A 576,716-nucleotide genomic window follows, 5' to 3' on the forward strand; every position below is an offset into this window, starting at 1 on the left:
ACCGCTAAAATCCAGAACACATGCCCGCAGCATAATCTCTAATGTCTAGATGGTCCGCTCACTCTGACGATCCGTATGCAGGTGAAAATCCATGCTGAAGTGCAGTCGAGTACCCAACTCCTCTTGGAACTTCTTCCAAAACCTAGAAGTAAACCAGACATCTCTGTCTGAAATCGCCAAAACCAGCACTCCATGCCGTGCCACAACCTCCCTGATATAAATGTCAGCAAACTTCTCCGAAGAGAGACTCTCTTGAATCAGAATAAAGTGCGTGCTCTTGGTAAATCGATCCACGGTGACCCAAATCGAATCCACTCCGCGCGCTGTCTGAGGCAACTTCGTAACGAAATCCATGGTAATCTCTTCCCATTTCCAAACGGGGATGTCTAACGGCTGCATCTTTCCGTGAGGCGGCTGATGTTCGGCCTTGACTTTCCTGCAAGTCAAGCACCTCTCCACATACCAACCTACATACAGCTTCATACAGGGCCACCAATAATAAGGACGAAGATCTCTATACATCTTCGTCGCCCCGGGATGAATGGAGAATCTCAATTTGTATGCTTCCTGCATCAGAACCTGATGTGCACCACCCCGATAAGGAACCCACGCCCTCCGATGGAGATTCAATAAATCCTGGTTGTCATAATCGAAGGAAATCACCTGACCCACTATGCGTTCATTCTTTCAGTGCTCTTCCTTCATAGCCTCGACCTGAGCCTCCCGAATCTGCTCCAAAAGCGGAGTAATCATTGTCATCCTCATACATATATCCCTGATCGGAGCCGCGACCACCTTGCAGCTGAGAGCGTCGGCCACCACATTTGGCCTTCCCCGGATGGCAAAGGATCTCACAATCATAATCCTTCACCACATCCAACCACTGACGCTGCGGCATATTCAGATTCGGCTGATCCATCAAGTACCTTATGCTCTTGTGATCCGTGTAAATAGTATAGTGGAGCCCATATAGTTAATGCCGCCAAATATTGAGGGCGAAAACCACAGTCCCCAGCTCCAAATCATGTGGCGGATAATTCGCCTCATGAGGCTTCAACTGCCTCGAAGCGTAAGCAATAACGCAACCCCTCTACATGAGAACCGCACCCAAATCCGTGATCGACGAATCACAATAAACCACAAAATCCTCAACACCCTCCTGCAGGGTCAGAATCGGCGCATCACACAATCTCTGTCTCAGGGTCTCAAAAGCTGGCTGTTGCTTAGGTCCCCAACAAAAAGTGACAATCTTCTTCGTCAATCGAGTTAGAGGAACCGCTATCTTAGAGAAATCTTGAATGAACCTCCGATAGTAACCTGCCAACCCAAGGAAACTCTAAATCTAAGATGGAGACTTCGGAAACTCCCATCTCATGACAGCCTCGACCTTTGCCGGATCGACCAGAATACCGTTCTGGTTGACAAGATGCCCCAGAAATTGCACCTCGTGCAACCAGAACTTGTACTTGGAGAACTTCATAAAAATCCTTCCCTCCTCAGAGCCTCCAATACCTCCCTCAAATGCTCCTCATGTAGCTCCTGGGTCTTGGAATAAACCAAGATATCATCAATAAATACAATCACAAACCGATCCAACATCGGTCTGCATACGCGGTTCATAAGGTCCATGAATGCGGCTGGAGCATTGGTGAGCCCAAAGGGCATCACCACGAACTCGTAATGACCATAACGAGACTCAAAGGCCGTCTTCTGCATATCCTCATCTCTGACCCTCATCTGATGATAACCTGAACGTAGACCGATCTTGGAAAACCAAGATGCACCCTGAAGCTGGTCAAATAAGTGATCAATCTGCAGGAGTGGATAACGGTTCTTCACCGTTAGCTTATTCATCTCCCGATAATCATTACACATCCGATGTGACCCGTCCTTCTTCCTCAAAAACAGGATCGACGCTCCCCAAGGTGAACTACTCGGTCGAATGAAGCCCTTGTCTAACAGCTTCTGCAGCTGTGTAGAGAGCTCCTGCATCTCTGGAGGAGCTAACCAATATTGTGCTTTAGCTATCGGAGCAACATCAGGAACCAATTCAATCCAGAACTCCACTTGCCTCTCCGGAGGCTCTCCAGGAAAATCTTCCGGAAACATATCCGGGAACTCCCGTACAATCGACACATCATCTACGGTCGCTTTATCCTTCTCCTGGGTTTCCATAACATAGGCGACGTAACCTGAACAACCCTGATGAAGGTAGCGCCTGGCCTTAGCTGCTGAACATAGAATCGGCCTGCGCTGAGCTCCCTCTCCCTGGACCACCAACTCTCCCCCACTTAGGGTCCGAACACGCACCATTTGGCGCTCACAATCGATCATAGCCCCATTGGGGCTCTGCTAATCCATCCCCACTATAACCTTGTTCCCGCACAAAGGGATAGGAACCAAATCAATAGGATACTGCTCACTAAACATCTCTAGAACACAATCCCAATGAACTCTCGATGCCCGGACAAATCGATCATCCGCAATCTTAACCTCTAATGGATAGTCCAGCTCCCTCGGAGCTCCAACAAACCTCTTTGTTGAGATAAAATCTCTAATGATCGAAAGATTCAAACAGGTAGTAGAAAACAAGAACACAAGAATGGATCAAAATATGCTGAATGATTCAAAGTCATGCCTCAGAAGAACTCGATGAAGAATTGCTACTGTAGAGGCGTGTAGGGTTACAAGGCTATTCTAAGATCACAAAACATGGTGCATGCATGCACCTTACATAGATAAACCCTAATAATTAATGAACGGGTGGACAGGCCTAAACCCAATTACATAATGGACTAATAAATATATACAACGACACAATACTAATACCCAACAATCTCCCCCTTTGCATCTATTGAGGCAGGAGGCTCTTCAATGTCGTGTCTTCTTTGTAGTCTTGAAGAACTTGGGAATGACTGCGAGAAGATGCATGCGAAACACAATGTACCAACGAATCATATCAGAGTAATTCTTCTTCGCAGCTTCGTCATTCAGTTTACATTGTCCTGTGATGTCCAAAATGAATTCCAAACAAACTGTTGAGAACAAATGCTTATCAGGAAATGCGAAGAGGCACTTTTTAAAGTTACCTCCTGAACCACGATGAAACATTACGGTCCAGTTATCTTTTTCAATCTTCCCCATCTGCATCTTATTTATGTCTTTTGTCTTGCCAGTAAGGAGAGCAGTGGGTTTCCTTTTCAGAAGTGAGGCGATCTCAATGTCAAACTTTGCCACTTCATAAATGTATGAAATTAGCATTCACTTTATGTGCCCCAGAACAGGTTCGAACTTCTTTTCTTCTCTCAGAAGGAAATGCATTAAAACGATCAAATCATAGGGATTCAGGCATGGAAAATCAGCCAAGGAAAATTCATGAACAACACTTTTAGATCCTCTTGTTGTTTTGTATTTGATATTCACGAAGCTCCCTGTTTCAATTGACCCTATGATCTTCACAACAGTAATCTTTTGTGCACTCCAAGTGAGGTATTGAGGCTTGGCATGAGACAAGTAAAACTCCATCAAAGATTTATCAACATTTTCATCTGATGCAGGAGCATTCACAATCGCTTCGAAACTGCAAAAGAGAAATGCTCTTGGAGTGATAGGCATGTCAAATTGAGAATCTTGCGAATTCTCCAGATCAAAAGAAGTTACAGGTTCCAACCAATGCATGCTTGGATTGTCAACAGCCTCATTAACGATTTGGTCCAAGGTCCATGGTGGAAACAAAGTCTTTCGACTATCCAAAGTGACCTGAGCTTCGCGTTTTGCCCACTCCTTTTCTTCGGCTTCTCTCGTAATGTGAGCATTTTCATCTAGAAGCTGATCACGAGCCTTTCTCTTTAGCTTATCAACTTCACTTTCTTCTTCATCATCACTGTTTACCAGTTTTTCTTTGCCTTTGGAACCCGAAGCTACATTATCCTTCGGTTCATTGGAGACTTTCGGCTTTTGCTCATCATGACTAGATCCATCAGTGTTAGCCTTCAGAGGTTGCTGAGATGGTTCTTTTGATGATTCTCCCCCTTGTTTTGAAAGGACAGGAGACTCCGAAACACCCTCAATGCGATAAACATAGCAAGAGCAGGACGAAACTTTTCAGCCAAATGCCTTCGAATAGAGACTGGGAGTATAGGGTTATGAGAATCAAGAATATTGGATAGCAAAGCATTAACATCACCAACATAGCTTTTAAGCGCAACTCGTTCAGACTGAAGCTCTTTGATTTCTTTGTTTGCTTGGGCGAGCTTGGCAACGTGTACTTTGACTGTCATTGTTTGGGCAAAAAGTTTATCCATAATCTTGCTTTCAACTACCAGATCTTCAACAAGCTTATTGATTTTAGTAGAGATGGAGGTTCGTAACTTAGTGTGATCCGACTGCAGATCAGTGCGAACCTGCACAAGAGCTTCTTTTTCTTTTCGTAGGGAGGAGTGAAGACCCACGATCGCCTCATTCGCCTTTGAGGTATTTGACTCAACAGATGTCTGTAAGGTTGTCATAAAGGCCTGAGCGTCAGAGATGAGTTTTTCAACTTTTTCAGTCACCTCTTTGCACAAAGCAGTGGAATCAAAAACCGCTTGATTCGCCTTGTCCAGATTCGCCTAATGTTCTTTTGTCATGGACTGGAAAATGGCTTCAACTGCTGCCTTATAATAGACATCACCTGAGGAAGCTTGAGAAGAACTGATCAACGAATCTAGCTTCTCATTGATAGCCTTGATCTGTCATTGAGTTACAGGGGCATCATCATCACTATCCTCCTGAACTCTGAAGGGACTGTACTGAAAGGATTCAAAACCAAACCCATCTCCTTCGAAAAATGTATCTGAATCGTCTTGTCTTAGAGGAGAAATAGGAGGTGTTGAATGACCAGTAGTGAAACCTGAAGCTCCTACCCCCCGCATCAGATGCGTTGATAGTAACATGAGGTTCATTGGTCATGTTCGTGGTAGTGGTGGTGGCAGTAGAGTCCGTGAACAAAGGAATGGAATGAGCAAGAGTGTTTTGAACTTGCGAACTTACAGGAGGTGGACACGGTGTGATAGTGATTGGTACCGTAGAAGCATTGGGAGATGGAGGAGGTGTTTGGAAGAAAGCAGTTGTAGAATGTACCTTAGGGTTCGTAGTGACAGGACTTGTGACTGGTGGTTGCGAACTCTGAGCAGTGTCATCATATTGGTTGCGAGCACCCTCAGACATGTGAATATCAGTCAAAGTTTTAGACTGCGATTCTCCTTCCTCTGCACTGGGAGTAGGAGTTCTTGGTTTGTGAGCTGACTTCTTAACTCGTTTCTTTTTCGGTGGTTGGGCTGGTTCGGAGGGACCAGCCTTCGCAACTCGTTTGTTGCCTCCCTTCTTTGGTTTGTCTGCTGCATCAACGATGCTTTGCATCTCAGGTGTTAAGGGACGAGTACCTGAGGATGGAAGTTTCCGGTACTCTTCAAGGATTTTGCTTGCAGCTGGCACACTGCGAAACATATCATCAGGTATGGAGCCCACAAACGAAAATTTGGAGTTGTCAACAACTATGATGTTCGTCATGTGAAAGGTTGCAATAGTAGCCATCAGGGAGTCTGCCATAACAGGAATCTTGAGCTTTTCGATAGCCCTCTGAACAACGATTGTCTAGAATCGAGCACAGGAGATTTCACTGTGTTGAGTTGTGTAATGGGTGCTTTGTACCAATTGTGCCCAAAGAACAACACCAAAATCGATGTCGATTCCAGTGTAGATACCGTATAGGAGGGTCATGAAAAGTTTACTAGCGCAATCGAAACCGGTTACCCTTTCAGAAAAAGCTTTAAACAACAGGGTAAAGAGACCATTCCGTTGAGGAGGAAGATTAGGTTTTCTGAACTTTGAAATAGTGGTTAGGTTTTCTTTGTACCCCATTTGAAAGAACATCTCTATAATGGCAGAGTTAGATATTGATTCAGGATCCACCATATCGTCACTTTGAGCAAGCCCTAACAAAGAACAAAACCTGGTTTTGGAGATGGAGGTCTTCTTGTCATGAATCTCGAAGGTGATTCTTTGTTCTTCCTTGATGTAGCATGCAGATGAATAAGCCTTTGAGAGAAGTGACATGGTTACATTCTCCGTTTTATTCAAAGCTTGGACCAGAGTGGAGTATTTCAAACACTCGATGATGGGAAGAAGAAAGCTATCATACTTGAAAGGATTGAGATCGAGAATCAAGTTCTGATTAGGCTTGATGTTGAGAAACGACGATTGTGCTGATTGTTCTTGAACAGAAGATGAGGCCGCCATTGATGCTGGTTGGAGAAGGAGATGAGCAGTAGAGAGAATAATCACCTGAGGGTTTTGAAGTTGCTTGACAGTGGTAAGGAAGAATGAATCGTTGAAAAACCCTTTATACCCTTAACCAGGAGAGAGAAAGATTTAAATAACGGTTGAAATTTGATTTCTGAAACGTCGCCTGAAAAAGCGCGATTTGACAACTGTTACTTCTGAAAAAGGTGTCAGGCGGCGTAAAAGTAGGTGACGTTTGAATTTGCACGTGCCCTTTCGAAATCTTATCCATAGAAGAGATTGCCGCGTCAGCATCACCCTTTTGCTGCCCATGAACATTCACAGTGAAATATTATCAAGAAATATGCGAAACTCAAAGTAATCATGAGTACCACGAACTTAGACTTTGGAAAATCACAAGGATCTTCGTGCAAGAGTGTGCCAAAGATAAAGAAATAAATCAACAAAATCTAAGGAATTCTAGTGATGTCAGGTAAGACACGAAACAGTTGGATCTCGGGCATATATCTCTTCCTTCGAAGTCAAGAGAGACCAAGAAGTGTCTGTGTGGTTTCCCGTTAAATTACCATTAGCTATTTGATAAGAAACAGTGAAAGGCATCTTTTCTTAAGGTTTAATAGGGTGGCTTATGCTCCAACCAAACTCCGAAACTTGATATAACTCCGAACATTTGAATAAAGTACTTGTTTGACCAGTGTAGTCAATTGAACAAGTAAGTTTTGGAATTATTTTGAGTGACATGGATTCGCATGGAAATCTAAAAAAAAAATAAAAACTAGATCTATTGGGTAGAAACGTCTTAGGTCTAGAACATTTCATTATGATCTCACAAAAGAAAAAGAGATTTCTTGGTACAAACCACGAAAGTGGAGTTTCATTAATTCCTTGGTGAATAGCCTAGAACATGTATATTCTTCACCGTCAATTCGTATAAGTGTGTTGGATTTTGGGTTTCACTCAATTCATGGTGATAATGAATTGAAGATCATAAACACAGAAGTCGTGTAACCATAAACCTCAGTGGTAATATCTAAGAGTCTCGAGGGTTACATTGGTGAATGTGAAAGTAGTGGAGAAAGGTGTGAGGTGGTTCCAAAGAAAATAGTGTACCTCTACTATGCGAAAGTGACCAAGCAGCTAAATCTTTATTCAATGTGAGAAGAGTAAGGTAGGTCATGACTTATGTGAATTCGCAGCCTAATTGGGAAGAAACGATTGGTATTATCGGTTCATTAAGGCTTCAACATAGAGTCTAGGAGGCTTCAGACAACATGCAACAGCATGCTTCTAGGGACACTTAGCTAGAACATAGATAAATAAATTTATACTTGCCCCATCATCCGTGATTGAAAAGTAAAGATTTCACCTAAAAATCTGCACAATTATCTAATGAAAGAAGTATGAACATGCAAAAAAGGAAATATTTTTGAATTTTGAGTTTTTCTGAAAAAGAAATAAAAGCAGAAAGAAATAAAATATTTATGGGTTTTTGATTTTTTTTGAAAAAGGAATAAAGACAGAAATAAGTAAAATGTTTTTTCATTTTGATATTCTGAAAAGAAAAATAAAAACAAAAAATATATAATAAACATAAGGATACATGAAGCTCCAAACCATAAATGAATAGTGAACTGCGAACCATTGCGAGCGTTCGCACCCATTCACAGGACAAAAGATGACTGCGAACTACTGCGAGTGTTCGCACCAATTCGCAAGTCACTAAAATTTCTACATATGCGAAGGTGGTTTCGGAACTGAATCAACTTCTATCATTCCTAATCCTTGAAGAATACGACTGAATGTAGGTTTAGGTAAGGATTTCGTGAAGATGTCAGCCAACTGATCAACGGATCTAACAAAATGAATTTCAACATTACCATCTTCCACGTGATCTTTGATGAAATGATATCTCAGTGCTATGTGTTTCGTCTTTGAGTGTTGCACTGGGTTATGACAAATGTGAATGGGGCTTTCAGAGTCGCAATATAAGGGGATTCGCTTCATGTTAATCCCATAGTCACGAAGTTGGTTCTGAATCCAAATGATCTGTGAAGTGCAGGAGGTAGCAACTATGTACTCTGCTTCAACAGTTGAGAGGGACACATAAGTTTGCTTTTTCGATTGCCAACTCACGAGTTTCCATCCAGAAATTGGCATCCCCCTGTTGTACTCTTTCTATCCAGGCTGACCCTTCCAGATCAGCATCCGAAAATGCTTGTACAAAGAAACTTGAGCTTGATGGATACCATATACCAAGTGAGGAGGTTCATTTTAAGTACCTGAAAATGTTCTTGACAACAACCATGTGAGGTTCGCGAGGATTTGGTTGGAACCTAGCATAATAAAAAAACGGAAAACATAATGTCTGGTCGAGTAACTGTTAAATACATCAATGATCCTATCATCGGACGATAAAGGGTCATATCAGTAGCTGGTTTTTCCAGAGATGGTGTTAGTTTCGTTCCAAATGCCATTGGAACATTCTCTTTTGAGTCTCCCACCATTCCAAACTTAGGAAGCAAGGTCTTTGTGTAGTCCTCCTGGTTGATAAAGATACCTTCTTGACCCTGTCTTGTATTTAAACCAAGGAAAAAGTTTATCGGACCCATGGAGCTCATCTCAAATTTCGTTTCCATTAACTTTCGGAATTCAGCTGTTAAGTTGGGATTAGTTGATCCGAAGATAATGTCATCAACATAAATTTGGACAATCATTAAGTGGTCACCCTCTTTCTTGCAAAAGAAGGTTGGGTCAACCGAACCTTGTTTAAATTTAGACATTTTCAAGAAACGAGTTAGAGTTTCGTACCAGGCTCTCGGAGTTTGCTTCAGTCCATAGACCACTTTGTCCAGAATATAGCAGTGGTTGGGATACTTCTCGTTTATAAAGCCTGGGGGTTGCTCCACATAGACTGTCTCCTCTAGCTCCCCATTCAAAAAGGCACACTTGACGTCCATTTAAAAAACTTCAAAGTTTTTATGTGCTGCATAAGCCAGAAAGATGCGAACGGATTCTAGCCTAGCAATAGGTGCAAAGGTCTCTTCGTAGTCAATACCTTCTTCTTGACAATACCCCTTTACAACTAGTCACACTTTGTTTCGTATAAAGTTTCCCTCTTTATCAAGATTGTTGCGAAACACCCACTTTAACCCTACAACAGATGCATCCTTTGGAGTAGGAATCAGTCTCCAGACTTTGTTTCGTTCGAATTCATTGAGCTCCTCCTGCATTGATTGTATCCAATCCGAATGGTCCAGAGCAATCTGAACATTTTTTGATTCGACTTTGGAGATGAACGAATTAAACATGTAATATTCCACTTTTGAGAATAAAGCAGTTTGCTTCGCTTTTTGTTGTGCTCTCGTAAGAACTCCTGAAGACGATTTGCCTATAACTTGCTTTTTTGGATGATCTCTAGTACATTTAGTTAGAGGAGGATAATTAGGATCATAAGATGGATCCAATTCAACATTTATGTCCTCAAATTCTGACTGTATATGCGAATCATCATTCTGTACATCCGAATCATCAATCGTATTATCTTTCTCCCCTCGAATGATGTGAATATCTCCTCTTCAGGTGTCTGATTCTCCCCCTGGAGTGGACTTTCATGGGTCTCTCGTCGACTAGAGTGCCCCCCCCCCCCTAAAAACTTGCATTGGGAGTTGATTCAGAATTCTCCCCCTAGAATGTAGTGTTTGTGTCATAAGGATCATTCGCACTTGGTGCCTCTTTGTGCATATCTTTCGCATCGTCGTCAATTATTTTCTTCAATTCATCGACCTTGTTGTCAGTTGCTTTTGGTTCAGATGAGTGAGCTTTCGTTATTAGGCAAATTGCAGGCTTTGCACGTATCGGATTTAGGTTCAATGGATCCATCTCGCCTTTGAGATTTGATTTTAGAAGGATTGCTTTGGTCTTCTTTTCTATGATATCAGACCCTTCGTCGTCAAAGGACACCTTTAATCCCGTCCCAACAACCAACTGCGAAACACTTATGAGATTGTGTTGCAGGCCTTCTACGTCTTCCACTTTACGAATTGAAAACTCTCCGTTCGTTATCATCTCATAACCTTTAATCTTTCCAAGAGAGTTATTTCTATATTTCCACCATCTTTAAGTTCTCTAAATTCTCGCAGTTCTTCCTTCCTACATGTCATGTGACGCGAGCAGCCACTGTCAATGTATCATTCAGTGTCAAACTGATCGTCACGAATTACCTGCAGAAATTAAGCAGATTTAGGAACCCAAAATTGTTTGGGTCCTTGTGAGCCTTTTATAGAAAGAGGAAAAGTAAATGCAAGATCAACCGGATAAGTACGTTTAATTAATGTGGTGCTATCTTTCTTTGTTATTGTAAAAACTGTTATCCTATTATCTTTCAAGTTCGTATCTTTTGAAGATGATTGTTTTTGTTTGCTCTTGATTTGATTCTTTACAAACTCTTTTTCAACTTTCTTTGAATTAGTTTCAGACTTTTTGATTGGAACTTTATGATCTGAAACTAGCTTTCCTTTTCCTTTAACATCTTTCGATGTTTTGGTATGATGTGAAGCATTCATGGTTTGAGGGTTATGAGGTTTTGATTTCTCCACAGGCTTCTTTGGAGTTGAAAAAGTAGGTTTTAGAAAAACTTTTCTTTCAGAATCCTGTGAATTGCGAGAGTGATTTTGCAATGAGTTCCTAAGGTTCGCATGCGAGCCAACTTTCGCATTTCGATCTGACGGGTTTTCATTGCGAACAAAGTTGGGATTCTTGGATTGCCAAAACTGCTTCCTTTCTTTGTGATTTTTGTTGTATCTTACATTCCTTTGCCGTTTCTGAGCTGCGAACTGCTCGGATGATTTGTGAACATTAGCCTTAAGTTTCGGCTTTCTTACTGAAGTGTGGTTTTGTACTGACGAATTTTCACTTGGAACATCCTTGGTTCCACTTGGACTCCCCTTTTAGTAGCTTGAGCGATTATTGAGTGGTTTTGCTACGTATCTTCCTTTCACTCTCCATGAAGTCTTTTCCAATAGACCCTTAGTTTCATCTGCATTGTCTATTGGGGCAGACCAGATGTGCTCGTCACATCCATCTTCGTTATCGTCATCAACAGGGACGTTCATTCAACAGTTTGATTTTTGTTCAGACCCGTGGTTGCGAAAACTTGATTTGGCACAATTTGAACCTTTGGGAATATAGTTGTTTTTAATTTTAAAATATTTTATTTATTTTTAGAAAAGCGTGTGAATTCAGCAAAATTTTCAGAAATAAGATCCTTCGCATGTTCAGATTCGCTTTTAACAAACTCCGAACAGTCAACCTCATCATCTATAGAGATTTCGCTCATATCACTGTCCTCATCAAATTCAGATGTATTTTCAACATTAATTTTGTTATCTGAACTTAACTTAGTACTCAATGAGTCGAACTTCTACATAGTATCAGATTTAATCTGCCTTTTGTCATTCTCATCCAAAAATTGCTTTAGCATGTTTTTATGGTCTTTGAACTTAATGTAAGACTCAATTTTGTCCAGACTTATCCTGTAAGCATCTGAAGTTTCATCAGACGAGATGATGGATTCGCATTTGTAACAATCAACGTCAATTTCTTCTTCCTTTAATTCAAGGAATGGTAAAATCATCTTGTGAATTTTTTTACCAATCTCACAATCAATGTGCAATTGAGTAATATTAAAGTAAAGCCTTTTTGCAATCAAACAAAAAGTATTACGTTGTTTCAAAAGCATTAAATTATCCCATTGCAAGTAAATTAACTGATCCCTAGACTTAGATAAACCAACCTCTATCTTCTTTATCCACATGCGTCTCTCCTCACTCTTTGACGAAACCCTGCTGATTTGATCGGTTAGGTTAGAGTTTGTTAAACGAGTTCTTTTTAAACGGTCACTAATTCTGGAAAAGGTGTATCTTAAGTCATTTAGTTCAGTTTCATATCTGGACAGAGGTATATTAGGAGATTCAGGAATAGAATTTACCTTGTTGATCATCTGTTCGCATTCGCTAATTTGCTCAAGAACTGGCTTTGCAGCGAAGCAGCTATCCTCCCCACATCCATCATTAGCTCCACATCCACTATCAATGGCATAACCTCGCATATGTACATCACTTGTCACCATCAAGCATCTACCTCCAAGCAGCGAACTCTCTTCTTTCGCAACGAAACTCTTACCATGAGTAGGCCTGTGAACCTCTTCATCTTTGAAATCGGTTGACCAAATCTCTACTCCTCCAAATTCATTCTCAGCATAATTTTCTGCAAAATCAAAGCATGCATGGTGTTAGCAACACTCTTTTTCTTCTTAATCTCCTTCAGTTTTCGGAGATGGTATGCTTCGTCATCTTCTCCTTCCTTCTTCTCATTTAGCCTTCGCAACATGCAATCCTTGGCTAAGTGGTTTTTGCCATGACAGTAAGTATAGTCATAGCCGGATTCACCCACAACCTTCTTCTCCTTCTTGTCCTCATCCTTTTGAGAACTGTTCGCATTCTCCTCTTTTACTTTCTCAGAGCTATATCTTCCCTGCCAGTTTCGGTTCTTGTTCCGGTTGAAGTTCCTTTTAGCGAACCTTTTTGGGTTGGACACCATCATTGCGAACTCTTCTTTAGTCAGTTCACAATCAGAAAGCTCAAACTCAGAATCATCATCTTCTTCAACCTTCTTACCTTTTGCAATGAGAGCTAGTGAACCCATTCCAGAAACAATCTTTCCTTCTTTCGTCACTTTAGCTTCATGTGATTTGAGAATTCCAACTAATATTGCCAACGAGTAATTCTTGAACTGCTCATGTGCTTTTATGGTTGAAACTATGGCCTTCCACTCAGGTCTAAGTCCGTTCATGAACGTGACCTTTTGCTCGATGAGTTCTCGTCCAATCTTAAGCTTCATCATCCTACTGAGAACATGATTATAGCGATTAACAGATTGTTCCAGACTTTCTTCAGGCTTTTGTATAAATGCACCAAACTCTGAAAGCAGTTGAGTCTGAGTAGAATGCTCTAGATCAGCGTCAGTAGAGTAAAGTTCCTTAAGCCTATCCCATATACCTTTTGCTGTATCATATGAGCTAACCAAACGAAAGGTGTCTGGTGGTAGGGCAAACCTAATAATTCTCATTACCTTGACGTTGCTAATTAACTTTTCTTTCTCATCTTGTGGAACATCCTTCACTTCAAGAAGAAGTTCGTTATAGTCTCTCTGAGTTTTAATAAATCTCCTAGTTCCAGTATGAACAAATGCCCCAACAGTGATGGCTTCCCATATCAGATAGCCATTGTCTTCTAAACCAAGGACGTAGTCTACAAAGTGCAACGCCCACACTTCATATTCACTTGGGAATAAGATAGGAATCCTGGTTGTGGATCCAATGCCACTTGAGAGATTTATCGAATTAACTTGAGAGTCTTCGGAATGCATGATTATATATCGAACAAAACCTGTATGAACCAAATGTGTAAACAAGATTAGGGTAATATCAAGATTAAGATCAGCGTCAACAGTTGAACTTACAATGACGGCTGAAACAAGATCCACTAATAGCGGAAACCCTAAAAGCTTCTTTTAACAGAAGAGATGCGTATAGATTACACAGTGTCCTGCTCTGATACCAAATGTTGAGATAAAATCTTTAATGATCGAAAGATTCAAACAGGTAGTAGAAAACAAGAACACAAGAATGGATCAAAATATGTTGAATGATTCAAAGTCACGCCTCAATAGAACTCGATGAAGAATTGCTACTGTAGAGGCGTGTAGGGTTACAAGGCTATTCCAAGATCACAAAACACGGTGCATGCATGCACCTTAAATAGCTAAACCCTAATAATTAATGAACGGGTGGACAGGCCCAAACTCGATTACATAATGGACTAATAAATATATACAATGACGCAACACTAATACCCAACACTCTTGTTGAGCGCAAGAGATATGAAAGATCGGGTAGCCCCCAAATCAAACAATATCAGGGCAGAGATACCATTCACAAGGAACAATCCTAAAACAAAACACACAATATAAGTAGAGAAATCAACATAAAGAGAGAGTTAACGAGAAGTATCATACCCGTCACCACATCCGGTGTCGCATGAGCCTCCTTGGATGTCAACTGAAAATCGATGCTCCTCACAAAAGGCGCATCCGCCTTGCCCTGTTGGCCATCGGTAATCTGTAGGGTCGTTGTAGCAGGTGCTGCTACTGGTCCTCCTGATGCTAAGTTCGTACAATTGTCCTTCTTGTGTCCCCTCTGATTGCAATGGAATCAACTCATATAAGATGTATGGGTGATGATGATAGCAACAGTACAATCCTAGCTAAAGTCCTCTGTCTTCTCGCGCTTGTAGCAGCCCGAACCACCCGCTCTGCAAACCCCATCGTGTGACTTGTCATATTTTCCACAACGGCTCCGGCCCTGCTGGCCCTTCGACCTAGAGTTGAAACCCTTGCGTTTCTTCGCTGAAAGACCAACCATCTGCCCATGCTTAGCCTTCCTCTTCCCTATTTGCTCCAAATCAGTCTTCCATCCCCGCGCCCTGGATATCATGTCATCCAGAGTCGGGCTGGCATAAAACCTAACGAACTCCCTGATGTCAGATCTCAACATATCATGATATCGGGTCTTCCTCATCTCCTCATCTTCCATATATTGGGGTACCAACAAAGCTCTCTCTTTGACCTTGGCGGTGATCTCCCCCACAGTCTCAGTCATCTGCCTCATGTCTAGAAACTTCCTAGCTAACTGTTGCACCTCAACAGCTGGTGCAAACTCTGATCGAAACTGGGTCACAAAATCTGGCCAGATCATGGCCTCAATGGCTGGGGCTCCCACCAATCTTGGTCTCGCTCCCTCAGACATCCTGCAGTAAACCTCACCTTCGACCCCTTGGGGCAAAAAATCGTCATCTGGGCACACTCAATGTCAGCTATCCAATGCTTGGCTACGATGGGGTCCTTCACCCCAAAGAAATCTGGTGCCCCACATCCCCTGAAATCCTTGAAGGATAGAGTGCAGGCCCCAGACTGGCTAGCGGCCAGATCAGCCTTGAAGATACGAAGGCGGAGATACCATCAACTCGATGATACCCTCCTTGATCGACCCGAACATCACCAGGGTTGCATCAAGGATGCCTCTAGTAACCTCTGATGCAATGGACTCGCATAGCCTCTCATCAATCCGTTCGGTACCCATGCCCAAACCAGATCTAGATCCTGAACCCCCTACTCCATGACGTGTCATCACCATACTGAAACATAACTATGTAAACAATTAGTAAACACACTAGAAGGTTCACACTCTCGAGCTCCCTGGATTCATCGTGGTCTTCCTGGTCTTGGGTATAAATCATGTGTTTCCAGTTAGCACGGGCCCAATACTACCTTCCATACCTATTTATACCCTGATCAAGGACTACCCCGACTCCTCCAAGTTGCTCCTTCCCAACTAGCACATTCCTCATACTACAAAGCGTCCTAAGCGCCAATATATAATACAGGAACTTCCTAGGGTTCCTTTCCTCACCACTCTCTGCTATTAGTTGCAGAAGGAGCCCTCACTAATACCATCCAACTACCATATGGATATAATTACATATTATTGGTACTAGATAATTCCTTGAATGAAAGGTCCCACACTACAACGGTTGGACTCAGACAAGAGTTGCGCCATAGAGTTAAACCTATCCTTGTAAAATTATTTGATGTCCATAATATGTAACCAAACACATTCGTTCACTAGTAAGTTGATACTAATAAAATTTCTTAAAAGCACAAAGCATGCAACATTCGAGCATCAAGCAATTCAAATCAGAACATAATCTATACATGCCATCCTATCGAATAACTGATCTGATACTAGCATGCAGATCTATAAGCTCATAAAAATAGGCACATAAAGGAATATCTCCTAGCATTCTATCATGCAATCCTGGGCAGATCCTTAGCTCCTATTCTAGCATGAAATTCTCATATCATAATATAAACATATAACATATATGGGTATTTTGGGAAGACTTACTTGATTTTGGATGATTGCACGCATCACACCCCTTTTTCTTTAATTAAAATTCTTTAATTAAAATGTTTATTTTTATGGAAAATCGACCAAACCCTCGATTTGACTCCAAGCATACCCGAGAGTATGCTCAAATCCCTCAAACCTAGGCTTTGATACCAACTTGTAACATCCCAAAAATACAGATAAAAAAAATTTTGTTTTTAAATTCATTCAACATATAAGATACTCATATCAAAACAGTCAGAAGTGTATCATAGCAACATATTATCAGAGTACAAGTTCCTAAAATCTCAAAATGCAGAAATCAGAGGGTGATACGGTGCGATCAGGCTGGGCCTTTCCCCTTCGAACTGGAAGTTCCTGAAACATAAACTAAAAACCCTAAGCACCAAGCTTAATGAGTTCCCCCAAAATACCGCATACCATACAATCATACAGTTAAGCATATATGGGCGCTTGCAGTCCCCTTCGGTCTATTTCAACTAAAACAGTAAAGCATATCCGGGTGCTTGCAATCCCCTTCAGTCTATTTCAACCGGGTACAATCAAGTATATCTGAGTGCTTGCAATCCCCATCAGTCTATTTCAACCGGATACTGGATCTATTTTACCCCTACCACTACCACATAATCTCATAACAAAAGAATCACAGAGACATCAAACATTTACAGGAATAACAAACAATTATCATAAAGACAATCATCATAATACAAGCATAACATAGTGGACCGATATTGGTGCCTTCGACCCACAGATACAGTGAAGGAAAATCACCTCTCGATCGATAAAAACTACTGCTGCCCACATGATCGGCTACACCTGTAACGCCCGTGTTTCTAGGCTAGGCATTAATATTGACGTAATAGTCTAGGTTAACCTTTGTAACTCATTTTGAAGAAATGGAAAGGAATTATGTGAATATTATGTGAAAATTATGTGTTTTATGCTTAATTATTAGGGTTTAATTAATTAAAAATAAAAATGAGCGTCGAAAATAAATATTAGATAAATCCGATATCTATTAAGAAACTTGTAGTGGGCGTTACAATGATTACGGATATATAAAGAATACCGAAATCTGAGTTATAACGAAGAAGTTATGACCTGTCGAAGTTTCGCGACAAAACCGGCACGGTGCCGAATGTCGTAAAAAGTGACTTTTTGATAAACTACTTTTTAGCCTTAGTGATCTAAATGAAAGTCGTAGTGTTCGTTAAACCGAGAGTATGTATAAAAAGAACGCCCAAATCTGACTTTGTATGAGGAAGTTATGATTTTCTAAGTTTCAGCTTAGCAGTAGACAACTAAAAACTCGAATTTTAGATCGAGTGATTTTTAGCCGATACAACCTAAACGAGAATCGAAGGTCTCGTCAATAGTAGTACAACGGTAAAAAGACAGACGAAAACGGACGTCGGATGAAGAAGTTATGAATTTTTAACGGATTTCCTGTCCCGGTCTGTTAAAAATAATAATATAAAAATTAAAGTCAAAATTAGCCGACGAAGTCTAAACGAAAGTTGTAGAGCGTAATTTTACCTACGCATTCATATAAAGAACGTAAAAAACGGAGCCCGTATGTGAAAGTTATGGATTTTAGAAGTTTTTACACAAAAATCGAGAAAAAATGCCAAATCCGAGAAATTTTGCATGGGGGGACTTCGGCCACGTCACCATCGCTGCATGCACGCCACGTGTCCGAAACTGCTGAGTCACCGAAGCCAGCTGGCGAGGTGTTTCGTCTGCCCTCGTATCCGAAGTGCGGTCCAATGGGTGTCCGACGCGTGCCATTGCTTGACGTGTCCGAGCTTCGCATATAGCGCCACGACCGAATCCTCAGACCTAGACCTCGGTCCAATCAGAGGCCAACAGCTCACCCGTCGCACGTGCGAGCCACATGCCCTCGCTTCGTATCTGCTGACGCGTGGAGTCTTCTCAGCCCTTAGATCAGAAGCCTCGCCCCTATAAATAGAAGGGTACGAGACCTCCCGGGTATATTTTGGAAACTTGTCATTTTTAACCCCTTTTTAAATATTTCTTTCATTCCAACTGCCCCCAAAGCCCCGGTATTATACCAAACACCCGAAATACGCCCCGAAGTGCCCGAGAAGCCCGATAAATTTATCTTTTCGGTTTTGAAGACCAATCTTCGCAGAGCCCGGTTTCTCAATAAAACTCCCGGTTTTATTAGAAACGATCGTTTTAGGAAACAAAGTGCTGCCCGATTATCATTAAATCAAGTGAGTGTATAGTCACCTTCATCTTACACCTAGATATGAAGTATTTTCTATAAAATACGTGCTATGTGTAATTATATTAATTGTTTAATTGAGGTGACTGTTGAATAGATGTTTTATACAAGTTTTAAACTGTATATGTATTTTTATCTACAAATATGTTGGGTAAAACATGGGTAGATAGTTGATGTGTGATGAAATAAAATGATGAGAGGCCTCGATGTGATTGTGATCCAGTCATCTAGCGGAGTATGGATGACGACCACAGACGTTTCTAGACAGTCCAGTGGAACGCTGGCAGGCTCGCAACCTGTAGGTGTTAATGAGCTTGGGTGTTCATTTGTTGTACTCCATCCTCCTCATGGTTGCCTTTAGGACATGTATGGCTGAGGAGTCCCCTTAGCAGTAGTGTCCATCCCGATGATATTCTTTAGGCTAGGTCCCTTGTGATAAGTGTTTAGGGACGTAAAGTGAGGATAACGGGAATGGGTAATCAGGGTTATTGTTGATTAGTGAACTTAATAAGTTTATTATTATTGTGGGTTGAAAACCCTATATGCTCACCAGGATCCCAAGCCTGACCCACTCAGCTTTTTATGTTACAGGTAGTGGACCCCGAGCATAGTCGGATGATGATGAGAGATTTTTGGATTATAGGCCAGTAGTTGTAAATAACTGTTGAAAGGCTTATAATGTCTTGCTTATGCTTTTGATCTGTATCGGAACATGACATCCCGAGGTTTTGATATAAAAGGAAAATGTATACTTTCTTAAAGAAAGGTTTTGATAAATTTTTATCATGTTTTGTTTTGGGGACCAATTCCGCAACATCTTTTATAAGGATTTCTCTGACTTTATTTTAAAAAGCATAAATTAAATCGGTCTTTTCTGGCCGAGAAATTAGGGGATGTCACAGTTGGTATCAGAGCATTAGTTTAAGCGAACTAGGAATTTGTAGGACTTCTAAACTTAAACTTAGAATGCTAAGTGATGATTGTGAGATGAGTGTCTACCATATTTTAGACACGAGCACTAGTTTATTTTAGGAAAGATGCCTAAAATGCTTTTATGTGCTAAATGTTATATGTTTTCCATATATGCCATTATTTGTTCGGATCTATGGTCTGTTGCCGATCGGATCTGGAAACCTTATGTGTGTAGGATTCTAAGCGTACGATTACGATATTAGAACTAACATGTAAACGTTTCAGAGTGATAAGGGAATTTAAATACCTATCGAGGATAAAGACCTAAATTCGCCTTATTCGGTATATAGATTATAATGGCAAGAACTCGCAGTGGAGTTAGAAATGCAAACGGAAACAGGAATCAACAACCTCAACCCCAAGTAGTTGAGCAAGTACCTGTTGTAGAAGCTGCACCTGAGTCAATGACGATGGCTGGGGTACAAGCAATGATGCAGATGATGTTGGAACGCCAAATGGAGGAGACAAGGCGATTACTACAACAAAATAGGGAAGAAACTACGATACCTGTTGAACAGCCCGAATTGAATGAAGGGCAATTAGTAGGAGGGAACTACAGTGGGACACTTGGTCAAGCCAACCCACCGATAGTTAGATAAAACAACCAGGATGGAGGAGTTGATGGGCGTGGATGCAAATACAAAGATTTCATGGCATCCAAACCACCTTGTCTATCTGGAAGTCCGACACCGATGGAAGTCATGAATTGGATCTCCGAAATGGAGACAATGTTTGAAAGTTGTGAGTGCAGCAACAAACAGAAGACCGCACTTGCAATTCCTCTGTTAAAATCTGGTGTATTGAGCTGGTGGAAGTTACTAGCTGATTCGATGCCCAAGGGAGAAGCTAGCAAGATGTCTTGGGAAGACTTTGTGGTATAACTGAAATTGCAATACTGCTCTGAGCAGGATCTTCTGGAAATCAACAATGAGTTCCAGAATTTGAAGAAGGGAAAGATGAGCGTTACTGAATACGCTGCTAGTTTTACGGAAAAGATGAAGCTTGTTCCTTATCTAGTTCCAACCGAACTCTCCAAGGTCAAAAAGTTTGCCCTCGGATTACCAGCGGACTTTGGTCCGATGGTCAAGCAAGCAACCACTTTGAAAGCCGCCATCTGGGCTGCTAAGAATGTTGAGACTCAGATCAGAGAGAAGGGTCTGGAGAGGGCAGAAGTTGGCGAAAAGAGAAAGTTTTAAGGAAGTTTAGGTTCCAACAAGAAAAGCAAATTTTCAAAGTCTAAGAAGTTTGGAGGAGGAAGAGGCGAAGTGAAATGGTGTGAGAAGTGAAAGAAAAAGCACTCTGGTAAATGTAGTGAGGGGGTGACTTGCTACAAATGTGGAAAGACTGGGCATTATGCCAACGAGTGTCCATCCAACAAGAGGGTATGCTTTGGATGTAACGAAGTAGGGCACGTTTTGAAAGACTGTCCGAAGAAGAAGGATGCAGCAAAGCCCAATCTTCCACCAAAGCCGAAGGCGAGAGCCTTTCAGATGACACTTGAAGCTGCGAAAGAAGAAGCCGATGTCGCTTCAGATACCTTTCTCGTAAACGAATTGCCTGCCCAAATTTTGTTCGATTCTGGAGCCATTTACTCCTTTATTTCGCATGAATTTGGTAGAAAACTAGCTTTGCCTGTAGATAGACTAGTTAATGCTTTATTAGTCGAGATTGCTAGTGGCAAGTGTGTACCTGTTAGCCATCGTATGAAAAACATCCTCATTGACTTGAATGGGAATAAGTTCCACGAGGAATTATTACCTATCGAGTTAAATGGTTTCGAAATAGTTTTAGGAATGGATTGGCTTAGCGCTAATGATGCCGAAATATTGTGTAGGAAGAAGATAGTAAAAGTAAACCCGCCAGGTAAAGAGTCGTTTATGGTGTATGGAGACAAACACAGAGTAAACTCTGGAATCATTTCCCTAATGAAAGCCAGAAAGTGTTTGGCCAAGGGATGTACATCATATCTAGCGTTCGTGATCGATGCTAAGAAGGAAAAGAAGGAGGTGCAGAATATTCCGGTGGTGTGTGATTATCCGGAAGTCTTTCCCGAAGATCTTCCCGGATTGCCCCCTGATCGACAAGTAGAATTTCGTATCGACTTGTTACCAGGAACGACGCCGATAGCAAAAGCACCGTATCGATTAGCACCAACAGAGATGAAAGAACTTATGACACAACTTCAGGAGTTATTGGACAAAGGTTTTATTCGACGTAGTTCATCACCCTGGGGAGCCCCGGTGTTATATGTAAAGAAAAAGGACAGGAGCATGAGAATGTGCATCGATTACAGAGAGCTGAATAAAGCAACAATAAAGAACAAGTACTCGTTGCCGAGGATTGATGACCTGTTCGATCAGTTGCAAGGTTCTAGCTATTTCTCGAAGATCGATCTTAGGTCAGGATATCATCAGCTAAAGGTAAGAGAGCAGGATATTGAGAAGACTGCATTCAGAACAAGATATGGACACTATGAATTTTTGGTTATGTCGTTCGGACTAACCAATGCTCCAGCAGCTTTCATGGATTTGATGAACAAGGTTTGTAAACCATACCTTGATAAATCCGTGATAGTATTCATAGATGATATCTTGATTTATTCAAAAAGCAAGAAGGAGCATGACAAGCATCTGCGTGAAGTGCTAGAAGTTCCGAAAAAGGAGAAGCTGTATGCAAAGTTCTCCAAATGTGAATTTTGGATTCAAGAAGTCCAATTTTTAGGTCACGTGGTTAACCAAGAAGGAATAATGGTTGACCTAGCAAAGATTGAAGCTGTGATGAAGTGGGAACAACCAAAAAGTCCTACGGAGATTCGAAGCTTTTTAGGATTATCAGGATATTATCGAAGATTTATCCAAGGCTTTTCTTCGATCGCTACTCCATTAACAGCTTTGACCCACAAAGGAGCTACTTATACTTGGAATGAGAATTATAAGGAAGCCTTTGAGAAGTTAAAGAAGAGATTGTGTGAAGCACCGATTCTTTCGTTACCTGAAGGAGTTGATGACTTCGCAGTTTATAGTGATGCCTCTGGAGTTGGGTTAGGTTGTGGGTCAAAGGGATAAAGTGATAGCGTATGCATCGAGGCAATTGAAAGAGCATGAAAAGAACTACCCCACTCATGATTTGGAGTTGGCAGCGGCAGTATTCGCCTTAAAGATATGGAGGCACTATCTTTATGGTACTAAATGCAAACTTTTCACTGATCATAAGAGTCTTGAATATCTCTTTAATCAGAAGGAATTGAACATGAGGCAACGGCGCTGGCTAGAGTTACTCAAGCACTTCGACTGTGAGATACTTTACCACCCTGGTAAAGCAAATGTTGTTGTTGATGCTCTCAGTCGGAAGGTAAATCTTGAAAAGAAAAGGCCAAGAGCGTTGAGAATTGAAGTTGTCTCGACAATTGTGGAAAGTATAAAGAAAGCTCAAGAGGAAGCTTTAGAGAAAAATGACCGAAAGGAGGAACGTTTGGGTAAGACGTTGGTGTTTGATACAAACGGTCAAGGACTGAAGGTATTCAAAGATAGGATTTGGGTACCTAAGACGGGAGGAGTAAGAGATCTTCTGATGGAAGAAGCTCACAAGACCATGTACTCGATTTATCTCGGCAGTACAAAAATGTATAGGGATCTAAAACCCTATTCCTGGTGGCCGACGATGAAGCTCGATGTTGCTAAGTATGAGGCCGAGTGTGTAACTTGTGCTAGGGTTAAGGCACAACATCAGAAACCGTATGGGAGTTTAGAACCTTTACCTGTACCCATGGGTAAATGGGAAGACATTACCATGGATTTTGTGACTAAACTGCCCAGAACAAAGAACGGTCATGAAATGATTTGGGTGGTCGTTGATCGCTTCACTAAGAGTGCGCATTTCATAGCAGCCAACGAGAAATGGTCTATGGATAAACTTGCGAATTCTTACGTGAAGGAAATTGTGAGGCTTCACGGTGTTCCATTAACGATTGTATCCGATCGTGACAGCCGTTTTACCTCAAGGTTTTGGAGGAGTCTACAAGAGGAATTGGGTACTAAGTTGTGTTTGAGTACAACTTACCATCCGCAAACTGATGGTCAAAGCAAACGAACAATTCAAACATTGGAGGATATGCTGAGAGCATGTACCCTAGAATTCCAAGGTAACTGGGATGAACACTTACCTCTAGTAGAATTTTCCTATAATAATAGTTTCCACTCGAACATCAAGATGGCACCTTATCACGCTTTGTATGGAGAAAAGTGTCGAACGTCGTCATGTTGGCTGGAGGCTGGGGAAAAGCAGTTTGTGGGACCTGAAATAGTCTATCAGACTGCTGAAAAGTTAAAAGTGATTAAAGAAAGGATGTTAGAAGCTCAAGATCGATAAAAGAGCTATGCTGACAAGAAAAGACAACCGATATCATTCGAAGTTGGAGATTCGGTTTTACTTAAAGTCTCGCCGTGGAAGGGACTTATAAGATTTGGTAAAAGGGGAAAATTGAGTCCAAGGTTTATTGGACCATTTAAAGTTCTTCAGAGGATCGGGAATCAAGCTTACAAGCAAGAATTACCGGAAGAACTGGAGGGTATTCATAATACCTTTCATGTGTGTTATTTGAGAAAGTTCACGGGAGATGTGCCCGACATAATTCCCATTTCTGAATTAAGGTTGGATGAAAACAAGAGGTTAATTGAAGAACCTGAGGCAATCGTTGACCGTAAGACTAAGAAGTTGCGACGCAAGATGGTCGATTTAGTGCTTGTGCGTTGGAAAAATACGAATTGGCCAAATCTCACCTGGGAAACGGAGAGTGACATGATGAGTCGCTACCCGCATTTGTTTGCTGATGTGTGATTCCGGGGACGGAATCATCCTAAGGGGGAGAGAATTGTAACGCCTGTGTTTCTAGGCTAGGCATTAATATTGACGTAATAGTCTAGTTTAACCTTTGTAACTCATTTTGAAGAAATGGAAAGGAATTATGTGAATATTATGTGAAAATTATGTGTTTTATGCTTAATTATTAGGGTTTAATTAATTAAGAATAAAAATGAGCGTCGAAAATAAATATTAGATAAATCCGATATCTATTAAGAAACTTGTAGTGGGCGTGACAATGATTACGGATATATAAAGAATAACGAAATCCGAGTTATAACGAAGAAGTTATGACCTGTCGAAGTTTCGCGACAAAACCGGCACGGTGCCGAATGTCGTAAAAAGTGAGTTTTTGATAAACTACTTTTTAGCCTTAGTGATCTAAACAAAAGTCGTAGTGTTCGTTAAACCGAGAGTATGTATAAAAAGAACGCCCAAATCTGACTTCGTATGAGGAAGTTATGATTTTTCTAAGTTTCAGCTTAACAGTAGACAGCTAAAAACTCGAATTTTAGATCGAGTGATTTTTAGCCGATACAACCTAAACGAGAATCGAAGGTCTCGTCAATAGTAGTACAATAGTAAAAAGACAGACGAAAACGGACGTCGGATGAAGAAGTTATGAATTTTTAACGGATTTCCTGTCCCGGTCTGTTAAAAATAATAATATAACAATTAAAGTCAAAATTAGCCGACGAAGTCTAAACAAAAGTTGTAGAGCGTAATTTTACCTACGCGTGCATATAAAGAACGTAAAAAACAGAGCCCGTATGCGAAAGTTATGGGTTTTAGAAGTTTTTGCACAAAAATCGAGAAAAAATGCCAAATCCGAGAAATTTTGCATGGGGGGACTTCGGCCACGTCACCATCGCTGCATGCACGCCACGTGTCCGAAAGTGCTGAGTCACCGAAGCCAGCCGGCGAGGCGTGTCGCCTGCCCTAGCATCCGAAGTGCGGTCTAATGGGTGTCCGACGCGTGCCCTTGGTTGACGTGTCCGAGCTTCGCACATAGTGCCACGACCGAACCCTCGGACCTAGTCCTCGGTCCAATCAGAGGCCAACAGCTCACCCCTCGCACGTGCGAGCCACCTGCCCTCGCTTCGGATCTGCTGACGCATGGAGTCTTCTCAGCCTATGGATCAGAAGCCTTGCCCCTATAAATAGAAGGGTGCGAGACCTCCCGGGTATATTTTGGAAACTTGTCATTTTTAACCCCTTTTTCAATATTTCTTTCATTTCAACTTCCTCCAAAGCCCCGGTATTATACCAAACACCCGAAATACGCCCCGAAGTGAACGAGAAGCCCGAGAAATTTATCTTTTCGGTTTTGAAGCCCAACCTTCGCAGAGCCCGGTTTCTCAATAAAACTCTCGGTTTTATTAGAAACGATCGTTTTAGGAAACAAAGTGCTGCCCGATTATCATTAAATCAAGTGAGTGTATAGTCACCTTCATCTTACACCTAGATATGAAGTATTTTCTATAAAATACGTGCTATGTGTAATTATATTAATTGTTTAATTGAGGTGACTGTTGAATAGATGTTTTATACAAGTTTTAAACTGTATATGTATTTTTATCTACATATATGTTGGGTAAAACGTGGGTAGATAGTTGATGTGTGATGAAATAAAATGATGAGAGGCCTCGATGTGATTGTGATCCAATCATCTAGCGGAGTATGGATGACGACCACAGACTTTTCTAGACAGTCCAGTGGAACGCTGGCAGGCTCGCAACCTGTAGGTGTTAATGAGCTTGGGTGTTCATTTGTTGTACTCCATCCTCCTCATGGTTGCCTTTAGGACATGTATGGCTGAGGAGTCCCCTTAGCAGTAGTGTCCATCCCGATGATATTCTTTAGGCTAGGTCCCTTGTGATAAGTGTTTAGGGACGTAAAGTGAGGATAACGGGAATGGGTAATCAGGGTTATTGTTGATTGGTGAACTTAATAAGTTTATTATTATTGTGGGTTGAAAACCCTATATGCTCACCAGGCTCCCAAGCCTGACCCACTTAGCTTTTTATGTTATAGGTAGTGGACCCCGAACATAATCGGATGATGATGAGAGATTTTTGGATTATAGGCCAGTAGTTGTAAATAACTGTTGAAAGGCTTATAATATCTTGTTTATGCTTTTGATCTGTATCGGAACACGACATCCCGAGGTTTTGATATAAAAGGAAAATATATACTTTCTTAAAGAAAGGTTTTGATAAAATTTTATCATGTTTTGTTTTGTGGACCAATTCCGCAACATCTTTTAAAAGGATTTCTCTGACTTTATTTTAAAAAGCATAAATTAAATCGGTCTTTTCTGGCCGAGAAATTAGGGGATGTCACAACACCGGTGCTACTTCACCTAGATAATCATCCATTGTGAACCTTAAGTCTATCCTACAGAACCAAGTGGTGACCGAAAGTCAACTCTTATCAAAAGACAACGTCTAGGGTCAAAGGTCAACTTTCCCTTCATTCCACTCCCAGGTTGTGACCACTAAGGCTCACTTCGTGAGGATGGTTTTGACCAACTTTGATAATTAAGCTCTTAATCCTTTAAGACATACATTGGGACTTTCCAAAACAACTTCCTCGACCATAAGGACCATAAAAATCATAGCTTTTCAGTCATGCATGTCCAATGCATGACTTAGACACTAACTAGGCGAAAAGAAAGGTATTAAGATGAAGACTTAATCTTGGAGTCCAAAACCCACACCAAAACTCAGATCGAAGGACTCACCTATAGAAGATGTCTCAATGATCCATAAAGTTGCCAACTTTATGGATCTCATGCGTGTTGAACAACCCAACCATGCAAAGAAAGGTTCCAAAGCTTAGATCTAGCATGCTTGAGGCAAAAAGATAAGATCTTTATGACTTACAAATGCTCAAAAGCTCAGCAAATCCAAGAGGTAGAAGCTAGATTGCCAAAATGAAGCACCACAAGAGCCTTCTTCCACTTCAAAGAACCAAAAGCCTCCAAGTAAGCTCTTCAAGATCCCCAACAATGGCTAAAGGTATCAAGGAGGACAAATTTTGTAACACCGTAAATTTTCAAACAAAATTTTCATTTTAAAAATCACATAATTCTCAAAAACATAGTTCACAAATCTCTAAAATGACAATTTATCAAAACACATGTTCATGAAATTGTTTAAACACAATCCAGGATCCTCAAAATATAACTCCGCCTCGCGTGTACAATCTAGCCGGCGCCTTCCCGTGATCCTGAGAAGTACCTAAAACACATAACACATAGCACGGTAAGCACGAAGCTTAGTGAGTTCCCCAAAATACCATACATAACTCATTAGCCTCTCATGGATATATCTTAAATAAGACCCTCTGGTTGATGTATCTCAGTGTAACCCTCCAGTCCCACAACTCGGGTGGACCCTCCGGTCCTAACTCAGTGAAGCACAACAAAAATCACAGAGATATAATGCAGGATATCACAATACACAATATAAGAATACAAGACCCTCCGGTCACACATAGTTACCACTCAAGGTAAGTATAGTGAGAAGACTCACCTCATAAGCGACCAAGTAAACCTCGTACACGAATCACCGATCTAGCCTCCGCCTTACACATATGATAATTATCTCTAATTAACACTCCAATCACAACTCTAAATAAACCAAAGGCTATTCTCTCTCTCTAGCTCTTGGAATGGGTAAAAGACCATTCTACCCCTCCATGGTCTCAATAATCCCTGTCTTGACCAAACCCTAAAGTCAACTGAAGTCAACACTCGAGTCAACAGTCCATGTTGACCCGAATTGTCGAGTGCCTATATGTGACTCATCGAGTCCCTTGTTCCTTTAGAAAAGTCGCGGAAACCCAACTTAACTCGTCGATTTGTCTCATCAACTCGCCGAGTTACTCATGTCCAGACTTGTCGGGGAAAACCCTAGCCGACTCGTCGAGTCAGTACATCGACTCGTCGAGTCCCTTTAGACCCTTTTCTCATTCAGATGTTTTAAGGCAGATCTACAACCCCAAACTCTAGATCTAGCCTCCCAAGGCTGAGATACCACGTAAAGCTGCAAGCTTTACGTCCATGTATGGCACTTAAGGCTTGAAATGCCAAAACAAATTCGATTTAGGGTCTTAAACATAAAAGCTTTTCTATAAGCTGGATAAAGCTGGGACCTTTGGACTCTAGGGACCTCACATGGTCCAGATCTGAAGTCTCAATCTCTTGGTAAGCTCAACACACTCAAAACCTTAAGGAAAGATGGAATAAGCCCTAAAACTCCATAAAATGAGATCTAATCAAACTAATGAGCAAGGTGGAGACTTTTTACCTTCCATAGAAGCTATACATGAAATAACACCAGATCCAACAGCCTCTTCTTATTCCTTGCCTTGATACTCTTCTCTTCTCTTCAAAAGGTGCGCAAAAATGCCCAAAGATTAGTTCTCTTTCTCTCTTAGCTCAATATAGACGATTAGGGTTTCACACAGGGGAGTAAGGTGGCTGGTGAGGCGGAAATGAGGGCTTAAGGTCCTTTAAATAGGACCCAACCCTAGAGAATTAGGGTTTCCTCTCACAGCGCCAACTCGCCGAGTTGGTCTCTCCGAATCGTCGAGTTGGTCATAAAACCCACGTGGTCAATCCGCCTTTACTCGACGAGTTAGTCATCCCACTCGCCGAGTTGCCCACACAAATCATAAATAAATAAATAAATATTATACCTGGGAGTGAGGATGTTACAAATTTAAGGGTTTCAGTGGGTTAGAGAGTGAGAGGGGTTGAGGATGGGCAGCCCAATCCCTCTCATTCCTTTAAATACTCGAAAATTAGGGTTTTGGGTCATCAGTCCTGGCTCACGTCGTGAGACCTTATGGCTTACGTCGTGAGGTTCAAAAATATGGGTCAAATAGTTAATGGTCACTCTCACGTCGTGACCACTATGGCTCACATCGTGAGCCTTTTCAAAAGTGCAATGATTCAAGAATTTAAGTACCTCAAGGTTTTAGATGCTACGTGTTATAAACTACTATATATATATATATATGTATATATATATATATATATGTATATATATATATATATATATATATATATATATATATATATATATATATATATATATATATATATCATTCAACATAAGAGTTCTTCACGCTGCCAGATCTTTAAGTATAATGTGAGCTTATTAGCGGCAACACATGCTGAAACTTTTAGTAGCAACGACAACTTTTTCGAATAGATTATAAGGAATATGTTGATATAACAAGAAGGATGGTGGGGGAGAATTTGAAAAATGGAGGCAACACAGAGTTACAACTCTTGTAGTATGAAGAAGGTGGTGGTTTTTTGAATAGGAAATAAGGAAGAGAGAGAAATAGAGAGAGACAGAGAAAAACCAAGGAGAGAAAGAGAGAGAAACACACACACACACACACACACACAAACACACAGAGAGAGAGAGAGAGAGAGAGAGAGAGAGAGAGAGTGTATAACACCTGGAAAACCAGAAGGCTAATTAAGGAAAGTTGATAAGCAAATTGAAGGTCTACTCGTCGAGTCCATAGGGGATAACTCGATGAGTAGGAAGTTAGTTTTGGAAGCGAGTAGAGAGAGCTACTCGACGAGTTGGGGAGAACCAACTCGACGAGTTGGTCTGGGTTTGGGAAAACCTAGATTCGGGGTTTTGTACCCTATTTAAGCATCTTAATCCCCATCCCTCAACCTCATTTGCAGCCTCCAAGTCCCAAAACCCTAATCCACGAAACCCTAGTGCTTTGTTTTAGGTTGTGAGCCATTTTGAGTGATCCTTGTGTACTTTTCGGGTAAGCAAGTCCCAACCTTGCTCAATTATTTTAAGATCTCTTCTTTTCATGTTTATGAGGGTTTTTGGTCCAAGTATGTTAGCATGTGGAGAATGGACGACGCAAGTGGGTATTCTTCTAGATCTGGGACTTAGAAGGTCTATTGTGGCATAAAGGTGAAAACTTTATGCCATAAGAGCCCCCATACAAGCTCTAAGATATTATCTTGCCCTTTTGAGCCCAATAGGCCATGCATGGAGGAAAAAGGCAGAAGATTTACGAGTGATACAGTGCTTAGGATCCAGATCTTAGCTTATATGCCTTGGTTTAGAGTATTGATGATGTTTGGATCAAGAGCTATGACCTAAAGAACTCGGGTTTTAGCTAAACCCATTAAGAAGGACTAGTAGCGGGTAAATTTTGAAACTTTACCCTTGAGAAGGTATTTCTGTATGTAGAAGAAGTATGGAGTCTTGATCTGAAGAGCAGGGGCTTAATCTATTAAGAAGGCCCAAACAGACTAGGAACTCGGCGAGTCCATGGAGGGACTCGACGAGTTGAATTGGTTTGTCACGATTCTGTACAGGAGGAACTCGACGAGTCTGTGAAGGGACTTGATGAGTTGGTTCGTGTTTTTGCGACTATGAGAAGCAAGGGGACTCGGCGAGTGTGGGGGATGACTCGACGAGTTGAGTCAACTCGAAGCGTTGACTTTGACCATTGACTTTGACTTTGACCAAGGCTGACCTAGTTTGACTTTTGAAGGTATTTTGGACTACGTGTTATTTTGGGTATTGATAGCTCGGGGAGCTAAAGGATCAGCAGTTCGGGGATCTGTCAGTTAGCAGTGAGAGGTGTATTCGCAGGATTCGACAGTCAGCTTGTAAGGTAAGTCTCCTCACTGTTTGCATGGGTCTACGGCCACAATGCCGACCCATTTAGTTGACGTATGGTAGGAAGACCTGGGGGTTAGCCCTAGGCATGGTATGATAGTATGTTATTCTGGACCCAGGGTCCGATGCCGGGCGGTGCCTGAGGAATGTTTGCATGTTAGATTATACTTGTTGTCTGTGTGATACATGTATGTGCCTAATAGGGAGGTGAGTGTGGGTGAGGTCTCGTATCTCATCACTAGCTGAGTCTGGACGGAGTTCCATATCTCATCCATAGCAGAGTAGGGGTAGGGCCCGTGATAGGAGATAAGTGAGTGTGGGTGGGAGCCCGTTTCTCACTATCAGCAGGAGTGTGGATGGGGTTCCATGACTCATCAATAGTAGGACAGGGGCGGGGCCCAAGATAGGCGAGGCCTTAGGACAGTAATACATCTAGAGTATGTTTCTTTATGTGCTAGTACGATTATGTGATATTGTTGTATGCGTATAGTGGGCGGGGCCCAGAGACAGGTGGGGCCTAATAGAAACAAATCTGTATACCGAGCGGGGCGCGATGCCAGGCGGGGCCTGATGCCGGACAGAGTCCGATGTCGAGCGAGGCCCGATGTAGGGGTGGGTGCCCATTATATGCGGTTATGTGTATGGTATGTGGTAGTATGGGGAACTCACTAAGCTTCGTGCTTACGGTTTTCAGTTTTGGTTTCAGGTATTTCCAGTTGGGGAGAGAAGAGCTCGGGATGACTGCATTGCACACACCAAGATGTATTAGCCTGGGATGTTTACTCTGATGTTTTGATACTCTGATAATAATGTTTTGAGATATTTTGACTATGCTTTGATGAAATGATTTGATAACTATGGTTTTATTTAATGAACTAAAATGAAATTTTCGGTCATGATTTTTGGGATGTTTCAAGTTGGTATCAGAGCCTTGGTTTGAGGAATTCGGGCACACTCTCAGGTGTGTCTGAACTCAAACTGAGGACTAGGTATGGAAATTTTTAAAAGAAAATCATTTGTTAAAAGAACTTTGAATAGAGAAAAAGAATTTTGAAAAGAGAAAAGGGTGTGGTGCATGCAATCAGCCGAGCTCAAGTAAGTACCCCCAAATTACCCATACAAGTTTATGTTATGATATGTTGTGAGAACTTCATGCTAGAGTAGGAATAAGGATCTAAGAGGAATGCCTTATGTGCCTGTTATATGTGTATCTGCTTTATAATAACTGCATGCTAGTACAGATTAGTCAGCGATGGCCTGATTAGGATATGCTTGATTATGTGTACTCAATTCTCGAATGCTGCTTGCTTTGTTCTTTTAGGAGATTCTAGTTATCTTTTACTAACTAGTAAACGAATATGCTAAGTTACTTATTGCGAGGACTAAATAATTTCAGAAGGTTAGGTTTAGCTCTATTTCGCAGCTCTTGTCTGAGTCCAACCGTTGTAGGGTAGGACCTCTCATTCGAAGAATTATCTAGTCTTAGTGATATGTAATGGTATTCGCGAGATAGTTAGGGGAGATGGCAGGGAGTTCTTATGCAGCTGATGGTAGAGAATGGGTTGGTGATTACCCTAGGGCAAGCCTAGGATGAGGTTAGCATGAGATTAGTGTTGGGAGCAATAGTAGTAGTGAAAGGGACTTGGTGGAGTCGAGGCAGTTCTTGAGGAAAGTACAGATAGATGTGGAAGGTAGTATGGGCCCTTACTACTAAAAGTAGAGGATCCGTACTCGAGTCAAGGAGGGCTGAGATAAAACCGGGGAACTTGTAGTGTGTGTGACCCATCTAGTTATGATGAATATTTTGATGGTTATTATGATATGTTGCAACATGGTGACGCTACGTACCAGACCAGTTGGCAGTTCTGGCGCCGGTGAGGGATCAGGCTCGGGTTCAGGAGTCGGGCAGCTCGAGGAGAGGATGAGAGAGTTTATATCAGCTGAGATTACGTGCATTATATTGGACCAGACTCCTTTGATCTTCGGTACGGTCAAGGAGGGCATATTGGAGATTTTGGATGAGAGGCTGGGGGCCTTCCGTACTAAGATGGCGGCCATGATGGGGGCATGCACATTGACATTCTGAGAGTTCAGAGCTTGTGGAGCTCTAGATTACCACAGGGCTAAGGACCCCATTGCTAGCAGTTGGTGGTTGGCAGATGTCTGCAACGCCTTTCGTTCTATCCGGTTTCCTGAGGGGGAAAAGGTCCAACTCGCCTCCTGTCTTCTGAAGGACAGAGCATGTGATTGGTGGGAGGATGCTGGACATGCCATTGGTGATGATGCCGCATTGGACGCGATGACGTGGAGTGACTTCTCGGTCGGGTTCAGGGCCGAGTTTGCACCAGTTATTGAAGTGCAGCAGTTAGCACGGGAGTTCCAGGACCTCCAGCAGTATACAAAGACAGTGGCGGAGATCACCGCCAAGTTTAGAGAGAGAGCCCTTCTTGTTTCGCAGTATGTGGCAGACGAGGAGATGAAGAAGGCTTGGTACCACGAGATGCTGAGGAGCGACATCCGATAGTTTGTGAGCCGGTCCAGCTGCAAGACGCTGGAGGATATGATCACTTGAGCCAGAGAGAGGTAGATTAAATTAGAGGCAGAAAGGAAGAGGAAACCAGACGATATTCAGACACCAGCAGGGTCGGGCAAGAGGCCCAAGGGGTCAAATGCGAGATCGAGGGGTTATCAGGACCGTAGCCGCTGTGGCAAGTGCAGCAGGACACACGAGGGTGCGTGTAGGAGCGGTAGTGGTGGTGATTTTGGCTGTTTCAAGTGCGATCGGATCAGCCATTATAGAAGGGATTGTACTGCTACCACTACCCAGGGATCAAACTTGATCTACTTCCATTGCAGTCAGGGGGGACACAAGAAGGCCCAATGTCCAAGTCTGGTTACAGCAGGACAGGTGATAACACCTGCCCCTGTGACATTTAGGATCACCGACGGCCGTCAGGGCCGGGCTGAGGCGCCTATGGCGAGGAGCAGGTCTTTCCAGATGACCACAGAAGAGGCACGAGCAGCTTCCTATGTTGCAGGTGTGTACCTTTTTCTTTCTTATCAATACTTATTTATGATTTTATTGCTATTTTCTCGCATCCATATGGGTAGTTGTATCTTAGAATTATACTTCCTGCTTATGTTCAGATTATATGCCATCTGCATACCATGGGTCTTAGGGTAGTAGTGAGGGGACGTATCCATGTAAAGTGGATTCTCAGGATGCGGTAGCTGTAGCAAGTATGATTGGAACCTGGGAAGTGTTCCGATAGTCTTCAGGGGTCTTACTGTTTTAGCGTCTATTAGTTTTGGGAACACTAATAGTGGTAAGCATGGTTGCCAACAAGATTGATCACTGGACGATACGAAGAATTGGGGATCTTCTCAGCATGATGTGCCGTAAGAAGTTAGTTGAACCAAAGTGGGGGAGAGTCCTCCAAGGGTTCAGGAATAGAAGGAAGTGTGGATTTAGGATGAGTTCACATTCTCGTCAGGAAGGAAGGCGGCCCAAGGGACTGATTGGATTGAGGAGTACGTGAGTTGGGAGTTGGAAACTTCCCAACGTGGGGTTCGCGTCATTTTTGGTGTCCGATAGTTGGTTTTCGGGACCAAGTTGAGGAAATTCTCGTCAGGACATGAATTCAGCCAAGATGTTAGGTCGTATGCAGGATCGAAGTGGGAAGTGTTGTAAGACTGCGGGATAGCCGTAGCTTGCACTAGCAGCCAGATAGCATGGAAAGTATCGTAAGACTGTGGGTTAGTCGCAACATTCATTAGCAGCCAGTTAGCGGAGTGTGGGCGGGGGCCCGTATCTCCTAGTCAACGGAGTGTGGGCGAGGCCCGTATCTCCTAGTAGCATGATCGGAATCAGGAAAGGTTAGGTAAAGAGGAGTCGAGGTGGAGTTGGGCCTGTGTAACCCAAGATAAGTGAGACCTGAGAGTAAGACCACCTCATAGTATGGTTCGGGTGAGACCCGTGGGCGAGGCCCGTGTGATCATAGCAAGGTAGGTGGGACCTGGAAGAGACCGTAAGGTCAAGGTAAGGGATCGGGGATCCCAAGATTAGAGAGCCATGAGTGGAAATGTAGATAGAGTAGTTCGATAGCCGAAGTTTTCTTCGGAGGTCACTGGGAACGCTGAGAAGGTGTTCTTTAGTTTAACAACTGGGTAGGATTCCGGTGTTCCAGATAATTGTGTTAGGGTGCAAAGTTATTCATGTTTGACTTTGTAATGTGTTGACTTTTGTAAAACCCACTTGCATGTGGTGCATTAGCCTTTTGACACATGAGAGATAGAGAGTGAGAGAGAGACATGTAAACACCTCTATATAAGGTGGGTTCATACCACTTGTAGAGGTGTGCTTGAGAGGTGTAAAAGTGAGTGTGTAAGTGTGTGTTATTTATGTAGACTAGATCTAGATCCCTTTTTGTGTAACACCATACATATTCAATACATCTCTTGAACACCCAAATCACCATGTTCATTGTGCAATCTTTAATTCCGCATGCCAAACCATGTTCTATAATCACTACAATTGATATCAGAGCGGGTCTTCAAGATCAATGTGATTTTTGAAGAACGATTATCGGTTTGGCAACTTTTGTCACAATTGAAGCAATTTTAGTGAGTCTCTCTCTATGATCTCTCTTAATTTCATTGAATCGTGTGTTCCGTTTTTGATTTGTGATCATTTGACTCGTTGGATCAATTTTTTTTCTTGAAAAACCCATTTGTTGTGATCCAATAATTTTTTCATTGATCGAGCCCAATTCAATCTTATTTTCATTTTTTTGCTTCGATTATCAATTTCCTATTGATCGATCTAATCTAAATCAAGCGCAAAAGTGAATTGAATTTGTATCTTGAGCCCAAAATTCGTATTGTCTAAGATTGGATATCTAGTTTTCTTGTTACTGTTCATCATCATGATTGAGCCTAATTGTTGAATTCGTCACTGTTCATTAATCGGAAATTTGAGCCCATAAATCAAGAGTTGAGCCTAACAATCCGATTAAATCGGTTCAAGTTGTATTGTTCGTTAATCACCGGTTCTTGTGATACGCTTAAACGAGTTGTACATTTGATCTAACGTCTATTTCCGTTCTTCGTTGGTGCTCTTTCACAGATTGTTCATTTGTCGATTATTCTTGAGTTCCGATTTCATTCTTTCATCTCTAATAATTAGTTGTTATTGATTGTTAATCTAAGTTTAGATATCGATTTCAAATGATGTATATGTGATGAAATCAGATTTGTTCGTATCTAAACATTGAAATCGGAAATTAACTTTAAGCTTTTATAAATCTTGATCAAGAACATTATGAACAACAATGAAGAACTGTTCAAATAGCGAGTTTGATCTGAATTTGCTTTGAAAAGTTTTCGATTTGTTGTTTGTTGACTGAAGAACTGAAAGTCAACTGCAAAAGTCAAATTCGAATTGAAAGGATTGATTTCGAATCTTAGGAATCAAGGGTCGATTTAAGATCGTTTGGGAAGGTGTATGTTGATTACTGTGTTTCGAAGGTTGTGAAATCGGAGGTGTGAATGATTGAAGATTGATTTGGAGTCGCAAAGTCAACTTTGTTTTGGTTTTGATATCGATAATTTGGGAACGAGCTGAGAATCACGAACTCAAAGATATTCGCTTTGATGGTTTGTTTTGGTGTCAATGGCTTCGCTATCTGATCGATTTGAGCTCTTGATTTGGTTCACATGAGAATCGTGTTTACAGTCGAATGGTTACGTGTCGATGTCAAATGGGAAGCTGTGTGAGTTTATTTTCGTTAGAATTGGGAACGATGATTTTGGAGTAGATGATTTTCGTTTATTGGTTTGTATCGACTGGGTATTGATATCGACTTGTTTGATTGATAACGAATGGAAGGGTATGTCGACATCCAAGAGTTGGGTGTTTGGTCGACATTTAGAATCGATGGTTGGGACGAACAGTAAAATCGATGAATTCGTTTTTGAAGTTTCGAAAGGTTGATTTTCGTTTGTTCGTTGGTATAGACTGGGAATGAAGGATCGAATGGTTTGGATGGATGTTGGTACCGACTGGGTTTTCCTTAAAGAATGAAGGTTTTTGGAATTTTGTGTAACTGAATTCACGGAAAATTGAAGTGGATGGTCGAAAATTTGGTATTTGATAACTAACGAAAGATGATTTTGGGAAGAACTGGAACGAAATGTTGAATCAGTGGATAATTGTGAATGATTCAGATGAGATTCTGAGGCTTCGAATGCCTTCGATTCGTTAATCAGTGGGAAATTTTTTCCTTAATTTGGTGCTATGGTTGAATCCAACGAAGGGGAGAGAGAAAATGGACAAATGATTTCGTACGAAGGGGAGAGAGAAAAAAATTTCGTATGTTTTGATGAAGAATAGAAGATTCGTTCATGTGGTGCTGGATTCGTACGAATTGGGGAATTGGGGAAGAAACTCAAAGTTTCGTAAATGGCCCTTGAAATTTCGACAATTTGACATCTTTTCCAAAATTTCGTATGAATAGGCAAAATTTCGTATGTTTTGAACAAGTGGGCAGAATTTTCGTATTTGACCCCTGAAATTTCGACATTTTGGCAGCTCATACCCAAATTCGAATTTTGGGATATACTTTCAAAAATTTGAAGATGTGGGCAGAATTGTCGAAATTAGTCCCTGCAACTTTCGTAAGTTTGGCAGTTTTCGACCAATTTCGAAAAAGGACTGATTTTGCTGAGAAATTGAAGAAAATGCATTTCAAGCCCCTGCAGTTTATGCAAATTGACGCTTTCTACCCAGCTTTGGAAAAGGGGCAGAGTTTTGCATTTTGGTTGTTTTGGGCGCACCGGGTCACTGCAGAATTTTGAAATTGACAATTTCTACCCATTTTTGAGAAATTTCGTCAAAGGCGGTCCGTGAACGAAGCTAAAAATTGAAGATTTTTTGGATTTTCCGGATTGAAGCACAAAGTTTATGCCACATGTTAAGGGGGAGTTTTGACACGAAACATTCCGAATAGAGCACGTTCTCTTTCCTTGAAGGTTTTATAATCAAATTTCGATTATAAAAATGGGGAGAAATTTATATGGAAATTCGAACTTGAATTTTTCATATTACGCGGATTTGACGACCGAAGTGACCTTGAATTTTTGAAGTATACGAAATAAAGCAATTGGAGATTCGGAAGTGATTTCATTTTGAAATGGGTTTGGTGTTACTGAAGATTTTTGGGGTGTGCTTTTATGCTCAACTTTTGGTGATCAATTTGGAGTTTGAGAAGCTCGTGATCATTCGTTGATGCTCGGTTTGTATGGTCTCACATCCTAGAGCCCAAATTGAAGAATCATGGAAGAATTGAAGATTGAAGTTCGTTTCAACATGTGTCACCCTTGAGGCTCGGATCGCATAGTTGCTCGATTTTGGAAGATTTGAAGTGGGTCATCCATTCCTAACTTTGAGGGGGAGAATGTTAGGGTGCAAAGTTATTCATGTTTGACTTTGTAATGTGTTGACTTTTGTAAAACCCACTTGCATGTGGTGCATTAGCCTTTTGACACATGAGAGATAGAGAGTGAGAGAGAGGCATGTAAACACCTCTATATAAGGTGGGTTCATACCACTTGTAGAGGTGTGCTTGAGAGGTGTAAAACTGAGTGTGTAAGTGTGTGTTATTTATGTAGACTAGATCTAGATCCCTTTTTGTGTAACACCATACATATTCAATACATCTCTTGAACACCCAAATCACCATGTTCATTGTGCAATCTTTAATTCCACATGCCAAACCATGTTCTATAATCACTACAAATGGCAGTTAAGTTGGCACCTGGGAGGTCTCGGATCGGTTGGAAAGTGGGTAAGAGGCAGCAGGATCTTCGGACAGGTAATGATAATTTTTTTTGTGATGAGCAGCTAGTTGACTGAGAGATGCTGAGTCACTCACAACGAGATTAATTAATCTTAGAGTAAATGACTTGACTCTGTTGTGCAGCTCTCGTTTGAGTCTAACCATTGCAGGAATGAATCTTTTACTCGAAGGATTACCTGATTCACATGCTGAGCTGGGCGTTTGGCATCGAGACATAGTAAGTGGAATCATTCAGTGGGTAAGGACGAAATGAATGACACTGGGAGTGACTGGGATTTCAGCAATAGCAGAGGATTTATCCTTCATAAAGATAGGGAAAAGGTTTTGTTGTGCAGTTGCCTTGGGAAGGCCATTAACTGTGCATGGTATTGGTTGCCCCCTTAGGATGCCAGGTATAAGTACTCGGGGAGTATAGGAAGGACTGTCAGCAGTGGTGAGAGCAGTGTACTAAGGAATCAGGACTGAGGGCCAAGTGTAGGGGTCCCTTCGAGGATTGGACTGAGCAGACAAGGTGTTACATTGTACATGAATTTTCATGAGATTTCAGGCTAGTCTAGAGTGACAATTGTATCCCATGAGAGACATCAGTTAGTTCGGGATAGATTATGGGAGCCGAGGACGTGACGCATGAGGAATATCCGAGGTAGGTAATGGCTGGTGACTTCGAGGATGAATTCTAGTTTAAGTTGGGGAGATTTGTAACACCCGAAAAACCAGAAGGCTAATTAAGGAAAGTTGATAAGCAAATTGAAGGTCTACTCGTTGAGTCCATAGGGGTAGAGAGACCTACTCGACGAGTTGGAGAGAACCAAATCGACGAGTTGGTCTGGATTTGGGAAACCCTAGATTCGGGGTTTTGTACCCTATTTAAGCATCTTAATCCCCACCCCTCAGCCTCATTTGCAGCCTCCAAGTCCCAAAACCCTAATCCACAAAACCCTAGTGCTTTGTTTGAGGTTATGAGCCATTTTGAGTGATCCTTGTGTACTTTTGAAGCTTGTGGAAGAAGAGGAAGCTAGAGGGCTCAAGAGGAAGAGAGTAGATCCATAAACTACACATCATTTGCTACATTTTTGGGTAAGAAAGTCCCAACATTGCTCAATGGTTTTTTTAGATCTCTTCTTTTCATGTTTATGAGGGCTTTTGGTCCAAGTATGTTAGCATGTGGAGAATGGACGACCCAAGTGGGTATTCTTCCAGATCTTGGACTTAGAAGGGCTATTATGGCATAAAGGTGCAAACTTTATGCCATAAGAGCCCCCATACAAGCTCTAAGATGTTATCTTGGCCTTTTGAGCCCAATAGGCCATGCATGGCGGAAAAAGGCATAAGATTTACGAGTAATACAATGCTTAGGCTCCAGATCTCAGCTTATATGCCTTGGTTTAGAGTATTGATGATGTTTGGATCAAGATCTATGACCTAAAGAAGTAGGGTTTTAGCTAAACCCATTAAGAAGGACTAGTAGCAGGTAAAGTTGGAAACTTTACCCTTGAGAAGGCATTTTCTGTATGTAGAAGAAGTATGGAGTCTTGATCTGAAGAATAGGGGCTTAATCCATTAAGAAGGCCCAAACAGACTAGGAACTCGACAAGTACATGAAGGGACTCGACGAGTTGAATTGGTTTGTACCGATTCTATATAGGAGGAACTCGACGAGTCTGTGAAGGGAATCGACGAGTTGGTTCGTGTTTTCGTGACTATGAGTAGCATGGGGACTCAGCGAGTCTGGGGGATGACTCGACGAGTTGAGTCAACTCGAAGTGTTGACTTTGACAGTTGACTTTGACTTTGACCAAGGTTGACCTAGTTTGAATTTTGAAGGTATTTTGGACTAAGTGTTATTTTGGGTATTGATAGCTCGGGGAGCTAAAGGATCAGCAGTTCGGGGATCTACCAGCTAGCAGCTGGATGTGTATTTGTGGGATTCGGCAGTCAGCTTGTAAGGTGAGTCTCCTCACTGTTTGCATGGGTCTATGGCCACAATTTTGACCCATTTAGTTTACGTATGGTAGGAAGACCCGGGGGTTAGCCCTAGGCATGGTATGATAGTATGTTATTCCGGACCCAGGGTCCGATGCCGGGCGGTGCCTGAGGAATGTTTGCATGTTAGATTATACTTGTTGTGTGTATGATACATGTATGTGCCTGATAGGGAGGTGAGTGTGGGCGAGGTCACGTATCTCATCACTAGCTGAGTATGGACGGGGTTCCATATCTCATCCATATCAGAGTAAGGGCGGTACCCGTGATAGGGGAGAAGTGTGTGTGGGTGGGGGCTCGTATCTCACTATCAGCAGGAGTGTGGACGGGGTTCCATGACTCATCAGTAGCAGGACAGGGGCGGGGCCCAAGATAGGCTAGGCCTTAGGACAGGAATACATCTAGAGTATGTTTCTTTATGTGCGAGTACGATTATGTGATATTGTTGTATGCGTATAGCTGGCGGGGCCCACATACAGGTGGGGCCTAAGAGAAACAAATCTGTATACCGAGAGGGGCTCGATGCCAGGCGGGGCCTGATATCGGACAGAGTCTGATGCCGGGCGGGTCCCGATGTAGGGACGGGTGCCGAATATATGCGGTTATGTGTATGGTATGTGGTAGTATGGGGAACTCACTAAGCTTCGTGCTTACGGTTTTCAGTTTTGGTTTCAGGTATTTCCAGTTGCAGAGAGAAGAGCTCGGGATGACTGCATTGCACTCACCAAGATGTTTTAGCCTGGGATGTTTACTCTGATGTTTTGATATTCTTATAATAATGTTTTGAGATATTTTGACTATGCTTTGATGAAATGATTTGATAACTATGGTTTTATTTAATGAATTAAAATTAATTTTTCGGTCATTATTTTTGGGATGTTTCTAAGAGAGATGTGAGTTACATGGTGCCAAAAAAATAGGGTAGTGGTGTTGTCTTGCCAGAGAAGAAGGGGTAGGGTTAGTTTTAAATGATCAATATTTAGGATCTATGGATTATGTTCTATTTAGTTTCAATTATATATTGTAAAAATAGTTTAGAAAATAAACAAATAATAAAAAATAAAAAATGAGGGGTATAGGGGTCATTTTACTCAGACCTAAAATTTGTGTTTAAGAACCCAAAATTTAGAGAGATTTTATTATGGGTGAATACATGACCAAAAGAGCAAATCATTTAGAGGGATTTCATGAATTGAGAAAATGTAATTTCATGAAATGAGTTGAGATAAGTCTAAGTCACATTTATAAAATGGGATAAATGAGTTCAAGAGAAGAAGTGTAAGAGAGGGTGCATTTATGCCATAAAGGGTAAAATGGGAATTTTATGATTTTTGGGCCAACTTTGTGACTTAATAGATTAAGAACTATAAGTAGTCAGTCTGAAGTGACTTAATGGAGTTGTAGAACTCATCCCCACCTTCACATGGATATAAAGATCATTAAAAATGGGTTTAAAATGAATAAGATATGAGTGTTAGAAGTTGGAGGAAAAACCGTCCTAAAGTTGAAATGGAATAAGTTAAGGAGTTGTTGATGTGCAAGCATAGTGGCGTGGCAAGGTCTTTGCTGCAACGTGGTCTTCAGAAACGGTATAATGGTCATAAGTTCATCGTATGTAGAGGGCAACGTACTTTGCACTGCGACGTGGTATATGGATACCGCGATGTAGTGGCGAAAGTAGGGTGCTATTCGAGAAAGGCACTGCGACTCAGTTAGAGGGAGACTGCAGCCTAACAGAGCGCACCATGGCATGGTAGGGACATTACCGTGACACAGTTTTGTAGTTCAGTAAACAGGTTTAAACCTGTTAAGGGTTCATTCTTGATCATTTTTCTTACCAATTCGAGAGAGAAAAGATTGAAGGGGATTTTAAACCCAAAAAGGTGCCAAGATGAGCTAGAGATGGTGAATTGCAAGGATTAATATCCTCTTCCCCTTGAGGTAATGATTTCTCCTTTTATGAAGCTTTGAGCTTCAATGGTGAAATTGTTAGTTTGGTCAGATTACTTGAGTTAATCAGTTTATAACTCAATTAGCGTGTTATTGAGTGTGTTTAGATTTGAAAAAGCTTTTTATGTGATTTCCATGGTGAAATCCATATATGGAAAGTTAGGGTTTGAAACCCTAACTAATGAGAGGGATAAATGGATGCAATAGATGTTAGAGTGTAATGGATTAGGTAGTATGGATGCTTAATTCATTGGATAAATTAGATTTAGAGGTAGAATATGAGATGTTAGAATTATGATCAATTTAGTGATCATTTTAATATGGAGAGTGATTAAGCTCTTAATAGGCTAAGAAAAGTTCTAAGGAGCTTGATATGTTGTATGAATAGGACTTGAACGAAGAAGATAGATCAAGATGCATCAACTAAAGATTGGAAGCCAAGTCGAGTCACGCTACCATGGCGTAGTTTCGGTCTGAAAGGTTTTTCTTCATTAAGGGATTAATCCATAAATACTAAGGCTCATAACATCGTATTAGGTACATAATAGCTTCATAATGGACAATGTTTCCAACTTTATCCATTATGATGGTCCAAACAACCAAGATCTAGACGTTAAGTCTCAAAGGGACCAAGAATGCATCATTCTCAACTTAATCCATTAAGTCCAAGCCTCAAATCTTCAAATCGGAATCAACATGATGCCTATATGGATAAAGTTTCCAACTTTATCCATAATAATGCGACAAACTTTCAAAATATAAACTTTAATATGCCAAAATGACCAAAAAGACCAAGATAACTTGAATGGCTTAACGGGAAGGCAAAATATCATAACTTTCCTAGTCCATGGGGTCAAAGAAGCATTCCAAACTGATCAAAAGATGTTGGAGTCCACTCAAATCCAAGATCACCCATAAAATGAAGCAAAAATGCCAATAAAAACACAAATTGTAATATCTAAAGAAATAAAGAGCAATATATGAACTTTATACTCACAGTAGTCCAGAAATGGAGTGACTTTGATGGAAGCAAACTTGCAACAACATCCCATGCAACCAAAATAACTTTCTTGATATTCAAGCTTCATCAAAACATCACTAAGAGAATCCAAAAGAGCAGAGAGAAGAAAGGAGAAGCTCGAATCATGAAGAGGGAGGCCAGGGTTGCTCCCAAGGATTTCTAGATTAGATGGAGGCTGATATAATACCCAAAAACATGAATCCTTACCTTTAAATATGTTGAAAACCCTAAAAATCGTGGGATTGGGCTTGCCCAGTTTCTGTTGTGTGGAGGACAATTCTCCACTCCGTGGCGACAAATTTCCACCCAAATCCATTCCAACTTCAAACAGTCATAACTTCTTCGTTTCAACTCTGTTTTTGGCGATCTTTAAATGCATGCGATGGTATTGACGAGCCCCATAATTCTATTTAATTACTTTTGACTAAAAACATACCGAACTAAAATTCATTAATTCGAGAAAGAAGTCTAAAATATCACATTCCCATTTTACCATTTGGTTCAAAGCACCAATCAAGGGCTTAGATTACTTAATCAACATTTATCAACATCCAATAATGTCTAAAATTTTATTCCCTTGTAGCCCAAGAACTTTGCATGATCAAATTACAACCCAAAATCATGAAATAAGAAACATCCTGAAACTGGGTGTTATAACTCTCTCCCACTTAAACAAGATTTCGTCCTCGAAATCCGTCTCGTTTAGAATCTATGAAAACAGCACCAACACAATCCATATGCTCCTTCTAACCACTTTATAAAATTAAAGCAGCCATAAAGAAGACTCTTGGGACTATTCAGAACCCTACTGCTACTAAGAAAGAACCCAACACTTGAAAACACTCAACTGCAACAACTATCTCTTTCTCCCCAACTATAAGACCCATCTCATAGAGAAAACCATTCAATCCGGGAAACTCTTAAAACTGGTACTACAACCAACTCCAATAATATACTTCTAAAAATTGGAAACCCATCCGTCTAAAGTGCAACAACTACCTCTTTCTCTCCAAATGCAAGATCCATCTCATAGAGAAAACCATTCAATCCGGCAAACTCTTAAAACTGGTACTACAACCAACTCTAACAATAAACTTCCAAAAATCAGGAACCCGTCAGTCTAAACTATAGAAACATACCCTAATACTGATGATCATCCTTTTGTCATACCTAGCCCTAGTCCCTCACTAGGATCACCGCCAAACCATGCATAATGAATTCCGAGAACATCATGATTGTGGATTTCAACAAATATCAAATAAAGTATTCCTGCCCAAAAGACCTAAAATACGCACTTGACTTCTTGCAAAATCATCACTAACTCACCGCTCTCATGAGCGTAATAATGGTCAATCCAAGAATCTTGCATTGCATCCAAACTCCCACGTCAGCTCAGGTGTACAACGACCAGGCAAATCCTTCAAGACATTTACAACAAACTTCAAGACCAAAAGTTCAAAACCAATACCCAACATTGGTAACCAAAATCCTTCAAGACATTTACAACAAACTTCAAGACCAAAAGTTCAAAACCAATACCCAACATTGGTAACCAAAATCCTGTTAGATTGGGTGTCTAAGCCTATAACTATAATTGATATAAACTTAAATTGATAATAACACAGTCATTTTGGGTTGCCCTCAAACCTAATAATTGAATATGATAACTTTTAGAGAGACAGAGACTGATTTATTAATTTATTATATGATTAATAAATTAATTAGAAATCAAAATATATGATTTTTTAATATATTATGAGAATAATATATTAATTGGAAATAGTATTGTTTAATTATAAATTAATCAAAAATTAAATGGAATTAATTTTGGGGTTAATTGGATTAATTAAAAGTACAATGACCTAAGCTGTAATTGTTTAATAATTGAACAAAATGGTTATAGAACCTTCCCTATGAGAGGTGGACAAATTTTGGAGTGATTCAAGGGTTTCTAGAATATCCCTTGGAGATAATTAAGAAACCAGATAATTACCTGATTTAAAATATTATTATTTTAATCAACAAAGGGTTATCTAGGGTTTCTTGGTCAACTATAAATAGGGTCTCATAGCCTCTAAATTTCGGCCACTTGACTCCTCAAGAGTATAGCCGAAATTTTGTCTCTTCTATCCTCTCTCTTTAAGTTTTCTTGGTCGTTAGGGTTTGGGTGTGAACCATTAGAGGCATGACACTTATGATGCTTGCTTCCAAGAGCTCTTCAATAAGGTTTTGATTAGTTATTTACTAGAATAACTAAAAGGTATGTAAACCCTACTTTTGTTTTGTTATATTCAAAATTACCTAGGGTTTATAGATTTTTTTGTTCAATAGAATATTACTTCAATAGTTTTATGACATAGATCTTTAGGTTGCATGTACCCTTAAGTGTTAAGGATTTATCCGCGTTAAATACATGTAAAACCCATCAGTGGTATCAGAGCGTAGGTTGTCTAACAGTTGAATGTTTATTGCTTGAACATGAACAAAATCGATTTTTCTGAAAAATCAGTTCTCACGACGTGAGCTTAGAGGCTCATGAAGTGAGCACAGTTAAAATCCAAAATTTGTTTCTGCCAGACTGTACTCACGACTTGAGCACAATATATTCCGAATTTTTTGGATTTTCTTGCCTAATTTGATTTATTTGGTAATTATCTTTTATATAATCTGCCATAATCCGAATTTTGGTCACATTAGATAATTAAATAAAACCCTAAATATTAGGAGATGATTATAGATAAAATAATGATAAAACTATCCTTATTGATCTTATTATTAATTTAATTAAATCATTAATTAAAATATAATTAATAAATCCATAAAATTGTTTAAATTTAATTAAATTAAAAGTTTAATTTATTAAAAGATTAAACCCTTGCATTTTTAAAATGTTTTTAAATACACCTTACTACTATGTATATATAATTAATAGTTTAATATATATTATACGTATAAGAAAAGTCAGTCAAATCGCTAGTACGCCTCATTTACGAAACCATGCTATAAAGAGGGTATAAGGAAACGACCTATAAAATTACCGTTGAATGGGTGTCAACTCTCACCCACCGCTCTCCTGTATGGTGGAGGGTCATTATCCGAACAAATTTGATAGGACGTAACATCATTAATAAGTATAATGACATGAAGTAACTAAACTATTTTATACAATCCCACTCTTAGTTACTTTAGGAAAATGTGAATTTGTATGCTAATACAAGATATTGCACATTACACTTTATAAGTCGTTAGTGGAGTGTGTGTGGTTAACCGACACAGTAATGGGGGACTAATAAAGAGTGGTAGTGGGTGTCTCAGAAATTATCATTGATTAATGGAGCATGTGTGGCTAACCGATACATTAAAACGAGATGATAAATGACATCGAGAGTGCCAAGCTAATTTGCATGGTTATTCACATCTCGTTTGTGATTCTCGACATTCCAGTAACAAACGTGAGAGCATAATCTGAGATTAAACATGCCATTGATTAGATTCAATGAATCTCAAAAGATCTAGGAGTTTCATAAGATTGAAATTGGTAAAAGCCTTACCTACCTAAAATAGATTTGAATTTGATTACGACATCCCTCTTCAGAGTTCGAAACGAAAAATATGGATACTAGCCTTAATTTAAAAATTATGGGTCAATAACTAAGGATTAAAATCAACTAACTTGAATTCTCTTTTCTCCCATTATAGATGTCGAGTCAAGACAACAATGGTCTTACTTATTCTTGTGGAAATGGTTTTCCTCTTTCTTTTGAAGATGATCTTCCACTTTCTAATCAAGGTGAAAATGTTTTCTCTTCTTCGGGAAATGGTGGAACTGGACGTCATGCTTCTTCAACTCTTCCTCTTCCTCCTCCTCCTCCAGCGACTCTCCCCACATCACATTTTCATCGAATTGAAAGATACGAAACTACTCAAGCCCTATTGGCATGTAAAAATCAAGATGGAAATTCTGTGTGTACGCATGTTATGAAAATTAAATTGTATATTGACAAATTAGATAGGTTGGGTGTTATTTTCCCAAGGGAGCAAGCCATTGATTTAGCTCTACTTTCGCTTCCTAAGTCATATAGTCAGTTCATTGCGAACTTTTATATAAGGAACCTCGACGTGACCCTAATTGATCTGACCCAAATGTTGATTGTTGCTGAAGCAGAAATGCCTAAGAGCACAAGTGAAACAAAGGTGCTTGAAGGGTCTGATTCCAAAGTTTCCATGGACATTGACGATGGTAACAATGGTGGTCTAAAAAAGATTTCTCTTCCCAGTGGAAAGGGATCGGCCAAGGTCAAACAGTCTGATCGTATGGTAAAGAGAAAGGAGAGTTCTGAGATAATTCCATGTGTTAACCCTAAAGAGTCCATATGTTTCTATTGCCAATTGAAGGGTCATTGGTTGCGAAGCTGACCTGACTACCTGAAAGATCTCAAAGATGGTAAAGTCAAGTCGTGTGACTCTACTTCAGGTACATCCATTATCTAACTCCATTATCTTAACAAGTTCCTATTCATAGACTCTTAATACATGATGTGATGTCACAATTTGATGTTATTGTAGGATCTAAGAGAAAAAAGAAGCTTAAGAAGAGTGAGCTAAATATGATCGTGAGATATAGACTTCGGTCGCATGGTTTGATGATCATAATTCAGAGCTACTGCTTGGGAGTTAGGATAATTTAATAGATTGCTTAGGAGATGTGTAGAAACATATTTTTCAATTTTTACGCATTGTAAGGACAAGTTCCAATTTTTCGTTTATTATCAATAAAAGTAAAATTTTGGTTTATCTAGTTGGCTTACTTTATATATCCTTACAATGGCATTTATGAAAGTGTTGGTTACATTTCTATTATTAGCAATGTTAGTTGGGATGTGATTCTTATTATATCGCTTGTGGGAATGTCATAATTAACTAAGTGATAAAGAATTCTCATCACCCAAGTTTCAATTGGATAGAAACTTGGAGTCATGCAATTGCGTGATGTATGAGAATCTTGATCGTTGGAAGATTATGACTAATTCATTGATCACATGATTATGTGAGTCAATGTGAAAGACTAATGGATCTGGTACATGTTGATATGGACTATTCGGATCCACTACAAAGGATGATAATTCTATTCATCATGATTTACGAATGTTTTAGTAAATATTGATGTGTTTGTAAGATTAATCATAATTCTGATACTTTGAGAAGTTTCAAAGAGTAGCAGAATGAATATGAAGAATCTATTAGACATGTAAGTCCCCAATCTGCTTGTGTATCAATCAGATCCGTTTGATGGTGCGGAATCCCAATCAAACGGATGATGCCAGATCAATAGAAGAGAAGGAGAAGAAGAATAACTTGAACCTTGAATGTATTGAAGATATGAATGATGCTCCTTACACAAGATTCACTTTCTCTCACACACACTATTCTTCTCTCTCGTTTCTCTCTCTAGAACATGCTCCTCTTCTCTAGCCTTACACTCCTTCTCTTGCCTTACACATGCACTCCTCACCTTATATATATGAGATATGGGCCGTACACACAAACCGCAAACACATACACCATTACATAAAAATATATTTTCCTAGAAAAGCAAAGTATAAACCAAATTTAGACCCAACAATCTCCCCCTTGGTTTATAGCTTTATTTTCTAATTGACCCAACAAGCTCCCCCTAAAAAGTAGCTGGCTTTTCTTGTCAATCTTCATCGGGAGCTTGGCTTCAGCATTAATTTTCAAATTCTTCACAGCTTCAAGATGAACATGATGAATCTTCAATAAATGAATTCATTTTGAGCACTTGGGCTTTTCTTCAGAATTTGGCATTGAACGCACGTTGGGTGAGGAGGCTTCTTGAAAATATTCTTGAAAGATGGCGCTTTCAGCTTGAGAATCTTCAGAGAGAACAATAGAGAGAACTAATCTTCTGGATCACTTCAGCAGGTACAAGATAGCAACAAATTGATTGAGGAGGCTTCAATGCAATCTGTCACATAATCTTCAAGAACATCTTGACCTTGCTCTCTAGGGTTGAAGGATTGAATGTTGAAAGAATAATCTTCATTTCTTGCTCCTTCGAATGAAAATTCTTCGATGCTCACGGATGAAGCCTTGGCTCAGAAATTTTCGATTCAGTCTCCATGAGTCTCATCTACATTTGAATTCACTTTTCAAGACAAAACAAAACTAAAAGAAAACTTAGCACACAGTATTTTTGGATTTCTCATATTTTCTAAAACAGAAACAAAAATATTTTTGGATTTTTGATTTTTTCTGAACAAGAAATAAAACAGAAATAACACTATTTTTGGATTTTTAATTTTCTGATTTTTGTTTGATTTTTGAATTTTCTGATTTTTGTTTGATTTTTGATTTTTTTTAATTCTCCCCCTAAATTTGTGCATAGAGGAAGACTATGAAAAAAAATCCAAAAAGAAGTGAATTGGGAGCAAAGTTGTCAAGCAATCCAATATCGTTTATCAGCACACGCCTGCATGTCTAGATCTGGTCAATCACCGGTATTGTGGTCCACTTAAACACAAAGGATGTTGACAATTTGGACAGATTATAAGTGACAAGTCATTGTGATATATATTCCTAAATGGACATTTAGCTGACGACGACCAAGGATATTGTTGTCCACTTAAATTAAGCAGCAAGATCTACAGACAACCTATTAAATGGTTCAATTTTAGATGTACTAGAACATGTTTCCCACTTCCCGATATACCCCGGTAATCAAGAACTTCCAAAGAACTCCTTACTTTAGGTGAGTATTCAATCATTAAGAAAGAAGTCAGATATAGAAGTGCATATGTTGTATCCCAGGTCGGATGTCTTCCAATCACACAGAGTGAACAACGTATGACTAATATAGATAGGGGTTTAGAGAGATAGTAGAGTGCATATGCTGTGTCCCAGGTCAGATCTTCCGATCACGCAGAGGGAACAACATATGGCTAACAGATAGAAAGAATTTCATAGATAAGGAGGTGCGTAGAATTAGAGTTTCATATGTTGCAATCCAGGTCGGATATGTTCCAATCACGCAAAGGAAGAAACATATGACTGACAGATAGAAAGCAAGAAAATAATTTCCTACAGACCTACTTTATCAGAACCCCCCAGTTGCCCTATCAATACCGGAATTTAGGACAGGTGTCCATACATCAAGGAAATGTTGAGCCACAGTTCTAGATAATTAACTTTTAGTGTATCTCGCAGGTTCCCATGTTTATCTCACTGCTCAATCTACCTGAGCGTCGTATGGCCAGTCCAAATGAAACTATCTAAGTCTATATTGTCTAGTCCTTTCACGGTCAATCAATTTCTAGTCCTTTTGAATCCTTTGTGCCTACCAGCACATTGAATACAAAGTCTAGACAATTCGGCTTTAGTGCATTACACGAATTGCATATTGCCCTTTAGCACTAGACTTCATATTACTTCCCAAACAATACCTACTAACGAAAAACTATAAGAAAATAAAAGATTGTCTTCAAAATGAACCAGTGTAAGATAAAATCAGGAGAATCGAGAAGAAAACGCAAACCGCAAGTCACTGATTGAATTTGCATCCAGAAGGTCTGAGAACAGCATGCATAATCTCAGAACAGATCCGAAAATTCTTCATGTCATTAAGCACTGACCCCATGAGTGATCCCTTCCTTTCTTCCTTTCCCGCAAAGGACACATACTCTCAAACAATGTTCTGAGTGTTGTACATTTGAGAGATGCCTCCTATCATGTGCCTGGAACAGCCACTATCAACAAACCGAAGTCTGATGATATGCCTCCATTGCTGCTCCGACACAGAGCGGGATCAGTTGGTCTTTGGAACCCAGTCCATTTTGAAACTGGGTTGACCTTTGTCATTCTTGCACGGTACTCTCTCCCATGACATGTCCTGTTTATTTCAAACAGAAGATTTAGAAATATTAGACGCATTAGATGATTTGGGAGATTGAACCTTTGGTACGCATCTGTAGTTGGGTTTAACCCATTTCTTTTTCGAGCGGATGGGTGCCTCGACACTTGATTTTGAACTGGAAGCCGATCGTTGAGATAACTTTGACCTAACCGGTCTTGATTTCGCTGGAGCATCTCTTGGATTGGACTTCTTGGCCGGCATACCCTTCTTGTTGTTGGGAGTTGGATTCTTGGCCTTGGGAGTTGAACTTTTGCCCTTCGTGGCATTCCAGTCGCCATTGTCTGAACGTGACCTCAAAGGATTTCTTTTGGAAAATCTCCTTGTTGGCGCGTTCTGCCACCCGTGTGCATAGTAGGGAACGTATGCACGATTTGGACAGTTTCGGGCAATGTGACCAGGTGTTCCACAGTGAAAACAAGTCTTTTTCTTCACTGGGAAATTGTTTCTTCCTGCCCCTGGTGGCGTGTCCTTGCCTTGTCTCTTGCTTTTCCCACACGCACAGTTGCAGCAGGCACTCTATTTAACTTGTGTTGGTGGCATGTATTTCTCAATAGTAGGATTGTTAGGAGTAACAGAATTAGAAGCAACAGAGTTCGAAGCAACAGATTCAGAGTTCAAGGAGACATTGGTTTGTTCAATAGTTTTCTCCTTGTTCTCATCTTCCGTTACTTTACCTGCACAAGAAGTAGAGACATTAGAATCGTTCAGCTCAACACTTTCTGGCACATCCACGTCAGAATTATCAAAGATATCATCAAATATATCGAAAAAATTTAAGTCATCAGACTTTGACACAGTTTCATTATCAGACACACTCTCTTCAACTGCTTGCTTGCAATGACTTAAAGATTGATCTGCATGGGAAGTAGAAACATTAGTATTTTCAACATTAATATTACCTCCTGACACAAATCCGTATTTAAGAAATGGTTCTCTGTCCATCTCTTCTTTAGTCAATGGCTTAAACTGATAATTATGATTATAAGGAGGAGGCACTTTCTCATATCCTAAAACCTTTTGCTGATTCTCTTTGAATTGCAAATTATGTTCTATCATGGATGCAAATACTTCACTTGACATATCAAATTTTCTAAAAGTAAAATCTGCATTTTTAAATTTGTTTTTCAACGTGTCAAGCTCAGCAGTTACCTCAACAAGTTGTTCAGTCAAATATCTATAATTCGCACTCATATTGCTATACTCTTCCTAAAGTTTTCTAAAATCTTTGGTTTTTGCTTCTAATTCAACCTTCAGGGGTTTCTGTCCTTTCCTAAGTTGATACCTTTCATATTTTAAGTCCTCGTTCTCTCTACATAATAATTCTATATGCTCAAGAAGATTTTTAACATTATCAATGCATGTTTGACAACAAGGAATTTCATTGACTTTGGTGTTTGAAGAACTCATTGTTTTAAAAATATGCCCTTTGACTAAAAACTCAAAAGTCAACCTTAAAAGTCAAATTTAAAAAGTCAAACTTTAAAAGTCAAACTTAAAAGTCAAACTGAAAAGTTAAATTTGAAAAATTTAAAGTTAAACGAGAAAGTCAAAGTTTTAAGTCAAAGGTCAAACTTTAAAGTCAAAGGTCAAAAATAAAAATCAAAAATTAAAAATCAAATCAGTGAATGTTAAGGGTCAACCCAGAGTTGTAATGACCTGGGTCCCCAAATCTAAATGATCCCGCTCATTTTGCAGGGACAGTTGCGGATGAATGTCGTCAGACCATGGTATGTCGACAGCGGCTGCTCCCGGCATATGACAGGAGACATCTCCTAATTGAACGAAATTCAAAATTTTAACGGGGGATTCGTTTCCTTTGCGGGCGGTGATGGCGGAAAAATCACTCAGAGAGGAACTGTATCAAACGGAGTGCTGAGTTTCGAGAACTTTAACTATGCTCCCGAGTTAAAGCATAGCTTGTTAAGCGTCTCTCAGATTTGCGACAAGGGTTATTCAACGCATTTTACTGATAAAGAGTGTCTGATCCTAAAGCCATGCATTGTCATCCCGAATGAGTGGATTCTTGTTAAATCAAAGCGGGATGGAAATGCTTACATTATAGACATGAATAGCAACATACATGAGCAAGTCGCCTGCCTCTTTTCAAAAGTCTCAGAACAAAATGCTATGCTGTGGCACCGACGACTAAGTCATGCTAAAGCTAAGAATCTGAATCGTTTTGCTAAAAACGAAATGGTGTGTGGCCTGCCTGTCAGAGACTTCATAACATTTGAAAAATATGTGTCGTGTGCCCAAGGAAAGCATCACAGGAAACCACACCTACCAAAGCAAGTCAACTCAATCAGCCAGGTGCTCCAATTGTTGCACATGGATTTATTTGGTCCGGTCAATGTCATAAGCATCAATAGAAACTCATATTGTCTACTTGTGATTGATGACTTCTTGCATTTTACGTGGGTTTTCTTCTTAAACAACAAAGCTGGGGTATCTGATCTGATCAAGAAATTCATTGTAATGATAGAGAACCAAACAAATAATCGGGTGAAGGCGCTTAGAACTGATAATGGAACAGAATTCAAGAATGCAGTTCTTGATCATTTTTACACAGAAAAGGGAGTTTTGCGTCAATACAGTTCTGTTTGCACACCTCAACAAAATGGTGTTGCTGAATAGAGGAATCGAACGCTACAAGACGCTGCAAGGACGATGCTGTGTGACTCAAAGTTACCAGTTTTCTTTTGGGCCGAGGTGATTAACACTGCTTGCTATGTTCATAATTGTGTTTTGATCAACAAAGCTTAGATGAAGACTCCGTACGAAATTCTATATGGTCATAAGCCATCGGTCAACCATTTCCGTGTATTTGGCTGCCCTTGTACCCTTCTTCACCTGGAGTCCAACCCCAAGTTCAACGCCAAAGCTGATGACTGCTATTTTGTGGGGTATGCTGCTCGCACTGCGTACAGGGTCTACAACAAAAGAACAAAGCAAATTGTAGAATCCTTTGATGTGCGCTAGCTGGAAGAGAATGAAACAGATGCTAGAGTGGGTCCTGATTGGCTGTTTGATTACACATCGTTGTTCAAATCGTTCAATATGTGTTCAGATGGTTTATCTGGTTCTACTTCTGGTTCGAAGATTGTACCTGAAGATGAAGACGAAGACGTTGTTTACAGACCACCGATAGTTTCTTCTACGATTCCTTCGGTGGAGTCATCTGTTCCAATTCCTAGTCCAGAATCTCCAAGTCAACAACAAACTCTAGATGCTGATGCCACTCCTCTTACTCTTGATGAAAGAGAGTTCATGTCACGAGATGCTTCCGCTGTTACTCAAACTTTTATAGAACTTCTCTTTCCTGAGCAAATTGCAAATGAGTTTGTGGTAGATCCTACTAATGAGACTGGTTCTACTGACATGGATCCTTCGGCAGATGATGGAGTTAGCGACATTCATAATCTTCTTGTTTCACTCAATGACATCAGCGAGGAGATACCTTCACACATTCAACGCGATCATCCGATTGAGCATGTCATTGGCCAGCTGGGTGACGGTGTTAAAACGAGAAGCCAGAGTGGAGATGTCAATACATGTCTCTATTCTTGCTTTATCTCTCAAATACATTCAAAGAACGTTGAAATGGCTTTGAATGAGCCCAGATAGCTAGATGCTATGCATGAAGAGCTAAATCAATTTGAAAAACTTGGGGTTTGGTAGCTGGTTGAACTTCCTAAAGGCAAAAAGTCTCTTGACACTCGCTGGGTATACCGCAATAAGCAAGACGATTCCGGAGTCATAGTGCGTAATAAAGCAAGATTGGTGGTTCATGGGTTTAGACAGATCGAGGTTCTTGACTACACTGAGGTTTATGCTCTGGTGGCTTGCTTGGAGGCTATCCGTATCTTCCTTGCATACGCTTCTTACATGAACTTCACTGTTTATCAGATGGATGTCAAGACAGCCTTCTTGTATGGCAAAGTGAAGGAAGAAATCTACGTTGATCAACCCCCTGGGTTTGTTAAGTCGAAGCTTCCCAATCATGTCTACAAGTTGGACAAGGCGTTGTATGGGTTACATCAAGCTCCTCGAGCGTGGTATGCAACTCTCACAAAGCACTTGCTTGAACATGGATATTCTCACGGCACTATCGATCAAACTTTGTTCATCAAGCATGTGGGTAAAGATCAGATTCTAGTCCAGATCTACGTTGACGACATTATGTTCGGGTCTACAAGTCCACAACTTTGCAAAAAGTTCGAAGGAGTGATGAAAAAGAGGTTCGAGATGAGCTCGTTAGGCGAAATGACCATGTTTTTGGGGCTTCAGGTCCAAGAAAGTTCAACCGGAATCCTGATCCATCAAGAAAAGTATGTGGTCGATATACTTGAGAAGTTCGGGTTTCAAGACGCAAAACCTGCCTTGACGGCAATGGCCGAAAGACCCCTGCTGACTCCAGATACTGATGGGGAATCCGTAGATCAAACTCATTACAGATCAATGATCGGTTCGTTGATGTATCTAACTGCAAGCCGACCAGACATCATGTTTGCAGTTTGTCAATGCGCACGTTATCAGGGTAATCCTAAACTTTCACATCTTATTGTTGTCAAAATAATTTTTCGGTACCTCAAAGCCACCCCAAAATTGGGACTTTGGTATCCGAAGAATTCTGAATTTGATTTATATGCATTTGCTGACAGTAATTATGGAGGCTGTGAGCTTGACATGAAATCTACGTCTGGGGGGTGTCAATTCCTTGGTGACCTGCTAGTGTCTTGGCAGTGCAAGAAACAGCACACCGTCTCAACCTCAACAGCAGAAACGAAATATGTTGCTGCCTATGCCTGTTGCTCTCAAGTTATATGGATGCAACATCAGCTGTTGGATTACGGTTTGAATTACTTAGAAACCCCTATATTCTGTGATAATGAGGCTGCAATTCAGATTGCTAAAAATCCAGTCCAACATTCGAAAACCAAGCACATTGACATCAAAATTCATTTCATCAGATATTGTTATGAGCGCTCGCTCATTCGGTTGGAACAGGTTTCCACTGCTAATAATGTGGCGGATCTGTTCACAAAGCCATTTAACAAAGCTCGATTCGATGTGCTTGTGAGCTTTTTGAAAATGATACGTTTTGAGGACTAATTTTTGTTTTAGGTTAGCTTTAATTTGCGCATTTTAAATTTCATTCTCACCCATGCACAAATTTAGGGGGAGAAATAAAAAAAACAAACAAAAATTTGAAAATTTAAAAATCCAAAAACATTAGAAAATCAGAAAATCAAAAATATGTTGCTAATAATTCCCGTTTGTAGGTGATGTGTTGGGAAGTGAAATAATCATGTGATAATAGGCAATCTGAATCTGTGTAAGGTACCCAAGTTGAATTGTCTAAGCTCTGTGTTCGATGCGCTGGTAGGCACGAAAGTTTTAAAATGGACTTGACTAGGATCAGATGAACTTAAGGAATTTAGTGACCTGACAAATCTTGACCTAGATAGTTCCATTTAGCTTGACAATACGACGCTTGGGTAGGTTGAGCAGAGAGATATACATGGGAATCTGCGGATACATTAAATGATCTAAATCTAGAATTGTGGATTAACCTTTCCTCGATGTGCGGATTTTATCCTTAATTCCGATATTGAGGGGGCAACTGGGGAATTCCGATAAATTAGGTCTGTAGAAAGTTATTTTCTTTCTTTCTTACTATCAGTCATATGTTACCTCCTCTGTGTGATCGAAAGATCCGACCTGGACTGCAACATATGCAACTCTGTCTCTCTGCATCTTCTTTTATGCTATTCTTCCTACCTGTTAGTCATATATTGTCTCCTTTGCGTGATTAACAATCCGACCTGGTACACAGTATATGCAACCTTCTACTTTTTAAATCCCTCTAAACTCTATTTAGTCATATGTTTCACTCTCTGCGTGATTGGAAGAGATCCGACCTGAGTGTACAACATATGCATTCTAAATCTGAATTCTTCCTTAATAATTGTCTGCACATATGAAGTAAGGAGTATTCTGTAAGTCCTTGATTGTTGGGGTATGTCAGGAAGCGGGAAACACGTTCTAGTACAACTAAAATTGAACATTTATAGGTTGTCTGTAGATCTCGCTGCTCAATTTAGGTGGACAACAATATCCTTGGTCGTGGTCAGCTGAATGGTCCTTAGGAAATTTATCTAGGATCACAGGATCAAAATGTCTTGTCACTTATAGCATGTCCAAAAATCTGTCACAATCTTTCGTGCTTAAGTGGACCACAATATCGGCGATCGACCAGACATGGACATGAAGGTAGAAATACCGATAAGCGGATTAAGACTGTCCAACAACTTTGATCCCTATATCACAAATATATTATTAGCATTGGTAAATGAGAAATAAGTGTTGATTCATTTAAATTTAAATTTAAATTTCAACTTTTAATTCTCTTATTTTATTTTGCTAAGAAAACCAGAAAATTAAAAATTTTAATTTAGCTTAGTTTAAAAGTCTTAGATTTTATTTTATTTTTTTAAGTTCTTGAAATGCATCATTTTTAAGAAGTCTATTGGGGTGTCGGGTTAGAGTTCTTTTGGGTTGCAGCCCATTTTCAAGGGGGAGTATATAAAGGGGGTTGGCCGGACTCACTTCCACCCTTCTGCTTTCGAGTACGGCCGCATACCCAAAAACGCTCCCTCTCTCTCTATTGAACCATCAAAACTCGTTTTCTCTTGAAGTTAACCACTCTTCTCTGTAAGTACAATCAAATCGACCCTCGTGATGGTATTTTTGAGCTTAATCGACCATGAATCCACGGTTTATTGAAAGAAAATCATTTTTTGGCAGCTTTGGAGCGTGTGCGGTCGCACAGGCGTGTACGACCAACCGTGTGCGGTCGTGTATCCGTGTGCGGTCGCGCACCCGTGTGCGGTCGTGCAACCGTGTGCAGTCATGTACCATGTACGGTCGTGTATCACATGTGCGGTCACACACCACGTGTACGGCTGGACCTTTGTATACGGTTGTGCACCCCAATTTGCCCTAAAATTTGAAACTTAACCTATGAAAATTTAATCTAATTAATTTTTGGGGAAATACTTGATGATTATTGATGAATCTTTCTATGTTTTTCTCAGCTCAGTATGGCAAGACCCGAATTCGCTAAAGTTCACAACTTAGCCATCTTCCTTGTTGATCCTCCAGAGGCTCACTCCGAGTTTCAATTCATAGTGAATGGATTACGAAGATGCTGCCTGTTCCATGCTCTCACCTCAAGTCCGATCATCTTTCAACATCTGGTTAAATAATTCAGGAGCAACGCAATTGTGAAGAAGGACAATGAGGGTGCAAAATTTCTTGAGGCCTCTGTGCGCGGAAAGAAGGTCTTGGTCACCGAACGGATCATTCGAGAATCTTTGCAGATCAGTGACAAGTCTGAATTCTCAATGGAGATTGATCTAGACAGAGCTCAAGAGATTCTGAACCAAATGGGCTATGAAGGAACCTTCCCCCCCACTCTCAAGAAGCTATTACCTCCGTGTTGGAAGTACTTAGCTCATGTGTTTGTGAGTTGTATTTCAGGACGGAGATCAGGAGCAAATGAAATATCTATTGTCAACACCGGAGCGATTGCTGCTTTAGCCTCTGGAACAAACTTTAATTTCTCAAAATTTATCTTGTATGAGATGATTTTGAACATCGAAGGAAACAAGAGGGACAAGTTCTTCATGTGCCCAAGATTCCTGCAGCTCATCTTCAATATCAAACACCCTGAAATCGAAAGAGGAGGAGAGACTCTGGATCTCAAGTCTATCGGTTCAAGTGCCTTTGGTCTTATGAAGCAAAATAGACCTGGAAAGGTTAATTTTGAAGGAAAATTCCCTCTGATCAAGTTTGGAATATTTGCTGAAGAAAGTGAAAAGTCCGAATCCGATTCTCTTTCCAGCCCCGCCGAAACCGAGGAGATTGTTATCTCAGCATCTGAACATGAAAACGAGGAAGTTCGTGTTTCCCCTGTCGTAATCGTGGAAGAGGAGCATGACCAACTGCAAGATGTGGAGGTTGAGAGTAATTTTGATGTGGAGAGTGGTGATGGAGAAAATGATGGTGATGATGATTTTCTCAAAGACATGGACCTCTCTGGCTTTAACAATGAAGCAATCGCACTTAATCTTGATTTTGATAACGACGACCTAGGTCCAAGCTCAGAGTTTCTTCACAGGTTCTTTTTCAATGACAATGAAGTTGTTCAAACAGCACCCGAGTCTAGGGTTGCTGATGACGTTCTTAAAACAATGCCTCCCACATCAAGAGTGATGGTAGAATCTTCAAGTCACAAGGAAGTAGTTTCAGAGATTCCTCCCTCTGATACAGCTATTCCTACATCTGTACCATCTTCTAGTAATCCGACACAGACACAGACCTCTCTGCCTCCTGTGAAAAGAAGGCGACTTGATCCGAGGCAGAGAGTGATCATTCAACATCAAGCACCCCCAGCTCCATCCACAGTCGTCACCACAACAGCTACTGCACCACCCATTCTTACCTAACAAGGCCCAAGATCTTTGTATGAATCAGGAGGCTCTTCAGTTGTTCCAGAATACTCTCCCACAAGGCCTTCGCTGGATGAAGCGTCAATTACGCTAGCAAGGCACTTGGCTCAGCATAGTCCAGGACCCTCCTCACGTGGAAAAGGAATATCTATCGAGGAAGGTCATCCAGGGAATGATGATTCTGATGTGTCCTCTCTCAAAGAAGAAATTGGCATTCTAAAACAACAAAATATTGAGAAGGACATTTTACTTGGAAAGCATGACGTCAGGATCACTGAACTTGAAGCAGACAACGCAATGAAGTCAAAACAGATTTCCGAGTTGCAAACTAATCTTGGATCTGTGACTGCTTTCTACTTCAGCCTGAATAACAAGTTTTTTGAAGCCTTTGGTGACAAGTACAAATCCTTGTTTCAACAGCCTCATGGTATTGATGATCCTCCCACTGCTCCCAGTCAGCCTTCCGAAAACTCAATTCCTGCTGACCAACCCCCTCCAAGAACTACAAGAATTGTTAATCGATTTGAAAAGGAGCCTGTAAATGCCATTCCACGGATCAAAATCAAACATGGCCAAAGAACAGTCACTGCTGAGCAGAGGGAAGGCTTGCTTTTATTGAAAAGTTTAAATGAGAATCGTAAAGCAGATGAACCTCAACTCACAGTGACCGATCTTAAAAAGAGAAAATTTGGTGATGAATATGGTGATCGTACATGGATCAGGATGTGGGGCTATGATCACGAGCTTAAGTTGTGGGTGGTTAAGAGGAATTCTGGAAATCCAGAATACTATAAAAACATTCATGATTTTAACTCCTGGACGAAGGTCGATCTCTCTGAGCTCTCAAGGGCTCCATTCCACAATCCTTCTCAAGATCCTAGTGCTTCCAACTTCAAGCAGTTTTTGGACAGACAGGTCAGGGATAACTTTCCAATGATGAAGACTGCAAAAGCGGTGGTTAGAAAGGACAAAGATATCCTTGACCCTGAAACTAACCAACCAATGAAGATAATGTTATGGCCAGCTACTAGTCAAGTGAAGGAGATTCCAATTCCACAACATTTTAGTGATGGATATCTTGATGATATGGAATTTTGGGCCTATGATGATGAAACAGCAACTGCTGTCATAAAGTTCAAAAACAGGGAAGCAGTTCTGAGGCTCATCAGTGCTAAGGATCTTTTGAGATTCAGAAAGAGAGACATTCATACCTTGGCCCGTCATCAAATCATATGTAGAAGGGAGGTCATGGAAGTTGCTGCAAAAGAATTCACCGAAATGGTTGCCACAATCATCAATGAAAAACTTTGGATGGGATCTATGGGAAAATCTGATCTAAGGCTGATCGAGAAACCAAGTGATTGAAGACGATGTCTATGCTAGCCACAAACCAAGGGGGAGATTGATAGGTCATAATATAGTGGTTTGGGCTAGGGATCTATCTTGTAAAGGTCTTGTTTGGGTCTTGGGGTTGTTATGGTAAATTGTATCTTTTGTATGGCGGTGTGCGGTCAAACATGTATGTGCGGCCGTACAAGTTGTGTGCGGCCGCACACGCGTGTGTGGCTGTACACTCATGTGCTGCTGGGTGTGGTATAAATAGCAGGTGTCTGTGTCTGTAATAGGGTGACGTATGTACGTGTTTTCCAAGGTGTATTTGACGTTTATCTGATATAAATGTATACATGCTTGGATTGATTCTATCTTCTACTCATTCTATACTCTGATTTATTGAATACAATTTGATCACTGATTTGGATCTAAAGAATTAGGGACTTACAAGACAGAAAGATAAAAGTTTCTCCAATCTGAAAGAAAAGGAGAGTACTTTAGTATCATGTTTTATGATCATCTTAATGATTTTGGAACTATATCACAATTGATCCTAGAAGAACATCTTAGTTTGACTAAGAAGAGGAATCAAATATTGTTGAAATGGTTAAATCGAGAGATGAGTCGTACTTCGTTTCCAATCAAGTTTTAGAGCCATGCTCTAGTTACTACACATCGTATCTTGAAATTTATTTCATACTAAGTAGGTTTATAACACCTCATGAAATTTGGAGTAATAATGTTTTCTTACTCTAGCACATTTGGAATTGGAAGTTGTGATGTTTTGGTTAAAACATAGGATAAACTTAGACCAATTCTACTAAGTGTTTTCTTATCGGGAATCCACACTAACTTTTGAATATTTTTTTTGCTCGTCAAGAAATGTTCCTTAAGAGGGAAACTTATATGTCAAGAAGTCAGTGCGAGTCTTATTGATCTTGAGAGTTTCAGGGGTCAGTCGATAATAAACCTTTTAGTCACCACTAGCACACGACCTGAGGTTGATAACCTATCGTGTTAAGTTGACACATTCTTGTTTCTGTGCACCTTCCAGTTGAGTTGGAAATGCTTATGAGTTATATGGTTTTCATTTAACCGCAAAAGCAAAACACGTTGATCAGTGAAAGTACATTGATCAATATGGGTGAGCTGCTTAACAACACAGAAGTACTTGTAGGCCCTTGTGCTACCAGAGGGAAAGAAATTAAGAATAAGCAAAGTTTAGCCCATGAAAGGAAAACTGAATTTGAATTTGGTTTGGTCCTAAAACTCATCTTATGATTGTAGTTTGGTAATGATAGGTTCACATGGATGGGAATGTATACACCATAAAAATCTAGGTGGCAAAAGGTTTCACTGTAATTTATGAGAATAGTTATGAGGGAACACTTTCACTAGTAGATTTTAAAAGATCTGATAAATATCATTCTGGTTAGTAGTTGTGTTAATTGCATTCTCAAATTCACGATCTGATTACAACATCCCTCTTTATATTTCTAATTGTGATGAATGGCAAGGAATTGTCTGAACCTTCATAACATATATATGTAAGTTTTGAAAGAGTTTAAACACACACACACATATGTTATCCGATGAAGGTGTATAAGCTTACGAAGTCTAGTTGAAAACTTATATATAAAATCACGATGATAAGGTACTTCTAATTTTGACCCTATATATGTATTATATTGCATTTTATTCCCTAAGTGCAAGAAAGTGTGCAATTAAGGCCCTAGTGGCATTTTCGTAATATTGAGGGTTGAGGCAGTATCCTCTAATTTTTAGGGTTTGGGTCATATTTAAACCCCCTTATAGCCTCATTTCCCCTCATTTCATCAGCTTCTATCCTCTTGATATGTTTTTGCAAGCCTAATCCTCATTGTGAAGCATTTCTAAGCTTCAGAGTGTGTGTTTTGTACTCTTAAAGAAGGAAGGAATGAGAGACCACCTTGGAGGAGTGAAGCTCTTTGGATCCAGGATTACACCACCTTTTGGCACCATTTTGATATATCAAGTTTTGAACTAGGTGATTTTTCATTTAGATCTTGTGTTGGAATGGTTTTTGGTCTTTTTTGTCCCAAATGTGGAGATTCATGAACATAACATGTTCTTGACCCATTAGGCTGTCCTTTCAGACCTTTGGAAGGGTCTTGAGTCATAAAAATGGGTTCCAAATGGTTGGTATTCCTCCATGCGTCATTTAGAAGGTCTTAATGGACTAAGAAGTTGAGTTAAGTACTTAATGGACATGCAACGTAATAAAGTTGGAAACTTTATGACTCTTGAGGGTATTTTAGCCATGTATTTGAAAGATGGACGTTAGAGCTTAAGCCATTAAGCTCTTATTGAGATTTTGGGCTTCTAGGAGTACGCCCCACGTACGAGGTCAACCACCCCGATGGTGGTCAAAACTCGAGTACGCCCAACGTACGCTTAGAGTACGCCCCGCGTACTCATTATGGGTTGACTCGGTTGAGTTGACTCGGCTGGGTTGACTCAGTTGACTCTGTTGATTTGACCCGTTTGACTTGGACTTTGACCAAGTTGGACATAAGGGTATTTTGGGATTTTGATTGAGTTTGGTCATTTGGTTGGATAGGTGATGGTTAGAGCTGAGATTCAGAGTCGAGACCTCATCAGCTTTTGTCCAGTTTGTGAGGTGAGTTTCCTCACTGTACTTACGGGCCGAGGGCACCAACGCCGACCCATTGGTTTGATATTCTGATATTTAATGATATGTTGAGTATGGAATAGATATGCATGATTATGCTAGTTTCCGATATGCCAGTTTGGTAGAACTATAGGACTACCTGTGATTTTGTCTGCATGGTTATTTGTATATGTTTGTTATCTATTATATGTCAACATATTGTGTTGGATTGAGGCCGTACTGCTTCGTACTGTAGCCAACAAGCCCTGGAGAATTCCAGATATGAGCTGAGGGCCGAGTAGGGCATTCCAGACTCATACCGAGGGCTTAGGAGCATTCCAGATACGAGCTGAGGACCGGGTGGTATGCCTGACTCGTACTGATGGATTGAGGGTATTTCAGTCCGATGACTGATTTGGTCGGGAAGCAAGCCAGACATAAGTTGTGGGCCCGAGGACAAGCTGGACTTATGTTGTGGGCTCAGGGGTAATTCAGTATTTTAGCTGTGGACCCAGTGCATGCTGTTATGGTATATGTTATCTGATTATGTGTTGGTATTTTGGAGGAAATCACTAAGTTTTGGCTTACGATTTTTAGTTGTGGTTTCAGGTACTTCGGACGATCGTAGAAAGGAGAAGGTGTGACCATACACATCCTCTGTTTTATGTACTTTTGATCTATGGGATACTCTGATATGGAACAATACTTTGAAAACAATGATTTTATAAACATTCTATGATTTGGAGTTGTTTTAAAAAGTTTAAATTTATTGTGATTTTTATGGATGTTACAAGTTGACATCAGAGCCTTGGTTTGAGTGAATTTGAGGAACACTCGTGTGAATCCAGTCTTAAACTAAGGAAAAAGGTTTTAAAAATGATTTTCAAATTGTTTTCAAAATAATCAAAGAAGATGCGATGTGTACGATCAGCCGAAGCTAGTAACTAGACCCCAAATTACCACCTACTACTTGATATTAAGATATGTTAGAACAACATTCTAGTGATAGGCTAGGGATTTTCATGAATTGCATGATAGAATTGCCTGATTATATGATGCCTGGTAGCCTAGGGTTTCCTTCTTATATGGAATTGACATCATAACTGTAGTTGCTTAGTTTATGCATCATAGTTATACATAACTAAGATTCTATAGCCTGCGAATGTTTGGTTTAGCCTTATTTCCTGTTCTTGTTTGATGAAGGGCTTAGGGTAGAATCAAGTATTCGACTGTCTATAGGATCCAGTGTTATGTATGATTAGTATACACGAGTGTTGCGGGGTTGGTGGAAGTTTCATGGATGAGTTGTGTGGGCTCAACTGACTAGTCGCGTAATGTTAGTCTTCCTCTAGGAAGTGAGGATATAGTGTATGCGTATGATAGTGTGTATTGTTAGGGTTGTTGTGGTGATCCTCTAATACAAATATGGGTAGGTGTGGAAGGGAGTATGGGACCGTACTACTGGAAGCACAAGACCTATACGTGTAGCATGGATGTCACAACCCGTAGGGTTTTGTTGGGAATTGGTCCCCATGGTGTTATATGCGTTTTATCTGATATCTCCCTGGTTTATTTTCAGTATGGCGATTACGCTACGATTTGAGGTAGGATCAGGATCATGATCAGGGACAGGTGGCCAAAATGGGTTAACTATGACTGAGGATCAGATTAGGGAGATTATTTGATAAGAGGTTGTTTCCATTGTTCGGGATTAGATACCGAAGCTATTTGGGTCTATCAAGACCACTATGATGGAGTTCTTTGACGACCGATATGTTCTACATTCTGAGGCTATTGCTATTGCAGGCACCGTAGCCGTTGCTGCTGCCAGGATTGGCGCTGGGAAGGCCTTCCAGTATCAGGGCTTCGACAAAACGAAGCCCCCGACATTTGATGGAGTTCAGGATCTGATCATAGCCATGAGGTGGCTGTCTAACATCGAGGGATGTTTCTTCAATTTCTATTGCCCAGCTGACCAGAAGGTTAAGTGTGCTCTGAACCTTCAGCGGTCCGGAGCGAAGGATTGGTGGAGACTTGTTACTAGCTCGTATTCTCCTAAGTAGAGGACTGCAGTGAATTGGGAGTAGTTCTCTGAGATGTTCCGTTCTAAATACGTTCCGCAGGTGGAGCAGGAAAGGTTAGCCCAGGAGTACTTGGATTTGAGATAGGGGACTGACTCGGTGAAATAGATCACCAAGTTGTTTACGGAGAGAGCCATGTTTTCCCTTGAGTTTGCTGCTTCTGAGTAAGCTCAGATGACCTAGTACTCGAGCATGCTCAATACAGACATCCGACAGTTTGTATCCACACAAATCTATGGTTCATTGATTGAGTTGCAGGAGGCCGCTAGGCGGCGGGAGATCGAGATGGAGCTCCAGACGAGGGAGCAGCAACATGCCCCGACACAGTCTCAGCCTACGCTGAAGCGGTTGAAGGCTACTAATGTTAGATCTGGGGGTCAGAGGGGCCGCACTTGTGGAAAGTGCGGCAAGGTTCATGATGGTACTTTCCGATCTTCTTCTGGATGCCACAATTGTGGCAGGCATGGCCACGTGGTGAAGGATTGCCGTCAGCAGGCCCCAGTACCCAGCACAAGGATTTGATACCTCTAAGAGCAGGTTCGCCATGTGAAGGCCAACCGTCCCTTGCATCCTTCTAGGCCGATGTAGGCTCCAACGCCGTCTACTCTGAGGATCAGGGATGGGAGTTAGGGAAGGGAGGAGCCCCCGAGGTCTCAAGGTTGCGCTTTCTAGCTCATGTAAGAGGAGGGCAGGGGGGCACTAGACGTCATGTCCAGTATGTTTCTATTTATTATTCTATTGATTATGTTCTATGTTTTTCTCATGTATATTCCCCTACATAGGTATGTTCTTAGTGAACTCTTTGCCTACTCTTGTGTTATTTGACTCGGGCGCGAGTCGGTCCTTTGTATCTCAATCATTAAGTAGGGAGTTTGATATGCCTATTGGGGAGTTAGAGTGTCCATTGTGGGTTTCTATCGCCAAAGAACACAAGATTTCTTCATCCGCAGTGTATCAGGGTTGTGTATTGGAGATCTTCGGGGTGCCCTATCCGATTGATTTGATCCCTATCCGCATGGGGGATGTCTGGATGATAGTGGGTTTGGACTGGCTAAGCAGGTTTGGTGCCATGCTCGATTGTGAGGGCCAGCGAGTGGTAGTTCGAACCCCAAGTAAGGGACAACTGGTTATCTATGGAGAGGGCACCATGGTTGGTTCAGGGTTTTGTTTGGCAGCCAGGGTTCGACAGTATATTCAGCACGAGTCTATGGGTTATCTGGCTTATGTGGTTGATACCCGGGTTAGGGAGCAGACTTCAGTTTCAGAGGTTCCAGTTGTCAGGGAGTTTTCTGATGTTATCCCGGAGGAGTTACCCAGTGTGCCTCCCGAGTGGCAGGTTAAGTTTAGGATTGATCTAGTGCCATGTGTGGCTCCGATTGCCAAGGCGCCGTACCGCTTGGCACCGCCTGAGATGCAGGAGTTGTCCTCTCAGCTTCAGGAACTGTTAGGCAAGTTGTTCATCATACCGAGCAGTTCTCTGTGGGAAGCGCTGATACTATTTGTCAAGAAGAAGGATGGTTCACACCGGATGTGCATTGATTACCGGGAGTTGAACAAGTTAACAGTGAAAAATCGTTATCCCCTTCAGCGGATTGATGACCTCTTTGATCAGTTGCAGGGTGCATCTTGGTTCTCCAAGATAGATTTACGGTCTGGGTATCATCAGGTGAGAGTGAGAGAGGCGGACGCGGAGAAGACCGCATTCCAGACTCGTTATGGCCATTACGAGTTCGTGGTGATGCCATTTGGTCTCACTAATGTTGCTGATGTGGTTATGGATTTGATGAATCGGGTATGCAGGCTGATGCTCGACCGATCTGTCATTGTGTTTATTGATGCTATCTTGGTGTATTCCAAGACCAGAGAGCAACATCAGGAGCACCTTCGAGAGCTTCTGGGAGTTTTGAGGCGGGAACGACTTTATGCCAAGTTATAGAAGTGTGAGTTTTAGTTACGAGAGGTCCAGTTGCCGGGGCACCTCGTTAACTAGGAGGGTATTTTTGTCGATCTTGCCAAGATCGAGGCTATGATGCTGTGGAAGGTTCCGAAATCTCCCTTAGAGATCAGGAGTTTCTTGGGTTTGGCAGGGTACTATTGGAGATTTATTCAGGATTTCTCCAAGATTGCGGTGCCCCTCACTCATCTGACAAGGAGGGGGGTGGATTTCCGATGGGGACCTGAGCAGCAGTCGACACTTGAGACCCTTCAGCAGAGGTTGTGTGTGTCCCCAGTATTGACCCTTCCGGAGGAAGTCGAGGATTTTGTGGTATTCTGTGATGCGTCCATCAGAGGTTTGGGGGCAGTCCTTATGAAGAGAGGATGAGTGATTGCTTATGCATTGCGGCAGAAGAAGCCGCATGAGGCACGATATCCCACATATGATCTGGAGTTGGGGGAAGTGGTGTTTTCCCTCAATATTTGGAGGCATTATCTTTATGGGGTCTGTTGTACTGTCTACACGTATGACAAGAGTTTGAGATATCTTATAGATCAGCCAAACCTAAACATGAGGCAGCGTAGGTGGCTGGACGTAGTCAAGGGTTATAACTGTGAGATCCTTTACCATCCAAGTAAAGAGAATGTGGTAGAGGATGCTTTGAGCCGCAAGTCGGTTGGGTCTTCGGTCGGGGAGGTGTGTATGAGGATATCTGTGGATTCTACGCTTTTGGGATTGATCAGATAGGCACAAGCAGAAGGATTCCAGAAGGATAACTGGAAACATGAAAGGATTAGGGGTGAGATCGACAGGTTTGTCACAGATAGTCAAGGGTTATTGACCCGGTGTGGTCGGGTTTGGGTTCTAGTTTCTGGTGGGATCAGGTATATTGGGCTAGAGGAGGCTCATAGGTCTCGTTTTTCTATACATCTGGGGGAAACCAAGATGTATCGGGATTTGGTATTGAGTTACTGGTGTCCATGCATGAAGAGGGAGATAGTCTGGTATGTCGAGAGGTGCTTGACCTGCAGGATGGTCAAGGTCCAACATCAGAGGCCGCATGGAAAACTGCAGTCTCTGGAGGTTCCCATGTGGAAGTGGGAACAAATCACCATGGATTTTATCACCAAGTTGCCGAAGACGGCCAAGGGTTTTAATGCTATATGGGTCATCGTGGATCGATTGACCAAGAGTGCCCACTTTGTGGCCATCCGAGAGAGCTCTGTGGCCGAAAAGTTAGCCGACCTGTATTTCCGGGAGATCGTTGCTCGTCGTGGGGTTCCGGTGTCTATTGTTTCAGACCGAGATGTTCGGTTTACTTCCCGTTTCTGGCAGAACTTCCACGAGGAACTGGGCACGAGGTTATATTTCAGCACTGCATATCATCCGCAGATAGACGGCCAGAGTGAGAGGACTATACAGACCCTTGAGGATATGTTGCGGGCCCGTGTTATTGATTTTGGTGGGAGTTGGGATTCCTACCTACCTCTTGCAGAGTTCTCCTACAACAATAGTTATCACTCCGACATTGGTGCTCCACCATTTGAGCTCTTGTATGGTCGGAGATGTCGTACCCCGGTTTATTGGGGAGAGGTTGATCATAGGGTTATAGGAAGGACCGAAGTAGGCCTTCAGACCACAGAGCTTATTCAGCAGATCAGGCAGAGACTGCAAATCGCTCAGAGTCAGCAGAAGAGCTATGCCGACCGGCACCCATCAGAGTTGGAGTTTCAGGTCGGCGATATGGTGCTCCTTAAGGTCTCACCTTAAGGAGTATGCTGAACAATGACATTCTTTTGATCAACAACCTTTCCTTCTCTTTTGTTGAAGAGGACTTCATAGCCAGTGTCACACAGTTAGCTGATTGAGATAAGAGTATGCTGAATACCCTTCACATAAGAGACCTTCTTGAACACCAATGAATTGAACTTGATAGATCCATATCCTTTTGAATCTCCCTTGCCATTATCTCCATATGTAACAGTAGGACCATCATTCTTTATGAAATCTTCCAGAAGAGACTTGAATCCGGTTATATGTCTTGAGCAGCCGCTGTCTAAATACCAAATATGTTCTTTACCCTGAAACTAAAATATAGAATAAGCCCTAAAAAAATAAACAAAAATACACACAATATATACTAACTCATTTTACAATGAGTTACTCAAGAAAAAATATTATAACAATCATCAGGGAGATTGTTCAACGAGTTTCCCTTTTTGATCCACGTATCATTACGACTCATGATGTTGTCAGCGCGAACAAAGTTCATTTTTAAAAGTGGACTTGCTAACTTTGTGAGAGGCATTACCACATCGATAACAAACTTTGATTCCATGATTCTTTCCTTTAACAATATATTTTGATTTCTTTTCAACTGTTGAACCCAAGGAACTTTAACAATTTGAATTAAGAGTTCTTGTTTTAGTTCTGGAACAAGGAATGTCATTGATGGTATGCTCAATTGATACCTTTTCATGACTCATGAGTCTCATGAATTGTTAAGTCATCAGAAGTAGAGGACTTTAATTGATCTTCGAGTATAGAATTGCTAACGGAGCACTGAGGAAAAATGCTAAGAATTTCGTTTACTGAGTGAACTTCACCATTTCTTATAGGAAAATTTAGCAAAGTCTTAGTAGAGGGAAGAACATACTCACAGTGAGAAGGTTGATGATAAGGATCAAGAGCAGATAATTGAGTAACACATTTGGTGATACCATTAGAATCAGTGGAGTAGTGAGTATCAATTAGAGTTTGATTTATAAAAAAAGAGCTCACAAATCTATCCTTAAAAATTTCTTTTAAATAGTCAACTTTATAGGAGGTTTGTTTAGTCTCAACAACTTTGGTTAAGGCAATAACACCTTCTATATCACTTCTAAGAATTTTATCACACTGATCTACAATCTGAGCATTAATAATTCTTGTGACATTTAAGTGAGAAGAGGCCTAGTTTTTCAAAATGATTTGAATGCATTTAGCATGATCAACAACTTTTTCTTTTTTAGTGTGATGAAAATTATTAGTCAGTGAAATACATGTTTTTTCCTTTTTTAATGCAGAAAGAGATTTTTCAAAAAAAAACAAGTTTTTCTTTTAGTTTCTTTAACTCAAAGCTAAGAGAATATCTTTCTTTATTGGATACCAATAAATCGAAATGAAGGTGATCGATCATGTCATTTTTTCGATGTTTTCAACAGAAGAGTAATTAATGAGATTTTTGACCTGATACATTGATGTAGTGTCCCATTCTGTCTTAAGGTCTGCAACACTTTGAGGAGGGTCAACGTCAAGAGTCCCAGAGCTGAAATTGAAGTGTCAGCATGAGATTCAACGATTTGGGCCATAAGACACTTACCTTCATCATCTGAGGAGTTTTCTTTTTCAAAATCAGATGATAGAGTAATCATCATCTCTTGAGCGGTCGAACAGTTTTGAACCAAGCGATAGATAGAAAAGGGGAACAAGTTTCCATTAGCACTTCTCGCCTTTACATCGAGATTTAGCATCCGTTTCTCTTCCTTGTTATATCCAGGAACATGTTTCCCTTTCATCTTACTATATGATTCACCATTTTTAGATGATGGATGCATAGCGGTGATAGGACCTTTGTTGACGATATCAAGCATATCAAAGTCCATGAACTCGAGAGCTTTCATGGCCTTTGATTTCCATGAAGAGAAGTCGTGTTTATCAAACCGAGGGATCTTGTTGCAGACAGTTAATTTTGGAATAAAGGAGGTCGACATAATTTACTTGAGTGTATCAAAAACCCGCTCTAATACCAATTGAAGGTTTGTATCGATTGGATACACTTCAAGTATAAGGAAGAAAAGTAAACATAATCTAAGAAAAACAAAGAAAATAAAGTAAATAACAGAAGAAGTTCTCCAAATTGTTCTTTCACCAAGAAATTGTTTTGTCTTCACAAAGAAGACGGTTTGTCACCAAGACGATTACGACACCAAGCCATGTTTACATTAGGGTTTCAACCTAATATTCAATATATATTAATCTATACAAGTATATCCCTTGATTGAAGGTTGTATCTTATCTATACTAAGATCCTATACTTATCACATTGATATCAGATCTGCTATCTATTTTATACTTATCTATATCATTTCCTAATATACAAAATATTACATAGAATAACTATACTAAGTGCTGATGCTGATACGCTTGATACGTTGGCGTTGTCGGTATAGTAGACACTGACGCTGTCAAATAGTGTATGAAGTGTTTGACTCATCAGATCATAAGGTGTGACCTTACAACAAACCATAAAATTGTCCCTAAAACAAGTGAATCAAACCAAATTAAGTGAAGTAGAATAAAGAAAAGATACTTGTAGGAAGGATTAAACATAAAATTAAGAAGAAAGCAGGAAAATTGAAGTGAAAAATCATTGTGGCCGAGAGAAGCACGTCGTGGTGTTTGGTGTGAAGTTAAAAAGCGAATAAAATATAATGTAAATTGGTTATCTGGCCCCTAGTCACCACGTCGTGGTGTAAGTGCAACCATGTCGTGGTGGCACTAGATGCATATTTTTGAAATGGGGAAAATCAGTTCCCACGACGTGGCAATAGTTCCACCACTTCATGGTTTTCTAAACTTCATTAAAACTAATAATTTTTCATCAAAAATTTACTTTAATTACCACAAACATGTTTCTAATGACCCCACGTTGGAACAATGTCAGACAATAAGATGAGAGAGTGACTGATCCAAAAAAATGAAAATGAAAATTGGAAAGTAAAACAAAAAATAAAGGAAAGAAAATGCAAACCATAGCGTGGGTTGCCTCCCGGAAGCGCTTCTTTTGTAGGAGTCATGAGTCGGACTTCTTCCCGCTCTACATTGTTGCAGTTAGGAGCGGGATCTCCCTTTTCATCTTTAGCTCCAGTCGTTTTCTTTTATATGCAACTACTCATCTTTTATATGCTTTTTTCGAATTCTCCTTCTTCTTTTTCGGGTTGTTGTATTCCTCGTGTTTGCGCTTGACTCCTTGACTCGCTACGAATGTATTTTCTCTATTTTCATTGTTGGGCTCCTTTACTTCCTCATTCCTCTTGTTTAGTGTAGACTCTTTGCTATCGTCCACCATCTTTTCATCACCGGATTCGTCATCTTCAGTCACCTCTTCTAATTCATAACTAGGCTTGGTGTATGTATATACTTGGCATTTAAAGATCATAGGAATTGAAGGATGAGGCTTCGTACGTCCCACCTCTTCTTGAGCCTTAGTCTCATCCCAAGTTACTAACTCATCTTCCATCATTCTTTCTAACTCTAGACTCTCATTATAACCATCATCTCCATCTTCTACTTTCTCCACTTCATTTACTTCATACATATCCTCATCCACTCCATCCATGAAGAATATTTCCTCTTCGCATGCTTGAGAAGGTTTGGCTTTCAGATCAACTCTAAAGGTGATTTCTTCTTCTCCCACTCTAAGCCTTAACTTGGATTCACGAATGTCAACGAGTGCCCATGCGGTGTTTAGAAGTGGCATTCCTAGGATGATTGGAGTGTCCAAATTCTTTTTCATTTCTAGTACAAGAATATCAATTGGAAAAATGAAATTCCCAGTTTCAACCAAAAAAATTTCTACAATTCCTCGAGGATAATTGAAAAATTGATTCGCCATATGGATGGTCATTCTTGTCGTCTTCAACTCCGGTAGATTGAGCTTTTTGTAATAATAGTAAGGCTTGAGATTTATGCTAGCTCCTGAGTCAGATAGTGCATTTGTTCTTGTCGAATTTCCAAACTCAAATGCTAGTGTCAATCAACCCGAATCTCCGATTTTATAGGAACCTCATGCATGATTGCTGCCAAACATTGCTCGTTTAGGACCACTTTCAAAATTTTCTCTAATTCCTTGCGACTGCTTATAAGATCTTTGAGGAACTTGACATACTTTGGCATCTGAGTTATAGCTTCAATGAATGGTATGTAGATGGATAAAGACTTTACTTGCTTCATAAACCTTTTATGCTACTTCTCCAGTTTACTCTGAATTGCTCGAGCTAGGTATGGCAATGGTGGCTGGTACAACTTGACAAAATCTAATTTGGATTTGTTCTGGGTTGGCTAGGACATGACACTATGCCCACCACGTTGTGGTTGATGGAAAGCCTCAATTTCCTGCTCTACCTCCACTCTTTTTAGTTGTTGATCGTGTTACTTTACGTTGGTTTTTAGGAGCACCAGAAGCTAGGATTTCTCTCATTCTTTAGTTTTCACATCCAAGACATGGGCTCTCAGGTTTGTCTCGGTATTACTTGGAAGTGTGCCTAGTAATCGCTTGTGTAGGAGCTTCAATAACTACCCGACTTGAGTTTCGATATTCAATGTAGAAGCTTGCTGGTTTTTGAGAGTAGCATCAGTAGCGTTGTTTCTTTTCTCGATTGCTTCCATGAATCAAGCCAACACCAACTTGAGATCAGGCTTCTTTTCGGGTTGTGCTTGTTCTTTTTGGTAAAAGCCATGACCTTGTTATCGATGTTTTTCTTCTTTTTCTTTTTTATACCCATTTAAGGCTTCCACTCTTTCATTAGCCTTTTCTAATCGTCATAATTAATCTCCACTTGAGTAGCACACTTGAGCCTTCTTGTTCCCATTTTCGTCTAGATTTACAATTCTTCATCAAGTGAGGTCCATTGAATTTGTCGCACCCGACTTGGATTGCATGAATTGATTTGCCCATTTTAGTAATTCTTCAATCCACGGTGTCTATTTTTGCGATTATAGATGCCATCCCATCATAAGTTCCATCACCATTAGACTTCCCTCTTGTGACATTGTCTACTGGATTATGGTATTCTTGCGAGTGCTTTGTAAATTCCTCAATCAATGCCTTGTTAGTAGCCGGATCTTTCTTTGTCAGAGGCCATTGGGAATCTAATAATAGCCTTGTGCACACACTAATTCCATTATAAAAAGTCTAGATCTCTTGTCGCACATTTAGATCATGTTGAGGGAAATTCTATAACATTCCTTTGTAGCGCCCCCAAACCTCATATAGTGACTCCCCATCGACTTCTTGTCCTTCTTTCATTTATGAAACTTGAATTCCAAATCGTTAAAACCAGCAACTATCTTCGAGGAGGATCCCTTGGTCACGAACTAATGAAACAAAACAAGAAAACACATGTAAAATGAACAAAAACGAATTAAAAAAACTTTAAAACTTCAGTTCGCATGTCGTGGTGAAGTAATCGCCATGTCATGGTACATGTAAACATAGAAAAACAGAAATAACTTTTTGCGTATTTTACCACACAAAAATGATTGTTCAACTAATGGCAATTAATTTTTAGTAAAATTAAACCATTCCCCGACAACGGTGCCAAAAACTTGATGAGTCTTTTTACGTGCACTAACTTTAATATTTGTAAAACCTATCCAATCTAAACTAGCTAAAACACAATAGAAAATGTACCTAGTCGTATAATAGAATAGTTAAGGTAAGTAGCGTGTCGAACTCAGGGAACATAAATTTTAATGAAAATATGTTACTAATTAAACTAGAAAAATAACTGTAAATTGGGGGTTTGATATGATTTTGCAAGTTCAGAAAAACTTAAATATCAACTAACTTTTAATTAAAATTACATTGTAAACAATTTTAAATCATGATTAAAGAGTACTTTCGTTTATCTTCGAATTACCTTTACCCTGTGGTTGATTTCTAATACGATGGATTATTTAGTTGGTTACCAAGTTATGAAGTTACTAGTTATCTTGTTCCGATTTCCTAGTGTTTGATCAATTCATGAACTATTATTACAATGGTCATGCAACAAGTGAATACTAAATTGATTTTAATGTTATTTGGACTATGAATGATAAGATCTAGTGATTTTCTTATCTATGGTCAAGACAATAAATCAAGCACATAATTTTATTATTAATGCTCTCTAACACAATCAAAATTACTAACTATTAACACCTAACCTATGATTTGTTCTATCTCTAGATCTTGGAATTCAATGACCATAAAGAACTAGATATCAATTTCATGCAACTATAATGGTCATTTAACTACACAAAACTTCCAGATAAGTGATAAAAATTAGAACTTTAACATGCTAGGATATTGATCTATCAAGCACAAGTAAAAACCAACATAAATTATTACATAAAAGTCGAAATCAACACATAGTTATGAGGCTCATCTATGCTAAATGATAATTAGAGTATTACGCCCATAACTAAATAAAAAACACAATAAAAAACAAAGCAAACTACATTAAACATGTTTAAACTAGGCAAACCAAATGATTTATTGTGTTCTTCATGTAGATCTCCTCGAATCTTGTTCTTGAATCAATCTTTGTCCTTCTTAGGGTTTCTAGGAAGGTTTTGGTCGCTCTTGGTTGAAGAAAATCGCAACACACCCTCAAACTTTGACCTAGAAGTCGTTTAAATATGTTGCGAAAAATTAGCCACCACGACGTGGCACAATGCTCGCCACGTCGTGGGAGACATTTTCTTTATGTATGTTCCAAGTCTACATGCATATCATCGGGGAAGGTTTCATGCTGGACATGTCACCACGTCGTGACAAGGGTATGCCCATGACGTGGAAGGTAGTTTTCTGCATGTTTTTCTTCTCTTGATGATATCTTCAAGTCCTTTGCTTCCAATTTGCTTTTTAGCTCCTTTTCCACGAGAATGTATTTTTAGCTACAAAATAGATTTTTAACGTAATAAGTACAAAATATCTTAATAAATGGCTAAAATGTTGCTAAATGTACTTAATTATTTCATAGAATATATGAATAAATTTAGCAATATCACCACATTATCTAATGGAAGCTAATGTTGATGATGTTGATCCACTTATTAATGAGGTACATGCGTCGAAACCTTCTTCCACTCAACATGTTTCACCATAAAGGATTACCACTTTTGAATATAATGTATAGGAGACACACAATATGGATATTCCTGGGAACACATCTAATGTGGACTTACATATCATGAACATTAAAACCTTCATTTCGACACTTCCACAATCACAATCTCTGCCAACATCGAAACCACTTTCTCCACCAAAGGCGACTAACATTGAATCCAATACGGAGGAGATTAGTCATCCATACATCTCTGAGCACACATTTGATGTGGTCTCACATGTCAATACTCGTGTTGTAACTCCACATGAAAGTTCTTTTCCTCTCCCACCTCCATTTGTTTCATTAATTCCTTCTGCTACTGTTCCTTATAATTCACCAACTTTTGTGGGTGATCTTCAACAACCCTTCATGAATTTATTTTCATCACAGTATACAGATCCTCAAATTGATCTTGGTAAAAACCAATCTCATGATCAAACTGATGCTGAACCTGATATTGGATTTGATTTTGGTCCAATTGCTTTCCACACTGAAGATGAACAAGTCAAAGATGAAGCAATTGTGTTTATCAAGCAATTTAAAATTTATAACTCTAAGATAAACATGATTCTTCAGTTTGTATGTGATTCTTCTGCCGCTTATAATACTCCTTCTGTCAGCAAGAATGAAATTGAGACAATGTTGACCAGTCATGAAACTAAAGTGAAACAATTGTTTAAATCTGTTGTTGTTGATATCAATGGAAGATTAGATAATGCATTAAAATCATTCAAGTTTGAGGTCGCTGAACAACAAAATGTGGCAAGATAAAGACATAAAATTCTTAAATATTTGAAAGATTTAAAGGAGTCAATATCTTTGAAAATTCAAGGGATTGGTGACAAGCTAGCTGAGGATATTAAATATGTTGGGGAACTATCTTCTGGTGTTCAAAAGAATGTTGATGCTTTGATTTCTAATGTCAAGATTTTACTAGAAGATATTTGTGCATTCAATGTCGAATATAAGGCAAATTCGGGAAAGAAAGAAGAATTGTTTTTTTGTTATAAAGGAATTCAAGACTCACTTTAATGATCTTAACAAACAAGTTATTTCTTTGATAAAAACTTCGTCATCTGCTTCGTCTATCGAACATGTTTTTAAGGCTTTATCCTCTGTTGAAGAAACTTTTAAATCTCAACTGACTCCCGTTATGAACTTAGTTTTCAGACCTCCAAAAAATTCTCCACGTGTTACTTCGCATCAACTGTCACAAGGGGGATATAAAGTAAATTCGTCTGGGTTGGGATCTGGTGTAGAGAAGGTGTAAGTTGTTGGAAAGATTTTTCCAAAGAATATTCCAATTCCAAATGCTCCAGTTTAAATGATGGAACAACTATAACTACAAGTTCAATTACAACTAATCTAATTCAAGTGGACATGAGTAAATTGCAATCAAATAAAGGTGTAATCATCAAACCTATTGTCACTTCTTCATCAAAATCAACAACAAATTTTGCATATAAAGGGAAGAACAAGTCTATAGAGTTGTCAACATAAGAGACGAAGGGATTACAAGAAAAGGATAACGAAAAGCTTAGGCAAATGAGTAGCTTTTTGATAAGAGGAATGAATGATCCTCCTAGTTTGGACAAATGTGATATAAACAAAATATGGAATTATGAAACTATCGAAGATACTGCTTAAGGGGATGCTGACGCTTTTATGAAAGAACCTTGAGAAAGTTTTTTTGTTGAGAATTCTACGATGTCACAACCGAATTTTTCATTTAACCCATGAGTGTTCACTTTTCCTTAGTTTAAGTTGCCATATGATTTTTTAAGATCAAGAAGCTTACAAGAGTATCAAGATTCGATTTCATTCAGTTCTTGGAAAGAAAGTTGAAGAAGTTTGGTCCTTGAAGAAAATTGTCAAGATGATATCAATATCGAAAGATGTGCTTTTCAATAATCTTTTTCAAAATTAACGATATAAAGTTTCAGAGCTGATAATCAAACCTATGATTTTACTATAGAAAACTCCCCTTTGATGAATCTCAATGATCTCATTACTCTGGCAAAAATCATCAATGAACTTGATAACTCACTAGTTGTAGACAAGCATGCCTATGTGATTGGATATACTCACATCAAGAACTTTACAGATTGTTATTTTTCTCAACTGGGTTTAACAAACTTTGAGTTTGCCAAAGCATATATCAATTCTACCAACACTACAAGAAAAACGCGATTTTGCTAGGGAAGATCGCTATGGAACGTATTTTCGTTGTTAATCTGTAATGGATCGTGCTATGGAATGCCGTTCCATAGCAATGTTGCTACCACATTGTCTACGAATTTTATTTCTGGTAGCGAGAGTGGGAGTTGCTAGGGAAAATGCTACCGACTCCATATCCGTTGGAATTATGCTACCGATAGTTCTATGGAACAAAAATTCGTAGCAATTTTCCAACGACATTTGTTACCAAATCACTTTCCGTTGTACTGCTGCTATGGAATTCATCATCGTGGTTACTATGCAACAGAGTTTGTGACGGAAACCAATTCCATAGTTGAATTGCTATGGAAGTACCATTCGTAGGTATTTTCTAGGGAATTCTGCTATGGAATATGATTTCGTTTGCTTGTTTTGCTATGGAACAAAACGCGTAGCTAATTTGTGACGACATTTATTGGGATGTTATATGCTTAATTAAATTTGTTGTACTATGGATGAATTATTATTATGATTAATGGAATTTGTAAGATATGGTTTGAATGAAATGTTTTTGAATTGGTAATATGTGGCATAAATTAATGACTAATAATGTAAAAATGAATTATAAAGTAGATATTGCTGGCAAGCGGACTCGAACTTAAGCTTATGCAAGAAAAGGGCGCGGTTAAGCCAGTTGTGCTAATCAAGTTGTGTATAATTTCTTGAAAACATAGTATAATTAACAACGAATTCATTACAAAGTTATTTTTAATTACATTAACCGGGCATGTTAAAGTATATAATATATGTAGATTATTTTCCTTAATAACAAATTCATTACAAACTTATTTTTAATTACATTAAGTATACTTCATCACAAAAATAACATGGGTTTTACGTATACTTCATCCTACTCAAACAACATATCATGAAAAAATGACTAAAATGCCCTTTTAACAGAATGATGTAAACAAAAAACCAAAATAAAATTATAGTAGTACTATACAACTTCATATACAGTACAATAAGAACAATAATATTCAATGTCCAATCTATTATCAACCATTAATGTTTTTAAGAAATATACAAAACCTACCATACTCTACATACCAACGACAAATCGTGCAATATCTTTGTCAATCCTCATCCTCTTCATGACCTATTGCAAATGCACCTTTAACAGAATGTCGTGGGCCTTCACATTGGAATGTGATGTTATTCGTTGTAAGTCTATGAACAGCATCAACAGCCCGCAACAACTCTTTGGCACTATCAACAACACCCGTGTACTCCCCATCATCCGGAACTACCCAGCCAAAATAGGTATCAAGTAATTGTAAACTTACACATTAAACTATCCATCAATTAATCCAATGTATCCTTTTTAATACAACAGTAAATATTATACAACACAACACGACTAAATACTAACCCCAAACTACAAACATGCCTTTAATTAACTACATATATAATTTAATTTTCATATATACCATATATACATACCTTCATCACATTGATGAGGCCCTCTTGAAATGTAGATCATTCCAAGCAAATAAATTGCCTCAAGATGATCTTCATTTGCTGGTTGTCTCAACAAAGACAATCCTAAATCTAAATGGCCATAATAGAAGCACTCTTCCTGTTGACAGAATAACAATATCAATATATAACATCAATGACACAAAATATTAATAAATGGTATATATTACATATAATTAATGAAATTACACATACAATTCCTTGTCTGAACATGACTTCAATGTTATTATACAATGCACATGTGCGTATAAATGAATCAACATTCAGATTTTTGGGACCCATTCCTTCAATCATGTCAATGCATGTTGTTCTGAACACTTGAGGATCACCCCCCGCTTCATACATCTTCTTTGAACTTCAAACATTTAAATACACAGTAAATAACAAATAAAGAAAGTTGTATTTCATAAAATATACATTCATTAGTTGATGTTTATTGAGAATTACCAAAGTCTTGCAGAGACGATGTCTTTCGCAGATTCTGACCCTAATACTACAAATATCTGACTCAAAATCTCTAATGGGAGATCATCTAACGAACGACGACTTCTAGTAATCGACATTCTACTAACAAAATAGACATTGGAGTAGTTGATTTCAATTTCTTTTTAAAAAATAAGCGTAACTATGAAAAATAGTGTAACAGGGTATGGAAAAAAATACTTACTTTATGATGATCTGGTCGCGAGGTGTACAGGAGTGTCTATTATCGGAGAAAATCGATTTTAAGAACGATTACCCTTCGACGATTTGGGGGTTTTAGTGTTTCTATGGAGATTTATCGTCCGGAATAGTTGAGACGTTCTGAATGGTTGAAGAACTGATAACACCGGTGTGACGTCAAAGGTATGATGGCGCCTCAACGCTTCAGAGTGCAAAAAGACCAAAGTGCCCTTGAAATCATTTCAAATATGTGAATACTAAGGATATTTGTGTCAAAACACATTATTCAAATATTATAACATTTTATAGGTAACAGTGGAATTTTGATTGTTGAAATGGAATCGGAATTTTGATTGTTGAAATGGAAAAGACAAAAATAACATATATATTATAATCTATAATGTAATACATTAGTGTGTATATATATATATATATATATATATATATATATATATATATATATATATATATATATATATATATATATATAAGCACAAAAGAGTTAGCAATAGGAACTTTTTGGGCATTAAGATTTTTGCCTCATTTTTTTGGTACCTTTTACACTTTTGGCCATTGGAAACAAAACTTTTACATTTTAGTAAAAAAAAAAAAAAAAACCTTAGATTTTTGCCACAATTTTTTAGCCAGTTTGATAATTTTAGTCCTTATTATAAAAAATTATACATTTGGCACAATATACACGAAAAACATTTAAGTTTTTTCCACAATTCTTTAGCCACTTTGACACTCTTGGGCTTTACAGTCAATAGTTTTACATTTTGACATAAAAAACACAAAAAAACACCCCGGGGCGAAGCACGGGCTTTCTTCCTAGTTTACATTTATGTATTGATATTAAACCTGTTGAAAAATGTTTTTGTATGTGACCTTGTATGTGACCATCACTGAAATAAGACGAACTATTTTTGTATTATCTAACAAATATTATCAGTTACTTCAGGTTGCATAAATGTGTGATCAAAACGGAAAATACGAAAACACGCGAACGACAGAAAACGCATAGACGAGAAAATTTAGCTGTGCGACTAAACAGTTTCAACAATATACATATATATATATATATATATATATATATATATATATATATATATATATATACATATATATATGTACTATGTATATATATATATATATATATATATATATATATATATATATATATATGTATATATGTATGTTGTGTGTTGAATAGTCAAACAAAAGAAAAGTCAACAATGCATGGAAATGAGAAGCAAATGAAGACCCACGTTTTGATCCTAGCCCCTACTACAACTTGCAGCCATTACTCTTTCATAACAACTCAAGTAGAAGAAGATATTTGTTTCATGTATGTATATGTACGTATGTATGTAATGTGAGGAGTGTGTGTTCTTTTTCTTTGTAATACCTCCAACTACATCTCCATACACAAAAAACTCTCCCAACCAAGAACACCACCTCCCTCTTCAAGAACAACTCTTGCAACTTCAACCTTCAAGAACAACTAAAACAACCTCCAAATACCTTGCAAACACCCTCAAAATACTCTCCAAACACCCTCAAAATACCCTCCTTAAACCTCCTCCAAAAACCCTTTCAAAACGCCACAACCATCACCACCTTGCTGTTTTTCACGACATTAGAATCTTCAAGTCAGAAACGAAGCAAACTAGGCTCAGTACAAGCACAAAAAGACTAGGGAGATTTTCACCACAAATTCTTCAGAACCTTACCTACGTCTAGGAATTTTCGTGGATGATTTTGACCACGGGAAACCCCAGAGAGACGCGAGAGAGAATTGGCTATCCAGAGAGATTTCTGTTTTCGAGTTCAGAATCTTCATGTCAGAAAACAAAAAACTGGGCACAACACAACCAAAATTCTACTAGGGAGATTTTCACCATCAATACTTCAGAACCTTACCTAGATCTAGAAATTTTCATGGACGATTTTGACCACGGGAAACCCCAAAGAGACACGAGAGAGAATTGGCTATCCAGAGAGATTTACTCCGAAAATCTACATCCATCACCACCCAAAGCTCCTTCAACTTCACCATCTTTGCTGCCTTACACCACCAAAATTACAACCTTATTCCACCTCCTAACACCCTCCAAATACCCACTCCAACCTCATCAAATCTCCTCAAAACACCCTATACCCGTATACAAATACATGACTCGTGTACTTTGCACTGTTTTGTAAACAACCCATTTTACATGAAAATGAACCTTTTATTACTTATCAAATACCGGATTGATCTTTGAACAAATATCGACCAGTCGTTCCAAGAGTCCCAATATCGACCAGTCATTCCAAGAACAAATATCGACCAGTCGTTCCAAGAGTCCCAATATCGACCAGTCATTTCAAGAACAAATATCGACCAGTTGTTCCAAGAGTCCCAATAGCGACCAGTCATTCCAAGAGAACAAATACCGACAAGTCCTTCCATCAGTCCAGTTCAGTCAATTTATTGACGAACCTACTTGATATATATTTATATACTTATATACTTTATTATAGCTTTATGTCATTTAAATATAGTCATTTATATTATTTATAGCTTTACGTCATTTAAATACAGTCATTTATATTATTTATAGCTTTACGTCATTTAAAAACAGTCATTTATATTATTATAGCTTTCAGTCATTTATAGCTTTCATATTTATACTTATTCCGCAATTATTATTCTTTATATATATGTATATCTTATACCTTTAACTCATATATCTGTCACACAGTAACTGGTAACCGAGCCTTTTGTTGTGGTGATCAGATTTTTATGTTTCCAACAATTGGTATCTGAGCTGATATAAAAGAATATTTTACAACAATTGGTATCAGAGCTTGTGTGATTTACCTTGAAATTTTTGTCGAAAAACTTTTGGTTATAGCGTTTATAAACCTTCCATAAGCTTTTCTTTAAATATTTCATTTTAATATCACTTGTTCAAAATTCTTCAAAAAAAATTTCAAAAAAATGTCTTTGGCAAATTACTCCAACATGAACTCTGTCTCCATTGCAAATAGCTTAGGATCTGGTTCACGGGCAACCCATACTTATTCCTGAAGAGTATAATTCGTGGGTTGGCCGTATGAATCTTCATCTTAACGCTATAAATGAAGATGTCTGGAAGTGTGTAGAAGGAACATATATTACTCCAGAAAATATGGCTACTCTTGCTACAAATCAAGCGACTCAAGTTGAAATCATAAGAAAGTTGGAACTCCAAGCCAAAAAGGAACTTGTGTCTGGAATACCTCACAGTATTCTAAGTCAAATGGATGACATTATACTGTTAACCGCAAATCAAATTTGGGAAAATTTGAAAAATCGTTTTTGTGGAAATAAAAGAATTATCGGAAACAAAAGAACATCTGTTTTGAATGAATTCGATAATTTCAAAATGCTTTCATCAGAAACCATCCATGATGCTCACGATAGGTTCAATCTTATTATGGTCAAAATGAACAATTTGGGTATCAAAAAGACACAACACGAGATAAATCTCAAGTTTTTAAACAATCTTTTCGAAAGCTGGAAAATGGTTAAACTCATTATTCAGGGAAATCCAGCCATTCATACAGAAACTCTGTACAATTTATATGGAGAACTTCAATCGTATGAATCCTCGATTGACCCACCAACCACTACAGCTTTTGGAGGACCACTTGCTCTTGTGTCCACAACTTCACAAAACCAAACACCTTTCAATGATCAAAACTTTAATCATTTTAATCAGGCTACATCTTTTCAAAACCAAACCTTCCAGTCTGATTCGAATGATGAAGCAGATTATTAACAATTGTGTGCGTTGGTTGCAAACACAAATCTTCAGAGATTTATCCCAAATCAAGGTCAATCAAATTTTAGACCAAACTTTCATAACATACCATCTTTTGGACAAAATAACTCAGGTTTTCAACCAAGACCATCCTTTGGACAAAACAACTCAGGTTTTCAACCAAGACCCTACTTTGGACAAAATTCTCAAAGACCTTCTTTCCATAATAACTCAAACCAAAGTTTTCAAAACCAGGGATTTCAAAACGATCCCAACTCAGGTCATAATCACAATCCAAACAACAGTTTTCAAAATCAAAACAGAGGTTTCCAAAATCAAGGTTACAACAATCAAAACAATGGTTTTCAAAACAAGCAAAATTTTGGATTCCAACAAAACCATTCTTAACCTTCCCAACAAACCCAAACTCAAGCACCTGAAAGACTTCCGGTTAAGAGTCAAAAGGATGAAAGTGATGAAGAAGTGATCATTTGTCACAACTGCAAAGGAACAAATCACTATGCCAGAGAATGCCGAGCCAAAAACAAAACCAAAATCAAAGACTCAACATACTATGCTCAAAGAGCCGATGAACTGAAGAAACTCGAAAACAAAGAAAAACAAAGAGCATTGATGGCAATCCATGAACCAAGCGTGGAATACTGGCCAACTTCTGATGACGAAGCTGACAATGAACAAGCACAATCAAACTTCTGCTTCGTAGCTGGTGTTGATATACCTTCAAGAGCTCCCAACGTCATAGAACAGGTATGGTCTATGATCTCTGAACTTGGTTTTTCCAAAATAATTTTTGAGTCCCACATAACCAAAATTGAGACTAGTCTGGAAGCTGATCTCAAAACATATCATGACACAATGGTCAATTATGATATCTGCAAATCTGAGTTACAAACCTTGCAACTCAAATTTGGAGAATCAATAAGAACAAAAAGCAAATTGGAAAGAGACGTTGAAAGAAAAGCAGAAGATTATAATCACGTCTTGGAACAATTAAATCAGACCCTAATTCAGAAAAGGGATTTGGAACAAAAAAATCAGTCAGTCATTTCTTCTGAAATAAAAGATGTTTTAGAAATGGAAATCCTTCAGTTGAAACAAGACTTTCAAGAATCAACTGACAAATACAATATTTTAAATGAAAAACTGACTGATTCTTTAAAACAAATCAATTCTCTTGAAACTGAGAATAAAAGACTGATATGGAATATGGATTCTATCAAAGTGGCTAGAAAACTAATTGATGATATTTTCACCAAGGCAAACACCTTAGGAACTGGCAAAATTGATACTAATTACAGACCAGGAATTGGAAGAGAATCCTTTGAAATTGAACAAGCAAAACAGGAAAACATGACGAATTGTGAAAACTCTGAATCCACTCTACCAGATCTTTTCACATCTGTTAATGAGGAAGATTCAGATGACGAAACAGTTATCAACTGTAGCCCAGATGATACTGCTTTCACTGTTTCCAAAAAGTCTTTCAAAAGAGTTGTAAATTCTGAAACAGACTCTGCTAGTTCTTTAACTCACCAAATCAAACATACCGATGAAACCACCAAACTCAAAAACTTTTTGAATGGAGAAAATTCCTCTTATGAGGATGGTAGTACTTCTGTACCAACTGCTTTTCCTACAATGAGTTCCTCAATTGTTGGAAAAACTAGTCCGGGACAAAAATACTCCAAGAAACAAAAAACAAGCAAAAAATCCATTCAAGTCAACAAACCCCCACTTTTCAAACCAAAAGCTTTTGAAAACAAACCAAAGAAACTAGTTCAACCCTACGTCATACCTCAAAAACAGGTTTCCAAACGAAAACCAAAACCTTTTGAAAACCGCTTTCAAGATATCACTTTTAATCATTCAAGGAACTTTCAAAAACAATCACATCAGAAAGTTCCAAACCATCATCATCAAAAAGCTTTTCAAAACCGCCCTTCACATCCCAAATATGAAGAAAACTTTTCAAACAAACCTTCACATCTAGGATATCTTTCACCAAATCATAGATCTTATCAACCCACAGATTTTCAAAAACAAATCACATTTTGGGTAAACTTGATAAATCAAATCAAACCTCAACCATTCCATCCTCGTAAACCAAACTCTTACAACAATGCGAAGTTAAATGCTAGAAATTCATTAAGCAAAGAACCCAAAATAACAACTGACAAACCAGGACCCATTCAGATTTGGGAACCTAAACTTTCTGTCTGATTGCAGGTACTTAATGCTGGAGAACCCAATGATGATACATGGTATATTGATAGTGGCTGCTCCAAGCATATGACAGGAAACCGGAACTACTTACGTGACTTCAAACCTATACAAACCAATCAAGATGTTACCTTCGGCAACAACATGACAGCAAAAATCAAGGGTTATGGAAACATAACAAATGGTAATTTCACCATAAAGAAAGTTGCCTTCGTCGATGACCTGAAACACAACCTCATCAGTGTTTCTCAACAGTGTGATAACAATCTTGAAGTTCTATTCACCAAACAACGAAGCTTGATCATGGACGCCAAAACCAAAGATGTTATAGTTGATTCTGACCGTGCCGGAAATATGTATCCACTTGACATGGATCTTATCTATGGTAAACCCGACATATGTCTGCTATCTAAAGCCCCAACAGATATTAGTTGGTTATGGCACCGCCGCCTTTCCCATCTAAACTTTGGGTACATCAACAAATTGATCGGCGATGATCTTGTTCGAGGGCTACCACTTCTGAAGCTCGATAACGAAACTCTTTGTGCCGCATGTGAAAAAGGAAAACTTTCCAAATCAACTCACAAAAGCATCTCAGAATCTAGTGTATCCGAACCACTAGAATTGTTGCACATAGACCTTTGTGGCCCTGCCAAAACACAAACTATACAAAGGAAGAAGTACATTCTTGTTGTCGTTGATGGTTTCTCGCGCTTTACTTGGGTCTTTTTCTTAAGACTAAAATTAGAAGCACCTGAAGAGATGATCAAATTCATCAAACAAATCAAACTGAAGCTCAAAAGACCTGTTCGAAGAATCCGAAGTGATAATGGTTTAGAGTTCAAAAACAGGACTCTAGATTCATTTCTCAAAGACAAAGGAATTGAACATAACTTCTCAGCCCCATACACTCCACAGCAGAACGGTGTTGTCGAAAGAAGGAACCGAACTTTATGTGAAGCTGCAAGATCAATGCTTATCTTCGCTGATCTGCCACAATACTTCTGGGCAGAAGCAATAGCCACAACTTGCTACACTCAAAATCGTTCCTTAATCCATAAACATCTTCATAAAACACCATATGAAGTCATTAACAACCGAAAACCAAACATTAAATTTTTTCATATTTTTGGTTGTCGATGCTTCGTAAAGAACAATAAAGATCACCTTTCAAAATTTGAATCAAGGTCGGACGAAGGAATTTTCCTTGGTTACTCGTTTTCTTCAGCTGCTTATCGAGTACTGAACAAACGTACTAGAGTAATTGAAGAAAGTACCGATGTTCATTTCGATGAATTTTATGTCAGGAAATTGGATCGTGAACATTTTGGTTCTAAAATGATTGATAATATTTTTCAAAATCCAATTCAACAAACACCTTCTCCTGACATAGACATTGAAATCGATCTTGATTTACTTTTTGAACAACCAAAAACCGCTCACAATTCTGAACTTCTAACTACTTCAATTGACCCTACAGGAACACCTAGTGAAGTTATTACACAAACAAACCAAAATGATGCAGATCAATTTGAGGGGGAACCACCAACACATACTTCCTCTTTGGAACAAACACCAAATCCTCCTTTGATCACCCAATCCCAAAATAGCCAAAACAATCCCGATGCATCATTTATGGGGGAACCTTCAAACCTATTCCAAGATGAAACACCCGGAGAAGAACAATGGGATACTGAAACTCCAATTATCATAGCGGAAGAGAATCGCTTAATAAAGTGGACCATAAATCATCCTACAGACCAAATCATCGGAGATCCCAACTCAGGCATTCAGACTAGAGTCGCATCCACAAATGAATGTTTATTTGGAGCCTTCTTATCCATGACTGAACCCAAAACCATACATTCTGCTATAAAAGATCCAGACTGGGTAAAAGCTATGCAAGAAGAGCTAGCAGAATTTGAAAGAAACGACGTATGGAATCTTGTTCCTACTCCACCCGATGTTATTGTTATAGGTTCAAGATGGGTATACAGAAACAAGACTGACGATCAAGGAATCATTTGTCGAAACAAGGCACGTCTTGTAGTCAAAGGATATTCACAACAAGAGGGAATCGACTACGATGAAACGTATGCTCCAGTTGCCGAATTGAAGCAATTCGCATCTTTCTTGCATATGCTGCACATAAGAATTTCAAAGTATTCCAAATGGACGTTAAATGTGCATTCTTACACGGAGAGATAGATCGCGAAGTATACATCCAACAACCACCAGGTTTCGAAGATCCCAAATTTCCAGATCACAGCTTTAAATTGCAAAAAGCTGTCTATGGCTTGAAACAAGCACCCCGAGCTTGGTATGCCACGTTGTCAACCTTTCTCGAAGAATCAGGTTTTAAAAGAGGTTCAATCGATCAAACCCTCTTTCGTAAAATATTTAATAAACATCTGTTAATCGTACAAATATATGTTGATGACATTATTTTCGGTTCTACTGATAAATCTTTAAGTGTTAACTTTGCAGATCTAATGAAGAGCAAATTTGAAATGAGCATGATTGGGGAGATGACTACTTTTCTTGGACTTCAAATCAAACAGTCAACTGATGGCATTTTCATCAACCAAGAGAATTATGTCAAAAACCTACTCACTCGCTTTTCAATGGACAAATCCAATACCGCAAAAACCCCAATGGCTTTTGGATACAAAATCGATGCAGACTTAAATGGCAAACCCGTTGACCAGAAAAGATATCGTGGAATGATCGGATCACTCTTATACCTCATTGCCAGCAGACCTGACATCATGTTTTCTACATGTGTGTGTGCCAGATACCAAGCAAATCCTATGGAATCCCATGTAGTTGCTGTGAAACGCATCTTCAAATACCTTAAAGGCACTCCCAAACTTGGCCTTTGGTATCCAGCTAAATCCGATTTTCAGCTGAACGCTTTCACCGACTCAGACTACGGAGGATGCAAGCTAGATAGGAAGAGTACATTTGGTAGCTGTCAATTCCTAGGAGGTAGACTAGTGAGTTGGACTTCAAAGAAACAGACTTCTGTATCCACATAAACAACAGAAGCTGAATACGTCGCCGCCGCCAGCTGTTGCTCACAAGTCATATGGATGCAAACTTAACTGCGTGACTATGGCTTCAAAATCTCACAAATTCCCATATTTTGTGACTCAACCAGTGCAATTGCCATTTCTCACAATCCCGTTCACCATTCCATGACAAAGCACATCGACATTCGATATCACTTTATCAAAGACAACATTCAAAAGGGTCATATCGAACTACACTTCATCAACTCCGAAGATCAAATTGCCGATGTCTTCACTAAGGCTCTCGATGAAACAAAGTTTCAATACTTCCTAGGCCGTCTAGGAATGTTAAATCCAGATAACATCCATCCTTAATTTTTAAAAAGCTTTTATAGAACCTTGTGATTAATCGTCTCTTGACTTAATTTTCAGATGCTTATGCTCGATGAAGATTTTAAGTCATATTGATTCTCAATTGGAGTGAAGGTTCAAATCTCATACTTTTCATAATGTATATAACTTTATTTCCTTCGATTTTATTTCATTATTGACGATTTTAAACAATCAAGGGACATAAGGTTAGGAGGTTCAGATGAAAAAAAAACCCATGTGAGAATTTGTGCCTCGTCAATCTATATCACCGTGGAATTCATTTCTTGTGAGCTTAGGTGTGTCACTATTGCTTATAAGGTATATCCGAATATACCTTGTCACGGTCTCATTTTTGCTTAGATATCAAAATGACCACGGACGATACATTCATTTCTTACATACTAGACAAACTGTCTTTTATGCCACCAATCCCCACCTAGATATAAGCCAACCAAAAATGAACTCTTGAGATCCCGTGATCCATCAACAAGAAAAGACGAAACAAAAAGGATTTCAACAATCACTTATCAAAGAAAAAAAAATCTATCCACATCCAATCTTCAAAAACGAATCAAGATAAAGACAAATCAACAAAAAGGCCAAATCATTCACCGAAGAAATACCAAAGAAAACAAAAATATTCTACATTTGGTATTTTCAAACAAACTTTTCAACTAAATGGTTATTTCAAAAGAAACATCATAAGATCCCGTGATCTGTTTTTAACCATTTTTCACAAAAGAAGATATCTTAATCCTGCAAGACAAATACTCTCAAAAACCCAATTTTCTCAAATATAGCAAATTCTCGATGCTAAAACAAAATATCTTTTTACAAAAATTGATATTGATCAACAAACAGAATGCCGTCGAAGAAGAAGCTACAACAACATAGAATTTCCCGGGATATTGTAGCCTTCATCACTGAAGATTCTTAGTTGCAAACTGCACTATGAAAATTGCTAAACCCCTCTACATGTATTTCCCGACGGAGAGAGAGTGAAAGTTAATGGCATAAATGGAGAAACCCGCTGAGTAATGCCGAAACCAGTCTTATGTGATTGATTATCTAATAATGAGACTAAGGACCTTTCAGGAAAAGCATAGCTGAACACCTCCAATATGAGTGTGAGTCGTCAGAGAGAGATATCACTCATTTTTAGTGATCATTAACTTGTTCTGCTGCCAGAACAACCAAACACCCAAGTAAAGTGTGAGCTATACCTATGAGCGTTCATCTGAATCGACCTGTTAGACCACTTGTCGTCATTAATAATGCTATAGAATCTTAGGAAATTTCTTTAGATACATATATGGCTACCCTTTGATAACCGAACCCGAGACTTTGATTCGAAAACAAATTTCTGAAAATCTTTTACATAAGATATGTTAAACAAAGTCACAAACTTTCAAAACAATCACTATGTTTTATATATCTTATCTATTGACAAATCTTTTATCTCGAATCTTCAAAAGTTCAAAACTGTCAATATGATTATATCATACCTGTCCTTATTTCAATAATGATCACATAGGGGGAAATTGTTGAAAAATGTTTTTGTATGTGACCTTGTATGTGACCATCACTGAAATAAGACGAACTATTTTTGTATTATCTAACAAATATTATCAGTTATTTCAGGTTGCATAAATGCGTGATCAAAACGGAAAATACGAAAACACGCGAATGACAGAAAATGCATAGACAAGAAAATTTAGCTGTGCGACTAAACAGTTTCAACAATATACACACACACACATATATATATATATATATATATATATATATACACACACACACACATATATGTACTATGTATATATATATGTATATATGTATGTTGTGTGTTGAATAGTCAAACAAAAGAAAAGTCAACAATGCATGGAAATGAGAAGCAAATGAAGACCCACGTTTTTATCCTAGCCCCTACTACAACTTGCAGCCATTACTCTTTCACAACAACTCAAGTAAAAGAAGATATTTGTTTCATGCATGTATATGTACGTATGTATGTAATGTGAGGAGTGTGTGTTCTTTTTCTTTGTAATACCTCCAGCTAAAACAACCTCCAAATACCTTCCAAACACCCTCAAAATACTCTCCAAACACCCTCCAAATACCCTCCTTAAACCTCCTCCAAAAACCCTTTCAAATCACCACAACCATCACCACCTTGCTGTTTTTCACGACATCAGAATCTTCAAGTCAGAAACGAAGCAAACTAGGCTCAGTACAAGCACAAAAAGACTAGGGAGATTTTCATCACAAATTCTTCAGAACCTTACCTACGTCTAGGAATTTTCGTGGACGATTTTGACCATGGGAAACCCCAGAGAGACGCGAGAGAGAATTGGCTATCCAGAGAGATTTCTGTTTTCGAGTTCAGAATCTTCATGTCAGAAAATAAAAAATTGGGCATAACACAGCCAAAATTCTACTAGGGAGATTTTTACCATCAATACTTCAGAACCTTACCTACATCTAGGGATTTTCGTGGACGATTTTGACCACGGGAAACCCTAGAGAGACGCGAGAGAGAATTGGCTATCCAGAGAGATTTCTGTTTTCGAGTTCAGAATCTTCATGTCAGAAAACAAAAAACTGGGCACAACACAGCCAAAATTCTACTAGGGAGATTTTCACCATCAATACTTTAGAACCTTACATACATCTAGAAATTTTCGTGGACGATTTTGACCACGGGAAACCCCAAAGAGACGCGAGAGAGAATTGGCTATCCAGAGAGATTTACTCCGAAAATCTACATCCATCACCACCCAAAGCTCCTTCAACTTCACCATATTTGCTGCCTTACACCACCAAAATTACAACCTTATTCCACCTCCTAACACCCTCCAAATACCCACTCCAACCTCATCAAATCTCCTCAAAACACCCTATACCCGTATACAAATACATGACTCGTGTACTTTGCACTGTTTTGTAAACAACACATTTTACATGAAAATGAACCTTTTATTACTTATCAAATACCGGATTGATCTTTGAACAAATATCGACCAGTCGTTCCAAGAGTCCCAATATCGACTAGTCATTCCAAGAACAAATATCGACCAGTCGTTTCAAGAGTCCCAATATCGACCAGTCATTTCAAGAACAAATACCGACCAGTCGTTCCAAGAGTCCCAATATCGACCAGTCATTTCAAGAGAACAAATACCGACCAGTCGTTCCATCAGTCCAGTTCAGTCAATTTATTGACGAACCTACTTGATATATATTTATATACTTATATACTTTATTATAGCTTTATGTCATTTAAATATAGTCATTTATATTATTTATAGCTTTACGTCATTTAAATACAGTCATTTATATTATTTATAGCTTTACGTCATTTAAATACAGTCATTTATATTATTATAGCTTTCAGTCATTTATAGCTTTCATATTTATACTTATTCCGCAATTATTATTCTTTATATATATCTATATCTTATACCTTTAACTCATATATCTGTCACACAGTAACTGGTAACCGAGCCTTTTGTTGTGGTGATCAGATTTTTATATTTCCAACAATCGGTATCTGAGCTGATATAAAAGAATAGTTTACAACAAAACCAAATTACAAATTAACTTCATCTCAAAAAACATTAAACACAAAAACCACTAGTCATTATCTTCTTCCTCCTCTTCTTCTTCATCCTCTTCTTCTTCATTGCTCGATGTACTATACTCATAACTACCCTCGCTGTCAGGAATACCATCATTGTCGTCCTCAGGAATTTCACCTTCTTCACCAATACTATTTTCATTATCTGAACCGTTGCTTGACATTTCGTGATCATCAACATAATTGTCTGTATAGGCTAGACTTGGTATAATGATTTCATTTGATTCAACTTCATCTTCTTGGAAAGCAACGTCTTTCTGAGGATGATTTTCATCGGTCCAACCACGAGGTTTAACTTTAAATACAGCCCACCAGTCCGAGTTGTTTGTTTTCGAACTTGGGTAAGGAATGTAACACACTTGAGTGGCTTGCATGGCTAAAACAAATGGCTTGAACTTGTTGTATTTTCTTTTGACGTTTATCTCAACCAAGTTATATTGTTTGTGAACTTTAACTCCTATGTTAGGTGTTGGATCTTACCAATGACATTTAAACAAAACCGTGGTTTTAATTGGGTAACCAGGGTACTCGACTTATAAAATTTCCTCTACCTTACCATAATAATCACCTCCTTGGGTACTAACACACAATCCGCTATTGGTTGTTGATTTGTTCAGACTATGAGCTTCTGTGTGAAACTTGTAACCATTGACAAAGTATAAACTATATAATTCACTTTTTTGAATGACATTTTGGATAGGTCAGATATAGACTTGTTGTTTATCGGGATCTTACTTGCCTATATGAATAATGGTAAAACACTTAATTAGAGTTAATTATAACCATAAGAAAAAATAATAAATTTTAAAAAAATACAAAAAGAACACCCACATTGTTTTGGAACCATAATGCAAAGTTCTTCTCAACTTCAGCTGCAAGGACCTGTTCATCCATATCCCCCATAAGTTCATTCAAATGTTCTTCAAATATTCTGTATCACCATTTCAATAACATTTTAAAGTTACTATGAATGTAATAAACAAAATCATGCATGTAAATGTTATTCGATCATAGCAATTATACAACAAATGATTATTATAATTAAAAGTGATGCATATGTTACGTATGAACCTGATGTAATGCTTGATCTTATCTTCGTTAAGGAGTATGTAAGTTTGGGCAGCATGCACTTCCTCATCAGACATCATTCTATTCGTGAATCTTCCATAATGACGCCCATGATATGAAAATATATCTAACATGTCGTTGTTAGCATCCGCTTGCTCATCTCCTCCTCCATCATCATTTCGAGGCAACTTTGTATTACGTGTGGGGACACCAGTCTTGAAATAATGAGAGAAAAATATTGATGCTTCACGTAGCAAGTACGCGTTAACAACAGACCCTTCCACTCGAGCTTTATTTTTCACATCTTTTTTCAACTGATTTGGATACCTATAGTGAATATTATATGAATTAGCTTACAAAAATAGCAACATACATTATGATGTACCATACAAACCTTTCAAATGGATACATCCACCGTATTGGACAGGACCAGCTATCTTCGCTTCGTATGGCAAATGTACTGGTAAATGTTCCATGGAGTTAAAAATACCAGGGACAAAGATGGTCTCTAATTTACATAATATTATTGGGATCTCGGTTTCAATCCTTTCCATGTCTTTTGTTGTGATTGATGTTGCTGTTAATGTTTTGAAGAAAATACTCAACTCTATTAATGATTTCCACACTTGTTTTGGCAACATCTCACGAAATGCATTTGGCATCAATCTTTGCATAAAAACATGACAATCGTGGCTTTTCATTCCGAATAGTCTACACCCTGTTAAATCAACACACCTCCCCAAATTAGAAACATAACCATCGGGGAAACGTAATTTATCCACCCATTGGCATATGGCTTTCTTTTGATTCTTTTCCTGAGTGTAGTATGCTCTTTCATTATCTTCGAATCCTTTTCTCTTACAACAATAGAGCTTCAGATCTCTTCTGGCTGCTACATTGTCCTTCGTCTTCCGTTTGACATCCATTACAGTGTAAAAAAAGTTTTCAAATATATTTTTAACAATATGCATAACATCAAAATTATGTCTAATGAGGTTTGTTTTCCAATATGGTAAATCCTAAAATATGCTTTTCTTTTTCCAACCATGATCGCCACATCTTTTGTTTACATCATCAACATTTAGTTTAGTCACTTTTACCAAACCTAATTGTTCAATCTCCCTTAAAGTTTGTTCACCATTCTTACTTGGAGGAGGATCTTCTATCACTTCACGATTCTTCTTGAACTTATTTTTATCCTTTCTATATGGGTGATTTACATGTAGAAATCTTCTATGGCAGTCAAACCATGACATCTTATTACCATTCTTTAGTCTGAATGCTTGTGTATGTTTCCCACAATGTGGACATGCTAGCTTACCTGCTGTAGACCATCCGGACAACATTACATATGCTGGAAAATCGCTTATTGTCCACATCAAAGCTGCTCTTAGATGGAAATTTTGTTTTAAAGATATATCATATGTCACTACGCCTTCTTCTCATAATTGCTCCAACTCTGCAACAACTGGTTGCAAAAATACATCTATTTTATGCTTAGGGTTTGACGGACCTGGCACAAGTGCGGTAAAAAACATGTAAGGCTCTTTCATGCACATAGAAGGTGGAAAATTATAAGGTGTTATAATAATAGGCCAAGATGAATATTGTTTTTCAAATGCTCCATGTGGTGCAAACCCATCTGTACTTAGGCCTAATCTTACGTTACGTACTTCTGCTGCAAATGAAGGATGACTTTTGTCAAAATGCTTCCAAGCTTCTGAATCGGATGGATGACACATTACTCCAGTATCATGTCCATGATTCTCGGAGTGCCATCGCATGGAAGCGGCTGTGGCTTGTGAAGCATACAGTCTCTTCAACCTTGGAGTCAAAGGAAAGTAATGCATTTTCTTGAAGGATACGCGAGAACATCTACCTAAATTTTTTGACCGTTTGTACCTATTTGCATTGCAAAATTTGCACCGATAAAGATCTTTGTCTTGCCTCCAATCATCTCCACAGGCAAACCTAGTGCTTGTATTAACTTTTTGCTCTCGTATAAACTACCTACCATATTATTCTCCTCCGGTAATACATCATTTATCAACTGGCAGATAGCATCATAACTTTGCTCAGGTATGTGATACTCTGATTTTATATTCAATAATCTAGGTACAACAGATAGTTGTGTCACTTTTTTACATCCAGGCCATAATTCTTTATCGGTTGCATCTAGCATATCAAAGAATTTTTTATCTAGTGCATTTGGCTCCTCTTCAGGATCACTATTATTTAAATCAGGAGCCATTGCATCTATGACCATATCTCTATAAGAACATGCACCTTCACTAAAATTTGTGTTTGAATCATCCACCCCTAAAAACGTATTGTCATCATCAATTGATTTTTCCCCATGTTTATCCCAACACCAATATTCCTCAACAAAATCAAACTTGTACAAATGATGCTTAACAGTATCAACTTCTGTATATGGTATGTTACGACATTTTATGCATGCGCATTTGATTTTATCTTCGTCCATGAACCTATGTTGACTGGTAGCAAAATCTATAAATTTTTTCACTCCTTGTACGAAAACAAGCGATATACAACTAGTAAAATCTTTTCGTTCATACATCCACTTTCTACTTGGATTTTTCATTGTCTTAAATCTGTAAAATATAAACTTAAATAACACAATATTAATTGTATGTTCATTAATGTTGATTTGAATTCATATATGACATTTGAATTAAATATATAGTTACCATACAAACATCACAAAACGACTCGTTTCACAAAGCTAATGGCCGAATGCTGAACAAATTTTCAAAGTTTTCTAATTTGAATGGTTGAATAACTTTTATAATTGGATAATGGCTTAGAATATTAGTAGAATGGTTTAATTGAGATCGACACTTGCAGAACACATATTCAAACAGAGTGTGTATCGATTAGGGAACCTTCGACAACCCTTGATTTCACTGTGATGGATGGATACTAGGTCATATTATTGGGTCGATATTATTCAATAACAGGTTAAAAACCATGTAGTACACGGGTAATTATTATAAATTTAAATAACATTCATAATAAATATAGATATAGATCTACTTAAAATATAAATACTATATATATAGCATTTTTCTTAATAACGACTCGATTAAATTTTTTTTTTTATTTCCATAACAAAAATGGCGCCTTCACTTTAGAGATTGCAAATACACCAAAGTGCCCTTGAAATCTAACCAAATAGGTGACAATGAACTTTTGGTTAGTAAAATGTAAAAGACAAAAATAACATATGTTGGGTATTATTGTGTTGCGTCATGGGCTTGTTTTTTGTATCCGGATTGGGCCTGTCCATCCGTGATTATCTAGTAGGATTATACTATAAATAGTGCATGCATGTATGCATTAGAGTTGTTCGTGATTATCGTTGATTATTGTTTTGTAACCCTAGGCACCTCTACAGTCGAAGTTCTTAATCGAGCTCTTCTGAGGTGTTGAAGTTTTAATCATACGACATATTCAAAGCCATTCTTGTGTTCATAATTACGTTCTTAATTGTTTTGCCTGCATAGAATCTATCGATCCTAATAGAACTTTGTTCTAACAATTGGTATCAGAGCAGGAGACTGTGTGATCAATACACATTCCTTCTGTGTTAAGAATTAGGGTTTCCGCTTTTATCGAATATAAAAGAAGCTGTCTTCTTCCTGTCGACGGTAACTCTGTTTCTGATAAAACCTAATCTCAAGTTTACAGGTCTGATTCTAGCGGCTCACCATGTCTCACGAAGATTCGCAGACAAATCCCATCAACATCTCTAACAACATTGGATCCACTACTAGGATTCCCATTCTTTACACTCAAGACTATGAAGTATGGGCGCATCACTTTGAAGATTATGTGGTCGGATCTGAAGATAATGGCTATCTCATCTGGGAAGCCATCACGCTTGGGCCGTTTGTTCATTCTGGAACGAACACGACTGTTAAGACCCAAAAAGATTATAACAAGCTCGTGGCGGACGTAGACAAGATGTCACAAGATGAGAAGGACAAGTTCCTTTGTAATGTGAAGGCCATGAGAATGATCAGATTCGCCTTGCGATCTGACACTTTTCGGTTAGTTGGTTCATGAACGACGGCCAAAGAAATCTGGGATAGGTTGAAAGAACTTTACTCAACCGATAAAGATCTAGAACACTCTATTCAAACCTTGCTGCTCTCAGAATTTGGAGTTTTCGAACAGAAACCAGAAGAAAAACTGATACAAACTTTCAATTGGTTTAATCATCTCCTAAGTAAGATGATCAAACATGGAATAGAAAGAAAGTTGATCGAGCAGAAGGTAACCTTCATGAACGGTCTGAGACCAGAATGGATGGCTGTGGTTTCAACAGTGAAAGCACATGAACAGTTTAAATCTTACTCACTAGCGAAACTTGTGGGAATACTTAAGTCCCATGAGAATGTGGTAACGAAGGAGGCGAATGTAGTTTCGGGTGTAGGATCGTTGGCCCTTGTCTCAAAAGGAAAAAGTACTGCAGCAGAAGAAAAGGGGTCGGATGTGTCTGAGTGTGACCTTACAAACGAAGAATATGCTATGATGGTCACCAATCCAAAGAAGTTTGCATGAAGAAAATTTCCTGTCAATAAGAACCGAAACTGGCAGGGAAGTTACAGTTCTGAGAAGGTGAAGGATGAAGCGAAAAATTCTTCTCAAAAGGATGAAGACAAAAAGGAGAGCAAGCTTGCAGGAGACTCAGGGTTCGACTGCAATTATTGTCACGGCAAGAACCACTTTGCCAAAGATTGCATGCTGAGGAAGATGGCTGAGAAAAGAGATGGTGAAGACGATGAGGCGTACTACATGCGCAAGTTGGAAGAGATCAAGAAAAAGAAGGCAACTAACATTTCTATGAATGCCTTGATTGTGCAGGAGAATGCAGATGAAGATGAGTTCGGTGGAGTTGAAGTTTGGTCAACCGATTCTGAGGATGAAGAGGTGAGAAAGCCAACTCATGGAAGAGCGTATGTGGCAAAGGAAGCAGGTTCAGCTGGAAGATGTTTGATGGTCACAGCAGGTGGATCAACCGAAAGTGCCAGTAAGGAACCGAACCTAATTGAGGATAAATGCTTTACAGCCAAACCCGTGAGCGAGAAGATCAACGACTGTGATCGGCTGATCAAAAAGGTACAATCCATCCTTGAATCACTTAAAGTTCCAGTAACAGATTATGAAGAAGAATTGAATGACTTAAAATTTAAATTTTCTAACTTAAGTGGTAGTCTCATGCAAACTCGCTTAGCGAATTCTAACCTAACTGACCAACTCAGCAGGGTGTCTTCAAAAAGTGAGGAGATAAGGATGTGGATTGAGCTGAAGGATGCGGAGTTAAATAGGGCTAGGGATGAAAGTATTTACCTACAACGTGACAATTTAAAAATTTTGAAACAAAGGAATGTCTTTTGTTTAATTGCTAAGCGCTTATATACTAATATTGCTCAATTGCATTTAAGCTGTGAAATAGGGAAAAAGATTCATAAGATGATTTTACCCTTCCTTGAATTTAAGGAGGATGAAGTCATCGCTGAATGTGAATCAATTATATCCTCAGAAGAAACATCCATTGCTTACAAAATCGGACTAGACAAGATAGAGACCTTCATTGACTCTAAGGAACATAAATGTATGCTCAAAAATCTTTTAGACGAAAATGATAGGTTAAAAATTAAGTCCGAAACCATTCAATCATTCGACTCATCGAACGTCAAATTAATTTCAGGAAATAAAATGAACTTAGAAAATACGTCTGAATTTGATGAGGAAAGTGAGATGAGCGAAATCTCAGTAGAAGACGTAGTTGATTGCTCTGAGTTTATGAAGAGCGAATCCCAGAATGAGAAACCCCTCATATCTGAAAATTTGGTTGAATTTGCTCGCCTGTCAAAAGACAAGCCACAGAAACTCAAAGAGAAAGCTATGGTTTATCAAAAGGTTCAAACCGTGCCGAATCAGGTCTATGCTGTTACAGGAGTCACTGCAATACAAACAGCAGAATTGAAAATCCTGGTCGACGAAGACAATGCTGAAGGATGTGATGATTACTTCTGGTCAGCTCCAATTGACAATGCAGACGAAACCATAGGCTTATCTGAGCAAACTTCATAGAGGGTTAAAGGAAGATACGTTTGCTGAACCCATCAACAAACCCTCGAGTTTCGACAAACCAAGCACAAGTGGAACAAAAGAAATCCATGAAGAACCAATGAAAGAACCGATTGTTCCAACTAAGACAACCGAAACTCAAAAGGAGAAGCCAAAGTCTAGCTTCAATATCCACAAATCTCAGAAGGAGTTAGCTGAACAGAAACGCCAAAGAAATCAAAGATACATGAAATATCTGAATGAGCGAAAACGTCATTGGCAGTCTCAAAATCCCAACTACGTACCTCATAAGAAAGAATCAATTGACAAAGGAAAGGAAAAGCTAAAAGGAAAAGAAAATTTCAGTCCAAATTCCTACTATTCCAAAACTAGCGCGTAGAACCGAACATCTACTTTCGGTCCAAACGTCAAGGCTAACAACCGAACGTCTACTTTCGGTTCCAACACCGGCATTCAGAACCGAAAGTCAAGTTTCGGTCCTTCCCACTCACAAAGCAAATCAAATTCAGTAAAGGACATCAAAGAAAAGGGAAAGCTTGATTCTGATTGTAATTTCAATAATAAGAAAAAGTCAGCTAACCCTAGGATTCATAAGAAAACACCAAAACCATCTAACAACACACCATCGAACACACCAAAAATTAAACAAGATAAAACTAAAATCAAGGTGTACACCATCAAAAGAAAAGATCAATCAACTCTAATAAAAAGAACTTATTTGGTTGATATTTCTACTACAATTCCTTTTTCTGTGAAAGACTCACCAGGACCCAAGAAACTTTGGGTTCCTAAATCTGCTTGAATTTGCAGGTGATACGTGACGAGCAGTTCGATGATGAATGGTATATAGACAGTGGCTGCTCGCGTCACATGACAGGAAGGAAGGAAGAGCTGAGGAAGTTTCGTTCCCTAAAGGATGGTGGATGTGTGAAGTATGGCAATAACTCATATGGCACAATCAAAGGATATGGAATGATAACCAATGGAGACTTCTCGATTCGAAAAGTAGCATATGTGGAGGGATTGCAGCATAACCTCATCAAAGTGTCACAATTAGTTGTGGGAACAGGTTTGAAGGTTTCATTTGATGATGAGGGCTCTGAAATAATTTAGAAGCAATCTAAAAAGGTTCTGTTGAAGTCTGAATGCAAGGGAGAGATGTATCCTTTAAATCTCAACCTAATTCGAGGAAAACCAGCAATATGTCTGCTATCAAAGGCGAACACTGATGAAAGCTGGTTGTGGCATCGACGTCTATCGCAACTGAACTTTAAAGACATTAATAAGTTGGTGCTTGGTGATCATGTTCGAGGCCTTCCACTTTTCAAATTTGATAAGGAACATCTATGTGCAGCGTGTGAGATGGGCAAACAAAGCAGAAAGAGCCATCCTACACGAATCAATACAAAGATTGTTGAAGCTCTTGAACTTTTGCACATTGACTTATGTGGACCTTCGGCTATCGAAAGCTTCGGTGGTAGTAAGTTCATTCTTGTCATAGTAGATGATTTTTCACGCTTCACCTGGGTTTTCTTTCTTAAACAGAAATCAGATGCAACTCCCAAGCTGAAGACGTTCATCAAGCAAGTGGAAGTGCAGCTGCGAAAGCTGGTGAGGAATATCAGAAGCGATAATGGGCTGGAATTCAAGAATAAAGATTTTGAGGATTTTCTGGCTGACAAGGGGATATCTCACAACTTTTCGGCCCCTTATACTCCACAACAGAATGAGATTGTTGAAAGACGAAACCGTTCTTTATGTGAAGCAGCCAGAACCATGCTAAGCTTCGCTTCTCTTCCGCTGTACTTCTGGGCTGATGCAGTTGCAACCGCTTGTTACACTCATAACCGATCCTTGCTCAACAAAAGATTCTCAATCACTCCATATGAGATCTTGAACAATTGAAAGCCTAACGTCAAATTTTTCCACGTGTTCAGTTCTAGATGTTTCATCTTTAATTCAAAAGAGAACCGAAACAAGTTTGACGTCAAAGTAGATGAGGGAATTTTTCTTGGTTATTCACTCACTTCAAAAGCATACAGAGTTTTGAACAAACGCTCCAAACGAATTGAAGAAACATATTAAGTAACCTTTGACGATAATTATATGAAGAAAGTTCAAAGGAGCGAAAGTGCCTTAGGAGAGATATTTCCTGAATCAGGACAAGTCTCGGTTCCAATATCCAACTTGTTTGAAGAGTACATTCGGCTATTTGATGAACCAGAGAAAGCAGCACACTCAGAAGCGAAAGCAGCAGACAACAAAATCGACAATCTCAAAAAGATCATAGATGAAGCTGCCAAAGAAATGGAAAGTGAACCTCCTAAACTGACAGGTGGTCAATCCTTCACTGACTCTCCAAACAACGGCTCAATGCTCAAGGGGGAGAGTTCATCAGCACCAAAGACAACTGAAATGTCTTTCGAGGGGGAGAATCAAATTCCATCCCCATCTCATAAAGGTCCAGGCGAGGGGGAGCATACAACTCCAAACCCACCCAATAATAGTCCAATCGAGGGGGAGAATCCGACTCCCACAGAGGATGAAAACTCTGATCCTGACACAGGTTACACTTCGCCAGTCGAGGGGGAGAAAGAGAATACAACTGACGAAGGTGATCAATCAGAACTTGAAGAGGAAGTAAATGCAGAGTTGGATCCAGCCTATGACCCAAATTATCCTCCTTTAGTGAAATGGACCAAGGATCATCCCAAAGCACAAATCATTGGTGAATCATCTAAGAAAGTTCTCACTCGTTCTCAATTGAAAGCGAAACAAACTGCATTATTCTCTAAAGTTGAATTCTGTATGTTTAATTCGTTTGTCTCCAAAGTCGAACCGAAAACAGTTAATGCTGCACTTGATCATTCTGATTGGGTACAAGCAATGCAAGATGAGCTCCATGAGTTCGAACGCAATCGAGTTTGGAGGTTGATTCCCACACCAAAGGATGCTTCAGTGGTTGGCTTGAAATGGGTCTTCAGGAATAAATTGGACAAATAGGGGAACGTTATTAGAAACAAGGCTCGGTTGGTAGTAAAAGGATATTGCCAAGAGGAAGGGATAGATTATGAGGAAACCTTCGCTCCAGTAGCAAGGTTGGAATCAGTTAGAATTTTTATGGCATATGCTGCTCATAAAAACTTCAAAGTTTTCCAAATGGATGTAAAATGCGCTTTCTTGAACGGAGAACTAGAAGAAATAGTGTATGTTGAGCAACCTCCCGGGTTTGTGAACGAGAAGTTCCGTGATCATTGCTATGTGCTGGATAAAGCTGTATATGGTTTGAAGCAAGCACCAAGGGCCTGGTATGAAACTTTAACTCGCTTTCTGAAAATGTCGAAATTTAAGCAAGGTTCGGTTGACCCAATCTTCTTCCGAAAGAAAGAAGGCGAACATCTAATGATAGTTTAGATTTATGTCGATGACATCATCTTCGGCTCTACGAATCCTAGCTTGACGGCTGAATTCAGGAAGTTGATGGAGATTAAATTTGAAATGAGCGCAATGGGTCCGATTAATTTTTTTCTTGGTTTGAATATTAGACAGGGACCAGAAGGTATATTTATCAACCAGGAGGCCTACACAAAGAACTTGCTGGAAAAATTTGGTATGACGGGAGATTCAAAAGTGAAGGTTCCTATGGCATTTGGCACTAAGTTAACACCTTCTCTAGAAAAACCTGCTGTTGACATAACACTATATCGACAAATGATAGGGTCCCTTATGTATCTAACAGCTAGTAGACCGGTCATTATGTTTTCTGTTTGTTATTGTGCCAGGTTTCGAGCTAATCCAAGAGAACCTCACATGGTGGCAGTGAAAAATATTTTCCGTTACCTAAAGCGAACCTCATCTCTCGGTCTCTGGTACCCTGCTAGATCTGGATTCTTTATTCAAGCTTTTTCTGATGCTGATCTTGGAGGATGTGGTCTGGACCGAAAGAGCACTACAGGTGGATGCCAATTCCTTGACGGTAAACTTGTTAGCTGGCAATCCAAGAAGCAAACCTGTGTGTCACTTTCAACAGCCGAAGCTGAGTATATAGCTGCAGCATCTTGTACTTCTCAAGTAATATGGATTCAGAGTCAACTAAGAGATTATGGGCTGAGTATGAAGAAGATTCCTCTCTATTGTGACTCGGAAAGTGCAATAAGAATATGTCACAATCCAGTGCAACACTCAAAGACTAAGCATATTGCACTTAGATATCATTTCATCAAGGACCATGTAGAAGATGGGAACGTGGAAGTACATTTCGTTCGGTCCTCTGATCAACTGGCTGACATATTCACTAAAGCCTTACCTGAAGCGAGTTTCAATAAAATTTTACAAGGCTTGGGAATGATGGAAGTAGAGTCGGTACCAACTCCTCAAATCTCTCACTAAAAATTAGACAAGCGAAATAGAGCGAACGCTCGGTCTATTTCGGTTCCGGATTTTTCGGGAACCAAAATGAACCGATCGCTCGGTCTATTTCGGCTCCATAATTTTCGGGAACCGAAATGAACCGAACGCTCGGCTTATTTCGCTTCATTCTTTTAAGATAAAGTTTCGGTTGTACATTTTGTTTATTCTTTTAAACTCTATTTTTTTAAAAGTGTTTTGTGATACTTTATTTTTTGTTTTTTTATTTTTCAGATCCAAAAATATTTTATCTTTCTGTTTTTATTATTTTTCAGAAAATTTCAAAACTCCAAAAAATATTTTTCTAATTGTTTTTATTTTTATTTTTATTTTGTTTGGTTTGTTTGTTTTGTTTGTGTGGTGTGTTTGTTTGCTTGTTCTTCTAATTAGGTCCCAAGTATACTAGTACAACAGATTTTGGAGCTTAGGCAGGTATGATTCTTTCAATATGAACTAGTTAAGGGTCCCTAGAAGCATGATGCTGCATGTTGACCGAAGTCTCTACGACTAAGAGCAAAGCCTTAATGATTCAATCTATACCTATCGTTTCCTCCCAATCAGCCTGTTAAAATCAACTCAAGTCAAGAGCTACCTTACTCTTCTCAAATGAGTTAAGACTTTTTCTGCTTTGTCATGTTTTTATAGCAGAAGGTACTTTCGGTTCTTTAACCACCCTCCTTACATTCTCCCTCAACTTTCGGTTCACCACTGTAACCCTTGAGACTCTCGGTCTTTACCACTGAGGTTTATGGTTGCATAAAATCTGTGTTTGTGATCTTAGATACGTACACCACGTGCTGAGTGAAACCCAAAAACCAACACCTACAATGAATTGACCGTGAATCATTATATTCAAGATCTTACTTGTTACCTAATGAAATCTCATTTTATTTTTTGAGTGGTCTTTTATGAAATTGTCTAACACCAAGGCTTTTCTTCCCTAAAAGATCGAGTTTGTTTTTGTTTTTGAGATTTCTATCATATCTTAAGTCACTATAAATTATATCCAACCTACTTGTTCAACAGATCACAATGGTCTCACAAGTACTTCTTCCAACGTTCGGTCTTATGTTAAGAATCGACGTTCGATTGAAGATAAGCTACCCTTAGCCTATAATTTAAAAGAAGCCTTTCAATGTTTCTCTACAAACACTTGATCGTATCTTCCCGGGAATCCACACAAGCACTTCAAGTCTCTCTTGACTTTGAAGGAAGCGATTCTTGCCCGGAATCATCTGCTTTATGTCTTTTAATAAACATCACTCACATCCAATATACAATTTGCTTTATTTCTTTATCTTTTGTCACCCTATTGCACGAAAATTTTTATTTTCCAACATTCTGGTTGCTGTTGGTTCGATTTTTGTTTACCTTTTGGAGCAACAGGGGTTATCCTAAATTTTGGAGCGAAGCTGAATTTCAAACGACGAATTGAGAATAAGCTTTTGGGCGCGTGAATTTGAACGGTCCCTAAACCCACGCGTGCTGACGTCTACCTGGGAGAAACCACCCTGTCACATCGCGCTTTTTCAGGCGACGTTTCAGTGATCTCATCATTATCATGACGATTCATTCTCTCTCCTGGCAACGGTATATAAAGGGTTTATAATTACATTTGTCTCTTTTATCTACAACAAACTCTCTCTATACACACGACGAATTACAACTGTTCATCTTCTTCCTTAACTTAACAATGGCGACATCTTCATCGGCTCACGATCAAACTGCATCGTCCACATTTCTCTCAATCAAGCTAAACCAGAACATGATCATTGAAATCAACCCTTTTCTGTACGATTCATATATGCTACACGTGGTTGAGTGTTTGAAGTATTCACCTCTGGTTTTAGCCCTAACACAGGTAGAATCCGTCCCAATGTCCCTCCTATCGCAAGTCTATACCACCGCTTCGTATAATAAGAACAAGGAGAGGATGTACTTCCAAATCTTCTCTCACAAGGCTTCGATTTCAAAAGGGAGATTTTGTTCATCTTTGCAACTTGCTGTGGATTCGTCTGTGATCTCACCGGACTTCATCACCACTACTCAACTGTTCTCGATGCTCTACGAGATGGGCTACACTGATGTGCTTACCACGGTTACGAAGGTTAAGAAGTCATGCTTACCGCCCCAATGGAATGGATTGCTTACTCTTCTCATCAAGAGTTTGGCGGAGAGGAGCGGTGGGTCTGATGGTACCAGTAAGGGTTTCCTGACCCTTCTATACGGTCTTTACAATGGTATAAATCTCGACTATGGGTCGATTATCTGGTCACAAGTGGTGCAAAGCCTCAACACTTCAATGAGGCACTCTGAAATTTCGTGTGGTCGATTCTGGACTCTCATTACACGAAGGGCGATTAATTCTTTGCAGATTCCGGTAATGAAGGATGCCCTAGTCGAGTGTGTGGCTACGTTTCACAATGGCTCTATACCTGAGACAATCTATAGGTGTGTCTCAGCCGAGAGTAAGGTCATGGCTGAATATCGCAAGATTCCTCCTAAGGAACCGAGAGTCTTATCTCCTGAACAGCAGGCTGCCTTGGATGCTGTGGAGAAGCCTGGAAACCGAGGAAAAAGGGCTACTACCAAGAAAGGGACAACCGAGGATGATAAGTCTAAGTCTGCTAAGTCAAGGAAGCGAAAGTCTGAGAAAGGGGATTCTTGTAAGCCAAAGAAGATTAAAAAAATGGAGAAGAAATCCAAGAGTCCCTCTCCTTCCAGTTCAGAAAACGATGAGGAAGATGAAGAAGGGGAAATTCATCATGAATCACCGAGAGGTAACACCCCTCCCCGATCCCCCACTCCAACAGAATCTCTTCATGACAAACTTCCAACACCACCTCCATCACCGAAACAGACAGTTCCTATTTCGGTTGCTCCTGTTCCACCACCTACCACCTCTCAAACAACGACTTCTACACCACCACCACCACCAGTTACTACCATTCCTATTTCTACAACTGCAATCCCTCCTCCTATTATTTCCCAATCAAATTCCACCACTATCCCAGAACCGACAGTACGAGTCAACGTATCTGATATGGGGGCGACTACTAAAACCGAACCTCCAGTTACTTCCAAACCACTTTCACCCTCACCTTCAACCGATTCCGGTGCTACTCTCGGTGGTGCTAATGATGAGTTTGATTCAACATACTACAGTCCCTATCGGCTTCCTACGGATGATGATGATGAAGCTCCAGTCACACGCCAACAATTGCTGAGCATTGATGAGAAACTTGATAAATTGCTTGATGCCAACAAGTCCTACAATGATGTTGTGCTCAAAGCTTTCATGGATACTGCTCTTGAGCAATATACTGAGTCAATTGACAAATCGACAAAGGCTGTTAGTGAGTCTACTTCTTCTTGCAAGAAGGCCACTACTGATGTTGTTGAAATTGTTCATAGTACTCATATTTTTCTCGAGTCACTCAAAGGGCATGCTGATTCCAATGCAGCCAAGGTGACTGCTTCTGTGGATTCCTTATCCAAGTCACTTCAAGAGGAGCAAACAAAGTTTGAGGCTGTTCGTTCTTCCATACAAGCAGAGAACACTTCACTTATCAGTTTTGTGAATTCTCGGCTTGAATCTCTTCATGCTGATTTAGCAAAAGAGAGCGCTCTGAAGGAAGATCTTGCCCGCCATGCCTCGACTATTGAAGTTCAGAAGGTGCAGCTTGCTCAAGCTGAAAAGGAAATTTCTTTGTTGAAGACTGAAAGAGCTGTTTTTCGAAGCTATGTTGGGGATGTCAAGGATATGCTTACCAATCTTCTTGGTGCTCATGATCCTATCCTTACTCTTACTATCAGAAATCATCTGACATCAAAACTTCTTCCTGCCCTTGCACTGTTACATGAGATGAAGGGTGTTTCAGAGAGATTCATACCTCTAAAACAAGGGGGCGAAGGTGCTCAACCGAAGGTTACTGGGAAAACTGAAACCGAATCTGCCCAACCGAAAGTCAAAATTACAACCGAACCGAAGGGTAATGAAGCTTCGGGTTCTGGGTCTCAAGCTAAGAAGAAGGGGATTGATGATGATAGTGATGACGAAGAAGAAGAGACTATTGCTGAGGCCCTTAAACAAAAGAAGAGGGACAGAGAGTTGGATGAAAACTTGAGGGTTGCGAGGGAAGCTGAGGAAAGGGAAAGGAGGAACAAGGAAGAAGAAGAAGCCTTAAACGGCAAGAAGGCCTTGTTTCCCCTCTGGACAAAAGAGACACTTATCAATGAGGCAATAGAGTTTCTAAGCGTCTACTGGCTGGAACCTGTCGCTTCTTTTGATTGTGATAATTCAAAGGATTCACAGTTCGATATGCCGATAACACGGAAGGAATTCACGTTTCATTGTTTTGATTCGACTGTTGAAGTTCCTTTCCCTCATCCAAAAGTTGATCGTGAGCTTATCGACTTTTATCTGAAGTATGGTCAACCACAGTACTTGACATGAAGCGCACAGAAGATAATTATTGTCAAGGTACTAAAACCTTCGCCTGCTGGGAAGTTCATAAATGTTAATTTTAAAATCACACGAGGATCAGCAAACTCGGTGTCGATTATTTCCCTAGCAGACCTTCCGAATTTAAATCCTCATGACTGGATCCTATTGTTTAACATTCTGCTCACCAATCCGAAAGAATATGAGCCGATACTGGATCATTTGAAGAGGATGTTGGCTTCTTACATCCATGAGGTTGCTGTTATGGATCAGGAGATAGCGAAAGTGATGAACAAGAAACCGACTGTCAAGCCAACACCGAAACCAGGAGATGTGAACAAAATGAAGATGGGCCAAATCGATTCTACATATCTTCTTGTAATGTTTACAAGAGGCGAAGCCAATCGTTTTCTGTTCGCTCTTGTTGATAAACATTTATTCTCAACTGACTGCTTGGAGCACATTATCAATATCATCCATCGGTGCAAGCAGAACTCAGAAGCAGATAAGAAGAACTTCACGGACATGCTTCGGTGGTACATTACGTTTCGTCATCATCTATTGGCCATCATACCGAAGGTGTTCAAGACAATCAAGAAGTCTTCTGCAGCTCAACCGAAGTGAGCTTTCGGCTCCATTGACGCAAAGGGGGAGATTGTTGGGTATTATTGTGTTGCGTCATGGGCTTGTTTTTTGTATCTGGATTGGGCCTGTCCATCCGTGATTATCTAGTAGGATTATACTATAAATAGTGCATGCATGTATGCATTAGAGTTGTTCGTGATTATCGTTGATTATTGTTTTGTAACCCTAGGCACCTCTACAGTCGAAGTTCTTAATCGAGCTCTTCTGAGGTGTTGAAGTTTTAATCATACGACATATTCAAAGCCATTTTTGTGTTCATAATTACGTTCTTAATTGTTTTCCTGCATAGAATCTATCGATCCTAATAGAACTTTGTTCTAAATATATATATATATATATATATATATATATATATATATTAACACTTAATAAAGTTAAAAGTATGTATTCCCATTACACCAAAATACACATACAATATGCATCACTAATTGTGTGAATCAAACAACTATCATATATATAACTACTCAAAAATAATGTCAAACATCCTAGCAAACTTCACAAAACATGCATCCCACAAACAAATTTCACAATTCAACAACCAACTGTATTGATTCATAAAAGCTGTTCCATAACTGCTCACAGAAGGATGCTTTGCACAACTTCTATGCAAGCCATGGAATTTTATCTGCTTTGATCTCCTTACCAAGTGGTTTTGAACCTTGTAACAGGTATGCCTTAGATTCCAACTTCTTCTAGTATTAACGTAGGCATTATTTAACATGATCAGAGCTTCTTGCTTCCTTTGAATGCCTTCGGCCATCAACATCATTCCCAAAACGAAGATCGCATCCAACTGCCCCTGATCGGCTGCATCTTGATGCAACTGTTTCCCTGCTATTTCTTCCCCTATCGTAAAATACTTTGCCTGATATACAATAAGTAATCATACAATTTTAAAAATACAAATATAGAAAACTAACTGAATTCGCAATTATCCGATTGCTTAAAAAAAAGAGTACCATTCCATCGTTGAAAAGTACGTGTGGGTTGTTCAACTTTCTGCATCTTCTTATGACTTCATACTGTTGAATACTTAATGGACGAAACCTTAGTCTATTTATGCCTATGATTTATATATTGCATCTGATGTTACAGAATCCCTAAATAGTTTGCAACTATAATTCACACAAATCAACAAAGTTAATCTATTAACCACTAAATTAAATATGTATATAAGTATAATATAATTAATGCACATCATACTTACACTAACTGGCACTTAAAAGCATCGATTGGTGAATTTCCTCCAACCGTAGTTACTATTTTTTGATCAAGTGCGATGTGAAAGCAGTAATTCTAGTTCCTTGTTCTCTTGTTTGCATTCTTTCTGATGAACAACTAGCTGCCATTATGTTGAACTGCGTCGAGTGTAATTCAAATTATATAACAACAACGATTCTAGGGTTTATTGATCAACGTGCTAGAATTTTGACTGTTAGGAATGGAATTTAGATGATCAATCGCCGATAAATTGAATCGACGGCATGAATCTGACTACAAATTATGGCACCTAAATGTGTAGACTGTGAATTGACATAATTGCCCTTTAACTAACAAAGATTACTACGTAAATGGTTAGGGTATTTTTGTAAATACCTACGGGTATTTTTGTAAATAAATTAACAGTTTAAATTTAAAAATATGAAGTTAAATAAAATTATTGATTAAATTTATAGAGACGAATTTAAATAAAATTATTGACATAAGTAGGATTCGAACCTGTGACTTCGGGTGGGAAGTGAGACACGTTTGCGAGCTAAACTAAATTGACTTCCGTTTCTTCTAATTGAAAAACCATAATATTATGTTCATTATTATTACATCCCATATGTCATCCATGGACACCATAATCAACTACCATGTTGACCAATGACCTATATGTCATCAATGGACACCATAAGCAACTACCATGTTGACCAATGACCCATACGTCATCCATGGACACCATAAGCAACTACCATGTTGACCAATGACCCATATGTCATCCATGGACACCATAAGGAACTACCATGTTGACCAATGACCCATATGTCATCCATATATCATCCATGGACACCATAAGCAACTACTATGTTGACCAATGACCCATATGTCATCCATGGACACCATAAGCAACTACCATGTTGACCAATGACCCATATGTCATCCATATGTCATCCATGGACACCATAAGCAACTACCATGTTGACCAATGACCCATATGTCATCCACATGTCATCCATGGACACCATAAGCAACTACCATGTTGACCAATGACCTATATGTCATCCATATGTCATCCATGGACACCATATGCAACTACCATGTTGACCAATGACCCATATGTCATCCATATGTCATCCATGGATACCATAAGCCACTACCATGTTGACCAATGACCAATATATCATCCATGGAAACCATAAGGAACTACCATGTTGACCAATGACCCATATGTCATCCATATCTCATCCATGGACACCATAAGCAACTACCATGTTGACCAATGACCCATATGTTATCGATGGACACCATAAGCAACTACCATGTTGACCAATGACCCATATGTCATCCATATGTAATCCATGGACACCATAAGCCACTACCATGTTGACCAATGACCCATATGTCATCTATGTACACCATAAGGAACTACCATGTTGACCAATGACCCATATGTCGTCCATATCTCATCCATGGACACCATAAGCCACTACCATGTTGATCAATGACCCATATGTCATCCATGGACACCATAAGCAACAACCATGTTGACCAATGACCCATATGTCATCCATATGTTATCCATGGACACCATAAGCAACTACCATGTTGACCAATGACCCATATGTCATCCATGGATACAATAAACAACTACCATATTGACCAATGACCCATATATCATCCATTTGTCATCCATGGACACCATAAGCCACTACCATATTGACCAATGACCAATATATCATCCATGGACACCATAAGGAACTACCATGTTGACCTATGACCCATATGTTATCCATATCTCATCCATGGACACCATAAGCCACTACCATGTTAACCAATGACCCATATGTCATTCATGGACACTATAAGGAACTACCATGTTGACCAATGACCCATATGTCATCCATGGACACCATAAGGAACTACCATGTTGACCAATGACCCATATGTCATTCGTATCTCATCCATGGACACCATAAGCAACTACGATGTTGACCAATGACCCATATGTCATCCATGGACACCATAAGCAACTACCATGTTGACCAATGACCCATATGCCATCCATGGACACCATAAGGAACTACCATGTTGACCAATGACCCATATGTCATCCATGGATACCATAAGGAACTACCATGTTGACCAATGACCCATATGTCATCCATGTCTCATCCATAGACACCATAAGCAACTACCATGTTGACCAATGACCCATATGTCATCCATATCTCATCCATGGACACCATAAGCAACTACCATGTTGACCAATGGCCCATATGTCATCCATGGACACCATAAGAAACTACCATGTTCACCAATGACCCATATGTCATCCATGGGTGATACCATGACACTATAAGCAACTAGCATATATATTGACATGACCCGTACGTCGTTTGTATATAAATTTTGGTTTAATCATAAAAGCATAAAGATGAATAGTTTATTAATGTTTAATCTTCGTTTATAATTTTAAATTAAAATTATACTATGAAAAACTCGGTAGTGTATGTTCTTTCTTGACGTTAGCTAGATGTATATACCCTATCTATCAATTTAGAACTAATTTAATAAGTTTGAATTACTATGTCACACCCCCGAACCAGACGGCGGAAACGTCCGGGGGCTCGTGTGACTAACAATTGACTAATCATCACAATGAATATACATGAATCTTAACACGATCATCACCAACATTACATAATACAACTGGCATTGTTTACATCAAGTACATTGTTAAAATACATAAGTTCACATTGTTAAAAGTACGATAAGTGCTATTACATAAACGAAACCATACACACTTGCATATCTTCCAGCTTAACGATTACCTGAGAATACAAGTTATTTTGAAAACTGTCAACATATATAATGTTGGTGAGTTCATAAGTAGGTTTGAGTAAAAGTCTTTGTATCTTTCATGAAAACCCAGAAAATCCGATATTTTCTGTAAAATGTCTGAAAATGTTGTGAAAATCAAGTATAAATGCATGTGTGAATTTCATAGTTATAGTTTATAAAAGAGTAGTTTAGTTTCATTGTATTGTGAATAAATGATAAATGTATATGAATAATTTCCCCCAGAAAATCCCATATTTTCTGTTTTATAACAATGTCTAAATTCTTATATCGTTAAATAAGTTGTTTTGTATTGACACAATCGAAGAGTTTATCTTCAAAAGTTTACTTTGGTATTGAATCCCTATATGAGCCGTTATAACCATGCATGATAATGACTAGGTCGCCCGTCTTGGTATTTTTCCAAATGTCGGTCTTGCTAAGGATGTTGTTGCCCTAGACTGGCCTAGTCTCGCTGTAGCGAACAGCTAAGGCGTGGGGGGTCACCCCATATAGATCTATACACAAACTCCCGCTTTCCTACCAGGAAACTCTGATTATAACTACAGGATACGATTGTACACTTAGTGGTGCCAACCGACAAGTCTCACTAGATTCACAGCCTCTTTTTGTACTATGTTTAATGTTTACGTATATGTGAGATGTTTTTGTATTCGAAAGGTACATGATTAAGTTTACGAAGTTTAATGATTACATAAGGGTATCGTTATGGCTTACTAACACATGAAATTTCCATTCCAAGCCCTATTAGTATGTAACTAGGCCACAAAGGCCCAATCACATGTAAAAGGGTAATTTAGGCCCAATAGGCATGTAAATGGGCCACAAAAGCCCAATAAACATGTAATCCATAACTTAGGCCCAAATTAACATGTAAGTGGGCCACAAGACCCGATAAACATGTCATGGAAAACATTGGGCTCATTTCACAATTAATTGGGTCTAATAAATAGTTTTTGACGTATTTCGTTCGTTCGTTTTTATTCCGTTGTTTGTATAGCTTGAGGTTTGCTAGATTGATGAAAAGAAATCTTTCATTTTATAAAAATGACATTTTTGGCCAATAATCCTCCAATTTTTAATTAAGGCCCAAAGTTTTATAAAAATGACACTTTAGTCCAAAATTTATAAAAATTTGTAATTTTGTCCCAAATGTCTAGAAACTTACGGTTTTCACCCAAAATGTTATATTTTCACATTTAGAACCCTGTTTTGCAGAAAAATAGATTTTCAGCCCCTTGTTTGTAAAAATTTACACTTTCGACCCAATTTTTGGAAAACTTTACATTTTTGGTCCAATTTGTAAATAAATGATATTTTCACCTCTAAATTTGGTTTGTTTACATTTATGACTCAAACTTTGGCCAAATAACATTTTTAAACCTCAAATCTCCATTTGTTTCGCAAAATTAGGTCCAAAGGCCGTGAGGCCCAAACGTTTGGTTCAATAAGCTTAAATTTGCATTTTTGACCCTTTTAAAAGTATGTTTAGCATAAAAATACCTTTTTATACATGTAGGACCTGTTTGGCCCTTTTAAAAATAGAATTTTCACTTTTACCCTTATCTTTTGTTTTCTTGACAATTTTAACCTTTAACAAGGTTTTTGTTGAATTCTTTTGCATCTTAAACATATGTTCACTTTTGGCTTGATAATATGATGTATATAGTGTTGTAGTTCTTATATCTTTGTTACATAATACTTAAAATTTCGAGATTCACTAAGATCTAACACATTTTGACCAAATAAACTAAGGATTCACACAAAACATGCATATAACACATAGATCTACACATTTTACTTGCATTCTCCCCCAAAAATCATATGAAAACCGAAAATAAAGGGGGTATGAACTCACCTTTGCTTGATGTTTCGGTTTTTGGAAGAAGAAGTGGAAAGATGAAGTGATTTTCTGCCCTAGCAACTCCCTTGAGTAGATCTCGAACTTAAGAAGATTTCTAGGAGTATGATCACCAAAAACTTTGTTTAAAAGAGTGATCTATCATGAAGATGGAGTTATAAAACTTGAGTGTGTAAAGGCTTACCAAGAATGATGATTATCTTGTGAAAATCCTCTTGAAACCTAAGCTAAATCTTGATAATTTTGGAGGAAGAAGATGGATGATCCTTGAGAGAATGGAGAGAATTTGGTGTAGTGTGTGTGTGTGTTGCATTCGGCCGAGAAGAAGAAGAGAGGGGAGACAGAGGGATGAAGTGACTAGTATGGATACATGTTGGTCCTTGCATGGATATATGATGTATAAAATGGAGGTGACACCTCCCAAAGTCAACCCCCCATTTCACTTATTTTCCTTTTTTTTGTTTTATACATGGGCCGAGATTTTGGGCCAAGAAGAAAGGGTGGAGTAGTTTGGGCCCATTAACTTTAGCTAGGATATTTGGATCCTAAACATAAAATGTTTCGGCCCATTGGGCTCTTGGAAGCATTCACGGCCCAATTAGAATAAAAGAATGGGCTTATGGCTCACTAATGGTTAATTGGATTAGTTACGGCCCAATAAGGCCCATTAGGGTTAGAATGAATCATTCTAGACCCAAATGGTCCAAAATGTTTTAGATTTATGAATTGGGTCCAATTAGGATCCAATTAGGGCTTTTAAGTCCAATAAAGTTGAATTGGGTACTTATTGGTCCATTAGGCCCAATAAGGAACTCCTAGTCCAAAATGGACTTAAACCATTGATCTTAGGGCTTCAGACTCTTTGATGAACATGAATGGTGAATCTAAATGTGCATTGAGTGAGATTTACTTAGAATATAAGTTTTACAATAGTTGAATGGTTACACAGGAATAGAATTTCCTAGATAAAATGCCAGTTGTGACATCATCCCCCCGTTAGAGGGAATTTCATCCCGAATTTTTTTTGAAAACTAGGATTGTGAAGGAATGAATAGGTGAGGGTATTTCTGCTTCATCTGATCTTCATGTTCCCACGTGAATTCCGGTCTGCGTTTCCCGCTCCATCGAACCTTCACGATCGGGATGCGACTTTGCTTTGTACGCTTCACCTCCCTATCCATAATCTTAACTCGTTCTTCGACGAACAGGAGATTCTCGTTTATGTCTATCTCTTCCAAAGGAACGACAAGGGTTTCATCTGATAGACACTTTTTCAGATTCGAGACGTGGAACACTGGGTGTACGTTGCTGAGCTCAACGGGTTGCTGCAGCTTGTAAGCCACTGGACCAATCCGGGCAAGAATCTCGAACGGTCCAATGTACCACGTGTTCAATTTTACTCTTTTCCCAAATCGAATCATTCCCTTCCATGGAGAGACCTTTAATAGCACGCGATCCCCGACTTGAAATTCTAGTGGCCTTCGCCGCTTGTTAGCATAGCTTTTCTGTCGGTCTCGTGATGCCTGAAGTCGAGCTTTGATTTGGACTATCTTCTCGGTTGTTTCACGAATGATTTCGGGTCATGTAAGAGCACTGGCTGGCGATTTCCCTTTTGCTAGTTGAGTGTCACCCACCTCAGCCCAGCATAGGGGCGATCTACATTTACGACCATAGAGAGCCTCGAAGGGAGCAACCTTGATGCTCGTATGGTAACTGTTGTTATAAGAGAATTCGAACAAGGGCAAGTGGGCATCCCATGATTTTCCGAAGTCAATCAAGCAAGCTCGGAGCATATCCTCGAGTGTCTGGATGGTACGCTCACTCTGACCATCCGTCTGAGGGTGGTAGGCGGTGCTCATATCTAGCTGTGTTCCCATTGCCTTCTAAAGAGATTGACAGAATCTTGAAGTAAATCTGCTATCTCGATCCGAGATAATAGATACTGGTACTCCATGAAGTCTTACAACCTCCTTGAGATAGATTCGGGTCAACTTTTCCATCTTGTAGGATTCTTTTATTGGCAGGAAATGAGTGGATTTTGTCAATCTATCGACAATTACCCAGATAGCATCCAATCCGTTTGCTGTCTTTGGAAATTTGTTCACAAAGTCCATAGTTATCCTTTCCCATTTCCAATTGGGTATCACTGGTTGTTGCAATAGTCCCGAGGGCTTTTGGTATTCCACTTTCACCTTGGCGCAAGTAAGACAATTGCCCACGAAAGTAGCTATCTCTGCCTTCATATTAGGCCACCAATATTGCTGCTTGATATCCAAATACATTTTATCTGACCCCGGATGAATAGAATATCGCGTCTTGTGAGCTTCATGCATTACTTTCTCTCTGAATCCCCCAATTTTGGGAACCCAGATTCTATTCATGAAGTAGTGGGTTCCATCGTCTTTAACTTCGAGCTCCTTCTCCATTCCTCGTAGCGATTCACTAGCGACAGTCTCCGACTTCAATGCGTCCAATTGAACTTTCTTGATCTGTGAGGATAGATGAGATTGTGATGAATCATAGAATCGAGTATTAAATTAATCAGAGTATGAATTCTGGTAAGAATGCGAGATTGAACACCAGATGTAAATATGATCTTGTTTCAGCTCTATTACGCTTTCGAATGTTTACAGAGTACAATAGACAGGTCTGTAAAAACTCTTCTCTAACTCTAGTAAATAACCCTATTTATAGGGAATCGAAAGCGTACAAAAAATATACTAAGGCCTAGACACTTAAGCTTCGAATGAAAGCGCCCTAGTAAAATACATTACAAAACATTCGAAGAGTTCAAAATACATTTCGACTAATTACAACAATTCGACCCTTACAATCTCCCCCTTTGTAATCATAGTCGAAGTACTCAATTAGTAATAAGCTGGATGGAATACAGCATCACTCTTCGAATCTCCGTGTACCAGGAGATTATCTTCTTCAGCTCTTTCTTATCTCCTTCATTGTTCTTCTTGCAATGATTCATACGAACAATTAAGTTCGTATATTGAGATGTTGAATATCTCTCCACTTCGCATGCCTGGAATAAGAATCGTTTTGGTTTACCAGCCTTGTCTTTTCCTGCGAAGACCATTCCAAAAGGCTTCAGGCAAATTTCTCCATCAGCATACTTCTTCAATTCTGCCCGAGTCTTCGTAGGAGCCATTGCAACTTTAATTTCCATACCCTTAGCCGTAGCTAACTCCACATCTGTAAGAGCCAAGCACTCATAGTAATTTTCGATGAAAAACTTGATGTGACCAACCCCAAGCTTGAATTCATCAGGTTCCGTGTTTTAAAGTTATGAAAATGATTTGTCTTTTAAAAGCAATGCAACTTGTATAAGATCATACAAGTTCATTAATGGAAAATATGCAACAGTAAACTCACAAATATTTCCATTTGCCCTGGCAACCACATACTTGAAATTTTGGACTGTGTTTTCGAATACCACATCCTTTTTCATACTGACCACTTTCTTGATTTTAATCAATGACCAAACTTCCTCAGGGGCTTTTGCAAGAACAGCATGAAAAGGAATTTTCATGTGTGTACCTTCATCCTTTCCTTTAAAATTTCCTTCAGCTTTGAACTGATGCATGATGAACATCATTTCGTTTATTGGAAAATCCAGCTGGCTTGCATCAGTATTCGTGACCAAATAACTTTGTTTTGGTTTCTTCTCAAACGAATACATGTGATTATATGCTACCTTGGCCTCGATTGTTTCATAATTATAGTGTTTGGATGGATCACCTTTATCCATTCCCTTCGGATCACTAGCACGCTGAGCCATAATACTTTGAATCAACCTCAGGTTTTCGATTTCAGCTTCTGCTGCAGCCTTCTTTTCTTCTTTTGACAATTCCACTACAATGGATTTCCCTTTATCTTTCAAAGCTGGATTGTCAATTGCCTCTTTTGATTTCGAACCACTTTCACCAGTCTCCGTAGATTTACCAATTACAATTCCTTTTGAAATAGGTCTTGTAATAGGTAGCGTTGTAACGACTGTTGAAGTAACCATCCGAGCAGAAACTATAACTAGCTTTGTTGTTGGGATCTTCGAAGAAAAAACGTTTCCTACAACTTTCGCATCTTCACCACTAGTCTTCGACTCTCCAGTTTTTCTTTCTCCCCCTTGCACCCCTGTGAAAACAGGTGGGGCATTTGTTGTTGGAAGAAGGCTTGATATGCGAAAGAGAGGAGCAAGTTGCTTGTTGAGAATGGCTTCGAATTGGATAAACTTTTGTGATAAAAATTCAGGAGTAATCAGGGAAGAAGAAACCGGCCTTTCAGAAATTTCTTTTAACTCCTTGAGCAAAGTAATCACCTCCTCAAAGTTTGCACTTTCGGATGTTGAAAGTTGAGTAAGTTGAGGACTCAACCTTTCATACAATTTGACAAATTTGGTGACAGCGTCACAAATTATATCAACCTTTTGATTCAAGGATGCATAATCTTGTTGAACATAAGCAACTTCTTTTTGCATGTCTTCACGAAGTTCTCGAATTTGTAAATTAACATCCTCCCTTACTTTCTTCACTTCCTGAACAAAAAGAACATGCCTTTCCTTTGTGACATTCTTCAACTCTTTCACATCACTTGTAAACTTTGAATTTTGAGAATTGATCCGAAGTTCATTATTTTGATCATTATAATCAACTTTCTCCAAAATTCTTGATTCAGAGTCAGTAAGCATTCCAGATACTTTGCTCACAACTCTGGCTTCGAACATCTTCAACATAGTATCAACCTCCAAACTTGAAATAGATGAGCCACCCCCCAAATCAGCTTGAGATTGAATTATCGAATTCAACTTCTGATTCAGAATTTTAAATTGCTTCATGGTCATTAGCATATGATCTGGAAACTGCTCTTCTTCATCATGAAATTCCAATTCCTCAAACGTGCCTCCAAACCCCTCTGTATCAGTTTCTGTCTCCATAAAAATGGTTTCTTGAACATTCGAAGTCGGTTTGGGTGTGTCAGTGGATTGAGAAGAAAAAATAGAAGTGAATGGTTGATTGATAATGTGTTTGAATGTAGGAGAATCAGTGGTTGAAGTAGTGGGAATAATGAATGGTGGTAAAGAAACAAGAGTTTCGAAGGAAACATAAGTAGATTGACCTGGATCTCCATTCTTCGCATCTCCATCACCCATATTGACATTTGCATCCGTATCAGATACGTTTGCAGGGATGCCTGAATTTTGTACCTCCTCAGAAACTGATTTGACAACTGAATCTTCGGGTGGTATGACAACTGTCTGCTCAGGAGTTGAACTTTCTTCGTGAGGAGTAAACTCTGGGGTTTCTGGAATTCTTTCCTCATCATCTTCTGTTGACTCAGTAGAAATCACGAGTTTTCGAGTCTTCTTCTTCTTCTTCTTGGACAAATGTTTTTCCATATCCTCAGCCCTTCATTTCTTGGACACCGGAGAAACAGGTACTGGTACTTCTCTAATTAAAACACCTTGATGAGTGATTTGAGGTTTTCAAACCACTTTATGTATAGGAGACTTGCTTTTATGGGTGGTCTTCATTTTTATTCTTCGAAACATACCAGTCTTCGAAGGAATAACTACATTCTCTTGTGTTTCTTCAATAATAGGCTAAATCACTTGAGTTTCAGCAACAGACACTTCAACTGTTTCAGACTTCTTCTTTGGAGATTTCGAAGATTTGATCTCTGTTTCTGTCTTCTTCGTCTTCTTTGATTTCTTATCATCTCTTCCCAATAGAATGCCAGTTTCGACTGTAGAATCAATGGTCATCAAATATGCCACCAAGACAGAATTCGTAGGATCAACTCGTTTAAGCATTGCATCAGGAATACGAGCAACTGATGGAAAAACTTCAGCACTATCTGTGACATCCTTCGGATAATGATACGATTGAAAAACTGCTCTTTCTTCATCATTGGGTACCAAAATCCCTTCCTTGCTGTAAAAGTATTGCAAAATTAAGCTCCAGTATCTGGCACACGAAATAAAATGAATAGCATTCGTATGTTCTACACCCTTTTGGAATTCCTTCCATAATTGTGTAGAATAATCCACTTGAAGATCATAATAGATTCCAGCAACCATTGCATAAACCTCCATTCTTACTTTATCAAGACCAACTGTTCTCCCAGTTAAACATCTTAGAAAGATTCCAAATAAGAAATTCCATAGGCGTGGAAGACCAGATTTTCTTGAAATCACTGATCTTTGACAATGGAGGCTGATATCCCATCTCATTAAACATATTGACAATTTGAGGGAATGTCAAAGCAACATATGGAGGTGAATTCGGGATTTCAAGAATTTGACAAAATACTTTCTTGGATAGCCTGACCTTTTTTTCGTTCACCAGATGAAAAGTAATCGTATCAGAAGCTTTGTTGTAAGTAGCAGTTGATCCTGCTTAAGAAAGCCAGGACATTGGAACAGAGAATGAACTGAACATCGCCTTAGACAAAACAGAGTTCTTCAAAGCAACTATTAGCATCTTCAGTTCTTCCGGGTATTAAGAAACATCACCCTGCAAGTGATAGTTTGATGCTTGAATCTTTATTATTGGTAATGAAGAGGCATCTTCGGTGGGATGAGAATCAACATGAGCAGAAGTCGCCATTGTTAGGGTTTGAAGATTTTGAAGATCAGAGAATTTGGGAATTGTTCTTTTTGATCGTGTAAACTAATAATGAACCCTTGAATGCCCTTTTATATGTAACCGTGAAGTTTGAATTTGAAGCGGGATAGGTATTTAATGATATCCGACGTGTCACCTTGAAAATCGGACCATTACTGCGTAAAAGTACCCATACGTCAAAAAGTAGCTGTCACATCGCCTTGAAAAACGGACAGAATACCATACGTCATTTATAAACAGCATGTCTTGTTATCCCCATGATGATTGTAACCATCAGAACCCTTCGTATGGAAGCAAGGCTCTTTCACTTTTGGGATGAAAAGCGAAGTCATATGCCAGATGTTTGAAATCATCAGCCTGAGTTGGTATTACTCAGAACCTCAAGGATTTCGTGAGTGTAGTGTTCCAAAGAATGTAGACGAGAAACAAAGATAAGAAAAATTTGGGATATTGTGATGTCAAACAATTGACACGAAAACAGATAAAATCCTGGGCAAAGATTACTTCATTAATCATTAAGAGAAATGATCAATAGCTTGTGTAGGTTCCCGTAAATTACAATCGAGTACTTGTTGATAAGTATCGAAGGGTTTCTTTTATAATTCTTCGTGGGTAGGAAAAAATTTCGTTACATATCATCCTAAACATAAGGTGAGAAATTGTAACAGAAATTACTTGTTTAACCAGTGTAGTCAGTGACAAGTGTGTTTTGAAAAATTTTAAGTGACATGGACTTTCGAATGAAACTCACACGGAAATCATATTCAAGAAAAAAATTTGTGTTGGATCTTGTTGGGTAACAAACATCATGGTTTTCGAATGTTTGATCAAGACTACTCATTTGAAATGAATATGATTTGGAGTTTCGAATTTTGGTACTGAAACAAATGTTTCGTGAAAATCTGGAACATTGTTCCCCGTCAATTCCTTAAAAGTATTTTGAAAATTGGGTTTCACTTTCATCACAGTCTCATGATGTCAGATCATAGATTTTTGATATGTCTAAGTCTCGATGGGTTTGATCAGAGACCTCTCGGACATATGTCTTTGTGTGTGATCGTGTAAGAACTTTATAGGTGAAAAAGATTGATGTAAGACACGAAAAGTACCTCTGTTATTTTTGGACCAAACAGTAAACTCTTAACTCATTTTGAGAAGAGTCAGGTAGCTCATAGACTAATGTGAATATAAGCCTGATTGGGAAGAAATTTTCGTATGAATAATTTCATTAAGGCTTTCGTACACACACATTGAGTCATTGGAGGCTTTTGGACAACATGCAGCAGCATGCTTCTAGGGACAACTTAACTAGTTCAAATGATGAAAAATTTATCGATTCATACGAAAAATGTACCTGACCCTAGAACTGCAAGCATAATCCACTCTGTATCTTCATGATTATCTGCAACAAAATACTAAAAAGAAATAAGAATCAAAATATTTTTGTTGTTTTGAGTTTTCGAAAGTAAAGAAAGAACAAATGAAAATCCTTTTGGATTTTTGAATTTTCGAAAATTAAATGATAAAACAAACGAAAATCTTTTTGGATTTTTGAATTTTCGAAAATTAAATGACAAAACAAACGAAAATCTTTTTGGATTTTTGAATTTTCGAAAATTAAATGATAAAACAAACGAAAATCTTTTTGGATTTTTGAATTTTCGAAAATGAAATGACAAAACAAAAGAAAATCTTTTTGGATTTTTGAATTCTCGAAAATGAATGACAAAACAAAAGAAAATCTTTTTGGATTTTTGAATTTTCGAAAATGAAATTATACTGTACTTGTTGCAAAAACACGAAATTTTATCATTCTCTGATAAGTGACAAATGTACGAATTCGAAGGGGTCGAAGCATTGACTATGAACAGTAACCTCTGAATCAAACCTTAAATTTAGTGATAAATTTACGAATTCGAAGGGGTCGAAGCGTTGACTATGAACAGTAACCTCTGAATGCTAACAGATATTGCTTTGTATTTCATTCAGCGCCTCTGAATCATTCCTGATCATTCATCATTCTCCTTTTTCGCATGGAACAGAATTTCCATCGATCATTCCAAGTCCTTCTATTATTCTCACAAGGGATTTTTCATCTAAAGGATTCATGAAAATATCAGCTAACTGATCAGTTGTTTTCACGAAATGTACTTCAATATTCCCATCCTCCACGTGATCCTTGATGAAATGATAACGAAGTGCTATATGTTTAGTCTTCGAATGCTGCACATGATTATGACAAATTCTTATTGCACTTTGAGAATCACAATATAATGGAATCTTTTTCATATTGATTGCATAATCACGCAATTGGCTTTGAATCCATATAATTTGTGAAGTGCAAGCAACAGCTGCCACATATTCTGCTTCAGCTGTTGAAATGGATACACATGTTTGCTTTTTCGATTGCCAGCTCACCAATTTGCCATCTAGAAATTGACATCCACCACTTGTGCTTTTTCGATCAAGATTACACCCACCCAAGTCTGCATCCGAGTATGCTTGTACAAAGAACCCAGTTTTCGAAGGATACCACAATCCTAACGAAATTGTTCCTTTAAGATAACGAAATATATTCTTCACAGCAGTGAGATGTGGTTCTCGTCGATTAGACTGATACCTTGCACAATTACACACAGAAAACATGATATCAGGTCTACTTGCTGTAAGATAAAGTAATGAACCAATCATGCTCCTATAAAGAGTTATGTCAACTGCAGGTTTATCTAACGAATGTGTCAACTTTATGCCAGTTACCATTGGAACTCGTAACTTTGTGCTATTCGTCAATCCAAACTTTTCTAGCAGATTCTTCGTATATTTTTCTTGATTAATAAAAATTCCTTCTCTGCTTTGATGAATATTGAAACCAAGAAAATTATTGATTTTTCCCATCATGCTCATTTCGAACTTACTTTTCATCAAATCTTCGAATTCTCTAGATAAAGCAGGGTCACTTGAGCCAAAAATAATATCATCAACATAAATTTGAACAAGCATTAGATGATTCCCAACTTTCTTTCGAAATAATGTGGGATCAACAGATCCTTGTTTAAATTTAGATTGTTTCAAAAATGAAGTAAGAGTTGCATACCATGCTCGTGGTGCTTGTTTCAAACCATAAACTGCCTTATCTAAAATATAAACATGATTTGGAAATTCTTCGTTAATAAAACCTGAAGGTTGTTCCACATAAACAGTTTCTTCAAGCTCTCCATTTAAAAATGCACACTTCACGTCCATTTGATAAACATCAAAATCTTTGTGAGCTGCATAAGCCAGAAATATACGAACCGCCTCGAGTCTTGCGACAGGGGCAAAAGTTTCTTCATAGTCGATTCCTTCTTGTTGTAAATATCCTTTAACAACAAGTCTGGCTTTGTTTCGAACAATATTTCCATCTTTGTCGGTTTTATTTTTATAAATCCATTTTAACCCGACAATCGAAACATTTTCAGGTTTAGGAATTAATCTCCAAACCTTGTTTCGTTCAAATTCAGACAATTCAGATTGCATTGCAACAACCCAATCTGAGTGTTCAATTACAACCTTAACTGTTTTTGGTTCAATTTTAGAGATGAAAACATTGAACATGCAAAATTCTTGATGAGTATTCAATACCTCATTCTTTGCACGAATTTGAGCTCTTGTTAAAACACCCTCTTGTGGATTCGCAATCACTTGATTCTTCGGATGATCTCTTGTCCATTTTTCCATTGGCGGATATGCTGGATCAAATTCCAAAGGTGCATCTTCGTATATATCATCATTCTCTGAACCTGCAATCGAACAAACATCATCAAAATCATTATTATTCTCAATGTTCTGTAAATGATCCCCCTCAACATTATGCTCCCTCTCAACATCATGCTCCCCCTCAAGATTAGCATTCACTTTTCCATTCTCCCCCTCGAAAAAATGCTCTTCCTCAACTAGAGTATTCGAATCCAATTGCTCCCCCTCCATTGGATTGTTTTGCATGCTTTCGCCTTTCTCTGGAGAAGTTGATGTTGAATCGTCAGTAAGCTTTGTTAGTTCTGAGAGATGATTATCATTTGCATTTATTTCAGCATCAACAGCATGATCTGAAATTCCAAAAATTAAATCATAATCAATATCTAATGTTTGTGAGGATTCAGATTCATCTTGTATATTTTTCAGAATAGGATGATTTTCAAACTGCAATGTAGTTTGTTTAATGTAATAATCATCAAATGTAAGATTAAAAGTTTCTTTAACTTTTCGTGTTCTTTTGTTTAACACACGATATGCGACTGAATTATGCGAATATCCCAAGAAATCCCTTCATCTGCTTTAGCTTGAAATTTGGTAAGATTATCCTTGAGATTCATAATGAAGCACCTGCATCCGAAAATATGAAAAAATTTGACGTTAGGTTTTCGATTGTTGAGAATTTCATATGGAGTAATGTTAAAACGACGATGAATGAAAGATCTGTTTTGAGTGAAACATGCGGTGGATACTGCTTCAGCCCAAAGGTATTGTGGAAGATTCGCATATGCCAACATAGTCCTTGCCGCTTCGCATAGTACCTATTTCTTCGTTCAACAACACCATTTTGTTGTGGTGTGTATGGAGATGAAAAGTTATGTGAAATTCCTTTGTCCACCAAAAATGAATCAAGAACCTTGTTCTTAAATTCTGTTCCATGATCACTCTTAATTTTTCGAACAATCTTCTTCAATGTTATTTCCATCTTTTTGATAAAGTCAATCATGATTTGTGCAACTTCGAATTCAAGCCTGAGAAAATAAACCCACGTAAATATGGAAATGTCATCAACAATAACTAAAATGTACCTTTTCTTGTTGAGAGCTGAAACGGTTGAAGGACCACACAAATCAATATGTAAGAGCTCCAAAGGTGCAACAATTTTCGAATCAATCGTAATTGGATGACCTTGTTTATGTTGCTTTCCAACTTCACAAGCTACACATAAAGAATCATTGTCAATTTAAGTACTGGTAAACCTCTTACCAAATCTTGTACCACTAGCTTATTGATGTTTCGAAAATTGAGATGAGAGAGTCTTCGATGCCATAGCCAACTTAAGTCTGATGTTGCTTTCGAAAGAAGACATATAGCAGGTTTCCCTACTATCCGATTGATGTCCAAAATGAACATGTCACCTTTCCTTTTGGATTTCAGTAATACTTCTTTTGTGTTGACATTCGAAATAACACTTCCTTCTTCGTTAAAAAGAACTTGATTGCCAGTGCCCACAACAAGTTGGGAAACACTTATCAAGTTATGTTCAAGACCTTCAACATACGCCACACGATTCACTATGAATTGTCCGTTCGTGATCTTCCCATATCCTTTGACTTGACATTTTTGATTGTTCCCAAACTTCACTCCTCCAACATTTTTTAGACTTCGAAAATCACGTAAATTCTCCTTCTTCCCAGTCATGTGACGAGAGCAACCACTATCGATATACCATTTATTATCATATTGCTCATCACATAGTACCTACAATCAATGGAAAAATTTAGGTACCCAAGGCTTTTTGGGTCCTTGGAAATTAGATTTCAATTTCGAATGAAATGAAGAACTTTTAAGCCAATCACAAACTTTGGTTTTGAGACTATCAATTAAGTTTACATCTTCATTTAAAGGAACTGAAACATAAGTTTTTGATGGTTTCGATTGTTCACTGACAATACCCTTCGAAATCTAAGTTTGTGAATGAACATTCTTTGCTTTTATTACTGGTTTCCAAGATTTGACTGAAATGTTCGAATCCTTAGAAGATGAACTGCCATTTGATGAAGTATTCACATACTTCTCATAAGCTTCGTGAATTTGCTCCTTTGAAAATGTATTCGACTGATACATCTTTCCTTTGCCTTCAAGCCAATGATCAATGTTTTTCCTTGAAGTCATTCCTTTTTCTCATGAAATTTTCATAGTTTCTTTCTTCGTGTGATTTTGAAAATTTGGCTTTTGAGGAACAAAATCAACTTTTGGTTTTGTTATGAAAGTTTGAGCATATGATTTATCAACTGTTGAATTAAAATGTTGACTTTGAAGAAATTTTTGATTTGGATTTGAGTTATTTGAAAATTTTCTTGAAATATTAGTTTATGAAACTTTCGAAAACCTTGTTTGTTTATTCACTTCAGACTTTGAATGATTTGATTGAGATAAATGTTGAGGTTTTGTTGAAAAAGATGAATTTTTAGCTTTGAAAACATTTTTGGGTGTTTGTGATTCAGACACCTTTTGAGACTCAACATTTTGCCAAAATATTTTCTTTCTTGCTTGTCTTTTTGAAATGTTATTTTCTTTCGAAAATCTGTCAATTTGATCTTTGAATTCCTTGGAGTTTAGTTTGACAACTTTTTCATTTTCCTTTACAACTTGTTTTGAATTCTCTTTTTCAATTTTTGATTTTTCAACCCATTTTCTTTGTGGTTTTTGACGTTGGAACACATACGAATTCTTTGTTAAGTTGTTTTCAACTGTGCTTTGATTTGCGAAAAAACCTTCATCAGTTGTTTTTGAATTATCCTCTTCAACTAACTTCTTTAATTCTGGTTTGATTTTCTCAACATTTACAGTAGTTACGAAAACTTGATTTGGAAAAATGACATTATCTGTACACTTGAAATTTGGATAAACCACTGTATTCGTTTCAAGATAGTGTTCACCTTTTTCATTCATTACTTTTTCGAACTATTGTGTATCACCATACACTTGATCAACCACTATTCGAGGAGTTTCTTCTTCCTTTGAAGATTTCGTTTCCTTCGAAATTTTCTCTTCATCACTATCATCAGTTTGACTGTCTTTGAGATCCACGAAGTTCATATCATAAACTTTCGAAGTTGAGGGTATATCAGTTTTATTCTCAACCATCAAATCCTTAACTTTTTCTTTTCCTTTAGATGTTGATGCAACATTAACAACAGACAATTGAAAACAATCAACATCTTCAAGTTCACTAATATTGTCAGAATTATCTTCAATATCAGCAAAATTAGATTGAGAATCAGATGTTGAATTCTCAGTCTTTTTCAAAATTTGAATTTGTTCAGATTTAGTCAAAGTATCATTCACGATGTTAACTAATTCATTCGCATCAAGACATTCATCAATTTTGACAATTCCATATTTATATCTATCATCAGGAACTTTGTCAAAATCAGCTATTATTTGCTCACAATCATACGAAATATTATCTACCTTAGCTCTTTCGAATGCTAGAAAAGGTAGTAATTTTCTATGTTGCTCTTTACTTATGTCACATGAATGATGTAAATCAGTTAATTTGCCATAAAGTCTTTTTGCAGAATTACAATAAATGTTTCTTTGTGCTAGCAAAAGTTTGACTTCATTCGATAAAGTATCCCTATCACACATAATATTTGTTATTTGTAATTCCAAACATTCAATTTTGCTTATTTTCAAGTCTAATCTCTTTTTGGTCTCGAATAACTCCATGGACAATTTGTTGGCCTCATTGCTAGCAGACACAACAATTGAATCAAAATAAGTAACCGTCTCATCAAAATATATTAGTTCAAAATCATAAGCATGTGTAGGAATATTAAAAGATTCGAGAATTTTACGTACCTTTGTTGTCATTGGAGATTTGTCTGCCGTTTTGGATACGAAGCATCGTCCTTTCACTTCGAATTCCTCATCATCTGAATCCTCCTCCATTTTCGCATACATCGCTCCATGTGTTGGGTTTCGCATTTCTTCATCGTCTGATCCGGATGACCAGATTTGATAAGTTCCATCTTCATCCTCATTTTCACCCATTGCAACCAGTGACAAATTCTTGGCTTTCGCACGAACCTCCTCAAGCCTCTCTGCATAATACGCCTCATCCTTGACTTTATTCTTCCTCTCATCCTTCTTTCGAAGCATACAGTCATTTGCAAAATGATTCGCACCGTTGCAATAATGACAATCTATTCCAACATCACCTTTCAGCTTTTTCTCAATCTTTCCTTCAGACATTTTCGAATCTTTCTTCTCAACTTTCTTTTTCTCCTCATCAGCAGTTTTACTCACAGCACTTCCTTTTACCTCAGCAAGTTTAGTTTTTGGATTGAACGGCTTCTTGAAAAACTTCTTAACCCTATTATTCGAGTAAAAAGCTATTGCCTCATCATCCGAATTCATGATGAATCCTTCTTCTTCCTCAGAATCACCATTTTCTGCTTCTTTCTCAGATATCTTTGATATAAGTGCCATTGGACCTCCCAAATTCAGCTTCATCTCTTCATCAATTTCATTAACCTCAGTTTCGTGTGTTTTCAACTGATTGTACAAATCATTGAGAGTTGATGTATCAAAACTTTGCTGATTCTTCACCATCATACTTACACTTCTCCATTCTTTTCGAAGACCCATCACAAAGATGAGATTGAATTCTATTGAAGTCCTGGTAATTCCATAGCGATTACAACGATAGATTAACTCGTTCAGTCGATCATAGTAGACTTCGATTGTTTCACCTTCTTTTTGTCTGAAATCTTTCAGCTCAACCAAACACTGTTTGACTTAATTGATTTTCGTCTTCTCACTTCCTTGAAACTTATCTTTCAGATTGTTCCAGATCTCCTTTACAGTTGTACAACTCCTAACGTAATTGTACACAACAGGAGGTAAAGCACCTCGCAGTTCCCTCATACACCTTTTCTCCAGTTTCTTCAGACGATCAGATTGATTATCTACACCAGAACTTGTGGAAGAAGATCCGATTGGTTGAACATTCACTGGAACATTGACATTTCCAGTGATACATGACCATAATTCTTCATCAATACCATTCAGATAATCCTGCATACGATCAGCGCCCTGATCATAGTATTCAGGGATTAGCATTGAAATTTTGGTTGATGATCCTAACAGATGAGAAAACGAGGTCATCGAATTAAGATTGAAACTCGCCATTGTTGTACGGAAGTTGATTTTGAAAATTCTTAAGAAGATTTGGAAATTTGAAATCAAACTAGTTGAATCAAATCGAAATTGCTAGAAGAACACTCGATTCAACAATTCAAATGCAGAATCAAATCACAGACTAGGATCTAGACAAGTTTTTCACTATCAAAAAGTGCGGAAACTTTTGAACCAAAAATTTGATTCAAAAACTTTTTGAATGAATGAAAATCAGATCACAGATGTGATTCCTGCTCTGATACCAATTGATGAATCATAGAATCGAGTATTGAATTAATCAGAGTATGAATTCTGGTAAGAATACGAGATTGAACACCAGATGGAAATATGATCTTGTTTCAGCTCTATTACGCTTTCGAATGTTTACAGAGTACAATAGACAGGTCTGTAAAAACTCTTCTCTAACTCTAGTAAATAACCCTATTTATAGGGAACCGAAAGCGTACAAAAAATATACTAAGGCCTAGACACTTAAACTTCGAATAAAAGCGCCCTAGTAAAATACATTACAAAACATTCGAAGAGTTCAAAGTACATTTCGACTAATTACAACAATTTGACCCTTACAGATTGGATGGTGATTGACAGAGTCTTCACACGCCGATTTGAATACTGATTTCTGCTCAGGGCATCGGCTACCACGTTAGCCTTGCCTGGATGATATTTGATCTCACATTCATAATCGTTTAACAGCTCAATCCATCTTCGCTGCCTCATGTTTAGCTCCTTTTGATTTAGAATGTGCTGGAGGCTCTTGTGGTCTATAAAGATGGTGCACTTGGTACCATAGAGGTAGTGCCTCCAAAATTTTAAGGCGAAGACCACCGCCCCCAGTTCAAGATCATGCGTGGTGTAATTTACTTCATGCATTTTCAGTTGTCTGGATGCATAAGCAATTACTTTCTCTTGTTGCATGAGGATACAACCTAAACCCTAATTCAAAGCATCACAGTAAACTATGAAGTCTTCGGTTCCCTCCGGTAAGGATAGCACTGGAGCACTACAAAGGGCTTCCTTCAAGGTTTGGAAGGCAAACTCTTGCTTTTCGGTCCATTTGAAGGGTACGCCTTTTTGGGTTAACATGGTGAGGGGTTTGGCTATCTTGGAAAATTTCTGAATGAATCTTCGGTAGTAGCTGGCAAGACCCAAGAATTGACGAATTTCTGTTGGCGTTGACGGAATTGCCCAATTTTTGATTGCTTTGATCTTGGAGGGGTCCACATGTATTCCTTCCTGACTGACTACAAGGCCTAGGAAGTTCACACTGCGGAGCTAGAACTCGCACTTGGAGAGTTTCGCATACAACTTTTCAGCCCGTAGGGTTTCTAAAATCTGTCGAAGGTGTCGACTATGATCTTCTTCACTTTGAGAGTACACGAGAATATTGTCGATGAGAACGATGATGAATTTATCAAGGAATGGGCGACAGATTCGATTCATGAGGTCCATAAATGCAGCGGGGGAATTTGTTAGACCGAAGGGCATTACGACGAATTCGTAATGACCGTATCGAGTTCGGAAAGCGGTCTGAGGAATGTCCTCATTTCGGACTTTAGGTTGATGATAACCGGATCTCATATCTATTTTTGAAAAGTAACTAGCTCCTTGAAGCTGGTGAAATAGATCATCAACTCGTGGAAGTGGATACCAGTTTTTGGTGGTGAGTTTGTTTAATTCCCTATAATCGATGCAAATCCTGAAGGATCCGTCTTTCTTTTTAACGAAAAGAACCGGAGCTCCCCATGGCGAGAAGTTGGGTCTGATGAATCCTTTATCCAGGAGTTCGCTTAGTTGACATCATAATTCTTGCATTTCTGCAGGAGCCAACCTATAGGGTGATTTGGGTATTAAAGTGGCTCCAGGCACTAGGTCGATTCGGAATTCGATTTGTCGCTCTGGGGGTATTCCCGGAAGATCTTCTGGAAACACGTCCGGGAAGTCACATGCCACTGGGATGTTGCGAATGTTCGCTTCCTCTTTGGTTTTGTCCACCACGTGAGCAAGGAATGCGTAGTTCTTCTTTTGTAGACTCTTTTGCGCCTTGATACATGAGATAAGGCGAAGGTTGGCGCTGGGTTTATCTCTGTAGATTATTAGGGTTTCGTGATTAGGAAGATGAAGGCGAACGACCTTCTCATGACACAAAATATCGGCATGATGGGGGCTTAACCAATCCATGCCGATGATCACATCAAAACTCCTAATATTTATAGGCATTAAGTTTATTTGGAAGGTGTAATTGTTTAGTGCTAACGTACATCCTATATAGATATCTTCTGTTGTTTCTGATTTCCCATTAGCCATTTCCACCGTAAAGGCTTCATTGAGCTTCTGGGGTTGTTGATTTAGCGAGTGTTTGAATGTATTACTAACAAAACTTCGTTCCGCCCCACTATCAAATAGGATGCATGCATACGAGTTGTTAAGTAGGAACGTACCGGTGACAACGACTGGGTCCTGCACTGCTTCACCCTGACCCATTGTCAGCACTCTCCCTGCTGCTCCTGCCCCTTGATTGTTCGCGTTGGGGCAATTTCGCTTGAAATGCCCGGTCTTCCCACATCCGTAACAGGTATAGCTGGCTCCATCATTGGTGTTGTTGTTATTGTTGTTGTTGTAGTTGTTGTTTGTCATCTGGTTCTGTGGGAGTTGAGTCCTACAATACTTTGCTGTATGGCCCTTCCGGTTGCACCTTGTGCAAATCATCTCTCTGCACTCTCCATGATGGTGGAAGTTGCATTTGTTACACTTGGGAAGAATTCTTGAATACTGCTTTGAAGCATTTGGCGTGGATGAGGCTGGAACATGTGGTGTGGTGGTAGCTTGTGTTACAGCATGGACAGATACTGTTTGTTGCTTCTTAGATGATTCCGAGTTTTGCTTTCCCTTCCTCGTGTTGTTTCTCCCCTTCTTGTTCTCTTCTTCCTTCTTAACCTCCGTTTCCACTGTCTTGGCACCCTTCTTATTGCCATGATCGTACAGTTTCTTGGTCAGTCTCTTGGCGCTATCAAACGTCTCAGGGTTAGCCGCAATGACATTCCCTTGGATAGGTGCAGTCAATCCGCAAATAAACCTCTCAATCTTTTTCCCTTCTGAGGTGATCATTCCGGGACACAGAAGAGATAGCTCACTAAACCGGGATATGTATGCATCGATGTTGGAGTTTTGAATTGTGAGGTTCCATAACTCTTGTTCCATCTTCTGAATCTCACCTCTAGGACAGTATTCTGCTAACAACATCTCCTTCAGCTCCTCCCAGGGCATCGCGTTTGCTGTCGGGAGTGTCATGGCCTCCACATGGCCATTCCACCAGGAAAGGGCTTGGTCAAATGAACGTGCAGGCTGCGAACTTGACCTTACACTCATTGGACATCCGCAGATTTCAAAAACGGATTCTACCTTCTCGATCCATCTCTTCAGGGCTATTACGCCTCCTGTCCCATTAAAGGTCCGAGGTTTGGCGTTGGCGAAATCTTTGTAGGTGCATGCCCGTGCGGCTCCATGGTTTGTCCCTTGATTGGTGCTTCCGGCTCCCTGTCCATTTCCTTCTCCATTGTTTCCATTGCGAATCTGCACAAGTGCTGCAGTGACTGCAACAGACACTGCTGCCTGGAATGCAACCGAGTTTATCACAGGTGGGGTTGGTGTTGCGTTGTTTCTGTTTTGTTTTTGAGCATTCTAACACTCCTAAGTGTACATGCAACCCTAAATACCTTGGATCTATTTTTCCTCTATTATACATGCAAATATGAATATTCCAAGGTATTACCCTATGTAGCATACAATCTTTGATACTTGGGTAATAAAAACAAGTTAGAAGACATACCCTTTTATGTAGCTTGATTCCTTGATGCTCAAGAGTCGAGTGCCCCAAGTGTGACACCTCAAATGGTTCACACAACATCAAATGCACTTGGAATAATTTAGAGAGAAATGAACACTTCATGAAATCGGCTAGCCCTCACCATTTCTTCATAGTCTCACATGGTTGCCAATTTTAGGAAGAATAAGATGCTTATATAGTGTGTCACAATTAGGGTTACACCATGTAAACCCTAATTGTCATGGCCTTTCATTTCCATGATCCATGGGTACAAAAACACCATGGAGCATCCATGGAGCATCCAATGGGTTTTAGCCCAACTTGATAATCCATGGATCATTAGCCCACTATATAAGTATAGATGATTTACACAATCAACCCATATATTTAATTAGTCTCCTTTTGATCACTTAATTAATTCCAAATTAATTCTTGATCAATACTAATTAAATAATCTTATTAATATATTAGAGCTTATAATATATTACCAAACCTTAAGTGTTATTTCTCTCATTTTAGTCTATCTAAATGCATGATGCCATGCAACCCAAATGGACCATGCTGATTCGGGTCAACTACATACCAAATATAGTTATGGACTTAGACACTAATCCAACAGTCTCCCACTTGGATAAGTCTAAAACTAGTATTGAGTATGATTTCAAGAACCGACTGGCAATCGTATCTCTTTAAGCCGCTGTCGAACTTTGTCGTTGTAACTGAACTCTGATCTCATGAATGACTTGTCCATTAGATAAGGGATCATATATTCCTCCATTCTAGATATCATATGGACTGAGACATGGATTATAAATCATTCTCTCTGTGCATTTGTTGTTTCCCGATTTCTGGTTTATGACGACTGACTAATTTGAACAAATCAAATCAGTCCAGGCCCGGCCGAGCACTTACATTTGTCATCACTAAATCATCGAGGGGCCCACAGATATCGCTTTTATTCCGAAGGTAAAAGGAATGGATAAACTTCGACTCATATGGATTGTTCTACTACTTGTTGAATCATACACAAAGGCACGTTTTATAACATCGAGTTACCAATGCGTTTTCGCGCAATCAATGTACAACCAACTCATAGTAACAACACATATCTCTAGGTTTGAAGAATATAAGATATTATCGTCTCATGATCACTTGTGATAAAATCCATGAAGTGATTCAAATGAGCGCGGGTTGAATCCAATACTCAGAACTTATGAGCACTCATGAGTGTTGTAGCACCTCTTTGCTATGTCCAACATCTTAGACATCTACAAGCCAACTCATGACAAACTTGATTCATATATACTTCCAACATATGACCGACTATGGATGTTTTGAATAACTTAGTCATTCGGGAGGAATGACCTAGTTTATTATGGAATTCAAAACATGCAAAATGAAACACAAGAATAATTGAATCTAGTATGGTATCAAAACCTATGAATATAAATAGAACACTTTTTGTTTATCACCATACTGATTACTCATTATTCATTGTTTCGGTTTTTATCAACTTTATACTTGAATTAAAAACCCTAGTTGTCCCAGGCTCCAAGCATGTATACTATGTTCTTCTAAACAATAGCTTTGCCATACACCAAGTATGCACTCTATGTTTGTCTATGATTTTTACTTTGTGAACTAGATCGATTTGAACATAATTTCAATGATTCTCTTTTCACACTCCCAAATCCTTATCGAAAATGTAAGAATTCCAAATTCCTATCATTTACCGAAATTTGTTAGATTTTAAACTTATATGCATTGATCCTCTTGTAATGATTATGCACAAAGTCAGAAAGACATGTCAACAGACATTACAGAGTATTCCAATGGAGATCAACTCCATGGAAATATCCTTCTTGCATTAATTTTTCCTAATCTTACACAAAATGAATAACTTCCACCTATGGAAACATTTCCATATTCCCATTTTGACTATCACTTTTGAACAAGAGTTGCCTCTTTTCAGAATATATCAATATAGTCCTTCCAAAATTAACACTATGCTTCCAACTGTCCCTGAGCAACCAATCTTTGGTAAACCTTAGATTGTCCTCGACAATTGCTTAATCAAATTAGTCACATCCAATTCTAGATTTTTCCCCTCTTAATGCCCTGAGCATTTGGAAAATTTAGAAAGGATGAATATTATAGCACATGCAATCGATCCTATATCCGAAGCATATGGGACACGATTCATGATGTCTCACATAAAGACATGATACTAGACCAGTCCTTTTGCTACAATATTTCTATTTGCCAAGTTCTCATAATTCAGATTATGAAAAGGGATGCCGTAATCATAATCGAATTTTAGAACGCAAATAATGGACCCATATATAGAATTTCCTTATGTTGAGCCATTCCAACACAAAATTCATATATATCCTTGACTAAAGATGATTACAACGTCAATCTAAGCTTTTAGAATTGAAATAAAGTATAATTTCCTCTCCCTTAATTATAGCAAAACAACTTTTCCCAATTGAAACCTTTTGTTTTCTATAATTAACATTGCTAACTTGCAATACTCATTATAATTATCATGCTCCCACTAACATTATGATTATTAGCATAACACTTATGCTCCCACTAGCTTTGACATGTACTCAGAAAACATGCGGACTTCTAGAAAAACAATACTTTATGGACTTTCTTACCAAAGTTCAGATTTCTGATACTAGATTGCTTTGATAAGACTTTATCAATATCATACACCTTATATTAGATAGCTCACAGGTGTGTCTAAACAATTTAAGAACTATGAAAAGGGATGCCGTAATCATAGTCTCAATTGTTTAGATCTTTTCATTTCTCATAACTCCATGTTAGTGTGCCAGTTAACCACGCACGCTCCACTAACGACTTTGAGAATGCAAAGATCACAATTGCTATCTTACTTAAAATCTACTTGGTGGAAGTGTTTCCTCACCATCATTTTCATGAATCGGAGAGAAACCTTATGACCCTTAGATTTATGGTGTATGTGTTCTTATCCACGTGAATTTGTCAAAACCATAATCACAACACTAGGTTAGTGACAAATCCAAACTCATATGGATTGAACTTGTGCAATCTTAACTTCTCGCCACCTGGCAGCACAAGGGCCTGTCATTGCTTCCAAGTTGTTATGCAACCAATTGAGAACATGTAGAACTCAAATGTATAGCCAACTTTACTGGAATGGGCACAAAAATGTCAACACAATAGGTTATAAACATCTAGTCGTGTGCTAGTGATGAAATACATGTTTTTACTCTCGATTAGTTCTTGAAATACCTTCAGAATCTTTTAGACTCCCACTGTCCTCTTGACATATAAAACTATCTTGCTAAATATTCAATAGATAGTGCAGATTCTTTATCAAGACACACACTTCACACAATTGGCCTTAGTTGGTCTTTGTTTTATCCAAAACATCACAACATACCAATTTCAAATGTACAAGAGTAGGACACTTTTACTCTTACATTTGACAAGTGTTATAAACCTTTCTTTAAGATATGTCACCCAACTTACAGTCTTGGAGTATGACTCTAAGACTTGTTTTGGAACGAAGTATGACTCATCTTCTTGATTTAACCATTTCAACAATACATGACTCCTCTTCTTAGCCATAAGAATGCACTAAGATTTCCTTAGAGGACTAATTGTGATATGATTTCTAAATCATTAAGATGATCACAAAAAATGATACTAAAGTACTCTCCCATCTTTTCAGATTTGAGAAACTTTTATCTTTCTGCCTAATTTGATTCTTCTCATCTGTTCTGTCATACATCGAAACTTTTCCAATGCTTCAGAATTATACTCAAACTTGTAAGAATAACCATATTTACTAAACTTTTAGTAAATCATGACGAATAGTCTTATCGATCTTTTGTGGTGGACTTGATCAGTGCACCAGAATGTGTACTCGATCCCTTAGTCCTTCACTTGACTCACATATACATGTGAACAAGGAATTAGTCTTAATTTTCCAAAGATGAAAATTCTCATTCATCATACTATACAACTTGCATGATTTCCAAGTTTCTATCCAACTGAAACCTTGGGTGATGAGAATCTTTCCTTATTTGGTAAATTTAGACACTACCACAAACAAAAAAATCGAGTCCATTTTTCCAATATTGCTATCAATAGAATCATATAAACAACCATTTTTCACAAATGTCACTGTAAGGATATTTAAAATAAATATAAAATTAAAACCTTTTTATTTTATTTCAAAACTTTGCGGAAAAAAACTTATCCTTACAGTGCAAATGCATATGAAAAACTTGTTGTTATCTATTCCTAAGCAATATATATCATAACTCCTAAGCAACAGCTCAAAAATTCTGATCACCGAACCATGCGATCGAAATCCATCTTTGCGATCAGAATTAGCATATGCTTCCTTTAAGTTTCTTCACTTTTCTTTGATTCTTAAACCATCAACATGTGACCCAGTCACATCATGTAATAAGAATCTCATAATATAAACTTAACAGAGTTACTTGATCAACCTTATGATCTTTCAGGTAAATAGACAGCTTCGTAATCAATGCCCCTTCCTTTGGCAATAGACACATATGGACCCTTTGGTAGGATTCTCTCAGACTTAGCCATTCTCTTTACCATTTGGTCAACTGAGTTGACTATGGCCGATCCCTTTCCATTGGGAAGAGAAAGCTTTTACTGGGTATCCAATGTTACCATTGTCAATGTCCATTGAAGGTTTGGGAAGTTGATCTACTAATCAGATTTGCTCTGCCAGTGCTCCAAATCATTGCTGATTAAGCAGCACAAAGCAAATAGATAAGATCATTAAGGGTCATGTCATAGTCCTTTACATAGTAGTCCATAAAGAACATACTATGTGACTTTGAAAGTGATTGAACATCCAACTTTCTTAAGACTTTGACACCCAACTCTCCCGGCTTGTCAATATGTGACTTCATCTCCAAGATGTGAGCACACATAGACTTTGCCTGCCAATAGGGCTTGAGTTACCTTGAACTTGTGGGTTAGGGAGAATAATTGGAGGAGGTGGAGGAAGTAAAGTTCCAAGAGATTTGGGAAGATCACAGATGTCTGAACTAGACATCTTTTGGGAGATATTCAAGATAGTTGATTCAAAGTCCTTAATATAACACCCAATATGAAATATTAAGGCTAGGACCCAACACAATATTTTATAACTTGGAAGAGGGATGCCGTAATCCAAGCTATAGAATATTTGAAGGTAGGTGAATGACGATTCACCAATTTCCACCATGAAAACGAAATAATTTATTAGGTTTTAATTGGCTTTGAAACTCCTAGATTCTTTTGAGATTCATTGAACTTTTCAATGGCATGTTTCAATCTCGAGTGTGCCCTTCAGGTTTTGTGACTGGGATGCCGAGGATCACAAAACAAGGTGTGAAGTAACCATGCAAATTACTTGGTACTCTTAAATGTTTATCACTCAACGGATGTGCCGGTTAACCACACATGCTCCACCGGCCTATGATAAACTTTAAGAAACCCTTTGCCTACCTTGTTAAATCAAGCTATTGTGCCGGTTAACCACACGCGCTCCACTAACCGACTTAAGCAAAGTGCATAGTGTAATTTCATGGGTTAGCACCTTATTCACATTTTCCTAAGTAACTAAGATTGCGTACTAATAAGAGTTTAGTTACTTAGTATTTATCATTAATACTTTTAATGAAGGGAGAATTATAGTCCTTGTCCTACCTGTTCGGCTAACGACCCTCCACCAGTCAAGGAAGCGGTGGGTGAGAGTGGACACCCATTAAACTGCCATTTTATAGGTAGTAACGTTATACCCCCCTTATAGACCGACTTCGTGAATGAGGCCTACTAATGGTAAGACGACTTGCTCTTATACATATATATAAATATTATTAACTTATAATATTATAAAGTATAAGGGTTGAATTTTTTTTAACTTTTAAAAATTCTAAGGGCTTAACTTGGAATTAAAGTATTCATAAGGGAAAACTTTTCAAATTCCAAAACTTGAGGGCAAGTTTTGAAACTATTCAAAACTATTCAATTCCATAACTTATGTATTTAAAGTAGTTTTAATTCAAAAAACTCTTCAAGTTCCATAACTTGAGGACAAGTTATGGAAGACTTTAAACCATTAAAGAATGTGACTCTTCCTTATTCATAACTTATGGAAATCTTTATGAGTTTTATGAATCTTAAATGTGAATTTTCATATAACTTGAGGATAAGTTACAAAAACACATTTTAGAATCAACTCTTAGATTAATTTGGATTGACAACACATTTTCACATGACTTTTTCTATTAATCTAAGCAACTCATAAGAACAAGATAATACAAATCAAATTTTTTCATGTAATTAGCCTAATCCTTAAACTAATACAAAACATGAATCTATTGACAATTATCTTTGAAATTGGGTTAGAATGAACATTACCACATCAAAAACAGGTTTATAGGTTCAAAAACAGCTTAGGGTAATGATTCTAGTCCAATTCCAGCCTTAAAAGTCGAAAATATATTGTCAGGGGGTCCTACTCTTCGAGTGTATGAACCTACTCGACGAGTAGGATGAGTTTCCTCATGGACTCGGCGAGTCCAGTGCCCAGACAGCCCGAAAATCGATTTTTTCAGCATTTTTCAGCACTTTGCATCAAGTATAATTGAAAACAAGCCTAGGCTCTGATACCACTGTTGGGTTTTGAGCATTCTAACACTCCTAAGTGTACATGCAACCCTAAATACCTTGGATCTATGTTTTCTCTATTATACATGCAAATATGAATATTCCAAGGTATTACCCTATGTAGCATACAATCTTTGATACTTGGGTAATAAAAACAAGTTAGAAGACATACCTTTTTATGTAGCTTGATTCCTTGATGCTCAAGAGCCGAGTGCCCCAAGTATGACACCTCAAATGGTTCATACAACATCAAATGCACTTGGAATAACTTAGAGAGAAATGAACACTTCATGAAATCGGCTAGCCCTCACCGTTTCTTCATAGTCCCACATGATTGCCAATTTTGGGAAGAATAAGATGCTTATATAGTGTGTCACAATTAGGGTTACACCATGTAAACCCTAATTGTCATGGCCTTTCATTTCCATGATCCATGTGTTCAAAAACACCATGGAGCATCCATGGAGCATCCAATGGGTTTTAGCCCAACTTGATAATCCATGGAGCATTAGCCCACTATATAAGTATGTATGATTTACACAATCAACCCATATATTTAATTAGTCTCCTTTTGATCACTTAATTAATTCCAAATTAATTCTTGATCAATACTAATTAAGTAATCTTATTAATATATTAGAGCTTATAATATATTACCAAACCTTAAGTGTTATTTCTCTCATTTTAGTCTATCCAAATGCATGATGCCATGCAACCCAAATGGACCATGTCGAGTCGGGTCAAGTACATACCAAATATAGTTATGGACTTAGACACTAATCCAACAGTTTCCACGGGTGGGTCTTTGAGGAATCTTTCTGTCATGGAATAGAAAGATGTTGAGTGCCTATTGTTTTGCGTGTTTGTGATCCTATAGACTAGGGGCATAGTGTGTGTATTTAAGTACTTTCATGCATTAACATTAAAACAAGGAAAATAAAACACATAGCAGATGACAACATCATGATAAAACATAAAGCATTTTCATTAATACTAATAGTTTTGGATACATGAAAATTTGCCAAAAGGCATGCAGTACATGAGAAAATATAAAATCCGGCAGCATAACGACCCTATGAGTAGTGTAATCACTTAAACATAGAGTTGGTAGTACATGGCATAGTACGCCTAAGAGAAACCAAATACTAACGAGGTACACTACCGATCCTGATCCTACTAAGAAATGTCTAAAGGTAGTAGAGAAGACATATCCCAAAATGTTGTGCCAACAACTGGGCCATCTCGGTCATTTCTCCGATGACCTCATCCCTCTCCTGCTCGGCTTGCACGACTCGCGCCTCCATAGCAAACAGCTGCTGCCGAAGAGTGGCGACCTCTGCTTCCGGAGAACGATCCTCACTAATGGGGTCCGCTGGCGGAGTAGGGTGGTCCTGGTGTGTCCCATTGGTAGGTGGTTCGACAGGGGCTTCATTCGTGTCCCTATCTTCCTCCATGTCCTCATCAGTCCCCTCGAACTCATAGTCGGTATCGGTGTACTCGTCGGGTCCGATGTCATGGGCTCCTCCCTGTTCCTCTTCGGGATCCTCCTCAAGCATCCCTTGAGCGACTAGTGATTGGTGGAAATGTACTCCTTGCTGATCATCATCCATGATGACTGCATGGGACGCGGGAACAAGTCATGTTTTAATTATTCCTATAGTATATTTTAATTATTTAAGTTTTGGGTTCCCTAGAGTTTTGGAGAGTAAGGTAGGCTTTTGGATTCATTTCCCGCTATGATTACTCCCGAACACATGTTGGTCATATTCTGAATAAATATAGTTGATCAGGCTATATTTATCCCTAATATGATTACATAACTGCCCAGGTTTAATCATAGTGTTCAATTTCCTCCAGAAGCTTTTATTAGATGTTGTTAGATTATTATCCTAGTATACGCACATAAGTGTGAGATTTTTGTTTTGTTAAGAGTTATTTAGTCCCATTGTGTATATAGTTGCATATCATGTATGGTTAGATATGCTAGTTCACTATAAACATTGCTCTGATACCAACCTGTCACACCCCCGAACTAGACGGCGGAAACGTCCGGGGGCTCGCGTGACTAACAATTGAATAATCATCACAATGAATATACATGAATCTTAACACGATCATCACCAACATTACATAATACAACTGACATTGTTTACATCAAGTACATTGTTAAAATACATAAGTTCACATTGTTAAAAGTACGATAAGTGCTATTACATAAACGAAACCATACACATTTGCATATCTTCCAGCTTAACGATTACCTGAGAATACAAGTTATTTTGAAAACGGTCAACATATATAATGTTGGAGAGTTCATAAGTAGGTTTGAGTAAAAGTCTTTGTATCTTTCATGAAAACCCAGAAAATCCGATATTTTTTGTAAAATGTCTGAAAATGTTGTGAAAATCAAGTATAAATGCATGTGTGAATTTCATAGTTATAGTTTATAAAAGAGTAGTTTAGTTTCATTGTATTGTGAATAAATGATAAATGCATATGAATAATTTCCCCCAGAAAATCCAATATTTTCTGTTTTATAACAATGTCTAAATTCTTATATCGTTAAATAAGTTGTTTTGTATTGACACAATCGAAGAGTTTATCTTCAAAAGTTTACTTTTGGTATTGAATCCCTATATGAGCCGTTATAACCATGCATGATAATGACTAGGTCGCCCGTCTTGGTATTTTTCCAAATGTCGGTCTTGCTAAGGATGTTGTTGCCCTAGACTGGCCTAGTCTAGCTGTAGCGAACAGCTAAGGCGTGGGGCGTCACCCCGTATAGATCTATACACAAACTCCCGCTTTCCTACCAGGAAACTCTGATTATAACTACAGGATACGATTGTACACTTAGTGGTGCCAACCGACAAGTCTCACTAGATTCACAGCCTCTTTTTGTACTATGTTTAATGTTTACGTATATGTGAGATGTTTTTGTATTCGAAAGGTACATGATTAAGTTTATGAAGTTTAATGATTACATAAGGGTATCGTTATGGCTTACTAACACATGAAATTTCCATTCCAAGCCCTATTAGTATGTAACTAGGCCACAAAGGCCCAATCACATGTAAAAGGGTAATTTAGGCCCAATAGGCATGTAAATGGGCCACAAAAGCCCAATAAACATGTAATCCATAACTTAGGCCCAAATTAACATGTAAGTGGGCCACAAGACCCGATAAACATGTCATGGAAAACATTGGGGTCATTTCACACTTAATTGGGCCCTTAGGGCCCAATGGCCAAGAAATGTGAATATTGGCCCAATAAATAGTTTTTGACGTATTTCGTTCGTTCATTTTTATTCCGTTGTTTGTTTAGCTTGAGGTTTGCTAGATTGATGAAAAGAAATCTTTCATTTTATAAAAATGACATTTTTGGCCAATAATCCTCCAATTTTTAATTAAGGCCCAAAGTTTTATAAAAATGACACTTTAGTCCAAAATTTATAAAAATTTGTAATTTTGTCCCAAATGTCTAGAAACTTACGGTTTTAACTCAAAATGTTATATTTTCACATTTAGAACCCTGTTTTGCAGAAAAATAGATTTTCAGCCCCTTGTTTGTAAAAATTCACACTTTCGGCCCAATATTTGGAAAACTTTACAATTTTAGTCCAATTTGAAAATAAATGATATTTTCACCTCTAAATTTGGTTTGTTTACATTTCTGACTCAAAATTTGGCCAAATAACATTTTTAAACCTCAAATTTCCATTTGTTTGGCAACTTAGGCCAAAAGGCCGTGAGGCCCAAACGTTTGGTCCAATAAGCTTAAATTTGCATTTTTGACCCTTTTAAAAGTATGTTTAGCATAAAAATACATTTTTATACATGTAGGACCTGTTTGGCCCTTTTAAAAACAGAATTTTCACTTTTACCCTTATCTTTTGTTTTCTTGACAATTTTAACCTTTAACAAGGTTTTTGTTGAATTCTTTTGCATCTTAAATATGTGTTCACTTTTGGCTTGATAATATGATGTATATAGTGTTGTAGTTCTTAGATCTTTGCTGCATAATACTTAAAATTTCGAGATTCACTAAGATCTAACACATTTTTACCAAATAAACTAAGGATTCACACAAAACATGCATATAACACATAGATCTACACATTTTACTTGCATTCTCCCCCAAAAATCATATGAAAACCGAAAATAAAGGGGGTATGAACTCACCTTTGCTTGATGTTTCGGTTTTTGGAAGAAGAAGTGGAAAGATGAAGTGATTTTCTGCCCTAGCAACTCCCTTGAGTAGATCTCAAACTTAAGAAGATTTCTAGGAGTATGATCACCAAAAACTTTGTTTAAAAGAGTGATCTATCATGAAGATGGAGTTATAAAACTTCAGTGCGTAAAGGCTTACCAAGAATGATGATTATCTTGTGAAAATCCTCTTGAAACCTAAGCTAAATCTTGATAATTTTGGAGGAAGAAGATGGATGATCCTTGAGAGAATGGGGAGAATTTGGTGTAGTGTGTGTGTGTGTGTGTTGCATTCGGCCGAGAAGAAGAAGAGAGGGGAGACAGAGGGATGAAGTGACTAGTATGGATACATGTTGGTCCTTACATGGATATATGATGTATAAAATGGAGGTGGCACCTCCCAAAGTCAACCCCCCATTTCACTTCTTTTCCTTTTTTTTTGTTTTATACATGGGCCGAGATTTTGGGCCAAGAAGAAAGGGTGGAGTATTTTGGGCCCATTAACTTTAGCTAGGATATTTGGATCCTAAACATAAAATTTTTCGGCCCATTGGGCTCTTGGAAGCATTCACGACCCAATTAGAATAAAAGAATGGGCTTATGGCTCACTAATGGTTAATTGGATTAGTTATGGCCCAATAAGGCCCATTAGGGTTAGAATGAATCATTCTAGACCCAAATGGTCCAAAATATTTTAGATTTATGAATTGGGTCCAATTAGGATCCAATTAGGGCTTTTAAGTCCAATAAAGTTGAATTGGGTACTTATTGGTCCATTAGGCCCAATAAGGAACTCCTAGTCCAAAATGGACTTAAACCATTGATCTTAGGGCTTCAGACTCTTTGATGAACATGAATGGTGAATCTAAATGTGCATTGAGTGAGATTTACTTAGAATATAAGTTTTACATGTAGTACTTGTATATCTAGTATATATCTATCTTTCTAAATACTTTGTTTAAACAAACAACACCACCGTTTTTATGCAATATAAATCACACAAAAATAGTATTTATTACGCTACTATTTACGGTACGGGGAATCTGGTTTGAAGGGCCGCACGGGTTGTTGGATTTTAGAACAGCTTAATTGCCAAAATGATCATGCCCTCGGTGTTTCATGTCTGGCCCTCGTCTGTATATGGTAGTACGTGTACTAAGTAATATTTATCATACTGAATACACAAAAAATATCATTGTTTTGTGTAAATACTTTACCAGTTTTAGAAATAATTGTTTAAACGCTTACATGTTAAGTAAACAAAATCGTTTTAAACCTCAATAGCTTTATATGTTATGTTGTTAAGATAATACAACTAATAAAAATAACATATACGTTCCAACAAAAAATGTGCTATGACTGTATAGCCGGTTATCAACTTGGTAGTCTAATTATACCTCATACATACACAGGAATATATAAGATTAAATATTTATACGAGTTATAGAGCTCGTATCTTAGGCTCGTTTATGTGCTTGTACTCAAAGTTTTACCAATTGTTTAAACAAGTATCGTACTCTTCAGTGTGTACGTTTATCAAATATACTTGTCAACTATCTGTTTATTTGTATCTGCGGTTGTTAAGTACAACCTTGGCAGATAACTTTATCCGTATATCCATATGTCTATTTATCCGTATCTGTGGTTGTTAAATACAACCTTGACAGATAACCTTATCCGTATGTTTGTTCATATGTTATCCGTACCATTCCGTTACTATAAACTTAACTAGATGTTTATTACCTAGAAACCATAGTTTATATGTATATCTATACAAATTCCTTACTATAAACTGGACTAGACTTTTATTACCTAGCAACCATGGTTTATATTTCTATCTTTATCAAACATTCTTCCAAACACAGTTTTCTTACAAAGGCAATACTTTTTAGACTTTTTAAAAGTATTATACTGCAGTTAAGCAGAAAACCTGTGACACTCACCAACCTTTGTGTTGACCCTCGAACTTACATGTATTCTCAGGGGATCCTTAGACAGGCTTTCAGACGGAAGATTTGTCGTGAATTTCAGACGACTTAGCTATCTAGTTTTTGGTTATCTGCCTACTTATTTAAGGCAACTACTATCTATTATCACTTGTAAGAACCTTTTATTCAAACCTTAATGATGGAATATAAATGTTGTTTTGTTTATCGTTGTACTTGTGCTATATATTCAGTTTATCTGTGATCCATGAACTTAGTCCCGCTCCCGACGTGTTCCGCCTTGGCCGAGGGTGTGACAATATTCTTGCTGCGCAATAGACCTACAAGCTTCCCCATGGTTCAAAGCACCCTCTTGTGCATGTTTTACCATGAGTGTACGACCGTACACCTATGTCCGTACACTCCATGGTTTGGCCTTAAACTTCCTTTAGTGAATCACATGTGATTCTAACACTTAGTCCAAGTCTTTCCTAGTCCCTAAGGGTGTTTCCTTGCATGTTAGTTGCTTTTAAACATGTAAGGTCCTAGAAACAGGATATTAACTAGTGATCAAGTAATCTAACAATCAAACAAGAAGAGAATTGAGTAGAAGAATGATGAATCAAAGCTTACACATGTTTGTATAAGGAAACATCTGGTACAACTCTGACTGGCCGCAAACTGCTATCAATCAACTACTACTAACTGACTCAGACTGGTCCTATATATAGGAAAGAAGACCTGACTGTAAACTAGTCATGGCTGTAAACATGGTCATAGCCGTAAACATGTTTACGGCCGTAAACATGTTTACGGCCGTAAACATACTCTTGGCCGTAAACATACCAAAATACTTCTATTACAATACTAAATGACCTATACATCCAAAGCCTAGCCCAAACCATAACATGGACCCTTCAATCTCCCCTTGTTTGGGGCTAGCTGTAACTCAGTCTTTCTCAATTACAAGAACATCAGACCCTCCCATTGCCCCTTGCCACATCTCCTTCGCAATAATCTCGACAACCATTGATGTGTACTCTTTCGCAGCAGGCTCGAAAATGTCTTCAGCAACCTTGATCTGATGTAGGGCCAGATGATGAACATCCCACCTCCCAAATTAAAGTAGGTCTTGTTTGTCGTATAAGCAAAAGCAGCCATCTTGGAACTTGATGACAGCAGACTCAGTAGTTTCATCATAGACCCAGTAATGCATGTCTTTGAGAGATCCATCATTGAAGGTCTGCAGCACTGGAACTTGTCTGATTTGATTTGTTGGCGGCCACATGACAGTCTAAAATGGCTTGTTGGTCTTGGGATCCAGCACTTTAGGGAAGCTTTTGATGAAAGACTCAGCAGTCTTCATGCCAGGGAATCCCTTCTTTACTTGATCCTCCAAGAATAGCTTGAAATGCGAAGCCTTTGGATCACCTGATGGATTTGAAAAAGGAGCACTGGATAATTCTGAGAGATCCACTCTTGTCCATGAATGGAAATCATGGAAATCTTTCTAGTACTCCACATTTTTGCTTTTGCGCTTTACGATCCACATGTTGAGCCTGTCATGGAAGCCCCATGACATAATTCCCGTTCTGTCAACATACTTGTGACCAAATTTCTTCTGTTCAAGATCGGTGACGGTGATAGTGGGTTTATTTCCAGGAGTATTTTGATCAGAAGATTTCTTGAAGAGAAGTTGCTTTTTCTTGCCAGAAGCTGCTAACTTGGCATGTTTGAGTGCAACAACGCTTGGTGCTTGAGCTGGTTCCTTGTCGAATCGATCAATAATCGTAGTTCTTCTTTGAGCAGGCGGGTCAACAGGGGGGTCTTCAACTTGTTGAGAAGAAGGCTGGCCAGCATTGAGATGTCGAACGGATGAATTGAACTTGTCGGCAAGTTCCTCTGTCAGCTTCTCCTTCAAATCAAAGTAACATGCAGTCAACTTTCCCATGTGAGTTTGCAGATCAGAAATTTGCTTTGTTTTCAGAACTCTATCCGCTTCAAGATCTTCAACTTGGATTTTAAGTTGAGCTTTCTCAGCTTCTAGCTCAGCCACACGGATATCAAGCTCTACATTCTTCTGATTAAGCACCCCGATTTCTTTTTGAAGTCCATGTATGGTGGGATCATCCTCTTTTGAGTGGCCTTCCTCAATAAATATTCCCTTAGCTCGGGAGGAAGGCACTGAGCTTTGTTCATGGGCCAAATGTAGAGCGAGTCTCTCAGAGACAATGTTGTGATGAGGCCTAAGAGGAGAGGATCCTGAAGGAACAGACGAACCACCAGCTTCATAAAATGTGCTTGGACCTTCATTGGATGGAATAAGTGAAGTAGCAACGGAAGTAGTAATTGGTGGAGTTGACAGGCCATGAGATAGTTCAGGCACGAATACACCTGGTCTAGGATCAAGTCTTCTCCTCTTCAAAGAAGGCGAGGAGTTCTGAGTTGTCAGAGGTTCACTTACTACTAGCTCAATGGTAGGAATGACATTCTCAGAGGGAGGAATCTCCGAAGATGTCTCCATAGGAGTTGAGGTTTCAGCCAGTTGAGTTGGAGAGGGAGGCATAGCTTCAAGAACGTCTTTTGACTCCCTTATCTCCGTTGTTGTATGAGCAACATCATGGATAGTGTCAAAGAAAGAGTCAAGATCCTCATTTGACAAAAGGTTTGCATGTACTTCGAGATTCAAAGGAATATCATCTTTGTCATAGCCCGAAAGATCCAAGTCTTCAAAGGAATCATTTTCATCATTCTCTGTCGCATCCTCAGAAGTTCCCTTGTTAAAGTCACTCTCGACATTCACAAAGTGTAGATCGTGTTCTTCAGCTACAATAACAGCAGGAGTAGCATCATCATCTTCGTGATCAGAAACTGGAATGACGTCGTCTTCAGAAAAAATGTCATCCTCAGAGGTCACTCGATCAGAGGAAACATGAGACTCAGATGCCTCATTTGAGTCAGCAAATAAGCCAAACTTCATCAAGGGGAAATTTCCTTGAAAAGTTATTTTTCCCTTTCGGTTTTGCTTTATCAATCCGACGGTGTGTGGCCCTAAAGACTTCATGTCAAGAATTTATCCATCTTTAGCCATTTCTGGAAATTGTTCATCAATGAATAATTGAATGAACCTAGGGTACAACAAGAACTTATCCCTAGTTTTTCCTTTGATGTTTGTAATCAGTTCTTCGAGAATGAACATCGAGAAGTTGAAATTCAGTCCTGCAGCCAGAACAATGATGGCACTAGTGTTTCTTAGAGATATCTCATCTGCGCCAGATTTTCTTCCGGAAATGCAGCTCACGAAGACATGAGCTAAAAATCTCCAGAATGGTGGTAGTAACTTCTTTATGGTTGGAGGGAAGACACCTCCATATCCCATTTTGGCAAGAAACTCTTCAACATGGGAAATCTCGATCTCAGAGGAGGAGGTTGATTGATCGTCAATTTTGAGCGTACTTCTGATGAACTGCTCATTGATGATGATTTTGCAGTTGTTGACAGAAGCCTCAACACAAACAGCTCCATCACTTCCTTTCTTCACCAATGCAGACTTCCATAAATCCTTAATCAATCCTTGATAAATGTTTGGATTAACAGTCAACGCCTTAGACAAGCAACACTCTCGTAATCCATGTATCATAGACTTGAATTCTCCGTGAGCAGCCGGAGGATCAGCCAGTATGATAGCCAGATTATGAATGTCAGCAAACTTGAGCTCTGCCATTTGAATCTGCAATCAAACAAGCCAAATGAGAAAACAACATATTCAAACATTTAAAATTTGGCCGTTAACAGCCTTGGCCGTGAACAGCCTTGGCCGTGAACTGCCATTGGCCGTAAACTGCCATTGGCCGTAAACTGCCCTTGGTCGTAAACGCCAACAGTTAGTTTTTCTTCGATTAAAGCTTGAAATCATGTCGGTTTGATGCGAGATTTGCATATCTGTGGTCAGAAATGGCATACCTTTGAAGTTATCGGATCAATTTCACCAAAACTCACAAAAAAATTTAGAGAGAGAGAGAGAAACAGGAGAGTTTGCGGACGAGAATAGAAAAATGAGGAGTAAAATGGTTTTCAGCTGTACACTTTTCTTTATATACTCGGACCAAAAATTTCATGGGCCGCAATCCACAATGATAAAGGTCCAATACCCGAAAGCCTTTATAAAAGTAAAACATTTTGAGGACAAAAATAACAATCAAAATTAAATAAAAAATAAAACTAATTTCTAAAACTAAACTAAAATTTTATGTAAAAGTAAAAATAAAAATAAAAAATAAAAAATAGAAATTAATAAAATGAAAAATAAAATGCAGAAATTTAAAAATAACAGAAATTTTAAACTACTTTCACTTTAACAAACGCTGATAAGATTTTGTGATATTGGGATCAATGTTTTTAGACAGTCTTACTCTGCTTGTTGGTACTTCTACCTTCATGTCTATGTCTGGTCGATCACCGGTATTGTTGTCCACTTAAACATGAAAAGTGGTGACAAATTTAAGGATAAACTACAAGTGACAAGACATTAGATCATATGAACTTAGATAAATTTCCTAAAAGACCATTCAGCTGACGACGACCAAGAGTATTGTTGTCCACCTAAATTTAGCAGCGAGATCTACAGACAACCTATAAGTGTTCAATTTTAGTTGTACTAGAACGTGTTTCCCGCTTCCTGATATGCCCCAATAATCAAGGACTTCCAGAATACTCCTTACTTCAGATGAGCAGACAATTATTAAGGAAGAAGTCAGATTTAGAATGCATATGTTGTACACTCAGGTCGGATCTCTTCCAATCACGCAGAGAGTGAAACATATGACTAACTAGAGTTTGGATGGATTGAGAAGTAGAATGTTGCATATGCTGTGTACCAGGTCGAATTGTTAATCACGCAAAGGAGACAGCATGTGGCTAACAGGTAGAAAGAATAGCATAGAAGAAGATGCAGAGAGACAAAATTGCATATGTTACAGTCCAGGTCGGATCTTTCAATCACACAGAGGAGGTAACATATGACTGACAGTAAGAAAGAAAGAAAATAACTTTCTACAAACCTAATTTATCGGAATTCTCCAGTCACCCCGTCAATACTGGAATTAAGGACAAAGTCCGCACATCGAGGAAAAGTTAATCCACAGTTCTAGATACAGATCATTTAATGTATCCGTAGATTCCCATGTATATCTCTCTGCTCAACCTACCCAAGCGTCGTATTGTCAAGCTAAATAGAACTATCTAGGTTAAGATTTGTCAAGTCTTAAAACTCCTAAAGTTCATCTGATCCTAGTCAAGTCCATTTAAAAACCCTTCGTGCCTACCCACGCATCGAACACAGAGCACAGACAATTCGACTTTGACACCTTACACAGATCCAGGTTGTCCGTTATCACTTGATTATATCACTTCCCAACACATCACCTACAAGCACATTCCATTAACAATATATTTTTGGATTTTCTGATTTTTAATGTTTTTGGAATTTTGGAAAATTTTTCTGAAAAAAATAAAACAGAAATAACAATATATTTGGATTTTTTTAAGGTTTTAATTTTTTTGTTTGGTTTTTGATTATTTCTCCCCCTAAATTTGTGCATGGGTGAGAATGAAATAAAAATGCGCAAATTTAAACTAACCTAAAAAAATTAGTCCTCAAAACGAAGCATTTTCAAAAAGCTCACAAGCACATCGAATCGAGCTTTGTTGAACGGCGTTGTGAACAGATCCGCCACATTATTAGCAGTGGGAACCTGTTCCAGCCGAATGAGCGAACGCTCATAACAATCTCTGATGAAATGAATTTTGATGTCAATGTGCTTGGTTTTCGTGTGCTGGACAGGATTTTTAGCAATCTGAATTGTAGCCTCATTATCACAGAATATAGGAGTTTCTAGATAGTTCAAACCGTAAACCAACAGCTGATGTTGGATCCATATAACTTGAGAGCAACAAGCAGAGGCAGCAACATATTCCGCTTCTGCTGTTGAGGTTGAGACGGTATGCTGTTTCTTGCACTGCCAAGACACCAGCCTGTCTCCAAGGAACTGACACCCTCCTGATGTAGATTTCCTGTCAAGCTCACAGCCTCCATAATTACTGTCAGCAAATGCATATAAATGAAATTCAGAATTTTTCGGATACCAAAGACCCAATTTTGGGGTGGCTTTGCAGTACCGAAAAATTCTTTTGACAGCAATAAGATGTGAAAGTTTAGGATTAGCCTGATAACGTGCGCATTGACAAACTGCAAACATGATGTCTGGTCGGCTTGCAGTTAGATACATCAACGAACCGATCATTGATCTGTAATGAGTTTGATCTACGGATTCGCCATCATTATCTGGAGTCAGCAGGGGTCTCTCGGCCATTTGCGTCAAGGGAGGTTTTGCGTCTTGAAACCCAAACTTCTCAAGTATATCGACCACCTATTTTGCTTGATGAATCAGGATTCCGGTTGATCTTTGTTGGACCTGAAGCCCCAAAAACATGGTCATTTCGCCTAACGAGCTCATCTCGAACCTTTTTTTCATCACGCCTTCGAACTCTTTGCAAAGCTGTGGACTTGTAGACCCGAAGATAATTTCGTCAACGTAGATCTGGACTAGAATCTGATCATTACTCACATGCTTGATGAACAAAGTTTGATCGATAGTGCTGCGAGAATATCCATGTTCAAGCAAGTGCTTTGTGAGAGTTGCATACCACGCTCGAGGAGCTTGATGTAACCCATACAACGCCTTGTCCAACTTGTAGACATGATTGGGAAGCATTGAGTTAACAAACCAAGGGGCTTGATCAACGTAGATTTCTTCCTTCACTTTGCCATACAAGAAAGCTGTCTTGACATCCATCTGATAAACAGTGAAGTTCATGTAAGAAGTGTATGCAAGGAAGATACGGATAGCCTCCAAGCGAGCAACCGGAGCATAAACCTCAGTGTAGTCAAGACCCTCGATTTGTCTAAACCCACGAACCACCAATCTTGCTTTATTACGCACTATGACTCCGGAATCATCTTGCTTATTGCGGTATACCCAGCGAGTGTCAAGAGACTTTTTGCCTTTAGGAAGTTCAACCAGCTTCCAAACCCCAAGTTTTTCAAATTGGTTTAGCTCTTCATGCATAGCATCTACCCAGCTGGGCTCATTCAAAGTCATTTCAATGTTCTTGGGCTCTATTTGAGAGATAAAGCAAGAATAGAGACATGTATTGACATCTCCACTCTGGCTTCTCGTTTTAACACCGTCACCCAGCTGGCCAATGACATTCTCGATCGGATGATCGCGTTGAATACATGAAGGTATCTCCTGGCTGATGTCATTGAGTGAAACAGGAAGATTGTGAACATTAATAACTCCATCATCTGCCGAAGGATCCACATCAGAAGGATCAGCCTCATTCGTCGGATCTGCCACAAACTCATTTGCAATTTTCTCAGGAAAGAGAAGTTCCATAAAAGTTTGAGTAACAGCGGAAGCATCTCGTGACATGAACTCTCTTTCATTAGGGGTAAGAGGAGTGGCATCAACATCTGGAGTTTGTTGTTGACTAGGAGATTCTGGACTAGGAATTGGAACATATGACTCCACTAAGGGAATTGCAAAAGAAATAATCGGCGGTCTGTAAACAACTTCTTCGTCTTCATCTTCAGGTACAATCTTCGAACCAGAAGTAGTACCAGATGAACTATTTGAGCACATATTGAATGATTTAAACAAAGATGTGTAATCAAACAGCCAATCAGGACCCACTCTAGCATCTGTTTCATTCTCCTCCAGCCAGCGCACATCAAAGGATTCTAAAATTTGCTTTGTTCTTTTGTTGTAAACCCTGTATGTGGTGAAAGCAACATACCCCACGAAATAGGAGTCATCAGCTTTGGCATTAAACTTTGGGTTGGACTCCAGGTGAAGAAGGGTACAAGGGCAGCCAAATACACGAAAATGGCTGACAGATTGCTTGTGACCTTATAGAATTTCGTATGGAGTCTTCATTTGGGCTTTGTTGATTAAAACACGATTCTGAACATAGAAAGCAGTGTTGATCGCCTCGGCCCAAAAGAAGACTGGTAACTTTGAGTCACACAGCATCTTCCTTGCAGCGTCTTGTAGCGTTCGATTCCTTCGTTAAGCAACACCATTTTGCTGAGGTGTGCGAACTGAACTGTATTGATGCACAGTTTCCTTTTCTGCGCAAAAGTGATCAAGAACTGCATTCTTGAATTCTGTTCCATTATCAGTTCTAAGCGCCTTCACCCGGTTATTTGTTTGGTTCTCAATCATTACAATGAATTTCTTGATCAGATCAGATACCCCAGCTTTGTTGTTTAAGAAGAAAACCCACGTGAAACGAGAGAAGTCATCAATCACAACTAGACAGTATGAGTTTCTATTGATGCTTAGGACATTGACCGGACCAAATAAATCCATGTGCAACAATTGGAGCACCTGACTGATTGAATTGATTTGCTTTGGCAGATGTGGTTTCCTGTGATACTTTCCTTGTGCACATGACACACACTTTTCAAATGTTATAAAGTCTTTGACAGGCAGGCCACACACCATTTCGTTTTTAGCAAGACGATTCAGATTCTTAGCGTTAGCATGGCCGAGTCGTCGGTGCCACAACATAGCGTTTTGTTCTGAGACTTTTGAGAATAGGCAGGTGACTTGCTCAGGTATGTTGCTATTCATGTCTATAATGTAAGCATTTCCATCCCACTTCGATTTGACAAGAATCCACTCATCCGGGATGACAATGCCTGGCTTTAAGATTAGACACTCTTTATCAGTAAAATGCGTTGAATAACCCTTGTCGCAGATCTGAGAGACGCTTAACAAGTTGTGCTTTAACTCGGGAGCATAGTTGACGTTCTCGAAACTCAGCACTTCATTTGTTACAGTTCCTCTCCGCGTGATTTTTCCGCCTTCACCACCCTCAAAGGAAACAAATCCCCAGTTAAACGTCTGAATGTCGTTCAATTGAGAAATGTCTCCTGTCATATGTCGGGAGCAGCCGCTGTCGACATACCATGGTCTGACGACATTCCTCCGCAACTGTCCCTACAAAATGAGCGGGATCATTTAGATTTGGGGACCCAAGTCATTTCTTTCCTGGGTGGACCCTTTACGATCACAGATTTATCTTTTAATCCTTTTGATTTTGTGTCATCATGTAAAAAATTTTCAGAGGATGATGATGATTGGTTGGAAGATAGTTTGGGCACTGGCATTTAGGTTTCATAACATTCACGGGTGATTTTGAAACACATTTCTTTTTAGTTTGCTTTGAGCATTTGGATTTTCTACCAGAAGTGGTTGAAAATCCAGATTCACTCTTTGATGAAACCGACCTTGGCTTAGCCGAGTTCGATTTTGGCAAACTGTTTGTGACTTTGTTATTTAAAACCTGTTTGTTCTTTTGAAAAACTGCATTTTTCTGGTTTTGATTAGCCTTCCAATCATCATTTCGAGGACGAGATCTCGAGGACTTTCTAGTTAAAGACCTTCCTCGAGACTCATTCTTTCCTCGTTTAGACGAAAAAAGCACAAATGCCCTATTAGGACAATTCCTAGCGATGTGACCGACAGTACCACAGTTAAAACAAATCTGCTTATTATTATTGTAACTGGTACTGCCTCTGTCTGATTTGCTCTCTTTATTGACACTCTTTCTTTTCCCACAAGAACATAAGCAAGAATCAGATTGTGTGATAGATGAGGGTGAACCAGGTTATGTGATTAGTGAAGCAGATGTGTTAGCACCAGATACAGTAGATTTTACAAAAACAACATCAGACACATCAGAAGCATTTAAGTTTGACATAATTTCTCACAATTAGAAACATCAGGTTTAACATCAGACACAAACTCATCACAAACAGGTACACCAAACTTAGACAGTAAATTATTAGACTCAAACTTCCCATCCTCTTGCTTTCCTTGGTTTACTGACACATCTGCATTTGAAGTAGAAATGTTAGTATCCAAAACCCTAACACTAGGTCCTGTAGCCTGTTCAGCAGCAGGTTTTCCATAAACCATATAAGGTTCTCTGTCGATCTCTTCTTTTGTTAAAGGAGTAACATAATATGAATGATTAAATGGAGGGGGACACTCTCATATCCTATTCCTGCTTGTTTATTATCCTTCCATTTCATTTGTTTTTCAATAATAGTTGCAACCTTCTCACTTGACACATCGAATTTTTTGAAATTAAAATCAGCATTTTGAAAACGCGTTTTCAATGTGTCAAGTTCTACAGTTACAGCAGTAAGTTTGTCTTTAATGTGATCATAATTTACACACTTGTTGCTGTAATCTTCTTGCAATTTCCTGAAATCCTTTGTTTTGGCCTCTAATTTTTCTTTTAATGGCTTTTGTTCTTTCTTAATATTATATCTCTCATATTTTAAATCTTCATTTTCTCTTTTAATCAATTCAATTTGATCACGTAAGAATTTGACAGTCTTAATACAATATTGAGAACAGACAGTTTCACTAACCTCCGATTTTGCAGACTCCGGCGTGGTTTGAACCATAAATGCGCAAATTGGAGTGCCATCATTTCTAATTCTGGATCTGTTTCAGCTTCTTCTTCAGCAACATCATGAATTTAGACGAGATGAGCATTTTTAGGTCCTAAAATATTCAGTGCCTGAATCTGATCCTCCCAACCAAAAGACTGAGCAACTACTGCCAGATTAGCAGTTTCACTATTGATAGTAGCACTTCCACGATTATTGCCCACTGGAACCATTGTTCGATCACTATTTACTCTTCTAACTGGTTTGGGACACTCACGAGCAAAATGACCCGGCTCGTGGCAGTTGTAGCAGCGCAACTTTCCCTTGTTAAACCCTACTTTCTTATCCGCATTCATTCCCCAGTTATTCTTTCCTGTTTTCTTAGCAAATTGCTTAGCCCTGAACACAGCCATATCAATTTGCCAAGTGATGTCCATTTCCTCCACATCCTCTGGATGAATTTGAGCCAAGTCAGCAAATGAGAGTTGAGGTGGGAGCTCTCCAGCTACAAAGGCATTGTAACAATTTACGAGTCCAGTAGCAAGAGCTAAGTTCTCATCAGTTTCTTTGGAATGGGGAGCTGGAGCCATAGCTGATGCACTTGAGAAAGAAACAACTTGAGGAACAACAGAAGATTGACTTTGTTGATGAGAAACAGATACTGGAGCAACATGTGGATGGGAGACAGATGCTGAAGCAACATATGATGTGGTTGATGGAGTGATAAATGTTTGATTCTGAGGCTATTGAATGGCAAAAGTTTGACTTGGAGAGGTAAAAGATGAAAAGGAATTATTTGAAGAAATCCCAAGATTTGCAGTCAAATAGGAATTCACGTGATTGATTTCTCTTTGCTTATCATCAAGATCACAGGCTTTGATGATTGCCATAGTTTCAGCAAGACTGATACGATTAAGATCTTTCGTCTTTTTAATGACCGCCACGTTCATATCCCATGTATTCGGAAGTGAATTCAAACTTCTTGTTTATCTCAGACTTAGTCACATAAACCCCGGCTGAACTCATTTCAGTGGTAAGTGTGGTAAAGCGCTGCAACTTGGCTTCTAGAGTTTCTCCAAGAACATAATTAAACATATTGAATTTTTGCCTCAACATGTCTTGGCGACTCTGTTTCATATCTTCATTACCCTCATAAACTTCAATCAAAGCTTCCCACAAAGCCTTTGCTGAAGTGTATTCTCTAAATCCTTGTGCAATCTCCGGAGATAGTGCCATTGTGAGAGTAGTCAGTGCTCTTTCTTGCTCTTCAATCTTTTCGAAATCTTCATCGGTGTAGTGTTCAATCTTTTTCTCAACAACTCTTTCATCTTCGAGTGTTGTAGTGATACGAACTGGTCCCCTTAAAATGCTTCTCCAAACCTTGAAATCTTTCATTTTGATGTATTTCTCGATTCTGTACTTCCATTCTGGAAACCCTTCTGCGGACAACAATCGGGGAATGCGAGTGGTTGTTCCCATGATGGAATCCAATTCATGATGATGTGCTTGACCTTGAGAATCCATTTTATTTATTTATTTATTAATTGATAATGACTAAAATACCAAAAAGATAGTTTGAGGTCAATGGATTACGGTCGTAAACACGAGTTTACGGTCAACTTTCATAACTTCGAGTTTACGGTTGGAGGTTCACGGTTGAGTTTACAGTTGAAGGTTCACGGTTGAGTGTACGGTTGAAGGAGATTGACTGTTTACGGTCAATGAAGATTGACTGTTTACGGTCAATGAATATTGACTGATTACGGTCGTAAATTGTTAACCGTAAACACCCAGAATTTGTTGAAAACTTGAATTGAAAGCAGATCTAATCCCCTTATGTCACGAAAACACCAAATACAGTCTTGAAAAACGATGAAACTGAACTCCTCTGACCGAAAACGTGATTGAAAGATGTTTTGACACTAGACTTGCTCTGATACCAATTGTAAGGTCCTAGAAACGGGATCTTAACTAGTGATCAAGTAATCTAACAATCAAACAAGAAGAGAATTGAGTAGAAGAAAGATGAATCAAAGCTTGCACACGTTTGTATTAAGGAAACGTCTGGTACAACTCTGACTGGCCGCAAACTGCTATCAATTAACAACTACTAACTGACTCAGACTGGTCCTATATATAGGAAAGAAGACCTGACCGTAAACTAGTCATGGCCGTAAATATGGTCATAGCCGTAAACATGTTTACGGCCGTAAACATACTCTTGGCCGTAAACATACCAAAATACTTCTATTATAACACTAAATGACCTATACATCCAAAGCCTAGCCCAAACCATAACATGGACCCTTCAAAACACTAAATTCATGCCAATATATGCCATTATATGTCATTTAGGACTCGTTGTGTCTCGAGACTTCATTCGTGGAACTTCTCATCCTTACACGAATCTGCAATTGAATCACCCACATAAGGTGAGTTCATACCCCTATAATCAATCTTTTAACTGTTTTAAATGCTTTTAAGGGGGGGGGGGAATACAAGTTGAACACAATGATAATTGTGTAAATGTTTTCCTATAAACATCATTTTAACAGATTGCTTATGTATATATAAGTGATCAAAACATTTCAAAAACTCTTTTTAAGTTATGTTACTTTATAGTTTATAAAACTCCATTTTTAAAGTACAATCATAACTTAGTAGATAAATGAGTCTTTTCTTCAAGTCAGTATCAGTTCATGTAAACATACTAGTAAACTATAATAGGTATAGTTTAGGGGTTCAGTTTACACTAGAACAGAGAGAACATACTATAATGAGAAACAGGGAGGTAGATACAATACACGATAACATAGAGAACATATTATAAAGAGAAAGAGGGAGGTAGATACAATACACGATAACATAGAGAACATACTATAAAGAGAAAGAGGGAGGTAGATACAATACATGATAACATAGAGAACATACTATAAAGAGAAACAGGGTGGAAGATACATTACACTATAACAGAAAGAACATACTATATACTATAACAGAAGAACAAATCATGATTAACAAAATTATACCAATGATCACTAACTCATTGTTCTAAACAAAATGTGATAATACATGTGGTATACAAGATCAAGATAACTTTAATGTGAGACTACTTCACGGCTTAGCAATTTGTTTGCTGAAGTCGCGTTTTGTAACCAGAGTCTCTTGCAGGGAGAGCGTATAGTATGGTTACAACCACATCACATTATGACCTTAATAAAACAAACTAGTTTTAAGGTAGTCAGTACTTCAGTATGTCAATTTAAAAGACAACTGTGTACTTACATTTTTTCCCATTACTTTCATATTGTGACATTTCCACTTGAAAGTTAATGCAAACTATTTTCGAGCTAAGATAGTATAAACTAGGGAAAACTTACATCATTACAAGCGAAAAACAGAACAGTCGAGTCTAGTACATTCAATAGGAAGGGGCCTATAATGCTAACTTTATGACTCCTTAGCTTATAAATCAGGGATATATATTAATCGGATCCGACAGGTAGTAGGATGTGTGCTTTCCGCTTCATTTCATGTTCCTTGTTTGGTTGTGGGCTTAGAGCAGATTCACCCAGCCTACTATCTATCCGATCTTAGATATATATATATATATATATATATATATATATATATATATATATATATATATATATATATATATATATATATATATATATTCCGTATACACCAAGTAATCATGACGAATACCAGGTATGGGCCAGGTCATAGTATACTAATTCAATACACCGTTTTCTAGTACAAAACATACTTTTCAAAATAGAATATTTGGTAGGCAAAACTAGAAACTTACCAGTAAAGGTTTAATCCATTTTATTAAACCAGTATAACTTAAAGGACCTTAGGTGGTTAATTCTATAATACCTTAGTTTATACATCAGGGTTATATATAATTAATATCCGATAGGTAGTTGGATGTGTGCTTTCCGCCTTACTTCATGTTCCTTGTTTGGTTGTGGGCTTAGGGCAGATTCACACAACTAACTATCTGTTCGATATTAGATTATATATAGCTAGTATAAACTAAGTGATTATAGAAGGAACTATTGTGGTTACCATTTTTACTAAAAGAAATAAGGGTTTTCTTAAAGAATCTTTTCATCAAATATAAAGGAACTATCACAGTTAACTCCGTGAGTACCAAGTGAATACGTCAGGGTTATATACAACAATGATCTAACAAACAATGGGATGTGTGCCTTCCGCCTCATTCCCTGTTCCTTGTTTGGTTTTGGGCTTAGGGCAGATACACACAATCGATTTTTTGTTTACTCTGAGTTTTATATAACTTGTATCCATTTAGTACTCATAGAAAGGATTGTAGAGTCATTTTTACTTATCTTTCATCAAAGCAGGAAATATAGGATTTTGTGGAGGAACAGGGGAACTTTTCTAAAAGAACTTACAACTTACTTACATCACTATAATCTTATGAACTCATCAGCTTAAATGCTGAACCACATACTTTGTAAACACTTTCTTTCTAATGAAATGGTTGTTTGTTACTTTGATTACTATGATGCATGACTTGTGATACTAAACATGGCGTCCTCCGCCCCCGAACATTTCCGCCGTTCCGGTTTTGAGGTGTGACAGATTGGTATCAGAGCATTGTTTATAGTGAACTAAGTATATCAACCGATAAAAGATATACAACTATATATACAATGGGGCCGAAGTGCTCTGGATAATAATATATTTTAAATATATAACGATACCTTATAAAAGTATTCATACGTGCTTATACATATATACATACTAGAACAAGTATCACAAGAAGAACAGAATAGAAGTATTTAAAGGTTAAACACTGCGGTCAAACCTGGATAGTTATGTAATCATAGCTAGGATCAATATAGACTGATCAACTATATTCATTCGAGATGTGACCGACATGTGTTTGGGAGTGATGTGGTGTTGCAACAGTCTTAAAACTTACCTAAGGGATTTCTATATCAGTACATAAAAGTTAGAATACTATAAGAGTATTTTATGAGACTATAACAAACAACAAGTTTAAAACATACCAAGTACATTACATTAAAATACTATAGGAGTATTTTAGGCACTATAAATAACTTATGTGATAATTTAAAAGACCCTTACGGATAGGTCTATAATTTTGGAGTGTATACTTCCAAGGTTTTATATATTTGAGATTTTATAGACTTAGAATTTGTGACCTATGCTTCACTACCTGTTCCTTGTTTGGTTATGGTTTTGGAGTAAGATCACTTATTCGAAGGTCTATATAATCTTAAATTATATACAACTTGTATACATTGTGCAATTATAGGAGGACTCTGTAAGGATCACCCCATAATGTTTCACTTAATCTCATAGATTCTTTAGACACTTCCACTCTCGCACGACGAACCCAGATAGATGTAACCACTTCCTCATAGCAGTCAACAGAAGAGTCAAATAGGAACAAGAACAGGTTCATGAGAAGTTTTCAAAGAAGGATCAGTCGAAGTAACCAAAACGTCTTATGCGTCACACTAATAAATAATAATCTTGTTTGACTTAATGAGCCAGTGGAGACACTGCTCACATTATGTGTTAGGATTATTTTATTTAGTGCAACTGGTAACAGTTATTAAATTCATAGATATTCATTCGAGGATAGCCACTTCTGATTCATAAAGTTTATTTTTTATAGACTCCTTTATGAATTGTTTTCAGAACCCTATGAAAGTCAGAACTAGATACACTCAGAACTAGGATAACCTTGTCTTTCAGCTTTTGGCTTATAAACCACTGCTATAGACTTATTCCATCTCATCTTTGTATTCTTTTAGCAAAGATGCCTCCTCGTAGATCAAACAGGCGCACTACTCCAATAACTCCAACTCAAACACCACTACCTCCTCCACAGTTCGATCCTGCTCCTCTTCAAGCAGCAATATCAGCTGCAGTGGCAACTGCTCTAGCTCACATCGGCGAAAGTGGTACCTTCGGATCTGGTAGCGGTACCCACTTAACCAACCTCAGAGTTACTCACGGACACCCAAGGGAGTGTTTGTATAAGGACTTCATGAAATGCAAACCCAAATCCTTTAATGGAAATGGTGGAGTCATCACTCTGATGCGATGGTTCGAGAAAACAGATTCGGTCTTCGCAATCTGTTCGTGCCTAGAAGGGGGCAAAGTGAAGTTTGCTGCCTGCACCTTCTCCGACAGAGCCCTGACATGGTGGAATAGCCATGTTAAGTCACTGACCCTAACTGTGGCTAACTCAATATGTTGGGAGAACCTAAAAGAGATGATGTTGGAAGAATACTGCCCGATGGGCGAAGTTCAAAAGCTGGAACAAGAGCTATGGGAGCACACTATGGTCGTCTCAGACATAGTGACCTACACTGACAGGTTTAGCGACCTGCCAACACTATGCCCCGTGATGGTTATCCCGGAGAGCAAGAAGATAGAAAGATACATTTGGGGTTTACCTGCCCCGATTCAAGGAGATGTACTGTCTTCTAACCCAACTATATTCGATAGCGCGAAACACGTGGCCCAGCAACTCATTGACCATGGAGTCCGCCATGGCGTGGTAGTCCCCGTTCCCGAGCCATCAAGGAGAGAGGACTATAAACGGAAGTCGGGGAGCAAGAGGAAGAAGAAGCAAACAACACAGGAAACCCCGCAGGAGCAACAAACGGGTACTATATACGCCGCCACAACACCTGCTACTCCAGCACCTGTCAGTCAATATGATGGAACTCTCCCGAAGTGTGATGGTTGTAACTACCACCACACCGAAGTATGTTGGGAAATGCAGTGCCTGAACTGCCACAAAAAGGGACACACAGTCCGTTTCTGCAGGGCACCGGCTCGACCGATCTCCCAATTCCCCGGAGTTGAAGAAAACCAAGCCTGCTATGGCTGTGGTGAGAATGCACACTATAGGAGGGACTGCCCGATAACCAAGAACTCAGGAGCGGATGGACAGATTCTGATGATCACCGCAGGAGAATCAACCCTGGAGTCGCCAGTGAGCAGCGGTACGTCTTCGAAATAATATTTACTTTAAAAACTAATTTATATTTAAATATAAGATTAAAACTTGGGGAAAACACTTAAAAGTAATTATAATAACTCACTTATCGGAACAAGTCACTGTATTCAAGAGAACTAAAAGATCCGTTCAGAGAAGCTATGATGGCTTAGTGTGTGCATCAGGGTTGTGCACAACTAAGATTTTGCAGACTTAGAGTGAGTGATTCCGCCTTAATTCATGTTCCTTGTTTGGTTGTGGATTTGGGCAGAGTTACTTAGTCGAATGTCTAATTCATCTTAATTATTCATAACTTGTATATTCCAGGCGATCATAGTTGTACCGAGGAGGATCGTAGTATAAAGTATCGACACTAGTTATAAAGCACTTTCACAGTATGTACTCGCTCATCGCGGTACGATACGTAGAAGTGTTAACAACAAAGAGAAAACATAAAGCACTAGAAAGAATACATATAGTACATTGTCGAGCACACTAGGGATACATCATCATATAACAGACGTTTCTTCCAAATCGGCCAAACTTTTGTTCAGTAAAGAGTCCATTGCTATCATTTGTCATGAATTGGAGTGGTCCTCACCATACTAACTTCATATGTTTCTATCGCCTTGACCGTCAAATTCACGAAACCTTCGTCCTTTGTAATGACAGTTCGAACCAGACTTCGGAATCGTCTGCCTTGTATTCAAAACCCCGAAGTACTCATGCGAAGAGTACTTTGCCGTCCGAAGCCTTGCCGACGTATGTTCAGCAGACCTTCCCAAAATACCACTCGTTCAGCAGACCAAGTTCAAGCACAGAGGCTAGGGACGAATACAGCCCACCTATCACTATTCAGTGTATACTTGAGGGTGGTACATGATTATGATTACGCAGATTTAGTATGTGTGCTTCCGCACTATCTCCTATTCCTTGTTTGGTTGTGGACCTGGGGCAGAGTCGCACATCGGACCGTCTTACTAATCTTAATTATATACGACTCGTATACACGAGGTAATGATAAATGGACCAGGTATGAATCCTATCATTGACATTAGGGTAAAGTTGCCCAGGTCTACGAGTGGGTATTCTGCTAATCAGAGGAGCCCAACCCCAGTAGTACTGCTAAGAAAGCTAATTTCAGGACGAAATTCCATCTAACGGGGGGATGATGTGACAACCTGAAAATTTTTGCCTCGTAAAGTCCAGCCATTCAGTTCAATCGAGAGTCGGACTTGTTTCTGCTATCTTTTAGCATTGTTTACAGTCTTTTTAAGGGTTCTAAGCCCAGTCCAATAAAGCTATGGGTTTAGGGATGTGTCAGCTAAAGTTCTTCGCGTTGCAATCGAGCCGAACACTCCATCCAAGGGAGTGTACGGCCGTACACATGGGTGTACGGCCGTACACCCATGATGGATGTGAAATCTCCCCCATATGAAGGGTATCCCTTCATTTCTAGTCATTCCTCACACTTGCAAGTCTAGAAAATCGATTTCTCTCTCAACTATCATCGAGTTCTTCACTTTGATCTTCAAAAACGTAAGTGTTTCTTCCCTCTAGTTGTTGTTATCCTTCTTAATCATGTATCACCCTTTGATTTCATCCATGCAAATCATCTTTTTGGGTAGATCTTCAAGATCTTCATCTTTCACCAAGAACACCAAGAACACACACTTGTTCTTGGTGGCCGTGAACCCCCTTCAAGCCTCAAAATCGTAAGTATCATTTCCTTATGCTTAGTATATGTTAGGAACTCTTGTTAAACACCTTAGCATCGACCATTTAGCTCGAACAAAAGGAGTGTACGGCCGTACACCCTTGCATGGCCGTACACACCTCAAAACACCCCAAAATGCCCTCCAAAATGAGAACCTAGTTCATATTCTTGATGCGCAATAGACCTACAAGCTTCCTCATGGTTCAAAGCACCCTATTGTGCATGTTTTACCATGAGTGTACGGCCGTACACTCCATGGACGTACACCCATGGCCGTACACTCCATGGTTTGGCCTTAAACCCCCTTTAGTGAATCACATGTGATTCTAACACTTAGTCGAAGTGTTTCCTAGTCCCTAAGGGTGTTTCCTTGCATGTTAGTTGCTTTTAAACACTAAATTCATGCCAATATATGCCATTATATGTCATTTAGGACTCGTTGTGTCCCGAGACTTCATTCGTGGAACTTCTCATCCTTACACGAATCTGCAATTGAATCACCCACATAAGGTGAGTTCATACCCCTATAATCAATCTTTTAACTATTTTAAATGCATTTAAGGGGGGGTGGGGGGGGGGGGTAATACAAGTTGAACACAATGATAATTGTGTAAATGTTTTGCTATAAACATCATTTTAACAGATTGCTTATGTATTTATAAGTGAACAAAACATTTCAAAAACTCTTTTTAAGTTATGTTACTTCATAGTTTATAAAACTCTGTTTTTAAAGTACAATCATAACTTAGTAAATAAATGAGTCTTTTCTTCAAGGCAGTATCAGTTCAAGTAAACATACTAGTAAACTATAATAGGTATAGTTTAGGGGTTTAGTTTACACTAGAACAGAGAGAACATACTATAATGAGAAACAGGGAAGTAGATACAATACACGATAACATAAAGAACATACTATAAAGAGAAACAGGGAGGTAGATACAATACACGATAACATAGAGAACATACTATAAAGAGAAACAGGGAGGTAGATACAATACACGATAACATAGAGAACATACTATAAAGAGAAACAGGGAGGAAGATACAATACACGATAACAGAAAGAGCATACTATATACTATAATAGAAGAACAAATCATGATTAACAAAATTATACCAATGATCACTAACTCATTGTTCTAAACAAAAGGTGATAATAAATGTGGTATACAAGATCAAGATAACTTTAATGTGAGACTACTTCACGACTTAGCAATTTGTTTGCTGAAGTCGCGTTTTGTAACCAGAGTCTCTTGTAGGGAGAGCATATAGTATGGTTACAACCACATCACATTATGACCTTAATAAAACAAACTAGTTTTAAGGTAGTCAGTACTTCAGTATGTCAATTTAAAAGACAACTGTGCACTTACATTTTTCCCATTACTTTCATATTGTGACATTTCCACTTGATAGTTAATGCAAACTATATTCGAGCTAAGATAGTTATAAAATGGGGAAAACTTACATCATTACAAGCGACAAACAACACAGTCGAGTCTAGTATATTCAGTAGGAAGGGGCCTATAATGCTAACTTTATGATTCCTTAGTTTATACATCAGGGATATATATTAATCGGATCCGACAGGTAGTAGGATGTGTGCTTTCCGCTTCATTTCCTGTTCCTTGTTTGGTTGTGGACTTAGACCCGATTCACCCAGCCTACTATCTATCCGATCTTATCTATATATATATATATATATATATATATATATATATATATATATATATATATATATATATATATATATTCCGTATACACCAAGTAATCATAAGGAATACCAGGTATGGGCCAGGTCATAGTATACTAATTCAATATACCGTTTTCTAGTACAAAACATACTTTTCAAAATAGAACATTTGGTAGACAAAACTAGAAACTTACCAGTAAAGGTTTAATCCATTTTATTAAACCAGTATAACTTAAAGGACCTTAGGTGGTTAATTCTATAATACCTTAGTTTATACATCAGGGTTATATATAATTAATATCTGATAGGTAGTTGGATGTGTGCTTTCCGCCTTACTTCATGTTCCTTGTTTGGTTGTGGGCTTAGGGCAGATTCACACAACTAACTATCTGCTCGATATTAGATTATATATAGCTAGTATAAACTAAGTGATTATAGAAGGAACTATTGTGGTTACCATTTTTACTAAAAGAAATAAGGGTTTTCTTAAAGAATCTTTTCATCAAATATAAAGGAACTATTACAGTTAACTCCGTGAGTACCAAGTGAATACGCCAGGGTTATAATCTTGTTTGACTTAATGAGCCAGTGGAGACACTGCTCACATTATGTGTTAGGATTATTTTATTTAGTGCAACTGGTAACAGTTATTAAATTCATAGATATTCATTCGAGGATAGCCACTTCTGATTCATAAAGTTTATTTTTTATAGACTCCTTTATGAATTGTTTTCAGAACCCTATGAAAGTCAGAACTAGATACACTCAGAACTAGGATAACCTTGTCTTTCAGCTTTTGGCTTATAAACCACTGCTATAGACTTATTCCATCTCATCTTTGTATTCTTTTAGCAAAGATGCCTCCTCGTAGATCAAACAGGCGCACTACTCCAATAACTCCAACTCAAACACCACTACCTCCTCCACAGTTCGATCCTGCTCCTCTTCAAGCAGCAATATCAGCTGCAGTGGCAACTGCTCTAGCTCACATCGGCGAAAGTGGTACCTTCGGATCTGGTAGCGGTACCCACTTAACCAACCTCAGAGTTACTTACGGACACCCAAGGGAGTGTTTGTATAAGGACTTCATGAAATGCAAACCCAAATCCTTTAATGGAAATGGTGGAGTCATCACTCTGATGCGATGGTTCGAGAAAACAGATTCGGTCTTCGCAATCTGTTCGTGCCTAGAAGGGGGCAAAGTGAAGTTTGCTGCCTGCACCTTCTCCGACAGAGCCCTGACATGGTGGAATAGCCATGTTAAGTCACTGACCCTAACTGTGGCTAACTCAATATGTTGGGAGAACCTAAAAGAGATGATGTTGGAAGAATACTGCCCGATGGGCGAAGTTCAAAAGCTGGAACAAGAGCTATGGGAGCACACTATGGTCGTCTCAGACATAGTGACCTACACTGACAGGTTTAGCGACCTGCCAACACTATGCCCCGTGATGGTTATCCCGGAGAGCAAGAAGATAGAAAGATACATCTGGGGTTTACCTGCCCCGATTCAAGGAGATGTACTGTCTTCTAACCCAACTATATTCGATAGCGCGAAACACGTGGCCCAGCAACTCATTGACCATGGAGTCCGCCATGGCGTGGTAGTCCCCGTTCCCGAGCCATCAAGGAGAGAGGACTATAAACGGAAGTCGGGGAGCAAGAGGAAGAAGAAGCAAACAACACAGGAAACCCCGCAGGAGCAACAAACGGGTACTATATACGCCGCCACAACACCTGCTACTCCAGCACCTGTCAGTCAATATGATGGAACTCTCCCGAAGTGTGATGGTTGTAACTACCACCACACCGAAGTATGTTGGGAAATGCAGTGCCTGAACTGCCACAAAAAGGGACACACAGTCCGTTTCTGCAGGGCACCGGCTCGACCGATCTCCCAATTCCCCGGAGTTGAAGAAAACCAAGCCTGCTATGGCTGTGGTGAGAATGCACACTATAGGAGGGACTGCCCGATAACCAAGAACTCAGGAGCGGATGGACAGATTCTGATGATCACCGCAGGAGAATCAACCCCGGAGTCGCCAGTGAGCAGCGGTACGTCTTCGAAATAATATTTACTTTAAAAACTAATTTATATTTAAATATAAGATTAAAACTTGGGGAAAACACTTAAAAGTAATTATAATAACTCACTTATCGGAACAAGTCACTGTATTCAAGAGAACTAAAAGATCCGTTCAGAGAAGCTATGATGGCTTAGTGTGTGCATCAGGGTTGTGCACAACTAAGATTTTGCAGACTTAGAGTGAGTGATTCCGCCTTAATTCCTGTTCCTTGTTTGGTTGTGGATTTGGGCAGAGTTACTTAGTCGAATGTCTAATTCATCTTAATTATTCATAACTTGTATATTCCAGGCGATCATAGTTGTACCGAGGAGGATCGTAGTATAAAGTATCGACACTAGTTATAAAGCACTTTCACAGTATGTACTCGCTCATCGCGGTACGATACGTAGAAGTGTTAACAACAAAGAGAAAACATAAAGCACTAGAAAGAATACATATAGTACATTGTCGAGCACACTAGGGATACATCATCATATAACAGACGTTTCTTCCAAATCGGCCAAACTTTTGTTCAGTAAAGAGTCCATTGCTATCATTTGTCATGAATTGGAGTGGTCCTCACCATACTAACTTCATATGTTTCTATCGCCTTGACCGTCAAATTCACGAAACCTTCGTCCTTTGTAATGACAGTTCGAACCAGACTTCGGAATCGTCTGCCTTGTATTCAAAACCCCGAAGTACTCATGCGAAGAGTACTTTGCCGTCCGAAGCCTTGCCGACGTATGTTCAGCAGACCTTCCCAAAATACCACTCGTTCAGCAGACCAAGTTCAAGCACAGAGGCTAGGGACGAATACAGCCCACCTATCACTATTCAGTGTATACTTGAGGGTGGTACATGATTATGATTACGCAGATTTAGTATGTGTGCTTCCGCACTATCTCCTATTCCTTGTTTGGTTGTGGACCTGGGGCAGAGTCGCACATCGGACCGTCTTACTAATCTTAATTATATACGACTCGTATACACGAGGTAATGATAAATGGACCAGGTATGAATCCTATCATTGACATTAGGGTAAAGTTGCCCAGGTCTACGAGTGGGTATTCTGCTAATCAGAGGAGCCCAACCCCAGTAGTACTGCTAAGAAAGCTAATTTCAGGACGAAATTCCATCTAACGGGGGGATGATGTGACAACCTGAAAATTTTTGCCTCGTAAAGTCCAGCCATTCAGTTCAATCGAGAGTCGGACTTGTTTCTGCTATCTTTTAGCATTGTTTACAGTCTTTTTAAGGGTTCTAAGCCCAGTCCAATAAAGCTATGGGTTTAGGGATGTGTCAGCTAAAGTTCTTCGCGTTGCAATCGAGCCGAACACTCCATCCAAGGGAGTGTACGGCCGTACACATGGGTGTACGGCCGTACACCCATGATGGATGTGAAATCTCCCCCATATGAAGGGTATCCCTTCATTTCTAGTCATTCCTCACACTTGCAAGTCTAGAAAATCGATTTCTCTCTCAACTATCATCGAGTTCTTCACTTTGATCTTCAAAAACGTAAGTGTTTCTTCCCTCTAGTTGTTGTTATCCTTCTTAATCATGTATCACCCTTTGATTTCATCCATGCAAATCATCTTTTTGGGTAGATCTTCAAGATCTTCATCTTTCACCAAGAACACCAAGAACACACACTTGTTCTTGGTGGCCGTGAACCCCCTTCAAGCCTCAAAATCGTAAGTATCATTTCCTTATGCTTAGTATATGTTAGGAACTCTTGTTAAACACCTTAGCATCGACCATTTAGCTCGAACAAAAGGAGTGTACGGCCGTACACCCTTGCATGGCCGTACACACCTCAAAACACCCCAAAATGCCCTCCAAAATGAGAACCTAGTTCATATTCTTGATGCGCAATAGACCTACAAGCTTCCTCATGGTTCAAAGCACCCTATTGTGCATGTTTTACCATGAGTGTACGGCCGTACACTCCATGGACGTACACCCATGGCCGTACACTCCATGGTTTGGCCTTAAACCCCCTTTAGTGAATCACATGTGATTCTAACACTTAGTCGAAGTGTTTCCTAGTCCCTAAGGGTGTTTCCTTGCATGTTAGTTGCTTTTAAACACTAAATTCATGCCAATATATGCCATTATATGTCATTTAGGACTCGTTGTGTCCCGAGACTTCATTCGTGGAACTTCTCATCCTTACACGAATCTGCAATTGAATCACCCACATAAGGTGAGTTCATACCCCTATAATCAATCTTTTAACTGTTTTAAATGCATTTAAGGGGGGTGGGGGGGGGGGGTAATACAAGTTGAACACAATGATAATTGTGTAAATGTTTTGCTATAAACATCATTTTAACAGATTGCTTATGTATTTATAAGTGAACAAAACATTTCAAAAACTCTTTTTAAGTTATGTTACTTCATAGTTTATAAAACTCTGTTTTTAAAGTACAATCATAACTTAGTAGATAAATGAGTCTTTTCTTCAAGGCAGTATCAGTTCAAGTAAACATACTAGTAAACTATAATAGGTATAGTTTAGGGGTTTAGTTTACACTAGAACAGAGAGAACATACTATAATGAGAAACAGGGAAGTAGATACAATACACGATAACATAAAGAACATACTATAAAGAGAAACAGGGAGGTAGATACAATACACGATAACATAGAGAACATACTATAAAGAGAAACAGGGAGGTAGATACAATACACGATAACATAGAGAACATACTATAAAGAGAAACAGGGAGGAAGATACAATACACGATAACAGAAAGAGCATACTATATACTATAATAGAAGAACAAATCATGATTAACAAAATTATACCAATGATCACTAACTCATTGTTCTAAACAAAAGGTGATAATAAATGTGGTATACAAGATCAAGATAACTTTAATGTGAGACTACTTCACGACTTAGCAATTTGTTTGCTGAAGTCGCGTTTTGTAACCAGAGTCTCTTGTAGGGAGAGCATATAGTATGGTTACAACCACATCACATTATGACCTTAATAAAACAAACTAGTTTTAAGGTAGTCAGTACTTCAGTATGTCAATTTAAAAGACAACTGTGCACTTACATTTTTCCCATTACTTTCATATTGTGACATTTCCACTTGATAGTTAATGCAAACTATATTCGAGCTAAGATAGTTATAAAATGGGGAAAACTTACATCATTACAAGCGACAAACAACACAGTCGAGTCTAGTATATTCAGTAGGAAGGGGCCTATAATGCTAACTTTATGATTCCTTAGTTTATACATCAGGGATATATATTAATCGGATCCGACAGGTAGTAGGATGTGTGCTTTCCGCTTCATTTCCTGTTCCTTGTTTGGTTGTGGACTTAGACCCGATTCACCCAGCCTACTATCTATCCGATCTTATCTATATATATATATATATATATATATATATATATATATATATATATATATATATATATATATATATATATATATTCCGTATACACCAAGTAATCATAAGGAATACCAGGTATGGGCCAGGTCATAGTATACTAATTCAATATACCGTTTTCTAGTACAAAACATACTTTTCAAAATAGAACATTTGGTAGACAAAACTAGAAACTTACCAGTAAAGGTTTAATCCATTTTATTAAACCAGTATAACTTAAAGGACCTTAGGTGGTTAATTCTATAATACCTTAGTTTATACATCAGGGTTATATATAATTAATATCTGATAGGTAGTTGGATGTGTGCTTTCCGCCTTACTTCATGTTCCTTGTTTGGTTGTGGGCTTAGGGCAGATTCACACAACTAACTATCTGCTCGATATTAGATTATATATAGCTAGTATAAACTAAGTGATTATAGAAGGAACTATTGTGGTTACCATTTTTACTAAAAGAAATAAGGGTTTTCTTAAAGAATCTTTTCATCAAATATAAAGGAACTATTACAGTTAACTCCGTGAGTACCAAGTGAATACGCCAGGGTTATATACAACGATGGTCTAACAAACAATGGGATGTGTGCCTTCCACCTCATTCCTTGTTCCTTGTTTGGTTGTGGGCTTAGGGCAGATACACACAATCGATTGTTTGTTTACTCTGAGTTTTATATAACTTGTATCCATTTAGTACTCATAGAAAGGATTATAGAGTCATTTTTACTTATCTTTCATCAAAGCAGGAAATATAGGATTTTCTGGAGGAACAGGCAAACTTTTCTAAAAGAACTTACAACTTACTTACATCACTAAAATCTTATGAACTCACCAGCTTAAATGCTGATCTACTCTTTCAAAATAACTTGTATTTTCAGGAGACCAGTAGACATGTACACGCACTGGGATTCAGAAGATGGAGCATAATAGCTTCATGTCTTGTTTTGTTATTTACTTTGTAGTCTATGTTATGTGAACCACATACTTTGTAAACACTTTCTTTCTAATGAAATGGTTGTTTGTTACTTTGATTACTATGATGCATGACTTGTGATGCTAAACATGATGTCCTCCGCCCCTGAACGTTTACGTCGTTCCGGTTTTGGGGTGTGACATAATGTGTAGAAAAAATTTTGTTGGGATGAAACAATAGACTCGGTGGTGAGGCAAGCTTGGGCAAAGAAAGCGGCAGAAAGTTATGGTCAATATCTCTTCAACATGAGGAGCCCAAAAAGAAACAAACATGGCTTTAAACCAGCTCATATTCCACATGAAGTCTGGAACTCCTGGCAATTAAATTGGAATATAGAATAATACAAGCTAAAATCTGAGCAGAACAAGAAAAATAGACGTAACGGTGTGGCTGATGGAGTAGCAAAACCTACACATAACGCTGGATCCACAAGTCATTTGAAGATAGCTTCTGATTTGGTAATTTTTTAAATGGTACATCATATCAATGTTTGTATATGTTTATCTGTATATTTGACATTTTATATGGTATTTATGCAGAAGAGGAAATTAGGACATGAGCCACCCCGTAGTGAATTGTTCCTATATACACACACACGAAGAATCACAATGGAGTCACTTTCACAAATGAAAAAGATAGACAAATTCATGTAATATTCATTTCAGTTTAAACTTTTATATTGTAGCTACTCCATAATATCATTCCTAAATTTGATATCTTTTAAGTTATAATATTTTTATTTTGTAGGCGGCCTATACAGAAAAACGGGAAGAGTTGGAAGTTGAAGGTGTTGAATTTGAGGAGGACAAACTATTTTATGCTGTTGTTGTTGGTCATGATAAAAAAGAAGACTTTATGGATTAGACTCTTTTGCAAAGGCGGTTCCCAATAGGAATGGTAAAACGGATGTATCTTACATTCCTGAAAAAAATGATGAAATAGAAGAAATGAGGGAGCTTGTTGCTAAACAAAAACAGCAAAACGAAGAGCTTAAAGAAATGATGAACGCCCAACAAGAGGAAAACAAAGCAAAGGTCAGGCATCTTGAAAAACAACTTCAAACGGCATTGGATCTTATTAATTAGTTTACAAAACAACAAGAGTAGTAGGTTAATATATGTTTATTGCAGATTATGTATTTTAGAGTAGCAACTTTCTTTTTTCCATGTAATAAATAATTATTTTATTATTTTATGATATAATGGATATGATTTTTTTGTTTGTTTTTGTTTTTCATATATTACTACAAAATTATTTGGATATAATTTATAAATCAATTATCCATCGGTCCATATAAACTCTGGTATATAATATACACCACTAAAATTGCTAGGGATTCATGACCACGGAATTTGCTAGGAAGTCATCAAACAGAATTTGCTAGGGATTCATGACCACAAAATTTGCTAGGAAATCATCAAACGGAATTTGCTAGGGATTCAGCACGTCAGAATTTGCTACAAAATCACCACCACGGAATTTACTAGGGAATGACCACCACATAATTTACTAGGGAATCACCACCACAGAATTTGCTATGGATTCATCACCACAGAATTTGCTAGGGAATCACCCCCATGGAATTTGCTAGGGAATCACCACCACAGAATTTGCTAGGGAATCACCACCATGGAATTTGCTAGGGAATCACCACCACGTAATTTGTGATGGAATAACTACCACGGATTGTGCGATGAAATCCTACTACGGAATACACGATGGAATACCACCTACCACGGATTTCATTCTGTTGTCACATTTGTGATGGAATTAACTTTTCCGTTGCAAACCCTCGCTACGACGTTTTTAGGGACGGAAATAGGTCGTTGCAAATTTCGTCACTATTCGTCTTTTGCAACGGAATTTCAGCTTTTCGCAATGGATTCCTTCCGTAGCAAAAACGTTTTTTTCTTGTAGTGCAAGAATCCAAGTACTGATTTGGAGAATCTTGAACAATATGAAGATGGAGAGATTTTGATGAAACCAAGAGGAGTTTTGTTTAAAGGTAAGAAGATCAAAGGTGTTGAAAAGAAGTATTCTTTTTATATTGATATTAAGGAGATGTATTCTAATATAAATTTGAAGAATATTTTAGTCAGAATTGTTAATTGCAAGAAGAATTCTAAGGATGACAAAAGGAAAATTCAAAAGACTCTTATTTGGTACATGGAGATTGGAAAGTCACTTTTAAGAGGCTGTGAAGAATTTACCTTCATTTTAAAGATCCCGATGTTCTTCACAAAGGAGGAGAATGTAGAGTATGATTCATTGCGAAAAACCTAAAATGCCATAAGTATATTTTAAGTGTTGTTGATATCGAAGTCTCATATCTCGAAGATGAAGTTTGTTGTCTATATTGAAACTGTCACATTTCGATATATCTTTTTATTTCAAGTAGAACTTCTTACATGCACTTAAATGTCGAAGTATACTTGTACTTTTTGTGGTTTGTCGAGGGCACTAGGCATGTTGCCTATATATAGTGTTATAGGTTAGAGGTTCATAAGCAAACGTACACACATTTTTGCATTTCCTCTCACTCATACTTTTGTACTCTTTAACCTCATTCCTGATCAATATGAGTTGAAACATGTCATTTACTTGCTTTATTTTATTACATCTTATCTTGATTCGTATATTGATTTCACAACTCATCATGGACGTAGTTAAAATAGTATTTAGATCACAAGACAAAAGAACAACATTATCATTTGTATCCACAGACTCAACTTTAATTGGACCAGACAATTCACCAGTCATGATGAAGCAATAAGTAGATAATGTTCAACTAATCCAATTTCACTAACTATAAATGAAATCATCCACAAAGAAGTCCACAACCTCACTAAGTTTTAAAGTCCTTTTGGACCAGATAGGGCAACATTGTAGATATGAAAGACTAAAAGATAGAGTAACTCTGGTCTGGTGATAACACAAACAATACAACACAAGGAGAGAAATATTCAAACAAGATATCCGCCTATATGCCAAGAACCATGAAACAATCGTGTGTTCAATAGCTTTTTTCTACAGACTGAACTATGATAAGAAAAACTTACAAAGCTCCCTTATTCACCTTCCAAATGTTAGTAAAAGAATAGAGAAGAAATGAACTCATATATTGCATTACCATATAACTTTATAGTACACGAACAACCTCAACCTCTTGATTATCCAGACAATTGCCTCAGAAGCTCTTAGATGCAGTTGAAGAACAGATTCGCGGAAGCGTCAAAAAACGCAAAAAAGATCACCCGATCAAACACAAAATAACAACTAGCGACCAAGAGACATACATAGACAAGTTGACCTAAGTTAGAACATATCTTAAGAGACAAAGGTTTTGTGTGCTCCGATCTAACAGGAAACCATACAAAGTAATAGATCCACAAATATAGAGTTATAGACTGAAACTGCAATAGATCTAACGAGATATAGAAGAAAAATGATCTAACCCCTAGACCACAAATGAGATCGACAAGACCTCAGAGAACGACAACTGATCTAAATCATATATGAGAGAGAGAAAAAAACCACCTCAAAATACACACAACAACGATCATAAGAAAAATAAAACAACAAAAAGGAGTCAATCCAGTAAAGATAAGGGTTTTTGAGATATTATGGTTTTCAAAAATGTTTTAGACAAGAAAAGCTCCAAATAAACCTTAGACACAAACTAAGTTTCCAGAATCAAAACCATCAACTGTGATACCAATTACAAGATTATAACTAACTCAAAATTAGGAACAGAAATAAGACTCAAATATAAGATGTTTCACAAAGTTTACAGATGTTCAAACTTGACTGATACAACACAACAATAATCACAAACATCTATTCTAATCTAAGATTAAAAGATTACTATGTGTAAAACTGTCTAACAGCTAGAATACGATGAATAAAAACCCTAATTAAGCTTTGCGTGTGTGGGAGAAATTAGAGAGAGAGTTGAGAGATGAATAAAGAATCAATCTCTCATCTGATTCAATATTGTAGAGTGGGTAAACCCTACAAAGTTCAGCAAATCCAGTTTTAGTTCCTCATTTCATTCTATATATATTGCAAACCAGCTCACTTCTCAACAGTCCAACTCCAAGATTCATTCTTAATTTGTTAGCCCATAACTATCCTCACAGGCCCATATAATGACTATTACACATCAAATAGTTTGCTTATCTTTTTAGCACACATTTAAATTAGTTAATATTGTAAAAAACCAATCATAAACGAGAAAAATACAATTATGAGAAAGGATGAGATTGCTTATCTTTTTAGCACGTCATCAACCTAACAATAAAAAAATTATAAGATAAAGCAACACCTCCTAGGTCACTGATAAATTAATGGGTGCTCTCTCCTTGTTTGACTTTCGATCTCCATTTGGTCCAACAACAGGCTGATGTTTAGTTACTGAATAATGTAGTACAAAACCTAATTACACTAAATAACAATGGCAAGTACTTTGCAGTATTCATCATCACGAAACCTAATTACGCTAAGTAAAAATGGCTACAGATTCATGAATAGTGATTTTCCAATACCATTAACTTCGCATCATACATCATTTTATCAATTTTATGTCAAAAAATGTATGTTTCAGTACGCAATTGTATTTAACAAATGTCTTCATTGCGATATGAACATTTTCTATATCACTTATAAAGTGGATCATTTTATGTAATATTAATCAACACAATGTCTTCATTTTGTGACGATTCATAACGACTTTAATACAAATAGCTATACCACTTTGAAAATTAAGATCGTTCATTTTTTGAAGCATAATATGCTCAAGATATTCATGTTAAGATGTGATCTGACGCAACTCAAATAAAAAGTTGGATTAGTAGACCCTTGTGAACATCCATTACGTTAAAAAACCATTACAGAACAAAGAAAATAAAAATTGTTATTATCAGAAAGTCTAGACTTTTTGCATATCCTTCGATCTTTCTGAACATGTTAATTAGTCATTCCACATTGTAAAAACACTTGGGTTTGATTCTTGAACGGACGAATCACCAGACCAGCCAGCATAGTTCTCAGTTGGCAGATTGTCATAGTCAACCTTAACCATGGCGAGCTCCTCCGCCGTACTTCCAGATTGTCCAAGGAAATTACCTAAATACCCTCCCCCGCTGTAACTTCCACTAGAGCTACCACCATTGTTGTTAGTATCCATCACAGAAGATGAAGATCCACCAACCCCCATGTTCATCAACCCATGAAGCAAAACCGGGTTGTTTTGAAGATAGCTATTGTAATACTGAGGGGTTTGACTGGATGAATGGTGAGGGCTATGCATGTTATAAGGATGATGGTGATGGGATTGGAGGTAATTTTGGTGAAAATGAGGATCCTGTGTTGTATAATGTGAAATTTCAGAGTTTTGTAACGTTAACAGAGGTTGTGGAGATTGTGTCTCAAATGGTTGCTGTAAAAGAGGATAAGCTTGCAAAACGCCACCAGCTGTAGCGGTTGTTCCAAACGGAAAACCAGAACCAAGAGCAAGCATTTCTTCACGTTTTCTTGACGACTCAATTGCCTGAGCTTCCTTCAAACGCTTAGCTGCACCTCCTCCAATGGGGAGTGTGTTACTCTCTAGAATACTCTTCACGTCATAACGACTCATGTCAAAATTTGTAACAGCACTTAGACCTCGAAACTTAATAGCTGCTATGTCGTATGCTTCAGCAGCTTCTTCTTCAGTGCCTGCATGATAAGTATATTGTAAAACATCATGGAGAACTTGATATATTAATGGCAGCATAAATACAAGATTTGAAAAAGACATGCTTTTTGTTTTGAAAACAGATGAATTAATTGCAAGAAAACAATGAACGTGTAATGGGGGACAAAACCCGAAGTTTGAAAATTGTTTTTATATGAAGGTAATAAAAGCTAGTGTTGTTGGTAATCCACATGGTAAGCTAGTGTCTGTGTAGGTGCATGAACATACATAGATCTTTTAAAAAAAAAGATTTCAGAAGATGAATGCAAAAAAGATTGGATTTTAAAACATATGACATACTGAATGTTCCCAAGTATAGATCTTTGTTGCCTGCCACTCTTCCTATTCTTGCTTGCCATCTTCCATGCTGGTGATGCCTGATCATGTATTTAAGAACTTTTTAGAGAGAGAAAGATAGAGAGAGAAATAAAAAGATCTTTTTTAGGGTTTGTAGCATACCTGGTAACACCTCGATACATTGATGCACCACGAGAAAATCCACTACTCTTCCTGCAATCGGATATCGTGATTAAATATCAATACTAAGAAATCTCATCGTCATGAAGACTTAAATAATCAGTTGCTAATTAACCTTCGTATGGATGCTACAAATTCTTGTCTGGTCATGTTTTTCATATCCTCAACTTCTTTTTCGTAGTTAGTAATCTGCAAAACATAATGAGATACAACTTTCATTATTCGCTTGTGACATGAGGTCGCATTATTGCATGTATTCAAAGATAGAAAAGGTGGCAAAATAGATACCGGAAAATTGGTGGTGGTAGAAGTTCCCCAATACTTTAGTGCAGCCATATCATAAGCCCTAGCTGCTTTCTCTTCTTTGTCGTATCCACCTAGTCACAAGAAATTGAAGTTTATAAATCCATCACAAGTTATCAATAAAACGTTTTAAAATTTTGAGATCCAAGAACATCTAATTGATGGAAAGTAGTAAACGATATCATAAATAATCAAACTCACCGAGATAAACTGCATCATATGAGAATCGAAACAGCAACATCGCCGGAAAGACAAAATGAAAAAAAGTTAAGTCATTTTGAAAGATTAATTATAAGAATAAGTACGAAGAATATATATATAGCACCTAGCACTTTACAAGTTGCTTCTTGAAAAGGAATACCTTATAAAGATGAATTAAATTTGTTTACCTTGACGTCCTTTTCTTGATTGCCCTTCTCTTCTACAACTATTATCCCATAAATGAGCTTCATATCTTCCTGTCCATCTATGCCTGTATTTAAAGATTTCATATAGCAAAAACGTTGATCAGATTCTTGAAGTTCATAGAAAAGAAACTTGAAGTTCATGCAGAAGAAAGTGGATGAGAAAACACCCACCTAGTTACACCACGATAGATCGAAGTTCTCTGACCAAATGTATCCAAAGTCCTTCTAGGGTTAGCTTCAACGACGCTATTAGTAGTACTATTGGTAGTGTTATCATTGCTAGTGTTATCACCAGTGCTCGTTTCACAAGTCGAACGTTTTCCACTGCCCATAGACAATGTCAGGGACTGCAAAGTACTTGCATTTTCTGGCAGTTCGTAACTTGTAGGGGTGGCAGATAAAGTATTTTCAACTTGTGGCAATAAACTGCTGTTTGTGAACATATAATCGGTGTCATTACCCTGAATATCATTATACGCCACAAGATCTGAAGAGTTCTCTGACTTGCTTACACCTAAAAAATCAGCAACTTTAGGGACTTGATCATTTCCGCCTTGTGCCCCAATCAAGTTCCATTCTGCACATAAATGTTTGAAGCAATATTACAATCATAAATAAAGAAGCGAAAGTAATTAGCAAAAATGGTTCTGTAAACCGATGAGATTAGTCTACCTTGGTTAGGAAAGGGGGTGTCCATGTTATCATGCACTAGACCAAGAGAAAAATTGTGGGATTGAGTAGTAAGATGAGGTGGTAAAGACGAGTGAGTTGGAGAAAGAGGAAATGAAAGCCAGTTGTTTGAATTCATGCTTTCGTCTGTGTAGTCTGCAGTTTTTATACACCAAAAAGTTATAGAGAAAACTTAGTGCAAGTGACTATTAAGGAATGAAAGATGTCAATGGAAGCTTAAGAATGAATGAAGATGTCAGGCAGTGATAGGAGAGGGTTTATATATCAATATTACCCTTCAGAAAACTTGGAGAGAATTTAAGTATGAAGATCAGTGGGAACGGAGTGAAGAAAGACAGGAATTTTAAGAAAGAAGAGGAGATGAAAAGAAAGAAGTAATTAGAAAGATAGAAGTATTTAATAAATACATCTTTATCTTTCTATTCTCTCTTTCTCTCTCTCTCTGTCTCTTGATTCTTAGAAGCCCTTTTGCAAAGTTTTTTATATGTAGTCTGACTCTCGCATATTGCACATAAATGTTTTTCTATACAATATTTACAATAAATAATATATATGTATAGTTTGAGATTTAATTATATAATTAGTTCTAATATGGAAGGCCACGAGTGTGTTTATTATAAAAAATATCTAGTACACCCATTTCAGTTCTTAAAAATAACAATTATATCTACTTATATGCACAAATGTAAATTTTTTATAAACATAGATGATAACAACAAAATAAGATTGGATGCATTTAACATGAATTTTATGATGGATTCTTTAGACATCTTTACTCACAAGTCTCACACTCTATTGTGATCCAAGTTGGGATGTATTGGAACTCACTAAAGTCCTCGTACTTGCAAAAAATTGACACCCCAAAGTCCAGCATCCCCACACTATCCAAATCACCTTATTGGACTATACTCATCTCATCTACATGAAGTTACTCCACCCCCCCCCCCCCCCTCTCTCTCTTCACTTTCTCTGCATATGTATATGATCATGAATATGAGTATGATGTATGTGAAAGATTTTGAAATTCGTTGTTTAAAATATGGGATGATTTTCATAATTTATTAAATCTATGTATAATTTAAAGAATTGGGTGAAAATATATTAATAGATGGAGGATGTTGATCCCCGTGCAGTGCTGCAGGTGTTCTAAATTTAAGAATATTTATGATCAAGTAACAGAAGTAATTGAGTAAAATTTACGAAATTTAGCTCTAACAAAATATAAAGTACAAATAAAAAAAACTAAGAAAAGATATTTTCATGAATTAAATTAAAAATAATCAAGAGAGAGGGAGATTGAGAAAACCAAGTAGAAATCTGTTGACCAAGTAATTGGGAAACGCACTCGTCAAAAAAGTAAATTAAGATTCAACAAAAAAAATATTAACTTTGTTGGGTTACAGTAATTAGTTGCTACTTAGCCTCTCTATTTTAATTTTAATTTTAATTTTAATTTTAATTTTTTTTTTTTAATTTCTGCCTTCTGTCTTCCACTTACTGGTTTGATCAGTCAAAGTAAATTTTTTTTGACAGTTTTCTTTTTTCATATTTTCTATTACTTTTAAATAATCATATGGAAGAATTAATGTTGGTCAAAATTGTGTAATGTTTGATTTGATATTTTATACTTAGTTTAAAAGAAAATTATTTCAATTAATGTTTCAATCTAACTTGAGAGGTTATATGATATAAGAAAATTGTTTCACTATAACAAATCTTCAAATCGTCTTTTAACAAATAGAAAATAAGGAAAATCTTATCAATGCTTTGTTAATATTAACTATTTTGCAAAATGGTTATAACACCAATCTATATATACATATATCTGAAAAATAAATCGGATAAAGATAATCAAGATCAACAAACCAATAGTACATTAGAATCAAACCGATGCATGATCAGTTTGGGACAAAGATATTAATTAATGGGGAAAAATATATTTCATATTCTGTTGACTATTTATGTGCGGTACTCTGATTAAAAAAAACGGTAACTAATATATATATATATATATATATATATATATATAGAGAGAGAGAGAGAGAGAGCGAGAGAGAGCATTCAGAGGATCTGGTAAATGTGATTCATAAATTGGAGAGCACTCGGAGGAGGTTTCTTTGCGGAGGTGTAGACAACATTATAAAGATTCATTGAGTCATTTGGAGTACCTTAGTTTGCCCTATATGTAATGGCGGATTTGGCATTGGTTGTTTTGAAATGATAAATGTTGCTTTTCTTACTAAATGGTTATGGTGTCTAAAATATGAATCTAATAGTCTTTGTGTAACATTTTGATTTTCAGATATTTTCATTTATGCCCTTGGTATGTAAATTGATTTCAAATTGGTCCCTCGTAGTATTTTAGAGGAAACGTGTTTCATCATGTACGCTGGGTGTATGTGGCCTGGACCAAAACCCTAATATTTAGGGTTTGTACACTATTTAAACACCCTTATAGCCTTAATACCCTTTCTTTCATCTGCCTTCATCCCTCATATCGATCCGTGCAAACCCTGATCCATTTTGAGAGCATTTTTGAGCCATTAATTAGTGTTGTTTTGGTATTCTTATAGGAAGAAGAAGGAATGGAAAACATCTTAAAAGAGTGAAACACTTTGGATCCAGAAACACATCATCATTTTGCACCATTTGGAGGTCAAAAGTTATGATATTGATGAAGTTTTGCTTAGATCTTGATTAGCCATGAATTGTATTCATTTCGGTCCCATAAGCTTGATGTATTTGCGTATGGGTTTCTCTAATCTATTTGGGTTGTCCTTTCAGACGTTTTGAAGTGTTTAGAATCATAGAAAAGTAATCTTGGTCCTTAGTTTTCCTCCATGCATGGACTAGGATGTCTTAATGAGTTAAGAAGTTAGGGTTTTTGGTTTTGAGCACTTAATAGCCATGTAAGATCATAAAGTTGGAAACTTTATGATTAAGGACATCATTTGAGGATTAGATCTGGATTTTGGGCGAAAGAGCTTAAGGGATTAAGCTCTTAATAGAAGGTGAGTATGCTGGAGTACGTTGCGTATATGTGGTCAACAACCCGATTTTTGGTCAAGCCTTGAGTACGCTAAGCGTACAAGCTGAGTATGATGGGCGTACTCAGTTGAGTCAACTCGGCTGGCATTTTGACATTCGATTTGACTGGATTTTGACCTAGGTGTATTTTCGGTATTTTGAGTTATAGTTGAGTTTGGTCATTTATCATTGAATAGGTGACCGGTAGAGTTGATATTTAGAGTAGTGTCCTATTCAACTATCTTTCCAGACTAAGAGGTGAGTTTCCTCATAGTAGCCATGGGTCGAAGGCACCAATGCCGATCCAATATTCTGTTATGTAAAATGCTAGCTGTTATGTGATTGTTACATATATGTTTGTATGATCGGGTTGAAATAAATTCCATGGTGGGGCCCATTATGGTATAATCGGGTTGAATAGACCCCAGGGCGGGGCCCACTATCATATGATTGGGTAGAAATAAACCTTAGGACAAGGCCCCAGGGCTGGGCCCATATTTGTTTATTAGATTAGAATATATCACAGGGCTAGGACCAATTTATATGTTTGGTATGTGGTGTTTTTGGGAAACTCAGTAAGCTTTGTGCTTACAGTTTATGTTTATGATTTCAGGCACTTCCAGTACAAACGGGAAGAGCCCGACGTTATGGCACAACATCATCCCCTCCTGATTTCCGCACTTTTTGGATACTATTACTCTAATTTTTTTTATATTGTACACTATTATTGACTTGGACCTTTTTGGTTATTGTAACTATTGATTTTTAAATGAAAAATTTTATTGCAATTTTTGGGTTATTACACATTGGACTTCATGTATTACCTCTATGCATCGCTTATCTGGAATTGATGACAGACCATTAGCAAAACATTGGCTTCGGTGTATTTGGTTATCAATTGTTAAAATCAGTTTAGAGTTGGATGATTAAAGCATTTCCACTTATAACATTTTTGAAAGAAAACTAGGGGCAAGAGATAAAGCACACTTTTGAAAGGATGTGTGGTTCGATAATGTGGTGCTCAAAGATGTCTTCCCAAAGATATATATAATTGAGTCTCAAAAAAATTGCAAAATTACTGATAGAATTAATGCATCCTTCTATAGTAGAACTTGGTGCTGGAAGAGGGGTCAACAAAATGGTGAGGAATTAAGATAGTTAATTGCCCTAAATAGTTAGGTGGTTAGTGTATAGCTTCCGGAAGTTTCTGAATCATGCATATGGAAGGTAGACAAAATGGTGATTTCAGTGTGAGATAGTTATGAGCCTTAATGGATAGCAAGATAAAAAGTGAAGATCGGTTGAGTTTTCATTGGATTTCATGGGACCCAGTTAAGACCAATTGCTTTATGTGACACATGTTACTAAGCATAATTCTATTTGCCATTAACCTCGCATTGAGATACATATCATATTTTTTTCAACTGCTATTTCTCCCGGGAAGTCTAGTGTTGTTCTACGATTGGTCGAGTTTCTTACCCTCTCCACCTATGAATTATGGTGACGAGATAGATGGTGAGATAGAAGGACCTGGTGGTGCTGCATAATCATTTATGAATATATCTCTCCTGCCATGTCGGTATGTTGGTGCTAAAGCGCTAGATGAGAGATCCAGGCTCATCAAAATATGCATGTTTGTACATTTAAAGAAGCATGTATGTGGATACCTCCACATTTTTTTGTTTGTTTGACATTTTCAACTTTCAAACTTTTTAAACGTTGACTTTATAGTCTCAATATTATGTTGGTTTTGAAATTTTTTGAACATAATCATAAATGATTATATGTCAGAAATTTATAATCATATATAATTATTATTGTTTATACATATGTGCCTAATAATAAATGATTACACACACGCGTGTGTATATATATATATATATATATATATATATATATATATATATATATATATATATATATATATATTCACAAAGTGATTAATCATATATAATTATAGTGGTTCGTGGCAGAGGAGAGGAGAGGGTGGTGGTAGAGGTGGCTGTGGTACAGGTTACGTAGGTGGCAGTGGTGGGGTCGGTTGATGGAAGAGGTGATGGTGGTGGATGTGATGTTGGAAAAAGGAATGGGCAATGATGTATAATCATTTAATACTAGAATACTCTCGTCATGCCGGTACGTTGAAACACTAGAGTGACAAATGAAAAATATATGGTTGACGTTATATATATATATATATATATATATATATATATATATATATATATATATATATATATATATATATATACAGAGAGAGAGAGAGACACTAGTCGCTTACCACGTCAAGTGACCGGTGCAATTTTTTTTCATAAATTAGTTTGTAGAGGCAATTCGTTTTTTTTACATAAATAGATGGGTGTTATACGTTGTTGACAGTGTAGAGATCTTTAAAGCATGTATGACCACTAATATGCGATAAAAGTAGATGAAATAAAGTACATTATATGGAAACCACGATTGAGAAAAAAATATTACTCATAATTCCAAATCGTAATAACTAAAAAAAGATTTGTAAAAAATATATTAATTTATAAAGATAGACGTTTTGTCTATATATTTGTAATGATTAGTTAAAATTAATGTATACACTTTTATAAATATTCCATCTATATTATGTTTGTGTAGATATTTGATTCCAACATGAATTTGTACATTGATATACATATTTGAATAGAATGTTACAAAAATGAAGAATACTAAAATGAAGAATACGTATGAGGTTTTAAGTAATAAAACAATATTATTTAAAAATAACAAAAAAGATAATTACATATTATAAAATTTTCAAAAAGTTATATATATACAACAACAGATGTAATAGTCTCTTGAAGTGAAATTTTTTTTTTTGACAAAATAAAATAACATAGAGACTATAAAAATCGTCATTATTAATCATAAATTTGCAAGCAGTTCTTTTTATTCAAAAAGATACTTATACAATTTCAACTTTTTAAATACTTATTTTTTTAAGATATATGAATCTTTTAAATAATTTACGATTCCCGATTAACACCGCTAGACTGATTAATCTCTTAACCTCAACTGAATTCCGAACGTTTTTTACAATTTTGATTAAACCGAATAATGAAATAAAAATAAAAAATTGATCAAACAAAGGTTTTTGCTATATGCAACATAAAGTACATATTATTAAGTATATGCAATTTTTTTTAAAAGGGAAAATGAAATATTTATAATAAAAAACCAAACAAAGCAAGTTGCTAAGTTTGGAATAAAGAGTACATGAAATGCAATGAAGTTACATAAGGAAAAAAAGAAAAAGATTTTTTAAAAAAAAGGAGTGATGTTCAAATCCACTCGGCTTTTACAGTCCTTCCCCCGATATTTGCACCAGTCGAAACTTTGAGACGTGATAATATCCACCAGTCTTGTAGGGGAGATCACCTTATGTTTGAAGATTTTGTCATTTCTTGCGAGGCATATATTCCATAGTGTGGCATAGATTATCATACTGAATATTTTCCTTTTCTCTGGACAATTTCCCCATGTAGCTGCATCATCTAGAAGATCGCACACTGAGTAAATACTTGAACGTTGTGCACCACACCATTTGAATATCCAGCCTAATACTAATTTTGAGAATTCGCATTCCACCAGTAAATGTTTTACATATTCTTCGTGATTGCCACATAACACACAGGTTGTGGGTTGGACCATAATGCCCCTGCCTGAAAGAGCCACAAAAACCGGGATTCGCTCCAAAACTGCTCGCCAAACGAAACACTTAACCTTGAGGGGAATTAGTTTTGACCAACTAATCTGGTACCCACTAAATGGCTGATTTAGTTTAGAATCCACAAGTTTTCTCATTGTGCTCACCAAATATGTGCCCTCTTTGACTGGGTTAAAACAGAAACCATATTTCCCAGGAGGGTTAAATTCTAAAGAGCCAAATAAAAGGTAGAACTGATGGAGTTTCACTGTTGTTTCCTGATTCAAATTACTTTTCCATCGCCACCTAAAACCATTGTTGCTGATTCTTTCCATGAGCGTGCATCTTTTAGCCGATTCCATGTAATATAGGAGGTGGAATTGGACTTGTAAGGATGTGTTTCCACACCAGACGTCCTTCTAGAACAGAATTTTACACCTCGAACTTGGATTTAGAGAGAAAAAGTTGTACGCATCAATGTTGATTTTTTGGAGACTTCTCACGGCCTTAGAAATATTGCTCCATACTCCTGTTGCATCTTTCCTTGTAAAGTAACTGATTGGTTGTCTATCAAGGTTGTGAATGCTTGATATAACCACCGACCAAAGACTCCCCTGTTCATTATTATAACGCCACCACCACTTTATGAGTAAAGCTAGGTTTTGGGCCTTTAATGTCCCCACTCCAAGACCGCCATCTTTTTTCTCTGCCACGACTTTATGCCAGTCAACCCAGTGTATTTTATTTGTTTCACTTGTGCCACCCCATAAGAATCTACGTCTAAGTTTTTCAAGATAGTCCAATATGCCTTGAGGTGCTTTGAATAGGGACAAGTAGTAAGTAGGGAGGCTTCCGAGTAAAAATTTGATGAGCGTTAAACGACCACCAAATGAGAGTGTATTTGCCTTCCATGAAGAAAGCTTTGACTGAAATTTCTTTAGTACGGGTTCCCAATTCTTTTTTAACAGCATGTTGGCACCAATTGGTACACCAAGATAGGTAAAAGGGAATTGGCTCCTAAGACATCAAATAACTTGGGCCATACTCTGGAGTTCCATATCTGAAATACCAATCCCAAATAGGCAGGATTTGTGGAAATTTACCTTGAGACCCGAGGAGATTTGGAAACACTTGAGGATATGTGAAAGGTTCTGGATGCCACTTATGTCCCAACTGCCCACAAAGATGGCATCATCTGCGTATAGCAAGTGTGAGATGGTTGGGCCCTCATGGGGAAGCTTGATGCCTTGGATTAAAGACTTGTTGCATGCTTCCCTAACAGCCACGTGTAGACCCTTCATAGCAAGGATGAAAAGGAATGGGGATAGTGGGTTGCCTTGCCTCACTCCACGTGAAATAGGGAATTCTTCTGTTGGGGTACCGTTTACCAAAACTGATGCAGTAGAACTGGATAGACAACCATGAATCCAGTGCCTCCACTTTCTCCCAAAGGACATTTCTCCATCACAGAATCTAGGAACCCCTAGTTTACCGTATCGAAAGCGTTTTCGAAATCTATATGCAATTTGTTTTACGATTATCATTTGTGCGATTCAGTTTAGCCGGTATTTTTTAATTTCAATAATATCAACCAAACTTGAGTTAAATACAATTTGAATTACGATTTAACTGGTACGTTTACCATTAAGTAGAAATAAGTAGAAACCAAACATTAACCTTACAAAATAGATAATTACTAATAACTACAAATAGAATTTTATTTTATAAATAAATTTTTAATGCAACCTAAATGTATAGTCATATGTCTTTTTTATTGGATTTAACAAATATAACATTTTTTTAATTATCTAAAAAAACTTATAACCTTTTGTCACACCCCCGAACCAGACGGCGGAAACGTCCGAAGGCTCGTGTGACTTAAATTGAAATATCATCACAATGAATATATATGAAACATAACATAAACAACACCATGCATTAATACATTACAACCGTCATTGTTCACATCAAGTACATTGTTTTCATTACATAACCCAAAACATAAATTGTTTATCGGTTAACATCACACAAAAGACGTTCAGAAACACGCTTGGTAATTCTTCAATCTAACGATTACATGAGAACACAAGTTATTTTGAAAACGGTCAACATATATAATGTTGGTGAGTTCATAAGCAGTTTTGATGTAAAGATGTGTTGTATCGTTTGTAAAACCCAGAAAATCCGATATTTTCTAAATCAAACACTGTTTACGAAAAAGATGTGATGATCCCTTAAGTGTATATGTATGTGATTTCAAAACATGTAAAAGTGAATGTTCATCATAATTGTTCTTTGTATTGTAGTTGTCGTATGTAAAAAAGTGAATAATGTCGTTCCCCGGAAAACCCAATGTTTTCCAATTCAAATAGTATGATAGTATTGTATTATTGTATGTATCACTTAGCATCGTCACAGTGTATGAATATGATTACTCGTGAATGATGATATTGTAATGGATCTCTATGTGAGTCGTTATAACCATGCATAATAATGACTAGTTCGCCTGTCTTCGCATTTTTCCAAACGTCGGTTTTGATCAAGATTTTGTCACCCTAGACTGGCCGAGTCTAACTGTAGCGAACCGCTCAGGTGTGGGGGAGTTACCCCCATATAGATCTATACACAAACTCTCGCTCTCCCTCCAGGAGACTCTGATTATAACTACAGGCTACGACCGACACTCGTTGGTGCCAACCGATAATTCTCACTAAATCCCAATTATTACCCCATGAATTTGAATAACATTGATTACTTCCCATTTGATGTTTACATGAATATGAATAAAGCCTAACAAACACGAAAAAGGACACCTGTGGCCCACTAATCATGCATGTTATTTCTAGGCTGTCGAGTATGCTTACAGACACGTTAGCCTATCAAGCATATGATGGATTCGGATCTTACTAGCAATGCAATTGGGCCACTAAGGTCCAATAGGCATGTAATTGGGTCACCGGATGCCCAATAAACATGTATTGATTAGATTGGGTCCAATAATCGTGTGATTGGGCCACGAGGGCCCAATAAGCACGAATAGGAAATATTGGGGCCCAACCATTGTATTGTTTCTCCGTTCTTCGATATGTTTGTAGTTTAGAATTTGTTTACGCTTAGTATTTACTTTCAATGGAAAAACCTCGACGTTGGATTTATAACGACACTTTGATTATAAACATATACCTTCATATATATATATATATATATATATATATATATATATATATATATATATATATATATATATATATATATATATATACTTAATATCTTTGGCCCAATTATTTTAATATAAACATATTTGACCCCAAAATATTTATTTGACCATTTCAGCCCATTTTCATATAAAGTTACAATTCCAGCCCTTTCTTAGTAAAAATGGCATTTTTAGTACTTTTTGATGACAATTGACATTTTTCGGTCCTTAAATCATTTTTCTTGGCATTTTCGGCCCAAAACATTATTTAAGTTGTAAGTTCAGCCCAAAAACATAATATTGAACATTTTCAGCCTTTAGTTGTAAAAAGTTTACATTTTTGGCCCAATTGCCGTAAGTTTTACATTTTTGGCCCAATTTCCAAAAAGTTTGCATTTTTAGTCCAAATTTGCACAAAAATCGTTTTCAGCCCCTGAAATAGTTTATTTATGTTTTTGACCCAATATTTAGTTGAATTTACAACTTTAGTCCTCGAAAATCTCTATTTTTCACAATTTTGGGCCTAAAAACCGTGAGGCCCAATTCTTAGGCCCATAAATCCTAAATTTAGGTTTTTAGCCCCTTGAGAAGTATTATTATCATGAAAACCCAATTATAAGCTAGTATTTACCATTTTCATCCTTGGAAAACCGAAAATATCATATTTTACCCAAATCTTTGTTATTTTTGCAAAAATGACACTTTTAAAGATTTTTGTCTTTGTTTTTACTTCTTAAGCATAAAAACTCTTGGATCCTTGAAGTATGTTGGTTATTAGGTTATTTGTTTATGTATCTTTCACACTTTAGCCATAATTTCGAGATATAGCAAATAATACCATATTTTCACAACACAAAACCAAAGAAATAACATATAACAAGCATACACACATAGATCAACACATAGAACTTGTATTCTCCCCCCAAAAACAAGTAAAAAACCCGAAAACAAGGAGGTATGAACTAACTTTGCTTAGTTGTTAACGGTTTTAGAGAAGAAATGGAAGAAGTTGATGAGATTCTCGGCCCTAGCAAACTTCTTGAAGAGACCTTCGAATTTGAAGAGTTCTAGGGAGTATGATCAAGAATTTAAGGTGGTAAGAAGAGTGATTAAGTGTAGAAAGAAAGTATGTTTGCAAGATCTTACCACTAGTATGTGACTTGAAGTGATTTTTAGATGAAAACCTTCTTGAAATGCCCTAGATCTCGAAAATTTGGAAGGAAAGAAGAAGATGTTCTTGTGAGAGTTTGAAGAGAAATTTTTCAAGTGAGATGTGTGTGTGTTTGTGTACTCGGCCGAGGATAAGAAGAAAGAGAGTGAAGAGAAGGCTTGAAGTGATAGTTGCTTAGAGATATGAGAATGGTGCATTGATATCCCACATACAATTTGGAGGTGTCACCCCCCTAATCACCCATTAATCTCATTTCTCCCTCTCTTTTTTTTATCTTGGGCCGAAATCTTGGGCTAGGAGGAAGGAATTAAATTAATTTGGCCCACATCTTATCTTGGTTCGAAATTATGAGGTCCATAAAGAAGTTTCCGGCCCATTGGGTCCTTAGGGTGGTTCACCGCCCAATTACCATAAAAGAATGGATTCATGGCCCATTAGAGCTAATTAGATTTGTTATGGCCCAACAAGGCCAATTAAAGATAAACTAATTCACTTTAGATGCATTATGGCCCAAAATGTTAAGTTTCATGAAAGTGGGTCCAATTAGAGCCCATTTAAGAGTTCTAAGCCCAAAATAGTCAAATTGGACGCTTATTGGTCCATTAGGCCCAATAAGGAAATCCTAGTCCATATTGGACTTAAACCGAGATTTTTAGGGTTTCCAATCTTTTGTTGACCATTTAAAGTGTTTGTATAGAGTGTTTGATGGAATTTTGTTGTCATGGAATAAACATCTTGCATGCTTTCGAGTTTTAGTTACAAATGTTATCATTGTTAATGTTTACAAAAGCCTTAGAATTCCTAGTTGTGACATCATCCCCCCGTTAGAGGGAATTTCGTCCCGAAATTCTTTTTAAAGCTAGATTTGAGAATGCGAGAATAAGTGAGGGTACTTTTGCTTCATCTGGTCTTCGCATTCCCATGTGAATTCCAGTCCACGCTTTGCGTTCCACCGAACTTTCACAATCGGAATGCGACTTTTCTTAGTACGCTTCACTTCCCTGTCCATGATTTCAACTGGTTCCTCGATGAACAGGAGATTCTCGTTGATTTCGATTTCTTCCAATGGAATGACAAGAGTTTCGTCGGATAAGCACTTCTTCAAATTGGAAACATGGAACACGGGGTGTACACTGCTGATCTCACCAGGTAACTGCAGCCTATAGGCCACTGGGCCGATTCGGGCTAGAATCTCGAATGGTCCAATGTATCGTGGGTTTAGTTTTTTTCGTTTCCCGAAACGAATCACCCCCTTCCAGGGAGAGACTTTTAATAACACCCGATCCCCGTATCGAAATTCCAAGGGCTTTCGCCTTTTATCAGCGTAGCTCTTCTGTCGGTCTCGTGATGCTTGAAGTCGAGCTCTGATTTGAACTATCTTCTCTGTCGTTTCGCGTATGATTTCTGGCCCTGTTAATGCATTGTTTGGTGTCTATCCTCTTTCTAGCTGAGTGTCACCTACCTCAGCCCAACACAACAATGATCTACATTTACGCCCATATAATGCTTCAAAAGGAGCAACTTTGATGCTTGTGTGATAACTGTTTTTGTACGAAAACTCAATTAAAGGCAAGTGGGTATCCCACGACCTTCCAAAGTCTATCACACATGCTCGAAGCATATCTTCAAGCGTTTGAATGGTTCACTCACTTTGACCATCCGTTTGTGGGTGGTAGGCAGTGCTCATGTCGAATTGTGTTCCCATAGCTTTCTGAAGAGATTGCCAAAAGCGTGAGGTGAATCTACTATCTCGATCTGAGATGATAGATATTGGTACTCCATGGAGTCTCATAATTTCCTTGATGTAGATTCTCGTCAATCGTTCCATCTTGTATGATTCCTTTATTGGCAGGAAATGAGCGGATTTTGTCAACCTATCCACTATTACCTATATGGCATCCAATCCATCAGTTGTCTTGGGTAATTTGGTCACAAAGTCCATGGAAATCCTTTCCCATTTCCACTCAGGTATTACCGGTTGTTGTAATAGTCCCGAGGGCTTCTGATATTCTACCTTCACTTTAGCGCAAGTGAGGCACTTGCTCACGTAAGTGGCAATTTCTGCCTTCATGTTAGGCCACCAATAATGTTATTTGATATCCAGGTACATTTTATCTAAACCCGGATGGATGGAGTATCGCGTCTTATGGGCCTCATTCATGACTACCTCTCTGAATCCACCAAGTTTAGGAACCCAAATTCGGTTCATGAAATAATATGTTCCATTCTCCTTGACTTCGAAATTCTTGTCCATTCCGCGTAACGCTTCGCTTGTCATGTTTTCTGTTTTCATGGCATCAAACTGGGCTTCTTTGATTTGCAAGGACAGATGGGATTTAATGGTTATTGAAAAAGTTTTCACACGACGATTTGAGTATTCTTTCCGACTCAAGGCATCAGCTACCATGTTAGCCTTGCCTGGGTGGTACTTGATTTCACACTCATAATCGTTTAGCAGCTCAACCCATCTTCGCTGCCTCATGTTTAACTCCTTTTGACTTAGAATGTGTTGGAGACTCTTGTGGTCAGTGAAAATGGTGCACCTTGTACCGTAGAGGTAATGCCTCCAAATTTTCAAAGCAAAGACCACAGCTCCTAATTTGAGATCATGGGTGGTATAATTCACCTCATGTGTCTTTAGTTGTCGGGATGCATAAGCTATCACCTTCCCACGCTGCATGAGTACGCAGGCTAAACCCTGATTCGAAGCATCGCAGTAAACTATGAAGTCCTCAGTTCCCTCTGGTAATGATAGTACTGGAGCACTACAGAGAGCTCGTTTTAGAGTTCGGAAGGCAACCTCCTACTTTTCTGTCCATTCGAATGGTATGCCCTTCTGTGTAAGCATGGTAAGTGGCTTGGCTGTTCTGGAGAAGTTCTGAATGAATCTTCTATAATAGCCTGCGAGACCCAAAAATTGACGAATTTCTATGGGTGTCGTTGGGACTGCCCATCCTTCAATGGCTTTGATCTTAGAAGGGTCCACATGTATCCCTTCTTTGCTGACAACATGACCTAAAAAGTTTACGCTACGGAGCCAGAACTCACACTTCGAGAGTTTTGCGTATAACATTTCGGCTCGCAGGGTTTCCAAGATTTTTCGGAGATGTCGACTATGTTCCTCTTCGCTTCGAGAATAGACCAGGATATCGTCGATGAAAACGATTACAAAGTTGTCAAGGAATGGTCGGCAAACTCGATTCATCAGGTCCATAAATGCAGCAGGGGCATTCGTTAGACTGAAGGGCATTACAACAAATTCATAATGTCCATAGCGAGTTCGGAAAGCGGTCTTGGGGATATCCTCCTCCCAGACCTTGAGTTGATGATAGCCGTATCGCAGATCTATCTTAGAGAAGTAATTTGCTCCTTGAAGCTGGCCGAATAGATCGTCGATTCGTGGAAGTGGGTAGCGATTCTTAATAGTGAGCTTATTCAGCTCTCTATAATCGATGCACATTCTAAAGGATCCATCCTTCTTTTTAACAAAAAGGACCGGAGCTCCCCCTGGTGAGAAGCTAGGTCGGATGAATCCTTTGCTCAAGAGTTCGCTGAGTTGGCTTAACAGTTCTTGCATCTTCGCAGGAGCCAACCTATAGGGCGATTTGGCGATGGGTGTAGCTCCTGGCACAAGGTCAATTCGGAACTCGACTTGTCTTTCTGGGGGTATCCCCGGAAGATCTTCAGGAAAGACGTCAGGGAAATCGCAAGCCACTGGGATGTCTCGAATATTGATCTCTTCCTTGGATTTATCCACTATGTGTGCCAGAAACGCCAAGTCCTTCTTTTGTACACACTTCTGTGCCGTAATACACGAGATAAGACGAAGGTTCGTACTGGGTTTGTCTCCGTATATCATTAGGGTTTCGTGGTTAGGGAGATGAAGGAGAACGGCCTTCTCGCGACATATAATTTCGGCATGATGGGGGCTTAACCAATCCATGTCGATAATCACATCAAAACTCCTAATAGTTACAGGCATCAAGTTTATTTGAAAGGCATGGTGATTTAAGGTTAGGGTACATCCTACGTAGATTTCCCTAGTTGATTATGTTTTCCCATTAGCCATTTCCACCGTAAAGGTTTCATTAAGCTTTTGGGGTTGTTGTTTTAGCAAATGTTTGAATTTATTACTCAAAAAACTCCGCTCCGCCCCGATATCAAACAGGATGCATGCATATGTGTTGTTAAGGAGAAACGTACCAGTGACAACAGCGGGATCCTGAACCGCTTCTCCTTGAGAATAGTATAAGTTATGATTTATTAATATATTATAAGTCCTAATATATTAATATAAAATCATATTATTTAATTAGTATTGATCTATAATTAATTTAGAATTAATTTAGAGATCAAAAGTATGACTAATTAAATATGGGCTCTTGTATTTATATAGTGTGGGCTAATGCTTATTTGGAATGGGCTAGGCTTGCATGGAAAGTCCATGGATACTCCATGGAGCTTTAACCCATGGATCTCATGGAAATGAAAAGACATGGGTATTAGGGTTTACATGGATGTAACCCTAATCCACCACACTATATAAAGGAGGCTTTGGTTCTTGAAATTGCACTAGTTGATGTATGTAAACTAAGAGGGCCGAGTTCAAGAAGTTTGTGACTATTCTCTCAAGTTTCCAAGTTTGTGGTGATTTGTGACTTCCATTTGAGGCATCCACATTATTGGTGCTAGGCTCTCAAACTCCAAGCAATCAACTACTACTACAAGGTAAGTAATTCTACTAGTTTTATTTGATTCAAGTCCCTCATGCCATGCTAGTTAGGATAAGAACCTTGGAAAAATAATTATTTGCATGTATCTTAGTCAAACATAGATCCAAGGTTTCTAGGGTTGCATGTACACCATAGGAGTGTTAGAATGCTCAAAAACCCATCAGTGGTATCAGAGTCAGGTTAGTTTATTTGATACTTGATGCAAAAAAAAAAAAAAAAAACTTGAAAATCGAAGTTTTGTTCAAAAAGCTCGTATCAAAATTTCAAGTTTTGTATATGTACTTACGATTCTTGAAATTTTTGATATGAACATTCATAAACATATGAGTTTAGAAGATCATAGAAATTATGTGCTAATAAATGATTAGATTAATTCTTGATCTTTATGTGTTTTAATGGAGTCCATAACTAGTTCTTAAGTTATGGATAACCAAAAGTCACATTTATAAATAACCATTAAAAGAACACATAGGTTACAAAAAATGAAGAGTCTTCATTTTTAATAACCATTAACTCATAAGTTATGAGAAATGAAAAGTTTTGAAAGTTTACAAAACTTGCCCTCAAGTTTTGGAACATGTAAAGTCATATTAAAAACATTAATTCCAACCCCTAGAATTTTAAAAGTTAAAATTCAACCCTTATACTTTATAATATTATAAGTTAATAATATATATATATATATATATATATATATATATATATATATATATATATATATATATATATATATATATATATATATATATATATATATATGTATAAGATCAAGTCGTCTTACCGCTAGTACGCCTCATGCACGAAGCCGGTCTATAAGGGGGGTATAAGGTTGTTGCCTATAAAATGACAACTTAATGAGTGTCCACTCTCACCCACCGCTTCCTTGATCGGTGGAGGGTCGTTAGCCGAACGGGTAGGACAAGGACTTATAAATTCTCATTAAAAGTATAATGATAATACTAAAGTAACTAAACTTTATTGAATTCCCAATCTTAGTTATTTTAGGAAAATGTGAATAAGGTGCTAATCCATGAAATTACACTTTACACTTTGTTTAAGTCGTTAGTGGAGCGTGTGTGGTTAACCGGCACACTAACTTGAACTTAACAAGGTAGGTAAAGGGTGACTTAATGTTTATCATAGTATCGATGGAGCGTGTGTGGTTAACCGGCATATCGATTGAGGGGTAATACATTAAGGGTACCACGTAATTTGCTTGGTTACTTCACACCTTGTTTTGTGATCCTCGGCATCCCAGTCACAAAACTTGAAGAGCACACTCGAGATTGAAACATGTCATTGAAGAAAGTTCAATGAATCTCAAAGAATCTAGGAGTTTCTAACCCAATTAAAACCTAATTAAATATTTCGTTTTTCATGGTGGAAATTGGTGAATCGTCATTCACCTACCTTCAAATATCTTATAGCTTAGATTACGGCATCCCTCTTCTAAGTTATAAAATGTTGTGTTGGGTCCTAGCCTTAATATTACATTTGGGTGTTTTATTAAGGACTATCTCAAAATCTAATCTAATCTATTCCCTCATCTTTTCAGATGTCTTCCAATAACAATGCTTCTGGTTCAAACCCTACTAGCTCCTTCTTTCTCATGAATCTTTGTGGGAGAGTCATCTTTGATGGGTCCAACTTTACTGATTGGATCAGAAACATCAGGATGGTCACTCGGTATGAGAACAAAGAATATGTTCTCGACAAGGAGCTGAAGGTACCCGAGCCAACTGCTACTCCTGAAGAGCTTGCTGATTATGAGGTACATGAAAGAGATGCTACAAAAGTGGCATGCATCATGATGGCCACCATGACAGCCGAGCTCCAAAAGTCCTATGAGGACTATTATCCTTTTGAGATGCACCAGGACTTGATGGACCGCTACCATCAAAGTGCTCATCAAGAGCGATATGAAATAATCTCCTCCTTGATAACAACCCGAATAAAGGATGGTGAACCCATCACGGGCCACATGCAGAAAATGCAAAGGTATGTGGACCGTTTATTGAAGCTGAATGTGAACTTCCCCGAGGAGTTAGCAATAGACATCATTTTGCACTCCTTGCCATCGTGTTATGATCAATTCCGCATGACATATCACATGAACAAGGAAGAAGTCACCCTCAGCAAACTTCAAGGACTCTTGAAGACCGCCGAAAGTGGTCTAAAGGGTAAGTCGGTTGTTACTACTCCTACTCCTACTCCAACTGCGGCCAATGTCTTGGCAATCGGGCATGGCAAAGGGAAGAAGAGAAAGAACCCTTCTAAGGGTACCAAGGGTAAGACCCTTGAAGGCTCCTCTTCAAGCAAAACCAAGAAAGGTTTTGTCACTCCTTCTGCTAACCCTAATGAGGCTGAATGCTTCTATTGCCATGAAAAGTCGCACTGGAAGCGAAACTGCCCAAAGTACCAGCAATATTTGAAGGATGGGAAAGTAAAACCCAACTATGCAGGTATATACACTATATTGTCTAATAACTCACCTCATTCTAAGTCTTGGGTCCTTGATACAGGTTGTGGTATTCACATATGTTGTGATTTGCAGGGACTAAAAAGAAGTGAGAATGTGGAGCAGGGAAAGATAAACTTGATCATGGGAAACAAGAAAGCTTCACCTGTCACCAAGATAGGAGTTTATTCCTTAGTGCTAAATAGTGGGTTTACATTAGATTTGAATAAATGTTATTATTCGCCAGAAATGGCAAGAAATGTTATTTCCTTTCATGCATTGTATAAACAAGGTTTTACCTTTTATTTTGATAATAATAATGGTAGTATTGATGCTTTCTTTAATAATGTTCTTTATTTTAAAGGATTACCTTGTGATGGCGTGTATGAAACTGTATCTGTTGTAGATAATCTAGGAAATAATGTATTGTGTATTAACTCTTCCACTAGCTTAGATAAAGCATCCTTATGACATTGTCGTCTTGGACATGTAAGCAAGAAACGCATAGGCCAACTCCAAAAGGATGGAGTCTTGGAGTCATTTGACCTAAAGTCAGATGATAGTTGTGAATCTTGTTTGCTTGGTAAAATGACAAAGTCACCTTTTACTGGCACTTGTGCTAGGGGTGAAGGTTTGTTGGACCTCATACACACGGATGTGTGTGGACCCTTCAGAGATTCGCCACAAGAGATGCTAATCGGTTCTATGTGACTTTTACTGATGATTTTAGTAGATATGGATATGTCTACCTAATCAAGCATAAGTTAGAAACCTTTGAGAAATTCAAAGAGTTTAAGCAAGAAGTGGAGAATCAGTTGGGCAGGAACATTAAGATGCTTCGATCCGATCGTGGTGGTGAGTATCTTAGTACTGAGTTCCTTGACTATCTTAAGGAATGTGGGATTGTCTCACAATTGACACCTCCTAGGACACCACAGTTGAATGGTGTAGCTGAGAGGCGCAATCGGACCTTGTTGGACATGGTTCGTTCCATTATGAGTCGAGCTTCGCTACCAATCTCATTTTGGGGGTATGACTTAGAGACTGCCACCCATATCCTTAATCTAGTCCCTACAAAGAAGGTTGCCAAAACACCTCACGAGGTGTGGACTGCAAAAAGTTCCCAATCTAGACCACATCAAGATTTGGGGTTGTGAGGCTTTCGTGAGACGCGAGACTCACGATAAGCTCGAACCCCGAAGCGAAAGGTGTATTTTCATCGGCTACCCACATAAATCCTTTGGTTACATCTTCTACAGACCCAGTGATAATGTGGTCTTTGTAGCAAGAAGAGGATTCTTTCGAGAGAGAGAATTCATGAGCCAAGGAGGCAGTGGGAGGCAAATTGACCTTGAGGAAATTCAAGAGTCAAGTGGTGAAGGAACCTCAAACCCTAGCCCTCAACCTGAGGAGGAAACTCCTGTTGAGCCGACTGAAGAATCTATACCTCTGAGGCGTTCCACCAGAGTTAGGAATGCACCTGAGCATTATTATGGTTTTCATATTACTGCAGAAGGTGAGACACTTATCAGTGATAACACACTGGTAAATCTAGATGAGCCTAACAGCTATACGGAAGCCATGGCAGGCCCTGAGGCTGCTAAATGGAAAGAGGCTATGGATAGCGAGATACAGTCCATGTATGACAATCAAGTTTGGAACTTGGTTGACAATGTACCTGATCGTAAGATAGTTGGGTGCAAATGGATCTTCAAGAAGAAGACCGACATGGATGGTAATGTACACACTTATAAGGCACGACTGGTTGCAAAGGGTTATTCTCAAACTCCGGGAGTTGATTATGATGAGACCTTTTCACCAGTGGCCAAGATTAAGTCTATTAGGGTTCTGTTAGCCATTGCTGCATTTCATGATTATGAAATATGGCAAATGGATGTCAAAACCGCTTTCCTTAATGGAAAGTTGCCTGAAGATGTTTACATGGTTCAGCCAGAGGGTTTTGTCAGTACAGAGTACCCCAGTAGAGTGTGTAAGCTCGAGAAATCCATTTATGGATTAAAACAGGCACCTCGCAGATGGAATCTTTGCTTTGATGAGAAAATCAAAGAATTTGGCTTTTCAAGGAGTGAAGATGAATCTTGTGTCTATATCAAGGCTAGTGGGAGTATAGTCAGCTTTTTGGTACTGTATGTGGATGACATACTACTCATAGGAAATGACATCCCAACCCTGCAGGAAGTAAAGTCCTGGCTTGGGAAGTGTTTCGCTATGAAGGACCTTGGAGAAGCTGCCTATATCCTAGGGATAAGGATTTTGAGAAACAGGAGTAAAAGACTAATTGGACTTAGTCAAAGCACCTATGTGGACAAAGTGTTGAAAAGGTTCAACATGCATAACTCCAAGAAAGGAGAGTTACCCATCCAGAGTAACGCCAGATTGAGTAAGACACAAAGCCCTAGTAGTGAGGCTGAGATAGCAGAACTGAGTCGAATACCTTATGCTTCAGCTGTAGGATCGATCATGTATGCTATGACGTGTACTCGACCTGATGTAGCCTTTGCTTTGAGCATGGTTAGCAGGTATCAGGGGAACCCTGGCAAGGCACACTGGACTGCGGTAAAGAATATCCTCAAGTACCTACGGAGGACTAAGGACTGGGTCCTTACCCTCGGTGGCAGTGAGGACTTGAGAGTTGTAGGGTACAGTAATGCTAGCTTTCAGACTGACAGGGATAATTTCCGCTCTCAGTTGGGCTGGGTCTTTACTCTAAACGGAGGAGCAATTACTTGGAAAAGTTCCAAGCAGGAGACAGTGGCTGATTCCACTTGTGAATCAGAGTATATAGCAGCAAGCGAGGCAGCAAAGGAGGCTATATGGCTAAAGAACTTCATCGGAGACCTTGCAGTTGTACCAGCTATAAAGGAGCCAATGGAGATTTTCTGTGACAGCAATAGTGCGGTTGCCTTAGCCAAGGAACCAAGAGATCATGGGAGATCCAGACACATTGACAGAAAATATCACTTCATTAGACATCGAATAGAAGAAGGAATCCTCGTGGCAAAGAGGGTATCATCGGATGAGAACCCAACAGATCCCCTCACGAAGGGACTGACTCGGGCTAAGCATCTCCAGCATGTTCGAAGCATAGGGCTGAAGGATGATATTAGTTTTAGTAGTTAGATAATCTTGAAATTTGTAAAATGTAATTGACATTTGATGATAAATAAAAGCTGTTATTTACGAGTAAAGTGTTGCTATCTCTTGTCAATCGTTTACTATTATTTCTTTTTGCATGTTTTGACTTCCAGAATAATTATGTTATGGTTTATATCATATTATTCAAACTCTCCACAGTCGGTCATATGTTGGAAGTAGATATGAATCAAGACTGTCATGGGTTGGCTTGTAGAGGTCTAAGATGTTAGACAAAGCGGGGCTACAACACTCATGAGTGCTCATAAGTTCTGAGTATTGGATTCAACCCACGCTCACTTGTATCACTTCATGGAATTTATCTCGAGTGATCGTGAGACGGTAATATCATATAAGTCTTCAAACCTAGAGATATGATTTGTTGCCTATGAGTTGGTTATGCATTGATTGCAAGAAAACGCATTGGTAACTCGATGTTATAAACCGTGCTTTTGTGTGTAATTCAACAAGTAGTAGAGCAAACATATGAGTCGAAGTTTATCTGTTCCTTCTAGGATTAGAAGCGATATCTGGGCCCCTCGATGATTTTGTTTTGACCTATGTACCGGGCCCGGTCAGAACTAAATTGATGTGTTCAGTTAAGTTCTATGTCAAACAAATCGGAAATCGGGAAACAAATGCTGGACAATAAGCAAGACCATGTTCCATGTATTTGTCCGGCTGATATCTAGAACAGAGGATTATATGATCACTTATCTAAAATGGCGCTTCATAGTTCAACAGAGTTTAAAGAGCTACGATTGCTGATCGGTTCCTGAAGTCATACTTGCAACTATAGTTATTAGACTTATCCAAGTGGGAGACTGTTGGATATAGTGTCTAAGTCCATAACTATATTTGGTATGTACTTGACCCGACCCGGCATGGTCCATTTGGGTTGCACTTCACTCGAACAATTTATGGATAATCGTTTGAGAATAGTATAAGTTATGATTTATTAATATATTATAAGTCCTAATATATTAATATAAAATCATATTATTTAATTAGTATTGATCTATAATTAATTTAGAATTAATTTAGAGATCAAAAGTATGACTAATTAAATATGGGCTCTTGTATTTATATAGTGTGGGCTAATGCTTATTTGGAATGGGCTAGGCTTGCATGGAAAGTCCATGGATACTCCATGGAGCTTTAACCCATGGATATCATGGAAATGAAAAGACATGGGTATTAGGGTTTACATGGATGTAACCCTAATCCACCACACTATACAAAGGAGGCTTTGGTTCTTGAAATTGCACTAGTTGATGTGTGTAAACTAAGAGGGCCGATTTCAAGAAGTTTGTGACTATTCTCTCAAGTTTCCAAGTTTGTGGTGATTTGTGACTTCCATTTGAGGCATCCACATTATTGGTGCTAGGCTCTCAAACTCCAAGCAATCAACTACTACTACAAGGTAAGTAATTCTACTAGTTTTATTTGATTCAAGTCCCCCATGCCATGCTAGTTTGGATAAGAACATTGGAAAAATAATTATTTGCATGTATCTTAGTCAAACATAGATCCAAGGTTTCTAGGGTTGCATGTACACCATAGGAGTCTTAGAATGCTCAAAAACCCATCATTTCTTCTCTTCCGAAGTAATCATGCCAGGGCACAACAGAGACAGTTCACTAAACCTTGATATGTGGGCATCGATGTCGGAGTTTCGGACAGTGAGATTCCATAACTCTTGCTCCATTTTCTGAATCTCGCCACGTGGGCAGTATTCAGCCATCAGCATTTCTTTCAATTCTGCCCATGGCATGGCATTAGCCACTGGAAGAGTCATAGCCTCCACATGTCCATTCCACCAGGTGAGAGCTTGATCAACGATGTACATGCTGCAAACTTTACCTTGACTTCTTCAGGGCATCCGCATATCTCGAACACCGATTCCACCTTTTCAATCCACCTCTTCAGGGTTATCACTCCCCCTGTGCCATTAAAGGTTCGTGGTTTGGCGTTGGTGAAATCTTTGTAAGAGCATGCCTTGGTGGGTCCTTGGTTCATCCCGTTGTTTGAACTTCCGGCCCCCTGTCCGTTGCCTCCACCATTGTTCCCATGGTGGATCTGCGCCAGTGCTGCTGTGACTGCAGCAGATACAGCTGCCTGAAATGCAACTGAGTTGATTTCTGGTGGCGGTGGTGGTTGATTGTTTCCACGAGTGGGTCTTTGAGGCATCTTACTGTCATGGAACAGAAAGATGTTGAGTACACATCGTGTTAAAGTTGGGAATTTCATGAATCGATTGTGCATCTAAGTGGTTCCTCGTCGGATTCCTCTAGCCATCCGTTATTCCCCTGATTGGGGAAATACGGATCTCCAGGAAGATGGAAACCATCCATACTGTCTGCAAGGGGTAAATGATTAAACCATTATTATTCCTAAGACGTTTTAGTTGTTATTGTAATTGGTTTGATGCTCTCCTCTTGGTTAACAAAAGGGGCATGCCTTAGGTTTACTGACCATCGCGATCGCTCCAGGGCATGTGATAGTTGTATTCTGAAGGAAATGTAGTTGATCAGGCTACATTCATCCCTAATACAACTATGAACAGTCCTGGCTTAACCGAGATGTCAGGATTTTTCCCAATGTCTTATTTGAATTGTTATTATGTTTATTTTTCTAAGTCGCACAAGTAAGAGTGTTTATTATTATATTTTATTTGTTTTGTTCAGAGTTATTTAGTCCCTCTTTGGGTTTATAGTTGCATATCAATGTGTGGTTAGATATGTCAGTTCACTATAAACAGAGCTCTGATACCAACCTGTCACACGCCCGAACCAAACGGCGGAAACGTCTGAGGGCTCGTGTGACTTAAATTGAAATATTATCACAATGAATATATATGAAACATAGCATAAACATCACCATGCATTAATACATTACAACCATCATTGTTCACATCAAGTACATTGTTTTCATTACATAACCCAAAATATAAATTGTTTATCGGTTAACATCACACAAAAGACGTTCAGAAACACGCTTGGTAATTCTTCATTCTAACGATTACCTGAGAAAAAAAGTTATTTTGAAAATGGTCAACATATATAATGTTGGTGAGTTCATAAGCAGGTTTGATGTAAAGATGTATTGTATCGTTTGTAAAACCCATAAAATCCGATATTTTCTGAAACAAAAACTGTTTACGAAAAAGATGTGATGATCCCTTAAGTGTATATGTATGTGATTTCAAAACATGTAAAAGTGAATGTTCATCATAATTGTTCTTTGTATTGTAGTTGTCGTATGTAAAAAAGTGAATAATGTCGTTCCCCGGAAAACCCGATGTTTTCCAATTCAAATAGTATGATAGTATTGTATTATTGTATGTATCACTTAGCATCGTCACAGTGTATGAATATGATTACTCGTGAATGATGATATGGTAATGGATCTCTATGTGAGTCGTTATAACCATGCATAATAATGACTAGTTCGTCTGTCTTGGCATTTTTCCAAACGCCGGTTTTGATCAAGATTTTGTCACCTTAGACTGGCCGAGTCTAATTGTAGCGAACATCTCAGGTGTGGGGGAGTCACCCCCGTATAGATATATACACAAACTCTCGCTCTCCCTCCAGGAGACTATGATTATAACTACAGGCTACGACCGACACTCGTTGGTGCCAACCGATAATTCTCACTAAATCCCAATTATTACCCCATGAATTTGAATAACATTGATTACTTCCCGTTTGATGTTTACATGAATATGAATAAAGCCTAACAAACACGAAAAGGACAACTGTGGCCCACTAATCATGCATGTTATTTCTAGGCTGTCGATTATGCTTATGGACACGTTAGCCTATCAAGCATATGATGGATTCGGACCTTACTAGCAATGCAATTGGGCCACTAAGGCCCAATAGCATGTAAAAGCCATTGAGGGTCCAATAGGCATGTAATTGGGTCACCGGATGCCCAATAAACATGTATTGATTAGATTGGGTCCAATAATCGTGTGATTGGGCCACTAGGGCCCAATAAGCACGAATAGGAAATATTGGGGCCCAACCATTGTATTGTTTCTCCGTTCTTCGATATGTTTGTTGTTTAGAATTTGTTTACGCTTAGTATTTACTTTCAATGGAAAAACCTCAAAGTTGGATTTATAACGACACTTTGATTATAAACATATACCTTCACACACACACACACACACACACATATATATATATATATATATATATATATATATATATATATATATATATATATATATACTTAATATCTTTGGCCCAATTATTTTAATATTAACATATTTGACTCCAAAATATTTATTTGACCGTTTCAACCCATTTTCATATAAAGTTACAATTTCAGCCCTTTCTTAGTAAAAATGGCATTTTTAGTACTTTTTGATGACAATTGACATTTTTGGTCCTTAAATCATTTTTCTTGGCATTTTCGGCCCAAAACATTATTTAACTTGAAAGTTCACCCCAAAAATATAATATTGAACATTTTCAGTCTTTAGTTGTAAAAAGTTTACATTTTTGGCCTAATTGCCGTAAGTTTTACATTTTTGGCCCAATTTCCAAAAAGTTTGTATTTTTAGTGCAAATTTGCACAAAAATCGTTTTCAGCCCCTGAAATAGTTTATTTATGTTTTTGACCCATATTTAGTTGAATTTACAACTTTAGTCCTTGAAAATCTCTATTTTTCACAATTTTGGGCCCAAAAACCGTGAGCCCCAATTCTTAGGCCCATAAATCCTAAATTTAGGTTTTTAGCCCCTTGAGAAGTATTATTATCATGAAAACCCAGTTATAAGCTAGTATAAACCATTTTCATCCTTGAAAAATCGAAAATATCATATTTTACCCAAATCTTTGTTATTTTTGCAAAAATGACACTTTTAAAGATTTTTGTCTTTGTTTTTACTTCTTAAGCATAAAAACTCTTGGATCTTTGAAGTATGTTGGTTATTAGGTTATTTGTTTATGTATCTTTCACACTTTAGCCATAATTTCGAGATATAGCAAATAATACCATATTTTCACAACACAAAACCAAAGAAATAACATATAACAAGCATACACACATAGATCAGCACATAGAACTTGTATTCTCCCCCCAAAAACAAGTAAAAACCGAAAACAAGGGGGTATGAACTCACCTTGCTTAGTTGTTAACGGTTTTAGAGAAGAAATGGAAGAAGTTGATGAGATTCTCGGCCCTAGCAAACTTCTTGAAGAGACCTTCGAATTTGAAGAGTTCTAGGGAGTATGATCAAGAATTTAAGGTGGTAAGAAGAGTGATTAAGTGTAGAAAGAAAGTATGTTTGCAAGATCTTACCACTAGTATGTGACTTGAAGTCCTTCTTGAAATGCCCTAGATCTCGAAAATTTGGAAGGAAAGAAGAAGATGTTCTTGAGAGAGTTTGAAGAGAAAATTTTCAAGTGAGATGTGTGTGTGTTTGTGTACTCCGCCGAGGATAAGAAAAAAGAGAGGGAAGAGAAGGCTTGAAGTGACAGTTGCTTGGAGATATGAGAATGGTGCATTGATATACCACATACAATTTTGAGGTGTCACCCCCCCTTAATCACCCAATAATCTCATTTCTCCCTTTCTTTTTTTTTATCTTGGGCCGAAATCTTGCGCTAGGAGGAAGGAAATAAATTAATTTGGCCCACTTCTTATCTTGGTTCGAAATTATGAGGTCCATAAAGAAGTTTCCGGCCCATTGGGTCCTTAGGGTGGTTCACGGCCCAATTAGCATAAAAGAATGGATTCATGGCCCATTAGAGCTAATTATATTTGTTATGGCCCAACAAGGCCAATTAAAGATAAACTAATTCATTTTAGATCCATTATGGCCCAAAATGTTAAGTTTCATGAAAGTGGGTCCAATTAGAGCCCATTTAAGAGTTTTAAGCCCAAAATAGTCAAATTGGAAGCTTATTGGTCCATTAGGCCCAATAAGGAAATCCTAGTCCATATTGGACTTAAACCGGGATTTTTAGGGTTTCCAATCTTTTGTTGACCATTTGAAGTGTTTGTATAGAGTGTTTGATCGAATTTTGTTGTCATGGAATAAACATCTTGCATGCTTTCAAGTTTTAGTTACAAATGTTATCATTGTTAATGTTTACAAAAGCCTTAGAATTCCTAGTTGTGACACCTTTTTCATAACACAATTTCTATATAAATAAAATTCTAAAAATCTTCACCTTATATATTAGGCCATCTCCAATGAGAGTTTAATGGGGAGTTTAATTTCATTAAACTCAACATCTCCATTGTGGGAAAATGACTAGGATTTAACAGAATGGAGAGTTCAATCCCCATTGAACTCTATACTCTCTCTCCTCACATACACAAACACACACACACACACACACACACACATATATATATATATATATATATATATATATATATATATATATATATATATATTAAAATTATTTTTTATTTCAAATTTTTAATTTTTAATTTTTAATTTTTAAGTAATGTTAATTTTAATTTTAATTTTAGTTTTTAATTTTTAATTTCATGCTAATTAATTTTTTTTTAAATAATAACAAATAAAAAGAAAATGATAAATGATATGGCAATCCATTAAATTGTATAGAGTTTAATGGGTAAAGTTGTATAATGAGTGAAATGTATATGCGTTAATCCATTAAACTCATATGAGTTCAATACATTGGAGATGACCTTAATATTTATTAATTCAGATAAATACTTGGTTGTTTGTCCTCATTCGTTGTAAATTTTAACCATTCAACCAATCATTAAGTAATTAAAATATTAAAAAAAAGCAATAGTTAGGCAAGACATTGAAATGAGAATAAATTCATAACCTCTAGCATAACTACAACTCAGAAAATTTCATATTATAGGTTTTATATCCATTTATAATTACTTTATGCCTATAAAAAATATATTTACCATCTCTTTTCCATTTATGAACGTCAACTTTGATAAATAATTGGGCTCTTAAATTGTTCGGATTATCCAAAACTTGAATTAAGATCCTGTATTTTGGCCAATTTAAACTACAAAAAACTCCAACTAATTGTCAATACATGTGAATATGTTCATCAATTCGCAAAAGACAAGTTATCAAGATCTAATGAAAGAGACAAACAATCTAGTGAAATAAGATGGAATAATAAAGAAATTAACAAAAAAGTTAACTCATTTCTTTCATAATTCCAGAAGATCCTTATTCATTGGAAACTGGGAAATGGTAATCTGATCTTACAAGAATTCTTACAAACAACTACATGACTTAGAGCATACCCCTAAAAAAAGAACCAACATTTGATCTTAGAAACAACTACATGACTTGCTTTATGAAGAAAGACAATGGCCTAAAAAAAGATGAAGACATCAGGATTTGGATATCATTCTCCTACATATCTAAATAAAAAGGCAACACATATTAATAAAAAAAACTTAAATAAAATACTTTGATTATATGTCTAAATCATTACTCCTAATCATAAATGCATTTGGGGCCACTCTTTGCCTCAAATATGAAGGAAACCTAAACAAAAACATTTTATTTTTGAAGCAAACCTTAATCTATCAAACACCCACTATAACACCAGTTTTGTAGATCGGATCAGTGTAGGATAACAAGGAGTCAAAAGGCATGATTTTTGGGAAAAATCATGTGTCATAATGTGACAATGGGGTGGTCACGACGTGACGATCGAAATCAATAACACGTGCATTTGATGAGTGCCACAATGTGGCGGTAGTATGGCCATGACATGGCATCTGTTCTGGCCCAAGCCCATGATCTTTTAGGATTTCCTTCGTATTTAAACCCCATTAACTTGAATCTAGGGTTCCCTATGAGCCTCCATCACTCTCAAACCCAAGAAAAGACTAACCCTAAATCCTCTTGGTGGTTCTTGTCTCATTTTGGTGTTTTTGGTAGCTTTAAGAAGAAGAAGAAGAAGAAGAAGTAATGTCTGGTGTGCTGATCCGACAAGGAAGCCTCATCATCAACCTCTTATGCATTATCTAGAATCTTGTAAGTGTTCAAGATCCAAGGTTTTTGTTCCAAGCTTCTAGATCTAGGATTCTCGTTCCATTTCTTCAAGATTGTGGAGGGGATCATGAAGTTGGTGGATGAGCGGCTTGGCACGTTTCATGAAGAGATTATGGTTGGTCAGATTGGGGCGCAAACTCTCTCTTTTCGGGAGTTCAATGCTTGCAGAGCCATAGAGTTCTTTGAGAAGAAGGACCCTATTGCTAGTAGGTGGTGAATTAATGACATGTAGAATGCTCAACAAGCTAGTTTTTGCCATGAGAAGTCGAAGGTGGGATTTACATATTTCCTTATGAGGAATAGAGCCCACGACTGGTGGAAGGAGGTTGGTTACTCCTTGCAAGAAGAGGATGTGGTGGCTATGCTGAGGACATATTTCGTTTCGAGATTCAAGGAAAAATTTGCACCATCCACTGAAGTGCAACAGTTGGCATAGGAGTTTTAGGTGCTTCATCGGATAACGAAGACCGTGGCGAAGATCACCATGAAGTTCAGGGAGAGGAATTTATTGGTTCCATAGTACACTACAGATGAGGATATAAAGAAGGCGAAGTAGCATTATATGTTGCAGGATGATATTCGGGAGTTTGTGAGCCTGTCGAGCTATATGACCTTGGATGATATGATTGCTAGAGTCCGAGAGTGGGAAATTAAGATGAAGCTTCGGACGAGGCATGAGTTAGAGCAGGTTTAGAATGGAGTGAGGCAGGCGAAGAGGCCCAAGTCACAAGATTCGTGATAGGGAGGCCATCAGGGTTGGGGCCATTGTGCCAAGTGTGGGAGGACTCTCAAGGGGAGTTGTCGTGAGAAAGGAAGGGGTTGCTTTAGTTGCGGTCAAGCCAGTCATGTTAGTTGGGATTTTCCTTAGGGTTCGAGTCAGATTTGTTTTCACTAAAATTAGGTGGGCCACAAGAAGGCTAATTGTCCAAGATTGATGAGTGGAGTGGTGAGTGCACCTACTCCAGCTACTCTAAGGGTTACTAATGGCCGCAAGGGTAGGGCGAAGGCTCTAATGGTGAGGAGCCAATCATTTTAGTTGCAGGTCGGGGATACCTGAGTTCCATTAGATGTTGTTACAGGTATGTATTGTATTTGCTTCTTTCATGATCTTATTATTTATGCTTATGATCATGTGATTGTGTGTGTAAGATGTTATGTTTGGTATGGTTAAGTCTCCACCGAAGGATCGTAGTTCTTTATGATTGTCTAGTTCTTATATTTCAAAGAGTTGTCATATGCCATTTTGCATACTAAGAGTCATGCCTAGAGGGTATTTGGATGAGACAGTTTTAGGCTTCGACGTGGCAGACGTCGTCCAACGACAGAGTAAGCCTTAGGCGGAGGAAGACTCAGTGTTCTTCTTAAAGGATCATCAGCCATATTGATTTTGATGGTTTCAGCACAATGGGTATGAGGAAGTTACAATAAAAGTTTACTAATTTTTGAAGATCAAGATAGTTGAGATCTTTCATGGTTGAGAGGATTTAGGGATTGGTCAGAACGCGGGTGTAGGGTGAGTTGCTGTCAGATTGATGCTTTCAGGGTTGTGTGTGTGGTCCTCGCGTCAGAAGCTTCTAGGAAAGGATATCGTTTTATCCGTTTGTTCCTTTTTTGGTACAATAAAATAGAGTTAAGAGGTGTATGTGTGTTTCTCCGGTTGGAGGACGGTTGACGGGATTGATTAGGTCTTTGAAGTGGTTGCTATCGTTAGTAGGGTAAGAGCTATTGTTGATCTATCAACTTTAGGGTGTGGTTGATGCATGTTCGCTTGGGTGTTGCCCAGTAGGAAGTGAGTTATTGGATTGGTTATCTATTTGTTCCGATAGTAGGTTTATTCATTTTTTGTCATCAGTTGAGGTTGTTTAAGGATTTCGAATTGTATCAGGGGAAGGTGCTTTGGATGTGACAATCTTTCATCAAGATCAGCAAAGTGTTTGACCTGGTTTTGGGGTGGGTATACCCTGGATTGTTTGGTCTTGGAATCTTAGTTCTTGTAAGATTAGGATGATAGTGGTAGAGTAGTGAGGTTGGGAGATGGTTCGGAAATCCAATGGTTATGAGGGAGAGGAATATGTCCTCGAAAAGCCTCTTGTCGAATTTGATCATTCCACCGCTACTCCTGAGGAAATTACCTGATACAACAAACACTTTGATGACGGCACAAAGGTTGCTTGCATCATGATGGCCACTATGGCACTTGAACTGGTCAAGTTCTATGATGAATATTGGCCATATGAGATGGCTCTCGACCTTGATGGAAAGTTCCACAAGAAGACGAGACAAGAGCGTTTCGAAGTGGTCAAAGCTTTCACAGCATGCAAGCTCAACGAAGGAGAATCTGTTTTACATACGCTCAATGTGTCGTTTGATGATGAGTTGGCCATTGACATGGTCCTTAACTCTTTACCTCCTTGTTATGATCACTTGATTCTTATTTATCATTTGAACAATACCGAGACGACATTGACTGAGCTCCATAATTTGTTACAAACTACTGAATCGGGGATAAAGAAAAATCATGCCTCTACTGCAACAAATACTCCTATCCTGGCCATTAGATCTGGCCAAGGGAAAAAGAGAAAGGCTCCTTCCCAATCCGACAGGAGAGGGAAGGCCCATGCTGGAGGGTCTAGCAGTGGGTCAAATTCGAAGCCCAACATTGATGTGCCTGCGGTCAGTGATTCAAAGGAGGCCACTTGCTTCCGTTGTGGAGAAAAGGGTCATTAAAGAAGAAGCTTCCGTAAGTACCTGCATGACTTGAAGGATGGCAAGATCAATGAGTCCTCTTCGGGTATTTACAATATTCAAAATTAATAACACACAACTTTCTAATTCTTGGGTCTTTAACATAGGATGTGGTTTCCACATTTGTTCAGATTTGCAGGGACTAAGTGAAAATGAGGAGGTGGAGCATGGGAAGCTCAATATACTCATGGGGAATATGCGATCTTCATCTGTTACCAAGATTGAAACATATGGGCTTTTTCTTAGTAGTAGTGTTAGGGTTAATTTGATTAATTGATGTTATTCGTCAAATATGATTCAAAAAATTATTTAATTTCATGCACTGTTTAGACAAGGTTTTAGATATTCATTTAATAATGAAGTTTGTTCTATTTCTGCTTATCATAATGGTGTTTTTATGTTTGAAGCTTTACTTTGTAATTGTTTGTATGAAACTATGACTTGTTTTGATAACCTAGGCAATAGTGTGTTTCATATTGATTCATCTAATGGTGTAGACAAAGCATGTTTTTGCATTATCCTCTTGGGCACATAAACAAAAAACGCATCGCTCAATTCTAAAAGGATAGAGTGTTGGAATCATTTGATCTTAGGACAGATGATGAATGCCAATCTTGTCTCTTGGGCAAGACGACAAAATCACCTTTCACTGGAACACATGAAAGATGTGAATGATTGTTGGACATAATCCATACTGAAGTGCGTGACCCATTTACATCCACCACAAAAGATACTAATCGATACTAGATGACATTTACAGATTATTATAGTAGATATGGTTATATCTACTTAATCAAACATAAATAAGAAACCTTTTAAAAGTTCAAAGCGTTTAAGCACGAGGTCGAGACCCAATTAGGCAGGAAGATAAAGATGCTCAGATCTGACAGAGGTGGTGAGTATATTAGTATCGAGTTCGATGACTATCTTAACGAATGTGAAATTGTTTCACAATTGACTCCTTCCAGAACACCACAACTTAATGGCGTGGCTAAGAGGCGTAATCGAACCTTACTAGACATGGTTCGTTCCATGATGATTCGAGCTTCTTTTCCTATTCATTTATGGGGATATGCCTTAGAGACAACCACCCATATCGTGAATCTTGTTCCAACAAAGAAGGTTTCCAAAACATCTCATGAGTTGTAGATAGGTAAAACTCCCTCGCTTACATATATCAAGGTATAGGGTTGTGAAGCACTCGCAAGACAAGAGACACATGAAAAACTTGAACCCAGAGCTAAAAAGTGTCATTTCATTGGCTACCTACAGAAGTCCATTAGATACTTGTTCTACAAACCTATTAAGAACGTGGCCTTCGTAGCTCGAAGAGGAGTCTTTAGAGAGAGAGAGAGAGAGAGAGAGAGAGAGAGAGAGAGAGAGAGAGAGAGAGAGAGAGAGAGAGAGAGAGAGAGAGAGAGAGAGAGAGAGAGAGAGAGAGAGAGAGAGAGAGAGAGAGAGAGAGAGAGAGAGAGAGAGAGAGAGAGAGAGAGAGAGAGAGAGAGAGATAGAGAGAGAGATTGAGAGAGAGAGAGAGAGAGAAAGAGAAAGAGAAAGAGAAAGAGAAAGAGAAAGAGAGAGGGAGAGAGAGAGAGAGAGAGATAACTCATATTCAAAGAGGACGGTGGAAGTGCTATTGATCTTGAAGAAATTCAAGAATCATCCAATGAAGGAACCTCAAACAGCCCTAACAATCAACATGAGGAATAGGCTCTAGTTGAGCCAGTTTTCATTACCTATTCGTCGTTCCAGTAGGGTTAGCATACCAACTGAGTTTTATGGTTTCCATATTACTTCAGATGGTGACATGTTTTTCAGTGATCATACACTGGTAAATGTGGATGAACCTGTTAACTACAAGGAAACTATGGAAGACCCTAAGGCTGCTAAATAAAAGGAGGCAATAGACAGTGAGATTTAGTCCATGTATAATAACCAAGTATGGAACTTGGTTGATCATGTACCTGGTTGAAAGACAGTCGGGTGCAAATGGATCGTCAAAAAGAAGACCGACATGGATGGGAATGTAAACACCAATAAAGCTAGGCTGGTTACAAATGGATTTACTCAAATCCAATGGATTTACTGCGATGAGACCTTTTCACCAATAGCTAAGATAAAGTCTATCAGGCTTATGCTTGCTATAGTTGCATTTCATGATTATGAAATTTGGCAGATGGATGATAGAACCACTTTCCTTAATGGGAAACTATCTGAGGACGTCTACATGAGTCTTCTAGAGAGTTTTGTACATGCCAAGTTTCTTAATAGGGTGTGGAAGTTTGAGAAATCCATTTATGGATTAAAATAAGCATCTCGCAGTTAGAATCTTTGCTTCCATGAGAAATTCAAAGAGTTTTGGTTCTCTAGAAGTGAAGATGAGTCCTGTGTATACGTCAAAGCCAATAGGAGTATAGTGACTTTCCTACTCTTGTATGTTGATGACATACTCCTTATAGGAAACAACATTCCAACCTTGCAAGATGTTAAGTCTTGGCTTGGGAAGTGTTTTCTTATGAAGGATCTAGGGGAAAAGTCCTATATTCTAGGAGTAAGGATTCATAAGGATAGAAATAATCATCTTATTGGTCTTAGACATAGTACTTATTTAGATAAAACACTAAAGCGTTTCAGTATGGAGAATTCAAAGAAAGGGGAATTGGCTATTCATAGTACTATCAAGTTGAGTAAGACTCAAAGTCCAAGTACTGATAAAGAGATATCTGACATGAGTCGAATCCTATATGCTTTAGCTGTAGGATCGATCATGTATGCAATGATCTATACTCGCCCTGATGAGCATGGTTTGTCGATTTTAGGGAAATCCTAGCAGAGCCCATTAGATTCAGGTGAAGAATATTCTTAAGTGTCCGCGAAGAACGAAATACATGTTCCTAGTTCTTGGCGAAAGTGACTCATTAAGAGTAAGTGATTACTTGGAAAACTTCCAAACAAGACATAGTGTTTGATTCCACATGTGAGTCTGAGTACATTGTAGTGTGTGAAACGCCGAAGGAATCGCCTTGGCTGAAGAACTTTATCAGAGATCTCGGAGTCGTTCCAACTATTCAGGAACACATGGAACCGTTCTGTGATAATAAAGGCGTGGTTTCTTTGACAAAAGAACTAAAGGATCATGGTAGATCCAAGCATATCAACAGAAAGTACCATTGTATTCGACATTAGGTAGAACAAGGACACGTTCTGGTTAAGAGAGTATCATCAGAAGATAATGCTGCAGATCCTTTCACAAAGGCTCTGAGTAGAGTCAAACACTACCAGCATGCTAGGAGCATACGCCTAAGAGACAATATTAGTTTTAGTAGTTAGATGATATGTTTGAAACTTGTAACAAAATAAATGTAATTGATTTGGTGAATGAATAATAGAGAATCATTTATGAGTATCATACTTCCTTATTCAATAATAGAGAATCATTTATGAGTATCATACTTCCTTATCTAATTACTTATTCTTGTGTTTCTTTTTGGATGCTTACACTTCCTAAGTAATTTGTATTATTCAAACTTCCATGGTCGTTCATACTTTTGGAAGTAAGTAGTGAATTAAGATTTTCATGAATTGATTGTAGATTGTCAATTGAGGTTTAGACATTGCAATTTGAATTGCTATAATATTCATGAGTACTGTGAAAATAAGGATTTTAAATATTGGATAAACCCACTCTTAGAGATTACTTCATGGGTCTTGTCATGAGTAATTCTAAGATGATAACATCTACTATTCTTAAAGCAGAGATATGTAGTTCATAGTTTACAAATCAGTTATGCATTGGTTGACTTAAATGCATTTCGTAACTAAAAGTTATAAAGGGTTATTCATTGTGTGATTTGATATGTAAATTGTATGAATACATAGTCGAAGCAATTCGTTCCTTTTTCCCTAACTCGAAAAGAGATATCAGTGGGGCCCTCGATGAGTTGGTGTTGACTATATAGTGTTGGGCCTAACCAGGGCTAATTGATGTGTTCCATTTGAAACCCAATTAAGTCTTTACAAATCAGGAAATCGGGAAACAAAATTTTGGATAATGAGATTTATTCTGATCCATGTCTCGTGTCCAAACGATATCTCGAAGAACGAAAGAATAGTTGATCACTTATCTTATAGAGTTTGGAAAGTAATTTTGTTGTTTATTTCAAGGTCTGTACTTGCAATTGTAGTTACAGACGTATCCAAGTAGGAGACTGTTGGATTAAGGTGTCTAAACAAATAAATAAATTGGTAAATTATTGAAATAGAAGCAAAGTCCTTTTTGGGTTTCCCTCAAAACTAGTATTTGAATAAGATGACCTTTGGAGGAAGATGCTGATTTGTTAATTCATTATATGATTAATAAATTAATTAGCAATTGAAATAAATGATTTATTAATATATTATATGATTAATATATTAATTGGAAATAGTAATAATTAATTTGGAATTAATCAGAAACTAATTAGAGTTAATTTTGGGATTAATTGAATTAATTAAAAGTGTACGGACTTGGGTTTTTATTGTTTAAAAGTTGAACAAAGGAAGGCTTCCAAAACCTTCTCCATAGGGACGGTTTTGGAAGTGCCGTAGATAGGGTTTCTAGAAGCTTCCTAATGATAAGGATACTAGATAATTATCTTGAATCTGAAATATTATTATTTAATTCGAGATTAGGGTTTCTAGGGTTATCCTACAGCCTATAAATAGGACCCATTGGGATCCCATTTTCGTCCACCATATACACTTCCACAAGAGCCAAAATTTTGCTCAAGCCTTCTCTGTCCTCAAGTTTTCTTGCTACTAGGGTTTTGGGTACAAGCCATTAGAGGTACCATACCTTTGGTGCTAGCTCTTCCAAGGTCTTGAAGAAGGATTCTACATTGAATATTTAAATTAATAAACAAAAGGTATGTAACCCTAATTTGATATGAATTGAAATTTCATAGCCTCTCTCTTAGGGTGTCTTTATATTCATGGTTAGTCGCTCTCAATAGAGAAAACATAGATCCTTTCTAGATTGCATGGGAACTTAATGGTTTAAGTGTTTTTCCGCTACATGTTATTTTTTATAACCTAGAAAACCCACCATGGTGTACCTTGGATTGTTTGGTCTTGGAATCTTAGTTCTTGTAAGCTCAGGATGATAGTGGTGGAGTAGTGAGGTTGGGAGATGGTTCGAAAATCCAATGGTTATGGGGTTGGAAGAATGTAGCTGAATCCAAGTGGGGGAAAATTGTTTGGATTAATGGGAATATTTCCAAGTGAGAATCAACGTCGAACATTATATCATAGGAAAAGTGGTGAGTAAGTTCTAGTTGTCATATGAGTCGGGGTTTCTACAAGGAATAATGATCATTGTTTAGTTGTAATCAGGGAGGCAAATGCTGAGTATGCTGGTTATCGTGTCTGGGGACACGGAACATCGGTAGTGGCGCATTATGAATTGTGAATAGGTTCAGGTTGAGGGTTGGATTAGAACCTCTATGTGTGTTCTAGTCTGATGAAGGCTTTGGGGGTTCGAAGTACGACCTGGACGCCTGGATGTGGTTTAACAGGATGGGGTTTCAGCTCATGTTGGTTTTGGCTAAGTATTATGGATAATTGGCAAGACCATGGGTGGGGACCATGACTATTGTGGAAGTATTGCAAGACCATAGGTTGTCCGTAGTATCCGCTAGGATGAGTTTGGCCATTGTAGGAAGGGTTGTAAGACTGTGAGGGGATCACAACTTTTCATTAGGGTTGGGTCCAACTCGTTATTGTTATTTAATTGTTCCGTGTTTAGGAAAGAGGGTTGCTAGAGCTGTATCGGTAGGTAGACTAATATAGCTCTCAATTGAGGGCGAGGCCCATTTGCTTATGCTAGCTTAGGTGAGACCCATAGGTGAGGTCCGCTTGATTATTTTATCTTGGGTGAGCTTCAAATGTTGGAGGTTATTCTTAGGGCATGTGGTTTTGGTTGTGAGTTTCCAGGCCAGTCATGGAATATTAGCTATATTAGGCTGATCTGCAATCTTAACATTTAAGTAGATAAAATCGTGTCACGGTGTATCATGAATCAGTAAGTGTATGAATCATAAAGGTAGGACCCGGTAATGTCTGGCATTTTTGGGGCGTTAGATCAATTTTGGAGTAGGGAAGCTCAATGATCAGCGGTTTGGATTTGTGTGTGTAACATCCCAAAAATCATAGTGAAAAAGTTCATTTTTAAAACCATTTAATAATCCAAAGATCATACAAAAACATTGTTTCTAAAAACATAGTCATAAATAAGAGTATCCCAAAATCATCTATCAATAAAATATCCAAGGATGATACACAAAATCATGCCTTCTCTTGTCCCGATCATCTGATGTACCTGAAACCATAAAATCCAACTGTACGCCCATGCTTAGTGATTTCCACCAAAAACTCCACACAATAATACAATAACAATTAAAATTCATGCATATAGGTTTTGTTGGTCTTTGGCGTCAACCTAACCATCCACAGTTAATTGGCATATTGCTTCAACCCAACCTTCTATGGTTTGCTGACATATCGCCTCTACCCAACCGTACCGAGTTTGTTGGTCTACCTTATGAACCAGTACCACCTCAACCCAACCATCTAGAGCTTGTTGGCCTCCCGCCTCAACCCAACCACCAATATGTCGACATATGTAATAGGTAAACAATAATAAGCAAGTATAGGCAATCATACATAACTACCAATCTAAAAGGTTACTACAACATAGCAACATACTGTATACTAGGATACATAACACAACCTAGTAGGCTAACATTGATGCCTTCGACCCACGAGTATAGTGTGGAAAACTCACCTCAATGTCCAAAAGATAGTTGAACTGATCACTTCTCCAAATATCGGCTCTACAGTTCCAAGTAGGGACCAAGCCTCAATCTACTACTCAAATTACTTTATTTGACCTAAAGTCAAACTTGGGCAATGGTCAAAGTCAACGGTCAACGGTCAAAGTCCACACTCCAAAGCCACTAAGTCAGTCGTCACGTCGTGACCATCTGTTGGTCACGTCGTGACCTAGTAAAACAAAACAGTCACTGACTTATCATTCTCACGTTGTGACATCCCAAGGTGTCATGTCTTGACATCGTTATGGACCAACTTGATCTTTAAGCTCTTAATCCATTAAGTCTTGCAGCCAAAACTTCCAGAAGTCCTTCTATGTCCTATAACACCATAAAAATCATAGCCGTTGGACATGCATGTCCAACGCATGTCCCAAACAAAATCTAGGGCAAAACAAAGAAGAAATGGGGTTAGGAGCTCATGCAAGAGTCCCAAAACCTAACCATGTTTCAGATCCAACAATTATCTTATCAAAGGGACACTGGAGATCCATAAAGTTGGCAACTTTATGGATCCCCAACACTATTTTAAGCCAAGACAAGAAAGATAGTGCATAGAAACCTAGATCTAAGCATACAGACTGATAAAGCATTGAACTTCGAAACCAACAAGGGTCCTGAAAGTGTGAAAATGGATGATGGTGAAGCTTAAATGTTGAGTTGATGCACCAATCTCTATCTCTCCTTCTTATTGTCTAGAAAACACCCAAATGGAGTTTAAAATCAACTATGGAGGATTAGGGTTTCTAGGGGAAGTGTTAGGAGGTAACCGTGGCTAAGGGCGGGCTAATTGTAGCCCTCACTTCCGTTAAATATAGGAAAAATCCCTGAAATTAGGGTTTGGCTCGTAGCATATTTAATGTCGTGACCAATAAGTGGTCACATCGTGACTCCTAAATTCATGCGTGTTTTCGAGAGTCCACGTTATGTCGTGACATGCAAGTTCTCACGTCGTGACCTAGTTTTAAGCCCAAATTTAGTTTAATAAATTAACAAAATGATTACCTAAACTGAGTGTTACTATTCTCCCCCACTTGAACTAGATTTCATCCTCGAAATCCTTAATTGTAAATAGATTCGGATAATGATCACGAATATTTGACTTGGGCTCCCACATCCACTCGGAACCCTTCCTATGTTTCCACCGGACCTTGACCAAAGGCACCACCTTGTTGCATAAGGAATCACCACTGAATCGGTAACCACACACTTATGAAGCTGAGAAACATGGAAGGTGTTGTGTAACTGACTAAGTTCATCAGCAGATCTAATCGGTAGTCCACCTTTCCTACCGTAGGCATTACTCAAAACGGTTCAATAAATCATGTAACCAACTTGCCTCTCTTCCTGAAGCCTATAACACCCTTCCAGGGTGATACCTTAAGTAAACCATATCTCTAATCATGTAACCAGAGCTGATCTCGGATAGGAGCACTAGCCGCCTTGCAACTCACGGAGTCGACGACCACATTGGCCTTTCCCGGATAATAGAGAATATTGCAATTATAATCCTTGACCACGTCAAGCCACCTGTATTGTGTCATGTTCAGTTTCGGCTGATCCATAATATATATCAAACTCTTATGATCTGTGTGTATGGTAGATTGGACCCTATAATGTTAATGTCACCAAATCTTGAGGGCAAACACCACTGTCCCTAAATCTAAATCATGTGTTGGGTATCTAACCGCATGAGGCTTCAACTGCCTGGATGCATATGCTATGACCTTGTGCTGCTGCATGAGTATTGTTCCTAAGCCTATGATCGACACATCACAAAATAGTACAAAATCCTCAACACCCTCAGGGAGGGTCAATACCAGGGCTTCACATAACTTCCTCATCATGGTCTTGGATGCATCCTGCTGCTCAGGCCCCCAACGGTAATTCAGACTCTTCTTCGTTAGACGATTCAGAAGAATAACAATCTTGGAGAAATCTTAGATGAATCTCTGATAATAACCAAACAACCCCAGAAAAATTCGAATATTAGATGGGGACTTTGGAACATCTTACTACATCACTGCCTTAATGTTGGCTGGGTTGACCATAATCTCGTTCTTATTGAAGAGGTGTCGTAGAAACTGGACCTCTCGTAACCAAAACTCACACTTGGATAAATTGGCTTAAAGCCTCTTCCGCCTCAGTACTCCAAGTAGCTCTTTGAGATGCTCCTCATGTTGCTCCCTGGTCTTGGAGTAGACTAGGATATCATCAATGAATACAATAATTGATCGGTCGAGCATCAGCCTATACATGTGATTCATCAAATCAATGAACGCTGCAGGTGCTTTGGTGAGCCTAAAAAGCATCACCACGAACTCATAATGACTATAACGAGTTCGGAATGATGTCTTATACATATCCTCCTCTCTGAATCTCATCTGATGGTAACCCGACCTCATATCAATCTTTGAGAACCAAGATGTTCCTTACAATTGATCAAAATATAATCAATCCTAGAAAATGGGTAAAGATTCTTTACTATCAATTTCTTCAATTCCCGATAATCTATGCACATATGGTGAGACCCATCCTTCTTCTTCATAAACAGATTCAGTGCTCCCCAAGGTGAGCTACTTGGTCAGAGAAACTACTTTCCCAACAGCTCTTGTAGCTAAGAGGAAAACTCCTACATCTCTGGTGGTGCAAGACGATATGGAGCCTTAGCAATCGGTGTCGCATCGGGGATCAGATTGATCATGAGTTCCACCTGCCTCATAGGAGGCACACCAGGTAAATCCTTTGGAAATACATTTGGAAACTCTCTGAATACTAGCACATCTAAAACCTAAAACTCTCCTCTTATCCTGATTATCAACCACATAAGCAAAGTAACCCAAACACCCATCCTAAAGATACTATCGATCCCTGACAGATGAAAAAAAGGTCGAACCAACCCTGGTAACCTCACCAAAAATAGTTAGTTCTCCCCGACTTGGGGTTCGAACTACCACCAACTTTCTCTCATAGTTGATCAAGGCTCCAAATCTGATCAACCTATCCATCCCTACAATGACACACACATCCACCATAGGGATAGGAACCAAGTTAATCGGGTAAGACACCCCAAATATCTCTAAAGTACATTCCTGAAAAAAGCTCGAAGCAGAAACCCTGTGTTCGTTGGCCGAAGTAAACTTGCAACGGACACTCCATCTCCCCAAGAGCCATATCGAATCCCTTACTGAAGGATTGAGACACAAAGGATCGACTCGCACCTGAGTGAAAAAGCACAAGAGCAGGTAATGAATTCACTAATAAGGTACCTAGCAGAAACACAATCATAAGCATACAGGTAATAACTTGACAAAATAATAAATGAAAACATAACAGTAATGACGTCAGGTGCCGCTCTAGTCTCCTCTGCGGTGAGCTGTAAAGCACGACCCTAAGTCTTTAGGGCCTCAACTTTCCCGTAGCGTTCGTATGTGATCTGAAGACTTGATGGGGATGATCTATGTACGGTTCTAGAAGAAAGTAAAGGAAGCTGGGCCTTTACATGGCCCACTTGACCACAATGATAACAAATACACCCGACCGACGATGGGGACTGCTACTGCAGATAACAATATTCCCCTTCAAAATGGACCTGCCTTCCGAAATTATGGCACCCAGTCGCTGATCGACATATACCCTCATGTACCTTCATGCACTAGCCATAAGTGCTACCCCTCTACCCTCCGGATCGCGAATCACCGAGTTTGTACCACTTCACTGCTAGCAGTGTCTGAACTGGTGTCTGCCTCTTCTCTCTCATCTGGGTCTCAATCTCAATCTTTCTCCTCCGAGCAAAGGACTAAAGCTCGGAGAGAGAGCTATACATATGTATCAATAGAAACTCGTGGATCTCCATCTTAAGCATGCTCAAGTAACGGGACATCTGAAGCTGCTCCAAAGCAGCATACTCGGGGAAGACAAGGGCTAACTCAGTAAACATCTTGGTGATCTCCGTTATTGATCCATCGTCTGCTTCAACGACATATACTCCTGGTCTAACCTATCCCTCTCCACCAGGGGAACATACTCAGCGTGAAATATATCAGTAAATTTCTCCTATGTCACTACGACTTTCTCCATAGGAGAAAAAGCACCAATCACTAGTTTCCACCAGTCCTTTTTCCCCCAAACAAAGAAGGTTCAAGGAAAACTTGACCTTCTGGTCCTCTGTGCACAAACAAGTGAAGAAACAACACTCCACATCATATAGCCAACTTATAGAAACAATAGGGTCCTTGAACCCATTGAACTCTGGGGGCTTCGTGTTGTTGAAGTCCCAATACTGAACCATCCCCTACCAAGGAGTCCCATAGCAATAATAGCTGCAGTGGCTACAACAGCAACAACCTCGGTAACAGAAGTGTATCTCTCATCGAAAATCTCAATCATCACGGTCTTGATAGATCCAAAAATCTCTTATATCAACTCTTTAACATCCATGGTCACCTGAGTGGTGATCTTCTCACGAATCTCATCATCAGTCAATCTTGGCCTCACTGGGTAGCCAACTCCAAATCATGCACCTAGTATTCGGCATACTAAAAATAAACTGGGAAAACATTAGAAAAAGATTCATAACCCATACTACTATATCATCATAGAACTACTAAACCCTCGAGGTTTGTGACTTCCTTGATACGCGTACGGGTCCTATGCTTCTAGTAGTACAGACCCATAATACCTTCCACACCAACCCGTATTTGTCTCAAGGGATCGTCACGTACCAACCGCCCCAAATCCCAATAACTAGGATACGCGAACATCCTACACTCACTTTCTCAAGAGTGGCTAATAATTCCTTAAGTTGGCTTTCTACAAACCACACCCACTCATGAAACTTCCACTAACCCTGTAGCCGCTCGTGTATGCTAATCATACATAACACTAGACTCAAGAGACAGTCGAATACTTGATTCTACCCTAAGCCCATAATAAAACATGGAACGGGAAATAAGGCTAAATAAAACATGCTCGAGCTATAAAATCTTAGTCATGTACAACTATGATGCACACACAAAGCAACCACAATAATAATGTCAGTTCCATATAGCATATAAAGAAATTCTCCTAGGCTATCAGGCATCATAAATCATACAATTCTAATATGCAATTCTTGAAGATCCATAGCTTACAAACTAGCATGTAATTCTATCATATAATCAATATATAAAACAAATATTGGTATGTTGGGGAATACTTTCCTTGACTCCAGCTGATTGTACACATCGCATCCCTTCTGGTAGCCATTTTGAAATTAATTTTGAAAAATATTTGTAGATGCTCTGTTTAGTCTAGAATCACACGTGTGTTCATCAAATTCACTCAAACCAGTGCTCTGATACCAACTTCCCAAAAATCATACTGAAAATTTTCATTTTTAAAACCATTAGTAATCCATAAATCATACAAAAACATTGTTTCCAAAAGCATAGTCATAAATCAGAGTATCCCAAAATCATCTATCATTTAAATATTCCAGTATGATGTGAACAATCATGCCTTTGCCTTGCCCTAGTCATATGATTTACCTGAAACCATGAAATCCAAGTGTAAGCCCAAGCCTAGTGATTTCCCCCACAATGCTCCACACAATAACACAAAAACAATTAAAATTCCTGCATATAGGTTTTGTTGGCTTGTGGCCTCAACCCAACCATCCAGGGTTTGTTGGCATATTGCCACAACCCAACCTTACAGGGTTTGTTGGCATATTGCCTCCACCCAATTGTCGTGGATTTGTTGGTGTACCGTACGAAGCAGTACCACCTAACCCCAACCATCCAAGGTTGTTTGGACTCCCACCACAGCCTGACCACCAACATGTCTACATATGTAACAGATAAAAAATAATCATCAAGTATAAGTAATCATACAAAACTACCAATCTAACAGGTCACTACAACATAATAACAACCTACATACCAGGATACATAACAAAACCTAGTGGCCATCATTGGTACCTTCGACCCACGAGTACAGTAAGGAAAACTCACCTCAAAGTCCGAAAGATAGCTGAACTGATCACTGCTCCAAATATCATCTCTATAGGACATGTATACAACAAGAAGGTACAAAGCCTCAATCTACTACTAAACTTACTCCATTTGACTTAAAGTCAAACTTGGTCAACGGTCAAAGTCCACACTCCAAAGTCACTCAGCCAGTCGTCACATCGTGACCATCTGTTGGTCACGTCGTGACCTAGTAAAACAAAACAATTGGAAATTTATCATTCTCACGTCGTAACACCCTAAGGTGTCATGTCGTGACGACGTTCTAGACCAACTTGAGCTTTAAGCTCTTAATCTATTAAGCCTTGTAGCCAAAACTTACAGAAGTCATTCTTTGTCCTAGAACACCATAAAAATCATAGCTGTTTGAACATGCATGTCCCAAATGCAAGCTAAGACAAAACAAGGAAGAAATGGTATTAGGAGCTCATGCAAGACTCCTAAAACCTAACCATACTTCAAATCCAACACTTATCTTATAAAAGGGAATCTGGAGATCCATAAATTTGGCAAATTTATGGACCCCCAACACTATATCAAGCCTAGACATGAAAGATGGTGCATAAAAACCTAGATCTAAGCTTATAGACTCATACAACACCGAACTTCGAAACTCACAAGGGTTTAGAAGGTGTGAAAATAGATGATGGTGAAGTTTGAATGTTAAGTTTTTGCACCGATCTCTATCTCTCCTTATTCTTGACTCGAAAACACCAAATGGAGCTCAAACCAGCTACGGAGGATTAGGATTTCAAGGGGAAGTGTTAGGAGGTGATGGAGGCTGAGGGTGGGCTAACCCTAGCCCTCACTTCCTTTAAATATGGGAAAATTATTCCTCAAAATTAAGGTTTTGCCCGTGGCTAATTTCACGTTGTGACCAATAAGTGGTCACGTCGTGACTCTTAAAGTCATGCATGTTTTCAAGAGGCCACGTCACATAGTGACATGCAAGTTCTCATACGATGGCCTAGGCCACGTCAGATTTTTTTTTAATTAGGAGAATTAATCATCCTTAAAAATCCGAAAATTTCCTTTTATAAATGTAGTTAATTGTCTAAAATACCCTTTTGCTAAAAATTGTGTGATTATATGGTACATGTTACCCCATTGTAATATCATACACTCTCAAATCATGTCCATTGATTAATTTCATCCGTTGGTCCATATCTGTGCATTCTGGCACATAATACTTAGTAAAAACAAAATAACCTAAGCCTATATATATATATATATATATATATATATATATATATATATATATATATATATATATATATATATATATATATATATATATATATATATATATATATATGTATGTATGTTCAAATGAGAACACTTTCTAAATTGAGAACAAATGAGAACAAATTCTAGCTAATCAAATTCGTTAAAGCATGGACGTCTTATTCACCGCCTCCACACATCGTGTGAGCCAATTGTATCCCAACCTCCTGAGAATCAACGAGCACCAGCAGCTTCAGCGATTTTGGCGGCATGTCAACAACTTCAGATCCAGTTGCGGCTAATTTCATTCGTTTAATTTTGTTTCTAGACACGGGAGACTCCTCTGTGGCTGTCTTGTAAATAGCACCACCTGCAAATGCTCACAAATCATACGGGTCATCGTTGATCCCATTGAGAAAGATAAAGACCTAATTGAATCTTAGCTTCTTGAGTAGCTTTAGCTAATTCACACATTAATGGTTTGTACAAAATCGATTGTGTGTTCCTGATGAGCGATTCACTTTTCCTCTATTATAAAATTTAAGGGTATCTCGTTTCATCAATAATGGCGAAGATCAGATTTGCGTTTGCTGATTTATAACAGATTCTATTGGCATCTTCATCTTCATCACTTTTTTTTTCCGAAATTTCTTATTATTTCACGATTTCCAGTTTCCTGATTCCACTTTAATTCCACTATATTACTTATTATGATGAAATTGGTTATCGTGGTTCTCGTTCTCCAGCCACTGGATATGAGTGTTGGAATGAAAATATGATTCTTATACCGTGAAGCTGCGCATGGTTACATGGATATGGAGTTTTTGGTGCCTCACACCAACTGTTTGATTAAAGTGCTCTTATAATTTTTCATAGCGGAATTGGATCTCATGTAGCCTTACAATTGACATACATTGGCGAGTGTTTTATTTCACATCTTAATTTACTGATTGTTTATGGCATGTATGTTTGTGTTTCATATTCACCATAGCTTGAACACTATGACAACAACCTCAAATATAATTCTGATAAAACATCCATCACATTGTGGGGCAGTTCTGATTACCATGATCACAAGTTTTTAGAAAATTATGAAGTAGTGTCATCATTGTTTTTGTAGTATGCTTATTCTCTTAATCTTTTTTCCTTTGTTTGCAGATCAGTTAGGAAAATTGTAAGCTTGTATGATCACATAGCATTGGCTTATGCTGGACTAAAAGAAGATTTCAGTGTTCTTATAAACATGGCACAAATTAAGTGCCAAATCCATAGGCATATTGTTGAGGATCCAGTAACTGTGGAATATATCTCACGTTACATTGCATGTCTTCAACGGAAGTACATACAAAGTGGTGGTGTGAGGTCGTTTGTCATTTCAACTCTAGATGTGGAATTTGGTCCATACACATGTGTTCCATCTTTATATCAGAATGATCCTTGAGGAACATTTTCTGCTTGGAAAGCTAATGCAACTGGTAGAAACTCCAATTCCATAAGGGCATTTCTAGAAAAGAATTACAAAGAGAAATCTGGTCAAGAAACTATCAAACTTGCCATTCGTGCTTTGGTTGAATGGAAAACATGAAAAAATATCTTGTTTATATAAGTCATATTTGATTAGATACAAATAATCATAAGTGATTATATGTATTTAATCATATTTGATTTATGTGATTAAATACATATAATCACACATGATTTATGTGATTAGATACATATAATCACATATGATTATATACATGAAAACAAATATTGAACCATGAACATGAAAATAAATCTTTTACACATATTTCATATGTGATTAAGTACATATAATCACATGTGATTATATGTATCTAATCATATATGCTTTATTCGGACAAAATTCATTTTTGTGTTTTCGATTCAACAGTTGTTCTCGTGTATATGATTATATGTATCTAATCACAAGTGATTATATGCATCTAATCACATATGATTTATATGAACATAAGTGAATTTTGTCTATATGAATCATATATGATTAAATACATATAATCACACGTGATTATATATAAGAACAATTATTAACTCAAGAACGTGAAAAAACAAAATCTTGTACACATAAATCATATATGATTAAATACAAATATTCATATTTGATTAATACACGAGACAAAATATTGAATCGAAAACGCCAAAATGAATATTGTCCATATAAATCATATGTGATTAAATACACAAGAACAACTATTGAATCAAGAACACAAAAACAAATCTTAGCCACATTAATGATATGTGATAAAATACATAATATCACATGTGATTAAATACACGAGACTAACTATTAAATAGAAAACGTGAAAATGAATATTGTTCACATAAATCATATGTGATTAAATACATATAATCACATGTGATTGTATGTGTGAAATCACATATGATTTATTTGGACAAGATTCATTATCACTTTCTCGATTCAATAATTGTTCTTTGTCAACTTTAATCATATGCGATTAAAGAAATCTAATCATATGTGGTTATAATTTTTTCCATAAAAAATATGATTAGATACATATAATCACATATGATTATATACAAGAGAACAATCATTGAATCAAAAACACGAAAACAATTTTTTTTCTTTATTAATCGTATATGAGTAAATACATATAATCATATATGATTAAATACATGAGAAAAAATATTAAATGGAAAAGACGAAAACAAATATTTTTATTAAAATCATATGTGAGTAGATATACATAACCACATGTTATTATATCTATTTAATCATATGTGATTTATGTGATTAAATACATATAATCACACATGATTTATGTCATTATATGCATTTAATCACATATGGTGTTGGTGGTTGTAGGTAATGGGTGGTGGCCGTGTGTTGGAGATGAGTGGTGGTGTGTGATGGGTTATAGTGGTTGTGGAGGGGGAGGAAGGTGGTGGGTAGTAGTGACAGGTGTTGTGTAATGAGGATCGTGGGGGATAGTTGGCTTGTAGTGGCTATGAGTGGTGATGGGTGGTGATGGTGGTATATGGGGGTAGGAGTGGGAGTGGTGGTTATGTTGGTGGTAGACGGGTTTGTTGTGGTGGTGTTGATGAGTAGGTGATGGCTAGTGGTGGTGGAGTGTGATAATGTTTTGTGATGGTGGTGGATGGCGGTTGTGGTGGTAGGTGGTGATGATGTGGGTGAGTGGTGGTAGTGGTTGGTGGTGGCGGGTGGTAGTGATGGGTGGTAGTGATAGGTGGTGGTGGTGGGTGGGTGGGTGGTGGTGGGGGTGATGGTGGCGGGTGGTAGTGGTGGGTGGTGAGAGTGGTTGGTAGAGGTGGGTGGTGTTTGGTGGGTGGTGGTCGTTTTAGTGGGCAGTGGGTGGTTGTAGTGGTGGTGATAGGAGGTGGAGGTAGGTGGTGGTAATGGATGGTGGTGTTGGTGGGTGGTGGTTGGTGGTAGTGACAGGTGTTGGTAATTGTGGTGGGTGGTGGTTGGTGGTAGGTGGTGGGTGGTGGTTGGTGGTGGTGGTGTTTTTGGTGGGTGATGGTGATAGGTGGTGGAGGCAGGTCGTGGTAGTGATTCGTGGGTGGTTGTTGGTGGTGGTGACGGTGTGTGATGGTGGTGGGGGTGATAGCGACGATGGTAATGGTAGGTGGTGGTAGTGGGTTTTTGGTTGTGGTGACGGGTGGTTGTTAGTGATGGTGCGTGGTGGTGGTTGGTGGTTAGTGGGATGTAGGTGGTGGTGATGGGTGGGAGGTAGTGGTTGTAGTTGGTGTTGGTTGGGTGGTGAGTGGTGTAGGTTGGTGGGTTTTTTAATTGTTAACTATTTTTTATATGAATATTATTTTAAAGTTTTTGATTTAACTACATAAGTGCCACCTTAAAAATTTGTTCTCAAATGTTCTCGCAATAATAAATGTTCTCGATTGAATGTTACCATATATATATATATATATATATATATATATATATATATATATATATATATATATATATATATATATATATATATATACAGAGAGAGAGAGAGACAGAGACAGAGAGAGACAGAGAGAGAGAGGAGGGTAATTGAGAGAAAAAAAGGTTAAGAATGAGAGAATCATTTTTAGCTACACATTTATTTTGCCGCAAAACATTTAGGCGTACCGGCGAAAATAGGTAACAGATACACATGTGGTTTCCAACCAAACATATTTTCTTAAACTATGTTAATCATTACCTTAATATACACAAAAGTTTATTTTTTTTATTTTTTTTATTTTTAGAAAAGTATTTTTATCAAAAAATTATTTTAAATATATCAAAATGCATAATTTTTTATTCTTTATAAATAGACATCCATATGTGACGAAAGTTGATGTAAACTGTGAAGAATTTATTATATGTTATATTCATATATAAATGATACTTAAACTGTAAAAAAAAATTAATCATATTTTTTATTCATAAGTGAATAACGAATGTACTATAGTAAAAATCTGATGCATTTTTATTCACTTATAAATAATGATAGATGAAACTATAAAAAAATAAAAAATTTATGTTATCTTAAATTATATCAATATGGATGTCTATTTATAGAGAATAAAAATTATGAATTTTGATTTATTTACAATCATTCTTCGATAAAAATATATCCTTAAAAATTAAAAAAAACGAAAAAAAAACTATGTATTTGTATATATTAAGGTAATGATTAACATAGTTTAAGGAAATATTTTTTGTTGGAAAACACACGTGTATTCATTTTTCTTTTCCGCCGGTACGATGAAGACTTTTGCGGCAAAAATAAATGGGTGACTAATAATGATTCCTCTATTCTCAACTTTTTTTATTTTCTCAAAAATAAATGGGTGGCTAATAATGATTACAAGAAATGAAAACATTATAAATCGTGGAAAGAGTCTAGTATGACAGTATGGTGCCTTTTAATTTGTTAAAGTTCAAATCCCTTCAACGTATTATTTCAAAAAGAAAATGTCATATATATTTGTTTACTCTTAAGTGATGTATCTATTAAGTCCATTAAGTAAAAAAGAGATAGTCCCTTATAAGATTTGTAAGTTGGAAATTGTGCCAATTTGGGAAGGAATTTCGCCACCCACTATTCATCTTCACAAAGAACTATACACAAAGATTGAGTTACATCAAATATTTCTAAAACATATAACTAATAAAGGTTATTTTAGTCATTTAACTAAGAGATGTAAGAACTAATAATCAAACCAAATGTAAATAAAAACAAATACTAACAAAATTAGATCAACAAGTGTACGAATAAAAGCGACTGTATTTATGCAAGGAAGATGTTAAGATAGAATGATGTAATCTCTACATATTTATTACCTTTGAATTCATAAGCCAAACTTTCTTGCAGATCTCTTTTAATGGAGCACTTATCTGTATGATTGCACAAAACATCCATCAGACAACCTCTTAATTTATGTTTCATTTTTTCTTTGGTGTTGATGTGTGCTTTTATATGGGGTTGCTTGAATATGTAGATGTTTTCTAACCTATTTTAATATCTCAAGAGTTGTAAGTTCATAAATTCCTATGCCAACCCGCATAAAAGAAAAGCCAGATGTAAAAACAAAAAAAAAAGAAAAAAAAATTAAACAAACTAAGTAGTTGGAATCTAAATCATCAACCTCTGCAACTCCAAGGAAAAGATATTTATGTTCAACCAATGCTCCACCAAATAATTGTAGTGCAAAAATAATCCCTGAGTTACAACAATATATACCAGAATAACATGCAAGTGGAATCAGGTTGATTGCTTAGTCTAATTTCTTGATTTAGACAATCATGTGATGAAAATAGTGGAAGAACTTTAATGTACTATGGATTTGTTAAAGGATGTTAGCAGAATAATGGCATTCAAAATCTTGTAATTTTAGAAAATAGTGCATTAAAAATACTAACCATGTTCTCCTTTCACCCACTTAAAACTTTTTACAGGGCACACAAAATGTTCTATTCTAATATAGTTTTATAAAGAGAAGAATTTACACAAAAGAAGTAATGGTTCTTTTTACCCTATGGTATAGAAAAACACCATACCTCACTAACAACAATTAATGGAGTTCTCGTAGCAAGAACATACATTTAACATAGTCTTCCCTTCTCTCAAGCATTTTATCAAACACATAGTCTGCACGTATAACATGTTTGCCTTGTTTATTTAGCATTATATATGTTGGTATAAAAATGAACAAATTTCAACCTTCATAGTAACGCACCTCAATAGGATGAAAAACTAAATATTCAATCAAAATATAACAATGAACCAGACCTACTATGCTTCCGGAAGAAATTTTTAAACCAACACAACCTTAGCTAACTAATTAGGCTTAATTACCACAAAGTCTTCATGAAGATCAATTTGTACCAGCCATGAGAGACTTGACATGAAATTAAAACATAAATAGAGAAGCATAAAGATATTGAATTGTGAGAGGAAGAGAGAATTTGCTTATAAAACCTGGATTAAATAGTGAAATTTAAATCCTTTCCCACAGAAAATGCGAAATCAAAATTAGAAATGCAGATATAACGCCTAGGAGTATGATTTCACTACAAGAAATGTGAGCATTAGCGGCGACAAGTGTCGCCGCTGAATAGTAAATTTGTCTCTGCTAAGGCTATTTGCAGCAAGATGTCGCCGCTAAAGGATCATTGTTGTTGCTTCATCGCAATTGCTCCATATGTCGCCGCAAATATTACCTGTCGTCGCTAATGCCTCGTCGCCGATAATATTACATGTCGTCGCTAATGAGATGTCGCCACTAATACGTAGGTGTCGCCGCTAAAGGCGTCGCCGCTAAAAACATTTTTCGTTTTTTTAAATGTAACATTAAAATTATAAAAACTGCTACAAAACATAATTTTGCTGAAATATTAGTCCATACACAAACGGTCCAAATATTCATCCAAACGAAATATTCATCCAAAAAAAGTGCAATATATCCAAAATATTAACCCAAACAAAACATTTCATAAAATCCTAACAAAGTAGCTACTCGCCCTCATCACTCCCATCGTTTCCTTCATTAACATTTCGTGGCGGCAATGAGCGAAACCAGTCTTCCAGTGTCACAGAACATGCCGAGTGCTTTAGTATTGCTTGCAGCATTTCCAACTACAAAGAAAGCGAAATATATTACCAACATATCATAATAGCATTGTACTTTCCAAAAATTACCGAAATAAAAAAACAACAACATATCAAACTATAACCAACATATCATTATAGCATTCTACTTTCCCAATACACTTAAACATACATCATGCACAATATATACATTATATCATTGTACTTTCTAAAAAATTACCAATCTACAAAATACCAACATTTCAAACTATAACCAAACTACATGATACACAATATTGCATATACATTATAGCATTGTACTTTGTTTTTTCATTATAGAATTGTACTTTCAAAAAAATTACCAAACTACAAAATACCAACATATCAAACTATCACCAAACTACATGATACACATTATTGCATATACATTATAGTATTGTATTTTTTTCATTTTTTCCATTATAGCATTGTACTTTCCAAATAATTACCAAACTACAAAATACCAAAATATCAAACAATAACCAAATTACATGATACACAATATTCCATATTCATTATAACATTGTACTTTTTTTTTTCATTTTTCCATTATAGCATTGTACTTTCCAAAAATTACAAAAATACAAAATACCAACATATCAAACTATAATCAAACTACATGATACACAATATTTCATATTCATTATAACATTGTACTTTTTTTCATATTTCCATTATAGCATTGTACTTTCCAAAAATGACCAAAATACAAAATATCAACATATCAAACTATAACCAACATATCATTATAGCATTCTACTTTCCATTATAGCATTGTACTATATAATAAACAAACAATTACCAACATATCATTATAACATTATACTTTTCAACTTCAACTAACAATTACCTGCGATTGTGGTGGTTGTTGTGTCATTGGTTGTTCCTGATCGTACATAGACACAACCGTAGGAGGTTTACGCCCAATGCCTCTGATATGTCCGCGTCGAACACCCAATATTTTTTTTCTGAGAACAAAGATATAATGCGCAAGGACAAGGTTTGAAAACTCAAACCTTGAGTTAAGGCTTAAGATCAATGCCTGCTTGTAATTATATGATCCAGTAAAGTCTGGTAATACTAGTCGAGACATGAAGTGAGAATTAACCAAAGTACTCAAGTCATAAATGAAGAACTAAGAATATAATCAAAGGAAAGACAATAAATGAACAAGATGAATGTTTTGAAAGAGTTTGATTTGACAGAAAAGTGGAAGTGAAGTAAATGTAAATTTGACTATCTTTGGAGCAACAATCCGTAATATTCTCCTCATTAAACTACTCCTTATATAGTAAAAGGAGTGACATCGTACAAACTGAGATGCATACAAAGAACTAGATAATCACACTACTTCTGACACTATGATTATCTAAATTGACAAAAAGACTTAGTACTATGTAAAGTTACATCATAGAAACGGACAAGAATAATAAATGCACAATCATACATTTAGTCTCGGATTATTTCTTCATCTCGGAACAGCTCCACTTCGGACTCAAACTCCACCTCTAACCATAAGCTTATCTCGTACCTTTCCATATCTCGGACTCAAGATTGACTTCGGATCTTCATAGTATGATCGCTAGAGGTTCACTTTCAGGTTCCAACAATTTTCAATACAATTTTTTATTTCACTTGGTGTTAGACCGCTTGCTTCAATATAAGATTAGGTTTGTTGATTAATCTCTTGGAATAAAGCCAACTGTATTTTCAAAAAATGATAAACAAAATAAAAATTAGATTACTAAATACCCCTTGACGATATGAACACTTATATGAAAATACAAATTAACCATTTACGTGTTGTTGCTCGACTGCAGGACTACTCAATACCCCTTGGCGATTGGTATTAGCCTTACGAAATGCTTCGACTCGAGTGATATCCTATTTAACATTAAAAATTAGATTTAATTATACTTTAAATGAACAGTTAAGTATATCATAACCTACTTCTTTGAAACAAACATTGGTATAAGAGGTCGACCCCTCTCTATTTACAACTTGTTGTTTTGCACAGACTTCTTTGTTTGACGTCGAACGCTTTAAAAATTCGGGCGTTTGAAAATGTTCGACTACCTTCGCCTAATTTTCATGTGACGTACCCTCGGGGGGGGGGGGGGGGGGGGGTTGTTTAATGCCATTGGGATATCTGCAGGCCCCCCGATATCTGTAAACTAAGTATGAGCTTTACTTTTCCAGCCTCTGTAAAAATTTTCAAGACTTGCATCAATGCTCCGCAACAACTGAGCACGCTCGGGATCCAAGTTAACCTTATGCAAATCAAAATTATTCTACATATATAAAAAATTTAGTTAATTAAATACCAATCACAACTAAACTTAAAATATTAACAAAGTTACCTTTAGATGCACGACTGTTGCATTCCTTAATGCGGGGGAAACATTGTCCCAACCAGATATGCTGAAAGGTATGTTCATCCACATATAACTCCCAATATCACGTGAAAACCAATTAGCATGCTTCCCGACAGGAGAATATGTGATCTCCCTGTCAAAATCCAAATCCACGGTCTTTCCCTTGTTTGCCCGTATCAACTTTCCTAGCTCGATGTTTTTAGATAAACCCGTTCTTTCTTTGGAAGCTCAGCTGAAAAAACAATTAAAAATATTAGTCAAGATAATTTATAATAAATTAATAAAAATAGCTAATAAATATATCATGATAAGACTTATGATCCTGTTCTTGCTGACCGCGACCAAATCCTACTGGAGGTGGTGGATCCCCGACTCCATCACCTCCGTGTCCAAGGCCCATAACATCGGCCATCATGGTAAAGAGTATCAGCCAACTAAACCTGATATGTAGCCTATAAAATTACAAGATGCACAATATAGAAACACAATATGAATAAAAATTAGACAAACAACATGAATAAAAGTTAGACAAATAACATGAATAAAAGTTAGACAAACAACATGAATAAAAGGTACACTTCAAATAAAGTTTCTATTACAAAAAAAACATTTGACTTTTTTAATCAGAATCTCCATTATATACTTTCATGTCTTCTTCATTAGTATCAAATCATAATCCTCATCATCATAATCAGTCTCTTCCTCGGAAACATTATTGATTCTACCCATTGGTGGAGGTACTTCCGTCTCTTCATCATCGTCATAATTAGCATTGTTTTGAGCTAAATCAACATTTTTTGAAAGTATTGTGAGAAGTCGATAAAAAGTCTAGCTCCAGATGAAGAGTTGCTTTGAACTACGTCAACATTTTTGGCCTCCACATTGTCGACATCTTGGACAGAGTCATTGTAAGCATTTTGGACATGAGTATTGTCGGATGGTAGATCCCAAATACTTTTATGATTAACATGCTCGACGACACAAAGAGCATTGTTGTTTTGGTTTCTTCGATGATTAACAGGCTCGCTGATGTAGAACACTTGTTTGGCTTGTGAAGCATATATGAGTTGATCATCTTGGTACGCTTCTTTTTCTGTGTTGATTTTGATGAAATTATCATCAGGAATATCTCACGTATCGAACCACTTGCACCGAAATATTACAGTCGAATAGTCATATGGATATTGCACCTCCATAATCTCTTCTATCTGGCCATAATATGTCTCTCCATTCTCACCAACCGCTAGAACCCCAAAGTTTCGCGTTTGCGTTGTGCATCACGACTAAATACCATAAACCTAACACCGTTGACTATGCACGCGGTATAAGTATAAACATCCATTTGTGAACCCATTGAAAGGGCTGTCAACTCTTTGTGGAATTCTAGAGAGTTTTCATTTTTCATCTGAAAAACCTATTAAACATATGTTGACGTGTTATGTATTCTTGATTCATTATATTGGTCAAACATATTTGTTTGTTAATTATTATTACCTTTTCAAGAAACCAGTTGGGAAATTCGGTCTTTTCATCACTTTCAGGATGTTCAGGTTTGAAGTTTCTATAATGATGACAAAAACATATACTCGATGAATTTTCTATATATATATATATATATATATATATATATATATATATATATATATATATAAATTGATGAATGGAGAAAAATAACAATAAATAATGAAAGATAATTAAAAATAAGAACACTTACTCGATGTATTGTCTGACTTCTTGATAGCTATTCAATATAAACCATTCTATATTACATTTTCCCCTTATATCAAGAATGTTTGATTTGCGTTGCGCTGGCCGATCGACACTTGGACTCAAACATCCAAAACTTTGTTTTTTCAATGAGAACGTCATCGTTTCTTTCAAAGTGATTGAATTGGGTGTGCACATCTCGAAGGTACATCGAACAAAATGACAAAGCTTCTTCAGCAACATAGCCTTCATCTATACAACCTTCTGGCCTCGCCTTATTTCTGACATAGTTTTTTAGTTTTTTCATATACCTTTTGAACGGATACATCCATCTCATACATACCGGGCCTCCGACAATCGCTTCGTCGGGTAAAACAAAACTAAATGAATCATAATGTCGAAAAACGCTGGAGGATAAATCAACTCTAACTTGCACAAGATTCTAATAATGTCTTCTTTTGCTTTCCTCATATCCTCCACCTTTAGTGTTTTGGAGCAAATTTGCTTGAAAAACGTACAAAGATCTACAATAGGTGTAGAATATTCTTTGTCCAATAACAGTCTAACTCCAATCGGTATCAAATGTTGCATAAGAATGTGATACTCATGAGATTTCAACCCACTAATGTTAGTATCATTATCTACCATTTTCTTACTGATGTTAGATCCAAACCCATCAGTCAATTTAACATCTTTTATAAACTGACAAAAGATTTTTCGGTCAAGCTTCTTGAATGAATAGCTTGCATGTGGTCTAGTGAACTTGTTACCCTTTTTTGCAACCATTGATTACGGCGAATATTCAAATTTCTCAAGTCCTCTCATGCATTTGATGTGTCTTTACTCTTATCATTCATCATAGAAGTACCCAAAAGACTCTCATCCACATTTTTCTCGGCATGAATCACATCTATGTTGTGCTTTAGTTGAGAGTATTAGGATGTTTACCATGTTTTCCTTGAGAGTATTAGGATGTTTACCCGGTTTACTATGACAACTTGAATCCTTGCCGATCCATGTTTTCCTTGAGAGTATTAGGATGTTTACCCGGTTTACTATGACAACCCGAAATTTCTAACGTGTACATTCTTCATTTTAGCAAAGTTAGCCTCGTTTCGCTATTTTGTAATGAAGTTTTGGGTCTATATGAGTGCTTGAGGCTTAGTCTAACCTTGATATGAGTCTTAGGAAGGGTGAAAATGTGGGTAGCATCACTAAAACAGGCCAAACACACCTAGCAAGGTGTGTGCGGCCGCACACCCGAGTGTGCAGCCATCCAGCCGCACACAGCCGACCGCACACCCTCTCAGCCTCACTCTCTAGTCTATATAAAGGACCCCAAGTCAACCTCACACCCTTTTCACACTCCTTCAAGGCTGGAACACTTTTCTCTCTAGAGTTCTTCAAGTTTACCTATCCAACCTCCAAAACAAGTAAGTAAACATCCTTAGATCTTTACTACAACACATTAGAACACATTTCCCTCGAGTTTGATCCATGAAATCATCATTCTAGATGATCTTCATGTGTGGACGGCCGCACACACATCATGTGTGACCGCACACACATCTTTTGGTCCTAAAATGGGCTTAAACACTCATCCAAGCCTAGCACTGACCAAAACACCTTCTTAGGATCATTGCCAAGCCTTGGAAAATCGATTTGGACACATTTGTAGGAGCGTGTATGACCGCACATAGGCCTGGCCGCACACGCCATGTGCAACCGCACACACCCTTTTAAGGGTCCAAAATGACAACAAACTCCCAATCCGGTTAAGCAATGGTCAAAACACCTTCACTAGAACATCCCAAAGGCTTGGAACCACGTTTTTGACACACTCCATAGTGAGTGTGCGGCCGCACACAGGCTTGGCCGCACACTCTGGCCGCATACACACAAAACCCATGCTTTTGTGGCCTTACACCCCAATATAGGGCCATACACTCCTTATGTGCAACCGTACGAGTTAGTAACACTTAATTCTAAGTGTTTTTATGTCCTTAAGACATGTCCCTATCACCATTAGTGGTTATATCTACTAGCGTATTCATATAAGTGTTATTACATGGAAAATAGGATACGTTTGTGCTCAAGATTTCAATTGACACCTGGCGATCCTACATCGACCCTTCGTTTGAGTTACTCACTGCAGGTGAGTTCATACCCCTTAATTAACCTTTTAAATGATTTTAAATGCTTTTATGGGGGGGAATACAAGTTGAACATTTCTAGTTATTGCTTTAATCACATGTGATTAATAACTAGAACAAACAGAAAGATTTGCTACTACTTTCAAATTGCTATCAAACTTATGGATTTTCAAGCTTTCAAACCTTTTTACTAAACTCTTTTGATGCTAAAACTGTTTTCAAACTCTTTTATATTTATAATACTTTCAAATCAGTATCTACACCAGTATATTTATATAAGTAAGACTTGAAGGACTTAGGACTGATAGCTCATCTTACTTCCTGTTCCTTGTTTGGTTGTGGACTTAGGGTATCCCGTTATCTGTCTGAATTTTGTTGAATTCTTAGTTATGTATCATATATATATATATATATGTGTGTTAGATATAAAGGCTTTCACTTCAGTTCAGTACCTTCGTGTAACAAAGGCATCCAAACAACCTTACTATTTAACTATTATAGGTATAGTTAAGGGATTACTACTTACTACTACTATTACAACGACCCATACAAGAGTCAGTACATTTATGAGTCACTACATAAGTACTACATTGAGTAACAGAACATACTATGCACTATACAAGAGAACATACTATACACTATACAAGAGAACATACTATACACTATACGAACATTAAATACTAAAACAGACTGTGACATACTACATCTCGATACGACACTTCATTGTTCTATCACCGTGTAACCAGAGTCTCCTGAAGGGAGAGCGGGCATTATGTGTATAGATCTATACGGGACAGACACTCCCACATCCCGACTGCTAGCTACAGTCCGAGCCGATAAGGCCCAGGGGTGACAAAATGTCACCATACTACGTGTGACTTGGAGGGTCATCAGTTATTCAGCCGTCGATTGGCATGGTTACATACGAGTTCACATTCAAACCTTAAATTAACAAAATAAGGATTTAAGGCAAAAATGGACTTTGCGAGGCGTATCGCCTGGAGTCTACATATTTTCTACTTTGGACTTTTTGAGGCGTACCGCCTGGAGTCTACATATTACTACTATGGACTTTTCGAGGCGTATTGTTCATTCAGTACCATCCGGAGTCCGTATTTCATTACTTTGTGACTTTGTCACACACTCGTTAAGTAAAGTATATTTTTATACTAATAGTTTTCACTGGGGAAAAACCCTTACATTTACAAAAGAACAATTATACAAACAATCGGGTCTTGGTAGAAGACTACCTTTTTACTGGAAAACAGAGGGTTTTCTAGGGAGTATACTATTTCCAAAAACATTTGAAATCAATTACTACACTACATTGTTACTAACATTTTTATACAAACAATGACACTAAATACTGATGAACTCACCAGCTTTATGCTGATACTCGCTTTCAAAATAACTTGTATTCTCAGGTCATCAGTAGATAGGTACAGATGAAGCTTTTGTGAAGATGGAGCACATACAAGACTCATCTTTTATTTTGATTATACTTTTGGTGTCTTACAAACTATATAGAACACGCTTGTATTACAATTATTATATTAATGCAATGGATGTTGTTGCTTGTCTTTACTATTATGCATTGTTATGATACTGTACATGACATCCTCCACCCCAGAACGTTTCCGCCGTTCTCGGTTTTGGGGTGTGACATTTTCGAAGTAGTAGACGACCTATTTGTTGTTGTATGTCTTCATCAGTAAAGTGTCTCGGAGTGGGTCTTGTCTCGGGTTGCCCGTTAAATTTCAAACTCATCCTTAATGAATCATCAACATCTAAGAACCAACGATGACCGATATAAACGACTTTATTTAATGCACGGTACGAGGGAGTGTCTTCATTGAAGGTCGGGCATGCTCTATACCCTTGTCCGCTCCAACCCGATAAACTACTACGAGCTGGAAAGTCGTTTATTGTCCATAAGAACATAGTTTTCACCGTGAAGAATGTGTTTGTCGTTGCGTCTTTAATACGTATGCCTGAGTGCCCCAAAAAGTTAAGCTCTTCCACTAACGGCCTAAGGAAAACACCTATTTCTTTTCCAGTTGCTTTAGGGCTGGGAATCAACAAGGCCAACATGAATGATGACTCTTTCATACAAAACCATTGTGGCAGATTGTATGTGGTGAGTACAACCGGCCACTTACTATGCAGATTACACATGTTACCAAATGGATTAAAGCCATCAGCTGCCAGCCCTAGGCGTACGTTGCGAGGTTCACTCGAGAATTCAAGGTAATCTACATCAAATTTTTTCCAAGACTCTCCATCAACGGGATGACGCGTCACACCATCTTTTGATCTCCCGGTAATATACCATATCATATTTTTGGAAGTGTACCTTAAACAATACAAACGGCGTAGTCTAGGGGTCAATGGAAAGTACCGTAACACCTTATGAGCCACCTTCTTACCCTTAGTGTTTTTATCAATCCACCGACTCTGTTTGAAAACGGACAAATTTGCAATGACTTGTGTTCCTTCCAAAAGTGAAAACAATCATTTTTGCACATATTTATTGACTCGTATCCCAAACCTAACTTCTTCAGTTTCTTTTTGGCTAAATAATATGAAAGGGGAACCTTGTTGTCTTGTGGAAATTTCTAATGCAACAACTCAAGCAGTTGATCAAATGAACTATTAGTCCATTTGTTGTTGACTTTGATATGCATAAGCTTTGCTAAAAAATCAAGGAAAGAAAATGTACAACCAGGATATAACTTGGTTTCGACTGCCTCTAACAACTGTTCAAAATCATCATCGACACTGCTACCCATTGTATTCGAGTTTCCTTCATTGAGGTTGGTATCATTTTCTCTCGACTCCCACATAACATCGTCAATAACATCAGCCATCTCGTTAGTTGGCGATACATATACAACTGGATGAATTAAAGGTTCACTATGATATATCCACGTTTTGTATGACCGAATGAAACCATATATACGAACATGACGTCTCGTTGCTTTCGGATCCATGAAGTAACAATTATCACATTTCTCACACGGACATCTGGTTTCACCTTTACAATCAAGTTGTAACATGGATCTCTTGACAAAAGAGTCAAGTCCTAGCTGGAACTTGGGAGATTGACGATGTGGATTAGTAGTTCAACTTTTATCAATAGAAATGATGCAACTGAAACATAGTTTAGTGTTTAAGGTTTACTCTACGGGAAACAAAAATCAAGCAGAGTATTCATAAACTAGATGATTCAAAAAGTATACCCAACATGGGAACACATGAACAAATAATAATAAATGGATAGAGTATTGACAAAGGTAGGCTTCTAAACCCACTTTTCGAATACCTTATCTCATATGTGAACGTGTATTACATGATTGTATGTCTAAGAAAAATTTGGCAGCATTTCCCCTTAGCTCCCAAGCATATATATATATATATATATATATATATATATATATATACCTGAGGAGCAAAGAGAAAATGACAACCAAATATTTCTTAAACAAAAAATCATGTAAAACATGTTCACATCCTAAATGAGATAAAGTATTCAAAAAGCAGTCCCAAAACGGGGACAGCCCGAAATTAATTTCTAAATCAATTTTAGGTGAGTATTTCTAGGCTCTTGATGACTATGAAAAACAAACATAAACTAAATTACGATGTTATGATAGAGAATAAACAAAAGTATAATGTTATAATTAACAAAAGTATCATAATCTTGTTAATTATAACATCATACTTTTGCTTATTTTCTATTATAGCACCCTACTTTTAATATTATATTACATAATATTATGGTTTACAATTAAATAAATATTTTCTTTTTATTGGTTTTTGTTAATTATAACATCATAATTTGATTTTACAATTAATTTAATATTTTCTTGTTATTGATTTTTTCAAAATTAAATTAACTTTATTTTATATCTAATTTAAAATTACTAAAAGTACGGTGCTATTAATAACATAATTAAGCTAAAGTTGTAATGACCAATATCAAGTCACTAAAAAAATTAACCACTTTGATTTTAAACTTAACTTAATTTGATTTTATAATTACTTTTATATTTTCTTTTTTGTTATTAGTTTTTTTAACTTTAATTTAATTTGATTTTATAATTAATTTGATTTTATTTTAATATTAATATTATTTTGATTTTATAACTAATTTAATTTGATTTTAAAGTTAAGTTAATTTGATTTTTTAATTAATTTAACATTTTCTTTTTTGTTATTAGTTTAATTTTTTAAACTAATTTAATTTGATTTTATAATTAATTTTATTTTATTTTAATGTTAAAATTAAATTGATTTAAAACTAATTTAATTTGATTTTACAATTAATTTATTATTTTTTAAGAATTAATTTATCTTTACTTTATAATTAATTTAAATTTACTAAAAGTACGTTGGTATTAATAACCTAATTAAGCTAAAGTTGTAATGACCATCATTAAGTCAATAACAAAATTAAGTACTTTGATTTTAAAATTAACTTAATTGTATTTTATAATTAATTTAATATTTTTCTTTTTTGTTATTATTTTTTTTTAACATTAATTTAATTTGATTTTATAATTAATTTTATTTTATTTTAATATTAATATTTATTTGATTTTATAATTAATGTAATTTGATTTTAAAGTTAACCTAATTTGATTTTCTAATTAATTTAATATTTTCTTTTTTGTTATTAGTTTAATTTTTTAAATTAAATTAATTTGATTTTATAATTAATTTTATTTTATTTTAATATTAATATTAACTTATTTTAAAACTAATTTAATTTGATTTTACAATTAATTTAATATTTTTTATTGATTTTTTTAAAATTAAATTAACTTTATTTTATAATTAACTTAAATTTACTAAAAGTATGTTGCTATTAATAACCTAATTAAGCCAAAGTTGTAATGACCAACATTAAGTCACTAACATAATTAAGCACTTTGAAACCATATTAACAAGAAAATAAAGACATAATAAACATCTAATACAATCATACATGTAAATACAAACACTTCAACTTATCAAACACTTTAACTTATCGATTAAGCACTTTACAATACAAACAATAGCATATAAATACAAAAACTATAACTTATCAATTAAAAAATTTATAACATCATCTTATATACACCAAACTATTAATCCTAAATATCACATAATCATACATGTATACAATACATTCAATTCCAATTTTCATTTCATTTTAGACATACAATAGAACTTTCATATTCCAATTTCATATAATTAAGCATACAATACATCCAATTCAAATTCCAATTTCAAACATGTAACATCCGTAAAATTCATGAAAATTTAAAACTTTTTCAAGCATTCAAAATCCATGATTTATAACAAAATATTTTCAAAATAGTTTCATATCAGAATATCCCAGAAATCAAAATCATAAAATGTGAGGAGGTGCACGATCACGCCTTCGCCTTCCCGCGATCATCTAAAGTACTTGAAACAAAATCCAAAATTGTAAGCCCGAAGTTTAGTGAGTTCCCCCAAAATACCAAGGCCATACAAATATAGCCATATCATAACAAACAAACAACATGAATATAGAGTCTACAGAATGACTGTATTGCCCTCACCGGGCCTGCAGTCTATCTGGCCTACTCTCAAAACCTTCAGCATGTCTGGTCCGCCCACCCGGGCCTTCAACCTGTCTGGATCGTTCTCCGGGCCTTCGACCTGACTGATATGCCCTACCGGGCCTGCAGTCTATCTAGGTCGTCCTGGGTATGTTGGCCTACAGCACAAAGCAGGTCCGCCTCAACCCACCCCCAACCACAATCAACACATAGATAACAATGCTAGCATATACAAAAAGTCAGGCGGATCTAACATAGCACTAATCATAGCATCATCCTATAAACTAGGATACCGACCTAACAGGTCACCAAAAATAGCATCATCCTATATACTAGGATACCGACCTAACATGTCACTAAGCATATCATCTGCAATAACCAAGATAACAATCCAAAGAGAAGGGCCGACATTGGTGCTTTCGACCCTGTTGATATAGTGAGAAGAACTCACCTAACAAATCCAAAATTAGGGTTTTCTAAACCCTAATTAGGGTTTCCAACCCAATCACGTGCCCATTAGTCAAATGGTTAGGTTTTTAGGTCAATTAGGGCTAAATAAGTCGGGCACCACCCACTACCACCTCGGGTAGTGGTGCTCAATGGCGGTTCACGGAGGCGGCCACCACCACGTGGTGGTGGTTATGATTTTAGGCTACATATGTCCAAGCATCCCAAAATAACAATCACACACACAAAAGCACACAGCCACCCATGGTGGCGGCAGAATGGCGGCGTGAGGTGGCAACCACCACCTCACGACGGTGACGGGTTGTTTTCCTTGAATAATCCGGCCATACAATGTACATACAATTTTACACCAAAGAATACCTAAATACATAATAAACACACACCCACAACCACCCTCGTGGTGGCAGGTGGTGGTAGAAGGTGACAGCTACCACCTCAAGGTGGTGGTGGTGGCTTTTCTCGTGAAGTCCGGCCAAGCAAGCATTACCCACGACACACTCTAACAGCAGGAACACACACACATACAGTTGTCTGGGATAATAACACCACCACCCACCTGGTGGCGTACGGCGACGGCAGTGGGCGGAGCTTGCAAATGGCAGCAGCGTTACCGGTCGGCGACGTTGCAACTGTAGATGGCGGAGAAGAGACGCGACCCAACACGAGCAACAACAGCCTCCATGACTGAATCAACGATGGTGGCGATCTTCGTCTTCGTTGGCAGTAACCTTGGTGGCAGCAGCTACGGGTCGGAAAGGAAACGAGGGCAGTCGAGGAAGTAAGCAGCCGCAACTGCCGCCCGGAATGGCAACGACGGCGACCGTGCAGCAGAAAAAAACAAAGAAGAGCACTACAGTTTAACCAGTCAATAGGAGCATCGGTGATCGTCGGTCTTTGCGGTTCACATCTTCGTTGGCAGCGGACAACGACATCGATGCTTGACTCAGTTGGAGGCTCACGACGACGATAAGAAGGTGGTGATGGTGGCTAACGATTGGAGGGGTGATAAGGTGGTGGTGCTGGAGATCGGAGGAAAGAGGGTGGGGGATGGTGTATGATATTAGGGTTAGGGTTAGGGACACATGGTGACGGGTTATATACGTCCGTCCCATCTCAACATTTGGCCATATTGACGAAATTGGTCCCTCCTTTCCAAATATTTTTCAAGCTAAGCCCCAGAATTTACCCTTTAGCCCCTACCCCAAGAATCTATTCAATATAAGTCCAAATGATACCAAAAACCCCCTGACTTCTAAAAATCTTTACAAAATAAATCCCGAAATTACACTTTAACCCCCGGAATTCCAAATCATGTCATTTGACTCCCCGAAACCAACACCCCGATAAATATTATGGACTTTAGGGCTACTATTCATTTATTAATCTTTATCTATTTATTTATTTAATAATCGTGATGTTACAATTCTCACCCACTTAAATTAGATTTCATCCTCGAAATCATTCCTTACCATCCCTGTCACGCCAAACCACTCAACTGACATGGCCATAATCCCGAGCAGAACCCCAACCTTCCCAAGGCAATCAAAACCAACCCTCACGGGGTTCTAAAACCCGAAGATGGATGAATTCCCCGCATTATGATCACATTACTCAATCCAAAATCTATAGTCTCGAGATGGTCTTACTCCATGACAGACCGCCCACACTGAATCGTTATTGTTGAACCAATTCTGCTTATCTCTCAACTAACTATTCAACTTCTTATAACTAGGGGCTCCCATTGCGTGTGACTTAGAATTTCCCAAAACACCCAGATACTTCTCATACACACGAAAACCCAATTCACTAATACTGCCCTAGACACGAAAACTGTCTGAAACAGTAGGCTGCCTTCTGGTTGCTTCCGAAATCCACTGAGACCTCCTGCTCCCAACTTATCTGGAATACTGAATTCCTGTCCGGTTGCTGAGCTAACAACAATCTCACAGTCGCCCCACACGATTCCCGAAGGAAACTTCGACTAGCAATAACTGCCCTAGCTATATCGCCACTCATGGCTCCATCAATCCTTTTGGTCCATCTGATCATAATAGCCTGGCAACCTATCGCCATCGAATCAAATACGAAAAGTAAATGCTACCAGAAGATCGTAGTCTTACATCATGCCCAGTCCCCAACGACCTATCGTTTCCTGCTTCCCATCATGCTGTGGTCTACCCACAATCTTGCGAACTGGCCCACCCTGGCCTAATCATCGGAAAGATTATGTGAATGCTACGGGTCATACCGCAGTCTCATAACACTTTCTCCCCAACTGACTACTAGTGAATGCTACCGCTCCCCGTAGTCTTACAATACTTTCACCTCACCACATTTGCAGCCCTATGTCTTACCCTCAATTTATCAATCCAAATACCCTCAGAGTCGAGCACACAATCGACCGAACACCCGCACTGAACTCAATTCATGATGGGAACCCCAACTTGATTCCCCAAAATCTACTATCAAGCACCGAGAAGACGCGATTCACATGCTAGGGAGTTTTACCGAACTCCCAACTCACACCACCGTCAAACCAAACAACCACTTGGGCCGCCTTCTTACCTGGGGGATATGTGAAACTTATCCCAGTTTCAAAACCGCCCCTGCTTCCGAATCCTGGGACAACTCTCCCCCACTTCGAATTGACTAAATTCTCAAGGCACAGGAGAATTGAAGGATTCCCAATCCTTCTTTCCTTACAACGATCGACCCGATGACAACTAGCGCTTTCCAACTAGTGCTCCATTACTAGCCAATCCCAAAAGATCACACAACTTCTAAGAACCTGATGAACACTTCCTGAATCCCAGTGAAACCGACAATCCCTAATGCTTGAAATGATACCACACTCAAATATTAAAGACCAAAAGACAGATGCTCCAACCAATACCTCAGCAACGAGCCACTTCCCTTAGCGTTTTCATCTGCCAATCAATAATGGTCACTAAAACCACCGAATCCTTACAATGGTGAATAACCATCCTGTGGGACCCTATCCGCAGACCTCCCATATAATACCCCTCAACCGATCTCGACCATAAACCAAGATAATATTGAACACTCCCAACCCGCAAATAGGGAAATGACCTTTCGTTAACCATTAATAACTCATGGCATGCAAATGGCATATGACATCACTCGAAGATGTAACCCACACAAGCAGGGACACAACCCAAGGATACGCTTACTCAAACCCTTCGAACGAAAAACTCCATCGTGCAGTTTTCACCAGTACTGCACTGAATCCGGCCCTGTTGGCCTCTCGAAAACTGATCCGAAATATTGGTCTCTTCCCAGGACCCTCCAATCAATTTCTCCCTCTCGGCTCTAGAGATCATATCATTCAGGGTCTCGCACCCTGACACACTCACCAGCGCAATCGTCAACGGCCGATCTGCAATAGTTGGAGCAACCTCTGCCCTAAAGCGGGCTACAGTTACTCCCAAGACATAGGCTCAAATCCTGAAAGTGATGGGTTTTAGGTAAAACAAATAAACTAGAAACAATTCCTAAGTTCACATGCAACCTACTTTGGATCTATGTTTTAACTATTGAACATACAACTTTGAATTGCAAAACAAGAACCCTAGAGGAGAGAGGCTATTATCGAAAATAGTAAACTAGGGTTTAGGGTTTACATACCTTTCAATTGTTATAGCAAACAATTGATATTCCCTTGATCTTGATCTTGATCTTCTTGGAAGCTTTAGCACCACAAGTGTAATGCCTCTAATGGAGTCACACCCAAACTAGCAAGAAGGAAAGTAGAAGAAGAGAGAGGGGAGGGAGTATGCAAAATCTCGGCCTTAGGGTTTCTTCAAAAGAAAGAGTGACCAAAAACATGAACCAGGAGGCTCCTTATATAGCTGAGGGATCTAGGGTTTAAGGGAAACCCTAGTTATCCTTTGCTTAGGGCCTAAGCAAACCCAAGGGCCTTATCCAAGCCCCTATGGACGAAATTATTAGGGTTTCCCCTAAAGATTTCGTCCACCCTCTTCCAAGGGGGTTCTAGAGCCTTCCACTCAACTATTAGATAATTGCAAACTAGTCCCTGCACCTTATAATTAATTCTTTTAACCCCAAAATCAATTCTGATTAATTTCTGGCTAACAATTAATTAAACATAATGATTTCTAATTAATATATTAATCCATTAACATATTAATAAATCATTTATATATATATTAATTTATTAATCTTATAAATTAATATCTCTCCTTTCATAATTTCCTTGTCCAGTTGCTAGGTTGAGGGCAACCCAAAAGGACTGTGCTGCTATCAATTCAAGTACATACCAATTATAGTTATGGGCTTAGACACCTAATCCAACAGTCTCCCACTTGGATAAGTCTGTAACTATAATTGCTAGTATGCCTTCTAAATTTGACCAGCAAATTGTAGCTTCCAAAAGCTGCTGCCGAACTCTGACCCAGTCAGTTACGTGTCCTAAGATAAGTGATCATATAATCCTTCGTTCTGCTAGATATCTCTAGACATAAGACATGGAATGTAATCAATCTCTTTGTCCAGAATCTATGTTTCCCGATTCCTGATTTGTAATGATGTAGGACTTCTAATTGAACACATCAATTTAGTCATGGCTGGGCCCAGCACATAAGTCAACACCAAATCATCGAGGGGCCCACAGATATCGCTTTTCCTGTTAGGGCAAAAGGAACGAATAAACGTTGACTCATATGCTTGTATCTTTTACTCATCAAATTATGCATGACAATACGTTTTATAACACCAAGTTACTGATGCGTTTTCGTATCACCAATGCACAACCGACTTGTAAATTAGAACTCATATATCTTCGTTTCAAGATTATAAGATATTATCGTCTCAGTATTACTCGTGATGAATTCCATGAAGTAATACTCTGAGCGAGGGTTTATCCAATACTCAAATCTCAATTTCTGAGTACTCATGAACGTTGCAGCAATTCTATTGCCATGTCTATCTTTAGACAATCTGCAATCCAATTCATGACAGTCTTAATTCACTACTTACTTCCAAGAGTACGAGCGACTGTGGAGTTTGAATAATCTCATTATTCAGGAAGTAAAACATGCAAAATATGAAACACAATAATAAACAATTGACAAAAGGTAGTAGCCAAACTTATAAATAATACTTTATTATTTAATCACCAAAAGTCAATTACATTTACTTTGTTACAAGTTTCAAAAACTAATCTAACTACTAAAACTAATATCATCTTTCAGTCCTATGCTCCGAGCATGCTGAATATGCTTAGCCCTACTCAGACCCTTTGTGAGGGGATCTTCTGGGTTATCTTCAGATGACACCCTCTTTACTATAAGATGGCCTTCTTCAACTCTATGTCTAATGAAATGGTACTTTCTTTCGATATGTCTGGTCTTACCATGATCTCTCGGTTCCTTTGTCAAGGCAACCGCTCCTTCATTATCGCAGAACAGTTCCATAGGCTCCTAGATGGTTGGAACAACTCCGAGATCCCCGATGAAGTTCCTCAACCAAGCTGCTTCTTTCGACGCTTCACTTGCTGCAATGTACTCTGATTCACAAGTAGAATCAGCCACCGTATTTTGCTTGGAACTCTTCCAAGTAACTGCTCCTCCATTCAGTAAAAACACCCAGCCTGACTGAGAACGGAAGTTATCTCTATCCGTCTGAAAGCTGGCATCACTGTAACCATCTACTCTCAAAGTATCACTGCCACCAAGCACAAGGACCCAGTCCTTTGTCCTTCGCAAATACTTGAGTATATTCTTAACTGCTATCCAATGAGCTCTACCTGGGTTTCCCTGATAGCGACTGACCATGCTCAAAGCAAATGCCACATCAGGGCGAGTACATGTCATAGCGTACATGATCGATCCGACAGCGGAAGCATAAGGTACACGACTCATGTCATCTATTTCAACATCTGTACTCGGGCATTGAGTCTTACTCAATTTGGTATTGCTCTGGATAGGTAGCTCCTTCTTGGAATTTTCCATACTAAACCTCTTTAGTACCTTATCCAAGTATGTGCTCTGACTAAGTCCAATTAGTCTCTTCTTTCTATCTCTCAATATTCTAATCCCAAGAATATAGGCAGCTTCTCCAAGGTCTTTCATGGCAAAACACTTTCCAAGCCAAGACTTAACTTCTTTCAAGGTTGGAACGTCGTTACCAATGAGTAATATGTCATCGACATACAACACCAGAAAAGTTACTATACTCCCACTAGCCTTGATATACACACAGAACTCATCTTCACTTCTAGAGAAACCAAATTCTTTGACTTTCTCATGGAAGCAAAGATTCCAACTGCGAGATGCTTGCTTCAATCCATAAATGGATTTCTCAAGCTTGCACACTCTATTAGGGAACTTTGCATCAACAAAACCCTCTGGCTGACTCATGTAAACATCTTCAGCCAACTTCCCATTAAGGAAAGCAGTTTTGACATCCATCTGCCAGATTTCATAATCATGAAAGGCAGCTATGGCGAGCAATATCCTAATAGATTTAATCTTAGCCACTGGCGAGAAGGTCTCATCATAGTCAACCCCTGGGGTTTGAGTGAAACCTTTTGCAACCAGTCGAGCCTTGAATGTGTGCACATTTCCATCCATGTCTGTCTTCTTCTTGAAGATCCATTTGCACCCAACTGTCTTACGACCTGGTGCACTATCAACCAAATTCCAAACTTGGTTGTCATACATGGACTTAATCTCGCTGTCCATTGCCTCTTTCCACTTGGAAGCCTCTGGGCCTGCCATTGCTTCCTTATAAGTGACTGGTTCATCTAAGTTTACCAGTGTTCTGTCACTTATGAATGTGTCACCATCTGAAGTAATATGAAAACCATACAACTGAGGTGGCACACTCACCCTAGTGGATCTTCTAAGAGGTAATGAGTTATCGATTGGTTCAACAGGAACTGTTTCCTCTGGTTGAGTGCTAGTGTCATCTAAGGTTCCTTCATTGGCTGAATCTTGAATTTCTTCAAGGTCAATAGTGCTCCCACTGTCCTCTTTGAATATGAGCTCTCTTTCAAGAAAGACTCCTCTTCGTGCTACAAAGACCACGTTTTCACTAGGCCTGTAGAACAAATATCCAAAAGACTGCTTTGGGTAACCAATGAAAACACATTTCTCACTTCTAGCTGCTAGCTTGTCGTGAGTCTCTCGTCTTACGAAAGCTTCACAACCCCAGACTTTAATATGTGCTAACGAGGGAACTTTCCCTGTCCACATTTCGTGAGGTGTTTTGGCAACCTTCTTTGTAGGGACAAGATTGAGGATGTGGGCGGCTGTCTCTAAGGCATACCCCCAGAAGTGAATAGGAAGCGAAGCCCGACTCATCATAGAACGAACCATGTCTAACAAGGTTCGATTGCGCCTCTCAGCTACACCATTTAACTGTGGTGTCCTAGGAGGAGTCAATTGTGAGACTATCCCACATTCTTTAAGATAGTCGTTAAACTCGATACTAAGATACTCCCCGCCTCTATCGGATCTAAGTATCTTTATCTTTCTGCCCAATTGATTTTCGACTTCATGCTTAAACTCTTTGAACTTTTCAAAAGTTTCTGACTTATGCTTGATCAAGTAGATATATCCATATCTGCTATAATCGTCAGTGAAAGTCACATAGAATCGATTAGCATCTCTTGTAGTTGATCTGAAGGGCCCACACACATCCGTGTGTATGAGATCCAACAGACCTTCACCTCTTTCACAAGACCCTGTGAATGGTGATTTTGTCATCTTTCCCAAAAGACAAGATTCACACATGTCATCTGACTTTAGGTCAAATGATTCCAACACTCCATCCTTTTGGAGTTGGGCTATGCGTTTCTTGTTGATGTGTCCAAGACGACAATGCCACAAGCATGCCTTGTCTACACTATTAGACAAGTCAATATTAAGTACACTATTTCCTAGGCTATCAACACAAGTCACTGTTTCATACACACCATTACAAGGTAAAGCTTCAAACATAAAAACACCATTCTTATAAACAGAAATTGAACCATTCAAATCATTAAAAGAATATGTAAAACCTTGTCTGAACAATGCATGAAATGAAATAATGTTTCTCGTCATAGCAACAATTTATTAAATCTAATCTAACATCATTACTAAGCAGAAGCTGATAAACTCCGATCTTGGTTACTGGTGAAGACTTTCTGTTTCCCATGATCAGGTTTATCCTTCCTCGCTCTATCTCCTCACTTTCCTTTAGACCCTGCAAATCAGAACAGATATGAAAACCACATCCTGTATCAAGGACCCATGAACGAGAAGATAATGAGTTATTAGCAGAAATAGTGTAAATACCTGCCGAAGATGGCTTCACTTTGCCATCCTTGATATCTTGCAGATATTGTGGGCAAGATCTCTTCCAATGCCCCTTTTGGTTGCAGTAAAAGCAAACTGCCTCTTTTGGATCAGAAACATGGGGAGTGGAACCATTGGGCTTAGCCTTTGGGCCATTACTAGATGACCCAGCTTGAGCCTTGCTCTTCCAGTTTTGCTTGGGAGGACCTTTCCTCTTTTTCCCCTTTCCCTGTCCAATAGCCAAAACAGGGGCACTAGCAGGTGTGGAGGGTATACTTTTACCCTTCATCCCTGCCTCAGCTGTCTGCAACAAGTTGTGCAATTGGGCCAAGGTCTGCTCAGTATTGTTCAAATGGTAAGTTAGAATAAACTGACCATAACATTCAGGAAGTGAGTTCAAGACCATGTCAATGGCCAATTCCTCATCAAAGTGAATATTGAGCTTGACCAAACGCTCTATGTAGCGTTGCATTCTTTGCACATGTGACACAACCGACTCCCCATCTTTCATCTTGCAAGCCATGAGTGACTTGACTACTTCGAACTTTTCTTGACGAGCTCGCTTATGGTACTTTTCCATAAGGTCCTTGTTCATCTCGAAAGGCCAGTAGTCCTCATAGTACCTCTGCAGTTCTGGGGACATAGTTGCCACCATGATGCATGCCACTTTGGTAGCATCATCGTAATGTTTCTTGTAGGCAGCAAGATCTTCAGGAGTAGCTTCATTCTCATCAAGCTCTTTGAGCTCCTTTTCAAGAACATATTCTTTGTTCTCGAAACGAAGAGCCATCTTGATGTTGCGCATCCAATCGTTATAGTTTGAGCCATCCATAACGACTTTGGAGCAAATATTGAGCAAAGAGAAGTTTTGGTTGGAGGAGGACGAAGCCGAAGTGTTTCCAGGAGTAGACATCTGAAAAGAAAGAAAGTTTTAGTTAGATTTCAAGATACCTTAATAAAATAACCCAAAGATATAATATCAAGGTTAGGATCCAACTATGAAGATTCACAACTTAGAAATGGGATGCCGAGATCCAAGTGCAAATTTCATAAAGGTAGGTGAATGACGATTCACCAATTCCACCATTAGACGAAACAAACGAAGTGAAATTCCTAATTCTTTTGAGATACATTGAAACTATTCAATGGCATGTTTTATTCTCAGATTATGCTCTTCTATTTGTGACTGGGATGCCGAGGATCACAAACAAGATGTGAATAACCATGCAAATGTGCTTGGTAACCTCATTGTCTTTATCATTAACTATTGATGTGCTGGTAAACCACACACGCTCCATCAAAATGACAATTATGAGATACCCATTGCTACTCTTTATTAGTGCCTTTTAGTGTGCTGGTTAACCACACACGCTCCACTAACGACCAATAAAGCATAATGTGCAATTTCATGGATTAGCATACTTTTCACATTTTTCCTAAAGTAACTAGAGTTGGGATTTTGAAAATAATGTTCTAGTACTTTCTTTAATATCATTATACTTTTAATGAGAAGTAGTTGTCCTATCAAATCCGTTCTGCTAACGACCCTCCACTAATCAAGGAAGCGGTGGGTGAGAGTGGACACCCATTCAACTACCATTTTATAGGCAGTTTCCTTATACCCCCCTTATAGATTAGCTTCGTGAATGAGGCATACTAGCGCTTTGACTGACCATATTCTTATACATATAATATTAAACCTTTAATTATAATATATATATAAGGTGTGTTTTAAAACTTTTTAAAACTTCAAGGGTTTATATAAATTTCGAAATTTAAGCTGTTAAATTCAAATTTAAATAAACCAATTCACTAGATTTAATATTTATCTATTAATTAACTATTAATCAAATTATTAAATCTTGTAAGGATTATCTAATTAAATTAATCAATTAATTTAATCCTAATCCTTATCCCTCTAATTTCGAAAAATAGGGTAAGGATAATTATCCAATTAATCTAATTAAGTAACAATTATCCAAAAAACAAGAAACCCTAGTTATCCTCTAGCATATTTCGAAATTTACAAGGGAGGAGGCTAGGGTTTTCAAAACCCTAACCCTAATTTCGATTAGGGTTCTTTGGAGGCTAGGGTTTTCGAAAAAAACCCTTTGATCCAAAACCCTAGAAATCGAAAATTTGGCCTTTAGGGTTTAATAGCTATAAACCCTAATTTGCAATTCAACAATTGTAGCAATTCAATTTAAAACAACAATGTCTCTGATACCACTGATGGGTTTTAGGTAAAACAAATAAACTAGAAACAATTCCTAAGTTCACATGCAACCTACTTTGGATCTATGTTTTAACTATTGAACATACAACTTTGAATTGCAAAACAAGAACCCTAGAGGAGAGAGGCTATTATCGAAAATAGTAAACTAGGGTTTAGGGTTTACATACCTTTCAATTGTTATAGCAAACAATTGATATTCCCTTGATCTTGATCTTGATCTTCTTGGAAGCTTTAGCACCACAAGTGTAATGCCTCTAATGGAGTCACACCCAAACTAGCAAGAAGGAAAGTAGAAGAAGAGAGAGGGGAGGGAGTATGCAAAATCTCGGCCTTAGGGTTTCTTCAAAAGAAAGAGTGACCAAAAACATGAACCAGGAGGCTCCTTATATAGCTGAGGGATCTAGGGTTTAAGGGAAACCCTAGTTATCCTTTGCTTAGGGCCTAAGCAAACCCAAGGGCCTTATCCAAGCCCCTATGGACGAAATTATTAGGGTTTCCCCTAAAGATTTCGTCCACCCTCTTCCAAGGGGGTTCTAGAGCCTTCCACTCAACTATTAGATAATTGCAAACTAGTCCCTGCACCTTATAATTAATTCTTTTAACCCCAAAATCAATTCTGATTAATTTCTGGCTAACAATTAATTAAACATAATGATTTATAATTAATATATTAATCCATTAACATATTAATAAATCATTTATATATATATATTAATTTATTAATCTTATAAATTAATATATCTCCTTTCATAATTTCCTTGTCCAGTTGCTAGGTTGAGGGCAACCCAAAAGGACTGTGCTGCTATCAATTCAAGTACATACCAATTATAGTTATGGGCTTAGACACCTAATCCAACAGAAAGCGCAATAGATCGCACAATCAATCCTTGCTTCCCGATACAAGAGATCCAGGGCGAACCGGACCTTAGCTCCTATAGGTAGGGACTGTGATCGCGTACGCCTCACAAGATACTCATGCCACATCGACCCACCCGTGCTCACCAGCGTTGAAATACTATCGCCAACCCCTGCGACCAACTGAACCCGAGCTGGAATACAACCTGACCATTGGGTCACAAGCCTGCTCACTCCTTTCGACCTCGAAAAACTGAAAGGGCACAATCCTTGCCCTAGAAAATGACATTCTAATCCATCAATCAACCATTCTACTTCCAGCTGCAAAACTCAAGTTGATCATAATCATCACTCTCTTCCTGAGTCCCGCGACTCGCATCCCAACCTCGAGCAGATCCCCCGAAGCCTCAAACCGAGAAAATCTTATGCCAGCCTCTCCTGATTAACCCGCGGAATGTAACGAGTATGGAAGATCTCCCTGAACTGATCCCAAGTAACTGCAACTCTCTACTCATCAGAATACATCCCAGTAACAAGTCTCCCCAATCCTTCGCCCTAGACCTCAGCAGGTTCAGAGCGCACCTGACCTTTTGGTCAGCAGGACATGAACATGTGAAGAAACATCCCTCCTCTTCAGATAGCCACTCATGGCTATGATCGGGTCCTGAACCCCATCGAAAGTCAGGGGCTTCGTGTTATCGAAGTATTGATACTGGAAAGCTCGTCCAGCCCCACCACATGCAGCTGCTACAACTGCGGAGGATGCAGTGGCAACCGTCTCAGCAATGGCTGCGTATCTGTCATCAAAGTACTCCATCATCGCGGTCTTGATAGACCCAAACATCTTCGGAATCTGATCCTGGACCATCTCAATCACCTCCTCTCGGATGATCTCCCTGACACGATCCTCTGTCAATGCTGGCCTATCCTGGCTGCCAGCTCCCGATCCTGACCCAGATCCGGTCTCAAATCGCCTCGTAGTCACCATTCTGATAATACACCAAAAAGATCCCAGATAATCCATATGGTAATAGGGAACCAACTCCCAATAAAACCCTAGGGTTTGTGACTTCCTTGCTACGCGTATGGGTCATGTGCTTTCAGTAGTACGGGCCCAAACGACCTTCCACACCTACCCATATTTGTCTTAAGTATCATCGCAACGCCCTAGCAATATACAAATGCATGGTGAGCGCTCAATCCTCACTCCTAGAGGAAGGCTAAATATCTCATAATTGGCTGGTAGCTCCCGCACAACTCATCCTACCACAACTGCCACACGACCCTCCATTGGTGCCAGATGACTATCACATGAATAAAATCACATACCCCATAGTTTAAACAATCTTAGGCTAAAAGATTCAATCCCACAACGTTTGCACTCAGACGAGAGCTGCGCAGCAGGACCAAACCTCTCAACCTAAGATCCTTTAAACCATGTAGTATATGACTTAGCGTATCCGCTCAATAGCAGTTCACACGCGAAAGAGTCACAGATCATCCCAACAAGAGAACCCTATAGGAACTAAGGCATCATATAATCAAGCAATTCTATCATGCAATACTTGAAGATCCCTAGCCTATCACTAGCATGATGTTCTAACATATCACAATATCAAATACCTGTATGGTATTTTGGGGTCTACTTACTGGCTCTGGCTGATCGTACACTATCCTCATTTCTTATTTTGAAAATCCTTAGTTTAAGACTGGATTTACAAGAGTGTTCCTCCAATTCACTCAAACTAAGGCTATGATACCAACTTTTAACATCCATAAAATTCATCAAAATTTAAAACTTTTTCAAGCATTCAAAAACCATTATTTATTACAAAATATTTTCAAAATAGTTTCATATCAGAGTATCCTAGAAATCAAAATCGTAAAATGTGAGGAGGTGCACAATCACGCCTTCGCCTTACCGCGATCATCTGAAGTACCTAAAACAAAATCCAAAACTGTAAGCCCGAAGCTTAGTGAGTTCCCCCAAAATACCAATGTCGTACAAATATAGCCATATCATACCAAACAAACAACATGCATATAGAGTCTATAGAATGGATGGATTGTCCTCATCGGGCCTACAGTCTATCTGGCCCACTCTCAGAACCTTCAGCATGTCTGGTCCGCCCATCCGGGCCTTCAGCCTGTTTGGACCGTTCTCCGGGCCTTCGGCCTGACTGATATGCCCTACCGGGCCTGCGATCTATCCGGGCCGCCATGGGTATGTTGGCCTACAACACAAAGCAGGTCTGCCTCAACCCACCCCAACCATAATCAGCACATAGATAAAATTGCTAGCATATACAAACAGTCAGACCGATCTAACATATCACTAATCATAGCATCATCCTATAAAGCAGGATACCGACCTAACAGGTCACTAAACATAGCATCATCCTACATACCAATATATCGACCTAACAGGTCACTAAGCATATCATCATGCAATAACCAGGATAACAATCCAAAGGAAAGGGCCGACATTGGTTCCTTCGACCCTATTGATATAGTAAGAAGAACTCACATCACTCTGCTGAAGTCTCGCGGATAAACTCTGGCTACTGGATGACAGATTCCCGAACTGTCAACATCAAAACGACACCCAATTAATAATTGGGTTCTAACACATAACCATAAGTCCATGCTTGGGGTAAAAGACTACTTTACCCCCAACCTAGCTTGATTCAAGCCTAAGGCCCAAGCTCACACTCCAAAGGCCTAAAAGTCAAACAATGGACCAAATCCTAACATATGGCCCAATTTTCCAAATTGGGCCCAACCCCCTCACATGGTCTTACCTTAAGGCCCAACCATTTATTCTTGTCCAAACACTTGGCATTAATATGGTCCAATATCTCATAATCATCAAGGCCCAATTATGGCCCACCTAAGGCCTAATTTTCCAAATTGGGCCCAAGCCTTTCCAATGGGCCTTATCCTACAGCCCAATCCAAAGATTCTAGTCCATATACTTGTTCTTGGATGGCCCATCAATAGCCCAATCACCAAAGCCCAACAAAAGGCCCAAGCAAAATTAGGGTTTTCACATAAAATGACCATTAGGTTTAAGTGTTCTTACTTAACCTATTAAGGACTTAATCCATTAAGTCCATCATCTTACTAGGTAAATCATACGGTGTGATCAGGTGTAATTCATAATTCAATTCTAATGGGCCAAAACACCGGTCCCGATAAGTCCAAACCAACAAATCCAAAATTAGGGTTTTCTAAACCCTAATTAGGGTTTCCAACCCAATCACGTGCCCATTAGTCAAATGGTTAGGTTTTTAGGTCAATTAGGGCTTCATTAAGTCAATTAGGGTTAAATAAGTCGGGCACCACCCACTACCACCTCGGGTAATGGTGGTTAATGGAAGCTCACGGTGGCGGCCACCACCTCGTGGTGGGGGTTTTGATTTTTGGCTACATATGTCCAAGCATTCCAAAATAACAATCACACACACAAAAGCACACAGCCACCCAAGGTGGCGGCAGAATGGCGGCGTGAGGTGGCAACAATGTACATACAATATTGTTTTCCTTGAATAATCCGGCCATACAATGTACATACAATATTGTTGGATAAGGTGTCTAAGTCCATAACTATTTCTGGTATGTACTTGACGCGGTTGGCATGGTCCATTTGGGTTGCATGACATCATGATAATTGGATAAACAAAATGAGAAGAAGGACACTTATGATTTCTTAATATATTATAATTTATAATATATTAATATGAAATCATATTATTTAATTAGTATTGATCATGAATTAATTTGGAATTAATTTTGTGATCAAAAGAGACTAATTAAATAAACAGGGATTGATTTTGTAAATCATCCATTCTTATATAGTGGGCTAATGATCCATGGTTTATTGGATTGGGCTAAAACCCATAGGGTGCTCCATGGATGCTCCATGGAGGTTAAAACCCACGGATCATGGACGAAATGAAAAGCCATGTCAATTAGGGTTTACATGGTGTAACCCTACTTGTGACACACTATATAAAGACCCCATAGGCTAGCAAAATCGGCACTAAGACTAGAACAAGGAGGGCTAGCCGATTTTGAGTGATAGTGTGCTTCTCTCAAAGTTATTCCAAGAGTTGTGGTGTTGTATGAAACATTTGAGGCATCACATTTGGGGTGCTAGGTTCACAAAGTTCTTAAGGAATTCAAGCAACAACAAAGGTATGTTATTCTACTAGTTTTATGTTTCAAGTTCCCCATGCCATGCTAGTTAGGGTAAGAACCTTGGAAAAATCAAATTTGCATGTATCTTAGTAAAACATAGATCCAAGGTTTCTAGGGTTGCATGTACACCATAGGAGTGTTAGAATGCTCAAAACACATCAGTGGTATCAGAGCCTTGGCTTGTTTTCTTGATACTTGATGCAAAAATGCTTGAAAAAATCGATTTTTGTGTTCACTGTGCAGTGGATTCACGAAGTCCATGGGGGGGGGGGGGGGGGCTCGACGAGTCCAAGTGAAAATGCATCCTACTCGTCGAGTAGGTTCTTGCACTCGACGAGTAGGAGCCCCTTTGTGCAGAATTTCAAGTTTTACTACTGGAAATGGACTAGAATCATTACCCTAAACTGTTTTGGACTTGTAAAACCTGTTTTTGGTGTGGTAATGATTATGCTAATCCATTTTCAATTGTTATTAGCAAAATTTCAAGTTTTATATGTGTTTATATGATTCTTGAAATTGTTGATATGAATGTTTATACACTTATGAGTTTGGTAGATCATAGGAATTATTTGCAAATTGTTTGTTAGTTTAATTCTTGATCTAGGTGTTTTAATGGAGTCCATAATTTGTCCTCAAGTTATGGATTACCAAAATTCTTTTCTTTTAAAGTCCATTAAAGAACACATAGGTTACATAAAATGAAGAGTCTTCATTTTAATAAACCATTAACTCATAAGTTATGAAGTTGAAAAGTTTTGAATAGTTACAAAACTTGCCCTCAAGTTTTGGAACATGTAAAGTCACTTTAGAAAACTTTAGTTCCAACCCCTAGAATTTTAAAAGTTAAAATTCAACCCTTATACTTTATAGTATTATAATCTAATAATATATATATATATATATATATATATATATATATATATATATATATATATATATATATATATATATATATATTTAAGATCAAGTCGTTTTACCGTTAGTAGGCCTCATTCACGAAGCCGGTCTATAAGGGGGGTATAAGGTTGTTGCCTATAAAATGGCAACTTAATGGGTGTCCACTCTCACCCACCGCTTCCTTGACTGGTGGAGGGTCATTAGTCGAACGGGTAGGACAATGACTTTGATTCTCATTACAAGTATAATGATTATTATCAAGTAACTAAATGTTTTATAAATTCCCAATCTTAGTTACTTTAGGAAAATGTGAATTTGGTGCTAACCCATGAAATTACACTTTGCACCTTGCTTAAGTCGTTAGTGGAGCGTGTGTGGTTAACCGACACACTAACTTGGATTTAACAAGGTTGGCAAAGGGTGGCTTAAGGTTTATCATAGATCGGTGGAGCGCGTGTGGTTAACCGGCACATTGATTAGGTGATAAACATTAAGAGTACCAAGTTAATTTACATGGTTATTCACACCTTGTTTTGTGATCCTCGACATCTCAGTCACAAAACTTGAAGGGCACAATCGAGATTGAAACATGGCATTGAAAAGTTCAATGAATCTCAAAAAAATCTAGGAGTTTCAAAATCAATTAAAACCTAATAATACATTTCGTTTTCATGGTGAAAATTGGTGAATCGTCATTCACCTACCTTCAAATACTTTATAGCTTGGATTACGTCATCCCTCTTCTAAGTTATAAAATATTGTGTTGGGTCCTAGCCTTAATATTACATTTGGCTGTCTTATTAACGACTATCTATATATCTAATCGAAACTTGTCTTTCTTCCTTTTCAGATGTCTTTCAACAATGCTGCTTCTGGCTCAAACCTTACCGGCTCCTTCTCTCTCATGAACCTTTGTGGGAGAGTCATCTTTGATGTGACCAATTTCAATGATTGGATTAGGAACATCATGATGGTCACTCGCTATGAGGACAAGGAATATGTCCTCGACAAGGAGCTGAAGGAACTTGATGAGTCTTTTGCTACTCCAGAGGAGATCCCTGACTTCAGGACTCATGAGAGAGATGCCACTAAAGTGGCATGTATCATGCTGGCCACAATGACAGCCGAGCTCCAAAAGTCCTATGACGATTTTTATCCTTTTGAGATGCTCCAGGATCTGATGGAAAGATACCGTCAGAGTGCTCGTCAAGAGCGATTTAAAATATCTCCTCCATGATAACAACCCGAATGAAGGATGGTGAACCCATCACGGGCCACATACAGAAAATGCAAAGGTTTGTGGACCGTCTGATGAAGTTGAATGTGAACTTCCACGAGGAGGTGGCAATTGACATCATATTGCACTCCTTACCTTCTTGTTATGATCAATTCCGAATGACCTATCATATGAACAAGGAGGAGGCCACACTCAGCAAACTTCAAGGACTTTTGAAGACCGCCGAAAGTGGTCTTAAAGGTAAATCGGTTGTTACCACTCCTACTCCTACCACCGCCCCTATTCTGGTTATCGGGCAAGGTAAAGGGAAGAAAAGGAAGAGCCCTTCGAAGGGTACCAAGGGAAATTCTCTTGATGGTTCCTCTTCAAGTAGAATCAAAGGTGGTTCTGTCACTCCTTCTGCCAACCCTAAAGAGGCTGAATGCTTCTATTGCCATGAAAAGGCACACTGGAAGCGAAACTGCCCAAAGTACTTGCAAGATGTTAAGGATGGGAAAGTGAAACCCAACCGTGCAGGTATTTACACTATATTGTCTAATAACTCACCATATTCTAATTATTGGGTCCTTGATACAGGTTGTGGTATTCACATATGTTCTAATTTGCAGGGACTAAGAAGAAGTGAGAATGTGGAGCACGTGAAGATAAACTTGATCATGGGGAATAGGAAAGCTTCACCTGTCACCAAGATTGGAGTTTATTCTTTGTTGCTAAGTAGTGGGTTAAGATTAGATTTGAATAAATGTTGTTACTCGTCTGAAATGCCGAGACATATTATTTCCTTTCACGGTTTGTACAAACAAGGATTTACTTTTTCATTTGATAATGAATGTGGTGGTATTAATGGTTTCTATAATAATGTTCTTTATATTAAAGCATTACCTTGTGATGGTGTATATGAAACTGTGTCGGTTGTAGATAACCTAGGAAATAATATGTTGTGTATTGATTCTTCCACTAGTTTGGATAAAGCATCATTATGACATTGTCATCTTGGACATGTTAGCAAGAAACACATAGGCCAACTCCAAAAGGATGGAGTCTTGGAGTCATTTGACCTAAATTCAGATGATAGTTGCGAATCTTGTTTACTTGGAAAAATGACAAAATCACCCTTCACTGGTACCTATGCTAGGGGTGAAGGTTTGTTGGATCTTGTACACACAGATATGTGTGGACCCTTCAGAACCGCCACAAGGGATGCTAACCACTTCTATGTGACTTTTATAGATGATAATAGTAGATATGGCTATGTCTACTTAATCAAGCATAAGTCAAAAACCTTTGAAAAGTTCAAAGAGTTTAAACAGGAAGTGGAGAATCAGCTTAGCAGGAACATTAAGATGCTTCGATCCGATCGAGGTGGTGAGTATCTTAGTACAGAGTTCCTTGACTATGTTAAGGAATGTGGGATTGTCTTACAATTGACACCTCCCAGAACACCACAACTAAATGGTGTGGCTGAGAGGCGTAATCTAACCTTGTTGGACATGGTTCGTTCCATGATGAGTCGAGCTTCGCTATCAATATCATTTTGGGGGTATGCCTTAGAGACTGGCGCCCATATCCTTAATCTAGTCCTTACCAAAAAGGTTGCCAAAACACCTCACATGATGTGGACTGCGAAAGTTCCCAATTTGGACCACATCAAGATTTGGGGTTGCGAGGCTTTCGTGAGCGGTGTATTTTCATCGGCTACCCACATAAATCCTTTGGTTACCTCTTCTATAGACCCAGTGATAATGTGGTCTTTGTGGCAAGGAGAGGAGTCTTTCGAGAGAGAGAGAGAGTTCATAAGCCAAGGAAACAGTGGGAGGAAAATTGACCTTGAAGAAATTCAAGAGTCAAGTGGTGAAGGAACCTCAAACCCTAGCAATCAACCTGAGGAGGAAACTCCTGTTGATCCAACTAACGAGTCTGTACCTCTGAGGCGTTCCATGAGAGTTAGGAATGCACCTGAGCATTACTATGTTTTCCATATTACTGCGGAAGGTGATACATGTATCAATGATAGTACACTGGTAAGTTTGGATGAACCTAACAGCTACACGGAAGCCATGGCAGGCCCCGAGTCTGCTAAATGGAAAGAGGCTATGGATAGCGAGATACAGTCCATGTATGACAATCAAGTTTGGAACTTTTTTGACAATGTACCAGGTCGTAAGACAGTCGGGTGCAAATGGATCTTCAAGAAGAAGACCGACATGGGTGGGAATGTACACACTTATAAGGCACGACTGGTTGCAAAGGGCTTTTCTCAAACTCCGGGAGTTGATTATGATGAGACCTTTTCACCAGTAGCGAAGATTAAGTCTATTAGGCTTATGCTAGCCATTGCTGCATTTCATGATTATGAAATATGGCAAATGGATGTCAAAACTGCTTTCCTTAATGGAAAGTTGGCTGAGGATGTTTACATGAGTCAGCCAGAGGGTTTTGTCAGCACAGAGAACTCTAATAGAGTGTGTAAGCTTGAGAAATCCATCTATGGATTGAAACAAACACCTCGCAGATGGAATCGTTGTTTCGATGAGAAAGTCAAAGAGTTTGGTTTTTCGAGGAGCGAAGATGAGTCCTGTGTATATGTCAAAGCTAGTGGGAGTATAGTTAACTTTTTGGTATTGTATGTGGATGAAATACTACTCATAGGAAATGACATCCCAACTCTGCAAGAGGTGAAGTCCTGGCTTGAGAAGTGTTTCGCTATGAAGGACCTTGGAGAAGCCGCCTATATCCTAGGGATAAGGATTTTGAGAGACAGGAGTAAGAGACTAATTGGACTTAGTCAAAGTACCTATTTGGATAAGGTGCTGAATAGGTTCAGCATGCAGGATTCCAAAAAATGAGAGTTACCAATCCAGATTAACGCCAGATTGAGTAAGACTCAGAGCCCGAGTACAGAGGCTGAGATAGTTGAGATGAGTCGAGTACCGTATGCTTCCGCTGTATGCTCGATCATGTATGCTATGACTTGTACTCGTCCTGATATGGCCTTTGCTTTGAGCATGGTCAGTAGATATCAAGGGAACCCTGGCAAGGTTCACTGGACTACGGTAAAGAACATTCTCAAGTACCTGCGGAAGACTAAGGACTGGGTCCTTACCCTCGGTGGGAGTGATGACTTGAGAGTAGTGGGGTATAGTGATTCTAGCTTCCAGACTGATAGGGATAATTTCCGCTCTCAGTCAGGCTGGGTCTTTACCTTAAATGGAGGAGCAATTACTGGGAAAAGTTCCAAGAAGGAGACAGTGGCTGATTTAACTTGCGAATCAGAGTACATAGCAGTAAGCGAGGCAGCGAAGGAGGCGATATGGCTGAAGAACTTCATTGGAGACCTTGGAGTTGTACCAACTATAAAGGAGCCTATGGAGATTTTCTGTGATAGTGAAAGTGTAGTTGCCTTAGCCAAGGAACAAAGGGATCACGGGAGATCGAGACACATCGACAGAAAATACTATTTCATTAGACATCGAATAGAAGAAGGACTCCTCGTGGAAAAGAGGGTATCATCGGATGAGAACCCAACAGATCCCCTCACGAAGGGACTGGGTAGGGTTAAGCATCTTCAGCATGCGAGGCGCATTGGGCTAAAGGATGATATTATTTTTAGAAATTAGATAGCTTTTGAAATTTGTAAAGTGTAATTGACATTTGATGATAAATAAAAGTTGTTATTTATTTATAAGTAAAGTGTTACTATCTTCTGTCAATCGTTTACTATCATTTCAATTTTTGCATGTTTTGACTTCGAGAATAATTTTGTTATGGTATATCATATTATTCAAACCATCCACAGTCAATCATACTTTGGAAGTAGGTAATGAGGCAAGACTGTCATGAATGGGTCTGCAGTTTGTCTGGGACAAAGGGACTGCAATGTTCATGAGTACTCCTGGAATAGGGATTCGAGTATTGGATTCAACCTACGCTCACTTGTATCACTTCATGGAATATATCTCGAGTGATCGTGAGACAGTAATATCCTATAAGTCTTCAAACCTAGAGATATGAGTTGTTGACTATGAGTTGGTTATACATTGATTGTACGAAAACGCATTGGTAACTCGATGTTATAAAACATGCCTTTGTGTATGATTCAACAAGTAGTAGAACAAGCATATGAGTCGAAGTTTATCTGTTCCTTCTAGTCCTTGGAGGATTAGAAGCGATATCTGGGCCCCTCGATGATTTTGTTTTGACCTATGTACCGGGCCCGGTCAGAACCAAATTGATGTGTTCAGTTTAGTTCTATGTCAAACAAATCGGAAATCGGGAAACAAACTGCTGGACAATAAGTACGACATTGCTCCATGTATTATATGATCACTTATCTTAAATGGCAGGTCATCTTAGTTCTGCGAGACATTGAAAGAGCTACGATTGCTGATCGGTTCCTGAAGTCATACTTGCAGTTATAGTTATTAGACTTATCCAAGTGGGAGACTGTTGCATAAGGTGTCTAAGTCCATAACTATTTATGGTATGTACTTGACCCGGGGCATGGTCGATTTGGGTTGCATGACATCATGATAATTGGAAAAGATGAGAAGAAGGACAGTTATGATTTTTTAATATATTATAAGTTATAATATATTAATATGAAATCATATTATTTAATTAGTATTGATCAATAATTAATTTGGAATTAATTTTGTGATCAAAAGAGACTAATTAAATATATGGGGATTGATTGTGTAAATCATCCATTCTTATATAGTGGGCTAATGATCCATGGTTTATTGGATTGGGCTAAAACCCATAGGGTGCTCCATGGATGCTCCATGGAGGTTAAAACCCATGGATCATGGAGGAAATGAAAATCCATGTCAACTAGGGTTTACATGGTGTAACCCTACTTGTGACACACTATATAAATACCCCATAGGCTAGCAAAATCGGCACTAATACTAGAACAAGGATGGCGAGCCGATTTTGAGTGATAGTGTGCTTCTCTCAAAGTTATTCCAAGAGTTGTGGTGTTGTGTGAAACATTTGAGGCATCACATTTGGGGTGATAGGTTCACAAAGTTCTTAAGGAATTCAAGCAACAAAAAAGGTATGTTATTCTACTAGTTTTTATGTTTCAAGTTCCCCATGCCATGCTAGTTAGGATAAGAACCTTGGAAAAATCAAATTTGTATGTATCTTAGTAAAACATAGATCCAAGGTTTCTAGGGTTGCAAGTACATCATAGGAGTGTTAGAATGCTCAAAACCCATCAAATATTACACCAAACCACACCTAAATACACAATAAACACACACCCAAAACCACCCTCGCTGTGGCAGGCGGTGGTAGAAGGTGACAGCCACCACCTCACGGTGGTGGTGGTGGCTTTTCTCAGGAAGTCCGGACAAGCAACCACTACCCACAACACACTCTAACAGTAGGAACACACACGCACACGCTTGCCCGAGACAGTAACACCACCACCCACTTGGTGGCGTACAACGACGACAGTGGGCGGAGCTTGCAAAGAGCAGCAACACAAGCGGTCCGCGGCGCTGCAACTATAGATGGCGGAGAAGAGACGCAACCCAACACGAGCAACAACAACGTCCACGACTGAATCAACGACGGTGGCGATCTTCGTCTTCGTCGGCAGTAACCGCGGCTGTAATGCCCTGTTCCTGGTACGCAATTATTTAAGATTCAGGTAATTAGTTGAGCTACTCGACGAGTTGTTAGCCCTAACTCGTCTAGTAGATGGCAGAATGGACGCGGGATTTAAACAGTCTACTCGGCGAGTCCAGGAATGGACTCGACGAGTAGGTCTGCCAGAGGAAAACCCTATTTTCGGGGTTTTGCACCCTATTTAAACAACTTAAACCCCCTTTAGGCCTCCTTTATCAGCCTCCCTATCCTCTAGAAACCCTAAATCGTTAGAGAGCCACCTTCTTGAGCTTTTGAGTGTATTTTGGTGCCATTGAAGGTAGTTGCAAGAGCTTGGATCTAACAAGCTTGGGGAAAGAGAACAAGATCCAGGAACACACTCACCTTTGGTAGCTTTCTGAGGTAAAAAGATCTTAGCTTGGTGAACTATAACTTAGATCTCTTTGTATGTTGAGTTTTTGGGTCCTTTGGTACTTTTAAGAAGGATGAGTTAGCTTATATGGGTTGGATGCAATGTAGCCCCTTCTTCCTATGGTATTTAGCCTCTAGGGTCATAAAAGGAGGCTTGAATCCGTTTTCATCCAAGCCATGGCTATATTTATGAAAGTAGATTGCTATAACTAGAGTTTGGGTCTATTTGAGGTGTGCAAAGCCATCAAGTCTCCAACTTTATAGAAAAGGGCCTTGGAAACGACATAGATATGTAATTTGGAGCTGTAGAAGTGTGAAACCAGTCATCTAGGTTAGATCTGCAAGGTACTCGACGAGTTCACAAGGGAACTCGGCGAGTCCGATGAAGAAACCCTGATGATGTTCATAGGACTTGACGAGTTGATGAAGAACTCGACGAGAAGTATGATTTGTCCTTTTTTGGATTACGCTAGGAATCTGCGAGTCGAAGGACGACTCGACGAGTAAGTTCGTCCAGTCGCGATGAAAGTTAACATGGGGACTCGGCGAGTCATAGGGTGACTCGGCGAGTCGAGTTGCGAGTTTTAGAATTTTTGAGTTCTAGAACTCGGAGAGTCAATAGGCTGACTCGGCAAGTAGGTCAACCCAGAAGGTTGACCTTAGCCAGGACGTTGACCTTGAGCAGGGGAAAATCGTCATTTTACCCTAAGAGGGATTATCAGTTTTTGATTAAGTGTTGTTATGGAATTTATAGCCGGAGAGTCGCCGGAGCAGCAGATAGGGATCCGTCACCCAACTTTTCAGCAGTCAGTCACACGAGGTGAGTTTCCTTCCAGTAGTAACGGGTGTACGGCCATAATGCCGGCCCGTTTAGATGTTAGTAGTTCTGGACTTCAGTCCGATGTCGGGGGTTAGCCCGATGCAGTCTATATGTTTTCGGACTTCGGTCCGATGTCGGGGTGGTCCCGAGAAGTAGTTAAGTATGCTTGACGTCTTCGTGATTCGTGCATGTATATGTGTTATGTGTTATCTGTTCCGGACTTCGGTCCGATGCCGGGCAAGCCCGATGCAGTATATGCGATTATGTTATATGCTATATGTTCAGTATTCCGGGGCAAGCCCGATGTATGTTAGTCATTATGCCATGTATTATGTATTTCGGGGCAAGCCCGATGTACGCTTGTTTATGTGTTATATGTTATTTGTTCCGGGATTCGGTCCGATGTCGGGGCAAGCCCGATGCAGATTATGTGATTATGTTATGTATGTGCCGGGGTAAGCCCGATGTCGGGGTGAGCCCGATACCCGATGCGGTCGCATGCCGGGGTGAGCCCGATTCCGGACAGGAGTCCGATGCCGAGTAAGCCGATGCCAGGATTCGTCTCGATGCAGTTGGGAGTAGTCCCAGAGTTATGTTATTTGTTATATGTGCTTGTATGGTATGTGGCAGTTTGGGGAAGCTCACTAAGCTTCGTGCTTACGGTTTTCACTTTTGGTTTCAGGTACTTCAGCTAGCAAAAGGGAAGGGCTCGGGATGATCGCATGGCACACACCACAAATTTTAGCCTGGGATTTATTGAGACTCTGATATATTTTCTCAATTGTTTTGATACAGTATTTAATATGAGATTTTGAGACACTTGACACTTGGTTTTCTTATTGATTATGGATGATTATAGTTTCTTATAATATTTTCAAAACAAAATTTTTGGGTCATATTTTTGGGGTGTTTCAAGTTGGTATCAGATCCTTGGTTTGAGGGATTCAGGCACACTTTTTGGTGTGTTTGAACTCAAATTAAGGAATTGGTATAGAAATTTTCAAAAGGAAAATCAATTTTTGTTAGAAGGATTTTGATGAAAGAAAAGAGTTTTAGAAAAAGCGAAAAGAAATTTTAGAAAGAAAAGAATTTTGAAAAAGAGGAAAGGGTGCGGTGCATGCAATCAGCCGAACTAAAGTAAGTACTCCCAAATTATCCATACAAGTTTATGCTATGTTATGATTATCAGCTTTATTAGAAGAACATGCTAGATTAGGACTAAGGGTCTAGGAAGCATGCCTTATGTGCCTGTTATATGTTTCAGCTTTATGAGAACTGCATGCTAGTATAGATTAGTCAGGATGATAGCCTGAGTAGTATATGCTTGATTATGTGTACTCAATGTCCGGATGCTGCTTGCTTTGTGCTTTTAGGAGTTCTAGTTGTCTTTCACTAACTAGTAAACGAATATGCTAAATTACATATTGCAAGGACTAAATAATTTCAGAAGGTTAGGTCTAGCTCTATTTCGCAGCTCTTGTTTGAGTCCAACCGTTGTAGGGTAGGATGTCTCATTCGAAGAATTATCTAGTCTGAGTAATATGTAATAGTATTCGCGAGCTAGTTAGGGGAGGTAGCAGGGACTTCTTATGCAACTGATGGCAGAGAGTGGGTTCGAGATTACCCTAGGGCAAGCCTAGGATGAGAGTAGCAGTAGAAGGGACTCGGTGGAGTCAAGGCAGTTCTTGAGGAAAGTACGGATAGATGTGGAAGGTAGTATGGGCCCGTACTACTGAAAGTAGAGGATCCGTACTGGAATCAAGGAAGGCTGAGAAAAGACCAGGGAACTTGTAGTAGATATGATCCATCGAGTTATATTAGTATTCTGACGTTTGTCATTATGTGTTTTCAGAATGGTGGTTTTACACCCTAGACCAGTAGTCGGCAGTTCAGGTGCCGGAGACGGATCAGGTTCAGGTTCTGGAGACGAGCATTTAGATGAGCAGACTAGAGAGTTCATCTCCTCAGAGATCATGCGTAGTATACTTGAGCAGACTCCTGTGATCTTTGGTTCGATCAAGGAGGGTATTATGAAGCTTATGGATGAGAGATTGAGTGCGTTTCACACTGAGGTGGCGGCCATGATGGGGGTCGCGCATGCTCACGTTCAGATAGTTCAGGGCATGTGGAGCTCCTGTTTACCAGGGGGCTCGAGACCCCATTGCTAGTACCAGATGGTTGGCAGATGTCGCCAACGCATTCCGCACCAGCAGGTGTCCCGAGGGGGACAAGGTTAGGCTCGCGTCCTGTCTTCTGAAGGGCAGGGCACGTGACTGGTGGGAGGAGGTCGGGAGAGCCATTGGAGATGACACTGTGTTGGATGCTATGACCTGGAGTGATTTCACGACCTGGTTCAGAGCCGAGTTCGCACCTGTTATTGAGGTGCAACAGCTTGCTAGGGAGTTTCAGGACCTCCCAGCAGACGACATAGACTGTGGCAGAGATTACCGCCAACTTTAGGGAGAGGGCTCTTCTCGTTCTGCAGTATGCGGTGGACGAGGAGATGAAAAAGGCCCGGTATCATGAGATGTTGCGGAGTGATATCCGCCAGTTTGTGAGCCGCTCCAGCTGCAAGACGCTGGAGGACATGATAGCGAGGGCGAGAGAGAGAGAGAGAGAGAGAGAGAGAGAGAGAGAGAGAGAGAGAGAGAGAGAGAGAGAGAGAGAGAGAGAGAGAGAGAGAGAGAGAGAGAGAGAGAGAGAGAGAGAGAGAGAGAGAGAGTGTGAGAGAGAGAGAGAGATAGAGAGAGAGAGGGGAGAGAGAGAGAGGGAGAGAGAGGGAGAGAGAGGGGGAGAGAGGGAGAGAGAGGGAGAGAGAGGGAGGGAGAGAGAGAGAGAGAGAGAGAGAGAGAGAGAGAGAGAGAGAGAGAGAGAGAGATTTGGATTTAGAGATGGAGAGGAAGAGGAAGCCAGAGGGAGTTAAGTTAGGAGGTTCGGGCAAGAAGCCCAAGGTATCAGATCACAGATCTCGGAGCCAGCAGAGCCACGGTCATTGTGGCAAATGCGGCAGGATGCACGAGGGAGCGTGCAAGGCAGGGAGTTTGGGTTGCTACAAGTGCGGCCGAACTGGTCACATGAGCTGAGATTGCACAACTACTACCACCACCACACCAACATCAGACCTGATTTGCTTTCAGTGCAATCAGAGGGGACACAAGCGGTCCCAGTGCCCGAGGTTAGCAGCAGCAGGGAAGGTGGTAGCACCTTCTCCTGCCACCTTGAGGATTTCAGATGGCCATCAGGGCCGGGCTGATGCGCCTACGGCGCAGAGCAGGGCTTTTCAGCTTACTGCAGAGGAGGCACGAGCAGCTCCTGAGGTGGTGACGGGTATGTATTTTCCTCTTATCTCTGTATTTGATATTGTTTGTTTCTCATGTTATGTGTTTGTGTATAGGGTCGTTCTTAGTGAACGACATTTCAGCTATGGTATTGTTTGATTCGGGGGACACCCGATCATTTGTATCGCTCGCACTTAGCAAGCGATTTAGCAGAGTTCCGGGGGAGCTGGATTGCCCACTCGACGTTGAGATATCTGATGACAGGACCGTCAGGGTCATGATAGTTCATAGAGGATGTACACTGCGGTTATTTGATGATCAGTTCTCAGTGGATTTGGTTCCTATTCCCCTGCGAGGGAATAAGGTCATAGTAGGGATGGATTGGTTGAGCCCCAATGGGGCAGTGATAGATTGTGAGCAGCAGTTGGTTAGATTTCGCACTTCCAGTGGGGGAGAGTTAGTGATTCAGGGCGAGAGGCCATAGCGCGGACTAGTTTTCTATTCTGCAGCGAGAGCGAGACGACACATTCAACAGGGCTGTACGGGATATGTTGTGTATGTCATGGATACCCGAGGATTTGCATGGGATACCTCCGGAGAGACAGGTTGAATTCCGAATTGACCTGGTCCCTGGTGCGGCTCCGATAGCCAAGGCACCATATCGGTTGGCTCCTCCCGAGATGCAGGAGTTGTCTACGTAGCTGCTAGACAAGGGTTTTATCAGGCCGAGCAATTCACCATGGGGAGCCCCGATCCTGTTTGTGAAGAAGAAGGACGGGTCACACCGTATATGCATAGATTACCGGGAGCTGAATAAGGTAACGGTGAAGAACCGTTACCCACTCCTGAGGATAGATTACTTGTTTGACCAGCTTCAGGGAGCATCTTGGTTTTCCAAGATTGATTTACGGTCCGGATATCACCAGATGCGGGTCAGAGATGATGATGTGCAGAAGATCGCTTTTAGGACCCGCTATGGTCATTATGAGTTTGTGGTGATGCCGTTTTGGCTCACCAACGCTCCAGTCGCGTTCATGGACCTCATGAACCGCGTATGCAGACCGATGCTAGATCGGTCTGTGATAGTATTCATTAACGACATCTTGGTTTATTCCAAGACTCAGGAGCAGCATGAGGAGCACCTGAGAGAGGTGCTAGAGACCTTGAGGAGAGAGACATTTTTCGCAAAGTTCTCCAAGTGCGAGTTCTGGTTGCGCGAGGTGCAGTTTCTGGGACACCTCGTCAACCAGAAGGGTATATTAGTCAATCCGGCCAAGATAGAGGCCGTGATGCAGTGGGAGATTCCGAAGTCTCCATCCGAGATTCGGAGCATCTTGGGTTTGGCAGGGTATTACAGGAGATTCATCCAGGATTTCTCCAAGATAGCAGTTCCGCTGACCCGACTGACCAAGAAGTCGGTGGTGTTTCACTGGGGTCCTGAGGAGCAGACATCCTTTGAGACGCTCAGGCAGCGACTGTGCGAGGCGCCGATTCTTACCCTGCCAAAGGGAGTAGATGACTTTGTAGTCTACTGTGACGCCTCGATCACAGGTATGGGAGCGGTGTTGATGCAGCGGGGGCATGTGATAGCTTATGCCTCGAGACAATTGAAGCCTCACGAGGCTAACTACCCGACGTATGATTTGGAGCTGGGGGCGGTGGTGTTCGCCCTCAAGATTTGGCGCCATTACCTCTATGGGGTCCGGTGTACTATCTACACGGACCACAAGAGTTTGAGGTACCTCATGGATCACCCGAATTCGAACATGAGGCATCATCGGTGGTTAGATGTGCTAAAGGATTACGACTGTCAGATCCTTTACCATCCGGGCAAGGCCAACGTAGTGGTCGACGCCCTGAGCCGCAAGGCGGTAGCGGCCCCGATCCGAGATATTTGTCTGAGGATGACAGTGATTACTCCACTGCTGGAGCAGATTAGGGAGGCGCAGGTTGAGGGCCCGAAGGAGGAGCGCCAGAAGTGTGAGAGGATAGTGGGCCGAGTAGCTTCGTTTGACTACGATAGCCGAGGATTGTTGACCCTGTATGGGAGGGTCTGGGTACCGTACTCGGGCATAGTACGACATGTATTGATGGATGAGGCCCACAAGTCGCGGTTCTCCATCCATCCAGGGGCGACGAAGATGTACAGAGATCTTCGACCCGATTACTGGTGGCCCTGCATGATGCGGGACGTAGCTTGGTATGTGGAGAGATGCCTGACCTGCAGAAAGGTCAAGGCATAGCACCAGAGGCCCCACGGCAAGATGCAGCCGTTAGACATTCCCGTGTGGAAATGGGATGATATCACTATGGACTTCATTACTAAGCTTCCCAAGACCGCACGTGGGGTCGGTTCGATATGGGTCATCGTGGATCGGTTGACCAAGTGTGATCATTTCATACCGATCCAGGAGAGCATATCGGCCGAGAAGCTGGCCAAGAGTTATGTACGAGAGATAGTGGCATGCCATGGAGTGCCTGTCTCAGTGGTGTCGGACCGAGATGTACGGTTTATTTCCAGGTTTCGGAAGCGGTTTCACGAGGAGATGGGTACTCGTCTCCATTTCAGCACCGCTTTCCACCCTCAGACGGACGGGCAGAGCGAGAGGACGATTCAGACTCTCGAGGACATGCTTCGGGCATGTGTGCTAGATTTCGGTGGCAGTTGGGATACGTATCTTCCGTTAGCGGAATTTTCGTATAACAACAGCTATCACTCCCGTATAGACCGGCATCCCTTCGAGATGCTCTACGGGAGGAAGTGTAGGATCCCAATCTATTGGCATAAGGTCGGTCAAAGGGTCATGGGGAGTACGGAGGTAGTACTCAAGACCACGAAGCGGATTCAGCAAGTCCGGAGCGGGCTCCAGACTGCTCAGAGTCGGCAGAAGAGTTACGCCGACAAGCGTCGTTTGGACTTGGAGTTTCAGGTGGGCGATATAGTCTTCCTGAAAGTGTCACCCTGGAAGAGTGTTATCAGGTTTCGAATGCGGGGCAAGCTGGGCCCCAGTTTTATTGGTCCATTTAGGGTTTTGGCCCGGGTGGGTCGGGTTGCTTACCGGTTGGATCTCCCAGCAGAGCTCAGCCCGATCCACAACACCTTCCACGTTTCTCAGCTGCGAAAGTGCTTGGTGGATGATTCAACAGTGGTTCCCTTAGAGGATATTCAGGTCGACAACAGCCTGAATTACATAGAGAAACCGGTGGCGATTCTGGATCGCAAGACTAAGGAACTGAGGAACAAAAGGGTCGAGCTGGTGAAGGTGCAGTGGCAGCACCGCAAGGGTTCAGAGTGGACGTGGGCGCCCGATGAGGAAATGAGGGAGCACTACCCAGAATAGTTTTCAGATGCAGCAGCCTTCGAGGACGAAGTCTGAGACAATTGGGGGAGAATTGTAACGCCCCGTTCCTGGTACGCAATTATTTAAGATTATTCAGGTAATTAGTTGAGCTACTCGACGAGTTGGTAGCCCTAACTCGTCGAGTAGATGGCAGAATGGACGCGAGATTTAAAGAGTCTACACGGCGAGTCCACGAGTCCAGGAATAGACTCGACGAGTAGGTCTGCCAGAGGAAAACCCTATTTTCGGGATTTTGCACCCTATTTACACAAATTAAACCCCCTTTGGGCCTCCTTTATCAGCCTCCCTATCCTCTAGAAACCCTAAATCGTTAGAGAGCCACCTTCTTGAGCTTTTGAGTGTATTTTGGTGACATTGAAGGTAGTTGCAAGAGCTTGGAGCTAACAAGCTTGGAGAAAGAGAACAAGATCCAGGAACACACTCACCTTTGGCAGCTTTCTGAGGTAAAAAGCTGTTATCTTGGTGAACTATAACTTAGATCTCTTTATATGTTGAGTTTTTGGGTCCTTTGGTCCTTTTTAGAAGGACGAGTTAGCTTATATGGGTTGTATGCAAAGTAACCCCTTCTTCATATGGTATTTAGCCTCTAGGGTCATAAAAGGAGGCTTGAATCAGTTTTCATCCAAGCCATGGCCATATTTATGAAAGTAGATTGCTATAACCTGCGTTTGGGTCTATTTAAGGTCTGCAAAGCCATCAAGTGTCCAACTTTATAGAAAAGGGCCTTGGAAACGACATAGATCTGTAATTTGGAGCTGTAGAAGTGTGAAACCAGTCATCTAGGTTAGATCTGCAAGGGACTCGACGAGTTCACAAGGGAACTCGGCGAGTCCGATGAAGAAACCCTGATGATGTTCATAAGACTTGACGAGTTGATGAAGAACTCGACGAGAAGTATGATTTGTCCCTTTTTGGATTACGGTAGGACTCTGCGAGTCTAAGGACGACTCGACGAGTCAGTTCGTCTTGTTGCGACGACAGTTAACATGGGGACTCGGCGAGTCATAGGGTGACTCGGCGAGTCGAGTCGCAACTTTTAGAATTTCTCAGTTCTAGAACTCGGCGAGTCAATAGGCTGACTCGGCGAGTAGGTCAACCCAGAAGGTTGACTTTAGCCAGGACGTTGACCTTGACCAGGGGTAAAATGGTCATTTTTCCGTAAGAAGGGTTATCAGTTTTTGATTAAGTGTTGTTATTGAATTTATAGCCGAAGAGTCGCCGAAGCAGCATATATGGATCCCTCACCCAGCTTTTTAGCAGTCTGTCATACGAGGTGAGTTTCCTTCCAGTAGTAAAGGGTCTATGGCCATAATGCCGGCCCGTGTAGATGTTAGTAGTTCTAGACTTCGGTCCGATGCCGGGGGTTAGCCCGATGCAGTGTATATGTTTCCGGACTTCGGTCCGATGCCGGGGCGGTCCCGAGAAGTAGTTAAGTGTGGTTGATGTCTTCGTGATTCATGCATGTATATGTGTTATGTGTTATGTGTTCCAGACTTCGGTCCGATGTTAGGCAAGCCCGATGCAGTATGTGTGATTATGTTATATGCTATATGTTAAGTATTCTGGGGCAAGCCCGATGTATGTTAGTCATTATGCCATGTATTATGTATTTCGAAGCAAGCCCGATGTATGCTAGTTTACGTGTTATATGTTATTTGTTCCGGGCTTCGTTCCGATTTCGGGGCAAGCCCGATGCGGATTATGTGATTATGTTATGTATGTGCCGGGGTAAGCCTGATGTCAGGGTAAGCCCGATGCCCAATGCGGTCGGATGCCGGGGTGAGCCCGATGCCGGATAGGAGTCCAATGCCTGGTAAGCCAATGTCGGGATTCATCTCGATGCAGTTGGGAGTAGTCCCAGAGTTATGTTATTTGTTATATATGCTTGTATGGTATGTGGTAGTTTGGGGGAGCTCACTAAGCTTCGTGCTTACGGTTTTTAGTTTTGGTTTCAACTACTTCAGCTAGCAAAGGGAATGGCTCGGGATGACCGCATGGCATACACCACAGATTTCATCCTGGGATTTATTGAAACTCTTATATATTTTCTCAATTGTTTTGATACAATATTTGATATGAGATTTTAAGACACATGACACTTGGTTTTCTTATTGATTATGGATGATTATAGTTTCTTATAATATTTACAAAACGAAATTTTTGGGTCATATTTTTGGGGTGTTTCAGCGGCAGCAGTAGCTACGGGTCGAAAAGGAAACGAGGGCAGTCGAGGAAGAACGCCAGCCGCAGCAGCCGCTTGAAATGGTGATGACGACGACCGTGCAGCGACAGAAGAAGACAGAGAAGAGCACTGCAGTTTCACTGGTCAATGGGAGCAGCGGTGATCGTCGGTCCTTGTGGTTCACACCTTCGTTGGCAGCGGACAGTGGCGGCGATGCTCGACTCTGTTAGAGGCTCACGACGACGATAAAGAGGTGGCGATGACGGCTAACGGTTGGAGGGGTGATAAGGTGGCGGCACCGGTGATCGAAGGAAGGAGGGTGGCGGCTGGTGTATGATAGTAGGTTTAGGGTTACGAACGCATGGTGACAGGTTATATACGTCCGTCCCATCTCAACATTTGGCCATATTGACGAAATCGGTCCCTCCTTTCCAGATCTATTTCACGCTAAGCCCCTGAATTTACCCTTTAGCCCGTGCCCCCAAGAATCTATTCAATATAAGTCCCAATTATACCAAAGAACCCCTAACTTATGCAAAATCTTTACAAAATAAATCCTGGAATTACACTTTAACCCCCGAAACTCAAAATCATGTCATTTGACTCCCCTAAACCAACACCCCGATAAATATTATGGATTTTAGGGCTACTATTCATTTATTAATCTTTATCTATTTATTTATTTAATATACGGGATGTTACAAAACAATAAAGCAATACATCCGATTTCATACAACCATACCTTATAGCACCTACCATTTTAGACATCCAATTTCAATTTCATACAAATGTATACATCTAAATACAAAATCAAAAAAATATATACATCCAATTTCAGTTTCATGCCTAATTTCATTTTCAAGACAATACACCACATTGAGTATAAACATAAATCTGAAAAAAAAGCATATACAAAATATTGCGTAAATCTGAAAAAACATATATAATAACTCAAAATGCATAAACACTTTCATACCTCAAAATACATATATAATCACTCAACCAAACAAAATCTGAGAATTATACTATAGATTCATCATCCAAATTACCATCAAAACAGAAGAATAATAGAAAATAAGGAGGAATTCGACCTTCAATCATCAAAATATCGGAATTACTGTTGTGTCGAGGTTGCCGGTAATCGAGGTCTAGGTCACCGGTATTTGGTCGGCAACCGGTGATGGCGGTCTTGTGGCAGGAATTGGCAGTTGGGGGTGTTGGATGGTCGAAGTCGCCTGTAGTCGGCTGGAGGTTTCATAGGTAAGAGAAGACATGATACACACAGGAAAGGAAGCTGACGCTGGGGTTATTTGTAAATGCCTTTAGCGGCAACGGGCATTAGCGGCGATACCCTGGAGGGAAAATTCAACGCCTTTTTTTGTTCTGTTATAACCCTTGGATTGAAAACAAGTCGAACGGATGGGGCTCGTTTGACGTGGATCGCTATTATGTGGCCATTAGCGGCAACGCATGACATTAGCGGCGACATGTAACGCGTCAATTGCATGTCGCCGCTAATGCCCAACGTCGCCACTAATGCCCCCATTTCTTATAGTTTTTTTTATGAAACTCGAGAATTGAACTTTGGCAATGGCGTGACCGGTGGTGGAAGTTGCGAGTCGATCTCTACAACACAACACCAGTGGATCAACCCTAATTGACATTGTTTTTGTTTTCATGTTGTAGATGACTTTGAAAGAACGGAGCATCAATACAATACAATGGCTTTGAGTACGGACATGAAAAATAAATTAACTTATTTAAAATACTCCGTATTTTTTTTAGTTTCAAACTAAAGATGTGACATAAATACAATGGATTTTGTCCATGCTAAATCATTTATATTTTATGAAATATGTCACAATTTTTATAGAAGACTTCTATGTCTATCATAAAAGTAGTGTTCGTCGTAATTTGTTGTTCATTAAAATTGTTTTTTTCTACTAGTATATATATATATATATATATATATATATATATATATATATATATATATATATATATATATATATATATATATATATATATATAAAAGTTCAAATGAGAACCCTAAAAGGTTAAGAACCATCTAAGAACCATCCTTATCAAATTTAACCCACTTTTTACATAATACTTGTTGAGAGAAAAACTTAGAGACACACTTGAACAAACGTTAGAACAAGTAGTATTGTGGAATAGTTAATCTCGAAGGATCTAAAAGCTCAACAATAATATTAATAAGTTAGAGAGTTAGTTGCGGAAAAGTAAAGTAATAGAAATGACAGCAATAATTATATCAAGTATACACTTAAGTTGATTCATAACATGGAATGCATTCAAACCAAGTTAATAAGGAAGATCAAACTTAGTGATTAAATCACAGAAGACTTGCTCCGGAGAGAGGTTATGATCAGTTATGTTCTAGTAAGAATTGAGAGTAAGAAGTGATGCGTAGATAAAGGGATAGAAAAAGATAACTTCAGAGAAGTGTATTCATAATAGATAGATGCGTGTAAGTGTATTTGAATACAAAGAGAATGAGCTCTATTTATAGAGACTCACGATGTACACTAGATTACCTCTCTAAGAGTAGCCATGCAAGGCATACTGGACAAAAGAGAGTGTTACAATAAAAGACAAGTAAAGTAATCTAGTTAAGTGACTGTGGTAGGAAGAGACTCCGGTTGCGGTTGCTGATGAAGAAGTTGACTGCGGGTGCTGGATGGCTGCGGTAGCTGAAGAGGTTGCGGTAGCTGAAGTTCAAGAGGGTCACTTTTTATGATTCAACAATTTCCCCCTAAGTGACCTCTTTAACTTCTGATCAGTTATCAAGTTTGAGAAACTTGATCAGGATCCACCAAAACTTCCTGATGTTTTCCAGCCAGATGATTCTTCTTAAGATCTCGAACTTGACTTCTGCGGTAGTGTGCTTCGATCTTTCAACTGCGGTTCGGCAGATGTCAAGTTGCTTCTTGGTGAGGCGATGCATTGCAGTCATTGGAATGAAGTATTTGACATTATCGATCTTCCTTTTGAAAATGACTCCAAGTTCAGGAAAGTTGGTTGCACCTAAGGATCTTTCTTCATAACCTTCGGTAGGCATCGGTGCAGGATCGAGAGGTGGTAGATCAAACTTCTTGGCAATAGTGGGGTAGATGTCTGCGTCGATTTTGGCAAAATCGCAGATAGTTTCCTTCAAAAAGGTATTGGCCCTTTCAAGCGCAATCTTCATCTTCGGGTGCTTTTCTGACTTGTTCTGAAACACCTTAGCAATGAGAAAGACTTCTTCCGGATTCATGCAAGGGAAGTCAGCTTGGGTGCGGACGTAGTCATGTTCTCTTCTGGTGAGGGTGTATTGGATGAAGTCAGCCTTCATGAACTTCCGAAGTTTGTAGTTCCTGACTGCGGATGGTCTATCGTTAGACCATATTTTCTCAATGGGAGAGGCATGCTTAGCATATAAAAGACTAAGTCTCTCGAATTCCATTGGCAGTCTCTTGTGGTCTGGAAGGTTGCGGTCGAATGGCTCAAAAACTGTGAAGTACTTAGCATTTGGGCAGATTGGAACACCCCAGTAGCCATCCGAAGGAGGTTCAGCATATGTGAGGTGAGGTCTGTAATCTTCATCCAACAGTCTGCGGTGAGTATTGATCCAAGAGTTGATCAAGGATTCGTCCATGACCGTGTCAAAACCGCATTCTCTCCATATTAGCTCAGCCAGTTTGGCTGCCTTCCAATCTTTCTTCCTTTGGGTGGTGGCAGGAGAGTCAGTTGAGCTTGGAGAGGACATATGCTCCACCAGATTTTTAAAGTGAGGAGGGGTCTCTGGCTTGTTAGGAGTGTTCTCCTTTTGTGGTGAAGTATGAGGAGGTGGAGTATGGTGAGATGGTTGCGGTGTAGGAATTTTTTCTGTGATTATGGGGGGGCTCTGATGTTGAGAGATTGATTGATCGGAGTGATGGACTTCTTCTTCTTCACTTCCCCCTCTTGAGGAATGCAACGGAGGAGCTTCCTCAATCCATTGGTTAAGGCCATCAACCTTGGCATAGACTTCTTGAAATTAAGCTTTGAGGGCTTCTGCCAATTGTTGATTGTTGGGGATGGAGGGGTTGAAGAGCAGCCTGTGAATCTCTTTGGTGAGTTGAAGGATTTCAGGACCGTGGAAGTTGGAGGACAGGGATCGTTGCAGTCTGTTTATAGTGGCTTGAAGAACTGAGATAGTAGACTCATACGCAGTGTGAGTCTCATCTATCAGTTTTTGAGACTGAGTGGCTTGATCCGCAATGGCTGCTTGGAGATCTTTCTTGATTGCGGTCACCTCAGAGATGAGGCGTTCCGCAGCAGCCATAAAGTCCTTGTGATCTGCTTTGCGGTTGTTGTCAAGGGACCGGATCCCCATTTCAACTTTGAGAGAAATTCTCTCAGCAGCCAAGCGCTCACACGTTTCCAAGCGCTCTATTCGTTCGATCAGAGACTGCGGCCCTGGGGTGTCTTCTGGTTGCGGTTGAGTTGGCTTGACCGTAGCTAAGATTTGATTGACTTTTGCTTGTAAGCTCAGAAACTCCTTTCTCGTGACCGCATTCTTCTTCTTTTTCTTCTTTTCTTTGGGCTTAGAAGTTGAATGGTGAGAGCCACTGGATTCCTCTTCTTCATCGAACATCATGAGGTCATCATCAGAAGGGCTGGGCTTATTTACCTCCTGAATGTCTTCATCATCAAGACCGAAGGTGGGAGCAGAACTGACCTCTATTGCGGTTCCTTCGTCTTATGATTCATGAACTGTTGGAGTTGGAATTGGATTTGGAGTTGGAATAGGAGTTGGAGTTACTCTGGAGGTACCTGCACCTTCACCATTTGCTTGAGCTTTGAGGATTGTCTCAGCCATCTCGGTCATCCAGTATTGAACTTTGAGAATGGTGGTTACGGTATTGACATTATTTATTGCATCTGCCCAATACTTAGCCACTGACTGGATTTCTTGCTCCTTCTGTTGTTGTTGCTTGATCTGTTGCTCCATGCGGGCTTGGAATGCCCTTCTAAAAGCGGCATATTTCTTTATTTCTGACTCGGTTACCGGAGTGTAGCGTAACCATGAGTCGTTTGATTCATCGCCGTCAAATCCATGAAATCGCACCGAAGTGTCCTTCGGGTCCACGGATCCTTGCACGTTTGTGCTCACCGTGCCTAAACCACCTGCTGCGGATGTAAGCAGAGTAGGATTTCCTGAGCTTCCTTTGTCTCCTTGACCCGTGGTCAAGTTTGGCCTCGGCTCAGTTCTAGCATGGGCGGAAGAAGTGCCTTGCGGTTGGGAAGGTGTTTGTAATGTATGGGTGATATTCAAAAGGATGGATTGCAACTCCTTAGGGGATAAGAAATGCAGTCGGGAAGCCTTGGAGACCTTAGGGCGTGCACCAGTGTCATCCTCTTGGGAGTGAACTGGGGGGGAGTCTCCACGATGTTGTGAATCCGACTCACTTTCTGAGTCTGATTGGAAAATGATGGTGGTGTTGAATGGGTCTGCGGCCACCCCAAGGACTACCGGAGCCTTTTGAGAGGCTTCAGTATCGGTCCGGTCACGCATTTGGCCAGAGGTATCTGTTTTTCTTTTCTTAAGGATAGCAATTGGTTGCCTATGCTCATCAGAATCACTATCAGGTGTGGTTGCGGTGGGTTTGGTTTTCCGTTTCTTGGTGGGTGCGGTTCGTTTGGGAGCATCCTTCTTGGGAGTTCTTTGTTTCTTCTTGGTGGCCAATTGCTTTCTTCTTTGAGAAAGATTGGAGAGAGTAGTAGAAGAAGGGACTGCGGTACCTTCAGGGTTAATGATTGTGGATGGGTTCTGAAGAGGCGGGGTAGGAGGGTATTGGGCAATACCTTCCGTAGCCTCAATATGGTATGAGACATCAGCAGTCTCAAGACCCAGAGTAGAAAGAATATGGGCGGGAAGTCTTCTAATTGGTCCAAAAAGAGATTGATCAGAAGATGGATTGTACCTTTTAAGATCATTAGTGACAAGGAAATTGATGTCACTGCCCATGTCGATTCCTGCATCCGCATGAAGGTCTGAGATGCAGAGTGACCAGAACCTTGCAAAAGCTCGGTTGGGTTCTCCCTTGGGTTCTCCTTGGGAATGTATTGTAGAAATTCGTCCCATAGGATCTGCCCGTAGTTTACATCGTGTCCTTTGAATATGCTCCATACCAACTCTAGAAGCTTCAGTCCCATATTGTATGTGCCTCCGGTTCTGTCGGATAGACTGCGGATGACAAAGTGGCAAACGAATTGCCACACCGCAGGCAATTGGTTTTTCTTGAATTCCCCAATCCCCTTAATCTTCTTCTGGTATCCCATTTGGTAAATAGCAGAAGTGACGTCTGTCATGGAGGGGGTGAAAATCTTGATGGAGGGATGAACAAGGATATTTATGACAGAAAGAAACTTTTCCTTGGATAGAATGACCAAAGAATCATTAACTAGGTTAAGATGAACTTCTTGGGGGTTTTCGATTGGGCGATAAGCGGAGAGTGCACATTTGAAAAGGGTTGAGATTGGGACAATGTCTGTGAAAGCATCAAAGGGGCCAAATAGGGGGTGATTCTTCAGGAACATGATCATCAGCTTGATCAGAGGATTGTAGGAGGGATGATCTTCGAACACCGCTCTGAAGTTGCTTGACGCGATCGTGGGTGTGAGTTGTCATGAAGCAGATTCTGAACCAGTGGGGTTCACTGCTCCAGATGCCTTTGACTGTTTCTTGGAGACACCGGATTTCACCATTGTTGAAGATTGAGAGAATGAGTAGAGAAACAGAGTTCTTGAAGGATTTGAGAGAAAAGGTTAAATGTTCAGAAAGCATAAAGTGATTTTAGGGAAGAAGAAGGGTTTATATAGGTGGTGAATTGGAACGGTAACTGTTTTTACCCTACGTAAAAAGAAAGGATAAGGTAAATGGTCGTTTGGGGGGAATCTTTTGAATTAGAAAATAAATCTCAGCCACATAATTATGAAACGGTTTAAAAAAGTTTTTGAGATTTTACCAAAAAGGGATTTGCATTTAATGAAATGTCAGACGTGCATCAACACGTCAGGTGATAGAGTAATGAGGGGAAAGGAAGCTGTAACGGATGGGACGTTCTGGGCAAGCGGAAAAGACAAATTAAGGATGTGATTATGGAAAAATGTTCTTTTTGTCATCATACCTAAAAATAGGTCTGACACAAGGTTTATTCAGAAAGAGAATGAGACAGTTTCTCAAGGGAATGTTTTTTTGTTATTTAATGTTTTATTTAATAAAGGATCATTAAATAGCACACAAAGATTCAAGGGTAGATGAAACAGTTGAGAAATTATCAACGTGATTGCGGATGGAAACTTTATTGCGGATGACCAGGTGTCATTGCGGATGAACAAATGTCAAATGTCATTGCGGATGAACAAATGTCATTGCGGATGGGTATATTTATGACTGCAGTAGAAGAAACTGAGGAAAGCACTTGTACAAAAGGTTATTAATAACAAACAATAAGGACCCATGAAAAATAAGTATGATATATGGTTGCGGTACCTAGACTGTGGTACCAAAACCATCTATCATAAGTAACTTTCAGTTAGAACCGCAACGGAGACCAAGGATGGTCTGTGGTATCTATCAATTCAAAAAGAATTGCGGGTCGGGATTCATCATTCCTAACATTTGCAGGAAGGTGTTAAGTTTTGTGGAGTCGAGTGCTTTTGTGAACACATCAGCAATCTCTTCATGAGTATGGACAAAGATGAGTTCAATGTTACCTTTCAAGATGTGGTCTTTGATGAAATGATACCGTAGTTCAATATGCTTAGTCTTTGAGTGCTGAATAGGATTATGAGAAATAGCAATAGCACTTTCAGAGTCACAATATATCGGTATCCGCAACATTCTGTATCCGTAGTCCATAAGTTGTGTCTTCATCCATAGGACTTGTGAACAACAGCTGGCTGCGGCCACATATTCAGCTTCTGCGGTAGACAGAGATTCACAACTTTGTTTCCTTGAAGACCAGCTGACGAGTCTTCCACCCAAAAATTCACATCCTCCTGAGGTACTTTTGCGGTCTAATCTGCATCCGGCGTGATCCGCATCTGTGAAATCTTGCAGGCTGAAGTCATTGCCTGCGGGGTACCATAGACCAAGAGATTTGCTTCCTTTCAGGTACTGTAGTATCTGTTTGGTTGCGGTCATATGTGACACTTTCGGGTCAGCCTGATACCTTGCACATACACCAATTGCAAAGACAATGTCTGGTCGGCTTGCGGTGAGGTACATTAGAGAGCCAATGATACCTCTATAAGTCTTGTGATCCACAGGTTCTCCTGAAGGATCAGCATAGATCTTATAACCGAAGGCCATGGGGACCTTAGTCGAAGAACAATTGTCCATAGAATATTTCTTTAACAGTTCGGTGGTGTATTTCTCTTGATGAATGAATATCCCTTGCGGAACTTGTTTCACTTGAAGCCCTAGAAAGAAGTTAATCTCTCTATTCATGCTCATTTTGAACTTGTTGGTCATGAGCTTAGCAAATTCATTTGCCATTTCTTGATCAGTTGATCCGAAGATGATGTTGTCCATATATATTTGAACGAGCATAAGGTGGTTACCATTTTCTTTTCTAAATAACGTTGGGTCAATCACTCCTCTCTTGTACCCGGATGAGACAAGGAATTCAGAAAGAGTCTCATACCATGCTTTTGGGGCTTGCTTCAGACCGTAGACTGCTTTTTCAAGCTTGTAGCAGTGGTTTGGGAATTCAACATTTTCAAAACCTGGAGGTTGTTGAAGGTAAACCTCTTCTTTTAATTCCCCATTGAGAAAGGCACTCTTAACGTCCATTTGGTGTACCTTGACGTTCTTGTGGGCTGCGTATGCTAGGAAGATCCGGATAGCTTCCATGCGTGCTACCGGAGCATACGTTTCATCGTAGTCAATGCCTTCAAGTTGACTATACCCCTTTGCAACTAGCCTTGCCTTGTTTCTGACTACCGCACCAGATTCATCCAACTTGTTTTTGAACACCCATCTAGTGCCAACAATGGTGTGACCACGTGGCTTCGGAACGAGCTGCCAAACTTTGTTTCTTTGAAATTCTTCTAGCTCTTCTTGCATTGCAGCTATCCAGTCCGGTTCGAGCAATGCTTCTTTGATCGTTCTGGGCTCTACCGAGGACATAAATGCTGCGTAGTGGCAGTGGTCAGATAGGTCCTTGGAAGATCGAGTCTGGATACCTGCGGATGGGTTGCCAATGATTTGACCTGGTGGGTGGTCCTTCCTCCATACGTGTAGACGGGGCTGTAGATGATCAGCAGCTGCGGTAGAGGGAATATCTTGAATATCAGAAGAATCTACGGTTGGAGATGGCAGTTCCCCCTGGACTTGAGAACATCCTGCTGAGTCATCTTGGTTTGTTGGAACAAGAATGGAATTTTCTTGAGCAGTTGGAAGAGGTTCCCCCTGGATTGCGGATGGGAGTTCCTCTGGAACCTGAGAAGGTTCCCCCTGGACTGCAGATGGGAGAGTGATAATCCTTGGATCGGTTCTCGTGTCAATGTTCTCTATGAGTTCATCATCCGAATCCGAAGATACGTTTGATGGTAATGATTCTCTCCGGATAGGAACTTGAGTAGCATCAAGTACTGGAACCTCGATGGTTGTTGCTAGATCCGGAGTAGAGCTTTCCCCCTCAACCGGAGAGGTGAAAGTATTGAGAGATGCTACTTCAGATAGAGATGGTCCAGAAACATCAGCGTGTTGTTGTTGAGCTGCGGGTGACACAAGAACTTCGGATAGTTTCGCCGTTTCAACAGGATCGAAAAGATCCTCATAATTGACTTCAACTAGATTTAAAGGACCTGAAGAGGCAGGAATATCGCTTTCCATGATTGCGGTGGTTTCAGTGGATGGAGGGGCGTTGCGGATGTGAGAATCATTAAATTTCACATCGAAGCTTTCAATGATCAGCCTTGTACGTCTGATGAGCACTCGATAAGCAACCTTGTTAGTGGAATAACCAAGGAAAATGCCTTCATCAAACTTCGGAGCAAACTTGTTAAGCTGATCTCTGTTGTTGATCACGAAACATCTACACCCAAAGATATGAAAGAAGCGAACATTTGGCTTGCGGTTGTTAAGGCCCTCATATGGTGTTTTATTGAGACGTTTGCACACAATGCTTCGGTTTTGAACAAAGCATGTGGTGGCTACAGCTTCAGCCCAGAAGTAGAGAGGAAGGTGTGCGAAGTTGAGCATAGATCTGGCTGCTTCTACTAGAGTGCGGTTCCTTCTCTCTACTACCCCATTTTGTTGCGGTGTGTAGGGAGCTGAGAAGTTGTGAGAGATGCCCTTGGACACCAAGAAACTGTGGAGGAGATGATTAGTAAACTCGGTTCCATTATCACTGCGGATCCTTCTTACTGGAAGCTTGATCTGAAGTTCGATCTCTTTGATGAAGTTGATGAAAATCTGCGGTGTTTCTGACTTGAGTCTGAGGAAGAAGACCCATGTGAAGCGTGTAAAGTCATCTACAATAACCAGTATGTATTTTTTATGATGGAGACTGGCTATGGTAGATGGACCGCAGAGATCAATGTGCAATAGCTCCAATGGTTCAGAAATTGAAGAGTCCATTACCAGAGGGTGACTTGCTTTGGACTGTTTACCACATTCACAAGTCGGACAAAGAGTATCATTGCTGAATTTGAGAATAGGGAGACCTCTGACTAGTTCTCCTGTGACCAAGTTGTTGATGTACCTTAAGTTGAGATGAGCTAGCTTGCGGTGCCATAGCCAGCTGACTTCGGATACAGCTTTGGACAGGAAACACAATTGCGGTCTGCCAATGATCAGAGAGACATCCAAAGGATACATGGTACCTTCGGATCTGGATTTGATCAGACATGTGTTTCTGTCACTAGTCATTACATAGCAGAACTGATCATCAAATTCAACCCGATGTCCTGCCTTACATAGTTGGCCTACACTGATGAGATTGTGTTTAAGGCTTTCTACATAGGCAACCTTCTGAATAGAGAAATTCCCCGTAGTGAGAACACCGTAACCTCGGATGACCCCTTTCACATTGTTGTCGAATGTGACATTTCCACCATTGCATATAGGCCTGAAATCCCGAAGGTATTCTAACCTTCCGGTCATGTGCAAGGAGCAGACACTGTCAATTAACCATTCTTCTTCTTATTCCTCCTTTCACAAAGCCTAAGAATTACACGGTTAGTTTAGGCATCCAAACTAGTTTGGAGCCTGGGGCAATTGGTGAATTGCAGAATGATGCATGGACCGAGGTTGCAGGGACGGGTCTCTTGTCAACTTTTAATCCTAGTCCTGGATGTTTGTGCAGAATTGGAGTGTTGTGAGTTTTCGAAAAAGTACGAGGTTTCTGACTCCGACTAGATTTGACATAGGATGAATCCTTTTGACAACTATACTGACATTTACAAAAAGAGATTTTGTCTTTTGATCTGACACTATGCTTGGTCAGCGGTCTATAGGATGAATTGGACTTGTTACCGGTCCGAGGTTGGTAATCCCTGACATGAAAGTTGTTGGATTTTGAAAAAGTTTGTTTTTGAAAAGGTTTAGCACGTGCAAATCTTTGAGTCCTTTTTGGTGGATTTGGTAGAATACCCTTCCATTTGTTGAAATTTTGACGTGACTTTGAAATTGTTGGAGTGGGTAAAATCCCTTTCCAGTTAGGATCATTTGAGGAATAGACCTGAAAACCATTGTTTTGAAAAGACTGAACACCCTTTTGGGTTGTGTCAGAAGAAGTAGGAATGACTTTTGAAGCTGGACTTTCCCTTTTGTTTGTTTTCTTGGTGGGAGAGTTTTTTGAAAAGTAGTGTGAGAAAATAAATTTTTCTGGACTCTTGGACTTTGGAATTCTGACATGCTTCTTATTTTTTTGAAAAAGTGTGTCTATTTGTGCCTCGAGATCTAATTTCCTCTTTGAAGGCCTTTTTGGCCAAGGATTTTGGTGAACCGCAGTCATTGTTGTTCAACTGCGGTTTCCTGGAATTCTTAGAATGATTTTGAAAACGTGGGCTTGAGTCATCCGAACTTGAAGATTCTGGGGTCTGTGAGCATTGACCCACTTCAAAGTTCTCTATAGGTAATTCATGATGAATCGCCTGAAGGGTCACGGTTCCTTTTACTGAGGACTGCGGTAGTGAAGATTTGACTACTGCAGAGTAAGTCTTAGTTGGGACTTCAATGGGACTCTTGAGGGACTTTTGACTATAGTGTGAGACACTGCGGTCTGAGGGCAGAGATGGAAAGTCTTTTGAGACTTCGGGGCCCTCAATGACAAATTCTTCATCAACTACGGATGAGGTTTGAGAATTTGGGTAAATGGTGCCACAGATAGGAATTTGATCACTTGTATGACCCAAAACCTCAGGCATAATTTCCTCAATGACACAATTATTGCTTAGATTATGGAGTCTACCGAAGTGAGTTTTGATGTCTTCGGGGAAGGTCTTGTCATTGACTGGGAAATGAAATTCTCCGTCTGGAGGGACATACAGTCTGTCTTTGTTGAACCGGGGTGAGGAATCCATTGCGGTAGGATATCCATTTGACCAACCCCAATTGTATGTATTGTCCACAGTGCCATTATTTACCAAATTTTCAATAGCTTCACTTTCATTGAACAAATTTTCGATTAAAAAATTTAAGCGTACAATTTCACTATGAGCTAAATCTTTCTGGTTCAAAGCTATCTCTAATTGTGTTTCACTCAGCATTCTTGCATCTTTCTCTAACTCTAAGTCTTTTTCTAACATAGCCATTTTGAGTCTTTTGTTATCCAGGCGTCCTCTCACATGGAACATTTCTTGGGACGCAATGTTCTTCTCATCTAAGGCTTTGTTATAGTCTGTAAGGACGACAGCACAAGTGTCATTAAGATCATCTATGTATGGTTGACAGTCATGCATGCTATAGTTTAGAGTTTGGATCATGAGTTTTACCTGTTCGACGATGCTTAGAGTTCCATCCTTTGCCGTGTAGCAGTAGTTCTTTTCCAGCTTTGTAGACTCATCATCATCCGCAGTTGCCAGCATGCAGATTTTCCCTTTTCCTTTGACACTGCTGATGACTTCATCTTCATCTCCGGATAACCAAACTTGATGGTCTCTTTTGACATGGGCTACGTATGTCCTTGCCTTTTCCTTATCTTCCAACTCTTGAGCCATTCTAAGATAGAATGCTTTGTCTTTTACTACATTGGCCTTACAATCTCTTGCAAAGTGATTCTCTTTGTTGCATTTGTGACAAATCACAATATCAGTCTTGTCTTCGGAGGTAGTACCAGAGTCAGTGGTTGGAGTAGACTGCGGTACCTCCTTTGGTTGAGTATTTTGAGATTGCGGTGGTGGATGAGAACGTTTTGGATAACGAGAATGATTATTTTGTGGACTGAAGTTACGGTTGAATAGAGGTTTGTTGAAATGTTGATTCTTACGGTAGGAAGGAGGTGGTAGACGGTTGAACTTTAGGCTAACCAGAGCAATAGCCTTCTGAAATTCTTCTTCATCATCATACTCTGAATCTGCTTCGTATGACTGCGGTGGAGTGTCATATGAGGAAGAGTAGGATGACTGCGGTGGGGCTTGTGCTATGAGAGTAAGTGGTCCTCCGAAGTCAGCATAGTCTTTGAGTACGGTGGATTCTTGCGCTTGCAACTCTCCATAGAGCTTGCAGAGTGACAAAGAGTGAATCTTTCTATCGCCCTGGAGTATCAGCTTAGCCGTAGTCTAATGTCTTCCCAAACCATTAAGAAACTGAAGATTTGTTTCATGGTTACTGCAGATGGTGCCCGCATTGGATAACTTGGTGACTATCAGGTTGAACCTTTTGAAGGAATCTTCCAAGCTTTCGCCGGTATGAGCTTTGAAGTTGTTGAACTCATTGAGTGTGGTAGTAAGTTTCTTGTCTTGTGCTTGTTCTGAGCCTTCGTACAGATTCTTGAGAACTTCCCAGATCTCTTTTGCTGATTTGCAATTTATGATAATATCGAAGTTGTCAGGAGCAACTCCACAGGAGATTTCATAAAAAGCAACATCATCATTTTCCATTTTATCGAGATCATCCTTGGTGGGACGGCTCATGACTGGTTGTCCTCCTCCTACTCTGGTTGTAGCGCCGTCAGTTTGGACTGGTGTAAGGACTGGGACATGAGGTCCTTCTTCTACGGATCGCCATACATCTCTACCAAGTCTCCTTAAGTATCTTTCCATTCTTTGTGACCAGTGATGATATTCATTTGCTACCAGTATTGGGGCTCGGTTAGAACCACCAACACTGTTGGAAACGTTCAGAGATAACGATTGTGCCATTTGAAATTGTTTTTTTTTTTTGAAGAAATGAGCTTTAGTGGTATAGAAGGCCCTTTGAAAATCAGAGTTCCATTTTCAAAAAACAACCACTATGGCTCTGATACCAATTGTTGAGAGAAAAACTTAGAGACACACTTGAACAAACGTTAGAACAAGTAGTATTGCGGAATAGTTAATCTCGAAGGATCTAAAAGCTCAACAATAATATTAATAAGTTAGAGAGTTAGTTGCGGAAAAGTAAAGTAATAGAAATGACAGCAATAATTATATCAAGTATACACTTAAGTTGATTCATAACATGGAATGCATTCAAACCAAGTTAATAAGGAAGATCAAACTTAGTGATTAAATCACAGAAGACTTGCTCCGGAGAGAGGTTATGATCAGTTATGTTCTAGTAAGAATTGAGAGTAAGAAGTGATGCGTAGATAAAGGGATAGAAAAGATAACTTCAGAGAAGTGTATTCAGAATAGATAGATGCGTGTAAGTGTATTTGAATACAAAGAGAATGAGCTCTATTTATAGAGACTCACGATGTACACTAGATTACCTCTCTAAGAGTAGCCATGCAAGGCATACTGGACAAAAGAGAGTGTTACAATAAAAGACAAGTAAAGTAATCTAGTTAAGTGACTGCGGTAGGAAGAGACTCCGGTTGCGGTTGCTGATGAAGAAGTTGACTGCGGGTGCTGGATGGCTGCTGTAGCTGAAGTTCAAGAGGGTCACTTTTTATGATTCAACAATACTCGTTATATTCAAAATCAGATCTAGACTTGGATTTGCTCTCTCTCTCTCTCTCTATCTCTCTCTCTCTCCCTCTCTCTCTCTCATCAAGCTTCAATAACTCAACTAATGTCTCATTTTGATTTCCACCACCGGTTACTCCTCAACCGCCGCGACAACCACCAGGGACGACGATGCGACCTCCGACGATCACCACTGTCGATGATCCGGTGACCGTTGTTGCTGATAACGTCAAACCACCATCAGATCTGTAACATCGATGTCAGCTACTGCCATTACAGTCGAACCGAAGACTTCACTGTTTGCGACGAGCATCTAACCTTCGACGACCACCATTGTTGTTGCTTCGGTTAACCTTCTTCATAACCATCTCAGCCTTATATACCTTCAGATCTCTGAGTTATGCTTCATTTCCGACCACCTTCCGACCCTTGACCTCTCCAAACCACTAGAAAACATTGTGTCGCCTCTCTCAACCTTTCAGATCTAAAGCCAAAGACGTCGGAAAAGTCATCAACTGTCATCGATCTTTTAGATCTGAAGCAAAAACATACCGCTTTCTCGGATTTAGTTAGATCTGGTCAGATCTGATCGGTTTGGTGCAATTTCAAGCGTAGATCTTGTTAGATCTGAAGTCAAAGGCACAAGGATTTCTCAGATCTGGTTAGATCTGTTCAGATCTATAATAACCGGAGGTTCTAAGAAACATGAAATTCTCAGATCTATAAATCACATCAGATCGAAAACAATATGCACTCAAGGTGTTTGATGAAATGCTTCAACGAGATCTGTAAGTTTTTAATTTATGAACAAGTGTTCAAAATTTTGTATTAAGCTGTGAATTGTTGTCTGAAGTGTGTATTATACTATGAATTCTGATTTTTTGATGCATTAAGTTGTGATTTTTAGTGTTTGAAAAATTGAATTAAGTTTTGAATTAATATTTGAAATATTCTATTAAACTTTGAATTCTGAAACTTTTGTTATCTAGACTTGAATTTTATACATGTAAATGAGTTGTGAATGTAGTGTATTAAAGTATGAATTTTGTATCTTAAGCTGTGAATTTTTTTTCATACTTTAATATAATAAATTCATATTTTAATACATATAAATGCCTCTAAATATAAATGTTTAAATATAAGTTTTAAGTTGAAAATATGGATCTAAATATATAATTTTGTGTATTAGATTGTGAATTTATTGTACTTAACTTTGAATACGCTTTATTAAACTATGAATATTTTATCTGAAGTTATAAATATTAATTTTAAGTTAATAATATATAACTTCATGTGTATTAAATTATGAATTTGTTATATCAAGTTGTGAATTTTGTGTATTAAACTGTGAATTTTTTTATTAAACTGTGAATTGACTGTATTAAATTGTGAATGTTTATCTGAAGTTATAAATATAAGTTTTAAGTTAATAATATATAACATTTATGTGTATTAAATTATGAATTTGTTATATTAAATAGTGAATTTTATGTATTAAACTGTAATTTACTGTATTAAGTTGTGAATTGACTGTATTAAGTTGTGAATTTTTTATATAATTTTGTGTTAAAATAATAATGATTTGTGTATGAATTTTTCTATTAACTTTATTGTGAATGTATTTTTTTTGTATAAGTACGTAAGAATGTATCAGTTTTTAGATAATTATTTTGCATTAAATTCAAATTGAGGGAATTAATCTGTTTATTAAACTGTGAATATAGTATTTAAGTTGTAAATACATGACTTTATATACAGATATGATTTTCAATGAATGATGGCTGCGACGGTGGCACAAGATGGTTGATGACAGCATATGGTGGTGGTGATAGAGTTTTAGTTTAACTTATGTGAATATGCCAATTAGTGTAAAATAGATTGTATTAAGTTGTGAATTTTGTATATTAAACTGTAAATAGACTGTATTAAGTTGTATTTTAATAAATTGTATATTTAATAAGTATTCACAATACATGTTACTTATGAACAGGGGGTTCTTAATCTTTTATGGTTCTCATTTGAACCACTCTATATATATATATATATATATATATATATATATATATATATATATATATATATATATATATATATATATATATAGGGCTAGGTTATTTTGTTTCTTACATTTATTGTGTGCTAGAATGCACCAATAGGAATTTAGTAAATTAAATAATTATTTAATTAAATAAATATAGATATTAAATGATTTCCATAATTATATGTATATTAAATGATATCCGTAATTATAATTCTCTATTTATGGAAAACTAATTAAATCCGTCATTAATGTCAGCATTAACATTATTTCAGAATAAATTCACATCTAGGTTTTTATATATGAGTTCGTATTTTGTTTCAGGACTCACTCACTTAAAATAAAATAAAGTTGCATGGAATATGAAGAACGAGAGTGTATTCTACTACAATACACTCTCATTCTGCTGGAATACACTCTCATTCTTCTAGATATGAATTCATTTTGAAAGAATATTATTGTTTACATTAATGACAAATTTAATTAGTTTCCATAAAAATAAATTATAAGTATAGATAGCATTTAATATACATATAATTAATACTAAATTCTTATTGGTGTATTCTAGCACACAATATTTGTGAGAAACATTTGAACCTATCACTATATATATATATATATATATATATATATATATATATATATATATATATATATATATATATATATATATATATAAACGTAATGGACACATGATCATGTATTTACTCATATTGCCATTAAAAAATGAAACATGAATACCTTTCGGTAGTACACAAGTTGCTTTCAAATTTTAAAGAACACACGCCATGCATTTTTAGGTTTGATTACTGATCTAGTCCTAGCTAGTAGGCTATTCTATATAGTCTATGATGTTCATAGTTACGTTACCGATATAAAGATTGCATACAAGACAGCTTGAAGATCAAATTTCTATATACCGGATCAAGTAGCTGATGGTTATATCCTCGATATATATATGTGTCCTTAAATAGCAAAAGTTTCCTATAAGAATCTGTGTTGACTATGTACAAACGCAAAGGCACCCTTCTTATAGTTAATATTTTTTAATTCTGTTTTATTAATTCGTTTTATAATTCAAAGATTGATGAAATGAATTTACAAATTTATTGTGTATTCAATGCATATATATAGACAGGTTTTATAATTTGGCATTATTCATGCATAAAGTAAGAAACACAGAGAATCTGTAAAGGTAAATAAAATTAAACAAAGATGAATAATAAAAGGATTAAAGGCGATTTATGTACTGCTTCATAGCATTGTTAATAAATTTAATCACACGTTTACTGTCAAAGTTGGTTGTATAGAAATGTGAATTTTGTCAGAAATATTTCTTTAAAGTATATAATATTAATAAAAAAATAAGATGGTTGACTGAAGTGCTCCAAAACAAGGAGGCAAGGACCCACGTCTCTCGCCACCTTTTCCAACCCTTTAAATTCGTAGGAATAGTTTATGCATCTGTGTGTTTAAAAGTGAAGCTGTAGATGAAGAATCGGCCTAAGAAACCCTGACATATTGAAGAGGAAAAATAGAGAATAAAATGGGATTAAAAAAGAAGCAGCAGAGAAGCATAAGAAGAATGGAAAACAAACACATCTGTGTGAAACTGACTAAATATTCAACTGCTGTGGACTGTCAGTGAGTCAGGGATGAAGATTCTTTTTTCTATATTAGGTGTTTGTTTGGGGAAAGGTGGTGATGTTTATCACCGGCCAATAATTAGGGTTTCTAAGTTAATTGAATTAATTAATAGTTCCAGTTTTTAATAAGTTTAAGTCGATGAATCTATATCAATATACATCTATATGGAGAATAGAGATCGACGCTACAGGATTTGCGGCAACATTCGATGGAATATGACTGCTTATAAATCTGTTTAGTCCACGAGTTCGGACATATAAATCTGTTTTTGTATTTGCTTTCCATACATGTGAAATACACAATCTAAAATAATATCCGCAAATAAAGATTAAGCAACGAACTAAATATAGAGACATTGATTAAAGTAATCACTATGGATGGACGATGTTAACACAAATGATCAATTATTTTATTTTATTTTATTTTTATTTTTTTGTAAAACAACCACTTATTTTGGAGCATGTCGTTCCGAATTTAAGTACTATTCCTGATTCGGAACTTGATGATCTTTCTGGAGTAAAAGCGTGTTTGGCTAAGCTTATTTTTTAACTTATTACCGGTTCCACACCGGTATAAGTTAAAAGGAGTGTTTTGGATAGAAATAACTTATCAATGTGTCATATCGGAAATAATTCAAAATCTATAAGTAACTCCCCCTAACTTATTAACTTATAAGTTATAAGCTATAACTTGAAAAATGCTTAAAAAAATTGATAAACTTAACCTAACACCCCTAAGATAAATACTTGTGGTAAATTTAAGCATTAGTTTCCTCGACTAAATTTTTTAATGATCAGCCGAAGTGCAATAACTAAAGACAATAGAATAACAAACACATTACAATAAAAAAGAAAGATAGATTAGTTTTTCTCAATGTATGAGACGATCATATACAAATATCAAAATACATTACGATATTAAAAAAAAAAAGATAATACATACTAATCGTTTTCGGAAAACATATAACAACATAATTAAAGAAGAATTATTTTTTATATACATATAGCTTTGGGCGGCACATGTTGACACGTCACGACAAAAATACACAACACGAAACGAAATAAGGACGAAAACGAAATTTGAATTCTTGTACGTGCCGTGTTCGTGTTGAAAGATCTACTATGCTCAAGAAATCATATTAAATTGATATTGCTAATTAACATATGATACTAATGGGTCACACTAACAACAATTTGATACAATTGATTATTTATTAGAAATTGATTTTAGTAAATATTCAATAAACTCTTATAATTAAATTTGAAATTATTTATTTTAGGAAATAATTAATTTTCATTTGCAAGTAAAATAATATATAATATGATATGATTTATAAAGTCACATACAACATTTTGGATCATAATAACTTTTTGTCTTTTACCGAAAGACAAAGTTTATATTTTATAAACTTTGAGTTTATAAAATTTAAACGAATCTTCTTCCTTTTAAAGCATGGACCGAAAAACGTGTTACAGATAAAAGGCATGGTCTTTTGACTTATTTAATGTAAAGTAATAAGGAGCATGGGGAACCATCTAGCTAGTAGGTGCATGTGTGCTTAATGGTTAAAGACCCATGAATATTATGTATGCTATATACATGAGAGTGAGGCTTTCATTCTTTGGTCTTAATACACATTAAACTGTAGTATGCTAGGGCATGTTACTCTCTCCATTTTATTTCATCTTTTCTTGAAGAACACTTGCATCTATATGCTCTCTTTATGTTCTTATTTTGATAAGAACATAAAGATTAAGAGATTAAGATTTTTAGACTAGCATCTACATCAAGTTGGCTTCTTCTTGGTGTCTCTAAAGTTCATCATTCTTTATCAACCTCCAAGCCTCCCAAGCGGATCCAAAGAACTACAAAGGTTGTTATTTGTTTTCTTCTTCTTTGGTGCTTGTTTTTCTTTCCAAACTTTGCAAGATGATCATTGGTGGGTTATAAACTTGTTTTTTGTTATTCAAAATATTAAGTCTTTCGTTGCTAAATCTTTTGGTTTTGAAACTAGTTTTTGAATAAAAACCTAACAATTGCTATCAGAGATACCTTGCAAGGTTGGTTAAATTTTTTGATTTTTGGAAATCTTAGTTTTTGAAAAAATATGGATAACTTGGTTTTGTATAAAAACAAGTCCATACATATTTTTTATGACAACTTTATAATTTTTATTTTATGGGACAAATGTTTTCATGCATCTTTTGTCATTTAAAGTTGTCTTAGAAAAACAAAGGTTGTTTAATGTGTATGTTGATATGTATGATGTGCATAAACTAGCCAATGACCATTATGTTTGTTGTGTTGTTGTGTTCTTTGTTTTATAAAACTGGTTGTATTAATTTATATATCCATATGGTATGTAATAAATTAAATAGATTAGTTCTCTTGGTTTATTTTTTGTAAGTAATAGATTAATTATTAGAAATAATTTATTTGTACAAAAATGTAACAAGAAATGAAGTTGAAACTCTTTTTTTGAAGACCAAAGTGCAATTTTCGCAAGTATAAGGTGTGCAAGATTTTCAGTGACAGTTTGCAAACTGTCGCTAAATGCTGTTGTTGTTGGCAGATTTCTCAAAAGGCCGTTGAGCATTCGCAACACTTTCTGCAGCACTTTCTGAAGTTGTTGCATATTGCTGAAATATTGCTTTAAAGAAGTTTTTCCAATCTTTTACAAACAAGTGGTGATTTATCAAGTTTTAAAATAATGATTTTTATAACTTATACAAACTCCAAATATATAAGTAATAAAAGGAAGTTTTATTAAAGATATAAAAGGTTCAAATGCACTCAAAATTAATATCGGTTATTAAAATTGAATCGCGTTAAATTATATAAAAACTAGCTTTTCTATAGAACCTTTAAAATGATTTTCTTTTGAAAATTGGTACCATGGTTTATATGTATGTAATAACAATGATATCATATGTTTTTTAAACTAGAATTATAAAACATATAGAAGACCCTTTTTACAAACCTCAAATCTATACAATCCGTTTTGAAGAGCACTTGCACATCTCTTATATTGACTAATGGGATAAAGGGTACCTAATCGCTTAATGTTGGCTTTAGATAGTCGGGGTGTCTTCGCGATTTCTATAACCAAGTTATAGGACGATTACACAAGTTTTTCAAATTGGATGATTTGATCGAAAATCTTTTGTGATAAAGGATACCTAAGCAAGAGAGTTCAGAGGCATAGATAGGATCAAAAATGTCTATTTAAATTTGTTATTGGCGATCCCATAAATCTAGGAATTATATAGTAAGATATAATTGATAATCGATATCTATTAGGTTTAATTCAAATAGATGGGATAAAGGATACCTAACCATTTAATTGTTTTGCAACTTGGATCCTAGACTTTGATAATTAATGTTTTTGGAAATTAAAGGGGTATTAATTATTAAATAATTTAAATATTGAAAATACTAAATGAATTTTGTTAAAATTTTGTAGTTAAATAATCCGATCTGATTACAATGAATTGTCATTTTCTTTAATGACTTAATGAAACAATAACATTCACTAGATACAACTTCAATGAATGGGTTCATGTCTTAAGAGACAATATCGCAAGAGATATGAAATTGTATACACTTAAAGGTCCTAGTCCTAGACTATTTGCTTTGAGCAATAAGCTTGAACATGATACCTAGTAAAGGCATCGTTATGATGTTAAAGATGTTTCTAACATCAAACTACGAATAGTTCAAGGCCCAAAAGAGTCACCTTGTGTGATCTAGGAGGTCCATGTTTTATGGACTGAACACCTTTAAGCCCAAGAAATCCAATAAGGCCCACATGGATGGATCTTGTTTCTTTTGTGGAAAAAATGGAAACTAGAAGAGGATTTGATCCTCTTATTTGTAACGAAAGTATGGAAGAGACTAGTACTTCAGGTATCTGCTAGATAGAACTCATACTTTTCATATAACACTTAAGTACTTGGTACTTAAATGTTAATCTAATATTTGTAATTGGCTTGCAGATATTATGCGAATAGTAACCAGCTGAGTACAATCAAGTTGGAACTACACTCTTAGAGTTTAGTTTATTAATTATGCTAGGAGCACAATTCACTTGTATTATGAAACAATGATTGTTTTGGAACAATGTATGTTTTAATTTAGCTTGCCTAAATATATGTCTCAGTTTTGATTTATGAATGATTAACTATTTACTTATATTGCTTTTCATAACGATCACCTTCATATTTAGAAATGATTAAAATTCTATTTGTCAGACTAGATCTCTTAATAAGAATTATAATGTAAATATCAATGTTTTATAAATAACAAGTTCTGTATGCAAAATATTTTCACTTAAACTTGTTTTAAATCAAACTCATCTTTAACATTGTTATCCTTATTATATAAATGACATTCACATATTCCGACTTCAACAAAGGGATCTTTTAAGGCAAATAATGTAGTTTATTTGACATATGTAAATCTTATTTATATATAAAAGATTCCTAATGGTATTTTCACTAAGTAGTAGAGAAAATAATTATTAAGGAACTATACACTATGGTGTGTAACTTTATTTCTAATGGATGTCTAAGATTTATCATAAGATACCAAATCAACTTTATTAACAACTATAGTAATTATAAGTTATATTTTACATGTTAAAACATAATTGTGAAATATTTGTTGAAGGTTTCAAATATAAAGTAGAAATACAAACTAGTAAGAACTATCTAAGGCCTTAATGATAATAAGGATGAATTAAATATTACTTGGTATGATTTACTTTCTAATCGGTAGAAATGTGCTCCTTTTATTTCCTTGGGATAACACCAAGAACACTATCAATTGTACCTTAAGTACAAAACCCAACTAACTAGTAGCTATAACATTTTCTTCATAAGTTTTTGAGCGGAAAGGCTCTATCCTTATCTTTTTAAATGTTTTGTGGATTTGAAGCCTATGTTGGACTAAAACTTCTATACCCAAAATCTAATAAATACATATTTGTATATAATACTCTAAATGTGGCTTAGATTATTATATGCAAACCCACTAAGAATAAGTTCTCTTATTCCTCTGACAGCTAAGTTAGTAGAAAGGAAGCTTCTAATGACAAAGCAAGTGGGAGGTACATGGAACTTGAAGCAGCTCAAAAACCATAACCGTATGTGGTTACATCTGGTACTAGTTTTAAGAAGGATTGTTAAACTTGAACACTAGCTATTCACAAACACAAATTGTTCGCTTTGGTGGTAGAAATCATCCATGACTTGAGAAATGTGGAATCTATCATTGATGAGCTTTTTGTTATTGGTTTCTAGCAAATCCATCAAATACAAAGATGCTATGTTAGATCTCGAATCTGATAAATGACTTAGAGTCATGAACATAAGATGTAATCTATATACGATAATAAGTATTGTCTTCATTTAACTTTCTCCTTATAGCAAGGCTAGAAGGAGTAAGTGATTCTTCTAGAAAGAATAAATTACATGGATAACTATGCTTACTTAAAGCAAGACTTGTTATAAAAGGATTTTCCGACACTCATGTCGTTGACTACAGTCCTTATCATACTCATGACATTGACTATGATCAAACCTTTTTCACAAGTAGCTATGATTAGTTCAACAAAGATATTATTTACTATAAATTCATGTTCTCAATATGAAATATAGCAAATAGATTTCAATAAAGACCGTTTTTCTTAATAGACATCTACTAGAAGATATGTGTGTGTGTATATATATATATATATATATATATATATATATATATATATATAGATTAGCCTGGAGGTTTTCTTAATCCATGTTATCCTAACAAAATGTGTAAAGCTTGAGATCCACCTGTGGATATAAAGAAAACGTCTTAATGTTGCAATCATTATTTTAATATGAAACCACAAGGTATGCTTTTATATCAAAATGAATAGAACATGTGTGTTTACTAAGAACTAGTGGGAGCATAGTGATATTCCTAATCTTGTATGAAAGAGACATACTTAATCATGAGAACTTACATTCTGACCATGCCAAGGGTTTTCACCTTGACTCGAAATGTGTTTCTAAAATGAAGGACTTAGGAAGGACAAGATACATTCTTGGAATGTAAAATCTATAGAGATAGATAAAATGAATGTTAAATGTTTTATATCCTTTTGCATATATTAATAATAGCTTGAGAGCGATCAAGATAGAAGATCCCTTTGGAGGAACCTTAACATTGTCACATGGCACTGATTTTGAGCCAACCTCAAAAGGACCTAACTCATAGGTTTGAACTAGCTGAAATGATTAATATCAGATTTACTTAGAAAATGAATCCATCATTTATGTCATATTATGCATAAGACTTGGTATATAATCATGCTATGAGCATATCATAATATACCAATTAAATACATGGTTAAGTCATCGGATACTATAGGAACATTCTGAGAGTACTTTAGAAGAACTAAGAGAATGTATATGAGACAATTAGTTTAGAATAAAATGTTCATTTAAAGATCTACATAAGATTCTAAATTCTAAGCAAATATAAATAATTATGAATTATAAGTGGATTATGACTTTATTGTGGGATGAAGAGTAAGTTTAGTTGGAATGAGGTCCAACAAAAAAAATGACACAATATACTACAAAATAAGAATACACTACTTTAGAAGTTAAATTTAATATGATTGGATCAATGAGTTCATTCAAAAACTATGTTGATCTCTGCCATTGAAGGATCACATATAAATCTTTGTGTCTTTGAGAGTATACTTAATCGAGCTAAGAGACTATATATCACAAAAGAACATCAATCATATACTCCAATATATTTAAAAATACCTAGAGTAAAGTCAAATATGGAGATGATAATATTCACAAAATCCACGCAAATTAAGTTTAGTCGAACCCATTGATAAAGTCCTTCTTCTGAGTTAAGTATGAATGGTCACATTTCAGCTATAAGACTTTATTGTTCTAGAAAGGGGATTTTGATTTGGATTTAGTATTTGGATATTGGAACATTGTAACAACAACTATTATATAATGTTTTGATATACTGGGCTATGATCATAACATTAATACTTGTTGTGTCATATGTTATCATGTTTAATCCATGAATAATCTTATTATTCTAAAAGTTCATAGTTAATTATAATTTTGGGAGCAATTTTGAAATAAGACTAATATAAATTGGATTGATTGACTTTCACTAGATGAAGGTAGGTAATGGGTTGTAACCCAGATTCATAGGTACTTGTCAGAGAAAGGTATTGAACTGATCCAGATCTAGATCATCTCATGGATCGCATTCATGAATGATACTTGATTAAAAGGTACTATCTTTGTATCCTTAACACCTGAGACACATAGTGGGACTTAAGTATAGGGAGTATTGTGCTTAGATATGGTCAAATGCTAGTCTTTAACCTGGCAGTTATAAAATCCATTTTCAGGTATGGTACGAACTATGAAAGAGGCTTATGTAGTTAATATGGGATTTGTTCCTCTTATGTGTTGAGAGTTAGATATCTAAGGCGCTTTACCAAAAGTTGAAAACCTAATGAGATTGATTGCGATCCGTATCTCAAGTTCAACATGATGTCTGTGACAAAGGGATTACTAATAAACTTAGCTTATACACCAATTGTATCTTGGATATTTTTGTGAATTGGGTGTTGATAAAACGACACAAAGTCGTATGTTGATGGGCTAGTGAAATGTTGCTAGACTTTCATCACTGTCTATGTGAGTATAATATGAATCTTGTGCAAGTGGGAGATTGAAAGTTCTAGTATGCTCAAGAATCATATTAAAGTGATATTGCTAATTAACATATGAGACTAATGGGTCACACTAACAACAACATGATACAATTGATTATTTATTAGAAATTAATTTTAATAAATATTCAGTAAGCTCTTATAATTTAATTGGAATTTTTTATTTCTAGGAAATAATTAATTTTCATTTGCAAGTAAAATAATATATCATAAGGTATGATTTATAGAGTCATGTACAAAATTTTAGACGATAATGACTTTTTGTCTTTTACCAAAAGATAAAGTTTATATTTTATAAACTTTGAGTTTAAAAAATTTAAACAAATCTTCTTCATTTTTAAAGCATGGGCCAAAATGGTGTTAGAGATAAAATGCATGGCCTTTTGACTTAATTAATATAAAGTAATAAAAAGCATGTGGAACCATCTAGCTAGTAGGTGCATGGGTGCTTAATGGTTAAAGACACATGAATATTGTGTAGACTATATACATGAGAATGAGGCTTTCATTCTTTGGTCTTAATACACATAAAACCATAACATGCTAGGGCATGCTACTCTCTCCATTTTGTTTCATCTTTTCTTGAATAACACTTGCATCTTTATGCTCTCTTTATTTTCTTAATTATTTTGATAAGAACAAAAAGCTTAAGAGATTAAGAGTTTTAAACTAGGATCTCCATCAATTTGGATTCTTGTTGGTGTCTCTAAAGTTCATCATTCTTCATCAACCTTCAAGCCTCCCAAGAGGATCTAAAGAACTACAAAGGTTGTTACTTCTTCTTCTTCTTTGGTGCTTGTTTTTTCTTTCCAAACTTTGCAAGATGATCCTTGGTGAGTTATAAACTTGTTTTATGTTATTCAAAATATTAAGTCTTCCATTGCCAAATCTCTTGTTTTTGAAACTAGTTTTTGAATAAAAACACAACACGTGTCAAGTGTAAAAAACACGATGTCGTGTCGTGTCATGTTCGTGTTTAAAATTTGACATGAAATTGACACGAATTAGCATTTATTTCTCATGTTTTTCGTGCTATATATGATAAAATATTAATTAAATAAACTAATGATTATATTATGTTATATTTTTCGTATCGTGTCGTGTCGTGTCGTGTTTGTCATTTTTTAGTTGGTTCGTTTTCATATTATTTAAAAAAAAACACGACATCGTGTCGTGTCGTGTTCGTGTTACATAAAAGTTTTTTGTGTCATGTTGTGTCAGACAAAAACACAGCACAATGGTCCAATTTACCACCCTACATATAGCCAAACACATTACAATATGCATCATAAACACTAAACCATAATCCATAATGATTGTCAATACATTCTGAAACTTTCTCTAAACCTAAAACTTATGTTGCAACTAAATACGAGATCATGTGTATGCACACTTTGTCTACATATATTTGGTTACTCGTGACCAAAATATTAGTTACCATATGTCTTATGTAAGAGATGTTTGGACTGATTAATTTTTGCAAGTTATAAAGGAATAAGGTAAGTTGGCTATTTTATTTTATCCCACAATCGTGCGGGAAGAAAAATTTTGTGGGTTTATATTGAGTTTCTTGTTTTAGGCTTTCAAAGGTTTAAGTGGATCAATAGATGTGTAACATCCTCTTTCAAGAAGTTATTATTTCGGGATTATGGACAATTAATGGATCAAATGGAGGCCTTGGGCTTCGATAGGTTGGGGCTTAGATTGTATTAGAGGTGTATGATGTTGGATAAGTAATTAAACCTTGGATTGTTAGTTTAAACCTGAGGGGTAAAAAGAGAAGGGTTTTTTTTTCTGGATTCTTGCATAAATTAAGAATTTTGGGTCGAGGTATTTTTATTCATAAGTATCAAGATAGAGTTTTAGAGCTCGTGGATACCTTTATATGGATATAAAGATCGTCGAAAACAGAGTTGGAACGAAAAAGTTATGATTGTTTAAAGTTAAATAGGAAGAAGAAGGTCTGGTAGTATGTTGGGCATACGCCAGGAGTATGCTGGGCGTACTAGGATGAGGAAGTCACGTTTTTTGGGCGTTACACTAGGCATACCACCCCAGAGTAAAAACCCTATTTTTCTTGGTTTTGATCCCTATTTAAGGATCTAATCCCTTAGAGTCCTTCCTAACATCAGCCTCCACCCTTTTTAGCCTCCAACTCGAAACCCTAGCACCCTAGATCAAATCTTGAGCCTTTTTATATGTTTTGGGTACATTTCGGATGAAATAGAAGTTCAAGCTTGTTGATTGTTGAAGCTCAAGCTTGTACATCTAGAGCCTACATTTCCTTTCTCAAGTCCATAAGGTATAAAGCTTGAATCTTGGTGATGCATTTGTTAGATCTAGCTAGTTTTGGGTGTTATGAGCTTTTTGGTCACTTTAGTGCATAAATTTTAGATCTTGAAAGTTTCTGACCTTGTTATGTATAAATTTGGAAACTTTATCCATCTAAACATCATATTGATTCAGATATGAAGGTTGGAGACTTGGACTTAATGGATTAAGTTGAGAAACATTTTTGGTCCCTTTGAGACTTAAAGACTAAATCTTGGTTGTTTGGACCATCCTAATGGATAAATTTGGAAACTTTATCCATTATGGATCTATTAGAAACCATAAAAATGTGATCTTGGTCCTTCTATCCCTTCCATGCAAGAGTTATGATGTCTTAATGGATTAATAAGTTATGGTTTTATCTTTTGGACCTTTTCTAGCCATGGAAAGTCATAAATGTGACTTTGGATGGAAAGGCCTTAAGGAATAAGAATTTAATGAGAATGAGGGTGTCCAGATGTAGTATGTTGGGCGTACCAAGGGGTACGATGCGTGTACGTGGTCAAGGTCTTTTGTTTTAGTCAAGGACGCACTATATTGGGCACAGTTACTAAGTATGCTTAGCATACTCAGTCGGTTTGACTTCTTTGACTTTTTAGCTTTGGCCTTTAACAAAGGGTTGACAAAGTTTGACTTAATGTATTTTTGATATTTTTAGCTATGGTTTGAGATTTGGTCACTATTTGTTGTATAGGTGACCTGTAGAGTTGGTATTCGGAGGATGGTGTTGTTCATTTATTTTATCAGACTGTGAAGTGAGTTTTTCCTCACTGTACTTGTGGGTCAAAGGCACCAATGGAAACCCAGTAGGTTATGTATCCTTGTATATATGATGTTGTTATGCTATATTGATATGTTAGATCTGTATCCTGTTATATAGGATATTGTTTTACGGTAATGATATGTAGATATGCATGTTTGTCTGTTGACTGATTATATGTTTATATGTTACATATGTCGACATAGTGCCGTTTTGGGTTGAGGCTTTACTGCTATGTACGTAAGCCAACAACTTGGAGCATTCAAGTCTGATTAAGAAGTGGGCCAGGTATTCCAGTCCAATGACTGATTGGACTCGTTGCATATTGGCATTCCAATTCGATGACTGATTGGGCTGAGTCATTCCAGTCTGATGATTGATTGGGCCGGGGGTAATCCAGCCTTATAGATGTGAACCCGAGGGTATTCCCGTCCGATGACTTTTTAGACCCTGCATGCATGATTGCATATGTTATATATTGTGTGGTGGTACTTTGGGGGAACTCACTAAGCTTTGGCTCATAGTTTCGGTTTTATGTTTCAGGTACTTTAGATGATCAAGGTAAGGCGAAGGCTTGATCGTGTACATTTTCTTGGATTTTTATGAGATTATGAATTTGGGATACTTTGATTCATGTTTATGACTTTTAGATACTATGATTTGTACATTCTTATAGTTTTGGATTGGTGTCAAAAATGAAAAAAAAATTACCTTGATTTTTGGGATGTTACAAGTTGGTATCAGTGCCCTTCTGTGAGTGAATTGGATGAGCATTCGTCTAAATCCAGACTCAAACTATGGATCTATAAAAAGTTTTGAAAATAGTTTCAACATTGTTTCCAAAGGTAAAAAAAGAAGGATGAGATGTGCACGATCAGCCGAAGCAAGATAGTGTACCCCTGAATACCCATATTGTTATTTTCTTATTATAATTATGATAGAATTGCATGCTAGTTTGTAGGCTAGGGATTCTCATGAATTTCATGATAGATTTGCTTGATGTGTGATGCCTCATAGTCTTGGAAAATCTTTTGTATACTATATGAAATTGACATCGTTACTACATTTTCTTTGTGTGTGCATGATAGTTGTACATAATTAAGATTTTATAACCTGAAAATGTTGTTGGATAAGGTGTCTAACTCCATAACTTTATTTGGTATATACTTGACCCGACCTGAGATGGTCCATTTGGGTTGCACTTCACCCGAACTATTTGTGTGGTTAAACCTTTGAGAATTGTATGTTTATGATTTGTTAATATATTATAAGTTATAATATATTAATATGAAATCTTATTATTTAATTAGTATTTGATCATGAATTAATTTAGAATTAATTTGGTGATCAAAAAGGTGACTAATTAAATATGGGCCCTTGTATTTATATAAGTGTGGGCTAATACTGATTTGGAATGGGCTTGGCATGCATGGGAGTCCATGGATAGTCCATGGAGCTTTTAACCCATGGATCCTTGGAAAGGAAGAGTCATGGGTATTAGGTTTTACATGGATGTAACCCTAATCCTCCACACTATATAAATGAGCTTATGATGATTGAAATGGCACTAGTTGTGTGTGTGCAAGAAGGTGACCGATTTCTATAAGCTACATACATTCTCATTGGTTTTTCCAAGTTTGAGGTGATTTGTGATTTCCATTTGAGGCATCCACATTATTGGTGCTTGGCTCTCAAGATGTATCCCACTCATAACTCTTGGCATGAAAAGATGGCATATAACAATCCTTGGTAATATCAATCAGACAATAATAGAGAACTAAACCAAGGATAATGCTTTACACATACAATCACATGATTCCAAAGCATATTATATATATATATATATATATATATATATATATATAGGAATAATAAGGCATTAAGGAAGCAAAAGACATCATACCCGCGATAGCATCAGATGAAACTCTAGGCTCCCCTAACAGAAACTGCAATGCTCGGATCCTCGCTTGTAGGGCTCTTGCCTTTCCGTCATGACCGTCAGTTTTCCACAAAGTAACTGGAGCGGGTGCACTCACTGATCCACCCCTCAACATCGGATATTCGGCTTTCTTGTGGCCCACCTGGTTGTAGTAAAAACACATCGGAACTGGTCCACGGGGGCAATCCCTACTGAAATAACCCATCTGACCACAACTGAAACATCCCTTACCAGTCTCTCGACAGCATCCCTCATGGATCCTCCCACACTTGGCACAATGGCCCCGAACCTGATGGCCTCTAAAACATGAATCCTGAGTTTTAAGCCTCTTCGTTTGGCCCACTGCAATCTGAATTTGCTCTGGCTTCCTCTTCTCGAGGTGCTCCAAATCAATCTCCCGCTCTCGGGCTCTAGCTATCATGTCCTCTAAAGTATGACAAGCTGAAAAGATAACAAACTCTCGGATATCGTCTCGCATCATATCATGATACCATGTCTTTTTCATCTCCTCGTCTGCGACATACTATGAAACCAAAAGAGCTCTCTCCCTAAACATGGCAGTGATCTCAGCCATGGTCTCAGTCGTCTGGCAAAGGCCCTAAAACCCCCTCGCCAATTGTTGTACCTCAATGGTTAGGGCAAACTCCACTCTGAACCGGGTAAGAAACTCATCCCAAGTCATCGCCTCCAACGAGATGAACTCCCACATCTGCTCATCAACCGGCTCAGTTCCAGCACCTGAGCCCATGTCACACCCCAAAACCGGAACGGCGGAAACGTTCGGGGGTGGAGGACGTCATGTACAATATCACAACAATGCAAAGTAGTAAACAAGAAACAACATCATCCATTGCATTAATAATATAATTTAATACAGGTGTGTTCTGTCAAGTTTTATAGACACCAAAAATATACATCAAAATAAAAGATGAGTCTTGAACGAGCTCCATCTTCTCAAAAACCTGGCTCCGGTACCTGTCTACTGGCGACCTAAGAATACAAGTTATTTTGAAAGAGTTTATCAGCTTTAAAGCTAGTGAGATCATAAGTATATTAGTGTCGTGTATTTGTATGAAAGTGTTTGTAAGTCTGTAATGTATAAGTTTTGTAAAATTTTGTAATTGTTTGAACTCTCCTAGAAAACCCTATGTTTCCTACTAAAAGTAGCCTTCTACCAAGGCATCTAGTGTCTGTGTGTGTGTCTCTTGTAAGAGTATGTATTTTCCCAAATCTGACTATCATTAACCAAAATATAGTTTCTACATTATTGTTTATTGTGTGAATATCACAAAGTAAATGTAAAGGGAAAATGATATAGTATTGTAGTGTTGTATTAAGTAACTACTGCTGTACTAATCACTTTAAACCAATTGTTATTTAAAGTACCATGTGATCGGCCTATATCCTGCTACCGACTCTAGTAAAACGACGATGTAAGACGTCGTAAGAAATGACGTTTGGCACCCGTAGACTTGCAAGTCCCACTGTAGCGAGCAGCAAGGTGTAGGATAGTCAATCCAGTATAGATCTATACAAAAACTCATACGCTCTCCACTTAAGGAGATTCTGGATACAAAACGGGTCATGACAGGTAGTGCCATGCCCCCGTTAAGTGGCTCACATAACTGTAAGTAATGTATATGTATATGTATATGTATGTGCTAGCTGTATTGTGTGTTCTTTCTCTGTCTAGCCTGTATGTTTTGTTTCTCATCACTATGTATTATGTTTGTTTCTCATCACTATGTATTATGTTTGTTTCTCATCACTATGTATTATGTTTGTTTCTCATCACTATGTATTATGTTTGTTTTTCATCACTATGTATTATGTTTGTTTCTCATCACTATGTATTACTCATGAATGAACTGACTCATTGTATGTTTCATTGTTCTAGGATTCAAACGACCTTCAAACAAATAACTAGGATTCAAACGACCTTCAGACAAATAACCCGAATACCCTAAGTCCACAACCAAACAAGGAACAGGAAGTAAGGTGAGCTATCAGTCCTAAGTCCTTTCAATCCTACTTATATAATTATATCCATATAGATACACAGAATATAAGTTAAAAGAGTTTAATAAAAGTATTTGATATGTAAAAGAGTTTGTAAAACAGTTTGAAGTAAAACAGTTTGATAACACAGTTTGAAAAGTAAGAAATCCACTTGTTTGGTAGTTATTAATCACATGTGATTGATATAATAACTATAATAGTTCAACTTGTATTCCCCCTCCCCCATAAAATCATTTAAAAACATTTAAAAGGTTAATTAAGGGGTATGAACTCACCTGTAGTGAGTGGTTTGGATGAACTGATGATATAGGATTGCTAGATGTCAAGTGAAGACTTGTATACACACAATGATCCTAGTTAACATATAATAACACATATATGTATCCAATTAGTCTTTAAACAACTAATTAACAAAGTTAAGACATCCTAGGACATGTTAAACACCTTATATAAGTGTTATAAGTACTAAGGATTGCATCTAAGTGTTGTAGGACATTGCTATTGAGTTGAGGGTTCAAGGGTAAACTCCTTTTGAGTTTACGGTTTTATGACCATCACTCAATGAGTTTACGGTCGTAAACCCATGAGTTTACGGCCGTAAAATCATGGTCCCTTGACCATTTTGTGTTTTAAAGCTTTAAAGATCATAAGAAGCATTCCTACTTCAAGTATAAGCCTTTGGAAGAGATTAGGGCACCATTTCAGTCCTTTTGGGAGTTTACGGTCCTTGGACCATTTGTCTTTGGGTTTACGGTCGTAAACCCAAATGATTTATGGTCTTTTGATGTTTTCAAGTACTAAGCTCATCAAGGAAGGGATCTATGCTAGTTTCCAAGGCTTAGAAGGGACTAGGGCACACTTTGGCACCCTTTTTAGGGTTTACGGTCCAAGGTGTTCTTGGACCGTAAACACCTTTGATCCTTTGATTCTTGGTGTTTTCTAGTTGATTAAGAAGTATAACAAGCCCTATAACACACTAGGGTAAGAGTACTTACAAGTAGAAGCTTGAAAAGGTGCTAAAAGTCCAAGAACACTAGTGTGTGTTCTTGGTGTTCTTGGTGAAACTTGAAGATCTACACTTTTGGAATGATTTCACGGATGGAATCATGTTAGATCACTAGGTTAAGTAATATATCAACTTATTAGGTCTAGAAACACTTACAAATTTGAAGATCAAGAAGAAATGTCGATGATACTTGAGAGAGAATTGAGTTTTGGATCTTGAAATTGTGAAAAGTGATAAATAATGACTAAGTGTCATATTTATACCCTCTTTTAGGGTTTACGGCCGTAAACACCTTTGTTTAGGCCGTAAAATCCAAACTCTTGGAGTTTTGGGACATTATTGTTGCACAATAAACCCTAGGGCATCCTCTCTCCTGTTATCTCCTGAAGTACTAATCTTAAAATACTCAAACTTATTCCAAAAAGCTTGAAAATTAGCAGAAACAGTTTTGACTCCTATTGAAGTGAATGGTTGTACAGAAAAGAAATTTTGGGTTGTCACATCATCCCCCCGTTAGAAGGAATTTCGTCCCAAAATTAGAGTTTAAGCAAATAAGTAGTTACAAATAACTAAGTAAAAAGACGAGGATATTTTAGTTTCATCTGATCCTCTCGCTCCCAAGTGAATTCAGGTCCTCGCTTGACATTCCAGCGAACCTTCACTATCGGGATACGGCTTTGTTTCGTTTGCTTGACCTCCCGGTCCATGATCTCTACAGGTTCTTCCACAAAGTTGAGGCTCTCGTTGATCTCAATCTCGTCGAGTGGGATTACAAGAGTCTCGTCGGACAGACACTTTTTCAAGTTCGAGACGTGGAAAGTAGAATGTACGTTACTGAGTTCGCGTGGTAAGTTAAGTTTGTAAGCTACAGGGCCGATTCTTGCGAGAATCTCGAAAGGCCCTATGTACCTTGGATTTAGCTTTCCATGCTTTCCGAAGCGTATCAAGCCCTTCCAGGGTGAGACCTTCAATAGAACACGGTCGCCCACCTGGAATTCCAACGGTTTCCTTCGTTTATCAGCGTAGCTTTTCTGTCGGTCTCTAGAGGCTTTCAATCATTCACGAATCTGAACGATCTTCTCTGTCGTTTCCCATATGATCTCCGAGCCCGTGAGAGTGCTTTCAGTAACTCGTCCTTTAGCTAACTGGGTATCACCCACCTCAGCCCAGCACAGAGGGGATCTGCACTTTCAGCCATAGAGGGCCTCGAATGGAGCAGCCTTTATGCTCGTGTGATAACTGTTGTTGTAGGAAAATTCTACAAGGGGTAAATGAGTATCCCATGCTTTCCCAAAGTCGATCACACAGGCTCGCAACATATCTTCCAAGGTTTGGATAGTCCTCTCACTTTGCCCGTCTGTCTGTGGATGGTAGGCTGTACTCATGTCCAGCCTAGTTCCTAGGGAACTTTGTAACGACTGCCAAAACCTCGAAGTGAATCTACTATCTCTGTCTGAGATAATGGATATGGGAACACCGTGCAGTCGTACAATCTGTTGGATTAATGTCTAAGTCCATAACTATAATTGGTAATACTTGACCCGACCCGGCATGGTCCATTTGGGTTGCATGGCATCATGCATTTGGATAGACTATAATGAGAGAAATAACACTTAAGGTTGGTTAATATATTATAAGTTCTAATATATTAATAAGGTTATTTAATTAGTATTGATCAAGAATTAATTTGGAATTAATTAAGTGATCAAAAGGAGACTAATTAAATATATGGGTTGATTGTGTAAATCATTCCTTCTTATATATGTGGGCTTGTGATCCAAGATTCCTTATGTTGGACTAAGTCCATGGGGTGACCCATGGATACTCCATGGAGGTTAAAATCCATGGAGCATAAGGAATGGGTAAAGTTATGAGTTACATGGTGTAACCCTAATAGCCACCATATAAAAGAATCCCATGGCTCAAGAAATCGTGCACTAATGTGTGAATATGAGGGCTAGACGATTTCAAGGAGTGTTCCATTTCTCTCAAGTCATTCCATGTGCATTTGGTGTTGTGTGAACCATTTGAGGTGTCACACTTGGGGCACTAGACACTCAAGCTTCATGGAGACAAGCTACATCAAACAAAGGTATGTATTCTATCCATTTGATTACCCAAGTATCAAGTATTGTATGCTAGATAGGGTAATACCTTGGAAAGTTCATAATTGCATGTATAATAGAGAAAACATAGATCCAAGGTATTTAGGGTTGCATGTACACTTAGGAGTGTTAGAATGCTCAAAACTCATCGGTGGTATCAGAGCCAAGGCTTGTTTTCTTGTTATACTTGCAAAATTAGCTGAAAAATCGAATTGTATTAGTTTAAAAGTTATGCTAATTACTTGAAAAAAATTTGATGTGAATTATCTTTGTTCATATGAGTTTATTAGATTAATATAAAAGTTAATTGATTATGTGTTTTCAATCCATTTTAATCTAAGAGTTGATTCTAAAATGTGTTTTTGTAACTTGTCCTCAAGTTATATGAAAAGTCACATTTAAGTTTCATAAAACTCACAAAAAGTTGGCAATGGTTACAAAAATGAAGAGTCTTGTCCTCATTAAATGGTTTTATGACTCCATAACTTGTCCTCAAGTTATGGAGGTTCAAGAGTCACTTCATTAAATGATAAAATGTGTAACCTTAATTAGTTCCATAAGTTACAAAAATAAAGAAAAATGTTACATTCTTTTATTAGTTTAAAGTCTTCCATAACTTGTCCTCAAGTTATGGAACTTGAAGAGTTTTTTTTTTAATTAAAACTACTTTAAACACATAAGTTATGGAATTAATTAGTTTTGAATATTTTCAAAACTTGCCCTCAAGTTTTGGAATTTGTAAAGTTTTCCCCATGAATACTTTAATTCCAAGTTAGCCCTTAGAATTTTAAAAGTTAAAATTCAACCCTTATACTTTATAGTATTATAAGTTAATAATAATATGTATAAGAGCAAGTCAGTCTTACCGTTAGTAGGCCTCATTCACGAAGCCGGTCTATAAGGGGGGTATAAGGTTACTGCCTATAAAATGGCAGTTTAATGGGTGTCCACTCTCACCCACCGCTTCCTTGACAGGTGGAGGGTCGTTAGCCGAACGGGTAGGACAAGGACTATAATTCTCCCTTCATTAAAAGTATTAATGATAAATACTAAGTAACTAAACACTTATAAATTCCCAATCTTAGTTACTTAGGAAAATGTGAATAAGGTGCTAATCCATGAAATTACACTTTGCACTTTGTTTAAACCGTTAGTGGAGCATGTGTGGTTAACCGGCACACTAACCTGGATTTAACAAAGTAGGCAAAGGGTAACTTAATATTTATCATAGTATCGGTGGAGCTCGTGTGGTTAACCGGCACATCGATTGAGGGGTAAATATTAAGGGTACCAAGTATATTTGCATGGTTACTTCACACCTTGTTTTGTGATCATCGGCATCCCAGTCACAAAACCTGAAGGGCACACTCGAGATTGAAACATGTCATTGAAAAGTTCAATGAATCTCAAAAGATCTAGGAGTTTCAAATCCAATTAAAAACCTAATTACATTATTTCGTTTTTCATGGTGGAAATTGGTAAATCGTCATTTACCTACCTTCAACTATTTTATAACTCGGATTACGGCATCCCTCTTCCAGTTATAAATAGGTTGTTGGATCCTACCCTTAATATTTCATATTGGGTGTTATATTAAGGTCTTTAGATCAACTATCTTGAATATCTCCCAAACGATGTCTAGTTCAGACATCTATGATCTTCCCAAATCTCTTGGAACTTTACTTCCTCCACCTCCTCCAATTATTTTCCCTAACCCACAAGTTCAAGGTCACTCAAGCCCTAATGGCAAGCAAGGTCTATGTGTGATCACATCTTAGAGATGAAGTCACATATTGACAAGCTGGGAGAGTTGGGTGTCAAAGTCTTGAGAAAGTTGGATGTTCAATCACTTTCTAAGTCACATAGTGAGTTCCTTTGGGACTACTATGAAACAGACTATGACATGAACCTTAATGATCATATCTATTTGCTTGGTGCTGCTGAATCAGCAATGATTTGGAACGATAGTAAAGCAAATTTGATTAGAAGATCAACTTCCAAAAAACTTTATGGACAGTGACAATGGTGACACTGGAAATCCAGAAAAAGCATTCTCTTCCCAATGGAAAGGGATTGGCCATAGTCAACCCGGTTGACCAAATGGTAAGGAGAAAGGCTAAGTCTGAGATAGTCCCATTACCAAAGGGTCGATATGTTTATTTTGCCAAAGGAAGGGGCGTTGATTGCAAAGCTGCCAAGTTTACCTAAGGATGTTAAAGTCAATAAGTCTGACTCTACTTTAGGTAGAGCCCATTATCTAACTCTGTTAAGTTTCTATTCTAAGATCCTCATTACATGATGTGACTGGGTCACATGTTGATGTTTTAAGAATCAAAGAATAGAGAGAAAGCTTAAAGGAAGTATATGCTGATTCTGATCGCGTAGGTGGATTTCGATCGCATCAGAATTTTGAAGCTGTTACTTAGGAGTTATGATATATTGCTTAGGAATAGATAACAACAAGTTTTTCCGTATGCATTTGCATTATAAGGATAAGTTTTTTCCGCAAAGTTTTGAAATAAAATAAAAGTTTTTAATTTTATATTTATTTTAAATATCCTTACAAGTGGCATTTGTGAAAAATGGTTGTTTATATGATTCCATTGATAGCAATATTTGAAAAAAAATGGACTTGATTCTTTCGTTTGTGGTAGTGTCATAATTTACCAAATAAGGAAAGATTCTCATTCCCAAGGCTTCAGTTGGATAGAAACTTGGAATCATGCAAGTTGAATAGTATGATGAATGAGAACTTTCAAGCATTGGAAAATTAAGACTTGTTCACATGGATGTGTGAGTCAAGTTAAGGACTAAAGGGATCGAGTACACATTCTTGTGCACTGGTCAAGTCCACCACAAAGCTCGTTAAGACTATTCGTCATGATTTACTAAATTTTAGTAAATATGGTTATACTTACAAGTTTAAGTATAATTCTGAAACATTGGAAAAGTCTCAATGTATGGCAGAACGAATGGGAAGAATCAAATTAGGCAGACAGATAAAAGTTTCTCAAATCTGAAAAGATGGGAGAGTACTTTAGTATCATGTTTTGTGATCATCTTAATGATTAAAGAACCACATCACAATTAGTCTTCTAAGGACATCTTAGTGCATTATTATGACTAAGAAGAGGAGTCATGAATTGTTGAAATGGTTAAATCAAGAAGATGAGTCATACTTCGTTTCAAACCAAGTCTTAGAGTCATACTCCAAGACAATAAGTTGAGTGACATATCTTAAAGAAAGGTTTATAACACTTGTCAAATGTAAGAGTAAAAGTGTCCTACTCTTGTACATTTGAAGTTGGTAAGTTGTGATGTTTTGGATTAAACAAAGACCAACTAAGGCCAATTGTGTGAAGTGTTTGTCTTGATAAAGAATCCGCACTATCTCTTGAATATTTGGCAAGATAGTCTTATATGTCAAGAGGACAGTGGGAGTCTTAAAGATCCTAAAAAGAATTTCAAGAACTAATCAAGAATAAAACCTGAGGTTGTTCACTAGCACACGACTTGAGGTTTATAACCTATCATGTTGACATATTCTGTGCCCATTCCAGTTAAAGTTGGCTTTGCATAGGAATTCTGAAAGTTCTCAATTGGTTGCATAACAACTTGGAAGCAATGGCAGGCCCTGTATTGCCAGGTGGCAAGAAGTTAAGATTGCATAAGTTCAGTCCATATGAGTTTGGATTTGTCATTATCCTTGTCTTGTGACTATGGTTTTGACGATTCACATGGATAAGAACACATACACCATAAAATCTAAGGGTCATAAGGTTTCTCTCCGATTCATGAAAATGATGGTGATGAAACACTTCCACCAAGTAGATTTGAAGCAGATGGCAAAAGGTCTAAACAATTGAGACTATGATTACGGCATCCCTTTTCATAGTTCTGAAATTGTTTAGACACACATGCATGCTATCTAAGGAAAGGTGTATGATTTTGATAAAGTTTTATCAAAGCATCTCGTATCAGAAATCTGAACTTTGGTAAGGAAGTCAATAAAGTATTGATTTCTAGAAGTCCAATTGATTTCTGAGTGCATGTCAAAGCTAGTGGGAGCATAAGTGTTATGCTAATAATCATCATGTTAGTGGGAGCATGATAATTATTGTTAGTGTTGCAAGTTAGCAATGTTAATTATAGAAAACAAAAGTTTCAATTCGTGAGGCTGCAGGGATTGAAAAAGTTGTTTTTCTATAATTAAGGGAGAGGATATACTTCATTTCAGTTCTAAAGGCTTGGATTGAGACCTTAATCATCTTTAGTCAAGAATATATATATGAATTTCATGTTGGATTGGTTCAACTTAAGTAAATTCTATATATTGCGTTCTCAAAATTCGATTATGATTACGACATCCCTCTTTATAGTCAAATTTTGAAAACATGGCAAATAAAAATATTGTAGCAAAAGACTAGTCTAGAATCATGTCTTTATGTTAGACATGATGAATCGTGTACCATTTGCTTTGGGTACAGGATCGATTGCATGTGCTATAATATTTGTCATTTCTAAATTTTTCCAAATGCCCAGAGGCATTAAGAAGGGAAAAGGTCTAGAATTGGATATGACTAAAATGATTAAGCAATTGTCGAGGACAATTTGAGGTTTACCAAAGATTGGTTGCTCAGGGACAGTTGGAAGTATAGTGCTAATTTTGGAAGGACCATATTGACATATTCTGAAAAGAGGCATCTCTTATTCAGAAGTGATAGTCAAAATGAGAATATGGAGTTGTCTCCATAGGTGGAAGTTATCTGTGTAAGATTAGAAAACTTAATGCAAGAAGCATGTCCAAAGCAATGTACTTTGAATATGAGACTTAGTTTCCATAGAGTTGATCTCCACTGGAATACATTATAATGACTGTTGACAAGTCTTTGTGACTTTGTACATATTCATTACAGGAGGGTCAGTGCATATAAGTTTAAAATCTAAAAAAATTTCGATAAATGATAGGAATTTGAAATTCTCACATTTTTCGATAAGGATTTGGGAGTGTGAAATTAGAATCATTGAAATTATGTTCAATTGGTTTATTTCACAAAGTAAGGATCATAGACAAACATAGAGTGCATACTTGGTGTATGGCAAAGCTATTGTTTAAGAAAAACATAGTGTACATGCTTGGAGCATGGGACAACTAGTGTTTTTAATTCAAGTATAAAGTTGATAAAACCGAAACGATGAATAATGAGTAATCAGTATGGTGATAAATAAAAGTGTTTATTTATATTCATAGGGTTTGATACCATATTTGATTCATTTATTCTTGTGTTTCACTTTGCATGTTTTGACTTCCAGAATAACTAAGTAGCTCTTCCTGAATGATTAAGTTATTCAAACCATCCACAGTCGGTCATATGTTGGAAGTAGATATGAATCAAGACTGTCATGGGTTGGTTTGTAGAGGTCCAAGTTGGTGGACAAAGTGGTGCTACAACACTCATGAGTGCTCATAAGTTCTGAGTATTGGATTCAACCCGCGCTCATTTGAATCACTTCATGGATTTTATCACGAGTGATCATCAGACGATAATATCTTATATTCTTCAAACCTAGAGATATGAGTTGTTACTATGAGTTGGTTGTACATTGATTGCACGAAAACGCATTCGGTAACTCGATGTTATAAAACGTGCCTTTGTGTATGATTCAACAAGTAGTAGAACAAGCCATATGAGTCGAAGTTTATCCATTCCTTTTACCTTTGGGATAAAAGCGATATTTGTGGGCCCCTCGATGATTTAAAGATGATACATGTGAGTGCTTGGCCAAGCCAGGACTGATTTGATTTGTTCAATCAGTCAGTCATCATGAATCGGAAATCGGGAAACAACAAATGGACAGAGAGAATGATTGATAATCCATGTCTCAGTCCATATGATATCTAGAATGGAAGAATATATGATCCCTTATCTAATGGAGAAGTCATTGACAAAGGTCAGAGTTCATCGACAAGGTCACAGTTCGACAGAAGCTTTTGAGAGCTACGATTGCTGATCGGTTCCTGAAGTCATACGCAATAATAGTTTTAGACTTATCCAAGTGGGAGACTGTTGGATTAATGTCTAAGTCCATAACTATAATTGGTAAGACTTGACCCGACCCGGCATGGTCCATTTGGGTTGCATGGCATCATGCATTTGGATAGACTATAATGAGAGAAATAACACTTAAGGTTGGTTAATATATTATAAGTTCTAATATATTAATAAGGTTATTTAATTAGTATTGATCAAGAATTAATTTGGAATTAATTAAGTAATCAAAAGGAGACTAATTAAATATATGGGTTGATTGTGTAAATCATTCATTCTTATATATGTGGGCTTGTGATCCAAGATTCCTTATGTTGGACTAAGTCCATGGGGTGACCCATGGATACTCCATGGAGGTTAAAATCCATGGAGCATAAGGAATGGGTAAAGTTATGAGTTACATGGTGTAACCCTAATAGCCACCATATAAAAGAATCCCATGGCTCAAGAAATCGTGCACTAATGTGTGAATATGAGGGCTAGACGATTTCAAGGAGTGTTCCATTTCTCTCAAGTCATTCCATGTGCATTTGGTGTTGTGTGAACCATTTGAGGTGTCACACTTGGGGCACTAGGCACTCAAGCTTCATGGAGACAAGCTACATCAAACAAAGGTATGTATTCTATCCATTTGATTACCCAAGTATCAAGTATTGTATGCTAGACAGGGTAATACGTTGGAAAGTTCATAATTGCATGTATAATAGAGAAAACATAGATCCAAGGTATTTAGGGTTGCATGTACACTTAGGAGTGTTAGAATGCTCAAAACCCATCACAATCTCCCTAATGTAAGTTCTTGTAAGCTTCTCCATCTTGTCTGTTTCCTTGATAGGCAGGAAGTGTGCGGACTTGTTCAATCTGTCGACGATGACCCATATGGTATCAAGTCCACCCGTTGTCTTGGGAAACTTGGTTATGAAATCCATAGTGATCCGCTCCCACTTCCATTCCGGTATCTCTGGCTGTTGTAGTAGACCAGAGGGTTTCTGGTATTCGACCTTGACCTTGGCGCAAGTAAGGCATTTACTCACGAAGGTAGCAATCTCTGCTTTCATGTTAGGCCACCAGTATAGCTTTTTAAGATCCAGATACATCTTATCTGAACCTGGGTGGACGGAATAACGAGTGTTGTGCGCCTCGTTCATGACCAAGTCTCTGAAACCACCAAGTTTCGGGGTCCAGATCCGATCCATGAAATAATAAGCTCCGCCACCCTTAACCTCCAAGTTCTTATCCATCCCTCTCAAGGATTCACCCGCCACATTTTCAGGTTTCAAAGCGTCGAGCTGAGCCTCCTTAATTTGTGTGGACAAGTGCGAATGGATAGTCATAGTCAATGATTTGACTCTACGACCAGAATATTCTTTCCAACTTAGGGCATCAGCTACTACGTTGGCTTTACCCGGATGATAACGAATTTCGCATTCGTAATCACTGAGTAGCTCGACCCACCGTCGTTGTCTCATGTTGAGCTCCTTCTGGTCGAATATGTGTTGTAGGCTTTTGTGGTGTGTAAAGATAGTGCTTTTTGTACCGTATAGGTAGTGTCTCCAGATCTTCAGAGCAAACACAACTGCTCCTAGTTCAAGATCGTGTGTGGTGTAGTTGACCTCATGTGTCTTCAGCTGTCTCGAGGCATAGGCGATGACCTTACCTCGCTGCATCAGAACACATCCAAGTCCTTGATTCGACGCATCGCAATAGACAACGAAGTCTTCTATCCCTTCGGGGAGGGACAGTATTGGTGCGGTGCACAAGGCCCGTTTGAGCGTTTGGAACGCTCTCTCCTGCTTCTCTTCCCAGCCAAAGGCCACGCCCTTCTGGGTCAGTGTCGTAAGAGGCTTCGCAATGCGGGAGAAGTTCTGAATGAACCTGCGATAGTAGCCAGCAAGGCCTAGAAATTGACGAATTTCTGTAGGCGTCTTCGGTGCTGACCAGCTCTCAATAGCTTTGATTTTGGAAGGGTCCACGTGTATTCCTTCTTCGCTAACCACGTGCCCTAAGAATTCGACTCTTCGGATCCAAAATTCGCATTTCGAGAACTTCGCATAAAGCTTCTCTGCATGCAGGGTTTCTAAGACTAGTCGCAGATGTTGACTATGCTCCTCCTCACTACGAGAGTAGATAAGTATGTCATCGATGAAGACGATGACGAACTGATCCAAGTAAGGACGACACACCCTATTCATTAAGTCCATGAATACTGCGGGCGCGTTTGTTAATCCGAACGACATCACTACGAATTCGTAGTGCCCATAACGAGTTCGAAAGGCTGTCTTCGGAACATACTCCCCTAGCACTCGTAGTTGGTGATATCCGGACCTTAAGTCGATTTTTGAAAAGAAGTTCGCCCCTTGAAGTTGATCGAATAAATCGTCAATCCGAGGCAAAGGATAACGATTTTTGATGGTCAGTTTGTTGAGCTCCCTGTAGTCGATGCACATACGAAACGGTCCGTCTTCCTTCTTGACGAACAAGACTGGAGCTCCCCAGAGTGAGAAGCTTGGTCTTATAAAGCCCTTGCTGAGCAGTTCGTTAAGTTGACAGGACAGTTCTTGCATCTCTGCAGGTGCTAGACGATAGGGCGATTTGGCTACGGGGGTAGACCCTGGAACTAAGTCGATTCTGAACTCGACTTGACGTTGCGGAGGTAATCCTGGGAGTTCTTCTAGAAAGATGTCGGGAAAGTCGCGTACTACTGGAATGTTCTGAATGTCTTTCGTTTCTTGACTCACATCGACCACATGAGCAAGGAATGCGCGACATTCCTTTCGCAAGAATTTCTGAGCTTGAATGCTCGAGATGATACGAAGGTTCGTGCTGGGTTTGTCGCCATAAACTACTAGAGTTTCGCCAGACAGCAGATTAAGGCGTACAGCCTTTTCATAACACATGATGTCGGCACGATGAAGACTCACCCAATCCATGCCGATAACGACGTCGAAACTTTTAATAGAAACCGACATGAGGTCGATCGAAAATGAATGGCTATCCAGTGTTAGGGTACACCCTATGAATATACTGCTATTGCTCTCTGTCTTTCCATTAGCCATTTCTACAGTGAACGGTTCTTTAAGTGCTCGTGATTTTTGCTTAAGTAAATGAGCAAATTTTTGATTCACGAAACTCCTCTCCACTCCACTATCAAACAGAATGCATGCATAAGAGTTATCGAGGAGAAACGTACCAGTGACCACTGTGGGTTCGACAACTGCTTCCTCGTGGCCTATGGCCAGAACTCTTGCCACTCCACCGGTATTCCCTGCCTTCGGGCAGTTCCTTTTGTAGTGGCCTATCTCGCCACAACCGTAGCAAGCTTGGCCCACTCCTGTGCCGGGGACTTGGTTGATTGGCCTAGCCGGAGCTTTGCAGAAACGGGAAGTGTGCCCCTTCCTTTTGCAGTTCAAACACTGCATTTCCCGGTAGGCACCGACATGGTGGAAGTTGCATTTGTTGCACTTAGGCAAACTTCCTGCGTACTGCTTTACCGGAGCAGCGGCGGTAGGTGCTATCGCAGCATGAACTGCCACGACCTGCTGCTTTTTGGCAGCCTTCTTCTTTCTCTTGTCATCCCAAAACTTCCACTTGGAATCAGCGGTTCTGGCGGGTTCCGAGATGGCCAGGGTTGTTGTTGCGGCCGGGGTACGAACCCCATGGTCTATAAGCCGTTGTGCCAATCGCTTGGCACTATCGAATGTAGTGCGGTTTGAAGCCAAAACATTTCTCTGGAATGGAGGCACCAGCCCCCATATGTATCTTTCAATCTTCTTCCCCTCTGTATGAACCATGTTGGGACAGAGGGCCACCAGTTCACAGAACCTGGCGGTGTAGGAGACTATGTTGGAGCCCTTCATGGTTAGGCTCCACAGTTCTTCCTCCAGTTTTTGGATTTCGCCCCTCGGGCAGTACTCTTCAACCATTAGCTCTCTCAGAGCTTCCCAGCCCATCGCATTTGCCACTATAAGAGATAGTGACTTGACATGGCTATTCCACCATGTCAGGGCTTTTGACTCGAAGGTACAAGCAGCAAATTTGACTTTTCTTCCCTCTGGGCATGAGCAGATCTCAAAGACCGACTCTGTCTTTTCGAACCATTGCGAGAGGGCAATGACTCCGCCAGTCCCCTTAAAGGACAATGGCTTGCAGTTTGTGAAGTCCTCGTAGGAGCACTCTCTGGAGCGCACAGGGATTTCACCATGAGTAGATAGGACAGGGGTTCCTCGTCCAGTGGAACCAGAAGAATGATATTGTACCATGGCTGTAGCCATAGCCACAGCTACAACAGCATTTAGAGCTGCCGTATCGAATTGAGGAGCAGGTGGTGTTGGTGCAGGAGGATCGCGTCTTGTCGATCGACATGGAGGCATCTTTCAGCTATAAGTTTACAAAGACGAAGATATTGATAAGAATTTAATAGGAAATAGATAATAATGACTCATGCACTAACTCTCCATAGTCTAACAGCACAAATGAATAACACGATTGATTGTAAACGAAAGCATTTGGATATAAATTCCATGACATTAGATATCTGTCAATAATACTGGAATTACAGATGTAATGAGTTCGGGAAAAATGACCTAGATGTAGGTCTTACATCAAACAAGATGGGAAAATTTTGACAGAGTACTACCTAATCAAGACCTAACGGGTCTAAGATTTACAAAGATAGGAAATTAGACTAGAGTTTTTACACTAACTAGGTTACATCCAAAAGAGAAGTCGATGAGACTCTAACGGCGACGAGAACTACTAGACTGAGTTCTTGAATCCGACAGTAGACGTTCTATGTCCCTCATACGCCTATCAGATCCTTCTTGCTGAGCTCGAAGTTCTCTGACTTCAGCTTGGGTTTCAGCAAGTTCCCTCTATAGAACTGCATTGCGGACCTGAGTCCTTTCATGAGCAGACTCTAGTTGCCGATTGCGGACATTGTTAACGCCAGAGTTAGCGTTAATCTCTATGACTCGGTCGATAGTCGCTCGACCTTGCTCGGTGTTCCGAGCAATCCTACGGACCATTATGGGTAGGACCCTGTCAGCTGAACCTCCCTCAGTGAGGTTGTAGAAACTTCTGTCTCCATTGTAGGGAAAAGGTTGACCCTGTTCCTGACTCCATCTGTTCAAGTTTGTGGCCCACAGAGGTATGGGTCCTTGAAATGCTGGACGAGGGTTCAGGTTTGGGTCTTGAGCAACTGGGGGTAGGTTGTTGACTTCAGGCTCTGAGTCAGAACCATCAGAAAAGCCTTCAGCTTCGTGATCATCCAAAGGGATTGGGTGATCATCTTCTGGCTCTTCTCCCAGCCATCCTGCATTGCCGTGGTTGGGATAGTACGGGTCTCCGGGGATATGGAATCCAGCCATGAAATCTACGCGAGAAAAGGGATAAGGAAATAATTAATAGACGAACTAACTAGATAATTATAAGATGATCTTTATCAGTTACTCCAACATTTGTGTAGTGCATACCAGTCATATGTAACCTAGACATGATAGACCTTCGAATAAGCGACCCTAACTCTAAGCCCACAACCAAACAAGGAACAGGAAGTAAAGCAAAGATCACCGATTCTAAGTCTATGATATCCTAGACACATATAACCTTAGCGTATCCACTCCGCAACTATTGACATACTTAATAAAGACCTTTAGTTCTCAGATAGGTAATTAATAGCAACACAAAATACTCCTATAGTATTTTAAGTTTATGTTCTATTCTACTGTTCTCGTTGTAGTAGTGTTGGTAAGTTTTTAGACTTGTTGCAACCTCACAACCATACTTAGGCACATGCTAATCACTCCTCGGATAATGTAGTTGATCAAGCTACATCTTCCCAGGGTTGACCATATGTCTCTAAGTCTACTGGTGCTGTCCAACAATCGTAATACTTTTGTTCTGTCCTAGTGACACTGATTTTAGTATGAATGCAGGCATGTATACTTAGTTAAATATTTTATTATTTAAAAGTATAAACTCTTTATCAGAGTATTTTAATCCCGCTGTGTTTATAGTTCGTATATCTTTTATGGGTTGATACACTCGATTCACTATAAACAATGCTCTGATACCAATCTGTCACACCCCAAAACCGGAACGGCGGAAACGTTCGGGGGTGGAGGACGTCATGTACAGTATCACAACAATGCAAAGTAGTAAACAAGCAACAACATCATCCATTGCATTAATAATATAATTTAATACAGGTGTGTTCTGTCAAGTTTTATAGACACCAAAAATATACATCAAAATAAAAGATGAGTCTTGAACGAGCTCCATCTTCTCAAAAACCTGGCTCCGGTACCTGTCTACTGGCGACCTGAGAATACAAGTTATTTTGAAAGAGTTTATCAGCTTTAAAGCTGGTGAGATCATAAGTATATTAGTGTCTTGTATTTGTATGAAAGTATTTGTAAGTCTGTAATGTATAAGTTTTGTAAAAGTTTGTAATTGTTTGAACTCTCCTAGAAAACCCTATGTTTCCTACTAAAAGTAGCCTTCTACCAAGGCATCTAGTGTCTGTGTGTGTGTCTCTTGTAAGAGTATGTATTTTCCCAAATCTGACTATCATTAACCAAAATATAGTTTCTACATTATTGTTTATTGTGTGAATATCACAAAGTAAATGTAAAGGGAAAATGATATAGTACTGTAGTGTTGTATTAAGTAACTACTGCTGTACTAATTACTTTAAACCAATTGTTATTTAAAGTACCATGTGATCGGCCTGTATCCTGCTACCGACTCTAGTAAAACGACGATGTAAGACGTCGTAAGAAATGACGTTTGGCACCCGTAGACTTGCAAGTCCCACTGTAGCGAGCAGCAAGGTGTAGGATAGTCAATCCAGTATAGATCTATACACAAACTCATACGCTCTCCACTTAAGGAGATTCTGGATACAAAACGGGTCATGACAGGTAGTGCCATGCCCCCGTTAAGTGGCTCACATAACTGTAAGTAATGTATATGTATATGTATATGTATGTGCTAGCTGTATTGTGTGTTCTTTCTCTGTCTAGCCTGTATGTTTTGTTTCTCATCACTATGTATTATGTTTGTTTCTCATCACTATGTATTATGTTTGTTTCTCATCACTATGTATTATGTTTGTTTCTCATCACTATGTATTATGTTTGTTTCTCATCACTATGTATTACTCTTGAATGAACTGACTCATTGTATGTTTCATTGTTCTAGTAATAGTATCTTCCTAAACTATACCTATTATAGTTTACTAGTAATGTTGTTTGTGAATATGAACATGTTTGTATACCTTTGCTACCCAAAGGCATTGAACTGAATGAAAGAAGTAACCTTTTATATCTATACACATATACATGATATATAACTAGGATTCAAACGACATTCGGACAAATTACCCGAATACCCTAAGTCCACAACCAAACAAGGAACAGGAAGTAAGGTGAGCTATCAGTCCTAAGTCCTATCAATCCTACTTATATAATTATATCCATATAGATACACAGAATATAAGTTAAAAGAGTTTAATAAAAGTATTTGATATGTAAAAGAGTTTGTAAAACAGTTTGATAACACAGTTTGAAAAGTAAGAAATCCACTTGTTTAGTAGTTATTAATCACATGTGATTGATATAATAACTATAATAGTTCAACTTGTATCCCCCCCCATAAAAGCATTTAAAAACATTTAAAAGGTTAATTAAGGGGTATGAACTCACCTCTAGTGAGTGGTTTGGATGAACTGATGATATAGGATTGCTAGGTGTCAAGTGAAGACTTGTACACACACAATGATCCTAGTTAACATATAATAACACATATATGTATCCAATTAGTCTTTAAACAACTAATTAACAAATTTAAGACATCCTAGGACATGTTAAACACCTTATATAAGTGTTATAAGTACTAAGGATTGCATCTAAGTGTTGTAGGACATTGCTATTGAGTTGAGGGTTCAAGGGTAAACTCCTTTTCAGTTTACGGTTTTATGACCATCACTCAATGAGTTTACGGTCGTAAACCCATGAGTTTACAGCCGTAAAATCATGGTCCCCTGACCATTTTGTGTTTTAAAGCTTTAAATATCATAAGAAGCATTCCTACTTCAAGTATAAGCCTTTGGAAGAGATTAGGGCACCATTTCAGTCCTTTTGGGAGTTTACGGTCCTTGGACCATTTGTCTTTGGGTTTACGGCCGTAAACCCAAATGATTTATGGTCTTTTGATGTTTTCAAGTACTAAGCTCATCAAGGAAGGGATCTATGCTAGTTTCCAAGGCTTAGAAGGGACTAGGGCACACTTTGGCACCCTTTTTAGGGTTTACGGTCCAAGGTGTTCTTGGACCGTAAACACCTTTGATCCTTTGATTCTTGGTGTTTTCTAGTTGATTAAGAAGTATAACAAGCCCTATAACACACTAGGGTAAGAGTACTTACAAGTAGAAGCTTGAAAAGGTGCTAAAAGTCCAAGAACACTAGTGTGTGTTCTTGGTGAAACTTGAAGATCTACACTTTTGGAATGATTTCACGGATGGAATCATGTTAGATCACTAGGTTAAGTAATATATCAACTTATTAGGTCTAGAAACACTTACAAAGTTGAAGATCAAGAAGAAATGTCGATGATACTTGAGAGAGAATTGAGTTTTGGATCTTGAAATTGTGAAAAGTGATAAATAATGACTAAGTGTCATATTTATACCCTCTTTTAGGGTTTACGGCCGTAAACACCTTTGTTTAGGCCGTAAACTCCAAACTCTTGGAGTTTTGGGACATTATTGTTGCACAATAAACCTTAGGGCATCCTCTCTCCTGTTATCTCCTGAAGTACTAATCTTAAAATACTCAAACTTATTCCAAAAAGCTTGAAAATTAGCAGAAACAGTTTTGACTCCTATTGAAATGAATGGTTGTACAGAAAAGAAATTTCTGGTTGTCACAGCCCAAACCTGATCCTCTGCTACGAGTGCTCATCACCATACTGAAAAGAAACCATACAATATTTATAACGTACCCAAACATCCTCATCCATAGGTTTCCTAGATTCTCCCTGACTCCCCTTGATTCGAGTATGGATCCTATTCTTTCAGTGGTACGGGCCCAATACTATCTTCCACACTTGTCCATACTTTCCTCAAGTGTTTTCCCGAATCCTTTAAGTCACCTTCTCAAATTGGTACACCAAGTAACTGCTAGTCAGCGCAACCAAACCCATTAAGGCACTTCCTAGGTTCTCTTAGGTTCGGACCTCACCCTGCCGTCAGTTACTGAAGAACTCTTACTAATATCAGCTAACTAATTCATGAATATAATCACATGCTACAAAGCATAGATAATCCTTCGAGTAAAATATTGAACCCTACAACGGTTAAACTCAAATAAAAGTTGCGCAATAAAGTCAAATCTGTCACTCGTAGATTATTTAACCTTTGCAATGTGTGACTTGACATATACAGTTAATAGTTAACTCACATCACTAAGAGTACCACAAAGCACAAAGCAAGCATCATTCGTGTAGTAACACTCCAAGCCATAGAGAAAACAAAGGACATCCCTAGCTCACTTACTACTATCCATAGTATGAACCTCCACTCTCACTGTCGGTTTTCTTATGCATGCAAATTATACATAATATAAGATTAAATAGACTATCAAATAATAGACTCTACCCTAGGATGACAGCCACACAAGGAACAAGAAATAAGGCCAAATCAGTAATTCTAAGGCTATATGATCCTAATTGTATACAATTTTTAAAGCATACACTCAGTAATCATTGTTACCAATACATATTCCCAATCATAGCATCCAATGCTTCCTAGGCCACAAGGCATCACATATCAGGCCAATCTATCATGCAATTCGGAAAAGTATCCCTAGCCTAATTCTAGCATGCAAATGTTCATATCATATAGCATATTAACATGTATGGGTATTATGGGAATCACTTACTTGAGCTCGGTCGATTGCACGCATCACACCCCCTTTTTTCTCTATAAAATTCTTTTTAGAAATTTGTTTTCATTTAAAAGATTATCAACTTAGTTTGAGTTTAGTCACACCTGAGAGTGTGCCCGAATTCTTCAAACCAAGGCTCTAATGCCAACTTGTAACATCCCAAAAATTATAAGGTAAAAATTTCATTTTTAATTCAATTAAAAACACCATTTAACCATTTCAATCATTCAAAAGTATATTAGAGTTAAATATTTATCAGAATACAATTTTAAAATCATAAGATTGCGGAAACATGGGTGGATGCGCTGCAATCAATCTGGGCCTTCCCTTTCGAACCAAAAGTTCCTTCAACCGTAACCATAAAACCATAAGCACAAAGCATAGTGAGTTCCCTAAAATACCACATACCATACATACCATTGGGCCTAGCCCTCACATTGGGCCCAACCCATCATAATGGGAGTAGACCTTATACAATGGGCCCATCCCGTCATACCTTGCAAGTGTCACAGAGATAGTTTGCATCCTACATAACATAGATTGGGCCTAGCCCTTCCTGGTCTAGAGGCCCAGCCCAACATACGAATGGGCCTAGACTACCATACAATGGGCCTAACCCAGCACACCATGTAAGAGTCACAAAGACAACTAGCATAACAGATCCTAGTGGGCCGACATTGATGCCTTCGCCCCACGGGTACAGTAAGCAGACTCACCTCAATCCAAGATAACTAAAACACATGCACTGCTGCTACTGGGATCCTCACACTGATCCTAACCAAATTACCCCCGATTAATAATTAAGACAATTTTCCAAAATCCAATGACAAAACCATATCTTACCCATCCAATGGGTGAAAGACCATTTTACCTTTCCCATATCTGATCCAAAAACCCATGACATAAACCCCAAAAAGACCTGAGGCCCAAAAAGGCCCAAAAGGTGCTTTTCAAGAGTATGCCCCACGTACCAGATTGGTACACCCTACATACTGCCTGATACTACAAGAGGTATGTGTTAAGGTACAAAGTCATGCTTGGATGTGGAGTCTTAGGTTTTACCCCTTTGTATGTGTAAATGGGTTGAGTCTTTCCTATAAATAGGAAGTGAGTGACTCTCATTATGTAAGGATCATTTTGGAGTGTTAGAATAGTGAGAGAAATTTGTACAAACCCATTTGTATATCCTTTCTAGATCTAATTTGCAAATATGCTGATAATGTTCTTGCTTCTTACCCGGATGTTCATGATGTTCAAGAAAAAGGAGTTCAAATTGATTTTCAAGATGAAAAAGTTTTTTGCTCAATTGGAGTTCAAACCGATGATATTTTGTGTTCTTGTGATTCGTTTGAAGGAATGATTCCTTATCGGAAGCCGGTGATCCAAGAAATTCACAAGTATCAAACTCCAAAAGATTTGATTCAAACTCACAAAGTTATTGTTGTGGAAAATGGGATTGTTCATGAAATCAAATCTTCAAGATGCAAAAAGTTGAGAAAGAAAAAGAAGAAGAAGATTAAACGGAAAAACAAGCGAGTTTACTCACAAAAATAGTTAAATGTTGTGAAGCCGAAATCCGTGAAACAAATTTGGGTTCCAACGCAACAATCTACAAAGGTTGCATTGAATTTGAAGTAAAAAACCAAAAGTGTTGGTGGTTCTTTTGAAGATGTTCTTGGTTTGATGAAGAACACGAAGAACGAGTTGTACATCTCGCATAGTGGGTGGTACAATGTTCAAATTGGAGATTTTCTCATTCCAACAAAAGAACCAAGATCTTCTAAATTCGATTCGTTCGTTGAAAATGGAACTCAATTCGTATAAAAGGTATCTCAAATTCTCAAATGGATTCCAAAACGTCCATGATTTCGTGTCGTATTTTACGTTTTTCATTTTTGATCGATTTGCCTCATTGGATCAAATTCATTTCAACCCCTTTGATTGATCCAATTATTTTTGTTTAGATCAAAATTCTAAAAAAAAAATCAAAATCATTTTATTTCCATGTTAATGTGATCCAAGACATTACTGTTTATCTGTTCATCATGTAAACATTTAGCCCAAAATAACATTTGTTTAAGATCCGAATAAGTGAACTGTTACTGTTCATGATCCATAAAGCCCATAAAACTATGTTTGAGCCCAATGAGTCATTGTAATTCAGTCGACATTTATTCTCCGATTGAGTCGTTTTCATTATATGCTTAAATTGGTTGTACGTCACGATGTTCTTGACTAACGATTTCTTCAATCCGTTCTTATGTCTTCGTTCTAGTTTCTTTATCTCTAAAAATCGATTGGCTATGATTGTTGTTGATTGTTAATATGAGACTGAAAATCGATTTCGTATGATTTATCGTATGACGAAATCAATTTTGTTCAAGCTGAAGTTTGAGAAATTGAAAAATTGAGTTTTTGATTTGGATGAACTTGACCAAGAAGACTTGAATGAGTTTTAGAACAGGTGTTTGAACACTTTTTGATCTGAAATTGGACATTAGATTCGTCAGTTTCGTGTTTATTGATGTTTGACTTCGAAAAGTCAATCCAAGAAAAAGTCAAAATCGATTTCTATGGGTTGATTCGTTGAATTGAAAGGTGAAATTGGTTCATACAAGTTGTTTTGAGGCTATAGATGTTGAACTCAAGGTTGACTTGAGGTTCAATTTCGAAAATTAGCTTGGAATTGTATTTTGATGACAAATGTATTCTTGAGAACGAAGGCACTAAAATGTTGTTGATGTGTGTTTTCGAAGGCTTCTTCAAATGATATACTCTGATTTCGAAGGCCTGGATTGATTGTGAAAGGATTTGGGAATGAATTTGATTTTTGGAATTGAAATCGTATTTGTGTTCGCTTCGACTTGACGTACTGGTTCGAATACTGAAATCGATTTTGGTCTAATATTGGTGAACTGCAAAACGAAACGGGTTTATTGGAGTAGCGATGATCGATGAGTCTGTATTTGTTTTCGATGGTCGACGATTGATGACCACCAGTTGAAGAAATTAGATTTCGGAAACAGGGTTGATGTCATGAGTAAAGAATGGTTTGGATGGTATATTGATTTCACATCTTGATTAGGAAGTCAGGTTACTTGGATAACGAAGGACGATAGACGATTTGTGTTTTTGATTTCGAACAGTCGATGTTTGTTTGTTGATTAGTATCAACTGAGAAGTGATGAACTCGATTTGTTGATGTCAATGTGGGTTTGTTGTTTGATATCGACTGAAATCGAAGCCTTGAAGTCGATCGATAGTTTAGTCAATGTCGATGAATTGGGTTGATTGACGAAGGACACTGATTCGATTATTTGATGACTGGTGATTCGCTTTGAACATGAATTAGATGTTGCTGTGAGATTTTGAAGTCGAGTTTTGTTTGGGGATGAACATTAATTGACTTAGGCAAACGAATTGGGAACAAATTCGTTTTTGTGATGATTTGGGTTGAGTAGTCAAGTTGAGTTCGACTGAGAATTGGAAAGATTGTGAATTGTCGATGGCTTGTATTAATGTAACGAAGCTTTACTGGGTTTGTGAATGAAAAATCGAAGATATTAATAAATTCGTTTTTTGGTGTCAATGACTGTGGGTTAAAAAGTTTCGAAATTTTACTTTGACCGTGAAGATTTTTTCCTTACTGTTGAAACTTTGAGCATTGATGTTAACTAACGAATTGAAAAGGCAAAGGTTTTGGACGTTCGTGAACTGGGAAACGAATGGGAGAAGAAAACAAAAATTTTCGACATTGGTCCTTAATGTTTCGAAAGTTTGACAGTTTATACACATTTCGAAATATAAACTAAATTTTCGAAAGTTTGAAGAAGTTGGCAGAATTTTTGAAAGGAGTACCTGAAGTTTCGAAATTTTGGCAGACCATACCCAATTTCGAAAATGGGGTTCAAGCTGAGAAATTGAAGAATGTTCATTTATGGTCCCTGCAGTTTGTGCGAATTTACACTTTATGCCCAGTTTCGCAAATGGGGTAGAGTTTCACATATTTGACAGTTTTTGGTGCAACGGGTCCCTGCAAATTTCTGTTATTGACAGGTTTTACCCGAATTTTGGAAAATGTTGCAACTTTCACCCAAAAAGTCAAAAAATTTCATAAATTGGAAAATTTTTGAGGCTTTTTCGTGATTGTTTTTCCGTGCAAGATTTTTGGTGTTTCATTTTTGGTACACATCAAGGGGGAGTATGGTGAAGTTCATTCCTCGGGCACTTCTCACCATTAATGGGTTTGATAATCATTTTTTGATTATAAAAAGGGGGAGAATGATGGGTATTCGAAGCGATTTTTTCGGGTATTCTTTGCGGATTTGAAGACCGGTGTTACTTCGAGGGGGAGTTTGGTCTTGATCGCGCTAGCTCGTTGGAGACTGAAGACGGGACATCCAATACTAACTTGGAGGGGGAGAATGTTAGGGTACAAAGTCATGCTTGGATGTGGAGTCTTAGGTTTTACCCCTTTGTATGTGTAAATGGGTTGAGTCTTTCCTATAAATAGGAAGTGAGTGACTCCCATTATGTAAGGATCATTTTGGAGTGTTAGACTAGAGAGAGAAATTTGTACAAACCCATTTGTATATCCTTTCTAGATCTGATATGAGCTTACAAAGATTTATTTACTCCTTGTGTTCTTGAATTTGTATGATGATTCACTAGATCGTTTCTAATTCCGCACATGCCATCATAAGCAACACCACTACAGTATGACTCGCCGAGCTTATAGACGAGGACTCCATGTGTTACGTTGAGCGTACGCTTACGTATGACCAACGCACGCCCCAGGTGACCATTTCCCATATTAAGCACTTAATTCTTAAGACCAAAACGTCAAAAATCAGATCTAACCTCTAAATAAGATCTTAATCCATAAATTTACCAACTTTACTCCTTTGCATGTCTTAATGGGACCCAAAACCTGTTTTTATCCATCTAAACCCATAATATGAACACCAACTTTAGCAGGATTCATCAAAACCCATCAAGATGACATTTTTATGCACCATGAATCTTAGAAATAATAAGATCTAGTATTCAAACCTCCTAGAGTAGCTTACATTCACAAGGATGACTCTATAGACCATAATAAACCCAAAACACACCCTAGACTAGATCTAACACATAGAATCATCAAGTTAGAAATTTTATATCTCATGGAAGCTGATGAATATGATTAGAGCTTGGATCCACAAGCTCCAAGCCAATCAATGCTTCTAACAAGATCTCCTTCTTCTCCAAGGCTCACCAAAAATCACACCAAGGTTTGAAATTCACACAAGAGAGGCTATGGTTTTGAACTTAGGGTTAAATGGATGGAGGCTGAAGATAGGAGGGTTTGAGAATGTGTTAAGGCCTTTAAATAGGGCCCAAGACCCTAAATTAGGCTTTGAGACTGAGTCGCATACGCCTAGAGTACATCTGGTACGCCCAGTGTACGCGACGGAGCCTTCGTGATTATTCCAGCCATGTACGCCCAACGTACATTCCTTGTACGCTAGGCGTACAAGAGATGCACCTTACCGATCTAGATTTCGATGACCATAACTTCTTCGTACTAACTCTGATTCCAATGATCCTTATATCCACGGAAAGCTAATGAGGAGCTTTACAACCCTATCTAATTACTTTTACTTAAAACACTTCGAACTAAAATCCTTAATACATGAAAGGCCCGGACCAACACTTTTACCACTATACGCTCGCGCTTCGAAGCGCAAACTGAACTAGTGGTACCCACAACCTACCTTATCCACAACCAAATAGGTCTAAACCTCTATTTCCCTAAGGCCCAAAGCCTTATGATAATTGATCTTCGGGTTTCAGCCTCAAATTATGAAAAAATTTGAAATACGGTGTTAGACGCACGTCTAGCCTAGCCGATACCACGAGGCACAAAATGGAACGATTTGGCACACTTGGCCCGATGCATCGGTCGCTGGGAGCTAATAACCTTTTATTTTTGACAATTCGGGTCAATTCGGTTTGACCGACCCAGTCATAGAGTTGACCATCGTTGACTTCGTGGATAAGGATAGAGAACCTTCTACAATCCTACGGAAATATTAGATAGACTTTAGGTTTGAATTCGAATAAGAACATATATGTTTGATTAAAAATTTGAACCACCAAATGGCAACCTGTGAGAGGCCGAACTCATCCAATATTATTCCAAAAAAAGGAAAATTAAATGTTGAAAATTCAAAATCTGTTAATCTTTCAAAGAAAAAGGTTTTGGATCAAGATGCTAATCTAAAATCATATGAAGCCAAATTAAAACAACAAGAAGAAGAATTTTTGTAGACAATGGGACAACAAAGAAAAATTAATTCTAAATGAAAAACTTCATTTGTTGAAATTAATCTTTGTGACAATAAATCTCAATTTTAAAGGGAAAAGGACTTAATAACATTATGATTAAGAAATCATTTTAGATCGAAAAATCTAACATTTTTCCCATTTTGAACTTAAACGCAAAATTCTCACCATGACCCAAAATGGTTTGGGTTCCTAAACTGGCTTAATTTTGTAGGTAATTCATGACGAGCAGTTGAATTTGGAATGGTACATTGATAGTGGTTATTCTCATCACATGACTGGAAGGAAATCAGAGTTAAGAGAGTATTGATATTTAAAAGATGGTGGAAAAATGAAGTTTGTTTACAATGCAAGTTGAGAAATAAAGGGATACGACATTATTACAAATGAAGATTTTACAATTCGGAAGGTAGATTATGTTGAATGATTCAAACGTAATCTAATAAGTGTTTCTCAACTAATTGTAGGTTACAGTATCAAAGTATCGTTTGATGAGGATGGCTAGGAGATTGTTGATAAAGCTTCAGATAAAGTAATTCTGAAATCAAAGTGAAAAGGTGAAATGTATCCCCTAAACATGAAACCAATTGAAGGAAAACCTTAAATTTGCTTGCTTTCTAAAGCATGCTTGGAAGACAGTTGGTTGTGGCACAAGAGACTTTCACATCTCAACTTTAAAAATATAGATAATCTTGTTATTGGTGATCATTTTTGAGGTCTTCCACTTCATAAGTTTAAAAAAGAACATTTATGTTAGCTTGCAGAATTGGAAAACAAAGTAGAAAAGGTCAATCTTCAATAATAAATACTAAACCTGTTGAACCACTTGAATTAATTCATATTGATTTATGTGGTCCTTCATCAATTAAAAGTATTGGTGGTAATAAATACATTTTGGTTATTGTTGATGACTTTTCACGGTATACATGAGTTTTCTTTCTTAAACAAAAATCTAAAACTTCAAATAGGATGAAAGATAGATTTTGTGAAACGGATAAAGTTGCAATTTCAAAAACCAGTTTAGAAGACAAGAAGTGATAATGGTTCGGAATTCAAAAATTAAGTATTTGAAGAATTCTTGATAAGAAAAGGAATCAGTGTAAGCTCACACCTTATGATCTGATGAGTCAAACACTCTACACGCTATCTGTCAACGTCAAGGTATACATCACCGTCGGCGCCAACATATCATGTCTATTAGCATCAACGAGTAGTATTGTTATTCTATATAATCTTTTGTATATTAAGTAATTATATATATATATATATATATATATATATATATATATATATATATATATATATATATATATATATATATTGAATAGACAATAGATCTGATATCCTTGTGATAAGGATGGGTTCTTAGTATAGATCATATACAATCCTGTTAATCAAGGGATATACTTGTATAGATTAGTATATATTCAACATTAGGGTAATCCTAATGTTGACTTCTTCTTGGTGAACGTCTTTGTGACAAACCAACCGTCTTCTTGGAGAAGACAAACCTTTTCTTGGTGAAAGACAATTTGGAGAACTCCCTGTGTTATGTACTTTCTGTTCATTGTTTTCTTAGATTAGTTTACTTTTGTTCTTTATACTTGAAGCGTATCCAATCGATACAAACCTTCAATTGGTATTAGAGCAGGTTTTTGATACACTCAAGTAATCATGTCGACTTCCAATAATCCCAAATGCTTTGGTCTAAACAAAATTCATCCTTTCGATGAACACAACTTCACCATGAGGAAAACTAATGAAACCGTGGACTATGAGATACGTAAAATTGTTAAAAAAAAAAGGTCCTCATGTTCCTATGTACCAACCCATGGCCAACAATGCTCCAGTTGGTCCCCTAAAGCAAAAACCAAAGACCAGTTATGCGGACGATGAAAAGTGTCTGATTAATCTTGATGTAAACATAACATCACAAAACTTATAAGTTAAAATTTTCATTTTTAATTCAACCTTAAATGTCATTTACCTGTTTCAATAATCCAAAAGCATATCAAAGTTAAAATAGTTGTCAGAGTACAATCCCAAAATCATAAAGTGAGGAAACATGGGTGGATGCGCTTTGATCAAGCTGGGCCTTTTCGTTTCGAACTGGAAGTACCTAAATCCATAGCTATAAAACTGTAAGCACAAAGCTTAGTGAGTTCCCCCAAAATAACACATTCCATACATATCACACATACATCAGGCCCCGCCCAGCATTGGGCCTCGCCAGGTATTCATCGGGCCCTGCCCGACATTGGACCCCGATTGGTAAAGATCTGTCAGTAACATGCGATGGTCCCTACCCAACGCACTCATCAGGCCTTGCCCCAATTAAATACAAACACAGATAACACATGCAATAGTCACAAAGACAACTAGCATATAATAACAATACTCCATGGGTCGACAATGGTGCCTTCGACCCGCTAAACACTAGGAGGAGACTCACCGCAAACCGAGATAACTGAAACACACGCGCTGCTGCTACCCAGTTCCTCACACTGAATACAACTAAATAATTCGTAGTCAATAATTAAGATAATACCCTATAATCCACGGTCCAATTCATTCTCTATCATTACAATGGGTAAAAGACCATTTTAACCTTCCCATATCTAAACCAACAACTCATGGCCCAACTTCCAAAAGACCAAAGGCCCAAAAGGCTCAAAAATAGAACCATGCGAGTACGCCCTGCGTACTTCTCCTTGATGCTTAAGGTAGAATTCGCCATAACATGAAACAGGGAAGACATGCATTATGCTGAGCGTATGCATATGTACGCCTATCGTATCCCCTTGGTGACCATTTCTCATTTTAGGACTTAATGCTGAAGACCAAAACTTCCAAACTTAGATCTAATCTCAAAACATCGACTTAAGTCATAAAGTTTCCACCTTTATGACTTTCAATGGTTAGAAAAGGTCCAAAAGCTAAAACCCTGTATTATTTATCCTTTAAGACGTCTTAAGTCTTGCATGGAAGGGATAGGAGCTCCAAGATCACATTTTAATGGTTCCTAATAACTCCATAATGGATAAAGTTTCCAACTTTATCTATTATAATGGTCTAAACAACCATGATCTAGTCTTTAAGTCTCCAAGGGACCAAAAGTGCATCTTTTTCAACTTAATCAATTAAGTCTAAGTCTCCGACCATCAGTTCTGAATCAATATGATGTTTAGATGGATAAACTTTCCAACTTATCCATAACAAGGTCACAAACTTTCAATAACTAAACTTTATGCAATAAAGTGACCAAAAGCTCATAACACCAAAAGCTAGCTAGATTTAACAAATGCATCATCAAGATTCGAGCTTTATACCTCTAGAAGAAAGATCAAGGTGAAAAAAGTCTGGATCAACAAGCTCCAATCCAACCAACACTTCTCCAATGAGCTCCTTCTTCTCCAATATGCACAAAGTACACTCCAATGCACTTAAAAATACCTTATTTTTGTTGACAAGGCAAATAAGGTTCGGGTTTCAAGGGAGGGTGTTAGAGAGGTGGAGGCTGAGAATGGAATGGGTTTGGGGAAGTAAAGTAGCTTAAATAGGGTTTGGGCACTGATCGCGTACGCCCAACATACTCTTGGTACACCCAACGTACTTCCCCATACGGCCAACGTACGCGGATTAGACCAAAACCGTCATAACTTGTTCGTTTCTACTCCGATTTCGATGATCTTTATATGCATGGAAAGGTATTGAGGAGCTCTACAACTCTATATAATTAATTTTAACTTAAAACACGTTGAACTAAAATCCTTAATTAATAAAAGAAGTCCAAAACACCATTTTTCCCATTATACCCTTGGGCTCCAAAGCACAAACCAAACTCTGGGATCACATAATCTATATTACCCACATCCAAATGGGATCACATAATCCTTCTCCAAGGCCTAAATAATTATGATAATTTATCTTGGGTCATGGCCTCGAACTATGGAAGGACTCGATATAGGGTGTTACAACTTTCCCCTACTTAAATTAGATTTCGTCCTCGAAATCATTCCTTACTACCTTCTAGGAAATCAGACGATCCATCAAATTCCTCTCGAACCCTTCTTCGACAAAAAGTTGACTCATACTCATAGCAACCTTCCAATGCTACCATCGAAACCAAATCATAGAAGTACTCATACGCCCTGATGGAGAACGAATTACTGATCCACTAACTTGTTTAGTATAGAAAAGCCAACACTTCATTGCTATAAGTTCGAAACCCCCAAAACACAATCAATAGATCCTCTCTATACAATATCAACTGAAAGACATCCTTCCGATCCTAAATTGTCCAACCGATACCCTTAGTAGGCCGAATCCTTTACCATACCATCCTGTTGAAAAGATCTTTCATAAAAGAAAAGGAGACTCCCAACACGAGTCCTAACCCTTTTTTGTGAAACCAGAACATGAATCATATTCCAAAATATAAAGACTCGCAATTGCATCTATCTGAATTCTTCTGATTCCACTGTGACCTCGCACTGAACTGAGATATAAACTCCCCAATCAACCATGGAGACTGACAGTTTCATACCTGGTCCCACCAAAAGGCTCCGACTAAGAGTCTAGTTGATAAGGGATATCCTAGCCTAACCATCACATTGATACCAACCACTGACCAAAGAGTCATCCCATTCTAAACACAATCTAGTACCTTGCTCAAGCCACTTTTCCACCTGGTCTCACCCACTCTATCGTAACCCTACGGGTCTCGCCAACGGGTCTCACCCAGCCTGCACAATCGAACGGGCCTTGCCCACGGGTCTCACCGAAATGAGTGATGCACAACCCTAAGCTTGCCTTCGATCCAACGATCCTCATACCAAAATAAGAGAAATCCACCGACAATATTGTCTGTATCAACCTAGGCATGTGTTGATCGTTTATCAGCCTAACGACCACTACTAAAATGGCCTACCTCATTCCGATGAATGCTACAACATCATCGCAGACTTACAACACGTCCCCGTTAGCTTATCATCCTTGTGTATGCTACGACTACCCCGTAGTCTTACAACACTCCCATATCAGCCATGTGCCCGACTCATGGTCTTGCTCTCCATATACGATACCAACCCACAATCAAACATGGGTCAAACCACATTGACTGCATCCCAATCTGGTGTTCGGGTCATGCTTCGAACCCTAAAGCCCTCATCATACAAGAACAGGAAGAGAGGCTCTAACACAACCCTCAACCTGGATCCAACCAAAAATCTGCTATGCATCACTACCCATGCGCCAACCTATCATTAAGAGTTTATGAACCTGTAACCTTGTGAAACCTCTATCCAGATTGCCACTTGAACTGGCTTCCCTCTCGACTAGGATGTGGAACTCCTCCTGGTTTTGCACCTAATTATATTCCCAAAATCCAAACGATTCTCCTCCACTTGAATTTAACTACACCTGGCCAACCTTACTAAAGACAACGAATAACGAACCTCTTTACCAAAACAGACGGATCACCATTCCAACATCCAAATTACGGAAGGATTTATTCATTCTAAACATCATCAACCAATACAATTCAAAATTCCCTGGCGAATTCTAGTCCACGCAATCATCATCATCCACTAGCCACCAATCCTTCCCTAGTAACGATATCGTTCAAACCCGAGAGTCCATCAATAAATAACTGCCATCCATATTGAGTGATGCAAGAACTTTTGAACTTTGACTATGATGTCCCAAGAGGGGACAACCAACTTCCAAGAGATGTTTTCCTCAAGCTTCTGATGCAAGGGCTACCCTTATGTCCTAAGAACTTTAATCCGACGACAACCCTCTTACACTTAAATCCCAATCATTCGTCTGCACCCCATATCTATCTTGAATTTCCAAAACTCAATAGACTTTAACTACAACTTCCTCTGCCCCGATTCTGAACTAACACACTGATCTGACTACTGATCTTCCAAGTGGTACCCCTAAATCGCTTCCACCGATGGCCCACAAAAAAATGTCCAAAAATCTAAATTCAGCTCAACAAGACGTGCCCCACTTATAACTCTCGGCATGCAGAATGACATATAATGACCCTTGATAATGTTAACCAAGAAATTACAGAGAAACTAAACCGAAGACAATGCCTTACACATACATGCACTTGATTTAAAAGCACATATACAAATAATAAGGCACAAGGAAAACAAAAGATAACATACCCGTGATAGAACATGATGAGACTCTGTCCTCTCCCCACTGAGGCTGTAAAGTTCGGCTCCTCACTACTGGGGATTCCGCCCTGCCCTCACGACCGTCAGTGATCCTCAAAGTAGTTAGAGCTTGTGCCCTCACTACACCATTCATCTACCTTGGACAATCGACGTTCTTATGGCCCACCTGATTGTAGTAAAATCACATCAGAACCGATCCTCAAGGTAAATCCCCACTGAAATGACCCATCTGACTATAACTGAGACATTCCCTCCCTGTCTTCTGACAGTCTCCCTCATGGGTCCTCCCACACTTGGCATAACGGCCCCGAACCTTATGGCTTCCCAGACACGAATCTTAAGTCTTGGGCCTCTTCTCCTGGCCCACTACAATCTAAATATGCTCTAACTTCCTCTTCCCGAGGTGCTCCAATTCAATCTCCCACTCGCGGGCTCTAGTAATCATATCATTCAGGGTCTTGCACCCTAACAAGCTCACAAACTCCAGGATGTAATCTATCAACATGTCATGATACTTCACCTTATTCATCTCTTCATCCGCCGCATACTGCGGAACCAACAAGCCCTCTCCCAAAACTTGGCAATGATCTGTGCCGTAGTCTCAATAGTCTGAAGAAGGTCCTGAAACTTCCCTCGCCAGCCGTTGCACCTCAAGTGCTGGTGCAAACTCCTACTAAGGCATGGCCATAACGGTAGTGGATCCCAATGCACTACCAACCTCCTCCTACCAATCATGGGCTTGGTCCCTCAAAGACAAGATACAAATCCCACTTTCATCCCCCTCAGGTCAGAAACTCGCCTGTTGAGCATTCTCCATGTCAACGATCCATCAACGGCTAGTAATGTGGTCCTTCGCCCCAAGAAACTCTGGAACTCCACAATCTCAGCCTGAAAAGCCCCTAACTGTCTTGCAACAATCTCAGCCTGAAAAGCCCCGAGTCACTCATCCAACAACTCATTAACCCTAGAACGATATGTGACCAGACGCTCCTGCACAATCTCCATGATCCCATCCTAGATCGTACCACAGATCACAGGAGTCTGTTCTAAAATACCACGGGTGATCTCTGAAAAGATGAACTCCCGCATCAGCTCATCAATTAGCTCAACACCAGCACCTGAGCCTGAACCAGAATCCAATCCTCCTCCATGAGTGATCATCACCATTCTCAAAAGCAACCAAACAATAATACCATCCACACCTATCAATACTTTCCTTAAGTGTTATCCTTAATCCTCTAAGTCAACCTCACAAACTGATGCTCTAAATACCTGCTGAATAGCATAACCATACCCAATAAAACACCTCATAGGCTTTCCTAGGTTCCTCATCCTCACCCTACTATTAGCTGTTGAAGACTCCCACAAATGTCAGCTACCTACTTCATGAATACAGTCACATGCAAAAATGCTTAGATAATCCTTCGAGTAAAAGACTCAACCCTATAACGGTTGGACTCAGATAAGAGCTACGTAGTAGGGTCAAATCCATCACTATGAGATTATTTTAGCTTTACAACATGCAACTTAACATAGTCATGAAATAATTAGCTCACATTAGTAAGAGTCCTACAAAGTACAAAGCATGCAACATTCGGGCATTGGAAAAACTAACCAGCGCATCACCTAATCATTCTATCGCAATAATATGAAATCCGTACTAGAATGTAATTCTAAAAGCTTAAATAACGGGCATATAAAGGCATCTCTCATAATCATGAAATCCTAAGCAAATACATAGCCTTAGTCTAGCATGCAATTCTCATAACATATATCATAACAAACATGTATAGGTATTCTGCGAATCACTTACTTGAGCTTGGCTGATTGCACGCATCATACCCCCTTTTCTTTATAAAAAACCTTTTTTTTAATTTGTTTTTCTTTCAAATGGTTACCAACTCCTCAGTTTGAGTTTAGTCATACCCTACCTCCGATATGATCTTACCTTGTAGCTCCCTACTTGATAGATATTGATATATACATTGGGATTATTGAGGAATCCACAATATCATCAGTTACGATGAATATTAGACTAAGACTTAGTGATAATTAAACCTGGGTTATATCAAAGGAAAAGTCAAGGTGTTAGGCGATGCACTATTGAATTCACGAGTCATCCGCTTTTAACTTGTGAGTGCATAGTTACTTTCATCTTACACATAGATATGAAGTATTTATATAATTAATTTATATATGTACTTATTATTTGTGATTAAGATGTTCTGTGTTAGATGAAATAATATAAGATGATCTTCATATGATTTCTACCATGTATGTATTTTATATACTTATAATATATTGGGTAGTGATGGGTGAAGAATGATGATACACAACGAGAGATGAAAACGATGATAATAGGTCACGACATTAAATAGTACCAGTGTGATAACGATGTAGAAATGGTACTAGTGTACTAACGATTTAGAAATAGTACTAATGTACTAATGATGTTGTAACGCCCGGTTCCTGGTATATAATAAATTCAAAATTTATTTAGTTATATATAGAAACTCGACGAGTTGGAGGCCCCAAACTCGTCGAGTAGGAACGGATTTAGACGCGGGATTGGAAAGTCTACTCGACGAGTTGAGAGCCTTAACTCAACGAGTAGGACTGTCAGAGTGAAACCCTAATTTTCAGGGTTTAACACCCTATTTAAAGACCTTAACCTACAAAGGCTGGCCTCATTTACAACCTCCATCGTCTCAAACCCTAGCCACGAAACCCTAATTCACTTTTTAGTGTTTTGAGCCATTTTTGTGCATTGTTTGTGAATTTGAAGAAGAGGATTCTTAAAGAAGGATCAAGGACGTGAAGGACTAGAGTAGATCTAGAAGTTGAGCTCCATTTCCGGTTCATTTGAGGTATAAAGCTCCTATCTTGTCTATTCAATGTTTGGATCTAGTTTTAGAGTGATTTCTCCATGTTTTGGTTCAAGAATGTTAGTCTTTGGGACATAGACGTCCAATGTGGGAAAACCCTTCAGATCCAGGGTCTTTAGGGGACTTCCTGGCATAAAGGTGCCAACTTTATGGCCAGGAAGGTCCGATGCAACATATGCACCATTCTTTTGGCCTTTTTAGCCAAGTAGTCCACGCATGCAAGTAAAGTTAGGATGTTTACATGATATATCAGCCCTAGGGGACTAGATCTACGGTTTGGAAGCATTGAACTCGATTGGAAGTGACTGAATGGATTTAGACTAAGAGAACTCGACGGTTTGTTCATCCGACTCGGCGAGTTGGATCGTGGTCACCCGTTCTTTTCTGTTTACAGAGCAAATTCCGCGAGTGTAGGATATGACTCAGCGAGTTGGCAATGGTTTTTGGGTTTTGAAGACTGAAGAACTCGACGAGTTCAAGGAGGAAATCGACGAGCTGTGTTGAAAAGTCTTGAATATGTTATAGGGAGGAACTCGATGAGTTCATGAAAGAACTCGACGAGTTGGATCGCAATTTCCAGGGTTTTATGGATTATGGAACTCGGCGATTTGATAGGCCAACTCAGCGAGTTGAGTCAGCCCGGAAGGTTGGCTTTGACCAGAATGTTGACCTTGACTTTGACTCTGACCAAAGTTGACCATTAAAGGGGTCAAGAGTAGGGAAGGATAACTAAAGGAAATGTTTATGTGTAGGAGTCTGAGAGGGGTTGATTTTAGAGGAGGAGTTTTTGTAGATATTCCCAGTTATCGAGGTGAGTTACCTGCCAGTAGAAGTGGGTCGAAGACACCAGTGCCGGCCCAATCGTATTTGATTATAGATGAGATGATTGTCTTTGTGATAATTTTCTGGTATGCCACTATCTGTTATGCTTTATGTGCTAGTATGTTATGTTATTATGCGATAGTGGTTGGAAGAGTAGGATAGACCGTGTACCAGTTGAAAGAGACCGAAGGGGAGGCCAGCACCCAAATATGCTAGGCAGTATGTGATTTATATGTATATGCTAGGGTATTATATGGTAGTGGTAGGGGTGAAATAGTCCCTGGTTACCATTTGAAGGAGACCGAAGGGGAGGCCAGCACCTAGATATGCTAGGCAGTTACCGGTTGAAAGAGACCGAAGGGGTAGGCCAGCACCCAAATATTCTAGCTAGATACCAGTTGAAAGAGACCGAAGGGGAGGCCAGCACCCATATATGCTAGGCGTTATGTTATTGTATTCTATGTGGTATGATGGGGGAACTCACTAAGCTTTGTGCTTACAATTTTCAGTTTTGGTTTTAGGTACTTCCTCTTCGAAGGGAAAGGAGCCGACATGATCGCAGCTCATCACACTACATTTTCCGCACCAAAGATATTTGGGATTTATACTCTGATGATGTTTTATCATGACATGTTTTGACTATCGATACACTGGTTTTTGATATGAGTGATACTATGATTGTTTTTAGACAGTTGGTTTTATAATTGCTTACTTTAAAAATGAAATTTTTGGTCTTAATTTTTGGGATGTTACAGATGTAGAAATGGTACTAGTGTACTAGCGATGTAGAAATGGTAGTAATGTACTATCAATGTTGAAATAGTACAAGTGTATTAACGATGTAAAAATGTTACTAGTGTACTAACGATGTAGTCATCTAACAGAGTATAATTGATGATCATGGACTCTTCTAGACAGTCCAGTGGAACACTTGTAGGCCCAAAACCTATAGGTGTACTATGATGTACTCTAACCCTTAATGAAATGTATTGTAGGGAAGTCCCTAAAAGAGTACTATTAGGAAAAATGTTCATGATGATCTATAGGATAGGTCTACTGACATGTATTATGGTCAAATCCCTTAAACAATACTGTCAACAACAATGTTCATGATGATCCTTAGGATAGATACATAGAGATGAATATAGAAGAAAACGAGGATCGGTGATTGGGTTAATCGTTCGATGTGAAATAGATAGTAAACAAATTAATAATATTATAGTGGGTTGAGAACCCTATCTACTCACTAGGTTTCTCAACCTAACCCAATCAGTTTCTTTATATCACAGGAAGAAGAACAAAGATAATGACGTTTGGATCCGGTGAGAGATTCTAGGAAATATAAGCAATGTTAGAAAAGATGTTGTAAGGCTTGTAATGACTACGATTATGCTTATGTTTCTTGTATCAGTTATGACATCCGAAGTTTTTAAAAATCGATGAAAAACATTTCTCTGGAAATACTTTTATGAGACGAATTCCGCATTCAAAAAAGAATACCTTGTTTTAAAATAAGCATAAAAAGGTCTTTTCGAGCAGCGAAAAAATGGGATTTCACAGTATAGACCTGCGACTTCAAGTGATAAGATCACAATGTCCACCAATAAGCGATATCGATCCCCTTCAAAAGTCAAACCCAAAATGTGATAAAAAAACTGTGGATCCTCCCAACAGGATTCACAGATCGGTATCTAACCGGACTCTGGGTCTTAGCCTACCCACCCACCCATTCTTCTAAAGAACCATTCGGAGTATCAAAATCATAGGCACACACTTATGGGGAGTCTATACATGATCTACCGCTACCCTCTCAGAAGGGTGGTGCATGTATTGAAAAAAGTTCCTTGGATCTCCCTGGAACACACTTACGAGTTAATTTCGATCCTTTTCCTTCAACACATGCTCGATTTATGGCATCCGCCAAAAATCCTAAGTTTTCCATACTAGGAGTTGTCCCTCCAACTATGGAATCCTTAAGCAAACCGATACCTACCACGGGTAAAGGATGTTCGGGTGCTGCTTAGAATGAGTGGAATGATTTTCTTAATAGGGCTCGGCTCCGATATCCCGAGTTTTCTCGAGAACAAATTGAATACACCATTACAGGAATGCGACTAAGAGCTGCTCGTTCTCAACGTGATCGCCATATCATTCAACAAGATGTTGATTTTGATTCCTACCTTTCTCATATCCACAATGAGCTTGACATTTCTGATGATGTGCCCGCTCAAATGGATGATCCATTGACAAATGTTGCTGTCAAGATTCTGAGTGCATATGTGCTCTATCTAAAGCTCATTTCAGATGATCCTCCTTGGAAAGTTGTTGGTGGTAAATAACTGAGTGTAGATGTTCCCAATCCTAGTTACACATCGGATGATCCTCCTCAATATGATGTTGCTAAAGGTGATGTTCCCAAACAAAAGCCTATTTTGGATGATCCACCTCCAAAGAAGCAAGGAGATTTTCCCGATTCCAGTCCAGTCTCGGATGATCCTCCTCATGTTGGTGATGACAAAGAAAGCTTGTAAATAATGTTTGATGAATGTGATGTTGAGATTTACAGCCTTCCTCCTCCCAAATTCAGTTTTCAGTTTATACAACCTTCCTTCTATAAGTCTCCAGTAGAAATTTATTTCCAATCATCTTCGGATAAAATGGACATAGCTAGTGGAGAAGAAATTCAAGGAAAACTTCTCATGTTGGTGGTGCTACAGGTGGTAACATTGATGATGGCGGAGATTATAGTGATGAAGAGAGAAGAAAATCAAGTGAATGATCCATTTCAGATACTAGATTGTGTAGGTTCTTTGATCGACATCAATTAACAATAAACAAAGAAAAGAAAATAGTTAACAGAAAAGTAATCACTAAGAATATGTTCTTACTAAGAGAAATACCACAAAGCTCTAGGGTTCGATAATCAACCAAATGATCAGAACCCTAGCATATAAAGAAAACAGAATATGATTTGAATCCGTACAAACCCGGGATATCACGTAATCTTTGGTAATAATTAAGGATATCTAATATCATTAAGATATCGGATCTGCTAACTCTCTACGTATCTTCTATAAATAGAAGAGATTACATAAGATATATACATATATATATATATACATATATATATATATATATATATATATATATATATATATATATATATATATATATATATATATATATATATATATATATATATCATGTTGAGATGGCTTTCCAAACATAACTTCATGCTAACACTTGTGAGACACTGGCATTGATTGATTCAACATGACTATTTTACATCATCAGATTTTAAGGCATGACCTTACAATTTTCCCAAATCTGATGATGTTAAAACCAAAAGTGTTCTTCTTAAGAATGATGATAGAACTCATTAACATTTTCTTCAGCTTTTGGCTTGACCTAAAAATAATCTGAGAAACCAATATCTTTCTTTTTATTGTTTAATTCCATTGAGATTAAAAAGTGATAGTATTGAGTAATATTTGAGATGAACCAAGAATTCAGTGGGTGCTTTGATAAGATGATTTAATCATTGGAAACACATACGATTGTATTCATCCATGTAGAAGATGCCATGCTCTATTGAAGAATGAACATCTGTTGAGTTGGATGAATACCCACTAGCAATGTGTTTTCAATAACCTTGGTGCCAAAAAGAAGTACAAATCTAACTCCTTTGATAGTTTTCTTACAATACATTGAAGCAGATGCTCAGGATGAAGAAGGTTTAGAGGCCTTAGGCACTAAGTATAGATTCTTAAACTTTGAGATGAGTCTTTCTAGAATAATCTTTAGTTCCTGAGTATATTTTCTCTTCTACTTATTCATCAATTCAATAAGATGCTTCTATTCACTATATCCAATCTTCCCCAAATCTTGAGAAGACAAAACTTCGATATATTGGCGAGAGGCTTTACCTTAGTCACCAAGTCTTGTGATATAAACTGAAAGCATTCTTTCAGCCTTCGTTTTGGAATATCTTACATTTATGATTAGATAAGGATCACTTCTTCTTGTCAGTACATCTCCCAACCTTTTTCTTTCAAGTATGGTAACAGCACCTTCTTGAACAGGTTTCTCCTTTGAGGCTTTCGAATTGGATTTTTTTAATCATTGAATCTTATTAGACAGAGTGCAGAGACAGTAACCACATTTTGAATCATCTTAGAAATCCATTTTTATACATTCGATAAGCAGATTGAATGTTAGGTTGCTTGTAAAACTCCCTAGCCTCTTGTATAGAAACACCCCAGAGATTAGCCAACTCAGAAATTATACGGACTTTATATTTCTTCATGAAAAGGACCAACATTAGGGGCCATTGATTCCTTTCTTTTATTGCTCATTGGACCATCATCTTCATCAGATTCAATGACACTTGGTTCCCCTTGAGGGAACTGATGCTCCTCCTCAAGTTTAGCCTCATTAGTATCAGTTTCATGATATAATGTTTGAGGAGATTGTACATCAATAAAAGAAAGGTCTATACAATATAGTGCATCATCAATATCTATTTGATCAGGAACATCATGATTGTCCTTAGTATTTTCCTCGGTTTCAGCGTCATTGGAAGCAGTGTCACTGGTGAACTCCTTAGCTAGATTTCCCCCTTCTTTGCTTCATCAATATGAGGGGAGGGAACAATGGAAAGAGCTAGCATATAATTATGAGGATCAGTAGCTGGATGAGGGATTTTCGAAGGAGGAGGATTAGACAGTGAAGGACCTGAAGGTAGTGGAGGTGGAGGCATAAAAAAAGAGGTAGAGGGTCCACTGAATGGAGGGGATCCTTAAAAACAAGGTGGTGGTTGTTGGTCATCTCCTGGAGGAGACTTATACTCATCTTCAGTTTCAGTGTCAATGCCTGAAACTATGCGCTTGATTTCAACAACATCAACCTCGATTGTAATGAGGCGCTAGTTTATAATGGAAGTAAGTTGAATTAGAGACTCCAATCTTAAAATGGTTTTCTTTTGAAAATATTTCAAATCAAAAAGAAACTGACTAGGTAGTGATTGCACCCCCTGAACTGTTGCTTGTGTTGGAAGAATTTGTTGAATATGGGAATGCTTTCTAGGTGGAGAGGATGATGTAAGATCATGTTGAACTTGCGTAGTTTTAGTAATGCGAAATAGAGAAGTTTGAACACGATCAGAAGGGGTGTATGAAAAGTAGATTCATTACCTTGATCACGTGGAGGAGTCTCAAAGATTTTATCCATGTCAGCACCATTACCTTTTTAAGTTGGAGGAGTTTCAGTAACGAGCTCCCCTTCTTCTTCAATTGATGGAGATGACTCAAACCCACTGTTTTTCTTTGGTTAAATTGATTAAGCTTCATTGAAATCATGTAAGTTCACTCGATTTTCTTGTACTTGATAAAAAAGAATCATTTTCGTACCTTGACTATTGTACTAGTAATTACTGCCTGCATCAAGATTCTCAATGGCATTGTCATCGTCTTCTTCACACTAAGAAGGACTCTCATTGGCTTCTTGTGATTCTTATCTAGTGCATTGGTTTGACACTGAGTAAGTCTCATCCCCCATTATTTCCTCCTTTTAGAGGACATCATGTGTAATGTATAACATTTTCTCACACTCGAATGGAGAGTTAATCCACTTCTGCATACCCTTTGTAAATCTCCAATCTTCATCAGGGTCTTGATTGAACAACTTGGATGAGGTGAAAGAATGATTCAGTCTATAACTTGATTATCAACATAAACCGTACCAACATATTGAAGAGTGAGTGCAAACCATTTGGGATATGGTACATGAATGGACGTTTTATTAACTTTGATAATCTCAAAAATTTAATCAAATATCAATTGAGCAGAGTCAGGTTGCTTATTCTTGATGATGGAGAAAAGAATACATTTCTCAAAATAACTCATTGTATCAAGGCTCTTAATTTTTTGATTGACACATTTGCTAAGAATGTCATGAGAAATTTCCATGTAGTGGGAAGATGCTGTCGAAGAACATTGTGGTTCTTTTGCTTCTTAAAATCCTTGCCCAAATTTTCTAGAACAACACGACATTTAGTCATAGTAGGAAGAAGAAAGTAATCATCATCAATTGGAAATCGTAAAGCTCTTCGAATATCTGATGCAACCATTGAAATCTTATAATTCTAATCATCAATTGTGCCAATGATTACTTCAACATAATCTCAAGTAGAGTTATAGTAGAACTCACATCATGTTCCAGAAGTAAGGAATCAACAACATCGAAAAGAGCAAAGTGAAGTGGACATGCTGAAAGATGGGCCAGGAAATCTTCAAATCCATTGTTTTCGTACTTTTTAGGGATTTTAGGAGAGAATGCGACATTGTTGGACCTGATGACGATAGGAATATTAGGTGTTCCAGCAGCTTTGATAACATTCGGTGTGGGGGCATATGCATAGAGAATACACAGATGAGCCATTACGATTAGGGTTCTTGCGATTGAAGACAGACAAGGAGTTTTGATCACAATGGAACTCTAATGGGATGATGATGATAATAGCCCCTTTTATATACAAGAGAACACCGTTAAGAAGTAATCATAATAGAGAGAGAGAGAGAGAGAGAGAGATAGTCCCTTTTTATATCTCAGAGACCACCATTGAAAAGTAATCATAAGATAGAGAAGAATTAGCCCCAAATCTCGCACTTATCTAGGTATGACCCATATCCCAAAATTAAAAAGTTATCGTTTAAAACAAGCTTTTGAGAAGACGATAAATTGATCCAATATTAGAATTTGGGAGAAACAATCATCAACAACAAAATAATAGAGTGAACATCCGTGTATGAAGTACACAAAAGAAAGATAGGAGGGATTTTTGTGTATCACAGTATTATGTTGTAGCAATAGATGATCTTTTACACAATATTGCAATGTATCATCAGTGTATGGTTCTATACGCTGAATAATTTACCAGTTTTATTAGAACCATAATTTGGGAGAGAATGGTATCATGTGTGTAATACATTCCGGTACGGAATGTACCCATCGGCATTGAAAGTCAATTTTTTTCAGTGTATGGCTTTTATAGTTAATCATAAAATTCTTTGTTAGAAGTATTCTAGGGAAATAATGAGTAAGTGTGTGTAATATACCATGGTACATGATATAGCCATCGACACAAATTTTCAAGTCTTCCTCAACGTCTGGCATCATATGTTGCCTAATAAGACTTTATTGAAGAAAAATAGAGCAAGAAGGGGTAGGTGCGTGTAATATATCACAGTAGATTATATACCCATCAGAACAGATTTTCCAAGTCCTCATCGGCATCTTGTATCATACGTTGACTCATAAGACTTAATCAAAGAAAAATATGGCAAGAAGGGGTTGGTGCATGTGATAAACTACGGTACATAGCTTAACCGTCGGCACATGATTTTAAAATTTTATCGGTGTATGGTATCGTCAAGTAAATCATCAAGTTTTATGATAGAAGACTTATTGTGAGAGAATAGTATGTCTTAGTCACACTGAGGTGTAATCAGTGCGAATCATTGTAACGCCCGTAGATCCGGGCTAGTCAATTTAGAGACGATAAGCGTCAAAAATGACTTTTTAATAGAAGATTATTTAGAATGAATAATCTTAACCAAGTCATAGTATATGTTACAAGGGTTCCGTGCATATACAGAATGCCGAAATCCGAGTTATAACGAAGAAGTTATGGCTCGTGAAGTTTTACGGCAAAACCAGCACGGCACTGGGAGACGTAAATAGTGAATTTATGATAGAGGACTTTTTGGCCTTAGTAATCTAAACGAAAGTCGTAGAATATGTTAAACCGAGAGCGTCCATAAAAAGAACGCCCAAATCTGACTTCGTATGAGGAAGTTATGAATTTTCTAAGATTTGGCATAGCAGTGCACGACCCGAAACTCGAATTTTAGATCGAGCGGTTTTTGGCCTACACGACCTAAAGGAGAATTGAAGATCTCATTAATAGGAACTCAACGGTAAAAAGACAGACGAAAACAGAGTCCGTATGTAGAAGTTATGAATTTTACGCGGACATTTAACAGTATAATCTCCTCGTACTGTTAAATTTAAGATCGGTCGATAATTAGCCGACGGAGTCAAAATCAAAGTTGTAGATATTATTTTTACCTACGCATGGATATAAAGAACGTCAAAAACGAAGGTCGTATGTGAAAGTTACGGATTTTAGAAGTCGGAAGTGTGCTGTGCGAAAATGGGTGATGTGGCACAATCTTGACCATTGCTTTCTCCCCAAGTCTTGCCATTAGATGGTGACACGTGGTACCAAGTTCAGTCATTTTTCACCTATAAATAGCACCTCTCCCACCCTCATTTTCTTCACACATTTCCCATTCTTTCTTTCTCTCACTAGTTTCTTTCTCTAACCCCCCCAAACCCCCCGAAAAGCCTAGGGAACCTCCCTAGCACGAGGCGGAATCCCCGGAGTGCTCGATGGCTCCAAGAAGAAGAGCTTTTCGGCTCGGGAATGTTGCTCAAAGCAACGCCTGGTTTTCTATAAAACCCGCTGTAAGTGAGCTACGCCTACGCTATTTTTAATATATCGTTTATTTAATTATATTAACGTTATTAGGAACTTATAATAAGTATTTGGGCTATTATTATGGGTTATATAAGTATTGTTTAACGCTTATATAATAGTAATAATAGCTAGAATATTAATTAGTCTCGGCGAATAATAGACTAAACTCTAGTGGTAATAATACTAGGTTTCGTCGAAGGAAATTATTTTTAAGAAGCGAAGCGCTGTCTAAGTTCGGATTCACCACCTTTTCAAGTGAGTGCATAGTTACTTTCATCTTACACATAGATATGAAGTATTTTATATAAATTACGTGGTATGTGTGCATATTATTTGAATAATTGCTTTCTATGCTGGATGAACGATTTTATACGTGTTTTAAATAATTTAAAATGTATATGTATTTTATATCTACAAATATGTTGGGTAAAACATGGGTAGATGAATGATGAGAGATGAAAGATGATATGAGTAAACATTGGCAGCTATAGACTTAGTGCCTAACAAATAACATCGACAGCTATGGACTTAGTGCCTATAGAATAAACATTGGTAGCTATGGTCTTAGTACCTGTTAAATAAACGTTGGTAGCTATGGATTTAGTACCTATTAGCTGAACACCGATAACTATGGATTTAGTACCCGATGAATGAACTTTAGCAGCTATGGAATTAGTGCTTTACGACAAGCATTGACAGCTATGGACTTAGTGCCTATCATATAAACCCTGGAAGCAATGGGCTTCGAAATGAACAAATGCAGGATAGATGATTCTTAGGGTAGATCCTTAAGAGTAAGGAAGATAATGGGGATGGGTAATTGGGTTGATTGTTTGATGTTTAAACATAATAATTAAATTATTGTGGGTTGAAAACCCTATGTACTCACCAGGTTTCCCAACCTGACCCACTCAAGCTTATTTGTGTCACAGGTGTCGATATGAAGCTACTTTACACTGAGGGATTTAAAACAGATGTAGATCACTAGTGTAAATGAATGTAAGTTCTGTTTTTGGTTATGTTTCTGTATTGACGATGACATCCCAAATGTTTTAAAATGGATAAAAATACATTTCTTGGGAAATGCTTTGATAACATATTTATCATGTTTTTCTGGGAACAAATTCCGGAACATTTTTATTAAAAGAGGTACTCTGGTTTTTTTAAAGCATAAACAAAATCGGTCTTTTCTGGCCGTGAAAAATGGGGATGTCACAGTTGGTATCAGAGCATTAGTTTAAGAGAACTAGGAATAAGGATTTATTTCTAGACTTAAACTTAGAATGTTAAGCGATGATCGTGAGGAGTGTGTCTAATATATTTTAGGAAGTACAGCTGAATAGACACAAGCACTAGCTTAATTAGGGAAGATGCCTAAAATGCTTTTATGTGCTAAATGATTTGTGATGCTTTATGCTATCGTTTGATCGGATCTATGGTCTGTTGCCGACCAGATCTGGAAATTTTATGTGCTCAGGTTTCTAAACGTTTTATTACGATATTAGAACTAGCATGTAACTTTTTGGAGTAATACGGAGGAATACGCGTCTAAATCTTCCTCTATCTATATTCTCGTCTCGATACACCGAATGCCTGCTTTGGTGTATAGAATGTCATGATAAGGACTCATAGCAGACTAAGCAAATGGAGGAAATGAGAAGGCTTACGATACTAAATGGTACTTATCAGAAGATATCGTAAGAGTGATATCTTACCTTTAGAATGCATCCAATAAATAATACGTCTCGTACGGGAGAAGTACACTTTCGATTAGCAGAAAGAAAGATTTTTGGTAGAATCCATGAAGTTATCCCATCGTCTGACATTTCCACCCCCAACCGGGTTGAAACAGAATTGATGATTGAAGATACGCATGGAAGAAGTCCTAGTAGAGTCTAGAGAAAATTATATGATTGTTTGGACACATTTGTATGTGTTAAAATTGTTTTTATGATAATAACTTGGAGAACTGCGAGACAATACTTGAGACGAGTATGAGTAGGTGTGAATGGTAGTAGAGGCCTATACTACCGGAAGCACATGACCCACGCATGGATCAGGGAAAGTCACAAGGTTACCAAGAAGCTAGTAATCGATACCGTTTTATTCAAATATGTTGTTACCATCGTTTCGGTAATGACTAAGAGGATGATTGTTATTCCAACCCTAGTGGTCATATCGAATTGAGTCCGACTACAATAAGTATGTTACGTGGTTCAGAGAACCAAATTTGATGTAGCATCTGACTTAAGTCGGAAGATTGAAATAAAATATAATCAAAGCGATTGGTAGAGGTATCGCGATAGTTGCTTGTATCTAGAAATGCTACCTTTTAAGATGTGATTAGAACATGAAGAAATGTATAGTCTGTTCTGGGAGACTCTAAGAGACTTGAGTCTAAGCGTGGGAACATACGATGATAAGTCATTAGAATATGACACATCGGTCCATTTTAGTAATAAATTAACTTATCTTAAGTTTGGTAAGAAGAAGAAGCAGTCTCCAGTAAGGATCGACATTGTGGCTTGAAGGTCATAATTTGGAGTCTAGTGTGAGATAGGGAGCAAGTGCAAGATCGAGCACCGCCTGCAATCAGGAAGTCTTAGAGTTAGATATTTGTTCGAAGAAACATCAAAGTTACGGTTATTACTTAGGATGAAGAGATAACGTATGGAGTCATCATGTGAGCCCTGTTTCGTTGATGGTTCCCGAACGTAATCATCCTAAGGGGGAGATAATTGTAACGCCCGTAGATCCGGGCTAGTCAATTTAGAGACGATAAGCGTCAAAAATGACTTTTTAATAGAAGATTATTTAGAATGAATAATCTTAACCAAGTCATAGTATATGTTACAAGGGTTCTGTACATATACAGAATGCCGAAATCCGAGTTATAACGAAGAAGTTATGGCCCGTCGAAGTTTTACGGCAAAACCGGCACGACACCGGGAGACGTAAATAGTGAATTTACGATAGAGGAGTTTTTGGCCTTAATAATCTAAACAAAAGTCGTAGAATATGTTAAACCGAGAGCGTCCATAAAAAGAACGCCCAAATCTGACTTCGTATGAGGAAGTTATGAATTTTCTATGATTTGGCATAGCAGTACACGGCCCGAAACTCGAATTTTAGATCGAGCGGTTTTTGGCCTACGCGACCTAAAGGAGAATTAAAGATCTCATTAATAGGAACTCAACGGTAAAAAGAAAGACGGAAACGGAGTCTGTATGTAGAAGTTATGAATTTTACGCGGACATTTAACAATATAATCTCCTCGTACTGTTAAATTTAAGATCGGTCGAGAAATAGCCGACGGAGTCAAAACGAAAGTTGTAGATCTTATTTTTACCTACGCATGGATATAAAGAACGTCAAAAACGGAGGTCGTATGTGAAAGTTACGAATTTTAGAAGTCGGAAGTGTCATGTGCGAAAATAGGTGATGTGGCACAATCTTGGCCATTGCTTTCTCCCCAAGTCTTGCCACTAGATGGTGACATGTGGCACCAAGTTCAGCCATTTTTCACCCTATAAATATAACCTCTCCCACCCTCATTTTCTTCACACATTTCCCATTCTTTCTTTCTCTCACTCGTTTCTCTCTCTAACCCCCCAAACCCCCCGAAAAGCCTAGGGAACCTCCCTAGCACGAGGCGAAAGCCCCGGAGTGCTCGACGGCTCCGAGAAGAAGAGATTTTCGGCTCGGGAATGCTGCTCCAAGCAAAGCCCGGTTTTCTATAAAACCCGCTGTAAGTGAGCTACGCCTACGCTATTTTTAATATATCGTTTATTTAATTATAGTAACGTTGTTAGGAACTTATAATAAGTACTTGGGCTATTATTATGGGTTATATAAGTATTGTTTAACGCTTATATAATAGTAATAATAGCTAGACTATTAATTAGTCTCGGCGAATAATAGACTAAGCTCTAGTGATAATAATACTAGGTTTCGTCGAAGGAAATTATTTTTAAGAAGCGAAGCGCTGTCTGAGTTCGGATTCACCACCTTTTCAAGTGAGTGCATAGTTACTTTCATCTTACACATAGATATGAAGTATTTTATATAAATTATGTGGTATGTGTGCATATTATTTGAATGCTTGCTTTCTATGCTGGATGAACGATTTTATATGTGTTTTAAATAATTTAAAATGTATATGTATTTTATATCTACAAATATGTTGGGTAAAACATGGGTAGATGAATGATGAGAGATGAAAGATGATATGAGTAAACATTGGCAGCTATAGACTTAGTGCCTAACAAATAACATCGACAACTATGGACTTAGTGCCTATATAATAAACATTGGTAGCTATGGACTTAGTACCTGTTAAATAAACGTTGGTAGCTATGGATTTAGTACCTATTAGCTGAACACCGGTAGCTATGGATTTAGTACCCGATGAATGAACTTTAGCAGCTATGGAATTAGTGCTTTACGACAAGCATTGGCAGCTATGGACTTAGTGCCTATCATATAAACCCTGGAAGCAATGGGCTTCGAAATGAACGAATGCAGGATAGATGATTCTTAGGGTAGATCCTTAAGAGTAAAGAAGATAATGGGGATGGGTAATTGGGTTGATTGTTTGATGTTTAAACATAATAATTAAATTATTGTGGGTTGAAAACCCTATGTACTCACCAGGTTTCCCAACCTGACCCACTCAAGCTTATTTGTGTCACAGGTGTCGATATGAAGCTACTTTACACTGAGGGATTTAAAAGAGATGTAGATCACTGGTGTAAATGAATATAAGTTCTGTTTATGCTTATGTTTCTGTATTGACGATGACATCCCAAATGTTTTAAAATGGATAAAAATACATTTCTTCGGAAATGCTTTGATAACATATTTATCATGTTTTTCTGGGAACAAATTCCGCAACATTTTTATTAAAAGAGGTACTCTGGTTTTTATAAAGCATAAACAAAATCGGTCTTTTCTGGCCGTGAAAAATGGGGATGTCACAATCATAAATAGTGCATAACTCATCAACGAGGAGTGGTTTAACTCCTAGAATCATAGAGTACAATTTAATTCTAGAATCAACGATTCACCATCAGTTCGATTCGATATGGTATAGTACATAATCAATGAATAACTAAAGACAAAAATAAACATTAAAAAGAAAAGAGTAAAAAATGAAAATGTTCATCTTATTCAAATAGATCATAAAGACCCGATATGGATTATCTTTTGAAATTAATGTTCATAAAGTACTTCCATTTTTCAAGAAACCTGCTACATCAACTTCTGTCTATAAAAGAGAGACAAATTAGCACTCATTTCACATCTCAAAACATATCAAGATACATATATTTTAAGCACCAATATAAAGAGATATGTCAATATCCTTACAAGATGAGATTATTCGAATGGACTCTAAGCTTCATATTATTCGTAGAGAGAAAACATATTAAGTAACATAGTCTTTGTAAGCAATGAGTTAAAGGGTTCTAATCTTTGTAACCTTCGAGTTATGAAAGTCAGTAGAAGAAGACTTGAAGGAACAAAGCATTATAAGCTTCATAATGAGAGACAAGAATCATTGCTTTGGCAATGATATCTTTGGATCTCAGATGGGGTTTGGTGTAGTAGTGAGAGCATCTTTTGAAATTAGACGTGTAATGCTCATTATCTTCACCTAACCACGTCTCAATGAGATAAGGGTCCAAGAGAAGGAAAGTAGAGCATTCAAAACATTATGTTCAGGCGCATATCTTTCCTATCGTCAGTCAACAGTAAGATGCCCAATGTCTATCCTCCTAACCATCAACTTCATACTAAAGGATGTGGGTGTTGAATGGTTGGGAGATTTGCTCTTATATTAAAAGAGGAATAATGCAGATCAACATCAAATTTTGAAGCTGGATGATCCTAAGACTTAAGGATTTAGAGAAAAGAAAACACCAGTGATTAATAAGATATATATATATATATATATATATATATATATATATATATATATATATATATATATATATATATATATGCAGTGTATACTCCTTTGGCAAAACAAAAAGAAATCTTGAATTTTTTGTTTTTAAAGCCAAAGACTTGTTTTTCTAGTTTAGAAAGAAACACAATAAAGTACTGGAAATACAAAGTAGAAAATATCGAATAACAAACAAAAACATCAAGCACATAAGTGTCGTTTTCCTGATAGCTGTGAGCAAGATTGAATTCTTTGAGCCATTGATGTTTCCTTCCTTCTCGCTAAAGTGCATCTTATATGCATTGTCTCAAATTTGAATGAAATATATGAGGTTATGTCTCATACTTTTGGAATAAGAAACATCCTTGACTTACATAGCCTTTCACTGAATCAACCCAAGCCCCTTGGATCTTCCTTTATCGTTGTCTGTATACGTCACCATAGGGCCATCTTTTTCAACATAATAACTCTAGAGAGACCTGCAACATGTCCTATGAATGATGCATCCACTGTCAAGATACCAAATATGCTCCTTAACCTATAGTGCGAAGAAATAAATTAGGACACTGAACCATTTTTTCAATGGATCTTTTCATTCAAGAAAAAACATCATAACAAGAAGTAGGAATACAGTTTAGAGATTCATCCTTTTTTTTATCCATTTATCATTTCTAAAATAAAGATTTTAAACTCTCTTAGTTTCCTTACCAAATCTACACTCACTGATCTTATAAGAAGGATCACCACAACGATAACATACCCTTACTCCATGTTTTTTTATTTCTGTTGACGTTTTTCAAAATATAGGTTTCCAAAGAGTTGTAACTTTTTCGTTAATTTTGAACAATTCCTAGAAAAAAAATATTTGTATATGTAACAGGTTGTGGAGTGGGCCTGAGATGTTGATGTTCATAAAGATTCTTCAGTGTAACGAGAATGAGAATTATCAGTATCATGACAGCCAACAGTACATTCTGGGAACTTACTAAGTATCTCATGTGTGGAGTGAAATTGTCGTTAAGAAATGGGAAACTTGAGAGACATTTCAATGGTTGGGGTAGGAATGTGAAATTCAGGATTTCTAATAGTAGGATCTAAGGCAGTTAGACGAGTGGTGCAAACAGTGATACCATTTGGGCTAGTCATGTAGCATTTATCAATGAGAGATTGATTTATAAAGGAGTGACTAACAAAACTATATTTACAATCTTCCTTGAGATCATGAGATGAAGGAAAGTTTTATTTAATTTCAATTTAATTATAAACATTGACAACCTCATCAACATTACCACCAATTATTTTCTCATAGTGATCAGGTATTTGAGCATCTATTATTATATTTAACTTATAATAACAATAAGCCCAAATATTCATTATACCTTGAAGTTTGTCAGCGTAAATTTCAGCTCTATCCTTTATAGCATGAACATCAATGTTGGTAAGAGATAGATTTATAACTTTAGAGTTGTTAAAACACGAGTATTTTTAGTGTTTGACAAACTTTCCATCTGTGTTTCAATCTCTTACCTAATTAAACATAATACATTTTTCATTATTAGAGTAAGTGATGAACTTGTTTACTTGATATAAGGACAAGGAATCATAGTCTTGTCTTTTTGAATCCTTAGCGGCTTTGGCCAAATCAACTTCAAAGGTACTAGATACTTCAACTTATTTATTAGTTACTGGAGTATCATATTGAGCCATCAAACACTTATTTTTTCCTCATTCTTCATTAGATGATCCTTTATCATCTACCCAGATCTCAACTTTAGCAAGTATAATCTTTACGTTGATATTATGTCTCTTCAAGGAGGCCAACACCTTCTTGTATTTTGCTTCATAATCTTCATTAGTAGCAACTCTTTTGAACTTGCAACCCCTGGCAAAATGATCAGCTCCTCCAGAATTAAAACACTTGAGTCCTTCTTTCTTTTCAGCAACATATTTTCTTCCAATGTTATAACCCTTAGACAGTGTTGATTCAGTCCTTCGTTGAAACCGTTTGAGTCCAAAGGCTTTCTTATCATTCCAGCTAACATAACACTTCACTATAAGGGCTTCACCTTTAGATTCATTAGAGAAGTCACATTCATTATTCTTTGGAGAGTTTTTCGAGTAGAGTGCCATAGATCTGTCTTTGTGAGTATCTTGCATGATCTCCTTTCTCAAAATCTTCGTTTCTTCATGATTACAAAGATTACCAACCAAGGAAGCTAGATCCATGGTTGCGATTTTTTAACTATTCTTTAAAACATCTAGATGATGCTCCAAGCTATCATTCAGTTAATCAAGAAACTTGAGAACCAAAGATTTTATAGACTTGTTCATATTAAGATGACGCATATCATTCACCTAGCAATTAAATCGATTGAAGATGTGCATATGAGTGTCATTTTGTTGTTGAAAAATTGCTCATATCATCGATTAAGATTGTTTTTGTTAATAACCTTTACCTCATCATTGCCTTCATAGGTAACAGCGTATCCATCATCTCCTTAGTTGATCGATAATTTTGAACGAAGTGATAGTGTAACACCCAGTTTCCAAAACAGATTGGTTTAGGGCTTCAAGGAGTCAATGGCATGGTTTTTGGATAAAACCTGGTGTTACGGCGTGACCATAGAGAGGTCACGACATGAGAAGATATTAAATAACAAATGCTTATTTAACTGAGCTCATGACGTGAGCTGCGCTGCAACCCAAGCCCATGATCTTGTAGTGTTTCCTTCATATTTAAACCTCATACACCTCATTTTAGGGTTCATTTACAGCCTTCTTCAATCTCAAGCACATAAAAAACCCTAACCCTTGCCTCTCCTTGTGATTCTTGAGCTTTTGGTGGTTTTTTGATGGATTGAAGAAGAAGATATCACCATTGGAGCATAGATTCAGCTTGGAAGCTTCATTTGCATCTCCTAGCAACATCTTTGGACCATTATGAGTAACCAAGATTCAAGCTTGATGATTCCTTGTTTACTTATGGTGTGATGAGTTAGAGTGTTGGGACTCCATAAAGTTAGCAACTTTATGGGTACGTATAGTCCCTTGGTGTTTATATGTGGTGTATCTGAAGTTTGAGTGATGTCTGAGCTCATGCTTAAGGTTTTGACCTCTTTTTCTTCATGAATACCTTAATTTTAGCTAAAGACTTACATTGGACATGCAAGAACTTAAAGCATCGATTTTTATCGTCTTTGGGGCGTTAGGAAGCGTTCTGGAAAAAAGATGGATTAATGGATTAATTTATTTAGGGGTTTTATTCATCAAGATGTCATTCACACAGATCTTATGACATGAGGATAAGCCTGTCACGTTGTGAGGATCAAGGATTCATGATTATTTTTTCCTTTATTTGCTCACAAGGTGAGCATTAGATGGTCATATGTGATTATAGTGGATAGTTGACTTTCATTGACCGTTGACCGTTAACTTTTTGACAAGTTTGACTTTGGTTAAAACTTGATGGATTTAGGCTATTGATTAAGAATCTTCCTTGTTTTGGTGTTAGAGGAATCGCAGGAGCAAGCAGTACAAAATAGGAAGCGTGTCATAATATTCTGGGTTCTTCATTTTAGGTGAGCCTTCCTTACCGTACCAATGGGTCGAATGCACCAATGCCAGCCCACTACCTTTGGTTATCACTTATTAGAAGGAATCCCTAGGGATTGCATGTATTCATGTAGGATACACAGAGGACTCTTGATCTAGGCTTTCTTTCTTGTTCCTTGTTTGGTTGTGGCTCTAGAGTAGGATCATCTATTCGGGTAGCTATCTGACTTCTAGTTACTTATGGTTATGCATTTCATGGAGGTTAACTGGTAGTATAGAAGCATGCTGTGATAAGTCTAGTAGGTGGTAGTGAGTTGTATGATAGATAATTTCTTGTATTATGTTCCTAATTGATCCTTGAGTGTTTATATGTCGACATATAGTGGCGGATGATATTGAGGCGGTCCTGTTGTGTGTTATAGGCCAAGATACTAGGTGCAGGATGGATGTAAGTTGTGGCTCTAGAGAGTTTGCGTTGAGGCGGTAGGGCAACAAACCCAGGGCATTCCAGTTGTTATTGTTTTTTAGATATCATCAGTTATTATGGGAAGGCAAAGGCATGACTGTACACATTCATCAACAACAATCTTCATTATATAATACTCAGATTTTCAACAAGTGTTATTGGAACAAACGATTTTTATAATACATATTTTACAACGTGGAGTTTTACCTTAATATGAAATTTTTTTATTGTGAAAATAGAACATTACAAGTTGGTATCAAAGCCTTGGTTCGAGGGATTTGGAGGAACACTTGTGTGAATCCAAACTCAAACTAGGATTCAGGAATTTTCACAAAATGTATTTGAAAAGGAAATTTATAATAAAAGGGTTGGGGTAGGGACATCGGCTTAGTCTCTTGTCATATTCTTGCTTGATTGTTGTCTTGTGATCAGGAACGTGAACCTTTGAGTTAACCTTGGTTCCCAAAATACCCATACTTGTTATTTGTGTTGAATTGGAATTTATGATATGTGAATTATTAGAAAAGCATGCTTGTGGATAAGCTAAGAATCTTTTAGGTACTATTAGTTAGTCATTCCTGATTTTTGTGATGTCTTATGGTTTTATAGCGAATTGTGTGATAGCTATGTGTATGTTGTGTAGTTGTACACGTTCGGGATTAAATATCCTTAGAATGATTGAAATAGCCTTATTTCATGTTCCTTGTTTGATTGTGGACTTAGGGTAGAGTTGATTATTAGACATTCTATCTGACCCTGTATTGTGTACGAAAAGCATGCACAAAACAACCAGTGGTGTGGCAGTGAGGGCGATCCTAGGAAGAGTACCTACAAAGTTATTTGTGGTTCATAGGAGTATGTGGGTTTTAGCACACCTAGGGATGGTCTAGTGTAGTTACTTAGGACCTTGGGATGAATCCTTAATCGACTACGAATAGGTGTGGAAGGTAGTATGGGCCCGTTCTACTAAAAGCACAGGATGTGTATCAGATTCATAAAGAATCTTGAGGCTACTAAGGAACCAATATGTGGAGGCTTGGTGTGTTAAGCAATGAGTTTTGTTGTCTGATCTTTCCATTGTATATTTTCAATATAGCGACTACAAAAGGTTCAGGATCAGGTACTAGTGGAACTTTAAGATAAGATCTGAGTGATGAGGAGATCTGCAGGATCATTGCTGTTGAAGTGGCGAAGGCGATCAAGGATACAATTCTGGTGTTGTTTTGGTTGGTTAAGACCATATTGATCGAGGAGTTTGACCAGCGCAATGTCGTTGCTGTGTAGGCTGATGCTACTGCAACCACATTAGCCGTCGCCGTTGCAAGATCTCAGAGAGGAGGGGCGATGCAGTACCAAAATTTCAGTTATACAAAGCCCCCGAACTTCAAGGGAGACAGGGACCCAATTATCTCTCTGAGATGGATATCTGACGTGGGGGGATGCTTCTACCTATGTTCATGTCATGAGGACCAGAAGGTGAAATTCACACTAAATCTTCTTCGGTAGGGTGCGAAAGATTGATGGGAGTTTGTGACCCAGGGATTTTCGCATGTAGAGCATGGCACAGTGACTTGGAAGCAATTTTTGGATATGTTATGTGTAGAGTATGTTCCTCTTCTGGAGTAAGAGTGACTGGAACAGGAGTACCTGTCACTTAAGCAAACGACTGATTCAATGATGGATATCACCAAAATGTTTATAGAGAGAGCTCGTTTCTGCCCAAAGTATGCCGCTTCAGAGCAGGTGCAGATGTTGCTATACTTGAGTGTGCTCAAGACGATGATACGAGAGTTCATATCGACTTAGTCGTATTTGAACTTGATCAAGTTGCAGTCAAGCGCCGGAGAGGGGAGATTAAGTTGGAGATTCATAGGAATGTAGAGGGGAAAACTTTAGGGATGTATCAGCCTGCGACCAAGCGGTTCATCTCTGCCGACTCGAGTTCAAGACCAGTTTAAGGGAGGAATTCCGAGTGTAACAAGTACATGAAGTTTCATGATGGAAGGTGCCGATATTTTATATATCGCAGGTTTGGCGAGGAGTTTCATTTCGGTAAGAATTGCAAGCGGAGTATGCAGGTTTGTTTCCATTGCGGCTAGGAGGGACACATAAGAGCTCATTGTCCCCTTCTTATTTTCGGCGAGGATAAGAACCTTGCACCCCTAGCTTGGCAGTTACGTAACAGACGTTATGGGATGGTTGGATTCTTAGAGACTGAGGATTGAATTATTAATTTTTGTATTTAGATGGTTACTGGAATGTTGGGATTCATCTATATTTTTTGTTTATGTTTTGAAATTTTCTTGTAATCTTAAATGATCATTTAAATTGATTATTTTTCTTTGGTTTTATGGAATTTTTTTTATTATGAAGAGACTGATTATTTACTTTAGAAGTTTATTCGTGTTTTGAAATTTGTGAATGTTGTTGTGGGTGTAGATTTTCCTGAGCATTTGGATGTTAAGGGTAGGGATCTAGTAGTAGAGTTCAATTTGGCCTGGAATTTAGAAAGGTTGTCAAAATTTTCAAGATCTAGCATATTCCAAGTGTAGGAGACTGGAACCTTACTGCAAGAAGACCTTACGCCAAGGTTCAGTTCTCAGCCAGATTTCTCCAAATTCAAGACTTCCACGCAACTGTTTAATCTTTTGATTTTTGCAACGAGATCATTGTCAGTTATTGGATTTCTTTTAGAATCGTATTAGATTTAGTTGTGATAGAAATATGTAGGGCAGCCTTGGTTTTTAGACTCTAGGGTGTTAGGAGCCCACGTTGAGGGTTATGAGGAGGGCTTCCTTGCCTATTATTGTTTGATTGGGGCTTGGAAGTCTAACTCATGACCCAAGGCTTGGTAGGTTTATTTAAGTCTTGTTGGGTCGATGTGCATTATATTAGGCTGAGAGTGCGGTTATTAGTTAGCAGGTCGAGGGTAAGCCCAAGTGTTGTTGTTGGTTAGTGGATCGGGGGTATGCCCGAGTTTTATTAGTGAATAGTAGATCAGGGCGGGTAGAGCTAAATAGGAGCTTGTTATAGTTTAGTATGTGCTCAATGGGTTTCGATGCGTTGGTACATTTATATGTACAAATATCATAATGGTAGTCAGTCGAGAGTTCCGGGATTCATTGTTCAGATTGATGACGTATGGCCAAAAAGATTTAGGATCAATTAAATATGTGGATTTTGGTCAGCATAGTTAATAGAAATAATGGTTTGGCCTTGTCTGTTGGGTTTTGGAAGAATTTCTCATTGATGTGTCAGTATGTGAGTTTGGCAGCTATGGTGTAGGATGTAGTTCCTAATTCGAATGTTCGATGAGTGATGCAAGGCCAGGAGACCTTGGATGGATCAGGTTGGCAATTTTAGTTAGTATGGGTGACAGATGGTGTGATTCAATCTGCCTGAGGGTTGTGCATGATTTCGGGATCTGCTGGTCCTCGAGTGACAAGTGGATTCCTCTTTTGCGAGTTAAGGATGTTGTGTAGAGTAGAGTTTTACGTCAGGTCGCTTGTTCCGTGTTAAAGTATGTAGAGGTATCAAGAGGTGGTCGACTGATCAAGGGATGTCGTAGTAGTTGCGATTCAAACCGACAGAGTCTCTGCCTAAATCGGCTCATGGTCCTTTTTTAGGAACCTTGTTTGTTAGTGGTTGGGGATCCTAGTATTCAAGTGATCTCAGACAGCTTCGAAGCAGGCGAGTACCAATTTCGAGGATGAAATCTAATTTAAGTGGGAGGGTGGGGATTGTAACAACCGGTTTCTATAACGGATTGGTTTAGGGCTTCAAGGAGTCAAAGACATGGTTTTTGGGTAAAACCAGGTGTCAAGACTTGACCATAGAGAGGTTACAACATGACAAGAGACTAAATGAAAATGTTCATTTAACTAAGCTCATGGCGTGAGCCATAGGGGCTCACGACGTGAGATGCTGTAACAACCAGATATTTTTCAAGTCAATATAATGATATAAAGTCAAGTATTGTAACCTATTGTTTTTGAGATAATAAGAATAGCGTCAAAAATGAAATGTTCAAAAATCTCAATTGGAATGTACTAAGTGATAGACATCGTAACAAGGCTTTCAAAAACATAAAGAACACTAAAATCCGAGCTATAACGAAGAAATTATGACCAATTAAAGATCCGCAACAAAACCGGTAAAACACTGCTATGCGTAAAACGCGAAATTTCAATAAAATACTTCTTAGCCTTAGGTATCTAAACGAAAGTCGTAGATATCATTAAAACATAAACGTACATAAAAAGAACGTCCAAATCTGACTTCGTATGAGGAAGTTATGAATTTTCTAAGTTTCGGATATAGTAGTAGACAGCTAAAAACTCGAAATACAGATCGAGCGACTTTTAGCCGACGCAATCTAAATGAGAATTGAAGATCTCGACAATAGTAGAACAACATCAAAAAGACGGATGAAAACGGACGTCAGATGAAGGAGTTATGAATTTTTAACGGACTTTTCCTGTCCCGGCCAGTTAAAAATATAATATTAAAAATAAAGTCAAAATTAGCCGACGGAGTCTAAACGAAAGTTGTAGAGCATAATCTCACCTACGCGTGGCTATAAAGAGCGTCAAGAATGGAACTCGTATGCAAAATATATGAATTTCTGAAGTTCGGGGCACAAACTTCGACACATGTCAGAATTCACGTCGTGAGTGTAGTGTTCACACCGTGAAGATGTTGATTGACCCTTCCAGAGCAAGTGGACAGATGAGGCAAGCCATGAGCGGATCAGGACCAAACTCACGACGTGAGTTATGTAAAAATCACGACGTGAGAGTCTAGATTTCAGGCTATATATATAGGAATCAAAGCCTTCCAGATTTGGTTGTTATTTCTCAACCCCTCTCCTCTCTTAAACCCTCTCTAGCCACTCTTCAACACCCCGAAGCCCCGGTAACACCCCTAACATACAACGCAAGTCCCGACGCCCCGAAGTTCTCGAGAAAGACATTCTTTTCAGTCGTAGTGCTGCCCGCGTGAAGCCCGGTTCTTCACCAGGAACTCGAGGTTATGTAAAGAAAGCTTAGTTCTAGAAATGAAACGTTGTCCAAATCACAAGTCGTCAAGTGAGTTTATACCCCTAAACTTATCTTTTAAATGATTTTAAATGCTTTTATGGGGGGGAATACAAGTAGAAAACATTATAGTTATTGTATCAATCACATGTGATTAATAACTATCGAACAAGTGGATTTCTTATACAACAAAACTGTGTTATCAAAAAAACTATTTCAAAACATTTTATAAACTGACAACAAGTAATCCATAACCATTCAAATGGTTAAAACTCTTTTATATGCTAAACTCTTTATCAAACTCTTTTAAACTTATATATTGTCAAAATCATGTCTATATAGATATAGTTATATAAATAAGGTTGAAAGGGCTTAGGACTGATAACTCGCTTTATTTCCTGTTCCTTGTTTGGTTGTGGACTTAGGGTATCGGTTGTTTGTCCGAGTGTCGTTTGAATCTTAGATATATATCATGTATATGTATGCATACATAAAAGTTCTTTAATCAGTTCAATACCTTTGGGTAGCAAAGGTGTACAAACATGATCAGTCATTCAAACAACATTACTAGTAAACTATAATAGGTATAGTTTAGAGGATTACTACTTACTAATTTCAGAACAATGAAACTTAAAAGAGTCAGTTCATGCATGAATCAATTCATACATGAGTCAGATCAGATATACCATAACTAGAACAGAAAGGAACATACAATAACTAGAACAGAAAGGAGCATACAATAACAAGAACAGAAAGGAACATACAATAACAAGAACAGAAAGGAACGTACATCCTTTTACAAGAACAAGATAACTTTAATGTGAAACCAATACTTCACGGCTTAGCAATATACTTCTTAGGTCGCGTTTTGTAACCAGAGTCTCTTGGAGGGAGAACGAGCATTGTGTGTATAGATCTATATGGTACTGACAATCCCGCATCCTGACTGTTCGCTACAGTTTGGCCGGCAGGCCAAGGGGTGACAAATGTCACATTAGTTTCGGCGCCAACAGGTCGTCGTGTTAAACACTAGTCAATCAGTATGGTTATAACCACATCACATTTTGACCTTAATTAAACAAATTGGTTTTAAGGTAGTTAGTGCTTCAGTAGTTAATTCTTACAACATTACTGTACACTATCATTTTCCCATTACATTCATATAGTGATCTTCTCACATAAAAGGTAATATAAAATATTTTCTGGTAATAATAGTCATATACTTGGGAAAACACTCACTTTTGCAAAATAAAAAACATACAAAACAGTCGGGTCTTGGTAGAAGACTACTCTCAATTTTTGTAGAAAATATAGGATTTTCTTGGAAATATACAAACTTTACATCAAACATTTACAAGCTTTACATCAAAAATTTACAAACTTTACATCAAACACATACAAACATTTTCTTCAAACCTATACAAACATTTGACACTAAAATACTTATGAACTCACCAGCTTTAATGTTGATCTACTCTTTCAAAATAACTTGTATTGTCAGGTCACCAGTAGGCAGGTACACTGGACTAGGTTTTGAGAAGACGAAGCGTGTTCAAGACTCGTCTTTTATTTGGATATATATATTTTTGGTGTCTTACAAATACATTCAGAACACACTTGTATTAACTTTATTATTAATGCAATGGATGATGTTATTTCTTGTTTTACTATTGTGCATTGTTATGATACTGAACATGACGTCCTCCGCCCCTGAAGATTTCCGCCGTTCTGGTTTGGGGATGCGACAGATTGGTATCAGAGCTTTGTTTATAGTGAATTGAGTATATCAACCCATAAAAGATATACAACTATAAACACATCGAGATTAAAATACTCAGACCAAGAGTTTATACTTTTAAATAATAAACTATTTAAGTAAAGTATACATACAAGCATTCATACTAGGATCGATGTCATAATAGAACAGAACAAAAGTATTGTGATTGTTGGACAACACAAGTAGGCTTGGGGACATATGATCAGATCTAGGAGTGATATAGCCTGATCAACTATATCTTTCCGAGAAGTGATTAGCATATGCCTAGAAATGGTTGTGGTGTTGCAGCAAGTCTAAAATTTACCAACACTACTACAATGAAAACTTTAGAACAGTTAATAAACTTAAAATACTATAGGAGTATTTTGTGATACTATAAGTACTTATGTGAAAACTAAAAGGTCTTTATTAGTAGGGCAATAGTTGCTGAGTGGATACGCTAAGGTTATATGTGACTACGGTGTCATAGACTTAGAATCTGTGATCCTTGCTTTACCTCCTGTTCCTTCTCTGGTTGTGGACTTAGAGTTAGGGTCACTTGTTCGAAGGTCTATTCTGTTTTGGTTGCATATAACTGGTATGCACTACGCAAGTATTGAAGTAACTGGTAAGGATCATCCTATAATTTTCTAAGTAGTACGTCTATTATATGTTTCTTACATCTCTTTTCTCGCTTAGATGACATGGCTGTATTCCATCTCCCCAACGACCTGTAGTTTCCCGATCAAGGGAATGGTGGATGGCTCGATGCAGAGCCTGAAGAAGAGAACCCGTTAGTCCCAGCAGTAGAAGACCCCGAGGAGAGTTCCGATGAAGAGAACGAAGAGGAAGTCCAAGAAGGCTCGGACTCGGAACCGGAGGTCTATGATCCACCCCAAGTTGCTCAAAATCCGAACCCTCGTCCGGCTTTTCAAGGTCTGCCGCCTCTGTGGGCGGTGAACTTAGGTAGGTGGAGCCACAAGTAGGGACAACCACCTCCCTACAACGGAGACTGGAGTTACTATTACTTAAATGAGGGAGGCTCAGCAGACAGAGTCCTTCCTATCCAGGTGCGACGTGTTGCTCGTAATACAGAGCAGGGAAGAGCAAACTTCGACCAAAACATGGAGATCCTTGCTAACTCCGGAGTCAACACAATTTGTCTCAGTCATCTGACCGATGACCAAAACTTAGAAAGGAATCTCACTGACGCCCTACAGGTAGAGTTGAATGCCTGTCAATCTGAAGTTAGGGATCTTCGTCAGAACCGGGTGGCACTGCAGAGACGTGCATGGAAAACGGAGCAGCAGCTGACTGAATCCAAGGTTGAATCAAGTACCAACCGGAACAACTCCCCTCGCGAGTAGAGCTTACTCTACTCTTTCTTTTGGATATAAATTATGTCTATGTATAGACTCTAGTATTAATTTCATGCTTATGTTAAGACCTTAAACTTTCAATCGGTTAGGTCTTTGTGCTGTCAAAATTTCCTCATTCTAGTTTGATGTAAGACCTACTTCTAAGTCATTTTCCTGAACTTGTTACATCTTTAATACCAGTAATATTGACCAACATCAATAAATCAGATCACGAAATCTCAATCGAGAGTGATTATTTCTCAAAATTCATAAGTCTATTTTATGTAGACTCTATTACGAGCTACTTTCAAATCTTTTCAAAAGTTGGAATATGATATCCTCTAACAAAAGATAAATTAGTTCGAATGACACCCGCCTTATGACCATTCTGGAAACTTAATTCTACTCCTTACCAGGACTGCATCATAGGGATGTAGGTCGAATCATCGAGGACAGTATAACAAAACGAAAAAGTTACTTTCATATAAATGATTAGGATACATCTAGAGCAAACCATAAACCCTCACGAACTCATTTCCTTATCATGTAACAGAATCATGCCTCCGAAAAAACGAAACCAAACCTCTGGCAAAACACCAATCCTTTAGATGAATACGACTACTTTTCAAGCTGCGGTCATAGCCGGCGTAACAGCTGTCATGACTCACCTTAACGCTAACAACGCAAATGGTGTTCGAGTTGTTATCAGCAATCCCAATCAAGGTAATAACCAAGTACAACAACGAGTGCCTACTCGCAACGACACTTTGAACCTCCAAAAGAAGAACAAGTAACGGATGTTCTGGGATAAGAAGAAGGGCAAATCACCTTAAAAGTTAGCCAAGAGACAACAACCAGTGGTAGCCTCTGCGGTCACGACATCTGTTACTCCTACTGCCGTTTCTACTAGTATCCCGCTTACCCCTACCCCAGCAAGGCAACATGCTGGAAATCTACCCAAGTACAAAAAGTGTAGCTTCCATCACCTGGGAGCCTGCCGAGTGATGCATTGCAAGTACTGCAACATGAACGGGCACACTACCCATTTCTGCAGAGTCCCGATCCGACACATTACTTCAACCACCAATGTTGGAATCAGTCCAATATGTCACCTTTGTGGTGAAATAGGACATTTCAAAAGGGACTGTCCAACCGAGAAGAATAGCGGGGGATCAGGAGGAGTTTGACCCCAGAATGTGGGGAAGCATCAAAGAACCCTGCTATAATTTTGGTACGCTTCCAAACCCCGTTAATTAATTATACATGACTGGTGTACACGGAACGGTTATAGAGAGATCTAGTAGGAGTCATTTCTTGAAATTTCATTGTTTCCAATTTATCAGAACCCTCGTTTAGTTATGATTGTTAATTTTTGATAAAATAGGGTTCGTAGTAAACATACCAAGGTTAGTTCATAATCCTAGTCATCATTTCTGCTTCCAATTAACATAATATCTGATTCGTCAAGAAGTCTCGACATCATCATCCGTCATGGTTTGGCTTGGTCCTTACCAGGCAATATTTCTATTATGTGTAAAAAAAACTCTTCCCTTAAATCAACCGTCAGATGAAATTCTTCCAATCCATAAAGCCAACCCTTATATCACCTCTCACTTCAGAACTTTAGAAGTACCCATGCGAGGGGTACCACGCCCTTCTAACTTACCCAATAACTAATAACCTTGAAGCGAAAAACACCAAAGAAGTCTCAGAATTTAGTAACCACCCGAAGTGTACCCAGTAGATATCCGAGAAAGACCACACGTACCGTAGACCAAGTTGAAGAATAGAGACTAAGAAACTCATTAGGTTAATCAATCGCTGCGAAATGTATACACAAGAGTGGTATATAATTTAGACTTAACAAGATTTAGTATGTGTGATTCTGCCCTATCTCCTGTTCCTTGTCTGGTTCTGGACTTGGGGCAGAGCCACCCATCCGAACATTTTGTCAATCTAAATTATATATGACTTGTATACACGAGGTAATGGTGGATGACCTAAGTATGAGTCTTATCATGAACTTCAGAGCAAAATCCCGCAGGCTCACTACAAACCACCGGAGATACCTGAAAGGAAGTTGTGGCGGATTACAAGGTGCTTCATAATTAAGTTAACCAAGGTAACAGGTGGACTTGATTGCCATTCTGGATGATCATCATCAGAACAGCCAAATCCGCACCCTTCCTACAATCTTAAGGAATCATGCAAAATAGAGAAGTTAACTAGGACGTGAGTCTGAGAAATTAGTTAGACTACACGGTGTTCTAATATCTGTTATCTTAGTTTGAGAGAGTATAATCATCTTCAGAAATTTTTGGAAAACTATGCCAGTCATGATACATAGCCTACCATCTTTAAAACCAATCATTAGAAGTTGTGCGGAGAATATATGTGATAGACTTTGGAAGAAAAAGAAAACCCGATTATCAACTAGTCGAGTCCTTGACCATGCTAGCACTTAAAGTTGCTCCATTCAAAACCCGTTTTGGTCGCAAGTAGAGATCCTCTCTGCACTGGATTAAAGTAGGCGACACACAACTAGCTAGAGGTCCAATTTCCAGACAGCACCTTCGCTGGTCCGAAATTCATCCGAGAAACTACCGAGAAGAGAGTACAAATCCAGGAGCGACGTGAAGCTCCCAGGTTCAGGCAGAAAAGCTAACGCCTTCTATAAGAGAAAACCCTTGGAAATTCCAGGACTGGTGACCTCGTCAGGTGAAGGTCTCATCCGGAAGAGCAAAATATGCTTCGGAAAGCGTGGAATGCTAAATCCAAGGTACGCAAGATCATTAGAAATTCTTACTAGAGTCGATCCAGTAGCTTATAGACCCCGACTACCTCGGGAATCCAATAACATACGCCCTACTTTCTCCATCTTTAACTTGAAAACGGGTCGTCCGACGAGACTTCTACTATCCCACTCGCTTTGGTTGCGGTAAGCGAGAACCTCAAATCCGTGGAAGAACCAGTAGAGATCACGGACCGTTAGGTCAAACGAACAAACCAAAGTCGCATACCAATAGTGAAGGTTCGATGGAATGCCAAGCGGGGACCTGAATTCACTTGGGAGCGAGAAGATCAGATGCAACAGAACTACCCGCATCTCTTCCCTAGTCCATAAATACTTATTCTAGAAATAATTTCGGGACGAAATTCCCTCTAATGGGGAGATGATGTAACAACCCGATATTTTTCAAGTCAATATAATGATCTAAAGTCAAGTATTGTAACCTATTGTTTTTTAGATAATAAGAATAGCGTAAAAAATGAAATGTTCAAAAATCTCAATTGGAATGTACTAAGTGATAGATATCGTAACAAGGCTTTCAAAAACATAAAGAACACTAAAATCCGAGTTATAACGAAGACATTATGAGTAATTAAAGATCTGCAACAAAACCGGTAAAACATTGTTAAGCGTAAAACGCGAAATTTCAATAAAATACTTTTTAGACTTAGGTATCTAAACGAAAGTCATAGATATCATTAAACCGTAAACGTACATAAAAAGAACGTCAAAATCTGAATTCGTATGAGGAAGTTATGTAACATCCGGATTTTCAGGTTCATTATTGTGTATCTTAATTTTGAGGTTTGGGGAGAGACTCGACGAGTTAAGGGTCTAACTCGCCGTGTCGAGTCGAGTTGCTCGCGTGGAATTAATGAGGGGAATCGACGAGTCAGAGAGCTGACTCGCCGACTAGGCACTGGAATGAGAAACCCAAAATCCCCGGGTTTAGGACCTATTTAAAGGCACTTATAGCCTCCTTATGCGGCCACACCTCACAGAGAGAAACCCTAAACCTGCCCATTCGTTGTGTAGAGAGAGAGAGAGAGACCAAATTGAGCATTCTTGTGCATTTTTGGAGGAGGTTTTGAGGAGCATTGTGGATCACATCAAGGAGAGGCTGTGGATCTAGGGTTCTTCTAGCATTAGTATCTGTACAGAGGTAAAAAGTTCTCATCTTGGCCACATATTTTCGTTACATCTCATTTTTGGGAGTTTTTAGGGTTTTCATCCAATCATCTTGTGTCCTTGAGTTATTTGAGCATGGTTTGAGGTTAGAACCTCAGATCTGGACTATAGGAGGCCTTGTGAGTCCAAAGATCCAAACTTTAATTGAGCTAGAGGCAAGATCATGTGCATGTAACCTTCTTTGGATCTTGTAATGGCATTTTGGAGCAAGAACATCATGCATGAATGTAAAGATCGAAGCTTTACATGACCATTGAGCCTTGAGATGACATATCTAGTGTTTGGAGTGATAAATCTGTCTTAAATCATCTGAATGAGCTTTGGGTCTGAATGAACTCGCCGATTCAATGAGCCGACTCGACGAGTTGGTTAGGGTTTTTCTTGGAGAGCTGAACATGCGATAGCTCGGCGAGTTGGGGGTCAACTCAACGAGTTGAGCTGGAATTCCATGATACTTCAGAGGAAGTGAATGGACTCGACGAGTCACAGGGGTGCACTCGGCGAGTCGGGTTAAACATGGACTGTTGACTCGAGTTTGACTTCTGTTAAGTTTTGGGTTGGACAGCATGAGTAATGGCGACCATGGAGGGGTAAACTGGTCTTTTACCCAATTCGAGAGTTAGAGAGAAAAGGAGAACATGTGGTTACTTAGAGTCGAGAATCGAGTATTAATTAGAGATATTTACCCTATGTGTTAGGCGGTGGCTAGTTCGAGGATATTTGCTTGCTTGTTCGCAAGGTGAGTCTTCTCACTATACTTACCTTGAGTGGTAACTTATGTGTGACCAGGGGGTCATATGTGTATGTGTTGTGTTTAGAGATATCCTGCTATTGTTTTGTGATATGCATACTGTGTATTATATTAAGTTCCTGAGTTGAGGGACTTGTGGGTCCAACTGAGTTGTGGGACCAGAGGGTCCCACTGAGACACATTGACCGGAGGGTCTTATTGAGTTATAGCCTCGAGTGGATAATGTGTTGTGTGTGGTATTTTTGGGAACTCACTAAGCTTCGTGCTTACCGTGTTATGTTTTATGTGTTTCAAATTGTTCTCAAGATCGCGGGAAGGCACCGGCTTGATTGTACACACTAGTGAATGAGTTACGTTTTTGCGGATCCTGGATTTTAACCGAGCGATTATGGAGTTTTAAATTGTAAACTTAATAAATGAGATTTTTGTGAAATGCATTATGAGAATTGTGTGATTTAAAATGAAAAATTTGTTTTGAAAATTTACGGTGTTACAAGTTGGTATCAGAGCCTTGATTTGAGGGATTCGGATGCACCTCTGGGTGTGTTTGAACTCAAACTAAGGATTTGAGAAAGATTTTCAAAAAGAGATAAATTCTTCTAAAAATGAGACAAGAGTTTAAGAGAAAAAGAGTTGGAGCAGTGTGTACAATCAGCCAGAGCCCGAACGGTGATTTCAGAAAATACCCTACTTTTGTGTTATGAGATATTTTGTGATATTCTACATGCTAGAGGATAGGCTAGGTATTTCATATTTTAGGACTAGAGTGGCCTGATTTGTGATGCCTTAGCCTAGGAGTTGTTGTTATCTGTGATGTGCCTTTGAGTATGTGCGGAGTAAGAGTATTTAGCAGGAATCCTTTAGAGGGAGAGTTCTGAGTATAGGAGTAATTTAGGAAGAGATACCTAGATAAGCATCGGAGGAGCCTACTGAGAGAGTAGTTAGATGCCCGTGTGGGGTAGAGTTGCTTGAGTTTGGTGATACCTTTTGAGTGTGAGTAGAGCAAGTGGAGTAATAACCTAGAGTGGTTTTACACGTTGGTAGAGATTATTCGATGCCCGAATGCTGCTTGCTTCGTGCTTTGTGGAACACTTGATGATGGGAGTCAGCTACTAAGTGAATATGACGATATTCAGCACGTACTTGGCTGGCGTCATAAGGAGTTCTTCAGCAGCTGATGGCGGAGAAGTGTGAGAACCCAGGAAGAGACTAGGGAGTGATCTTAGTCAGATGAGCACGCTAACGGAGTAGAGCTTTTCGCAGAGGAGCGACCACGTGTGACGGGATTGGTGATCGAGAAGGTTGAGCAGCTACTTAGGAACTCTGGGATGGTCCGTGTAAAAAGTATGGGTAGATGTGGCAGGTAGTATGGGCCCGTACTATTGAAAGCAGAGGACCCATACTCGATACAGGGAGCATTCTGGAGGTTTTAAGTAGAAGATCGAGAGGTGATGTCATGATTCGAGTACCATGATTTGAGGCGGATTGAGGAAAGAGAACATGGTTCGAATACCATGATTCGTAGCAGATTAAGAGAAGATAACATAGTTCGGGTACCATGATTTATAGCAGATCGAGAGGTGGTCACATGGTTTGAGTACCATGACTCGTGATGGTTAGTGCTTCTGGTTTTACCAGTTATTCTGATGTGGTTGGTTAGATTGAGATCAGATGTGAAGGAGTATGGAGCCAGAGGGCCATGTTGAATGAGTTTTAAAGGAGTGTACCTTGAGAGGGAAATCGAGTTAGTTTCCAAGGGATTTTTGGTGAGATGCCAGTTGGGGTCGCAAGACTTAGGGATGAGTAGAGGATGGTGATCTATGGACGAGTACGATCTGAATTTTGAGCAATCGGCCGATAGAGGAGATGTCACTTTCTGTGACCAGATTTGTGCTATTTCCGTTTCCTATGAGAAGCAGAAGAGATATTGAGACTTCGATTTCTGAGCTTGGGGGTAAACGCTGTGGAGTAGCATTGGTTGCGATCTTGCACCAAAGTATCTAGGTAGTATGTCTACCGCAAGATAGTATTATAGTATGGGAGGGTCATCAGTGATGGCTGAGGTGGTCAAGGACAAGGATATACCCTAATTGGGTATAGTAGGGCAGATGTTAACAGCAGCGTTTAATGGTCAAGAGGAGTATATCGGGGCGGTGACCCTCGTTGTCTACATTGTGTATCGACCGTGAGAGTGAGGTCTCTTGTTTTATGATGATTCCCGCAGTGGGAGGCGGGTCAATGAATTAGAGACGAGGTGTGTGATAGCGCATTATTTCCGAACCGAGGGTCGGGATTAATTCGGAACAGTTGGGGTATCCGGCGGTGTGTCGGTCTGAGGGTACGAGATGACTAGAGGCAGTCAAGTTGGGAGGATTCTGAGATTCTTGTCTGAAGCACGGGATAGTGAGAGTTAGGTTGTTTCTATTGGGAAGATCAGTGAGTGTTTGTATGGTACGTTCCAAGAGTCAAGTGATGTACCTGGTAAAACAGTCTATGGAGTGCAATGTTGGTATGCCGACTGGTGATGGTTCGAATCCTAAGTGGGGGAGAACTGGGCAATCAATTGAAAAGATCAGCAATTTGTTCAAATGCGGTTAGAGAATTGATTATGGATATTTACGGTGCAGACACGTGAGACCTGTGATATTGGTGGACACGACGTGGTGCAAGGCGGGGTGATGTATGGGTATGTGCTTAAAGAAGGATGAGAGAACCCACGACATGTGGCCGTTGTTCAGAGAATTTATTATGGCTAGGGACATTTCGGGATTGTGATTGGTGAGTTCGAGGCGGTTGGGTCGCCGAGTTCAGAGTGCAAGATCTGAGATTTGTGGGTATAAGTATAAAATTGTGATTTATACTCCAAAAAGGATAGCAAATGATTTGTCAACCAATCCCAGAGCCGATATGAGTAGTTCGTATGGGCGGTAATCAGTAGAGGGCGGACCTTCGGATTTTAGTCAACATGTTTCCAGTTATTGGAAATTCCTTTGTGTTTCAATTTGTGAGATGGGAATATTCCGAAGTTACAAGTTGTGCGAGAAGAAGATCGGTTGTGAGATTCTGAGAGGGTACATTGTGGCATCTGAGTATGATGTCGTGAGTATGAGATCAGTGGGTAAGGCAAGACAACGTGAGGTCCTGCGATGGTGTACCAAGGTATCCGAGTATGATGTTCTAAATTTTGGATTATTTTGAGACTTGAGTTATGAGATGACAAGTGGCGTATCAGGTGTCTACGGTTCTAGTGGGAGCCCTTTTGCAGCTAATTGACATCAAGCGGGATTATCTAAGAATGTGAATTGCAGGGTGAAAAAGTGTTTTGTCCCGACGATGGTCGTCGGGAGTAGTGATGCTTATCTTGGATGAGTGTGTGCGCCAATCTATGTTGGGCCACGAAGCATGAGTTGGTGAACGTAGGGTGTTGTGATACTGCGGGGAGCCGTAGTACTCACTAGTCAGAGAGAGGGTGTCGTGCTACTACGGGGAGCCGTAGTACTCACTAGTCAGAGAGAGGGTGTTGTGATACTACGGGGAGCCGTAGTACTCACTAGTTAGAGAGAGGGTGTTGTGATATTGTGGGGAGCGGTAGTACTCACTAGTTAGTGAGAGGGTGTTATGATATTGCGAGGAGCCATAGTACTCACTAGTCAGTGAGAGGGTGTTGTGATACTGTGGGGAGCCGTGGTACTCACTAGCCAGTGAGAGAGTGTCGTGGTGCTTACAAGAGTCAGTTCATACATGAATCAATTCATACATGAGTCAGTTCAGACATACCATAACTACAACAGAAAGGAACATACAATAACTAGAGCAGAAAGGAGCATACAATAACAAGAACAGAAAGGAACATACAATAACAAGAACAGAAAGGAACATACATCCTTTTACAAGAACAAGATAACTTTAATGTGAAACCACTACTTCACGGCTTAACAATATACTTGGTAGGTCACGTTTTGTAACCAGAGTCTCCTGGAGAGAGAGCGGGCATTGTGTGTATAGATCTATACGGGACTGACAATCCCGTATCCCGACTGTTCGCTATAGTTTGGTCGGCAGGCCAAGGGGTGACAAATGTCACATTAGTTTCAGCGCCAGTAGGTCGTCGTGTTAAACACTAGTCAATCAGTATGTTTATAACCACATCACATTTTGACCTTAATTAAACAAATTGGTTTTAAGGTAGTTAGTGCTTCAGTAGTTGATTATTACAACATTACTTTACACTGTCATTTTCCCATTACATTCATATAGTGATCTTCTCACATAAAAGGTAATATAAAATATTTTCTGGTAATTATAGTCATATACTTGGGAAAGCACTCACTTTTGCAAAAGAACAAACATACAGAACAGTCGGGTCTTGGTAGAAGACTACTTTCCATTTTTGTAGAAAATATAGGATTTTCTAGGAAGTATACAAACTTTACATCAAACATTTACAAACTTTACATCAAACACATATAAACATTTTCTTCAAACTTATACAAACATTTGACACTAAAATACTTATGAACTCACCAGCTTTAATGCTTATATACTCTTTCAAAATAACTTGTATTCTCAGGTCACCAGTAGGTAGGTACACTGGACCAGGTTTTGAGAAGACGGAGTGTGTTCAAGAGTCGTCTTTTATTTGGATATATATATTTTTGGTGTCTTACAAATACATTCAGAACACACTTATATTAACTATATTATTAATGCAATGGATGATGTTATTGCTTGTTTTACTAGTGTGCATTGTTATGATTCTGAACATGACGTCCTCCGCCCCGAACGTTTCCGCCATTTTGGTTTGGGGGTGTGACAGATGCACTCCAGCCAAGCCCATGGTCTTTTAGGTTTTCTTTTCATGTTTAAACCTCATAAACTTCATTTTTGGGTTCATTTACAGGCTCTTCATTCTCAAGAATAGAAAAACCCTTAACCCTAGCCTCTCCTTGTGATTCTTGAGCTATTGTTGGTGTTTTGGTGGCTTGAAGAACAAGAGATCACCATTGGAACATAGATTTAGCTTGGCAACTTCATTTACATCTCCTAGCAACATCTTTGGACCATTGTGAACAACCAATATTCAAGGTTTATGATTTTATGTTGCTAGATATTAGGTTTTATATATAATTATCCACGGTTTGATCAGTTCGAATATTGGGACTCCATAAAGTTAGCAACTGTAACATTATGATGATGAGGTATTTTCAATATTAACCCTATGTATGAAGAGTTATTGCATTTTAGCCCTTGTTCTTGAGAAAGCTTACAAAATGACCCATAGTGGTATTTTTGTAATTTTGTGGCGAGCTCACGTATGTTGGGCGTACCTAGCGTACGTGGGGCGTACATGTCTGATCTACAAACCCTAATTTTTAGGGTTTGAACCCTATATAAACATCATTAACTCTCAAGTTCTCACTCCCTCACAAGCCTCCAACCCTTATTTCGTCCATTGCAACCCTAATCCATTGTGTGTGTTCTTTTGAGCTCGAAAGTGTGTTTTGTGGTGCCTTTGAAGCAAGGTGAAGAAAGAAGCATCAACTTGGAAGACTGATACCTCATAGATCCAGTAACACCTCACCTCCAAGATTCATTTTGAGGTATAAAATTCTAAAATTGATGACCCTATCATTAGATCTTGCTTATATTCAATAGTTTATGCTTTTTAGCCCCATATTCTTGGTCTATTTGGGTATGAGTTACACTAGACCCAATGAGTTGTCCTTTTGGACGTTTTAGGGTAGTTGGAGTGATAAAAATATGATCTTGGTTCATAGTACTTCACCATGGATGAGTTTGGTCGTCTAAATGGCTTAAGATGTTGAAGTTTTTAGTGTTAAGCACTTATTGGTCGTGCAAGACCATAAAGTTGGAAACTTTATTGTCAAGGACAACATTTTGGACTTGGATCTAGTTTTGACGAAAAGTTTTAAGGTATTAAGACCTTTTGAGAAGGGGTTTCTGACCAGGTGCCTACGCTGGGCGTACCGAAGGGTACCTTGTGCTTACGCGGTCTTCACTTCCACTCCTCGGTCAAACAGAGTGCTCCCCGCGTACATCTGTGTACACCTCGCGTACGAGGCTGGGTCGACTCGGCTGGGTTGACTCGATTATGTTGACTCGGCTGGTTTGTTAGGTTTGACCAATATTGACCAAAGGGTATTTTGTGTAATTTGGTATTGATTTTAGTTGGGAAATATTTTGGATAATAAGTGTCGAGTAAAGTCGGTTTTCGGAGCAGAGATTTATTTAGCTTGCGTTCAGACTTAGAGGTGAGTTTTCCTCACTATACATGTGGGTCGAAGGCACCAATGTCGACCTACTAGATTATTTATCCTAGTTAAAGGATAGTGTTATGCTAGTATGTGATTGAGTAGTAGATGTATATAGTTATCTGTATTTTCTAGTTCCATGTTTATGTTTATTTTTTACATATTTCGACATATTGTGGTTAGGTTGAGGCGGTCCTACTTTGTGCTGAAGGCCAAGACACTTGGGGTGGTCCGGATAGGTTTTAGGCCCTGCGAGGTGGTTCAGATAGGAGGGAGGGCCATAGAGTGGTACAGATAGGCTGTAGGGCCTACGAGGCCGTCCAGTCAGGATGAAGGCTAATAATTAGATGCTTTGTTTTGTTATGTAGTGTGTTGGTACTTTGGGGGAACTCACTAAGCTTTGTCTTACAATTTTAGTTTATTGTTTCAGGTACTTCTATGGATCATGGGAAAGCCAATGATGCTTAATAGTTGATTTTAAAATTTTAAAATATTTATGATATTTGGTAGGTTACAAGTTGGTATCAGAACCGTGGTTTCAGAGAATTGGATGAACATTCGTATGATTCCAGACTCAAACTAGGGAACTGCAAAAGTTTTTAAAATGGTTTTCACATTGTTTTCAAAAGTAACCAAGGAAGGATGTGATGTGTATGATCAATTGGAGCAAGAAAGTATACCCCAAGTTACCCACACTGTTATTTGATATTATGTTTATGATAAAACAACATGCTAGTAGTAGGCTAGGGTCTTCAGGAATTGCATGATAGAATTGCCTGATATGTGATGCCTGATAGCCTAGGATTATTTCTTGTATGGAATTAACATCATTACTATAGTTGCTTAATTTATGTATCATAATTGTACATAAGTAAGAATCTATAGCCTGAGAATGTTTGGTTTGGCGTTATTTCATGTTCATGTCTGATGAAGGTCTTAGAGTAGAATCAAGTATTTGACTGTCTATAGGATCTAGTGTTATGTATGATTAGCATACGCGAGTGCTGCAGGGTTGGTGGAAGTTTCATGGATGGGCTAATGTCTAGCCATTCTCTAGGGAGTGAGTATAGGATGTATATGGATCCTAGTGTGTATTGTTAGGGTTGTTGTGATGATCCTCTAAGACAAATACGGGTAGGTGTGGAAGGTAGTATGGGCCCATACTAATAGAAGCATAGGACCTGTACGCATAGAAACGAAGTCACAACCCCAAGGGCTTCGTTATTTAGAATAGCTCGTATGGTATGAATTGCGTCTTGTCTGATATTTTCTTGTTTATTTTCAGTATGGTGCTCACGAGGGGATCAGGTTTAGGAGCCGGAGCGGGCAGCCATGATAGGACAGGGTTGATTGAGGATCAGATTAGGGAGTTGATTTATGTTAAGGTTGTAACTATTGTCTAGGGATCGATACCTGATTTGTTTGAGTCTATCATGACCGCCAAGATTGAGCTTTTCGATGATCGTTATGCTGCACTTTCTGAGATTGTTGTTGCTACAGCTACCATGGCGATTGCAGCCGCTATGATTCATAGAGAGAGAACCTTCCAGTACCATGACTTCGATAATACGAAGCCTCCGGTGTTCAATGGAGTTCAGGATCCGATCATTATGATGAGGTGGTTATCCGATCTTGAGGGGTGTTTCTTTACATGCTCCTTCCCTACACACCAGAAGGTCAAGTGTGCCTTGAACCTTCTTTAGTTATGGGCGAAGGGCTAGTGCAGATTAGTGACTTGCTCATACACTCCTGAGCAGAGGGATGTTGTGACATGGGAGCAGTTCTCTAAGATGTTTCACGTTAGATATGTTCCATTGGTGGAGATGTACAGGGTGGCCGAGGAGTATTTGGATCTGAGGCAGGGGACTGAGTCGATGACTGAGATAACCAAGACGTTTACTCATAGGGCTTTGTTTTGCCCTGTGTTTGCTGCTTCTAAGCAAGCTCTGATGACCGGGTACATGAGCATGCTTGTAACGCCCGCATATTCGGGCTAGTCAATTTAGAGACAATAAGCGTCAAAAATGACATGGAAGATTATTTAAAACAAATAATCTTAACCAAGTTATAGTATATTTCACAAGGGTTCCGTACATATAAAGAACATTGAAATCCGAGTTATAACAAAGAAGTGACCCTTCGATGTTTTACGGCAAAACCAGCACGCCACGAGAATCGTAAAAAGTGAGTTTGCAATAAAGTACTTTTTAGCCTTAGCAATGTAAAAGAAATTTCTAGCATACGTTAAATCGAGAACGTGCATAAAAAGAACGTCCAAATCTAACTTCGTATGAGGAAGTTATGATTTTTGTAATATTTAGCATAGTAGTGTACAGCCCAGAATACGAATTTTATATCGATCAATTTTTAGCCGACAAAAGCTTAACGACAATTGAATATCTCATTAATAGGAGGTCAACGATAAAAATACAGACGAAAACGGACGTTGGATAACAAAGTTACGAATTTTTAACGGACATTATCTGTCTAAGCTTGTTAAAATATAACTTTAAAACTAATATCAAAACTAGTCGACAGAGCCTCAACGAAAGTTGTACAACACGTTGCCGCCTACGTGTGGATATAACGAACATAAAAAACGGAGCTCGTATGTGAAAGTTACAGATTTTAGAAGATAATCAGTTTTTGGAGTAATCCGCAAGTGAGACGTGGCACAATCTTGACCACTCCTTCCTCCCCATGCCTTGCCACCAGATGGTGACACTTGGTACTCAACTCGATGAGTTGTCGGCTCAGAACTCACCAAGTTAGGCCATTTCCCACCCTATAAATAGAGGCACAAATCTTCTATTTCCTTCACACCTCTCCCATTCTTTCTCTCTCAAACATCTCTCTAAACCCCTCCCAAGCCTTAGTACTTCCCAAGTGCTAAGAAGCGAATCCCGAAGTGCCAGAAGGCTGCGAGAAGAAGAGCTTTCGGCTCGGAAGTTCTGCCCCCGCAGAGCCTGGTTAGTAGCCAAACCTCCCGGTAAGTGAGTTATCTTAACCCTACTTTAAGTGTAGATTATGTTTAAGTTCAATATCGTAATTATGAACTTATAAACAATATATATATTATAAATATAATATACAAAATGTTATTATAATATCTTTTAACGACTCGCGGTACGGGAAATCTGGTTTGAAGGGCCGCATAGGGTTGTTGGATTTTAGAAGTGTTGGAATGCGAAAATGGTCCTGCCCTTAGGTGTTTCATGTCTGCCACCTATCTGTACATAGTGGTTGAAAAGTATTGTTTAACACTTATAAAACAATATCGCTCATAAATAGTCACTATAAATATTAGACTAAAATCTAGCGGTAATGATACTAGGTTTCTTCGAAGGAAAATAGAATTATTAGAAGCGAAGCGCTGCCTGAGTTTGGAATCATCAGTTAAACAAGTGAGTGCATAGTTACATTCATCTTACACATAGATATGAGTTATTAATATAAATTACATGCTATGTGTGCAGATTATCTGTGTTCTTGATATCTATGTTGGATGAACAAAATATATATGTTTTATTTGATTTAAACTGTATATGTGTTTTATTCATATAAAAATGTTGGGTAAAGATGGGTAGATTAATGATGTGAGATGAAAGATGATATAGATGAACATTGTCATCTACGGACTTAGTGTATGATAGATAAACCGTAGAAGCTATGGACTTTGTGCCAAATAGTTAAACCCCGACTGCTATTGACTTAGTTCCTTAAAATGAACAATGGCAGCTATGGACTTAGTGCCTTACAAATGAACGCTGGCAGCGATGGATTTAGTTCCCTATTAATGGATATTGGCATCTATGGACTTAGTGCCTAACAAATAACATCGGCCGCTATGGACTTAGTGTCTATTGTATGAACACTGGCATCGATGGACTTCGTGCCTATTCCTTAGTAATGATTGAGTGAATGATAGATTATTTTTGAGTAGATCCTTAAGAAATAAAGAAGAGAATGGGGATGGGTAATTGAGTTAATTGTTTGATGATGAAACATAATAACTTTATAATTATGGGTTGAAAACCATATGCACTCACCAAGTTTCCCGACCTGACCCACTTAATTTATTTGTATCACATGTCTCGATATGAAGCTACTTTACACTGAGAGATTAAAGGAGATGTAGATAATTGGTGTAAAAGAATGTAAGGTCTGTTTATGCACATGTTTCTGTATTGACGATGACATCCCAAAGTTTTAATATAAACAGAATACATTTCTTCGGAAATGCTTTCATAATATATTTATCATGTTTTTCTGGTAACAAATTCCACAATATTAATTTTTAAAAAGGATACTATGATTTTCAAATAAGCATAAATAAATTTTTTAAAATGACTGTGATTTTGGGGATGTCACAGTTAGTATCAGAGCATTAGTTTAAGAGAACTAGGAATAAGAATTTGTTTCTAGACTTAAACTTAGAATGCTAAGCGATGATCGTGAGGAGTGTGACTAATATATTTTAGGAAGTACTCTTGAATAGACACAAGCACTGGCTTATTTAAGGAAGATGCCTAAAATGCTTTTATGTGCCAAATGATTTGTGATGCTTTATGCTATCGATTCATCGGACCTATGGTCTCTTGCCGACCAGATCTGGAAACTTTATGTGTTCATATTTCTTAACGTTTAGTTACGGTATTAGAACTGGCATATAACTTTTTGAAGTGATTAAGAGATTTATACATCTGATTACCCAATCTAAATTCTCGTCACTACACACTGAACGTCTGATTTGGTGTATAGATCGACATGGTGAGAACTCTAAGTGGATTCGGAAGCGGAAACCCCCAGCCTGAGCCACAAGTGATTGAGCATGCACCAAAAGTAGCAGCTGCGCCCAAGCCAATCACGATGGAAGGAGTATACGCAATGATGCAGATGATGTTGGATCGTCAGATGGAAGAGACAAGATGTCTACTTCAACAAAATAAGGGTGAACCTACTGTGCCAGTACGTCAGACACCTACTCTTGAGGCAACCATGTGGGTTCCTAAGTTTGTTGAAGAAATAATCAAAGGTAGAACTACCAACAAGGTTGATATTGGCGAGAAGAGGAAATTTGAGGGATCTTCAAGTTCCAGCAAGAACAACTTGTTCTCAAAGTCTACAGGAGGAGGAGGTAAAGAAAAATGGTGTGACAAGTGTAGAAGGAAACCCATTGGGAGATGCTCTAAAGAGGTGACCTACTTCAAATGTGGGAAGACTGGTCACTATGCCGACGAATGCACAACCAAGAGAGAAGTTTGATTTAAGTGTGGTGAAGAAGAACACTTCAAGCAAGACTGCCCAAATAGGGAAGGAGCTACAAAGCCAAACGTACAACTGAAGCCAAAGGCAAGAGCATTCCAGATGATCCTTAATGTGGCAGGTGAAAATGCAAGGGATCAGGAGTTAAGATCTATATATCCGAAGATCGGGATATGAAGTAGCCATATAGATAGTAACATGTGGTATAGCCAAACATAATAGGCATAATTTAGGGTGAACTTGAATACCTATGTAATCGTTTCAATAAATAATATAAACCTTAGTTGTGTTATCCGATGTGTTAAATTACTATGTAAAATTCTTCTATGGTGACTTGGAGAACTGCGAGACGATAGTTGGGACGAGTATGGGTAGGTGTGAAAGGTAGTAGATGTTGGGTTTTGAGCATTCTAACACTCCTATGGTGTACATGCAACCCTATAAACCTTAGATCTATGTTTTATTTTAGTATACATGCAAATATTAACTATTCCAAGGTTTCATCCTAACTAGCATATTATGAAGTACCTATACTACAAAGTTCTAGTTAGATGACATACCTTTTGATGTAGCTTGATGTCTTCAAGATTTAAGAGCTTAGCCCCAATAGTATGGAAGCCTCAAATGGAATCACAAATCACCAAAACACCTTGGAAGTACTTGAGAGAATATGTATGCACACTAAAATCGGCCCACTCTTAATTACACACACTTGTGCCAATTTTGTGAGCCAAGGACCCCTTTATATATTATGGAGGATTAGGGTTACATCCATGTAAACCCTAATACCCATGACCTTTCATTTACATAGGATCCATGGGTTAAAAGCTCCATGGACCATCCATGAAAGCTTAGCCCAACCTAAATGAACTTGGCCCATTCCATATATATAAGAGTCCATATTTAATTAGTTCTTTTTGATCACTTAATTAATTCTAAATTAATTCTTGATCAATACTAATTAAATAATATGATTCCATATTAATATATTAGAACTTATAATATATTAATATAAATCATAAATATACTATTCTCAAAAGACTATCCATATAAATTGTGCCGGTGAAGTGCAACCCAAATGGACCATGCCGGGTCGGGTCAAGTACATACCAAATATAGTTATGGACTTAGACATTAATCCAACAGTCTCCCACTTGGATAATTCTAAAACTATTATTGATTATGACTTCAAAACCTAACTGGCAATCATACCTCTTAAAGCCGCTGTCGAAATCTGACCTTGTCAATGACTTGTCCATTAGATAAGGGATCATATATTCCTCCATTCTAGATATCATATGGACTGAGACATGGATCATAATCATTCTCTCTGTCCATTTGTTGTTTCCTGATTTTCGATTTATGATGACTGACTATTAAACAAATCAAATCAGTCCTGGCTTGGCCAAGCACTCACATGTGTCATCGCTAAATCATCGAGGGGCCCACAGATATCGCTTTTATCCCGAAGGTAAAAGGAATGGATAAACTTCGACTCATATGGCTTGTTCTACTACTTGTTGAATCATACACAAAGGCATGTTTTATAACATCGAGTTACCAATGCGTTTTCGTGCAATCAATGTATAACCAACTCATAGTAACAACTCATATCTCTAGGTTTTAAGAATATAAGATATTATCGTCTCATGATCACTCGTGATAAAATCCATGAAGTGATTCAAATGAGCGTGGGTTGAATCCAATACTCAGAACTTATGAGCACTCATGAGTGTTGTAGCACCACTTTGTCCACCAACTTGGACCTCTACAAACCAACCCATGACAGTTTTGATTCATATCTACTTCCAACATATGACCGACTGTGGATGGTTTGAATAACTTAGTCATTCAGGAAGAGCGACTTAGTTATTCTGGAAGTCAAAACATGCAAAGTGAAACACAAGAATAAATGAATCAAATATGGTATCAAACCCTATGAATATAAATAAACACTTTTATTTATCACCATACTGATTACTCATTATTCATTGTTTCGGTTTTATCAACTTTATACTTGAATTAAAAACACTAGTTGTCCCATGCTCCAAGCATGTACACTATGTTTTTATTAAACAATAGCTTTGCCATACACCAAGTATGCACTCTATGTTTGTCTATGATCCTTACTTTGTGAAATAAACCAATTGAACATAATTTCAATGATTCTAATTTCACACTCCCAAATCCTTATCGGAAAATGTGAGAATTTCAAATTCCTATCATTTATCAAAATCTGTTTAGATTTTAAACTTATATGCACTGACCCTCCTGTAATGAATATGTACAAAGTCACAAAGACTTGTCAACAGTCATTATAAGGTATTCCAATGGAGATCAACTCCATGGAAACTAAGTCTCATATTCAAAGTACATTCCTTTGGACATGCTTCTTGTATTAAGTTTTCTAATCTTACACAGATAACTTCCACCTATGGAGACAACTCCATATTCTCATTTTGACTATCACTTCTGAATAAGAGATGCCTCTTTTCAGAATATGTCAATATGGTCCTTCCAAAATTAGCACTATACTTCCAACTGTCCCTGAGCAACCAATCTTTGGTAAACCTCAGATTGTCCTCGACAATTGCTTAATCATTTTAGTCATATCCAATTCTAGACCTTTTCCCTTCTTAATCCCTCTGGGCATTTGGAAAAATTTAGAAATGACAAATATTATAGCACATGCAATCGATCTTGTACCCAAAGCAAATGGTACACGATTCATGATGTCTCACATAAAGACATGATTCTAGACCAGTCTTTTGCTACAATATTTTTATTTGCCATGTTTTCAAAATTTGACTATGAAGAGCGATGCCGTAATCATAATCGAATTTTGAGAACGCAATATATAGAATTTCCTTAAGTTGAACCACTCCAACATGAAATTCATATATATATTCTTGACTAAGGATGATTAAGGTCTCAATCTAAGCCTTTAGAACTGAAATGAAGTATATCCTCTCCCTTAATTATAGCAAACAACTTTTTCAATCCCTGCAGCCTCACGAATTGAAAGTTTTGTTTTCTATAATTAACATTGCTAACTTACAACACTAATAATAATTATCACTCTCCCACTAACATGATGATTATTAGCATAACACTTATGCTCCCACTATCTTTGACATGTAGTCAGAAATCAGGTGGACTTCTAGAAATCAATACTTTATTGACTTTCTTACCAAAGTTCAGATTTCTGATACGAGATGCTTTGATAAAACTTTATCAAAATCATACACCTTTCCTTAGATAGCATGCATGTGTGTCTAAACAATTTCAGAACTATGAAAAGGGATGCCGTAATCATAGTCTCAATTGTTTAGACCTTTTGCCATCTGCTTCAAATCTACTTGGTGGAAGTGTTTCCTCACCATCATTTTCATGAATCGGAGAGAAACCTTATGACCCTTAGATTTTATGGTGTATGTGTTCTTATCCATGTGAATCGTCAAATCCATAGTCACAAGACAAGGATAATGACAAATCCAAACTCATATGGACTGAACTTATGCAATCTTAACTTCTTGCCACCTGGCAGTACAGGGCCTGCCATTGCTTCCAAGTTGTTATGCAACCAATTGAGAACTTTCAGAACTCCTATGCAAAGCCAACTTTAACTGGAATGGGCACAAAATATGTCAACATGATAGGTTATAAACCTCAAGTCGTGTGCTAGTGAAGAACCTCAGGTTTTATTCTTGATTAGTTCTTGAAATTCTTTTTAGGATCTTTAAGACTCCCACTATCCTCTTGACATGTAAGACTATCTTGCCAAATATTCAAGAGATAGTGCGGATTCTTTATCAAGACAAACACTTCACACAATTGGCCTTAGTTGGTCTTTGTTTTATCCAAAACATCACAACTTACCAATTTTAATGTACAAGAGTAGGACACTTTTACTCTTACATTTGACAAGTGGTTTAAACCTTTCTTTAAGATATGTCACTCAAGTTACAATCTTGGAGTATGACTTTAAGAATTGTTTTGGAACGAAGTATGACTCATCTTCCTGATCTAACCATTTCAACAATTCATGACTCCTCTTCTTAGTCATAATAATGCACTAAGATGACCTTTAGAGGACTAATTGTGATATGATTTCTAAATCATTAAGATGATCACAAACATGAAACTAAAGTACTCTCCCATCTTTTCAGATTTGAGAAACTTTTGTCTTTCTGCCTAATTTGATTCTTCCCATTCGTTCTGCCATACATTGAGACTTTTCCAATGTTTCAGAATTATACTTAAACTTGAAAGTGTAACCATATTTACTAAACTTTAGTAAATCAAATAGTCTTAACGAGCTTTGTGGTGGACATGACCAGTGCACAAGAATGTGTACTCGATCCCTTTAGTCCTTCACTTGACTCACACATCCATGTGAACAAGTAATTAGTCTTGATTTTCCAATGCTTGAAATTTCTCATTCATCATACTATTCAACTTGCATGATTCCAAGTTTCGGTCCAATTGAAACTTGGGTGATGAGGAACTTTCCTGATTTGGTAAATTTAGACACTACCACAAATGAAAGAATCAAATCCATTTTCCAATATTGTTGTCAGTGGAATCATATAAGCAACAATTTTCCACAAATGCCATTGTAAGGATACTTCAAATAAATAAAATTAAACACTTTTCTTTTATTTTAAAACTTTGCGGAAAAACTTATCCTTACAATCCACATGGAAAATTGTTGTTATCTATTCCTTAGCAATATATCATAACTTCTTAAGCAACTGCTCAAAATTCTGATGCGATCGAAATCCACCTTCGTGATCAGAATCAACATATACTTCCTTTAAGATTTCTCTCTTTTCTTTGATTCTTAAAACATCAACATGTGACCCAATCACATCTTGTAATGAGGATCTCAGAATAGAACTTAACAGAGTTAGATAATGGGCTCTACCTGATGTAGAGTCAAACTTATTGACTTTAACATCCTTAGGTAAATTTGGCAGCTTTGCAATCAACGCCCCTTTCTTTGGCAAAATAAACATATGGACCCTTTGGTAATGGGACTATCTCAGACTTAGCCTTTCTCTTACCATTTGGTCAACCGGGTTGACTATTTTCAATCCCTTTCCATTGGGAAGAGAATGTTTTTTCAGGATTTCCAGTGTCACCATTGTCACTGTCCATAAAGTTTTTGGGAAGTTGATCTTCTAATCAAAATTGCTTTACTATCGTTCCAAATCATTGCTGATTCAGCAGCACCAAGCAAATAGATATGATCATTAAGGTTCATGTCATAGTCTGTTTCATAGTAGTCCCAAAGGAACTCACTATGTGACTTAGAAAGTCATTGAACAACCAACTTTCTCAAGACTTTGACACCCAACTCTCCCGGCTTGTCAATATGTGACTTCATCTCTAAGATGTGATCACACATAGACCTTGCTTGCCATTAGGGCTTGAGTGACCTTGAACTTGTGGGTTAGGAAGAATAATTGGAGGAGGTAGAGGAAGAGAAGTATGACTTCCTTGGAGGAGTGACCTTGAACTCATGGATTAGCACCTTATTCACATTTTCCTAAGTAACTAAGATTGAGAATTTATAAAAATTTTAGTTACTTAGTATTTATCATTAATACTTTTAATGAAGGGAGAATTATAGTCCTTGTCCTACCTGTTCGGCTAACGACCCTCCACCAGTCAAGGTAGCGGTGGGTGAGAGTGGACACCCATTAAACTGCCATTTTATAGGCAGTAACCTTATACTCCCCTTATAGACCGGCTTCGTGAATGAGTCTTACTAATGGTAAGACGACTTGCTCTTATACATATAATATATTAAACTTTTAATATTATAATAGTATAAGGGTGTATTTTAGACATTTAAAATACTTGGTGGTTTAATCTATTAATTAAACTATACTCTTAATTTAATTAAATTTAAACCATGTCATTATGGAATTATTAATTTTCTTTTAATTAAACACTTTAATTATCTATTAATAAAATCCATAAGAGTTAATTGAATTATTCAATAAAAACATCATAATTCCAATTATTAAATTCAAAATTAAAACCATTTAATTAATTGTTTAAGTTATGAACCCAAGAGTTTTAGAATTCAATTCTTTTTTTTATCATAAAAAAACTTTTTCCAAATTCCAAAACTTGAGGGCAAGTTTTGTAACTCTTGAAAACTTTTGGATTCCATAACTTATGGAGTTAAATACTTGTTTTATGATGAAACTTTTCATGTTCCATAACTTAAGAACAAGTTATGGAATTCTTTAAAACATTAAGACCAAGTTTTGTAACTCCATAAAAAACTTTGAATCAATTTTTTTTAAAAACCTTTTCATATCCATAACTTATAGAGGTTTCAAAAAACTCTTTAGATCAAACTTTTAAAACTAATAAAATAATCATATCATTTTATCTTTTACTAAATTTGACCTAATTCAACTCATATAGCAAATGATTCAAATTTTACAAATAATTAGTTTTTCACAAAAACAAGTAATTATCTTAAAATTTGACAAACGTCATGTTTTTTTTTCCTTTTTTCTTCCAACTTTGAAAATAAAACATTTGCATCAGTATAACAGAAAACAACCCATGTCTCTGATACCACTGTTGGGTTTTGATCATTCTAACACTCCTATGTTGTACATGCAACCCTATAAACCTTGGATCTATGTTTTATTTTATTATAAATGAAAATATTAACTATTCCAAGGCTTCATCCTAACTAGCATATTATGAAGCAGCTATACTACAAAGTTCTAGTTAGATGACATACCTTTTGATGTAGCTTGATGTCTTCAAGATTTAAAAGCTTAGCCCCAATAGTGTGGAAGCCTCAAATAGAATCACAAATCACCAAAACACCTTGGAAGAACTTAAGAGAATATGTATGCACACTAAAATCGGCCCACTCTTAATTACACACACTTGTGCCAATTTTGTGAGCCAAGGACCCCTTTATATATTATGGAGGATTAGGGTTACATCCATGTAAACCCTAATACCCATGACCTTTCATTTACATAGGATCCATGGGTTAAAAGCTCAATGGACCATCCATGAAAGCTTAGCCCAACCTAAATGAACTTGGCCCATTCCATATATATAAGAGTCCATATTTAATTAGTTCTTTTTGATCACTTAATTAATTCTAAATTAATTCTTGAACAATACTAATTAAATAATATGATTCCATATTAATATATTAGAACTTATAATATATTAATATAAATCATAAATATACTATTCTCAAAAGACTATCCATATAAATTGTACCGGTGAAGTGCAACCCAAATGGACCATGTCAGGTCGGGTCAAGTACATACCAAATATAGTTATGGACTTAGACATTAATCCAACAGTAGAGGCCTATACTACCGGAAGCACAGGACTCGCACTTGGATCAAGGAAACTCACAAGGTTACCAAGGCGCTAGTAATTGATTCTATTTTGTTCATGTCTATCGTTACCATCATTTCGGTAATGTATAAGAAGATGATTGTTATTCCGACCTTAGTGGTCATATATAATCGAGTCCGACTAAGATGAGTATGTTATGTGGATCAGAGAACCAAGGTCGTTGTAGCATCTGACTTAAGCCAAGAGATTGAAGTGAAAGATAATCGAAGCGATCAATAGAAGTATCATGATCATCGTTAAAGTAAAGAAGCTTGTAGCTAGAAGTACTACATTCTAGAACATGATTATATTGCATTAGAACATGAAGGAAGGTATATTCCGTTATGGAATTTGTGTTGGATAAGGTGTCTAAGTCCATAACTATTTCTGGTATGTACTTGACCCGATTGGCATGGTCCATTTGGGTTGCATGGCATTGCAACACTTGGATAGACTAAATGAGAGAAAGGACACTTAAGGTTTATTAATATATTATAAGTTCTAATATATTAATAGTATTATTTAATTAGTATTGATCAAGAATTAATTTGGAATTAATTGAGTGATCAAAAAGAGACTAATTAAATATATGGGGTTGATTGTGTAAATCATCCATTCTTGTATAGTGGGCTAATGATCCATGGTTTATATGAATTGGGCTAAAACCCATAAGGTGCTCCATGGATAGTCCATGGAGGTTCTAAACCCATGGATCATGGAATATGAAAAGCCATGCACATTAGGGTTTACATGGAGTAACCCTACATGTGGTACACTATATAAGAAGCCCCATGGCAAGCAAAATCGGCAACTAAGTGAAGAACTAGAGGGTTAGCCGATTTTGACTATTAGTGAACTTCTCTTAAGGTTATTCCAAGTTTTGTGGTGTTGTGTGAGACATTTGAGGCATCACACTTGAGGTGCTAGGCTCACAAGGTTCTCAAGGAATCCAAGAAACAAGAAAGGTATGTTTTCTTACTAGTTTTTATTATTCAAGTTCTCCATGCCATGCTAGATAGGTTAACAACTCTTCAATTTGACTCTAAGAGACCTGAGTCTAAGCATTTAATCATGCGATGAGAGGTCATTAGAACATGACCCACCGACCTATCATGATAATTGAAGTAAGGAACTTCTATTAAGTTAATTCTGTGAAGAAGAAGAAGGAGTCTCCAATAAAGATTGATTTTGTAACTCGAAGGTTATGATTAAGGGTCCAACGTGTGATAGAGAGCAGATGTAAGATTGAGCATCGCCAACAGTCAAGAAGTCCAAGCGTTAGATACTCATTTAAGGGAACATATGAGTTACGGTTATTACATAGGATGAAAATATAACATATGGAGTCATTATACAAGACCTGTCACGTTGATTATTCTGGGACGTTATCATCCTTAGGGGAGATAATTGTAATGCCCGCAGATTCGTGCTAGTCAATTTAGAGACAATAAGCATCAAAAATGACTTTTCGATGGAAGATTATTTATAATAAATAGTCTTAACCCAATTATAGTATATGTCACAAGGGTTCCGTACATATAAAGAACACTGAAATTCGAGTTATAACGAATAAGTTATGACCCAACGATGTTTTATGGCAAAACTGACACGACACCAAGAATCGTAAAAACTGAGTTTGTGATAAATTACTTTTTAGCCTTAGCGATCTAAACGAAATTCATAGTATACGTTAAATCGAGAACGTGCATAAAAAAAACGTCCAAATCTGAATTCGTATGAGGAAGTTATAATTTTTCTAAGATTTAACATACTAGTGCACAACCCGAAATTCGAATTTTAGGTCGCTCAATTTTTATTCGACACATTCTAAACGAGAATTGAAGATCTCATTAATAGGAGGTTAACGATATAAAGCCAGACGAAAACGGACGTTGGATAACAAAGTTATGAATTTTTAACGGACTTTACCTGTCTAAGCCTGTGAAAATATAACTTTGAAAATTAAATCAAAATTATCCGACGGAGCCTCAACAAAAGTTGTAGATCATGTTGCCGCCTAAGCGTGGATATAAAGAACGTAAAAACAAAGCTCGTATGCAAAAGTTATAGATTTTAGAAGATAATTAGTTTTTGGAGTAATCCGCGAGTGACACGTGGCATAATCTTGACCATTCCTTCCTCCCCACGCCTTGCCACCAGATGGTGACACTTGGCACTCAACTCGATGAGTTGGAGGCTCAGACCTTGCCGAGTTGGGCCATTTCCCAGCCTATAAATAGAGGCACAAATCTTCCATTTCTTTCACACCTCTCTCATTCTTTCTCTCTCAAACATCTCTCTAAGCCCCTCCCAAGCCTTAGTACTTCCCAAGTGCTAAGAGGCGAATCCTGGAGTGCCAGAAGGCTCCGAGAAGAAGAGCTTTCGGCTCAGAAGTTCTGCCCCCATAGACCCTGGTTCCTAGCTAAACCTCCCGGTAAGTGAGTTATGCTTACCCTACTTTAAGTATAGCTTATGTTTAAGTTCAGTATCGTTATTATGAACTTATAAACTATATATATATATATATATATATATATATATATATATATATATATATATATATATATATATATATATTAATTATATAATATACAAAGTGTTATTATAATATCTTTTAACTACTAGCGGTACAGGAAATCTGGTTTGAAGGGTCGCATAGGGTTGTTGGATTTTAGAAGTGTTGGAATGCGAAAATGGTCCTGCCCTTAGGTGTTTCATGTATGGCCCCTGTCTGTACATAGTGGTTGAAAAGTATTGTTTAACACTTATAAACCAATGTCACTCGTAAATAGTCACTATAAATATTAGACTAAAATCTAGCGGTAACGATACTAGGTTGCGCTGAAGGAAAATAGAATTTTTAGAAGCGAAACGCTGCCCGAGTTTGGAATCATCACTTTAACAAGTGAATGCATAATTACTTTCATCTTACACATAGATGTGGAGTATTTAATGTAAATTTCGTGCTATGTGTGTGTATTATCTGTGTTCTTTATATCTATGTTGGATAAACAAAATAAACATGTTTTATTTGATTTAAACTTATATGCATTTTATACCTATAAAAATATTGGGTAAAGATGGATAGATTAATGAAGAGAGATGAAAGATAATATAGACATTGGCAGCTATGGACTTAGTGCATGATAGATAAACCCTGGCAGCTATAGACTTAGTGCCAAATAGATAAACCTCGACAGCTATGGACTTAGTGCCTTACAAATGAACATTGGTAGCTATGGACTTAGTGCCTTACAAATGAACATTAGAAGCTATGGATTTAGTACCCTATAAATGGATATTGGCAGCTATGGACTTAGTGCTTAACAGATAACATCAGCCGCTATAGACTAAGTTTCTATTGGATGAACCCCGGCAACGATGGACTTCGTACCTATTCCTTAGGAAAATCCTTAGGAATGAATGAGTGAATGATAGATGATTCTTAGAGTAGATCCTTAAGAAATAAAGAAGATAATGTGGACGGGTGATTGGTTTAATTGTTTGATGATGAAACGTAATAACTTTATTATTGTGGGTTGAAATCCCTATGTACTCACCAGGTTTCCCAACCTGACCCACTCAGTTTATTTGTATCACAGGTATCAATACAAAGCTACTTTACACTGAGAGATTAAAGGAGATGTATATCACTAGTGTAAAAGAATGTAAGTTCTGTTTATGCTTATGTTTCTGTATTGACGATGGCATCCCAAAGTTTTAGTATAAACAAAATACATTTCTTCGGAAATGCTTTGATAATATATTTATCGTGTTTTTCTGGGAAAAAATTCTGCATTATTACTCTTCAAAAAGGATACTCTGATTTTCAAATAAGCATAAATAAAACTTTTAAAATGACCGTGAATTTGGGGACGTTACAATGCTCCAGGCGGACATCCACCAGTTTGTATCCCCTCAATGTTATGGTACACTTGTTGGGCTACAGGAAGCCGTGAGGAGAAGGGATATTGAGATGGACCTCCAGGCAAGGGAGAAGAGGTAGGCTCCGGTGCAGACGCAGCCTGCGGCGAAGTGGTTCAAGGCTGCTGATGCAAGATCTGGGGCTAGAGGGGCCACACTTGTGGCAATTGCGGCAAGGATCATGATGGTTCTTGTTGATCTTCTTTTGGGTGCCACAAATGTTGGAAGGAGGGGCATTATGCTAAGGACTGTCGCCAGCTGGTCCCTGTACCGAGCACCAGGATTTATTATCAGTGTGAGTAGATTGGCCATATTACAACCAACTGCCCCTTGCTCACTGTGGGACCGGCACATGCTCCAACACCAGCTACATTGAGGTTCACAGATGGGCGCCGGGATAGGCCGGATCCCCCGAGGGCTGGAGGTCATGCTTTTCAACTCATAGTAGAGGAGGCCAGGGCAGCTTCGGACGTCGTTACTGGTGTGTTTCCATTTATCATTCTGTCAATTATTTTATGGTATGCTAATGTTTGTGTTTCTGACAGATACATTCTTAGTGAAATCTTTGCCTTCTCTTGTGTTATTCGAATTACGTGCGAGTCAGTCCTTTGTATCTTAGTCGTTTAGTAGGGGTTTTGATACGATGCCACAAGAGCTGGAGTATCCGTTGCGGGTTTCTATCGCCAAAGAACATGGGCTTTATGCATCGAGTGGTTTCTGGAATTGTGTTTTGGAGATTTTTGGGGTGCCTTAGTTGATTGATCTGATCCCTATTCCCATGGGAGACATGTGTGTGATTGTAGGGATTGACTGGCTGAGTAGATTTGTGGCTATGATTGATTACGAGGGTCAGCGGGTGGTAGTTCGAACCTCGATTGGGGGAGATATTGTCATTTATAGATAGGGTACTAGATTGGGATCATCCTTTTCTTATCCTGACAGAGTTCAACGGTATATCCAGCATGGGTGTATGGGAAATATTGATTATGTGGTTGATGCCTGAGTTGGGAAGCAGGTTTCAGATTCAGAGGTACCAGTGGTTAGAGACTTTGCTGATGTGTTCCCAGTGGAGTTGTCGGGTGTGCCTCCGGAGAGGCAGGTCGAGTTTAGGATTGGTCTTAAAAACTGCATGAGTTGTCCTCTCAGCTTCAGGAGCTGTTAGGCAAGCAATTTTTTAGACCGATCAGTTCGCTGTAGGGAGCACCGATTTTGTTCGTCAAGAAGAAAGATGGTTCATACCGGATGTGCATCGATTACTGCGAGTTGAACAACTTGACGGTTAAGAACCGTTATCCCATTCCACAGATTTATGACCTCTTCGATAATTTGCTGGGTGTGCCTTCGCTCTCCAAGAACGACTTGTGGTCAGGGTATCATCAAATGAGGGTCAGAGAGGAAGATATGGGGAAGACCGTGTTCTAGACTCGTTAATGTCATTACGAGTTCGTGGTGATGCCATTTGCGCTCACAAATGCGCCTGTGACTTTTATGGATTTGACGAATCGGGTATGCAGACCGATACTCAATCGACCAGTCATTGTTTTTATTGATGATATCTTGGTGTATTCCAAGACCAGTTAGCAACAAGAAGAGCACCATCGAGAGCTTCTAGGAGTGTTGAGGGGAGAACGGTTGTATGCCAAGTTCTCAACGTGTGAGTTTTGGTTACGAGAGATCTAGTTCCTAGGACATCTCGTTAACCAAAAAGGGATTTTGGTCGATCTAGACAACATTAAGTTCGTGATGCAGTGGGAGGTCCCGAAGTCTTCCTCAGAGATCAGGTGTTTCTTGGGCTTAGCAGGATATTATTAAAGATTTATTCATGATTTCTCCACGATTGTAATTCCCCTCACTCGTCCGATGAGGAAAGGCGTGGATTTTCAGTGGGGACCTGAGCAGCAGGTGGCATTTGAGACTCTGAGACATAGATTGTGTTAGGCCCCAATATTGACCCTCCCTAAGGCGTTAATGATTTAATGGTGTTTTGTGATCCATCGATCACGGGTTTGGGCCCAATGCTTATGCAGTGTGGGACAGTTATTGCTTATGCTTCTCGACAGTTGAAGCCTCATGAGATGTGTTATCTGAATCATTATTTGGAGTTGGGGGAAGTAGTGTTTGCTCTCAAGATTTTGCGGCACTACTTGTATGAGGTTCGGTGTACTATCTACATGGATCACCAAACTTTAAGGTATCTTATGGACCTGCCAAATCTGAAAATGAGATAGTACATGTGGATAGATGTAGTTAAAAATTATGACTGTGAGATTCTGTATCATCCCGGGAAAGCCAATGTGGTGGTTGATGTGTAGAGAGAAAAACTTGAGTAACACACTTGAACAAACGTTAGAACAAGTAACAATGCATAATGAAGTTTAACTCAGTGGATCATAAAGCTCAAAAATAATAATATGTTAGAGTTAGATAGTTAGATAATTAGGTGCGGAACTATGAGGAAATATAAATGACAACAAGTATTATATCAAGAAGACATTATAAGTTGATTCATAACAAGGATTACAGTCAACCCAAGTTAGTAAATGAGATCAAACTTAGTGATTAAGTCAAAGCAGACTTGCTCCGAAGAGATAACGATCTTAATAATTAAGATTAGAATCTGAAGATCTTTTAAGATGAGAGAGTAAGAGAGAATGTGATATTTCAAGATAGAGATAATTGATCGATTGATATTGATTCAGTAAAAGGGAGCTCTATTTATAGAGACTCTAAGGTTACAAAGTTAAATCTGTCTAAGGTTGCCATACAAGGCACACTGGACAAAGAAGTGTAAAGACATAATGACAGATAAAACTAAAAACTAAGATTGATGACTTCGACTGCGGATGCGGTTCTTGATTGAGGTGTGGAACTTGACTGCGGGTCTTGTGATGGCTTCAGATCTCTTCAAGTTTAAGAGGGTCACTTTTATGTTTCAACAATTTCCCCCTAAGTGACCTCTTCAACTTTCCATTCATTTGTTGAGTTTAAGGAATTTGATGAGAATCCACCAAAACTTCCTGACTTCACTGAGCCACACAATTCTCCTGGAGATTTCAAATTTAACTTCTATAGTTGTGTGCTTTGACTTGTTTACTGCAGATTGAGTGACTTCAAGTTGCCTCCGGGTCAAGCGATTCATGGCAGTCATTGGGATGAAGTACTTGGTTTCATCATTCTTTCGTTTGAATATGAATCCAAGATCGGGGAACTTAGTTGCTCTAAGGGATCGCTCTTGAAAACCTTCAGTCAGCACCGGAGCTGGATCGAGAGGAGGAAGGTTGAACTTCTGAGCAACTGTTGGGTGAATGTCCGCGTCAATCTTTTCAAAGTCACAAACAGTCTCTTTTAGAAAAGCACAAGCCCTTTCATACGCAGTCTTCATCTTTGTATGTTTCTCACACTTGTTCTGAAATACCTTTGCAATCAGGAAGATTTCCTCTGGGTTCATGCAAGGAAAATCAGCTTGGGTTCGGATGTAGTCTGAATTTCTTCTTGTGAGAGTATACTGGATGAATTCTGCTTGGATTAGAAAAAAAAAGGTTTTATAGGGGCGGATCTCAAAAGTTTATTGTTTTTACCCTATATGTGGTGGTTAAAGATAAAAACCCTTGAGTTTTTTATTTTTTTAAAAGGTGAATTTCAGCCACAAAAACGATTAAAAACAGACAAGTTTAAATGTTTTTTGATTTTTCCAAAAATGTAGCATTTAATGAAGTGTCAGGCCCAATATCACACATTTGAGGATCGTGTGGTGAGGGGCTTAAGTCCGTTGGATAAAGGTGGAATTTGAACGGATTTAACATCTTTGGGAAAGGTGGATTAGACAGTTTAAGGAAAAAGATTTCTTAAAGATTTCTTTTATTAGGAAACTGTTTTATTTGGTTCCAAACGTAAAATAGATCTGACAAAAGGATTATTTGAAAAAGATAACTGAAACGGTGATGTGCTACACAAAGAATGTTTTTGAGAATGTTTTTTTTTAATTTAATGAAGGATCATTAAATAGCACACAACGTTCTTTGAAATTTATGAAGTAGTTGAAGGTTCATTCAATGTGACTGCGGATTGGTCAGTCATTGCGGATTGATACATAAATGCTGAGAGATTTGTCATTGCAGTGGATGATTATAAGACTGCGGTAGAAGGTACTAAGATAAGGACCTTATAAACTGAGATAAACACTTGAACAAGATCAGAAATAACAAACAATATGGACCTTACAAATATAGGTATGATATATGGTTGCGGTACACCAGGTATACCGTGGTATACAAAGTATACTGAAACCATGTATGATAGATATATTTTTTGAGGACCGCATCGGGGACCACACATGGTCTGCGGTACCTATCTATTCAAAAGAAACAGCGGGTCCGGATTCATCATTCCTAACATTTGTAAGAAATTGTTGAGTTTTGTAGAGTCAAGTGCTTTTGTGAATACATCAGCAATCTCTTCATGAGTGTTAAAAAAATTAGTTCAATGTTACCTTTCAGAATGTGGTCTTTGATGAAATGATACCATAATTCAATATGCTTCGTCTTAGAGTGATGAATTGGATTGTGGGAAATCGCTATCACACTCTCTGAGTCACTGTAAATCGGTATCCGTGGCATCCTGTATCCGTAGTCCATAAGTTGTGTTTTCATCCACAAGACTTGTGAACAACAGCTAGCTACGGCCACATATTCAGCTTCTAAGGTAGACAATGAGACACGATTTTGTTTCATTGATGACCAGCTGACGAGTCTTCCACCAAGAAATTGACAGCCACTGGAAGTGCTTTTTCTGTCCAATCTACATCCAGCATTATCCGCATCAGTGAAAGCTTGTAGGCTGAAGTCATTCCCTGCAGGATACGAGTGGCCTAGAGCCTTGCTGCCCTTTAAGTATCTGAGAATTTGCTTAACTGCGGTCATGTGAGATACTTTCAGATCGGCTTGGTATCTTGCACATACACCTATTCCGAAGACAATGTCTGGTCGACTTGCGGTGAGGTACATCAAAGAGCCAATTATTCCTCAATAAGTTTGTGGTCTACTGATTCACCGAAAGGATCAGCAGAAATCTTATCTCCGAAGGCCATAGATACGTTGGGAGAGGAACAGTTGTCCATTGAGTATTTCTTCAGCAGTTCAGAGGTGTATTTCTCTTGATGGATGAATATTCCTTGGGGAATATGTTTTACTTGAAGTCCTAGAAACAAATTAATCTCTCTGTTCATGCTCATTTGAAACTTGTTGGTCATGAGCTTTGCAAATTCATCCACCATCCCCTGATCAGTTGATCCGAAGATGATATCATCCACATATGTTTGTACAACCATAAGGTGATTACCATTTTCCTTTCTAAATAAAGTGGGGTCAATCACTCCTCTTTTGTACCCGGACGAGACAAGAAATTCGGAGAGAGTCTCCTACCACGCTCTTGGTGATTGCTTTAGACAATAAACTGCTTTCTCAAGCTTGTAACAGTGATCTGGGAATTCAAGACATTCGAAGCCCGGAGGTTGCTGAAGATGAACCTCCTCGTTTAATTCACCATTCAGGAAGGCACTCTTTACATCCATTTGATGTACATTGATATTTTTATGAGCAGCATACGCTAAGAAGATGCGTATGGCCTCCATCCTGGCTACGGGGGCGTATGTTTCATCATAATCAACACCTTCAAGTTGACTATACCCCTTAGCGACTAGTCTCACTTTGTTTCTGACGACCGCACCAGATTCCTCTAATTTATTCTTGTACACCCATCTGGTACCAACAATTGTATGACCTTTTGGTTTCGGAACGAGTTGCCATACTTTATTTCTTTTAAACTCTTCCAGTTCCTCTTGCATTGCGGATATCCAGTCGGGCTCCATTAAAGCTTCTTTGATGCTTCTGGGCTCGACCGAAGACATAAACGCTGCATAGTGACAGTGGTCAGATAAATCTTTGGAGGATCGAGTTTGGATACCTGCGGACGGGTTGCCGTTGATTTAACCCGGTGGGTGGTCCTTCGTCCATACATGTAGATGCGATTGTTGATGATCAGCGGCTACGGTGGATGGAATGCCTTCAATATCTGAAGACTCTGCGGCAGAAGAAGGCAGTTCCCCCTGAACTTGTGGGTAGCCCGCTGAATTATCTTGGACTGGGAAAGTGGGATTGGTATTTTCTTGGGCAAGTGAGAGAGGTTCCCCCTGGATTGCGGATGGGAGTTACCCTTTAACCTGAGAAGGTTCCCCCTGGATTGTTGAGAGAATGATAACCCTTGGATCGGTTTCCGTGTCAATGTTCTCTATATCTTCATCGTCTGAGTGTGAGGAGACATTCGATGGAAGAGTAATTCTACGGATAGGGACCGGAGCTGCTTCCTCAGGTACTGGAACCTCGATGGTTGTCACTTGATCCGGAGTGGAGCTTTCCCCCTCAACCGGCAAGGTGGAAGTATTGAGTGACACATCATCGGATAGAGTAGGACCAGAAACTTCGGCATGCTGCTCTTGAGCTTCCGGAGACACAAGAACTTCGGAGAGTTGAGCAGTCTCTACGGGGTCAAAAAGATCATCATAGTTTATTTCAACTATGTTTAAGGGACCCGAGGAGGCTGGGATATCACCTTCCAGGATTGCTTTCGTTTCATTTGAAGGAGCAGTGTTGCGGACGTAATAGTCATCGAATTTGACGTCGAAGCTTTCAACTATTAGTCTCGTGTGTCTGATGAGAACCCTATAGGCTACCTTGTTTGTTGAATAACCAAGGAAAATGCCTTCATTTGACTTCGGTGCAAATTTGTTAAGATGATCCTTGTTATTGATCACAAAACATCTACACCCAAAGATGTGAAAGAATCTGACATTTGGCTTGCGGTTGTTAAGGCCCTCATATGGAGTTTTGTTGAGACGCTTGCAGACAATGATTCGGTTTTGAACAAAGAATGTTGTGGCCACTGCTTCGGCCCAGAAATAAAGAGAAAGATTCGCGAAGTTAAGCATAGATCTGGCTGCTTCCACCAGAGTTCGGTTTCTTCTCTCTACTACTCCATTCTGCTGCGGGGTGTAAGGAGCTGAGAAATTGTGACTGATGGCTTTTGAAACCTTGAAATTGTTCAAAAGATGATTAGAGAACTCAGTTCCATTATCGCTTCGGATGCGGCGCACTGGTAATTTGATTTGAACTTCAAGTTCTTTGATAAAATTTATCAGCACCTGCGGAGTTTCTGATTTGAGTATCAGGAATAAGACCCAAGTGAAACGAGTGAAGTCATCAACTATAACCATTATGCATTTTTTGTGGTGGAGACTGGCTACCGTAGATGGACCGCAGAGATCAATATGTAAGTGTTCCAGTGGTTCAGAAATTGAAGAATCAATCAACATAGGATGGCTTGCTTTTGATTGTTTGCCACATTCACAGGCTGAACAGAGAGTATCATTGTTGAATTTGAGAATGGGAAGACCTCGGACGAGTTCTCCGGTGACCAGATTGTTGATATATCTTAAGTTAAGATGAGCTAGTTTTCGGTGCCATAGCCAGCTGACCTTGGATACTGCTTTGGATAGAAAGCACATCTGCAATTCCCCAATGATAAGAGAAACGTCCAAAGAATACATGGTCCCTTCGGACTTGGATTTGATCAAACAGGTGCTTTTATCGCTTGTCATTATGTAGCAGTATTCATTATCAAATTCAACCATGTGGCCTGCTTTACACAGTTGGCCTACACTGATGAGATTGTGTTTATGACCTTCTACGTAGGCTACCTTTTGAATAGAGAAGTTCTCTGTAGTAAGCACACCGTAGCCTCGAATTATTCCATTCGCACTGTTTCCGAATGTGACGTTTCTACCATTGCAGATAGGCCTGAAATCCCGAAGGTATTCTAACTTTCCAGTCATGTGCAAGGAGCACACACTATCTATTAACCACTCCTCTTCTTGATCCTCCTTGCACATTGCCTAAAAATTACATGGTTAGTTTGGGCACCCAAACAAGTTTGGAGCTCGAGGCGACTGGTGGGTTTTTCAAAGTTGCATGAACCGAGGCTACAAGGATAGAGTTTATGTCAATCTGGAGACCTAGTCCTGGATGTTTGAGAACTTTTGAAGTGTTGTGAGGTTTAGAAAAGTTACAAGATTTTTGAAAAGTGTGAGATTTGACTTGAGGTGATCCTTTTTGACAATGACATTTACATGAAAATTTTTTGTCATTTACCCTGACATTCTGCTTGGTCAGCAGTCTGGAGGGTGTAGGAACATTTTTGTGACCAGTCCAAGAAGAGTGAGATCCGATAGCGGTGCTCTTGGAATTTGAAAAAGTACGATTTGAGTGTGTGTGAGCACGTGTAGATTTCCTAGGATGTGATTTCTTAAAAGTCTGAGGTGACTTTAAATGTGTTGGAGTTGGTAAAATACCCTTCCATTTTCGATCATTTGAGGAATAGATCTGAAAATCATTTCTTCGAAAAGACTTTACTTTCTTTTGGATTGTGTCATAGGGGTTTGAAAAGGTGTTAGAAACTGTACATCCCTTTTTGTTTGTTTTCTTTACTGAAGAGTTTTTAGAAAAGTAATTTGAGAAAACAAGTTTTTTTGGACTCTTGGGTTTTGAAATTTTGGTTTGTCTTTTGTTTTTTGAAAAGATTTCCCGCTTTTTACCATGAGATTGAAATTCCTCTTTGAAGGCCATCTTTGCCTGAGTTATTGGAGAACCGTAATCATTGATTGAGATTCAACTGCGGTTTCTTAGATCCATTAGATTGCTTTTGAACACGAGGACTTGATTCATCTGAACTAGAAAGTTCAGGATTCTGGGAACATTGACCATACTCGAAATTTTCTATAGGCAACTCATGATGAATTGGTTGATTGGTCACGGAACTCTTAACTGTGGTCTGCGGTAAGGAAGATTGGACTACCACAACATAAGTTTGAGTTGATTTATTTGTCGGACATTTGATCAGAGTCAATTGGTCAGACTGCGGTTCAGAATTGTAGTGTGTGGTACTGCAGTCTGAAGGCAGTGATGGGAAGTTCATGAGAACTTCGGATTCCATAAGAATTTCTTCATCAGCAGCTGATGAAGTCTGAGAGTTGGGATAAATTGTGCCAGAGATAGGAATTTGATCACTTGAGTGGCCAGAAAATTCAGGAAGAATTTCCTCAATAACACAATTATTACTCAGATTATGAAGTCGACCAAAATGAGTTTTGATGTCCTCGGGAAAGTTTTTGTCATTGACTGGGAAATGGAACTCTCGGTCTTTGTTAAATCGGGCTGATGAGTCCTTTGCGGTGGAATACCCATTGGACCAACCCCAATTATAGGTGTTATATACGGTTCCATTGTTCGCAAGATTCTCAATAGCTTCACTTTCATTGAACAGTTTTTCTATTAGAATATTTAAACGTACAATTTCAGTTTGAGCTAAATCTCTTTGATCTAAAGTAATGCCTAATTGATTTTCACATAACATTCTTACATCCTTTTCTAACCCTAAGTATTTTTGTAGCATGGAAACTTTGAGTCTTTTGCCTTCTAGACGTCCTCTAACATGAAACATTTCTTGGGACGCAATGTTCTTCTCATCTAAGGCTTTGTTATAGTCTGAAAGGACGGCATCACATGTGTCAATAAGGTTGTCAAGAAATGGTTGACAATCATGCATGCTATAATTAAGAGTTTGGATCATGAGTTTTACATGTTCAATGATGCTTAGAGTTCCATCCTTTGCCATGTAACAGTAATTCTTTTCCAGTTTGGTTGACCCATCCTCGTCCGTAGTTGCCATCATGCAGATTTTTCCTTTACCCTTGATGTTGTTGATATCTTCATCCTCATCTCCGGATGACCATACTTGATGGTCTCTCTTGACTTGGGCTACGTATGCCCTTGCTTTCTCTTTTTCTTCCATTTATTGAGCCATTATGAGATAGAATGCTTTGTGTTTTACTACATTTGCTTTGCAATCTTTAGCAAAGTGGTTTTCCTTGTTGCACTTGTGACAAATTACAACATCATATATTCTTCTGCTGAGGTACCGGAGTCAGTGGTCTTGATGGGCTGCGGTGTCTCTTTGGGTTGAGTGTTTTTAAATTACGGTGGTGGGTGAGGATTTTTGGAATATCGTGAGTGAGTGTTCTGAAGATTGAAGTTGCGGTTGAAGGGAGGTTTAGTAAACTGCTGATTTTTGCGAAAAGATGAGGGTGGTAGTCTGTTGAATTGTTGACTAACTAGAGCAATAGCGTTTTGGAACTCTTCTTCATCATCGTATTCTGAGTCAGCTTCGTATGACTGCGGAGGGTTGTCATACGAGGGTGAGTAAGATTGAGTGTGAGGTGCTTGTGCTACGAGAGCGAGTGGTCCACCGAAGTCAGTAGAGTCTTTGAGTACGGTTTATTCTTGTTCTTGTAGTTCACCATATAATTTGTAAAGAGATAAAGAATGAATTTTTCTATCTCCTTGGACTATCACCTTAGCCGTAGTCCAATGTCTACCCAATCCATTGAGAAACTGAAGATTGGTCTCATGGTGACTTCGGATGGTGCCAGCATCTGATAGCTTTGTGACAATTAAATTGAACCTCTTGAAGGAGTCTTCCATACTTTCACCAGCATGAGCTTTGAAGCTGTTGAACTCGTTGAGTGCAGTTGTAAGCTTCTTATCTTGAGCTTGTTATGTACCTTCATACATGTTCTTGAGAACATTCTAGATTTCTTGGCTGACTTGCAATTTATGATGATGTCGAAGTTGTCAGGAGCAACTCCGCAAGATATCTCATAAAAGGCAACATCATCATTTTCCATATTCTCAAGATCATCTTTGGTAGGACGATTCATGGTTGGTTGACCTTCTCCTAGTCTAGCTTGAGTGCCATCGTTCTGAACTAGAGTAAGAACAGGGACGTGAGGTCCTTCTTCTACAGATCTCCATACATCTCTTCCAAGTCTTCGTAGATACCTCTCCATTCTTTGAGACCAGTGATGATATTCGTTTGCCACCAGTATTGGAGCTCAATTCGAACCTTCACCACTGTTGGAAACAATGAGAGATAATGCTTGTGCCATATTTCCTTGTTTAAGAAAAGATTTTGTTTTTTTGTTTTTTTTAAGAAATGAGCTCCAGTCGTATAGAAGGCCTTTTAAAATCAGAGTTCTTGTTTAAAAAGCAACCACTTTGGCTCTGATACCAATTTTAGAGAGAAAAACTTGAGTAACACACTTGAACAAACGTTAGAACAAGTAATAATGCGGAATGAAGTTTAACTCAGTGGATCATAAAGCTCAACAATAATAATAAGTTAGAGTTAGATAGTTAGATAATTAGGTGCGGAAATATAAGGAAATATAAATGACAACAAGTATTATATCAAGAAGACACTATACTGATTCTTAACTAGGATTGCAGTCAACCCAAGTTAGTAAATGAGATCAGACTTAATGATTAAGTCAAAGCAAACTTGCTCCAAAGAGATAACGATCTTAATATTTAAGATTAGAATCTGAAGATCTTTTAAGATGAGAGAGTAAGAGAGAATGTGATATTTCAAGATAGAGATAATTGATCGATTGATATTGATTCAGTAAGAGAGAGCTCTATTTATAGAGACTCTAAGATTACAAAGTTAAATCTGTCTAAAGTTGCCATGCAAGGCACACTGGACAAAGAAGTGTAAATACATAATGACATATAAAACTAAAAACTAAGATCCATGACTTCGACTGCGGATGCGGTTCTTGATTGCGGTGTGGAACTTGACTGCGGTTCTTGTGATGGCTTCGGATCTCTTCAAGTTTAAGAGGGTCACTTTTATGTTTCAACATGATGCTTTGCTCCGCAAGGCGGCTAGTTCTGCGACTGGAGGTATGTGTATGAGGATTTCTATTTATTTGCCATTGTTGGATTTGATCAAAGAGGATCGAACGAGATGGAGTCAAGGAGGAAATTTGGAAGCAGGATAGGCTCATGGGCGAGATTACCAGGTTTGCAACTGACAGTCGCGAATTCTTTACCTGGTATGGATGGGTTTAGGTGTCGGACGCTGGAGAGATCAGACAGACTGTGTTGGAGGTGGCACACAAGTCCAGGTTTTCGATACACTCCAGATCCACCAAGATGTACGGGGATTTGAGACTCAGCTATTGGTATCCATGCATGATGAGGGATATAACATGGTATGTTGAGAGGTGCTTGACTTGTCGAATGGTCAAGACCGACCACGAGAGACCTCATGGCCAGTTACAGCCACTGGAGGTCCCCATGTGGAAGTGGGAACATATTACTATGGATTTCATCACCAAGTTATCTCATATAGCTAAGGGGTACGATACAATTTGGGTGATAGTAGATCGATTGACCAAGAGTTCCCATTTATTAGCTATCCGCTAGAGCTCATCAGCCAAGAAATTGGCCGACTTGAACGTTCGTGAGATTGTTACTCGACATGGTATTCCAATCTCCATTGTATTTGATCGAGATGTTAGGTTCACCTCTTATTTCTGGAAGAAATTCCATGAGGAGTTGGGTATGAGATTGCATCTCAGCATTACTTATCATCCGCAGACAGACGGTCAGAGTAAGCACACAATTCAGACACTTGAGGACATGTTGAGAGCTTGTGTCATTGATTTTGGTGGGAGTTGGGACTCCTGCCTCCCTCTTGCTGAGTTCTCGTAAAAGAACAACTACCACTCCAGTATCGGTGCACCGCCTTTCGAGTTCTTATATGGGAGGAAGTGTCGCACCCCAGTGTGTTGGGGAGAGGTTGGACATAGAGTCACGGGAGGATTGAGGTAGTCCTTAAGACGTCAGAGCTCATTCAATGTATTAGGTAGAGACTTCAGATAACTTAGAGTTGGCAGAAGAGTTATGCCAACAAGCGTCGATCCGAGTTGGAGTTCCAGGTCGAGGACATGGTCTTACTGAAGGTATCACCCTTTAAGGGTGTAAGACACTTCAGGAAGAGGGGAAAGTTGGGGCCCCATTATATTGGGTCGTTTCGGGTGGTAGCCAGGGCTGCTAAGGTATCATACAGATTGAATTTTCCCGAAGAGCTAATCCAGATTCACAACACTTTCCATGTTTCGCAGCTTTGGATCTGTGTGTCGGATGATTCAGTAGTTTTGTCCTTAGGCTATATTCAGGTTGATGATCTCCTGTATTATGTGGAAAGATCAGTGGCAATCTTGGACCGTAAGACGAAGACCTTGCGCAACAAGGTGGTATCGTTATTCAAAGTTTAGTGGCAACATTAGAAGAGTTCCGAATGGACATGGGAACCCGAGTGAGAGATGCGTGAGCATTTTCCGGAGCCATTCACAGCAACGGATTTCAAGGACGAAGTCTAGTTCAAGTGGAGGAGAATTGTAACATTCTGATCATGATGTATTTTCAATTGTAATCCTAGGCATGAAGAGTTATCGCATTTTAGCCATTATACATGAGAAAGCTTACAAAATGGCCCATAGTGGCATTTTTGTAATTTTGGGGTGAGCACAGTATATATAAACTTCATTAACTCTCAAGTGCTTACTCCCTTACCAGCCTCCAACCCTTTTTTCTTGCATTGCAACCCTAATCCATTGTGTGTGTTCCTTTGAGCTCAAAAATGTGTTTTGTGGTGCCTTTGAAGCAAGATGAAGAAATAATCATAACCTTGGAAGACCAAGACCTCATAGATCCATGAACACCTCACCTCCAAGATTCATTTTGAGGTATAAAGTTCTGAACTTTATGAGCCTATCATTACATATTTCTTATGTTCAAAGTCTATGCTTTTTAGCTCCATATTCTTGGTCGTTTTAGGTATGAGCTACACTAGATTCAATGAGTTGTCCTTTTGGACGTTTTAGGGTAGTTGGAGTGATAAAAATATGATCTTGGCTCTTAGTTCTTCCTCATGGATGAGTCAACTGTCCTCATGAAAATAGTCAAGTTGAAGGCTCATAATTGCATACTTTGTTTCTTATGTAGTGTGTTGGTGCTTTGGGGGAACTCACTAAGCTTCGGCTTACAGTTCTAGTTTATTGTTTTAGGTACTTCTGAGGATCATGGGAAAGCGAAGGCCTGATCGTGCACATCTTCCTATTTTCATGAAATGGTTTTTTGGGACACTCTAATATGACTTTACTTTTGAAACAATGACTCTTTTTGTAAACAATGATGGTTAATGGTTGATTTTAAATTTTTTAAATGTTTATGATTTTTTAGATGTTATAACAACTTTATAGCTGCTTAGAGTCCCTTGGCGTTTATATGTGGTGGATCTGAAGTTTGGGTGATATTTTAGCTCATGCTTGAGGTTTTGACCTCCTTTTCTTCATTAATTCCCTAATTTGAGCTCAAGTCTTGCATTGGACATGCAATACCTTTAAAGCATCGATTTTTAAGGTCTTTGCGACGTTAGGAAGCCTTCTAGAAAATATGAGTTAGTGGCATAATGGATTAAAGTGTTTTATTCATCAAAATGTCATTCTGACATATCTTACAACGTGAGGATATGCCAGTCATGTCGTGAGCATGAAGGAGTATCGATTATTTTGTCCTGTAGTAGCTCATGACGTGAGCATTAGATGGTCACGTCATGGGGACAGTTGACAGTTGATTTTCGTTCACCGTTGACTGTTCACTTTTTAACCAGTTTGACTTTGGGTCACACTTGAAGGATTTGGGCAATTGTTTAAGAATCTTCCACGTTTTGGTGTTATAGGACTCACGGGAGCAAGCAATGCAGGAATGGAAGTGTGTTGCAGTATTTTGGGTTCTTCATTTCAGGTGCGTCTTCGTCACGGTACTCGTGGGTCGAAGACACCAATGACGGCCCACTAGCTTTGGTTATCATTTATCAGAGGGATGCCCAAGGGATTGTATGTAGTCACTTAGGGTACATTGGGGAATCTTGATCTAGGCTTTCTGCTGGAAAATATTTGTATGTGATTGTCACTTGAAATAAGTTGAGTATTTTTATATATCTATCTAATAAACATTATCATAATGTTTCAGGTTGAAAAGATCTTGAAGATTTAACAAGTGTCTGAAGAATCGGATGTTGGAGCACTTGCAGGGTACATGGAGCAATTAAAGTGAACATGGAGCGCTTGTTGTACATATGGACCAGTTTTTGTACACATGGAGCACTTGTTGTTGACATGGAGAATTTTCTGAACATGAAGAACTTGAAGAAATCAATTTGGATCATTATGATCTCAGATAGCACATCTAGATCATATGTGGAGCATCAAGGCGTTGATCGATCAACATGAATACTTGGTGGCTCATCTTAAGTCAATGGATCAACATGATCACATTGATGGCTCAACAAGGTGGCACATGGCTCGTCATGTACAATGGAGGCACGTACAAATGCTCAAAGGCACATGAATTTTTTCCATGGTCTATTTTGAACAAGTAGTTGTACATCTTCAAGTCCAAGACACATTTAAACATTCAAGAAACATATCAACTTGATCAACGACACTTCTGGAAGTTGATGACATCTCAAAAGACAATTGAGCAACATGATGCTCATGTTGCTCATCGTATTTTCAATGTTGATCAAAAAGGCTAAAAAATTATGAGGACTCATAACTTGGATGGAAACCTAACGGGATACTAATGGAATTGGAATATTACATCCATTCTCTATTAGGCAGGGCAAAGGTGTCAACTGATGACTAAGTCTTGATGATGTGTCAACACTTGATTGGTCAAGCCATGTCACGGGCTTCTCCAAAGCCTATAAATAGGCCACTTGGGATCCATTATAAAGTTGCTCTTTTCTGATCATTCTGCTCGTTCCTGCTCATTCTGCACAATTGTTGATTAGACTACTTTTCAGAGAGCCAGTTTAGTGTTTTAGTTTGTTTACCATTCAAACACTTGTAACTAAATCTTTATGAATATGAGACACTTTTGAATCATTGATCTTGAACATATAAAAAACATTTTTATCATTGATCCTGTAACTGAATCTTTATGAATATGATACTCTTCATTTTCTGCATTACTTGCCACTTGACAATTCTGAAACTCTGTTTCAATATTTTCAACACGTGGACTCTTCTAGTCTAAGTTTTACTGAATTTTTCTTCTTTTTCTTCAGTTGGTATCAGAGCTAGAGTGATTGACTTTGAGACTTAGAAAAATTTTCACAAAAACATTTTTTTCAAGTTTCAAACTAGTATCACCTGTTCTCAATGGCAAGTGTGAATCAAAACCAAAATGTTTTCTATTCAGTTTCAGTTGCAAATAGTCTTGGAGCAGGAACTCGTGCACCTATCCTTGTGCCTTGTGAATACACTTCATGGGAAGATCGCATCAACGACTTCGTGGAAGGTCACGACTCTGACATCTGGGCCTTCATTTCCACTGGGAAACATACTCTAGAATTTGTGTAGGACATCAGAGTTCCTGAAGCCGATGTCTCTCCTGAAACCTCGAAAGTTATATCTGGATTTGTTTCCTCTGCTGTTCAACTTCGTGAGAGGAAAATCAAGAAGTTTGAGGCTAAGGCAATACAAGATCTCTTATCTAGAATTCCTCATGACATCTATGAGCAACTTGCTGATGAAGATAAGAGTTCACCCTTCAACGTATGGAATGCACTCAAGAAACAATTCGAGGGAACTGAACAGATGCTTGAAAATAGGAAGAAAACCGCATTTATAGACATGGAAAACTTCAAGATGTTACCCTATGAAACTCTCTTTGATGTATATTCTAGGTACAACATTGTTGTCAACTGGGTGAGGAAGCTTAAAGGTGAAAGATCGCAAGAGGATTTCAATCTGAAATTCTTGACCAGTCTATCTCCAAAATGGGATATAGTGCACATGAACATACTGCAAACTACATTCAACTTAGACACGATGTCTTTGTTTGATCTATATGATGAAGTGCAACAACATGAGCCAAAAGTCAACAAACTAGCTCAAGTAACTCATTTTGATAATCAGGGAATTGCCTTGGGAAATTCAGCACCCATGGCAAATCATTCTCAAAACTTGATTGCACATCATAATCCAATCCTAAACCACTTTGCTGATCTGTTTTCCAACCAAGGATATCGAGTGTATCCTTATCAAAGTTCGAGTATGGCTCAACAGTACAATCAGAATCCCTACATGCCAACTTAGCAACCTCTTCAGATAGCAAATGAGTACATGGCAAGTCATCAAGCCTTAATTGGAACCACATGGGAATCTCCTCAAATCAATTAGGAAAAGGAGTATGACGAATGCTTGGCACTCCTGACCAAGTTCAATCCAAACTTCAAGAAGTTTGTAAACAAGCCAACTGGGAACTTCAGAGCATAAAGTTATTAGCAACCCCAACACTATCATCAAAACTCTAGAAACTTCCAAGGAGGAAGCAACAGTCAAAAAATATTCAACTCTTAGAATTCAAATTCTAAAAGTTACAATTCTCAGAGGACGAACACAAGGGTCAAAGATAACAAGTTGAAGTCATACGACGATAATGAAGTAATCAGGTGCCACAACTATCAGGGTAAAAATCAATTTTCCAAGGATTGCAAAATAAAGACCAAGAAGGTCAAAGATGGAGTATAATACCTTCAAAAAACAGAGCACATCAAGAAGCAGTCAAAAGACAAAGATTTCATGGTCATGGAAACTCTAAACGTGGAAGTCTGGGAAACAGATGATGAAGTAGATCAAGTATATGAAACCGAAGCCTACAAAAACTACTTATGCTTCATGGTTGAGAAGCTACACTTCATTCTTCATGATAATCATTTAACTATTGATCCTTTTCTTGATTACATTGACCATATTTCTGAAATAATCAAATAATATGTCACCAACGCCGAATATCATGTCAGCTACTACAAAGACGAACTGACCGCCACTCAATTCATATTTGAGGAATTTAGATGTAGTATGGCTAAGTTAGAGAATGGTCTTGCAATTAATCAAAACATGGGCACATCTTACTTCAGTTGAACAATATGAAATTGTATTGAATCAATGTCACATTATTGCAAAAGACAATTGTGAGATGTACGCCCAAATCAACACAAAAATCAATACTTATAAGGCATCCAAAACCCTTCTTGAACAGAACTGACATACCATTCTCAAGGGACCAAAACCATCATGGATCAAATATGGTCTTGGTTATGATGAAACGAACAAGGAAATCATGGGTCTCAATACACAACCAGATTTGTTACCATGTGATCCAAGTCTCTTCACTAGAGACAATGAGGATCAAGAAGAGGTGGTAACTTGCAGTCTTGATGTAATTGCCACTTCATTCTCAAGCATCCCATTGGAAGTCACATCATCCCATGATCTTTCAGACTTGGACACTATGTCTGACTCTCCAGTAGAATTTTCTCTCGAATGTCCCACCATGGAAAGTTTCGATTAAGAAGATTCCACTTCTGAAAAATCAAATATCCTTACTCAAAATCTAGTAATAAACAACCCAAACCGTATGAGGAAATAGGATATTCCAAGACGGAACCCATTGAATTCCTCAGTCAAGAAACATTTTCATCTCTTAATGCTTTTGTCTACGGAACAAAGGACTTAGGATGTAAATATTGTAAGAAACAATAGACTGAGAAGTCCCCAACTCAAGTCAGCAAGGATGAAACCTTGAAGATTTTGAGTAATGATAAAATTGTTGTTGAAATACTTAAGAGTCCTTTTGTTCCAATGAATATCACTTCACCCAGTCCTAAACAACAAGAGACAATAGTAAACCCATTTAATGCCTCTAAAAATAAGGGAAAAGAGAAAATTAATGATACTAAAAAACAAAGTCCAACTGTGGTCCATCCTTCAAAACCCGAAGTGGTTAAGACTACAAAAAATGACAAGGACAGCAAGACAAATAGAGTACCAAAGGGTAAGCCAAGTCAAGGGAAAAAATGATAAGGACAGGAAGACAAATAGAGTACCAAAGGCTAAGCCAAGTCAAGGGAAGACCATACATAATAGTCCTCCCAAAACTTCTAGGAATCAAATAACCTCCCCTTCAAATCATGGTTTCTCAAATATAGGATTTCCCACCCAAAATGGAATCAACTATCAGAATAGTTTCAGACCTAACAATCTTCCTGATTTGTCTGAAATGATGAGACCAAGACATGTTCAAACAAAAGTAATTACCATATGAATTATATTCATGGTCCATATTATGGTTTTAATCCATCCATAGGAGGGAACCACATGTTTGGGGGGAACGATAGGTTTCCAATGATCAATCAGTTCGAGGGAAATACCTAATTTACCATGTTTGATCAATTTCGAATGTCTGTGAAGTATGTTGGATCTCCCTCTCTAGGAATTCCTACCCAGTTCACCAACTCACCATCTTACCCACAGACCAAACCTCAATAGATGATCACTAAGAAATCCAAAAACAAGGTCTCTAAAAAACAAGTAAAACCCAAAAAGGTTAATCATAAACGAGGAAAAGACTATCCCAACTCCAACAAATCTGAAGGAAGCTAACACTCAAGGATCCAAACAAATGTTACCTCTAAATGCAGGATTTTTGTGTCGGGGTACCACACGATGATACATGGTACACTGATAGTGGATGCTCCAAGAACATAACCGAGCACAATGGTTACCTCAAAGATTTTAAAATCACAATGCCAAGTCAGTATGTTACTTTCGGAAACAACATGAAGGGAGAAGTTATAGGACAAGGAAACATATAGAACAGGAACTTTACCGTTAAACGTGTAGCATATGTAGATGGTCTTAAGCATAACCTTATCAGTTTTGCACAACAGTGTGACAATGATTATGAGGTTTTATTCACCAAAACCAAGAGTTTGATTATGGATACCAACAAGCGCATGCTTGTTGATTCCATACGAAATGGTAACATGTATCCTCTTGATATTAAACTAATTGAGGGAACCCCAGATATCAGTCTTCTTTCTAAAGTTGCCTCTAACATCACTTGGTTGTGGCATAGAAGACTCTGTCACCTCAACTGTGGTTATATCTTTTGGATTAGGTGTCTAAGCCCATAACTATAATTGGTATGTACTTGAATTGATAGTAGCAATTTCCTTTTGGGTTGCCTTCAAACTTGGCAATTGAATAGGATTATTGTTGGAGAGAGAAGAATGATTTATTAATTTATTACTTGGTTAATAAATTAATTTATTATTATATTATGGATATAATATATTAATTAGAAATCATATTGTGTAATTAATATTTAATCAGAAATTAATTTGGAATTAATTTTGGGATTAAAGGAATTAATTGAAACTGCAGGGACTAAAGGTGACATTGCTCAAAAGTTGAGCATTGAGCATTCTAGAACCTCCCTTAGAGGGATGGCACGAAATCTAGAGTGTCTTAGGGTTTCCTTGGGCTCTAAGGGTGCCTTGGAAGCCTTAGGGACGAAGTTGAAGGATTAGGGTTATTTAAGATACACCTGTCTTATCCTAAACCTTCCTTATCACCTATATAAACCCCAATAGGGTTGGATTTCGTCTAAGCGAACTCCAAGAGAGGCTAGGGCCGAATCTTCCACTTCCCTTCTCTCTCCATAGTAATCCTTGGTTACTAGGTTTGTTTGTGAGCCATTAGACGCGCGACACTTGTGGCGCTTGCTATCAAATTCAAGATCTTCAAGGATTTGATTGTTATTACAATATAACACTAAAGGTGTGTATCCTAACCCTAATTATATGTTAATTTCGAAAATTACATGTGCCTCCTAGGGTTTCTAGTTTTTGTGTTCAATGCTTGTATGTCTAATAATGAAAACATAGATCCTCAAATTAGAGTTGCATGCACACATATGATTGTTTGTTTTGTATAAAACCCATCAGTGGTATCAGAGCGTATGGTTTTTGTTTTCAATTAGATTTGGTACAATTTATTGAACTAGACAAATTAGGGTTTATGGCTATTAAATCCTAAGGCCTTTAAATTTTCGCAAATTAGGGTTTTAGAACCCTGTTTTTTTTAAATCCCTAAGGGTTTTCAAACCCTTTCCTTTGGCCACCTTGGAATCGAAATCTAGGGTTTCCTAACCCTAGGGTTTTTTGATTTTTTTTGGCAAGGTTGAAAGGCTTGCCTTCCACTCCAAGTAGAAGATTTTGAAATCTAAGGAATAAGTTAGTATGTTGTTATTTTTGGTAATTATCTTGTAAATTGTTAAATTGGATAATTAAAGATATCCCTACCTAAATTTCGAAATTCATGGATAAATGATTAAATTAAGTTAATATGTTTAATTTAAATTGGTAATCCTTATTTGATTTAATAATTTAATTAATCGTTTAACTTTGAATAAATATTAAATCAAAGATTTTTTAAATTTTAAGATTTTAAATTAAATAGTTTTAATTTTTGAAAATATTAAATAAAATCAAAAAACCCTAGTATTTTAAAAGTTTAAAATACATCATTATACTATATAAAATTAAAAGTCTAATATTATATATATATATATATATATATATATATATATATATATATATATATATATATATATATATATATATATATATATATAAGTAAAGAGTCAGTCTTACCGTTAGTAGGCCTCATTCACGGAGCTGGTCTATAAGGGGTGTTTAAGGAAATTGCCTATAAAATGGCGATTAAATGGGTATCCACTCTTACCCACCGCACTCTTGACTAGTGGAGGGTCGTTAGCCGAACGGGTAGGATAGGACACAACCTTCCATTATAAGTATAATGAAAAACGAAGTAACTAAACACTTTTAAAAATTCCCAAATCTTAGTTACTTTAGGAAAAATGTGGAATTGGTGCTAATCCATAAAATTGCACATTGCACCCTTATTGGTCGATTAGTGGAGCGTGTATGGTTAACCGTCACACTAATATGGGACCAATGAAGGATGGCAATGGGTAGCTTGATGTTTATCATAGATCAATGGAGCGTGTGTAGTTAAACGGCACATTGATTAGGTGATTCGTAACATCGAGAGTACCGAGCTAATTTGCATGGTTATCCACACCTTGTCTGTGATCCTCGGCATCCCAGTCAAAAATGAAGGGCACAATAGAGATTTAAACATGCCATTGAAAAGTTCAATGAATCTCAAAAGATCTAGGAGTTTCAATTCATTTAAAACTTAAATTTCTTTTTCGTTTTGCATGGTGGAAATTGGTAAATCGTCATTTACCTACCTTCAAATGTTCTGTAATTTGGATTACATCATCCCTCTTCCAAAATTGTAGAACATTATGTTGGATCCTAGCCTTAATATCTCATTTGGGTGTTTTTATTAAGGAGTCAATCAACTGACTTGAATTTTCTCCCGTTTTATAGATGTCTGATTCTAAGTATGGTTTTCCCAAATCCCTTGGAACAAGCTTTCCACATGAAGATGATATTCCACGATTCGATAGTGGAACAAGAGATCATTCTTCACTTCCTCCACCTCCTCTTATTGTTCTCCCTGAACCACAAGTTCGAAGGCTTGAAAAGTTCAAGCTCAGTCAAGCCCTCTTGGCAAGTAAACACGAAGAAGGGAAGTTAGTGTGTGCACACGTCTTAAAGAAGAAGTCGCACATTGACAAGTTGAGAATGTTGGGAGTCGTTGTCTGTGAGAAGTTGGCTGTTAACTGGGTTCTTCAATCGCTTCTTGACTCATATAGTGAGTTCGTAAGAAGGTACTATGGACCACGACGTGACCCTCACCGATCTAACCTATTTGCTTGTTGTTCCTGAATCAGAAATGATTTGGCGCACTGGAGAAGCAAAGTTGATTGGTGGATCTGCCTTCCAAACCTCCATGGACATAGGCAATGGCAACGAAGGGCATGCCATGGTCAAAAAGTTTAACCGTAAGAGAAAGGCAAAGTCTGAGGTAGTTTTGTATGCTATTCCAAAAGAGTCAATTTGCTTTTATTGCCAAGAGAAGGGGCATTGGAGATGAAGCTGCCATGTCTACCTAAGAGATCTAAGAGATGGCAGAGTCAAGACGTGTGACTCTACTTCAGGTAAAATCCATTAACTAACTCTGTAAATTCCTATTTTTTATTCTTAATACATTATGTGATAAGATTACATTTTTTTGATTTTTTGTAGAATCGAAGAAAAGAGAGGAAGCTTATAGGAAGAAGTGAGTTGATTCTGATCGCGAAGAAATGGATTTCGATCGCATGATTCGATTATCGGATTTTTGGATCAACTACTTTTAGAGTTATGATAGATTGCTTAGGAATATGTAATAGCTTAGTTTTTCATTTGAATTGCATTGTAAGGACAAGTTTTTCCGCACATTTTATAAATAAAATAAAATTTTGTTTTTGTCTTACTTATTTCCTTGCAATGGCATGTATGAAAAATTGATGTTTGTGTATTTCTATTTTTAGCAATGTTGAAATGGATGTGATTCTTAGTTATGTTATTTGTGGCAATGTCGAGAATTTACCAAATAAGGAAGGATTCTCATCGCCTGAGTTTCAATTGGACAGAAACGTGGAATCATATAACTTGTATGGTATGATGAATGAGAGCCTTCATATTTGGAAAATTAAGACTAATTCCTTGACAAAGAGTCAAGTAAAGGACTAGGAGAACTGGTATACAATGTTGTGCACTGGTCAAGTCCACCATAAAGAACAATAAGATTATTCGTCATGATTTACTAAAATTCTAGTAAATATGGTTATGCTTACAAGATTAAGTATAATTCTGAATCATTGAAAAGTTTCAATGAATGGCAGAACGGATAAGAAGAATCAAATAGGCAGATAGATAAAAGTTTCTCCAATCTAAGAAGAAGGGAGAGTACTTAAGTATCGTGTTTTATGATCGTCTTAATGATTATGAAACCATATCACAACTGATCATCTAAGGACATCTTAGTGCACTAGTATGGCTAAAAAGAGGAATTGGATATTGTTGAAATGGTTAAAATCAGAAGGATGAGTCATACTTCGTTCCAAAATCAAGTCTTAGAGTCATACTCCAAGATTGTGACTTGGGTGACACATCTTAAGAAGGTTTTAACACACTCATCAAATGTGGAGTAGAATTTTTTTTCTTTCTCTTACACGTTTGAAATTGGTAAGTTGTGATGTCTTGGATAAGACAAAGACCAACTAAGACCAATTGTGTATAGTGTTTGCCTTGATAAGAATCCGCACTAACTGTAACATCCCAAAAATACCAGCTAAAAATTTCATTTTTAAATTAGGTTAATTCATAAAAACATCGTTACAAAACATTCATAATATTAATTTATGTCTGAGAACCGGTAACATCATAGTAAAATATTCAGAGTACATCCCAGGAAATCCATAGTGCGGAAAACATGAGAGTGTGTGTGATATGCCGCTACCGCGCCAGCTCCTTTTCCCTAGCTGAAGAGATACCTGAAAACAAAACTATAAAACGTAAGCACGAAGCTTAGTGAGTTCCCCCATAATGCCACATACCATGCAATCATATAATGAACAGCTAAGAGATACGGGCCTCGCCCACACCCATAGGGATACGGGCCTCGCCCACACCCTACTAGCTAGGAGATACGGGCCTCGCCCACACTTTACTTTCTGAGAGATACGGGCCTCGCCCACACTCCGCCACTAAACCATAACATACAAGTATCACACAGACAACAAGTATAAGCAATTCTATCATACTGGCATATATCACAATTAAACTCATCTATGAGATACGGGCTCCGCCCACACTCCGATGCTAACATATCGTCTATACGGGCCGGCCTTGGTGCCTTAGACCAATCCCTACTGGAAGGAAACTCACCTCGAGAGTAGCTGCCGAAAACCTGCTCAGACTACGCCTGGCTGCCGCACCGGTAATCCCTCTGGCTATAAATCCGTAAACATGGATTAGGTACTCATAAATACCCCTAAGGTCAAATGACTGGTCAAAGTCAACTCCTTGGTCAAAGTAAACCTTCTGATTGACTGGACTCGCCGAGTCCATATGGCGACTCACCGAGTCCTTCTATGTCTAGCCCGACTCTGACTCATCGGGTCCCTGTTCCTACTCACTGAGTCAGCCCGACTCGCTAGACGGGGACAACTAACAAACCCGCGACTGGACTCGCCGAGTCCAAGGGGGTGACTCGCCGAGTCCGACGAACAGATCTTACAGATCGCTCCAATCTTCCATCAGAACATCAACCTTGGAGATTTGGAGATTCTGGGACTATAGCTACACGTTAAATTGCTAATTCCACGTGCGACTACGGAGGGTTGGACCTCCTACACTTAAACCCTTCTTATCCTAGTGACTGATCATATGACTCGCCGAGTTTGAAGAACAACTCGCCGAGTTCAAGGATATATTCAAGGGACTCGCCGAGTTTGAAGAACGGCTCGTCGAGTACCAGAAAATCTTCATAGGACTCGCCGAGTTGTTTATCCAACTCGCCGAGTCTAAGGCCATCTTCTTGGAACTCGCCGAGTGCACTTTGACACTCGCCGAGTACCCTTCGACTCTTCACCCATTCTGGCCAAAACTGAGACATGCAATGGTTCCAAACCATAAATCTAAGCTCCTAGGGTATAAACACACGGCGTTTGGGAGGTTTAAGGTCTTGAAATCCACATATAAGGGACAAAAAGGGAATCTATTATACTAAAGATTAAGAAGGAGCTTTCTTACCTGGTTAGGAGCTTCTCCCAGGGTAGATTTCGGATCTACCACACCTCCTTGCACCCTCCAACTTCCTCCTTCTTCTTCTAAGCTTCAAAGTTCCTTCACCAAACCAAAATCACTCACAAGGATCAAAATGGGCTAGGGTTTCGCTCTACAGTTCTTCTGGAAGAGAATGGGACGAAATGGGTGTTTTAGAATGGGTAAAATAGGGTGAAATGTCTGAAAATAGAGTTTCATCCAGACAGGTGGACTCGGCGAGTCCATGCATCGACTCGCCGAGTTCACCGCTCAAATCCCGTGTCCACCCTGCTGCTACTCGGCGAGTCGGGACGCAGACTCGCCGAGTTCGTGGCAAAAATAAGATAAAAACTTAAATAAAATCATACCATGAACCCGGTGTTACAAATCTCCCCCACTTCTTTTAGACTTCGTCCTCGAAGTCTGCCGCTCCCTTTCAGAACAGCTCCGGATAATGCTCCATCATCTCATCCGCGGGCTCCCAAGTCCATTCCGAGCCCTTCCGATGCTGCCATTGCACCTTCACCAGCTCCACCCTTTTGTTCCTCAGTTCCTTCGACTTCCGGTCTAGGATAGCCACAGGCCGCTGGATATAATTCAGGTTGTCATCAACCTGGATGTCCTCCAAAGGTACCACTGCTGAATCGTCCACCAGGCACTTCCGCAGCTGGGAGACGTGGAAAGTGTTGTGGATCTGACTGAGTTCAGCTGGCAGGTCCAGCTGATATGCCACCTTGCCCACCCGGGCTGCAACCCTAAACGGTCCAATATACTTGGGACCCAACTTGCCCCGTTTCCTGAATCGGATGACGCCCTTCCACGGTGACACTTTCAGGAGAACCATATCCCCGACCTGGAACTCCAGGTCTGATCGGCGCCTATCGGCATAACTCTTCTGCCGACTGTGAGCAGTCTGAAGCCTGCTCCGGACCTGCTGAATCTTCTCTGTCGTCTTGAGCACTACTTCGGTGCTCCCCATGACTCTCTGTCCAACCTCGCCCCAACATATCGGGGTCCTGCACTTCCTCCCGTACAACATCTCGAAGGGAGAGCGGTCAATACTCGCGTGATAGCTGTTGTTATATGAAAACTCAGCTAAAGGAAGATAGGTATCCCAGCTACCACCGAAGTCTAAAACACACGCCCGCAGCATGTCCTCTAGAGTCTGGATGGTCCGCTCGCTCTGGCCATCCGTCTGCGGGTGAAAGGCTGTACTAAAATGCAGACGAGTACCCAGCTCGTCATGAAACTTCTTCCAGAACCTGGAAGTGAACCGCACATCCCTATCCGAAATCACTGAAACTGGCACCCTGTGCCGTGCCACCACCTCTCTGATGTAGATATCGGCCAATTTCTCGGCCGAGATGCTCTCCTAAATCGGGATAAAGTGGGCGCTCTTGGTCAATCGATCGACGATGACCCATATCGAATCCACTCCCCGCGCGGTCCTGGGAAGCTTGGTGATGAAATCCATCGTGATGTCTTCCCATTTCCACAGCGGGATATCCAACGGCTGCATCTTGCCGTGCGGTCTCTGGTGTTCGGCCTTGACCTTTCTGCAGGTCAGACACCGCTCAACGTACCATGCTACATCCCGCTTCATGCAGGGCCACCAATAGTCCAGACAAAGATCCCTATACATCTTTGTTGCCCCTGGATGAATGAGAATCGGGATTTGTGTGCCTCCTCCATCAGAACCTTGCGCACGCCTCCGAGATATGGAACCCACACCCTGCGGTGTAATGACAATAATCCTCTGCTGTCATAGTCGAAAGAGGAAACCTGTCCCACAATCCGCTCACTCTTCCGATGTTCCTCCTTCATAGCCTCCTGCTGAGCCTCCCGAATCCGCTCCAAAAGCGGAGTCACCACTGTCATCCGCATGTAAATATCCCTGATCGGCGTCGCCTTGCGGCTAAGCGCATCGGCCACCACGTTGGCCTTCCCCGGGTGATAAAGGATTTCACAATCATAATCCTTTACCACATCAAGCCACCGACGCTGCCTCATATTCAGATTTGGCTGATCCATGAGGTACCTCAAACTCTTGTGGTCCGTGTAAATCGTACAGCGAACCCCATAGAGGTAATGACGCCAAATCTTGAGGGCGAACACAACATCCCCCAACTCCAAATCATGCGTCGGGTAGTTCGCCTCGTGAGGCTTCAGCTGCCTCGACGCGTAGGCGATGGCATGCCCTCTCTACATCAATACCACGCCCAAACCTGAGATGGACGCATCGCAGTATACAACAAAATCCTCCATGCCCTCTGGCAAGGCTAAGATTGGCGCCTCGCATAATCTCTGTCTCAGTGTCTCGAATGTTGCCTGCTGCTCAGGCCCCCAGCGAAAGACCACAACCTTCCTCGTTAACCTGGTCAGGGGTAATGCTATCTTGGAGAAATCCAGAATGAATCTCCGATAGTAGCCAGCTAATCCCAGGAAACTCCGAATCTCAGATGGAGACTTCGGAACCTCCCATCTCATCACGGCCTCCACCTTGGCCGGATCCACCGAAATCCCGTTCTGGTTGACAAGGTGCCCAAGAAACTGCACCTCGTGCAACCAGAACTCACACTTGGAGAACTTAGCATACAAGTTCTCCCTTCTCAAGTCTCCAAAACCTCCCGCAAATGCTCCTCATGCTGCTCTCGCGTCTTGGAGTAAACCAAGATATCATCAATAAATACTATCATCGACCGGTCTAACATCGGTCTACACACGCGGTTCATGAGGTCCATGAACACGGCAGGAGCATTGGTGAGCCCGAAAGGCATCACCACGAACTCATAGTGGCCATAACGTGTCCGAAATGCCGTCTTCTGCACATCCTACTCTCTGACCCTCACCTGGTGATACCCTGAACGCAAGTCTGTCTTGGAGAACCAAGATGCTGCCTGAAACTGGTCAAAGAGGTCGTCAATCCTCGGGAGTGGGTAGCGGTTCTTCACCGTTACCTTATTCAGCTCCCTATAATCGATACACATCCGATGCGACCCGTCCTTCTTCTTCACAAACAGAATCGGGGCTCCCCAGGGTGAACTGCTCGGTCTAATGAAACCCTTGTCTAACAGCTCCTGAAGCTGTGTAGACAACTCCTGCATCTCAGGAGGAGCCAACCGATACGGTGCCTTAGCTATCGGAGCCGCACCAGGGACTAGGTCGATCCTGAACTCCACCTGTCGCTCTGGAGGTATCCCAGGCAGCTCCTCGGGGAATACATCCGCGAACTCTCATACTACGGGCACATCGCCCACCGTCGCCTTACCCGCCTCCCGGGTGTCCATGACATATGCGACATATCATGCGCAACCCTGCTGAAGGTAACGCCTTGCCCTCGCTGCCAAACAGAAGGCTGGCCCTCGCTGTGATCTGTCACCCTGAATTACTAACTCTCCCCCACTTGGGCCTCTGACTCGTACTAACTGTTGCGCGCAATCTATCACTGCCCCATTGGGACTCAGCCAATCCATACCAATAATGACCTTGTTTCCCCTCAATGGAATGGGTACTAGGTCAACCAAATACCGCTCTTCGAACAACCTTAACTCACAATCTCGGAAGACCTCTGATGCTCGCACCGACCGGTCGTCCGTAATCTCGACCTCTAAAGGGCAATCCAACATGCCCGAGGACTTAGGAAACTTCTTGCTAAGTGCAAGAGAAACAAAGGATCGGGTAGCCCCCGAATCAAACAACACCTGGACTGGAAGACCGTTCACATGGAACGATCCTAAACGTATATACACAGAGCACATATCAATATCATAAATCTCATATAAATAGGTCAAAGGGAAAGAATCATACCCGTCACCACATCGGGTGCAGCGCGTGCCTCCTCGACTATCAGCTGAAATGCCCGGCTCCTCACCACCGGAGCCTCTGCCTTGCCCTGCCGCCCATCAGTAATCCGCAGGGTCGCTGGAGCTGGCGCCTGTACTGGCGCTGCTGCTGTCAACTAGGGGCAGTTGGCCCTCTTGTGGCCCCTCTGGTTGCAGTGGAAACACAGCAACTCAGACGTCTGAATAACCGGAGCAGGGGCAGTACAATCCCTGCTGAAGTGTCCCGTCTTGCCGCACCTGTAGCAGCCTGTCGATCCTAATCTACACGCTCCCTCGTGCGACCTGCCGCACTTCCTCCAGCGGCCCGGTCCTGAATGGCCTTTCGGCCTACCATCTGATCCCTTGGGCTTCTTTCCCGAAGCCCCTATCGTCTGTCCCTCCTCTGCCTTCCTCTTCCGGATGTGCTCCAGATCTATCTCCCTCTCCCTCGCCATAGCAATCATAGAATCCAGGGTAGGGCAAGCTGAAAAACTGACATGCTCCCGAATGTCGGCTCGCAGCATGTCATGGTAGCGGGTCCTCCTCATATCCTCATCACCTGCATACTGGGGCACCAGTAACGCCCTCTCCCGGAACTTGGCAGTGATCTCCGCCACTGTCTCTGTCGTCTGCCTCATATCCAAGAACTCCCGTGCCAACTGCTGGAGCTCCACCGCAGGTGCAAACTCCGCCCTGAATCGTGTCACAAAGTCCGGCCATGTCATAGCCTCAATGGTCGCGGCTCCCAAAGAGTCACAAACCGACTCCCACCAATCTCTAGCTCTGTCACGTAGACACCCTGCTGCAAATCGTACCTTCGACCCCTCGGGGCAGAAGCTGATCAGCTGTGCAAACTCAAGGTCTGTAATCCATCGTCTGGCAGCAATGGGGTCCTTCGCCCCATGGAAATCTGATGCACCACTGCCCCTAAAGTCCTTAAAGGACAGTGTGCGTGGTCCTAAATAGGCTAGCCGCCATATCACTCCTGAACGCCCTGAGACGATCCTCCATCAACTCTACAATACCCTCCTTGATCGACCCGAAGATGATGGGAGTCGACTCAAGGATGCCCCTGGTAATCTCTGACGCAATGAACTCGTGTAGACCCTCATCAACTGGTTCGGACCCTGAACCCGAACCCGATCCTGATCCTGAGCCTCCCGCTCCCTGTCGTGTGGTCACCATACTGCAAAACATAGCAGAACCACCATCATACTATATTCCACTAACGAGGCTCACATTCATATCACAAGTCCCCGGTCTCGTCTTGGCCCTTTTTGAATCGAGTACGGATCCTCCGCTTTCAGTAGTACGGGCCCATACTACCTTCCACGTCTATCCGTACTTTCCTCAAGAATTGCCTCAACTCAACCAAGTCCTTTCTACTAATACTGCGGTTCTCGTGCTACTCTCGCCCTAGGCTTGCCCTAAGTAATCGTCATCCCACTCTCTGCTATCAGCTGCACAAGAAGTCCCTGCTTTCTTTCCCTAACTAGCTCGCGAATACTATTACATATTACTCAGACTAGATAATTCTTCGAATGAGAGGTCCTACCCTACAACGGTTGGACTCAAACAAGAGCTGCGAAATAGGGCTAGACCCAACCTTCTGAAATTATTTAATCCTTGCAATATGTAACTTAGCATATTCGTTCACTAGTTAGTGAAAGACGACTAGAACTCCTAATAGCACAAAGCAAGCAGCATTCGGGCATTGAGTACACATAATCAAGTATATACTACTCTGGCTATCATACTGACTGATCTGTACTAGCATGCAATTCTCAAAAAGCCGAAACACATAAAGCAGGCACATAAGGCATCATTCCTAGATCCTTAGTCCTATTCTAGCATGCTGTTCTACTGAAACTGAAATTGATAATCATAACGTAAACTTGTATGGGTACTTTGGGGAAAACTTACTTGAGCTCGGCCGGTCGCGCACATCACACACCTTTTTCTTTTTTGAAACCCCTTTTACTTAGTCTTTAGAAAATCATTTCTTATAAAAATCTTTTAATCCCTCGATTTGAGTCCAGACACCCCCGAAGGTGTGTTCGAATCCCTCAAACCATGGCTCTGATACCAACTTGTAACATCCCAAAAATACCAGCTAAAAATTTCATTTTTAAATTAGGTTAATTCATAAAAACATCGTTACAAAACATTCATAATATTAATTTATGTCTGAGAACCGGTAACATCATAGTAAAATATTCAGAGTACATCCCAGGAAATCCATAGTGCGGAAAACATGAGAGTGTGTGTGATATGCCGCTACCGCGCCAGCTCCTTTTCCCTAGCTGAAGAGATACCTGAAAACAAAACTATAAAACGTAAGCACGAAGCTTAGTGAGTTCCCCCATAATGCCACATACCATGCAATCATATAATGAACAGCTAAGAGATACGGGCCTCGCCCACACCAATAGGGATTCGGGCCTCGCCCACACCCTACTAGCTAGGAGATACGGGCCTCGCCCACACTTTACTTTCTGAGAGATACGGGCCTCACCCACACTCCGCCACTAAACCATAACATACAAGTATCACACAGACAACAAGTATAAGCAATTCTATCATACTGGCATATATCATAATTAAACTCAGCTATGAGATACGGGCTCCGCCCACACTCCGATGCTAACATATCGTCTATACGGGCCAGCCTTGGTGCCTTAGACCCGTCCCTATTGGAAGGAAACTCACCTCGAGAGTAGCTGCCGAAAACCTGCTCAGACTACGCCTGGCTGCCGCACCGGTAATCCCTCCGGCTATAAATCCGTAAACATGGATTAGGTACTCATAAATACCCCTAAGGTTAAATGACTGGTCAAAGTCAACTCCTTGGTCAAAGTAAACCTTCTGATTGACTGGACTCGCCGAGTCCATATGGCGACTCGCCGATTCCTTCTATGTCTAGCCCGACTCTGACTCATCGGGTCCCTGTTCCCACTCACTGAGTCATCCCGACTCGCTAGACGGGGACAACTAACAAACCCGCGACTGGACTCGCCGAGTCCAAGGGGGTGACTCGTCGAGTCCGACGAACAGATCTTACAGATCGCTCCAATCTTCCATCAGAACATCAACCTTGGAGATTTGGAGATTTTGGGACTATAGCTACACGTTAAATTGCTAATTCCACGTGCGACTACGGAGGGTTGGACCTCCTACACTTAAACCCTTCTTATCCTAGTGACTGATCATATGACTCGCCGAGTATGAAGAACAACTCGCCGAGTTCAAGGCTATATTCAAGGGACTCGCCGAGTTTGAAGAACGGCTCGCCGAGTACCAGGCAATCTTCATAGGACTCGCCGAGTTGTTTATCCAACTCGCCGAGTCTAAGGCCATCTTCTTGGAACTCGCCGAGTGCACTTTGACACTCGCCGAGTACCCTTCGACTCTTCACCCATTCTGGCCAAAACTGAGACATGCAATTGTTCCAAACCATAAATCTAAGCTCCTAGGGTATAAACACATGGAGTTTGGGAGGTTTAAGGTCTTGAAGTCCACATATAAGGGACAAAAAGGGAATCTATTATACTAAAGATTAAGAAGGAGCTTTCTTACCTGGTTAGGAGCTTCTCCCAGGGTAGATTTCGGATCTACCACACCTCCTTGCACCCTCCAACTTCCTCCTTCTTCTTCTAAGCTTCAAACTTCCTTCACCAAACCAAAATCACTCACAAGGATCAAAATGGGCTAAGGTTTCGCTCTACAGTTCTTCTGGAAGAGAATGGGACGAAATGGGTGTTTTAGAATGGGTAAAATAGGGTGAAATGTCTGAAAATAGAGTTTCATCCAGACATGTGGACTCGCCGAGTCCATGCATCGACTCGCCGAGTTCACCGCTCAAATCCTGTGTCCACCCTGCTGCTACTCGGCGAGTCGGGACGCAGACTCGCCGAGTTCGTGGCAAAAATAAGATAAAAACTTAAATAAAATCATACCATGAACCCGGTGTTACACTAACTCTTGAATGTTTGTTTGTCAAAAAATGTTTCTTGACAAGAGAATCTTATATGTCAAGAGGTCAGTGGGAGTCAAAATGATCTTGAAAAGTTTCAAGAACTAATCAAGAGTAAACCTATTATTAAACACTAGCGCACGACTTGAGGTTTGTAACCTATCGTGTTGACATATCCTTGTTTATGTGCCATTCCAGTTTAGTAAACTATGCATATGAGTTCTACGAGTTCTCAATAGACTGCATAAAGGCAAGCACCTAGTTCAATGAAAGAACATTGACAAGTATATGTGAACTGCTAAATAACTTGGAAGCAATGGTGGGACCCTTGATGGCAAGAAATCAAGTATGAACGAAATCTGTCCATATAAGTTTGGATTTGTCACGAACATTATCTTACGATGATGGTTATGACAAATTCATATGGATAGGAACACATACACCATAAAATCTAAGTGTCATAAGGTTTCTCTCCTTCATGAAAATGATTGTGAGGAAACGCTTTCACTAAGAGATATTTTAAGGAGATAGCGATTATGTAAATTGCATTCTCAAATTCGATTATGATTACGACATCCCTCTTCATAGTTCGGATTGTGAGATTTGGCGATTAGTCTGAACGTTTGGGACTTAGTAATATAAGTTCTGAATTAGTTTAGACACACATGTGAGCTATCTAAGGAAAGGTGTATGAGTTTGAGAAGCTTAGATAAAGGCTTATCGAAGCATATCGTATTAGAAAAAATGAACTCTGGAAGTCAATAAGTATTGTTTTCTATAAGTTTAACTGATTTCTGAATACCTGTCAAAGCTAGTGGGAGCATAAATGTTATGCTGGAATGGATATAATCATCATGATAGTGGGAGCATGATTATTATTTTAAGTGTTGCAGGTTGGCAATATTAATTATAGAAAACAAAAGTTTCACTTTGCAAAGTTGCAGGGGTTGAAAAGTTATTTTGCTATAATTAAGGGAGAGAATGTTATACTTCGTTTCAAATTTAAAAGCTTAGATCGAGAAATTTTAATCAAATTTAGTCAAGGATATATTAACTCCATTCTCGAAATTCGATTATGATTACGGCATCCCTCTTCATAGTTCAAATTGTGAGAACGTGGCAAATAGAAATATTATGGCAAATAGCTAATAAAGTATCATGCTTTTATGTAAGACATTATGAATCGTGTCCCATACGCTTCTCGTATAGGGTTGATTGCATATGCTGTAATATTTGACCGTTCTAAAATTTTCCAAATGTCTAGGGCATTAAGAGGGAAAAAGGGACTAGAACCGGATTTGACAAAAATAATTAAACAACTGTCAAGGACAATCTATGGTTCGCCAAGGATTGGTCGCTTGTGAGCTGTTGGAAGTATACTAATGGATGGACCAGATTGACATTATTATGAATAGACAAGATTCTATTTAGAATGAGTTATCATATGGCAAATATGGAAATGTTTCCATATTGGGAGTTGAACATTAAGAATTTATGTCTAGATTAGAAACTTTTATGCAAGAAGGATGTTCAAAGGAATGTACTTTGAATGTGAGACTTCACATCTATGGGATTGTCGTGTAACAATCTCCAATAGAGCACTTTGTAATTTCATTGGCCGAGTTTTGGTGACTTTTGTGCCGTGACATTACGAAAGGATTGTTGCACAAAATGTTATAATCTAACATATTCTAGTAGTGGCGAGAATTTTGTATTCTTACACTAATGATTAGGATTAGGAATTGTGAAATGAGCATCATTAAAAATGTGTTCATTTGATCTATTTCACAAAGTAAGGACCATAGGTAAACATAGTGTGCATGCTTGGTGCATGGGACAACTGTTGTTATAATTCAAGTAAGAAGTTGATTACCCGAAACAACAAATAATAAGTAATTAATATGGTGATTAAATAAAAAATGTTTTATTTATACTCAAAGGTTTGGAGCCATATAGGATTAGTATTATTCTTGTGTTTCACTTTGCATGTTTTGACTTCCCGAATAATAACATTATTCAAATCCTCCACAGTCGCTCATACTTATGAAGTAGGTATGAATGAAGACTGTCATGAATCCGTCTGCAGATTGTTTAAAGTGTTTAGATATAGTACAAGTTTGCTGCAGAGTTCATGAGTGTTGCTTTAAGATTAGAGAATTGGATTAAACCCACGCTCACTTGGATCGCTTCATGGATTTTATCACGAGTGATTGGTGAGACGATAATATCTTATATTCTTGAAACCAAGACGTGTGAGTTGCATTCTGCAAGTCGGTTGCATATTGATAATATGTAAACGCACCAGTAAATTGGTGTTATAAAACATATTGTTGTGTGTACTTTGATGAGTAGATACAAGCAAGCATTGGAGTCGAAGTTTATCCGTTCCTTTTACCCAAAGTGGATAAAAGCGATATATGTGGGCCCCTCGATGCTTTAGTGATGACACCTAAGCGCTTGGCCAAGCCGGGACTAAGTTGATGTGTTCAATTGTAGTCTGTTGTCAGTCGTGATAAATCGGAAATCGGGAAACAACACATAGACAGAGAGAATTATTAAAATCCATGTCGCAGTCTATACGATATCTAGAATGGAGGAATATATGATCCCTTATCTTAAGGACACGTCACAAATAAGATCAGAGTTCAATAGCGGCTTTTGGTAGCTAAAATTTGCTAGTCAATTTTGAAGTTATACTTACAACTATAGTTATTAGACTTATACAAGTGGGAGACTGTTGGATTAGGTGTCTAAGCCCATAACTGTAATTGGTATGTACTTTAATTGATAGTAGCAATGTCTTTTTGGGTTGCCTTCAAACCTGGCAATTAAATAGGATTATTGTTGGAGAGAGAAGAATGATTTATTAATTTATTACTTGGTTAATAAATTAATTTATTAATGTATTATGGATATAATATATTAATTAGAAATCATATTGTTTCATTAATATTTAATCAGAAATTAATTGGGAATTAATTTTGGGATTAAAGGAATTAATTGAAACTGTAGGGACTAAAGGTGACAATTTTCAAAAGTTGAGCATTGAGCATTGTAGAACCTCCCTTAGAGGGATGGAACGAAATCTAGAGTGCTTAGGGTTTCCTTCGGCTCTAAGGGTACCTTAGAAGCCTTTGGGAGGAAGTTGAGGGATTAGGGTTATCTAAGATACACCTGCATTATCCTAAACCTTCCTTATCACCTATATAAACCCCTATAGGGTTGGATTTCGTCTAAGGGCACTCCAAGAGAGGCTAGGAATGAATTTTCCACTTCCCTTCTCTCTCCATAGTAATCCTTGGTTGCTAGGTTTGTTTGTGAGCCATTAGAGGCACGACACTTGTGGCGCTTGCTACCAAAGTTCAAGATCTTCAAGGATTTGATTGTTATTACAATATAACACTAAAGGTATGTATCCTAACCCTAATTATATGTTAATTTCGAAAATTACATGTGCCTCCTAGGGTTTCTAGTTTTTGTGTTCAATGCTTGTATGTCTAATAGTGAAAACATAGATCCTCAAATTAGGGTTGCATGCACACATAGGATTGTTTGTTTTGTATAAAACCCATCAATATCAACAAACTCATTGGAAAGGATCTTGTGATAGGACTACCATTATTAAAACTTGACAATGATATACTTTGTGTTGCGTGTGACCAAGGAAAAATTTCCAAATCTCCTCACAAAAGTATAACATAACACAATGTATCTGAACCTCTTCATCTTATACATATCGATCTTTGTGGTCCCACTACAGTTTCTAGCTTAAGTGGTAAGAAATACATTCTTGTGATTGTTTATAACCATACCAAATTCACTTAGGTGTACTTTCTGTGAAACAAATCTGAAACCACGAATTAGATAATTAACTTCATTTGCTACATAGAAGTTAGGGTAGGCAAGCCACTTAAAAGACTGAGAAGTAACAATGGTTGCGAAGTCAAGAACAACGCCTTAGATAGCTTTCTTCTATCCAAAGGCATCAAACACAACTTCTTTACACCCTACACTCCAAAACAGAATGGTATAGTTGAAAGGAAGAATAGAACACTATGTGAAACACCTCGATCAATGTTGATCTTCAAAAACCTACCACAATACCTCTGGGCCGAAGCTACTACAGCCGCCTGTTTCACTCAAAACAGATCCCTAATCAACAATAGGCTTGAAATCACTCCCTATGAAGTAGTGAACAAGAAGAAGCCCAATGTAAAATTCTTTCACATCTTTGGTTGTCATTGCTATATCAAGAATAATAGGGATCAACTAGGAAAATTCACACCCAAGGCTGATGAAAGTATCTTTCTTGGATATTGCCTTCATGCTGCAGCCTATAGAGAACGAGGGTGATAGAAGAAAAGCAGTGACGTCACATTTGATGAAAGTTATGTAAGGGTTCTAGATCCAAACCACTTTGGTCCTCAAATGGTAGTACCTCTTGACAACTAAACTCTCTGCCCTAAAATCAGAAAAGCTCACAAAAATAGCTTCTCCTGATGTCTCTCAACCTCATCAACCATCAAAAGAGTCTGGTTTAACCACAGCTCTGGTTGGGGGGAACCATCTTCGAATGATTCTATCCCTAAAAGTCCTTTATAATCTTTTGAACCATCGACCCCACCCTCTCAACATCAATCTGGACCAGTCATAACACTAGTCATTGCATCTTTTGAGGGGGAATCACCTTTGGATGGTTTCATTCTTAAAGGTACTTTACAATCCTCCCAACCATCCAGTCTATGGTTTCAGGGGGAACCCCAGTCAACTGGTTCTAGTCCTTCAAGTTCATTCACATCCACTACATCTGTTGAATTCAAGCACGCAACAGTTGAGGGGGAACCACCTATTTTAGGTAGTTATGGACTCTTACAAGACGATTTTTTTGAAGGAACATTCACTTCTGACTACCCTCCTCGTCTAAGATAACGATATGAGGTAGTTTGCACTCCTAAAATCCTTAAGGAAGCTCGCCTGACAAAATGGACAAAGGATCATTCAGCCGATGAAATCATATGTGATCTAGATTTTGTAGTAGTGACTCATTCAAACGCCAAGAATGAATGTCTATATGAAAGCTTTCTATTCACAGTAGATCCTAAAGGAATCAAAGAGGTTCTACAAGATGCAGATTGGGTAAAAGCAATGCAAGAAGAGTTAGCTGAATTTTAACGCAACAACGTGTGGGACTTAGTGCTAACATCGGAAGGAGTATCATTTGTTGCTTCATGATGGGTCTACATGAAAAAGAATGATGAAGATGGAGTCATCATCAGAAACAAAGCCATACTAGTTGTCGAAAAGGCTACTCTCAACAAGACGGCATAGACTATGATGAAACCTTTGCACTTGTTTCAAGAATAGAAGCCATTAGGATTTTCTTGGCATTTGCTGCACACAAGAACTCTAAGGTCTACCAAATGGATGTGCAGTGTGCATTCTTGAATGGCGAAATTGATAGGGATGTCTACATTGAACAACCTCCTGGATTCGAAGATCCAAAGTTCCCTAACCATTGTTATAAGCTTCAAAATGTTGTACATGGATTAAAGCAAGCCCCAAGAGCATGGTATGGAACACTGTCCAAATTCTTGGAAGACTCCAAATTTCAAAGAGGTTCTATCGATCCCACTCCCTTTAGGAAAATCCACAATAACCATCTGATTGTCGTGAAAATCTATGTCGACGACATCATATTTGGATCAACCAGCAAGAATCTTGATGATGAGTTTGTAGAGTTAATGAAAAGAAAATTTAGAATGAGTATGATAGGTGAGCTCAACTACTTCCTCGGTCTACAAGTTCGTCAATCTCCTAAAGGAATCTTCATTGGTCAAGAGAAGTACATCAAAAACTTGTTAAAGAGATACTCCGTGGAGAATGCATCAGCTGTAAAGACACCAATGTCTACATCCTAAAAGCTTGATTCAGACCTTGATGGGAAATTTGTCGATCAGAAACACTACAAAGAAATGATTGGTTCATTATTCTACCTTACAACTAGTCGATCAGACATCATGTTTTCAATATGTCTGTATGCAGACTTTCAAGCCAATCCAAAGGAATCATACCTCATGGCAGTAAAAAGAATTTTCAAATATTTGAAAGGAACTGCATCTCTGGGTCTATTCTATCTTGCTAAAGGCAACTTCTATCTCTAAGCCTTTACTGACTCAGATTATGGAGGATGCAAGATCGACAGAAAGAGCACTTCTAGTAGTTGTCAATTCTTAGGAGGCAGATTGGTCAGTTGGACTTCAAAGAATCAAACATGTGTTTCAACCTCTACTACTGAAGTAGAGTATGTTTTTTGTCGCCATTTGTTGTTCTAAAGTGCTCTGAATGCAAACACAACTAAGATATTATGTCACACCCCAAAACCTAATAATGGCGGAAACGTTCTGGGGTGGAGGACGTCATGTAAAGTATCATAACAGTGCAAAGTAGTAAACAAGCAACAACATCATCCATTCCATTAAAAGTAAAGTTTTAATACATGAGTGTTCTTTCATTGTAATAAGACACCAAAATATGTAATCAAAGTAAAAGACGAGTCTTGTCTGTGCTCCGTCTTCTCAAAACCTAGTCATCGTACCTGTCTACGGGTGACCTGAGAATACAAGTTATTTTGAAAGTGTAGATCAGCATAAAGCTGGTGAATTCATAAGTATTTTAGTGTCATTGATTTGGAAAGTTGTTATGAAAGACATGCAATAGTTGATGAAACATTTGATATAAGTGAGAAAACCCTAGAAAATCCCATATTTCCTATTAGTATAAAAGGTAGTCTTCTACCAAGACCCGAATGTTTTGAAAGTTTGAACCTCTACATAAGTGAAGGTTTTTCCTTGCACAACTATTATTATTCAAATCTAATCTACCTCATCGGTTATGTGAATGTGTCACAAAATAAAGTTAATAATATAATAACTGAAGTATTATCCTTTGGTACTAGGATAAACAAATCTAATCTACCTCATCGGTTATGTGAATGTATCACAAAATATAGGTAATAATATAATAACTTAAGTATTATCCTTTGGTACTAGGATAAACAAATCTAATCTACCTTATCGGTTATGTGAATGTGTCACAAAATAAAGGTAATAATATAATAACTGAAGTATTATCCTTTGGTACTAGGATAAACATGGCATACAAATTGCCGAATAGTATTAACCGTAGACATCCGTAGATGTGCATTTTCCACTGTAGCTAACAGTTGGGTGTAGGAATGGTTAGTCCCGTAAAGTATATATATATATATATATATATATATATATATATATATATATATAATAGTATCTACACATATAATATGTAATAGTATCTCATCATATAGTATCTATGTAACAGTATCCAGGTAAAAGTATCCATGTAATAGTATCTCTTCATATTGATGTATTAGTATCTCTTCATATTGATGTATTAGTATAGACTCATGAATGAACTGACTCTGGTGTAATTCCTTGTAGTAGGAATAATGTTTTGTATCCCCTAAACTATACCTATAATAGTTTACTAGAATGTAAGATGAGTGTCCAAGTAGGTTTATACACCCTTGCTACCCAAGAGTGTTGGAACTGAATGAAGAATGAAAGCTCTCATATTAATACACATATACATGAAACATAAGTGTATAGATATGGTTTTAACAATAAGTTGAAAGAGGTTTTGTAACACATTTAAGAGTTTTAAACAATAAATAATGATGACTTGATGTCATTTTATAAAACAGGATTTCAAAACCTTTAGCTGGGTAAAACAGTTTAACATGCAGAAATCTATTTGCTAGACAGTTATTAATCACATGTGATTGATCTAATAAACTTCTAGTTCAACTTGTATTCCCCCCCATAGAAGCATTTAAAAAATATTTAAAAGGTTAATTAAGGGGTATGAACTCACCTGTAGTGGGTGGTTTGTGGATGAACGGAATGATGTAGGATTGCTAGGTGTCAAGTGAAGACTTGAACACACACAATGATCCTAGTTAACATATAATAACACATATATGTATCCAATTACTCTTTAAACAACTAATTAACAAAGTTAAGACATCCTAGGACATGTAAAACACCTTATATAAGTGTTATAAGTGCTAAGGATTGCATCTAAGTGTTGTAGGACATTGCTATTGAGCTTAGGGTTCAAGGGAACCCCTTATTTGAGTTTACGGTTTTATGACCATAACTCTTTGAGTTTACGGTCGTAAACCCATGAGTTTACGACCGTAAACTCATGCTTTATTGTCCATGTGTTGTTTTGAAGCTCTACTAGTCCTTAGAAGCATTTCTACTTGAAGTATAAGCCTATGGAAGTGATTAGGGCACCATTTCACTCCTAAATGGAGTTTACGGTCCTTAAACCATTTTCCTTTGCGTTTACGGCCGTAAACCCAAATGGTTTATGGTATTTTGATGTTTTCAAGTGCTAAGCTCATCAAAGAAAGGATCTATGCTAGTTTCCAAGGCTTAGAAGGGACTAGGGCACACTTTGGCACTCTTTTTAGGGTTTACGGTCCAAGGTGTTCTTGGACCGTAAACACCTTTGATCCTTGGTTTTTTTTTTGTGTTTTCTTGATGTTTAGAAGTGTAACAAGCCTTATTATACTCTAGGATAGAAGTACTTACAAGATAAAGGCTTGAAAAGGTGCTAAAAGTCCAAGAACACTAGTGTGTGTTCTTGGTGTTCTTGGTGAAACTTGAAGATCTAACCTTTTGGAATGATTTCACGGATGGAAGTGTGTTAAATCACTAAATTAAGTAATATATCAACTTATTAGGGCTAGAAATACTTACAAGTTGAAGATCTTGAAGAAATGTTGGATGATACTTGAGAGAGAAATTGGTTTTGGATCTTGAAAATGTGAAAAGTGGTAAAATATGACTAAGTGTCATATTTATACCCCCTTTTAGAGTTTACGGCCGTAAACACATTTTTTTAGGCCGTAAACTCCAAACTTTTGGAGTTTTGGGACATTATTGTTGCACATTAATCCCTAGGGCATCCTCTCTCCTGTCATCTCCTGAATTACTAACTTTAAAACACTAGAACTTAATCCTAAAAGCCTGAAAGTTAGCAGAAACTGTTCTGACTCTTATTGAAGTGAGAGGTTGTACAGAATAAAAATTCTGGGTTGTCACATCAGCCCCCCGTTAGAAGGAATTTCGTCCCGAAATTAGAATTTAGGTAAAGGAGTAGGCATGAATAATCGAGCCAAGAAGTGGGGATACTTCCTAATCGATTGATTCTCGCGCTCCCAAGTGAATTCAGGTCCTCGGTTGGCATTCCAACGAACCTTCACTAATGGGAAGCGGCTCTGAATTGTTTGCCTGACCTATCGGTCCATGGTCACTACGGTTCTTCCACGAAGGTGAGGCTCTTGTGGAACTCGATCTCGTCGAGTGGGATTACAAGAGTCTCGTCGGATAGATACTTTTGCAACTTCGAGACGTGGAGGGTAGAATGTACGTTACTGAGTTTGCGGGGTAGGTTGGATTTGTGAGTTACAGTGCCGATCCTGGCAAGAATCTCGGAGGCCCTAACTATCTTGGATTTTGGGTTTCCACGCTTTCCGAAGCTTATCAAACTTTCCCAATGTGAGACTTCCAAATAAATTTGGTCTCTCACCTGGAGTTCCAAAGGTTTCTCCCTCTTGATTCTCTTCCCAGTCAAGGGCCGCTCCCTTCTGGATCAAAGTCGTAAGAGGCTCCGTAATTTGCGAGGAGTTCTAAATGAACTACGTCAGTAGGTAAGCGAGACCTAGAATTTGGCGAATTCCCGTCGGCGTCTTCGGTGCTGACAAATTCTCAACGGTTTTGATTAATTAAAAGGGTCCTCAAGAATTCCCACATCGCTAATAGCGTGTCTTAGGAATTTGACTCTTCAATTCCAAAACTCGTATTTAGAGAATTTCGTGTAAATCTTCTCTGATCGTATTGTTTCCATGGTTTGTTGTAGATGCTCTTTATGATTTCCTTCTTACTACGAGAGTAGATAAGTAAGTCATTTACAAGGACAATGACGAACTGATCCAAGTAAGAATGGCGTACCCTATTCATTAAGTTCATGAATACTACGGGCGTATTCGTCCTATCCGAGGGGTATCACTACGGACTCGTAGCGTCCGCATCAAGTTTGGAAGATTGTCCTCGGGACATCCTTCTTTAATACTCGCAACTGGTGATATTCGGATCTCAGGTCCATTTCTGAAGGGTACATCGTTCCTTACGGTTGGTTAACCAATTCATCTATGTGAGGCAGAGGGTAATGATTTCTAATGGGGATCTTGCCGAGGTCTCCATTAGTCGATGTATTTACGATACAATCCATCTACCTTCTTGAAGAATAGGACCGAAGCTCTCCAGGGTGAAGAGCTTGGTCTTTCATTTCAATTGTTGAGTAGTTCGCTAGGTTTGACCTGACAGTTCTTGCAGCTCAGTGGGTGTTAGACTGTAGGGCGATCTGGTTACAGGAGTCGTACTGGGTTCTAAGTTTGTTCGCATGGCGATGCGATTACTCGTAGTCTTGGGCAGTCTCCGTCCTGAAGTTCATATTAGAATTCATACATGGTTCATCAATCACAGTCTCGTGTATACGAGTCGTATATAATTAAGATTGAATAGGTAGTCGAATAAATGATTCTTCCTTAAGCTCACATCCCAACGAGGAAAAGAATTTAAAGTGGAATTATCAATTCTAAACCTGTAGAACCTTGATTATATACCACCCTTGTGTATACATTCTTCAGCGATAGATTAACCGTAAGGGCCTTTGGATTGAACTTGACGTACTGTACGAGTGGTACTCTGGGGAGGTTTGCTGAGGTTTCTTTGGAAGGATATGAAACATGAGGTACTCTACGTGTGAGTACTTCGGAGTTCTGTAATGACGGTTTCTCTAGAAAAATGATTTCGGAGAAAGAGATGTACGTACGAAACTGGTATTGTGCGGATCGAATTGAATCAAGTTGTATGATAATATCGGACTCACTTGGGAATAAAGACATTAGACTTGATCATAAAGGCGTTACAGACAAAACCTAACAGTGCAACTTATAACAGAGATACAGTACTATAGATTCACTACAAGACTACTGCTGCGAACAAGGTATACTACAACAGGCAAGTATACGTACCACGAGGGTCCCTTTACTGACGGGCCCTCGCAAAAGATAAGACTCGAGTTGCACTAGTTTTTAACAGAGTATGAGTCTGTTACAACGAACGCCTTAGATACTTTAACGTGGGTCCGGAGTAGTTGCTCCTGCGGCTGTATCCTTAGTATCTTCTCGGCTGCGCCGGAGTTCTTTGTTATTGGGCAATCCTTCTTGAGGTGTCCAATCTCACTGCATTGGTGACATATCTGGCTAGTACTAGCATCGGTGGTGGAAGTGAAGTGTCGGGTCGGAGTTATGTGGACACGGTTGCTTTCGTTGATCTTCCTTTTTGGACAATTCCTCTTGTAGTGTCCGGTTTCACCACAACCATAGCAAGCTGGGTTGATTCTGATGGTAGGGGTGGTTTTACAAAAACGAGAAATGTGTCCCGTTTTGTTGCAATTGATGCATTGCAATACTTGGCAAGCTCCATTGTGATGATAGGTACACTTGTTACACTTTGGGAGCGTCCCCTCATATCGCTTGCGTTTCTTAAACTCTGAGTTCTGGCTTTGGGTGTTTGCAACAGTCATCATTTGTTGATTTCTCGGGTTGATACAATGATCGGAACGGTCCACTCCCTCGCTAGCCTTACTTGTGTTGTTAGCGCTGAGGGTTGCAAGGACAGCTGTCACTGCAGCTGTTACCGCGGCTTGGAATGTAGCAGCGTCGATATGTAGGATAAGGGTTTCGTTGTTCAGCTGACTACTTCCGGATGACGACATGATTATGTAACACATAAGAAAAGGAGTTCGTGAGCTGATATGGTTGAACCTAGATGTATTTCGGTCGTTCATGTAAAGAATGGAAGTATGTTCTCGAAGGTTTGACCTACATCCCTATGATGCGGCCCTAGTACAGAGTAGAAGTAAGTTCGTAGAATGGTCTCATGACGTTTGTCGTTCAAACCGGATACCATTGGTTGGTGAATAACATGATCCAACCTTTGAAAGAGAATTGGGAATGATCCCGGAGCTAAATTACCCTAGTCTAATAACTCGACTAGAGTGGGTTGCAAATAGACTCCAACGGTTGGATGATGAAAGTATTTGAACAAGGCGTGACACAGAATTTAGCCGACTGTCAAAATCATTGATATTCGTGATGTAATAAGTTCAGGAAAATTGACCTTGTAAATGGTCTTACATCATATTCGGAGTAGGAAAGTTTTGGCCGCATAAGGCCTAACTAAAAGTACTTACAGTACAAGATAGTTACATAGAAAAATGCCACATAGGACATAGACAGGAACACGGTCCTTTAAAACGAAGAAGGGAAGTAAAGCATCTCCTACAGGTGACGGTCGTCCCTCTGATGAACCCTTAGTTCAGCCAGTTGACGTTCCATATCAAGCAGGTGTCTTTCGTACACCCTCTGGCGTACGTGGAGTTCTATGACTTCGGCTCATGTTTCATCCAATGCTTGTAGCAGGGTTTCATGGTCTATCTCAGATGTCTCATGAGTGTGTTCAAGGCGATTGGTGCGAATGGTATGCATTCTTGCATTGGCATCAACCTCTGTGATGCGATGGAGAGCCGTCCTGCCCTGAATTTCGTTTCGGGCAACTCTACGGATCAGGATTGGCAGAACTCTGTCTGTTGAGCCTCCTTCGCTTATGTTGTAGAAGCTTCGGTCTCCATTGAATGGCATAGGTTGATCTTGCTCTTCGCTCCATGTTTCCAAACATTCCACCCAAGGGGGCGCGGGCCATGAAAAGCCGGACGAGGGTTAGCATTTGGAATAGGAGCTACCGGGGGTAGGTTCTCAACTTCAGGTTCGGAGTCAGAACTATCAACAAGGCCTTTAGCTTGATGACCATCCATAAGGATAGGGTGATCATTCTCTGGTTCCTCTCCGAGCCATCCAGCATTGTCGTGGTTAGGGTAGTACGGGTTGTCGTGGGGATGGAATCCAGCCATGATATCTATGCGAGAAAAGGGATATAAGAAATAACTAAATAGACGTACTAATTAGATAATTATAAGATGATCTTTATTAGTTACTCCGATTCTTGTTTAGTGCATACTAGTTATATGTATTCCGGACAGGATAGACCTTCGAATAAGTGACCCTAACCCTAAGCCCCCAATCAAACAAGGACAGGACATAAAGTAAAGATTCACAGATTCTGAGTCTATGATGTTCTAGATACATATAATTTTAATGTATCCACTAGGCAACTATTGACCTATTGATAAAGATCTATTTAGTTCTCAGATAAGTAATTACAGTAACACCAAATACCCCTATGGTATTTCATTGTGGTAGTGCTGGTAAGTTTTTAGACTTGTTGCCACATCACAACCATTCTTGGGCATATGCTAATCACTCCTCGGACCAGTATAGTTGATCAGGCTATGCCACTCCCAGGACTGACCATACATCCCCAATCTTACTTGTGATATTCAACAATCGTAATACTTCTGTTCTTATCATTGTGACATTGATTTTAGTATGAACGCAGGCACATATACTTTATTAAATATTTTATTATCTAAAAGTATTAACTCTTGGTCAGGGTGTTTTAATCCCATTGTATTTATAGTTAGTATATCTTTTATGGGTTGGTATACTCAATTCACTATAAACAATGCTCTGATACCAATCTGTGACACCCCAAAACCTAAGAACGGTGGAAACGTTCTGGGGTGGAGGACGTCATGTAAAGTATCATAACAGTGTAAAGTAGTAAACAGGCAACAACATCATCCATTTCATTAAAAGTAAAGTTTTAATACATGAGTGTTCTTTCATTGTAATAAGACACCAAAATATGTAATCAATATAAAAGACGAGTCTTGTCTGTACTCCGTCTTCTCAAAACCTGGTCATCGTACCTGTCTACGGGTGACCTGAGAATACAAGTTATTTTGAAAGTGTAGATCAGCATAAAGCTGGTGAATTCATAAGTATTTTAGTGTCATTGATTTGGAAAGCTGTTATGAAAGACATGCAATTGTTGATGAAACATTTGATATAAGTGAGAAAACCCTAGAAAATCCCATATTTCCTACTAGTATAAAAGGTAGTCTTCTACCAAGACCCGAATGTTTTGAAAGTTTGAACCTCTACATAAGTGAAGGTTTTTCCTTGCACAACTATTATTATTCAAATCTAATCTACCTCATCGGTTATGTGAATGTGTCACAAAATAAAGATAATAATATAATAACTGAAGTATTATCCTTTGGTACTAGGATAAACAAATCTAATCTACCTCATCAGTTATGTGAATGTGTCACAAAATATAGGTAATAATATAATAACTGAAGTATTATCCTTTGGTACTAGGATAAACAAATCTAATCTACCTCATCGGTTATGTGAATGTGTCACAAAATAAAGGTAATAATATAATAACTGAAGTATTATCCTTTGGTACTAGGATAAACACGGTATAGAAATTGCCGAATAGTATTAACCGTAGACATCCGTAGATGTGCATTTTCCTCTATAGCTAACAGCTGGGTGTAGGAATGGTTAGTCCCGTAAAGTATATATATAATAGTATCTACACATATAATATGTAATAGTATCTCATCATATAGTATCTATGTAACAGTATCCAGGTAAAAGTATCCATGTAATAGTATCTCTTCATATTGATGTATTAGTATCTCTTCATACTGATGTATTAGTATCTCTTCATATTGATGTATTAGTATCTCTTCATATTGATGTATTAGTATAGACTCATGAATGAACTGACTCTGGTGTAATTCCTTGTAGTAGGAATAATGTTTTGTATCCCCTAAACTATACCTATAATAGTTTACAGGAATGTAAGATGAGTGTCCAAGTAGGTTTATACACCCTTGCTACCCAAGAGTGTTGGAACTTAATTAAGAATGAAAGCACTCATATTAATACATATATACATGAAACATAAGTGTATAGATATGGTTTTAACAATAAGTTGAAAGAGGTTTTGTAACACCTTTAAGAGTTTTAAACAATAAATAATGATGACTTGATGTTATTTTATAAAACTGGATTTGAAAACCTTTAGCCGGATAAAACAGTTTAACATGCAAAAATCTATTTGCTAGATAGTTATTAATCACATGTGATTGATCTAATAACCTTCTAGTTCAACTTGTATTCCCCCCCCCCCCCCCATAGAAGCATTTAAAAAATATTTAAAAGGTTAATTAAGGGGTATGAACTCACCTGTAGTGGGTGGTTTGTGGATGGACTGAATGATGTAGGATTGCTAGGTGTCAAGTGAAGACTTGAACACACACAATGATCCTAGTTAACATATAATAACACATATATGTATCCAATTAGTCTTTAAACAACTAATTAACAAAGTTAAGACATCCTAGGACATGTAAAACACCTTATATAAGTGTTATAAGTGCTAAGGATTGCATCTAAGTGTTGTAGGACATTGCTATTGAGCTTAGGGTTCAAGGGAACCCCTTATTTGAGTTTACGGTTTTATGACCATAACTCTTTGAGTTTACGGTCGTAAACCCATGCGTTTACGGCCGTAAACTCATGCTTCTTTGTCCATGTGTTGTTTTGAAGCTCTACTAGTCCTTAGAAGCATTTCTACTTGAAGTATAAGCCTATGGAAGTGATTAGGGCACCATTTCACTCCTAAATGGAGTTTACGGTCATCAAAGAAAGGATCTATGCTAGTTTCCAAGGCTTAGTAGGGACTAGGGCACACTTTGGCACCCTTTTTAGGGTTTACGGTCCAAGGTGTTCTTGGACCGTCAACACCTTTGATCCTTGGTTTTTTTTTGTGTTTTCTTGATGTTTAGAAGTGTAACAAGCCTTATTATACTCTAGGATAGAAGTACTTACAAGATAGAGGCTTGAAAAGGTGCTAAAAGTCCAAGAACACTAGTGTGTGTTCTTGGTGAAACTTGAAGATCTAACCTTTTGGAATGATTTCACGGATGGAAGTGTGTCAAATCACTAGATTAAGTAATATATCAACTTATTAGGGCTACAAATACTTACAAGTTGAAGATCTTTAAGAAATGTTGGATGATACTTGAGAGAGAAATTGGTTTTGGATCTTGAAAATGTGAAAAGTGGTAAAATATGACTAAGTGTCATATTTATACCCCCTTTTAGGGTTTACGGCCGTAAACACATTTGTTTAGGCCGTAAACTCCAAACTTTTGGAGTTTTGGGACATTATTTTTGCATATTAATCCCTAGGGCATCCTCTCTCCTGTCATCTCCTGAATTACTAACTTTAAAACACTAGAAGTTAATCCTAAAAGCCTGAAAGTTAGCAGAAACTGTTCTAGTTATATATTCAATAAGTTATAGTTCAGGAGTGGAGTCAATCTATGACCTTTGGGACCCGATGAGTATTCCCCATGGGGATATATTTATATCTATTCACCTAATTATAAAATCTTGGATGAATGGGAATAAATATTATTTAAAATGGTTTCATAGATTGTCATGGACTCCATTAGTGACCTAAGCGATTCCGAGCACTCCAATAAATTTCTTAGAAAGTAACGAACTAAAGTACAAATAGAAGTAAAGATAAGAATTATTTGCTTGTGTACTTTGTCAAAGTTAGAGTTAAAAGAAAAGATTTAAAAAAATTATAAAAAAATCAAAAAAAAGAGTCTATTTTTATTTTTAGGTGAATTATTATATATATTGTTTTTCTTTTTAAAGTCGTGTCACTTGGAATTTGGCGATACCTTTTGCAACGAAAGGGATAAATAAAATGGTATAGGTGGTAGGAATGCCAAAAATAAATGTTGTTCAAAATAAGTGAGGAACGTTTAGGAGGATTGTCGGTATTTAGGGTTTGGGAAGTAATTAGGTCTTAGAAACAAATATACGCATTGCGATGAGACATTATTGGTCAGTACAAATTGGGTTATACTGTGTGATGTTAAGAAGTTCAAAAGTAATAATTAACAAAGGAAATTCTTTACATTATGAAGTGAAGGATCACACATAGAATTTAGTTGCTTGATAAATCTGTAAGTGACGGCAAGATAATCCACAATGCTTCTAAATCAGTCATCCTTCTAAGTTTAATATTTACTGAAGATTATTTATTCCACATGCACAAACTTCAAAACATTTTACTATTTTCTTCTCAGATTCTCTATTAATATACACGCACATCAACATAAAAGTTAGATTATTTAGTGTTTGCATTTTATATGTTTTGTTTAAATCATGCCTTCGAATCTAGGTCAAGCAGATAAGTTTGATAGAGAATATCCTTAACCAAGAGAAGCATATTATGACAAGAGGACCATCCTCTTAAAGAAAACCATATGTTCTTGTCTTGCTTCGTGGATCATTCTCATATGTAGTGAAGAAAGAAAATATCAAAAGTTTTAAAGGACCATCTTGGACCAACTGGAAACATCTTGGAACAACTTCATGCACTTAGACCAACATGGAACAACTTCAGTTACGTGGACCAAATTTGGAGCAATTTCATTCAACTTAGAGCATCTTAGATTCTCCTACAGCAACTTCATCAGCTTGGACCAACGCACGTTTTGAATATGTCATACACGCTTTTAATGAGCCATTCTCATTTCAAGTAGGTCATGCACGCCTCGAGCACGTCATGAACATTCCTTAGGTTCCAAGCAAGTCTCTAAGATAACATCCATGTATACGCCACCTTTTCTTTCTTGATTTTCAAGTCCTCTTGATTCTCTAAGATACCATCGACCTTGCACCACCATTGAGTTCAGGAACATCATACACGTGCGCCATCATTTTTTTATGGTCATCAACCTATCAACTAAAAAAATCCCACTTGCGTTATACCTTAATCATGATCATCCATCGTGCATCAGCCATCTTGAGTAACAACAACATCAGTCATCACTAGATCATCAACAACCCTTTGTGATCAACAAGTGATTTTGTGACCAGCATTTTGCGCCATCATCCCTCCATTGTGATCCTCAAGTAAAAACCAGGCATACACAAACCCTACTTACTCCATACACAATTTCAAACCCTACTTGCTCCATACACAATTTCGAAACCCTACTTGCTCCATACACAAATTTCAAAACCCAAGTGAGCATCAAAGCCTTGGAGCAACATCACTTGATCTCGAACTCACTTCTTGCACCATTCACAAACCCTAGGTGATCATCATCATTTTTTTCTCCAAAACCCTAATAAACATTTTTTTAATCCTAGTATCGTCTTTTTTTGTTTTGTTCAAACCCTAGTTTTTTTTTGTTTGGAGCATAATCAACTATTTCTTATAGCGTCATCATACAACCTTGTTTCTTGTGTGGATCATCTCCAGTCTCTAGATAAGCATCATAATTCTTTTATGAAACCCAAGTTGTCACAAGTTAGATTCATGAGCATTATCTTATGTTACATGTATATATATATATATATATATATATATATATATATATATATATATATATATATATATATATATTGCATTTACATCATAGTCAAATTAACATTGATTATTGAATCATGATATGTTTAGCGATTATCATCACGTGGTCCATCATTATTTTGTGTTGAGCATCACATTCCTTGATCACTCTAGGTATGTGTTCATTCTCCTTCTTTACACTCTAAGATGATCATGGTGTACACTTTCTAATGTTTTGTTTCCTTTCTTGACATAATATAGATTTGAATATCTCTCGTGTCATTCTCAAAAGTGTTGCTTTATCTCCCTATTGCTCATTGATTCAAAAAGACATCAACTGGTAAATAACATCTCACTTGCTTGATCACATACCCTCATGTGATAGGTTTATCCCTCCTTAGTTGATGATTCATGTCTATACATATGTTCCTAGGGTCAGGTTCTCCTACTATTGGTGTATTACTTTTTCTTAGTGAACACCTCTTCTTGTTGCAATCAGATTAGATTAGCATCAATTACTTTTTATTATTTTTTATTTTTTTTAAATTTGATCATTGATTCACTTTTACATACCATGATTAGGTTATTTAGTGTTGATCATTTGATCAAATCTTTCCTGTGCGCATTATACTTATTGGTGCATATCTTGCTTTTCATACTCACAAGTTTATTACCTTCACTCTTCTTTTTTAAGGTAATGTCTCTTCTCTTACTCTTTCGTGATCTTCGACTTCATGTCTTTTATATGTTCTTTTAAGATCAACAATTTTTTTTCCTATTTCAACTCTATCTAAATCCATTCACTATTCTATGTGTTCTTGGATTTACATAAATATTTGTCACTTACAGTCTCTATGATACCAAATTTTATGTTAGTTTCTAAAAACATCTTTATTTGATATGTCATAGTCATCATAGGCCATGACTTAGCAGTTTTACTTGATCTTTACACTTTTGCTATGATTTAGTAACATCATTTTTTTTTGTTGTTTTATATGACATCAATTCCTTTCTTTTCTATTCGTACTTGTCATGTCGTCTACTTTATAGCCTATACCTAGTGAAAACGAATTTGTAGATTCCTCTTGTCCATAGTAGAATCAACAACACTACTTAAGTCACAACCTTATTTAGTTAATGCAAATTCACACATTTTTTTCTTTCTTTTCCCTTGAATGACATGAAGTTCAAATTACGGCCAAGTGAAATTTATTCAGTTGGGCCTGATGTAGACATTGAAGAGGTGAAGAAATTATTCTTCCTGATTGCTTCAATTAGCAAAATTGACATAAGGGTATTTAGAAAAATGCCATATGAATTCTTTCACAGAAAAAGGACAGATAACTCTGAATTAATGTTTTTCGAAACTGATTTCTCTAGAATAAATCAAGTTGATGTCATATACTTGATCATTTGGTTGAAGCAAAGGGTGAGTACCAATGATGCTTATACAGATGTCCTACAGCGCCTAAGGCAATATGTGTCCGACAAGGTTATTGATTTCAGTGTTGACTGGGAAATTGGAAAGCCATGAGAAAAGGAAGCTGAGGAACCAGATTTGGATCTAAATATGGAAAATGAGTCACCTAGGAACATACTAAAGAAACCATACAGAGGAGTTGTATTCTCTTCTAAAGGTCGATTGAGATTTACGAGAATCTCTTAAAAACATATATTCTCTTCTGAATTCATTCAAGGCGTCATTGGTTTATTGAAGAGAACAGGAGATCAAGATAATTCGCTGAGAGTGAAGATCATTGAAGAACTTACTTGGTTTTTGAAGTTTTCCACAGTGGTTAATTAACTTGAGAAAAAAAGTATAGATTTTGTGTTTTTGTTTGTTTTAAAAAACATGTGGATGATGTTTCCTTTTTGATACTAGTAATTCATCTTTTTGTTAAATTTCGTCTTGCATCTTATTACTTTTATTTTTTACTCCTTATTTCAGTAACAATCACATAGGGCGAAACATTGTCTTTTCCTTCTTTGGTTGTGGCTCTAGAGTAGGATCGTCTGTACAAGTGTTTATCCCACCTCTAGGTACATGTGGCTATGCATTACATGGAGAGTTGGTTATGTATCCTTGAGTATAGGATGTTGATATGAAATAGTGATCTTTTAGATTTATATATATATATATATATATATATATATATATATATATATATATATATATATATATATCCTAGTGTGATAGGATGCAGCAATACTGGTATGCTGGTTAGAGTACCAATAGGTTGGTTATTGTCTAGTGGAGTGCCCTAGGGGCTATATGTAGTCATGTAAGATAGGCTGAGAACTCTTGTTCTAGGATTTCTTTCGTATTCTTTGTTTGGTTGTGGGTCTAGAGTCGGTTTATCTATTCAAGTGGCTATCTCACTTCTGGTTTCTTGTGGTTATGCATTTCATGGAAGTTAGTTGTTAGCAGAGCAGTGTGATGTGAGGGTTCTAGTGGGCGGTAGTGATCTGTATGGTTGATGATTGCCTTTATTATGTGCCAACATGATCCTTGATTATTTATATTTTGACATACGGTGACGGATAAGGCTGAGGCGTTCATGTTGTGTGCTATAGGCCAAGATACCAGGTGCGGGCCGGCTGTAAGTCGTAGGCACGGAGGCTTGGGAAGAGAGGTTTTGTTGAGGCAGTAAGCCAACAAACCCACGACATTCTAGTCGGGAGACTATGGGCTAGGGGTATTCTAGTCTGATGACTGAGGTCCCGATATGCATGCTTGTAATTCACTAAACTTCGTGCTTACCCTGTTGTTACTATTTTTCAGATATTATCGGTTATCGTGGGAAGGAAAGGCGTGACTATACACATTCATCAGCAACAATGAAGATTTTGCATTACTATATTACTTTGATTTTCAACAAATGTGATTGGAACAAACAATTTTCTTAAGATGGATTTTATAATGTGGAGTTTTACCTTAATAATAATGAAAATTTTTGGTTTTGAAAACGGGATGTTAAAAATAGATGTGATGTGGAAGAGAGTTTCCTATAGCTGCATGGGCTCTGAGATCAAGAGCAACAAGACGTTTCTCTTCATCGTCGGATTCCTGAACATGTTTTTCGACTAGATCAGCTTCTTTGACATTGTCCTTCATGGGCTAGTACATAGGAACATGAGGACCATTTTTGATGATATCAACCATTAAGTAGTCCATAGCTTCAATAACCATCATTTCCTTTGGTTTCCACATGGTAAAGTTCTTTTCATCGAATTGTGGAATTTTGTTATCAGAGGTGGTTTTAGTGGGATTTTCAGAAGAAGAGGCGCACATACTTAACTGATACAATCAACATGCACTGATACCAATTGTATTTTCCTTGATCAATATAAGTTAACAATAAACAGAGAACACGGAAGAATTAACACAAAGGTATTCACGAAGAATATGTTGTCACTAAGAGAATTAGCACAAAGCTCTAGGGTTCGATAATCAACCAATGATCAGAACACTAGTATATAAAGAAGAGAGAATATGGTCTAAATCTTTACAAACTAGGGATATAACCTAATATATGATAATATATATATATATATATATATATATATATATATATATATATATATATTTAGCACAAAGCTAGGGTCCGCTAACTATCTACTTATCTTTTATAAATAAAATAGATTACATGATATATATATATATATATATATATATATATATATATATATATATATATAACTATTGTAAAAATCCCGACTAGGCCCCGATTAATGTCTGATTCATCCCTAGGCACTACTCGACCGACTAGACGGCGCTTAGTGATTAATCCCTACATATATAATGACTGAAACTGTATAACACGATAAAATTTTAAAACTTTGAAGAAGTTTCATCTCAATATGAACTATCTGAGGTATGATTAGTATTGTATTAATCACATTAACCTATTTTGTTATGATATTAGTGGTATTCACGAACTTTGACATGATATTAGTCATATTTAATTTTCTAAATTTCAACAAATTAGCAATTAATGGTCTCCGATTAATCCCCTGATAAATCTACGCCTAGCCGATTAATCCCTTAACCCTAGTCCACCGACTAGCTAACGTCAAGCGTTTTTTACAACTTTGATATATATATATATATATATATATATATATATATATATATATATATATATATATATATATGTATATCACGTTGAAACAGATTTCCAAACATAACTTCATGATGGTACTTCTGATAAGTTGGTGCCGATTGAGTCAGTGTGACTGTTTTTCATCATCAGATTCTAAGGCTTGACCTGACAGATCATTGGATGAAAATGTAGCAGATCCGTTTTCTCCGTTTGAAATGCATGACAAAATTGAGAAAGTTGATGCAAAACTTGATAAGGTCAATTCTCAAGTTGGAGCTCTTGACTCAAAATTGGATTTGGTTCTTAAATCCATTTCCGATGTCAAGACTACCATCACTTCCATTCAAGACTACAAGAAAAAGTTGGACCACTTGATCTCGCCCCAACTCAAAAATTCAATGGAAGAATCAGAGCAGTGTTATGCTAACCTAATCAGACACCATGAAGAAATAGTTTGGAAGATTCTTATCGTTCATGATGAGCTTGAGAAAAACACCAACGAACTCATTCACTAAACACATGTCCAACATGGGAAGAAGCTTCATAGATTGGAACGAGAGCTCCATGCCAAGGACGGTATGAAACTTATAATACAACAAGTCCTCATCAAAGTAATTCAGTCTACCGAATACTTTGTGGACATATGAACTAAAAGCATGATGAAGGCCTTTCTATTTTTGAAGAAACCGTTGATACCTTGAAAGCTCACGAACAAGAATAAAGCTTTAGGGTTTGATAATGAACCAATGATCAGAACACAAGTATATCAAGAAAAGAGAATACGATGTAAATCCCTACGAACCAAGGATATCACCTAGTTTATGATAATAATAATTTATATCGGATATCACAAATATACCGGATCTGCTAACTATCTACTTATCTTCTATAAATAAAATATATTACATAATATATAGATATATATATATATATATATATATATATATATATATATATATATATATATATATATATATATATATATATATATCATGCTGAACCGGATTTCCAAACATAACTTCATGTCGGTGCTTCTGAGATGTTGGTGTTGATTGAGCCAGTGTGACTGTTTTTCATCATCAGATTCTAAGGCTTGACCTTACAGATCGTCAGATGAAAAAGCAGATCTATTTTCTCTGCTTGAAATGCATGATAAAATTGAGAAGGTTGATGCAAAATTCGATAATGTCAATGCTCAGCTTGGAGCTCTTGACTCAAAACTGGATTTCGTTCATAAATTCATTTCCGATGTCAAGACTACCACCCCTTCCATTCAAGACCGCAAGAAACATTTGGAAGATGCTTTTCATTCATGATGAGCTTGTGAAAGCCACCAACAAACTCATTCACCAAATGCATGTCCAATATGTGAAGCAGCTTCAGATATTGGAACGAGAGATCCACTCTAGGGATGGCATGAACCTTATAATGCAGCAAGTCCTCATCAAAATAATTCGGTCTGCTGAACACTGTGTGGACATTCCGAACTACAAGTTTGATGAAGACCTTTCTGTTGTTGAAGACACCATTGATACCTTGAAATCTCACACTCCTACCACTGATGTCTACAACAAATTCTTCAAAATGGGGAATCTTAGTTTTCAAAAGGTGTTTGACAAGATTGGTGAAATCAAGGACAAAATGATGCTTATATCGAAACTCGGGCCTTCTGATGCAAGAGAGTAAGTAGTTATGATTGGATGGAAACCAAGCTCGGAATTTCAACTCAGAGATCAAACTTCTGAAGAAGATGATGATGATGAAGATGACATGAATGTGAATGTTAAATTTTTCATCGCACTCCAGTCTGAGAGAGAGAGAGAGAGAGAGAGTAACCTTCCTTCAGAAAATTCATTTCCGATGAAGAAAAAATAATTGGTCTTCCTGGCCATCAAAGCTGGTTGAATCTTTCACAAACAACATGGAGCGTGCTAAGGTAAAAAATAAGTTGTCCATTGATACTTTCCAAGTAACTCAGTCTATGTCGCCTCCGATCCTGACTCCAAATAATTTTGTAATTGATGAACGTTCCCCAATCCAAAGGAATGATGGTTTCCCTGCTCTGAACTTGGTCTTGGCAATCTCGGAAGTGACTATGACTCCATTTGCTCAAAAATTAGTACAAGTGACTCCTAGAGCTTTAATCAAAGAAAGAGGCAAAGGGATCACATTCTCCCAAATTAACCCAATGAAGTCGGTGAAAAAGTATATGCGATAGTCTCAAGCTCAAATAGATCAAGCAATTAAAGAGAGTATATGACCCCATGTGTTAAAGGATAATTTGAATACTTTGTCATGATTTTCTCCATATTACTCTGAAGGAAGACTGTATGAAAATGACTTCGTTCCTTTTGGAAGTTATGCATTCCTAACATGTAATTCCAAAAACTTGATCTTCCCATCTCCCCACATGGAATATGTTATATCAAGTTCACTCGTTTGCATCCATCCGCCGAAGAGGAGATTCTTGTTCATATAGAAAAAGAAAGACTAAGATTATTCTTCGCCATTAATGTTCTTCTAAAGAAAGAAGCATGGTTCAAATGAATAATCAAACAAATCGATGAATGTGCTAAACAAGTTCGGATTGTACTACATTCTCTACCAAGACTTCATTCATCGAAACACTGAGAAGAAAATCAAGATTTCGGATGCAGACTTTCTAACCATAAATCTGAAGGACGTTCTTGTGATTTCTTCCCATCTCAAAGATAAACAAACCTATGATCTCGGCATCGTAGCTTACAAATATGCTCTGAACTTCTTGAAGGACTACATTTCAGAATTCGAACGACCGGATGTTAAGTTTGCCCTATTTTTCAAAACTGAGAAACTTCTTTCTCCAATAAACACCAAGTTAGAAGAAGTTGATTTACTCGATGAAGGCCCCATCAGAGATCCAGAACTCAGTTATGTGTACAAGAAAAAGAATTCGAACAAAAAGGAATTTTCCCGAGTTAGGAAAAAGCACTTGGTTCACACCAATGTCCTCCAAAAATTTATCTCCAAATCTACAAGATCTTAAGCTATCGAAGAATCCAAGAAATAACTAATCAAGCAACTCACATGGTGGATCAAAGTCAAGAGTTGGTTACAAAATGTGTATATGTTCTCTTTCAAATAGAAAATGTAAATGCTTGATGATTAATAAGGTCACTTAGGGTAGATTGTTAGAAGATGAAAAGTGATCCTTAACCAATCCAAGGAAATCTATATTTTAAGATGTATGAATGTCTGAAGTATCAAGTTTTAGATAGAGTGAAGATTTATGAGATAGAAAGTGATTGGATGATCCGAAGACTAGTACTATTTTGTTTATTAGTACTTTGTCTTTTTTTCTGTAGCACCTATAGGAGAAACGGTTAACCATAACATTATGTCAGGTGTTTGATCTGTAGTTTACTTTTTAGTACAATTGTCTAATTCTATGATTGTTTCTATCTTAGTTTAAATAGGACCATCACCCCATGTAATTACATACCCTTTTTACACTCTTTGAAGTGCCTTCACAAAATATTTTTTACCTTTGGCGCCTAATTACACTACGAGTATTTTGTGATACTCCATACATGTTGGAAAGACTTTTAGGAGGTAAAGCAGTGAACTCAAAATTCGGGAGCCCTATAACCGGGGGGGGGGCATTTTTTGACACGCTTGGCACATTCATATGGGGTTCTTACATTGGGATTTCTTCGCACTATGAAACATCTTAAATACAACGAACATACCACTACTTTTTATTGGGACAAATGCACGTTGTGGTGAATTTGGGTGGAGTTTATGGAATTCTTGCAATTGATGAGGAAGTGCCAAATGAGCAACAGGATGAACAACCAAGGTCGCGGGGAAGACGAAACATGAGAGGAAGGGGTAAAAGAGGATAGCCACAACAACACAATGTACCCTTGGGAAGAGGACCACATGGTGATGAAATGATGGTAGGATATATAGATAGGATGTGTGTGAATATGAATTAGACTGGGGGTACAATGGAAAACATGGTATAACCCTTCAATATTACACAACTACCCACATTGGGAAACCAATACCCGTATTTTCCATCATTGAGGGAGATGTGGGTCGGACAACATGACGGAGCCGAAACTAGTGGAGCAAACGAAGATGTCGAATGAATTGTTTTCCTTTTTAATTTTATTTGAGTTTTATTTTGTTTTTATTCTTGTTTTGTTTTGATGTGTTTTATTCTTTTGGTTTGGTTTTAGACATGTAACCGGGTGATTGTGTTTGTTTTCTTATTTCACGTCTAGGATTTCCTTGGTTTGTTTATTTTCGTAGAATTGTTGAAGTATTGAGAGAGAAAAAAGTTGTGTAAGAGTTTAGAGTAAACAATTGAAGATCACAATTTTTGATAAGTGTGGGGTGGCATTCGAGTGAGCAAGAGAGAAGAGAGATACAGAAGAAATAAGATCCTTAAAATGGGTCTTAAGTAGTTAAGAGCTTAATTGAAAGTTTACCACAAGAAGAATTTATGAAGAATTGCAATCTGTGACCTCCTAGTTCTCACGACGTGACCATCTGTATCTCACATGGAAAGGAGGCTTACATCGCGATTCTGAACTGCAAAATCCATACGTACATCGTGAGATCTCTATTTTCATGACGTGGGGCTTCAGATAATCACTATTTTTTACTCTTAAATTCAACTTACGACATGGCGTATGGTTTCCCACATTGTAACATAAGTACAAAGCCCTATTTTGAACTTGCTTGTACCACACTTTTCAAAGATGTAAGCCTTTGGTTCATTTTTCCGACACATTCGCGAGTAGCAACAGAAGTCCAGTTCCAACATAATATTCGAGATGTTCAAGTTTTCCCACCTACAATCAGATTCGATATCACGACTACTACCCCAGGGGAGTCTGTTCCTTTTTCTCCCTTTTAATTGCTTTTATGTATTTAATTGTTTTAAGCATAAAATGAGGGAATTGTATGAAATATGTGTGGGGTAGGGTTCGAAAAAGGATAATCAAGCATAAAAAATGCTAGAATTTTAAAAAATTAATAGGCTTGCAAAAATAGTCTATTAAATCTAGTTATTCTTAAAATTTTAATATTATTGCATTTGGGATAGTTTTCTAGTATTATGTGGGATGATTCAATGAGAACCCTAAGATTTAGTTGAGCCAATATGTTATAGTGTATTTGTGGCTTCCCAGTCTTAGTGAAATCGTGAGACAAAAACATAACCTTCTGTAGTTTGAGGCACATAATATGTTTAGCATTATGTACTTCAAATGTATCTAAGAGTCTTATGTAGTCATTGCACTTTAGACTAATACCTCTAACCAATAAGGGTTGAAGTTAAGTTCCCTTGCTTAAGCATATATTTTTCTTTTTAGGATCTTTAGTTATAAGTGAAAAAAGTGAGTTGTGAAAAAGAGTAAAATATTAAGAAAAGAAAATAGAAAAGAAAAAACGAAGTTGCAAAAGTTTGAGTGAATAAGAGTGTAAAAGTTATGAAGATCAAGAAGTATTGTGAAGAAAGATTCAAAAGGTCAAATAATTGAAGAATAAGGCAAAATTGCCAAAGGTCAAAGTTATTATTATTGTAATTTTTCTTTCTAGGTTATTTTAGCATATGTCTTCTTGGGATCTTAACCAAAAATACATTGAGGTTAAGAAAGTTTTTTGGGGACGGATTCGGAGGGATGCATAAAAAGAATGTCATTCAAAATAAGTGGAAGCGTTTATGAGGATCGTAAGTATTTAGGGCGTGGGAGGTAATTAGGATTTAGACACAAATACCCGCATTGTGGTAACACATATTTAGTTGGTCTAATTTGGATTGTATTGTGTGATATTGGTGGGAAAGGTTCTATATGATATTTTAAATATAAAGTTTTGCTTGAGGGAAAGCAAATGACAAGTATAGGGTATTTTGATATTGCCAAATTTATCCGCGTTTTTAGGCATTATTAATACATTTTAAGCTACAATTTCATCAAATGCATATATATTTCATACTTATTAAGTTAAATTACATTTTGTAGCCAAAAAAACGCTCTTGAAGAAAAAGGACTGAAATCGACAATAGCTGGAACCTGGGAGGATTGGAGCTGAGGTTGGGAGCTTAATGGAACTTAAAGGAGAAAATTGTGCAAAAATATACTTCCCATGACATGGATTTATGAATTCCATAGTGTGGCACATGGAAAGATCTTGATACATTGTGTGATAAAAGCTCACAATGTGACAATTATGTCTTCACGTCATGACCACGAATTTCCCAGTAGATTCCTACACGGAGAAGCAAGTTTCCTTATTGAATATGGATATATACTGAACTCACGTTGTGACACCCTATTAGTCACGATGTGAGGAGCACTTTTATGGAAACTATATATATATATATATATATATATATATATATATATATGTATATATATATATATATATATATATATATATATATATATATATATATATATATATATATATATATATATATATATATATATATTATATATATATATATATATATATGTCAACTGTTAGATCAACTTAAGGAGGGTTGGAGATATATTCTGGAGATTTTAGTAGAATTTTAGGACAAAAAGTTGCGAAAATCAACCTTTGGGAAGATAAGAAGATTGAAGTTTAAGAGTTTTGAAGATTGTTGAAAGCATTCACATATAACATTGGGTTTGCTTTATTTTAATCATGTGTAACTTAAGTTCTTATGTGTATATGTTTACTTTCTGCAATTAATAGCTAAATCATTAGGCTTTAATTTAGTGTAGATGAACCGCAATACTATGTGTTAGTTTCTAGCTTTCATGGATTTTATGAAGTTTGTTTAGCTTGTGTTTGATTATCAATACCTAGCATGTTAAAGTTTTAACCTGTGTTTCTTAGATTCAAGTTAAGTGTTGTTGAATGATCATTTTAATTGCATGAACTTGTTTATGTAGTATTTTATGATCATTAAATTAATAGTGCTAGTATTGGCCAAATCATAGATTTGGTAATAATGGTAAGAACTCTAACTGTGTTAGAGAACATAATTTGATTATAATTATGTTTGGTAATTTGTCTTAATCATAGATAATTATCCTAGATATATATTACATAGCCCAATAATTTTTAATAATCAATTTTGTGTTCACTTATGTATCATTATTGCATACTCGTTCTTGAATTACTGAAAACATTAGGAAATCAGATCAAGATTCTTAATAATCTTTATATTGGTAACCAACTGAATAAATCCATGGTTTGAAACTAACCATAGGAAAAAGGGGGATTCAAAGCTAAATGATGTTGGATCTATATGCTCAAGAATCACTATTGAGTGACATTGCTAATGACATATGATCCTATAGGGTCACACCTTAATCAAGTTGATACTTACTGAATATTTATTAAGTAATTTTTTATTAATAAATAAATTCAACTCTTGTATTTAATTAGAGAAAAATTGTTGTTCTCTTAAAACAATATTGTAAGAAGTAGAAAAATAGTCTTTATATGATAAGGTATCATATAATAGTCTTTATTGTCCTCTTTAAGCCTTATGGTCGAAATTATGTAGAGGGATGGAGGTTGCTTGTCAACCTCCATTATCTTGTTCCTCATGCCTCTCCTTTATATTCCATACTTTTGAATATTATATTTAAGAGGCCATACTTGCATGGGATATATAAAGAGGGTCTTATACATGGAAAATGGAAGTTTTTTGGTCTTGAACTTCTACTATTTTCTCTCAAAAACCGTATGCACTTAGGATCTTGGAGCTCTCTCCTCTTTTGAAGATATTAGTTTCTTTTGGTGTTCATTTTCTGTCTTCCTTTCGTGCTTAATTGATTGAGTAGTTAAGGCTTCAAGAACAAATTTATACAAGAAGAAATCTAGCAATTTTGGTACCTTATTCTTGTTGGTGGATTACTTGTTGAGAAGATCAAGCTTCTTGTTCTTGCTATCTACTTCAAAACCCCAAATCCAAGAGGGTCCAAAGGCATCAAAGCTTGCAATTTTTAAACACCTTATGTATGTTATAGCATCATTCTAACCACTTTAAAAGGATCCTTGATGGTTTGTTTTGTTTTCATAGTCGAAATTGTATTAGAATTTTGAAAGCTTCCGTTGCTGGTTTTTGTGAAAAACTATATATTTTATGCAACAAAAACCCTTCAGTGGTATCAAAGCCATCTTTTAAATGTTAGAATGATTTTTCATGTTATTATTATCTTTGGTATTTGGAAAACAAGCATGGATTTCTTTTTGGCTAAAGGAATGTCAATATTTGTTTTCTTTGGCAACTTGTTGTCAAAAGTGTTTAGTTTTTATATAACCATTATTCCATGCATTTTGGGTATCTAAAGGTTGCCTTTGAAAAAACAAAGTGTTGTTTTTTGGTATGTTTGATATGTTTGTTGTGTATAAACAAGCCATTACGACATTTGTGGTTGCTATTTATTTATATGACGAGGTAATAGATAAATAGGTATTATTTCATGTGTTTATTTTTATATGTAATAAATTAGTTTTAGACTAGTTGTATTTTGTTTTTATAAAAATGTAACAAGTTGGAGCTTGAAGATCTTATGAAGATATGAAGACATGGAGCATTTTTTTGAAGACCTTGAAGTGTCTCATTAACTCCTTTAGGAAATGACTTAATATTAATAGAAAAATGGCTTTGTTTATACACTTTAGAAATCATGCATGTGATGTTTATTTTGATTGTTGTAAAATGTTGTATGTATGAAAATATGTTTGTCATTCTAAAACATTTTAACAAAAATAACATCAAACTTGGGGTTTAGGTTTTATATAAAAGTTTCAACATAAGAAGTCAAAAATTGAGTTCTTTGTTAAAAAGAGTTTAATTTTTTTTTAAACTCTAAAATAACCAAACTTCTAAAGATATAAAAAGGTTTAAAATATTTTTAAACTTTATCTAAACTCCATAACTAAATAATAAAATGTTGTTTTATTAACAAAGTTATTAACCGGTTCCAATCCGTATAACGTCGAATTAAAATTGAATATAAATTTTAACCGCTAAAATTGTATATTAAATAAATTCAACTTTATGATTTTAGTAACACTTTAAATGTACAATGGAATATTTTATGCATGAAATATTCATGAGACAAATGTTTTAAAATGCTAGAATAATAAAACATTGATAAAAACACTTATTTACAAAACTTCAAATCTATGCAATCCATTTAAAAACCACTTGGGATTTTTGTACAATTCATGTGGATTTTAGGGTCACCTTATTCATTTGGGTTGTCAAAAATAGTCAAGGTGTTTTGTATTTACTTATGGGATAAAGTTCCCCTAACCATTTGTGAAATATAACTCACATATTTTTCTAAATGGATGGTTTGATGAATTTCTTATGTGAAAAAGGTCACCTAAGCATAAGAGTATTGAGGCGTAGATGGGATGAAGATGCCATTAAAAACAAAGTAATGTTTTTGGATACCATAAATCCAAGAAATACATAACAGTTGTAATTGGTGATCGTAACCTACCGATCAACAAAATCACTTGTGTTGTGGGTCACTGCCTCAATTGATTTTGGGTGATGTGGATCTTATTTTTTCAAAATTTAATTTGAAGGTTAATTAATTTTGAAAGGAAGTTATACCATCTGATCCATCCTCGAAAAGGAAAAACTAAACGACCCCAACATTGTTGATTGGTTCAGACAAGTAAGAATTGTACTCAAGCTTGAGAAAAAGGACTATGTCGTTGATGAACCTATCCCGGAAAAGCTCCCGGCCAATGATGCTAAAGCATTGAAAGATGCTCGGGTGAAACATGTTAATGATTCGTCCGAGGTGGCTTGCATCATGCTTGCAACTATGACTCCTGAACTTCAGAAAACTTTTGAGTTTCATGAAGTATTTGAAATGATTGAACAACTTAGAGTCATGTTTCAAGTTCAGGCTAAGCAAGAGAGGTTTGAGACCTTGAATGCTTTCATTGGTTGCAATATGGTTGAGGGATCTTCTGTGAGTGCACATGTACTCAAAATGAAAGCTTATGTTGAGCAGCTTGCCCGCCTCAGATTGCCATTTGGGGATAAGCTAGCGAATGATGTGATCCTAGCCTCATTGCCTAAGTCATTCAACTAATTTCAGATGAACTTCACAATAAATAACTGGGAGAGGGGGATCAATGTGTTCATAACATGCTCAAGAATTCCAAGGCAAACATCAAGAAATTTGTGAACAATAAAGTGTTGATGATCCGTGAGGGTCAAATCTCCAAGAAGAAAGACGGTAATAATACCGGTAAGGGGAAAGGCAAAGCTGCCAAGAAAGGCAAGGGCAAAGGAAAGGGAAAGGGAAGCCTATTGCTACTAACCTAACTCCTAAACCCAAGCCTTATGCTGACTCTGATTGCTTTCACTACAAAGAAAAGGGACACTAGAGGTGCAACTGTCCCAAATACCTAGAGAAACCTAAGAAGATCAAGGCCCACTAGGTTGGCACCTCATGTATACATGTGATTGAATTACATGCATTCTGTACTAATTCTTGGGTATTGGATACTGGAAGTGGTACTAACATCTGCAATGGTTTGTAGGGACTAAAGAATGTTAGAGAACTAAGAGATGGTGATTTGGAATTTCATGTTGGCAATGGCACTCGAGTAGCTGTCAAAGCCATAGGGCAATATCATTTTTTGCTTCCAAATGGCCTTAATCTTATTTTTAACAATTATTGTTATGTACCTAGTATAACTAGGAATATTATCTCTACTTGTCTCTTATATGAACAAGGTTTTCTTTATAAGTTTGACTTTGATTCTGAAAACGTTTATGTGTTTAAAGATAATGTGTTCTATTTTGAGACTAATCCCAATAATGGAATATATGAAATCGATTTAAATGGTTCATACAAAAAAGGATAACTCAATGTTCAAGTTAAATAAGAAAACAAATTTGGACTCAAATAAAACTTATTTATTGGCATTGTCGACTTAGGCACATAAATAAAACTCACATTGCTAAGCTCCAAAAGGATGGGATCTTATAGTCAACAGGCTCAGAGTATTTTGATGTATGTGAATCATGTATATGTGGGAAGATGACCAAATCTCCTTTTACCGATTTGTCACACCCCCAAACCAGAACGGCGGAAATGTGTGGGGGCAGATGACTTCATGTAGAGTATCATAACGATTGAATAATAGAGATCAAAGCATTACAACCATTACATTGATGAAAAATGTGTGTATATTGTACTGAAAAACATTGTTTACATGATATCAAATGCATGTGACAAAAACGAAATAACGAGATGCGACGACATCCCATCCACCAAAATATCCCGTGGTTACCTGTTTACTGCTTTCCTGAGAATACAAGTGATTTTGAAAAGTGTTAACAATTAAGTTAGTAAGTTCATAAGCGTTTTTGTATGGGAAAGATTTGTAACTGTTTCGCGAAAAATGATAGGGTATACTTTCAGAAAATCCAATATTTTCTTTATAAGTGAATTATATGTCTTAATCCAAAGACTAAAAATGTAAGTAATATTGTACTGAAATGCAGTGTTATGAAGTTTTATCTTTATATAAAACTACTTGAATGTATGTTATCCTCGTTGTAAGTCTTAACCCAAGACTAAAATGTAAGTGATACGCTACTGGGAAATAGTTTTAGTAAGATTTATCTTTTTGTGAAAACTATTTTAAGTGTACTCTAGCCCATAAACCAAAATGTTTTGTTAATACCCTATGTGAGTTATTATAACCATAGTAATACGACTAGTTGGACTGAACGACGTTCTTCAGGCGTCAGAACTGTTATGACATTTGTCACCCTAGACTGGCCGGTCTAATTGTAGCTAACAACTGAGGTGCGGGGTTGTCAATCCTGTATAGATCTATACACAAGTGTCATGCTCTCCTTCTAAGAAACTCTGGTTATAATTTCAGGACTTATTTGTGTACTCTGGTAGGTACGGTGAAGCTAAATGTCTCACAAGTCTGTATCAACCGGTTTACGTCTATTGTACTGAAAATTTGTTATCTTGTAAGCAAAATAATTATGCCTTAAACAATTATTTGTTTCTTCCGAAATGATAGAGAAGTGTTTGTAACTCCCAAACAATACCAATTATAGTTTATCATATTTGTTTGTCAAGAACATTTATATAATCCTTAATATAAAAACATAGTAATCATGTTGTTTAGTTTAATATGTAAGATCAAACGTCAAATTTTAGGGTTGAAACCCACAAAATAGTGGAATAAATAGAATGCGCTTCTTTTTGTTGGAAAAACTATATTTTGGTAAAAAAGCTTCCAAAAACCTTATACTTTTGTAAATCATAACTTTCCTCATGATTTTTATAACATAGATCTAGTTTTGTTTTTGTTAGTTTTACACTTGAAAACTAATATAAAACAAATATTTGTACAAAAACTAGTAATAATCACATCTTATGCAAATAAAGGCTTATACTTTAAGAAAAAGATAAAACATGCAAATATTTGTGTGATAAACAATTTTTGACTTGTATTCCTCCCCCCCCCCCCCCACCCCTATTATCATAAGGGTTTAACATATTTTAATGTATGTAAATAGGATGAAATGGACATGAAAATGTATTAAAACACGAGATAATCACAAAAATACTTACCAAAATTTAAGAACACGCTTGCAGAATCTTGTATTTGGAAGATTTGGTTTTCTTCTGAGAGGGTTTGAAGTTTCAGCAAAAAGAAATTGAATGGATGGAAATTTTAGGGTGGTGATTTCGTTCATTATAAGGAGGGTAAATGATATGACTTTTGCTTAGTTACGTGTTGGATATTATATTCTCATTGGAGTTTTGCTTAGGTTACGATCGAATTTTGCATGGGAAAAAGAATTAGTAATCTAATCATTAAGTCAGCACTTCTTATCCTTTTATCCCACTGAATTCACTTTTGGAAGACTCAAATGGGTGATTTCGGTCATGGTAAGACCAAAATCACTATGTAGTCTAGGTGATTTCGGCCTTAACTCCTCCACCATGTTGATTTCTGTGACAACCCAAAAATTTCTATCTTGTACAGCCATTCAATTCAATCAAAGTCAGACTCATTTTTGCTACCTTTTGGCATTGTTTAGAGTCTGTTTGAGTGTTCTAAGCCTAGTGCATTCAAGAATTGGGTTCAGGTTATGTTAACTTAGGTTCATCGTGTTGCACTCGAGCCAAACACTCCTTCAATAGGAGTGTACGGCCGTACACAGGTTTACGGCCGTACACCACCCCCTATATATATATATATATATATATATATATATATATATATATATATATATATATATATATATATATATATATATATATATATATATATATATATATATATATATATGGAGCTCATTTCTCCTCATTTCTCCTCCTCCCAACCGTGTTCACTCCCATTCTCTCTCAACTATCATCGGCCGTAAACACCCCAAGGCTCCAAAAACGTAAGTATTTCAACCTTAAACTTGTTATACTTGAAAGACCACTAGATCCAAGACTCGATTCTTCATATTTCGACATCACCTTCATGAACTTGAAGGGTGTACAGCCGTAAACCCTTCATAGGTTGGTTGTACACACCCTAAAAGAGGCCCAAATCGAGTGTTTTGCCCATCCTCTTGTCAAGCATTAGACCCACTAGTTTCCCCATGGATCGAATCACCCTTTTTGCATGATTCTTTCATGAGTGTACGGATGTACACTCCTTGACCGTACACTCATTGGCCGTACACACTTGGTGGGCTATGAACTATGGTCGTACACACCTTAGGGTGGCCATGAACTACCCTTTGATCAATCACATGTGATTCTACACTTCATTTCAAGTGTTCCTTAGTCCCATTAGGTTGTTTCCCTTCATGATTAATTGTTTTTACACTAATTATGTACATATATGTATCAATATATGTCATTTAGGACACGTTTGTGTCGCGGGACTTCATTCGTGGAACTTCTCATCCTTACTCGAATCTGCAATTGAATCACCCACATAAGGTGAGTTCATACCCCTTTAATCTACCTTTTCAAATGATTCTTAATGCTTTTTAGGGGGGGAATACAAGTTGAATACAATTGTTAAATTGTGTTAATAATTGTATGTGATATCAATTACACAAAGGATTTTCTTATGCTTTTAAGGATTACCTAATACTTCCAAAATGACTTAAAGTCATGTTATATCTTTAAAGTCATGTAAACTCTTTTTGAAACGTTGTTAAAAACTATTTTAATACTGTTAAACTCTTTGAAAAAGATTTTATAAACTATTTCATATTATAATTGTCAAAATCATGTTCATATGTGTATAAGTATATAAATAAGACTTAAAGGGCTTAGGACTAATGAGTTGTCTTATCTCCTTTTTCTTGTTTGGATGTGGGTTTAAGGTAAAGTTTTTTGTCCGAACATCGTTTCTTTCTTAATTATATACATTATACATATGGGAATATAAAATGTTATTTCAGTCGGTATCATTACCTTTTTATCATGCTGAGCAAAGGGATATATTCAGGAGAGATCATGCCAATCAGATAGAACGTATAAATTATAATAGGTATAATTTATGATTCAAAACTAAATATACAAGTATGATTCACGATTGTATACTTTACATTTCAATTAAATTAGGAAATGAAAGTACTAACAATTCAATTATGTACACCAGGATACGTATAATACTTTTAGTATATGGATAATATATTAAAGAAGTAATAATACATCCTACCGGGTTTGCACTAACAGCGGTACAAATACAACGTACCAGGGTTAGCAATCACGGGGTAATAATACATCATACCGGGTTTGCACTAACAGGGGTAAAAATACAACGTACCAGGGTTAGCAATCACGAGGTAATAATACATCATACCGGGTTTGCACTAACAGGGGTACAAATACAACGTACCAGGGTTAGCAATCACGGGGTAATAATTAATCTTACTAGAAACGAATGAGAAATCTATTTTTATAGATAAGTATACGAGATATAAACAACTTTATCACATTTTAAACCCTAATTAACCAGGATAATATTAGGGTACTTATTCACCAGTAGTTTATTCTTTTTAAGAAATACTACTGTAGTATTCACTTTTCATAATTCAAAATGGAACGGTTTTATGGGATTAAAACTGCTTATCAGATGTAAAGCAGGAAATATAGAATTTTCTGGAACATCATCATTCGTTCTCTTAAAACTAGTATAACATAAAGGACCTTAAATAGTTAACTTTATAATTCCATAGTTTATACACGAGAGTTATACATAATTAATATCCGACTAACAGTGGAATGTGTGATTTCCGCCTTATTTCCTGTTCCTTGTTTGGTTGTGGGCTTAGGGCAGATTCACACATTTAACTGTCAGCTCGATATTAAGTTATATATGATTAGTATAAACTAAGTAATTGTAGAGGGAACTATTATGGTTATCATATTGTCATATCAGAAAATATAGGATTTTCTGGAGGAACCAGTTAACCTTTCCAAGAACTTAGAGTACACTTCATATAACTAAAATACTTATGAACTCACCAGCTTAAATGTTGATCTACTCTTTCAAAATAACTTGTATTCTCAGGAATCTAGTAGACAGGTACACTCCCGAAGCTTTTGAGAAGACTATCTAGTACCGATCTGCGACTCTTGTCTTCTACTGTATCCACTTTGATGTTTGAATATGTAATGTTTAAACACTTATGTAAATCTTATACTTATTAATGCAATGGTTGTTGTTGGGTCAGTTAGAAAAGAAAGCTATAAACCAAGGGGGAGATTGTTGGGTCAAAAATAGGGTTTATACTTTGCTTTTCTAGGAAAATGTATTTTTCTGTAATGTAATATGTGTTCGCGGTTGTGTTTACGGCCAGGTGGGTGTTTACGACTGTAAACAGGTTTACGGTCGTAAACAGGTTTACGTTTGTAAACCTGTTTACGGCCCATGTTCCCCAAGTATATATATAGGTGTTAGGGGTGAGGAGTGGTTAATGGTTGAGAGGAGCTTAAGTGTGTGTATACTAAGGTGTGAGAGAACATAGGTCTGAGAGCAGCACACATAAACTCAAAACAGATCCGAACATTCTTCACATCGTTAAGCACAAACCCCATGAGTGATCCCTTCCTTTCTTCCTTTCCCGCACAGGCCACATACTCTCAAACAAAGTTCTGAATGTAGTGCAGTTGAGAGATGCCTCCTATCATGTGCCTGTAACACCACTATCAACAAACCTAAGTCTGATGATATGCCTCCATAGCTGCTCCGACACAGAGCGTGATCAGTTGGTCTTTGGAGCCCAATCTATTTTGAAACTGGGTTGACCTTTGTCATCCTTGCAAGGTACACTCTCCCATGCCATGTCCTGTTTATCACAAACAGAAGATGAAGAAATATTAGAGTCATTGGGTGATTTGGGAGATTGAATCTTTGGTACCCATCTGTAGTTGGGTTTAACCCATTTCTTTTTTGCTCCAATGGGTGCCTCGGTACTTGATTTTGAACTTGAAGTCGGCTGCCGAGATGACTTTGACCTAACCGGTCTTGGCTTCACAGGAGCATCTCTTGGATTGGACTTCTTGGCTGACATTCCCTTCTTGCCCTTGGGATTTTGATTCTTGGCCTTTTGCGCGTTCCAGTCACCACTATCTGAACGTGACCTTGAGGGGTTTCTTTTGAAAAATCTCCCTCTTGGCGCATTTTTCCATCCTTGTGCGTAATAGGGAGTGTATGCGCGATTAGGAAAATTTCTGGAAATGTGTCCAGGTGTTCCACAGTGAAAGCAAGTCTGCTTCTTCACGTAGCAGTTCTTTCTTCCTACTCCTGGTGGCGTGTCCATGCCTTGTCTTTTATTGTTCCCACAAGCATAATTACAACAAGCACTCTGCTTTGTTTTTTTTGGTGGCCTGTATTTCTCAACGACAGGTTTATCAGAAGTGGCTGAGTTAGAAGCAACAGATTCAGAGTTCAAGGAGACATTTGTCTGTTCGACAGTTTTCTCCTTGTTCTCAACTTCCGTTACTTTACCTGCACAAGAATTAGAAGCATTAGAATCATTCAGCTCAACACTTTCTCGCACAACCACATCAGAATTATCAAAGATATAATCAAATATATCGAAAAATTTTAATTCATCAGACTTTGATACAATTTCATTATCAGACACGCTCTCTTCAGCTGCTTGCTTTGATTGACTTAAGGATTGATCTGCATTGGAAGTAGAAACATTAGTATTTTCAACAATAATAATACCTCCTGACCCAAATCCATATTTAAGAAATGGTTCTCTATCAATCTCTTCTTTAGACAACGGCTTAAACTGATAATTATGATTATAAGGAGGACACACTTTGTCATATCCCAAACCCTTTTGTTGATTCTCTTTGAATTTCAAATTAGTTTCTATCATGGATGCAACTACTTCACTTGACACATCAAATTTTCTAAAATTAAAATCTGCATTTTCAAATTTGTTTTTCAATGTGTCAAGCTCAGCAGTTACCTCAGCAAGTTGTTCAGTCACATATCTATAACTCGCACTCTTATTGTTATATTCTTCCTGAAGTTTTCTAAAGTCTTTGGTTTTTTGCTTCTAATTCAGCCTTCAGGGGTTTCTGTCCTTTCCTAAGTTGATATCCTTCGTATTTTATGTCCTCGACTTCCCTTTTTAGCAAATCAATATGTTCACAAAGAAACTTAATCGTAGTTTCACTAGATAGAGTACATGAAACTTCATTGACCAGGACGTTTGAAGAACTCATTGTTTACCAAAAATGACCTTTGACTAAAAACTCAAAAGTCAACCTTAAAATTCAAATTTAAAAAGTCAAACTTAAAGGTCAATACTTAAAAAGTCAAACTTAAAAGTCAAACCGAAAAGTTAAATTTAAAATTTTGAAGGTTAAACAAAAAAAAGTCAAAGTTTAAAGTCAAAGGTCAAACTTGAAAGTCAAAGTCAAAAAAAAAATTTATAGTCAAAAGTCAAAATTAAAAGTCAAAAAATTAAAAGCTAAAATTTTGGGTTGAAAATGGAATTTAAAATTAAAAGAAAATTGATTTTGGGCTAAAAGTGTCAAATTTGCGAAAATGAAGAGGTGTAGAAACGATATTTGAATTAACAAGCGAAGGGATTTATCATCTACCAAACTAGATGAGTAGGTAAAGGCGTGTGGCTAATGAATCAAGGGACCCGGGTTTGATCCCCGGCACCCTCAATTTCGCTTCCCTTTTTTTTAATAAGACGCGTGCAGGAAGAGCTTGAAGCTGCTGAGCCGAATTCCCTAGCCGTCCACCGAGCCGCAATCCACCAAGCCGTCCAAGCCGAGCCGCACACGTTCCGAGCCGCAAACGTCCGAGCCGCAAACTCCGACGACCGTAAACTCCGGCTGTAAACTGCGACCGTAAACTCTTCGCAGATTACGTGAAAAACATTGTTTTTCACCTCTTTTTGCTCCAAAACTTGATTAAAAACTCGTTTTTATCAAAAACGCGAAGAACAAACCCCCCTTATTTTGCCAAGATCTATCCAAAAATGCAAAAATCTATCCAAAATAAGATCAAATAAGCTCCAGATCTGACAAAATTGATTGATACAATCGAAGCTCTGATACTAATTGTAAGTCCCCAATCTGCTTGTGTATCAATCATATCCGTTTGATGGTGTGGAATCCCAATCAAACGGATGGTGGCAGATCAAAATAGAAGAGAAGAAGAAGCAGAATAAGTGAATCTATGATGTATTCAATGAATAGAATGATGCTCCATACACATAGTTCACACACACTAGCTCTTTTCTCTAGTTTCTCTCTCTAGAACACCTTGGCTTTCAATCACTTAAGCTCCTCTAGACCATTCACCCACATGCACTCCTCACCATATATATATGAGACATGGGCCGTGAACAGGTTCACGACCGTAAACCTGTTCATGGCCGTAAACTCTTAAAACATTACAGAAAAATACAATTGCCATGAAAAGCAAAGTATAAACCATAATTTTAAACCCAACAATCTCCCCCTTGGTTTATAGCTTTCTTTTCTAATTGACCCAACAAGCTCTCCCTAAAAAGTAGCTGGCTTTTCTTGTCAATCTTCATCGGGAGCTTGGCTTCAGCATTAATCTTCGATTTCTTCACAGCTTCAAGATGAACTTGATGAATCTTCAATGAATGACTTCATCTTGAGCAATTTGGCTTTTCTTCAAAATTTGACGTTGAACGCTCGTCGGGTGAGGAGGCTTGATGTACTGATTCTTGAAAGATAGCGCTTTCAGCTTGAGAATCTACAGAGAGAAATAATCTTCTTGATCACTTCAGCGGGTTCAAGAATACCAGCAAATTGATTGAGGAGACTTCAATGCAATCTGTCACATAATCTTCAAGAACAGCTTGACTGTCACAACTAGGAAATTCTATGCTTTTGTAACAACAATGATGATAACACTTGTAAACAAATTTGGAAAACATGCATGATGATTATTCAATGACAATAAAATTTCCATCAAAAAACTCTATGCAAACACTTCAAATAGTCAAGCAAAGATTGGAAATCCTACAAATTTCGATTTAAGTCCATTATGGACTAGGATTTTTCTTATTGGGCCTAATGGACCAATAAGCTTCCAATTTGACTACTTTGGGCTTAGAACTCTCAAATGGGCTCTAACTGGACCTACTTTAATGAAACATAACATTTTGGGCCATAATGGGCCTAAAATGAATTAGTTTATCTTTAATGGGCCTTGTTGGGCCATAACAAATCTAATTAGCCCTAATGGGCCATGAATCCATTCTTTTATACAAAATTGGGCCGTGAGTTTCCCAAAAGGCCCAATGGGCCGAAAAATAATTATTGGGCCTCATAAATTCGAACCAAGGAAAGGATTTGGACCAAGCTACTTCATCCTTTCTCCTAGCCCAAGTTCTCGGCCCAACACAAACAAAAAAAAAAAGAAGAGATTAATTAGAATTATTAAACCTTGACACATCATTATTACTCAAAGGGTATCAAGGCTTAATACATCACATACATCTAAGACATCTCATTTTCCCATGCAACTTATCTCTTCTATCCCCTCCCTTCTTTTTCTTCTCGGTCGAGAACCAAACACACATACACACACTTCTAAATCCTCTCCAAACACTCTCAAAGATCATCTTCTTCTTCTTCGAAGATCTCAAAATTTTGCTAGAGTACTAACGATCTTCATCAAGTATTTCCAATCTTTGGTAAGTTATTGTGTAACTCCAATACTTTTGATTCAAGTATAGTCTAGAAATATCTCCTTAAACCACTCTCATTCGTGATTTAAGCTTCTAAAAGATCATCTTGGATTTGAAACTCTCTTCAAGAAGTGATCAAGGTCGAAACCTCCATCTTTTCTTCACAAAAACCAAAACAACAAACCCAAGGTGAGTTCATACCCCCTTATTTTCGGTTTTTACTTGTTTTTGGGGGGAGAATACAAGTGCTATGTGTTGATCTATGTGTGTATGCATGTTATATGTGATTCCTTTGGTTTGTGTTGCTAAAATGTGATAATAATTGTTAGATTCTCGAGATTTATAGCTAAAAGTGTGAAAGATTCATAAAAAAACATAGTAAAAAACATACTTCAAAGATCCAAGAGTCTTTATGTTTAAGAAGTGAAAAACAAAGCCAAAGATTTCTATATGTGTCATTTTTGCAAAATAACAAGGATTTGGTTAAAAGATGATGTTTTTCGGTTTTATAAGGACAAAATAGTATTTATTTATATAAAATCGAATTTTTATGGAGATAATACTTCTCAAGGGGCTAAAAACATAAATTTATGCTTATTGGGCTTAAGATTTCGGCCTCACGGTTTTTGGGCCCAAAGTTGTGAAAAATAAAGATTTTTGGGGGCTGAAGTTGTAAATTCATCAAAATATGAGTCTAAAACACAAATAAACTATTTCAGGGGCTGAAAACGACTTTAGTGCAAAATTGGACTAAAAATGCAAACTTTTTGGATTTTGGGCCAAAATTGTAAAACTTACGGAATTTGGGCCAAAAGTGTAAAATTTTTACAAATAAGGGCTGAAAATGTCAAACATTGTAATTTGGGGCTGAAATTGTAAAATAAATTATTTTTGGGCCGAAAATGTCAAGAAAAATGATTTAAGGACCAAAAATGTCAATTTTCACCAAAAATGACTAAAAATGTCATTTTTACTAAGAAAGGGCTGAAATTGTAACTTTATGTAAAGGGGCTGAAATGGTCAAATCAATATTTTGTGTCAAATATGATAATGTTTAAACAATTGGGCCAACGATATTAAATCTATAACGTGTGGTTTTAAAAGTATATATATATATATATATATATATATATATATATATATATATATATATATATATATATATATATATATATATATATATATATATACATACATACATATGTACAACCAAAGTGTCGTTATAAATCAATCGTCCAACATTTTAACGTTGTAAGTAAACACTAGGTACACAACAACTCTTATACTACAAACTTACATCGATAAACAGCTAAAAAATTCAATGATTGGGCCCAACATTTCCTATCGTGCTTATTGGGCCTTTGTGACCCAATTTCATGATTATTGGGCCCAATATAATCAACACATGTTTATTGGGCTTCCGGTGACCCAAATAGATGCCTAATGGACCCTTAATAGCTTTTACATGCTATTGGGCCTTAGTGGCCCATTTGCATTGCTAATACGGTCCAAATAAATTATCATGTGCTTGATGGACTATAACGTGTCCGTCGCATACCCGACAGCCTGGAAATAACTTACATGATTAATGGGCCCCAGTTGTCTTTTTTTCGTGTTCGTTGGGCTTTATTCATTCGTATTCATGGATCTATCAAACGGTTTAGAAATTCAAAATACACATAACGTTATACATATTCATGGGGTATTAATTGGGATTTAGTGAGAAATACCGGTCGGCACCAATGAGTGTTCGGTCGTAGCCTGTAGTTATAATTAAAGTCTCTTGGAGCGAGAGCGAGAGTTTGTGTATAGATCTATATGGGGGTGACTCCCCCACACCTGAGCTGTTCACTACAGTTAGACTCGGCCAGTCTAGGGTGACAAAATCTTAATTCAAAATCGGCATTTGATAAAATGCCAAGACAGGCGAAATAGTCATTATTATGCATGGTTATAACGACTCACATAGAGATCCATTACCACCAAAGTAATCATGGGAAATCATATTCATACGCTGTGACGATACAATAATACAAGACTATCAAACTCTTTATATCGGAAAACATCGGGTATCCCGGGAGAACAACATTATTCACTTCTACTTACAACAACTATAATACAAGAAACTAGTATGAAAGGCATATCACTTTTACATTTTTTGAAATCATGCACACGTATACTCATGGATCATCACACCCTTTTTCGTAAACAGTTTTTGTTTCAGAAAGTATCGGATTTTCTGGGTTTTACAAACGATACAAAACATTTTCACATCAAACCTACTTGTGAACTCACCAACATTATATATGTTGACCGTTTTCAAAATGACTTGTGTTCTCAGGAAACCGTTAGAATGAAGAATTACCAAGCGTGTTTCTGAACGTCTTTTGTGTGATGTCAATCGATAAACAATTTATGTTTTGGATTATGTAATGTAAACAATGTACTTGATGTGAACAATGACGGTTGTAATGTATTAATGCATGGTGATGTTTATGTTATGTGTCATGTATATTCATTGTGATGATATTTCAATTTAAGTCACACGAGCCCTCGGACGTTTCCGCCGTCTGGTTCGGGGGTGTGAAATTGACCTTGCTTCTGGGGTTGAAGGATTGAATGTTGAAAGAATAATCTTCATTTCTTGCTCCTTCGAATGAGAATTCTTCGATGCTCACGGATGAAGCCTTGGCTCAGAAATTTTCAATTTAGTCTCCATGAGTCTCATCTACATCTGAATTCACTTTTCAACACAAAACAAAACTAAATGAAAACTTAGCACACTAAACGAAAACAAAAATATTTTTGGATTTTTGATTTTTCTGAACAAGAAATAAAACAGAAAAAACAATATTTTTGGATTTTTAATTTTCTGATTTTTGTTTGATTTTTGAATTTTCTGATTTTTATTTGATTTTTGAATTTTCTGATTTTTGTTTGATTTTTGATATTTTAATTCTCCCACTAAGTTTGTGCATAGAGGAAAACTATGAACAAATTTAACAAAAACAAAAATATTTGGGATCAAAGTTGTCAAGCAATCCAATATCGTTTATCAGCACACGCCTGCATGTCTAGATCTGGTCAATATCCGGTATTGTGGTCCACTTAAACACAAAGGATGTTGACAATTTGGACAGATTATAAGTGACAAGTCATTGTGATATATATATTATATATATATATAATTTATATATATTATATTATATATATATATATATATTTTATATATATATAATATATTAATTACCTCTAAATTGTTCAATTTTAGTTGCACTAGAACGTGTTTCCCACTTCCCGATATACCCCGGTTATCAAGAACTTCCAAAGAACTCCTTACTTTAGGTGAGTAAACAATTATTAAGGGGGAAGTCAGATTTAGAAATAGGTGCATATGTTGTGTCCGAGGTCGGATCTCTTTCAATCACGCAGAGGGGACAACAGATGGGTAACTAGGATAGAGGGATTGAGAGGTAGAATTTGCATATGCTGTGTTCCAGGTCGGATCATTTCAATCACGCGGAGGAGACAACATATGACTAATAGATAGAAAGAATTTCAAAGATAAGGAGGTGCGTAGAAATAGAGTTGCATATGTTGCATTCCAGGTCGGATCTCTTCCAATCACGCAGAGGAAGCAACATATGACTGACTGACAGAAAGCAAGAATAATTTCCTACAGACCTACTTTATCAGTACCCCCCAGTTGCCCTATCAATACCGGAATTTAGGACATGAGTCCATACATCAAGGAAATGTTGAGCCACAGTTCTAGGTAATTAACTTTTAGTGTATCTCGCAGGTTTACATGTTTATCTCACTACTCCATCAACCCGAGCGTCGTATGGCCAGTCCAAATGAAACTATATAAGTTTATATTAGTCAAGTCCTTTCATGGTCAATCAATGTCTAGTCCTTTTGAATCCTTTGTGCCTACCAGCACATTGAATACAGAGTCTAGACAATTCGACTTTAGTACATTACACGCATCATAAATTGCCCTTTAGCACTATACTTCATATCACTTTCCAAAACAACCTACTAAAGAAAGACATATAAGGAAATAAAAAATTGTCTTTGAAATGAATCAATGTAAGATAAATTCTGGAGAATCGAGAAGAAAACTCAAATCGTAAGTCACCGATTGAATTTGCATCCAGAAGGTCTGAGAACAGCACGCATGATCTCAGAACAGATCCGAAAATTCTTCATGTCATTAAGCACTATCCCCATGAGTGATCCCCTCCTTTCTTTCTTTCCTGCAAAGGAAACATACTCTCAAACAATGTTCAGAGTGTTGTACAATTGAGAGATGCCACTATCAACAAACCGAAATCTGATGATATGCCTCCATAGCTGCTCCGATACAGATCGGGATCAGTTGGTCTTTGGAACCCAATCCATTTTGAAACTGGTTTGACCTTTGTCATTCTTGCACGGTACTCTCTCCCATGAGATATCCTGTTTATCACAAACAGAAGATGTGGAAATATTAGAATCATTAAGTGATTTGGGAGATTGAACCTTTGGTACCCATATGTAGTTGGGTTTAACCCATTTCTTTTTCGATCCGATGGGTGTCGCGGTGCTTGCTTTTGAACTTGAAGCCGATCGCTGAGATGACTTTGATCTGACTGATCTTGATTTCGCTGGAGCATCTCTTGGATTGGACTTCTTGGCCGGCATACCCTTCTTGTTGTTGGGAGTTGGATTCTTGGCCTTGGGAGTTGAACTCTTGCTCTTCGTGGCATTCCAATCGCCATTGTTTGAACGTGACCTTGAGGGATTTCTTTTGGAAAATCTCCCTCTTGGCCCGTTCTGCCAACCTTGTGCGTAGTAGGGAACATATGCGCGATTTGGACAGTTTCGGGCAATGTGACCAGGTGTTCCACAGTGAAAACAAGTCTGCTTCTTCACGTAGGAGTTGTTTCTTCCTGCCCATGGTGGCATGTCCTTGCCTCGTCTCTGATTGTTCCCACAAGCACACTTGCAGCAAGTCGGCTGTTTCACTTGGTTTGGTGGCATGTACTTCTCAACAGCAGGTTTGTTAGGAGTAACTGTAACGCCCGTAGATCTGGGCTAGTCAATTTAGAGACGATAAGCGTCAAAAATTACTTTTTAATAGAAGATTATTTAGAATGAATAATCTTAACCAAGTCATAGTATATGTTACAAGGGTTCCGTACATATACAAAATGCCGAAATCCGAGTTATAACGAAGAAGTTATGGCCCGTCGAAGTTTTATGGCAAAATCGGCACGACACCGGGAGACGTAAATAGTGAATTTACGATAGAGGACTTTTTGGCCTTAGTAATCTAAACAAAATTCGTAGAATATGTTAAACCGAGAACGTCCATAAAATGAACGCCCAAATCTGACTTCGTATGAGGAAGTTATGAATTTTCTAAGATTTGGCATAGCAGTGCACGACCCGAAACTCGAATTTTAGATCGAGCGGTTTTTGGCCTACGCGACCTAAAGGAGAATTGAAGATCTCATTAATAGGAACTCAACGGTAAAAAGACAGACGAAAACGGAGTCAGTATGTAGAAGTTATGAATTTTACGCGGACATTTAACAGTATAATCTCCTCGTACTGTTAAATTTAAGATCGGTCGAGAATTAGCCGACAGAGTCAAAGTGAAAGTTGTAGATCTTATTTTTACCTACGCGTGGATATAAATAACGTCAAAAACGGAGGTCGTATGTGAAAGTTACGGATTTTAGAAGTCGGAAGTGTGCTGTGCGAAAATGGGTGATGTGGCACAATCTTGGCCATTGCTTTCTCCCCAAGTCTTGCCACTAGATGGTGACATGTGGCACCAAGTTCAACCATTTTTCACCTTATAAATAGAACCTCTCCCACCCTCATTTTCTTCACAGATTTCCCATTCTTTCTTTCTCTCACTAGTTTCTCTCTCTAACCCCCCAAACCCCCCGAAAAGCCTAGGGAACCTCCCTAGGACGACGCGGAATCCCCGGAGTGCTCGATGGCTCCAAGAAGAAGAGCTTTTTGGCTCGGGAATGTTGCTCCAAGCAAAGCCTGGTTTTCTATAAAACCCGCTGTAAGTGAGCTACGCCTACGCTATTTTTAATATATCGTTTATTTAATTATATTAATGTTATTAGGAACTTATAATAAGTACTTGGGCTATTATTATGGGTTATATAAGTATTGTTTAACGCTTATATAATAGTAATAATAGCTAGAGTATTAATTAGTCTCGGCGAATAATAGACTAAACTCTAGTGGTAATAATACTAGGTTTCGTCGAAGGAAATTATTTTTAAGAAGCGAAGCGCTGTCTGAGTTCGGATTCACCACCTTTTCAAGTGAGTGCATAGTTACTTTCATCTTACACATAGATATGAAGTATTTTATATAAATTACGTGGTATGTGTGCATATTATTTGAATACTTGCTTTCTATGCTGGATGAACGATTTTATACGTGTTTTAAATAATTTAAAATGTATATGTATTTTATATCTACAAATATGTTGGGTAAAACATGGGTAGATGAATGATGAGAGATGAAAGATGATATGAGTAAACATTGGCAGCTATAGACTTAGTGTCTAACAAATAACATCGGCAGCTATGGACTTAGTGCCTATAGAATAAACATTGGTAGCTATGGACTTAGTACCTATTAAATAAACGTTGGTAGCTATGGATTTAGTACCTATTAGCTGAACATCGGTAGCTATGGATTTAGTACCCGATGAATGAACTTTAGCAGCTATGGAATTAGTGCTTTACGAACAAGCATTGACAGCTATGGACTTAGTGCCTATCATATAAACCCTGGAAGCAATGTGCTTCGAAATGAACGAATGCAGGATAGATGATTCTTAGGGTAGATCTTTAAGAGTAAGGAAGATAATGGGGATGGGTAATTGGGTTGATTGTTTGATGTTTAAACATAATAATTAAATTATTGTGGGTTGAAAACCCTATGTACTCACTAGGTTTCCCAACCTGACCCACTCAAGCTTATTTGTATCACAGGTGTCGATATGAAGCTACTTTACACTGAGGGATTTAAAAGAGATGTAGATCACTAGTGTAAATGAATGTAAGTTCTGTTTATGCTTATGTTTCTGTATTGGCGATAACATCCCAAATGTTTTAAAATGGATAAAAATACATTTCTTCGGAAATGCTTTGATAACGTATTTATCATGTATTTCTGGGAACAAATTTCGCAACATTTTTATTAAAAGAGGTACTCTGAATTTTATAAATCATAAACAAAATCGGTCTTTTCTGGCCGTGAAAAATGGGGATGTCACAGTAACTGAGTTAGAATCAACAGATTCAGAGTTCAAGGAGACATTTGTTTGTTCAATAGTTTTCTCCTTGTTCTCATCTTCTGCTACTTTACCTGCACATGAAGTAGAAGCATTAGAGTTGTTCAGCCCAACACTTTCTGGCACAACCACATCAGAATTATCAAAGATATCATCAAATATATCGAAAAAATTTAATTCATCAGACTTTGATACAATTTCATTATCAGACACACTCTCTTCGACTGCTTGCTTTGATTGACTTAAAGATTGATCTGCATGGGAAGTAGAAACATTAGTATTTTCAACATTAATACTACCTCCTGACACAAATCCATATTTAAGATGTGGCTCTCTGTCTATTTCCTCTTTTGTCAAAGGGTTATTAGTATAGGTATGATTAAAAGGAGGAGGCACTTTATCATACCGCAAACCCTTTTGCTGATTCTCTTTGAATTTCAAATTAGTTTCTATCATGGATGCAACTACTTCCCTTGACACATCAAATTTTCTAAAAGTAAAATCTGCATTTTCAAATTTGTTTTTCAATGTGTCAAGCTCAGCAGTTACCTCAGCAAGTTGGTCAGTCACATATCTATAATGCGCACTCCTAGTGCTATACTCTTCCTGAAGTTTTCTAAAGTCTTTGGTTTTTGCTTCTAATTCAGCCTTCAGGGGTTTCTGTCCGTTCCTAAGTTGATACCCTTCATATTTCAAGTCCTCGTTCTCTCTACGTAATAATTCTATATGCCCAAGTAAATTTTTGACATTATCAATGCATGTTTGAGAACAAGAAATTTCATTGACTTTGGTGTTTGAAGAACTCATTGTTTATCAAAAATGCCCTTTAACTTAAAACCTCAAAAGTCAACCTTAAAAGTCAAATTTAAAAAGTCAAACTCAAAAGTCAAACCGAGAAGCTAAATTTGAAATTTTGAAAGTTAAACGCGAAAGTCAAAGGTCAAACTTGAAAGTCAAGGTCAAAATTTTAAGTAAAAAGTCAAAATTAAAAGTCAAAAATTAAAATCTAAAATTTTTTCGGTTGAAATTGGAATTTAAAAATAAAAGAAATTTGAATTTTGGGCTAAAAGTGTGAAATTTGCGAAATTAGGTGCGAATGGGAGTGGTTATGAATAAAAATCGGAAGGTTAAAATCAACAGGTAGCTTGGCCCAAGTGGTAAGACGCGTTGTTGGGTTGAGAGGAGACCCGGGTTCGATCCCCGGCACCCCCAATGCGTTTGCAATTTTTTTCCAGATGCGCGCTGCTACTGAGCTGAAAGCCACCAAGCCGTCCACCGAGCCACAATCCACCAAGCCGTCCAAGCCGAGCCGTAAACCGCCGAGCCGCAAACGCCCGAGCCGCAACTGCCGCCGTAAACCGCCGCCCGCAAACCGCCGGCCGTAAACTCCGGCCGTAAACCCTTCAAAGGCCGAGAACCCTTCAGAGGTCGTAAACCCTTCAACAGATCGCGAACAAAACGACGTTTTCACCATTTTTGCTCCAAAACTCGATCAAAAACTTGGTTTTATGAAAAACACGAAGAACAAACCCCCCTTATTTTGCCAAGATATATCCGAAAATGCAGAAATCCTTTAAAAATAAGATCAAATAAGCTCCAGATCTGATAAAAATGATTGATACAATCCAAGCTCTGATACCAATTGTAAGTCCTTGATCTGCTTGTGTATCAATCAGATCCGTTTGATGGTGCGGAATCCCAATCAAACGGATGATGCCGGATCAAAATAGAAGAACGAGGAGAAGAAGATGATGAATCTATGATGTATTCAATGAATAAAATGATGCTCCATACACATAGTTCACACACTAGCTCTTCTCTCTATGTTCTCTCACACCTTAGAATACACACACTTAATCTCCTCTCAACCATCCACCCACATGCACTCCTCACCATATATATATGAGACATGGGCCGTGAACAGGTTCACGGCCGTAAACCTGTTCACGGCCGTAAACACAGCTGTAAACTCTTAAAACATTATAGAAAAATACAATTACGTAGAAAAGCAAAGTATAAACCATAATTTTAGACCCAACAGTTGTTTGTACTTTGATTACTATAATGTATGTGTTGTGATACTTACATGACATCCTCCGCCCCCGAACGTTTACGCCGTTCTGGTTTGGGGGTGTGACAGATTGGTATCAGAGCATTGTTTATAGTGAACTCGGTATATTAGTCATAAAAGATATACAACTATAAACACATTGGGATAAAAACACTCTGACCAAGAATTATACTTTAAAATATAACAATATTTTATAAAAGTATAAGTACATGCAGGATATATATACTAGAACGAGTATCACAAGAAGAACAAAACAAAAGTATTTGGATGTTGGACATTGCAGTTAAACCTGGACAGTTATGTAATCATATATGGGATCAATATAGCTTGATCAACTATATTCAATTGAGATATGACCAACATGTGTTTGGGAGTGATTGTAGTGTTGCAACAAGTCTAAAACTTACCTAGGTACCAGAAGAATTCTAGAACCAAACATAAAGGTTAAATACAATAGGAGTATTTTAGGATGCTATAACAATAAAACTGAAAACTTATAAACTTCCTATATCTAGAAGTTCAATAATCAATCATATAATTAAAATACTATAGAAGTATTTTAAATACCATAAATAAACTTTTGGGAAATTTTAAAAAGATATTTTCTGCTAAGTCTATAATTACTAAGTGGATACGTTAAGGTTATATAGTTGAGATTTTATAGACTTAGAATATGTGATTTTTACTCTACTTCCTTTTCCTTGTTTGGATGTGATTTTAGAGTAGGATTACTTATTCAAAGGTCTATTTGATCTGGATTATATATAATCGGTACACACTATGTGATTATAGAAGGACTGGAAGGGATCACCTTCGTAAAAATTTGATTTTTCTCATAGATTCTTTAGACATTCCCATTCTTGTATAAACCCCTAGATAGATGTAGTTACTCCAGCAATCAATAGAAGAGTCAAGGAGGATCAAACAGAGTTACATTAGGAGAATTCTGAGAAAGAAACAGATGAGAAGTAAAGAAACTATAGAAATCATTTAGTGCCCCTACCCTATTAAGGACATCAATGAGAATTCGCATCAATTTCTGGGATTCGAACTCTTCATTACGAAGTAATGGGGATCAGTGTAAGAATCGAAAGTAAGAAGGCATAGAAATTCAATATACCTACGAAAGAGAAGGACACCATATAGATACCAGGAGAGAACAAATCATTACCGCCCATAATAGATCAGAGAACAGAGGAAAACCACGCGTGATTCATGTGAAGTGTTTGAGCGCCTTTTCATCTCATTAATAACTAATAAATTAATACAACCTAGTGAGTTAGTGATTACATTACTCACATTAGGTTTTGAGCTTACCGTCTTTTCCTGTCACGGCTAATAACAATAAATCGGATCACAAAAATCTCAATTGAGAGTGATTACTTCTCAAATTCATAAGTCTATTTTATGTAGACTTTATTATGAATTGTTTTCAAATCTTTTCGAAAGTTGGAAAACGATATCCACCAATCGAAGGTAACTTAGTTCGGATGACACTCGGTTTCTAACCATTCTAGAAACTTACTTCTACTCTTACTAGGACTGCATCATAGGGATGTAGGTTGAATCATTGAGGACCGGATAACAAAATGAAAAATTTATATGTATATATAAATGTTTAGAATACATCTAGAGGCAACCATTGTTGCTCACGGCTCATTTTTTATCGTGTAGCAGAATCATGCCTCCGAAGAAACGTAGCCAACCCACCAATAAAACCCCAATCCTTCAGATAGATTCAACTACGTTTCAACTTGTGGTCACAAAAGCCGTAGCAGTTATCATGGCTCACCTTAATGCTAACAACACAAATGTTAGTGGAAATGTATTCGGTAATCCCGATCGTGGTGATAATCAATGTCAGCAACAAGTGCCTACATGTAAAGACACTCCGGACTTCAAACCTAATATCCTGAAACGAAAGTTTGACAATGAAAAAGGGAGTTGTTCAACTCAAGGACCTACTGAAAGGCAACAAACTGGGGCAGTCAATACCCCCATCAGCCCTGCTATTTCAACACCGACCACACCATACTTGGGAAACCTCCCGTACTGCAGCAAATGCAACTACCATCATCATGGAGTCTGCCGAGTGCTACATTGCATTAGATGCAACATGAAGGTACACATCGCCCGCATCTGTAGGACCCCAATCGAGTTCATCACTTCAACTACCAATGTTGGAACCATTCCAATATGTCACCTTTGTGGTGAAATAGGACATTTTAAGAGGGACTGTCCAACAGAGAAGAAGGACGGGGGAGCAGGTGGAGTTTGACCCCAGAGAATGGGGAAGCATCAAAGAACCCTGCTATAATTTGGTACGCTTCCAAACCCAATAATTAATTTTACTCTCTCGTTCGAACCAAATCACAACACTCATATAAAATTTGAAACCCTAACAGGTAAGCTATGATGGCTTAGTGTATACATTAGAGTCATTTATAATTAAGATTTTTAGACTTAGAGTGAATGATCCCGCCTCATTTCCTGTTCCTTGTTTGGTTGTGGATTTAGGGCAGGGTTGCTCAGTCAAAGGTCTTGCCAATCTTAATTATACATGACTTGTATACACCAAGTGATTATAGAGAGACCTAGTAAGCATCATTTCATGAAAGTTCATAATTTCAAATTATCAGAACCCTTGTATTGGTAGTACCCGCCAATTTCAAATCAAAAAGGGGATTCGTTCCAGTAATAACAAAATAAAACCGGAAGCGCTGAAAACTTATGTACATAGGATAGTTCATCATCCTAATAATCATTTCTCCCAGATCGACTTAATATCTATTTCCTCAAGAAATTCTGAAATCTTCATCTGACATGGTTTGGCTTGGTCCTTACCACGCAAAATTCTTATGCTGTGTAAAGAACTTTTTCCTTAATCAGCCGTCAGACGAAATTCTTCTAATCCATAACGAAAACCCTTATATCACCTCTCACTTCAAAACTTCAGAAGTACCCATGCGAAGGGTACCACGCCCTTCTAGCCTACTCAGTAGATAGGAAACTTGTAACAAAAAGCATCGAAGTATTCTCAGAAGTCGGTAACCACCAAAGTACCTCAATAGATCTCATAGAAAATCATTTTACCGCAGGTCAAGTTCAAGAATAGAGACTAAGAACTCATTAGGTTAATCTATCGCTGCTAAGTGTATACGTGAGAGTGGTATATAATTTAAACTTAACAAGATTTAGGATGTGTGATTCCGCCCTATCTCCTGTTCCTTGTCTGGTTGTGGACCTGGGGCAGAATCACCCATCCGAACGTTTTGTCAAATCTAAATTATATACGACTTGTATACATGAAGTGATTGTGGATAAGCCAAGTATGAGTCTTATCATGAACTTCTGAGCAAAAACCCACAGGCTGACTATAACAATCAAAAATATCTGAGTGGGAGTGGTAGCGCATTATAATGGGCTTCATAATCAAGTTACACAAGGCAACAGGTGGACTTGATACCATTTTGGGTGATCATCGACCGATTTGCTAAGTCCGCACACTTCCTGCCATTGTAAAGAAACAGTCAAAATAGAGAGGTTAATTAGAGCATGTATCCAAGAGATTATTTAGACTGCACGATGTTCCAATATCTGTTGTCTCCGTTTGAGATAGTAGAATCGTCTCCCAGTTCAGGCAGTCACTTCAGAAATCTCTGGAAACTAGGCTAATCATGAGCATAGCCTACCATCCTTAAATCAACAGACAAGATAAGAGAACGATTCAATCATTAGAAGTTATGCTGAGAGCATATGTGATCGACTTGGGTAAAGCATGGGATGCCCATTTATCAACTAGTCGAGTCTTTTACCATGCTAGCATTTGAATTTGCTCCATTAGACACCTTCTGTGGTCGTAAGTGCAAATCCTCTCTGTGCTGGACTAAATTAGGTGACGCACAACTAGCTGGAGGTTCGATTTCCAGACGGCACTTTTGTTGGTCCGAAATCCATCCGAGAAACTACCGAGAAGAGAGTACGAATCAGGAAGCGGTGTAAAGCTTCCAGAGTCAATCAGAAAAGCTACACTTTCCATAAGATAAAACCCTTGAAATTCCAGGTGGGTGGCCTTGTCATGTGAAGGTTTCAACCGGAAGGCCATGATACGCTTCGAAAAGCGTGGAATGCCAAATCCAAAGTACATAGAACCATTCAAGATTCTTACTAGAATTAATCCACTAACGTATAGACCTTGACTACCTTGAGAATTCAATATCATACACCCTACCTTCCACGTCCTTATCTTTCAACCTGTTTGTCCGACGAGACTCTTGTAATCCTACTCGACAAAATCGAGATCGACGAGAGCCTCAACTGGGTCAGCACTTCTTAGGTTACGATCGAATTTTACATGGGAAAAAGAATTAGTCATCTAATCATTAAGTCAGCACTTCTTATCCTTTTATCCCACTAAATTCACTTTTGGAAGACTCAAATGGGTGATTTCGGTGATGGCAAGACCAAAATCACTATGTACTCTAGGTGATTTCGGCCTTAACTCCTCCACCATGTTGATTTCTGTGACAACCCAAAAATTTCTATCTTGTACAGTCATTCAAATCAATCAAAGTCAGACTCATTTTTGCTACCTTTTGGCATTGTTTAGAGTCTGTTTGAGTGTTCTAAGCCTAGTGCATTCAAGAATTGGGTTCAGGTTATGTTAACTTAGGTTCATCGTGTTACACTCGAGCCAAACACTCCATCAATAGGAGTGTACGGCCGTACACCACCCCATATATATATATATATATATATATATATATATATATATATATATATATATATATATATATATATATATATATATATAGAGCTCATTTCTCCTCATTTCTCCTCCTCCCAACCGTGATCACTCCCATTCTCTCTCAACTATCATCGGCCGTAAACACCCCAAGGCTCCAAAAACGTAAGTATTTCAACCTTAAACTTGTTATACTTGAAAGACCACTAGATCCAAGACTCGATTCTTCATATTTCGGCATCACCTTCATGAACTTGAAGGGTGTACAGCTGTAAACCCTTCATAGGTTGGTTGTACACACCCTAAAAGAGGCCCAAATCGAGTGTTTTGCCCATCCTCTTGTCAAGCATTAGACCCACTAGTTTCCCCATGGATCGAATCACCCTTTTTGCATGATTCTTCCATGAGTGTACGGATGTACACTCCATGACCGTACACTTATTGGCCGTACACACTTGGTGGGCTGTGAACTATGGTCGTACACACCTTAGGGTGGCCATGAACTACCCTTTGATCAATCACATGTGATTATACACTTCATTTCAAGTGTTCCTTAGTCCCATTAGGTTGTTTCCCTTCATGATTAATTGTTTTTACACTAATTATGTACATATATGTATCAATATATGTCATTTAGGACTCGTTTGTGTCGCGGGACTTCATTCGTGGAACTTCTCATCCTTACTCGAATCTGCAATTGAATCACCCACATAAGGTGATTTCATACCCCTTTAATCTACCTTTTCAAATGATTTTTAATGCTTTTTAGGGGGGAATACAAGTTGAATACAATTGTTAAGTTGTGTTAATAATTGTATGTGATATCAATTACACAATGGATTTTCTTATGCTTTTAAGGATTACCTAATAATTCCAAAATGACTTAAAGTCATGTTATATCTTTAAAGTCATGTAAACTCTTTTTGAAACGCTGTTAAAAACTATTTTAATACTGTTAAACTTTTTGAAAAAGATTTTATAAACTATTTCATATTATAATTGTCAAAATCATGTTCATATGTGTATAAGTATATAAATAAGACTTAAAGGGATTAGGACTAATGAGTTGCCTTATCTCCTTTTCCTTGTTTGGATGTGGGTTTAAGGTAAGGTTATTTGTCCAAACGTCGTTTCTTTCTTAATTATATACATTATACATATGGGAATATAAAAGGTTATTTCAGTCGGTATCATTACCTTTGTATTATGCTGAGCAAAGGGATATATTCAGGAGAGATCATGCCAATCAGATAGAACGTATAAATTATAATAGGTATACTTTATGATTCAAAACTAAATATACAAGTATGATTCACGATTGTATACTTTACATTTCAAGTAAATTAGGAAAGGAAAGTACTAAAAATTCAATTATGTACACCAGGATACGTATAATACTTTAAGTATACGGATAATATATTAAAGAAGTAATAATACATCCTACCGGGTTTGCACTAACAGCGGTACAAATACAACATATCAGGGTTAGCAATCACGGGGTAATAATACATCATACAGGGTTTGCACTAACAGGGGTACAAATACAACGTACCAGAGTTAGCAATCACGGGGTAATAATACATCATATCGGGTTTGCACTAACAGGGGTATAAATACAACGTACCAGGGTTAGCAATCACGGGGTAATAATACATCATACCGGGTTTGCACTAACAGGGGTACAAATACAACGTACCAGGGTTAGCAATCACGGGGTAATAATAAATCTTACTCGAAACAAATGAGAAATCTATTTTTCTAGATAAGTATACGAGATATAAACAACTTTATCACATTTTAAGCCCTAATTAACCAGGATAATATTAGGGTAGTTATTACACCAGAGTTAACTTAAATAGTTAACCTTAAATAGTTAACTTTATAATTCCTTAGTTTATACACAAGAGTTATACATTAATTAATATCCGACTAACAGTGGAATGTGTGATTTCCGCCTTATTTCATAGTTCCTTGATTGGTTGTGGGCTTGGGGCAAATTCACACATTTAATTGTCAGTTCGATATTAAGTTATATATGATTAGTATAAACTAAGTAATTGTAGAGGGAACTATTATGGTTATCATATTGTCATATTAGAAAATATAGGATTTTCGGGAGGAACCAGTTAACTTTTCCAAGAACTTAGAGTATACTTCATATAACTAAAATACTTATGAACTCACCAGCTTAAATGATGATCTACTCTTTCAAAATAACTTGTATTCTCAGGAATCCAGTAGACAGGTACACTCCCGAAGCTTTTGAGAAGATTGTCTAGTACCAATCTGCGACTCTTGTCTTCTACTGTATCTACTTTGATGTTTGAATATGTAATGTTTAAACACTTATGTAAATCTTATACTTATTAATGCAATGGTTGTTTGTACTTTGATTACTATAATGCATGTGTTGTGATACTTACATGACGTCATCCGCCCCTGAACGTTTCCGTCGTTATGGTTTGGGGGTGTGACAATTTCGATCTTAGTGACTTGGTCCTTAGTTGTTTTCGGCCTTAGTGGGGTTCTAGGGTGGTGTTTTCGGTCTAGGGTTTTCTAGGTGGGAGATTTCGGCCTTGAGTGATCCTAAGGAAACCAAAATCTCAAGGTGGGTGAGATACTAGGCTAAAAGCTATAAAGTAATGTTTTAACTTCGTGTTTTATGTTTCAACTATTTTTCTTTGCTTGACTTTTAAGTTGTTGGGTTAAAAATATTGGTTTATACTTTACTTTTCTAGGAAATTATATTTTTTCCAGTCGAGTTTACGGCTGTATGGGTGTTCACGGCCGTGAACGTGTTTACGGTCGTGAACGTGTTAACGGCCGTGAACCCATTTGTGGTTGTTTGTCTCATATAAATAGTGTTAGTGGAGTCATAAATGTGTATGTACGGCTAAGAGAGAGAAGAGAGAGAGAAAGGATCTTAAGTGTGTGTAAGTATGTGAATCTTGTGTAAGGGAATTTCATTCTAATCAATTCAAACAAGATTCATATTATTCTTCTTCTCCTTCTCTTCTATTTTGATCTGGCATCATCCGTTTGATTGGGATTCCGCACCATCAAACGGATCTGATTGATACACAAGCGAATTGGGGACTTACAAGTGGTATCAGAGCTTGGATTGTATTAATCAATTTTTGTAGATCTGGAGCGTATTTGATCTTATTTTTGAAGGATTTTTGCGTTTTTTGATAGATCTTGGCAAAATAGGGGGGTTTGTTCTTCGCGTTTTTCATAAAAACCAGTTTTTGATCGAGTTTTGTAGCAAAAAGGGTGAAAACATTGTTTTTTTTCGTATCTGTTGAAGTGTTCTAGGCCACTGAAGAAGGGTTCACGGCCATCTGAAGAAGGGTTCACCGCCGCGAACCGAAGAAGCTTTCACGGCCAGTCGTCGGTGGGTTCACGGCCAAAGGAGGTTTCTCGGCCGAAGAAGCGTTTGCGGCTAGGGTTTCTCGGCGGCGGCCGTAATCACGAATTAGGGTTTCTCGGACGTTTACAGCTCAGCAGTGTTTCCGGTCAGCCTTGTTCTCGGTCCAGCAACACCTCGACCCATCAGCGTGTTCGGCCTAGCGATATTTCGGGCTTCTGAAGTTCTCGGCCTCGCACCTCAACGATCTCCGCCAGCATCCTCGCACGTCCTCGCATCAGCTTCTTATTAAAAAAAATTGGGGGTTGCCTGGATTCGAACCCGGGTCCTTTGATTCATCATTTCAGTGCCTTACCAACTCATATAGCAAGCACCTTGTTCGAAACCTTCGCGATTTAATTCAAAAGGCGTCCCTATTTCGACCTAGTTTCGCATTTTTAACTCTTTTAGCCCAAAATTAAAAAAAAAATTATTTTAAAAATTCCATTTTCAACCCAAAATTTTAGTTTTTATTTTTTAACTTTCTAAATTGCTTTTGACTTAAAATTTTGACTTTCACTTTTCAAGTTTGACCTTTGACTTTAAACTTTGACTTTTTCGTTTAACTTTCAAATTTTCAAATTTAGCTTTTCGGCTTGACTTTTAAGTTTGACTTTTAAATTTGACTTTTAAGGTTGACTTTTGAGGTTTTAAGTCAAAGGGCATATTTTTAAACAATGAGTTCCTCAAGCATTTCGGTCAATGAAGTTTCATGCTCTCAGTCTTGTATTAAAACTATCAAATTTTTACGTGAACAGGCTGATTTTATGCGTAGAGAGATAGAGAAACTAAAATATGAGGGGTATCAACTTACGAAAGGCATGAAACCATTAAAAGAACAACTAGAGGCCAAGACTAAGGACATTGGGAAATTACAGGCAGAGTAGAGTGACAAGTGTGTCCAATATAGATATCTTAAGAAAGATTTTGATGCTGTGACTGCCGAGCTTGACACATTAAAAACAAATTTGACAATGCATATTATAATTTCAGAAAATATGATTTGTCAAGTGAGGTAGTTGCATCCATGATTGAAAAACAATTAAAATTTAAAGATAATCAAAATAAGGGTCTAGGGTACCACAGTGTTCCACCTCCCTTTAATGACAACTATAACCCACCCCTTGAAACCAATGAGGTGGAGACACCTGCTCAGTATGGCCAACCCCATGCACCAGCTTCAGTTAAGACTGAACCATCTGGGCCAACTGAGGGTGTTAAGGTGAAGAATTCTAATATTTCTACTTCTTGTGCAGGTAAAGTAGCGGAAGATGAGAACAAGGAGAACACTATTGAACAAACCAATGACTCCTTGAACTCAGAATTTGTTGCTTCGAACTCAGTTGCTTCTGATCAACCTGCTATTGGTAAATACAGGCCACCAACACTAGCAAAACAAAGTGCTTGCTACAAGTATGCATGTGCGAACAACAACAGACAAGGCAAGGACACACCACCAGGGGCAGGAAGAAAAAACTTCCCAGTGAAGAAAAAGACATGTTTTCACTGTGGAACACCTGGACACATTGCCAGAAACTGTCCTAATTGCGCATACGTTCCCCACTACGCACAAGGCTGGCAGAACGCGCCAAGAGGGAAATACCCCTTCAAGGTCACAATTGCGAAATGGTGACTGGAATGCGAAAAAGGCCAGGGATTCATCTTCCAACAACAAGAAGGGTATGACGGCCAAGAAATCCAATCCAAGAGATGCTCCAGTGAAATCAAGATCAGTTAGGTCAAAGTCAACAAGAAATGGGTTAAACCCAACTACAGATGGGTACCAAAGGTTTAATCTCCCAAATCACCTAATGATTCTAATATTTCTTCATCTTCTGTTTGTAACAAGCAGGATATGTCGTGGGAGAGAGTACCTTGCAAAGATGAAAAAGGTCAACCCAGTTTCAAAATGGACTGGGTTCCAAAGAACAACTGATCCTGCTCTGTGTCGGAGCGGCTATGGAGGCATATCATCAGACTTTGGTTTGTGGTAGTGTCTGTTCCAGGCACATGATAGGGGACATCTCTCCACTGTGCAACACTCAGAACATTGTTTGAGAGTATGTGTCCTTTGCGGGAAGCAAAGAAAGGAAACGATCACACATGGGGTTTCTGCTTAACGATGTGAAGAATTTTCGGATCTGTTCTGAGATTATGCGTGCTGTTCTCAGACCTTCTGCATGCAAATTCAATCGGTGACTTACGGTTTGAGTTTTCTTCTCTATACTCCTGAGTTTATCTTAAACTGATTCGTTTTGAAGACAATTTTTTAGACAATTTTTTATTTTCTTATATGTTTATTGGGAAGTGATATCAAGATAAAGTGATAACGGGCAGTCCAAAACATGTGTAAGGGACTGAATCTGAATTGTCTAGACTTTGTGTTCAATGTGCTGGTAGGCACGAATGATTTGAGAGTGTGGATTTAGATAGGATCGTTTGGACTGACCATACGATGCTTGGGTAGATTGAGCAGTGAGATAAACACGCGAACCCACGGGATACACTAAATTAACACGCATCTAGAACTGTGGCTTAACTTTTCCTTGATGTACGGACTTATGTCCTTAATTCTGCTTCTGATAGGGCGACTGGGGGGTTCTGATAAAGTAGGTCTGTAGGAAATTATTTTCTTGCTTTCTATCTGTCAGTCATATGTTGCTTCCTCTGCGTGATTGGAAGAGATCTGACCTGGATTGCAACATATGCCACTCTAATTCTACGCACCTCCTTATCTATGAAATTCTTTCTATCTGTTAGCCATATATTGTCCCCTCTGCGTGATCGGAAGATCCGACCTGGGACATATCATATGCAACATTCTACCTCTCAATCCCTCTATCTCTGTTAGTCATATGTTGTCCCCTCTGTAACACTAGTCAAAATAGGTCAATAGACAATCACTTGTGATTATGCCAATCATGTAATGTGATTATGTTAAACTAGTAATGTGGTAAGAGTGTTATGTAGTTCATGATAAATTCTAATACAAATATGAACCTTCTTTATAATACAACTCAAAGTATACGTCCATACGATCCCAAAAATATAGAGAATGTTTGAATCTGACTTCGCATGAAGAAGTTATGATAAACCGAACACTATAAATCTCTATAATAAGAGGAATTTAAAATAAACTTAGAATTAGCTATTTAAGTCTAAAAGACAGTTGTAGTACTCATAAATACCTACGCGTGGTTATAAAGAACGTCAAAAACGGAGTTCATATGTGAATGTTACGACCTTTCGAAGATTCAGCTGTCAGAAACCCTAATCTGACTGAACTCACGAGGTGAACATAAATGTTCACGAGGTGAGGAGTCATAAGGCCAGATTTCGGAGCTAGTAGGCACATGGCAAGTCTACGAACTGATAAACCAAAAGTTCACGACGTGAGCAATGATTGATTCACGTCGTGAGGAGTCAAAGGGACACCATCCAAAGCTAGCGACCAAATGGCGGGTCTACGAAGTGAGCAGGATCGAGCTCACGACGTGAACATGCTTGGTTCACGTTGTGGATGGCCAAAAATCAGCCTATTAATAGCAAATTCGACCTTAACACTTCTCACACCTAAACTCTTCTCTCTATCTCGTTTTTGGAGGCCATTTTGCATCCCGAGCCCCGACGACCTCGTACGCTGACCGTTTTTGCTTAGATAACATAGAATCACGCTACTAGGGTGAGTTTCACGGCCCCACTTTCTAATATTTCAGGGGAAAACACATGTTAGATATTATATATATGTTATTATTATGTCTATATAATAGTATATAGTTATAATAGCTGGGGTATAGTTGTTCTAAATATAATATTTTGAATATATACAACTAATATCAACTTATCAGTATGTTAATTTACTAAATATAGATCTTGAGTTATACTTAAGATTCTATATATATGTTGTGCGCGATATAGTTCCGAAGTTATATTCGGAAGATTTATATGTTAAGTTATAAAGTATGTTGCTATTAATAGTTTTATGTCAAGATAAAATTGGATATGTTATACGTTGTTATTGTTAGTTTTATGTTAAGATAAAACTTGGTATTGTTATTGATAGTTTTATGTCAGGATAAAACTAGGAACGTTATATGTTGTTATTATTGGTTTTAGGTCAAGATAAAACCTGGTTTTACTTCAAGATATAGCTGTTATACTGCCTAAATATTATGAAGTTAGGAGTAATGTTTAAAAGCATAGTCTAGTAACTTAGGGTTTTAGACATAAAGATGCTTTTGTTGTTAGAGCTATAGGAAGTCGTCAAAGTCTACATGAGTAATTATATTCATCAACTAAGATTGGGGATCTTAGTGGAAATCCTCTGAACTGTAACTGTTAATCCCATGTGAGCGAGGAAGTCGTGTATAATTAGTATACGGGTTGACCACCCCACTTGTGACTATTAGCTACAGTCAACCAAAAGCAAGTGATGAACTATCCTTTTATTTGTTATTGTTCCGGCGTCGATGAAGCGTACGGTTTTGTTTCTCATGGTAAATCATGAGTGTCTTTGTTTCTCATGGTAAATCATGAGTGTGTTCTATCAGAGGTATTATGTCATAGCAGCGGTTACAGGCTCATGGTAGCAAATTGTTAGAAACATTATACTTTGTCGTATACAAGTATTAATGTTAAGTATAAGTTCCCCCTACTTATACCTTAGGATTAAGGAATGTTTAGGTATAACACTTAATTGATAAGTAAACTATTATACCTAATATACATACTAAATGTTGGAGAGTCAAAATGATACTTTCAAAAACTATACTTTTGAATGAGGAAAATGTATTATTTTATGGAGTCAAAACCTGTGGACTCACCAACTTTATGTTGACGTATTTTAAAATGCATGTGTTTTCAGGAACTTGAAAAGCTGGTATGTATTTGAACATAAGAAGTTTTACTATTACCTTTCTGTTCATTAAGAAGTATGCCATAGTCGGATATTATGTAATAGGTTCTAGAAAAACAGTTATGTAACTTTCAGCTATCAATAAAGGTATGTATTTTCTTTAGTACTGTTCAATGTATGTTATATAACTGTGATACGAAGAATAACGTTACACTACCCGGTGTTTCCGCTGATGGTTGGTGGTGTGACAGAAATTGGTATCAGAGCTATTAACTATAGTGAACTAGTACTATCTTAGGAAAGCACATCTATAGTTTAGGACTTACTCTATTAGGTTTAGGTATATCCCTTAGCCTATAAATAAAAAGTATTATTAATTATTCTACTGAAGGACTACTTGCGGGAGCAGTGACAAGGATAGACATGTTGATTTGGGTTGCTGGATTTCAGAACGGCTATATGCTAAAATGATCATGCCCTTTCGACTGTCCTGACTGGCCGGAGCCTTATCAGATAGACTTGAAGTAACAAACAATAATTAAAGCATGAATACAATAAATAAGAATATTGAGTCATATGTAAAGACTCAGACCCGCGATGAGAATACACCTTAATACCCGGAATGTTTTTGATCTCAAGGATTTAGATCAAATATTCCAACTAAAGTTTATATGTGCATATATCCTATCACAACTAGGTGTAGGTGCGCAACTACATTTTATTATGATCAGATCATATGAACTATTTAATTTGGGAGTAATATTTGATAGACTAAAACTTTTTGGTGATCCAAAACGTATAGGAATTCGGCATGGCACATTCAGGAGAATGGATAATCATCGAGGACACTGATGAAGAAGAGGAAGTTTCATTCCCCATGATGGTAGGCGATCCTTACTACCCTATAAATCCAACCACCTTTCATCCAATACCTTCTGACGATGGAGCACCTTTACCCTCCAACGAATGGGAATAGAGTGAACCAATGGAAGGAAGTGAATCCATGGAGGAGACAGAGTCACTGAACACTCTTTACCATAAAGTTCCAGGAGGAGTAAAAATGAAACGCACGGCACGTAAATCCATACCGATATGGCCAAAGATTAAGAAGAGTCAGAAGGCGACATCTTCAGGAAGTCATAGAGTTCAAGATGAACCTGCACGGATCGCACAAACCGTTGATAGGTGGGTGGCGGAAGAAAGAGCTGCCAAGATGTATGAGACTGGTCAATCATCTCGACCACATCTCCCATATTCTTCTGAAGATAAAACTTTATCTCAATTGTTTGAGAAAAGTGTCAAAATTGAAGACAAAATGGAAATTGTCGAAGGGAGGGCTACTCATCTCTCTGGAAGAGTGCGAAGGCTAGAAGGACAAAGGACACGAGATCAGGAATCGGTGATGGATGTCCATCATCGTATAAATTTTGCTTATAATGACATGATTACTCACGATGCCAGGATTGCAGAGTTAGAGCTCTACAATCAAACCTCAAGAAATGAAGAACGCACGAGAAGTCTTGAGCAGAGAACTCAAGCACTTGAAGAGCAAGTGGTTAATGTCACTGACGTGCTGGGTCATCACTTAGGTTTCTGGTAGATAAGCTCAAACTAGTGGTTATGTAAATAGAGAAAATCAGACTAGTTAAGGCGAAAAGAGGAAAGTTTATAGCAAGGATGTAGAAAACCTTGCAAATTTTGCAATGTTTATAGAAACTTTTCTCTTATAACCTAAATAAACTTATGTAACCACTGGTAATAATATGAAGCATATGTTACAGTAATCATTGTGTTGTCTATTACGTTTTACACTGTGAATAATAACTGGAGTATTTAGTACTCGTGTATTAAATGATTAACAAAACTCATAAAATTCTTATTATTTATAATAGGAACTAAAACAAAATGCCTAGAAGGAGTAATCGGCTAAACCCTAACCGACCATCAGCACCAAAACAACAACAACAGCAACCACCACCAGAAATAAACCCCTCAATAAGTACAGTACAACTTCAAGAAATCATAGCTCAAAGAATTGTTGCGGCTCTATCTAATGTCACAAGAGATGGAGTTAGAAATGAAGGCCATGTAGGGACCACTAGAACATGTACCTACAAAGATTTTATGAATTGCAGGCCAAAAAGCTTTCATGGAAATGAAGGGGTAGTTAATTTGACGAGGTGGATAGAAAAGACAGAGTCCGTCTTTCAAATAAGCTTCTGTCCAGATGATTGTAAAGTACGATTTGCAGCATGTACTTTCGCTGATGCAGCACTCACCTGGTGGAACAACCATGTGAATACCATGGGAATTGATACTGCAAATTTCATGAAATGGGAGGAGCAAAAAATGATGCTAGTAGAGGAGTATTGTCCTAGGGAGGAGATACATAAACTGAAACAAGAACTGTGGACCCTAACCATGAAGGGTTCAGAGATAAAAGCTTATACCGCTAGATTTAATGATCTTGCTGTAATGTGTCCAGCACTTGCAACCCCTGAATATAAAAAGATTGAACGATATATCTGGGGTTTAGCATCGCAAATTAAAGGCATGGTGATCGCATCAAAGCCTACGACTTATGACAGCACCAAGAGGATAGCTCATCAGCTAACCCTCACAGAGATCCAAGGAACAGAAGTGGTCTCAAAGGCTGAGTCTCCCAAATCTAGAACAAACAAGCGCAAGTTTAATAGGAAGAATCCCAAAAAATCATGTGAGAAAAGACAAGAAGTGGTAACTAATTATGCAGCCACAACAGCAGTACCTACACAACCAAAATCTTCATGGTGCAATCAGTGCAACCGTCATCATCCAGGTGACTGTTTTGTCTGCATGAAGTGCAAGAAAAAGGGGCATACTGCTAGTTACTGCAGGAGCACAACACCTGCAACAGTCGATCAACAAACCAATAATGGGACAGGTCGTGGTGAAGGAAGAAAATGATACGAGTGTGGGGAGGTTGGACATATCAAGAAAGAATGTCCAAAGTTAAGGAGTCAGGGAGGCATAGGACGTGGCAGGGCGTTTGTGATTGGAAGCAGAGAGGCTATCCAGGACCCTTCGGTCGTATCTGGTACGTTTCTTATAGATAATTTATATGCTTCTATACTCTTCGACTCTGGAGCATATCGAAGTTTTATAACTCCAACATTTAGAAAATTGTTAAGTCATAAGTCTAGCAGATTAAAAGACATCTATGAAGTAGAAATCGCTAACGGTCAAACTGAGAAAACACATGAAATCCTAGAAAACTGTCTGTTAACTCTTAATAACTACCTTTTTCACGTCAACCTCATGCCAATGCCTATCGGTAGTTTTGATGTCATAATTGGCATGGATTGGTTATCTTCACACCGCGCCGAAATTCTATGTCATGAGAAAGCCATACGACTACCCTTACCAAACGGCGAAGCCCTGATTATCTATGGTGATAAATCTGGGAAGAACCTCAAAGTCATCTCTTGTACTAAGACCCAGAAATATCTACATAAGAAATATAGCGCATTCTTAGCCTACATTGTAGATAGGAAGAGAAAGACAAAAGAAATCAAGGACATCCCTCAAGTATGTGATTTCCCTGACGTGTTTCCTAAAGATCTACCTGGAATACCTCCCGTCCGACAAGTCGAGTTTCGAATCGACTTAATTCCAGGAGCAACACCAGTAGCGAAATCTCCTTATCGGTTGGCTCCATCTGAAATGCATGAATTGTCTACCCAACTACAAGAACTTCTTGAAAAAGGCTTTATTCGACCAAGTTTTTCACCTTGGGGAGCATCAATATTGTTTGTCAAGAAGAAGGACGGATCCTTTCGAATGTGTATTGATTATCGGGAGCTAAACAAGCTAACGATCAAGAATCGTTATCCACTTCCGAGAATTGATGATTTATTCGATCAACTGCAAGGATCCAGCTACTACTCAAAGATAGATCTTAGATCAGGATACCATCAACTCAGAGTACAAGAAGACGACATTCCAAAAACAGCATTTAGAACACGTTATGGTCATTATGAGTTCTTAGTTATGTCTTTTGGATTAACCAATGCCCCAGCAGTGTTTATGGATCTCATGAATCGTGTTTGCAAACCATACTTGGATAAATTCGTGATCGTATTTATCGATGATATATTGATATATTCACGAACCAAGGAAGAACATGGTCAACACCTACAAATAATCTTGGAACTACTAAGAAAAGAAAAGTTGTACGCTAAATTCTCCAAATGTGAGTTTTGGATTAGAGAAGTATAATTTTTAGGTCATGTAGTTAGCAACGAAGGAATTCATGTTGACCCATCCAAAGTTGAAGCAATCAGGAATTGGGAAGCAACAAAGACGCCAACAGAGGTGGGTCAATTCCTAGGACTTGCTGGCTATTACCGTAAATTCATAGAGAATTTCTTCAAAATAGCCAAGCCACTTACAGCACTAACCCAGAAGAATACGAAGTTCAACTGGGAAGACAAACAAGAAGCTGCTTTTCAGAAACTGAAGCAAATGTTGTGTAGTGCACCAATTCTATCCCTTCCAGATGGAACAGAAGATTTCGTTGTATACTGCGACGCGTCAAATCAAGGATTAGGATGTGTGTTGATGCAAAGAGGAAAAGTTATCGCCTATGCATCACGACAACTTAAGATGCATGAGAATAATTACACTACCCATGATCTTGAATTGGGAGCTGTAATTTTTGCACTAAAAATTTGGAGACATTACTTATACGGTACTAAGTGTACTATTTTTACCGACCACAAGAGTCTCCAACACATATTCGACCAAAAAGATCTTAATATGAGACAAAGAAGATGGGTTGAATTGTTGAATGATTACGAATGTGAGATTCGTTATCATCCCGGAAAGGAAAACATGGTAGCAGATGCCTTGAGCCGGAAAGAATATATTAAACCCCGACGAGTACGAGCATTAACTATAACTATCCATTCTAACTTTACCGCACAAATTAGAGAAGCTCAGCTTGAGGCTCTAAAAGAAGAAAACATTAAGAACGAAGCCTTGCGAGGAATGGAAAAGCAACTTATACGAAAAGATGACGGAATACAATACTTTATGAACCGAGTTTGGACGCCTAGGTTCGGTGGAGTCAGGGACTTGGTCTTAGAAGAAGCCCACAAGTCCAGATATTCCGTGCATCCAGGTTCTGACAAAATGTACTTAGATTTAAAAGTACATTATTGATGGCCAAACATGAAGGCAGAAATTGCTACTTATGTGAGCAAATGTTTGACTTGTTCTAGAGTAAAGGCAGAACATCAAAAGCCTTCAGGTTTACTTCAACAACCGGAAATACCTGAATGGAAATGGGAGCAGATATCAATGGACTTCATTACTAAGATACCTAAAACTCCTAGTGGGTCCGACACTATTTGGGTGATAGTCGATAGGTTGACTAAGTCCGCCCATTTCTTACCAATTAAGGAGAACGACAAGATGGAGAAGCTAACTAGAATTTATCTTAAGGAAATTGTCAGATTGCATGGAGTTCCAAATTCTATTATTTCTGACCGAGATAGTAGATTCACTTCACGATTTTGGCAATCTCTACAAAAATCCTTAGGAACATGTCTAAACATGAGTAACGCTTACCATCCAAAGACTGATGGTCAGAGTGAGAGAACCATTCAGACTTTAGAAGATATGCTCCGAGCCTGTGTAATAGACTTTGGAAATGCGTGGGATATTCATTTACCGTTAATTGAGTTTTCCTACAACAATAGTCATCACACCAGCATCAAGGCTGAACCATTTGAGGCTCTTTATGGACGAAAATGTCGTTCCCCAGTGTGTTGGGCAGAAGTTGGAGATACGCAGATGGCCAGAGAACGTACAGGCGATACCTTACGTACTGGACCAGAAATAATCCACGAGACAACTGAAAAGATCGTGCAAATTAAGGATCGATTAAAGGCTGCACGTGATCGTCAAAAGAGCTATGCTGACGTAAGACGTAAGCCTTTAGAATTCCAAGTTGGAGATAAAGTAATGTTGAAAGTCTCTCCTTGGAAAGGTGTAATTCGATTCGGGAAACGAGGAAAACTAAACCCACGATATATAGGACCTTTTGAAATTCTGGCAAGAATTGGTTCTGTCGCATACCAACTCAAGTTGCCTCAAGAACTAAGAAATGTGCATGATGTTTTTCACATATCAAACCTCAAAAGATGTCTATACGGTGACACTCTTGTTATACATCTCGAAGAGATACAAGTCAATACGAAACTCAACTTTGTAGAAGAACCTATTGAGATCATAGATCGAGAAGTCAAACGATTAAAGCAAAGTCATATTCCCATAGTGAAAGTTCGATGGAACTCTTTGCGAGGATCTGAACTTACTTGGGAACGTGAAGATCAGATGAAAGAAAAATACCCCCAACTGTTTAACGAAACCCCATCCATAAGATAAATTTCGGGACGAAATTATTCTAACGGGGGGAGAATGTAACACTAGTCAAAATAGGTCAATAGACAATCACATGTGATTATGTCAATCATGTAATGTGATTATGTTAAACTAGTAATGTGGTAAGAGTGTTATGTAGTTCATGATAAATTCTAATACAAATATGAACCTTCTTTATAATACAACTCAAAGTATACGTCCATACGATCCCAAAAATATAGAGAATGTTTGAATCTGACTTCGCATGAAGAAGTTATGATAAACCGAACACTATAAATCTCTATAATAAGAGGAATTTAAAATAAACTTAGAATTAGCTATTTAAGTCTAAAAGAGAGTTGTAGTACTCATAAATACCTACGCGTGGATATAAAGAACGTCAAAAACGGAGTTCGTATGTGAAAGTTACGACCTTTCGAAGATTCAGCTGTCAGAAACCCTAATCTGACTGAACTCACGAGGTGAACATAAATGTTCACGAGGTGAGGAGTCATAAGGCCAGATTTCGGAGCTAGTAGGCACATGGCAAGTCTACGAAGTGATAAACCAAAAGTTCACGACGTGAGCAAGGATTGATTCACGTCGTGAGGAGTCAAAGGGACACCATCCGAAGCTAGGGACCAAATGGCGCGTCTACGAAGTGAGCAGGATCGAGCTCACGACGTGAACATGCTTGGTTCACGTCGTGAATGGCCAAAAATCAGCCTATAAATAGCAAATTCGACCTTAACACTTCTCACACCTAAACTCTTCTCTCTATCTCGTTTTTGGAGGCCATTTTGCATCCCGAGCCCCGACGACCTCGTACACTGACCGTTTTTGCTTAGATAACATAGAATCACGCTACTAGGGTGAGTTTCACGGCCCCACTTTCTAATATTTCGGGGGAAAACGCATGCTAGATATTATATATATGTTATTATTATGTCTATATAATAGTATATAGTTATAATAGCTGGGGTATAGTTGTTCTAAATATAATATTTTGAATATATACAACTAATATCAACTTATCAGTATGTTAATTTACTAATATAGATCTTGAATTATACTTAAGATTCTATATATATGTTGTGTGCGATATAGTTCCGAAGTTATATTCGGAAGATTTATATGTTAAGTTATAAAGTATGTTGCTATTAATAGTTTTATGTCAAGATAAAATTGGATATGTTATACGTTGTTATTGTTAGTTTTATGTTAAGATAAAACTTGGTATTGTTATTGATAGTTTTATGTCAAGATAAAACTAGGAACGTTATATGTTGTTATTATTGGTTTTAGGTCAAGATAAAACCTGGTTTTACTTCAAGATATAGCTGTTATACTGCCTAAATATTATGAAGTTAGGAGTAATGTTTAAAAGCATAGTCTAGTAACTTAGGGTTTTAGACATAAAGATGCTTTTGTTGTTAGAGCTATAGGAAGTCGTCAAAGTCTACATGAGTAATTGTATTCATCAACTAAGATTGGGGATCTTAGTGGAAATCCTCTTAACTGTAACCGTTAATCCCGTGTGAGCGAGGAAGTCGTGTATAATTAGTATACGGGTTGACCACCCCACTTGTGACTGTTAGCTATAGTCAACCAAAAGCAAGTGATGAACTATCCTTTTATTTGTTATTGTTCCGGCGTCGATGAAGCGTACGGTGTTGTTTCTCATGGTAAATCATGAGTGTGTTTGTTTCTCATGGTAAATCATGAGTGTGTTCTATCAGAGGTATTATGTCATAGCAGCGGTTACAGGCTCATGGTAGCAAATTGTTAGAAACATTATACTTTGTCGTATACAAGTATTAATGTTAAGTATAAGTTTCCCCTACTTATACCTTAGGATTAAGGAATGTTTAGGTATAACACTTAATTGATAAGTAAACTATTATACCTAATATACATACTAAATGTTGGAGAGTCAAAATGATACTTTCAAAAACTATACTTTTGAATGTGGAAAATGTATTATTTTATGGAGTCAAAACCTGTGGACTCACCAACTTTATGTTGACGTATTTTAAAATGCATGTGTTTTCAGGAACTTGAAAAGCTGGTATGTATTCGAACAGAAGAAGTTTTACTATTACCGTTATGTTCATTAAGAAGTATGCCATAGTCGGATATTATGTAATAGGTTCTAGAAAAATAGTTATGTAACTTTCAGTTATCAATAAAGGTATGTATTTTCTTTAGTACTGTTCAGTGTATGTTATATAACTGTGATACGAAGAATAACGTTACACTACCCGGTGTTTCTGCCGATGGCTGGGGGTGTGACACCCTCTGCGTGATTGAAAGAGATCCGACCTGGGACACAACATATGCACCTATTTCTAAATTTGACTTTCTCCTTAATAATTGTTTACTCACCTAAAGTAAGAATTTCTTTGGAAGTTCTTGATAACCAGGGTATATCGGGAAGTGGGGAACAGGTTCTAGTGCAACTAAAATTGAACCATTTAGAGGTTGTCTGTAGATCTCGCTGCTTAATTTAAGTGGACAACAATACCCGCGGTCGTCGTCAGCTAAATGGTATATTTAAAACAAAATTTGTCGATATCCTTCGTGTTTAAGTAGACCACAATACCGGCAATTGACCAGATCTATTCATGAAGGTGAAGGTACTAATAAACAAAGTTAAAACTGTCTCACAACTTTGATCCCAAATATTTTTGTTTTTGTTAAATTTGTTTATAGTTTTCCTCTATGCGCAAATTTAGGGGGAGAATTAAAAAAAATCAAAAATCAAACAAAAAATCAGAAAATTAAAAATCCAAAAATAGTGTTATTTCTGTTTTATTTCTTGTTCAAGAAAATTAAAAATCCAAAAATATTTTGTGCTAAGTTTTCTTTTAGTTTTGTTTTGTCTTGAAAAGTGAATTCAGATGTAGACGAGACTCATGGAGACTGTATCGAGATTTCTGAGCCAAAGCTTCATCCGTGATCATCGAAGAATTCTCATTCGAAGGAGCAAGAAATGAAGACTATTCTTTCAACATTATCTTTCAACCCTAGAAGCAAGGTGAAGTTGCACTTGAAGATTATGTGACAGATTGCATTGAAGCCTCCTCAATCAATTTGCTGCTATTCTTGTACCTGCTGAAGTGATCCAGAAGATTATTTCTCTCTGATATTCTCTCTGAAGATTCTCAAGCTGAAAGCGCTATCTTTCAAGAATCTTTTCAAGAAGCCTCCTCACCCAACGTGCGTTCAAAGCCAAATTCTGAAGAAAAGCCCAAGTGCTCAAGATGAAGTCATTTATTGAAGATTCATCATGTTCATCTTGAAGCTGTGAAGAAATCGAAGATAAATGCTGAAGCCAAGCTCAAAATGGAGATTGACAAGAAAATCCAGCTACTTTTTAGGGGGAGCTTGTTGGGTCAATTAGAAAAGAAAGCTATAAACCAAGGGGGAGATTGTTGGGTCAAAAATATTGGTTTATACTTTACTTTTCTAGGAAATTATATTTTTTCTAGTCTAGTTTACGGTTGTATGGGTGTTTACGGCCGTGAACGTGTTTACGGCCATGAACGTGTTAACGGCCGTGAACCCATTTGCGGTTGTCTGTCTCATATAAATAGTGTTAGTGGAGTCATAAATTTGTATGTATGGCTAAGAGAGAGAAGATAGAGAGAAAGGAGATTTAGTGTGTGTAACAACCCGATAATTCGAATCAATGTAACGATCCAAAGTCGAGTTTGGTAACCTATCTTAATATAATAGGAATAACGTCAAAAATGAAATGTTCAAAAAGCTCAGTTTGAGTGTACTAAGTGGTAGATATCGTAACAAGGTTTCCAAAAACATAAAGAACATTAAAATCCGAGTTATAACGAAGGAGTTATGACCAATCAAAGATCCGCAACAAAACCGACAAAACACTGTTAAGCGTAAAATACGAAATTCTGATAAAATACTTTTTAGCCTTAAGTATCTAAATGAAAGTCGTAGATATCATTAAACCGTAAACATACATCAAAAGAACACCCAAATCTGACTTCGTATGAGGAAGTTATGATTTTTCGAAGTTTCTGACCTAGCAGTAGACAACTAAAAACTCGAAATAGAGATCGATGGGTCTTTAGCCGACACAACCTAAACGAAAGTTGAAGACCCCGACAATAGGAGTACAACAGTAAAAAGTCTGACGAAAATGGACATCAGATGAAGGAGTTATGGAATTTAAACGGACTTTTCCAGGCCCGGCCTGTTAAAAATAATATAATAAAAATAAATTCAAAATTAGCCGACGGAGTCTAAATGAGAGTTGTAGAGCCTTTTCACACCTACGCGTACATATAAAGAACGTCGAAATCGGAGCTCGTACGTGAAAGTTAAGGATTTTACAAGTTCGGGACACAAAACCCGAGGCTGACTCAGCCTCACGACGTGAGGGAATCATGCTCACGACGTGAGCTCATGATTGATGGGTTCCAGATCTGTCAGCAGACGTCGCGTGCTTGGAAGAGGATAAGATCAAAACTCACGACGTGAGCAAGCCCATGCTCACGACGTGAGACCCCAAAAGTTGCCCTATAAATAGAAATCGAGGGTCAGCCGAGTTTGGTTGCTCATCTCTTACTCTCCCACTCCCGATACTCTCTCTAAGCCCTATTTTAACCCCTCGAAGCCCCAGTCTTCACATCCAAGTTCTGAAGGAAGGTTTTACACTCCCGAGATTCCTGAGAATCCCGAGAAATCCGCTTTCTCCTGTCAAAGTTCTGCTCGGTTTTCGTCTCACTTTCTTCAATCTATCAAGTGAGTTCATACCCCTATCACTAAGTTTTCAAATGCTTTTTAAATGCTTTTAAATGCTTTTAAGGGCGGGAATACAAGTAAACACATGGTTAAACTCGTGTGAAACACAAATCTTTTGCTATACTTTTCATACTGTTGTTTTAACTATCTTATGAAATTATTATCATGCAAAACATCATGCATCGCAACTTTACCCTCATGGGGTACAATATGTTTTATAAATATAAATATGTTTTATTTATATATCTGCATACTACATCATACCAAGAGTAACCATTTCAACTATAACACCATGTTTATATAAGAAAATCCAACTCATTATTATGCCTTTGTTAACACTATAGAAAGGGTAATCATTTCAGAAATCATTCATATATCTTTCCAGATACGTGACTTAATTGAGAATATGTGAGTCAATCGTCTTCACCATACCTGTCAAGGTACCACTAGAAAGCCCTGTTGTATAACCAGAGTCTCTGTTATGAGAACGTGATACGTGTGTATAGATCTATACGGGACTGATGATCCCGAGCCCTGACTGTTAGCTACAGTCTGCGGGGTGACAAATATCATATCGCTTCGACGCCTGAAGAACGTCGCCGCAGGCAAACCCATCATAGTACGGTTATGAAAACTCACAGGATAGACAATTATTATGGTATTTATGTTTTTGCGGGAAAAGTAATATTACAATTACTTTTACGCCAAATTACAAACTTCTTATAGTTTTGTTTACTAATAAAACTATGCATCATTATTTTAAGTATGACATATTTACTTACAAATCATAGTCTTGGACATTTGAGACTACTCTCCGCTGTTAGGAAAATATAGGTTTTTCCTGGTTCAATACATCCTTATTATACAAACAAAGATTCATAACTCCTTTTATGAGAAAATATCGGATTTTCTAGAAAACAAACACGAAACTTTCAAATGGCATACAAATATATACTTATGAACTCACCAACTTAATTGTTGACACTTTTTCTTTGAAATGACTTGTATTCTCAGGAAATCGCTAAACCAGGTTAGCAACTGCTTTTGGGGACTAATGCTCTGGCGTTAGTAATATCTTTTGTAACATCATATTGTATTTGACTTTTGAAACATGTAATACAACAATCATGTAAACTTTTCAAATATATGTTATGGTGGTGTGTACTTTCTTTACTATTTATTTGTTATGATACTGTACATGACGTCCTCCGCCCCCGAACGTTTCCGCCGTTCAGGTTTGGGGGTGTGAGAGTGTGTGTAAGTGTGTGAATCTTGTGTAAGGGAATTTCATTCTAATCAATTCAAAAGAGATTCATATTATTCTTCTTCTCCTTCTCTTCTATTTTGATCTGGCATCATCCGTTTGATTGGGATTCCGCACCATCAAATGGATCTGATTGATACACAAGCGAATTGGGGACTTACATAAGTGTTTACCCCAACCATAATTTACAAAGTATGTATATATACATAAATATATACTTATACAAATAATGCCCTTTTGGCTTTCAAAGTTCTATTACAACAAGGCTACATTGTGAATTCACTTGTACACAAAATCTTTTACGCTTGTTTGACTCAAATTTTTTCCATTTGTCACATCACCCCCCCCCCCTGTTAGAGGGATTTTCGTCCTAAAATTAGCATCTTCGACGGGTTCTTGCAACTAGAGGAAAAGTTATGGGTACTTCAGTTTCATCTGATCTTCTAGCTCCCAAGTGAATTCAGGCCCTCGCTTGGCATTCCAGCGGACCTTCATTATTGGTATACGGCTTTGTTTCATTCTTTTGATCTCCCTGTCCATTATTTCCACAGGTTCCTCTACGAAGTGTAGACTCTCGTTTACCTTGATCTCGTCGAGTGGGACTACAAGGGTCTCGTCGGTCAGACACTTCTTTAGATTGGACACATGGAATACGGGATGTAGGTTGTTGAGTTCCTGTGGTAGTCGTAGTTTGTATGCCACCGGGCCGATTCTAGCAAGGATTTCGAATGGCCCGATATACCTTGGATTTAGCTTTCCATGTTTGCCAAAATGTATCATTCCCTTCCATAGCAAGACCTTCAATAGTACGCGTTCACTGACCTGAAACTCCAAGGGTTTTCGTCGCTTATTAGCATAGCTCTTCTACCGATCCTGGGATGCTTTTAATCGTTCTCGAATCTGAACGATCTTCTCTGTAGTTTACCGTATGATCTTCGGGCCAGTGAGGGTGCTATTAGGTACTTGTCATCGGGCTAGCTGAGTTTCGCCCACCTCAGCCCTGCATAGTGGTGATCTGCATTTGCGCCAATAGAGGGATTCGAATGGCGCAACCTTGATGCTAGTGTGATAGCTGTTATTGTAAGAGAATTCAACGAGTGGTAAGTGGGTATCCCAGTCCTTAACAAATTCTATCACACATTTCCTCAACATGTCTTCTACTGTCTGTATGGTCCTTTCACTTTGACCGTCTGTTTGAGGTTGGTAGGCTATACTCATATCGAGTTTGGTTCCCAAGGACTTTGGTAGCGACTGCTAGAACCGGGAGGTGAATCTACTATCTCTGTCGGAGATAATGGATATTGGCACACCATCTAGTCGCGTCATTTCTTTAATGTACGTCCTTGTGAGCTTTTCCATCTTGTCGGTTTCGTTTATTGGTAAGAAGTGTGCGGACTTAGTTAACCAGTCAACGATTACTTAGATGGTGTCATGTCCACCCGTCGTCTTGGGTAGCTTGGTTATCAAATCCATGGTTATCCACTCTCACTTCCACTCGGGTATGTCCGGTTGTTGAAGCAAACCCGGGGGCTTTTGATATTCTACCTTGACCTTGGCACAAGTCAGGCACTTGCCCATATAGGTAGCGATCTCTGCTTTCATGTTTGGCCACCAATAAAGTTGCTTGAGGTCCAGATACAGTTTGTCTGAACCGGGATGAACGGAGTATTTTGTCTTGTGAGGCTCATTCATGACCACGTCTCTGTACCCGCTGAACTTCAGTGTCCAGATGCGGTTCATGAGATAGTAAGCTCCGTCATCATTAACTTTAAAGTTTTTATCCATTCCCCGTAAGGATATGTGTGGACAATTGGGAATGGATGGTCATGGTTATTGATTTTACTCGACGACCCGAGTATTCCTTCTGACTCAAGGCGTCTGCCACTACGTTGGCCTTTCCTGGATGATAATGAATTTCGCATTCGTAGTCATTTATCAGTTCAATCCATCATCGTTTTCTCATGCTAAACTCCTTTTGATTGAGAATGTTCTGAAGACTTTTATGCTCTGTGAAGATGGTGCATTTGGTGTCGTAAAGGTACTGCGTCGATATCTTCAGGGAAAACACCACTGCTCCGAGCTTGAGGTCGTGCGTGGTGTAATTAACCTCATGAGTCTTGATTTGTCTTGAGGCATAGGCGATGGCCTTTCCTCGTTGCATGAGCGCACATCCTTGGCCCTGCTTGGATGCATAACAGTAGACCACAAAGTCTTCGGTCCCTTCTGGGAGAGACAAGATTGGAGCGCTGCACAGAGCTTGCTTAAGCATCTGAAAGGCGGCTTCTTGTTTATTCCCCCAACTGAATGTCACTCCCTTCTGAGTCAAGGTATCGAGCGGCTTCTCGATCTTAGAGAAGTTTTGGATGAATCTTCGGTAGTAGCCGGGAAGCCCAAAAAACTGGCGTATCTCTGTTGGTGTTCTGGGGGTTGCCCATATCTCAATTACCTTGAATTTGGAAGGGTCTACGTGTATCCCTTCCTCGATGACTACATGCGCCAAGAAGTCTACTTTTTAAATCCAGAACTCGCACTTTGAGAACTTTGGATATAGCTTTTCTGCCCTTAACGTCTCCAACACCTGCCGTAAATGCTGACTATGTTCCTCTTTTCTTCGTGAGTAGATTAGTATATCGTCGATGAATACTATCATGAATTTATCAAGATAAGGCCATCACACACGGTTCATTAAGTCCATGAACACTGCTGGTGCATTAGTCAGGCCAAAGGGCATCACGACAAACTAGTAGTGACCGTAGCGAGTTCTGAATGTCGTATTTGGAATATCCTCCTCCTAAATTCGTAGTTGATGGTACCCCGACCTTTAGATCAATCATTGAGAAGTAGCTTGAGCCTTGCAGTTGATCCAATAAGTCGTCTATTCGAGGTAGGGGATAACGGTTCTTGATAGTGAGCTTGTTTAGTTCTCGGTAGTCTATGCACATGCGGAACGATTCGTCCTTCTTTTTCACGAAAAAGACTGGTGCTCCCCAAGGTGAGAAGCTTGGTCTGATATACCCTTTGCTCAGCAGCTCGTTCAATTGACTGGATAGTTCCTGTATTTCAGCCGGTACTAAGCGGTATCGGGATTTGGTATGGGGGTGGCCCCGGGGATTAAGTCAATTCTAAATTCAACTTGGCGTACGGGCGGGATTCCCGGAAGGTATTATGGGAATACATTAGGTAAGTTTCAGACCTCGGGAATATGTTTGATGTCCTTTACTTTTTGTTTCTCATCCACCATGTGGGCTAAGAAGGCGTTGTATTCCATGCGCAAATACTTCTGAGCCTTGATGCAGGAGATGATTTTTAGATTTGTGCCGGGTTTGTCGCCATAAATGACGAGGGTTTCATTGTTTGGTAGGTTAAGGCAGACGACCCTTTCATAACACAGAATATCGGCATGATGGGGGCTTAACTAATCCATGCCGATGATGACATCGAAATTACTTATTGTAACTGGCATCAAATCGATTCAAAAGGAGTGATTGTTTAGAGTTAGTTTGCATTCTACGAATATATCTTTAGTGCTTTCTGTTTTACCATTCGCCATTCCCATGCCAAGAAGTCTACTTTTTAAATCCAGAACTCGCACTTTGAGAACTTTGCATATAGCTTTTCTGCCCTTAACGTCTCCAACACCTGCCGTAAATGCTGACTATGTTCCTCTTTTCTTCGTGAGTAGATTAGTATATCGTCGATGAATACTATCATGAATTTATCAAGATAAGGCCATCACACACGGTTCATTAAGTCCATGAACACTGTTGGTGCATTAGTCAGGCCGAAGGGCATGACGACAAACTAGTAGTGACCGTAGCGAGTTCTGAATGTCGTATTTGGAATATCCTCCTCCTAAATTCGTAGTTGATGGTACCCCGACCTTTAGATCAATCATTGAGAAGTAGCTTGAGCCTTGCAGTTGATCCAATAAGTCGTCTATTCGAGGTAGGGGATAACGGTTCTTGATAGTGAGCTTGTTTAGTTCTCGGTAGTCTACGCACATGCGGAACGATTCGTCCTTCTTTTTCACGAAAAAGACTGGTGCTCCCCAAGGTGAGAAGCTTGGTCTGATATACCCTTTGCTCAGCAGCTCGTTCAATTGACTGGATAGTTCCTGTATTTCAGCCGGTACTAAGCGGTATCGGGATTTGGTATGGGGGTGGCCCCGGGGATTAAGTCAATTCTAAATTCAACTTGGCGTATGGGCGGGATTCCCGGAAGGTATTATGGGAATACATTAGGTAAGTTTCAGACCTCGGGAATATGTTTGATGTCCTTTACTTTTTGTTTCTCATCCACCATGTGGGCTAAGAAGGCGTTGTATTCCATGCGCAAATACTTCTGAGCCTTGATGCAGGAGATGATTTTTAGATTTGTGCCGGGTTTGTCGCCATAAATGACGAGGGTTTCATTGTTTGGTAGGTTAAGGCAGACGACCCTTTCATAACACAGAATATCGGCATGATGGGGGCTTAACTAATCCATGCCGATGATGACATCGAAATTACTTATTGTAACTGGCATCAAATCGATTCAAAAGGAGTGATTGTTTAGAGTTAGTTTGCATTCTACGAATATATCTTTAGTGCTTTCTGTTTTACCATTCGCCATTCCCATGCCAAGAAGTCTACTTTTTAAATCCAGAACTCGCACTTTGAGAACTTTGCATATAGCTTTTCTGCCCTTAACGTCTCCAACACCTGCCGTAAATGCTGACTATGTTCCTCTTTTCTTCGTGAGTAGATTAGTATATCGTCGATGAATACTATCATGAATTTATCCAGATAAGGCCATCACACACGGTTCTTTAAGTCCATGAACACTGCTGGTGCATTAGTCAGGCCGAAGGGCATCACGACAAACTAGTAGTGACCGTAGCGAGTTCTGAATGTCGTATTTGGAATATCCTCCTCCTAAATTCGTAGTTGATGGTACCCCGACCTTTAGATCAATCATTGAGAAGTAGCTTGAGCCTTGCAGTTGATCCAATAAGTCGTCTATTCGAGGTAGGGGATAACGGTTCTTGATAGTGAGCTTGTTTAGTTCTCGGTAGTCTATGCACATGCGGAACGATTCGTCCTTCTTTTTCACGAAAAAGACTGGTGCTCCCCAAGGTGAGAAGCTTGGTCTGATATACCCTTTGCTTAGCAGCTCGTTCAATTGACTGGATAGTTCCTATATTTCAGCCGGTACTAAGCGGTATCGGGATTTGGTATGGGGGTGGCCCCGGGGATTAAGTCAATTCTAAATTCAACTTGGCGTACGGGCGGGATTCCCGGAAGGTATTATGGGAATACATTAGGTAAGTTTCAGACCTCGGGAATATGTTTGATGTCCTTTACTTTTTGTTTCTCATCCACCATGTGGGCTAAGAAGGCGTTGTATTCCATGCGCAAATACTTCTGAGCCTTGATGCAGGAGATGATTTTAAGATTTGTGTCGGGTTTGTCGCCATAAATGACGAGGGTTTCATTGTTTGGTAGGTTAAGGCAGACGACCCTTTCATAACACATAATATCGGCATGATGGGGGCTTAACTAATCCATGCCGATGATGACATCGAAATTACTTATTGTAACTGGCATCAAATCGATTCAAAAGGAGTGATTGTTTAGAGTTAGTTTGCATTCTACGAATATATCTTTAGTGCTTTCTGTTTTACCATTCGCCATTCCCATGGTGAATGTTTCATTTAGTAACTTCGATTTTTGTTTGAGTAAGTGTTTAAACTGGTGGCTCACGAAGCTTTTCTCCACACCACTATCAAATAGTATGCATGCATATGAGTCGTTTAGAGGAAACGTACCAGTAACCACAGTGGGATCCCTCATAGCTTCCTCATGGCCCATCGTTAGAACTCTCCCCATGCCTCCGGCAGTCCTTTCTTTTGGGCAATCCCTCTTGAAGTGCCCCGTTGCCCCACATCCATAGCAAGCCTGACTCACCCCGACATTAGCAGCTTGGGTGTTTTGTTGGGTTGGCGTCCTATAGAAACGGGCGGTATGCCCCTTCTTTTTACATCTGTTGCAGTACATTTCTCGGTCGGCCCCGGTGTGATGGAAGTTACACTTGTCACACTTTGGAAGAGTTCCAGCGTATTCCTTGGCTGGTGTAGAGGCGGTAGGAGCGGTGATAGCATGAACGACCATAGTTTGTTGCTTCTTGGCCGGGTCTTGAGAAGATTGACTCTTTTTCTTGTTCCTAAACTTCTGTTTGTTATCTCCCCTCTTCGGTGGTTCGGGCGTGGGAGTTATGATGCCTCGGCGAATCCCCTGATCAACAAGAGTTTGTACCAGGCACTTGGCACTGTCAAGGGTGCTTGGATTGGCATATATAACTATCCCCTGGATCTTAGGGCATAGTCCCCAAATGTACCGCTCCACTTTCTTGGCCTCTGGAGTAACCATTCCCGGGCACAGAGTTGCCAATTCGTTAAATCTGGAAGTGTAAGTGGTGATATTAGAACCCTTCATGGAGTGCTCCCACAGCTCCTGTTCAAGCTTCTGCATCTCGCTCCTTGGACAGTATTCCTCGAGCATCATCGCTTTCAAGTCCTCCCAACTCATGGAGTTGGCAACAGCTAGAGTCAAAGTTTTAACGTGGCCGTTCCACCACGACAAGGCTGAGTCTGCAAACGTGCATGCGACATACTTGACCTTGAACTCATCTGGGCAGGCGCAGATCTCAAAGATGGACTCAGTCTTTTCAAACCATCTAGTCAGAGTGACAAGCCCGTCGTCACCATGGTAGGTTCTATGTTTGAAGTTCATGAACTCCTTGTATGAGCACATCTGTGGGTGCCCTTAGTTTTCACCTGATTGGAACTGTCAGTCCCATTTCCACTTCTATTGGTGTTACTGCTGATTTAGGCTGCAGTAGTAGCCACAACAGCTATTACGGCAGCCTGGAACACCGCAGAATCCATTTGTGGATGTGGTGGCGGTGGTGGAGCTGTTGGTGTATTTTTCTTGCACCTGTTTTACTTCCTTGGTGGCATACTTCTGCCACAAAGTTTAGAGGTGGAATGACGATAAGTTTCCGAGAAGATTTATGAATCGGGCATTATCGTAATGAATTGCCTTGTTTATGTATGTATACCAATTCTAGTCGTTTTTGAAATTTGCAAGTAATTCACAAATGAAATTTAACATAACAAGTAAACAGTTGTATAACAAATAGCGACATCCAATGAAATAAAAATGCATAACTATTTCATTGATAATATGGTTCTAGTACATAGTTTAGTGAAAATTGACCTTTAAGAAGGTTTATATTAAAGAGTAGCACTAACGCTTACTCGTAAATAAAACAAGATATGAGTAGTACATGCCCTACTCACGGCGGGTATTCTCCTGTGGGCCAGAAGATGAAATGGAGGCGCCATGTAACTCTACTATCGGACGCTCAGCTGCAATCGCTCGCTCCTCGAGAGCCGTGTGCCTCTCCTGATACTCTCGCACTTCCACTCAAGCGGTGGTAAGGTCCTCATAGAGACTGTCGATGAGATGGCATGTCTGAGGGTAGTCCTTCTCCAGAAGTCGAGTCCGTGCGTCAGTGGCCTCTGTAGCAGCTCCTAGCTCCATGATCCGATTCGCCGACGCCCTAGTCTGATCTCCGAGGTGGGACATGCGTTGTACCATGACAGGGAGGGCCCTGTCTTCCGGTCCTCCATGGATGAGGTTATAGAAACCTCGTTGCATGACGTATGGTGAGCACTGGTGTTGCTGTCGGCCCCACCTCTCCAAATTTTCCGCCCAACGGGGCGTGGGTCCATGGTAGCCCAAGCAGTGCGCGGGAACTCGGGCGCAGTAAGAAGGATTTATGACCTTGGACTCCACGTCCGAGTCCTCCTCTTCCTCTTCTTCTTCCTCGTCTTCTTCTTCCTCCGCCTCTAGATCCTCTTCGGGTTCTTCCTCAGGTTCTTCTTCCATTAGTTCCTCATGATCCTCTTCGATTTACCCACCATTTCCCTGGTTAGGGAAATAGGGGTCTCCGGGCATGTAAAATCCTGCCATGATGTCTGTACGAGAATGGAGATATGAGAAATAAATGAAAAACTTAAGTGTATGATCCGGTAGTGTTCTAAAATACTCCTATAGTATTTTAATCTTTATGTTTGATTCTAGGGTTTTAGGGTTGGTAAGTTTTAGATTCGTTACCCACCGCGGCCATTCCTAAACACATGTTGGTCATATCTCGTATAAATATAGTTGATCAGGCTGTATTTATCCCATATATGATTACATAACTGCACAGGCTTAATCATAGTGTTTAACTTATCTAAATACTTTTATATGTTTTCTTATTATGACACTCACCTAATATGTATGCATGTAAGTTTACTCTTATGAAAATACTTATATTTTGAAAGTATACTTTTAGTCAGAGTATTTTAGCCCCATTGTATTTATAATGGTATATCTTACATGGTTTGATATACTTAGTTCACTATAAACAATGCTCTGATACCAATCTGTCACACCGCCAAACTAGAACGGCGGAAACGTCTGGGGGCGGATGACTTCATGTACAATATCATAACAATTGAATAATAGAGATCAAATGTGACAACCCGAGCCGTTTTTCCATTACCGTTAGCCAAATCCCATTAATAAAATTTACATTTTATTGAGTTCCTTCAAACTTCTTGGTTTAGAAAAATCATCTAGTTTTATATATATTTAAATTTTAGATGCGAATTGGAACCTTCTTGGCCGAAAACTCTCTCATTCTCTCTCTACCTCTTGACCGTAAACACCAAAAACACCCTTATTCTTCCGGAAAACATCAAGAATCGTCATTGGGAGTTGATTTGGAGCATCTAGAACACATTTTTCATCGAATCCAGCACCCTTGTTCTTGAGTGTACGGCCATACACCCTTCAAGTCTGCAAATCTTCATTGACCGCACACCAGTTCACGGCCGTACACACTTCAAACCTTCGAAGGCCATACACCCTTCAAGAGACGGTTCACGGTCGTAAACGGTTCACGTCCGTACACTAGTTCACGGCTGTAAACTCCCTTCATTGCCGTAAACCCCATTCACGGCCGTACACACTTCCTAAGTGGTGCATTAGACTGAAAACCCCCTTTCCTCGATTCAATCAAGTCCCGGTAACATTCCTTAACCGAAAGGAAGTGTTTTCCAACACTTTATCTAACGAAATCGCTAATTTAGATACATTTATGTATTTAATTGTTATTAGGATTCCGTTAAGTGCCACACTACAACTCGAGGGTCTTCATTTCAGTCCGTTGATTCGACGTTGGTACACAACTAACAGTGAGTTCATACCCCTACGCTTTTACTGTTTTTAAAACGTTTTCACGGGGGAATACAAACCAAACGTAAAGAATTTTTGTGAAATTATACAGAGGGATTTCAACACGCTAAAACTTATGCAATTGATACCACCAAAAGAATTACATGTTTTATAAAATATTTATATATTTTATCCCTTTTGTAACATGCTGAGCATAAGGGATGTTTTCAACTTACGAAAATAATTGCATAGTTTTTAGATCAATACACGAAACAAGTACACAACATACATACAAACTATAATAGGTATAGTTTGGGATATCAGTATACAAGTTTACAAATTCAGAGTCATACATTAGCAAAACTTATAAACTATGACAAATTTAGTTTATGATATACATTTCTACAAGAGTACAACATTTAATAATTATTTAAGTATAATTATTACATATACAGTGTACACACGGATTCAAATACAAGAGAACAATACTACACGTAAACTAGTTAATACAGGATTGTGAGACAACATCTTCAAAATTGTACCCTTTGGTGTACTGAACTAAATCCTATCATAGTATAACCAGAGTCTCCTGGAGGGAGAGCGTGAGATTTGTGAATAGATCTATTCGGGACTGACAATCCCACACCTGAACTGCTAGCTACAGTTAGGCAGGCATGCCTGGGGTGGCAAATGTCATAACGTCCGACGCCTGAAGAACGTCGTAGAGGCCACTAGGTCATATCAAGCATGGTTATACGACTCACAATAAGTATAAACTAACCTATGTTTACGGGATTTCATTCTTCATTAATTTTTGTTTTAATTAATAGAACTATTATACATTACACTGGAGGATTCCAGGGATACAATACTCGGTTTTATTTTAAATAATAAAACTACTATACATACTGGTGGTAGCCAGGGTTTTCAAACAGAACATACTATACATACTGATGGTAGCCAGGGTTTTCAAACAGAACATACTATATTTACTGGTGGTAGCCAGGGTTTTCAAACAGAACATACTATACATACTGGTGGTAGCCAGGGTTCTCAGACAGAACATTCTATACATATTGGTGGTAGCCAGGGTTTTCAAACAGATCATATTATACATACTGGTGGTAACCAGGGTTTTCAGACAGAATATTCTATACGAAGGTTTTCATACAGAATTCACCATACAAGCATATAAACTAATATGCTACATACACTACAACAAGCTACAGAAACAAACAATTCAGTTAATTTTATAATTTCTTAGTTTATGCATCAGGGCTATGTATGAAGAATATTCGATAGACTGTGGAATGTGTGGTTTCCGCCTCATTTCCTGTTCCTTGTTTGGTTGTGGGTTTAGGGCAGATTCATATAGTCAACTGTCTGTTCGATATTGGTTTATACTTGGCCAGTATGAACTAAGTGATCATAGAAAGAACTTGTATTAACAAACTTATACTAAAGAAAATATTGGATTTTCTTGGAAACATACGAACATTTTTATAGATTCATCAACAGATTTTCATTACAAAAACATCGCTTATGAACTCACCAGCTTTTGCTGATACTCTTTCAAAATTGCTTGTATTCTCAGGAAATCGGTAGACAGGTACCTCGGCAGACTTTTGAGAAGACGGAGCGTTTAGAGTCTCGTCTTTCTTTTTGCAACTTTTGATGTATGAAAACAAGAATCAAACAGATGTAAATACCTTTATGTATATATATTCAATGTAATGGTTGTGTTTACTTGATTACTATGATGCAATTGTTGTGATACTACATATGACGTCATCCACCCCCGAACGTTTCCGCCGTTCTGGTTTGGGGGTGTAACATCAAAGCATTACAAACATTACATTGATGAAAAATATGTTTACATTGTACACAACAATATTGTTTACATGATATCAAATGCATGTGACAAAAACAAAATAACGATATGCGAGGACGTCCCATCCACCAAAATCTCTTGTGGTTACCTGTTTACTGGTTTCCTAAGAATACAAGTGATTTTGAAAAGTGTCAACAATTAAGTTGGTGAGTTCATAAGCATTTTTGTATGGGAAAGATTTGTAACTGTTTCGCGAAAAATGATAGGGTATACTTTCAGAAAATCCAATATTTTCCTTATAAATGAACTATAAGTCTTAATCCAAAGACTAAAAATGTATGTAATGTTGTATTGAAATGCAGTGTTATGAAGTTTTGTCTTTATATAAAACTAATTGAATGTATGTTATCCTCGTTGTAAGTCTTAACCCAAGACTAAAATGTAAGTGATACGCTACTGGGAAATAGTTTTAGTAAGATTTATCTTTTTGTGAAAACTATTTTAAGTGTACTTTAGCCCATAAACCAAAATGTTTTGTTAATACCCTATGTGAGTTATTATAACCATACTAATACGACTAGTTGGCCTGAACGATGTTCTTCAGGCATCGGAACTGTTACGAAATTTGTCACCCTAGACTGGCCGGTCTAACTGTAGCTAACAGTTGAGGTGCGGGGTTGTCAATCCCGTATAGACCTATACACAAGTGTCACGCTCTCCCTCCAAGAGACTCTGGTTATAATTTCAGGACTTATTTGTGTACTGTGGTAGGTACGGTGAAGCTAAATGTCTCATAAGTCTGTATCCACTGGTTTACGTCTATTGTATTGAAAATTCGTTATCTTGTATGCAAAATAATTATGCCTTAAATAATTATATGTTTCTTCTTAAATGATAGAGAAGTGTTTGTAACTCCCAAACTATACCAATTATAGTTTATCATATTTGTTTGTCAAGAACATTTATATAATCCTTAATCTAAAAACATAGTAATCATGTTGCTTAGTTTCATAGGTAAGATTAAACCTCATATTTTTGGGTTGAAACCCACAAAATAGTGGAATAAATAGAATACACATCTTTTTGTTGGAAAAACTATATTTTGGTAAAAAGCTTCCAAAAACCTTATAGTTTTGTAAATCATAACTTTCCTTATGATTTATATAACATAGATCTGGTTTGTTTTTGTTAGTTTTACACTTGAAAACTAATATGTCACAAATGTTTGTACAAAAACTAGTAATAATCACATCTTATGCAAATAAAGGCTTATACTTTAACAAAAAGATAAAACATGCAAATATTTGTGTGATAAACAATTTTTGACTTGTATCCCCCCCCCCCCCCTAAAACATGAAAATCTCAAAAATATGGGGGTATGAACTCACCTTGAGTGGATTTGTGGGTTGTTTGAGAAAGTGGTGTGAAGATTTCCAAGCCTATCCACTTGAACGGGTTAATGAAGTTCCTTGAAAATATTATTATCCTAAGGGTTTAACACATTTTAATGTGTGTAAATAGGATGAAATGGACATGAAAATGTATTAAAACACTAGGTAATCACGAAAATACTTACCAAAATTTAAGAACACACTTGAAGAATCTTGTATTTGGAAGATTTAGCATTCTTTGAGAGGGTTTGAAGTTGTAGCAAAGAGAAATGGAATGGATGGAAATTTTGGGGTGGTGATTTCGTTCATTATAAGGAGGGTAAATGATATGACTTTTGCTAAGTTACCTGTTGGATATTATATTTACTCATTCAAGTTTTGCTTGGGTTACTATTGAATTTTGCATGGGAAAAAGAATTAGGCATATAATCATAAAGTCAAGACTTCTTATCCTTTTATCCCACCGAATTCACTTTTGGAAGACTCAAATGGGTGATTTCGGTCATGGCAAGACCAAAATCACTTTGTACTCTAGGTGATTTCGGCCATAACTCCTCCACCATGTTGATTTTGGTCTTAGTGGCTTGGTCCTTAGATGTTTTTGGCCTTAGTGGGGTTCTAGGGTGGTGTTTTCGGCATAGGGTGTTCTAGGTGGGAGATTTCAGCCTTGAGTGGTCCTACGCAAACCGAAATCTCAAGGTGGGTGAGATACTTGGCCAAAAACTATAAAGTAATGTTTTAACTCATGTTTTATGATCAAACTATTTGGCTTTGCTTGAATTTTAAGAGTTTACCCCAACCATAAATTACAAAGTATGAATAGATACATACATATATACTTGTACAAATAATGCCCTTTTGGATTTCAAAGTTCTATTAAAACAAGGCTACATTGTGAATTCACTTGTATACAAAATCTTTTAGGCTTGTTTGACTCAAAAATTTTCCAGTGGTCATATGATTTTGGTGAAAGGGCTTCGGATCTATTAGGACTCATGCATACTGATCTATGTGGACCTTTTAGAACAATGACCAGAAGTAGTGAAAGATACTTCATTACATTTACTGATGATTTCAGTAGATTTGGATATGTGTATCTCATGAAACACAAACATGAAGCATTCGATGTCTTCAAGGTTTTCCAAAATGAAGTATAGAATCAACTTGGTAAAAAGATTAAAACCATACGATCAGATCAAGGTGGTGAATATCTAAGCTATGAATTTGATGAACATCTGAAGAGTTATGGCATAATGTCACAACTCACTCCACCGGGAACACTTTAGCATAGTCGTGTCTCGGAAAGGAGAAATGGTACTCTACTTGATATGGTGCAATTGATGATGAGTCATACTTCCCTTCCTCATTCATTTTGCGGTTATGCCCTTGAAACCGCAGCTCGAATTGTAAACATGGTCCCAACTAAAAAGGTTAGTAAGACTCCCTACGAGTTATGGCATAGAAAGGATACATCAATGTCTTACTTAAAGATATGGGGTTGTGAAGCATATGTTAAAAGAGAGACTTCCAACAAGCTTGACCCTAGATATCAAAAGTGTATCTTTGTGGGATACCCAAAAGAAACCATGGGTTATTACTTCTTCCAGAAAGAAGAGAACCGAGTGTTCATAGCCCGTAAAGTATTGTTTTTGAAACTTACTTTATCTTGCATAAAGTAAGTGGGAGCCCCATTGACCTCGAAGAAATTTGGGAGACACAACCTTTAGTTGAAAATGATAATCAACAAAGCGTTCTTGAAGCTGAAATTATCGATCAGATGCCGGAAACCACACCAATTGTACAACGCTTCAGTAGACCTCATCAGGAACCTGGCAGAATTGGATTTATCATTCCTAAAGAGGAAATCTTCTTGATAGATCAATGTGAGCCTATCAATTACAAGGCTGCTACTACAGACCCAAAGTCTGAAAAATGGCTTGAGGCCATGAGAGTTGAAATTCAATCCATGAATGACAATCAAGTATGGAACTTGGTTGATCTACCACCTAACAATAGGGCTGTTGGAAGCAAGTAGATCTTCAAGAAGAAGATCGACATGGATGGAAATGTAGAAAATTTCAAAGCACGACTTGTCGTGAAAGGGTATACTCAAATTCAACGTGTTGACTATAAAGATACTTTCTCGATAGTTGCTAAGATAAATATATTAGGATTATCATGGCCATAGTTGCATATTATGACTATGAGATATGGCAAATAGATGTCAAAACTGCTTTCCTTAACGGATATCTTGAGGAAGATGTTTATATGGAACAACCTGAAGGTTTTGTCAAACCGGATAACCAAAATAAGGTGTGTAAACTGACGAAGTCCATTTATGGATTGAAGAAAGCATCTAGGTCCCGATATCATTGTTTTGACAAAAACATGAAAAAAAATTGGTTTCTCAGAAAGTCCCGATGAACCATTTATATACATGAAAGCAAATGGGAGCCATATTTTTTTTTCTAATTCTATATGTTGATGACATATTACTGATCGGGAAAGATATCCTGACACTAAAGGAGACTAAGGCCTACCTTAGTAAGTCCTTTCAAATGAAAGATTTAGGGGATGATGCATACATACTCTGTATTAGGATCTATAGAGATAGATCCTAATGACTCATTGGTTTGAGTCAGAGTACATACATTGAAAAAGTCTTAAAATGATTTTCAATGGATAACTCAAAATGAGGAATTGTACCCATAATGTCTTACCATTTTTTCTAAGGCTGACAGCCATAGTACTGAAGATGAGATCAAAAGAATGAGTTGCATACCATATGCTTCAATAGTAGGTTCAATTATGTAAGTTATGACATGTACAAGGCCGGATGTAGCTTATGGTATTAGTATAACTAGTTGGTGTCAAGCTAATCCTAGTGAAAAACATTGGATGGCTGTTAAAAACATACTTAAGTACTTAAGAAGGACTAAAGATATGTTATTGGTCTATGGAGGAGTTGAAGAAGAGCTTACTGTAAGATGTTACACTGATGCTAGTTTCAACACTAATCGAGATAACTCACGATCAGAGTCGGCATATGTGTTCACACTTAATGGAGGAGCCATTTCCTGGAAAAGTTCAAAGCAAGAAGTGGTCGCACTTTCTACAACAGAATCAGAGTACATAGTTGCGTGTGAAGCAGCTCAAGAAGTTGATTGGATGAAGAAATTCATTGACGATCTAGATGTTGTTCCAAGCATCAAAAATGCCATTGAGATGCTTTGTGAAAACACTGGTGCTATCGTTATCGCAAGAAACCCGATGGTTACCAAAAAGACTAGACACATTCAACAGAAATTCAATTTCATTCGTCAAGAATTGGAATTGGGAAATGTACGAATTGAGAATGTTCATATAGATGATAATCTAGTGGATCCATTCACATAGGCTCTTCCTCAAAACAAGTTTGAGAGTCAAGAAAAAGGAATCGGTCTACGATTAGCTAGTGATTGGATTTAAATATGTACTTTATTAATATCTAGATATTCAAAACTATGTAGAAATGATATGTAATCTCCTTTGATATATGAGATATCTCTTTTGTGTTAACTATTATTGTGTTCTATATTAGCATGTTATTTAATCCTTGAATAATGTAATTATTCAAAATTGTCCATCGCCGATCACTATTGTAGGAGAAACTGTGAATTAAGACTAATATGAATCGGCTTGGTTGATTTCAAGAAGTGAAATAGCAAAATGTTGCATCCAAATTCATATGTACTTGTTTGTGAAAAACTATTGGAAATGACCCGCATCAAGAGTCACTTCATGGATCGATATCATAAGTGAATCTTGATCACAGGTAAATATCTTTATGTCTTTCAACCTAAGATGGTTAAACGTTGTTCGTAACGGTGCAGTTATAAAAGCCTTCGTTGGGTAGAGCATGAACTATATGAGAGTATGTATGTATTCAAGATGGGATTTTTTTTCCTCTTATGTGTTGAGAGTTAGACATCTATGGCGCCTTACTATAAGTTGGATCGAAAATGAGAATGATCACTTTCCATGTCTCATATCCAACATAATGTCTTTAACAAAGAGAATATTGATACACTTACCTTATACCTAAATTGTAGCTAGAGAGCTCTTGGAATTGGATGTTGATTAATGGCACCCCTCCATATGTTGTTAGGGGCGGTAGTCCGTTGCTAGACCCTAGCTACTGTCTATGTCAGTCTATAATGAATCTTTTGCAAGTGGGAGATTGTTGGATCTATATGTTCAAGAATCATTCTTAAGTGATATTGCTAATGACATATGATCCTATAGTTTCACACCTTAATCAAGTTGGTACTTATTGAATATTCATTAAGTAATTTGTTATTAATAAATAAATTCAACTCTTGTATTTAATTAGAGAAAAATTGTTGTTCTATGAAAAAATTATTGTAAGAAGTATAAAAATAGTCTTTATATGATAAGGTGTAATATAAGAAGTCATGTACAAAGTTTTGGACACTTTGGTTAATCATGATTATATCAAAGGCTTACTCTACTATGGTTAAAAAGACTAGTGAATATTTTTTGTCCTCTTTTGGCCTTATGGCCGAAAGTATGTAGAGGGATGGAGGTTTCTTATCAACCTCCATCATCTTGTTCCCCATGCCTCTCATTTATATCCCATACTTTAGAATATTATATTCAAGAGGCCATACTTGCATGGGATATATAAAGAGGGTCTTATACATCGAAAATGGAAGTTTTTTGGTCTTCAACTTCTACTCTTTTCTCTCAAAAAGCATAAGCACTAGGAGCTTGGAGCTCCCTCTTCTTTTAAAGATATTAGTTGCTTTTGGTGTTCACTTTGTGTCTTCCTTTAGTGCTTAATTAATTGAGCACTTAAGGCTTAAAGAACAAAGTTATACAAGAAGAAATCTAGCAATTTTGGTACCTTGTTCTTGTTGGTGGATTACTTGTAGAGAAGATCAAGCTTCTTGTTCTTATTGTCTACTTCAACACCCCAAATCCATGAGGGTCTAAAGGCATCAAAGGTTATTATTTCTAAACACCCTATATATGTTGTAGCATCATTGTAACCTCTTTAAAAGGATCCTTGATGGTTTGTTTTGTTGTCAAAGTCGAAATTGTATTAGAATTTTGAAAGCTTCCGTTGCAGGTTTTTGTGAAAAACTATCTATTTTATGCAAAAAAAAACCTTCAAATGAAAGTGTATTCATAATCTTGATTACAATCATCTTAAGTTAGTTGTTTACAAGTTTTTAGTAGTTAAGTTGATCTGAACTTGCAAAATCAGATAAAACCTCCAATTTAGTTATTATTTTTGGATTAATTTTTAGTAGTTATTTTATTAGCTAAACATTGTTCCATGTGTTCGATACCTGACTTACTTTTCAATATTAGAAACTGAGTAGGTACATTGCCTATAAGTGCATCATTAGTTAAGTTAGGTTAGGTTTATAAATTTAAAATTGGTAGGTATATTTGTACACATCACTTCTCCAAGGACACCATAATGGTGTTACAAAAGGATACTCGAATGCTACATGGTTTGATCTATGCTGAGTCATGATTCCCTGCCAATTACATTATTAGGGAATATACACTTGAAATAGTAGAGGATTTTGAATCTTCTAACCAACTAAGTAGAATTTGAAGACACCTTATGAAATGTGGGGTTGGAAAGTTCCCTATCACTTAGACCTGGTGTTGTGAGATTTTTCGTTAGACATAAACCAATGACCAACCTGAATCGAGATCAAAGAAGTGTTTCATTTTTGGGTATTTACTAAAGATTTATTGTTAGGTCTCATAAGATGTTTAAATTGTGTCAAGTATATATGCGAAAGGTTTTGCAAGTCTTGTATTGTTTAGTCTTTACTTTTCATATGTGAATTGATTGTTTTACTTCTTGTATACTTGTTTATTAATTAGGTTCGCAGTTTAAGGTATTTACTTTGGTATCTTGACCTCAATGGTTAGTGCCTAAGTCATTCATCTCTCACGCATTATATATAGGAGGGTTAGTTAGATAGAGAGAGTATCTTTTACACACTCATTCCTTCTTCATTGTATAAAACTTATCTTTACCCTTTAACGAAATCATTGATCTTATTTACTCTCGTATGTTCATCTAATCTTATCTTATCTTGTATGGAATTGTTTCATTAGAATCTATCCGTTCCTTTAATTCTAGCAAGTGGTACCAGAGCATGATCTCTATGAGCTTCTTCAAATCCCCAATTTGTTCGAATTTTTTCGAGTTTTCGAAGTTTTTACTTTGATTCTTTGATCTATTCCACATTTTCAATATTTGTTTGTAATTTATCGTAGTTTCTCTGTTCAAATATTTTGCTTTGATTTGAAATATGTTCTTTTCTCATAGATCTGATTCTAATTCGATGTTTGTGCAAATTCTTCTAAAACAAACTGTCAAAAGATGACTTCTTTCAATCTCCGTAATAGAATTGATTCTACTACTAGGATTCCGATTCTTTTTCCTAAGGATTATGAAGTTTGGATTCAACATTTTGAATATTACATTCATGGAATTGAAACTCATGGATCTAGTATCTGGAATGCAATCATGAAAGAATCTTACAAATATTTAAAAACAAAGGAAGTAGTCAAAACTCAAGAGGAGTTGGATAACATCATTGTTGATAAGAAAGATATACCAAAAGATGAAAAGGATGGATTGCAAAAAAATTAAAAGAAAAAAGAGAGTTGTGTTTTGCTCTACCACCAGACACATTCAAATTGGTGAGTTCTCTTGAAACTGCTAAAGAAATTTTGGACAGACTTAAGGAATTATATTCGGTAGATGTTGATCTCAAACATTCTATTCAAATAACTCTTCTTTCACTACTAGAAAAACAGCCTTATACGACGTGCAATGTGTGTCGTAAAATGCTCATACGATGAGCAGACGACACGCTTTTGTGTGTCCTCTATTTACGACGTGCATTTACGACGCACATTTACGACACGCATTTACGACGTGCAATTACGACACACAATGCGTATCAAGGAAGGCCCTGTCATAAAGGAAGATGACACGCATTTACGTGTCGTAACCTTCCGACGCGCATTTAGGACAGGCGTTGTGTATCATTAAAGCCCCTGTCATAAATGAAGATGACACGTATTTGCGTGTCATAATTTTAAATGTTTTAAAAATATATTTATTTTTGATAGAATTACTAATTTTCAAATTAAACAACAGACTGAAATTATCATAATACAAAATAAAATACCATACATAAGAACAATAATTCATTTCAAAAAAAAATATCACATGTCAAACAAGTTACCTAACATTACATGTCAAACAACACTACATGTCAACACTAATAACACTTAAAAACATGATTTTTCCTGCATTTGGAGCACCTACTATTCCTATATCAGCAACCAACTTTAGGTCCAATTCCAACCACCTGTAAAAGAACAACATTGTAAAAGAACAACATTAGAAGATCAACATTTGCTTGATTTGGTGATTCAACATTAGTTGCCCTTGGACCTATTCCTGTTAAAAAGATACACATGAGAAAGTTAAATGAGGGAAAATTTTTTCTTTTTGGATAAAATGAAAGAAACACTTGAATGTATATTGCTGAATAGGACATCTTATAAAACTAAGAAGCTTTAAAGTTATAAGATATGGCAAAATTATTGTATCTAATTGAGTAAGATAAAACAAAGTATCCAAAAGAGAACCAAAACTCACCAATGCCTCAAACTTATTTTCAGCTGTTACAAATGATAAGTTTTTTTCATCAGCTGCTGCTGCAGCAATCTTCACATCAAATTTGTACAGAGATCATGTCATTATATTAATAAGTTGAAAAAATATATGTATATAAATAAAAGCATGAGTACCCTTTCTTTGTGTTCAATCCTGTCCCTACAGCAGTGCCACCTTGTGCAAGCTAAAAAAGATGAAAACCTATGCCTCAAAATTCACATATGCAAAAGTCTTTACAGTTTAGATAATAAAAAAAGGAGATGATTAGAAAAACGTGGTACATGCGAGGGAGAGTACATACCGTTCAATTCCATACTTTACTTGCAAAAACAATATATTTTTTTTCTTTTTTACCCTTCTTCCAAGTTCAAAATATTAGCTGGAAGAAGCATTCTTGTGTGGTATAGCCACTGAATTCTTGACCAAGGGTCAAGGGTATTGCATGCTGAGTGTGGGTACGCCCGATTTTAACAACAATAACAGAATTAAAAAATGGAGATCACCAAAATAGTTTAATCACCTTTGCTTCTAGGGAAGTATGTAACTGCATAAGTTTTGGAATAAGTGTTGAATTGATTTCTGTAGCAGCTGCAATATGCATTACCTAGGAACCAAAAAGAATTAAAAAAATAAACTCAGAACCTGGAAACACAAGAAGAAAAAAAAACAAAAGCCAAATTGCCATGAATAGTGTTAGGAAAGAAACTCTTTGTTGAGTGCTCGACATAGAAGCTTCACACACTATCTTCATCATGGTGTATTGTAGCTTCTCTTTGGATGATGAAGCAAGAATCCAGAATAATCTTCCTTATTGAGCTTATTTTGAAGAGGTGACCCTGTTAATGCTATTCGATTTCACTTGCTTTAAGGCATGAGCTTAATTTCAAGAGTTGACCCTGTTAATACTACACATGTTCAAACAAATAAACTCAACTCAAATGATCCTAAAACTAACTTACATGAGATTGTGCAAGTGTTGAGGGTTTCGCCCCTGTGCTTGGAGTTACATCTGATTGCTGACTAATTGGTCTTATGGTGTTGGATGATGGAGGCTGTGGTGATTGATTTGATGGCTTTTTAAAGGCGATGGTGAAAGTTGCAACACTTTTGCATCACCAGATCTAGCTGCAATTTGGTTGTTTAAACCATGCATGCCATTCCAGCCTGTTAATGCTATTCGATTTCACTTGCTTTTGGAGGCTCTTTGCTACTGCATCTGCTATTAATCATTTCTTAAAAACGTTTCATGAGTCTTTCACGTGCCTGTATGATCAATATATTTCTCAGTTAGAAGATATCACTGATGTTTTATAAAAAAATTCACAGGGTCTACCTTCATGCCTTTGTATAAGTCCTTACCATCCAAGTTTACTAGACTAGCATGATACCCTCATACCCATTTCCATTCTCGTCGAACCCTGATCTCCATCTCTGCCTGAAACCAACCGTCAACGTTTCATCTCCCCATGTTGCACCTATATATAGGGCCCTGTATGTGTAAATCTCATCAATGCGGGAGTTGTCAATGATTAGTTCTGGCTATAAGACTTTAATAAGCAAAAATATACCATAATGGATAAATACTTAACTGTAGATATTGAATCCTTTAGAGTTTGTCCATGGTGTGACCAATACTAACTATTCTTGCCGATCTATCTTTGACTTTAACTATTGTCAAAATAAATTAAGAAGAAAGATAATAGACAAAAAAATGATATAAAAAATAAAACAACGCACATCATAAAGCCTATCGTGACATAAGCCAAAAGACAAATTAGCTTCATTCTTTTAGAAAGAGTAAATTTTTGGTTAAACAAGAGTCCAAATATAAGGATAATCAAAATACTAAAATAGTCCTCCCATGACCCATCTAATGTAGCCTTTGTTAAACAGCTGAAAGTCTTGTCTTGAACCACTTCCCGTACCTTCATACATATTTCCACCATTTCAAGTAAAGATCAGTCAACTTACTAGCTATCAAACCCATGTTCATGACTCCATCAAGAAAATAACATATAATTGACTTAAAACTCGATCATCTTGTAGAAAAACCATATGCTTGTAAAATACCAAACTATCATCATCAGATAACCTGGATATTTCATATCCAAAACATATCTCAGATATATTTATTTAATTAATGTAAACACAAAAACATTTAAGAAAGACATAGGGACTTATGATAAAAGCTGAAAAACAGAACTATGCCTTGGATAAACGTAATGGAAGAAACAACACCTTCACATCCCTTCAAAATAGAAATAGGCATCCCATCTTCACAATTTATATACGTACCTTGCCTACACTTTTACCAGAATGAAGATATTCAACTGCATCAGTAGCAAATTGTACACCCACAAAGATTTTAAGGTCTATTGCAACCTGATAATTTGACAAAAAAGAATCTATAAAAAATTGGACTTTTTCAAGAAAGATGTTGAAAAAGTTATAAAAAATGAAACCTTTAGCCTTCCCACAGAGAAAAGATGAAAAAAATTATCAAGATGTTGTTGCCACAAGCGAGTGTATTGCACAATCTAAAGTAGCATCAAACATATCGAATATTAAAGAGAAATGAAAAAGAAACTCCTTGAAACGAGTCACAGAAAATAGAGAACTGTAAGATTCATTCACTATAGTCTAAACAAACACATCAGGCTTCATGTACCTAATCAACTTAAGAACGCAATGTCAAGGAGTGCTCTCCATAACTCTGTGAGGAAGATGAGAAATTAGGGAAATCACGAAGTTCACACCTTTGAGCCCTAGAAATCACACTAGCTATGTGAATGATGGTCACCCTAGGAGTAAGAACCCATTTCGTTTCTTTTTCCCTAATTGCCACCTTTCTTAGCTCACACCCAAATGCATAGAAGTTAGGGCATGCGTTTCTTCATCTTCTTTGTCGGATTTTGCGGTAAGGGTTGGAGGCGGTGGATGTGGATGAGGGATGTGTATACGGAGGCATAGAAGGAAGGGAGATATCAGAGAACAAAATAGAGAGACAATATGGGAGAGAAGAGTGTCGATTTTTTACTTTTTTGTTCCCCTCCTTCTCCTTACTTACCTATTCCGGTGATACCTGTTGAATCATAAAAGTGACCCTCTTGAACTCAGCTACCGCAACCATCTTTCTACCGCAACGGTTCAGCACCTGGAGTCAATCTTGTTCATCAGCAACCGTATCAGCTACCGCAGTCAACTTAGCTAGATTACTTTATTTGTCTTTTATGTAATACACTCTATTATCCAGTATGCCTTGCACGGCTGCTTATAGAGTTGTAATCTAGTGTAGTTCCTAAGTCTCTATAAATAGACTTACTCTCTTTGTATTCAAAAGATAGGAAGAACCGATAACTTATGAATTCTACCTGAATACACATTCTGAAGTTATCTCTCTATCTTTCTTCACTCATCTCTTCTTACTTAAATCTTATCATAATTCTACTGATCATAATCCCTCTTCGGAGCAAGTCTTTAAGACTTAATCACTAAGCTTGATCTTCCTTATTAACTTGGAGTGAATGCATTCCTTGTTATGAATCAGCTTAAGTGTCTTCTTGATATAACAATTGCTGTCATTTCCATTCCGTTACATTTCCGCAACTAACTCTCTAACTATCTAACTATATTATTGTTGAGCTTTTAGATCCTTTGAGATTAACTATTCCGCATTATACTTGTTCTAACTTTTGTTCAAGTGTGTCTCCAAGTTTTTCTCTCAACAATTGGTATCAGAGCCAAAGTGGTTGCTTTTTGAAAACGGAACTCTGATTTTTCAAAGAGCCTTCTATACCACTAAAGCTCATTTCTTCAAAACAAAAAAAACAATTTCAAATGGCACAATCATTATCTCTAAATGTTTCCAACAGTGTCGGTGGTTCTAACCGAGCCCCAATACTAGTCGCAAATGAATATCATCACTGGTCACAAAGAATGGAAAGGTACTTGAGAAGACTGGGTAGAGATGTATGGCGATCCGTAAAAGAAGGACCACATGTTCCAGTCCTTACACCAGTCCAAACTGACGGCGCTGCAACCAGACTAGGAGGAGGTCAACCAGCCATGAGCCGTCCCACCAAGGATGATCTCGATAAAATGGAAAATGATGTTGTTGCTTTTTATGAAATCTCCTGCGGAGTTGCTCCTGACAACTTCGATATTATCATAAATTGCAAATCAGCGAAAGAGATCTGGGATGTTCTCAAAAACCTGTACGAAGGCTCAGAACAAGCACAAGATAAGAAGCTTACTACCGCACTCAACGAGTTCAACAACTTCAAAGCTCATACTGGAGAAAGTTTGGAAGACTCCTTCAAAATGTTCAACCTGATAGTCACCAAGTTATCCAATGCGGGCACCATCCGCAGTAACCATGAAATTAATCTTCAGTTTCTTAATGGTTTGGGCAGACATTGGACTACGGCCAAGATGATAGTCCAAGGCGATAGAAAGATTCACTCCCTGTCACTTTACAAGCTCTATGGAGAGCTGCAAGCTCAAGAATCCACCGTACTCAAAGACTGTGCTGACTTCGGAGGACCACTTGCTCTCATAGCACAAGCTCCACCGCAGTCACCTTACCCTTCCTCGTATGACACTCTACCGCAGTCATACGAAGCGGATTCTGAATATGATGATGAAGAAGATTTTCAGAAGGCTATTGCTCTGGTTAGCCAACAGTTCAACCGTCTACCACCTCCTTCCTTCCGCAAGAATCAGCAGTTCAACAAACCTCCATTCAACCGTAACTTCGGTTCTCAGAATAACCACTCTCGATTTCCCAAAAGTTCTCATCCACCACCGCAATCTCAGAATATTCAATCAAAGGAGGTACCGCAATCTCCTCAAATCACTGACTCTAGTACTCCTTCAGAAGACAAGACTGATGTTGTAATTTGTCACAAATGCAACAAAGAGAATCACTTTGCACGAGATTGTAAGGCCAATGTAGTAAAAGACAGAGCATTCTACCTTAGAATGGCTCAAGATTTGGAAGACAAAGAAAAGGCTGAAAAGGCAAGGGCATACGTGGCCCATGTCAAAAGAGACAATCAAGTCTGGTCATCCGGAGACGAAGATGAGGCCATCAGCAGTGTCAAAAGAAAAGGGAAAATCTGCATGCTGGCCACTGCGGATGATGATGGGTCTACAATGTTGAACAAGAACTACTGCTACATGGCAAAGGATGGAACACTAAGCATCGTCGAACAGGTAAAACTCATGATCCAAACTCTAAACTATAGCATGCATGACTGTCAGCCTTACATAGATGATCTTAATGACACCTGTGCTGCCGTCCTTACAGACTATAATAAAGCCTTAGATGAGAAGAACATTGCGTCCCAAGAGATGTTCCACGTGAGAGGACGACTGGATAACAAAAGACTTAAGATGGCTATGTTAGAGAAGGACCTAGAGTTAGAAAAGGATGCAAGAATGTTAAGTGAAACCCAATTAGAGATAGCTTTGAACCAGAGAGATTTAGGTCAGAGAGAAATTGTACGCTTAAATCTCTTAATTGAAAAATTGTTTAACGAAAGTGAAGCTATTGAAAATTTGGTAAACAATGGAACCGTGGACAATACATACAATTGGGGTTGGTCAAATGGATATCCTACCTCAATGGATTCCTCACCCCGGTTTAACAAAGACAGACTGTATGTCCCTCCAGACCGAGAATTTCATTTCCCTGTCAATGACAAGACTTTTCCCGAAGATATTAAAACTCACTTCGGTAGACTGCACAACTTAAGCAATAATTGTGTCATTGAGGAAATTGTGTCGGAGGTTTCGGGTCACACATGTGATCAATTTCCTATTTGTGGCACCATCTATCCAAATTCTCAAACTTCATCCGTAGTTGATGAAGAGATTGTTGTTGAGGGCCCCGAAGTCTCAAAAGACTTTCCATCTCTGTCCTCAGACCGCAGTGTCTCTCACTGTAGTCAAATGTCCCACAAATGTCCCACCAAAGTCCCATCTAAGAGTTACTCAGCGGTAGTCAAGTCATCCCTACCGCAGTCATCAGTTCAAGGAACTGTAACTCTTCAGCCAATATTTCATGAACTACCTATAGAAAATTTTGAAGTAGGTCAATGTTCCCAAATTCCTGAATCCTCAAGTTCTGATGACTCAAGTCCGCGTTTTCAAAATCATTCTAAGAATTCCAGGAAACCGCAGTTGAACAACAATGACTGCGGTTCACCAAAATCTTTGGCAAAAAGGGCTTTTAAAGAAGAAATCAGATCTCACGGTACTAATAGACAAACTTTTTCAAAAAACAAGAAGCAAGTCAGATATCCTAAATCCAAAAGTCCTAAAAACTTTGTTTTCTCTCACTACATTTCAAAAAACTCTTCTTTCATGAAAACAAACAAAAAGGAAAGTTCAGTTTCAAAAGTCATTCCTACTCCTTCTGACACAACCCAAAAGGGTGTCCAATCTTTTCGAAACTATGTTTTTCAGGTCTATTCTTCAAATGATCCTAAATGGAAAGGTATTTTACCCACTCCAACACTTTTAAAGTCACGTCAAAATTTCAAATGGAAGGGTATCTTACCAAATCCATCAAAAAGAATTCAGAAATCTACACGTGCTAAAACCTTTCATAAACAGACTTTTTCAAAACCCAAAAACACTCGTGTCAGGAATTACCCATCTCGGACCGGTAACAGATCCAAAACATCCTTAAAACCGCTGACCAATCACAGTGTTAGATCAAAAGACAAAATCTCCTTTTGTAAATGTCAGTGTAGTTGTCAAAAAGTTTTATCTTAGGTCAAATCGAGTCAGAGTCAGAAATCTCGTATTTCTTCAAAAAATCACAACACTCCAAATCTACTCAAACACCCAGGACTAGACTCAAAAGTTGACAAGAGACCTGTCCCTACAACCTCGGACCATGCATCACTCAGAAACACATCAATTGTCCCAGGCTCCAAACTTGTTTGGATGCCTAAACTAACCGTGTAATTCTCAGGCTTTGTGCAAGGAGGAACAAGAAGAAGAGTGGTTAATTGACAGTGCCTGCTCCTTGCACATGACCGGAAGGTTAGAGTACCTTCGGGATTTCAGGCCTATATGCAATGGTGGAAATGTCACGTTTGGTAACAATGCAAACGGTGTCATCCGAGGTTACGGTGTTCTCACTACGGGGAACTTTTCCATTCAGAAGGTTGCTTATGTAGAAAGCCTTAAACACAATCTCATCAGTGTTGGCCAACTATGTAAAGCAGGACATCGTGTTGAATTTGATGATTAGTTTTGCTACGTAATGACGAGTGATAGAAACACTTGCCTGATCAAATCTCGATCTGAAGGTACCATGTACCCTTTGGATGTTTCTCTAATCATTGGTAAACCGCAATTGTGTTTCTTGTCCAAAGTTGTATCCGAAGTCAGCTGGCTATGGCACCGTAAGCTAGCTCATCTCAACTTCCGATACATTAACAACTTAGTCACTGGAGAACTAGTCCACGGTCTCCCTATTCTCAAATTTAGCAACGATACTCTCTGTCCGGCTTGTGAATGTGGTAAGCAGTCTAAAGCAAGTCACCCTCTGATAATGGACTCTTCTATTTCTGAACCACTGGAGCTATTGCACATTGATCTCTGCGGTCCATCAACCGTAGCCAGCCTCCACCACAAGAAGTATATACTGGTTATTGTTGATGACTATACACGCTTCACATGGGTCTTCTTCCTCAGACTCAAATCAGAGACACCGCAGATCTTCATCAACTTCATCAAAGAAATCGAACTTCAGATCAAGCTTCCAGTTAGACGCATCCGCAGTGATAATGGAACCGAGTTCACTAATCATCTTCTTAACAGTTTCTTAGTGTCCAAAGGCATTTCTCACAACTTCTCAGCACCCTACACACCGCAACAAAATGGTGTAGTAGAAAGAAGGAGCCGCACACTAGTAGAAGCAGCCAGATCCATGCTTAACTTCGCCCAACTTCCTCTCTACTTCTGGGTTGAAGCAGTAGCAACCGCATGCTTTGTCCAAAACCGAAGTATCGTGTGCAAACGCCTCAATAAAACACCATATGAGGGCCTTAACAACCGCAAGCCCAATGTTCGCTTCTTTCATATTTTTGGGTGTAAATGCTTCGTGATCAACAACAGAGATCAGCTCAACAAGTTTGCACCGAAGTCCGACGAAGGCATATTCCTTGGTTACTCCACTAACATGGTTGCTTATCGAGTGCTCATCAGGCGTACAAGGCTGATCATTGAAAGCTTCGATGTGAAATTTGATGATTCTCACATCCGCGACGCCCCTCCATCTACTGAAACCACCGCAATCATGGAAAGTGACATTCCTGCCTCTTCAGGTCCCTTGAATCTAGTTGAAGTCAACTATGAGGATCTTTTCGATCCTATTGAAATGGCGAAACTATCCGAAGTTCTTGTGTCACCCGCAGCTCAACAACAACATGCTGATGTTTCTGGACCATCTCTATCTGAAGTAGCCTCTCTCAATACTTCCACCTCTCCGGTTGAGGGGGAAAGATCTACTTAGGATCTAGCCGCAACCGTCGAGGTTCCAGTACTTGATGTTGTTCAAATTCCTGTCCGCAGAAAAGCATTATCATCAAACGTATCTTCGGATTCGGATGATGAACTCATAGAAAATATCGACACTAGAACTGATCCAAGGATTGTCACTCTCCCATCCGCAGTCCACGGGGAACCTTCTCAGGTTCCAGAGGAACTCCTATCTGCAACCCAGGGGGAACCTCTCCCAACTGCTCAAGAAAATTCTATTCCAATAGATCAAGATGACTCAGCAGGATGTTCTCAAGTCCAGGGGGAACTGTCATCTCCAACCGCAGATTCCTCTGACATTCAAGATATTCCCTCTACCGCAGATGCTGATCATCTGTTGCCACGTCTTCATGTATGGATGAAAGACCACCCACCAGGTCAAATCATTGGGAACCCATCCGCAGGCATCCAGACTCGATCTTCCAAGGACCTATCTGATCACTGCCACTATGCAGCATTTATGTCCTCGGTGGAACCCAGAACGATCAAAGAAGCATTGCTTGAACCTGACTGGATAGCCGCAATGCAAGAAGAGCTTGAAGAATTTCAAAGAAATAAAGTTTGGCAGCTCGTTCCGAAGCCACGTGGTCACTTCATTGTTGGCACTAGATGGGTGTTCAAAAATAAGTTGGATGAATCTGGTGCGGTAGTCAGAAACAAGGCAAGGCTAGTTGCAAAGGGGTATAGTCAACTTGAAGGCATTGACTACGATGAAACGTATGCTCCGGTAGCACGTATGGAAGCTATCCGGATCTTTCTAGCATACGCAGCCCACAAAAAGGTCAAGGTACACCAAATGGACGTTAAGAGTGCCTTTCTCAATGGGGAACTAAAAGAAGAGGTTTATCTTCAGCAACCTCCAGGCTTTGAAAATGTTGAATTCCCAGACCACTGCTACAAGCTTGAAAAGGCAGTCTACGGTCTGAAGCAAGCCCCAAGAGCATGGTATGAGACTCTTTCTGAATTCCTTGTCTCATCCGGGTACAAGAGAGGAGTGATTGATCCCACACTATTCAGAAAAGCAAATGGCGACCACCTCATGATGGTACAGATATATGTGGATGATATCATCTTCGGTTCGACTGATCAAGGCATGGTGGATGAATTTGCTAAGCTCATGACCAACAAGTTCAAAATGAGCATGAATAGAGAGATTAATTTATTTCTAGGTCTTCAAGTGAAACAAGTACCGCAAGGCATATTCATTCATCAAGAAAAATACACCACTGAACTATTGAAGAAATATTCTATGGACAACTGTTCATCTGCTAAGGTCCCCATGGCCTTCGGTTATAAGATCTCTGCTGATCCCTCAGGCAAATCTGTGGATCACAAGACTTATAGAGGCATCATCGGCTCTTTGATGTACCTCACTGCAAGCAGGCCAGACATTGTCTTTGCAACTGGTGTATGTGCAAGGTATCAGGCTGACCCAAAAGTCTCACATATGACCGCAGCCAAACAGATACTACGGTACCTGAAAGGAAGCAAATCTCTTGGTCTATGGTACCCCGCAGGCAATGACTTCAGCCTGCAAGCTTTCACAGATGCGGATCATGCCGGATGCAAGCTCGATGGAAAAAGCACTTCAGGAGGATGTCAATTCTTGGGTGAAAGACTAGTCAGTTGGTCCTCAAGAAAACAAAGTTGTGTCTCTCTATCAACTGCAGAAGCCGAGTATGTGGCCGCAGCCAGCTGTTGCTCTCAAGTCCTTTGGATGAAAACTCAACTAATGGACTACGGGTATAGAGTGTTGCGGATACTGATCTATTGTGACTCTGAAAGTGCTATTGCTATTTCTTACAATCCAATTCAGCACTCCAAGACTAAGCACATTGAACTACGGTATCATTTCATCAAAGACCACATCTTAAAAGGTAATATTGAACTCATCTTTGTCCCTTCTCATGAAGAGATTGCTGATGTGTTCACAAAAGCGCTCGATTCAACAAAGCTTAACATCTTCTTGCAAATGTTAGGAATGATGAATCCAGACCCGCAATTCTTTTTGAATTGTTAGCTACCGCAGACCATCCTTGGTCTCCGTTGCGGTTCTAACTGTGAATTACATGTGATAGATGGTTTTGGTACCGCTGTCTAGGTACCGCAACCATATATCATACGTATCTCTCGTGGGTCTTTATGGTCTGTTATTACTAATCTTTGTACAAGTGTTTTCCTCAGCTTCTCACTACAATCTTTCCGTGTTCATCCGCAATGACGTTTCTCAACCGCAATGAAAGTTCCATCCGCAATGACGTTTCTCAACCGCAATGAAAGTTCCATCCGCAATGACGTTTCTCAACCGCAATGAAAGTTCCATCCGCAATGACGTTTCCAACTGCAATGAATTTTCCATCCGCGATCATCATGATAATTTCTCAACAGTTTTATCAACTCTTGAATCTTTGTGTGCTATTTAATGATCCTTCATTAAATTAAACATTAAAAAAACATTCTCTTTAGAAACTGTCACATTCTCTTTCTGAATAATCCTTGTATCAGACCTATTTTAGGGATGATGACAAAAAGAACGTTTTTCAATAAACTCATCCTTAATTTGTCCTTTCCTCTCCCCAATACGTCCCATCCGTTACAACTTCCTCTCCCATCACCCCCACGATCACCTGACGTATTGACATGCGTCTGACTCTACATTAAATGCAAAACCCCTTTTGGAAATCTCCCAAAATCTCTTCAAACCCGTTTTAATTATGTGTGGCTGAGATTTAATCCAAAATTCATAGATTCCCCCCAAAACCCCAATCGACATTTTACCCTATCCTTACCATTTACCTAGGGTTAAACACTTTTTACCCCCCTTTATAAACCCATCTTCTTCCCCAACAATACTTTACGTTTTCTGAATATCGATTCTTTCTCCCAAATTCCTCAAAACCTTCAAAACTTTCAAGAACTCTGTTTTCTTCTCTCAAATCTTCAACAATGGTGAAATCAGGTGCATCAAAGAAACAATCCAAGGCTTCAGGTTCTGTAAATCCAACAGGTTCCGACTCTCCAACAATCACTTCAAGTAATTTCAGAGCAATATTTGAAGATCATCCTTCATATAATGCTCCCATCAAGCTTATGATCAAGTTTCTCAGGAACCACCCTCTGTTTGGTCCATTCGATGCATTTACAGACGTTGTTCTAGTTTCTACTCTATTTAAATGTGCATTCTCAGCATATCGCCCAATGGAGAACCCCCAAGAAGTTCACCTCAATCTCATGAACGATTCTTTGGTCATCTTGTCCAAAGAAAAGTTCTTAAATGCCATTAATCTTCTGGTTCACCCCTCCATCAAGATTTTCTCACCTTTAATGGCAGACGTTACATCCGCACTCTACCAGATGGGGTATCAGAAACCAATTCGAGGGAGTGGTGAGTTCAAAAAGAATCAGCTGCCTGCGGTGTGGCAGTTTGTGTGTCATTTTGTCATCTGCTGCCTATCCGGTAGAACCGGAGGCATCGACAACATGGGACTGAAGCTACTGGAATTGGTATGGAGCATATACACAGGCCACAATGTAAACTATAGACAAATCCTTTGGGACGACTTCCTCCAATACATTCCCAAAGAGCACCCAAGGGAGAACCCAACCGAGCTCACATTTGCACGGTTCTGGTCACTTTGCATCTCAGACTTACATACGGATGCTGGAATAGACATGGGTAGTGACATCAACTTTTTCGTCACTAAGGATCTTAAAAGGTACAACCCTTCTTCTGATCAAACGATATTTGGACCGATCCGCAGACTCCCTACTCATATCCTTTCTTCTCTTGGTCTTGAGATTGCTGATGTCTCAGACCACATTGAGGCTACAGAAGGTATTGCCCCATACCCTCCTACCCCGCCTCTTCCATCCGCAGCCATTATCCCTAAGGGTACCGCGGTCCCCTCTTCCACTACACTATCCAATCTTTCTCAAAGAAGAAAGCAGTTGGCAACCAAGAAACAAAGAACACCCAAGAAGGATGCTCCTAAACGAACCGCACCCACCAAGAAACGTAAAACAAAACCTGCCCCAATCATATCTAGCAGTGATTCAGATGAGGATAGGCATCCAATCTCTATCTTCAAGAAAAGGAAAACAACCGATACCACTATCCATATGCGTGACCGGACTGATGCTGAAGCCTCTCAACAGGCTCCAGTAGTCCTTGGGGTGCCCGCACACCCATTCGACACCACCATCATTTTCCAGTCAGACTCAGAAAGTGAGTCTGATTCTCAACTACGTGGAGACTCCCCCCCAGTGCACTCCCAAGAGGACGACATTGGTTCACGCCCTAAGGTCTCCAGGGCTTCCTGACTGCATTTCTTTTCACCAGAGGAGTTGCGCTCCATTCTTCTTTCTGTCACCCAAACACTACAAACACCTTCCCACCCGCAGGGCACTTCTTTCGCCCATGCCAGAACTGAGCAGAGGCCACACTTCACCACGGGTCAAGGAGACCGAGGAAGCTCAGGAAATCCTACTCTGCTTTCATCCTTTATAGGTGGTTTAGGCACGGTGAGCACAAATGTGCAAGGATCCGTGGACCCGAAGGACACTTCGGTGCGCTTTGAAGGATTTGACGGTGATGCATCCAATGACTCTTGGTTACAGTACAATCCGGTAACTGAGTCAGACAAGAAGAAGTATGCTGCGTTCCAAAGGGCTTTCCAAGCCCGCAAGGAACAACAAATCAAGCAGCAACAACAGAAAGAACAGGAGATCCAGTCCGTGGCTAGATATTGGGCAAATGCCATCAGCAATGCCAGTACCGTAGCCACCATTCAAAAAATTCAGAACTGGATGGATCAGATGGCTGAAACAATTTCAAAAGCTCAAGCTTCTGGTGCAGCCGCAGGTACCTCCAAAGTTCCTCCTACTCCAACTCCCATTCCATCTCCCACTCCTACAGTCAATCCATCACAAGACGAAGAACCTGCAATCGAACTCAGTTCAGCTCCCACCTTCGGTCTTGATGATGAAGACATCCAAGAAGTAAACAAGCCAAGCCCTTCTGATGATGACCTCATGATGGTTGAAGAAGAGGAGTCCAGCGGTTCTCAACATTCGTCTTCCAAGCCTAAAGAGAAGAAGAAAAAGAAGAAGAATGTTGTCACCCGGAAGGAGTTCATGAGCCTTCAAGCCAAAATCGATCAGATCTTGGCTGCAGTCCAGCCTACTCAACCGCAACCTGAAGACACTCCAGGACCGCAGTCACTGATTGAAAGAATAGAGCGTCTGGAAACAAGGGAACGCATGGCTGCTGAACGAATCTCTCTCAAAGTAGAGATGGGGATCCGGTACCTTGACAATAACCGCAAGGCTGACCACAAGGACTTCATGGCTGCAGCGGAACGCCTCATTACTGAGGTGATCGCAATCAAAACGGATCTTCAAGCGGCCATCGCAGATCAAGCTTCTCAGTCTCAGAAATTGATAGATGAGACTCATACTGCTTATGAGTCCACTATCTCTATTCTTCAAGCAACCATCAACAGACTGCAGAAATCCCTTTCCTCCAACTTCCATGGCCCTGAGATCCTCCAGCTCACCAAAGAAATCCACAAGTTGCTCTTCAGCTCCTCCACTCCAGACAACCAACATTTGGCAGAAGCTCTCAAAGCTCAGTTCCAAGAAGTCTTCAACAAGGTGGATGGACTTAAGCAATGGCTTGAGGAAGCACCGGGGTTGCATCCCTAAAGAGGGGGAAGTGATGAAGAACAAGAAGTCCATCACTCTGATACTTCTATTCATCAGAGTCCCCCCATCATCACTGAAAAAATTCCCACACCACCGCAACCATCTCAACATACTTCATCTCCTCACACTTCACCTCCAAAAGATACTCCCAAAAAGCCAGAGACTCCTCCGCACTTCAAGAACTTGGCTGAAAACATGTCTTCTCCAAGCACCACAGACTCCCCTGCCACCGCTCAAAGGAAGCATGATTGGAAAGCAGCCAAGCTGGCAGAGTTAATTTGGAGAGAATGCGGGTTTGACACCATGATGGATGAGTCCTTGATCAATTCTTGGATCAATCCGCACCGCAGGCTCCTAGATGAAGATTATAGACCGCACCTCACTTATGTTGAACCCCCTGCTGATGGATACTAGGATATACCAATTTCTCCAAATGCCAAGTACTTCACTGTATTTGAACAGTTTGACCAAAGCCTTCCAGATCACAAGAGACTGCCAATGGAGTTTGAGAGACTTAGTCTTTTTCATGCTAAACATGCCTCCTCCATTGAAAACATATGGTCTAACGACAGACCATCCGCAGTCAAGAACTACAAAGTCAGGAAATTTATGAAGGCTGACTACATCCAGTATACCCTCACCAGAAGGGAGCATGACTACATCCGCACCCAGGCAGACTTTCCTTGTATGAATCCAGAAGAAATCTTCCTTATTGCCAGGGTGTTCCAAAACAAGTCAGAAAAGCACCCTAAAATGCAGATAGCGCTTGAAAAAGCCAACTCTTTTCTCAGGGATACGGTCTGTGACTTTGCCAAGATAGATGCGGATATCTACCCCACCATCCTCAAGAAGTTTGATCTCTCACCTTTTGAACCTGTGCTAATGCCTACCGAAGGCTTCCAAGAAAGATCTCTAGGCGCAACAAACTACCCTGAACTTTGAGTCATATTCAAAAGGAAGACTGACAACGTCAAATATTTCATTCCTATGACTGCCATGCACCGCCTGACCAAGAAACAACTTGACATCTGCCGGACTGCAGTCGAAAGATCTAAGCACACTACCGCAGAAGTCAAGTTCGAGATCACAAGAAGAATCACATGGTTGGAAAACGTCAGGAAGTTCTGGTGGATTTTGATCAAGTTCCTCAAACTTGATAGCTGAACCGGAGTTAAAGAGGTCACTTAGGGGGAAATTGTTGAATCATAAAAGTGACCCTCTTGAACTCAGCTACCGCAACCATCTTTCTACCGCAACGGTTCAGCACCCGGAGTCAATGTTGTTCATCAGCAACCGTATCAGCAACCGGAGTCAGCTACCGCAGTCAACTTAGCTAGATTACTTTGTTTGTCTTTTATGTAATACACTCTATTATCCAGTATGCCTTGCACGGCTGCTTATAGAGTTGTAATCTAGTGTAGTTCCTAAGTCTCTATAAATAGACTTACTCTCTTTGTATTCAAAAGATAGGAAGAACCGATAACTTATGAATTCTACCTGAATACACATTCTGAAGTTATCTCTCTATCTTTCTTCACTCATCTCTTCTTACTTAAATCTTATCATAATTCTGCTGATCATAATCCCTCTTCGGAGCAAGTCTTTAAGACTTAATCACTAAGCTTGATCTTCCTTATTAACTTGGAGTGAATGCATTCCTTGTTATGAATCAGCTTAAGTGTCTTCTTGATATAACAATTGCTGTCATTTCCATTCCGTTACATTTCCGCAACTAACTCTCTAACTATCTAACTATATTATTGTTGAGCTTTTAGATCCTTTGAGATTAACTATTCCGCATTATACTTCTTCTAACTTTTGTTCAAGTGTGTCTCCAAGTTTTTCTCTCAACAATACCTATGAAATGTTCTCTATTTTCTTAAGGTCGCCGGAGAAGGAGAAGAAGTGAGCTAGAGGTTGTCGATCGGCGACGGATCGATTGTAGAGAGAACATAATGAGTGATTGACTCTTTCGAGTGTTCTTCAAAAAAGCCCTAGAAGTTAATACTCCCTGCGATTTTGTGATAGGAAACGATGTTTGAATTAAAATTATAAAGCGACATTTGCAGAGGACACACACTTAAGATAAAAGAGCCCTCCGTGTTTGTAATTTTTTTTGTTGGACACTAATTTTAGGGTACACATAAATGCGTGTCCTCTATCCTTGAAATTTTGGAAATCTGACATTATTTTTAGGGCACACAAAAATGTGTAACGTAAATCGGTGCGTGTCATTGCTTGTGCGTCATTAAAGGTTTGTTTTCTTGTAGTGTTTCTGAGTTTTGTTCGTTTAAGCAAAAATCCAATGAAACTCTTGATCATGTTGTAAATGAAGGGTTTTAGTATACTACAACATCCTATGGAGAACATACAACCCTAAATGCTTTGGATCTATGTTTTCTCTAATTATACATGCAATATTATTTCCAAAGCATTAAGCCTACAACTATCATACAAAATGATATAAACAACATAAAATTGAGTTATGGAGTTACCTCTTGGTTGTGGCTTGTAGAACTTGTTGTGTTTGGCCTTAAGAACTTAATGCCCCAAGTGTTGCACCTCAAATGAAATCATAACACATCTTTGGACAAAGGATAACTTTTGAGAGAATATTCTTATACTCAAATCGGCTCATGGAACTCCAAGTATCACTAGTGTGCCATTTGGGATGCTAAGGGGCTTCTTTTATAGTGTGGCAAGATTAGGGTTACACCATGTAAACCCTAATGTGTATGACCTTCCATATTCCTTAGGCTCCATGGGTTTAAACCCCCATGGATCATCCATGGGTTGTAACATTGGTTTAGCCCAAACCTAAAGAATCATGGATCATTGGCCCACACCATAAGAATGAGTGATTTACCAATCAATCCCCCTATATTTAATTAGTCTCTTTTGATCACAAAATTAATTCCAAATTAATTCTTGATCAATACTAATTAAATCATATGATTTCATATTAATATATTAGAACTTATAATATACTAACAAATCATAAATAACCTCTTCTCAAAAGACCATCCTATCAAATTATCCTGGTGATATGCAACCCAAATGTACCATGCTACTCTCGGGTCAAGTACATACCAATTATAGTTATGCGCTTAGACACCTAATCCAACAGTCTCCCACTTGGATAAGTTTAATAACTATTATTGCAAGTACGACTCTAAAATCCTGACTAGCAATCTTAGCTATTAAAAGCCGTTGTCGAACTCTGACCTAGTCAATAACGCGTCCATTAGATAAGGGATCATATATTCCTCCATTCTAGATATCATATGGACATGAGACATGGATTATAATCATTCTCTCTGTCCATCTGTTGTTTCCCGATTTCCGATTTATGACGACCGACTAATTGAACAAATCAAATCAGTCCAGGCTTGGACAAGCACTTAGGGGTGTCATCAATAAATCATCGAGGGGCCCACAGATATCACTTTTATCCACATGGGGTAAAAGGAACGGATAAATTTCGACCCAAATGCTTTCTTGTACTTACTCATCAAATTACACACAACAATATGTTTTATAACACCAAGTTACTGGTGCCTTTACATATGTCGATGTGCAACCGGCTTGTAACTACAACTCACATGTCTAGGTTTCAAGAATATAAGATATTATCGCCTCACAATCACCCGTGATAAAATCCATGAAGTGATTCAGATGAATGTGGGTTGAATCCAATACTCGAATCTTATTCCAGGAGTACTCATGAACACTGCAAATATGTCTAAAACACCTAGACAAACTACAGGCCCATTCATGACAGTCTTGCCTCAATACCTACTTCCAAAGTATGATCGACTGTGGATGGTTTGAATATCCTAGTTATTCAGGAAGTCAAAACATGAAAAGTGAAACACAAGAATAATACTAATCCTAAATGGCCCCAAAACGTTTGAGTGCCATATTGATTACTCATTATTCATTGTATAATGTTTCGTATAATCAACTTAATACTTGAATTAAAACAATAGTTGTCCCATTCTCCAAGCATGCACACTATGTTTATCTATGGTCCTGACTTTTTGAAATAGATCAATTGAAAAACATTTCAATGATCCTCATTTCACAATTCCAAATCCTTACCGCAAATGTAAGACTATCAAATCCTTGCCATTTACTGTAATCTGTTAGATTCTAAACTTATATGAAATGATCCTCTTGTAATAACTATGCACAAAAGTCACAGAGACTTGGCAACAAACATTACAAAGTATTCCAATGGAGTGCAATTCCATGGAAACTAAGTCTCAAATTCAAAGTACATTCCTTTGAACATCCTTCTTGCATTAAGTTTCCTAATCTTACACAGATGTAAAGAATAACTTCCACTTATGAAAACATTTCCATGTTCCCATTTTGACTATCACTTCTGAACAAGAGTTACTTCTTCTCAGAGTGTGTTAATATGGTCCATCCATTTTTATACTTCTAACTACAAGCGACCAATCCTTGGTGAACCTTAGATTGTCCTTAACAGTTGTTAACCACTTTAGTCATATCCGGTTCTAGTCCTTTTTCCCTCTTAATGCCCTAAGCATTTGGAAAATTTAGAACGGATGAATATTATAGCACATGTAATCGATCCTATACCCGAAGCATATTGGACACGATTCATAAAGACATGATACTTGACCAGTCTTTTGCTACAATATTTCTATTTGCCATGTTCCCATAATTTTGATTATGAAGAGGGATGTCGTAATCATAATCGAATTTTGAGGACGCAATCAACATTTCCATATAGAATTTCGTTATGTCGAATCTTTTCAACATAACATTCATATATGTCCTTGACTAAATTTGATTAAAACTCAATCTAAGCTTTTAGAATTGAAATGAAGTATAAATTAATTTCCCTTAATTATAGCAAAACAACTTTTCAAACTCTGCAACTTTGTGAATTGAAACCTTTGTTTTCTATAATTAACATTGCTAACTTGCAACACTTACCAAAATAATTATGCTCCCACTAGCAAAATAATTATTATCTTTATAAGCATAACACTTATGCTCCCACTAGCTTTGACATGTACTCAAAAATCAGCAGAACTTCTAGAAATCAATACTTATTGTCTTTCATTACCAAAGTTCAGATTTCTGATACGAGATGCTTCGATAAGACTTTATCTAGACTTCTAAAAATCATAAAGCTCACCTTAGATAGCTTCCATGTGTGTCTTAACTATTCAGAACTTATGACAATAAGTTCCAAATGTTTAGACCATTTTGCCATTTCTCATAATTCAAACTATGAAGAGGGATGCCGTAATCATAATCGAATTTGAGAATGCAAATATCACGATTGCTATCTCCTTAAAATCTACTTAGTGAAAGCGTTTCCTCACAATAATTTTCATGAATTGGAGAGAACCCTTATGACACTTAGATTTTATGGTATATGTGTTCCTATCCATGTGAATTTGTCATAACCATAATCACAAGACATGGTTAGTGACAAATCGAACCCATATGGACTGAACCTGTTCAATCTTAATTTCTTGCCACTTGGCAGCACAAGGGCCTACCATTGCTTCCAAGTTGTTTATGCAAACAATTGAGAACTCATAGAACTCACATACATAGTCAACTTAAACTGGAATGGGCACAGAAACAAGAATATGTCAACACGATAGGTTATAAACCTCAAGTCGTGTGCTAGTGATTAACAATAGGTTTATTCTTGATTAGTTCTTGAAACTTGTCAAGATCTTTAAGACTCCCACTGACCTCTTAACATATAAGATTTTCTTGTCATGAACCATTCCTTGACAAACAATTATTCAAGAGTTAGTGCGGATTCTTATCAAGACAAACACTTCACACCATTGGTCTTAGTTGGTCTTTGTTTTATCCAAAAAATCACAACTTACCAATTTCAAATGTACAAGAGTAAGAAACATTTTACTCAACATTTGACAAGTGTTATAAACCTTTCTTAAGATTATGTCACTCAAGTTACAATCTTGGAGTATGACTCTAAGACTTGTTCTTGGAACGAAGTATGATTCACCTTTTGATTTAACCATTTCAACAATTCACGATTCCTCTTCTTAGACATACAAGTGCATGTCCTTAGAGAATCAATTGTGATATGGTTTCATAATCACTAAGATAATCATAAAACAAGAAACTCAAGTACTCTCCCATCTTTTCAGATTGGAGAAACTTTTATCTTTCTGCATAATTTGATTCTTCTCATTCGTTCTGCATTATTTTGAAACTTTTCCAATGTTCAGAATTATACTTAAACTTGTAAGCATAACCATATTTACTAAACTTTAGTAAATCATGACGAATAGTCTTATCGTTCTCTGTGGTGGACCTGAGTACCTGATCCCATAGTCCTTCACTTGACTCACATATACATATGAACAAGGAATTAGTCTTAATTTCCCAAAGATGAAGGTTCTCATTCATCACACAATACAAGTTGCATGATTCCAAGTTTCTATCCAATTGAAACTTGGGTGATGAGAATCTTTCCTTATTTGTCAAACTCTCGACACTACCACAAACAAAAGAATCAAATTCATATTGCTAACATAGAAACATACAAACATCAATTTTCACAAATGCCATTGCAAGGAGATATAATAAAATAAAATAATTTATTTATTTATAAAATGCGTAAAAACTTTTCCTTACAATGCAATTACAAATGAAAACTATGTTACTACATATTTCTAAGTAATCTATCATAACTCTTTAAGCAGCAACTCAAAAATCCGATCATCGAACCATGCGATTGAAATCCATCTTCGTGACCAGATTCAACATACTCTTCCTTTAAGCTTCCTTCCTTTTGCATGATCCTACAAAACATCAAAATGCAACCTTGTCACATCATGTATTAAGAATCAATAATTAGGAACTTAATAGAGTCAGACACTAGACTTACCTAAAGCAGAGTCAAACTTTTTTCATTCTACCTTCTCTCAGATATTTCAGGTAGTCAGGGCAGCTTCGCTTCCAATGCCCCTTCTCTTGGAAATGGACTCTTTGGGAATGGTACACAGGACTATATCAGACTTAGCCTTTCTCTTTACCATTTGGTCAAATTACTTGACTATGGTTGATCCCTGTCCATTGGGAAGAGAAAGCTTTTCTGGACTTCCAATGTTCAAATTGTCAATGTCCATGGAAGTGTAGGGAGTAGATCTTCGAATCAAATTTGCTTTACCAGTGCGCTAAATCATTGTTGATTCAGTAGCAACAAGCAAATATGTTAGATCAATAAGGTTCATGTCGTGATCTCCCATATAGTAGTCCTTAAATATCCCGCTATATGACTTAAGAAGTGATTGAAGAACCCAGTCAACAGCCAACTTCCTTGAGACTTCGACACCCAACTCTCCCAGCTTGTCAATATGTAACTTCATCTCCAAGACATGAGCACATACAGACTTTCCTTCCTGCCAATAGGGCTTTGAGTGACCTTGAACTTGTGGGTTAGGGAGAATTATTATAGGAGGTGGAGGAAGTGAAATTCCACTATAACACGAAGAAGGGATTAATCTTTCACCTTGATCGTCACGTGGGATATCATCTTCAAAAGGAAAGCTTGTTCCAAAAGATTTGGGAAGACCATAGTTGTCTGAACTAGACATCTACAATGGGAGAAATTCAAGTTAGTTGATTTAAGTCCTTAATATAACACCCAAATGAAATATTAAGGCTAGGACCCAACACAATATTTTACAATTCGGCAGAGGGATGCTGTAATCCAATTGCAAAATATTTGAAGGTAGGTAAATGACGATTTATCAATTTCCACCATGAAAAACGAAATTGATTATTAAGTTTTAAATGGATTGAAATTCCTAGATCCTTTGAGATTCATTGAATTTTTCAATGGCATGTTTAAATCTCGATTGTACCCTTCAAGTTTGTGACTGGGATGCCAAGGATCACAAACAAGGTGTGAATAACCATGCAAATTAGCTTGGTACACCCAATGTTACAACCACCTAATCAATGTGCCGATTAACCACACATGCTCCATTGATCTATGATTAACATCAATCTACCCTTTACCACGCACTGTCAGTCCCAGATTAGTGTGCCGGTTAACCACACACGCTCCACTAACGACTTAACAAGGTGCAAAGTGCAATTTCATGGGATAGCACCATACTCACATTTTCCCTAAAGTAACTAAGATTGGGAATTTAATACATGTTTAGTTACTTTATAATTATCATTATACTTATAATGAGAATTAATGTCCTATCCTACCCATTCGGCTAACGACCCTCCACCAGTCAAGGAAGCGGTGGGTGAGAGTGGACACCCATTAAACTGTCATTTTATAGGCAGTAACCTTATACCCCCCTTATAGACCGGCTTTGTGAATGAGGCCTAGTAACGCTAAGACTGGCTTTGTTCTTATACATATATATAAATATTAAACCAATAATATTATAATAGTATAAGGGTTGACTTTTAAACTTTTTAAAATTCTAGGGTTTGGAATTAAATGTTTCAAAACTTAGACTTTACATTTAAAAATTCCAAAACTTGAGGGCAAGTTTTGAAACTTGTCAAAACTTTTCATTTCTCTAACTTATGAGTTTAATGAGGTTTTCATGTAAAAACTTTTCAAGTTCCATAACTTGAGGACAAGTTATGGAAGACCTTAAAACCATTTAAGATGACTTTTAAAATGAGACTCTTGAAATTCCATAACTTGAGGACAAGTTATGGAGTTCATAAAAACATTTATGAAAAACTTTTCATTTTCCATAACTTGAGGACAAGTTATGGAATTCATAAAAGGCATTTAGATCAAATATTTCAATTAACATAATAATCAAATAATTTTTCTATGATCTAGATTAAACTCATAAGTCAAGATAATTCACATCAACTATTTACAAGAAATTAGTCTATCGTATAAACTAATACAAATCCTGAAACTATGACAATTATCTTTTAATTGGACAAGCATGATCATTACCTTATGAAAAACACATTTCATGGTTCAAAAAACAGTTTGGGGTAATGATCATAATCCAATTTCTGGCCAAAAGTCAAAAATCTGCCCACTGGAGCACCAAATTGGTGAGTACATGGACTAGACTCGTGGAGTTGGCCATTTTATGAGGGGACTCGGCAAGTCACCCAGTGGACTCGACGAGTTCACTGGGCAGAAGGCAGGAAATTCGATTTTTTCACTTTGAAAACCAATAAAACATCAAGTATAATAGAAAAAAATCCTAGGCTCTGATACCACTTACGGTTTTTAGTATACTACAACATCCTATGGTGCACATACAACCCTAAATGCTTTGGATCTATGTTTTCTCTAATTATACATGCAATATTGTTTCCAAAGCATTAAGCATACAACTATCATACAAAATGATATAAACAACATAAAATTGAGTTATGGAGTTACCTCTTGGTTGTGGCTTGTAGAACTTGTTGTGTTTGGCCTTAAGAACTTAGTGCCCCAAGTGTTGCACCTCAAATGGAATCACAACACACCTTTGGACAAAGGATGACTTTTGAGAGAACATTCTTACACTCAAATCGGCTCATGGAACTCCAAGGATCACTGGTGTGTCATTTTGGATGCTAAGGGGCTTCTTATATAGTGTGGCAAGATTAGGGTTACACCATGTAAACGTTAATGTGTATGACCTTCCATATTCCTTAGGCTCCATGGGTTTAAACCCCCATGGATCATCCATGGGTTGTAACATTGGTGTAGCCCAACCTAAAGAATCATGGATCATTGGCCCACACCATAAGAATGAATGATTTACCAATCAATCCCCATATATTTAATTAGTCTCTTTTGATCACCAAATTAATTCCAAATTAATTTTTGATCAATACTAATTAGATCATATGATTTCATATTAATATATTAGAACTTATAATATATTAACAAGTCATAAATAACCTCTTCTCAAAAGTCAATCCTATCAAATTGTCCTTGTGATATGCAACCCAAATGGACCATGTTACTCTCGAGTCAAGTACATACCAATTATAGTTATGGTCTTAGACACCTAATCCAACAGTAAATTGATTTAATCATTTATGTAGTAGAATGTTGAAACCAGGTCTGAAAAGAGAACCTATTGAATAGAAAGTAACATTCATGAATGGATTGAAATCTATATGGAAACCCATTGTATCAGCCGTTAAAGCTTATGAACAATTTAAGAATTACATTTTGGTTAAGATGGATGGAATTCTAAGATCTCATGAAACCAAATTGTTAGAAGATGTGAAGTCTGTTCTGAAGGTTGGTCCATTAGAATTTGTTGTAAAAGAAAATTGACCAAAAGGCAAAAAGCCAAAAGTTGTTGGGAATGATTCGGACTTAGATGGTACAAATAATGAATTTACCAGTACGGTAAATGCTCTCATGGTCACCAATCCAAAGAAATTCTTCAATAAATTTTTTTCTTGATTTAAGAAGAACTACTCAAACATAGGCGACAATGAAGAAAACAACTTTAAAATGGAAACTCAAATTATGATAAGGCTAAAGGAGGAAGATACAAGGTGTATCAAAAGGAAGAGGGGAAGAAGGAAAATGAGTTAGTCAGAGACTCAGGATTCGATTGCAAGTACTGCAATGGAAAGAACCATTTCATAAAGGAATGTATGCTGAGAAAATAAGAGGAGAAAAAGGATAAAGAAAAAGATGAGGCGTATTATGTGCATGAAATTGAGGATATTTGCTAACTGAAGCTTACTGGGAAAGCTTGATCTTTGGAGAAGAAGATAATGATGATGGAAATTTGAAGTTTGGTTGACAGATTCAGAAGATGATGACATTCGCAAGCCAACACATGAAACCTGTTATGTTGCGAAAGAGACTGAGGATGTAAGCAGTGGAAATTATTTTATGGTGAATATCATGAGTTCAGGAAGTCAAGGCTACTTTACCCCTTGAGAATGTTCTTTTAGTGAACGAACATATACATATCAAGAAGTCTGTGGGAGTCATATTGATCTTGTAGAAATTCGATATATGACCCAAATTAAACCTATAGTTGCCACTAGCTCTCAACTTGAGGTTAAAGAAACTAGTTGAGTGAAATGACACTAACTTACCCCTTCAAAAATCTAGTAGAGTTAGGGCACCTCTTAAGTTTTATTAGTTTCTTCAAACCGTGGAAGGAGATACCTTGATTAGTGATAAAACATTGATCAATTTAGATAAGATAATAGCTACTGGGAAGCAATGATGGGCCCTGAGGCTGCCAATGAGAAAGGCTTAAGGATACAGAAATTCAGTCCATGAAGGATAACCAATGTTGAAATTGGTTGGTCTGAAACCTAGTCTTATGATAGTGGGTTGGAATTAGATCTTCAATGTGAAGACTAACATGGATAGGAATGTACACACATTCCAATCTAGTATGGTGAAAAGGGTTTCGCTCGAACTCAATAAATTGATTATGAGGAAAAATTCTCACTAGTAGCTGAGGAAAAACCTATTTGATTATTTGTTACCATTGTTTCCTTCTTTTATTTAAAGATATGGTAAAGTGGATGTTTAAATGAATTTCCTTAACATGAAAATTTCAAAGGATGTTTGACACATCCTAAAAGTATTTAAACATACAAAGTATCCAAATAAGGTGTGCCAGATTTAGAAGTCTCTTCATAGATTTAGACAAGCATCACATAGCAAGGAATCTATTATTTCGTGAGATGAACCAAATAGTACTGTTTTTCTAGAAGTTAGTATGAGTCTTGAGTACATATCAAAGCTAGTGGGAGTGTCTTTGTCTTCCTGGTATTATATATTCATGACAATACTACTTATAGGAAACATTGTCCCTAAGTTCCAAAGTGCAAAAGCTCGGAAATTGTTTTGCCATGATGGACATGGGCAAGCGACATTGATACTTGGACTTCAGATCGAAAAGTATATATCGAAATGTTCAATAGGATTTAGTCAAAGCATGTATATGAATAATGTGTTGAATAGTTTTAACATGGAAAATTCCAGGACATGGATTGTTCATATGCATCACAGCAAGAAGTTGATTGAATCTGAAAGCCTTTTGTTTTGTTCATGAATATGATAGAATGATTCGAGTCCTATATGCTTCGGATATAGGATCGATCATACATGTTATGACTTGTGCTTGTTTTGATGTCTCGGATGTTTTGAGCATATTGATATTGTTTCAGAAATTTACTCGACTAAATTGCTAGACAACTATCAAGAACATTCTGAGGTATTGGAAGATACCAAGGAGTGGTTTCTTGTAGATAGTAAAGAACGTAATTAAGAAGAGATGTAGTAACATATATTTTTTTGGAATGGCTCTGAGTCATTATTTAAATGTATATTCGTCTTAAATGGCAGTGCGGTAATATGATAGGTTTTATATTAAAGATGGTGATAGACTCAAACAATACAATTTGGGTTATATTGGTGCAAGTGAAATATCGAAGGAGTATACCTGGAATAGAAGACTTCATAGTTGACCTTGGAGTTGTTTTGAGTATCAAATTGCCATTAGAAATATTTTGTAAAAGTGCAGTTGTGTTGACTAATGATTCTTGAGATCACGGAAGGTCAATGCACAAAAGAAGGAAAATCCACTACATCCAAGAAAAGGGTTAAGGGTGGAGATCTAGTCGTCAAGTGAATATATTTTTGATGATTCTTTCACAATAGTGATGACCAAAAGATACCATGATATGCATGCTAAGAGAATTGGCTTGAGAAATGTTGACAAGTTTAGTTGATAAGTCGATTACCCCGAAACATTTATACAATCAATAAACCAGTAATTATATGGTTATTAAATAATAAGGAATTAATTATATTCATAAGTATGATACCATAGACAATTTGTTTATTATTGTGTTTCATTTTGATTTTCACTTTCTGGATATAAATTTAATCGAAATGTCACAGTCGGTCATACTTCTGGGAGTAAGTATTTGATTTAAGACTATCATGGAATATTTATAGATTTTCCATGGTGATTGGACATTTCATAGGGATTAATGTAGTATTCACGAGTACTTGAAAATAGGGATTTTAAGTATTGGTTAAACATGCGCTTAGAAATTACTTCATGGATTCAATTACGAGTAACTCTAATTTGATAATATCTTCTATTCTTCAAACAGAGATATATAAGTTGTAGTTTACAAATCTGTTATGCATTACTTTTTCATCAACGCATCTGTAATTGGATGTTATAAAATGTAATTTCATGTATGGCATGGTGAGTAAAGTGTATGATTATAGAGTCAAAGTTTATTTATTTCATTTTCCTTAATAGGAAAAGTAATATCTTTAGGCCCCTTGGCGATTTGATGTTAACATTCATGTACTAGGCCTAGCCCATACTAAATTGATGCATTTAAGTAATAGTCTAAATTTAGTCATCATAAATCAGAGATCAAGAAACAAAATCTTGGACTATGAGATTGATTATCCATGTGTCATGTCCATGCGATATCTTATAGAACAAAAGAATAGTTTATCACTTATCTAAGGGCCAACATTTGTTTATATCAGAGTTGGGTTGTGTCTATGAAAAGCATTCTTTGCTGGTGATTCAAAGTATACATTTGCAATTATAGTTGATGATTTATCCAAGTGGGAGACTGTTGGATTAAGGTGTTTAAGGATGGTATAATCTTAATGAATAAAAGTAAAGTCCTTTTTGGGTTACCCTCATAACCAGTAATAGCTAGAACTGTTAGTAAGAGAGAGATCAATTGATTTCTTAATATATTATATGATTAGTATATTATTAGAAATAGTTAATAAATAATTGGAAATAGTTGGAAATAATTAATTATTAATCAGAATTAATCTGGATATAATTATAGATTAATTGCAATTAATTAAAGGTGCAAGGAATGAGTTGTAATTGTTTAATAGTTTAACAAAAGAAGCAATTTTAGAATCTACCAAGGAATGGACAGTTTTATGATAGCCTTTAGGGTTTTCTGAAAGCCTCTTGGTAGCTGATAAGGAAAAAATTTGAACTAAGATTAAATCTAATATTTAGTTGTTGAATCTGGATTTATCTGCAAATTACCTAAACTATAAATAGGACCCTTAGGCATCAAAATTTTGTGGCTTATCATACCTAGATGATGAAATACAAATTTCACTTCTTTCTCCATTCTCTCTTTCAAGTTCTAGTGTTTTAGGGTTTTTGGTGTGACCATTAGAGACATTCACACTATTGGATATTTTCTTTCCATGGAGCATTTGAAGAACTCGAGAGTTTTTATATTTAAATATACTAAAAGATATGAATTTTAATCTAGTTGATATTCCATTATACCAAGATTAAATTATGTTTTCATAGTATGTTGCTATAATGAGAAAATGCCATAGATCCTTAAGTTGCATGTGCCTATAAATTGTTTATGTGAAATTTCGAAATGAAAATATATTTAATGTAACCTACAAAACCAATCAACAAACCCCCCCCCCTGGTATTCTAATACATATACATCATTTATGGTTGTCTAGAAAGAGGAGGACTACTACACTCTGCTTTAATCACACATCTTATCCCAAAATGAGGCTACCCACTTATTCAACTTACTTCGAAGTAAGTATCATTCACAACCCTTAGTTTACAATTAGACAAGACTACAATACCTATAATCAACTTCCAATACAAATTTCATGCTTATGTAATATTGGTACCATGTAGGGTATAACTAAGCACTTATTCAACTTATTTTGAACTAAGAATCCCTTTTTAAGTCTTATTTTATAACGAGACAAGACAATAATACATGTAATCAACTTCCAAAACTATTTTTTATGCAATACAATCGCACAGAGTATACATTTAGCACATAATATAAAGCTTTCAGTACACATTTAATCTTTTGAATAATAATACTTTTATGTAGTATTACCAAAAATACTTTTAGAATATATATATAACCATATCTAGATCATATAATGTATATTATGTAGTATTACCAAATATACGTTTGACATATATCGTAGATAATAAGCATTTAATTCACATAATAACTTTCAACTGATATTTGATACTTTTAATAAATACTTATGTTCATGAAAGTAACTATGCACTCACTTGATTGAGGTGGAAGACTCGTGGAAAGTTAGCTCCTTGACTAACTTTAGTCTTTCCCTTTTTAAACAACCAAAATACGAATATTACTAAGTCATAGTATTCATCGTATTTATCAAGTTATATTAATTATTTCCGGATTCTTCAATAATCCAAAGGAATAATGAGTTTTATCAAATAAGGATTAACCAGGTCAGATCACTTTTGAAGGTAGGGTCCATTTGATAAAAACGTATACCATTAGGAAAAAACCCACTTTAAACACCTCACCAGATCTTGTCTAGACTTCACTCTCATAAGTAGATCGATTAGTATTTTGACTAGAATTAATAAAAATATTATTTATAGGCTCATCATAATGAGTATGAACACGGATATAAGTTACATTTAAAGTGTAGTAAGTATAGCTCAATTTACAAGTATTCTGGCGAAAGTTCGGAATGTCGTATGTAGAATTTTGACTTCGAATATTTCTTTTCGTTAGGCTCTGCGATGCCACAACGCTTCGCTGAAGTGCTTAAAATTTTGAAAAGTCGGGCCTCGAGGTGTGGGAAAAGTTTGAGAAAGATTGGAGTAAAAATGAGTGAGAAATGAAGCAAAATCGGGCATATGTATATATATATATATATATATATATATATATATATATATATATATATATATATATATATATATATATATATATATATATATATATATATTGAAGGTGCGTAGAGCCCTAGGCTACGTGTCGTGATCCTATTGGTCCACATCGACGACGAGTTTGGTAAGGCTTGGGGTCACTGATTCCGGCACGTGGCGCTCTCTGGGTAGTGCCACGTCGCCCTTTTCGAGGGTATTTTTTGCAATCTTAGAAAAATCATATCTCTCACATATAAGCTCTATTTTCAACGTCTGTAAAGATTATACTGTAAAAGACTTTGTGAAATTCATAAGTTCTTCATATAAACTCTGTTCCCCGACGTTCTTTATATCGACAGATTCGTATTTACTAGGACATCGACTCTTCTTTACATCATTTGTTCTAACAATAAACTTTTTTTCGTTTCATATTTTCTAAAAGACACGGTTGTATTGTGTCGAACCTTAAACTTCGAAATATCATAATTTTTCCGTACGAAGTCAGATTTTGACGTTCTTTATACACGTGGGTTCATAATTACGACTACTACAATTTACGTTTATATTTTTTTATTCAAAATAATCTTTTATTTATAAACGTTATGTAGCGTAGGTCGTTAATTTATAATGAATTTGTATACAAATATTAAAAGCTCGTAATATTTGTCTATAAAATATGTACGCAATAATTAAAAATAATTATCATTTATGTAACTTGTATCTCATACGAAGGACTCTTATTTATCTATAAAATTTGAACATTTTTATTGATGACTTGATAAGTGGTTAGCAATGGTAACATACGAACATATTACTAAGTTAAATTGTCAAATATATACAAAAAAAAAAATTGCCTAAATATGAACAAAATGAAAAGTTAATTATCCTGATAAATTATTTTCCTCATTTTCTATAACGGTTTTATTTTTCATATTTGTTTGTATTATTTTTTCTAATGTTATTTTTAAAGTATCCATAATAATTTATTATTTATACTAGTTATAGTCTTTTGATTTGACAAATCAATTTTCTATGAATTTATTTTTAGCGAAACATATTATCATAGTATCCTAAATATTAATTAAATATTGATCAATTCTAAACTTTATTTTTTTACTTAATAAATATGTATTTTATCTGACATATTTTATATAGTCTCTTTTATATATATATATATATATATATATATATATATATATATATATATATATATATATATATATATATATATAGTTTTTAAGCATATAAAATATTTTAAAGTAAATCGTATCTAAAGAAAAAATTAAATAAATTAAATATGTCACAATAAGTATGGAGGGTCTTTTAAAAAAATAAAAAGAAAATTTTACATTACAAATAAAAAAACAAAAAAAATCTATATAATGTAAATGTTTTAAAATTATTATAACTTTTTAATAATTTTTAATTAGAAGTTTATAAACTTTAAAATTTTTTAATACAATGTTATAAACCAGTATTTAACGAAAGTATTTTAAAATGTTGTAAAAAAGAATTTAATTTGTCATATAAAATCTATGAAACGCTTTAAAAATGTTGTAAAAGAAAGTTTAGAAATAATTGTATAAAAGTTATAAAAAATTGTATGAAAATGTCAAAAAAAAATTAAAAACTTGTAAGAAAAATTTTAAACATTTAGAAAATATTTAGTTTCAAAGCATTTGTATTAAAATTATATGAAAGTATATATAAAAGAAGAATTATAAACAAAGTTTAAAATATTGTATTAAAAAATCTATATGAAAAAAAACATCGTAAACATGTTATAAGTAATTATAAAAAGTCGGGTAATCTCTAGAAAAGTCCTAATATTTTACCCTAATTTACGAGCAAATCTCAAACTAAAATTTGTTTACAAAAAAGCATGAATTACTGAAAAAAATTACGATTTGACCCCCTTTTTCCAATTCAACGGTTTCATTAAAGTCTCATTCTTTTTTACCGTAATTTACGAATAAGTCACAAACTAAAATTTAGTGATGATCTGACCATTTTCTACCTATAATATACATTTTAGCGGTTTCTTTGCAGACCTGGACGGCTAGCCATTAAATAAGGTTATAAGATGTATATTTTGCGTTTAATAATGCTACATTTAATATAAAATTTGATATCCGTCTCATCGAATCATTTACGACTTTGTATCTATGTCATCAATGAAACCAGTAAAATGTGTGTTTCCAGGAAAAAATGACAGGAAAAGAGCTGGGGTTTGATGACTTTGATATAAAGGAAGTTGTTGCTAGTTTATGTACTGGATTACATAACATTAGATAGTCAATTTGAAATTTCTTATAAAGGAAAAAATGAAGTTGTTGCTAGTTTATGTAATTATTATAGTTTTCGTTGGATGCATTTTATATTTTAAAAATATACAATACATCAAGACATCAACTTTTAAAGTAAACAAATCATTATATAATCCAACATATCCATCTCATCAAATCATTTAATGATTTGGCATCTAGGTCAACAATGAACCGATAAAATATATGTTACAAAGAAAAAATGGTCAAATCATCATTAAATTTTAGTTTTGGATTTATTCATAAATTAGGGTAAAATAGTGGGACTGTAATCGAACCAAGTAAGTAATTGAAGCGATACACCGAGAAAAATATGTCAAATTGTCATTTTTACCAGTAATTCATGTTTTTTCGTAAACAAATTTTAGCATGAGATTTTTTCATAAATTAGGGTAAAATATTAGGGCTTTTCTGAATATTTCCCTAAAAAGTCTTAAATTTTTTGTTTACATTTAGACAACTTTTTTTTGTACACATTTAACCATTTATTTGTTAAATGTGTTCACATATTACCATTGTTACCTAAAAATGTGACAATGACAATATGCAGGGTCGGATATTAACAGGTGCACTTGGTGCATTTGCACAGGGCCCATAATTTTATGGGGGACCAAATATTTCTAATCCTTTAATACTAGTTAGCCCAACCAAGAGAAAATAGATTGGGAAAAATCTGGAAGTGCCGACACAATCAAGGAGCGGGAAAAAAAAAGAGGCAATCAATCGTCAATAGATCTTCTATCTCTCCTCTATTCTCTCGGTATTAGCAGAAATCAAGGAATCGTTTCGTATCCTCTATCCTGCAACGCAACGGTCTCAAAATCCAACCCCAATGAGTCCAATAATTAGGGTTCTTCATTCTCTGATTTCTTCATTCTTGTTTTCGTTCTCAATTCTCTGATTTCTCTCCTATCTGATTCTCTATTTCTCTCACAATCTCACTTCTACTTATTTAGCACTAGCAGTTATTAAATATTAATCAGAATCGACCCTAAGGGCAAGGCCGCAAGGAGTCCGATAATTAGAATTTGTGTTTAGAATCTGCACCAGGTGGCTTCAAAAGTCAAAATCGGAATCCTGAATCGGTCTATTCAAGAATCAATTCAGAATCAAAAAAGGTACTGTAAAATCAGAATAGTTTTTTAGAATATCTCACATAAACTTGAGTTCTGAAAACTTTGGTTTTATTCTCTCGACAGGCCTTCACTCGGGAACAGTGAATAGTGATAACTCTTTGGTTTTTCACCTTTTCAGAAATCTGGAAATCAATCTAAAGGTTTACCACATAATCCTCTTTATGATTTTCTCTATTCTATATTGACAACGGTTTTTAGTTTTTACCCCTTTGGTTTTAGTAAATTTTTTTCATATTTGTTTATATTTTTACAGATGCTGTGTATTTGATTTGTTGAGAACCGAACACTAAGAACTGAGAAGAAAATCAAGGAATTTACAGATCTGTAATATCACAAACGAAGAAGACGTCTAAAAATCAGGTGTTTCTTTTCCTTTTTTACACTTTACTACTTTAGAGTTTAGACTTTAGTATGCCTCCTCGAATAAGAAAATATGAATCTGGATATGAAAAACGTAAAAAGAAACAAAAAATTGAAGAATCTACTAAAGCTCAAGAAGGATCTATGGATAAGTTTATAATAAAACAAACAAAAGAAAAGCAAACTATTAATATTGATGCTAATGTTGATAATGTTACTGTTAATGGAACTAATAGTGATGATGTTAATGTTAATGATGCTGATATAGATGAAATTAATGTTGATGATAATAATTTTGATGAAACTAATGTTAATGATAATAATTTTGATAGTGCTAATAACTTTTATACATTTGATATTTTCGATCCAACAAATTGGGAAACTCTAGATTCTAATATGATAAACATTTTAGCATTAGAAGGTCCTAAAAGAGATTTATCTATTCAAAAATATCCTAAAGATAAATATCAAAGAAGATTTTCTGCTTTATATTATACTAGAGTTTTACCAAATGGGGAAAAATGTGATAGAGATTGGCTTGTTTATTCTAAACAACTTGATAAAATATTTTGTTTTTGTTGTAAAATATTTAGAAAAGGGTGTGGAAAAATCAATTAGCAAATGAGGGTTTTGGGGATTGGATACATCTTAGCACTAGAATTAAAGAGCATGAAACAAGTATAGAACATGCAAAAAAATATAACTATTTGGTATGATTTGCGTTTAAGATTACAAAAAAATAAAATTATTGATAAAGAGACTCAAAAACAAATAGAAAAAGAAAAAAATCGTTGGAGAAAAGTTTTATTGAGAATTGTTGCTGTTGTGAAATTTCTTGCAAAATATAATCTAGCCTTTCGTGGTACTAATGAGAAATTGTATGAAAATAACAATGGAAATTTCTTAGGCTTAATTGAAATGTTGGCTGAGTTGGATGTGGTTCTCCATGAGCATGTTCAACTTATAACAAATGATGGCATCCATAATCATTATCTTGGGCATAGTATACAAAATGAATTAATATTTTTGCTTTCTCATGAAATAAAATATATGATTATTAAAGAAATAAAAAAAGAAAAATATTTTTCTATAATACTTGATTGTACACCTGACATAAGTCACCAAGAGCAAATGACCTTGATTTTAAGATATGTAGATGTATCATCGGGTTCTGTTTGCATCAAAGAATCCTTTTTAGGGTTTTTGGATGTAAATGATACAACCGGACATGGACTTTTTGATGTTTTACAAAATGAAATGAATTTGCTTGATCTTGACATTAATAATGTGTGTGGTCAAGGTTATGACAATGGGTCAAATATGAAAGGAAAACATCAAGGAGTGCAAAAAAAACTTTTGGATATAAATTCAAGAGCTTTTTACACTTCTTGTGGTTGTCATAGTTTGAATTTAACTTTGTGTGATATGGCTAATACTTGTAGTAAAGCTAAAGGTTTTTTTGGAACCATACAACGTATTTATACAATCTTTGCAAATTCGACTAAAAGATGGCAAGTTTTAAAAGATAATGTGAAAGGATTAACTCCTAAATCTTTGTCATCCACTCGTTGGGAGAGTCGTGTTGATAGTGTAAAAGCAATAAGATTTCAAATTTTAGATATTAAAAAAGCTTTACTTTAAGTTGCTAAAAATGATAATGATCCAAAAATAAAAAGTGAAGCTAAATCCTTAGCAAAAAATGAACTTGGTAACTTTGAGTTTATAATGGCTCTAGTAATTTGGTATGAAATGTTAAATACTATTAATTTAGTTAGCAAACAATTGCAATCAAAAGATATGCTTATTGATGTTGCTATGGAAAAAATAAAGGGGCTTATTTCTTTTTTTATAGAATATAGAGAAGTTGGTTTTTTAAATGCTTTACAAATTGCAAAAGAAATTGCCTTGGAAATGAACATTAAACCAATGTTTCCTAAAAAACGTGAAGTTAAAGTAAAAAAACATTTTGATGAGACTTCAAATGATACGTCTTCTAGTGTTTCAAAATCCTCACAAGAGTCTTTTAGGGTAAAATATTTCTTATACATTGTTGATCAAGCAATTTCTTCTCTAACTACAAGGTTTGAACAATATCAACAATATGATAATATTTTTGGGTTTTTATTTAATTCTGAAAAATTACATTCATTAGATGATATGAGCTTAAAGTCATGTTGTAAGACTCTTGAAACTTCACTTAAACATGATGAACAATCAGATATTGATGGAAATGATTTATATGTTGAATTAAAATTACTTCTACATCTTTTACCTAAAGAAAAAATGACAGCAATAGATATTCTAAATTTTTTAAAACGTGTTGATTGTTTTCCTAATACATCTATTGCATATAGAATTTTATTAACTATTCATGTTACTGTTGCATCTGCAGAAAGAAGTTTTTCCAAATTGAAGATATTGAAGTCTTACTTACGATCTACAATGACACAAGAACGGCTTAATGGATTGGTTTTGATTACAATTGAGAGGCATTTTTTGGATAAAATTATTTATGAAGAAGTAATTGAAAATTTTGTTTCAACCAATACTAGGAGGATTACACTTTTTAAGTAGAGACAAATGTTTTTTTTTTTTTTTTGTATTATTATGAATGAATTTTAAGTTACGTTGCAATAGAAAATAAAAAATTAAAATTGTTTTGCACATCTTTTTAGATTTTTCAAGTTTTAAGGCCTATTTTTACTAATCTGCACAGGGCCTCCAAAATCTCCCGGTCGGCCCTGACAATATGTAAACACATTTAACAAGTTAAATGTTCAAATATATACAAAAAAAATAATAATAATTATCAGCACGTGAACATGACTAAAAGATAATTACCTCACAAGTTATTTTCTTTTTTTAAATTTATTTTGAAAAAGACGTATGATTATGATAGGTTCATTGGGGCAACTACACCTTCAACAAAAACAAAATTAAAAATTAAAAACTATTTATTTTGAAAAAGAATATATTATAACCCTTTCAAAATAATATATTTTGACTTTTTTTAAATATTTTACCTTGCATAAAAAATTTATTGTTTTTTGCATCCTCTTCAAAAAATTAATGGGTCCGCCTTAACAGGTAAGATTACCTTGATGACGTTATGCATCGAATGCTTTCAGGATGGAAGTGGAGATAGATCTTAGATTCAAGAGACGGTTGTCATGCTAGAGATAGATCGGGAGGTATGAATTTTTTTAATGATTATGTCGATTAATCGAATGTGTATAACTCATCAATATTGCATCCCTCATGAATCGTGATATATTTGTATGCAATGTAATAATTTAATTATTATTTTTGTTGTTTCAATAAGAATATAAAAATATATAAAAGACACGTGCGTAGCATTATCTTGTTCTAAACGATGGGTTTATTATAATTACACATAAGAAATTAACAAGTATTAGAAAGGTTTATAATTATTACACTTAAGGATTAATTACATTATCAATTTCGTCAAGTTGACTAATTGTTTGCAAACGAATAACATTTGTAATGATGCTAATTCCAACATTCAGATCCTACTAGGATCTTAATTCAAGTAATATGCAATTATCTATAAAAATAATTAAATACCAATAACAGTACACATGCACTACGAGCGGAATTTCCAACTTTGTATATTTTGTTTCAACTTTCGATACAATTGTAACATAATCTATTAATTAATTAATTAAACTAAAATCAATAGTTTTGTTTGGAGATCGTTCAAAAACAGAATTTCTATTTTCTTAAACTTAATTATACATGAGATTAATGTCTTGTCTATCTTATGTGGTTTTAGTAAAGGAATTCTCTTAAACTTAATTATACATGAGATTAAAGTCTGGTCTACCTTATGTGGTTTTAGTAAAGATGCTGATGCAAGTATTGAACACATCTATTTCTCCTTTTCTTCTTTTGGTATGGTTCTATGGATAAAACGATCAAGAAGCTTTGATTTTCTCTTGTCTACATAATTATGATGATGATACGGAAGGCAAAATACAATTGTTTGATGATTATGATTACGGCTACTGATATTAAAACATTTTTAATTAGATCAAACAATTTTTTTAGACATTTTTAATTGGATCAAACAATTTTTTTAGCATGTTTGGAAACTAATAAACACTTTTCTCTTACGTACATTATTCTCCTCACTTGTGTTGTTGTTTGTTAGCTTTTGTGTTTTAAATTTAATGGCATGACCATCGTTTTGAAAGATTATTTGGAAAACAAAAAAACCCTAAAAATCATAAAAAAAAAATAGCTAGAGATCACAAAAAAAATTTTTGACATTTTTTATGAAAAAATCGCAGGTTTTTAAAGAAATTCGCTGAAAAAAATTTTGAAAAAAAAAAATTTATAAAAAAAATTTGATTTTTTATATTTTTTTCAGCGAATTTTAATAAAAAGCTGTGATTTTTTATAAAAAAATTCAAAAAAAAGTCTTGTGATCTCTAAGTATTTTTTTTATGCATTTTTATGATTTTTAGGGTTTTTTGTTTTCAATAGAACCTAAACATATATATATATATATATATATATATATATATATATATATATATATATATATATATATATATATATATATATATATATATATCAACAAATTGAAGCTAATGCAACCCTGTTAAAAGGTTGCATTAAGCCTTGAAAAAGTTGCCTAACGCCTAAAGCAACCTTTTATCAAATTTTGAATTAGACAAAGTTGCATTAGACCGGAAGGTGTGGGTGGGAAACTCCCCTCGCTTTTTGTAGGCCACAACATTTTTTCCCTCATTTTCCTTTTCCTCACCTAAATCCAATGAATGGGTGGGAAGCTTCCCTCACTATTTGTTTTTTTATTTTTTTTAAATAAAATTAATTCTTTTGTTATAATTTATAATTTTTAAATTAATAATA

The 576,716-nt window shown here is 38.0% G+C and overlaps 2 protein-coding genes and 1 pseudogene across 2 annotated transcripts; 1 reads left to right on the plus strand and 2 right to left on the minus strand.

The window, feature by feature from the left end:
- Positions 1 to 181,759: 181,759 nt before the first annotated feature.
- On the minus strand, positions 181,760 to 184,918 carry LOC145121862 (AP2-like ethylene-responsive transcription factor PLT2). The gene is made up of 10 exons (XM_079057554.1): positions 184,754 to 184,918; positions 184,462 to 184,614; positions 183,961 to 184,366; positions 183,772 to 183,854; positions 183,584 to 183,592; positions 183,368 to 183,456; positions 183,195 to 183,268; positions 183,062 to 183,112; positions 182,903 to 182,979; positions 181,760 to 182,583 (listed from the first exon to the last, which is right to left on the minus strand). The coding sequence occupies exons 2-10, from the start codon at positions 184,595 to 184,597 to the stop codon at positions 181,838 to 181,840; spliced, it is 1,671 nt and encodes a 556-aa protein (XP_078913680.1). The 5' UTR covers positions 184,598 to 184,614; positions 184,754 to 184,918; the 3' UTR covers positions 181,760 to 181,837.
- A 5,879-nt stretch (positions 184,919 to 190,797) lies between these two features.
- Positions 190,798 to 191,544, minus strand: LOC145121755 (uncharacterized). Its single transcript, XM_079057455.1, has one exon. It carries the CDS (start codon positions 191,542 to 191,544, stop codon positions 190,798 to 190,800), a length of 747 nt encoding a protein of 248 aa, XP_078913581.1.
- A 380,327-nt stretch (positions 191,545 to 571,871) lies between these two features.
- LOC145121756 (uncharacterized) lies at positions 571,872 to 574,394 on the plus strand (annotated as a pseudogene).
- Positions 574,395 to 576,716: the final 2,322 nt, after the last annotated feature.

The sequence above is a fragment of the Lactuca virosa genome, chromosome 6, assembly GCF_052849685.1.
Source record: "Lactuca virosa cultivar CGN04683 chromosome 6, Lactuca_virosa_CGN04683_v6, whole genome shotgun sequence".
Taxonomy (NCBI): Eukaryota; Viridiplantae; Streptophyta; class Magnoliopsida; order Asterales; family Asteraceae; genus Lactuca; species Lactuca virosa.

Bases quoted from the DNA above. Each gene is read 5' to 3' on its own strand.
- LOC145121862 (XM_079057554.1), bottom strand. From the start codon at position 184,597: ATGAATTCAAACAACTGGCTTTCATTTCCTCTTTCTCCAACTCACTCG. The intron at 184,367-184,461 runs GTAGACTAATCT...ATTTATGTGCAG, and splicing joins CACCCCCTTTCCTAACCAAG to AATGGAACTTGATTGGGGCA. The intron at 183,113-183,194 runs GTTAATTAGCAA...ATCCGATTGCAG, and splicing joins TTTGTAGCATCCATACGAAG to GAAGAGTAGTGGATTTTCTC.
- LOC145121755 (XM_079057455.1), bottom strand. From the start codon at position 191,544: ATGGAATCGGCTAAAAGATGCACGCTCATGGAAAGAATCAGCAACAAT.